Raw genomic sequence first — 527,156 nt, 5'->3', positions numbered from 1 at the left:
TTTTGACTAGTCTGACTGGGATCCTGCTAATCAGGACCCCAGTCACTGTGCTTCTTCCCTAAATTTGACCATGGTAAGTACTTCTGTACCTCCACAATTGGCTACTGGTGTATCCATATAAGTCCCCAGTATATGGTACCAAGGTACAAGGGGAATAGGTACACTAGGGGTCTCCCATGGGCTGCTGCATGTATTATACCACCCATGAGAGACCACTCCAACTCAGGCCTGATATTGCAGTCTGTGTAAGCTGGCGCTAGCCCCACTTAAGACAGATATACGTTTTTCTATATCTGAGATCACTACACTTAAAACCTATCAGTCACCCCCATGGCAGGCCTTTCAATCCTGAAGGCAGGGTGCTGGGTTATAAGTGTGTGGGTGCCCCTGCATGAGCAGGACACCCCCACAAACCCGGGAGTCGATTCTCCATGATTTCTAAGTGCAGCCAGCCATTTCAATACATAGAGTGGCCATCCATCATTCCACAATGGCCAACTATATATTGGCTGTGCCAAACATGTTGGAATCATACCCCAACACCATAACCAGTGTTGGAGGTATGGTTCCATGCACTGGGAGGCTCTTCCGGAAGCCCCCAGTACTCCCGGTAGCTAGTGCTGCTGCCGACCACTGAAACGATTCTGCCATCCTGCTGCTATATTTCGAGATGGTTACCTGATCTTTCTACATAGGGCAGATGTCTGTGAATAATGGATCACGGGGGTGGTTAAACCATCGGTACAACTTGGGTGATAAATTCAAGAATGTAATGGTTCTAAGAATGTATTAATTATGATTGTATATGGACTATGACTCACACTGGAATGGTGGAAACACTCAGTGAATGGATTATACTAGTATGTATATTGGTAGGGAGTCTTGCTGGGTGTGTTTTAATGTTTTTTGTGGGAAAAGGGTTAACGGGTGAATAGGTAGTGTAGTACAATTTGTATGTATAAAACATCATTGGTGATATGTATGTTTTAAATTTTAGGCCCTGATGAAGTCCCACAGGGACGAAATGTGTTGGCTGGGATGAATGAATGACTTCTTTAAAATTGGCATTTTTTGAAAAAATTGGAATCATAGCAACTCACAAGACTCCTGAATAGCTTTTATTCGTCACATCATGACTACTTGATCTATTGCTGGAGAACAGTTTAACCATCTGTTGATTTTGTAACAGATAATCCTGTATAGAATTTAATGCTCCTTTTCATTTGTTATTTCTTGACCTTGTGTTGTGGTGGCCTCTTGGCAATGGGTTCACATAAGAAGAGCGTTGGATGGAACAGAATTGGTATTAATTACACACCAGTGCGCTGTTTGGAGCCCACATTGCCAGTGTGCTTTTTTCTAGTAATCTTGGAATGGAGTCACTTCCCTGCATCTGCAGGCACAGCAATGAAGCTGAACAGTCTGCTGCTCCTAATGTACCACATACTTCAGGGGCTCAGCAACACAGGTGGTGGTTCTGCAACTCCTTCGAGGCCTGACCTGTCCTCTCTGCAATTTCGAGGCCCGTATCCCTCGTTGGAACCATTGGGACTGAACCCCTGTGCGCCATGTCAAATTGCTGTTGCCAAGGCTTGTTGGCTCTGCACTCCATAGATCTTTGGGCTACAAGAAACTCCAGCCACCAGCATCTCTTCTTGCCAAGAACAGCCTACTCATTGCATCCTCTGCACTGTGGGCCTCCATCTTTGGTGAGCTGCTCGAGGTCCTCTTGTGACTCCTGTGCCCTCGGCCTGTGGGTCCTCTCGAGGATCTTCTCCTTCTTCAGTGGGCTCCCCTGCTTGTTTGGGGCCTGCTCTGACTCTCCTGCTTGTGGTGAGTCCCTAGGAGCTTGCTGGTCCCAACGTTGCTCCTTCTTCGCTTTTCACGCCTGTTGCATCTGCTAAGGCTTGTTGGTGCTCCCGCCAGACACCAACACCCAGGTTCTCGACTTGCGATGTGGGACAACTCGTGCAGGACTCCCAGTCTTCCTCTGCATCACCTGGTCCTCACAGCTGCAGCAACAAGTTCACCATCATCACTCCTGAACCTTCCGACATTGGTGGGCATTGCTCTTCCGTGCCTCCTGGTCACCTCCGAGTGGCATACATAGGCTCTGTCCCCTCTGCTTGCAGGTTCTCCTCTTCGAAAATCCATTGTTGGATTCCATAGGACTCTTGCACAGTCTTCTCCAGTGGCATCTTTTCTGAGGTACTCCATTGTGGTCTACAGCGGTTTCCAACGTCACTTTGCACCTATGCACCCAGCTTCTCTGGTGTAGGAATCCGGGTTCCTGGGATATCCACGAGTGGGGTGACAATCTAAGCTTCTGTCTTCCTCAGGGTTTCTTCACAACCCACTGGGAAGTGTCCTTTTTCTTCAAAACTGCAGCCCCAATTTTCCCATTGACTGCTGTTGAGTACGTGGCTGTATTTCCTCTCTGCACACAGCCTCTGTGGGGTTCCTGGGTACTTAACATGTGTGGTTCCTTGTGTCCCCAGCTCCTCTGAGCCTCCTGGTCCAAGTCCCGATGTCGGTCGCAGTTCGCATTCCATTTATTTAGTATATGGTTTGGTCTCCCCTTGGAGACCACTTTATTATTGTTGTGTATTTGTGTTGATATCTCCGGGTGGGCATATTTTTATATATACACTGTGTGGTTCTTTTTAATTTAACCTACACTAAATGATTAGATCTTGTAAAACAAGCTGCTTAACACTCCTTCTGGATAAGCCTGAAGGCATCTCTCCACAGCTACCACTTATAGAGCTTTCTATGGTTGTCTAAGACCACTAAAATCACCATAAGGGTTGCCTGGATTAGTGCAAGGGGCTTCACTTAGATAAGTGTGCACCATATACTAAGCCAGCCTCCTACACATAGCCTGCCACGATACCAGACTGGCACTGGATTAACCACCTAACCTGATGCAAACAGGAATAAGAAGGAGAGCAGGAGAACGGCCAATGGCAGTATAGCCCAAGGTTCCTAGGAGCACACTAGAGCCGTAAATCATGAGTGGTAGCGGGATGATGCCTAGAAGCCTATCACCCATTGGACAAAGACACAAGGTCAACTGTCTGTGGCCCAGATCTGAGGCCAAGGGCAGCAACTGTAATAACAGGTTGACTGAATGGCCAACATTCTGGCCATCAAACCTTTTGTCCTTGCTTGGGCCCTGTTGGCACAGGCACCAAAATGGCGGCATTGGTTAGAATGTCTGAAGCTGTGTTTTGCTGCTACCACATTGGACAAGAACAAAGAGACCTCTACTGTTACACATAGTGAATGAAGACATTTACAAGTCATGCCTTAGGCTCCCCGAAACAGGTCTGCCACACACTTGTGCAATCCTCGTTAAATCGCTCCACAAACAACTTTTAGAACATGGCCAATCCTGAATTTGAGTGGTTCTTGTTACCCCAAGCCTGACAAGAAGCAGAGAAATCGGGGAATGTTTTCTACCCCAGGCTCAAAGAATTCTCAAGTACGTGCACGTTCCAAAGTGAAATGGAGGAAATAAGGGAGCAAATCATCCAGGGTTGTGCATCAGTCCAGTTGAGGGAACAAATACTTCAGGTCCCAGGACATTTTGACTTTGGTCTGCTCGAAACAGTAATTTAAAGCCAGGGCGTTCCACATGGAGGCAGCCCTACACGTACAATCAAAGCAGAGCTAGTCAATCAAGACATGCAAGTTAAACTTTCAGAGAAACTCCTGATATGTCAGATGGCACGTTGACGCTGTGGATATTGTGGAAATGCCACACATTACCAAGACGAGTGCCCTGCATAAGGAAAAACTTGTGTATCATGTGGGAGGTGAACTATTTTGCACAGGTTAATCACTCTACCATAACACAAAACAATCAACAGTCAAGGCTGAGAACCTGGGTGGCAGTCTACCGAGCAAAGAGGTAGAAGGTGGCCTGGATAGCGATGAAGTGGAAGGCTTAGTGCATAGGTTTTTGCTGTGGATCAATATCAATCTAACACATGGTCCCTTCCAAAATGTCAGGTTATAGTAGAAGAGAGGTGGGTGACAGCTATCATAAACACGGGGGCCCCCATTAACATCATGGCCCAAGAAACATACGAAACACTTGATGAGCCATCTACTCTGAAACTGGCAAACACTAGGGTCTACACCTACAGGCTTCCCTTGGCCGATACATTCACAACCAACAGTTCCCACGAACAGGACACTATCCACACTAAGGTACATGTCACAAAAAGTAAGTATGGAATGTTGCTGATGATTTGTGGACTTTTCACTGCTGGACAAACACATAGTCACTTTTAATGCCAGTGTTTGCCCCACAGGAAATGCCTTTTTCATTCTTTCTTACGGAGGTGTGCCACCCTGTAGCCCTGCTCCCCTCCCCACCCTGCCCACTGACATTTCACCTCCTCAAACTTCAGTGCCATTTAAATAGACACTGCAGTGAAAGTGGTGAAATGTCAGTCAGCTATAAAAGCACGCCAAAAGTCCACATACCACTACTGAGTTGCTGAACGGTGGAGAGACAGCAGCTGGTACAATTTGCTTTCAGAATAGATACCGCCGACTGGAGAATCTGTTGGAGAAATTCTATGGCCTATTTCAAGGAATACACTGCTAGAAGAGCAAGATCATCCAACTGCATATTGATCGCTCAGTACAACCTATTTGCCCTATGGCACCGAAGAGTAGCCTTCCACCTGAGGCTGAAGGTAAAGGCAGAGTTGAAGAAAATTGAAGAAGCCGACATCATTGAGATGGTGGAGGGCCAACCCCTTGGGTATCACCGATTGTATCAACCTGCATGCCAAAGCAACTAAGGGAATTCTAGATGTGTGAAAAACATACATCTCCAGAACCTGGTCAAAGAGTGGGAAAGATATCTCACTCCTACAGTGGACGACATTGTGAGTGTATTAAGTGGATCTGGGTGGTTTTCCAAGATGGATCTCCGGTCTGGCTCTCATCAGAAATTGCTGGTTCCACAGTCATTCTACATCACCACCTTTTCATCAGAGTTGTCCTCTACCATTAGAAAGGTTTACACTTTGAGAGATCAAGTCCAGCAGAAGTATTTAAACGAAGAAATTAAAATGCTTGGAAATTAAAATATCTTGTTGTCATTCCCTTTTTTTTTTCTTTTTTTCTCCTTGGGGTCCTATGATTATTTAACATGTCCAAGGTAAAGCCCAGGCGTATGGGCTGAGAAGGCCTTTCCCGAGGGGCAACGTGTTATCGGGGGCCAATGTAGACTCAAGACAAAGGCGTAGACCCAGATAAGGAGCTGAAGGTTCGGTTTTTGGAATTTACATTGTATCCCCCTCGCCTTGAGGGGTGTCCTCAAATCGATAATTACAGGAGTATCCCTTCAGACTTCAATTTGGGTTAGAGACTCTTTTCTCTTGTTTCCTTTCTTGGAACATGTTATCTTCATATGAGGACTAAAAAAAAAAAAAAAAAGAAGTATTTAAACTAGCATTCACGATGTGCTGTCATGTCTTCCCAAGGCCATTAATGTTAGTGGCGGTTTCCTAGTACATGCGTTGTCAATGGAGGAATACCATGTGCGACTCAGAAAAGTGCTGCACAGGCTTTGCATGAGTGGTAATATGCTGCTCAAGGAAAAATCTGAATTTTGACAACCTAAAAATAGGAATATTTTAGCAATTGATCTTCCGCGAATGGACTCCATGAAAGTCATGGACAATATACTGGTACCTCCTTTTTTTCTGTCACCCAAAGTAAGACATTTTTGGGGAATGGTCAATTACTGTGACTGTTTCATTAAAGACTTGACATCCCTACAAGCTGCTCCGAGACCTTACCAAGAAGTCCACTCCCTAGCCCTGGCTGGGTCAGCACCCATGTCACTGCCTTCCAGTGCACTAAGAGGCACTGTTGGTGGACACCAAGCTGGCCCACTTTACCCCCTTTAGAGACACCAAACTTTCAGTGGAAGCCAGTCCTACAGGGTGAGTGTCAGTTTTGTTGCAAAAACAGGAGCGACAGGAGCGTGGGGAGTGGGTCACAGTTGCTTACGCAAGCCGCACTCTTACACCTACTGAGTAGAGGTATTCACATATCCAACAAGAGGCAATATATTGGGGATGCCACCATTTTAATTTATATCTGTGTGGTCATTCATTTGCAGCGCCTACTGACTATATTCATCTGATCCTGCTGTTCCTGGGTTCTTCCTCAAAGCTGCCTCCTTGCATTGAAAAATAGGCATTTCTAATTAAAGAGCACTTGTTCAAAATAATATTCAAGTCTGGCTCTCAGAATCCAGCAGATTACTTATCACATCAGTTCAGAGCCTCAACAGCAGCGGTAGAGCAGACAGCTCAAGAAGCTGAAGAATATGTTACATATGCGGTGGAAAGGTCATGATCTCTGTCCATGTGATTTGACCAACTGAAGAGGCACTAAAGACCATGATAGCTGGGACTGGTGTGAACAAGCTGAGATGGGAAGTTCTAAAGGCACACTTGTCTTACCGAACTCCTGATTCTCATCGTACATTAGATGTCCTGTACAATGTCCGGCAATAACTTGTGATTGCCAGTGATGTGTTTTTTCTCCAGGGTCAAAGGTTGGTTATTCCAAAGAGTCTAGCCCCTTTGTGATCAGACTGGTTCATCTTGGACACCAGGTTATTGCTGAAGCAGAAAAAGTGTCTCAAGAGTAAAGTGTGGTTCATGCACATGAATGAACTGGTAGAGATGACTGTGAGACTGTGCCACACGTGTCAAGTGGTGCAAAACTCTGATCCTTGGCTCTCATCATAACTGTACCTGGCTCGAAAAGTCCATGGGTTTTTGTGAGAGCAGATTTCAGGAGGCTTTGTGATGGATGATTTATTTTTGCTTAGTAATCATGTATAGATATGAAGTTGTCCCAGAGCAATATTTTTCTTTCACACTACTTCACTGACATAGTGGAGTTGTGATGTTTTAATTAGAAATTGGGGGAATAGCTGTTACTAAAACATGAGGAAGTTCAATTCCGAATTTGCATGAAAGATGAGAGGATGTGGTGCATTTTATTGTGCATTTAAAAGGGAGTAATCTATCATCTGTAACAATCAATGGCAAATTCGCAGGCTTTGCATTTTATGTCAGCGTTTACTGGGGCTTTGAGCCATCAGCAGGGGAACTGGAAGGAAACGCCTGGCAGGTTGGGAAAGGGAGAAGTGAGGTGGGGCAAAGTAGGCATCCAATTACAGCTTAGTTGTTGCAAGTATTGCTTGGTGCTATGGTCAGTTTTGAAGTCATTGTTCCTGTTGTGTATGGTATGTCTATTTGTTGGGTATTATTGGTAATCAGAGTTATTTGTAAACAACTGGGACGAACCTATCTAGCAGTTTGTCCGACACTGCAGTGTTTGGCACCGGAAGGGTTTTATAGAAGAACCCTCACACACCAACCTAGTCGGTGTCATGCTTCATCATCGGGTTCCCAGCTGAGTAGCCGAATGCTACTCAGTTGTGCTGCGACACCTGATTACAGTGGAGCTGATTTTTTTTGGTGTACGTGTGATGAAGTGGTGTGTAACAAATACCTCTGGGTCTCTACCCGATAATTACTTTATTCCCAGTGGTCCAGGCTATATTAAAAATGAGTGGATAACAAAAAAAGACTATTAGTTGCGCCTTAGTTATCAGCTAGGTCGACATGTGTCAGTCCGTGCAAAAATTTGGTAGGGATTTCATCAGGACCTTTCTCACTGTGAATTTAAAATAGTGGTGTAAGTGAAAAAGTGAAAAGTGAATGGCAAAGGGATTTTACGCCACCTGTGTATGCATTTTATAGCACATGCGCTAAGGTGTGCTAAATTATGCTTATTGGACTAACCGTAATTCGTGTCCATTTGGCTACTCAGCTGGGAACCTGATGATGAAGCATGACACCAACTAGGTTCTTCTATAAAACCCTTGCGGTGCCAAGCACTGCAGTGTCAGACAAACTGCTAGATAGGTCCGTCCCAGGTGGACATTAGATTACGCTTGTATGGCTAAAGTAGTCTAAAACTGATGAGTTTGACTAGGGTGAGTCATTGGATTACTCCTCGTGACAATGCTCTAGGCCAATTTTCTTTTTGGTAGGAGTTTCTGCTGGCCAGTGCTGGATTGCAGGGTGGTCTGTTATGCCATGAATGTTAATGCATATTATTAGTATTGTTATAGAAGGTTTGACGACACTTAGCCTACCACCTCAGCAATTTAGTACAAATTCTTTTAGGTTTGGCACCAAAAAAAAAAACTTGAGAGTTTGGGTTTTTCTAGAGCAGATATTTGAGGTATTTTGATGTTGGAATTCAAACTGGACGGATCTTTTAAATTTGAAGGTTTTAGTTTCTAACATTTGTTTTCTTATATTTTATCAAATGTTACTGCAGGTTGTGTTACTGGGCCATGAGAGAATCTGATGACAAAGTGGATTGTAAAGGACACAGGAAAGAGACTGTCTGATCAGGGTACACACAATCCATGTATTGTAGCATATGCAGTGCTTAATTTGTAAAATATTAAGTGCCAGGGCTCTGACCAGGAGGCCATTGCAGCTTGCACCACCTATCGCCCTTGTCATCGCTGCCAAAACAACTACTAACCATCTCTCTTGCATGTGAATGCGACAGTTCAGATTATTCCAGGTCCCCAAAGCTAACAGAATTGCTGGGGAGGCAGGTATTAGCACTTTTAATGTATATTGTATTCCTAAACAACCGTTGTTCTGCTCATCTCTAAATTAGATGAGCAGCGCCACCATGTTGTAGACTGTTCCAAATATGGTGTTGACAATTAGGTGCAGGTGCCACGCACCGGAAACCAATTAAGTGCCGGTGCTGAGCACCGGAAAGCACCGGCTTAAATTAAGCACTGAGCATATGTTGTGCATATAATATGCAAGAAATAAAGGAGCATCTTTACAAAAGAAGTGACAGTGCGCAGCCTTAGCCTTGTTAGCTTAATATACATCCTTGTAAATATGGGGTAGCGTAAAAATCAATGGGTGTTACGGTGAAACGCCCACCACAACACCCATTGCACGCCCCTTTCACACTCAGTACAATGTGAAAGGGTGCCTTATTTACAAAGCAGCGTTAAGCTACGCTAAGTGGCTTAACGTTGCCTTGTAAATAAGGCAAACTCCGTATTGCCACGGAACGTCACTAAAAGTGACGTTCCTATGGCGATAGGGGGTTGGAAATCTGCCTCTAGTGTGGGCAGTGCAATGCTCTGGGCAAGTGAGAAACAACACCAGAAAAATCAGTTTGTGAAGCCCTTTCAAATAAAAATATTTGGCCCCAAAAAGAACAAATATGTATAAATGGCACCTGAATATTTTGAAAAGGGTCTGAATATAATATTGTGAAGGAGTCCAATTTATATGATAGGCCACTTGTATGTTGTTGATGTTTAATTCGTTTTTGACCAATCCGCGAGTCATCATCAGGAGGACATAATTTCAGCACTTAAGATAGATGCAAAATATAGTGCAAAAAGACAGAATTGTCTTTATTAGAATTTGCCCATCAGTGGTGCAAAATGCGCAAAAGTGTGTCCTTAAGTGAATGGGGAATTGACTGAGTTAAGTCGCGGAAAATTACTGAGTTATGGGCTCATAAAGCCAAACGGCATTTGCAAAGAAAGAATAATGAAGGTGGGTGACTTACCAATGGAAACGGGTCAGCGTTAACAATTAATAATAGGAAAATATACACAGTGCTATTGTTTAAAAAAAGAAACAAAAGCCATAACTATTATAATTGTAAATGTATCTATATAGTGCTTACAATCCCTGATGAGTCATTGAAGCACAACTGATGTATTATGACATGCTTCTCCCCTAAAATTAGTGTGAAAGAATATGAAAGAGTAACTCTCACCCCAAAGCAGGAAGTCACTTGGAAAAGGCTCACCGATATTGAAGTTTGAATTGTAGCTAGATTTCAGTACAATGGTGTGGCAGGAGTCTGATGTATTAGGGTCAGCTCCTATCTACTTTCAAGCAGTTGTTTTGTTGTTGAGGTTGCCCTGACCTGGTGATACACTTGTGTGAGAATGACTTGCTTCAGTTGTCGGCAAGTGCTGCTCTTCTATTATGGCGCAGGAGCGTCACCCCCCTGCTAAAAGCCAGCAGAGGCAAAGTACATAAATAAAATGATAATACATTATTTTTATTATCATTTTATTTTCCACCCTGCAGGCTGCCAGCCGAACCGAGGGAGGTGCGGGAACATCCATAGTGGCGCTGCATGAAACACCAGGGAGGAGGGGGAAGTGGTCGACACTGCTAAGTGCACATGACGTTTCGGCCGGCCCCAGAGGGCTGGCCAAACCGTCATGTGCACTTAGCCTTTCTCCAACCCAAGCTGCATTGCACAGCTGAGAGGCAACACAGGCTGCCCGTATCTGTTTGAGCGCTGAACCATGGCACTCAGACTAATCCCATTTGTATTCCCAGCATGAGAGCCGTGCTGGGATTGGCAGCTGGGAGCCTCCGCAGTGTGCAACTGTTCCTAGTGGGAGGCAAGGATCAGGGGGAAGGCAGCAGCTATCGGGGCAGGTAAGTGCTATATTATGTATTTATAAATCTGTCTTCTTTGTGTTTCCCCTCCCCCTGCCTGCCACTTTACAGTACGAGCTGCCGCTACTGGTTGTTGGTTATCTTGCTTTTATAAAGCAATTTTGCATTGGTTTGAGGACACTACGGGTAGGCACACCACATATTTAACAGGACTGGTGCAGAGGCAAGTTTGGCAGGCAATGAGGATTCTGAGAGCGATTGAGAAGACATGCAAAAAGGTAAACAGAGAGATACAAGGCTTTGCACTGCTCAGAACATTGGTTGGATCAAACATGGAGAATTTTCTCTTGAAGGTCATGCTTTATATAGATCAGACAGTGTTCACACTAGGGGCCATATGTAGGTAAATTTTATTTACCGATTCATAAATACCGAATTTTACCGAATCGGTATTTATGAATCGGTAAGTTATATGTAGGTAAACATTCAGTAATCATTACCGATTCGGTAATATTCGGTAAACATGAATCGGAATTTACCGATTCGGTTAATACCGAAGTGGTATCTACCGAATCGGTAAATACCGAAGTGGTATTTACCGAATCGGTAAATACCGAATCGGTAATTACCGAATCGGAAATTCAAATACACATGACTTGATGAATCAGCCAATCCTGTGCAAACTAAATCCCACCCAACCAGGAAGAGGCCACACCCAGGCAGGTGCACACAATCAACAGACTCTGGAGAGGCTGGGAGTGCAGAGGAGAGGAACAGAGCAACTGCCTGATTCAGCACAGGAAACTGCAACAATGGCCAGCCAGGACACAGAGAGGGATGGAGGGGAGAGGAAGAGAAAGCTGAAATTCAGCCAAAAGGAACTGCAGGTACTGGTGGAGGAGGTGGTAAAGCAGCACCAGAAGCTTTTTGGGAAACAGTCACTGCAAGTGCCTGAATCAGAGAAACGTAAAATCTGGCTGGGAATCCAGGTGCAGGTGAACTCCATGGGAGTGACCCCCCGGGACATTGATGTCCTCAAGAAGCGGTGGTACGACATCCGTATCATCACGAAGAGGAAGATGGCAGAATTGAAAAAAGAGGCCAGCCGGACAGGAGGTGGACGCAACAGGGCACCAGCCTTGACAGAACTGGAGGAGCTTGTGGAGACCACAATTGAGCCAGAAAGCATCGTGGGGATTGGGGATGCTGACAGCTCCGGCAGAGCCGCCACCAAACAAGGTAAGACGCTTGCACAGCAATGTGGCCCCCCTACCCCTATCCCAACTCCCCAAATGGGCAATGAGAATCCCACTCCAGTACAGGTGTTAGTGCATACTAGCAATGCATCATGGGAAATGTAGTCCCTGAAACCCCAAACATGATACGAATAGCACAGAATAACAAGGCATGTTACACACAGTAGCGAGAAGCAGGCAGAGGACAATGAGATACTGTTTCTGAAATGTATTGTGATGCCAGCAATTCTATGCTTCAGGTACACTTAGCTGATGTTGCATTTCTGTCCACAGGCACTACTGCGCACAGAACTGCACATGACAAGGGAGAGAGGGCACACCACAAGGACAGCGCGGAGAAGGCCACCACCAGTTCAGGCCAGGGAACGGCGCCACAGGCAGCCTCACCACCACAGCCAGCATCAGCACCCCAGCCAGCATCGCCACTCCTGCTGGAGTCACCACCATCATCACCACCTGCATTGCACAGGTCGAGGAGGCGTGCTGCTGCCAGGCTGTATGTATCAGAGTCATCATCTGAAGACTTGAGGGGGGCGGAAACGTCCACTGTGCCCCTGGTTGTTACCCATGCCAGTGTGCCCTCCGCCTCTGAGGGAGCACACACAGGTGGCAGACGGCGCCGCAGGGCTCGGCTGCAAAGTCCACCTCTCCAAGGGGAGGGCCATGGAGTCTCGTCAGGGCTTGAGGCCACCATGGTGAAAATTCAACGCATACAGGCAAGGGCAGTGATGTCCGTACAGCGCCAAATGCGTGGCCTCAATGCCACATTTGTTAACATTGACAGGGGCATCAGCGCCATGGCAGAGGGAATGGTTGAGATGGCTGCGGGCATGCGGGACATGTCCCAGTCCGTCATGCTGCTGTGCTCGAAGTATGATGAGGACAGGGCAGCACGGCGCCGGGGACATCAGAGGAAAGCCCAGAACACAAGGGCAGTGAACCGGCTGGCAACTGCCACTTCGCTGCTCTGCAGGCGCTCGGTGGCAATGCAGGAGGGCCTTGCGCACTGCAGCACAAACGTGTCAAGGGGGATGGTGAGGGTCACCAGTGCACTCGAAGTGCTGCTCACCAGCCAGTCTGCCACAACTGGCGCTGTGGATGCTGGGGACAGCGAAGATACGACCAGGAGGAGCAGCATAACCCCCCCTGTCCCAGACACACTGAGGAGCACCAGGCGGCAAGGTGCTGCCACTGGTCCCACAGCCAGTGAGGACGCTCAGTCAATGCCATCCCGTACTGGAGCGCGTGGCCGCAAACACTAATGCGTCACGAAATACCATGACACTATTGGGTGAAGTAACCCTTGACTCACAAATGTTTATTTCACAATATTGATGGGACAGGTTTTCCTTTGTGTTGTGGCGTAGTGCCGCATGATTAAACTACGTCATGGCATCCAACTACTGGCTGTGTCCCCTTACTCACTCAGAAATAGTTGCATGTGATCTCTGCCCGTCTCACTCTCCCATCTGTTGCTGTTGCCACTCCTGCTGCGTTGGCCTCTGGCTGTGCAGAATCATCATCATTGTCCTCAAAATATGTCATTTCGACCTCTGTACCTCTCTTCGTGGCAAGGTTGTGCAGCATTGCACAAGTGGCAATGATCTTGCAGCAGATGATGGGTGTGTACTGGCGTGCACCTCCGCTTTTATGGAGGCAGCGGAACCTGCTTTTCAATAGTCCAAACGTGCGCTCCACCACATTGCGTGTAGATTTGTGTGCCACATTATATCGTCTCTCACTCAGGGTTGATGGGTGTAGGTAGGGAGTGAGGATGAATGACCGCACGGCATATGCACTGTCGCCTAGGTGAGTAAGAGGGAACCATCAGTCACATGCCTCAATACACATAAGTTGCACTTGGTATTAGGGAACGTCACTGTTACTTACCTAGCAGGTATCCTTCTCCAAATTCTCCGGCAAGCAGTCGTGTGTAGATCCCACTGTTCTGGAAGATGAAGGAGTCGTGGGTGCTCCCAGGAAACTTCGCTACGATATCAGTGATGATGTTCCCTGCATCGCAGATTACCTGCACATTGATGGAGTGGGTGGACTTTCTGTTCCTGTAGATGTGCTCAGTGGCTGCTGGTGGGCAGATTGGAATGTGTGTGCCATCAATACAGCCTATGACATGCGGGAACTGTGCCATGTGGTAAAAGTCTGTCTTGGTCTTCTGCAGTTCAGCCTGTGTGTTTGGGAAGCTGATATAGTGGTGCATTCTCTGCATCATGGCATCCAGGAACTTCCTGAAGAAACGGGACAGGCAACTCTGGGATACACCGCCCACCGCAGCTATCACCCCCTGGTAACTGCCAGATGCAAGTAGATGTAGGCTGCAGAGCACCTGCACATGTGGTGGTATGGCATGCGCCCTTCTTGTTGGCTGGTCCAGGAGTGGGTGCAGGTCCCTTATCAGGTCCATGATGGTTTGTGGGTGTAGCCTGTACCTTTCATGTATCTCAGCCTCAGTCTGTTGAAAGAGTGTGATGCGCTGTCTGTAAATGCGTTCCTCCCGTCTCCAAATCCTCAGACCTGCTGCCTGTAGACGTAGGCGCCTTGCAATCACATACAGAGCGGCCATGGTGTCCACGCTGTTGCATTTTGGGATTGCTTATAGGCACTGTTGATGCTTACCACCTGCTTTTAATCTGTGTTAATTACCGACTCTTAATTACCGAATTTCATGGATTTCTTAAATACCGAATTTACCTACATCTCTTTTCTCTTTTTACCACTTCATATTTACCGATTCGGAAAATATGTATTCGGTAAATATGAATCGGTAATTTTGAATTCGGTAATTATGAATCGGTATTTACCGATTCATATTTACCGAAAACTTCTTTTTGGCCTCCTACATCTCAATTGACTAAATACCGGTCGGTAACAGGATATTTACCGAATTTCGGCCGTTACCGACCGGTATTTAGCTACCTACATATGGCCCCTAGCCACAAAATTACCTGTTGAAGCCTAAAGATACAGTCACTTACTGTTTGGGTGGAGTACTGTGGGATTAGTTAAGATACTCTGTTAGCAAGCTCTAGGTATAGATGTTTAATTAGCTTGCTGACAGGGGTGTGATGGGCAGAGTCAGGAAAATGCCTAGTTAGAGTTTTCTTTGTGGGAAAAAAGTCTTGCATCCGCTTTAGTACATAGTAAGGACTGGATCATTACTGGTCAGATGAATCCAGGTCGGGTAGAAGCAGGAGGGGGTGCGAACAGATATGGTGTTGGTTTAAGGAAGGAAAGATCATCAGGGGCAAATAGTCTATGGAGGGGGTCAGGAGGATCCAGAGTTCAGAGTATGTTGTGATAGTTTGAGCACTTAGACTAGTCTGTGAACATGGTTTTGATGAGAGGTGGGGTTCCAGGAAGGTGTAAAGTTAGGAATGATAGGAAATGTTTTATCCATTAGTGAGGTGGGATTTCCTACACATTGCAATCTTCCACCAGTTTGACAGGCAGACCTGTCCTCCTGAAGAGGACTTTTTCACATATTTTAAATAGACTCTTTTTATTATTAATGTCGCCTCGCGTGATGCCTTCTGACAGAGCCAGAAGCGTGGACAGCAACTTCCTGAGCCATACTTGTCTTAAAATTCAATTGATACCTCAGCAATTGAAAGTAAGCCTAGCATTTCTGTTCTCTCTATCCTCACATTCAGTTAATGTCTGATAAGGCAGGATTGCCAAATTGTGATGAACAAAAATGTACAATAGCAGTCTGTAATAATACGTTATTTACACTGTGCCATCTGGAAATGGAATCCTATATCTTTGTTTCCTTGAAAGGTTTTTCTCTCATAGGCTCGGGTGTTTAGTAATTGGATCCCCTGCCTTGCCCAGCCAAGGAGTAGATGATATTTACTTTTAAGGAAAAGGAAATACTGTCAGTCCCCCCCCCCCCCGGCCCCCCCTGATTTAGCAATTTGGTGATTCTCGAATCACAAAATCAACACTTTTATTTTTTTTTACAAAGGTAGCAATTTTTACAAAAGCACTAGTGACATTTCCTACATGAGCCCCTTGCCTCGCCTTTTATTGGTCCAAGTACTGATGCTGAACCTAATAAAAGGGGGTGGGGGTATGAGGTCTGCAGCTGACAAAAGAGATGTTTACTTTCTTTCCTGCCTGCTGCCTTTGAAGTCACGAAGCATACCTCAGAGTCTCACCTCCAGTCCCCCCAACCTGCTATAACCCAAAATGTGTTCATGTCTTGCTTTAAAAATGCTGATTATATCAGTGTAAAGTATACGAAAAAGTGATGGATGAAATGCACGAACTAATCCCAGCCACTGGTAATTACTTGGGCCTCATCCATATACATCATTACTTTGAACACCATGCCAGTTTAGACCCAGCCACAAGCAAATCAGTCTTGGCCCGGCTGCAATGGTAGCAGTCCAACCTGAACTGCCAGGTCTTCCCTGAACTGGAACACAAGCAACCCAGGACCGGTTTCACCCTAGGGGGCTCATTAGCCAGGTATTGCGTGGTTCCAGTGGCACAGTGTGTAAGGGACTCATGTCTTGCAATATCTGTCCCACTTAGAGCAACACACTAAATTAAACCAAAAAAGTGATTGATGGAATGATTGAATTAATCCCAGCCAGTGGTAAATACTGAGGGCAGCATCTCAATTCATTGTTATTTTGCACACCATGCCACCTGAGTTTGGACCCAGCCATATGCAAATCTGTGTGAGCAGTAGAGAAACAGCATAGTGTAGGATAGCAGACCACAAAGAGCAGCCGATGTGCACAGAGTATATTTTTTTAAGTATTTAAGCCGGGTCCCATTTCTTCTGTCTTGAGCAGCACATTGGTGCCTATTCGGAGTGAGTTTATGCTTGTTCCGTTTAACATCTCAAATACAAATAAGGTGTCTATTTATTTGTGATTTTGAATACTGGGTGGGGGAGGGATTTATTAAAATGTAGTGCAATGCAGCACAGTAAACAAAGTTGCTGCTCTGTACTGCATTAGGAGGAGGGGACTGGATAGCACCATATGTGATAATATATGGTGGTGCTGCTCTCTTCCCCAGCACTGGCACTTTTGAAGAGTGCATATATGTTTGTGATGCTTAGTGCAAGTTTTGCACTGAAAGGGTATCTATTCAGTACAACACTATTCTTCAACATAACTTAAAACCTTTTAAACATCCAATGTGTACTGTAACAAGGAGAAATGTTTTAGCGCAAACCCCGGATGGTAAAATTGGAAGGGTCATGTACTGGCCATAACACTTACCCTTGATGCATAGTACTATAAAGTAGCACAAAGCTCTGCTTTAAGTTATTTTGAGTTAGTTTTCTAATGTAAAAGGTATTTGCACTGGAAAGCAAATATAAGATTGACATTTTGTAAATGTTTGCATCTCTTTTTATGACTTTGTACCGGCACACAGTGTAAGGTTTAATGGCTCAATCACTGACCCTGGAACAGAAAAACGTGAATAATAATTCTGGATTATAAACTGTCCAAAAAGAAATCCGTGATTTTATTTGTTTATATTGTGTGTTTTTAAAGTGCAAAAATCACATAGTCTCACCAAGCTGCTTGAGCTACTGGAAAGTGATACCATACACCATTTAGCCCTCAATGACATAAAAGCTGAAACGTTTGCCTTATCTGAAGCTCCCCAACAGTCCTCTATTTCTCAGTGAGCTGCATGTTAGCAGATCACTGAGTCTCAAAGCAATACCGGCTCCCGTAGGAGGCTGGTAGTCGGCAGGGACCGCGGGGGCCTTGAGGCTCGCCCGCCGTCCCCAAAGTTTAAAATGTGGGTGCCCTGGGTAGGAGCAGGGCACCCACACTATAGGACGGGCCCCGGGGATGGGGTCCCCAGGCCGAAATCAGCCGGGGGGGGGGGCATGGCCCCCACCCTTTTCTTTTTATAAATATAATATTAAAGAAGGGGCAGGCCCCGGGGAGGGGTCCCTGGGGTTAAAAATAGCCCAGGAGAGAGGGCGCTCGGCTCCCCTCCCTTTAGATATATATATACATATATATTTTTTTTTTAAAGAAAAGACCGAGCCTCAGGGGATGGGGTTCCGGGGCCAAAATATGCAGCCCGCCTTCCCTTTGGAAACAAAATGCCCAGCAACTCACCGGAGGCCCTCCCCCTTTCTCCACCACTCTGCAAACGCACCTCTTGGCATGCTGATGGTGGGGGGATGAAGTCCCCTTGGTTGCTGCAGGTTTGCTTAGAGGTGGTCAGAGGCCACACCCCCTTTCTCCACCCTCTTGGCGTACTGCTGGTGGGGGGATGAGGTCCCCTTGCCTCCTGAGGGCCTCCAGACTAAACCATAGAAATTCACTGAAAAGACCAAAGGTTACAGGGACGTTATAGTTAGGAAATAGTATTTAAAAAACCTTCGAAATTCACTGAAAAAAACAACGTTTACATGGACGTTATAGTTAGGCTGAAGTTTCACTTGTACTAAACCAGAGAAATTTAGAGGTTATTGTTAGTGAGCTAACTATAACTTGCGCCACCACAATGCACTGCTTATGACCTCACATATTACATCACTCATGACATGGTCAGTGACATCACTCATGACATCTCAAATGACAACACTGATGACGTCATCCACAGAATCTCTGACGAACCACACTCACAGCCCTATATAACCTTTCATACACCCACTCCAATTTCCACACTACCATTCTCAAACCCATTCACACATCCATACCAGTACTTACATACCAACTCACTGATTCATAGATCAACACACACATCCACTCACTCACCCATACAGCCACTCACTCACTAATACAGCCACTAACATATTCACTCATACACCCATACAGCCACTCACACACTGTCAGTCACCCATAGAGCAACCCACACACCTACTCGCTCACCCATAAAGTCAATCACACAGCCACTTACTCACCCATACAGTTACACACACACTCACTCACTTACTCATACAGATACTAACATGTACCCACTCACCTATCCAACGACTGACACAAGCCCACACTCACCTATACTGCCTTACACATACCCAGTTACTCACCCTTGTACCATTGACACATGCACTCACTCACCGACACAGCCATACACACACTTACTCACCCAGACACCACCTCACACAAGCACTCATTAACCCATACAGCCACTGACTCACCCAGTCACTCATCCAAACAGCCAGTCACATGCCCCTCACCCACCCACACAGACACTCATAGAGGTACTCAGACAACCAATCAAACACCCATACAGAATCTCACGTACCCACTCACACACCCACACCGCCACTTAGACACCAACTGACAGACAGAAACAGACATTCACACAACCACTCACTCACCTATACATTCAGTGAGACACCTAATCACTCACTTATACAGTTAGTCACACACCCAGTGAATCATCCAATCAGGCACTCATACACCCACTAATTCACCAAATTTTAAACCATCACATATTAGGATCCAAGGCAATATAATCAACACTATGTCCTAGCCCAGCCTCCTCATGAATCATAAACGAAGGCGTACTTGCGGAGAGTGAAAGTAATCTACGCAGAAATTTGTTTTCCACCACCTGTAGCTCCCTGATGTCTTTATACCCCCAAACATCACACCATAGTTTGCCATTGGGATGCATTTTTTACGAAATACCTTTAGTAGGGCCTGCAGCAGTTTAGCCCCAAGTCTTTTGGCAAAATCCATTGTTGCGCCTATTGCTCTAAAAAATAGGAATAAGGGATAATTGTGCGGTCCAAGGGCCTCTATCATCAAAAAGTACCCCCAAATAGGGAAAGGTAGGTATTTTAGTAAGTTCGACCCCATTACCCTAGAACTTTTTCTCGAGGGCCTTCTGGCAGCCTATGGTCATAGAGTGCAACTTGGTGTAATTAGTAGAAAGGCCTAAAGATTTCGTAAAATCAATGAAAGCATCCAGAAGATGTCGGAGACCCACAGCGGTTTGAGCTATCAAAAGACCACATCATCTCCGTATACTAGGATGGAAATGGGGTCTGAGCCTGCCTGGGAATATCCCTGCAAGCAGCTGTCAAAACCATCCCCAGATTATTAATTTATAGGGTAAATAACAGGGGTGCCAAAATGCACCCCTGTCTTAAATCTTTGGAACCCCAGGGCGCAGATATACTACCTTTCTCATCATACCTCACCACGGCAGAGAGATTAGAGTAAAGATTATGTAAAAAAGTAAGCCTGGGTGGAGTTCGCGGAGTTCCGTGTACACTCCACCAAGCTACGTGGACTTCCGTGAGCTGCGGAGTGGGTTACCTCGTGCCATTCAAACTGATTTTCAGTGCTGGGTGTTTGTCCCACGCTGTAAAATCAGTGTGAATGGCATCTCGTACAGTTCAAGAGGGCGCTGCTGCTTTCTGCTGCTCAAGTAGACATTCTACTCGAGCAGCAGCTTCCTCAACACGAACAAAAGGTTTCTCAACCCGAGCGGTAGCAACCATCCGCGACCTCCCGCATTGAGAAATCTTGCAGGGAAGTGGTCTAGCGTTGGAATTTCCTCGCTCGCACTCACCAATTTACCGTTGGCAAGCGAGGAAAAAGCTCCGCTCAGCTACGTGGAGCGGAGATTTTCAGAACTCCGCGGAGTGCAAAAAACTCAGCAAACTCCACAAACAAAACAGAGCTCACCACCCAGGGGTATAAAAAAGCCACCAACTCAGCCTCTATACCCATGTCCGATAAAAGAGACCAGAGCTTGGATCTATTGACCCGGTAAAAGACAGAGGTAAGATCCTTACAGGCCATGTACAGACAACTCCCTTTAGTTATTGTATATTTACCCAAAATCAGCTGCAGATTAACGCACTGTTCCAGGGTACCTCTCAACTGCCTGAACCCATACTTCAATTCCGATATCACATTAGCATTATCAAGACATAAAATGAAATGATCCAAAACAACCTTCCCCATGATTTTTGCAGCCAAATCCAAAAGAGTGATGGGGTGGTAACAATGCGGGTCACCCTTTGATCCCTTTTTGAAGATGGGTAAAATAATGGCACTATATCAAGATGACGGGAAACCACATTTAGAAGCAGCATTCAAAACACTGGTCAGTACCTTTGCCCAAATTTGAGGATCTGCTCTATAGAAATCTGGGGGTACCCCATCTGGTCCTGGCGCTTTCCCCTGCTGTGGCAAGGATGGCTTTACTCACTTCCTCAAAACTAAAGATCAGAGTTACTTCCTAACTCCCACGAGGTATCAGGACATTTCACCCTCCTCCCACTATACATTCCCTCAAAATGCGTAACACATCTATTGGTTCAATAGTACAATCCAGTTTTGAGTTCACGATCTCCCAAAATTATGCACTGTTGGCTATCACACATGGTTGTAATAGCTTCGACCAAGATTGTGCCTTGATTTCCATTTTCCACAGATGTATTGCCAACTTGTACGCTTTCCTGCATGCCCTGATCTTGTCCTCATTCCTAGGCCTTAACTTCAAGTCAGCCATTAGATTCCAATGGGCCTTGGAACAGCTACCATCAAATCACCTGACCTTGTTACTGTTCTTATGTTTACCACGGGTCACAAGGTTCAGGGCAATTTGCTTGCATAACCCATTATAGGTATCAAATACATTCTAATTCTGTGTGCCCTCCTTTATACATAAAGTAGAGAAGGATTATTTTTAAACGCCAACTCAACAGCCAGGAGGTTGGCCGAATTATTTACTACTAGGGCAGAAGTGCAGGAAATCTTAAGGGATGTTAAGGTAAGAAGGGCACCCTTAGCGTGCCCGGCAGGCGAAGGAGACACTGCTTAAAAAAATGAGAAGCCATCTATATAAAAAAAAAAAAATCCATGTCCCAAGTTTCCTGCATTGCCACAATATATTTTCCCCCAAGATTTCCAACCACCTTACATCATTCATCCCTATGTTCCATGTCATAACTTTCAAAAAAGAGAGGCTAGAATCCTCGGACATATCAGAGACAGTGTGACCAGCCAACATTGCACTCGGCCCTGGGAAATAGTCAATCATTATCATCTAACACACAGAGAGGCGCAAACCAATTTTCAAGTGGTATTTCCATCCAGGGAATATCTCTTTGTGCCATCACTTGGGGCCTCAGAATAGGTCAGCCTGTGCCTACTAAAGAAGAGTGATGAAGAGGATAAAAGTACTGAAAGGGAACAATCCTAATGCTTGTGGCTTTTTCCTGAGCAAGAAAACGACTCTGTATGAGTTCTCTGGTGAATCTCGGGTGCCGTAGATTAATTACAGTACAATCCCCTTGATGTTCTTCTTCACCTTATGTCCCACCCACCCCACCCTTCTAGCCATTATAATGTGGGAGGACAGGAGATGCCCATTCACTAGGGACGTGTCCCACCAATGTTTCACCTTGAACATAAGATCAACCATGGTTTCCCCCATGCCTTGCTTGATGGGGGTACACCAGTAGAATACTGACTAAGTGATTAAGGGTGTTGACTGGGGGGGGAGATGCAAAGGCATAGCAACGCTCTGCCATGCCCATGTTGACTTGTTCAACCATCCAACACAGGTATCTTAAGAACCTACGGCGGAAGAAGACGAAGACAATTTACCACCTTTTCAGACACCTCTTCCTATTCTGACAGTTCCAGTGACTCGAACCCCTCCACCAGCAACAGAGGCAATCAACCACGACAGTTTTTTCAACCGGCACCTTTTTTAGACAGAGGAACCGGACGTCCATCAGGCAGAACAAGAACAACACCAGGGCCGGACTGGCCGTAGCGGGCACCGGGCAATCCCCCGGTGCGCTGCAGGGGTGGGGGCCGGTTTTGGGCTCCTGGGGGCCGTCTTTGTTACAGGGCCGTTTTTGCGGCATAGCTGCAAAATCGGCCCTGTAACAAATTCGGCCAAAAACCGGCCCTGACAAAGAGCTCGGCGGCACCCCCCCCCCTGGGGAAGGGGGGGGCGGCCGAGCACTTTGCCAGGGCCGGTTGTGGTTCCCAGTCCGGCCCTGAACAACACAATGGTACAATCCTCCCCCCCAGGCAGTACCAAGGGGAGATAAAGACCAGGAAGAATGTATATCGTTGGTAAAGAGGAACGACAACGTTATTTACAACCTGTCTGACTACAACCTAACGCAGGAGGAAACAAATGCACTCCAGAAAGGCCTATCATTTATACCAACCACCAAACCAGACATGGGACAGACCAAACTAGAAATGATTCAATTCTTCCGGAAGTTGAGGCTCAAAGCCTTCTTCATAGACAAAACTGATTCGATGCAAAAAAAACTTTTCTGGTCTAAAAAATCCCTCAAGTTTTTTTCCAGCTACTTCTCTTATGCCAATAGAATTATTGACATTTGAAAAGAATGTACTGAGAGATTTGAATGCATTAGAAAACAAGAAGATCTTTACGAAGTGGAACCTAACGAAAAACGAAAAACAGGCACTAGACAAATTGATGTCTAATGAAAAAATCATAATTAAGCCCGCAGATAAGGGTGGAGCGATTGTGATTATGGAACGTGACAAGTATGAAGCCTAAGTCTATCGCCAACTATCAAATGAAGATCATTATCGGAAAACCGAGGAAGATTTCACAAGAATTATCAAACTCAAATTAATCAACTTACCATCTATGGGATAAGAAGGAGGATGGTTATCGAAAAAAGAGGCTGAATACCTACTGAATGACAACCCAAGAATGCCATTTATGTACGTCCTTCCAAAAATTCATAAAGATGCAAATAACCCCCCAGGGAGACCAATTATCTCCGGAGTCAACTCTAATCTAGAAAGACCCGCAAAGTACATTGACATGTTCTTGAAACCTCTAGTGAGTGGGATTAAAAACTATATAAGGGACACCATGCAAGCCATCACACTGATAGAAGGTCAAGAATTTGACAAAGAAAATTAATATCTGGTTACACTAGACATCACCAGTCTCTACACCAACATTCCCCAAGAGGCGGGCCTAGAGGCCCTTGAAGTCTTCTTGGACAAACGTGAACGCCCGCACAACGTGCCAGCATCTTCTATAACACAATTAGCCGAAATATGCCTCAAATACAATTTCTTCAGTTTCAATGACAAACAATTTGTACAAATAATAGGTACCACGATGGGGTGTCCCTCTGCCCCAGAGATGGCGTGATGTTCATGGCACTTTTTGAAGAGAAATGGATTTACAACAATAACCCTTTTGATGGACACATAAAAGATTGGCATTGTTACATCGACGATGTTCTTATGCTGTGGAGAGGAACCGAAGAACTCCTAAAGGATTTCTTATCCTGGTTGAATCTAAGACATTGAGACATACAATTCACAATAAATTACAGCAAAACAGAAATTAACTTTTTGGATTTATTGATAAAACACGAAGAGGGACTTCTATACACCACCTTGTATACAAAAAAACAATGACAGAAACAAACTTTTGCATTTCTCAAGCTTTCATCAACGCAACCTACGGGAGAATTAACCGTATAGCCAATTCTTAAGAACAAGGCATAATTTTAGTAAGAAGGAGGACTATTTTAATAACGCTAAAGAACTCCTAGAAAAACTAGTAGAACATAACTATCCTCGAAAATTACTGAAAAGAGCAATGAAGCAAGCATGGTACACTTCAAGGGAGACCCTCCTAACACCAAAGAATAAATCATCTGACACGCCATTGGTGTGCGTCACTACGTTCTCTGGCTGTACCAATGAACTGAAAAAAATTGTGAGAAGAAACTGAAATACTGTAAAGTCACTTGAACCATTCAAAAACACCCCCATCTTTGCTCTAAAGAAAAACAGGAGCATAAGAGTTAGGCTAGTACGAGCCAATACTGCTAAAAAGAAGAGTGTCCAATCTATCCGCACAATACTGTCTCTACCTCCCATAAAAGGGCATAGGAGATGCGGCAACTGTATATCGTGTGAGGGAACAATATTCACGTATGGTAAAAAAATCGATAAAACATGAAGATTTCACAAATTGCAATACACAAAATGTCATCTATTGTGTAACCTGTCCATGTCCGAAAGTATATGTATAAAGAAACGAATAACTCAACACCGTTCCTGCATAAGATGTAAGACTCCAAATGCGCCGATGGTTTTACATTGCATTGAAAGAAATCATGGTCCAAACAATATTAAATGGACAATATTGAAACACATTACTGGTAATAATATAGACATACTGTTGTCTAGATTTGAGGCAAAAACCATACTATATTTGGATTCAATTGAAAAAGGACTTAACGAAATGAGCGCGATAACTCACTGTGGCTGATAAATCAAGAAACAATATGATCCCAGAACATTCTGTCCTTTTCGTTTATACTTGAGACTCTGCATACCATCGAAAAACTATAGGGAAGAAGTAAGAATTGGACCAGTAAATTTTTTCGGAGAGCACAGACAGCGTCTATTTATCATTCATTGTCAAGAATATGAAATACGAAAGCTCGATCAAAATTCCCCACGGCACAAAAGGGAGACGCTCTAAAGATCTAATGAACATAACCGCACCAGCAGAACACCGCCACCTCCCGGATATGAATTTAAAACCCAGCTTTAGATAGCTCCAGCACAATTCAAAGACATAAAAGAAAGCCCATTAGCGGCAGAGGACGCCATAAGAAATCACCATGACAACGAAGCCATAGGAAGTCAGGCATTTAGAAATGCAGACAAACACTTCCGGTTAAGGCAGGGGAAGAGTGTACAAACGCGGAAGAATCAGTTCGGATCCAACCGAGGTAGAGGAATGAATGGTGTGAAGCCACCGCCATTACGGACCGGGAGGCTAAACCTAGAAGAGATAAACGCCCCGGAGCAAGAGACACTACGAACGTAAAGGTGAAACCCTGATGAGATCGCGGACCGGGAGGCGTTTTCCTGAGAAGAGAAACGCTACGGACTCAGACACATAAAAAAACAGGTACTGGGAACTCACACGCTGGTCATAACAGTATCCCTGAGCGTACGAAGATCGCAAAGCATTACCTGTAATACAAGCACTGTGCACTGCAGTTCGTTATATCCACATCCCCATTTTTAAGCACAAATACACCGGTAAAACTGGGTTACCAAGGAGCTGTATGACACGTCACTACTGGGTTTTTTATTAATTGAAGGTGCCGTCACGACTAGAGGTTGTTAGTCTTGGCTAACCTGAACAACACCGAGCTAATCACATAGGTCTGCTAGCTAATAATCTGTTTCCCCTGAGGAACCCACAGTGGATAATACTCAATCCACCTCTTCTTTCCCTTCCTCAATACAGAGTCAATGAATATCGCTACGAATTAAACGCCACATAAAGGAATAAAGGAGCTTCACGGTACTCTATCACGTGAGCCAAAGATGGTATGTCAAGAGCCTAATTCCAATATAAATACAAATACACACAAGAGAAAATAGAATCTAGTTCTTAACTACTTTTTAATTAATGTCTTATTTATGCAGGCATCCAAAGTCCTACCTGTTTAAAGCCCCACCCTGACGAAGACCTTCGGTTGAAACTTTGCGCTTGGTCCCATTTATTGAAGGCCGAAACGCGTAGCTCTTTATAAAGACAGGTTCAGAGCAACCAAATCTAATGACATTACTCCATACTAAGGCACATACGAGCAGAACAGTGGACGCTCTCAACTAGAGTTTGTAAATAACTCTCTGACCTCTCCAGGACCTGTATAGTGATTTCAATTGAGGACTGAAGAAAATAAAGTCCCAATTAAAACTATAATCTAGTAGGACTTGCTCATGTTAGCAATGAGTTTCCAAAATCAGGAACACATTGTTTTGTATGAATATTTGTCTCAAAGTGTTAGGTCACTTCCATGTTAGTGATGTAAATATTGTCTACGTGTTATGTATTTTTGTTTAAAGTATTTCATGTATTTAAAAAGAAGGGGCCATATGTCCTAAAATGTTATGTGATGGTAACCTCTTTTTTTACCTATTTGAAAATAACTAATGAATCCATAAATAAATGGTAGACCAAGGTTAAACCATTGTGGCAGAATGGAAAATTGATTGATGGTTTCAGAGGTATTTTGTGCATATTGATGATTGTTTATAGTTAAAGCACTCGGTTCAGTAGCCTGACATTGTTGGATAGACTGCCCTTTTGTGACTGTTCCATGCGTCTCATTCCTATCCCCAATTCCTCCCCCAGGCAGGGGTGGAGCTGCGTTCAACCAACTAACGCAGTGTAACTAGGCCCGCCCAATGTCTTCCCAGTGTAAGCAGCATCCTTTCTTGAGCATCCCCTGTAGGATGTTAGGAATTCACAACATCAGGCATGCATAATTTGTCGTCATCCTTTGGGTTTTAATACTAATCATGTCTTAGTACATATTTGATTCCTTGTCACAAATTTTGTCTCACTGTGTGCTTGATTTATGCATGTTTGTTTAATGATTCCATGGCAAATGCTTGTTGGTTCCCAGAAGACATTGCCAATGCTTGTTTATTTGTGGCATGGCCAATGCTTGTTTATTCTCAGTGAGACTAAGGACACCTTCTAGAAGAAGCACTGACGTTACGTGAGCCAACGCCCGGTTGTGGGGTATAAATGTCAGTACTCAATGCTTAACGAGCGCTTGGCTTTTTGTTGATCATCAGGAGAGTGTGTGTCCTCGTTTCCAAGGAAAAGCATTGGATGTTTCCAAGACTCTGCATTTTCCTTCTCCAGGCTGGTAGGACTTCGAAGCAGTGACAGTGATTAATGTGTTTCCAGCAGAGGCTTCCGGACAACATTTCCTTTCACAGCTAAGTGTCAATTAGCTTGTTATTTTAAAGGTGACTTTTCAACCAAGCTGAAGGAAAGAATTACCTTGTTTCAGCTGAACAATGTCAAACTTTTAGCGCAAGTACTGGGACAAGACTCTTGCTTTTTAGTCCCTGTTAAAGAGATTAAGTGGTGTTTAATGTTGAAGTACACTTATAAAATGCACCGCATATGACAGTAATATTGCTGGTGTTTAATTTAAGGTCTGACATTTACATTTATATTGGATGTTAGTTGCATGCATGTTCTTTCACAAGGTTGCAAGACTGAAACCCAGGACTTTAGAGACCTATTCCTGATTGACGAACAGGAATGAAGAGAACCCCATTATGGCTCAATGATAATTAAGCAAAAGGTATAAAAGCTCTTGTAAAGGAAATATTTATTCATTTTAGTCAAAAGACATCTCTTTAATGCATGCATATTCTGTTTCTAGTGTTATTTAGGTACAAATAGAGAGAGAGAGAGAGAGAACACAAACCTTAATTCCCAGTTCAGTTCCTGCTAAAGGTCCAAAAGGTGAACAAGCCAAAATATTGAGGTAAATTACAAAAGTATTAATGAAGAAATATTAAGATGTTAAAAGGATAACACATACAAAGAACTAACAATCATACTTGTTTACAGGTGAACATTAAGGCACGCAACACCCCCGGTGAGAATCCAGATCCTGGCAGGTCCAGACGATTGCTGTCTCTTCTTTCTCTCTCTTGTCATCCCAATTCCCCTTCCCTCCTGGGACATCTGCCAGAGCTCCTGTATCGATTCAGTAGCACTGAGAGTTGTTCCAAGAGGATTGGAGAACTAACATCGCCCCTGCAAACATTCCTGGACTTCAGGTGAGTGGCTGGAGTCTCAAGTTGACATAAAGCCAAGACACAAAATCTCAAGTTTGCCTGGGCAATGGATATCCCAGAAGAGAAAGACATTTCCCTACAGGAATAATCAAAAGCCTTTGCAGCTTTGCAACATGAGGTAGCGGTTCTTAAGCAGACAAATCATAATTTGCAGTGCGAACTACAACGGTATAAACCACGAGAGTCACCTTGGGAGAATGTTCCAGTTCGCCCTAAACAAGTTCTCCAAGCACCACGGTTTAACTCAAGTGCATCGGCCTCATCTAAGTACAATGCTCAACCGATTAACGTTTCAGTCACCACTCCTACTCCTGTTCCCTTGGCACCCCCTGAGCAGTTCTTTGGGGATCAGTCAAAATTTCATATTTTTTTGAACCAGTGTCACTTACATTTCCTATGTCACCCCTTAGCCTTCCCAGATGATTCTACTAAAATAGTGTTTATTCTCTCTTACCTGGGTGGTACTGCAGCAACCTGGTCAATACCATATGTGGAAAGGAATGATCCCATTCTACACAATTTTCAGAGATTCAAGGACACTATGCAAAAGCTCTTTGCTAAACATCGTTTTGTCCAAGCTAGTGACAATGAGCTTTGGAGTTTAAAACAAGGTAAACAGGATTTAGTAACATATATTACCACTTTTAATAGGCTTATTGCAGAAACAGAATGGCCAGAAGAAAAAAGAACGTCGCTATTTTATCGTGGCCTCCGAGATTAACTGAAATATATCATTGCCCAAATTGTTGAACCTCCCACAGATTGTGCAGAATTTATTGATTTAGTGGTTTGTCTGGACCATTGTTTAGGTGAACGGCGAGGAGAAAAGAATAGTGGGGATTTTACCCGTGTGGTGGTAGTTAAAGATGAGAAGAAAGAATTACCCCTATCTGACTCTCCTGAACCAATGCAAATTGGGGGAATCAGGGGACCTCTGTCAAAAGAAGAGAAAGATTGTAGACGCAGGCTCAATCTATGTTTGTATTGTGGTCGCTTAGGACACTTTGCTAGAGATTGTCTCATCAAAAACAATACCCGTAAGGCAATTGGTGTCACCGACATTCCACACTCCCCCTCAGTAGACTCCCTGCCGGAAAACTCCCTAGCCCGATAAGGTTTGAGACCCCCTTATCAGATAATTCGGGCGACAAGGTCTCATATCATTATTTGGCAAACGCTATCACAGATTCTCCTCGTCATTTAACTCTGATAGTCACTTTGCTCTTCTCAAATCAAGTGAGAAAAGTCATACCCATCTTATAGGATTCTGGGGCTACTGGGAATTTTTGGGATATCGGTTTAGCTAACACTTTAAACATTCCCACGATTAAAAAAGATATGCCAGAACCAGTGAGAGCTGTTGATGGTTCTGAGTTATCTTCTGGTCTAATTCTTCATCATACAGAAACCTTGACTATGATCTGTGCGGATGGTCATTCGGAACTTATTCAATTTGACTTAATTGACACTCCTGTGTTTGGAGCCATTCTGGGCATCCCTTGGCTCCAGGTACATAACCCAAAGATCGATTGGGTAAAACGCACAGTCACTCTAGACTCTACACATTGTTGGCATGCTTGTTACACCAACAGACTACAACCTGTTTTACCCTTACACTGTGCCTCTACACTAGAAAGAGAAAATCTAGACTCCATGACAGAACAGACGAACAAAACAACTATACCAAGCCAGTATAGGGATTTTTAGGATGTCTTTTCTGAAATTCAAGCTAACCAACTACCACCTCATCGGTCCTACGACTGACGTATTGATCTAATCCCTGGGGCCACTCTACCATGTAGTCGAGTTTATGCTCTGTCAGAATCCGAGACCTTATATTTAAAAGAATACCTAGATAATCTATTATTAAAAGGTTTCATACATCATTCTACTTCCCCAGTAAGTTCTCCTCTCTTCTTCATGCCAAAAAAAACAAAGAATTGCGCGCCTGTATTGACTACCGCGCAATAAATAAGGTCACTGTAAAGAACAGGTATCCCCTCCCTCTATTACCGGTCTTATTAGACCAAGTAAAGAAATCGACCATTTTGACCAAACTTGATTTACGAGGTGCGTACCACCTGATTAGAGTTAAGGCCGGAGACGAGTGTAAAACTGCCTTCCGGACAAAATTTGGCCTGTTTGAGTACACCGTAATGCCCTTTGGGTTGTGCAATGCTCCTGCAACATTTCAATTCTTTATCAACGAAGTATTGCAGGACTTTTTGGATGTCTTTGTCATCTGTTACATAAATGACATCCTTATTTATTCTTCCTCTACTGAAGAACATGTTGGTCATGTCCGAGCAGTACTACAGAGAATGCAGGAGCATCATTTGTTCGCCAAACTTGATAAATGTGTTTTTCACGCCACTCATATTGAATTTTTAGGCTATGTGATTTCACCTGAAGGTATTGCCATGGATACTTCCAAGGTACAAGCCATCTTGCGCTGGGACGCTCCAGGTTCTGTGAAAGACGTTCAGCGGTTCCTGGGTTTCACCAATTCCTATCGGCGTTTAATTCCCCAATTCTCTTCAATAGTCTCTCCTATCACTCGTCTATTAAGAAAAGGAGTGAAATTCGAGTGGTCCACAGAGGCAGAACGTGCCTTCCAGGTATTAAAGACAGCTTTTACAAAAGCTCCCGTTTTGCATCATCCAGACCCTTCTCAACCCTTCTTTGTAGAAGCAGATGCCTCCCAAATAGCTGTTGGGGGAGTTCTTTCACAAAGAGATCCTGACTCTGGAAACCTCCATCCAGTGGCCTTTTTCTCCCAAAAACTCCTAGCTGCTGAACAAAACTATACTGTGGCAGAACGAGAGTTGTTGACTATTAAATTGACCTTTCATGAGTGGCGACATTACCTTTTGGGAGCACGTCACACTGTTACCATTTATTCTGACCACCGTAATCTCCAATTCTACCAGAACGTGAAAGCACTAACACCTCGACAATTACGATGGTTATTATTCTTTAACGAGTTTGATTTCTTAATCACTTACAGACCTGGTAAAGAACAACAAAAGGCAGACACCTTGTCGCGATTAAACTACCCTAATGCTGACAAACAAATACACTCTTCGACTCCCATCATTCCTGAACATAAAATTGTTGCTTTATGCGATTCCAACAACTTTCTTACTCAAATACAACAAGCATTAAGGACTGCACCCGTTCCACCTGGTACCATCAAAAAAGAGGAGCTAATATATTTTAAAGATCGCTTATATGTACCCACTGAAACACTACGCAATACGGTGTTACACTGGAATCATGATACTATTCTTGCTGGTCACCCTGGTTTCAAAAAGACCTTAGAGTTATGTGAGAGAACCTTTTGGTGGCCTACATTGTCTGGCGATGTGAGACGTTATGTACAATCTTGTCCCACTTGTATACAATCCAAGTCTTCCCATGTTGCCCCTGCCGGATTATTACAACCAATGCCTGTACCACCCATGCCCTGGCATACTTTAAGTATGGATTTCGTCACTGATTTACCTAAGTCAAACGGTTGTTCCATCATATGGGTGGTAGTTGATTATCTAACCAAGATGGCGCAATTTTATCCACTAAAACAAATGCCCACTGCTAAAGAATTCACCACTCTGTTCACACAACACATTGTAAGAGCACATGGCCTGCCAACCACCATAGTTACCGATCGGGAGCCTCAATTCGTCTCAAACAGGCAAAAGGGCTGCGGAAAAGACAACAATGTTTCAGTTTGGCCCTGAATATACAAAGATCATTGTAAGTGTCCAAATACAAAGCCCCAAGGAGTTGCATACCGTGAGGGGGAATTGGCTCCAGAGCGAATATGACACAGACAAAAATACTCACCCCTCAGGGAGTCTCCTGATGCTTAAATGGCGTCAGCAGGGCTTCCGACTCCTCCACAAACAAAGTTCACACTGGGGGACCAAGTCCTACCACAGCAGCCCCACACGGCAGGCAAACAAGTCTGGTGCGGGCAGAGCACGGCCCGAGAAGTCTCCTGGCACTTAAATGGCAAAGAGAGGGCTTCCCCCTCCTCCACAAACAAAGGGCATGTTTGGGGACTGAGTCCCACCTCAGCAGACCCACACAGCAGGCAGGCAAACAAAAGTCCGGTGCGGGCAGAGCACAGCCCTAGCCCCCAGTTTGGTTTCACAAGGATACTCCACTGTTGCTTCACTTACAGTTTTGGTTTCAGATATGGGAGTGAGACAACAGGTCTCGGTGTCAACATCTAACATACTTGATAGAATTCTGCCTGTAATTACCCCTACTAGTCAATCTATCTGCTTGGGGTGGCAGGAGGAGTCTACAATACTGCTAGTGCATTTGAAAATATCCAAGTCATCCCAGCTACCTGTTCATCAACTCTTTGAGGTTATTTTAAAAGAAATCAGAGTGCTGAAGACAACTCAAAGTCAGGCTGTGTCTCAGTTAGAAAGGCACCTGGGCAGCTAGTTGGAGGAAGGATTTCAGTAGTATGTGAGACTCCTTCAAAGTTGCAGGTGCCCAAACGACATCGTTTCAGAAGTCTACGTATAACGTTCTCCATAAGGGGATGTGTCCAGTCTTCTACTCAGCTGAGTTGACTCCGGACTTCTTGAACAATCTTTGAAAGTGGCCCTCTGGGTAGCAGCCCGGATGGAAGAATCAACGTTGGGTTGTTATGTAGTTGGGTACAAGTAGGTTTATGTGCTATGCAATGTAATGTGGGAATGCTAGGAAACAATATGCTCTGTACTCAATTCTTATGGTGCTAACTTTTATTGTCTCCCTCTGTTTGCTTTTGGGTTTGGTTGAAATATAGTTAGTAACCATACATTATAATATGTATAGCTGTGCGCAGTGATGTAAACATTTTTGTTATTATTCCCCGACCAATATCTCCATTCATACATAAGATAGATGTTTCGGCTATGGTCCTTTCCATTGGTAGATCGTCAAGGTGCAATACCATTGCACCACATATTAAAAAGAGGGTCTTCTGCTGTTTAGGGGTTGGAGCAGGAACTAGCCTTTTAGCTGCTAGGGGGGCGAGACAGGGTGGCTGGCAAGTAGAGGTTGCACAAGCAGTGGCAATAACAGAAAACAGGTAGTGAGAGTCGGTTCCTTTTTTCTTTTCAAAAGTAATCTTAAAAGTATTTTCTCCCACTACTATTTCTGTTATATTTGGGAGATTATGCTCTAACATTTTCTGCAATCTCACTTTTAGTAGTAACCCTTGAGTGGTATGCGTTTGAGTAATATTTGGTGCATTTGCTGTGTGATTTTTTTTCCCGGTGATGTTATTCTTACTATAAGTATTTCTTCTACGACATAATAACAGCTTTCCTTTTGGGAATTTGATGTATGTTGCTGTGTCTAATATTTCATTTGTTGACTTCAGAATCTAAACATGATAAATTAATTATTGTAAAATACATTACATGTTTTAATGTTTTAAACAAAACAGGTTTGCATTGTAGCTGCACATTTTTACTTGGTTCCTTGCTTACTTCGGTTCTTCTGCAGATTTTTTTTCCAGGGATGTTTGCCTGTGATTTTGGTGACAGTTGGAATACTTTGTGGAGAGGAAGAGATATATTACTTGTGTCTGTTCATTTGTGTATAGTTCTTTGAGTTTCTTAGTTTAGTTTCAAATTATTACTTTATATTATTTTAACTTTAAATGTTAATTTTGTGATTTAGTTATAATACTTTAAACATTGTCTGCCTTGGACTCGTGATTTACAGATGCCTGTGGGTTGATTTTCTCTTTCCTTTTTGCTTTTGTCTTTTCATAGTAGAGGTATATTTTTTGTTATTTATTATAATTATTTGACTGTATTTCTCAGTGGTTATTGTCAGGTTACATTTGTTTTAAACTTACTTTGTCATTTATATTTAGTTGTCATGTGGATTTTAATTTCCTTTTAATGTCAAGTGTTATGGCGGCAGAGTGGTGCTGTCCTGCTGTAGTTGCTTTTTAGGATTCATTTTGTTATATGTTTTTATGTCTTTTCTATACTATTTCTTTAATTCGGAAATCATTTATAATGGCTGTTTTGAAGTATAATTTGATAGGTTTTTTTAGAAACGAGTTTGAATGTTTTTATTACAAGGTATGGTAAACATTAGTTTGAGTTGTCTTTTAAATGTAACGTATATTTATGTTACTTATATTTTGATATGTATGTATGTAATGTGATTTTTAGTGATTGTATTTTAATTATGTTGCTTTTCTGATGTTTGATTTTTTTGTGGTTATAATGTTTCATTAGTTTTAACGCAGTAATAATATTTGGTATTTCTTTGTTCTTATTTTCAATATTTATTTACGATATTTTGTTAACTATATTTGTGCTGTTGATGTATGTGTTTTTTGGTGATGGCATTTTGGTTGTCGATATTTATTTGGTGTTATTTTTGTATTTCAATATTGTTTTTCTCGATACAGTGTCATACAACCACTTGGAAACTACAACAGGACTTGTTAAACCATTTACCTTTAATTCTTCTGCAGTCTTCATGACTTCTAAGACTAGAAGTAGCAAGCTCAGTACAAGGGATAATAATGCGCTAGGAGCAACTACTTCTGGACCATCCCTAATTGACAGTTGTAGTGAAGATCACTCTGAGGGTTGCTTAGTGATGAACTGTGAAGCATTTGCCAAACATGTCAGGCAAAAGGATTTAGAGATGCAGTAACTGAGCAGGAAAAATCAGCCTAAAAGTTGATATAAGAGAACACTTGTTAATATGTTCATGAAATCTAATTACGAATATTGAGGTTTATTATGGTTTATCTAATTCAAGCAAATATCAGGGTTGTCCTTTATGGTCCGGTGATGGTAATGTGACGGAAGTTGAGATGTAGCTATCAAGGGTTTGCGAACGCAAGTGTCGTTACGAAGCCTGGAATCTTACCAACTCCGCAAAGGAGTTAGTAGCAGACTTACATAGTGAATGCTCTCCCCATTGTGACCTCGGGGGCATGAGTGGAAGAAGCAGTCAGTGGTCTACTGACTGCTCATCCCGATTTATTTCCACACAAAAACATTTATTAAAAGCAGATCCCCTCCCACATCTGTGTGTGCGCCAGGGATAAACATGACATAGGATCCACTCCAACGGAAGGGGTGGTGGAGCTGGCTGTGAAAGAAAATGCTATTGCCACTCTCTTTTAGACCAAATCCCCAACATGGATGCCAGAATCTTGGACAGACATTTTGTGGAGCCACTTGCATGGAGGTCATCATCGCTCAACTGGAGCAAAGGAATCCCAGGCTTTGCCTGTTTCAATTATTTTGCAGATACTGACATTTTTGGGGTGAGGGGAATAGAAAAAACAGGTTTGGCTTATTCTTGAAAAGTGAGGGCAGTTACAGCTGCAAAAATATCACAAACAAGAACAGTGAGCTGCAAAATTTCAGTTTTGGTGCTGCAAAATTTGCAAATCTATGCTGCAGTATCCTAGGGGTCCTATTGCCATCATCTTTTTACTTGATAAGGGGAGTCTATCCATTTCTGCATGGGCAGTTTGATGCCATCTTCTATCATTGATATCACCTGGACATTTCAAATAATCTGATCACCTGTTTTAATACCCGAAGTAATTACTCAGTCTAGTAAGCCTTCGTGGCTTTGCATGGGCAGGGTATTTTCTGTGACTTTGTGCACATAATCCAATACATTTATAGCTGGTTATTGGCAAAGGTGGGCTGGCGTATTAACATCTCCTTATAGAGAGGTGGGTACAGAGTGTGTGTATGCATTCTGTCAGCACACAAACTGAGCCTGTATTTGACAGAGGAGGAGGTGTGCTTGTGTGTCTTGCCAGCAAGTGCATGGAAACTGCTGTTGTGTTGTGCCTGCAACAAGGCACAAGGTCAAACTGACAAACTGTGAAGGGTGTGAGATGCTGCTACTATTCAGCACCTGTGTGCACTGTCAACACTCATTAAAGAGGGTATCTGTGCTTCCCATGCACACATTCAGCAGTTTGGGCGCTTGCCGATCCATCACCTCTACACGTGTTTGCCTTTCCATGCAGTGAAGGAAGAATCATTCACTGTTTGAATAGCAACATCTACTGTCAGTGTAATCATTTGGAATTGATTTAGATCTCTCTCATGTTTCTTGTGTGAGTCCTATCTCAGTGATACTGCCCTGTGGCTGGGGCAGTGCTCCCCGAGTGCAGGTGGAATAAAGACCTTTCAAGCTAGAAAGAACCTTTTGTTATGTATGGCTCTCTCCGAAAGCCTCTATTATTTATTTCAGTTTCAGAATCTCATAACCCACTGCTATGACACAGCAACAGTTGATAACAAAACTGGTTACCCACTGTTTTGATGTCCCTGGGAGCCTGTCAGTGCAGCTCTGCTTGTCTACTTTGACTGAAAGCAGAAAGCACAGCTGCAGGAGGGGAAAGGAAGGCAGGGAAGGTGGTGGGGGCTAGCTAAGGATGGCAGGTAAGGTTTTTTTTAAATCTCTGGGACAGGGATACATAACAAAGGCCATGTTATGTCAGGGAAGAGGTGTGGTGCAGCGGCCAGGGCGGCTGACTCCGGAACACAGGGGATCACAGTTTGATCCCCGGCACCGGTGGCAGTTAGCCCAGCACCTTGTGATTCTGGGCAATAGCTTGCTTAATCTTCCCAATGGCCGCCAGCACCGGTACACCGCTCCGGAGGTAGCTGTGCACTCTACAAATGCTGGTATTTCATTAATATTATGTATGGCTCTCCCATTACTCCTCTGTCACAGCCTGGTAGTTGAAAGCAGAGGCAGATGATTTTGGGGGCCATACATAACAAAGCATTAGGAGTGAGTAAAAAATGAATTAGGGGGATGTTTTTCACCTCAGGGCTCCAAGTGTCATCATAGACAACTGGAGCTTCACTCTTATTGTCTATTTGATGTCACCACAACTCTCGGTGGGAGACATCTCCATTATTCACTGTTATACTTCCTTCATTTTTTTTTTTTTTTGTCAAACCGTTTTTATTGCAGGACCAAGTATAAAGTACAGCAACCAGGGCGCATATCAGCAGCGCGGGTTCTCCGTCCCCCCCATAAGTATTAATTTGTGCCTCGTACACAGCCGTACTGCCCACATCCCGGAGGCCGGGCGGCAACACTCATTCGTAAGGTACATTGAGGTAGCACTGATAAGGACGAACTCCCTGTGGGGAAACCCGCTGCCCGCTTTTGATCGTTGGCCCCTTGTTCCCCTAGGTTCGTACTAAGCTTACTGTCTACTTCTATAAAGCCTTAACCCAGCTATCCCACCCTCCGCCCTCCCCTCCCTAGTGCCCCCCCCTCTTTGCGCCTAGCAGGAGTAGTTTGTGTGTGGTGAGTAGCGGGAAAAATCCAGTGATCTCTACTCGTGTGTGCTTGGTAGGGGAGCTCATGCCACGACTCTATCCGCTGCGTCATCAGGGTTCTCCGCCTCCTCTCCACTAGCCAGATTGTCCCTCAAGGCCTGCACAAGCAGTTCCCATGCCGTTGCTGCCGCCTGAGCCCTGTCATCTGGTCTCCGGTGAGCTAGCTGGTACCGGAGTGTGCTCTCACTAGCCGCCCATTTGAGGAATTCGTTCAGCCACTTCCGGTGTGTGGGACCCACCCTCGATTTCCACCCTTTCGTCACCTCTCTCTTTGCCAGGCTAAGGCCCATATCTATAAACTTACTGGATATTCTATTTTTGGGCGTGTGCGGGAACCAGTGGAGTATACAAACGGCCACGTCGTACTGTAAATCCCTGTCCGCTACGTCATTCAACGTGCCGCCAACCCCCTCCCAGTATTCCTGTAGGTTGGGGCAGGCCCTCAGCATGTGGATCAGATCCGCCCCCACCTTGTTACATCTAGGGCACGCGGCATCCGCAGCTCCGAAGTATTTCCTAATATTGTCTGGGGTGAGGTATGCCCTATGGAGCACATAGAAGTGGATCAATTAAAATCGCGCGTTTCTCGTGCTTTTCCTGGCTCTACGCACTAGCTGCACCCAAGTGGTGCTGTTATACTTCCTTCATTCTATATATGTTTTATGTGAACAGTAATACTGCATGCAGAATATTTGACTAAGAACTGGTAGTAGTGAAGAAAGGTCATGGTCTAAAGAAAGGAACCTTTGATGATTGTTTCCTCAAGTATCCAAATCTGTTTGTTGTTTTATTTTGTTATGTCAGTTAGTTATTTCGGGCTCGTTATATTAACTTTTTCAGTCAATTTCCACATTACTGCAGCATGCATGTCTCAGCCTTCTCTGTTTCTTAATAAGGGCGGAGAGCCAGTAAAACCGTAGAATAAGTGCATACAATTATTTGAACCATATTCAATCAGTCTAGCGGGCTCTGAGTTTTCAAAACAGTGTGTTCTTTTGCTTAATCTTGTTGTTGAAGGAAAATACATAAACATCTTTCAGATGTGCATGGCTGGGTGCTGAGGATGATGCATTGGCTGTATGTGAGTGAGAAATCCCAGAAGATGCAAGAGAGTCATTATGGACAGATAATTAATGTAGTATTGAGGCACCAGACATTTTTCGGTTGTGTGCAAAGTAAAGATTAAAATGTTTTAATAAATAATGCTGATTCAGGGGGATGTTAAAAACATGAATTTGGTAATCTCCGTGACACTTATTCGGGCTCAATTAATGCTTTGTACTAATAATCCTTGTATTAAAGAAAAATTGTTGGCAAGCTACTCTGGACTGAAAGAGGCCACCTTCGAAGATGGGGTGTGTTAGACAAATGAAAGGTGGGGAGCCCGTCTGCAACCCAGTGAAGGAAAGAATTGAGGATGGCAGGAAAGTTCATGAATTTGGTAGTAATAAGTACAAGGGGATCAAAGAGAAGTCAAAATGAAATGTTTCCCCGTTGGTAAATGTTAGAACTGGCATCCTTGGTGTGGCATTCCACCTAATTTTTTGCCTCCAACCCGCCTGTTGGCTGACTTCATTTTTGCTAGCTTTAGGATTCTGCACACTTAATCATTGTTAACCAGTGCTAAGGTGATTGTGGTCTCTCCTTAAAACATGGTAGAATTGGTTTATATACACTTGGCATTTTTTGGCATAATTTACTTGTAAGTCCCTAGTAAAGTGGCACTACCTGTGCCCAGGGACTGTAAATTAAATGCTACAGGTGGACCTGCAGCACTTATTGTGCCCCCCACTTAAGTAGCACTTTAAACATATCTCGGGCCTGCCATTGCAGCCTGTGTGTGCAGTATTAAACTCCCATTTCGACCTGGCAAATTAAACCTTTTGCCAGGCTCAAACCTTGCTTTTTAATACACATACATCAACCCTAGGGCTGGCCCTGGACATTCCAAAAGGCAGGGGGTAATGTATTTAAAAAGTAGAACATGTACTTTTAAGTTTTACATGTCCTGGTAGTGAAAAACTTTTCACTTGTTTTTCACTCCTGCAAGGCCTACCTCTCATATAGGATAACACTGGATTTACCTTCTTACATTTAATAACCTTTAACTTCCAAATGGCAACAGGTAATGTATTCATGTTTGGTGTCTTTGAAATTGCAATGAAAAATCCTAACTTATGGTGAAGTAGGATTTTAAATTACAATTTAAAAAATGCGACTTTTAGAAAGTTGTTGGCATTTTCCTTCCTTAGCGATTTGGTGCCTGCAATATGTCTCTGTGTCACATGAGTGGGTGTAGTTGACACTTGGGCTTTGTGTATTCCTTCTAGACAGCCACACACAATAGGGAGCTTAGGTGTGCCTCAATGGGCCATCACTGGGTATAGCTTACTCTTGATTAGGCTATGTACTGCCTCCACACAAAGAGCTGCCTACCCCCTATAGTTAGTCTGGAGCCAGAGCAAGGAAGGGAGGGCACCTGGGTACTTCAAAAACATGCCTCTAGAAGTTTTTCTTATTTCAAAGCCAAAACTGGTTATACATAGTGGATCTCAGACACCAACTCGTCAGTATACTTCTGGATTTGCGGATGTTCAGCCAGGAAGAACTGCTGTGCTGCTGAAAGGACTGCCATTCTGCTGAACTGCTGCTCTGTAGGGCTGCTACTCTACTGTGCTGACCTGCTGCCTGCTACTTCTCTTGCCTGGGTGAGAAGTGGACCTGCATCTTTTGAACCCAGGACCCCAGAGTGACTCTAAGGGCTAGTTGGCTGGCCTCCTGAATTGAGCCTAAGGGACAGAAGGCTTCAACAACCTCGGCCCCAGCACCTGGACTATGCCATCTGTGAGTCTTCCCTGCCAAGTCATGCCATCCCAGTCCTGGACCCTTAGAAGTGGGCCTAATATGCTCTGCCAACCTCTGTGGATCCAGCAGAATCGACGCATCTCCTCAGCTGCAGGGCGCAACCCTGATCAGAACTGAAGCATCACTACTGCTGCATGGGTCCACTCTGTTGCAAAGACCCACATCGCATTGCAGCCCACCGCCTCATTGGAACTGCCGCTGCACAATGTATCCTTAGCGCAGGCCCTCATATACCTTGTCAACGACAGCCTCAACGATGGACTCCGCAACGCAGCCTTGCAGCTCCTCAGAAACTAAGACTCTCCCCAACTGCACAACATATCCATGACGCTGGACTTCGCATTGCAAGCCCTCGTCAATGAGGTCCTTGATGACGCAAGACCTCACATCGCAGCCTCGCTGCATTTCGGATCTGAAACATCGCGTTGGCTGTGCGACGCATCTTTGACACGGACCATCGCAGAATTTAAGTTCGTTTGTTCAGCATGCCCAACTGGGTCCCGGTAGCCGGCTCACACTTCATTGTGATTGGCCTGAACTTGTGACTTTGTCCCGGTCTGGCATGACTAGATATTCACAGTTGGCGCTTTGTGCTTTTTTGGGCTCTGTTTTCACTGACTTGTTTAAAACTGAAAATCTCTGATTTACTGATTATATTTTTGTTGTTTTGGTCTTGTTTTATGTATTAGAAAGTACTCTATTTTTCTAATCTGGTGCGGGACCCTTTTTGTGTGGTCACTTTATTACTGTTCGAAGTGTTGCAAAAATAAATACACATTGCCTTTAAAATAAGCCTGACTGCTCCGCACCAAGCAGAGGGTTGAGCACAGATTAATTTAGGGTTGGCTTGTGCCTCACCTTGACACTGATTGTGGTTGCTGCTTGACCAAGGTTCACACCTCAGTGACCCAACAACCCAATTTCTTTCAGTAATGCAGTCCATCTTTGAGTAGTCCCATCAGTTTTGGAAGTAGTTTTATATGCGGAAGATGCGACCATCGGTGCATTTATCTATGTGTATGTAACTATGCAAATGAGAAGAGGGTACAGGTATTTGAGAGTGTAGAGCATGTTATGGAGGAATACTATTTTTTCAGAGAAACATTGTAAAGAATGGTGCTGATACAGAATTACCCAGTTGTGAGATTAAACTGGGAAAAAGTATGGAAATACTAGTGGGATTCAGGATTTTTTTATACACCGATAAATAAGAAGGATATCTATGGGGTGTTTGATGAGGGGGATTTGGATGTACAAAACATGGATTTTAGAATAGGTTGATGTGTATGTAAAAATAATATACATTCAGAATGAATGATGATAACATATCATTTAACGAAGAAAAATATATGTCATTACCGAAGGACCAGATTTCTTGGGTGGAGAAAAGTGGTGTCTTGCTAATGGAGAAAACCTAAGCAATAGAGGATATTTTTATTGTTTACTGACGTGTTTACAGAAAAATTAGGATATTTGAAAAAGTCTGACCGCATGATCTGTTTAAAGAATGGTGTGGAGCCAAAGATGCACAGGGCAGGGCCTGTGCCTAACCTGTTGGCGAAGCATTGGAAAAGGAATTGAAAGGCCAAAGGATGTTGAAAAATTTGGTTAGATGCAGTGGCCCTGGCAACCACGTCGGTTGGGTACCTGAGGCTGTTTTTCGACTTGAGGGATCTTAATGCTAAAATATGGGTAGATTGGCATCCTCTTCGTAAAATCACTCCATTTGTTGGGGCATGCCAGAATGATAGCTGTTATTATTGTCTTGTCTGCATATGTTCTGATGGGGCTTCACCTAGGCTCAAAATATCTTGCATCTTTTGTTCCACTGATGGAGAATTTAGATGTCATTAGATGCTGCTTAGTTCAGCTGCCGCAGCTGCAGTGCTCTCATGGATCATGAAGAAGGTGTTTTAAGGGTTAGAAAACATCCTATACTTTTAGGACGACATTTGGATATTCACAAACTGTGTTGCTGAGCATGATCAGTGTATCACACAGGTGAAATAAAGATTGAGGACTGAGTGTGATTAACCATGGAATTCAAGGTTGAATCCCTCATGTATCTGAGTGATAGAAAGGCAGAAGATGGATTCAAACCTAAAGTGAAATTTGGTAAACGCAGGGAGGAAAACCCCAGAACCAACTAACAAAGAAGAGTTGAAATCCTTTTTAGAGTTATTAGAGTATCACTCCAAGTTAAAGATGTTGCCATGATAGCTGGATTGCTGATTAAATTGGTAGCAATTTTTTGGTCTGATGAGCGCAGGGAGGCAGTGGAAAAAGAAAAACAAGACGTTTGTGTTGGCCCATGCTTGGGGAGGTTTACTGTGAGTAACCACAATATCCTGACCACTGATACCAGTATGAAGAGTTTAAAGACCCTTGTGTTCCAGGTTGTGGAGGCTAAAGAAAGAATCAAGGTGTTTGCTTCTAGGGTACTGTGTTGAACAGAGAATAATTACTCTGCGGTGAAAATTAAATGTTAATGTGTCTTTAAGTGATTTACCATTTTAAGCAGGGCTACTGGAATTTATGATTGTGCAGCTGCTGCATTTTCCAAAGAAGTATGTATCTGCTGCACTTGCCACATAATCTATAATCTGCTGCATAACCTGCAGATTTCAGCCCAAAAACAATTCTAGCTCAAACTGATCAAAAGTTACTATTACACCATGGAAAGGTCATTGGTGTAATATGGAAGAGTGTCAAAAGCAGTACAAGGAAAGGTATGATTGCAAGCATGTGGAAAGAAAGGTAATGTAAAGTCGGTGAATTAGTTTGGGTACATCAACTGTCATACTAAGCCAGCAAATGACAAAAGGATTTACAATGCCAACCAAATCTTTACACCTTTGGTTTTTCAAAAAAATATCCAAGACTGTTTAGAATAGAGTAGAAGCAACTCCTGACTTGAGTTTTGCTCCAGTTAGAGTCACTAGCAAAGTGTACCTCCAGTTAAAATCATGACATCCAGCACACCTAAAATCAGAACGCTTCCCTTGGACTTGCTTACTAAACTTATAACTTACCTTTTGGACTTGATTTTAAGCTTGGCTATCCACTCTCCTCGCTCTGGGCCTTCAGTTCTGGTTCCATTTCGGACATGGAGCTTTTCATAGTTCTTTCGTGCAGGGAAAGTGGTAACTTAAATTACTCTATACAAAATATATTGCACACCAATTATTTGTGATCTGAATTGTATTGACATTTCCAAGTGGACTAGGTAATGAATCCCTGAAGATCCTGAGCTGATGTCCAGTGTGTCTTTTTTTACCTGTGTCTCTCCCTTTTCCCATTTTTCCCCTGGTTCCCAATTGAGATATTGATGTGCTATTTTGATTGGAATGGAGTCATGAGTGAGATTCTTTGCAAGTTCCTTTTAGTTCAATTACAATTTTCCTCAAATCTGACAAGAACAGAAAGGGAAAAGAGCAAAATGAGTAGAAGTGTAGGGAAACTGGATTCTTTTCCCCATGAAGTAAAACATGAACAAAAACAGGTGGAATTGCATGTATGGGAAATCACAGTTATACATTGTATACAGCTACACATGCGGCAATGCCTATGTGCGGTCTTATTCTGAAATTCCCTAAAGCATTTCAGGATTATGCCTGGAAACCTGTGACTCTCCAAGGTTCCAGTTGTACTCTGAGAAATCTGTGTGGATTCCAAAAATTTAGAACTATAAACCCATGCATGGTTGTAAACCTGAAGGGAAGATTTCCATGTTTTAAGAATCTGACCCATAGAGCCTAATCACACGTGCAGGTTTACCTAATTTTGGTTTTCACAGTAGAATAGGTGACCTAAATTCTTTGGGAGTTTATATAAACTGTGATCTCATTTCTGTTTTCTAGTCATGTTTCCATGCTCCCAAAAGGGATGCAACTTATATACCATTCAAAGTTATATATGCCCCCATCCTGCAATCTAATAGAGACTTAAACTTCAAAGATGTACACGCAACGTGAGTCATATACCAATGTCCAGTTCAAAGTTCAATTTCCAGTTCAAAGGTGAGAGTACACCAAACATTTAATAACTCCTTAGAGAAGAGCCAGTCTGCAAAAAAAGGTTAGGAGTAAAAAAGCCCTCCCTGTCTAGAGCAAGCAAAGAATTTGACATATCAATATGGGTTTCTGCGTGCTTAATTTTTATTTATTTTTTCCCATTAACACAGTTGGAAACCGTATGCTTCCCTGTTCCTTTTAGAGGTTTTGATATAGCACTGCTAGAGCCTGAAGACTGTAGGAGTGTTTTACAACAAGTACAGTTAAAAAACAGGAATGTATATCTTTTTTTCAGTGAATCTCAGTCAGTGGCTGTGCAGAAGGCAGCATAGGGAAATGAAAAAATAGCCACGTTTTGTAATTAGGCGGAAATAGCTAGAGATATGCATGTTTATACTAGAGCAGCGGTTCTTAACATGTGGTCCAGAACTCCTGGGGCTCCCTGGAGCCCACTCATGAAGTCTGCAACAGCTTAGAAAATTGCATATTATCAGATTTTATATAAATAAACAAGCAAAACTGCAAAATGAAATCTTTCAATTTCAAGGGATATGAAATTGGTGGCTGAAAATTAAATTGATATCCTCAGATAGATTTGCCGGACAATGCAAATGCATCAAACAAAAAATAGTATGGACAATGTTTTGCCTTAATTGAATTTAGATAATTCCAACCTTCCCATTAAAATTATGAGTGTTTGAATATTTTTTGTGAAATAAAATATTTCATCAATAATTTATTGTTTTGTGGTTCAAATCATCGAAATTGCTTAGGCTGGGGTCCCCAGCGTCCAGTGAAGTCCCAGTGGGGGTCCCCAGATTCCAATAATTATTCAGGGGGAGTCTCTAGATTCCAGTAATGATTGAGAGGGGATTCACGGAAGTCAAAAGCTAAAGAGCCACAGGACTAAAGTGCTAATGTGACCAGATAAGTGAGAGAGAGAGAGAGAGAGAGAGATAGTGTGTGTGTGTGTGTGCATATTTACAATATATATATATATATATATGTGTGTGTGTGTATTTAGAGAGAGAGAAAGATATAGGTATGGATATGTATACATATATTGATTACTTAGTGGTGGTCGCTACTGTGACGATATATTTCAGTTGCAATTTTCATTCAAAAGGCATTTTTTGATTTGCCAATAACTTCGGTCCAAATGGACAAAGCTGAACGAAAGTTACACTTGCTTTGCAAAATTATGTGCAATTCCGTAGTGGGGCAAAACAGTTAAGGAGAGGTCAAAAGAGATGTGTTTTCACATTTTGTTTGGTATAAGAAATTCTGCTCGCTACTACGGCAAAAACTGCTCAACGGATGGACATCAAACTTGCTATGCTTTCTAGAACGTCGCTTTTTCCATCATCTTGAAAATTGCAATTTTGCTTCAAATCATAAATTTAGCTTCACTGAAAAAAATCCTTAGCTAAGGGGAGGCACTATAAGAGTTGCCCGGCCGAAGGGAATGTAAGAGGCACTCGGAGGAATAGAAAATGGTAGCAAACAATGAATTTGTCACAATAAAATTTCAGTTATTCAGAAAATCACAATTATGCGTCTGTCATTTTGTACTCACAAACAAGAATACAAAATGCACATTTTGAGAAAAATAGCAAATTCCAAAATCTGTCACTTAATAAAAACACATTTTACAAAAACATGTGAAACAATCAATGCTATTTTTGGGTGAAGGTCATGGTAAGGTGCTCGGATAGGTGGTTGTGGCCAATCAACGCTGTGCACAACTGAATGTCTTCTGTGTGGAGCTGGTACATGGCAGGTAAATGCAGTACATCTTAAAAAGCTGAAATTCACTGGAAGAAAAATTGTTAAACATCAGTTATGGTTCAGACTCCAAAAACTTCCCGTATTACATACCAAGGTCTTAGTTTGCACAAATCAATGCCATTCTTAACAAATTTTTATGGGGTGGGGGTGCAGTTAGGGTGGAGCTACAGACCTGTGTGCAGTCTACATACTGCGGCGGCATTGCGGCCGTAGACGTGTACTCATATTATGCGGCCTCTCACCTCCTTGTCATCAATGACAGGTGGTATAACACACCTACAGATCCGGCATATGCCCTAGAACACATGGCGATGGCGGGGGTTCCCCTCCTTCGGTTGCTGTATAGCTCACAGTCTTTGGATTTTCTACCTCATGCCAGCAGAACTACAACTCGGCTGTGGAGGTATTCTGTCCGGCACATGGGGTGGCATGGGCATCTGACCCGGACAACGCCATTGTGGCATGGATCATTCGTACACCCGTTGACCATGCTACAAGGGTTCCGTCAGTGGGCTCTTATTGGCATTTCCACATTAGGAGACATTATGAGGGGCACTACTCTTAAATCCTTCACGCAACTGCAGGAAGAGTTTCATCCTCATAAATCCCAGTTTTACAAGTACCTCCAATTACGTCATGCTCTTACCCCATTGCTTGCGAATTTAGACGACCTCCCAGAGTTTAACCCCCTAGAGGGTCGCCTCCTTCTGGATGATCTGGGTGCACACAAAATCTGGCAGATATACCAAACATTGACAAAACATTCCACCACGACCCTACACAAGACTAGGAAGGCAGTGGGGGGACAATAGTCCGGAGCTCACAGATGACGATTGGGCGGAGTCCATAGCTAGTCCCCGGGTCGCCGCTGTTTCCTCCAGGTACCATCTTATCCAATTTAAATACGTTCATCGTGTGTATTACACACGCCTGCGTCTTTGGAGGATGGGGGCCATAGCATCTCCTCAGAATCTACGTTGCGTTAGGGAGGAAGGGTCTTTCTTCCACACGGTGTGGCACTGCACTGAAATACAGCGCGCTTGGATCAAAGTTTGTACCTGCCTTAAAGAGGTGCTATCTTGGGATCTTTCTTTTCCTTGCACTCACAATTGCCAAACGTGACATTGCCCAACTGTGGAAGGAAACCTCACCACCGACAATAGGGAAATGGTGGAAAGAACTAGACAACTGAAGCGAAGATAGCGGTTTTCCAGGCATGGGGTTGCCAGCAGAAACATAGGAAAACCTAGTCGAGATGGGCTACGTACAGGGGTATAGACCTCCCCCCTCTGCCTTCACAATCCCTCTTAAAAGCAGCTTCCACAAGAGGTTTGGGGCCATGGTGTATGACATTGGGTTCTCCTCTTTAAGACGCATATCTGTGATAATACGTGCTCGCCAGTGGGGGTGGGGTTGGGAAGTCTGCGTACAGTTTTGTTGTTCATCTTTGTTTTGCATCTACAAAATGTATCCAATGATATTGTCTTATTTGGAAAATTGTCAATATCCTGTTTCATGATAAAATATGCCTGGCGTTTGCCCAAGTGGTACTATAAAACTCCAATAAAAAATGTCTCCCCCCCCCTCAAAAAAAGGTCAGTTATGCTTCAACAAACACAAACCCTAAAAAGCCTTGAAATTTGCCATGTGAGGTATACAGTGCATACTATAGCTCACCCTGCCTGCCATGCTCAGTAGACCATTTGCTGATGGCATGAGGAAAAACATGTCTATCTGCCAAGAGTAACACATGGTTTTGTCCTCGCTATGAACCTAGGTGGGAACTGTTTCCATGTTGTGTATGATGACCACCAAGGTGCACGTAACATGTTACGGGACGCAGCGCTTGGTGGTGATATGGATGAGTATATATGAAAGACAGACATTTATTTTTAAGGTTGGTGTTATTCTGGCAGCTCAGATTAGTTCTGCTGGTCGATTTTATTGTGTTTGTCATTTTTGTCTTTTATGTTCTCAATCAGATTTCTTATCCTGGCGGTGGCAGGAGGTCATCCAGTGTTCTCTATGAAACTCATGTTAATCAGAGAGGAGTCCTTACACAACATTAATTATGGTAGAGTGGTTAGAGGCATCCCATTAGTGTACCTTTGTTATTAAATAATAATTCAACATACATACATTTACGACTGTGTAGTTACATCTTACTCTAGCTCATTTTCCATTACGGTCTGTTACATATAATGTTCCGGATGTGAATAGGGGCCTCAAGTGCCCAGACAGTAATTTGGAATACACTTTTCTCCTTTTATACTTGTACATGCACAATTTCAAAAGATAGGTCATAAAATAACGTAGATTTAGCATACTGTGCCAAAAACACAAAATTGTCACGAACATTCAGTTTGTAGGTGTTCAGCTGCGGGATATGAAAACTACTAGATGTTTCCTCTTAAATCAAGTTGGAAATTCTTATTAACTGTCTGTCACATAAGCAAAAAAAATACAAAGAAACTGAAACCAAGGGTAAAGTAACATATGTATTTGTAAAGTGCACGTTCACCCAAGGGTATCTTGGTGCTGAATAACAGATGTTTATTGTTACCCAACTCAATGGTACTTATTTTATCGGCCTGAGAAGGATGAAAGACTGAGTGGACCAGCCGGGATTTGAACCTGTGACCATGAGACTAAACACAGGTACCTTCAGTTGGCGCATTAGTCTACTAAGCCACCAGACACGATGCATCACATGATGAAATCTTGGTTAACTCAATTTGGGAATGCATGCCAACACCCTATCTGGGCCTAAAACGCATTCAGTTTAGAATGAAAGGTGGGCAAGCAAGGACTTTTAAATACATTTATAATTTTATATTTTTTTAAATAATTTATGTGTGTGTGTGTGTGTGTGTGTATATATATATAATGAGAACAACAAATGTTAAAGCTTAGTTATAGTTAGAAAAACGTAATTTATTATTACTATAGAAAACCAACTTAAACTATACAAACTTTAGAAATCCTAAACTTATAGTTATAACTTTAGGGTGTAAACTATAACTTTAACTCGATCGCCTCCGTATACAGTGTTGTCAACTCGCTTGCCAGACTACATTAATGATATATATCGCTCCCCTCTACCATGCACAGTGTTCACATAAAAGATGACATTTTAGATGTCATCAGTGTTGCTTTAAATGTTATGATTTAACATGGTATAAGTGATGTAATATGAAAGGGTAGAAGCTGTGCTTGGAGGAGTAGTGTGCTGAACAAATATTCAATAGGATGCTGATAAACCGCTACTACTACACAGATGTCCTGATTTGCATTATATTGTCTATGCAATACCTTGAGGATATGACTCACATTCAGTCTTACACTGATTATACAGATAACCCCCTTTAATGTTGACTATTACATGTATGTAAGGTTTGAGCTTCTGGTTTCAGCTAATATCTGTTTTAGTCAATTTGTGTTGATTAATATCAGAAGTTGCGTGCTTTACCTAAATTAGGGGCTCTTATGTGCTTCCTATGGGTCCTTATCAGCCCAGAATCCAGTTTGGTTATACTTATGTGTCTGTTATTTGTCGAGGTTAATATAGTAATATTGACCAACACACTTCAGAAGGATCATAGTCAATGACATGAGTTTATCAAAAAGCGTGTCAAAGATATATACTAAATTTATTTATTGAATTTTTCAGTACCATACAACATAATGGCATCTTATACAGTCGTCTCTACATCCATAAGTAACAATAATAACTACAGTTGTTGATCAGATTTTATAAGAGGTGCGGTGATACTGTCCCGCTTTGGTGGAGCAATACAAAAACATTGAGTAATATGCTGACCCAAAGTTACACATCATCAATCAACATTACACAGTTACCTCTGAAGTCTGGGACAACAAATATTCCCTCAAGGGAGCCCAAATATCAGTAGGTCTAGATGCCACCGGCAATTCCTCAGTGTATGTTTCCAATTGTTCACAACAATAAATCAGGTCTTTTATCCACTCGGCAACCTTTGGGGCAAACCTGCTCTCTCATGTGAACATAATTCGCCTTTTAGCCAGAAGGAGTGCCACTCTCACAAATCTACCCAGGACGGCCTTTGCCTGGGGGACACAGCCAAGTAGGCACTCCTTCGGTGTACATTGCAAGACAATACCCGTCATGGTGTGGATGCGCTCCACAATACACTCCCAATAGTGAAATACAGGGCCACATTGCCAAGCGAGATGGATAAAACCAGCGTTATCTTGACCACAACGTTTACATTGGGCACAGACTCTGAGGCCCATTTTATACAACTTAACAGGGGTATGATACACCTGATGAATACATTTTAAATTAATTATACGCAGGTTGCCGTTTGGTGTGAGACGGCCTGTTAACATGCAAATTTGTTCCCATCCTTGCAGAGTAATCGGAGGGGCCACTAATGTATTCCAGCGCTCAAGGCTGCGATCCGCCCCTCGCACCGTTTCATCCTGCACCCTCTTGTATAGTTTGGTGATAAGTTTTTTCCTAGATGGCGCTACCAGTAACAGCTGAAGTGTTTAAAGCACAGCGGCTTCAGCAGGGAAGTCGGGATAATAATCCTTCATCGCACGCTTTAAGCGGTAGCAAGAGTATTGAAACAGGAATGTAGGATTCTGAATGTATTCTAGGTCCTCCCCAGTTATGTAACTACCTTCAAGGAAAACCTCTCATGTGTGTGATGCCAGCCTCCTTTAGAGCCATTACAGGCCCCTGCTCCCAGGTGACAGACAAGGCTGCATGCCCAGCAAGGGGCATAGCAGAAGCGTATAGAGGGAGTTTGTGTGCTCGTTTGCCAATCACCTGCCATGCTGCAATAGTGGTGTCTATGGTATTAATTTCTGACCTAGGAGTATGCCGGTGAGTGTGCGTAAGGATGCCCTCCAGTGGCACGGGGTGTGCATCACCGTCCTCCACTGCAATATGCGGAATGTAACCATGTGTCCGAAACCAATAATAAGCATATTGCGCCTGCGCACTCAGATAATACACATAAAAATCAGGCACTGCGAACCCCTCTTTATCATAAGCGAGTGACAGGGTATGCCAGCCAATTCTGGGCTGTTTATCTCCCCATACCAGTCTCAAAAGTTGCGTCTTCACTGTCTTAAAAAACTGCTTATTGAGTTTGATCGGGATATTACAGAACAGATATAAAAACCGCGGGAGGATAACCATTTTAATTACAGCAATGAGGTCTGCAAGGGATAGCGGGAGATGGGAACACCGATCCACTTGCTGCACTAGGGCACTATAAGCAGGACCGTAGTTTTCTCTGATCACTGTGTCAGGGTCGCGGTGTACCCAGACCCCAAGGTTCTTTACAGGGTCCGCGGTCCACACCAGAGGATATTCCAGCTGAGGTGACGATGTGGTCAAGGTCAGAGGGATAATGACCGATTTCTCCCAGTTAATTAGGAGTCCAGAGAAGAGGCTATTCCCGAACAATTGGAGATAGATGGAGCTGGAGCTGGGGATCGCGAATAAAAAGGACCATGTCGTCCACATACATGGATATACCGACTGGCCTAAGATTGAAGTTAAGAGCAGCGGCCCTATGGCATTGGCGGATTTTGCACGCTAATGGCTCCAAAACGAGTGCAAACAGGAGTGGGTACAAGGGACAACCCTGTCTAGTGCCGAGCTCTATGGAAAAAGGCTCTGAGGTTAGGCCTCCCACTCGCACCCTCGCCGATGCATCTGTATATAGGACCTGTATCCAGCGTGTCAAGAGGGGGGGGGGGGGGACTCATTCTAGGCAGAATGCGCATCATATACTTCCACTCTATCAAGTCAAATGCTTTCGCTGCGTCCAGCATGACTGCAGCTGCCGATAACTCAGGATTCAAAACATGAAACATTGCAAAGATGGTGCGCAAGTTCTGAGATGTGGAGCGCTCCGGGATGAACCCGGACTGGTCCAGAAGGACCAGTAGGGGCATTGGAGGTTGGATCCAGTTAGCCAGTATCTTAGCTAGTATGTTCGCATCTAAATTTATAAGCGATAGTGGGCGATATGATTCACACAGTATGGGCGATTTATCTTTCTTAAGTAGGGTTATAATCAAGGCCTGCCTGAGGGAAGGCGGAAGGGACCCGGATTCATGCACCTCTGTGTACATCTCAAGCAAGTGAGGCACAAGGAGATCTGCGTAAGCTTAAACTCTGCTGTTAGGCCGTCCCGCCCAGGGGCCTTATTATTAGGAAGAGAGAGAACAGCCTCCCGAACGTCAGCTTGTCTATGGGCTGACACAGATACACTCTATGAGCGTCCGATAACCAAGCACAGGCCGTATCCAAGAGATATTCAAGTGCCTTATCTGCCATTCCACCCCGTGTGGTATACATAGCCAAGTAGAATTGTCTAAATTGATCAACTATCGCAAGTTGGGTAAAATGAGCATTTCCTTGAGGGTCTACTATTTGATCAATTGGGTGGTGGTCAGTTCTGAAACGTACACTGGAAACTAAGCACCTCCCAGGTCTACCCCCCTCACCGTACGCCCTGGCCACGTGTCTCCTTGCGATGTATTTTACTTCCTGGTCGGCCAACGTGTTGTACTCAGCCACTAATTCTTGTATTCGGGCTAACGTGTCTACCTCTGGTGAGAGCTGATATTGGCCCTCCAATTCCCCCAAGGCCTTTTCCGTCTTTGATAGCTGGCCTCTAATGTCTCTTAGGATCCCCGCCATGGTGCCAATACACACCCCCCTTATTGTCACCTTAAACGCCTCACAGAGTGTGGCCTGACTATCCACTGTGCCCACATTTAAATCAAATATTGTACAATAGCAGCTCTAAACGCCTCGTGATATAAGGGATCCAGCAATGCCTCAGCTCGAAATCGCCAGGTGAAGGGTCATCGGGGATGCAGATATCCAGACCCACCGGGTTATGATCCGACAATGTGTGCGGTAATATGTATACCTGTGTGACCCAGCCATTACCTTCTTCGTTCAGCAGCCAGTAATCAAGTCTTGACCAGCTATTGAATGCAGGGGTGATGTGTGTTCCTACTAAACAATCTGGGTTGTGCTTTCGCCAAACGTCCACCCACCCCATTTCCGCCATGGCGTCTCGGACACATTGGGCCATTTTAACAGTGCGTACTCCTGCCAGATTGGACTTATCCAACTGTGGATTAAGATGGGTATTTAAGTCGCCTCCCCAGAGGACAGCCGACTCAGGCCACGATCTCAAAACCTTAAGCATGTTTATAATAGGTGATGGGTCATCCACTACGGGCGCATACATATTAACAATTGTTACAGTAGACATTCCCAACTTGCCCTGTACCATAGCCCATCGACCCTCTGTGTCAGTACAAGTGTGGAGAGGCCGGAACGCCCCTTTTAATAAGCATAAGGACCCCCCTGGAGTAATTAGAATAGGATGATGCCAGCCTGAAACTAGCCCACTTGTGCGCCATTCTAGCCTCTGTTTGCTTACTCAGGTGTGATTCCTGCAACAGAGCGATCTGCACCGCGTGCCTATCCAGATATGTTATCACTTGGCGTACTTTCTTTGGGGTATTAACACCACGTATTTTCCATGTTAAACATTTATACAACTCACCGATTTCCAATTGCAAGTGTAGTCAACATACCCTGCTTACCGTCCCTTATTATATCTGCGCCACCATGACGGGGGTACCATTTGCGACATACATTCTGATCTCAGTACCTACAACCGTAAAAAACTGGAACCCAATCCCACCCACCTCCCACTTTAGCAACCCAAATTTGCCATAGACAAATACCCAAAATACGAACAGACCCAACAAAAACAAAATACTGTGAACCATGATGTGGGTTATACCCATCGGGGGCCGTAGCGGCAAAGTCCACTCTCCAGTGTGATCGGGAGGGGGCCGCCGATATACTGTGAAACCTCCTTTCCCCCCGCCATCCAACCAGGCATAACAGTGGGTTCAGGACAGAAGGCAGGAGGAGCGATGCTAGGTTGCTTGAAATTATAACAAAAGGGGCCGGTATTCCCCAACTATAATAAGGCAGCCAGTCCAACAAGCAAAAAAATGAGCATTTCTCTTACATACAGTGGGTATAATAGAAGGACACGAATCCAACACATAGATTCAACTGTTAAGAACCAAACCACACATGCGCAGTCCCATAGGCCTCAGCCCACCCATACCCGCTTAATTTCAATAAATCAAACGCATACCACAACATAATGTCCCCTCCAGTGACCTGTTGATAGTAACAATATGGTATACAGACAATACCATGAAGTGCACATGGTGCTCAGTCCTCAACATCTGATGTATTAGCTGCCGAGTTCCGCTTTCGGCACAGGGATTTGGCATATTCCATAGCCTGTTTATGAGTCGTGAAAATCTTAGCCTTGTCCCCAGTTCCTATACGCAGACGCGTTGGGTAAAGCATGGCATACTGAATTTGTTCCTTTAATAAAATCTTTTTGACCCCTTGAAATTCCTTTCTTGCCACCTGCACCATGGTCGTGAAGTCTGGATAAAATGATAGAACGTTGCCCTGGTAGTTGATCGTCCCCTTCTGGCGAGTGACACGTAGAATAGTGTCCCTATCTCTGTAATTTAATAGTCGGGCAATGATCGGTCTAGAGCACGGGTACTCATAGTACGGCCCGCGGGCCGCCTGTGGCCCGGCAAGCCTTCCTTGGCGGCCCGCGGACCTTTCAGACATCGTAACTGTTTTAAAAAAAATATATTAATGAGTTTTCCCAAACACTGCCAGTTGAACCAGCGCAACTCTGACTCTGCTCAGTGGGGGCCGGGCGGTTCCAGGGATATTCAGAGTGGAGCTGCGGGGCCTAAGAAGAGGTGAAATACAACAAAGCCTCATTAACATGCAAATGGTCTGTTAAAGACCTGTGAAGTGCTCGGGTGCGGCTGTTTTTGTGCCCGGGAAGCCGTCTCAGCCCCGGCTGACACACACGCAGGGTGAGATGACAGAGGGTGACAGAGGGAGGTAGAGGGAGGGAGACAGAGGTAGAGAGAGGGAGGGAGGGAGGGAGGGAGGGAGAGGGAGAGGGAGACAGAGGGAGACGGAGGGAGAGGGAGAGTGAGACAGAGGGAGGGAGACAGAGGGAGGGAGACAGAGGGAGGGAGACAGAGGGAGGGAGACGGAGGGAGGGAGACGGAGGGAGGGAGACGGAGTGAGGGAGACAGAGGGAGGGAGACAGAGGGAGGGAGACAGAGGGAGGGAGACGGAGGGAGGGAGACGGAGGGAGGGAGACGGAGTGAGGGAGACAGACTAAGTGAGAGGGAGACAGACTAAGTGAGAGGGAGACAGACTAAGTGAGAGACAGACTGAGTGGGAGACAGAGTGAGAGGGAGAAGGAGACAGAGTGAGACAGTCAGAGGGAGGGAGAGGGAGTGAGACAGTCAGTGTGAGGGAGACCGAGGGAGGGAGACGGAGGGAGGGAGGGAGAGAGAGAGAGAGATGTGTGTATGCCGGGTCTGGTGGCTCAGTGGACGAAGGCGTCCGCTGCAGGGATGTGTGTTCAACCTCATGGTCACAGTTTTTTTGTGGCTCTAGCCCCGCCCCCCTCCCCCACTGACACCGCCCCCACCAGTGCGGCCCTCTGCCACAAACCACACTGTAAATTTGGCCCCCAAGAGAAAGTTTGTGAGTACCCACGGTCTAGGGGGAGCCCCGGGAGGCGGGCGCGCCGCCAACGACCTGTGAGCTCGCTCTATAGCAAACATGGCGGAAAGCTGTTCGGCCCCGCAGATATCACGGAAGAGGGTCTCGACATAGTCCTCCATTTGCCCAACATTTGTTGACTCCAGCAGGCCCAAAATGTGCATGTTATTGCTCCTAGAGCGCACCTCAATGTCCTCGTTCTTTGCCTGTATTGCCGCCAAGAACCTCGCCATGTCTGTGGTTTTAGGAGTAACTTGCTGTAGGCTGTCCTCTGCGTCTGAGATTCTCTGTTCCGCTTCACCAATTCTTTCTGCGTGCTTGGCCAATTTGGTAGAAAAGTGGTCCATCCTACCATTGAGCACCTCTATTTTGCCATCTATAGCCTGAAGACTGGCCTGTATTGCAGACAACGATTTCTCCAGCGCCGTAGGGACCGGGGCAGCAGAGTTCAGCTCCGAGTCTGAGGCCGCAGTCTGTGAGGACTTGCCGCCCCTACGTGACTCGAAAGTCAGCCGGGGCTGGCTTTTGTCTGGCTTGCCCATTGTGGCGACAGATAGTCTTAGCGTTAGTATAGTAAGAGCAGAACTTTTGCGCTAGTGGGGGATCCCCCCGCACATGATGGACAGCAATGGAGGAACCTCAGGCTGAGTGGAGCAGAGGGACCAGTACCCAGCACAGCGCAGGCCCTGCAGAAGTACCGCACCACAAGGTCCACAGCCGGCACTATGGCGCACAGTCCAGCTCTGTGTAGACGTAGCAATACTCTCTCTGCCCCTGGCACACTACACCAAGGAGTTCAGCGCGTCACACTCCTCACTGTGGCAGTTCAATACAGTGGGGCACCGATGCCCACCACAGAAGCACACCACATCAGGGCCTCATGACCGTATCCACTATGTCCCAGAACATAAGGCCCAGAGGTCAATTATGAGTGTCAATAAAGCGGGGTCTGCAAAATGCGGAGATGATTTGTACCACTGCCCCGGCCAGTCAAGGAAGCAGTGATTTTACGCTATTAAACCCGCTCCCGCTCGCCGCCGAGTTTTAAAGGGGGCTGTTGTGGTCGGTGCCCTTAAATTCATCTGGGTAAAAGCAGAAGACACACTTTAAATAACAAAGCTTTACGACTAGTGCTTCAAATAGAAATATAGAAGTGCAGGTACTTCTGGTCTCAGAGTACCTGTTTGCTGCTAAGATGTGCCAGTGCCCTCCCGTTGAAAGCATTTGGGGAGTGCTGTACTATCCCATCCAAATTAAAGAAGTGTAGGTACCTAGTACATGATAGTACCTGCCCATTTAAAGCACTGATTACGACAAAGTAACAGCCCGCTTCCTCTCTCACACTCCTCCAGTCATTTGTTTACTGTATGTTCGCCTTTACCACTCTACAGCACTCTGGTGCATTTCAGCTAGGTTTGTGCTATACAAATAAACTGACCTTTCAACTCAGATGGTACCACCGTGTGTCACAAGATATCAGCTCCTAGCACACGGTCACCCATTGAGGTGACAGAAACCCCTGCACAGAGCAAGTTTTCAGCTAATTGTTTTGAGGTTCTGCACAACTAATATCCATTAAGGGTGTGAAACCTCCCCAGACATCGTTGGCAGCCTCAGAAACGTTGTTTTTTGGTGCTGGAGGGGGAGGCCAATTTAAAGTGCCTCGCCTGAGCTCAGCACTAAGGCCCGCCCCTTCATAGCCCCGCCCCCTCATCACACAGGGAAAATGTTTCATATGCTGGCAGGTCTGCAGAGAAGTCTCTAAAATACCATCACAGAAGAATTGATGATAGTGTATCCACACTTACCTTGGCGATATTTCAGGAGTTCATTTCAAGATATATTTCTAGCTGGATATTGTCGTATACAACTATAGTACAGTTAGTTACAAGTTCCGTCGGTACAAACAATGCATGCCGACAGTTTTTCATTTCTATTCGGCCTTACCAATGTACGACAAACTCTGTTCCCACTTGCCCCCTCCTGCCTCACTTACCCCCCTCTTTTATTCTACCCTCAACACATCCTGGCTCAAACCTCCTCCATAGCCCTCCCTCCGCTTCCATCTCCAAAGCGGCTCAACAGTTGAAGGAAGCAGCGCGTGCGCTCTTGTAATCATTACAGCGCGCGGAAGCCCCCCAGTCGCCACCCCCGCTGTGTGGAAATAATGGTATGACCATCACTTGGCGCGAGAGGATGTTCTCCAAGAATGGACACGTTGATTTGCACTCAAAGAATGCAGCATTCTGCATCCTCTGCTCCGGGGCAGTACAAAGGTCGGGCTCCAAGCTCCAAAACAAGAAATGTTTAACAGGTGCCTCCGAGAGAAGCGTGAGAGCGCTGCAGGCTGGCGGCCGGGTCCAGAGCCAGGGACGATGGGACACAGGAGCTGCGGCAAGATTTCAATGCCACCGTGCTAGTCTGCCAGCTGCTAGGTTGCCAGTTCCCACACGCGTGGCTCTGGGAATGCACAGCTTGCTCGGAGAGCGGCGCCTCTCATTATCAAGTTATTGTGACACTCCCATAGGGAGCTCTGCCAGTGCGCCGTCGTGCTGACCCGTAGTACACCATGGCATTTAACTCCTGAGAGCCACACACACCATCCTGCCAAAAGCACCTCATCTCCGAATGGCAGCATCTCCTGCCACTCCAGTCCCTCACATTGCTCGACCAAAGCACCTCTCCTCTGACCTGAAGCACCTCCTACCATCCCAGTACTAGAACAACCCCCACTCTATAAATGCACCTTCCGCATGACCTGCAATGTATGCCACTCCAGTACTAGAATCAGGCCCATACTCTACAAATGCACCTTCCTCCTGACCGGCAGCCCTGCCGGCCACTCCAGTACTATAACCACACCCACACTCTACAAATGCACCTTCCTCCTGACCTGCAGCACTGCCGGCCACTCCAGTACTAGAACCACGCCCATTCTCTACAAATGCACCTTCCGCCGGACCTGCAGCACTGCCGGCCCCTCCAGTACTATAACCACACCCACACTCTACAAATGTACCTTCCTCCTGACACGCATCACTGCCGGCCACTCCAGTACTAGAACCACACCCACACTCTACAAATGCGCTTTCCTCCTGACACGCATCACTGCCGGCCACTCCAGTACTAGAACCACGCCCACACTCTACAAATGCACCTTCCTCCTGACCTGCAGCATCTCCTGCCACTCTGTAGGAAAGTGCCTCTTTTGACATGGTTAGTCCCCCACTTTTTGCCTGATGGCTGATGTAATTTCGAACTTAGTCCCTCCTAACCAGGCTCCCAGTGCCAGATCTCCTTTCCCTAAACGTGTACCACAAAACGTGTACCACAATTGGCACAACTTCTGTTTCCCCTGTAAACCCCCAGTACGCCGGGCAAGAGGACGGAAGAAGGTCCCCTAGGGACACCTCACCCAGACCCGGTGGTGCTGCTGTCACAGGCTGCATGTCCAGGTGAAGGACAAACCGAAGAGGCGACATGGCACACAGCCCTGTGCACCATGCCATTCTAACACTGCATAAGATATAGGTAAGCTACCCATAAGGCAGGCCCTGAGGGAGGAAGGGCGCACTATATCCTATGTGTGGGCATATCAGTATGAGTAGATATGCCCCTACAATGTCCAGTCTCTCTAAGATATTGTAAGTGAACAGGGAAGCCATAAAGAGTACATGGGCTAAATACTTGTTAACACGAGATTGCTAGCTCCATGATGGCTTTACTGATTTCTTAGATGTTTGCTACCAAAGGAGTCCTCTCCTCTTCCTGGCAGTTCCGGGTCACCACACGTTTCTGGGACAATGTTTACATGAGTGCAGCAAGTCCAAAGAAGGAGGTTTGTTTAAGTATTTTAAATAGCACGTGGCACTTTAATATGAATGCATTGGGAGGGCGTGGTTTGGACGCCGAAGGAGATGGCGGCTCGGTGATTCTCTCTGCCCGTGCGTTGATCGAATGAGGGCAGAGGAACGGGCCTCACCGCTCCTCTCCAGAAACGGATGGCGGAAAAAGTGATCGGAAGGTGAGGAGGCCTGAGAGGAGAAGTTTGGAGCCGTTTTGCTGATGGGAAGCGGCTCGGCCACAGCCTTACGCGAACCGTCCGATGCCTGTGAGGACCTCGGCAGATTACGGGACCGCGTGACGGGAGAGGTGTCGGAGGCAGGGCGGTTGCCGGAGTGGATCGAGGCCAAGTGTGACGGATATCGGAACTCAGCCGGTGAATGCGCAGGAGCGCATCTAGGGTGAGGCGGAGGAGCTGCGCAGCGTGATTAACAATCGTGGATGGATGTCGCATTGGCAAAATGGCGGCTACCGCGACATAAAAGGAGAGCCCTCAAGCTTCTGCTGCAGAGTCTGTGGGGTGCTTGAGCATATCGAGCTATCCGCAGTCCGCGAGGGATGTGTGCCTACCCTGAAGCTGTGAGCTGTTAGGCTGACTCTATTACCTTCAGTGCTGCCTGTGTAAAAATGATGATGGTGTATATGGCATCGTGGCAGAACGCATGGATTAGACGGCTCCCTCCAGGGTGGAGCTAGGCCTACAGAGTGAATACGGACTTCCACTTCTTGTCTGCGATTGTGTTGCTCTGAGCCTGCATGACTTCCCTGCCACTGGGTGATCTCGCCTGCAATCTTTTGCCTTGCACCATGGTCCCGACGAGTGGAGGCGCGGCCATTCCCTGTTCGTCTACACTGGTTTCCATGATGTGATCACGCACCCTGCGCTTGGTGGGTAACACGAGCGCCATGTTCTGAGACCCTCCAATCACATTGCTAGAAGACGGGAAGGCGCCATTTTAGTCGGCAGAGGGAACGGCTACCAAGAGATACTCCACTGGAGTAGGCTGAAGTAATTTGGGACTTTCTGTTTGCCAAAGGTATCTACTCGACGGTCTACCATGGCTGATAATAAAGAATCGATGAAAAGCATGAAGAGGCTCAAATCTGATCAATCAAATCCTAGTTCACCCAGCAAGGGAGCGAAAGGTAATCCCGATCCGATGGAACTGATACTTAATAAGCTGGATGAAGTTAGGGAGCTAGCTAAGGCTACTAAAGATGAGGTGGCGGCTATCAGGCAGGATAATCGTGAAACCAATGCAAAATTGGTGGAGGCAGAGTCGAGGATCAGCAGGCTTGAGGATCTAGAAGTAAAGTCGTGTGCAGCCATCAACCGCTTATGCATATCATCGGATCAAACTATGCGGAAACTGGCGGAATTGGAAGACAGGAACAGACGGGGGAACCTACGCATTTTTGGCCTTCCGGAGGGGTCGGAGGATCAGCATGCTAGCTGCGGGGCTTTCCTGGAGTCTTGGTTCTCCCAGGCTACTAATCTGTCCTTTCACCATCCACTGGAGTTTGATAGGGCTCATAGAGTACCAGGCAAGATAAGTAAAAACCAGAAAGGGCCCAGAGCGATTGTGTGCAAGCCATTACGATATCAACATGTGGAACAGATTCTAGACTTCATGAGGAAAAACAACCATATTTTATGGAAATCGGTCAAGGTGTACGTCTCACAGGACTACAGTAAAGAGACGGTGGAGGTTAGGAAAGCGTTCTTGGCGCTACGACCAATGCTAAAGAAAAGGGGCTTCCAGTATGGGTTTGCTGGCCCTGCAAAGTACCGTGTGTTGATCCACGGGTCTCCTCATTTCTTCTCTGATCCTTTGAAATTGAAACGCATGCTTGATGGTCCGGACGATCAGGACATGGATACAAGTGCCTCATTGGGGGCAGCAGCGCAGGCTTCAGCCTCAGGTTATAAGTGAACACAGCTATGTACTGTCTAATGCTACTTGATGGGGCAGGCTGCCTAGGGCATATTCCCTGCCTCCGGGCTCTTTCCAAAACAGTTTTATTGGCAGTATGCAGTTGCAGATGCTTAGGATACCTAGCCATGTGATATGTTTTAGAATTATTACCTTTTGAATAGAGGAGTTTCAGTTTACTGGGCCAAGATAGTTAATGGTTATGCATAATGTTCCACAGGTTTATTAAGTGGGTTGGTAGCGATTGACGGGGTGCTTAAACGACTGGTCTAGATGAGGTGCCCGTAAGATGCGCTGGTGGGGGGGTGTTGATGCCTAAAGGGTTGTAACAGGCCTTAATCTAAGGGGGATAGTTCCTCTGGTCCATGGTTCTTATCTCTCAGTACAAGCTATGCACGGGGGGGTCTCCGACGCATTCTCTTTCCAGTCACCATGTCTAACTCGTTCAGTTGGGGTGGGAAGGGTGGGGGGCTGGGGGTTTGTGGGATAGAGGTATGTGTTCTTTGTTTTTTACTTTTATTGTTGGTTGTTCCGGCTTGCATGGTCTCCATCTTCTTGCTTCGTGTGGGTGTGGGGGGTACTGGGCTTTACTGCGGCTTTAATTGCGAATACACTGTGAAGTATGTGTTTGATGTGATGATGATGCAACCTCCTGATGTTAAATAACTCACTTAGCTCGCCGGTGGGAGCATGTAGTTTGGACAGACTGAAGGTACTGTCGCTCAACGTTAAGGGCCTGAACCAGCCTGTGAAGAGACAGAAGATATTAGATTATGTTAAAAGACTGAAGGGTGATATCGTTTTGCTCCAGGAGACGAAGCTTGAGGCAAAGCAGTTTTACCACCTGAGAAATAAATTTTATAATGAGGTGGTGGGTGCAGAGGCTGTGAATAAAAAGAATGGTGTCCTGATACTTGTTGCGAAGAAATCTAAGGTGGAGGTTTTATCGTCTGAAGCTAGTGCAGATGGTAGATGGGTCACGGCCAAGATGAGTAAGGATAATACAGAGTTCTATGTCACTAGCGTGTACGCACCCAACACTAGCGATCTGGTCTTTTGGGACAAACTGAATAAACACCTTGAAACTATCCCGGATAATGCGTTGCACATAGTAGCTGGGGATTTCAATCTTCCAATAGATGCAATTTTAGATAGAGATTCACGATGCATCTTTAAATCAACGAAAGCTCATAAAGCTTTTCTTAGTATGTGTAAGCGCTTCCACTTGGTAGATACATGGAGACTCCAGAATCCCACGGAGAGGGATTATACTTTCTACTCTCCACCACACGACTCATACTCCCGGATTGACTTCCTCCTTATCACACAGAATGGCGTTCCTAGATTAGACTCTACAACCATTGAGCCCCGGGTATTATCGGATCATTCGTGCATTTCATTAACGATCACGAATGTTAAACCATCCTCTCGTCAGACAGCTTGGAGGCTGAATGATGAAATCCTAACTAGCGACAAGCACCGGGCTACTGTACAGGAGGCGATATCATCATACCTTCAGATTAATAAACAAGGGGACACGTCCGATCTCATTAGGTGGTGGGAGGCTCTAAAAAGTACTATAAGGGGAGTGTGCATCAAAATTAGGTCAGAGATGAATAAATCTTATAATGAGAAGTTGGAGGCTTTGGAGATGGACATTAGAAATCTAGAGATTAAACATCTAAAAGATAGGGATGAGATGTCTCTTGCTGCGTTGGCGAATAAAAAATATGACTATAATAAAATAGTTAGTGAGAGGGCGGGAGTCTGGCTTGACAAGGGCAGGCGATTTAAGCTTTGTGAGTCTAATAAGGCAGGTAAGTCCCTCGCCTCATACTTAAAGTTCAAGGTTCAGAAGAACTCTATTAGTGTTATTAAGGATGCTTCTGGGCACTCACACTCAGATCCTGACAAAATAACGGAGGTGTTTAGAGTTTTCTATGAGGACCTCTATGCAAAAAATGAAGCGGTGGAGGAACCTAGAATTAAGGAATACTTAGATGCGTGTGATCTCCCACAGCTTTCGGAAGAGGATCGGGTCAATCTTAATGGTCCAATTAGCTATGTAGAAATAGAGGCTGCGATTAAACGCTTAAAGGTTGGGAAAGCCCCTGGCCCTGACGGATTCACGGCAAAATTTTATAAAACTTTCCCCTCCCTTTTGGTCGACCCCCTCCTACAGTTATTCCAAGGTATTAATAAATCTGGTGAAGTTAGAGGTACTTTGGCTGAGGCCATAATTGCTGTACTTCCTAAAGATGGGAAAGACCCCTCGCTACCGAAAAATTATAGACCGATCTCATTGATTAATATTGATTGCAAACTCCTGGCCATGATACTTTCCGCCCGCCTGCAGGGGGTTCTCCCGAAGTTGATCCACCCATCCCAAGCTGGTTTCCTTAAGAATCGTTTGTCCAGTGACAACACAAGAATTCTGGCACATGTACTAGAAAAGGCGAAACTCTTAGACACACCGACTGCAGCAATAACACTGGATGCTGAAAAAGCATTCGATAAGGTGGATTGGTCCTTCCTCCGGGCTGTTCTCTGTAAATTCAACCTAGGAGAGTCATTCACTAAACTGGTAATGTCTCTCTACTGCTGCCCTTCGGCGCGTGTTAGGGCTGGTGGATCCTTTTCCTCTTCTTTCCGCTTACAACAAGGCACGAGACAGGGTTGCCCCCTGTCTCCTTCACTCTTTCTGTTGGCGATTGAACCGTTCCTATATCATATAAGGCATGACCCAAATATAGCCGGTATACCGTTTGGTGATTGCACTATAAAATTAACGGCTTATGCGGACGATGTGCTGATAATGTCGGAGAGAGCGGATGAAGCGATTCCGGCCCTCATGGCTGACATTGAAGATTTTTCCAGAGTATCTGGATACAAACTCAACAAAGATAAAACAGAGGTCAAACTTTTGAACAGTGTTGGGGATAAGGGGATTATTGGAGACTCTGGGCTTACATGGCAACCGCGGTGCTTTAAATATCTTGGGCTGGATTTCGACAAGGACCTGATCTCCACGCTGAAAGTCAATGAAGACTTGACCTTGAAAAAGATTTCTACATTACTAGACGGTTGGTCACCAAAGTTTCTCTCCTGGTGGGGTAGAGCAGAGACGCTTAAAATGATGTCGACTCCGTTGGTCAATTATCTGGCCAGTATGCTCCCTATGACGTTCTCTAATGCTTTTCTTACTAAGGTGGATCAGGTGTTTGGGAATTTTCTGTGGCAGGGCAAGAAGGCCAGAGTCTCTATGAAGAAGTTACAATTAGCAAAAGATAAAGGCGGTCTCGGTCTCCCCTCCTTCAGGTGCTATCAGACAGCGTTTCTGTGCAAACAGGGCGCTCAGTGGCTGTTAAAATCCCCTACATACACACCACTATGGATAAATATTGAGGAGGCACTGGTGGATCACGCGCCTTTGGAGGCCCTCCTTACGATGGACCTGTCACACCTTCCTCACTCTAAGTACATCATGCTTAATACTAGAAGGGCCTTACTTAGACTCGATCAAACACATAAAACAAACTTGACAGTCGCCAGATCTTTGTATATGTCCCTGTGGAGGAATGCACATCTTAAACTTAAGGGTAGTAGTATATTCTGGGAGTCATGGTCCAAGAAGGGCATTAACTTGGTGAAGGACTTGTATGAGGATGGGGTTCCTCTGCCATTCTCGACCTTACAGCGTAGGCATGATCTTATCCCGATGGATTTTTATGATTTCCTAAAACTTAAATCGATTCTGACAGCGAACAGCTTCTCTCCTTATGTCCCTTGGCTAATACAGCATATTCCACGATTAATACATGATGGTCACTTTGTGTCGAAGATATATAAATTGTTGTTGCCCCTACCCATGAAAAAACACAAAAGAGTGGAAAGCGTATGGGAAGCGGAGCCAAATCCATCAGGCATATCCTTTGACTGGGAGGTGATTCATAAGTTAGCTCTCACACATAAAGTCTCACCCATTCTATTCCAGACGAAATATATGCTTCTCAACAGGGCCTATTGGACACCCGACAGGCTTTTCAGATGTAAATTAAGAGATTCCCCTGTGTGCTGGAATTGTCAGTCAGGTACTGGGGATCTTGCGCATATGCTTTTCTCCTGTTCTTCATTAAGGGATTATTGGGGGAGAATATTCGATTGCATTTCCCATGTTTTTAAGATAACACCTGTACAGGAATTTGTTTACGTCATTCTGGGGGCACTGGACCCACAAATAACAACTGACCAAGATCGCCAATTGATGGACTTAATGCTAACAATGGCATGTAAAGGGATTCTTTGCAAATGGAAAAATGCGTCTGAAGTGAGCTTTAAAATCTGGCAGGAGTGGTTATCTTTCCTGAGGGGGTCTAGTAATCCGGCGCTTCAGGCTTCTACCTGGAGCCCTTCAAACAAAAAGCTTTGGAGATCATTGGATGCATCCTCCTTTCATTACGAACCACCCTGAGAGGTATACTTTGTCTGTCCCTCTGCGTGGGGTTGTGGTTGGGTGAGGTGTGACTGACCCATCGAGTCCCGGGGCTCTGCGCGCCACACATGAAGCAATGTAATGGGAATGTACCTGTATTTGTTGATGCGAGCTGGAATGGGGTTTTATTCTTCATTTATTGTCTTGTCACTCATTTATTTTTTTGTATTTGTACATATGACATGACTATTTTGATCTTGGTACACGGAAGAGTTATTGTATTGTCTCTGTTTCCTTAATAAAAAATATTTGAAATAAAAAAAAAAAATATGAATGCATTGAAGCAATAAGAACTGATTTTGAACTGTGGTAAAAGGAAGCTATTAAGCAATATTTGAATTAGCACTACAGCACAGAAGAATTTACTATGTGAATACTGATGCATTCTGGGACTTGTAGGAATGTGTCTGAAGGTCACGTAAAGGCATGGATTTATAAGCACCTGTGTCTTGTTACCTCTGTACCTATGATTAAGGCACCATTGACGAAACGCTTAAGGGGAAAAAACTTTGGACATGCAGCCTTGCAATTCTTAAATAAACGTCGTGCAGTCGCCGTGAATTGGCCTCAGCACCCTTTGTCTCAAGTTGAATTAACGGGATGCTCTGTCCCCGTAGCTGAGGCCGCCCCCAACGATGGAGGATTTTCTTTTGTGTGTGTGTGTGTGTATATATATATATATATATATATATATATATATATATATTCACTGAAAAAACCATAGGTTTCACACACGTTATAGTTAGCTGGACATTTCTCCCGTAAAAAACCAATGAAATTCCCCCGTTATAGTTAGTTCAGATAACTACAACTCGCGCGCCCGCAATCCGCTGCTCATGACGTCACATATTACATCACTCATGCCATGGTCAGTGGCATCACTCATGAAATCACTGATGACATCATCCTTGTGATAGAGTGGCGGTCGCGCGAGTTATAGTTATCTGAACTAACTATAACGGGGGAATTTCATTGGTTTTTTACGAGAGAAATGTCCAGCTAACTATAACGTGTGTGAAACCTATGTTTTTTTCAGTGAATTTGCAAGGTTTTTTAAATGCTAATTCCTAACTATAACTTGTGTGAAACCCATGGTTTTTTCAGTGAATTTGCAAGGTTTTTTAAAAGCTAATTTCTAAATATAACGTGTGTGAAACCTATGTTTTTTTCTGTGTTTTTGCATGGTTTTTTGAATTCTAATTCCTAACTATAATGTGTGTGATACCTATGGTTTTTTCATTGAATTTGTTTGTTTTTTACATCATTTTCTTTCTTTTTTTTTTTTCCTTTAAACACTATTCTACCTATGTATATATTCATGGTTTTAATGCATTCTTCAATATAGAAAGATTCACCTTTTTCAAATAAATGGTTAGATATAGTTGTATAACATAGTTAATATCTTCAACAAACCTTTATCTTTTTTTTTTGTAAACATTTTTTTGCGTGCGCGTACGGTAAGCTTACCGTAAGCGCACGCTTCGCTTTATTTACGGTGAGCGTTCGTAATATTTATACTCCGTGTGCGCATGCTTACGCAAATTGCGTGCGCGTCCGTAATTCCTACGCGATGCGTAAGCGCATGCTTCATACGCGCACACGCGCGCGCACATTACGCGGAAGTGTACGAGCGTGCCTGTAATGCGCATGCGCGCGTGTCTTTCGTACGCGCATGCGTACTTTTACCGTACGCGCTCGGTAAGCTTAACGTGCCCGTACGGTTGGTCATGTGATCAAGAAACAACACTTTTGATTGGTTTAAACTACTTTCAGTTCCAGAATCTTCCTACACCACACCCATTCCCCTCATTACTGCTTGTGATTCTCTAGGAGAAGGAGCTGAATTGTCTTTGGGATACAATGGCAGAGCAGCAGACCTCTTCTGAGAGTGAGCAGGGCAGCAGCATCATCAGACAGAGAAGGAGGAAACAAAAGAATTCTTTTGTTTGGGAGTATTTCACTTTTCCAGAGGGGCAGAAAAAGGTAAATGCTCCATTAGTCACCTGCTCACTTTGTGAGCGTGTCTTATCTAGAGGTAACCCAAGGAAGAAGTATTCCTTTGGTAATCACACTATGGTGAGACACATTAGGGATGTACATCCCAGGACTTTTGCTCGACATACTGAAGCAAACCCTTCAGTAAGTCACCCGAGCACACCCGCAGAAGCTCAGCCGAGTACATCTTCGGCAGCTCAGCCCAGCCCTTCCTCTGCGGTGGGAGCATCACCCTCTTCTGCTCCTCTGGAAACGAACCCTCGATTTCAGGGGGTACAAATGAGGTGCACCAGATGTTATGGTCTAATTGTTCATGGGGAGACCAGTGTTTCCCTAATAAACAATAAGATAGAGCAGCACATCTGTGGTCCTTGTTAATATTCCCATTCTTTCTTTCCTCTGTCCCTGTATTAACACAACAGCTCTTTTAAGAGCCAACCTTACCTCACAACTTTGTTTTAAATTTTTTAATACATTTTTTTAATTATTTTTTTTTATGGTACGCGCATTTTTTTTTTTTATAAAACAAAATTTTTTTTTTTACACCCTACAAGGTCCTTGAGGGAGTACAACGGAAATGAGAAAAGCAGATAGAGGAGAAGTGAAAAAAAGGGAGCATGAAACTAAATGTGTGATAAATACAGAAATTTCACACTTACCTGACCAACAAAATAACTTATTTATTAATGAAACCATCATATTTATAAAAAAAAAAGCTGACCCTTTCCTACAAATGCCATTCTTACAGAACCGGACCAACACAAATAAAATCTCTGACAACAATTCCTGTGTGCACACAGACTCATGGTTTGATTCTAGGCACAAAACAGTATTCCTCAGTGATACCAGTACACCTTAACTTATGATGAAAACATACTCCATAATATTTTACAAGTTCAAGACAGTTAAATATCTCCCAAACCACAAAATGTAAAACATAACTTTTAAAGAATCACCACAATTCTAATATTTATATAAAAAATCACCACATACATCCCCTCTCAAACTCATATCTCACCTTTAAAATTAGTTAGTTGAGAAACAAATGTGGCACTCAAACAGCAGATTATCAGAGTCAGAATCTCAGAGCTGTACACCTCTCTCCTCCCACCAGAACCAGTAAATGGCAAGGTTTCCCTCACTTTTTTCACACATATACATGTTAATTACAAATCTCAGTGCTTCCAACATTTTTTCAAATGAAATCACACATTTCTATTGGTTGAAAACTGCAACCCCTTTCCAAATGAACCCTTCCCCCAACTGTACTTCTGCCTGCTACCATAGCAACAGCTCATGGAACACTGGTGTGAGCAGAGAGGTCAGAAGTTCAGCACACAATGTTTCTATTCCAAACAGCAAGAGTGCTTCACCTGTCAAACCTAACAGCAAATCCAAATTAATCTTCTGTGGGAACACAATTTTCTGAACCAATAACAAACATGCTTCTAAAAATGTACACATACAGCCTAGTTTTAACTGTAAAATGGTTTGAATCAGCCAATGAGTTCTTTTTATTAAAAAAAATATGTATGCCTCCATTTTACAACTGTCTTTCATTTCATATTGCCATTCTACTGAAAGACACCTCCTGAGTGCATCCAGATCTCCTTGAAAGATGTTCACAGTGTGGATTGTAGGTCACAGCTATGTCTGCTGGAGTGAAAAGTATGCAGAAAAAAGAGGTATGGTGAGAGACCTTGCTTTGCCAAATGTAGACATTAAATGGATTGGTCAGAGAGGGTTAAAGTGGCACCAATTAATGCCTTTGGTCAAAACCTTTCTACATCTCCCACAGCCTAACCTTATTATTGTGCACTGTGGTGGAAATGACCTAGGCACTTTAACTGGGGTAGGTCTGGAAATGCTTGTTAAGGACACCTTTGTGCAATTGATGTCGCTTTTTCCTCAATCTGCCTTTGTATATTCTAATATATGCCAAAGGCAAAAGTGGAACTGGTCCAACCAATTTTGTCCACAGATTGACAAAGCAAGAAAGCACGTCAACAAATCTATTTCTGCTTTCCTCAGAGACTATGGTATGGGTTCCATATACCACAACAACTTGCGATACAACATGCAAGGCATTTATAGAGGAGACGGTGTACATTTCACTGATGAAGGCAACAGAGTCTTCCTCTTGAACTTTAGACTCTGCATCGGTACTTACCTGTAGGTACCACAAAAAAAACACGTTATAAAAACAACGGCTCTTTTTAGAGCCCCCTAATATCTAAACACTTAAATTTGATTTTTACTTCTATTTTTTTTATTGTTTTTTTTCTGCCGTGCGCGTATGGTAAGCTTACCGTACGCGCACCCCGCGATTTAAAAAAAAAAATTTAAATGTATTTTTCATAGTTTTGGGACCTTCTTGGACCCCCTGACAAACGCTAGGGGGTCTGCAACTCTCTTCGTTGCCCCCTTTTCACGTTCTCCTCCTTTGTTTATCAGTGTGAGACACCCAAAATGGCGGCCGACACTTCCTGATTTCGACCGATTCGAATGTTTACAGTCATGTAACCACCAATCAGAATTAAGCTCGCGCACGGCAGCGTGCGCGTACTGTAAGCTTACCATACGCGCTCGGAGCGCGCTTATAGATATATATATTGATTTAAATGCTATTTTCTCAGGAAATACTGAACAGATTTACACCAGACCTGCAAAAGGCACATCCCTGACCTGAGGACTACCTCTCTGCCAAATTTCAAGTAATTCTGTTCAGCCATTCGGGCTGTAGCTTGGACTAAAGGTCCTATGGAAAAATGCATGGGGAAAACACGTTTTGGGACCCCCCCTTTTTCTCAGCCCCCGCTTGATGAATCCCCCCCGAGACTTTCAGGGTAGGAGCGGAGCGGAGCGCCCCACCTATTTTGAAAATTTTGCGAGGATTCGTCAATCGGCGCCAAAGTTATTCAAAATAGAATGTTGCGGATTTCCTATGGAAACACGGTCCTAACTATAACTATCTACTGGCGACCGCCAGTAGATAATAGATATATATATATATATATATAAATATATATAGATAGATAGATAGATAGAGAGATGTAATATATGTGTACACCATGCCATTTAACTACTGAGAGCCACATACACCATCCTGCCAAAGCACCTCATCTCTGAATGGCAGCATCTCCTGCCACCCCAGTCCCTCACATTGCTCGACCAAAGCACCTCTTCTCTATGTACCATTCAATACTAGAACCACCCCACTCTACAAATGCACCTTCCTCCTGACCTACAGCACTGCCTGCCACTCCAGAACTAGAACCAGTCCCACACTTTATAAATGCGACTTCCTCCTGACCTGCAGCACTGCCGGCCACTCCACTACTAGAACCACCCCCACTCTACACATGCACCTTTCTCCTGACTTGCAGCATTTCCTGCCACTCCAGTACTAGAACCACAGTGTACAAATGCACCTTTCTCCTGACCTGCAGCATCTCCCGACACTCCAGGTCTGGGACCATACTCTACAAATACACCTTCCTCCTGACCTGCAGCATCTCCTGACACTCCAGTAATAGAACCACACCCACACTCTACAAATGCACCTTCCACCTGACATGCAGCACTATTGGCCTGCAACATCTCCAGCCATTATAGAACTAGAATTGCACCCACACTCTACTACTGCACCTTCACCCTGATCTGCAGCAGCTGATTCCATTCTAGTATTAGAACCCCACACATTGCTCAACAAAAGCACCTCCTTGCTGGCCTGCAGCATCCCCAGACACTCCAGTACTAGAATCCCACACACCACTTGACCAAAGCACTTTGTGCCACTCCATGACTGGAACTACCCCACACATACTCTTGCAATGTCCCCTCATCTTGACCTGCAGCACCTCCTTCTATTGAAGTACATTGCTCAAACAAAGCACCTCATCACTGACCCATGGCATTTCCTGCCATTCCAATACGTCCCACGAGTGGAAGTGCAGGAGGTGCTGTAATCTACACTCCAACAGTGCACCTTTGTGCTGGCCTGCAGCACTCGGCCAAGAAAACTCTATCCTGAGCTCTAGAACTGGAACTCCCACACTATTCTACCAATTCATCTCTATCCTAACATACTCAGGATCACTGGAATTATGCACCAGGAGAGGGTCAAATTATGTGCCAGGGTTGAGTACATTATGAGGCAAGAAAAGACAAATACCAAAAAGAAGTAGTTAGACCCAGAGACGCAACTTGTGAAATTTCGGGGAGGGGGCTTATAAAAATTTCAGGGGGGGGGGCTAATTCTTCCAGCATTCGGCAGAGTGAAGATGCAGGGGCTATAAGAAGGGGTGAAAGAACAACAAAGCCTCATTAACAAGTAAATGGTCTTTTACAGACCTGTGAAGTACTCAGATGCAGCTGTGTGTGTGCCCGGGAAGCTGTTTCAGCCGGGGCTGACACACGATGAGGGGTGCTGAAGCCCTTTGAGCCCAATCGGTGTTGCGCGCCTGGTTAGACCTTAGGTCTAAGTTTAACTTTGTGACTACCAAAAAGTAGTAAACTTACACAAAAGTATATGTTTACCTTTGTGACAGGCCACTGCACTCCATCTGCACTCCCGCCCTCCTCCCACTCTCGGTTGTGTAGCGCTAACATCACTCTTTACATCTGCTGGCAGACATTTGAATTCATTTCTGACAATACCCGTTGCTTGATTGGTGTTGGCAGCTGTACTTGCGTTGTTTGGAAAAGCCACCTGCTTGCTGAGCGGTGCTCTCGTTGCACTTTCTTGCAAAATTCTGCATGTGGGCAGGCTGCCAATGGCGTCCAATTGGTGGACACTTATCTGCAGACTTGGTGGTTGGATTGAAACTGGGCGTTGAAGTACTTGCATTGAACTGAAATCAATACGGAAATGTCCTTGTGTACAAGTCGCAATGAATTAATCTTAAGGGAGCTTGATGAATACTAGGAGTACTTTGGGTTGCCACTCATGCTTTGTCTGCCCCAGCCATTTGTTCTTGTGCTTGTCATGCGCCATGCTTCTTCCTTCCTGTTTGCACACTCATAGAGGTTCCTTGTAAGAATACTGCACTTAGCAAGGTACAGCTCCAAAGGGGCCAAAGCACTGGGATGTAAGACACACTCTTAATTTCTCACAGGTGCTCAGGGGGTGCATGCGCCTGCAGTGCCTCTCCTTCAACCCGCTTTCTGTCCCTGTTGTTAACCCACCCCACTTTCCGTTGTTTCTAAAACGCTCGTCCGCCTCCCACTTTGCCTTGTTTCTAACCCACCCTCCGTTTCGCCAACCACCCCCTTTCCCACTCTCCATTATGTTTCCCACCGGCCTCCCTCATGTAGCTTGTTTCTCACCCTGTCCATTCCTGAGGGCATTTGTGCGTTTTTGAGAACACCATAGAAGGCGCTTCGCCACAAATGGGTGCAGAATGAGGTGGAACACGACTCCCACTAGATTGCTTGGCGTCAAACTACACGTTTTTTCTGGCTTTGATATGCGTTTTAACCGAGTCACAAGTGTTTGGAAGGTGCAAGCTGTTTACAAGTTTATTTTAGCAAAAAAATAAGAAAAGTTTTCAAGAAATTCATAAACATCTGCTTTATGTTCCACTTCCGGATATATAATTACGGGATGCCGTTCAGGCTTTGTTTGCGCCAGTCATATGCTCCTGGGCTTGTCACGCGCCCGCTTCTGACTCCTTGTTTGGCACTCAGAGGTTCCTTGTGAAAATACTGCGCCCCCGCCCGTGCCACACACAGCCTGTTAGATGCAAGGGTGTAACACTGAGCAAGGTACAGCGCCCAAGTTGTCGCAGCACTGGGATGTCAGATGAAGGTTATGCAGGCAGACCCCACCTCATATGTTTATCAAAATGTGTCTCTTCCGGTATTCACACTCCTCTGTGCACAGAACATTATAGACAATACAATAAGGACACTGGCCACATCACTGGAACTGAATATAAGCATCTGTCCAGCAATTATGATTGAGTCCTTCCTGGATCGCCACACAGATCTTATTTCATGGACTCGCCACTCTTGACTCTCTGAATACTATAGGTGGCCGAGCCAGCAAATGAACAGGATGCGAGCCAAGCCAAAGTGTCTGCCTCGAATCTTAGAGCCTTTGCTTGAGCCAAGCATTAAAAATGCTTGTTGTGTAAATCACTGACCAAACATTGTAAGAAAGTGGCTCTGTATATACTGTTCCCAAATAGGTACAGTGTGCACAGAGTCCACAGTCCCCAGAGGTTTGGCAGAGGCTAAAGTTAGATATAACCTTACTCTCTAAAGTGTTAGCTTGGTCGAGCAGTAAGGCAGCATCTGAGGACAGTGTAAAGCATTTGTTGTACACACTCAGTCAGCAAATGGTCTCACACACTCAAGAACTGAACTCTAGGTCAATGGTTTATTTAAAAAATATATGGTTGTTTTATTTTAGAATCAACAATTGGTATTAAAATATACTTTCTCAGAATGAGATGCTTTACACATAAAATATGATAAGGTCTCTTTAAAATTCGATAGTGTTAAATGATTTTTAAAAAATGTGTTTCACAGCACTTTAACAATTTCAATACTTACTTTGTACGGCATGCTACATTTTGTGTAAAAAAAAAAATCACAGTTTCCCCAAATCTTGTAAAACGACACCTTTAAATACAGGCAAGGACATCTCTTAAATAATCTCTTATAAGGTCCTAAAGGCGAGACCTATTGGCTATACCAATGCTGGTTACACTATCTGGACATTGGTTGCATCCAATTAGTACCAGTTTAATACCCAAATATAGCAATAAGCAGCAGAAAAGTGGCCAGTAAAGCTTTGCAGAGGGCCTTGCACTGCACGTCAGATCATGCTGCTATGTTTTTTGTAACTTTTGAACCATTTGAGCTAGAAACAACATTTATTTTTTTGTTAAAATCTGTAGATTATGCAGCAGATTATGGATTATGTAGCAAATGCGGCAAATCTATAATTATGCAAAAACCACCCCAGCAGCACAATCGCATAATTCCAATGGCCCTGCACATACTACGTCTATTGCTACTGCAGCACTTGAACCTCAAACCATTCTACCAATACTACTGCACACTAACTCACAAAACCCCAGCATTCCAGTACCAGAACATCACACACAATGCTAGCAAGTTAACTCCATCCTAACCAGCAGTGCCTATTGCTGCACTAGATTCTCACAAAGCAGACTACCAAGGTAACTCCATCCTAACCTGCAGTGCCTACTGCCATTGCCGCACTACACTCTCACAAACCATGCTACTAAAGCAACTCTATCATAACCGGCATTGCTTATTCCAGTACCAGAACCTCACACACCATGCTACCAAGGTAACTCCATCCAACCTAGCAGTGCATCTTTCCACACTAGACACTCACATACCACGCTACCAAGATGAATCCATTCTAACCTGCAGTGCCTATTGCCATTGCCACACTAGACTCTCACAAATCAGGCTACCAAGATGACTATTCTAACCTGCAGTGCCTATTGCCATTGCCTCACTAGGCCCTCACACACCACGCTACCAATGTACATCTATTCTGACCAGCAGTGCCTATTGCCATTCCAGTACCAGAACCTCTAGTACGACGCTTCCAAGGTAACTCCATCCTAACCAGCATTGCCTATTGCTATTGCCGCACTAGACCCTCACACACCATGCTAGTAAAATAACTCCATCCTAACCAGCAGTGCCTACTGCCATTGCAGTACTAGACTCTCACAAACCAGGCTACCAAGATCACTCTCTTTTAACCTGCAGTGCCTATTTGCATTGCTGTACTAGACACTCACACAGCACGCTACCAAGATACTCAATTCTAACCTGCAGTGCCTATTGCCATTGCCACACTAGACTCTCACAAATCAGGCTACCAAGATAACTATTCTAACCTGCAGTGCCTATTGCCATTGCCTCACTAGGCCCTCACACACCACGCTACCAATGTACATCTCTTCTGACCAGCAGTGCCTATTGCCATTCCAGTACCAGAACCTCTAGTACGACGCTTCCGAGGTAACTCCATCCTAACCAGCATTGCCTATTGCTATTGCCGCACTAGACCCTCACACACCATGCTAGTAAAATAACTCCATCCTAACCAGCAGTGCCTACTGCCATTGCAGTACTAGACTCTCACAAACCAGGCTACCAAGATCACTCTTTTAACCTGCAGTGCCTATTTGCATTGCTGCACTGGACACTCACACAGCACGCTACCAAGATACTCAATTCTAACCTGCAGTGCCTATTGCCATTGCCGCACTAGACTCTCACAAGCCATGCTCCCAAGAAAACTCCATTCTTACCTGCAGTGCCTATTGCCATAGCCGCACTAGACCCTCACACACCACACTACCAAGGTAACTTCATCCTAACCAGCAGTGCCTACTGCCATTCCAGTACCAGAACCTTACACACCATGCTACCAAAATAACTCCATCCGAACCATAAGTGCCTAATGCCACACTAGACGCTCACATACCACGCTACCAAGATGACTCCATTCTAACCAGCAGTGCCTATTGTCATTGCTGCACTAGACTCTCACACACAACGCTACTAAAGTAACTTCATTCTAACCTGCAGTGCCTATCACCATTCCAGTACTAGAACCTTACACACCACGCTACCAAGGTAATTTATCCTAATCAGCAGTGCCTATTGCTGCACTAGACTCTCACAAAGCAGGCTACCAAGGTAACTCCATCCTAACCTGCAGTGCCTACTGCCATTGTTGCACTACACTCTCACAAAGCAGGCTACCAAGGTAACTCCATCCTAACCAGCAGTGCCTGCTGCCATTGTTGCACTAGACCCTCACACACCACGGTATTAAGGTTACTCCATTCTAACCAGCAGTGCCTATTGCCATTCCAGTACCAGAACCTCACACACCACATTACCAAGGTAACTCCATCCTGAGCTGCAGTACCTACTGGCATCCCAGTACTAGACGCTCACACACCACTCTACCAAAACGCCTCCATCGTATCCTGACTCGCCTCCAGACATCCTAGCACTGGAACCCTGCCAACGCACATCTATTCTTCTCTGACCCAATAATATCTGGGACACGATATCTTTTGCTGTCCTTGATTCCCCTAAAGCCCAGTTACACTGCTACTGGGTCACCACACCTCACACGCTACCATTCCACTGCCGGTGTGTTTCCCCCGGAGCATCCCCTGGTGTCGCAGTGCCTCCATCTATCCCACTGAACTCGTCTTTATGTTTTCAGTATAGACTCCATAGCTGCCGGTGCACCTCAGTGCTTCTGTGGACCACTTCTTTGTGCTTCTAATTACAATGCCTCATCCTGCACACATCACTCACTGCCAGTACACGGCGATCTCTCTTCATTTCCTTCTTTAACATTCCATTGCAGGAAAATGTATGCCACACACCTCTGCCAATGTACCTCACTCGGCCCCTAGGTACATCTTACTAACTCCAATATAGAGAGGTACAGAGCTCTGTCAATGTACCCCAGGTCACATCTTTATGAACCCCAACGCAAAGGCACGCAGGGTGGCTTTGCATGGCTTAATAAATCTTATTCGGAGCCCTGTGTCACACATGTACCACTTTATGTGGTGCAAAAGTCTCATAACTAAGTCCCTTAATGTAAAAAACTTAAGGTAATCCATGGCAGCGGTTTAGTTCCTGTTTCTATTTCACGTTTTACTTAATACTGGACCAAAATATCGGTGGGTGGCACACCATCTTGATCATCAAAATTTAGGGGCTTATTTATGAGGGCACTGCGTCACTTTTGCACCACGTAAGGTGGTACATGCGTGACGCAGGGCTCCGAATCAGATTCATGAAGCCATGCAAAGCCACCCTGAGTGCGTTTGAGTGGCCTCATAAATCTTGAGTAAGATAACGCAGCGCAAATCACTGAGTCGCCTTACATTGCACTCAGGAGGCGTTGCGGTGGGTGTTTCCACGCAGCACCCATGGATTTTGACGCTGCCCCAGATTTACAAAATTATGTAAACCTAGAAAAGCCAAATTATTACACCTCCCAAGGTGAGGTGTGACAAAGAAAAATAATTACATTTTTTATCGTTTATTTTCTTCTTTCTACGTGTGCTACATGTTCTGCAGCACATGTAGAAAGAGGAAAACACCTCTTAGGATTGTTGCTGTGCAGGAAGGTGCACCTTCCTGCACAAAAACAATCCCGCATGCAACGGAGGAACCCTTGCACCATGGTGCACGGGTGCCTATGTTGGCGCTAGGCTGCCGAAACAGCGCCAGCACAGGGGGAAAGGACACTAATGCACCCTATTGCATAAATACGGTGCATTCCTGCCCTTCCACTTTGGCGTAGGGCAGCGCAGCAGGGTGACTTGCAGTGCTTCCCTATGCCAAAATCTTGTAAATGAGGGCCTTAGTTTATGTGTTTAAGCCATGCCCTCATTTACATAGGCCACGCCCCTTTTAGAGACCCTCTACTTTTGGCATCCTAGTTAAAGCTCTGCCCGAACGATTACTTCTACTAATATAGCTCCACCCCAAACCACTTTTTTGTGATTCTACAAGTTCGGATCCATTATGCGATAGGAAACACGCGCTGTGGACATCAGGCCTCCCCTGAAGCAGGTCTCCTTAATTCCACAAGGTGAGGGCCTTCACCAAGCTCAGCCAACAGACCCCGCTTATTGTCTGAAGTATTTCACTTTAATAATCCCACAAGCAGCTCGGCCAAAGCCCCTCAGTCCTCCCCGAAGGACACTTTACTTCCGCTATGCTGATGCTCCTCGGACACACAGCCCTGCGGGCAGCCATTGTTCATTCCAGAGCGGCCGTAGGCCCTCGGATTGGAGAGAGGGGGGGGGGGGGGGGCGGCGCCTCTCCCTGCCCTTAGGCCGGGTGCATAGGCGCTGGATGTCCCCCAGAATAACCATGCTGGAGTTCAGAAGGTGAATGAGCAATGAAGATGCCTTTACATTTTTTGTTTATCTTGTCTCATGCGTTCAAAGAAAAATGTCAGACTCGGTCTTCTGACAAATTGCTGCTTGTTCAGAAACTGGAGTGTACTTTTATTTCTCTGGCTGCAAAGTGAGATTATTTTGTAAAAGTGATATAGGGGACAATCTTGCCGAGGTACAGGAAACAAATGGAAAGGCTGTAGGGCATTCTTCTCTAACACACATTTAAATATCAGTAAATGAACTATACACATATTTCTAATTAGATCAGTAATTAGGAAAGCACACATGAAGTGCGTTTTTGTAAAGTGTGATGGAATCAAAGATTCTAATAGGATCAAAACAAATCAACACACTCCACTTGGTGATGCGAAAATTATAACATTTGCTGAATCCCAATCTCCACACATTGTTTTTAGCGCTATATAGTTTTACCCATGTAAATTTTGTAGCCCTTTCATTGGAAAATGTGCTGTCTGTAAATTAGTGTGCTAGCTCATCAGTGCTCCAAAATGAACCATGGGCTACATACCACACTCTTACCACTCTCCTGCTGAATGGGCACGGCACATTTGCTACCCTTGTTCTTTGTGTGGCACTTGGATTTTTCACAGTTCCTATGACTTCAGTGTAATAACATTAATTGCAGCACCCCACTCGGAATATTGTTCCAGCACCATTGGAGTTGTGGACATCTATCACACATATTGTTTAATTTTTAAATAGTGTTCCCAGATAGGTCACCTTCATCTACACACCTCACTCTTCAACTTATTTTTTACATTAGTTTAGAGTTGGGTCACATTTGTTTCTGTCAAGAAAGTGCCGATGATTACAGATTGAGCCAACTGGTGAGTACCAACCAGTAGCTCCATGGATGGTGCTTACGCGAGGCACCTTCTGACACCTCACATTTTTTACATAAAAAATCTTTAAAAAAAAATCTTGATTTTGCTAGCCCTTTTTGAGACAATTGGCTGGTGGGCTTTCGACCCGTTTTGGGTGGTTGATGAACTTTTGACTAACACATATGGGTGGGAATGACTAGATAAGCTAGTGTTGCCTCACCAAGGTGTAAGACAGGATACTCATTTGGTAAAAATTGTACGAAATAGTTATGTGCTTTTTATAACCAGGTCTTGTTTTTTGAAAATTCTTGAGTGGAGGGCGTCCTAGTTATAGTTCTCACTTATGCTCCTTATTTGATAGAGGACATCCTCAATGATGATAATCCATACAGAGGGAGAACAAAGCTATAGTAACAATACATATACAATATACTGATCATATGCTACGGACAGAGATAGTAATTATACCCCTTTTTGAAATGTATTAATGGACATGATGCAAACTTGAAGTTCACACACCCCATGACCATAACTTTCCTAGATGCAACGATGTTCACAGAGGATGGCAGATTACAGACAAAAACGTAACAGAACTCCACGGACAAGAATACCTTACTCAAATTCAACAGTTTCCACTGGAGCGCACTCAGGGAGAATTTACCCATACAGGCAATTTCAGAGATTAAGGAGAAACTGCAGTAATACAGAGGATTTTAATGCACAAGCCAAATCTCTCACAGAGAAGTTATGGGAACACGATTATCCAGGAAAAAAAGTAGAAGGACAACTCAAAAACGTACACGCAACCAAAACAGAGCTGCTCAGTTGAAGGAACAGACCAAGGTGGATGTTGCCACACCTTTGACTTGTGTCACCACCTTTAGTACCATTTCTAATCCGGTGACAAAAGTAATTAACAAGCACTGGCACTTACTACAAAAAGGGAAGCTCAGTTGGGTAAATAAGCTTTTTCCTTTAAGAGAGCGAGAAGTCTGAAGAACTTCCTAGTCTCCAAACGCCCCAATAGCCCTATGGAGCAGAGGAACACAGTACTGAATAGCTGGAAATTAAGTGAAGTAGTGGGTCTCTAAGTTTGTGGCAATTGCAGTACATGTCATCCGACTAGAACTACAAAACACTGAATCTTGAACCTGGCAGGGTCCGGACGATAAAGAAACACACGAATTGTAGCTCAATGAATATAATATATATGATCACATGCCCTTGCCAGCTCCACTATATGGAAATGTCAAGCAGGAAAATTAAAACTAGGATTTGCAAACATCGCAGCACCGTGAGAAGCAAACGGAACACCACAAGGATGACGGACCATTTCCTAAAGCAAGGTCACACCAAATGATATGCGGTGAGTCGTAATTGGAAGACACGAAAAAAATCAGGATAACCTTCAGAATCGCCTATTTGAAAAAGAACAACATTGGATCTACCGCGTGTCTACCCAAAAAACAGGTGTTAAACGACAACATACCGTGGAATGGGCTCACCATGCGATACAGGTTGACCTTGGTGAAGTAAGTGCCCATGAGGGAGAGGGACTCAGCCGGAAGTTGCTCCCTTTAGTTGAGACTGCAGGATTTGAGCGAGTTATTTTTTTCAAAAATAGAAAAACAGAGGACCGAGCTGGCGGTGCTCTATTTCTCTTTTTAGAGTGGGACTATAGGCACCGCCTCCCTCTCAATTCATGTTGCCCAAATCGGTAGTAACAAAAGTATGTGTAATACATGGGAGATGTCCTCTCCCGTTTTGGCTCTCTTTATCTATTATCATTTGTAGCTTGATGATACGACACACTGTTGTGAGTGTGTTGCATGTATGTCACTAATTGTAAGAAGGAGGCAACATGGGGAGAGACTCTTTCTCCCCTGGCCATACACGTGATGCAGCCCCATTTGAAGCCTTGAGCTGCGACGCATTGTTTGTGTGTCACATTTTCTGCCATATTAAAGTATTGATTACAACTGCTTTTGAATAGAATGGGCACAATTTTCCGAAAGGATCATATATATCACAACTAGATTGATGTGGCAATCAACTGGGATGAGCACTTTGAAATGTATATTACAAATATGTCCTTTAAATTCTAAAGGAACGCTCACTGGAAATGGCATGAGTCCTGAGTACCACACGTATGCATGCAATATTGGAAGTGGTTATAAAGTTGCATGCGTCTTGAGCACCGCACGTGCACCTAAAAGACTTGAAGTGCCTATCCAGTTGCATGATGAGCATATTGCACGACACACACGTGCTGTGCTAGCTTTGCATAACCACCATCAGTACTTTTAATCCTACCATATTTTTATGCCTAATGTCTTTATCATTGTACTCAGTCTTTTCAGATACAATAAGAAGTCGGGCGAAAATCGTAGGTTACAAATGGCCCACCCCACTTCTTGTGTGTGCTTTCACTGTATAGGGTTTTATCCCTAGCACCTTGGTCCTGGAGAAAGCCCTTGTGACTCAAACATCAAACATTATTGACTGAAACATGTCGACCGAACACTAGGATGTGAGACATCACTCATTTCCACACATCCGCCACTGCTTTTAATCCTGCCCAAGTAATCCACAAGTAAAATATTTTCTCTAAGGGCGGATATCCTAGAGGTAGTTTTAAAATCCACTCACACATTCACTACATCACAAAAAGAAACCAGCTACACTGGAATCCGGTGTTGTAGCACAACTAAGATGCACCCGGCATCTTAGGTGTGAATGCAATGATGAAGCATGCCACCGACTAGGTTGGTGGGTGAGGGTTATTTTAAAAAACCGAATAGTTTCTCTGAGACTTCAGTTAAAGACATGAATGACAGATGATTGGCATAGTAGCAAGTGCTCTTTCTGTTGTATACAGTAATAAAGGGAAGAATGAAAAGACACAAGGCAGGGTAGTAGCCAGAAGGGCTTCTGCAGTCGGCAGAGGTTTTCTTTTATATTGGGATGACCAGGGCAGCAGATAAGACGAGGCTGGTTTGCAGAAATATGCTCAATAAATGGGGAACTACACAAGCCCATCCAACTGCATGGGCATTAACCCAGACTACAAACTGAGCCCTTCCACTACATTCGACTCACATCCCTCTCCCTTCCCTTACTGTGTACTTATGGATCTAACCGTCAAATCGCACCCATCCTTTCCCGACTATCCTCTTGCAACGTTTTCAGAATTCTTCATACATACATTCTTACCAGTAGAGACTACTTTTTGGATATAACCGACATTAAAGGCCTTGAGTGGCCCCCTTTATGGACTGACTAAAAGAAGCTTGAGTCATCAAGGCCTTTAAATTAAAACATTTATCCTTTGAATGACCTTGTTTCTATGCCAATACTTCTGGGTCACTAGATGAATTACATAGAACATTGACGTTTCATTTTCTATGCGTAACGTTTCTCTTTTCACATTGGAAACTACGAGTGATCACTATGACGTGGTAAAAGAGTGTGGATGCCATTTCATGTGTGTCGCACACCTAAAACATTGCCAAATATTTGGCAACTCTTCCAAGCATATCCTGTTGTGTAGTGTATTTTTATTATTGTGTCTGCGCTATGCGTGTGGTATGGCAAATTATGTAGGCATTAATCATCTTTAAATAGAAGAGGTATGTTTTACCAGGCCACGACTAGACAGGGTTTCCTGTTCTATCAAGCATCTTTTTCAATCTGTGGTCAGTGGGGTGCCTTCAGTAAGCTACATGTCCAAAACAAGCCACCTGACACCTCGTCAAGGTGCTGCAAAACATCACTAAACCATAAATGATCAAGACACAGAAAATGAACCTGCTAAGGCAGCCAGTAGAAGTATGCAGGCTTAAGTGCACTCACAGCCAGGCAAACAAAAAGAACGAGATAGGATTGTTATGCCAGCTTCCCACCTGTCACTGTACTGAGAAGTGCCAAGTCCCTCACTTGAATGTCCCTAAAACACTACAAGCATGCTCAATAAAGAGGTTCTTGCAATGCAAAATGCATGTAAAGACTGTGATGTTATATTAATAAGTGAAGCAGATAAAGGAGGCAATGTTGTTCCGATGGATTTTTCAAACAATGAAAATGAAGCCTTTCGGCAAATTATATGTGGCCACTGATTATACTACATGTTCACGTAATGACTATATGCTAGCCATCAAGACATGCCACATGCAATTATCTAAATGGTAGGAAGACAACTTTTTTGATGTACAAGAAAACAGAAAAGCCCTACAACACCTCTTATTTATTTTCTACCTAAAATACACAAAGAGGAAACCAATCCACCATGCAAGCCAATGATCTCCGGGATTGGGTCTTGTACGGAGAAAATGTCAGACTATATAGATACTTATCTAGCACCAATGGTGACTGCACTGTTCTCGTACCTTAGGTACACCAAAGACCTCTTGGGCAAACTATCAGAAGTTCCATGGGAAGATACATACCTGCTAGTGACATTGATGTCAAGAGTCTCTATTGTTTCACATAAGGATGGGCTGAGGGAACACCAATATTTGTTCTCATCTAAGAGTAAAAGTCACTACAAACACGTACAGATACTTCTAGACATGACCAGATTTGTACTTGAAAACAACTATTTTGTTCCAATTTTCAATAGCTGTGTGGTACAGCTATGGGTGTCTACTTTTTTACGCTATCTCGCCTTTATGTACTACTAGAAGTACCAAGTCCTACTAATGACCATCATTTTAGCCCTGCAGAAGCAGAGAAAGTAGTCCGTGAAACACCTCTTGGCAACTACAGTGTTTTGGTCTGTGTAAATCCATGTTATCAAATGGATACATTTATGTAACTGAGTTAATACTCTATTTATGGATTGACAGTACCCTAGCAATACCTTTGTTCTTTAAAAAAAAAAAAGAGCATATAAAAACAGATGTAATATCGATCTATGGTGTTTGTTGTAATTATATTCCTCCCAACTACACCCACTGTATCAGCTTTTGCAAAGAGTTTCAGGTTTCCATGAGAGGCTTCACCCGGAAGGTGAAGCTGCAGAAGGGATTTAGAGTCTGGGCAGAGGCCCAAGATGCAGGGGCTGAGGTCCAGAGGAGGAGGCACAAGAGCTTGAGGAGGGGGTGTAAGATGAGTTGATCCTGGATTCCAATGTGGATTTGGGACTGTCTGTGGAGGCTGCCAACAATGTGCTGGAAGCCGTGGTGATTCCCAGAGCAGGGAGCTCCCCTCCAAGAACCTGGCCACACTGGAGCTGGCAGACAGGAGGGAGGAAAGAAAACTAAAGTTGGGGCTTGCAAAGCTGGATCAGGTACAGAAACCTGCTTTAGAAGAAGTAGAAGCAGACCTAGTCTCTTGCTAGATTTGAGAAAGAGCAAGCTCTAGTGGAGAGGAGACTAGCCATGGAGGAGAGGAAGACGTCCCATGAGCTGAGTCTCAGCAAACTAGACATAAAATCTCTACAAGTAGGGTCAGCAGCACAGATGGCAGCATACCTGCAGTGTCCACTGTTGAATCCAGAGTCAGGATACCCAAGGATTTGATGCCCAGTTATGGAGTGGGAGATGACAAAGATAAGTGGCTTGCAGCCTATAAAGTGGCTATCTGAGTACACAAGGTCCCAGAAGAGTGTTGGGGTGGAGGTATATGCCCACAGTGGGAAGAGACACACTCCCTACACTAGAGGTGGAGGACCAGACATACTACACTGCTTTGAAGGCCATCTTGGTCAGCGAGTTTGGGTTGAACCCTGATACGTACAGGTAATGGTTCAGGGCCATTCACAAACTCTCCACACACACGTTGGTGGATTTCCTGGACTATGCTAGTAAGGCACATAAGGGCCTGGCAAGGGGCAGCAAGGTTGATGATTATTCAGGGCTGTAAAACTTAATTTTAAAGGAGCACATGCTTGATACTGGTTTTCGAGTGCTGTGCCAACACCTTGTTGATAGCAAGCTTACTGTCCCTAGGAAGCTTGCTGAGGAGGCAGACATCTGGGTCAGCACCAAAGTGTCTAAGACGGTATCAGGGTTCCTACCAGAAGAAGGGGAGTAGGGCGAGATAAAAATAACAAAAAACAGAATTCTCTAAAAGCCCCCGAATACAACTTACAGGGGAAAGGGTCTGTTTCTCATTCCCAATCTGGCCACCAGAGGAAAAGCTATTCTGACAAACGTCAGCAGCCCAAGGCCATCAAGTGCTATGAATGCTTAGGAGTATGTACACTACAAGGGGGATCCCAAGTGCTTAAAAAGAGCACAACCTCCCCCTAGAGGAAGGCTTCTTGGGGTGGTGAGCGTAGTATTGGGGGGGGGAGGAGTTTGTCTCAGTTATGGGCAGGGGGTAGGGTGGTAATTTAGTTTGGTTACCCTAATGCCCCTGGGTGACCGTGAGATGGTTCCTACGATCCATGTGCCCTCTAATGCTACAACTATAGGAACTGGGTCACCATCAATGGACAAGATGTTGAGGCTCTGAGGGACAAAGGGGCCAGCATTACTACGGCAAGAAGTCAACAGGTGTCGCCAAAGCAGGTAATTTCCCATGCATTTCAACAGGTTGCAGTGGCTGACAACCGGGGGGGGGAGGGGTCACTATCCATTGTCCCACATTCAATTTGAAGGGAGGTGGGGGGTGGCAGGTCTACGGAAGGTTGCTGTGAGCCCTGCCATGCCTGTGGACTGTTGGGTTGCTAATGACCTTCCTTGAGCACACTAGCAGGAAGGGAGTGGAACTCCAAGCTCACGTGGAGATCTTGGGGTTACCCAATTGGATCTATGCAACCACAAGGCTCATGGTTGCTCAGTATGGGAGTCAAAAAGGTCTGGAGCCTGGAAAAATGGCCAATCAAGCTGCAAAGCAGGAGAAAGGCAGAGAGAGTGGAAAACTAGCCCTTGAACGTCTTTCCAGTGAGATGGATGGGGCACCTGCGCTGCCCGCCCAGGAGCCCAATGAGGACATTGCTCCCTTTAGTGACCTGTCAGAGCTTGCTGGATGGCATATGGAAGAAGGACCCACCAAGGAGGAGGTATGTTGGGCACAGAGCAAGTGCCGAACCCCTGTGGGCCTGAGGCAACAGGCACAAGCAGCAGGTGATGCCTCTGGGAGTAATCACATTTACTGGGAGAACAACCTTCTTTACAGTGAGCTTAAGGCTCCATTGTGCTGGTCTCAATTACGGGCAATTGTAAATCCAGAACTTCAGCTATCCTTACAAGGACTGTTTTGGTTTGAATAAGAGTAAAATGTTCTGCGTACCAACTACATTTATGTGAGCTCTAAGAAATATGATGCGGTACCCCAGTTGTTCTTGAGTACAGGTTGAATAATCATGTGTTTGAATTGTGCTTCACACCGCACAAGTGAGGCATCCACACTAATGGTCACTTGTGTTTGAGGGTCCAGAAAAGACCTACCCAGCAAAAAGTTTTGTTGTTTCACTAAAGGAGTGTGTGCAGAGTTCTGACTTTGTCAATACTAGATCTTCCCATTGCTCTTCTGCATGTGACAATTACCTCACAAGACACTTTTGCAGTTGATATTGTATTCATGTCCACAGCACAATTGCAATGCATGAAAACACCATCCCCAGCAGGGTCATTACTGTCCCCACCAAAAGAGGACATGGTGTTCCAAAGGCAGCTAACCTTTTGGAAGCTATCACCCTCTCTTGCTTTGGGAGGCTTGCCTACTGACAGAATTTAACAAAGCCTCTTGAAAAGATTGGATCTGCTGTGGTACGAGACAATATTTTAGCACGGACTGCGGACCCTAGCTTGTGCAACACAGACACTGTTGTCAGAGTGTGTGCTGGGCACTGTTCTTGGATACTGGTCTTTATCAGCCAATCGTCCAGGTTAGAAAAAACATGTATGGCATTTTGGCGTAGATGTGCAGTTACCACTGCTAGAAATCTGGAAAATACCAGTGATCCGAAGGGCAGAACTTTAAATTGGCAGTGTTGTTCACATGCCACAAAGCACAGATAGTGGTGGTGTGCCAGATGGATGGGAAAGCAGAAGTATGCTTCCTTCACGTGGAGGTTTGCCATGTAATCCCCTTTGCAGAGCAGCGGAATGACATCTTGAAGGTAACCATTCTGAAGTGCTCCAACAAGATGTACCGGTTAAGATGACTATGATCCAGGATTGGCTGCAGAGTTCCATCCATTTTGGGGCTGAGGAAGTATAGGAAGTTGACCTCTTGCGAGCATTGGTGTGGGTGTAAAGGCTCAGTTGCATCTTTGATGAGAAGAGCATGTACTTCCTCCAGCAACGCGCCAGATGGTCTTGAAGCACTGTATGGCAACGAGTGGAATGTTTGTTGGTGTTGTCTAGAACGCTAAGCAGTACCCCTGCTATACTACCTTGAGCGTCTATTGGTGTGTGGTTATTAATTCCTACTACAGAAGGGATAACGGACATTTTTCCCATACAGGTGTTATGTGACTAGGAGGAAAGAGGGATTAGTCACTATCTTGAGGTAGATGCAACTCTACTGGAGCTACCTCTAACATTACCATAGTAGCCAACTCTCCCAAAGGCTTTGGGCGCCTGGCTTTCTTGAGAGGACAGTTGCTGCTGCTACTATGCCTGTTTTCTGAACAGGGTTGATTACTTTAATGCCCCGTTAACTGTTGCATGAGCAACGTAGTTTTGGGCGTTGGAATCTGCAGTCCCATGGCTTTGGGTGTTTTGTTTTGTTTATTTCTATCATGTTGTCGACCTGGTGTCCAACCAAATGTTCTCCATGAAAAGAGACATTAATAAGGTGTTGTTTAACTTCTGGTTTGAACAGGGGCACCATAAGCCGTGCATGGTGGTGGAGAATGATGCTAGTTTTCCTCTCCTATGGTGCGATATCAGCCGAGTCAAGAGTGCAGTGAATGGTTGAAATCCTATTGACTTCAGAAACTATTTCCTAACACATCTTGTAATATGGTTATGGGAGATGCTTTAGCAACTGTTTCATCTCCTTCCATTAATCTTGGCATTAGTAGATACTGGACACACCTTTAAGCGTCTCCACCAAACAGTCCTCCTTTACTTCTTAAACATGGAGCCTGATTTTATGATGTGCTATAGCTCTCTGAATGACCGCACAGTACGCCGTTGAGTCTTTTGGCGTGGTGGTTCTAAGCATGAATTGTCCTGTGGGAGATGCCGTAATGTTCACAGAGGTCATCTCCTAATCAGAGTCCATATGATAGAAATGACTGACTCCGGAGGCTATAAAGAAAGGGGTGATGTATGTGTGTGTGGGGGGGGGGACACAGGGAGGAGGGGGCCTGGGGCGGGAGAGGGAGTGGAAGAAATTGCTGAGGATTGGGTAGTACTAAAGATCCTCTGACCTCTGCTCATTGAATGCAAAGATTTCTCTTTTTCGGTGGCTATGCTGTAGGTGTGACCAAGAGGATCATCTCTGTTGTGGGGTTCATAAAGAATTACCTCTACCTTACATCAGACAGATCAGAGAGCTCTATGGCGCCGAAGGGCTCAAAGGCCTTTTTCGAAGCGGACTTGGTGGTAACATTCGAATCTACTTTGGGTGTCAGCTGCTACGGAAGCTTGTTTGTCTGGAACGGAGAGGAACTCACAAGGTTAAGAGGCCTTAGAAATGGGAGCGGACTCTGAAGGTCAGAGCCTTTTCTGGCCAGTCTCAGGGATAGATATCTTTTAGGGAGTGGTCCCCCGTGTGCAGTCCTTGAGTTGCGATGGGAGAGGGGGTTGTGGGACAGTAGCCCTAGGAGTAGTCTTTGTCATGGGTCCCTTGGTTTTGGAGACACAGTATGGTCCCAATGTTGCATGTTGTAGTGGGCCCAACATCGAACGAACTGGCACCAAAGTGTTTGCTTATTTTTGAAGACCTGGCAAGCAGTACAGGAGGACTCATTGTGTTCAGGAGGCAGGTAGAGTTTACACATCCCGTGATGATCACATAAGTAGTATTTAATGATACAACCTGGACAAAACTGGAAGGGGGTTTTCTCCGAACCACCCTCCCCCAACAGTCATTGTAAATAAGATTTGAGTTCTGGAAGAACTGCTCATGGGGGGGTTTGGATCTGAAAACTTTGGTCACCGGTGGTCAATGGCAATTTAGCTTCCAATGGTATTCAGGACCTTCAACGACTAGAGCTGAAAGGAACAGAAATTCATGGACTTTCCTGGAGTTCGAGGTAAAGTTCATGCCCAATTGGGGGGGGGGGGGGAATGTGGCTAGGGAGGGGGGGGGGGTGGGTGCTGTCTTTGTCCTGGTCCTCGCTGACAAACAGTTCTTCAAAAAAAATTGCGAACATCCAAGCCCAACAGTATATAGTAGGAGTGTTCAGAGTACATGTGACTGTAGCCAGACATGCTATGAGTAGTAGTTTAATTTAAATGTATTGCTGCTCTTGAAAGAGCGACTGAAAGTATGAAAAGCTTAATACCCACTTCTGTTTTAACAGAATTTAGATTTTTGTTCCCATAGCAAATTGCAACTATAGCCCAGGCCCATACAAATCAAGAACATGCCCGGCATGTCCCTATATGAACACTTCATGTATGTGACTTTCTTACATATAAATCCTGGTAGTCTCAGAGATCTTAGCAGAATGGGAGCAAATTTGAGAAAAAGAAAATGCTACTTACCCAGTATGCATTTGTTCTTGGCATATAGAGCTGTAGAATCATATGCGTTAGTATAGATCGCCATCTAGTGTTGGGTCCGGATGTTTGCACTTTGTTTTTCTCGAAGACGTCTTTGTAGTCACCAGGTAGGTGACTCCTCCCTTCGGTGATAGTGCGCATGGGCATTGGCTCCATCCTTAGATTGTTTTGCCATAAAGGGTGATGATGGAGGTAGTAAAGATAGATGTCCATGTGTAATGTATCTAAGTAAGATAATATTGCAACAGTTAGAGGTACCCGGGGAGGCGGGTGGGCGCATAGGATTCTAAAGCCCTATATGCCAAGAACAGACGCATACTGGGTAAGTAGCATTTTCTGTTTGAGGCATATGAGCTGTAGATCATATGCTTTAGCATGGACTATACAGCAGTTATCTCCCAAGCGGAAGCTAACCTGTAGCTGTTGCAGTGGTTTGAAATAGTGTTCGTAAAACTGCCTGGCCCACACTAGCTTGCTGTCTTGCTAACACATAGATACAATAGTGTTTTGTGAATGTGTGTGGTGTAGACCATGTTGCAGCTTTGTAGATGTCATCTAAGGGTATATATTTCCTAAGGATGGCATAGAAGCCCTTAGTTTGCGTGTAGTGTATGCTCTAGGGGGAATTGTTAATGTCCGTTTAGCTTTAATGTAGCATATTTGAATGCACTTAACTATCCACCGTGCAATACCTGCTTTTGATATGGGATTGCCTTTATGCGGTGACGAAAAAGCACCAAAAAGTTGTTTTGTTTTCCTAAAAGGTTTTGTTCTTTCTATGTAATATAGTATGGCTCTTTTGACATCTAATGTGTGAAGAGCACATTCTGCCACTGAATCTGGTTGAGGGAAGAATACAAGCAACTCAACAGACTGATTGATATGAAAGGCAGAAACGACTTTGGGTAAAGATTTGGGATTAGTCCTACGAACCACTTTATTTTGGCGTATTTGTAAAAATGGTTCTTGTATAGTTAGTGCCTGAGGCTCACCCACTCTTCTAAGAGATGTGATGGTTATAAGGAAGGCTACCTTCCATGTGAGAAACTGTAGTTCACATTTGTGTAAAGGTTCAAATGGCAGACCCATGAGTCTAGTGAGAACTATGTTGAGATTCCACACTGGAGAAGGTGGAAGTCTAGGAGGAATGATTCTTTTGAGTCCTTCCATAAAAGCTTTGATAGCGGGTACTCGAAACAGAGACAAATGCTGTCCGTTTTGTAAGTAAGCAGCTATTGCAGCAAGATGTAAGCGTATGGATGAATACCCCAAATTAGAACGCTGTAGGTGTAATAGGTAACAAATGATGTTTTAGATTGAAGCATCTAGTGGATTGATTTGATTGTTGGTACAATAGACTACAAATCGTTTCCATTTTGCTGCGTAGCATGCTCATGTGGTAGGGCGCCTAGCCTCTTTAATGATGTTCATGCAGTCTGGCGGAAGGTTAAGGTACCCAAACACTGGGATTTCAGGTGCCAGATCGCAAGGTTGAGATGACTGAGATCTGGGTGTCTTATCTCTCCATGGCTCTGAGTGAGAAGCTTGGGTGAGAGGTATAGTTTTTGGTGAGGAACTAATGATAGTTCCAACAATGTTGTGAACCATGGTTGTCAAGCACATGTTGGAGCAACTCGGATGAGTGTGAGGGAATGCTGTTTGAGCTTCCGAACCACTAATGGAATTAGCAGGAGAGATGGAAAAGCACAATCAAATGGGTGTGGGTGCCTAGAGAACTTGAGTAAGAAGTTCCCATTCGTGGATCTGTTGTTGTTGACGACTGAACAGATCTGCAATCTGGTTGTTTACTCCTGGGATGTGTTCTGCAAGGAGATATATTTTTTGAGGTTTGGCCCATCTCCAGATGCTTTGAGCTAGTTGCGAAAGCTGTAAGGAGTGTCCCCCCCGTTTCTGTATGTAGTACATTGCTGTATTGTTGTCTGTACAAACTAAGACAGCTTTGCCTACTAGATGCAGTTGAAAAGCTTTGAGAGCAAGAAGTATTGCTAGTAGTTCTAGATGGTTTACATGGAGTTCTTGTTGTACAGTCCACATGCCCTTAATGGTGTGTTTTTGAAGATGCACTCCCCAACCAGTGAGAGATGAGTCTGCTGTTAGTACTATCTGTGGAACCGGGTCAAGGAACAGCCGTCCCTTGGAAAGGTTTTGTATATTCCACCACTGCAGAGAGCGACCAACACTAGATCTGTTAATTCTACTTGAGCCTGCTTCCGCTGACGTGCTAAGCATTCCTGTAGTGGGCACATTTGGAGTCTTGCATAAGGAACGATTAGAATGCAGGAGGCCATCATTCCTATCAATTGAATGAACACTCAGGCTGGTAGAGAGTGTTGAGGTTTAAATTGTGATATTATATTTTGCATTTTGCGTATCCTGACTGGGTTGGGGTATGCCAGAGCTTTGCAAGTATATATTGTAGCTCCTAGATACGCTTGTGTGTTGGATGGCTGGAGATGAGACTTGACGAGGGCGACACTGAACCCCAAGTTGTGAAGTAGGTGAACAGTTCTTTGAGTGTGGCGTAGGCAGCTGTGTTGCGATTTGGCTTTTATTAGCCAATCGTCTAAATAAGGGAAGACGTGAATGTGTTGCCTTCTTAAGTGAGTGTCGGGAGGTGTCACCTATCCCTCGGCTTGCGACCATGGACTCATCCCTGTCACCTCCCTCTTGTGCTCCACAGCCCCTGGAGGTCAGAACAGGCTCCTCGCTGGTTCCCACGGGTGAATTAAGGAAGCACTGGCCCTTTCAGGAATCGGCCTCCCTGGCTGAGCAGGGAGACGCCCCAAGTGACGACGACGGTCGGGATTGGCTGCAGTATAGCGGAAACCGGACTAATACGGAAGTAGAGGAGACGGAAGGCGCGCGAAGCCAGGAGACGGAGGGAGGCGAAGGCGAGCAGAACGAGGAGACAGAGAGGCGACGAACAACCGAAGGCAGAGAAGAGGCGACGAAACAAGCAGGAGGCGGATACCACGCAGCGCCCTGCCAGGGACCTGGAGGTTCCTGGCTCCAACAGGTACGAGCTCGTATCCTGGGTACAGGGCGGCGGGTTTTGGCAAAAGAAAGTGACACCTCATGGTAGTCGGCAGACGGTTCATCTCCGACTACCGTTCGCGGGTAGAACCGTTGGTGGCGGTTACTCTGTAGCGTGTGCACTACTTCCTTACTGCGGTGTCCCTCACAACCCCTGCCCCGTACTCCTAACCAGTACCCTGAGACTGAGACAACTTTTTCTTTATTTTTATGTATGGAGCCTACGTCCCTGCCGGTGAAGCAACCAAGAGACGCTGGGGAATCCTAGAGGACAGACGAGTCTTAGAAAGCTGAAGGCCACATCTCTGACCCTGCTCGATTGTGGAACAAGGACAATCCTCTGTAAACAGTCCAGCCCTACAGATTAAACCTGAGTCAAGATATCTATAGTCTCGCGTTCTTATTTACGCTCCCCAGGGAGGTGGATCCCGACAAATTTGGTGGAAAATGCGGGCTTAAAAGGCGCAGGACTTGGAAACCTGATGGAAGCACTAATCCAGCACTTGGTAGAAGAGCAGCGTAAATTGGAATGGGCAGTAGAAAGACAGCTCAACAGCGCCCAGGCCGACAGGGACACGTTCAAAATGCAAATGAAGGCCCAACTTGATGCCCTGACCCGTGTTGTCGAGGAGGTGCCCTCTGGTTCAGTGGGTCATACGGCTATACGTTCCTCAAGTGCTTTCCCTACTATCTCTCTACAAAAATATGTTCCCGGCGAGGATCCCGACGCTTTCCTGATCAATTTCGAGCATGCAGCGAGAGCGGCGGGATGGCCCATAGAGAAGTGGCCCTTTTTCTTAGCCCCCTTGTTGTCGGGGGAAGCACAAGCCGCCTATCAGTTGGCCAACGAAGGGGGCGATGTTCCGTATGAGGAGATCAAGGCGGTCATACTGGAACATCTAGGCATGGATGCCGAAGCCTATAGATTACGGTTCCGTAGAGAAAAGGGCGCTACCGGCGATACCCCTAAGACTCTATACCTCAAACTGAAAATGGCCGCAGAAAAATGGTTACGCCCAAACGATCTCATAAAAACCGAGATCATGAACGCAGTCATACTGGAACAATTCCTGGAAGCATTACCCTTTGCCACACAACGCTGGCTACGACAACATGCAGGATTGACGATCGACAGGGCCGTGGAAATGGCCACCCCATATGCCAGAGCACAGCCCCGCCCGGTAACATGGGAGCCCGAAAAAGGACTACGTCCCTCCACTTTACCCCGTAGGCCTCTCCGTCCCATCAAAGAACCAGACAAGGTCAGGGCTGTTCGACCAGAACCCCTTGTATCCCGACAGCCTCAGTGCTTTGAATGTGGGGACTAGGGTCATATTGCCCGGGTTTGCCCCCGAAGAAAACCCGAAGAACCCATGGACGTCAGTTATGGACCCCGTAACATGTTATATTCCATGGAGATGGGCGCCGCCTATTATGTAAGTCTCAGGGTAAACACGGTAACCGTGGCTGCTTTATTAGACTCAGGTTGCAGACAGTCCATGATAAAGAGTTGTTTTGTGTCTCCAAAACAGAGGGTTCCGGGTGGACAAGTTGCCATTAGGTGTATACATGGGGACGTACGCTGTTATCCCACCGCTAGAGTTCCCCTTTCCTGTCCCGGGGTCTACCTATGTTACGGTAGGACTGTTAGATACTCTTCCAGAGGACTTAATCCTGGGTACGGATAATCCAGACTTCTTGTCTCTCTTTTGGAACACCACAAAGACCCCGGTAGAGCCGGTTCCAGGCCTTCTAGCCCAGGAACCATGGAAGATCGACAAAAACTTTCATTTGGCTTAGGTCAACGATGCGACACTCTTCCATGCATGGCAAGAGGCTAGAAAGCACTCTGCTACAGGGAAGGGAGTGTACCCCTCCTTTTCAATACAAAAAGGTCTCCTATATCGCCTCCCTAATGCACACGCCCCCTCACAACTACTAGTCCCTAAAGCTTTTAGGGACCAAGTCATGTTCTTTGCACACAGTCATCTTTTGGCGGGTCACATGGGGGCCCAGAAAACCACCGATAACATCTTGCGACACTTCTATTGGCCCGGTATCTATGCTCAAATCAAATCCTATTGCCAAACGTGTTCTGTCTGTCAGCTCAAAAATCCATATCAACCCCCTCGAGCACCGCTTCAACCTTTACCAATCGTGGGGCGGCCCTTTGAACGGGTGGGTATGGATATCATTGGGCCTCTTCCCCGCTCGTCCAAAGGATATCAACATGTATTAGTCTTAGTCGACTATTGCACCCGGTTCCCAGAGGCTTTCCCCCTCCGATGCATTACCACTGCCTCCATCGCCGACAGACTAATGGAGTATTTCTCCCGAGTGGGGTTCCCTACACAAATTCTCACTGATCAGGGAACCCCCTTTGTATCAAAACTCATGTCCCAGGTTTGTAACCTCATAAACATAAAACATTTGAAAACCTCCGTATATCATCCTCAAACTGATGGGTTGGTTGAAAGGTACAACGGCAACCTCAAGTTGACCTTAAAGAAAATGCTGGAGAGCGAAGGGAAGTCCTGCGATCGTCTGCTGCCTCTGGCTCTCTTTGTCATTAGAGGGCAGGTACAAAGCAGTCTAGGGTGTTCCTCATTCGAACTCCTATACGGGAGGCAGCCTCGTACACTGCTAGAAATGACAAAGGAAACCTGGGAAGCAGAAGAAGATAACACCCAGACTCTCCTGGCATACTCCCTACAACTGCGGTCCACCTTGGGTAAACTCCGGGAACTAGCCCACCAAAATCTTGAGAAAGCCCAAAACCAAGAAAAGAAACAGTACGACAAAGGTACCAAACTACGTACCCTCCGGGTGGATGACTGGGTTTTAGTGTCCTTACCTCCAAGCGTGAACAAGGGAAAAAAAGGTTGGAAAGGCCCTTATAGGGTTATAGAGACCATAGGGAACACAACCTATAGACTACAAATGAGCCCTCGCACAACTCAAACCTATCACATTAACCTGCTAAAAAAGTGGTTAGGTCCCCCCTCCACAAAATATACACTTATCACAAACAAGCACAAAATCCCCCTGCATCCTAGAGGAACTAACGGTAAATCCTGAGTTGGATAGGAGTCAAACTCAGGAGTTTCTGGATCTCCTGTGTTCCTTTCGGGATCTTTTCTCCGATACTCCGGGTAGGACACACCTGGTAGACCATCACATAGACACTCGCCCCGGAGCCCCGATCAAACAAAAACCATACCGAATCCCAGCGGCCAGACGACCTGCCGTGTCAGCAGAAGTTCAGAAGATGCTACAAATGGGGATGATTCGGCCATCCCAAAGCGAATGGTCATCCCCTATAGTCCTGGTGCCAAAACCAGACGGGTCCATCAGGTTTTGTATTGACTTTAGGAAGATAAACGCCATCTCCTCCCTGGAAGCCTATTCCTTACCAAGGGTAGATGAACTGATAGAAAAACTAGGAAAAGCTAAGTACATCACCATTCTAGACTTAACAAAAGGATACTGGCAGGTGCCCCTCAGGGAAACAGATCAGAAAAAAACAGCCTTCACCACTCCAGACGGCCTTTTTGAATTTACAGTGTTACCCTTTGGCTTACACAGCGCACCCACAACTTTTCAGCGATTAATGAATATCGTTCTCCGCTCTCATACAGACTACTCCTCGGCATATCTAGATGATATTGTGATATTCAGTTCCTCCTGGGTTTCTCATCTAGATCATTGCCGTCGAGTATTCCAGGAGTTACACAATGCCGGACTACACATTAACGCTGGTAAGTCCTTTGCGGCTTTTCACCAGGTGCGTTATCTGGGTTACCTGCTCGGAAAAGGCTGCATTGAACCCCAAAAAGAAAAAGTTAGGGCCATCACGGAGACCCCAGTACCAACCACCAAAAAAGAAGTGAGAGCCTTTTTAGGACTATTGGGATATTATAGACGCTTCATACCCCAATACTCTGAAATTGCAGCCCCTCTGACCGCCCTCTTAAAAAAATCAACGTCAGACAAAAGCTTACGGCAACCTAACCCCCGAGTCCTTGAGGCAGTTTCCAGGCTCAAACAGGCGATCACTAACCACCCAGTTCTCGTCTCTCCTGACTTTGATTTACCCTTCATTCTGCAAACTGATGCCTCCGACTCGGGCATAGGAGCCGTTCTGTCACAAATGACTGAGGGAAACATAGAACGGCCCGTTTTATTTATCAGCAGAAAACTATTTCCACGTGAACAGCATTACCCGGTGATTGAAAAGGAATGCTTGGCCGTTAAGTGGGCCGTGGAGAAATTGCGATATTATTTAGAGGGCTGACGGTTTCAACTGTACACGGATCACGCCCCTCTCATCTGGATGTGTCGCAACAAATCCAACAATCCTCGCGTTATGCGATGGTTCCTGTCCCTTCAACCATTCGTGTTTGACATTCACCACCGTAAGGGGTCTGACAATGCCAATGCTGACTTCCTCTCCCGATTGCCATCTGTCCCCGAACGGGACTATTCGTGGGAGGGGGGGTGTCGGGAGGTGTCACCTATCCCTCGGCTTGCGACCATGGACTCATCCCTGTCACCTCCCTCTTGTGCTCCACAGCCCCCGGAGGTCAGAACAGGCTCCTCGCCGGTTCCCACGGGTGAATTAAGTAAGCACTGGCCCTTTCAGGAATCGGCCTCCCTGGCTGAGGAGGGAGACGCCCCAAGTGACGACGACGGTCGGTATTGGCTGCAGTATAGCGGAAACCGGACTAATACGGAAGTAGAGGAGACGGAAGGCGCGCGAAGCCAGGAGACGGAGGGAGGCGAAGGCGAGCAGAACGAGGAGACAGAGAGGCGACGAACAACTGAAGGCGGAGAAGAGGCGACGAAGCAAGCAGGAGGTGGATACCACGCAGCGCCCTGCCAGGGACCCGGAGGTTCCTGGCTCCAACAGGTACAAGCTCGTATCCTGGGCCCAGGGCGGCGGGTTTAGGCAAAAGAAAGGGACACCTCATGGTAGTCGGCAGACGGTTCACCTCCGACTACCGTTCTCGGGTAGAACTGTTGGTGGCGGTTACTCTGTAGCGTGTGCACTACTTCCTTACTGCGGTGTCCCTCACAACCCCTGCCCCGTACTCCTAACCAGTACCCTGAGACTGAGACAACTTTTTCTTTATTTTTATGTATGGAGCCTACGTCCCTGCCGGTGAAGCAACCAAGAGACGCTGGGGAATCCTAGAGGGCAGACGAGTCTTAGAAAGCTGAAGGCCACATCTCTGACCCTGCTCGATTCTGGAACAAGGACAATCCTCTGTAAACAGTCCAGCCCTACAGATTAAACCTGAGTCAAGATATCTATAGTCTCGCGTTCTTATTTACGCTCCCCAGGGAGGTGGATCCCGACAGTGAGCTACCACTACTGCCAGACACTTGGTAAAGACTCTGGGTGCTGTAATTACCCCGAACGGGAGAACTTTGAATTGATAGTGTGTTCCGTCCACCACAAACCTGAGATATTTTCTGTGAGCTGGGTGAATGGGAATACGAAAGTAGGCGTCCTTTAAGTCCAGAGTGGATAGAAAGTCGCCTTGCTGAAGCAGTGGAAGCACCTGTTGGAGTGTGACCATGTGGAAATGGTCTGATTGAATGTAGAGATTTAGCTGTCTGAGATAGGCCTGAGAGAGCCTTCCTTATTGGGAATTAGGAAGTACAGGGAGTATACTCCTGTCCTTTGATGATGAAATGGAACTGGTTCTATTGCATGTTTTTCCAATAGAGAGAGAACCTCTTGTTTTAAGAGAGTGAGATTTCTGGTGACATTGTATGTGGTTTTGGAAGAATAGTTGGGGGGAGTGCTTGTAAGCTACAGGCAGTAACCACACTGGATAATTTGTAGTACCCACTTGTCTGAGGTTATTGAATTCCAGACAGGCAGGAATTGTGAGAGACGTCCCCAGACGGGTTTGGAATGATCGGGGGTAGTGGAGGGAAGTCACTGTTTGTTCGCGGGGGAAGTGCGCGTGGAGTTGCCTTTGTCTCTTTGGCTATTATTGTTCTCTCTATAACTGCCTCAAAAATAGCCTCTGGAAGAGGTGGATTGATTATTCCCCTTGTAAGAGGGGGAGGGATTTTCTGTGGACACGGTCTTTGAGCCACCCCTGTAAAAGGAGCGGTGACAGGACCCTCTGTTAGTTGTTAATTGTAAAGTCCCCGTAGACTTTGCGACCTCAGTGTCATTTTTTATTTTTTCAAGGGAGGCATCTACAGCTGGCCCGAAAAGATGTTTCTTATCAAAAGGCTGGTTTAGTATGGAGGATTGTACCTCCTGCTTAAATCCAGAAATCCTAAGCCAAGCGTGTCTGCGCAGTAGCATGCTACTATTTACTGCACAAGCTGCGATGTCTGCTGCATCCAGTGCACATTTAATGGAAGTGTTACTGATGAGTTTGCCTTCGCGGACAAGGTCATTAGCTTTTGCTTTGTACTGATCGGGTTTTGCACGAGTTGTTCTAACTCATTATAATGAGCCCTATCATAGCATGCTAGTAGACCTTGAGCGTTTGCATTCACCAATAATTTGCAGCCTGTGTAGCCACTCTCTTACCTGAGGCATCAATGAGTTTGGACTACTTGTCAGGAGGGAGGGTCTCACCTGTGGTTTTAGAGTTAGCTCTCTTGCGAGCGTTAGAGACTACAAGAGAGTCCAAAGGCAACTGACCTTTAATATAAGCAGGATCTGTAGCAGCGGGTTTGTATTTTTTGTCTACTCTTGAGTGTGAGTATTCTAGCTCTAACTGGGTCTTTAAAAATCTCACCCGTTTGCTTTAACTTGCCCTTTAGCATAGGTAAAGTGTGAGTAGATCTTTGAGAATAGGCGAGTGTCTCAAAGAGGAAATCCTCTTCCAAAGGCTCTTTATAGAGCTCCACTCCGTGGTATTGTGCAGCTCTGTTAATGAGTTGAGTGTATCCAATGTGATCATCAGGTGTGGAGGGTCTAGAACATGGGTACTCACAAACTTACAGTGTGGTTTGTGGCCGAGGGCCGCACCAGTGGGGGCGGGGTCAGAGGGGGAGGGGCGGGGCTAAAGCAAAAAAAAATTGTGACCATGAGGTTGAACACAGGTCCCTGCAGCAGACGCCTTCGTCCACTGAGCCACCAGACCCGGCATACACACCTCTCTCTCTCTCTCTCTCTCTCTCTCTCTCTCTCTCTCTCTCTCTCTCTCTCTCTCTCTCTCCCTCCCTCCCTCTCCCTCTCCCTACCCCTACCCCCTCCCTCCCCTCTCCCTCCCTCCCTCCGTCTCTCTCTCCCCGTCTCTCTCTCCCCGTCTCTCTCTCCGTCTCTCTATCCCCGTCTCCCTCTGTCGCCCTCCTCCCTCTGTCTCCCTCCTCCCTCTGTCTCCCTCTCTCTCCCTCCTCCCTCTTTGTCTCCCTCCTCCCTCTTTGTCTCCCTCCTCCCTCTCTGTCTCCCTCCTCCCTCTCTGTCTCCCTCCCAGTCTCCCTCCCTCCCGGTCTCTTTCCCCGTCTCCCTCTGTCTCTCTCCCTCTGTCTCTCTCCCTCCGTCTCCCTCCCTCTCCCTCCGTCTCCCTCCCTCTCCCTCAGTCTCCCTCCCTTCCTGTCTCCCTCTCTCTCCCTCCTCCCTCTGTCTCACTCCCAGTCTCTCTCCCTACCTGTCTTCCTCCCTCTCCCACCCTCCCTGTCTCCCTCTGTCTCTCTCCCGCTCCCTCCCTCCCCCTCAGTCTCCCTCCATCTCCCTCAGTCTCCCTCCCTCTGTCTCCCTCCCTTCCTGTCTCCCCCCCTCCCACTCCGTCTCTCTCCCTCTCCCTCCCTCCCTCCCTCTCCATCTCTCTCCCCCTGTCTCCCTCCCTCCCTCCCGGTCTCCCTCCGTCTCCCTCCCTGTCTCCCTCCCTCCCGGTCTCTCTCCCTCTCCCTCCGTCTCTCTCTGTCTCTGTCTCCCTCCCTCTATCTCTCCCTGTCTCTCTCTCTCTCTCTCTCTCTCTCTCCCTCCCTCCCTACCCCCTCCCTCCCCCTCTCTCACCCTCCCTCCGTCTTTATCTCCCCCGTCTCTCTCTCTCTCCCCCGTCTCTCTCTCTCCCCGTCTCTCTCTCCCCGTCTCCCTCTGTCTCCCTCCTCCCTCTGTCTCCCTCCTCCCTCTGTCTCCCTCCTCCCTCTGTCTCCCTCCTCCTTCTCCCTCCCAGTCTCTCTCCCTACCCGTCTTCCTCCCTCTCCCTGTCTCCCTCCCTCCCTGTGTCCCTCTGTCTGTGTCCCTCTGTCTCTCTCCCTCCCCCTCTGTCTCCCTCCCTCTCCCTCAGTCTCCCTCCATCTCACTCAGTCTCCCTCCGTCTCCCTCAGTCTCCCTCCATCTCCCTCAGTCTCCCTCCCTCCCTCTGTCTCCCTCCCTTCCTGTCTCCCTGACTCCCCGTCTCCCTCCGTCTCCCTCCCTCCATCTCCCTCCTTCATCCCTCTGTCTCCCTCCCTCCGTCTCTCTCTGTCTCCCTCCCTCCGTCTCTCTCTGTCTCCCTCCCTCTATCTCTCCCTGTCTCTCTCCCTCCCTCCCTCTGTCTCCCTCCCTCTCTCTCTGTCTCTCTCCCTGTCTCCCTCCCTCTCCCTGTCTCTCCCTGTCTCTCTCCCTCCCTCCGTCTCCCTCCCTCTCTCTCTGTCTCTCTCCCTGTCTCCCTCCCTCTCCCTGTCTCTCCCTGTCTCTCTCCCTCCCTCCGTCTCCCTCCCTCCGTCTTCCTCCCTCTATCTCCCTCCCTCTGTCACCCTCCCTGTCTCCCTCCCTGTCTCCCTCCCTGTCTCCCTCCCTCTGTCTCTCTCCGTCTCCCTTCCTCTCCCTCTGTCTCTCTCCCTCCCTGTCTCCCTCCCTCCCTCGCTCTCTCTCTCCCTCCCCCCCTCCCTCCCTCTCTCCCCGCCTCTCTCTCCCCGTCTCTCTCTCCCCCGTCTCTCTCTCTCTCCGTCTCTCTATCCCCGTCTCCCTCCTCCCTCTGTCTCCCTCCTCCCTCTCTCCCTCTCTCCCTCTGTCTCCCTCCTCCCTCTGTCTCCCTCTCTCTCCCTCCTCCCTACCGGTCTTCCTCCCTCTCCCTCGGTCTCCCTCCCTGTCTCCCTCCCTGTCTCCCTCTGTCTCTCTCCCTCTGTCTCTCTCCCACTCCCTCCCTCTCCCTCCGTCTCCCTCCCTCTCCCTCAGTCTCCCTCCCTCTGTCTCCCTCCCTCCCTCTGTCTCCCTCCCTCTCCGTCTCCCTCCCTCCCTCTCCGTCTCCCTCCCGGTCTCCCTCCCTCTCTGTCTCCCTCCCTCCCAGTCTCCCTCCCTCCCGGTCTCCCTCCCTCCCGGTCTCCCTCCCTCCAGGTCTCCCTCCCTCCAGGCTCCCTCCGTCTCCCTCCCTGTCTCCCTCCCTCTCCCTCCATCTCCCTCCCTCAGTTTCCCTCCCTCTCCCTCTGTCTCCCTCCCTCCGTCTCCCTCCGTCTCCCTCCCTCCGTCTCTCTGTCTCCCTCCCTCTATCTCTCCCTGTCTCTCTCCCTCCCTCTCTCTGTCTCCCTCCCTCTCTTTCTCTCTCCCTCTGTCTCCCTCCCTGTCTCCCTCTCCCTCCCTCCCTCCCTCGGTCACCCTCCGTCTCCCTCCCGGTCTCCCTCCCTCTCCCTCTGTCTCTCTCCCTCCCTCTCCCTCCGTCTCCCTCCCTCCGTCTCCCTCCCTGTCTCCCTCCCTGTCTCCCTCCCTCTCCCTCGGTCTCTCTCTATCCGTCTCCCTTCCTCTCCCTCTGTCTCTCTCCCTCCCTGTCTCCCTCCCTCCCTGTCTCCCTCCCTCCCTGTCTCCCTCCCTCTCTCTCCGTCTCCCCCCCTCTGTCTCCCTCTCTCCGTCTGTCTCTCTCTGTCTCCCTCCATCTCTCCCTGTCTCTCTTCCTTCCTCTGTCTCCCTCCCTCCATCTCCGCCTCCCTGTCTCTGTCTCTCTGTGTCTCCCTTCCTCTCCCTCCCTCTGTCAACCTGTCTCCCTCCCTTGCCCTCGGTCTTCCTCTCCCTCCCTCCATCACCCTGTCATCTCTCCCCCTGTGTGTATGTCAGCCCTCAGCCCGGGCTGAGACAGCTTCCCAGTGCGCACACACAGCCGCACCAGAGTACTTCACAGGTCTTTAAAAGACCATTTACATGTTAATAAAGCTTTGTTGTATTTCACCTCTTAGGCCCCTGCATCTCCACTTTGACAATCACTGGACTCCCCCGGCCCCACAGAGCAGAGTCTCAGAGTCCGGGTTGCTGCACCCGGCATTGTTTGCAAATTATTATTTTTTTTACAAAAGCGGTAGGATGTCTGCAAGGTCTGCTGGCCGCCAAGGAAGGCTTGCCGGGCCCGCGGGCCGTACTATGAGTAACCATGGTCTAGAAGGATACAGGTCAGGGTCATTATCTGTATCCGGTTCCTTATCGTAATTTTCCCAAGGATCAGTATCTTGCAGTCTGTCCTGATCTTGTGGTATGTTCTGCTCCTCATCAGTATACCCATCCCCACCCCCATAATCCTCATCCTGAATGCTAGGTGAAAGTGGAGGTGGTGGTGAATTTGATGGTGAAATAATCAAATTTGGATTAATAGGAGGAGAGGGAGGTGCAATGTAAGGTGGAGAAAAGTTAGTACCTAAGTCCTTTCTCTTAAGAGGTATAGAACAGTCCTCTGTGAGGTCCAGCTTCCGTTTTTTTATGAATGGTGGAGTGAATATGCCCGGTCTTAGGGTTAATAACAAGTCTGTTTTGTTTTAGGTCCAAAGATGGCTCATCGGACCGAGGCTCTATGGGTGGAGTATCCTTTTCTTTGTTTGCTGTTTTCGGTGCCGAGAGTTTCAGGCTGGAGTCTTTGTGTTTGGTGGGTCTGAGCTCCGATCCTTTCGGTGCGGAGGGTTTTGGTTCCGAGCCTTTTGATGTGGAGGATTTCGGCTCAGAGTCTTTTGATGCAGAGGAATTCGGATCTGAGCCTATCGGCTCCGAACCTGTAGGTGTTGGGGATTTCGGTTTCGAGGTTTTAGGTTTGGAGACTTTATGTTTCAAAGTCTTCGGTGTCGAAGGTGTAGTCTCCGGTCCCGTTGGTGTGGTGACCAGTAGAGACTTGGACTTATGTTTCGGTGCCGAGGGTGTTGGTTCAGCACGGGAATGGGGCCAGCTCGAACCCGAGCCGGAAGGCTTTTCTTTTTGTCTCTTAGCTGGGCGGGAGGGCCGGGCATCGGAAACTTTTTGTCTGTGCTGACCTGAGCCCGGAGGCGAAGGTGGTACCACAGCCTTTGTTTTATGTGGACTGGGCACAGGGGGATCAGTACTAACGGTACACTGACCCGGAGTGATGTGCTCTTCTTCCTCCATGTCGGAGTCTGCTTCAGACACGGAGACCTGTTCTTCTTCCTCGGCTCCTTCGACTGGATGTTGGATATCTGGATCTTCTCCGAAGATGTCTGGTACGGAGCCGCTGTGGTGTTGCATCTCGTGGCGTCGAGCCCAATGATCACAAATTGTTTTCTTCGATCGGAATGATCAACACATTTCACAGTCCTTTTCGTTGTGTTCCGGGGCTAAGCAGAGGTTGCAGACCTCGTGCAGATCGGTGCGTGGAAACTTAGCACGACACCCGGGACATAGTTTAAATGGAGTCCGTTCCATCGGCTGCTAGCGCGGTCGGCACGGGTAGGCTCAACGGCCTGCCTTGAGTTTCCCGATCAAAGGTTTTCTCAGTTGGAACCATGCATGTCGAATGGGGAACCGCGATCGAAGACAATACCGCCGAGAGTAGAGGATTGCTCGTCGAAGAAGTTAGAAAACGATACCGAACCAGAGCAGTCGCAATACACATCCACACCCAATGGCAGAAAAAAACTATCTGAGGATGGAGCCAATGCCCATGCGCACTATCACCGGAGGGAGAAGTCACCTACCTCGTGACTACAGAGACTTCTTTGAGAAAAACAAAGTGCAAACATCCGGACCCAACACTAGATGGCGATCTATGCTAAAACATATGATCTACAGCTCATATGCCTCGAACATAAGGTTTTCTTAATGTGAGAAAATATGTAGTAAGCACTCCAATATGAATAATTTACACAGTGTTAACTTAAAATGAACATATAAAACGATTACAAATTCAAATTTATTAAAAGCACGAAAAGGTCATAATGTGTCTTACCTTGTGAAGCAGCAAATACATTGTTGGGAAATAAAATTTAGGAATAGTTGGACAGCACATCAAGGACAGAGAAGCTGCACCTGCAGAACATTTGCAGATTGAACTATGGCCTTCTTTATGCAGTGAGAATGTTCATGTGGTGGGACTCTGTATGCTGCATTCACGAATGGCGAGATACATGTTTAATAAGAAGGCCCTTCAGAAAATATAGCTGCCATGCCACCAACGTAAAAATAAACAAGGAGGCTTTCATGGAGTTCTTGCTGAGTAAGCAGAGACATTCTCACCACCGCAGCTAGTACAGGACAATAAATGCTTAAACAAGTGTGTGCTCCATTAGGTTTCTTTCTGTGTCCATCTGTGGCCTATCTACTGGCTTGTGTCTTCACACAAAGCAGATAAAAGGCTAATGCATCATTTGTTCTCAGACAGACAAATCGATTTACAAACACAATCCTTTACGCTGACTGTAACATAGCCCATTTATTGATAACCTGTACAAAATATATGAAATATTACAAAGGAACATTTCTCTATGTTTGTCAGACACAGGGTCAAAGCCACTTTTGGAATGTAATAAAAGGAGGCCAGAATGAAGCATTAAACTGAACACAGATGAAAACTGAAGAGGGTGTTCCATATCTACTGAGTAGCTCCTACAACACCATCTCCTGCCACAATCCCGGCAAACAGCAGAACCAGCACTTTGCAAATACAACTTATCACTGGCATTCTTCAGCTCCCCATTTACCCATACTACTGAGTAATAAGGTGAATTTACTAATGTCCAAATATAAAATATTCATTTGCAGTCTCATGTGTGGCTCATCAGTCACCTCATTCACAGGCTCCCTGCCATCTGCCTGCAGTGTCAGCAAAACATTTACTATGTTCTGAGCACAAAGTGTGACCTAGTGAACAATGAAAGACAGACACAGGGGTATGGTGGATGGGACAGAATATATGGGTCAATGAGCCATCACAAGGACCTATTCAGCAGAACTTGACATGACAGACAAAAGAGTAACTACCAGGATGAAAGCACAAAGGCAAGATCAACAATGAGACAGACAGGGCTTTTTTCTTTCAATGCAACTTGTTTAAAAATAGAAACTTGGAAAAAGATTTTCTTGACTGTTGTTGCATCCAAACAAAACTCAGGATAACATTTTGAACTTTGATAAACACAGTTTAGTTAGTTTCAGCCTGATCCCTCTGACAAACTGCAGAACGACTGTGGGTCTTGAGCATTTCAATAATGTGAGTATAAGAGCATGCACTAGCAGTGTTTGTCTGCTTCAGGTCCTGCAAAGTAGGCAAGCAACTAACCATCCTGTTCTGTCAATACTGCAATGCAAACAGTGCATGTTAAAAGGTGCGTTGTGGGTGATTCAGCTGACACAGGAGACACTGAAGCCCCTCTGCTCCTGGTACTCTTCACTTTATATGTTGCATAAGTGCTAGAATAAGAACACAGAAAATGTACTAGCCTCTTTCGTGTACCTTACAGGAAGGGTCTGGTTAGTAGAAATACTGTAAGCAGTTATCTCCCAAAGGTGGTCAAATCCAAGGTCTTATAACCTCATTAAGAACCATTTTAAACACTGTATCAACAACAAGCAATTGGAAGCTACATTAAAACATTTCTGAATAGTGCTCAAGTTTTATGAAGCATCCATAAAATGAGCATACCCGTCTCATTAGATACAGGTAACGTTCTCTTGTATGAAGATTTACATCATCAAGACCAGAGAGCTTCTAACAGTAAGAGGAGGAAGACGTTTTTCCTGCTGGTCACCTCTCCTTTCCTATGAGAAGCCTACTTTTAGAGTTTCTTTTTTCTAACTTAGCTCATCAAAGAGCAAGCATAACATGTGATTACACAAAGTGTGTATAGTCTTACTCATAAAACTCTTATGAGGTAAATCCTTGACTCAGCATGACCAGGTGGTTGACTTGCTACTTGTGCTCAGAACAGATCTAATTCAGTTCAGTTCTAATCCAGTTTAACCCAAGAGTGTTTTAACAGACGTTTGCTGTATCACTTCACAGCTCAGAAAATAAAGTACCTAAATATTTTTGAGGCTGACCTTCCTTAAAGGAAACATAAATAAGTCAACCAACAGTGTGTGGGGCACAGGGGATACCTGCAACACCGCCTTCCCCGGTGGGGTTCTTGGAGCAGATCTAAATGTAAAGAAAAGCAACCCCAGTTACTTTTGGCCTCAGAATTAAATGAAACAAGGATAAGAAACCTTTATGGAAGCTCAATGCATCCTATCAATATGACTGTGGATCTGGGAGATGCTTAGATCCTGGTTAAGCTGGCTGGAGCTGTAGCAAGCATTCAAGTGAAACTAACTTCATAGCTTCTAAGCAAATACAGTCTTCCCCAAAGGGACTGGAATTCTTGAGGTTTTCGAGTGTCTTTCTTTCCTAAACAGTTGCCTTGCAGAAGGTGCAGGATTGGGGTAATAAGGTTTCATATGTTTTCCCAAGGCCTCTTCCATAAACGCATGCATTTAAAAGACTTCCCCCAAGGCCGTTTACAACCTTTCCCTGGATGGAAGAGGGCATCTGAGTGCACCAATAATGCAGAAATCATAGTCGGACAACGTTTTTGGAACATCTTTTTGTAAAAAAGTTGTATGGAGTTTCTACCACGCATGTACCTTAATAGGGCAATTAAGAGACAATGAACGTACAACTTGACTTGCCCTCTCCCGGACTGGCATGGAAGAAATGATGCTCTTATTGTGGGAAGAAGCACATGTGCCAGCCAAAAACCTTGGTAGATATAGCGTGGTGCATACATTTTCTCAATGGAGAAATGTTTTCTTCTAGCTCCTCATTCTTCAGAAGCAGATATCTGCATGCAAGAGCAGCATAAGGAGTTAGAAGGCAGCCAGATGTGGACACACAGGGAAGCATGTGGTAGTAGCAGTGGAAGGGACACTCCTCAATGGAGATGCAGAAGTTGTGCACTTCTAACCCTCTTAACCTCTTCACTTTTTTCAAGCCATGCTTTCCTTTACCAGTAGTTTGAAAAGCAGGCGAAATGAACACACTTATCGTCATGCCACTTATACTGGAAGAGCAGGTTAGCCTTCTGTTAATGGCAAATATATCCATGACAAGGAAAACGGGAGAACGAGTAGCAGCTGGCTATGAGGTATCACTAAAGAACTCTTAAACCATGGAGTTATACCTAACACACCTGCACAGCAGGACGCGTGATGCAAAAGAGGAGGGCCCAAGACCCTGGGCTGTTCCACAGGTTTAAATTCCTTTAATTACAGAAGTGTTACTAAATCATGTTTGGAACATAGGGTTCAAAATTAACTGCACCTCGGAGAGGAGGATAACATTTGGATGTGGATCAGAAGACATGATCAAAGAAGTGTAGGGGTTAAACTTTAAGCTTTGGAACCCAACAACCATCAGGTTGAGTGAGAATCCTCAAAATGCATTTATTCAACTACCTCATTGCATGGTTTTCATTACTGTAGTGTTGGAACTAGGTCCAAGGGAGATGTCTGGAGCCAGCTGACAGGGATTGCTAATAACTCCGAGTCAGACCACCATTCTCGCCATGTTATTTAAGATGTTAATATACATGTCCTCCTATTGGATAGTATCTACCATGGGCTAAAAAAGGACACAGGAAAGGCAGTTGCAGCCTTGGTGGTTATGACATCTCCTTCCTGATCTCTTATGCTTTTTGGTAAAGGAGAGGCTGTACCACTGATGGATCTGGCTGAAGCTTGAACTGTGTTAAGGCTTAGTGGATTCTTTCAGCTGCTATGAGAAAACAATGAAATTAAACCCTTTAAGAGAACCCAATAAGCCTTCGTAACAAATGGAGCAGATTTAGCAATTACTTATTATGGTTTTTCAATACTGCCCAAAAAGAAGCAGAAGTGACAGGGGGGTTGCTTTGGAGGCATTAAAACCCAGCCTTCCTACTTCTGCGCACAGAATAACAGAGCTCCTCGATAAGGTGCTCGGCATAAGTATGGACAGGCCTATTCCACCGTATGTGGACTGTCACCCACGTTGGTCTCCTCAATGAAAGATATATTGTCTGTGCATCATGGCAAATGCAGGAGAAAAAGAAAAATGAAAAAAAAATAAACAGGACTGCAGTGGGCCACAGGTGGGTAGGTGGAAAGAGGCCCTCCCCCGTAATATAAAAATGACGGTGAGATTATAAGGGGGGAGTGCATAATACCACATGATTCCACATAAACAAAGGAAAAATAAAGGCAGCACAAAAAGGGAGGCGGGTTGCAGAGGCCACAAAAACAAAAAACATCTGGTTTGCAGCCCATCCTTCACAGGAAGTCATGACATTCTTACCGCTCTTTCCAAAAACAGAGATGGACAAGGAAGAGCAGTATGTAATGTTTAGGGAAAAGAGTCCTACAGAAAAAATGGACACAGACGTAATCTAATCAAGGGAACACTTCAGGTGAAGACTTAGTAGCAGGAATAACACAGGTGCTATTCATGCATTGGTGAACGTAGTGCGGCAAAAAGTCTTAGAACCATTCCAGAGGGAGAAATCTATATTTCGATTTAGACCCAGGCGATCTAACACTGAAAATAACACATATTTAGATTTTGAGGTAACTGTATTCTTTAAGTTTCACAGCAGAAACAGCAACGCTCAAATGTAGCACGGGATTGCCCCTGGCCAGCTAGCAGTAGCGATGAAATGCTGAAACTACCCGTGTGGCTAGCACAGGTTCCAGTGAGTTTTCCTGAGCCTTGCAATAAACTAGATGTTCTTCAATGGAACATAGCTGAAATGGTATCAGTTAGCTGAAGCAATTTCTAAAGAAGCAGCTTGTGATCTTAAGGAAGAAGCTGTCCAGATGCCAATGCTTAAGAACATGAATGCAGTTCTATTGAGGATCAGTTGCAGAGACTCCTGCAACAGGTGAGGCAATCCATACAGCACCTAAAGGACAGGAAAGTGAAAATGGAAAGAGAAACACAATGACAAACCTTGCCAGGCGCACATGTTTTTAGCTACAGCAGTTAAAACAATAACATTAACTGGGTTATTGGGGATGTAAAGGACATGGAGGGTGAAGGATCAGAGTGAGTGGCAAGAGGCATGTGCATTCCTTAGCCTCACATAAAAAGAGCTGGATATAGTTACCACAAAGTGGGAATGGAAAAGGCAGACACTACAATTTCAAAAGAAGCTCTTTGCAGTGCATCCCCTATGAGATTTCACTGAAACAGTGTCCAAAAGTGGAGCTCACAAAATACTGGTGTGCGAAGCACAGTATCCAATGGATACAGTGGATAGAAGTAACTCAACAGAACACAAGTGCCCAACCCAGTGTCTGATAGAAGTACTCCATACTGTGTTCCCAAGTCAGTAAGTACCATATAGCAGTAAATACAATTAGCTTTCAAGAGATTCCAATACAAGATAGAGGGTGTGAAGGCATGTCTCATTAGAAGTTGCGAAAGACAATGTTTAAGCGAGGGTCATAGGGAGTCCTGTGCCATTCACAGTATCTGAAAATCAAGTACCGAAGAAATATGTCAGACGTAGAGTAAACGGTAGGCTGACACGTCAGGATGGGTTCATAATGTAATTGCTTGCCAGGCACACAATTTAGCATGAGCTGCCATAACAATACAGGACAAAGCATGTGTCTAAGGGCTGTCAATCCCACGTAAACGCATGCACAATGCTCATGTGAACAATTTCTGAGAAACAAATCTATCAGACAACGTTGAAAAACAAAGAGCTACCAAAGAACAACAGATACGAAGGCTAAGAAAGATGTTCTTGTACTAAACCTCACATGGGAATAGTAAATAACATGATCAACTCAAAGGCCAGGGAGAATGCCCAATAGGGTGGTCCACACTGAAAGCCAAGTACTTCCTGGAGCTATTTAACTTAGAACTTTCATGCAGCAACATTTAACTTCTAGCACCTTAACATGACTAGACCTTGAAGTACTGGGTAATATAGCCCAATTGTTTCTTTGCATCAGTTGTCCACTGCACAACCTATCCACAGGGTTTGTGGTCAAAGAGCTGTGCTCTTCCTACTCCAGCAGCTTTTCCTGTTAGGTCTTGAGTACAGCATACAGTACCCCTTCACAGACACTGCCAGTGACAACATCCACGCTGCTTTCCTACTCCTCTATTTTTCCCTGCACAGGGGATAATTTGTTTTCTTCCACCAGATTAGTGTTTTTATACCTCCCATGTATGAACCAACCTCGACCCAACAAAGACCTTATGCCAGCAGAGGGTGACAATTCTAATGGGACTTGATCTGCCAGAAGAGTACTCTCCAACCAGGGACATCTTAGCACAGTGATGAATACAGTATACACAGAAAACAAGAACGCAGCATGAAAATAATACCTTCAAAAACATCTGGAACACTGCCATGGGCCAAGAGAAACAATGACAAAACTGGAATGAGGTCTGCATATGCTGAGGCACTAGCTCTAGAATGAGACTACAACTGTTAGGAGAATAGCAATCTGGTATGGTGTTAGGAGACCTGAAGCACAACATACATCATCATTGTGAGGGCTAGACTGGCCTCTAGGCTTGACCACAGCTCTGGACAAGAGCCACAATGTAGTCTGGCTGCCAACTGGAATGTGTTCATAGACGCTACGCCTCATCTGGAATGTGATCCGCGTACGTCTTCCACTCCTATCCGATCAGTCGTGTCAATACCAGCTTTGGTAATGTTCTTCATTTATACTGCAAGGTATGCACTGGTCTCAGCTTTTCAGCATCGGAATGTCCGGTCTAATGCTGCCTTTCATCTGGAATGTGGCAAAAAGCACTACCACCTTGGCGATCCATATGTCGGGGTTGAGTGTGCATTTAAAGACAGTTACATGCCAGTAGAATGTCAATTAACATGGCGCTTTTTACATGTGTACAATTCCTACAGATTGTTAGCGTGATGCTGCAAGTCAATCCCCACAAAAGAGAAAATTAAACAAACAATTTGCATAGATAATGAATCACTATGTTCTTCTGGTGATGCCTTGGTGCCCACTCCAAAATTTACATGATGTGTGACCTAGGTGAGGCAAGTGTACTACAGCCCTTTGGTATATCAACCCACCTGCTGCCAGACATTCCCGAGCACAGAACTTGGCTACTGCACACTTGCTACAGGTGTGTGATCCCATTACGCCCTGCTGCTTTCTTAACTCCTTCCCTCCCCTCTGAAGAGCCCATATTTGACTTGGCAAAGCTTTTTCTGAATGGCAGAAGCATTTCCTTAGACCTCACATTCTGCTTGAACAGCATTTTCTCTTGTGACTCTGATTGCCATAAGCTTTGCTCTCAGTTCCAGAAAAATTAGCCTAGCGCCCTTAGTGCCAGAGAGTGTGCTCGACGTAGTTACAAATAAGTGTCTTCACTCTCTCTGGAACACAAGCTCTCATTAGACTGATTCTTCTGATTAATGATGTCCTTGGCGGTAAGATGCCGGGTAGGATCCTTGGAGGGTGTACCTGGGGGGTTCGAATGCAATGGTTCTTTTACCAGGTCCTCCAAGGAGGCTCGAGTCTGGGCCCCATTGTTCTCTTTCACTGTGCCATTAGCTGGGGTACTCTTCCCTTTGCTGTGTTTTTTCTCCAATTTTCGCCTCTCTTTCTCCTGTCTTTCTTTCTCTCTCTGCTCTTTAGCCATCTGTTTTTCATGTGCCTTCTCGGCCTCCTTCTTTTCCTTGGTCCTTTTCCCAGATGCAGGGCTGCCGGCAATGGGAGGTAGGAGAATTGAAGGGGAAGGTGCTAGCAGTGCTTGGGAGGAAGGCTCTGCTTTACTGATGTCTTTGGCGCCATGCATTCTGGGAGGAGAGTTGCACGGCAGCTCTCCATGCTCCTCCTTCCATTTCTTTAGCTGAATGAGATGCTCGCGCTCAATGTCACGTTCCGTTATATTTAACTCTATGATCTAAAGGAGAGAAGAGAGAACATAATCAGTGATGTCTGTTGGGTCAAAGACACCTAAGCCATTTATTAAGGTTTCACATGCCCAGTGACAATTTAGGAAGAAATCATTTTTCCACAAGTTTATTATGGACTGTTAGATTCCAGTCCTTTTCGGTTAGTTTGCTATCCTCAATGCCAAAACAATTCTAAAAGGTTTCTCATGTTTCCAAGACATTTTTCAAGCAGACATCTTTAAACAAAAATCTCCCCATCTGTTTAGCCTCCTCCCTTCTCTTTCTATCAGTTGGTGTTCACAGTTAAACCCTTCCCTAAACTCTATCCTGCATGATGCTTTCAGGCTGGAGGTGTGGCCTAGATGCAGACAATCTTTAGGAGAACCACTGACTCCTGTGATGGGGATCCTCACAAAGGTGGTGTTCCTGTATCATTTTAGGGTGCATAATGGCTGAAAGCAACCTTCTTTTCACCATCTCATTCTTGTAAGACTCACTGTGCTTCACCCAGGAACAGCTCCATTATCAAAAACGTCAAAGTTCTGAGAGCCATAGACTTCCTTTTAGGGATTGCCTTCAGATAGTTTGGGACTTTTTGTTGAAGACCTATTTTGTTAATACATAAGAATATTTTCTAGAAAAGGCAATTACAGCGGTCAATAAGCAAGCTGATATTCTTTGGCAATAACCAGTAACAGAATCCTCAACACATGTTCCTTGGTGGATGACTTCTTGGCAGCTGAAGGACATCCAAGTTCTTTGAAGAAAGTGGGCAAAGACTACTTCCTTTAAAATATGGTGCTAAGCTTGCATAATGATAGGTAGAGGAGAGGGACTTTCCCATTTACGCCCCACTTCCTAACTGGGACAGGAGGGTCACGGATCTGCGAGAACGAATGAGTATCCTCCGAAAAATGTGAAGTATGAGATCCAGACTTTGATCGGTCAAGCTGAGGCCACCACAAGAACAATGTATCCAGGTTCTGTAGTCTAATCTAATTTTTATAACTCTCAGAATCTGAAAGACATACAGGAACCATACTGTCCCTGTGAGGGTAAAGGCTGTCCCTCAGGAAATCATGCTCCTTCACAATGTAGGAGGTGAATCTCCTGCATCCAGAGTTGTTGTGGATAACAGAAGCTTGGATGACTGGGAGCCCAGAGACCTTGAAAATGGAGTGAAGACTTTTTAATGGATTTCCCAGTTTGTAGGGTGAGTGGAGATGAACAAGTTACTTACCTTTGGAAATATTTCCCAGGTGCTAGATTGGATACAGAAAAGTTCTGCGAGATGTTGGCCTGGTATATGCTGTCCACTAATTAAAATGGGCACCTTGCACCAGTCCAAATAAACTTTATGGTGATTTAAGAGGTCAAAGATAATCTTAGAAAGCTATCCAAGTGGAAGCTGTGGAGAGCAGTCTTCAGTCTTAGTTTTGAAGGAACGTTAAGCAGCTTGTTATACCAGAATACAACCTTATTGTATTGGTTAAATGAAAGGAGACCCATACAGTAGTTATAAAAATATGTATTTATTATTAGAACACACTCTAAATACGTCACAATATCTGCTACACACAGATAAACACAAAGCAGACAATACTGTAGCACAGAAACAATCGCAAGTAGCACGAATACACAGTGGGCTCCAGGGGGAGACCAAACCATATACTAAAATAGTGGTATAAGAGCCATGACTCGAGTCAAGACAGTGTCTAGAGGATCTAGAATCGCTGGGACCCCAAGGAACCACCCAAGGTGAATAAGTAGGGACCCCACGGAGGACGGGTGCAGTGTGGGAACACGACTGCGTGCACTGTACAATTCTATGGGGGAGTGCAGTTTTAAAGTTTAAGGACCCTTCTAAGCGGACTTCGAAGAAACCCCATGGAAGTTAGGAGGTTGGAGAGCCACCCCACCCGTGGATACCATAGTACCAGAGTTTCCTATGCCAGGGAAGCCAGGTGCATAGGCCTGAAGTGGTGTCGGAAGTGTTCGTTGGAACCCAAAGGTGGATTCTTGATGAAGAGTACTTGAAAGCAGAGGGAACAGAGTCTGGATCGCTCAGGAGTGACCAGGGGCTCGGTAGACGAATGCCCAACGATGTCGGGTGCCTCAGGTGCATTGAGGGGGGTTCTTGACTCTGCAGCCACCGGGACCAGAAGGCGTCGAGGAAGACCAGGAGCAAGATACGAGCTGTCCCACGAAGGATGTCGAGTGCTGAGGGGTCAGTGTCTGGCTGGAGCACCAACAAGCCTTGGCAGCGGCAACCCACGAAGAAGGTCAAGAATGGTTACGGTTCGGACCAGTGATAGAGCGCTATGAGGTTCTGAAAATTGTAGGGGTGCATTAAAATCACGCATAGTCCGCACCCGCATATACTCCTACATTGTATTAACAGAGGATCATTAGAAATGTAAACATAATAATTAACAATGTGAGTGTAATGTTAGAAATGTAATTCGTGTTTGTCGAAAGAGTAAAATGACCTTTAAATGTAACTGCCTATTGCAAAGTGCCTAAAGAATTAATTCATGTGTAATGTAATGCATTAGATTTAAACGTGCATCATAAAGTCTGCACGTGTAGAGATGACCGATTGTGCCTTAAAGTGAAGAAATGTAATGCTTACAGATGCAGCTTATTAGTGCGTGTAGTTCTTGATGTATAGAGGCCTAAATGAGTGTCCATGTTTTGCTACGAAAGGCCTACTCGCGTTCCTACTGTTAGCTGAATTGTGTAGGCCGAAGTATAATTTCCTTGGAAAGGCTCTCATTTTGAGGTAGTCAGCGAATTTCATTTGTAGGGAAGGATTTTCTGTTCTCAGGCTTCTGTTGCAAGTGCAAGGACACCGTTCTCGTTAGCTAAGACTAACCCTTTGTTTTAGGAGTTAGGTATGGAGGAGAGTTTGCTACAAGTGTCTCCAGGAATCCAGATAATGAGGAGCAGATACGTTTGGTGCTGGAGGAGCCTGGGACTCAAGGACGTTTCAACCGTTGCTGGACGAAATACAGGTTTCTGTGGAAATTTACCTTCAGGAGGTGCCTAGCCAGAGGAGGTGTTGCACAGGCGTGTCCTCCATGTTACGCATTTTGTATTGGGGACAGTGTCCCGAGGGATGAGCGGCAGAGAAGAGGCAGGAGAGTAGATGGAGTAGAGAGCCGTTAGAGAGTAGAAGGAAGAGATCGATACTGAGGAAGGAGACTTCGAGATGAAGCAGTAGCTTTGGCTTCTGACCCTTTCAACGTGAGTGTACTTCTTAGGAAGTCTTCACGAGCTCACACCTTTCCTGATCTTGTTTTGGGAAATGCTAAGTAGGGATGTCACCTTAGCGGTAGAGTAGGGACATACTAATCAATTTCTTTGTAGGTATTCATGAAGACTGATCTAGATATTGGAGCAGTTATCTTTTGTTTGATATTTTTAGAGTTCATTATCCTTTTTATGCTTCATTGAATTAGGCTGTTGCGTAGATTAAACTTTGTATTAGTGCCCATGTACTTTCTTAACCTCGTCGTGAGGTGCTTGTATGTTCAATAATATTTGGCTTTGTAATAAATCCCCTAAAACTTAACTCGGAGTTAGTGATTCTTCAGCATCGGAATTTACAAGATATTGATTCATCTGAATGAGTTGGTTCTCTCCCCTTTACACTTCACAGCAGGTAAAAAGGTCCAGTCGGCCGAGGATTATTAAGAGTGGTAAGAGCTGGTAAGATAAGATAAGAATCCGACGTTATCAGTTGGTAGCAGAGTAGGATGGTTACCTCTGTAGTAAGGGGAGAAGTAGAGAATTGACCCCATAGAGCCCAAGTGATGGTGATCCAGTGGATCGTGAGCAGAGGACGACGGCGTTGATGGAAGCTGGCGGAGTGTAACGGTGCGGCGGAAGCAGCAGTTCGTGGGAGAGTGAGTATGAACAGGGTTATGTGTCTGTTAGATTGCGGTGTTGTGTTGGTTGTGTGATGTCTTGCGGAGTTGGTGTGAGAGTCGAGCAATTGTGGTTTCGGACTGTGAGCGTGCACGGTCCATGAGATTTGATTTTGATATCCCGGGATAAGAGATTGTGGTGTAGAAGACACCCAGAGTTGAAATTGTCTGACCAGTGATTGTGGGAGTCATGAGACGTCGGTGAATGACCCACTGGTGATAGGGAAACGTGTGTGTGAGTGTGTGAGTAACCAACACAGGTTGTGGATTGCTGTATGTGGAACATTGAGCGTTTGGATCCTATTGATTAAGTACATGACTGTCTGGCCGTTTGTGGGCAGATAGTCTGAGGCAGTTGTCTGGTTGTTTCGCAGACAACCGATTGCCGGAGTTGAGGTCGACAATTGTGTGAGACTGTCCAGTCGTTGGTGGACAGGCAGTTATTTCAGTGTGTGAAAGACGTGTGAGAGAGTAAGAGACTAATTGTAAAGGAGGGGAACTGCTGCATGAGGAGGAAGAGTGACGTCAGAGGGTGCAGCGCTGCGATAGGTCGGTTAGTGTGAAGCCGCGCTGGTATTGGTGGATTGACATCAAGAAGTAGAACGAAACACCGTGTGTAAAAGAAGTTGATTTAGGTTTATTTACAATGAAATGTTTTAAAGTTTTACGAGACGTGTACTGGAGATAGAACGGTGGTTACTCTGAGAGGATTAGAGGCTCCACCCGAAGATACCACGGCCCATTACATGGCTACGAATGTGGGATTAAATACTATAATTTGGCTTGAGAATTGGCATAAAATGACTGAAACAGAGGGAGAATTGGCTTTTCCGAGATATGGTTCTTCCAGATTGGAAGCGTTGTATCAGTTGAAATCGGTGATGTCTTCATTGCGACCTCTGCCCAGACTAACTCAGTTCGAGGCGCTACATGCATGGATTAGAGCACCACATGACAGGAAGCGAGATCAAAGTCAGGAAAGAGTGAAAAAGTCGATCAGGGCATTTCAAGATGCGCGATGGGATGCATCGGAGAAAAGATGGAGGGTGGAAAATATTGAGGGGGATAGGCTATTCCCGCTGATGGTGAAGGTAGGTGACACGCAGAAAAAGAGTACAAGGAAGACGATAGTGACACAGATTACAGCTTGTTAGAGAGGTTATTGTCAGAGAGACCACCCCCATATAACCCAGACTCAGAAGAGGGAAAGTCAGTACCAACACAGGGTATTGGAGAACCGCAGACTCAACCAAATGCGAGCGTAGTGGGAAAGATCTCAACAGGAACAGAAGGGATGAGGACACAGACACCAGCAAGTGCTGAGGCTAAAGGAGTTGCGAGGTTACCGGATGCTCTTACAGTGCCGGTTACCATTGGACCCTTAGTGTCAGTTTATGATCCGGATCAGGCGAGGAATGAGAGTTTGGTGCAGTCAGGAGTAGGAGAAGGGATTAGCTCTGGAGGGAATGGCACGGTGAGAGGAGTAGTCCACCTTCCGAGACCGATAGAATCGAGTACGCCATTACCAGCCACTGCTGACTCCTCTAGAGGACAGGTGGATGTGAGACCGGTAAGACCAAAGACCTTGGCCGAGTCAAGTTCAGATCTAAGAATGTGGGAGCCATCAGTAAGAAATCAGTGTGACAGAATGGCAGGAGATTGGGATCGAGAGGATTCAGGAGGTCAACCAGTCCTTAGCAATGTAGTAGAAAAGAACCGATGCGGAGATCAGAGCAGTGAGAACGAAGGGTCGAGTGGCGCATTGAGTCGAGGAACTCCGACGGTTGCTATAAGAGCAAAGATGTTGGACGTGGTGAGGTTGAAAGCCGAAGTAGATGAGATAGTTAGTGGGAACCTGCCTTTGGAAAGGGTGGAACTTCATGAGCCAGATGAGTTACTGTTTGTAGCGAAGGATGTAACTCGCAAGGCAAGGTTAGCACACGAGAAATTGACTGAACTGGCAAAAAGGTATGAGGTAGATCCGTCCAAAACGAAGATGTTACAGGGAAGCCACAGGTTGCAGTACAGTGATCAGGAATTAGAAGAGAAGAGAGTTATAGGGTTAAACAATCACATTCGAGAATTGATTATAGGGATACCTGCATGGAGCATGCTTGATAAGTGGGAGGAAAAATGGTCCAAAAAGAAAAGCATTAAAAGAAGCATAGGAAAGTCTCTAATTTACTCTGGGGCAATAAACCAGCACGCATTGCACAAGCGAAACTGGTCTGTGGGTGGTACGATGGGGGAATTGCTCTCCCAGATATCCAGCTGTATTATTGGGCGGCGCAGCTTAAGGTGATTAACCAGTGGCTCCATGCGCCGCAGTCGGATCCAGCGTTTAAGGCAGATAGGGATATACTGGGCGAAAGGGGTATGCTAACCCCATTGTACGATGCCCGGCTGGCCCCGCAGCTGATTGGCCCTCTGCGTCAGACTGTGTCTATCTGGCATGTGGCACAGGCCAGGCTGGGGTGGCGCGGAGTCCTGACGCAGCTTACGCCTCTCTGGGACACGAAGCGACTGGGACGGCTCAGGGACAGCAAGGGCTTTGCCGCTTGGGACGCTATCGGGATCTCGGTGATAGGCGACGTGTGGCACAAAGGGGAGGTTGTTCAATTCGCTCGCTTGCAACAACAGTATGAGCTGGCTCCCTCAGAGTGGTTCCGATACCTACAGATGAAACACGCCTTGACGGCACAGTTAACCCCAGGTGTGCAGGTTCCAGAGGCATCTCCGCTGGAAGACAGGCTGCTGACCGAATACATGCCTAAGCGGGCCACATCTTTCACATACCGCAAACTGATCAACAATTTGCCGGACCCTATGGGGGTCTTGCGGGAGAAATGGGCCGACGAAGTCGGCGATTTTGATGACCCAGATTGGCGGGAGGCGCTGGCGTCACCGCGCGAGGCGGGTATACCCTCCCGGCTGCGTCTTGTGCAACTTCGTATTCTACATCGCTCATATTTCACCAGAAGCCTATTGCACAGACTGGGCAGAGCACCACATCCCTTCTGCCTGCGGGGTTGCGGGGAGGAGGGAACCTTCTATCACCTGCTCTGGGACTGTCCGGTTCTCCAACTCTTCTGGAAGCGAGTGCTGCGAACGTTGTCGCAGGTGTGCGGGGTGTCACTGCTGCCAGAACCCAGACGCTGTCTGTTGAATGTGTGGGAGCCCACGGATCTTAATCGCCAGGCGCAGGGCTGGGTGACGCTAGGGAACATGATGGCTAAACGGATCATAGCCCAAAAATGGGGAGCGGTGGAGACACCGCTGCTGTCGATGTGGAAAAAGGAAATGGATGGGGCTATGTTTGCTGAGCGTTTCGTATTTATCAGGCGGGGTTGTCCTCGAAAGTGGGTCAGAGTGTGGGGAGCATGGAACAAATATAGGGGCAACATATGTGATCCGCCACCTCTTTCTGATGAGGAGTCTTCCGACTCAGATGACTAGAGAAACTGAAGGGGAGAAGGGGAGGGTGGCTGATAACGATGGCCTCATGCTGCCCGATCTAGGTCTACTTGGAGAAATGATGATTATGTATGATGTTTTGTCTATTGCAATGTGTATACGATCTGATTTCGTGTCCTTTTGTTGTAGTTTTTGTGAAAACAATAAAACTTCTTTAAAAAAAAAAAAAAAAAAAAAAAAAAAAAGAAGCATAGGAGAGACGCCACCTCCAGGAGGGGGAATGATAGGAGTGGAGAATTACTCTTTACAAGAAGTACAGAACGGAGGGTATGTGTATGTGCCTTGGAGTAGAGGTGATTTGGCGGCATTCACAATCAACTTCCCTTGACTGAGGGAGAAGCCCGTTGAATGGTACAAGCAGGTCGATCGGTTTGTCGAAATCTCGAAGGTGTTGTGGGTCGATCTGAATACATTGTAGTACCGAGTGATTTGTGGGCAGCTTGTAAAGTTGTGATTGATAGGCCAACTTCTGAACCAGACAGGGCTTCTGTTACAAATGGTCCTTCTGTTACAAATGGTCGTTCACCAATTGTTATGAAAAAGTTTGAGCAGGTAATTACATGGCTGAAATCTAAAATCTCTCCACAAGATATTGATTGGGTTAAGATAGATCTAACTGTTCAGGAACCGAAAGAATCCGTCCATGAATACTACGAAAGGCTCCTACAAACCTTTAAGCAGTATAGTGGACTAGACACGTTAGACCCCAAAGATATGGGATAGTTTGTTTCCAAGTTCCTTTTGGGTCTCAGACCAGAAGTTAGCTTCATGATTCAGAAACATCTGATCTGCATGCAGAACAAGTCAGTGGATGAAATCCTGCGGCATGCCAGGTACTGCAGTGATGAGGTGGATTCGAAACACAAGAAACTTAAAGATAAGTTGATGCTAGTTCAAAAGCAGACCACTGATCGAGAAATCCAGACGCAATCAAACGGAGGGACGCTAGGGAGAAGGCAGGGAAACAATCAAGGAGGGAATCAGAATGCGCAGGGTCAAGGGAAAGGGAAACCTATAGACCCTAAGACAGGGATCGATGTGGCAACACTGAAGAAGATCACTGCATGTCACCTTTGTCACAAGATCGGGCATTGGCAGCGCGAGTGTAGGTTGAATCCAGCAAATCAGGTGCAACAAGAGGCAGAGATAGTGCAGGTACCTGAAACTGTCAGTGCAGTAACAAGACCTAGATCCATGCAAGGGGGGACGATGGTCCCGCAGGTCCAAGTTCCGCAACCTCTAAGAATTCCACAGGGAAATCGGACGTATCAGCAGATGCCCCCTCTTCCAAGACTTTTATGAGTACAGCTCAGACCCGTTGAAATGACGGTGCCTGGGAGGGGGGCGGGGGTGGGGGGGGGGGAGGGGGGAAGACTGCACTCTTGGGGCAGTCTTAGAGGTAGACCGGAGGGGACCGTTTGTAGAGCCGGATGTTGACGGTCATCCTACCACCTTTCTGGTTGACACTGGTGCTACCCGTTCTACTGTAAGATATGCAGTAGTTCCCAACCTACCCCCTCGGGACAATCAATCCAAGATGTAGGAGTGGCAAATAAGAAAATGACTAACCCATTGACTGAACCGATTCCTGTGAGAATAGGAACCTTTCGAGATCGACACCAGTTTGTGGTGTGCGACTCAAGTCCAGTCTGCTTGCTAGGACGAGATCTTTTGTGCAAGTTGAATTGCACCATTTATTGCACACCCAAGGGAGTGGATGTTCAGACGAAAGATGATGATACCACCTTTAAGGTCGCAAACCAGCATTTGTGCATAGAAATGCATCCTGTGCTGACAGCGGAGGAGCTTCCTCTTGACTTAAGGACTCTGTTTCATTGGATGTGTGGGATTTCACGGGAGAAGAGATTGGGTTAATCAAAGGTGTTGAGCCAGTTAAGATCCAGATTACGCAGAATGTTGAATTTCCGAGGACGCCCCAGTATAATCTGTCACCAAGATGATAGCAGGGATCAAACCTTTGATTGATTCCATGATTAAGCAGGGAATACTGAAGGTAATAATGGGCAGTCCGTGGAACTCACCCATTATGGGACTACAGAAACCAAGCGGGATATTCAGAATCGTGCAAGACCTGCGAAGGGTCAACACGATTGTTGTTCCTTGTTGTCCAGTGGTACCAAATCCATCAGTTATACTGTTCCAAATCCCATGCCAAGCCGAGTGGTTTACTGTGATTGATTTGTGTCAAGCATTCTTTTCAATACCTCTCCATGAGGAAAGCCAATTTTTGTTTGCCTTCCGGCTGGAAGACCGCACGTTAAAGTGGTATCGTATCCCTCTGAGAGTCCATCGATCTTTAATCAGATCTTGAAAAAGAATCTTGAGTCTTGTGTTGCCCCAGAGCTCAGTTCTTGTGCAATACATTGACGACCTCCTTATTGCGTCAGAAACTGAGGATGCTTGCAGGATAAAAACGATTGCCCTACTGAATCATCTGACAGAGAATGGACACAAGGTGTCCCCAAACAAGTTGCAGTACTGATTGAGTGAAGTACAGTACTTGGGTCATCCAATTGAGAAAGGCAAGAGAAAGGTGTCACCAGATCGGATTGAGCCGATCATGAACATGGCTGTACCTACTATTCAGAGGGAGGTCAGAATGTTCTTGGGGATGGTTGGCTATTGTCGCCAATGGATTCCCAATTTCTCGCTTAAGGCGAAGCCGATACAGAGATTGATTCATAAGGATGTAAGTGATCCGGTACCATGGGACCATGATTGTCTGGTTTCATTCTTGGAGTTGAGAGAGGGCATGTGTTGTGCTCCGGCTCTGGGAATGCTGGACTACAATAAGTCTTTTTCATTGTTCTGTTGTGAGAGAGAAGGTTGTGCATTGTCAGTCCTGACTCAAAGTCAGGGAAGTGTTCCTCGACCAGTTGCCTATTTCTCAGCTACTTTAAATCCAGTAGCTTCAGCATTGAGAGATGTGAAAGCATTGTCATGGGTGACCCTTTGATTGTGTACGTTCCGCATTCTGTTGAACTGTTGATGACGAGGACTACAACACAGCACCTGACAAACAACAGACTCGCACGCTACGAGCAAGTTATCCTTGCCACGGAGAATGTGACTCTGAAAAGGTGTTCCGTTTTAAATCCTGCTACACTTATGCCTTTACCAAATGCCGATGATGAAGTTTGTGAGGACCATGACTGTCTCGATGTGACTGAACTTTGCACCAAGCCGAGGCCTGACATTGTTGATGAACCTCTGCCTGACCCTGATGAAATTTTCTTTGGCGATGGTTCATGCTTAAGAGACAATGTTGGCCAGTTGAGAGCAGCATTTGCTGTATGTACCATTACAGGAGTGGTTGAAGCTGCTTGTTTAGAGGGAGTTAATTCCGCACAGGTGGCTAAAATCATTGCCTTGACTCGCGCCTGTTTGGCAGCTGAGTAGATTCGAATAACCATCTACACCGACAGCCAGTATGGGCTTGGTGTGGTTCACGATTTCGGACAGCTATGGTCTCAGAGGGGTTACATGACATCTTCTGGTTCTCCCATTAGAAATGGAGAATATGTGGGGCAGTTATTAGAAGCATTACAGTGTCCAAAGGAAATTGTGGTTGTAAAGTGTGCGGCTCATGGGAGGGGAACAGATTTAGTTTCTCTATGCAATAAGTATGCCGACGAAGTTGCACGTTTTTGCACTGAACAAGGTTGTATTTTAAAAGGAGAGAGCCAAGAGGGAACCAAGCTCAACATGATGTTAGCCATGGCAGACACTTGGGATGAACTCAAGCACCTGAAAGGAAGAGGTTTCAGAACAGGAAAAGGAAGTACGGGTCAGATCAGGCTGTGAGAAAAGAGACATTGACATTTGGGTTTCAAGTGATGGTCGAGCAGTGTTACCCGATGACTTATTGAGCCCGATGACTTATTGAGCCAAATGGCGAAGCAGATTAATGGTGCTGTGCATCTTGGAAGGGATGCGATGGTGCGAGTGTTCAGACAGACGTGGCACAACCCACGGTTTCGGACGGTTGCTGAAGCAGTGTGTCAGAGATGTGTTACTTGTCAAAAGATGAATGCTGGAAAGAAAACTGTGGTTACACTGAGTCACATTGGGAGGGCATTTCAATAGGATGCAATTAGACTCTAGTGAGATGCCTAAGTGCAACGGATTGAGGTACATTCTAGTGGTGGTGTGTTTTTTCTCACGGTGGGTGGAAGCTTACCCAACAAGAAGGTGCGACACCCTCACGTTGGAAAAGCTGCTACTGAGGCAGTTGATACCTAGGTTCAGTTTTCCAACCTCGTTTGATTCTGATAGGGGGATGCCCTTCCACAGCGAGATCATGAAGTTGCTTTGTGCCGCCCTAAATGTTGATCAGAGACTCCATTGTAGCTATCAAACAGACTTCTGGGATAGGGGAGCAGATAAATGGAACTTTAAAAGCACCGATGGCAAAAGTGTGTTCGTCTACATCTCTGAAATGGCCTGATGCATTGCCTTTGGTGTTGATGAGTATTCGCAGTGTCCCAGATAGAAGAACTGGTATTTCCCCGCATGAGATCCTGATGGGGAGGGCGATGCGATTGCCAGCAGTACCGTCCACAGCTTTGATAAACATCACTGCTGACTTAATCCTTGACTACTGCAAAGGACTAGCTGACGTGGTCCGTTCTGTGTCTCAGTAGGTGCAAGCTGCCGCTGTTCCAGCTTCAAGTGACCTATGCCATGATTTGTTCTTGGGTACTTGTTCGTAAGCACGTGAGGAAGAGCTGCCTGGATGCTCGGTGGCGAGGCCCTTATCAGGTGATACTGGTGACGAACACAGCAGTGAAGTGCGGAGGATTGCCAAACAAGGTACATGCTTCCCACACTGGCAGAGTTTCAGCACACACGGAAGAAACAGCTCCTCTCACAAATGAAAATCCAGCTGTGGCAGCAGGGCCACGAGAGAGGACAAGTCAAGCTGTAAGGGTTGCTGGAGAAGCTAGTTGCTCACCAGACAAGGCTGGGGAGAGTCACGTTATCCATAACCCAGATATCGACTCGGAGGAGGAAAGTGACGTTGGGAATGGCATCAAGTCGGACGCAGCGGAAGGAAGTGGTGCGCAGAGTGACCGAGAAGAAAGCAGGAGAGCCAGAAGGGCAGAAGAGGCCTGGCCTGGGAGACAGAGAAGGCTGAATCTGAGACTGGCTCCCGAGAGACATCTTGCTCCTGTGTCTGAGGTCTCTGAATTAGAAGAGAGTGAAGAAGAACAAACTCAAAGTCTGAGAAGATCAAAAAGGACATGAATACCTTGCCAGAGATACGCTGCCCCGGAGTGGATTTACGCAGTAACCGATGCCAGGAGTAGTGAGTTTGGGGAGGCTGAGGTCCATGAAAGTGATCAGCAGGAGTCCTCGAATGAAAATCGATGTGGAACTGCTAGTTCCAGGACTTGATATCGAAGGTGTGTTGACCATCACGGTTCCAGAACCTCCAATTTTGAGTAAGGTACGAATCCTGATCTTGCACAGATGAACAAGTTACTAACCTTCGGTAACGATGTATCTGTAAGAAACATTAGTTAGTTAGATTCCTCACCTTAGAATATCCCCAGGCGTCAGACTGGATCCGGAAGATTTTTCGTCAGCAATACCCCTTGCGCGTCGCTAGGCGTCGTCTGCGGCTCCGCGTCCGTCGTCGGCGTCGTGCGCCGGGATGACGTCGTCGGAGTACTTAGACGCCGCCCTCGCGCGCTGACGTCAGTTCTTGTACATAGCCTTCCGCGCCAGGAACGCAGAGCCATGCAAAGACCGACACTGGTGCCAAAAATAAAATCTAGGGGCCTGAAAGGACAACCTTAACCCTAGATGTCAGTTCGCAGAACGGGGAGGATGGGAGGGTCGGTGAGGAATCTAACTAACTAATGTTTCTTACAGATACATCGTTACCGAAGGTTAGTAACTTGTTCATCTGAAAGAAACACGTTAGTTAGATTCCTCACCTTAGAATAGATACCCAAGCAATACCATCCCCGGTGGTGGGTCTGCGAACCAAGATCACACCAGAAAGTCCTGGAGGACAGAACGGCCAAAGAAGCCATCCCTCCGGACTTGGCTGTCAAGGCAATAATGCCTGGCAAACGTGTGTAGAGAAGCCCACGTCGCCGCCTGACAGATGTCCTGCAAAGGGACTCCCCGTCCCAAGGCAGTAGTAGCCGCCGTGGCCCGAGTAGAATGGGCGCGCAGCCCAACAGGAGGGTCCTTTTTAGCCAAGGAATAGCAGATTTTTATACACAAAACGACCCACCGAGAGATGGTTCGTTTGTGCACAGCTTTCCCCTTCTTAGCGCCCACGTACCCAACAAAAAGCTGGTCGTCCACCCGGAACTGTTTTGTGCGGTCCAGATAGAAGGAGAGCGCACGTTTTGGGTCCAGACGGTGGAGCCTCTCTTCCTCTTTGGAAGGATGCGGAGGCGGAAAGAAGGTGGGCAAGGTGACAGACTGCCCAAGGTGAAATGGAGTCACCACTTTAGGAAGAAAAGAGGGACGAGGCCGAAGGACAACCTTGTCCGGATGAACAGATAGAAAAGGAGGCTTTGAAGATAAAGCCTGGAGCTCACTCACCCGTCTAGCCGAGGTGATGGCTACCAGAAAAGCAGTCTTTAGAGTTAGAAGACGAAGAGGGCAATTGTGAAGAGGCTCGAAGGGAGCGCACATCAGGAATGTCAAAACCAGATTCAAGTCCCACTGAGGCATTACAAAAGGGGCAGGAGGGAACGTGTGTGTAATGCCTTTGAGAAAGCGTGTAACCACAGGGGACTTGAAAAGAGAAGGCTGATCAGGAAGCCGCAAGAAGGCGGAGATGGCAGCAAGATAACCTTTCAGGGTGCCCAGGGCAGAGCCCTGCCGGGCCAGAGAAAGAAGGAAGAGGAGAACCTCAGAAAGAGGGGCGGAAAGGGGATCCACAGCCTTTGCTGTGCACCATGCCACAAATTTGTTCCACCGGCAGGCGTATACCGACTTTGTGGAGGGACGCCTGGCTGCCAGAATGATATCACAGACTTCAGGAGGCAAGTCAAATGGCATCAACTGCCGCCGCTCAATCTCCACGCATGGAGGTGGAGGCTGGACAGGTTCGGGTGGAGGACCGTCCCCTGCTGCTGCGACAGAAGATCCTCCCGAAGGGGCAGACGTATCGGGGGATCGGTCAACAGACTGAGTAGCTCGGGATACCAGTATCTTCGTGCCCAATCCGGAGCCACCAAGATGACTTGGGCCCGGTCGCGCCTGATCTTCTTCAGCACTCTGGGCAGAAGTGGTATAGGCGGAAAGGCGTACAACAGACCGCAACTCCACTCGTGACGAAAAGCGTCGCCGAGCGAGTGCCGCCTTGGAAATTCCAACGCGCAGAACTGCTGACATTGCGCGTTCTCTTCGGTGGCGAATAGATCTAACCAAGGCTCTCCCCACTGCTGAAAGAGGCCTTGCACCACTTCGGAGTGCAGACGCCATTCGTGATCCATCATGCACCGGCGGCTGAGTTCGTCTGCTCTGGCGTTCAGAGAGCCCGCCAGATGTTGAACCACCAGGGTGACGCCCTGGTGTTCCAGCCATGTCCAGAGGCGCAGAGCCTCCTGACAAAGGGTCCACGACCCCACCCCGCCCTGTTTGTTGCAGTACCACATGGCGGTGGTGTTGTCCGTGAACACCTGCACGACACTTCCCCTGACAGAGGGAAGGAAGGCTTTCAGTGCAAGCCGGATCGCTCTCAACTCCAACAGGTTGATGTGGAGACGAGACTCCGCCGGAGACCAGAGGCCTCTGATCTCCGCCTCTCCCATATGGCCACCCCAACCCAGGAGGGACGCATCCGTCACTACGACATGCTCCGGTTGGGGAAGGGAGAGGCTCTTGCCCTTGACCCACTCGCGGTCCGTGAGCCACCACTGCAACTGCTGTGCAGTGCCCTCCGAGATCAAGACATGGTCGGACAGGTTGCCGTGATGCTGGGCCCACTGAAACTTCAGGTCCCACTGCAGAGCCCGCATGCGCCGCCTGGCGTGATGCACTAGGAGGATGCAGGAGGCCATCAGCCCCAGAAGCCGCAACACTAGCCTGACCGAAACCCGGGATAGAGGCCGAAAGATGGGAATCAGGGCCTGTATATCCCGGACCCGCTGTTCCGGTGGATGGACCCGGAACTGCGCCGAATCGAGAACCGCTCCGATGAAGAGGAGCTTCTGAGAGGGACTCAAGTGTGACTTCGGCACGTTGATGGAAAACCCCAGCAAATGCAGGAGATCCGCCGTAGTCTGGAGGTGGGAGACGACTGCCTGGGGCGAGCCCGCCTTCAACAACCAGTCGTCGAGATAGGGGAAGACTGGGACCCCTGATCTGCGCAGATGAGCTGCGACCACCGCCATCACTTTCGTGAACACCCGAGGGGCACTGGTGAGGCCGAAGGGGAGCACGGTAAACTGAAAGTGCTCTTGGCCCACCGTGAACCGCAGGTAACGCCGGTGGGCCGGCAGGACGGGGATATGGAAATATGCGTCCTGCAAGTCCAACGCTACCATCCAGTCTCCAGGGTCTAGGGCAGCTAAAACCTGAGCCAACGTTAGCATCTTGAACCTTTCCTTTCGGAGGAAGGCATTGACGTTCCGGAGGTCCAAGATAGGGCGCAGGCCCCCCTTGCCCTTCTTGGGAACCAGAAAGTAGTGGGAATAACAACCACGACCTACTTCTGGACTCGGAACGCGCTCGACGGCCCCCTTGGCCAAGAGAGCCGAAACTTCCTCGCGGAGAAGATCCAAATGATCCCCCGAGATACGGTGGTGCTGTGGTGGCATGGCTGGAGGGGTCGTCTCGAAGGGGAGGGAGTAGCCCCTTCGGACGATTTGCAGCACCCACCTGTCCGATGTTATGGACCGCCAGTGGAGCAGGTGATGGCGAACTCTGCCGCCCACTGGCGTGGTATGGGCCTGAAAGCTCGGACTAGGAAGGCTTTGAGGCGGATGCTGCCGGGGTGGATGTGGGCTGACCACGTCGGCCTCCATTTCCGCCACGGCGGAAGCCACGTCCGCGACCGCGCGCAGGTTGGTTCTGCGGCTGGTGGCTCTGCGGACGTGAGGAGGCGCCCCTTCCTTGGCCACGAAAGGGGCGAAAAGCGGAGGTGTGCGCCCGCGGAGCCGAGAGGCCCAAGGACTTGGCCGTAGCCCGGGAGTCCTTAAAGCGGTTCAGCGCACTGTCCGCCTTCTCACCAAACAGGCGAGTGCCATCAAAGGGCATGTCCATGAGGGTGTTCTGGACATCCCCGGAAAATGACGTGGACCGCATCCAGGCGTGGCGGCGGAGCGCCACCGTGGTGGAAATCGCCCGACCTAGCGAGTCCGTGGTGTCAAGCCCACATCTTATGGCGTGCCGTGCTGCATCCCTCCCATCGGCCAGAGCCTGGGAAAGACGTGGCCGGACCTCCTCCGGACACAGGGGCAGCACGTCCTCCACCGTATCCCACAGGGAATGGGAATAACGGTCCAAGAGACAGGCGGTATTTAAGGACCGCAGGCCCAAACTAAGGGACGAGAACAGTTTCTTGCCAAACTGCTCGAGTCTCTTGGAATCCCGGTCCGGCGGAGCGGTCGGGAAGGAGGATTGGGAAGTAGAGGCCTGGATAACCAGACTCTCGGGGGTGGGGTGTTGGGACAGGAAGCTGGGGTCGCCCGGAGCAGGGCGGTGGCGCCTGGCAACGTTCCTATCCACAGGAGGGACTGTGGAGGGCTTGGACCAGGTGCCCTGCAGAACGTCAGTGAGGGCCTCGTTAAACGGCAGCAGAGGCTCAGTGGAGCTTGCTGAGGTTTGAAGCACCTCAGTGAGGATGTTGGTCCTCACAGCCACGGCAGGCAACTCGAGCCCAAGGGCCTCAGCCGCCTTGCGCAGCACCACAGAAAATGCTGCACCCTCCTCCGAAGCCACGGTCGGAGGAGAAGTGAATCCAGCGTCTGGCGAGGTGTCCAGCCCGCTGGCCTCCCCCAGTTCATCTGCCCAGTCCTGAGAAAGCTGTGACTGAACAGCCAGAGGGTCCTCGAACCCCTCCCAGTCGCCCCCTTCTTCCGATTCCTGATAAACAGGAGGAATGATCGGAACCGGACTGTAGAGATGGTAGGTCTCTAGCGGCGTTGGATGCGGCGTCGGCGGACGCCGTGCCGGCGTCGGGTCCGGATGAGGGCTAAACTGGGGCGTCGGCGTCACAGGCGTCGGCGTCGGCGGCGCCGGTGACGGCGTCGGTGGTTCAGGCGTCGGCGCCGGTGGAGGAGTGACAAGGTCAACCGGCGTCGACTGGGGCCCAGGCATGGGCCCCGCGGGGACCTGCGGCGTCGAGACCGGAGTCGTCGACGGCGCCGGGGCCGGAGCCGCCGGCACGCGAGGTCGCCCAGTCGAGCCCGCGGGGCCCGAAGGCGCGCCAGCGGGCGTCGACGGCGGGGCCAGGCTCCTCATGGCCGAGAGGAAGGCGCTGATCTCCGCCGGCGCCGCGTCAGCCCCAGGGACCGGAAGGTATGGGGGCGGACGCGGCACCTGCGGCTCCGCCGGAGCCGCGGGGGTGGAACCACTTGGACCCTCGGCCGAGTCGCGCGACCGGCGAGGGGAGTCCGAAGAGCGATGTCGCCTCTTGGACTTCTTTGAGTGCTTGGACTTACCCGACGACTTGGAGCCCGACGATCGATGGTGGCGTCGGCTAGGGCTCCGCGAGCGATCCTTGGACCTCCTCCTGGACCGGGATCGCGCACGACGCGGAGCCGAGTGGCGAAGCTCGAGAAGCTTGCGGGACCGCTCCCGCCTAGCCTTCGAAGTCAGGGCCTGGCAGTCGTTGCACGACTCCGCGTCGTGGTCGAGGCCTAAGCAATAGAGGCACCGGCGGTGGTGATCGGTCACCGACATCAGTCGATGACAGTCTTCACAAGCCTTGAACCCAGGCATCCTACCGGCACCAGATGTCGACAGACAGGGATCAAAAATGATCAAAAAGAGTTAGTCAAAAAAGACTAAAAGGGGTAGCTCTCCCGGATCTGCGCTTACTGGCGCGGAAAAAAGAAGAACTGACGTCAGCGCGCGAGGGCGGCGTCTAAGTACTCCGACGACGTCATCCCGGCGCACGACGCCGACGACGGACGCGGAGCCGCAGACGACGCCTAGCGACGCGCAAGGGGTATTGCTGACGAAAAATCTTCCGGATCCAGTCTGACGCCTGGGGATATTCTAAGGTGAGGAATCTAACTAACGTGTTTCTTTCAGATTGGTCTTTCCATCGTTTGGATTTGAACTGCCACCTCATCAAATGGTAGTTGTTAATCTTGAAATTTAGCATCATGTTTTAACTGCAATTGGATCTGAACTTATCGTGGATTGTGAATAAACTGGGTTTTGTAAATAAGTGTTTAAAAGAAGACAACCTAGGCCCGAGAGGAAGAAGAAGAAATTTAGGGACTTTCCGTAGAAGAAGAAAGAGGGGTAAGGAAGTCTTTTTGGACTGTGTAAATAAGGAACTAAAAGTACTGTACAGGGAATTTCCAGCACTTCCGGAGTGGTGTTTTGAACTGGTTTGAACAGCAACTTGTGGTGGAGAAAGAAACTCTAAGTGTTTGTTGGTGAACCCAAAACCGACAACAAAAATGGAGGCTGGAAATCCGAACCGTAGGTCCAAATATATGATAGGTACACTCATAGGAGGAGTGATAGTGTCAATAGTTATAGTTATAGTGTCAGTTACTATTCCACATGAGGTAGGAGTCAGAGGTGGAAGGGACACCTACACCCAGTACTTCGACCAAGAAAGAGGGTATCATAGGAGCTGAAAAGGCTTTGCTAGATCAAGATAGTCGTAGATTGTATGCAGATTTGTCTAAAGGTGATTTTAGGCTTAATGCATATGCCAAGCTGCTATATGAGTATGTGGAGGCGATGGATGCGAAAGATTGTTGTGTGTATGCAGTTGCTTGCCTCAGTGGACGAGGGGATTAAATATCACCATCTTCCACTGATGTATGGAATTTCATGTAGTTTGTTGCTTAGTATGTTCTATGTAAGAGGCCATTATGAGTACTTCTTTTCGAATTATGATGCAGTGCTTTCAGAGGTGCCAGCTTACAAGCATTTGAATAAGTATGATTATTACAAACAGGAAGATAGGATTGGGAAGTATTTCATACCGACTTCAACATTAGATACAGCTTATGCCCATAGACACAATTTAACTTGTTTATTAACTGAGGTAGAGAATAAATTTGTAGACCAAGTAGAAGATAGATATAGACAGCTAACACAAACACGTGATACTGGGGAAAGTCCAGTAGACTGGACTGAGGAGGAGAGATCTCACAGGGCAAAGGGAAGTTATGGCCCTAAAGCATTGGACCTTGTGCAGAAGGGGAAGCTGTGTGTGAAACGTGTACAGACCTATTATGATAAGGTCTATGTAGGACAGAGTTCATGTGACCATGTCTTCACTATGGAAGCGTCCGCAAAGAACTTTCTACAAGGATCGGTGCAGGTGGTGCCTACAATATATTATGTGTGTGGGAAGAATGCTTTTGTGAGATTGCCAGCGAATTGTTATGGAACTTGTTATCTGGGAATTATTTTCCCAAAATATACCACGCAGAAGAATTGGAGCTTTTGGAAGATGGAAAGCACTCTAGAGTGAGAAGAGGTGTGAGTGCAGGAGCAGTGTTTGGAGATATCTTTGGAGCAGCGATACCAAGTCTGGGAGTGATTCTGAATGATGTGAAGATTAGGAGATTGGCGACTGTAGTTGACGAGTTGTCAATGAATACAGCTAAGTCGTTGATACTTGTGGATGGTGAGATGTTGTCGATAAGGACGATGGTGATGCAGAACCGTCTTGCTTTAGATGTCTTATTGGAAAAAGAGGACTGAGTCTGTTAAATGCTGAAGGTTCAAGAGTGCTGTACTAATACACCAGACATCAGCAAAGATCTGAAGAAATATTTAAATAACATCACTGTGATCCATCATGGGATCCAGGATCTGCCTGAAGAGGGTGTTTGGAAAAAAGTTGGAAAGGGAATTGGCAGTGTGGGAAACTGGCTTGCAAATTTGGAGAAGGGTATTCTTGGTTATATTCTGAAGCCCATCATTATCATAGTGGTTTGTTTGTGGGGATGCTAAGGCTTATCAGTGGTACAAGGCGAACCAAGTTGAAAGGTCCCTTAGGGAGCAAGAGACAAGGATGGCTAGACTGGAGGACAGTCACTACCAGAATAGCAAGAATCCGAAGTTCCGACAGGGAAGAATGGCTACGAGTTCTGTTTAGGTCGGTTCTTTCACCAGGGAATTGTGATATTGGTGATGACACTAGTCATCAAAGGGGGGAAACTGATAGAGCGCTATGAGGTTCTGAAAATTGTAGGGGTGCATTATAATCACGCATAGTCCGCACCCGCATATACTCTTATGTTGTATTAACAGATGATCATTAGAAATGTAAACATAATAATTAACAATGTGAGTGTAATGTTAGAAATGTAATTCGTGTTAGTCGAAAGAGTAAAATGACCTTTAAATGTAACTGCCTATTGCAAAGTGCTTAACAAATTAATTCATGTGTAATGTAATGCATTAGATTTAAACGTGCATCATAAAGTCTGCACGTGTAGAGATGACAGATTGTACCTTAAAGTGAAGAAATGTAATGCTTACAGATGCAGCTTGTTAATGCGTGTAGTTCGTGATGAATAGAGGCCTAAATGAATGTCCATGTTTTGCTATGAAAGGCCTACTCGCGTTCCTACTGTTAGCTGAATTGTGCAGGCCGAAGTATACTTTCCTTGGAAAGGCTCTCATTTTGAGGTAGTCAGCGAATTTCATGTGTAGGGAAGGATTTTCTGTTCTCAGGCTTCTGGTGCAAGGACACCGTTCTCGTTAGCTAAGACTAACCCTTTGTTTTAGGAGTTAGGTATGGAGGAGAGTTTGCTACAAGTGTCTCCAGGAATGCACATAATGAGGAGACGATACGTTTGGTGGTGGAGGAGCCTGGGACTCAAGGACGTTTCAACCGTTGCTGGACGAAATACAGGTTTCTGTGGAAATTTACCTTCAGGAGGTGCCTAGCCAGAGGAGGTGTTGCAGAGGCGTGTCCTCCATGTTACACATTTTGTATTAAGGACAGTGTTGGGATGAGCGGCAGAGAAGAGGCAGATGAGGGTAGATGGAGTAGAGAGCCGTTAGAGGGAGACTTAGAGATAAAGCAGTAGCTTTGGTTTCTGACCCTTTCAACGTGAGTGTACCTCTTAGGAAGTCTTCACGAGCTGACACCTTTCCTGATCTTGCTTTGGGAAATGCTAAGTAGGGATGTCACCTTAGCGGTAGAGTAGGAACAAACTAATCAATTTCTTTGTAGGTATTCATGAAGACTGATCTAGATATTGGAGCAGTTATCTTTTGTTTGATATTTTTAGAGTTCATTATCCTTTTTATGCTTCATCGAATTAGGCGGTTGCGTAGATTAAACTTTGTATTAGTGCCCATGTACTTTCTTAACCTCGTCATGAGGTGCTTGTATGTTCAATTATTTTTGGCTTTGTAGTAAATCCCCTAAAACTTAACTCGGAGTTAGTGATTCTTCAGCGTCAGCATTTACAAGATATTGATTTTATCTAAATGAGTTGGTTCTCTCCCCTTTACTCTTTACTCTTCACAGCAGGTAAAAAGGTCCAGCCGGCCGAGGATTCTTAAGAGTGGTAAGATAAGATAAGAATCCGGCATTATCACCAGCAAGGTCCAGGAGACTCCCCAAACAGAGGGGAGTCAGGGCATGCCTGGAGCAACCAGGAGAGCCCAAGAAAAGCAGTGTTGACCCTCAAGAGGACTCGCAGGCTGGAGGCACAGGAGTCGCGAGGAGACCTCTAGCAGTTTCACAAAGCAGCAGCCCACGGAGCACTCGGTGCGAGGAGGCCGGAGTTCTTTGTAGGAAATGTTGCCAGAGGTTGGGGCTACTTGGAGCTCGGTGCACTTGTTCTGGAAACGTCAACAAGCATAGGCACTTGCAAAGGAACGCGGTGCACAGGGGTACGGGAACTGCAGTCCCCACGAGGGATTCTGACCTCAAACTTGGTGAGAGGGCAACTTGGACCTTGAGGGACTTGGAAACCCACCTCCTGTGTTGCTGACGCCTTTGGAGTCCGTAGGAGCTCAGAAGCAGCAGACCGGTCAATCGAAATGTGGTGCCTGCGGTTGCAGGGGAGTCACTCCTTCACTCCAAAGGAGATGTCTTCGGTTGACCTTGATGCTCCACAGGTCCTGCACAGGCACAGACGATGCTTTGGACGGAATGGGAGACGAAGTCGGGCCCAAACGAAGTCCAGAGTGTCCAGATGGTCGAAGTTCAGTGGCTTCTGGTTCAGAATCTTGTCCACGTCGAATCTAGGGTCCTACAGCCAGGTAAGCCCTTTTGTACCCATGGGAGAGGGTTGGACAGATTCAGGGAACCCTGAATCTCTCTGCTCTGCTGAGACAGAGGATCTTCTCGAAAAGGTAACCTGATTGGAGGGCAGACGCACAAGCTCAGAGGTTCCAGGGACTGCACCCTCCTGGCCCAATCCAGGGTCATTAAAATGACTGGTGTCCGGTCACTTCTGATCTTTTTCAGAACTCGGGGCAAAAGAGGCAGAGGTTAAAAGGCATGTAGGAGTCCCGTGTTTTATTCCAGTTGAAACGCATCTCTTAGGGAGGGCTTTTTCAGGAAATCCAGCACTCAAAGATTTGGACACTGCATTCTTCCCGGTAATGAAAATATTTAGCCAGGATTCTCCCCATGGTCTGGAAATTTCCTGTACCACCACAGGCTGTAGCTATGATTTTTGGTCCGCCAGGCACTGCTGGCTGAGACTGTCCGCCCTGGTCTTCAATGATCCCACTAGGTGGTTTTCAACCAGGGAGATGACATGACATTCCAGCCATTTCCGCAGAACCTTCTGGCACAGGACCCAAATCCGCCTTGCTTGTTGCAGTACAACATATAAGTAGTTTTGTCAGTGAGAACCTGTACCAGTCTCCCTTTGTAGACAGTAGTAGGACCTTCAACACCAGGCGAATGTGCAAACTCCAACAGATCATTATGAAGATGTTTTTCTCGACAGAGCCAAGAATCCTCTGATCTCCACTTCTCCCAGATGACCTAACCAACCCAGCCACATCACATCTGTCACCACCGTTATCTCTAGGTGGGGGATGGAGAGGGGTCTGCCACTAGTCAGGTTACAGTCAAGCAGCCGTCACTAAAGATCTTTTGCAACCTCCTTTGAAATCTGGATGACATCCAACAGGTTTCATTGGTGCTGGGCCCACTGAGACTTCAGACCCCCCTGGAGGGCCCACATATGCCAGGTATGAATTTGGCTCATTTATTGAGAACCTCAACAGTGTCAGGAGTTCTGTTGTAATCTTCAGGTGATCTACAATTGTGGTGAACCCACCTTCAATATACCGGAGTCGAGGTTGGGGAAAAGTGGTATCCTCAACTGCTGAAGACGTGAAGTAACCATTGCCATCACTTATGTGAACACCCAAGGGCCGATGGTAAGACCAAAGGAGCAAGGCAAACTGAAAATGCTCTAGGTCAAATTTGAACCACAGGTAACGGCACATAAAGTATGCGCCCTGAATGTGCAGGGCTACTTTCCAGTTGCCTGGATCCCAGGGCAGACAGAACCTTGGACAGTGTCAGCATTTCAAATGTATTCTTCTGGGAAAGCATTTAGAGGGTGAAGATCTAAAATAGCATGAAGGCCTCAATCCTTCGACATAAGAGGTAACAACACATACCTATTTCCAAAGTCAGCACCCTCTCAATGGCCCCTTTGGGCAGTAGAGCTTGCCCTTCTTGCAGTACGATGGATAAATGGGTGGTGGAGTGTGAGGGAAAGAACTAGATTTCACCCTACTGATGGAAGCTTGATCCACGAAAATCTCAAGAGTAGGATGCTGTGTAATACAATCAGAGTCTGAGGTCTGCAGTGACTGACTACCGGCCTGTTCACTGGTGGGCAAGAGAAAGGCATAGACCAAGAGCCCATAAGAGTGCTAGGGCTTTGATGAATGGAAGCTAGGCATTAGAGCAAGGAGGCCCAGGCTGCAGCACTTCTGTAAGGACGTTTGTTTTAACTTAAACAGAAGGTAGTTGTAGGTCCAGGACCTCAGCTGTGTGTTTTATTACTACAGCAAAGGAAACACTCTTTCGCTGCCAGCCCAAGGGGGAAATCAACCCTGTATCATGAAGAAGTATTAGGTGCACTGGTCTCTTGTAAAAACAAGTATAAACTGTCTTCATAATAATGTGGTGGTAAATCTTTCCCCTCATCTTCACTGTTATCTCCCAGTGATGGCAAACTGTTGAAAATCGGAACAACATGCTGCTGCAGCATCGGAGAGTGGATCTGTGATAGTAGAGGTGCATTGTCTGAATCAGGCTGTACTAGAATGGAGTGCACAGGAGTAAAGTTGGAGCGAGACCTTGGTCGGGCTTGAGACAGATGAAGTTTGGTGTCAAACACTGGAATCGGCAGAGGATCTCAAGATTCTCCAACCCCCCCCCAATCCCCCTCCCCCATCCTGGTGCTGGCAAAATCAAGACTGTCGCTGATGAAAGACTGATTGACACGGGCTTTGGATCCGAGATGGAAGTTGGCAACAAAACGTCGGAACAGAACAAGATGCAGGTTCCAGGGGGCTCAGACGGAGCATAGGACGGCAACAGTAATCAGACCAGAGGACTTCGCATATAGCTAGGATCCAAAGGCACATAAGAGGGAGCCAAAAAAACCTCCTTAAAATCCTCAAACAGGTGCAGCACTGCTGATGACCCAGGAAACTCCGGGTGAATCAGAATCAACTTTGGGATCGCTCATGAATTGTATATCAGGAACAAGATCGAGTGGCAGCTTGATGCCCTCGCAACATCTCTATAAAAGTGGCGGGATGGGGTAGAGCTCCACTTCACATTCTTGTGTTTCCTCTTCAGCTTTAGTTTGACTTACTGGATGATTTCCACTGAGAAGAACGCCAGTCAATGGTTCTGCTTCGAGATCAGGAACGGGTCCACGCTCGCCACTTGGTGTGGAAGCAGGACTTACACAAGGCCCATGACTTTTTTTGATGGTGGGCGACACAGCTTTGCTTCATGTTATAGATCGCCTTTGGTTACAGGAGGCCACATTTTTTGTGTGACTTGGTGTCGTGTCCCGAGCCCAAACATTAAAGGCACACTCCTGTCACCAACATCTGTTTATGGCTGTCACAGATTTGTTTGAACCCTGCAGTTTTAGGTAGGGATATTAGTTCTTTGCTCACCTGATTTTTATTTGAGGAATTCATCAACTGACAAGCAAGGGGGCTCAGGATCCGTTTTCAAAGGTGTGAAAATGAAAGAACAAACGTTGGTTTTATCAATTCCAGGGTGGAACAAAGTCAATGTTGAGTCGCATTAATCCACTTAGTGGCACACTGGAGCACTGCTATGAAAACTTCCAGATCCCATCTGGAGCCTGGGAAATATTTCCTGAGGTTTGTGGCTAGAAATGCCCATCAGAAGCCTGCTCTTGAGTTTCTTCTCTAGCTGTTGAACCCTGCAATGAGCAGAACAAGCAGGAGCATCTTCTATGTAACGACCCACACCTATACCTTTCATGGCTGGAGCAGCGTTGTGTGGATGGAGTGTCATTTTCTATTCAAAGAGGGCTTTTGGACTGTTTGTGTGGGCCATCAACACTCTTGAGCTCGGAAATACTTTTAGCTGCAGCAAGTCTATATAGATGGACAAATCTGATCTGTTCCACAAGGGACTAATAGAAAGATCCTTGCAGTGAACCTTCACTTGCCTCTCCCTTCCTGCAAATACCAAAATGAGCACTTGTAATCAAGTTTGTTGCAGCAGAAGCTCCAAGGGACCCCCAAGTAGCAGGTTAGAAGATTACGCCCACCATCTCAGGATTAGCACTATAGATGGAAGAACCAATCAAGCTGTCTAACAACTGATCCCAGCACTCAACAAGGTGGGTTGTAAGAGACTCCGCATGGAGTTTAGCAGGAGGCTTCGAGTCCCAGAAGGCTTTGACCCTAAAATGAAACAGAAGTTATTTTCCAGCAAGTGGTCCACAGTCCAACTGACTGTCAATATTCTGTCTAGGTGATGGAAGGCCTCCCTAAGTCCAGGCTTAAGATAGGCCCCAGTGAGATGGATCCTTCTGATGAATACTTATAACCACAGAACTCTCACCTTGTGAATACCGCAAGACTCCAGACTGGATCTGGGGATTTTTCTCAGCAATTCCCTCATGGTCTGGTAGGTGGTGTTGTGCACCTCTGCTTCAGGTCCGTTCACCCTGAAGTAACGTTGGGCCCCAACAGAACCGCCACTTCTGTGCCTCGACTTCAGCTACTTTCTTTGTGCGCCTTCCAAAATGGATCTGGAAATCACTCCATGGATTTCTGTCGCTTGACAGAAGATTCTCTCAATATATTTCCAGTGTGCAAGGGACGGGTCTCTCCCTAAAATTACTGGGTTCAAACTCTGTAAAGATTATCACAAACAGTTGGCAGCGACACGCCCACACGAGGTCTGTCTCTGGTGTCTCAGCTACCCGCACGTCTAAGTTGAATAACAAATTCGCACATATTGACCTGAAGGCCCTCCGGGAGCACGAGGACAAACCCGGTCGCTGAGCACGGCAGGAAAGCTCGACAGGCCCGATCCCAACTGAAGTTGAAGACATGGAAGCATTCTCAGCCCAAGGCTGTTCCCAAGAGAGAGCATCATCCCATTTCAAATCCTCAGGTAAGTCAAAAAAGGGAAAAACACCAGACGTCCAATCATGGTTCTGACTCTTCCCTCAATCTCATCAGGAGACATTGGAAGGCCATCTGGGTACCACCAGATCTGTGTCACCAACCACAGAACTGATCCCCCACTCTAGTCCGGTCAAGCCAGAGTTCCTGAGTACATCGGAGACGTTGCAACACTTTCAAGACTTCAAAGATGCTATTTTGCAAATTTGTAGTACCCTTCGGGAGCACTCTGGCACTGTGGATCTGAGGAGGGCTCAAGTCGGATTACTGAAGACCCTGATGCAGAATGTGCCTCTTAATCCCGCTCCATAGTTCATCCCAACCCCAAAGCCAGGGCTTTAAGGTGGCCCAGGGTGCTCAGCACCAGCAGTTCTAAAAAAACAGGTGCTGAGACGAGTCCCTATCGGGCTCTCAATTTTTGCCCTCAACCACAGAATGAGAAAAAAAATCTTCACTCCTCAGCAGTACCACCCTTCACTACCTTTAATGTAACTTCAAAGAGACTTTTTATGGGGTCTTTCACAGTCTGGGTCTCATCAGGTCAGAACTGAAGCATTTTCAATGTTATATTCAACGAAGCTGTAGTCGTTTCTTAATTACCTTATGCAACTAACAAACACTGACAAAGCCAATAGTCCTAGCTTGTAGGTGTAATGTTACTAATAATAATATCGGATGCAGTGACAAAAGCAGCAAAATACCAGTCGGACGGCACACTAGTCTATGCACAGATTTTTAGCTAATGTGTTCTTAAGCCACGCCCTTAATTACACTGGCCATGCCCCTTTCAGAGACCCCCCCCCCCCACACTATTTTCATCCCACTTAAAGCAGGACCAGAAGCCAACACCTGCTCCGAGTCCTCCTATGTTACCATATACGGTGGCGGATCCCCAAGCATCGATGCTGGCAGCCACTTGGCCAATTGCAGAGGGCAACCCAATAGTCCTTTCAGACTCTAAAGTTAATCCGCTGTGACCTTGACTGAAGTTACACCCAGCTCAATCCCTTCAACAGCCCCATTCCGATACGCTTTCTCTGTCAGATAGGTTCTCAGACCAGGAGTCACATGACAACAACTGTGGTGATGACAAATTAAAAGTATACAACAACTAATAAAAAATTCTGGAGCTCTAGGGAGCCAGTGGCCCTCTCTGGACACTAGACTCAATCCTCTATGAAGTAATCTGCCTCTTTCTCCATGGTATTTAGAAGAGTGTCAGAAGTTTTTGACCTCCAGATTCCCTCAGTGGAGGACAAATGTACTGACTGAGGGTCTGCAGCAAGGGCATCGTCAGAACTACTCCTATTTAATAAGGGCCTTAAAAACACCTTCTTGGGCATTTGGGCAAGCCAGGACCTTAACCCCCCCTATCAACAGACAATAAGGCAGACGGCACAAACTAGCTCCAGGGGATCCACCTTTTGTACTATAGCACCAGACAGCCTTGTGATTAGGCTTCCACTAGTCGACTAAAGCCATATTCATTTTTGACCACCCCACCAGACAGAGTCGAAACATGAGGTATTCATGAAACTGATGTTTTCCTCTGCCAGGCTTGTCCTAAGGTCTGTAAATTTGAGTTGCCTCCTGGGGTGCTACTCTCATGAATTGCGGTTAATGGTTAGCTATATTGTGCAACCTCCAACAAATAATTCAGGATGGCCAAGACACAATAAATTTTGAGATCAGGTCAGGACTGCTTCCCCTTTGAGAATGTAAACAAAAATATTTTTAAAGAGCAGACAGTGATCTCATGGACTACTGCCTACTCTTAAAAAATGAAACCCAAGTTTCATTTTCTATTTTGTAAACACATCCCATTTTCTTTTAAGGACTACATTTAAAAAAAAAAAAATGATTGCTTTATTAAAAAGCAAATCAAAGAAATGGTGGTCTGCTGAACCCAGCAGGCCACCATCCCTATGATGGCCATCACTCCTAATGAATTGCAAACTGCGACCTACCTCATTAATATTCATGAGGTAGGTTGATTTGTGACCCACCAGGAATTGCTCTTTAAAAGATATATGTTTTCCTACATTAGGAACTGCGATTTCCTAATTGTGATTCAGTAATAAATGCAATTTAGAAATTGCATTCTCGATTTTTTCACATATGACCCTAGGTCTTTTGAAGAGTACCTAGAAGGATGGTGGGTGGTTCACTGAAAACCCAAACATGATAAATATCAAAAACAAAGTAGACTATACGATCAAAACTTCGAAAAAAGGAGGAAGCATTTTTTTATAAAGTAATAAGAATCCATATTTGGAAAAAGCGAACATATCACCCCATAAGGTTTCAAGGCGCTGGAGGCCGTAGAGTAGATTAAGTGAGCAATTGCCCGAAGTCACATGGTGCTGAGCTGCTGCCGGGGATTGAACCATGAGCCCGCGCTCCGGAGGCAGCTGCTCAGGCCGCTACGCCACACCTCCCCCTCTGGACATCCTGCTGGTGCTTTATAAAGGTAAATAATGTTTTCTGTTCCTGCTAGACCATTGTTTGACTGCACTGAAAGGAATTCAAGGAAGCATCCTTTCTTTGGAAAAACATGCTTACAAAACTTTAGAGGAAACTATGAACAGCTGTTCAGTTTTTTTATATTTTTTTTTAAATAATACTTGTCATTCTGTTCATTTAGTGTTGATGACCTTCTTGTAACCTCTGGTCAACAAATTGTTTTGGGAGAAGAAAATACCAGTAAAGACGTATATGGACATTCTGATCTTCAAATCAACAGCATGGATTCCCCTACAAACCTATCACGCACTGTCTGCGATCTGAATTGCTGGTTTGTAGAAACACATCACTGTGTAGGAAATGCTTCATTTCCCAATTGTGCATGGGTCGCATGACTATACTGTACACCATGTTGGAATGATTATCTGCTATACTGGGGAGAAGTTCTTCTTTCCAAAACATGTGAATTACTGGATTCTAAAAATAGAATAGGTTATCTACCTTTCTTTTTAACCTATATACGAACGGTTTGGAGGCTGCGATGTTGGTAGGAAGCCAGGATCTGCCCATGATCGATCATCGTCCAATACCCGCGCTGCTCTACGCGGATGACGCGGTGATCATGGCCAGGACCCCACGTCAACTCCAACTACTTCTTGATAGATACTGTGAGTTCATGGCAAGCCTAGATCTAAAAGTAAATATGAAGAAAACGTTTGTCATGCATTTGGGGAAACGTCTCAAACATTCCGGCGGTATCCAGATAAATAATACCATCCTGGAGACCGCAACTTCTTATCCCTATTTAGGTATTCTGATAGACAATACCTCTAGTTGGGGTCCAGCCCTTCTGGCCAGAAAGATGGGGTTTCTTAGAACTACAACAGCCTTGGTCACATTTGCGCAAAAACTAGGCCAGCGTCCCTCGCGGGAGTTGATTCAGATCTATAGGGCTAAGTGCCGTTCAGTGGCAATGTATGGGGCCGGGGTTTGGGGTTACGTCAATACGGAAATTATCCAAAAAGTAGAAAATGGCTTTTTCCGGTATCTTTTGGCTACTCCCAAAAGTTCGCCAACTTATGGTTGCCATATGGAGTTGGGGGAGGATTACATTTCCGATCTCATTGCTATCCAACCAATTCTCTTATGGCATCGCATTTGGGAAACTAAAGAGTGTAAAATGACCCGTCTGCTTATCTCTGATTGTCTTACTCTGGAAAAGTGGAAAAACATTCCATGGTTGCTTTATGTCCATAACCTTTTGAGAGACGTAAACCTGGAGTCTTTTTTCACGTTCCCTGAGACTATAATCGAAATGTCACGCGAAAAGCTGAAAAATGCGTGTTTATCTCATTTACGTGAGCTTCGTTTAACAACTGAGATCCTAAAACCCACAAACCTCCATCTTGTTTCAGTACAAGTCTCATTTGGGATCGAGCCGTACTTACTATCTAGTGTTAATCCCTATGAAAAATATCTCTTAACACGATTTCGGTTTAATACTTTCCATCGGCTGATAACATTCCAAAAGACAAAAGATTGGTCTAGTAACCTAACCCCTTGTCCTTGTAATGGACAATCAGAACAATCACCACTGCACGTAGTCTTTTTCTGTAGTTATTATGAATTACCACGTAAGAAGTGGATCATTCCCTTATTAAAACTCATAGGCTTACGCCAGTGTCGCCCGGCCCTTCTTGCTTTACAATGTTTGGACACTGAGTGTAGCATTTTCCCAATAGCCCGTTTTTTAAAGGTTTGTGTTAAATACCGTGCAAACTATGATTAACTATAAAATGTCAGATCGTGATTGGGATCCAAACTGAAAGTAATAATGTGTAAAAATGTGTTTTTATTATTCACATATAAGGACTTCTGTGATCTATATTAATTCTTTTTAAGTTTTTAAAAATCTGTTTTAAACTTTTGTATACTTTTATGGACACAAAATTTGTATCCAAATAAAGTTTTAATTGATTGATTGATAGGTTATCATTGCTGCTAAATAGGTTGTAACACAATGGCCTACAGGGTGAGATAGTGCTAGATGAAATAAACTAAAATAGGCAAATTCAGGCCCCCTGAATGAGTTGTAGAACTATGGCAATCTTGCATAGTTGACGCCACAACCCCTCCTGCCCTGTATTCTAACAGTGGTATGAGTGAATATTGCCCTAGTATCTGTTATTTTGCAACCTACTGGTGTTGGTGAAATTGGTGCTCCAAACCCCAATTCATTTGTACTGTTACATAAATGTTCCTTCTGTGACTTTTCATCATGAATCTCTGTTATCACTGTACTTTAAATGTTTGGTGGTCTTTCACCAATTATATTGCTTATCATTTTTTCTGTGAACCATGTCCCTGCTCCATCTCGAGAAACCTGACTTCTCAGCCTCTGTACCAATACATTCTGTGTTACAACTACCTTCCTGCATTCTTAAGAACCACCATACGGTTGTCTCTGTATACCTGAGAGAAGGGAGGGGGCTGTACTATAAAGAAAATGAAATTCTATCTAGTCAGCTACTTAACAAATAGTTTGAAATCAAAGATGCCCGATTGTTACTTGTGGGCAGAACTAACCGTCAACAGATTCGTTGATTCTAGAGAACAAATATACAAGCTGAACCATACAGTAACAAGTGGATCCAATGGTTGTCACAAATCAATTATTTATTACAAAACAAATATCAAATATATATTTCACAATTAGAAGCGGCTGTTGTTCATATGCTCAGAACAGCGTCCTTGTGCTTTTTAAGTAAAGAACAGGTTTGATGCTATAAGACCAACACACGTTGTTCGGTTTATGAGTGGAACACCATGAACACTAAACTGTTTTTGACCAGACATGATAAAAGTGATTGTTAGATAAAATTGCAACTACCTGAAATAAATTGTACAATGTTTGTCTGTGGGTTGGCCTTTGCCCCAACTTAATTGTTGATAGCGTTCCAGGTAAACATGATCAATAGGACATGGTAACTGATGAAAATGATCCTCTAGGTAGTGCCAAACATGGTTTCATATACTGATCTCCACGTTACAAATATGTTGCTATGATTTGGAGATTGGTTTGTGGGTCTTAGTACCAAGAAGAGTTCTTCAAGTTTTTAAATTATTAAGTGGCAGGCATTTAATACTTTTTGTTGTCACTCAGCTGCTATCGTATTTTGGCGAACACTGAGATGGCACTACATTTATTTGCTATGTCCCTGACCTGGAACTGTCCATTTGGCTGGGATAGTATGAGGCCTTTTGTTGTATTTAAATGTTTGGTCTTGTGTGGGTTTGTTTGACATTCTGCTGATTTTTACAGTAGAACTCACACAAGTGACTTGTTAAGTGTGGCTACGATCTCGGGAATTATCGCTGGGCGCACGTGATAATGCAGATTATTCTCTGGGTCAACAAAATGATGCTTCAGATCTCACTGATGGAAGAGTTATGATCATGAGTGTACTCTGTATCTTGAGGTTGAGCCCCACTATGTACTCATGGAGATAGCTAATTAGATTTAATTATGATTTATTGTAGTTGATCTTGAAATTCTGATGGTGGTCAGTGTGTGTACCTACGTTATCTATGTCAATGTTGGTAAACCCTTCACAGGAAATTATCACTGGTGGCTATACTTGACTCATTAGCATGATTCATTCAGCATTAGTTCCCTTTTCTCTTATGTTTTTTGAGGTGGTTATACAGATGACCATGTCCTGATGAGACCCGCCTACTGACTCGGATCAAAACATTGTTGACACGCACATCCCTTGGTTGTTTTTAAGACTCAGTGAATGTGTAGCAAATGCCAACAGTTTGGATGCAATCTACTTTGAACAGGAATTTAAAGACACCACCAGCCTTGAGTCACTCAGTGTCTGTGTACATTGCTCTATATGAATATGTGTTCACTTCATCACTAGCGCTGCGTCATCTGAACTAAGATTCACTGTATGGCACCTGATTGGAGTGACCCATCAGAGGAAAGGCTAACTCTGTGAAAAAGAAAGGAGCTTTAGTTGCTTCATTTTCCTGTGATTCACTGTATGTGATAAAATGGATATGTTCAATGAATACGTATGACATTCTCTGATTAACTTAGAACACCACAGTAGCTAATATTCTGAAGTAGTCCCATGGGCTTTTCTTTGGATTATACGCACTTATCTTAGTCTCTATGGACATACAGGGGTGTCCTTGAGAATTGCATACGCATTTTCTTTGTGGCAGCCCCATATTGATCGCCATTTGCTGGGCCCTATATTTGTGTTGGCTTTAAAACTATGTGCATTTCAACCCTACTTCAGACTTTGCTCACCCTTTAAACATGGTAGAATCGGTGTATTCCTAATTTGCATGTTTAACGTGCATATAAGCCCTTAGCATTTGGTACATGATGTACCCAGGGCCTTGAAGTTAAATGTCACTAGTGGACTGGAACACCTATTTTGCCATCCCCTAAAATGGCAGTGCAAACATGGCTTCAGACTTACCCTGTGTAGTCTGACTGTAACAGTGTATAAACTGAAATTCGCCCTATCAAAAATGAAACTTTTGGACAGCTCAAAACCTCCCTTTAAAATATTAATAAGCCACCCCTATGTAGGTCTTGAAGTCCACAAGACAGGTTGTATGGTATTTAAAAGTAGGACATGTAGAAATGTAATGTCAACATGTCTTTATAGCGACTGGGCCTCAATAGCTATTTTCAGTTGTGTCAAGCATAATTGTCCATGTAGAAAATGAGAGTTCAGATTAAAACCCTAATATATGGACTCGCTAGGAAATAAACATTAATAGTTATTAAAAATCGAATCGAATAGTGAAGTCGTATTTTTAATAAATATTAAGGAAAAGTAACTTTTAGAAAGATACCTTCTCCCTGCCTGAAATTCATGGAGGCTAAAATGCATTTGCTCTCAAACTTCTCTCAGCCAGAGATTAGCGTTTGAAAAGGCGTGAAAGAGGTGCAAGATGCTTCCCAAGAGCAAAATATAGGCTGATCTGAATAGGCAGATAAGACTCCTCAAAACATCATTGAATATGCTAGGTTGGGGCTGGGAGCATCCTTTTCGACATGACAATGTTAACTCTTGCTTGACTGTCAAATCCTGCTAGACAGCTCTATTAGGTTTACAAACAGCACTTTGGATCACACTTGAAAAGCAGAGATCAAGATGGCAAGACAATTCTTGTATATCCACTTTCTGGTTGCAAAAAACCCCTAAACGTTTATCTCTCAGCTTATTGGAGGTACAGTGGTTGCCTCAAACTGGATTTAGGTGCTACATGTGGGAGGACACCAAGTACCATAGTACACTACACCCCCCCTCTAAGAGCCCAAATTTAGTATGGCCAAATCATTTTGCCATCTTGGAAATGCCCAACTGTGAAGGGTTAGTCCCAAGAACTTTTACTCCATTGGTTAGGGTGTGCCCAAGAGTCATTCCCACTCACTAGTTCGTGCCAGGCATAAACGTGGCACCTTCAGGCACCCACTAAAGAACACTATTAGACCAGAGGAAGAACAGAAGAGGACTCTACCGGTCTGTGACCAGAGAGGAGCCCTGAAGGACTAGCCCAGGACAAAGACGCAGTCTCCAAGGGTCATAAGGCTGAGCTCCTGCTCATGCTACAGGGACACAACGCTACAAAAGGCCTTTCATGAAGCTGTCCAGCCAACCAGTGGCAACTGAGCCTGACTGGGCCTTTCTGTTGGTCTCTGTCTGAAACTGTGCGAGTCTCCAAGTGCACCCCCTTACGTCCTGGATGGCCATAGAAGTATACTCTTGTGCCGGATTTGGACTTAAAGGACTATTTCAGAAGGTACAATCACTGACCAGAACGAACCTGGATGGTGTATCCGACCCACGCTGTATCGCGGTCAGCATCAAATGTCACCTAGTTAAGCTCTACAGCAACCACGGACTATCATTGGCCCTATCTGCTTCTTGGCACTATTCCAACTAACTTTAAAAGATACCATATTTCCAGTTCCCCTAAATGGATTTTTGTCATTGTGGAGTAATTCTGTATATTGTATTGCAGTTTGCCTTTATTATTGTTTTGGTACTGCATAAATGCTTTACACATTGACCTAATTTAAGCGTTTCTGCTCTGTACCATAACTCTCGGGGGTCAGGCTCATGTTAATTTAATGCTTTTGAGGGTTCACCCTGACATTGGCTGTGATTATTCATTGAGGTGAGTTGCCACCTACCTCTAATAGTAATCCAATTTCTTACAGGCGCCATTTGGGTTATGTACTTTCTATAGATGTGATATGCGGCTTTCAGTCTAGAAAGCAGAACACAACATTGGTAGTGGCACCCCGCTACTTGGGATGAATTGGGATATGGAATTATGTATCCTGCAGGGCTAGAGATGCCATATGTTCCTACTCCTGGAAAAGCTGGAGGACCTCCTGTAAGGTGAAAATTCTGAATGATTGTTTCTTGAGGCACTTATTTAGGCAATGCAGATTCAAAATAGGCCGCCCCCTTCGCCAGACCTTGTCTTCATAACAAAGAACCACGAGTAGAAGGCCTTGTTGTGCTTAAATTTGGGAGCAGGTTATTGGGCACTTTTTGTAACATTGAGATGGCAATTTCTGGACATAGCTAATGGTATGGCCCTACGAGACTACGTCCAGAAACTAATTGTCATGGGTGATTGACCATTCAGGTAAATAGGAAGCGACGGAAATGCACTGTGCCAGCCACGTGCACTGTGCTTGAAATTTTGGAATCACTGTTGCCTCACAGTTAAGATTGGGTGGTGTAGGAGCGCAAGGACTTCACAGAGCTTCTAGGCTACTGGGGGGCAGAGAGGAAGAGAGGGGAAGAGGTGGTGGGAAATAGGGTCCCCTAAAGTAGGGCTGGTGCAATTGCTGGTGAGTAAACAGCAGATAAAAGGCTCGAAAGGGCTCCAGGCAATGCCCCTGTGGTCCAAGAAAATATTGTTGCAGAGCTTACAGAATACCTCGCTGTATCTGTAACAGTCTGTATATCCTAAAGAACATTGTCTACATGGTGACTATCAAGAACTCCTCCCTCCCACCGATCATCTCCATCGTAGGCCATATGAAGTAGGTGTCTGTTAACCTCTGGGAGAAATAATGGAGCCATGATACATGTCAAAGCACAGTGGCCCCTGTCAGCTGTGGAAATGTGCATTGGAAACATCGATAGTGGCATCTATGATGAAGGCAGATGCTCTTTCCTCCTTAAAAGGATGGCATTGGCCACCTATTTCTTGTCGCAGGGGAGCAGAACCAAAAAGGGGCTATCTCCTTGCCACATCTGGCAGTAAAACCCCAAACATACTATAAATTTGCTGCCTGGACACAAGTGGGTGTTTGGGAGGACACACTTCTCAAGACAGAGCACTTGGCTGGAACAGATGCCGGGGTCTATATTCATTTTTCTTCTTTATCCCTGTGTGTTCCACTCTGGAACTGGTCACAGATGTTTTCCTAGAAGGAGTCCCTAAATAGTATAAAAAGCAGCCTAAATGTTGCACAGCCAGTGGCACAACAGGCTTCTGGCGTTTCTCAATCACAGTGTCAAATCTTAAAATAAGATCGGGGTTTACGCAGATGCCTGCTCCGTATCACCCAGAGTATCTGCAATGCAGTCATTCTATTTTGATTCTAATCTGCCCTTTAGCAGATGGAATATGATTTAGAAACTCACCTTGGTCTGCATTGTCATCTTGAGGTATGATCTTCAACCTAGCATGGAATGGGGCTAGGTGAAAGAAGAAGTAGCAGACTTTCAAAACAATCTACTTTCCTAGGCTCTAGGATGGAACCATGCATTTCAGAAGTGATGCAGGCTCACCACGAAGTCTGAAAATGCCCCTCGAAAGACTGACAACCTCTGATCTCTCAGAATCTTCAGAGAGCTAGTCTTCCAACTGTGCTGCATAGTCCACATGGCCTCATCCATGTAGGCTTCAGTCACCTGTGTGTTATAGGTTTTTTATTCTAGCCAGAGGGTATGCTTTGGTATGCTTTTCATCTTGCATCAGGTAGTGCAGCTTCCTTTTCGCTAGGTCAGAGAAGATGGTCTCTTTACAGTCTAGGATTTAGTCACAACTCTTAAAGGATGACAGCAGTAGCAGCAGCACCCTGCCCTGGTAGATGTATATGTGGGCTAGTGAACAAAGTTTCCTCACTGTCCAAACAAGGTAGTAGTTACTGGCTCGAGGCAGCCAGGATTTATACAGTCCTGCAGGAAATGTCAGAAATCCCGGGTCAACCAAAGCGCAAGCTTTAACCATAAATTCAAACACATCTTACAAACTGCTATCAGGATGAAGTCAATCAATCAATCAATGAGGCGTTTGTTAAGCGCGACTACTTACCCGTGAGGGTCTCAAGGCGCTGGGGGTAGGGGGTGCAGGTTCCAGTCCATCAAGGAGGGGGTCCGTCGAAGAGCCAGGTTTTGAGGTTTCTTACGAAGATGGGAAGCGATGTTTGTCTGCGGTGGAGCGGAAGGGCGTTCCAGGCTTTGGCTGCAAAGTAGAAGGAGCGGCCTCCCGGTCTGGTTTTTCTGATGCGTGGGACCACGGCATAGGAGAGCTGGGCGGATCGTAGTGTCCTTTGGGGTGCGTGGAATTTGAGTCGGCTGTTCAGGTATGCTGGTCCGGTGTCGTGGAGGGCTTTGTGTGCGTTGCTGAGCATCTTGAAGGTGACTCTTGCCTCGATGGGGAGCCAGTGGAGTGTGCGCAGGTGCTGGGAGATGTGGCAGTGTTTTGGCAGGTTGATGACCAGTCTTGCGGCGGCGTTCTGGATGGTCTGTAGCTTGCGGGTGAGGTTTTAATTTATTCCGGTGTAGAGTGCGTTGCCATAGTTGAGTCTGATGGTGACCAGGGCGTGAGTGACAGTCTTTCTGAGTTCGAGGAGGATCCATTTGAAGGTCTTACGTAGGAGGCGGAGGGTGTGAAAGCAGGAGGCCGAGAGTTTATCTGGCGGTCCATTTTTAGTTGAGTCTGTAGGTTCTGATGATGGTGGTGAGTGGAGCCATGTAGACGTTGAAGAGCGTCTGGCTGAGGGAGGAGCCCTGGGGGACTCCGCAGGTGGTTGGTGTAGGGTCCGAGAGGAAGGGGGAGGAGGGAAGAGAGTCGGACCCGCTGCGTTCTGCCAGAGAGGAAGGAGCTGTTCCAGTCGAGGGCCTTGTCCTGGATCCCTGCGTCATGAAGTCTGCGTATCAGGGTGCGGTGGGAGACTGTCAAATGCCGCTGAGAGGTCGAGGAGGATGAGAGCTACTGTTTTTCCTTTGTCCAGTAGGGTGCGAATGTCGTCTGTTGCAGCGAGGATGGCGGTTTCCGTACTGTGGTTTTTCCTGAAGCCGGACTGGGAGGAGTCGAGGAGGTTATGCTCTTCGATAAATGTGGTGAGTTGGCTGTTTATGGCTTTCTCAATGACTTTTGCCGGGAAAGGGGGCTGTAGTTTTTGAGGTCGGTGGGGTCCGCCGAGGGTTTCTTCATGTGGGGGTTGACTTTGGCGTGTTTCCAAATTGTCGGGGAACGAGGCGGCCGCCAGGGTTCGGTTGATGGTGTGACGGAGCATGGGTGCGATGGTGTTGGCGGCTCTGTTGAAGATGTGGTGGGGGCAGGGGTCCGTGGGGGCCCCGGAATGGATTGTCTTCAGTGTGTCTTCGGTGGTGAGGGCTGTCCAGCGGTCAATCGTTGGCTTCAGGTTGTCGGGGGTAGTTGGTGGGGCTTCCCTGTGTAGGCTGTCTTCGTCGAAGTTGTCGTAGATGCTCTTGATTTTGTGGTGAAATAAGGTGCTGAGTTTTTCGCAGAGGTCTTGTGAGGGAGGGATGTCGGTCGATTCGCTGGTGGGTTGGGCAAACTCCTCGATGATGTTGAAGGGTTCTTTGCTGTTGTGCGTGTGTGTGGAGATTCTGTCTTCAATCGCTTTTTTCTCATTTTTCTGATGAGTTGTTGGTGGGCGTTGTTAGCGGCTCTGAAGTTGTTGTGGGCTTCTGTGGATTTGGTGTTCCTCCAGGCCTTTTCGAGGCGGTGGCAGGTGCGTCTGGACTCTCGAAGTTCGCTGGTGAACCATCTGGCTTTCTTGGCGTGGGTGTTGTTGTTTTTCTTGATGGGGGCAATGGTGTTGGCGCTGTCAGAGATTCATCTGTGCAGAGTTCGGGCTGCTGTGCTGGGGTCTTCGTTTTCTGTATCTTAAAGTGTAGATGTTCCATCATATCTGTGGGCTCGTCTGGGAGTGTGCTCAGGCAGAGGGTGGATTTGTGGACGATGGCAATTCCTCCTCCCGGGCGGGTGTGGCGATCCTTTCTGGTGATCTTGTATCCTTGGGGAATTGCGATGGGCGGTCCCGAGGCAGTGTTGGTCCAGGTTTCAGTGAAGAACGTTACGTCCGGGGTGGTGCTGTCGAGGAGGTCCCAGATTTCGGTGGCGTGCTTGTGGAGGGATCGGACGTTGAGGAGGATGCATTGCACGGTCTTCGGTTCGGGTGTGTTTTTGCAGTCTGGTTGTGCTGGGTCCGTGCTCCTGTCGGTGCTGCAGGTTTGTCGGCAGCGGTGACAGCTGAATGGTCCGTGGGTGTCGGCCGGCGAAGCTAGCTTGCAGTTGCTGTTGCGGCCTGGGTTGAGTTTGTGGAGTGCTGCAGGGCTGTAGCGTTGGCGGTGCGGAGGTCCAGGGTTCCTGGCGCTGGTCACGTCGCGGATAGGTGCAGACGGGCTTGACTTTGGCGGGGAGGGCTGCGGGGGCAGCAGCGGCTGTGCAAAGAAACGGGCGGGAACGGAAAGGGAGAGAGAAGGAGGCTAAGGAAATAAGTGGAATAAGACAAAAAGGTAGAAAGAGTGCAAAAGGTGCAGAATAGAGAAAGACGGAGGGAGGAAGAAAAACGAATGAAAAACGGAGAGGAGAGCGGAGCGAGACAAACGAGAGCAGGGGTCCACTGGACCACCAGGGATGAGACGCAGGTGATCCTGCGGGTGGAGGAGGGCCTCGAACACCAGCAACACTCAAGGGTGCAGGGGCTCAGGAGGACCTCACTTAATGGTGGAGCTGCGAGGGTGGGAGAGCAATTTCACTGACAATTAGTCAGTGGTCTCTCACAGTGTCGCTCACGGGGTTTTCCAGCTCATTTCTGAAAGGCAGAGGAGAGCTGGTGTCGAATGGGCATTGTTAAATATACTCAAGTACTTGTTTACCCACCATATGATCCCATGGAGTCTCTCACTTAAACAATTTTAGGGGGTAACCTACATCCTTGGGTCCCCACCCTGGAAGCCGAATGCATACAAAGTGTGCTTCGACTCCTGATTACAGCGGAGCTGACTGATTTTTCCAGGAAGTGAAAAAGTGAAAAAGTGCAAGTGATTTAAAATGATTTAAAATGGTTTCAAGGTGATCTTGAGCATGTTTGAGCATGTTTAAAAGCAGTGTTAGGGTACTCTTGAGACTACATCATTCAACGCGTGTGCACAAAGACATGAATGAGCTTAGGTCAAACACACGGTTTCTTCAAGTTTCTTCAAGTTGCCAAACACACGGTTTCTTCAAGTTGCCTTTTGCATACATTTCCTGTAAGACAATATTAGTGAGAGAGACATTGTGTTTAGGTAAACATATTATAAGTAGTAGTACCCGAGCGGGGCGCAAATTAGGTCATGCACTCTGTTCCATACATGCTGGAACCTCCAGCAACAATTAGCCTTTGTCAAACGCATTTCACTCATGCCGTGAATGCACTTTGGGTATTTCCATACAGAGTTGTGATGGCTGTGTGACATTTATACATTGTAAAAGAAAAAGGCGTTGAACCTAAAATAAAACCCAATTGTTGTGTAGCCCTTCTCCACAACATGGATCGCTTCAAAGGGGTGGACCCTGTAGTCATACTCAAAAAATACATATGCATACAGTGTTAGGTATTTATATGATCTGGTTCTAGGATCAGGTGATGAATCCTGCGGGAGCCCTCCGCCCCCCTCGCACTTACTTTGTAATGGTGTCTCACCTTCTGATACACCTAGCGTTCCTCCTCGTAAGGTCCAAATATTAAGCTGGACCTGGGAGGCTTGGTGATTAAATACCAAATATTCACACCATGCACTCTATCCCGAGACACAATGCTTGTTTCTCTGATAAGATGATTACTTCTCTTGTTCCTACGTGCCTCTATTACTATTGGGCCACAAGTAGAGAACTTGCTCGTGGTGGCCCATATCGCAGCTGTATTCAATTAGGCAAACTTCACCTGCGACGTGCACATCGTGATTGGGCGAGAAGGGGTTGTTCTCTATTTCGGCCCGTTACTTTGGCGGCCCCTCCTGGGTTCAGTGTGGCGTGACTGGGCACCAGGGAGATAAGCTTCAACCTTCGGCCCATTTCCCACGGCTCCCTTGAGTGAAAGGCATGCGTCACAAAGGCCACATGTTTGGAGCCTGGACGGGGTCCTGCCCTCCTGCTATGCCTACCAGGGCATGGACCAGCTTAGCGTTTACACCTGTCGGTGTATCTTGACCATCTATGGCCGCCATCTTGAAACGTATATTAAAAGGTGAGACTGATACAGTGCTGTCCCAATTAAGAACCTCGTAAATCTTCAATCGGGAGCCATGAGTTTTGGCCCCACTGCAGTATTCCACTACAGTACCGTAGGAGATATAAAGATTAAGAGAACATTTTTAAGAAAAAATAATTTTTCCTCGATTACCCCATTTTCTTGATGACACCATTGTACCAGCTCATTCTAAGAATAAAAAACGCAAAATGCCTCTCTGAGCCTATGCTGATTGGGATCCAAGCAACTGAAAGTCATCTCAGAACTACCATCACCTCACACAAAAAGCAACTAGATTAGATAAACAAGAGTTAACAGAATATAAAGAATATCTCACACAACAAAAGATCCAAAAATATCGGAAAGAATTCTCCTACACAAAAATCTACCACTACTCCGCACCAGAGTACACTAGTATGGAAAAACAGGGGTATTCTTTAGATAATTACTCCTCAGATGAGGGATCTTCTGACACAGGGAGCTGCTCCAGTGGGGAGGATAACAGACAGAGGACTCGAGGCAAGAATAGAAGAAAATCATTGCCGCAAACCTAGCATAACTTTGGTCCATTACAAAACGCTATGAACTTGCCTCAACATTTCTTTCAACACCTGCAATCCCACCAATGTTTTGGGTGGAGTACTTCCACCCCCCCCCCCCCCCCCCCCCCCCCCCCGGCTACCCACAAGGCTTCCTTCACAACCAACGCCACCCTTTTTTTATGGAGAGGCAGGGGAAGAAGGGTCCGGGATAAGCAGAGGCTTGATATAGTAACCAACTTATCCTCAGTGGCCATAACAGACACACAGCGGAAGGGTCTGCACAAGACTAGGATTTATACCAACTGCACATCTAGATAAATTTCGCCTTCATTGTGAGGATGCAGAGTTCTTCAGGAAACTTAAGTTAAAAGCTTTCTTTAAAAAAATGGAACCAACAGGGAATACTACCCGAGCTGATGACACAGGGCTAAAATTCAAGTTTACATTTTACCCTCCCACATCCTCAACTCCAGTAGCAGTTTTAACTTTTGAACAGGCTGTGTTCAATGAGGTTGAATCCCTACACTAAAACAACAAAGCGATCTACCCCAATATGACTAAGGCAAAAACAATAGCTCTCAAGGAGTTACAAGACGAAGAAAGTTTCATCATAAAACCAGTAGACAAAGGAGGGGGAATAGTGATACAGGATAAACAAGCATACACTACTGAATGACTCCACCTCCTAGTCGACAAGAAGAACTATGTGATTCTCCACACGGATCCTACCCAAGAACAGAAAATGGAAATCAAAGATCTGGCTAAAACTAATAATTGGATCTTCAAAAAGGAAGCTCAGTTTTTGGTAATGACTAAACCTAAAACCCCATATTTTTATACCCTACCCAAGATACATAAGAACAGGTCTCCGCCACCGGAATGGCCAATAGTATCAGGCATAGGCTCACTCTTGGAACCAATATAACGTTTTTGTGACTTCCATTTAAAACCTCTAGTACAAGGTACCGCTACATATCTAAAGGACACAATGGACCTTGTGGTTCTACTGAAGGATATGGTTTACAACCTGGAAGACAACTTACTAATGGTTGTGGAGAGCTTATACACAAGCCTACAACAAGATGATACTCTTACAGTGATTAAAGAAGCCCTAGACCAAGGCAATTAACCCAAACATGTAATTATAAAATGCGCTAGCCTTGCGCTGAATAAAAACTTCTTTGATTATCCAGTAACAAGCATCAAGACAACATTCAAACGCGTGAGCAATCAAAACAGGGAAGGGTTACGGGAGACTATCACCCAGACAGAGACCGCTGCCCTCTTGACATGTGTTACTACCTACAACATGCTCTCCGACAAAGTCAAGAAAGTTATCAACAAACATTGGCAGATTCACTGCACATGGAACCTGAACTGGGAGAATCCACTCTTCTCCATCAAAAGAGCAAGGAGCCTCTAAGACAGCCTGGTATCCACACACCCAAGGAAGAAAGTTATTCAAACAGAAATCAATGTCTTTAGGAGCTGGGGCCTACCGGAAGTGACAGGCCACTATGCCAGCCAGAAATTGCTGTGTGTGTCATCTCACAAGCACGTTAAATTCTCTAAATCTAGAACCGGATAAAATATGGACACTAAGAAAACACACTAATTGCAATTCCTCCAACGTGGTGTACCTCATAACTTGCCCGTTCAATCTTCGGTACGTTGGGATGACTACAAGAAAGGTGAAGACACGTATCTGAGAACACAGCAGTAACATTCGATAAAAGAAAAGCGCCACTAAAATGACAGATCACTTTCTGAAAACTGGACAAACCACCAGCAACATGAGATGCATGGTGATTGAATAAATTGACCATATCCGAAATACAGAAGATGTATTATTTGAAAAAGAGCAAAGATATATTTATCGCTTGTCCACCAACAAGACAGGATTAAATGACAATATTCCCTGGCACACTTCATTTCAAAGTTGTTAACCCCAGAGACCTTGAGCAACACCAGCATAACTGAGGTACATATCATACAATGTCCTCCTTCACATGATTCCTGACTCATTGAGCACTTTCAAAGTCAGTATTAAATACGGTCACAAGAAGGCTTGTGCATCCTTTAAGGTTGCATGCATCTTGTAAATGGCAAGCCTATCACCAGTAGCATAGCCATAGACAGAAGGGACTCTCTGTCTCTACAAAACAAACTATGATATGCATATAAAGTGCCCCCACCATTGGGTACCATGCCCAGGCAGAAAGGTTTGAGTATGGAGAAATATATCCCTCTATCATTTAAAAAACAAATCCCTTCATTTCTTTACCCTCTATGGTACTATAGTGGGGTACTGCAGTAGGGCAAAAATCATGGAAAGGGTTACCCAGCTCCAAATTGAAGGTCTACAAGGTTTAGTAGGGACAGCACTGTATCTGTCACACCTTTAATATACATTCCAAGACAGCGGCCACATATGTTCGAAATACATTGACCGGTGTAAAGGCTAGGTAGGATGGGACCCTGACCTTGTAGGCGAAGTGGGAGGGCAGGATCCCCGCCAGGCTCCAAACATGCGGTCTTGGTGATGCATGCATTTCACTCAAGGGCCCAGTGGGAGACGGGCCGAAGGTTGCGGCTTAACTACCTGGTGCCCAATCACGATGTGCACGTCGCAGGTCAAGTTTGCTTAATGAATACAGCTGCGATACGGGCAACCATGAGCGAATCCTCCGCTTGTTGCCCAATAGTAATAGAGGCACGTAGGGACCAGAAAAGTAATTATCCTATAAGAGACACAACCAGCGCGTCCCGGGATACAGCGCATGCCATGAATATTTGGTATTTAATCACAGAGCCTCCTGGGTCCAGATTACCATTCAGACCTTAAGAGGAGGAAGGCTAGCTGTATCAGAAGGTGAGACACCTTGACAAAGTAAGTGCGAGATGGGAGGAGGGCTACCGCAGGATTCATCACTTGATCCTAGAACCAGAGCAGATAAATACCCAACACTGTATACATATGTATTTTTTGAGTATGACTACAGGGTCCATCCCTTCAAAGCGATCCATGTTGTGGAGAAAAGCTACACAACAAGTAGGTTTTATTTTAGGTTCAACGCCGTTATTTTTTTTTTTTACAATGTATAAACATGTCCCACAGTCATCACGCACTCTGTAGGGAAATAGCCACGATGCATCCACAGCATGACTGGAATGTGGACAAAGGCTAATTGTTGCTGGAGGTTCCAGCATGTATGGAACATAGTGCATGACCCAATTTGCTCACTGCTCGGGTATTGCCGGTACTCCATATAATATGTTTACCAAACCACAATGTATCTCTCACTAATATTGTCTTACAGGAAATCTATGCAAAAGGTAACTTGAAGAAACAGTGAGTTTGAACCTAAGCTCACTTACGCATGTCTTAGTGCGCTTGCATTGAATGATGCGGTCCTGACAAAAGCCATACTGACCCTTTTGGACTCTTAGTAGAAATGGCTGAAACATGTTGACCATATTAAAGGGTAAATAAGATCATTGTAGTCTCAAGAGTACCCAAACACTGCTTTTGAACTTCACCAAGATTAAAACACGCTTCTGGGTAGGTGACCTTGAGACAATTTTAAATTACTAGCACCTTTTCACTTCATGGAAAAATCACCAGTTCCGCTGTAATCCGACGTCAAAGCACACCTTAGAGGCATTCGGCTTCCAGGCTGGGAACCCAATAATGAAGCATGTCACCAACTAAATTGTTGAGTGAGGGTTATTTTAAAAAACTCTCAAGGCCCCCCCCTACAATTCTGTAAGTGAGAGACTCCGTAGGGTCATAAATTGGGTAAACAAGTACTCTATCTTGCTGCTTGATATATATAGTGAAGGGAAGATGAGCGAGTAATCTTTCTCTCTCTTTGTTCGGTTTATGACGTTGCTAAACATAGACCGTGCACAAACATCCTCAGTCAAGGTACATTTATTTCTAGGCAACGCTCAGCACAGGATAAGAAAGAGGAACGAAAGCTCAGGCACTGTGCCGGCAGCAACTGGTTTGCACATTTCAGTTCACAAGATGCAGAGAGTTTCAGGGCATTGGCCCGGAGGTCAAAAGTACACTTGTATCACCAAGCTCCATGACTGCAATCATGGGGCTGCAGTGATAATATATCAGGAACACTCCATGGGACCAAAAAAGAAAAAAAAAAAGAAACAGTGACCCTGTGAATATAATCAGCTGCCCCAACAACCATTCTCACCCTAGCATGGTAGGAGGAACCACTAGCCACCTTCTGATATCATTGGGGATACACTGAGAGCTTCACTGTCAAACTTCAGAAAATGCAGTGCTGTTGGCACAGCTTTTCAAAGATATGTATGAATTTTTGTCCCCACAGCGTTCTTAACAGAGTACGAGAAAAGGCTATGTTATGAGTGTTTCAGGCGCTGTATGAGAAATAACACAAAGAGGAAAAACTGTTTGTATTAGATAAGCAGATATGTACATTATTTTATATGCTAAATTCACATTTGAAGTTTGCTTAGTGAAATCATGTTCCACAGAATACACTCAGAGTCCAGCTCCAAATTGTAAACATTGATTAGGTTAACTGATTAGAAAAATATCACAATTGCTTTTAGGGGATTTTTTTTTTTTTAAAGAAACAAACTCTTTGCTCTTTATATGGTGAGTTATTTGGCAGTGTTCTGCTGGAAAGTACATCAATTGATCTTTTACTTTAAAGAGGATTTGAAAAATATCTAGCACTAAAAAAAACACCACTTGGGGCTATATAAATGCAGGTAACAAAGGGAAGGAACCTAAAAGATGGAATGTTTTGATGCAGTGATATGGGTTTTAAAGATGGTGTACCCCATTATGAAACACTCACTTAAGAGCACATGAGTTCATATTAAACTAACCACCAAATTCTGAAGCCCCAGAAAAAACTAATGTATTCTGAGCCTTCGCATATAATGTATTCATGTGCTCTGGCACCGAGTGCCCTACCTCCGTCATTAGGAAGACTTCGTCCATGTACTTGCTATCGATACTCTTCAGCTTCTCCATCGTTTCATACTGTCCTTGGCAAGACTTCAGCTTCTCAGATGAGCCTAGCATGCTCTTCAACAGCACCAATCCAACCCGGAAAATAATCTTCACACCTGAAAAATAGCAGTAAATTGTGAGGGCAATGAAAATAACAGTCAGTCTTTGAAGTGGGTGTGATGCATTGATGTGTCCAACATGCTTGATAACAGTTAGGGGCAACTACATAATTTGCCTCATCTCAATGGTAAAGACCTAGAAAAAGCAACGAGTGAGATTCTGCCAGATGATATGGATGACAATTAAAGAGGGTTCATTGCTACAAATGTAAGGAAATTAATCTTTCAGTGTTCAATGCTCCTTACAAATTGCATAGAAATTAGCGTTTGGGCATAGAGGTCACTCTGTCAACCATATAAGCTAGATTTGAGAACCAGCCAAGCAGCATGTGGTTAGAGAAGCTCAGCTCACTCCACATAACCTACTATAAAAGATGTGTGGGGAAAGACCAGGTTCGCTGCATGCAACCCACAAAGCAGATCTTAAGAAATCATCCCATATCATTTCAAACCAAACACTTAGTGTGTGAGAGAAAGATCCTCAATTAATAACCAGTAGAAATAAAAAGTGATGCTGACAAAACAAAAGGCAATAGGGAATATTGTCACTCCACCATCAGATTAAATACTAGATGTTTGCAACATGTCTGATTACTCCAATCAATAAGCTGGGCAAATTTAGAGCTTCCAAAGGCATAAAGTTCAGCCATAGCAAACTTCCCCAGCAACTCTTGGAATTACAAATGTGTGCATCTGACAAGTAGGGTGGGAGGGAATAGATGGAAACGTAGAAAATCTGGAGGTCAAACTTGCATCAGTAGAGCACCTGCTCAGCAAGGAAACCAAGGGAAATAAGTTTGCAACAGGAGCTAGAGACTTGACAATGGACACTCAGACGTTTCCATCAACTAATAGTTCAGTATACATCAGGAGATAGCTGGAGAATCGACGTGGAGCCCAGAATGGTAGCGTTGTTGTGTTCAGTGGAGGCAAAACCTAAACCTAGTAGATGGCTCATGTACTAAGTGAAATGACAAAAGGCAATTACAGAAATTCAATTATGGTACGATTAGCCGCCAGATGCCTTAAGGACGTTACCTGACTTTTAAGTTTGAGACAAGAAAGCATGGTAAATGTAACTTGGGGCACTTATAGCAGGATTCATATGAATTCATCCTACTGTGACCAATATTTGATAAGCATGCCAGGTCTGTACACAGTGTAGCTGCAATCCTCTCTTGAATCACCATCATCATCAATGGAACAGGCACCAGAGAATGCAGTAAATTACAATCCCCATGCCACCCCCTTCTTCCAAAAGTGGGAGTCACAGACCCATACCTTCACAGAAGAACATGTCCCAAACGCGTAGCACAGAGCTCCAAGGCAGAGTGCGGGAGAATGCACACATGAACCACTCTGTCATGTACAGGATGGGATCCACCTTCTGTTTGTTCAAATGCTTGTATGCCACAGGAGAGACACGCCGCAACAAGGAAAAAAGGATCTTACCATCCAGCTGTATCGCCTCCTGCAGAAGGGTGGAACAGAAGAATAGACACCCAAGGTCAGCAGGATGTTCAAAGTTAAATTTCATTATAGCAAATCAATCTAAAGACCAGAGTAATTTGGACAGGAACACATTATCGACTTCTACATGTGGCTGGAGTAAAAAACACTCTGCCAATAAGTGGGGTTTGTGTTGTGAGAGGGAACTAGAAACATTACATCATACACGTGGGAGAGCAAAATAAAATATGCTTCAAATACTTTTTTGCTCGATATTGTGTTCAGTAAAATAATCTACCGTGGGATTGTGAAAAGACATTAAAACAGGGGCACTTAATAAAAGGTCTCCAACAGTAGTTGGGGTTAGTTGAAGAAGGCGCACTTTGAGCTTCAAGGTGATCAAGTGCAAAGAAAGCATTGCTAAAAATCAGTATATGAACTACTAGATAGGCAGATGATGCACAGCTGGCTGCAAAGGACAATGCACTAGTAAAGTCTGGCAGGAAGACTGTATTGGTTAAAAGGTTCTGTCCCATGTTGGAGAGAATTACCATTACAGTGGACATCTGTGGTTTCCTTTAGGCAGACATATCAAAGCTTGTTATGGTAGGATTCAATGTTTTCCACCACTTACCAGTTTCTCACTGTAGTACCCTGGGAGGTATTTCTCGCATATCTGCACCAGGCACCAGAATGCTTGCTATATCATGAAAACAAGGCAGAAATGCATTATTTTCAAATAAAATATGCAAAAAGAAAGCAAATAAAGAAACAGATGGCATATTACACTGAAGTGAGAGTAAAGACTGGAAAAACTGTAGAGAAGCTGTTGTCAGTGGGAAAATTGAGGGTGAAGTTGGTGGGAAAGGCAGACTAAATTGGAGGGGGGTGAAGAGGGAATAAGAGAAAATCATTAAACAGAAGGAAATAATTCCAGGAGGAGAAATAGGGCACATGACAAATAAAAGGGAAATGGAAGATGGCTTGACATTATAGATACGATGGGAAGAAGAAAAACATCAGACAGAAGGTAGGACAGCAAGTCAGTCCAGATGAAGACTGATGGATGAGGAGACTAAAGAGAAAAAGAATAAGTGAGAAGATTGGGAGAAAATTATTATAGCCATGCATTCGAGGAGAGGACCAGAATCTTTCGCCTACATCTTCAAAAGCACACCAGACTGACCCCACTTCATCTTAGCCTTCTGAAGGAGAAAGTCTACCAATCTTACCAATTTTGTTTTCCTCTTGATCCTGAACCCATCAGCTGCTGCTGAGATGTCATGACTGCACACAGGCATAATAATAACTTGATAATGACTGTGTGATCCTAAAGCTCCAAAGCCCCTTGTTGATTTAGAACAGGAGTTAGCTGATGGCTCTCAACTAAGGAACAATTAGCCCTGGGTTGTGTTCTGCTTATAGGAGCCCAATAAAAGAGATTAACTGCTTCTTGAAAGATTTTTTCATCTTGTAAGGTACCAAACTCTGCCAGCACTAAAGGATTTTTGCATTTCTTTTAGCTTTGATCATAGGTTTTAACACAGCAGTTTTTAGTGTAGATGTCAGTCTCCTCAGCTCAAAATTGATCACCTTTCTTCACAGCGGATGCTGCAGTCTTTTTACTTCATTGTGACACAGCGGATATTTTTACAGAATGGTTTCAGAGTGGTACAGAATTCTTCGTTTACATGTAGACTGATGGCATTGGATATTTTTTCACGAATTTACTGGTTTTGTGTCATGACAGCCTATTTTTATGGGGCATTGTAGGCTTCCGTTTTTTTGGGACATTTACAATGAAAATGGGAAAAGTCTCAGGTGGGTTTATAAACTGGGAGTCCTGGAATCCATTTTTGAATTCTGTTGAGCCTGTGCAGGCTGTCCCTCTTCAACATATGATGAATCATAATAGATTCCAAAACCCAAGTCCTAAGGAACAAGTGCTGTGAGTAGAAGCTACTGGTACAAGGACCCAACACAAGGCTTCTACTGCCTTTCCTTATATACTTTTCAGAGGATTCAGCTAGAAAGCAGATCAAGCCTGTCAGTGTTGTAGACTGAGAAGCCACTAATGAGACACAGAGTGCAAGTATGTAAGTAATTTATTGTACAGTTAATTAAAACTCACAATCTAAAACCACTGGGGCGTTAAAAGTACATAAAACAATCCTTGTCTTAATTTATACTTTAACATTTAAAATACAGTCTCCCAAAACTGAGTTTGTTGCTGTTATGCTATAGGTAGAGGTCATATCAAGTCTCGTTTTTATTGTCTATTCAGTCCTTTTGAGGTGGGTAAAAGCAGGGACAAAGTGCTTGTACTTCAGAGTGCCTATTCAAACTTTTTAAAGTGGGTAAAGGCATGGATAAAGTGCTTGTGCTTAAAGTTGCAAACATGGGATGGACGATACAGGCCCACATGTAGGTTGGCTGTTAAAGTGCTCAGTAAAAGTAGTCTAGCTGCTTGCTATTCTGCTGTCGCCTGTGGCTGGAGCTTGAGTCTTTCAGTCACAATATCAAGGTACTTTGTAAGTCGGCAGTTTAGCTGGATCTATTCTGGGTTAAAGCACAAGTTACTTACCTTCGGTAACAATAGATCTGCAAGAAACATTAGTAGTGATAGATTCCTTACCTTAGAATTACACCCAGGCGTCAGACTGGATCCGGAAAGTTTTCGTCAGCAGTACCCCTGCGCGTCGGTAGGTGGAGTCTTAAGGCTCCACATCCGTCGTTGGCGTCGTGGTCGCAGAGATGACGTCGCGGCAGCTACTTAGACGCCGCCCTCACGCGCTGACATCAGTTCTGTACACGACTTTCCGCGCCAGGAACGCAGACCCATGCAAGAAACTGACCACTGGTGCCTTGAAACTAGGGCCCTAAAAGGGATGACAACCCTAGAAATCAGGTCGCAGAACGGGGAGGATGGGTGGGGCAATAAGGAATCTATCACTACTAATATTTCTTACAGATATATCGTTACCGAAGGTAAGTAACTTGTGCATCTGAAAGAAACACGTAATGATAGATTCCTTACCTTAGAATAGATACCCCAGCAATACCAACCCCGGTGGTGGGTCTGCGAACCAAGATCACACCAGAAAATCCTGGAGAACAGAACGGCCAAAGAAGCCGTCTCTCCGGACTTGACTGTCCAGGCAGTAATGCTTGGTAAATGTGTGCAGCGAGGCCCACGTAGCTGCCTGACAGATGTCATGCAAGGGAACTCCCCGTCCCAAAGCAGTAGTGGCTGCCATCGCCCTGGTAGAACGGGCGCGCAGCCCCACCGGTAGCTCCTTTTTAGCCAAAGAATAACAAGCCTTTCTGCATAGAACAACCCACCGAGAGATGGTCCGCTTGTGCACGGCCCGACCTTTCTTGGCGCCCACGTAGCCAACAAAGAGCTAGTCATCTACCCGGAACTGTTGTGTGCGGTTCAGGTAGAATGAGTGCACGTTTTGGGTCCAGACAGTGGAGCCTCTCCCTCTTTTGAGGGATGTGGAGGCGGAAAGAAGGTGGGCAAAGTGATGGTCTGCCCGATGTGAAAGGCAGTGACACAACCTTTGGCAAAAAAGATGGACGAGTCCTTAGAACCACTTTGTCCGGATGGACAGAGAGAAAAGGAGGTTTAGATGAAAGAGCCTGGGGCTCACTCACTCTTCTGGCAGAGGTGATAACCACCAGGAAATCAGACTTTAAAGTGAGAAGATGAAGAGGACAGTTGTGAAGTGGTTCAAAGGGAGCACACATCAGAAATGTCAGAACCAGGTTCAAGTCCCACTGAGGCATTATGAAAGGAACAGGAGGGAAAAGATGAGTAATGCCTTTTAAGAATCTTTTTACAACAGGGGACTTGAAAAGGGAAGACTGATCTGGAAGCCGTTAAAAGGCTGAAATGGCCGAGAGATAGCCCTTGATGGTGCCCAGAGCAGAGCCCTGCTGGGCCAAAGAAAGGAGGAATAGAAGAACCTCTGAAAGAGGGGCAGAAAGGGGATCGACAGCCTTTGCCGTGAACCATGCCACAAACGTATTCCACCTGCAAGCGTATACAGTCTTAGTGGAGGGACGCCTGGCTGCCAAGATTACATCACAAACTTGGGGAAGCAGGTCAAAAGACGTCAACTGCCGCCGCTCAATCTCCACACAAGGAGGTGGAGGCTGGACAGGTTCGGGTGGAGGACCGTCCCCTGTTGCTGCGACAGAAGATCCTCCCGAAGAGGCAGTCGGATCGGGGATCGATAGCAATGCTGAGTAGCTCGGGATACCATACTCTTCAAGCCCAGACCGGAGCCACAAGAATTACTTGGGCCCGGTCGTTCTTGAGCTTCCTCAGCACTCTGGGTAGAAGTGGTATAGGCGGAAAGGAGAATAGTAGATCACAACTCCACTCGCGACGAAAGGCGTCGCCTAGCGAGTGCCACTTTGGAAATTCCAACACGCAGAACTGATGAAATTGCGCGTTCTCTTCGGTGGCGAATACATCTAACCAAGGCTCTCCCCACTGCTGAAACAGACCTTGCGCCACGTCCGAGTTCAGACGCCATTCGTGATCCATCGTGCCCCTGCGGCTGAATTCGTCCACCCTGGCGTTTAAAAAACCTGCCAGGTGTTGTACCACCATGGAAATGCCCTGATGTTCCAGCCATGTCCAGAGGCGCAGAGCTTCTTGACATAGGGTCCACGACCCCACTCCGCCCTGTTTGTTGCAGTACCACATAGCGATGGTGTTGTCTGAACACCTGCACTACTCTTCCCTTGACAGAGGGAAGGAATGCCTTCAGTGCAAGTCGGATAGCTCAAAGCTCCAGAAGGTTGATTTGGAGCCGGGACTCCGCCGGAGACCAGATTCCTCTGACCTCCGCCTCGACAAGTGTGTCCGCCCCATCCCAGAAGGGAAGCGTCCGTCACAACTGAATGTTCCGGTTGGGGAAGGGAGAGGGATCTCCCATTGACCCAATCGCGATTCGTGAGCCACCACTGCAATTGTCGTGCAGTGCCCTCCGAGATGTGGACATGATCAGACAGGTTGCCCTGATGCTGTGCCCACTGGAACTTCACTGCAGAGCCCGCATATGCCATCTGGCATGATCAACTAACAGGATGCAGGAGGCGTTCAGGCCCAGTAGCCGGAGGGTCATCCTGACCGAAACCCGGAAAAGAGTCTGAAAGATCGGAATCATAGCCTGAATATCCCGGACTCGCTGCTCGGGAGGATAAAGCAGAAACTGCGCCGAGTCCAGAACTGCTCCGATGAAGAGGAGCTTCTGAGAGGGAATTAGGTGCGACTTCGGCACTTTGATGGAGAACCCCAGCAAATGCAGGAGGTTGGCCGTAGTCTGGAGGTGGGAGACGACTGCCTGGGGCGAGCTCGCCTTCAACAACCAGTCGAGATAGGGGAAGACTGGAACCCCTGATCTGCGCAGACTACCTGCGACCACCGCTATCACTCTCGTGAACACCCGAGGGGCACTGGAGAGGCCAAAAGGGAGCACGGTGAACTGAAAGTGCTCGTGGCCGACCGTGAACCGCAGGTAACGCCGGTGGGCCGGCAGGACGGGGATATGAAAATAAGCGTCCTGCAAGTCTTGCAGGTCGAGGGCAGACAAGACCTGAGCAAGAGTGAGCATCTTGAACTTCTCCTTTTGGAGGAAGCGATTGACGTTCCGAAGGTCTAAGATAGGACACAGACCCTTGTCCTTCTTGGGGACCAGGAAGTAGTGGGAATAACAACCACAACCTACTTCTGGCCCAGGAACGCGCTCGAAGGCCGCCTTGGCCAAGAGGGCCGTGACTTCCTGCTGAAGAAGCGCAAGATGGTCCCCCGACATTCGGTGATACTGAGGTGGCATGGCTGGAGGGGAAGTCTCAAAAGGGAGGGAGTACCCTCTTCAGACAATTTGCAGCACCCACTTGTCCGATGTGATGTTGCGCTAGTGGGGGAGATGATGGTGAATTCCACCACCCACTGGCGTTTAATGGGCCTGAAAGGTCGGACTAGGAAGGCTTTGCAGTTGATGCTGCGGGGGTGGAGGTGGACTGACCTGTCCGCTAGCCCCATGAACCGCCTCGACGGTTCCCACGTCCACGGCCGCGCTGAGAATGTTGCTGCGCAGGCCAGTGGCTCTGGAACGAACGTGTTGGGGCACCCCTTTCGTGGCCACGAAAGGAGCGAAAAGAGGAAGGCAGAGGAGGGCGAGTGGCCGACAGGCACAAGGACTTGGCCGTAGCCCGTGAGTCCTTAAAACGCTCCAATGCACTATCCGCTTTGTCAAAAAGGCGAATGCCATCAAAGGGCATGTCCATCAAAGTTTTCTGGACGTCCCCTGAGAAACCAGTTGTCCTCAGCCAGGCGTGGCGTCAAAGCGCCACCATCGTGGAAATCGCCCTGCCCAGCAAGTCGGCGGTATCAAGCCCACAACGAATAGTGAACTTTGCGGAGTCTCTCCCAGCTGCTATAGCTTGGGAGAGTAATGTCCGTGCCTCTTCCGGACAGTTGGGCAGCACCTGCGCAACCGTATCCCACACGGAGTGGGAATAACGGCACAAGAGGCATGCAGTGTTCACCGATATGCAGCCCTAAGCTGGCAGATGAAAACAGCTTCTTGCCAAGCTGCTCCAGCTTCTTGGATTCCCTATCCGGAGGTGCGGAAGGGAAGGCGCTCTGGGAAGCAGAGGCTTGGACAACCAAGCTCTCGGGAGTGGGTTGTTGGGAGAGAAAGAGGGGGGTCGCCCGGAGCCTGGCGATGGAGTCAGGCCTCGTTCCTGTCCACAGGAGCCCCTGTGTTGGGCCTGAACCAAGTGCCCAAAAGAACGTCAGAAAGAGCGTCATTAAAAGGCAGCAAGGGCTCCGAAGAGGTTGCCACCGGCTGAAGCACTTCTGTCAGGATGGTAGTCCTGACGGCCACTGTAGGGAGTTCGAGGTGGAGGGCCTCGGCTGCCCTACGCAACACCACTGCGTAACTGGCTCCCACCACCGTAGCCACTGAGTTTTTCTGGTCTTTTTTTGGTAAAATGCCAAAGCACAACTTTAAAAAATGTTCTTTTGTCTTCTGTTTAACTCCTATTTTCTAATAAGCTTGTGGCATAAGAGTTTTATAATTAAGGCTCCCGGTTTTCCCTTTAAACGGATTTTTACATATAAACATGGACGGAAAACGTTTTGGTTTTTGCCTGTATTTATATATAAAAATTGGAAAATACCTACAAAACAAATGCTCCTCCTGCCTCTGTGCTCCTCTGAAAATCCGAGACAGCGGTGCACAGGGGCGGCCAAAAGAAAGGGGAAACTGCTGCCCTGAAACTGCTCCACAGACGGGGGAACTGGGAGCGCTGTCTGCAGAAACACTCCAGCACCCCTCACAGCGGTAGTTCACGCAAGATAATTGTTGGAGCAGTGCAAGCAGTTGATGTCCATTAAGAGGTGTGAAAACACCCCAGGACACCGGCTACAACTCCAGCAACCTTTTGTTTTTAGTTGTATAGGAGGGTGAAGGAGGCAAAACTAAATACAGATCCTCCACGCATGAACTTGAAACCCACACAGTGTAAGAGTCTCCATCTCACCTTGTGTTCACAGTGTGATATCAGCTGTTTAGTAGATGGCTGTACGGTGCCAATATACTGAACCACACCAGGGCAAATGCGAGTCGGCAGGTCTGGCAATAAGAAATACCAAAATCTTTGGTGAAATTATTTGAGCAAAAATAGTGGGTAAGGGACAGTGACACGGCAATTTACAACCAATTTATCCCAAAAATGCTCATCAAGGTCCAATGGCCTGACGTATCCCATATTTGATATATAAACATATATCAACGTATAGATGATTCCACATACACCTCACACCATGAACTCAATTCTCCTTGGTGCATAATATAGTTATCATATGCGTTAGCTCCTCTGCCTTAACTGAAGCAGGCAAAGTCTACAACTGCCAGAATGCAGTGATCTGTTTGATGTAAATATCAACCCAACGGCTGGATAACTAGTGTTCTGCGTACACAGGGCTTTCTGGAAACCCTAGATCTGAATAAAGAAAAAGGTAAAAAAGCAAATACCGACTCTGACTCAAGATCCACGCACCTCGTGTAGCACTGATCACCCGAAGAACATATATGAAGCATAAGGAACTGTCTCCCTGAGCCCTCCTACTTCCCTTCTCCTCTGGCATCATGGATTACATTGGCCCGTCTGTTCTATCTTCTAAGTATTAACACTAAGAATGATCTGATATTCTTCGAGCAGACACTCTCTGTGATGGCTGATTAAATGTGAGTTAAATAGGTAGTAATGCGTTGACATTTTGCAATACAGATGCGCAAATGAGATCTTATCAAAATCACTAATTCACGCATCTTTTCTTAGAGGACAGGGACGAAATTTGCTCCCAATATGTAAAGTGCACTTAGCATAGGCTCCCATTTAAAACACACAGCTATAACAACATAGTGCAAGCGTGCATGTCAATTTAAATAAATGTAGAAAAATACTAGCTTTAGCGGGGTTTTTTTGCGTCAAAAATAAATGTGGATGGGGGGCGTGGCTAGCAGCCAAGCAAGATGGCCGCAGCCTGAAGGAGCTCCGAGGGTGAGGCCGACTCCCCTGCCATCCGTGCACTTATCCGTTCAGTCACCTGTCCCTAATTGCGCTAGGCTGGCAGCCTACACGAAGCGGCGCCGTCTGAGCCGACTCTGGGGCTCCTACGTGGTCGGGGGCTTGCTCGGCGTCGACCCGTCATTTGCGGCCTGCGCCGCCGGCCGCGACCGGGGCCTCGATTTGGCTGGAGGCCGGACGCGGTGCGGGGGAGCCTGGGACTGAGGCAGCTCCCGGAGACGACCGGATCGGAGCGTCGTGCTGGAAGAGGCGGCGCTGCAGCAGACGGGGCTCGTCCACGCCCTGAGGCCAGGTGGGAGTGCCCCGCACTGGGAGCATCGTGAGGCAGCCCCTGCAGGGGGAATGCCACCGGCGTGATCCGGGAGAAGGGAGCTCGCCCTGCTAAGCTGTGTCCGGCGCTGTGGTCCCCGGCGGTGGAGCCCCATCGCCTGGTGCGCAACTGCCCTCGCGTGGCCCTGTGCAAAGCGCTGCGCAAGTGGGGGCCTGGAGAGGAAAGGTGAGGAGTGGCGGTGCTCACACCTACTGCACCCAACGTTATTCATGTGTGCCGGTGGCCGTCCGGTCCTCCCGGGCTGAGGTGCTGCCAGCTGGGGGCTTGATTGCCGTTTCCGATCAGTGTGGTGGCCTTGCCCCCCGGCCTGCTTGGTGAAGAGCGGAGACGACCCGCAACGGCGCTCACCGGCCCCAGGATGTCGGGGAAGGGGAATTGCACGCACCAGCAGGGTAAGCTGGACAAGTTTGCCTACACTAAAGACGCTGCCGCGGGGGCCGAGAGGAATGAGAGGGCGGATAAGGCAGATGTGGAGGCTGGAGCGCCTAAAGTGACGCTGGAGGACATAATGGTAGCTCTCACCAAAGTGCAGACCACGGTGGGGTCCAGCTCCACGGATGTGTCCCTACTCAGGGCGGACCTCCAAAAAATGTCGACCAGGGTAACGGACGTGGAACAAGCCACCACCGCTTTAACGAAAGACACTACTCTTCTGCTCCAAAGGGTGTCCCAGTTGGAGGCCGAAACCAAGAAAATGGCGGCAAAGATGGACGATCAGGAAGGGCGCTCCCGGCGCAACAACGTACGAATCACGGGTATTCCCGAAAGTGAAGGGAAATCCGCCATGGACCTGTACGTAGAAGATTTGATAAAAACCAGACTGCAGCCTCGGGGTCTCTCGTCGTTCTTCTCGGTGGAGCGCGCCCACAGAGTGCCTGGGGGTAAGCCCAAGGTTGGGGCGCCCCCCCGACCGGTACTGGCCCGCATATTCAATTTTCGCGACAGGGATGTCATCCTCCAGACGGCCCGGGTGGCGCCGCCGCTGCGGCTTCAGAACTCGACGGTGTCGTTCTTCCCGGACTTCACGGCGACGGTGGCGGCGCGGCGGAGAAGCTTCCTGGAAGTCAAGAGGGCGCTGCGAGCCCGCGAGCTGCCCTACTTCATGATCTTTCCAGTGCGCCTGCGGGTGGTGGCGGAGGGTAAGACCCTGTTTTTCGAGACGCCGGAGGAGGCGCGCGACTGGCTCGAGGGCTGGCGGCAGGCGGGCGGCACTGGGAGATCGGACAGGCGGAGGCGGCGCACGGAGGGGACGGAGGACGCCGTCGACCTGGATCCGGGAGAGGAGGAATCGGACCGGCCCTAGGCTGCAGCGGGGCTCCGCGCTGGATGTTCTTTGCTGTTTTTCAAAGGTGCCGAGAACTGGATGACTTATGGGAATAGACGGTGCCTGCTCAGCTATACTTCAAGGGGTGGACAGTTGGACTTTGGCAAAGGGGAAGTATTTGGCCTTCCTCGGACTGCCCGCTCCACTACACGCAAGTACTGTTTTGGGACTTGGGTTTTGAGCACTCTGCTGAGTTGGGGTGGCGGGCAGTTTGGAGTCCGTATGGCAGGGAGGCAGGGAGGGGGTGGGGGGGTAAGGGATTGTTCGTAGGTTTTGTTCCACAGTTTTTGTTTACAATGCCACATCTGTTTCAACACACAGTACACGCACCATGCACTGCAGGCACGGCCTGTGCCGATCCGTTCATAGCGTCAGCTCTGCGCTACTCCAACTGTGGGGATGGCTGACACAGCGCTAGGGCAGCCCACTGGGGTCCCCCTCACTCCGGCACAGCCTCTCTCCCTACTTACGTGGAACGTGCGCGGCTTAGGCGACAAGATTAAGAGGGGTTTGGTCCTCCAGAGTCTCAAGAGATGCTCCCCTGCGGTGGTCCTGTTGCAGGAGACCCACCTAGTGGGCACTGCTAGTAAAGCGATGGATAGGTGGGGGTACAAAATGGTGATACACTCTGAATTCTCCTCCGGTTCCCGCGGGGTGGGTATAATGGTAAGAAAACAGTCCCCATTAATCATACACCACACTCGGGCTAGTGGGTCGGGGAGGTTTGCAGCGTTGCATGCCCAATGGGAAGGGCGCCCCCTGAATATTGTTACAGTTTACATTCCTCCTGCCCTGCATGCTGCGGCACTTCCTGCGCTGAGCAGGTTCTTGCTTGATCTGCCGGAGGGGGAGCTCATTGTAGGCGGCGACTTCAACGCGGTAGTGGACGGTCTGCTTGACCGCCACCCGGAGCGGGCTGGTGGAGGGGGGACATCTCGCCTCGGGAGTTTCTTCGAGGCACTTGGGTTGACATATATGGAGGCTTCACCACCCAACACAACACCAGTACACGTATTATTCCGGGGTGCATAAGAGTTTGACCAGAATAGACTACTTCCTGGGTTCGCAGGGCAGTCTCCAGAATGTAGACAGGGTGGAAATCAGGCCCAGGGGCATATCGGATCACTCCCCGATACTACTACAATACACGCACTATCACCTGACTAGACGCCGTATTCCCTCCATCCACCCGGGTTGTCTCCAGGTTCCCGCCATCTGCAGCGCACTCGGGAAGGCTACGAGTCTCTATTTCCAAGAAAACACCTCCTCTGTAGACTCTCCGGCTGTCCTCTGGAGGCGTACAAAACAGTCCTGAGAGGACACGCGATCGCCTCCATTGCGGCGCACAGGCGCGAGCAGCATCTTGAGCTGCAGTCGCTAGAATCAGATCTTACCGCGGCAGAGGCACGTCAAGCCGCACACCCGTCGCCTGCGACCTCCCGGGGATTGCAGGTGGCGCAGGTGAAATATAAGGAGCACCTTGCGGACTGTACCAGGCGACGGTTAGAGGCCACGCGACACAGAATCTACGATGTTGGGGACAAGACAGGGAAGCTGTTGGCATGGTTGGATAAAAGGGAGGGCGGTTCTAGGTGGATAGCGCAGCTTGGTTCCGGGGAGGATCAGGTAACGACTGACCCGCGTGACATAGTGAACACCCTGGCAGGTCACTTCTGTGCGGTCTACTCTTCCGCTTCCTCCATGTCAGAGGAGGAGGCGCTGACGTACGTTAAGGATCAGGATATGCCCAGATTGGCCCCTACTGCGATGACGGCCCTGGAAGCCGATCTTACAATAGAAGAAATACAGGCTGCGGTGGGAGCGCATCAGTTGGGTAAGGCGACAGGTCCAAATGGCATCCCGGTTGAGCTGTATAAGAGGCTGATGGGGACGCTTGCTCCTCACCTGCTCAATATGTTTTCCAACAGTTTGCGACGGGGCGAACTCCCGCCGGATCAGCGCACAGCCACTATAGTGGTCATCCCAAAGCCAGGTAAGCCGGCGGGCGAGTGTACTTCTTACCGCCCCATCTCGTTACTTAATGCAGAGGCCAAGATTCTGGCCAAGCTGCTGGCGACTAGGCTGACACCGCACCTATCCGACATTATACATCCGGATCAGTCTGGCTTTATGCCCGGCAGAAGTACGTCCCATAATCTGAGGCGTCTGCACGGCGTGCTGGCCCGGACGGGTCGGGTGGGAGAACCAGCGGTGCTTCTGTCTTTGGACGCGCAGATGGCGTTCGACATGGTCGAATGGCCCTTCCTGTTTTCAGTCCTTCGCCATCTGGGATTTGGGCCCAAATTCTGTGCCTGGATTCGACTCCTGTACACCAAGCCGGTGGCCCATGTTGCGGCCAACGGGCATATGTCCGACGATTTCCCCCTGTCCCAGGGCACGCGCCAGGGTTGCCCCCTGTTGCCATTACTGTTTGCCCTTGTGCTGGAACCTCTGGTGGCGTGGATACGCTGGGAACCCTCGATAAGGGGACTCAGGTGGTCGGATGGTTGGGAGGACAGGGTTTCTCTCTACGCGGATGACATCCTGTTATATTTGGCCTCCCCGCGGCGTTCCATCCTGACGCTACTCAATATATGCAGGGTCTTTGGCGAAGCGTCTGGGTACACGATAAATTGGTCCAAATCTGTCATGTACGTGCTGTGTGGCCCTCCACCGCAATTACCGGCGGATTGTCCCCTCAGGGTGGCGGAAGGATCATTTAAGTACTTGGGTATACACATCACTGCGGACCCGGTTGTATTCTATCAGAAGAATCTTCAGCCCCCATTGGATCGTCTTCGACAAAATGTCCGTCACGGGGGGACGCTGCCATTGACCCTACTGGGGAGGGCGGCGCTCTTTAAGATGATGGCCCTGCCTCGCTTCATCTACGTGCTGGAAAATACGCCGTACCACCGGCGTACTTCCGTTCAATTGCGGCGCAGGTGACTAGTCTTCTGTGGCACAACGGACCGGCGCGTATTGCACAGTCCAAACTCACCCGCGGCTGGTACGACGGGGGGATAGCGCTTCCCGACATCCAACTTTACTACTGGGCGACGCAGCTAAAGGTCATCAACTATTGGCTCCACACCCCACACTCAGATCCGGCGTTCAAGGCGGACAGAGAGTTACTGGGCACGAGGGGTATGCTATCGCCCTTGTACGATGGGAGGCTAAACCCAGACCTCATTGGCCCTCTGAGGCAGACAGTGGCCGTATGGCATGCGGCCCAGGCCCGGCTGGGGTGGAGAGGAGTTTTGACCCAACTCACGCCCTTATGGGATACGAAACAGCTCGGGAGACTTCGGCATAGCAAGGGCTTTGATAAATGGGACGACATCGGGATCTCCACAGTGGGCGACATGTGGCATAAAGGTGAGGTGATCACCTTCGCGCGCCTACAGCAACAATACGAGCTGGCGCCTTCGGAATGGTTCCGATACACACAAATTAAGCACGCGCTACTCTCCGCTTTGGAGCCTGGTGCCATAGTTCCGGAAGCATCGCCACTGGAGGACAGGCTACTCACAGATTATATGCCCCAGAGAGCCACATCATTCACGTATCGGAAGCTGATAAATAATCTTCCAGACCCTATGGGAACCCTGCGGGAGAGGTGGTCCAGCGATGTAGGGGAATTTGACGACCCTGAGTGGAGGGAGGCGCTGGTGTCCCCCCGGGAGGCGGGGATACCTTCCAGGCTTCGATTGGTACAGCTCCGGATTTTGCATTGGTCATCTTACACCAGGTACACGCTACACAAAATAGGAAGAGCACCCCATCCATTCTGCCTACGCCTGCTGCGGGGAGGAGGGTACCTTCTATCATACCATCTGGGAGTGCCCCGAAATCCAAGAATACTGGAGGCGAGTGATGCGGACGCTGTCCCAGGCGGGGGGTGTGTCACTGGTGCCGGAGCCCAGGCGCTGCCTGTTAAACGTATGGGAACATAACGACCTTGGCCGGCAGGCTCAGTGCTGGGCTACAGTGGGAATCGTGCTAGCTAAGCGGAACATAGCGCAGAAGTGGGGGGTGGGAGAGGTGCCGCTGCTGTCCGTATGGGGGAGGGACATTGATAGGGCTATGATAGCCGAGCGATCAGTGTACATCGGGAGGGGGTGTCCTCAAAAATGGTCTAAAGTATGGGGGGCATGGAACAAACATCGAGGAGATATATGTGAGCCACCGCCAACGCTCGATGATGAAACCCTTGATGCGGACTGAGGTGCAAGACTCTATGGCGCACATATGGGGTGTGGCTGCCGGGGTAGAGCGGATGCGTGGGGGTGTTGCTGGGAGGTGGGGGGCTGAGCCACTTGAGATCTGAGATCTTGTTATATGCTGGAAAACGAATAAGTGATCAACAGTTGATGTATTGTACTGTGTTGAAAGAAAAGAATAAAAATTGTTTAAAAAAAAAAAAAAAAAAGTGGATAAATACAGATAAAATGACCAAAGAATAAATATGGATAAATGCAGACGGAAACGTTTAAAAAATAAATACAACAAAACCGGGAGCCCTATTTATAATCATTAAGTACAATCCATCCATGAGCCCTCTCGGCCAAAGTTTCCTTGTCTTCTGTTACGGATATCATTTTAGTTACTTTGGTTACAACCTTTTTAAAGCTTTTATGATCTGTGGAGGATTCCCAGAGGTCGGTCAATTCAAGCCTTTCCAGTGATTCGTCCAGGTACTCTCTAGCAGGTGATTTCTCTTGATGTGATAACTCAGTCCAAAGATGCGCATTTAGAGATCCTTGCTCGGCACCTCTGATCTTGTGCCAGCTTAGGCACCCCATCTTTCCCACTGATTGCTTCTGAAGACTGAATTCCAGGCGTGTTTGAGCTGGTGACACGTAGTTTGGTACTTGGAAGATTGCTCTATATGTGCTACCAATTATTTTATCTAAAGACTATTGCATCTTTCCCTTGCGTTGGTTCGCTCCCATATGTAAGCATTGGCTGCAATCGTGCTCGAATCACCTGCAATAGGTGATCTAATGTTCGGTCTGGTAGAACTTTCTTCAGGGGCATCATTGCAAGGTAGCTCGTGGTGCCCTTCCGACGCAGAGCCTCAAATTGGGGTTTATACGAGCCTCTGCTATCAAGTAGAACTTCAAGGTACTTGTAGTTGTTTACCCGGTCTAGGCTGCAACCATCCAGGTACCACGTGATTTTCTTGGTCTTATTGTAATTCACGGTCATGATTTTTGTTTTCTTTAAGTTAATGTGTAATGCATTGCATTGAGAGAATTTATTAGTGTTGTCCGGCAGGTGAGGCCGAGTGGAGTCCGGCTTATTAAAACCAAATCAACTGCATATATATATGGACAGCAAGATTTTTCCCAAACGTGGGGCGTGTGATGTACTGTTGTCCAATTCCCCGGGAAGGCCTGTTAAAAAGACGTTGAACAGCATGGGGCCTAGGACACACCCTTGTTTTAGGCCTTTGGAGGTGTTAATTCGCCTTGAGAGATAAGTCCCGGCTCCCATCGTGATCTTGACCCAGGTGTCAGTGTGTAATAAGATCAACTGATTTAGGAGAGGCTTAGGTATCCCCCCACTTTTCTAGCTTCTGCCATAGTTTTGGCATGATCTACGTGGTCAAATGATGCGCTATAATTTATGAAACACAAAAATAGCAAGCTCTTTGGTGCTTTGGCCACGTCTATCAGCAGGGTTAACGTCATGATGTTAGTCGTGGTACCCTGTCCTCTGCAGAACCCAGTTTGATTTGCAGGGATGATGCGTTTTCACGATGCCCAGGATATTAATTCCTCTAGGACTAGCCCCGCGTAGCACTTTGCCTCTATATCAATTAGGGTGACGAGTCGATAATTGTTAGGGATACTCCTGTCGCCCTGCTCGTAAATTTAACTAATTAGACACAGAGTGGGAGTAAGTCTGCTTAAAAGTACATGAAGTAACACTGCAGGCAATACCTAAACAGCATTATGTGCACTATACATTCTTAAATACAGTAAGATGTGGGAGCCATTCTATGTGAACTGCTACAACAGATTACCAAAGGCTCTGCCTCAGGCATTCTCTGAATGGGATATGGGTGGCGTTGAGGAGCTACTGTGTCTTTATGCTGAATATCTGGCATGACTAAGTGGATTGTAACTCAAATCCAGCAACTTGCTTCACAAACACCTTCAGTAAGGGTAAGAAGTAACAAATGATTGATTATCTTAGTAAGTGTCTTGAGAAAAAAGTTCTTCCCTTTTTTCTGCTTTCATGAGTACCTCACTTTGGTTGGCCCCTCTCTCAAGATCTGTGTTACGAACTCAGGTCTCATCTGGAAGGGTTGGTGTTGCAAAGTGAGTCTAAAATGTAATCTAACAGGAAGACAACCCTCATCTTAACAAACATCTTGGAAGTAAGCATCCTAAATAGTCATCCCATTTCTTGCGATACGAGTATGTAGCCCTGTACTACTCATTAGGGATGGGGGGGTGGGGTTTCAGCGTGTCACAGAATGTTGGAGCAACAAGTATAAATGTTTGTGTACCTTTCCTCCCTGCATTGTGCGCACAAGTGCATTTTCAAATCTAAAGGCCTTGGGTAGGGACAACATTTTCCAGACTACTCCTTTGAAACATTATAAGATTATAGGACTTTAATGTCTCTTCCTTCAAAGATAGTTTTGGATGCAAAAATGCGGGTGCTGGATTTATGGATTGTTTTGGGGTCCAGTAATTTGGAGCAAAACCTCTGCTTGATGCTCGTCTTCATCTTATAGTGTCTTCAGCTGAGGCATCTTTTCTGGGCAGGCTTATCACTTCCAGGGTGTCTCAAAGTTGAAGGTATTTACACACTTTCTTTGTCATCTCAATCCCTGCCACTGTGATGTGACAATAGGGAGACAAGACTACCTGCAACTAATTATTTTTCAATATAAATGTAAAAGTATATAAAAAATAACATATCTTCTGCTTCTATTTACTAAAGCACGATTGCCATCACAATCATAATGAATTATGATAGAATCAAGACACGTATTTTAGACAACAGAAAGTTTGCAATGTATATTTGCAGGGTACAAAATTACAAACTGCTACAAAATGTTTGTGTATAGTTTTGTGTGTATATATTTATACACACACACACACACACACACACACAAACACACACCCACAAACACATGTGGTGATCTAGCTTCTGTGCCTACACTAGCTTAAATATATGACAGTCAATGAATTTTAGTCTGTAAATAGATGATGAAATTGGGTTGAATAAAAGCTTGTTTTTGCAACTGTTTGCACACTGCCGTTCCATAGCTTTTTTTCTGCACCCTATAAATTATTGTTAATTTTTATCATAGTGAAATGGGAGATCCACCTACAAATAATTTTGAAACAACTGTTAATAAAGTTAAAGGTTGCCTCTTCAGATTCAGATACAAATATCCCCTCTTCTGCCTATCTTCAAAAGGCAGTATTTTTACAAGTGCTTCTAAGAGGTTGTACGCAAAGGCTAAAATGACTGAATGTTTAAAATAAAGAAGAAAGTAGATCTAGGGGTACAGTCTGTCAGGTGCATGCTGGGTCAGAGCAAATCATTCTAGACATCCCAAACACTAGGTGGCGCAACATGCAGAGCTCATTAAACAAAACACTCCTGCAGAAACATAATTTTGAAAAACTGAGACAGGAAAGGCACAGCCCATGAGTGTAAGCTTTTACTGACTAGCACATTCAAGCAACACTATCTAAATCCAGCTACCTGTAGCACAAGCCGAACCCCCCAAATCACTGGAAAGGAAGTCAATGGAAAAAATATCTGCCACAGAATTGAGAAACACTTAAAGTGTGCCGGTGCAGAGGAACTTGCAAAGTTACTGAGCGAATGACTATATCCCTCAGTGGCGGAAGAAAGACTGATTTGAATGTATGTATAAAGGCTATGTGGTTGTGTTGGAGATAGAGGGCCAAAGAGCAGGCTGGCTAATCGCAACCTCTTGCTGGTATTATGGACATGGCCTGGTATCTTGGTCTGGACTGCTCCCATGGGAGTAGTATCAAGGCTGATCTGTATCTGGTTCCTCACTTTAATGAGTGGCATAATGAATGAGTGGCTGTGAAGAATTTCAGCATTCCATACATCACCTGATATTCTCTCTCTAGTCCCATCTCACTGTGGCAAAACATCACACAGACATTTTGGGGAAGAAGGAAAAGAGGTGAGAGAATGGAAAGAGATTGGAAATGACAAAACAGAGAAATGTGAAAGGCCTGGCGAAAGAAAGATTGAACAAGGAAAGTGAAAAATAGTAGGCAACGACGAAGAACAGAGTTGAGCCAACTAGAGAGGTGGGTAGAGAGACTAAGCTGGCAATGAGACAATAGAAGATCAAGCGACTGAAGGAACTGCTTCTTAATTAATGTAAAGAGAAGGAGTCTAAGAAGGGGAGTGACAAGGGAAAAAGTGAGGAGGGTTATAATGAGAAAGGGTCAGTGAACATTGGAGGGAGAAGGAAAAGATGTTAACAAGAAGTTAAAAATAAGTTTTAAGGAAATATTGTTTGCATGTGGGGATCTAATGATGGGGCCAAGGGCAAGTGAGAGCTTCTCCATATCGCCAGAACACAGAATCCAAACATAAGTTTATGTATGTAATTGCATAAAAAGTACTACACAAGAGAAAGGGTGCGGCACACTGTCTGCTTGCAGATGGATTCTAAAATACTGTGAGGCCATATAAAATTTTGCTGGAGATGGACTTAAAAACTGTGACAGATGATGCTGAGAAAGCAGACACCATGTTATGATGTGTGAGTAATTTTTCCTTAATAAACGAGTGGTGGATTTCCATTGGAGTGAGTGGAGCTCACGGAATCTCACTCTGCGGAATTCCACTGAGTTACATAAAAACTCAGCGCGATTCCATGGAGTTTCACTAAGTAGCATAAAATATACACATTGCGATGTAATTTAGCATCGGTTTAGTGATCAGCACAAAAAATAATAATAAAATCAGCACGAACGGCATCATGAGTTGTTGAACAGTATGCAGCCATTCGAGTTGATTTTGCTGCCGTTCGAGTAGGATATCTACTTTAGCTGCAGCTAATCTACTTGCGAAACAGCCTTTGAACCGCAACCGTTCGGGTTAGAAAATCACGCTTGGGAATACCAAATCTTGCTTGTGCTCCCATTTCTAGAGGCTGGTGGGAAATTATTTTCACCATGCAGTGATTTTCTGGAATTGGGCGGGAACTTTGCAAGGGAACTAAAAAGTCGCCAAATTCGACAGGCAGAATAAAACATTCTGCCTAACCTTGATTACCATCTTCCGAGCTACTTCTTATTGTCATACAGCTTTGCCCTCTCACCCACCCACTGCCCACTACTTTGCTTATTTCCACTACTATGAAAACTGCTAGCTGCAGAAGACATAATGCTGGACTCTATTGTCTCTCTTACCTCTGCAGGCATGTGCATCAACAGGACAGCTGCGATTGGTGCTTGTGCCTGGCAGTACCCTTCATCTGGGCGGTACAATGTGTATGCCTTCAACACGCGGAACAGATCCTGCTGTCTGTAAAACACACAGAATAAAGGTTAAACATTACAAAGCAAACTGTTCCTCACACGTATCACCTGCCATAATCACATTTCACTCTACAACTATACAAGGACGCAGGATGTTCTATGTCTGGTCACTATTCTCAAATTACTATTGTTTTAAGTTGTCATAGTTCACAAGAAAAATATACATAATCACTAACACATTTACATGCTCTAATCTTTATCCAAATGTCAAAAGAGCACAACAGGCACAATGCAGTACTAGGTGTTACAGTCATGACTCACAAAGTGTTTGTGAATTTGACAAGATCACAGCTGCACATTCACCCAACACCTTGTGAACACTTACCACCACCCATTTTAAAAAAAATATATAATTTTTTTTTTTTTAAACTTCAAACAAGCCCCGCACACCCCCCGACTGAGGAAACTCAACCAGCAGTTATTCCCATCCTACCCGCTGTTGCACATAGTGTTCGGAACCACCACACATTATTGAGCATCCTCCACCAACCTTTTATCCTATAGTAGCGTTTCTTAACCTTTTGACTTCTAAAAACTCCCATGTATCACTAGTAGAAGCCTGGGACACAAGCAATTTCTTAAATTCTATACCCAAAACACAACACAAATTTGCAGAAACAAGTACACAACAAACAAATACACACATCTCAAAATCTTTGATATAATTTGTAAACAAAATAACAAAAATCTAAATTTTAATGGGATGAATGGAGTTTTAAAAATGTGGTTTTAATTCTAAAAGACGAAACAATAGGCTAGACATTAGCATATCACCGTTTTTTTTACTCCTGATGCATGCATTGTTACAATTCTCTATTTACGGAGCTTTTAAAATTTTCAATTTTACAGAACAAGTTTTCATGTAATTAATTTACTAAAATTATTACATTTTCTAAGTTGTTGTGGACCCCGGAGTAAATGTTACAGACCATTAGGGTTCGACAGACCACAGATTAGGTACGACTTCCCTAGAGGATTCCATACATTTTCTTAATTTCAGTTAAGACCATGCAATTTGCGACATGTATTCCATATTTAATGAGGATCTGCGTTGGCATCCGCTGCTCTTGTAAATTTCTCTCTTCTTGGCCATGCTGTGCCAATTCGTATTTCTGCACCAGTCTTCAACCATGATGGGTAAACTGCTCGTTTGTAGTCTGGAAATGTCACACCACCAAGGCAGCATCTCAAATGAGCTTTCTGTATTCCAATAGTGGATGATCGCCCCATGTGCCCACCAGAATACATTTGGCAACCAACTCTACTTGTATTGTTAACGCCACAGAGAGTTAAATCTCATACCTTAATCCCAAACACAGAAATCCTCTGGTACTCCCACCGTGTGTGGAAAAAAAAATCTCAGCATACCACACGTAACTGAAGCATAGGTCCAACTGCATGAGACCGAACAAATTAATTTGAGTCCGGGCAGAATATATTTGATGCAAGAGTTTGAGTCATGTAAGTCGGTAGCCTGCTCTTATAGCTACTTCTATAGAGCCCCATTTGGCCTCCTCCCACTCTGTCATTTAGCACACCCAGCTCCCGCTCCCATTTTGCATATACCAATGAAATAGGAGTTATTGATTATGTCATATATTGGTGTAATTACTTTGGCCTAAATGGTATCATCAACATTCTGCTCTTCAAGGGGGATATTTTCAGATATTTTGCAATAATGCCTTATTTCACACCACTGGACTCAAGACCTAGTAACCCAAGGACCGGGGTAGAACAATGAATAATAACACAAATGGTACCTACACGGGGAAGTATAGACCTTGACATTCACAGCAATAGTTTATGCATTTAATGTATTTATTTTCATTTCAACAAACTATTATTTAAAAAATAAAGTAATCTCAAATACCAAACTGAGGTACTCCTATTTGGTGACGACACAGTGAAGAGGGATGCAGGGAATAAATAGTGTGCTGTTGGTATATACAATACTATATATCTGTGACTGACAGGGATGGTATGACATTATTTACGACATTCGTTATAAGAGTGTCGCGATCCACAATCAAATTAAAACCAGTCCACATTTGAAAATTGTCTAAAATTGTACTTGTAAGAAGGATTCTTTAAGAAACTATTGCCATGGAAGTCAAGGGCTACACTTCCTCCGTAGGGACAGTTTGTGTTATTAATCATTATTTCAGCCCACAGCAGTTTCGTTGTTTGTATCTGAAGCCCTGGGATTTATTTAGACCTTATTTCTTTCTATGCTACTCACTGGTTTTCATCTCTACTAACCTCATGTATCGCCCATTATGCAAACTCTATTTGTACCCCATCTCTAAAATCACAGTAGAAATCTCAATTCTTTCTGGGTATAACTGTCCCAGAGATGGACCACCTTCGAGGTAACACCATGCCAACCTATCAAACGTGAGGCAGTTTGCCATACCAAAGGGCGGGGGGTGTCTACCCCCTTTGATCATTGCTGGATATCCCTTGTGACCCAGGACATACCAGTCAATTATAAGAGAACATGCAAATGTTTAATGCCTACAGTTGGTCAGCACAGAAGTATATACACATGTATGAGAGAGCTAGTCTCCCTCCCCCCGTCGCCATCAAACACAGCCCTATACATTTTAGACACAGCTATTTGTGGGGTTTTCCATCCTAAAAGTAGAGAGTGGAGCATTTCATATACATAGAAGAATGATTGCATCACCATGAGTAGTATGCTAAGTATGTATTAAATCTATATAATATCATTTTGCGTGGCACAGCCCTTTCCAGCAGCAACAATGGGAGTTTTTGCCAATATAATACAATATACTACAATTGCTCTAGCGAAACCTGCAAATTGTGTTTGAAGCATTTTCCTGCATCCAAAGTTATATGTATGACTACATAATAAAAACCCTTCTTGACTATCTGTAACATACAGTGAAAACTGGTCCTCAGGGCTTACGGAAATAATGGGTACGAAGTTCTCTTCGTCCAAATTATCTAGAAAAAAAGAGTACTCAACAGATATAGGAAATAGCTATTAATGGTTTCCTTCAAAGAGGCCATCTCAAAAAGGAAAGCAGAAATAAGAGAGAAGGCCTGGGATAAGTTAAGAGCTGCTAGTGAGCTGAAAGATTTTCAAGCTTTTTGGCAGGTAGTCCATTCTCAGACCCTTTTAGGTGAGTCCCTCCCAAAAATGGAGTGTGTTATTCCAAGTGATTGCTGAGTGAACCACTTTTCAAAGATGTTTGGCCCAAAGGCCCAGACATGATACAATTTATAGATGCCATACCCACCAGTGATCCAAGCTCTAATCGGGAATTAAGCGAATCTATTGAGGTCTCTGGCATTACTCAAGCAATTGAAAATTGCCCCTCCGAGAAAGCCCCAGGACCCGAATTCCTGCAGAGATTTTTAAATCTCTACCACAGTTCTGGGCTCCTCGAATAACTATTATTCTAAGATCTGCAATTATTGGGCCCATAGTTAAAACCTGGGAAGAGGCCACTATTATCCCCATCTTTAAAAAGGGAGATAAAAGCCAGCCACATTGCTATCGACCAATTTCACTCTTGGATAGCACAGTAAAAATTCTAGGAAGGGTCACATTGACCAAATTAGAAAGCTGGGCTGCAGAGACTCAGGGGCTATCAGACTTACAGTTTGGGTTCCGACCAGGCCTGGGAACAGTGGAGCAGACTTTAAACCGGTCCAGCATAGTTCAAAAATATACAAAGGCAAAAAAGGATGTGTTGACCTTGCCTTTATGGACTTAACAAGTGCCTTTGACACAGTGGATCGCCCCAGATTATGGTCAATAATGACTGACTAAGGTATAGATAGTGTAATAATTTCTTTGCTGCACAGGCTTCACGCACATTCCACAGATAGAGTCCTTTACACTATGAACGGGGATCTCTCAGAACACTTCCATCAGTAAAAGGGGTTACGCACAGCTGAGTCTTGGCCCCATTTCTCTTTTTAATTTAAATAAATGCCCTTGGTGACCTTTTAGTAAAGGCCGGAAAAGATATTCCAAAAATAAATTCACGCATAATTCCTGTTCTGCTCTACGCAGATGATGCTGTCCTATTTGCTCGAACCATCAAAACACAAGAGCATCCCATATGTCTCTGCGAACTAGGTATAGCTAGTCAGCTTCAGCACAATTGTTCACAAGGAACTCATTTAGATAATAAAAAATTATTTTCCGCAAGTTCCTAATATCTTGCAGCGATTTAAGCGAAGTTAGCAATTGATACAGTCAATATGTACAACACTTAAAAGTTTCTTTTAAGTTCTATGTAGTTTATGACTTCAGAGAGACACATGACTGGAGAGAAAACAGCCCAACAGAAATTCTTATTCTGCACTCCCTTCAGCCGAAGCGAGTGCTTTTTATTTGCAACTGCAGATTATGGTAATAGAAGACTATACATAACAAACTTCTACTGTAGATGAACACTATTTACATATTTTTTAAGAACAAATTGTGACTTATGTGACCCCAGTGGAGTGACCAACAACTGAATAAAGCTAAACTGACGGTTTTTAAAACAAAGGGTTAGTTATTGGAGTTAAAAGGATGTTCTTTAAGGTTTCAGAGTAAATCATAGGTCCTAGAGTGTGTTCTAGTGTTCTTCGGCCTATCCTTTATCAATTGTCGACGACGTTTCGACCCTCTATCATTATCGGGGTCGCTTCAGGATGGAGATTCTGGGAACCAAGGCACTTCAATATATGCCAGAAGGCGCAATGTTATTTCAGTCATCCAGCATCAAACGATCATCAGTAGAGGTTGAAGCCTTTGGTAGCCTTCCAAGGAACAGACTGCCCTCAGTAGGTATTGTGTAATAGTCCAGGTAAGGTTTATACTTTGGTAATGATTAGACTTGCTTCCGTATGGTAATTGGAGGTATAGCAGAAGTGTAAATATTCGAATTATCCCAATACACTTGGATGTTTTAAGATTTCCAACAATTCCGGTATCTAATACTGGAACCAGGTTCAATGATGATCAATTCAGCTCACAAGAGTAAATGTGGGAAATCTTGCAACATCCAAGTGTTTTGGGATAAGTCGAATACCCTTTCTCTAAGAATTCTAAATGTACCCGTTCCAGGGGGTGTTTGTTATCTTATATGACCAGACTGTGCAATTCAATTCCTTCACCCAATCTCTACCAGCATTAATGGCAGCTTGCACACTGCCCATTACCACTCTGTTGAAGCGTTCTACAACGCCATTCCCAGTTGGATGGTAGACCGGAGTTTTCTACCCAAGGATACCGTTCCTGCTAAAGAAATGTGCATACTTTTCAGAAATAAATTGTGGCCCATTACCTCTTAGAATGGAATTTGGAATACTTTCTCTTAAAACACTTTTTCGAGAAATGAAACTATGGCATTGGCATCAATTCCATCCGATACTTCAATCTCAGTCCATCTGGAATAATGGTCAATGACCATAACGACACATTTAGATACACCCCAATCATCTAGAATGGGTCCCAGAATGTCTATGCTTAGGTCCTTCCATGGATACTCTGGCACCTCCTGCACCCAACGATGTCCTCAACATGGATTGTGCTTTGTCCTAATTGGCGCACAACTGGCAATTTTTTTTTTACAAATCTTTCTGTATCTCCATCTATGCCTGACCATCAATAAATTGATTTCACTCTTTTTTTTAGTTTTACAATCCCAAGGTGACCTTCATGGTTTATGTCTAAAATTCTCAATCTCAACCCTTTTGGAGGTACCAACCTGTCCCCCCTGAAAACATGACCTGCATCGTTAAGGCGCAATTCATCTTTAATTTGCCACAAGCTTTTGCATTAATCCTGTGATTTCTTCTTATCTGACCAACCCTGGATAATGAATTGTTTCACCAAACTCAATGCTTCATCTTCCTTATATTCTGCTTCCCATTCCTTCTTTAGTATGGCATTATTACCATCCTCCAACACAGCCACACTAAACTCCTCCCATTCATCTTTTTCCTCTTCCGTCAAATGCAATGGAAAATGGCTTAGATAATCTGCCACTTTGTTCCATTTCCTAGGCAGGTATTCTACATTGTACACAAAATCTAGTAACTTCAAGGTCATTCTTGCAATACGTGGGGTAGCCCTGACAATGCCACTGGAAGTTAGAACCTTCAACAGTTGTTTAATGTCTGTACGCAGTGTGAACTGTGATCTCCATACATACTGCCTGAACTTTTCCATTGCCGAGACTGCAGCTGACATTTCCTTTTTGATCATGGTGAACTTTTCCTCCGCTGGCGACAGTGAACGAGAGGCATATGCCACTATACATTCTTCTGTTCCTGCGACTTGGGTTAATACCATCCTCAGGCCCTTCCCTCCAGCTTCCACGGTGACAATACTGTTTGCTCCCTCATCAAAACATTGCAAAGGAACAGCTGTGCTTATTTCATGCTTTATCCTTTCAACATCAATGTGTAGTTCTTCATTCCTCATGAACCCTTGCCTCACTTTTAACAACTGTCTAAGACCATGTGTTTTAATAACAAAGTTTTGTACACATTTTGAATAAAATTCCACAAGCCCTAGGAAGGACATGACTTCCTTCTATGGAGGTTGGAGCCAGGGCATTACTAACTGCCTTAATTATGTCCTTTTTGGGCAAAGTACCATACCCACCCAGTTTATAACTTAGGTATGTAACAGACCTAAATGCAAACTTACATTTCTTTAATTCTGCAGTCAGTTCTTTGTCGGCTAATTTTCCTAACACCAACTTTAACCCTGAATCATACTCTTGTTTTTTTTCGGCCCATCACCAGTATATCATCCTGGAAGTATGTCACCCCTTTGACACCTTTAAACATTTTTTGCATTAGGTGCTGAAATACCGCAGTGATTAAAGCAAGGCCAAATTGTATGCGTATAAATATATAGCAGAAAGAGTCCACTCGGAGTTGCAAAATATAGTGCCAACCTTCCAAAAAGTGACTAAACCCAAGCGAACCGTTTGGTTACTAGCATGGGAAAAACAATAAGTTCTCTAAAATAACCCTCACCCACCAAAAGGTCCCTTGGTGGCATGCTTCATCATCGGGTTCTTCCCGCCCCACTGCAGGACGGGGCGTGCTACAACTGACGAATACATGGGAGCACTTTTAGGTGAAATGAAGTTATGTGTATGGCGCAAGAGTGGAAGGGTCAGAAGTGAGTGAGATAAAAAATACCTGGCTTTGTGGAGAAACTAAACTTTAATGGTCCCTATAGCTGGTATTATTAAAAATGGGGGATATGGAGGAAAAAGTGCTTTAATTAGCAGTTCCCTCACTGGTCGACATGTTTTGAAGCCTACCCCTAAGCTTCTTCTGCAGGACCTATTATGTTGATCCCTGTTAGGCGAGACCTATTGGCTATGCCAATGCTTGTTCCCCCTTATTAGAGCCCCTGCATCTCCACTCTGCCTATTGCTAATAGAATTAGCCCCCCGCGAAATTTGTCTCTAGTTGCACCTCTGGCCCAAGACATGACATTGCCGCCACCAACCACAATGGGCGTTTAACAGAGGCGGGGAGGCCAAGAATTCACGTGATGATCCGAGCCAGGGATCCAGCTTGGCTCTAAGGGCCCAAGAACGAGCAGAGCCTAAAAAAAAAATCAGCATGGGAACCACAAAAATTTAACTTTTGCCAGCCCCGCAAAAACTGAAAAATGAGCAGGGCAGGCTGATTATAAAGTAATTAACACAGCCCTCCTCCTGGGGCATTGGGCTGGGAGTCCGTGAGTCCAGTAAATGGTTTGCCGTGCTGATGTGCTAGAAGGCAGTGCAGGCAGGCAGATGTTAATGCAATTAACACCCCTCCCCCTCGGCATTGGGCTGGGGATCCCTGATGGTGTGCTAAGAGGCAGTGTCTTCCTTCTATAGTTTCAGCACAATGCTGCGTCTCACTGCCTGTGAAACCAACATTGTGCTACAACTTTAACAAGGTAAAGCGGGATGCTAATTAATAGAAACAATAACAACATTACGTAATCCAGTCTGCACGTGCACCCTGGAACAAAGACAACTGAATTTAAATGTCACCAGGATTATTTCCAAGCTCTGCGATCAGTGGCGCACACTGGTTGGTCCACTATCATTTACTCGCCCACCAGTAAATGTTTCCCATTGAATCACTAATGCGCCATGTAACACTGAGCTCTCGGAGAACAAGGTTTGAAGAGACAACTGAATTTAAATGTCGCCAGGATTATTTCCAAACTCTGCGATCAGTGGCGCACACTGGTAGGTCCACTATCATTTACCCACCCACAAGTAAAAGTTTCCCATTGAATCACTAATGCACCATGTAACACTGATCTCCCGGAGAACAAGGTTTGCAACTCCCAGATGCCCTTCATAGATGAACCCCGTGAAACATGAAGCTGCACACCTAATTAAAAAGCCGCTTTTGAAGCCCGTGGAGTGACGCGTCAGCGTCATTACCGCAAAAGTGATTGCGATCGCGCGCTGCGAGCGATGCGCTTAATGAGCATGACAAGGAAAGCCAGATGGCGCCTCTGCTCGTAAGCGCGCGCCCGGGCACATGCACGCAAGTTTAGGCCGGCCATGGTAGCATTTTTTGAAGCCCTTACTAAAAGTCTCGCCAGACAAGCACATGCGCTGGGTCAGGCGAGACCTAAAAAGGAATTAGTAGTCCTGATGTACTTCGATATTTTCACAAAATCAAAGAGAGGGGCCCTATAGCACAAAGGGGGTAGAGCACCAAATAGACAGTAGTCAAACAGAAATTCCACCTGTCCAGGTGTTGGTGTCTTGTTCTGTTGATTGACTGTTGTTGATGAGAGCCACTGTGTGGTATTTAACACTCGCCGAAAGGGGGAATTTTTATTTGAGTACTTTGATATTTTGCCTGGCAATCCTTCACCGCAATCGTGTAAGGATAAAAAAATAGTGATATATTTTTGGTGATATGTTTTTCACTTCATGCACAATATCTCATCCATAACACTGTATGTGATTCGTGCTGCCCTCTGTTGTTAAAATCAACATACAAGACAAAACAATACATGTAATAATTAAACAAATTACACTATTGTAGCATTTTATAGTATGGCAGAATACAGTGCCTTCACATAGTACCCGTAAGTTGAAATGGTACATCAACTTCTCAATAAGTGAGACACACTGACACAAAAAACATACTTTTCAGGTTGCCTAATTGGACCCCATGAGCTTCGGGAGGGGAGGAGCGCTTATAGTGAAGCATTCATCAAAGAATCTCGCTCACCCTCAGAATACTGCCTGCCCATAGCTCCGTCGAACATTGAATGCTTCAGGAGTGCCAGTATTTGTATCCGGTACGAGCTGCCTTAAGTGACTCGAAAGCTGCGAAGATGCTGTCTGCTCAAAAGAAAGACTAGAGTGATAAATACCCAAAATGGCTGCCCCCGTATGGCATAATTTTCTGGTTGGAAAAATGCTCTACCGTCTGTTCGAGGCTGCTATCCATTCAGTACTATCTTTATTTCCTCAAAAAATATGGTCTCTTAGTGCCCTCGTTTGGGAGTAAATCTCGTGGTTGTTCCTTGCACAAGAAATTATTGCTGCCTTTAGAGACACAGTACAAAAGGGGGTGGTGATGGACGGAGCATCAGAACCAATCAAACACTCACACCCAGTCAACAGATCTGGGTTTAATCCATCACCGTTCTTTAGCCCACTTTGCCACCCCAGTTCAGACATGGCCATATGCAAATCAGTCTGACCCTGTGCCTCATGGGAACAGTCCAGCCCGAACTGCCAAGCCATGCCTTCCCTGGACCGGAAACAAGCTTCTTAGGACCGGTTTCTGGCATTTCAGCCGTCTTCAGCCAGGCTTGCTTGAATACAGTGGCAAAGTGAGCAAGGGACTCACGTCTGAGCATACCCTGCCTTTAGAGACACAGACCGCTGATCGGCTGCGGAGATGTCGTTGGCTCAAAACAGAAAGACTAGAACGTTGAATATCCAAAATGGCCGACCCCGCTTGGCATTTCCTGGTTGAAATTTATGCTCGGCAACCTAAAAAGTATGTTTTTTCGTCAGTATGTCTCACTTATTGAGAAGTTGATGTACCATTTCAACTCAAGGGCACTATGTGAAGGCACTGTATTCTGCCATACAATAAAATGCTACAAGAGTGTGATTGTTTAGTTGTTACATGTATTGTTTTGTCTTGTATGTCGATTTTAACAACAGAGGGCAGCACGAATCACATATAGTATTATGGATGAGACATCGAGCATGAAGTGAAAAATATATCACCAAAATGTATCACCAAAAATATATCACTATTTTTTATCCTTACACGATTGCGGTGAAGAATTGTCAGGCAAAATATCGAAGTACATCAGGACTACTAATTCCTTTTTTTCTATCCTTCCAGATTATTAATTAAGAAATGCGCATTCATTCTGTTAAGAAAAATTACCAAGTAGGTATGGAATGAATGCGCTGCATAGTGTGTGTATAGACATTTAGAACAACCAATAGGCTAATCATCACTAGGCAATAGAGTGGTAACAGGGATCAACATAATAGGTCCTGAAGAAGCAGCTTAGGGGTAGGCTTCGAAACATGTCGACCAGTGAGGGAACTGCTCATTACAGCACTTTTTCCTCCTTATCCCCCATTTTTAATCATACCAGCTATAGAGAGCATTAAAGCTAAGTTTCTCCACAAAGCCAGGTATATTTTTAACTCACTCACGTATGACCCTTCCACTCTTGCACCATACACATTACTTCATTTCACCTAAAAGTGCTCCCACGTATCCGTCGGTCGTAGCACGCCCCATCCCTTAGCGGGCGGGAAGAACCCAATGATGAAGCATGCCACCAAGGGATCTGTTGGTGGGTGAGGGTTATTTTTAAGGCACTGTGTATTACACACAAAGCCCTTTCTGATAAAGGTCCCCCTATTACCAGATCCCTTATTCAGCCCTACCGCCCTTCCAGGTCACTTAGATCTGACAAAAAGCAGCTAGCTATAGTTCCAATAATAAAGAGAGCACGAAGCGGAGGACGCCGTTTCGTGTAGAATGCTGCTAAACTGTGGAACAACTTGCCTTTGTCGATCAAACTATCTTATCTTTCGCAAGCTTTTAAAGACCTTTTTGTTTCCTTAATCCTTTACCTGCTCTAGGGGTCGCATTAGCACTGGGATGCTTTCGGGTAGCCATGCGCTCTAGAAATGCCTTTCAATTCAATTTAGAAAACTTAGTTTTTCCCATGCTAGTAACCAAACGGTTTGCTTGGGTTTAGTCACTTTTTGGAAGGTTAACACTATATTTTGCAACTTAGAGTGGACTCTTTCTGTTTTTTCATAGTTCACAGAGGAGGTTGAGTCCATACCTGATCATACCTCTTCACTCCCCTCTTTATTTTTTGGTATAAATATATAGCACCAGAAAGGCGTGATGAACACCTTGAGATTACTGCTAGATGGATGCAGTTGGATCTGGTGATAAACCGATGTTAAATCCATTGTCTAACCCCATTTTATCCCCTTGGATTGTGACAAAAGTTCATCAACTATAGGTAAGGGAAACTTGTCCATAATGTTTTTATTCAAATCCCTGAGGTCAAGGCATAGCCTTAAATGGTCATCAGATTTCCGAGCTACGACCAAGTGAGCCAACCATTCTGTACTCTCTACAGGTTCTATTATTCCTTCACTTTCTAAGGCATCCAAGTCTTTCATAACACTCTCCCTCACACCTATGTCCTTACTTTATGATGGATTGATACTGCACGCTCCTTTAATACAATTTGATGGACAAACCCACACATTCTCCCCACTTTACCGGAAAATACGCCCGGAAATGGTTTCTTAATCTCTTCTTCCATAGACACCGTCAGTTCACTGAGGAGCATTTCTTGGATTTAAAGTAACCAAGTGTACATCTGTCAAGGTTCAAATGGTCACCTAAAGCGGCTGCAAACTTATCGTCCTACACAGAACGTTGCACTACTGTATATAGTGACCCTGAGTCAGCTACGATTTGTATATGTACCTCTCCAAAGTTTTTATCACACATAGGCTTCTTGAAGTTTTTTTTATAAATCCTCTTTATTGGTGTTTTCACAGGTTTATACATAATGAACTCAGCCAGCTTTATTATACAAAAACAGTACAGTAGCATCTACACATATGACACTTGGTGGCGGAACCAGGCTATTCTGGATGTTGGTGTCACTTAAGAAAAAGAAAGCCAAATCTAATCTCTTATACATGCCTCAGTATATTATCCATTCTTTAATCAGTGAATGTAAAACAACTGACTTTTCTGTTCATCCTTCCGCTGTGCTGTCACACCAGACAAATCACATTAAACTTAAACGATGTGATCTCAACAATCCCACATGCACAATACGCTCTGGGTCTCTTCTAGGTGTTAGGGTGGCTGCTAATGCGTGTACTTTTCAGAGGAAGGGGGTGCTTCTTGGAGTTAACATTCACATCTAAAACTGCGTCCTCAATACGTAGGACCCCCCTCATCACTCAAAGATTCATTCTTCCCTTCTGCGTCATCTTCGTTTTCCAAAACACACTTAACAGTATTCCTGTCCCCTTTGTTATTGTTCTTCCTGCAAACCTTGGCGAAACGGCCCATGATTCTGCAGTAAGCGCACTTTCATTTAATCCCAGGACAATTTTTATCCCTGGCCATGTGGCCTTATTCCCTCACCAAAAACACACAGGACGTTTGACCTCCGCTTCAGTTTTGCTTTTAGCAGACTTCTTCCACACAGTACCCTTGCCACTACGTATCTCCATTTTCCTCTCATAATCCTTAGAATTACACACCTTGCATACCGATTCCCCCTCACTACTGCTTTTCAAAGCAGCTTTGGCACACCTTTGAGATATTCTAGCTTTGTTTATAATGGCGACTATATCATTCAATGGGGAGTCACCATATACCCACAGTTTCTCTTGGTAACAAGCATTATTTGAATGCATCACTAACTGGTCTCTTATGAGATAGTCATGTAGGGCACCAAATGTACATGTGATTACCAGTTTCTTGAGCGCAGCTACATAGTCTTCTACTGACTGTCTTTGCCTGTTTCCTTTGTATAAATGTGTACCTATCAATTGCCCCACAAACAGTTAGTTGATAGTGAATATCTAAGCCTTCCAAGGTATTTTTAAAAACATCTGAACTGCCCACAGGTCTAGTTTTTTTCTGCATTTTGTGGTAAATAATTTAATTACCGGGACTTAATTTGATGCGGAAAATCTATAACAATAGCTCAGTAAAATAAGAGGCAGAATCCGTGGTATTAGAGGTTCGGAACGGGCTTTATTCCATAATCAATTTAAATCGATGAGCTCCATATTCCATCACCACGAAGGTTCAGGAAGTGAAGACCCAACTTTATTGACAGGTAATCATTTTTATACAATAGGCATTACAGTGAAACAGATGGAGGAGGCGTAACAATTGATAGCAAAGATAAGACATACATGCGTAGCAAAAAATGGGTGTAACTGGGTGTAACTAAAGAACGTCATTGGATATGACGTCATAAATGGGTGGTTCCATGAAAGAATTTCGCAATGTCAGCAGAAATACTTGGCAGAGATGCGCGCGCAGCAGTATGACGTGTGACTGACGTGTAACTAGGGAATGAAGGGGACGTGACATTTAGCTCTACATGTGGAGACAGAAGTCTGGGGTTATGTCAACCTAATCCCAAATCATATCTAATATCCTATGTTTAAAGAACTGTGTTATCCAAAAAGAAAGGTCTTCTTACGATAGAATCTTATTCTATACTGACTATACTGACTGTTAATGCGTGTACAAGCGTCTAAGTGTCTACACTAGATGCGAGGGCCGAAATCTTTCATAGTAACAGGACTATGAATGACTTGCATGAAGACAGAGAAACCGGGCCTTTTGCTCGGTAGCTGAAAGAATGTTTACTTAAACTACTAGACAGGAATGCATTGGATAGGGAGCGGAGCAAAGCAGATAATCTTGAAGGTGAAATACAGTTTTTGGCAAGCAACAGGCTGGAATCAGGCACCGTTAGCCGCGCAGGGAGTAGGACAAAGTTCATGGGTACAGATGCGAGCTCGGACTGGAGCTTTCAGAGGCAGAAGGCAGAAAAGACTTGATGGCAGAATCAGGGCCTACTCGTCTGAACTGTAAAATGGGATAAGTGAACCATATAAAGCCGGTGGCCTTTCATACTTAGGGATAGAATATCCAGCCCATTCATGGCGGATCTGAAAGAGGACATGTTGGCGGTGGACGCACATGTGTTTGCGTCTTCATAACTGGAACTGGAGGAAACATACATGTACTTGTGATTTATACATGAAACCGTTGGGGTCCAAGATAGGGGACATAACTGACCAGAAAAATCCATATTTCCACATTCCCTCCTTGTCCCCTACTTGCCCGTCAAGAGATATCAATCTTCATTAATCCATCGATCTGTTCATATAGCATCATTTGTTCTTCTTTCTTCTTCCGTGATGAGTGAAATCTTGGTGGTGGAATACACGATGTGGCACACAGACCACAGATCGCTGGTCCACATTGTAGACATAGACAGCAACTGAATAGTATGAGAAAGCCAATACCTAGGATGGATAGGACCCTCCATCCAAAGGTAGATAATACACTCCAAAACCAACTGGACCAAGTCCAGGTGCCTGGATTCTGGTGTATCTGGCTTACAATCTTATGAAGGCGAGTTATGGCTTTATATACAGATGGCGAATTTTCTGGTATGAAAATGCAACAGTTTGATCCGATGACCCTACAAGCTCCGCCCCTATCGGCCAGGATGACGTCAAGGACAAGACGATTTTGAAGCACAACAATCCGCATAGCAGACTGCTCTTCTGTTAAATTGCCTAAGGCGGAAATAGTTTCGTTCACTACTGCTTCAAGGGTTCTGGTTAATCTACGTATCAGCTTACTATTGGTAACTGTACCTATATAGGGAAAGAGACCTTTATTGAAATCTGTGTATTTTTCCCATGCTGTCTCAGTGTAATCGACTATTGAGAGATCTCTCCGTTCTCTATTGTGTACTAAATGAGTATTTCTATGATAATCAGGAGGAGCTAGGAAAACAGGTGGAAAAAGGAATCCAATGTAGCAGGTACCATCCCAATCTAGAGGCAAACGTATATATGCAGTCTGACCACATACAAAGTAGGAATGGCGAGAAGCTTTAAATGTAGACTTGCCTTGATCACTGAATTCTATTACAGTGGTGCATTTACTGCGGCCCATGTGTATAGAGCCATTCTTTTTTATACATAATTCGCCTTTAACTGGAAATACTGACATAGCGGGCAAAATTGGGGCAGCTTCGGATTCGACATTCAGGATCATGAGGTTAAGCGTGAAATTACCTAATCCATATACTTCATTTTCTAGATCAGTTCCTGTTCTTTTGGGAAGTCCCTCCTTGTCAGGGTAGCAGACTTTAAGTAAAACTAAGTGCAAGTTTCCCCATACCCAGTTGTCTTGATAAACTGCGGAATTCGAATCTAGGGAATTAATTAAACTAAACCATGCTCCACAGGAGCCATTGTGTGTGAACGGATATGGGAAGAGAGGCAGAATTCCTTGATAGTTCTGATAGGGAGGGAGTCGGCCACATATCCAACAATTTGTAGCATTGCTAACCTGATGGGAATGATGTAACATACTAATAAAAGTGTTGTTGCGCAGCGCAAATCTATATGATAACTCATGCGGGGGAAATTCACTAAAAGAATGTTCCGCAGTAACATTATGAACATGTTTAGAAATAGGATAATATGTGTGCAACAATATACTTGCAGTAATTATTAAAAGACTTAGGAAAAACAAAATTAATAACGTCACTGTGCAATGACTACGCAGTGATTTACAGTACGCATGTCGTTTCAACTTGATCCTTCTGTTTCTTTCTCTATACAGGTCTAATTGATACATGTCAGAGACAAATTCGACCGATTCACCTTGGAGAGGACTTAAACAATCAAATTGCCTGACTTGTTAGACCTAAGTTTTAGTCTATATTGTTCTGAGTTATTTTGTTCAACCAAAGGAAGCTTTGAGTCAATCGGTGAAGAAATACAGGGTTTAGTCTCTATATCAGATGGTAGTCCATGAAATTTCTTGATATGACTTGAATGTATCCAGCCTTTTCGACCTTCGATCTTCACGGCTGTCCTCGTTGTTAACAATACGAGCTGAGGCGATCTCCACCTAGGATCCAGCTGGGACTTCCGATCAAAGTTCCTCACTAGAACTAGATCCCCTGGAATTACGTCATGGGGTTTCACCTCGGTGTTGTCGGGAAAGGCTGCAGCTACCTGTGAACGACAAGATTGTAGTGCAGACATCAAGGAAGCCAAGTAATCTGTCAGCATGTTACAGTCAACATCAGTTATTTTGCGTGGTATAGGCGTCCCCCACATATTTGGTGGTCTACCGAAGATCACCTCATAAGGGGATAGCCCTGTTCGAGAGTGCGCTACCATTCTCATGTAAAAGAGTGCAACTGGTAGGGCTACTACCCAGTCGACACCTTTCTCTCTACATATTTTGGACAATCTAATTTTCAGAGTTTGATTATGTCGTTCCACGAGACCTGCTGCCTCGGGGTGTCGGACACAGTGGAATCTCCACTGATAGCCTAACAAAAGTGAAACGTGTTTCATTAGTTCGGAGGAGAACGGCTGGCCGTTATCTGAGTAGACAGCACGTGGTAAACCGTACCGTGGGAAGAATTCTCGAACTAACTGTTTGGCAGTAGTCGGGGCAGTGTAATCTGAAACCGGGTATGCCTCTGTCCAACGGGAAAGAGCACAAACAACTACAAGAACGTATTTGAATCCTCGACATCGTTCCATCTGGATATAATCCATCTGGAGGACTTCAAAAGAGTGATCAGGAGGCCGAAATCCACCCTGTTCTACGGGAATGCTTTTACCTGGGTTAAACTGACAACAGATCATACAGGTACGGACTTTTTGTTTAGCTGCTGCTCGTAAATGTTTGTTGAACCAAATGTGTTGAATGCTGTCTAGCATAGCTTTTTCTCCTAGGTGCGCTGGACTATGTACAGTGTTAATGATAACTTGGACCATTGAATCAGGAAGGAACCACACAGATTTTTCCTTCGTCATCCATCCTTGATCCGTTTGGGTCCCTCCTAATTCAGTCCATTTCTTTATTTCATCTGGTGTAGCATGTGTCTGTATGTCGATTACATCAAGAGCGGGATCCTTAACTGTCATGCAATGTGTTGGTGTCGGAACTATTGTCTTTGTCATGTCAGACGTGTGGGTTTGAGCAGTCTGTTTAGCTGTTCTGTCAGCTAAATCATTGCCTTGGGAAATGATATCAGTAACTTTCGTATGAGCTTTACATTTCATAATTGATATTGCAGTAGGTAGATGTATTGCATCTAGTAAGGCATGAATAAGGGGTCCGTGCTGGATGTGGGTACCGTGGGAAGTTAAATAACCTCTCTCTCGCCACAGCACGCCGAAGTCATGTACAACTCCGAATGCATAACGTGAATCAGTATATATGTTGACTTTCTTATTCGTAGCTTGAATACAGGCTTGTGTCAGAGCGATGAGCTCTGCTGCTTGAGCTGACAAGGTATTAATACGATTTGTTTCAATGACTTCAGTGTCTGTTGTGACTGCATACGCGGCCACTAACTCTCCTGTACTTGTTCTCATACATGAACCATCTACATACAACGTCAGGTCTGGATCTGACAATGGGACATCTGTCAAGTCTTGTCTAGGTTTCGTCGTGATAGTGATAACTTCAATACAATCATGTGCAAGTGGGTCTGTTCCGTTTACTGGTAACAGTGTAGCAGGATTCAATGTACTACAACGTCTGATTTCTATATGTGGCTGAAACAATGTTAACTCGTAACCAGTGAGTCGTGCTATAGTCAAGTGTTGTGTCTGTGTGCGGTTCAAGAGAACCTCTACTGCATGTGGTACTTGTACTGTCAATTGGTGTCCTAACACTATGGCATCGCTTTGTCTAATTGCTCAAGCTGTTGCTGCCACTGATTTCAGGCACGCAGGCAGAGCCTGAGCTACGGGATCTAATGTACTAGAAAAATAAGCACACGGTTTGTGTGATCCTGCTTGTTCCTGTGTGAGTACTGACAAAGCAGTACCTTCGCGTTCTGTAACAAAGAGCGTAAATTGTTTGCTGTAACATGGTGTTGCTAAAACGGGTGCTTGACATAAAGCTTTCTTTAGGCTTTCAAAAGCGTGTGTATGTTCCTGAGTCCAAGGGAGGACAGTCGATGTGGCTGCCTCCTGTGTTGTCAACTGAATGAGTGGTTTTGCTAGAAATGCATACTGAGGGATCCACTGCCTACAATATGAAGTGAGGCCTATAAAAGCCCGCACCTCCTTTTGTGTCTTGGGTATTGGCATGTTAGCAATTAACTGGATGCGATCTGGTGTAAGCTGCCTTCCCTCCTTGGACAGCGAGTGACCAAGGTAAACAACTCGCTGGACACAGAATTGCAGCTTAGAAGGGGACACCTTGTGCCCCTTTTCGGCCAAAAAATGTAAAACCGTCAGTGAGGCTTTTTCACATTCAGGTTCGCTTCTAGCGGTGATCAGCAGATCATCGACATATTGAAGCAGGGCAGTGTTGACCGGCATGTGTATACTGTCAAGTTCTCGTTTCAGTGCTTGGCTATAGATGCTGGGGCTTTCTGTGAATCCTTGAGGTGCGCGTGTGAATTTAAAGCTTCGTCCATTTAAACTAAATCCGAACAAGTATTGGCTTTCCGGATCTATTGGGACGCTGAAAAAGGCATTCTTGAGATCAATTACAGTAAAGAATGTTGCTTCGGAATCAATAGCTGTCAGTAATGAAGAAATGTCTGGAACTACGGGGTATTGTGGTACAATACATTTATTTAATTCGCGCAGATCAATAACCAATCGATATACTGGCGGAGCCTTTGAATCAGTTCGTTTAAGAATCGGAATTATCGGTGAATTACATACATTGGAGTCGGTCTCCACAACCACTCCTTGGCCAATAAGCTCGTCAATGATTTGCAGTAAAGCCACTACAGCATCTGGGGGTAACTTGTATTGTCGCATTCGTGGTAGTACCACTCCTGCCTTTAGTGTGACTCGATATGGTGTAATGTTCATGCAACCAACATCTGTAGGGCCTTGTGCCCATAAATGTGTGGGTAAAGTCTGTAGTCGGGAATCCATGTCTCGGGACACATAGTGCCCTTTGAAATCACGTAAAAACAATCTTACTCCTTCCGGAGAACAACATATTATAGCTCCTAGAGCTTTCAAAGTTTTTATACCTAACAAGTTTTCTGGGCATGATTTAGTAAGCAATAAATCTGTAGTTCGTGTCAAAGGACCAATCGTAAGGGGAAGAGGCTGTGATACTTCGTTAACGATAGGTTTTCCTGAAAACCCAAGGGAAATATTCTGTGAGCCTGAGAGGGGTGCCCCTGGAACTTCACTACGTTTTATGGTTGTTCGGCTTGCCCCTGTATCAAGTAAAAATTTTCTATCTTGGCCTAATAGTTCACTGTGTACATAAGGTCCTTCTTGATCTACAGGGACCTCAATAAGGGGTAAGCCAACTTCCCTCTCTAGGCTGTTTCATGAGTATCGTTGATAATCAGGATAGTCATACTGTGCGGTCTGGTACATCTGTTGTGTCGTTGTTTGTGTGGCAGCAATAGGCTGCTGTGGTGGAGCTGGCATGGACTGTTGCGGAGCTGGCATGGACTGTGCATGCTGCGGTGCTCCTTGTGTGTTCTGATCCTGTCTAGGTGGCCGTGGTCTTTCTTTAGTATTACCTATGGCGATATTATGTTTTAAAACTGGACAATCGTGTACATAATGACCTGGCTGTTTACAATAGTTGCACATTCCTTTTACAGGACCTGTTGGAACACTGGACTGTGTCATACCCTTTTTATGACCGTCAGCTGGAACTGTCTGGGAAACTAGCATTTTGATTTTCGTGTCTTTCATGCGTCTTTGTTCATGTTCTTGTTCCTCTCTAATTCTATTGTGATGGTACTGTAGCATCTGTAACATTTGTGACGGAGTGTTACCTTGCCAGGTACTATCGAATTTCAATACTCTATTCTTAACTTGGGGCAAAGAATTTTCAACTAACTTTGTCACAAACAGATGTGGATAAGATTCGCTACTTGCTTTTATTCCACTATTTATACCAAAACATTTTTCGAATCGGGCATAGAAATCACTAGTGTCTTCATCTTGCTTTTGTTTACAGGCTGATATTGCACCCCAGTCTTCCTTTTTCGTAGTTAATAAACGTGGCAGTACCTGTACTAGTAAACCTGGTAGTGTTTTGGTCTTCTCCCCAAGCCCTGCACCTGGACCTCGGGCTTTTTCCTCGTTTTCTAATGCGGTCCAATCTATCTTTTGGTCTCCCACTTCCCAATCTTTTTCCTTGAGTTTTTCATAAATGCCCGCAGGCATTAATACCTTCAGTATTGTCATAATGTCTGGATAGGTATACTCTCCCATGAGCAACATGTCTTTAATTTCACGGTGGAAACCTGCTGGGTCTTTGTCATGACTTGGTACCACCTTCTTCATTTCCAATAGTTCTATTTTAGATATGGGTGTGTATACAAACACACGTTTAAACTGATTGTCGTCACCTTTTATCGGGTGCACTTCGCGTAAGGGATTCTGTCTATCCATATAGTACGTCGTTCTTTCCTTGATGGGCAGTGAAACATGTTCGGGACATACAAAAAGAATGTACTGCTTTCTGGATTCTAGTATTTCTCTAATTAACTCAGTACCTGAACCTCTCCATTTATTCGTGAGTAATTTAGTCAATATATCAGGTAATGGACCAGGATCGGAGTGTTGGCCTTTATATAATATAAGGAGTTGTTGAATCATATAGGTACCAGCTAAACGCTGTTCATCTGGAGCGAGGTTCAAAAACGTGTGTGCTAATGTATCATCACTATATTTTCCGGGACTGTCAACCCAATGAACGGCTGACCTGGCTAATTCTTGTTCGTCCATAGAATCGAGTATATGATAACCCCTTCGTTCTCGGAGTAGTTTGTCAGCGGTTTGGAAAGAATGTTCGGGGGACCTTATATTTATTATAGGAGTTTGGAAATTTCTGCTATTATCTGGACGTACCGGACGTATCGGATCAGTGAAGCATCTAGTATTATTGCAAGATCTTCCTCTACCTACATAGGCCATGGTTTCTAACTGTCCTGTGGGTAGTTCTAATTCTTCCTCCTCCTCGGTTTGTTCAGGTTCGTCTACTGCTAATCTGTCTTCGTGTATTCGTTCTATTTCTTTGCGGATTTTTCGGCACATAGCTACTATACATGATCGTTTATCGTGTCTCCCCTCTGATATATTCTGACTCCATGTGGTAAGAATTTGCATTTCTTTCGGATTTACCCCTGGTCGGTCTTGATTTCTAATCACACAATTTATGAGGAAACGTAACAGTTCCCCCTGTATTTCCACTTTTTGGTACTCCATGGCTCTGTCAATACTTTCGGAATCTCGTCCTGACTGGACAAAGTGATATATATTTTCTAAGTGCGTAGTCATTCCTGGTAGCTTCCCTAAATATATAGCAGCTCGTCGGATACGTAATGATGCTAGCACCATCTCGTCCCCTTTTCCGGGCACCGGGTCATATCTACAATCTATTAGAAGTTCCTTGAGCGTGTTGGGAGTTACTAGTTTGGGCGTACGTTGGTGAGCTAATTCTTGAAAGGAAAGTTTATTTACTCTGGGTGGCGTGGAAAAAATGTTTGATGCACCTCCGGTAGCCCCACCTGGGGTGCTGGATGTGAAAGGATTCGTCGAACGTGACATAGCAACTATAGGTGTGGATACAGATGTCGAAGCAGATGTGCTTGCCTGAACTTGTGTCGGAGTTTGCTGTTGCGGAGGTACAGACGGAAGAGGGTCTTGGCGTTGAACCCCCTCTGCAGGCGGTCTATGTGGCGCAGCATTAGTATACTCGGGAGCTGCGTCGTCTAAATAAGAGGAAAGAAAAACATCTTCTGCGGTTCTGGGATGTCCTTTGGGATGTACCTTTATCGGAAACAATGGGGGTGGCAAGTCTTTTGGTATCTCCGGCGTAGCCTTAGGTAATCCTTCGGCCAGGAGAGGATACATACCATTCATAAGGGTATTTCGTTGTCTGTCTACTTGTTCTGATTTTACTCGAATACCTTCTTCAATTAATATATTTTCTCGAACTTTATTTGAATTTTCCTTACTCTTCTCTTCCTGTCTACGTGCTTTTTCTGTACGTCTATACGATTCTTTACGCCATAATTCAATGGCGTCTTTCTGTGATTGTCTAGCTTTCTTTTTCCATAATTCTTCCTCTACTTTCACGATGCACTCTGCATCCCAGGTCCCAGCTGCGGGCCACCTCTGACTTTCTGGTAATTCCTTGGTGTAGTCTACCCATAAATCAAGAAATAATATGGCGTCTAGGCCATGTTTATGATACATAAAGTATCCTGGAGTGTCCCTAGGAGGAATGGGGACAGCTTCTTCGAGTAACCCTTTTCTAGTTTTGATCTGTCTTAATTTCGAAAAGAGCGGCATTTTGAGAACTGATCTGATCCCTAATTTTGAACACGTTTAATACAACGAAAACACAATAATGAACAGTCATTCACACCACAATATGCAGAACATATTTAAAACATTTAACATTTAATGAACAACAATGATGGCCGTTCACTAAGCATAATACTCGATACTAACTAGATAATTCTGACTTCATATACTAGACATACTTGATATACTGCTAAACAGTACAGATACACTGCTGAAACAGTGCAGACCGGATTTGTGTACCCAAACCCGTCTTGACCGGCACAACCTATGTGCACGTCAGAACGCCTCCCCGACAATGGTACTCACCGGGTAGCTCGGAACGGAAGGCCTTGGAACTGAACTGAACTGGACTCGGACCGGACTAGACTCGACTCGATACTTCGGAACTTCGGAATTTCGGACCTGGTGGGCCTCTGTATACCTCGGATCTTGCTCTCTCAGCTAGGCTCTGGTCGGGATACTTCGCACTTCTCACCGCCTCGTCTGGGTGTTGATCGCAGCCTCAGTTACCCCCGCTCGGCAGGAGGGAGATACAGGAAATCCTGTGGGTACGCGTTGTTGTCCGTCCAGCTGTGACAGGAGACCGGGCCTGCAACGCACCTCCGGCGCGTGAGATGAGAAAGTGTCCCTGTTCGGGCGCCATTCATGTGGTAAATAATTTAATTACCGGGACTTAATTTGATGCGGAAAATCTATAACAATAGCTCAGTAAAATAAGAGGCAGAATCCGTGGTATTAGAGGTTCGGAACGGGCTTTATTCCATAATCAATTTAAATCGATGAGCTCCATATTCCATCACCACGAAGGTTCAGGAAGTGAAGACCCAACTTTATTGACAGGTAATCATTTTTATACAATAGGCATTACAGTGAAACAGATGGAGGAGGCGTAACAATTGATAGCAAAGATAAGACATACATGCGTAGCAAAAAATGGGTGTAACTGGGTGTAACTAAAGAACGTCATTGGATATGACGTCATAAATGGGTGGTTCCATGAAAGAATTTCGCAATGTCAGCAGAAATACTTGGCAGAGATGCGCGCGCAGCAGTATGACGTGTGACTGACGTGTAACTAGGGAATGAAGGGGACGTGACATTTAGCTCTACATGTGGAGACAGAAGTCTGGGGTTATGTCAACCTAATCCCAAATCATATCTAATATCCTATGTTTAAAGACCTGTGTTATCCAAAAAGAAAGGTCTTCTTACGATAGAATCTTATTCTATACTGACTATACTGACTGTTAATGCGTGTACAAGCGTCTAAGTGTCTACACTAGATGCGAGGGCCGAAATCTTTCATAGTAACAGGACTATGAATGACTTGCATGAAGACAGAGAAACCGGGCCTTTTGCTCGGTAGCTGAAAGAATGTTTACTTAAACTACTAGACAGGAATGCATTGGATAGGGAGCGGAGCAAAGCAGATAATCTTGAAGGTGAAATACAGTTTTTGGCAAGCAACAGGCTGGAATCAGGCACCGTTAGCCGCGCAGGGAGTAGGACAAAGTTCATGGGTACAGATGCGAGCTCGGACTGGAGCTTTCAGAGGCAGAAGGCAGAAAAGACTTGATGGCAGAATCAGGGCCTACTCGTCTGAACTGTAAAATGGGATAAGTGAACCATATAAAGCCGGTGGCCTTTCATACTTAGGGATAGAATATCCAGCCCATTCATGGCGGATCTGAAAGAGGACATGTTGGCGGTGGACGCACATGTGTTTGCGTCTTCATAACTGGAACTGGAGGAAACATACATGTACTTGTGATTTATACATGAAACCGTTGGGGTCCAAGATAGGGGACATAACTGACCAGAAAAATCCATATTTCCACAATCTGACTGTATGCACGTAAACCTTCAGGGCCAAGACTATGTAATAGAATCTTTTTTCTTTCTAGAAGGAGTAAACTCCTCATCATTTTCCTCATCACATGCAGAGATGTAATTAATTAAGTATTCCTTCCAGTCTGGCCATTTTAATAAAGGGTCACAAGGTCGTGGAATAAATGGCACTGGTTGGGTAAGGCTGCAATTCTAGGGAACTCCTTAGTTTAAATTTGGAAATTAGATTACACCACAACTTAAAACTATATTATGAGCGCTCAATGGGTGTGAGAATCACAGTGGAAGCACACTGCATACAAACTGCGCTACCTGAATATCACTTAAATATTCAATTATACCTAAAATATGCCACACAACGCAAATACTCCCAAAATTCCAACACTGCGTAAGCACTCGAAAATAGGTGCTTGAATCATCGTGACCCGCACTGTGAACAACCTGCACTTCCTCCAAGTTACTTAAATATATATATACAATAATAGTCAAATGAGGTCTGTGCATCACCGTGATGCATACCAACTTTGAAAAAAAACATTAGTTAATGCTGTAAGGTATGTGCATTATCGCGAAAAGCACACGTGATACCACAGTGTTGCAATTGAGGGGTGCGAATCACCGGAACTGCACACCAGAAAATGGAGCCATTTACTGACCACTGGTTTTGAAGGACTGCGATGCTGGATGCGAGACGGGAGGTGTGCGAGTCACCGGCATGCACGATGCAAGACTGAACCACAAACTAAGCACACAGCTCCAATGTGCTTCCACAGTGAGCACGCAGCTCCGCTGTGCTTGCAGTGCCATGCTTTGTCAAACTCAAGATGGTGTTGACGCTGATGTGAATGTGCGTCTTTAACCTGGATGAATGCAATCTTCAGTCAACGTCACTACCAGGATACAGCGTGGATAGGGAGCCGTCGTATTCTGCTGACTGTTGGTGGCACAGGTTCGAGCGCAAGCAGCGCTTCAGAAAATACTCGCACTCAATACTCACAGGCAGTCCCATGCTCTAAAACGCAGTAGACCCCTACTGTTCACTTGGGGAAAGACGACTCAATGTTGCTCCTCAACGCTGCCAGCCACCTCAAAAACACCAGCAACCATTACCCGGACAGCGCACCTGCAAAACTCCCGTCCTCAGCTTGCTCTCCTGCTTGCAGGCTCTTCGCCTCCGATAATTATGCAATTTGTAAGAACGACACCCATCAGGAAGGTAATGTTGAATGTTTGTTCAAGAGCAAGCTGCTAGTGTCCTCACACCACCAGTATCCCTTCAAAACTGACACTCCAGGCTCCCTTCCATCACCACGTTTCAGAACCTGTGGCATTCCGTTACCTTGACACAGTTAACCTGGATACCACAGAAACCGTTCTTTGGAACAGTCAAAAAGGTTTTGCGAGAATTCACCATGAAACCACCATCTATCCTTCAAGGCACTGTATCGGACGGTCCTAGTGACAAAAGCTGGCATTATTTCCCCACCTGTTCTGATCCTTCACCAGTGCCAATAAAGCATACTCCAGGTTAACCGCCAACATTTTGAGTAATTTGCCCAGACAGATGACCTCTTTGGTTTTCCTCTCCATCTGAGGTAGTTCCAAGCTTCATCCTTCATAATATCTTAATAAACAGTCTTTCTCCTATATTTCTCACTGATCTGTATCTAGCCATCCAATCCATGTGACCATATTTAAAGTTCTTCTTCTCCGTCTATCACACATTGGCAGTTATTCTCTTCCCATTCAAACCAAATTCCTACCTGGATTGCCCTCTGATCCCCTACACTTCTTTGATAACATGGACGTGTCCCTACAAACACTCAGACCCAAGGCAAAAGGGACTCTTTATGGGTATGATTCCAGGGCCTGGTTCTAGTTGCCACCAAGAATCAGCCACTCTAAACTCCTTCTCAATACACCATGGCGGCAATTTTGGTTGTAAAGCACTCCTCTGCAGGGCTTGCAGGGCTTGCAAAATCTTTATTCCGGTCTCACAATAATGTACCTCAGCATCATCTACCCCACCTACTGCAGAAACACCTGTGCATATAAATTGAGTGAAGAGGCCAGCTCAACATCTCCTTACAGGAAGCTTCTAGGAGACATCTTCCATGACCGAGGCAGGTCAAACCCTGCCGAGGGTGTCTTACTGAGAATAAAAGCTAATTTCTACTAATGATGTGAAAAATCAAATTAATGAAAGAAAGCCTTAATACAAGAATATCCTGTTGGATTAAGTCAACATCGACTGAGACTCTTATTTTGCTCACGTCAGTCATATTTTGAATTAACATGAATATTTCAAAGAAACCGTATGGCCAATAAAACGTTAATGGTTTTTAGAGTGCAGCTATTACTCCAAATTGCATCTTGGATCTACAATGGTAGAACATAGCAGAATGAGTGGTCTGTAATCTGAACAGAAGTTTTGAGATTTTCCCTAAACACAGTTGAGCAATTAAAGTTTCTAAGGGAAATAGGGCCCACATTCAACAGTTTAATCCCCAGGAAAGAAAGACAGAAGCCGCCCCTTCTAGAATTCTTTATGCGTGGAACCGCACCTGTGCATGCTTTTTGGTGGGGAGCCAGTGAATCTGGCTCAAAGCAATGGAGCTGCAAAAAGTGGAGGAAGTGTTAAGAACCAAGCGGTTGGCAGAGTTTTGAATGACCTGAAGGCAGCAGAGAAGATAGTCCAAGATGTCAAGATACAATGAGTTTTCATAATCTAGACAAGAAGTGATGAGGGAATGGATCACAGTTTTCTTGGTTGTCACAGGAAGCAGGATGCTTTTCACAAGCATTGCCTAAACAGCAAAGCAGTAACCTGTAACATGATTTATCTGTTTGAAGAATGATAACTTGTCTATGATAAAACCTAAATTTTTTGCAATCTTGCCTGGGGATGGACGAGGATCCAGAACTTTGGCCATCAGGAGAGATACCAGTTGAGAGGTTGCTGGTCGAACAGGACTACCTCAGTTTTGTCACAATCAAGTTTTAAGACAGTACGCCCTCATCCCGTTGGCCACTGCCCCTTCATACAAGAGCAAACCTTGGTTTGAGTCAGTGCAGGGTTTTTGGAGATGAAGGTGATGATCTGGGTGTCATCAGCACAGGACATTATATAGAGGCTTAATGAGTGAACCAAGGCAGCCAGAGGGGTAGCATACACGTTAAATAATGCAGAACTAAGTGATGTTACTTGAGGGACACCATAGCTCAAGTTGGTAGGTCCCACAGAAGAAGGGAAGAACAGAAATGTTCTGATAGAAAGGACAAGCAAATACATTTTAGGGCCTGCTAAAAGACAATTACTTCAAAAAGTCTATTAAGAAGGATAGAATGAGAAACCGTACTAAAGAACAAGTCACTGGCACCTTTTTGTCAACACTGGCGCTTATAACAGTCTGCAACATGGTGGCATTGTTAGCCTAAATTAGAGATGAGCATTGAGAGGCATTGAGAAGGCGAAGGTCCAAAATAGGACGAAGACCTTAGTCCTCCTTCAGCACAAGGAAATAGCAAGACTGATAACCTCCCTATGGCTCCCTTGGCCAAAGAGCTTGCACCTTCTGCCGTAAAATGGACAGATGAAGGAAGTGGCAGATCCTGCCTACCTGCCAGATGGATTTGTGCCACTAAAGGTATACTGGAGAGGTTGTGCTGCCCCGTTAGCGAGGCTGTCTGTTGAGCCCATGCCCAACCTCGAAAGGGCTGGAGGCCTGCTGTGAGGGCAGTGGGACCTTACGCTGACGATATGCCAAGTCTCTGGCATATCCCCAAAAAGGGCAAAATTGCTGCCAGGATTGCCAGACTAGTGTTAAAAGAACCAAAGAGCATGCATTGGCTCAGCTCTCATTAAAACACTCCAGGGCTGAGTCTGCCTTTTTGCCAAGCAAATGGAAACCGTCAAAAGGCATGTCCATTAGTGACGGTGGACGTCCCAAAAAGTGTCTGTCGATCTCATACATGCATGGCGCAGGAGCACCATGTTTGCCTCAATAAACCTTCCTAGTGTTGTCTATGGCAGTGCAGATGATTAACTTGGCTGCATCCCAGCTATCCTAAATGGTTTGCGCCAAGGAAACCTGCAAGTGTTCTGGGACTGCAGGTAAGATCTCACCAACCATGTCCCAGAGTGCGAGGGTATAACATCCTAGGAGGCAGCTGGTGTTGACCAACCTCAAGGTAAAGCTGGCTGACAAAAACATCCTTTTTCCCCATGAAAGATTTCCATGTGTTTGGACTCCCTATCTGGAGGAATATTCGGAAAGGCATTTCACACACTACTGGTGGGTGCATTCCCCATCAAACTCTCAGGAGTTGGACACTGGTTTAAAATACCTAGGTCGCCTGGCGCTGATCTATGGCGGCGAGCGACCTGGCAACTTAAAAGAAGGCCAAAAGTGCCCAATAGCAAACCAGTGAGGGCCTCGTTGAAGGGCAGGAGAAAAGATGTTTTAGTGTCTGTGTGAGGCTACACAATAATGAAATTGTGACTGAATTTGATGAATTGCATATTGGCTGCACCACATCAGGATCTGTCAGGCAGAGACTAATTATGCTTCAGTCAGAAACCACAATAGGTTGTGGCTCCTCCTCTAGTGCGGGTGTCTATAGTCACTCTCTTTCTTACCCAGAGTTCTCAGGGTCCACAGCTGCCAAACTCCAATGTAGAATATACACCTGATCCAACCGATTCTCACTTTTCATACGACTAAAATATTGATCTTGGCTTTTATTTTGTTTCACTTAGACAACTGTTATTCTCTTATTGTTATTGCTGGTTACACGGTCCTCCCTCTTATTAGATTAGAATTCTTCCATATGCTTATTTTTCAAACTTCACCCTTCTGCTCACATCTCTTCTGTGCCTTTTGCTCTTTCACTTCACGTTTTTGTCGAGCTCTCACATGTTTTTTTTGCTTGCTTTCCATTTCGCCCATTATCCCTCTGTGCTCTTTTCACTCATTTTGCAAACATTTTTCACCTGTTTTTTTGCTTGCTTTCTCTTTCATCCCTTAAGTGGTTTTGACCTTTCCACTCCTGTACTTGTGCCTTTCTGCACCAGTTTCACGTATTCTCGTCGCATTACCCACACCTTTTCCCGCCTCCCCCCACTCCTTACCTGCTCTTCCTGCCTCTTCTTCCTGTGCCTCTGTAGCCGTTCCCACCCCCCAAGGACCTACTCAATAGCGGGCACTGCACTACCGCCCCTCTTCGCACCAAAGGCATGCCCGAGCACATCAGTGCTTGTACACACCCAAGCGCCGCAAACCCTGGCCCGATTATCGCCAGCGAAACCCTGCAGTGCTCCTTTGATTTTTCATCTAGGGACGCTTTTCCTTCCACTGCTGCCGCACCACACACCACAGCAAGAGCCTTCACATGCACCCACTGCCAGTTCACATGCAGCAGCCTACCCCCACACACACACACACACACACAAGCACCAGCAACACCATCAACACCCCCACCTAACATCACACACTATTGCAAAGTCGCACCCAAACACTCACTCACATGCAAGCTTCTCAACATACAATCTCTCTGCAAACTGGCAACCATAATCTGGGATCTGCTGAGTAGCGAGACACTGGACCTGCTCTTTTCGACGGAAACCTGGCTCAACTACACTTTGGCACCAGACATCGGTGTGGTAATCCCAGCAGTCAGACAAATTGCAGATTGCACAATGGGACCACCTTCACAAGCCAGGAGAAGGACTCACATTTGTCTACAAAGACTTCAAGTTCTCAACATACACAAGATTGAAACCTCATTCCTGGAACATATGCACTTTATTCTGCAAATCTCTGAAAACTTCAGCAACTCTCAACACACAGCAAGTGAACCCACCCATCAGCGTCAGCCTACCCAGCCGCAGCTGGGGCAAAATCTCTAAAGCTGACTGGCTCAATGCCCTCAGCACAGATTAACTTACCCCCAGAGGCAACCTCAACAAGGACATCATCAACTTCATCAACAGGATCAAGAACTGTGCAGATGCCCTCACACCCATCAAAAGCAACAAGCACACAAGAATCAACAAGCAGGCCAACTGGTGCTCAGAGGACCTTCAAGACTTCAAAAAACACTGCAAACAGCTAGAAAGAAAATGGAGTCTCATCCATGAAACCGTCAACCGAACCACTCACAAGGCTGCATTCAGATGTTACTACCAGCAACTCAGGGACACCAAGAAAAGAGCACTAGCTGAATGCATCGAAGGGAGCTTCAACAGCTGCAAGGAAATATTTTCGATTGTCAAGCATTTCACGGCACCCTCTGCCTCCGTCAGCAGCATCACCCCCTCCCAAGAACTCTGCAACGACATTTCAAACTTCCTCCACAGCAAAATCCCTAAAATCTACAACTTCGCATACCAACCAGACCCCAGCAATCTCACTGCAAACCTGCCTATCACCAACTACGACGGCCACCTGACCAAATCGAAAACTCACCAGAGCAGATACAGCAACAATCGTGCAGATCATCCAGTCAGGAGATCAGACCCATGCCCCCACCACGTCTACAACCTTGGAGCATTGCCTATCAGCACCTCCCACATCAACATCTTCATCATATCTGCAACATACCCAGGAAGACTGGAAGCAAGCAGCGGTCATCGCCCTCCTCAATAACCTGCCGACCAGCGCCAACTGAGCAATATTTGCCTTATCTCCCTGCTCCCCTACCTAGCCATAGTGATAGAGAAGGCCATCAATAAGCAAACCATTTCGAACACCAACACCTACTGGACAACACTCAGTCAGAATTAAAAATAAAAAAAACAGCAAAACAAAACAACACTCATCAAAGCCACCGATGACACATGGACCATCCTGGACTGGGGAGAAACAGCGGCCCTCAATCTGTTCGACCTCTCTGTGGCACTCAACACAGTCTCCCAAAACACACTCATCAGAAGACTCCACATGCTCGTCACCCGAGGACCTGCACTCAACTGGATATGCTCTTTCCTCACAAGAAGAATCTAAAAAGTCAAACTGACACCTTTCATGTCGGAGACCAAGAGCTTGATCAGCTGACCCCCCAGGGATCGTCTCGCAGCCCTACGCTGTTCAACATCTACATGACTCCTCTCAACAGCATCCAGTGCAAAGGTAATATCCTCATCTCATATGCTGACAATACCAAACTCATCCTCTCCCCGACAGACAAAACAATCACCACCAGAGGCAAGTTGACCAATTGCATGAACCTGGTAATAGAATCTATGAGAACCAACTGCTTGAAGCTCATCTCACACAAGACAGAAGTACTGGTGTTTGGAAACAGGATTTCCTCATGGGACGCCACCTGGTTGCTGTCAGAGCTAGGACCAACACCCACCAACCATCCCAGAAATCTGGGTAGCACCCTGGACTACACGCTCAACATATGACAGCACAAGCTAATACAGTGAGCGCAGCCTGCTTCCACGTCCTAAGTATGCTACAAAAGATCTTGAAGTGGCTGCCATAGAAAGCCAGATGCACCGTCATGCATCACAAGCAGACTCGACTATGGCAACACACTCTAAACCGAAATCTCCAAGCAGCTGCTACACTAAACTCCTCAGGCACACATACAACACTAGGCCAGCATACCTGAATAGACGCATACTCTCAGTCGCCTGCCAGACACTTACACTCAGCCTCTCTCTCACTCGCACCCCACACCTGCATTCATATATCCAGAGAAGGTAGTCGCTCGTTCTCATACATCGCACCCAAAACATGGAACAACCTCCCACAACACATCAGAGCCCCCACTCTACACAGGTACCACACACCTACACACCTGCTCAAGTTACTAGTTACCCACACAGGTAATTAGTGCGCTATACAAAGCAACATAACATAGATGCTTTCAACATACCCTATCTGCCTATCGCACAAGAAATAGCTACTTTACAAAACAGATTTTAAACAAAATATAGTATCATTGGGATGATAAATCAAGGAATACTGTTATGTGATGAAATGGCAAAGGTTTGCTTTCATGGGTAAAAGTTAATTGATTACATGGAATTAAATTCAGAAAAACTGTGATAATTAAAGATGTCATTCATTGAAGTGGAACAAGGAATGTTCCATATTCCACGGGTTTAAGGAACCTTTCTCTAATGTCCCAGATTCTGACTAGGTATTTCCCAATCTACCTAGTGACTTCATCAAAGATGTTGACTAGAAGGAAGAAGACAGGTTTGTCACCATTTTCTAGCTGTTGATCTTCTAAGATGCTGGTATGACTTTTCATCTGGTCTCATAATAGGCATCTTAAATAGAAAAAGTTGCAATCCTCATTCTCTGCTCGTGCGGTTTAATGTTGATTGAGGACACTTTTTCCAGAGTTGAGATTAGAAGGAAGCTGTACTTGTTGGCCTCTTTTTTCCAGCTAATGGCAAATGTGATGTGGCCGAGGAAGAAATGTTCTCTCCCTGATTTATCAATCAGATTTGTTCCATAAGGCCTTTCAAGCCATACTTTATAGAGGCTTTTTGGCACTGTTTACTAGTGAAGCATAGTTAAAATATGCCTGTAGGGCTGCAGCAGGCAAACCATTTGGCAGCTTCAGTACGGTTTTTCAGAATCTCCTTTCGTGACCTTTTTTAGATGAGTTTTTTCAACGGCCCAAAGCTAGACACTATGTATGATTTGGACACCTATTTTTGCCTGGACCGCCCTGTCTATACTTAATGAAAAGCAATTACCACGGAAATGGACAATCCAAAGGACTGCATTTAAGGTTTTCTATCTTTTTCAAATTGCATTAGCAATATGTTCCACTGTGGCTTATTTGTAATGGTGAGACCTAGGTAGGTAAACGTATTTACTTCTTTAAGTTCTGTGTTGCTATTTTGGAAAATGTTTATTACTTTCCAGCTTTTTCAAAACATCCGGGTCATACTTTTCTGTGCCTTGATTTTCAGACTGTTTTCTTTGCTGTAAATGGCCATGGCGGTCAGTTGGGCCTGCCGGACTTTTTGAGTCCTTGCAATGGAATTGTCCACATATGGAAGGGCAGGTACTATTAAAACATTCAAATGCTAGGTCATCTTGCGATGATTTCAGAACTTCTTGGTATGTGTAATTTAAGTGCATAGAGAATAGAAGGGGAGCGATTAAGAACACTTGTGTCAGTCCACTGGCTGTAGTGAATTAATTGCTAAGGAGTCCTTTTTGATTGAGTCTTACTTTTAAGTGGTTTCTATGTACAGCATTTTTATCAAGGATAGTAAGGTTGGTTCCATTCCCATCTCATACAGTTTAACCCAGAGTCACTGCCTGGATCGAAATAGAAAGTAGCCGTGAAGTCTAAAAAGACCACGTGTAATGACATTTTTTTAAGTAGTGTACTTGTGAATTACATACAAAAAAAATGAGTAGGTAGTCTATATTTAACATCTTTTTCATTTATTTTGCAATCCACTCTTCTAGGGCAGTTCATATCCTGGAGAAGATTTTAGAATTAAAGTCAATAAGGTTGATTAGTCTGTCTGAAGTCAGGATGATTTCTACCACTTTTTGGAGATGCTCATGCCGTTTCTACATGAGTGGGGGCATGAAGTGATAAAACAATTTCCATAAAGTTGTGATTAAACATTTGTAGGCAGAAAATGTGAAATGTGTGTGCTGGTATCATATTTGGGCCTAGCGATTTGCCCTTTGCAGGTTCATTTGCTGCTGTAAGCATTTTATCTTCTCTGAAAATGTCTTGAAGCTATTGTCTATTGTGAACAGGTATTGTCGTTATTTCTTGATTCTTCATCAACTGTTTAGTAGTTACTTTTGGGTCGTGATGTTGATTACCATGCGCAAATATACTATAGAAGTATTTTATCCAACCATCCTCTGAGATGCTAGTCTCAAGTGGGGTCCCGATTTGCTACTAGGGCTTTGTAGATTCTTTGTCAAAGGACTTCAGTTCTTCATCTAGGGCCACTTATGCTAATTAATGCATGTAGATTCAAGAGCTCCTTCTTTCTTTTTCTTGATTAGGGACTTACAGCAGGATCTACCTTTTCTGGTTTCATCTGGTAAAATCTCTGAAAGTATCAGGGCTTTTTGAGAGATGTTCACTCCTTGTTGAACCAGCATATGTTTTGGGAAGCCTTTGTGTTGCCTCGGGATGTAGAAACAAGGAGGATGGCAGGTTATAGCAGCAATAAAACTTGTCAATTTTCTTGCTCAGCATGTTCTCCAAATTTGCAGCAATTGTTCTGTTTCATCATTCATCATTAATCAGCCAATCATTTATTTTGACTTCAATGGATTTATTCCACTTGACCCTGATACAGGCTCCAAGGTTCCAGGAGTTGTCTAAATCCTGTGTGACAGATTTCTTTCACGTTGAGAACAAAGGTATTATGGTCACTTTCAAGTTTTGTTGGATCCTGACATTTTCAACTTGTACCACTTGTCTGGTTTCAGGAAGATGCAATAGATTACTATGCACACATCTCTCACCTCAAACATAGGTGTTTGTGCTGCATCATTTTCATAAGAATTCCGTTCTGAAATCAGGCCTTAACTATAGCAGAAATGTTGTAGAGTAAGTACTCTTGTGTCTTTTTTTGGGAAGATGGTGTTTGACTGATAGGATGCCAAGAGTTGCTTTTAATTCAACAAATTCATCCATATGAGCATCGGCATTTATTTGCAGCAGGGAATCAAGCAAGGTAATATCACACATCACGGTGTTGTCATGTACATTAGCCCACACTTTAGTTCTGAGACAGTTTATCAACCATTCAGGTTATATGAAGTCCACTGCTGTTCCTAGTGTTTGATAGTGGTGTGGCACATTAAGTATGGTTTATGTAGCAGGGACTCATCGACTAGGTTGCTATCCAGGTTTCATAATTTCATGTTCGTTCAAATAGTTGAATAGTTTAACATCTCAAAATTATTTTGCAATCCTGGCCACATTCCAAAACAAAATACATGTTTTCCCCATCAGGAGGAGTTGCCCAATGCCTGGGAGGAACTTTGTGCTAGTTAATCCAATCGACTGAGGGCTAATGTTGCTTCGCTGGTTCTTTCTATCGCACATGTAGGTCTGTCCTTGGGTGAATTTAACGTGGAGCGCGAGATAGTTAGCTGGTGTTCATTTTATCTTTCAGATTTGTAGGTATTCTGAAAGCTTCAAGTGTTGTTAAAAGTTTGCTCCAAGGATTGTTTTTGATGCCCCCAAGGGTTCTGGTTTGCCCACAAGATCATTGGCACGTTTTGGTGAGTTTTTACTTTGAACCATTATTTTGTTACAGTGTCTGTTTACCATTTGATTGATTAGTAGCTCGAGCTAGATCCGGGGCAAGTAGAACTCTGCTTTCACAGAAGGGGTTAGTAAGAGGGTAGGCTCTTTGGATGCATTTGATTAAGCCTGAATTTCTTGTGCTAATGAGCATTTCGTAATCATTACTGTCAAGGCCTTTGCGATTGTCTTGGACTGTGCAGGTCACACATTTTCACAGCCTCTTCCCCTAGTTTTCCAGTAAGCCATTTGTACACATTGTTCTTAAAGTAGAACCTTTCTTCTCTGTTGGTACATTTTCATACTTTTTGGACTGCAACATTTCATATACCATTTAGTCTTTTTTATCATCACTGTGTCTGTGTGTGATTATTATGGAGATCACTTCTTTAGTCCTGGCATACTGTTTTTATCAAGCCATGGATTGCCCTCTACTAAGTCCTTTAGAGAGTAATCTCATGTCGGGATGCCTTCGGGAATCTTACTGAGTTTGGGTTTGAGGTGGTAAATATTATTTTCCAGCTTCCACTCACTGTAGTTTCTTTTATAAGTCCTTATTTTCCTGCCAGGGCTGGTGTATCGCCAAAATGTCAAAAGATATTGGGGTATTTTTGTTATCTGCCCATGGTGTCTCTTGATTTTCAATTATATTATGCTGGCTTAAGCTTACTGCTGATTCAGCTTGGGTGTTAAGTGAATGGCAAAATGATGTTAGTTCTGTTAGCAGTTCTACTATTTCTATGCCAAATTCTGGCAGCATTTCAACTAGCACCAAGCATGGACATGTCGTGTGTTCTCATCGTCTCCTGACAAGGGGTGAGTACTTCTTGCACGACTAAGTCCTCAAGGTATCCGGGCCAGAGGCCAGTGGGAAGCTCTGGTGCTTCTTTGATGGAAACAAACCTTGTGTTTTTTTCTATATGATCCAGTGCAAATGCTTCTGAACTTGTTGCTGACATTGAAAGGATAGGATACTTCAATATTTATACAATAGTTGTTGTTTCTTCTCTCCATGTGCCCTTCTGAGAGTGTTTCTTCTCTCCATGTGCCCTTCTGAGAGTGTTTTTGTTTTTTGTCACAGCGAGTTTCGAGTCCAGGGCTTTGATTTCTTCAAGGTTGGATCCCGGGTCCAAAGTCTTGGTTACTTCAACGTTTACTTTATCCTCTTTGTGTTTGGTATCTGGATTGTTTATGACTTCTGACAACTGTATGGTGCATGTGATTCGGGCCATAGAAGCTTCCTAAGGTTTGCATTTACTCATCATTTTTTTCGGATGGTGGGTTACGACGCTTGTCAGATTTCAGCCGGCACTTTCTTCCTACACTGGCTACCAGAGCTCTCAGCAGGGGGAAACATCCTCAACAACGACTCCGGAACAACGAGTTCCGGAGTCACGCAAGCCGAACAACGACTTAGCCTGAACCACGCTTGTTCGTGCAAGTCGTTCGGAGAAGCTTCGATACAGGAACAGGTAAGAGGGCTTCGTTTTAAGGGGGTGGGGGGTTCGGGTTAGTTTCTAGGGTCTTTGATAAAATAAATGTGAGTGAGGGGCTATGGGTAGATGAGGGGCGCCATTTAGAGTTGTAGTGATAGAATCAGCTGAGAAGAAGGTTGTTTTACAATAAAGCCAGCCCTGACTCCATTTGGCAGAGCAGAGGGCCTCGACCTGTTTCAGTGATTGTTATATTAAATTCAGGGGTGCGTACCTTTTTTTCTCACTTAGCACTGTCTTTTTTTAAGTATTTTTACAAGACGTTTCGTCGCAGTAGATGTCTCACGCAAGGTTCAGGTTTTTATCTCTATGGATTTATAAGAATTAACATATTTCAGGAAAACTTCGCTTACGACATCATTATCTGCTTCTTGAAATGTAACACGTTAAATAAACACCTAAGGCAAACTTATCACTTTCACAGGGAGCCTTACCAATGACAGGACACAGATTAGTTTGCATTTTCAAAGTGTTTTGTGTGGTTTGTAAAAGCGCATGTTGACCAGTTTTTCACTCCATAGCCAACCTAGTAGCTCTACGCAAACATTTTCTTTCCCATATAACATTTTTAAGATGGGGACAGAGAGGAAGCTCGTGACTGCGTTTAAAAAAAAAAACATTTAGTTCCATCTGCTTTCACGTGCATAAAATCTTTATGTCATCTGGAAGAAAAAGTGGTTAGAGACTCGGCGGTTGCAGCGTGCTCTTCTTATTAAAGTTTCTCTGCATGATAGGCAGCTGTGTTTGCCTACACAGATTTGGGTGAATAAAGCCACTTCTTGCTTTCAGCTGCAAGGGTGCAGCTGCTTGGCAGCGCGCGAATCTGGGAAATCTCTCGAGGATTCTGACATTATGATGGATGTATTCTTCAGCGTACGTTTGGTGTTGTGATTAATCGTGGAGTTCGTGGTTCAGTAAGTCGTGGTTAAATAGTTAGTGATTTGGCTATGGTCGTTGTTCAGCCTTCATGGTTCAGGTACTCGTGATTTAGAAGGAAGTTGTTTAGCCATACAACCCTCAGCAGGTGTAGTCTTGTGGTGATGTTAGTGTCACTTCTCTGCTGCTCAGAATTGATATTTTTTTTAAGTCATATATGTCCATATAGTTGTTCATCTAGTTATCACTCTGGTGAGTATCAATTGTGCTCAAGACCATGTAGGAGATGAAATCGATGGATATGATATTACCCCTGCTCCTGTGAAGAATGGCGTCCCTTTGCCTACTCCTGGGCACGTAGCCAAAGGTCATGCAAGAGCATGGCGAAGCATGTGATAAAAAATTGACCCATGGCCACAATCTCTTACTGCCGACCAAGGATTCAATAAATCAGTCAATTAGTAGAGTGCAGCTTGTCACCAGTGAGGGTATCCAGGCGCTGGCAGGGTCTAGTTGTTCAGTCGAAGAGCCAGGTCTTAAGCGACTTTCGGAACTCTGCTAGAGACTGGGTGGTCCGGAGATGTAGGGGGGAGTTAATTCCACATCTTTACTGCTAGGTAGGAGAAGGAGTAGCCTCTACTCCCACTGAGTCCGAAGCGGGGGGTGTAGACGAGCGAGAGGGAAGCAGAGCGGAGGTGTCTTGTGGGCTGGTGAAAGTTCATGCGGTGGTTCATGGAAGTGAATCCGCTGTTGTTTCTGGCCTTGTATGCGTGGGAGAGTAGTTTGAACTGGCATCTCTTCCGAACGGGCAGCCAGTGGACATCTCTGACATAAGGGATGATATGGGTTTTTCCGCAAGAAGTCGAGGAAGAGTCTGGCCGCGACGTTCTGCCTTCAGAGGAACTGGGTTGCGATTCCTGCAAACAGAGCGTTGCCGTAGTCTAGTTAGCTGGAAATGAGGGCTTAAGTGATAGCGCGTATTGAGCTATGGGGTAACTATTGGAAGATCTAGCACATAATGAGCAAGATCAGGATGAGGAGGCAGAGTTGACCTGACACATAACTATTAGTTTGTTGGCCAGGATAATGCCTAGATTTCTAGCTTGGTTGGTCGGTGTTGTTCCGAGTTCTGTGGGTCACCAGGTGTTCCAAAGACAGCTATTGTTGCAGAAGATCAGAACCTCAGTCTTGTCCTAGTTGAGCTTCAGGCAGTTGTCCCCCATCCAATTGGAGATGCTGGTCATGCAGTTGTGAAAGTTGGTTCTGGTGGAGGAGAGAGAGTGAGAGAGTGAGAGAGTGAGAGAGTGAGAGAGTGAGAGAGTGAGAGAGTGAGAGAGTGAGAGAGTGAGAGAGTGAGAGAGTGAGAGAGTGAGAGAGTGAGAGAGTGAGAGAGTGAGAGAGTGAGAGAGTGAGAGAGTGAGAGAGAGAGAGAGAGAGAGAGAGTGAGAGAGAGAGAGAGAGAGAGAGAGTGAGAGAGAGAGAGAGAGAGAGAGAGAGAGAGAGAGAGAGAGAGAGAGAGAGAGAGAGAGAGAGAGAGAGTGAGAGAGAGAGAGAGAGAGAGAGAGTGAGTGAGAGAGAGAGTGAGAGAGAGAGTGAGTGAGAGAGAGAGAGAGTGAGTGAGAGAGTGAGAGAGTGAGAGAGTGAGAGAGTGAGAGAGTGAGAGAGTGAGTGAGTGAGTGAGTGAGTGAGTGAGTGAGTGAGTGAGTGAGTGAGTGAGTGAGTGAGTGAGTGAGTGAGTGAGTGAGTGAGTGAGTGAGTGAGTGAGTGAGTGAGTGAGTGAGAGAGAGAGAGAGAATGAGTAGTGCGCCACTGGTGTAGAATAGGATGTTGAATCCATGGCCTCTGACCATGTTGGCCAAAGGCGTCGTGTACGTGTTGAAGAGGGTGGGATTGAGCGATGATCTTTGAGGTAGTCAACAGATGATTTCTTTGGGTTCTGAGGTGAAAAGTGGTAGGCGGACTTTGAGTTCTTCCTATGAGGAAGGAGGCAATTAATCTGAGATTGGCTCTTTGGATGCAGATGTTGTGCAGTCTTGCGATTGGCGTGCAGTGAGACAGTGTAGAAGGCCTCCTAGGAGTCCAGGAGAATCAGTTCCGCCATCTCTCCCTAGTCCAGGAGGGGAGAAAATTAACTTTAAGAAATGGATTATAGAGTAAACTAAAAGCACAGTCATTTCGTATATTTGGCCTAAATGTTGTTCAACTCAAAGCAACTAAAAATGTTCCACTTCACAAGAAAAGCTTTTGCTCTTAAGTTTGTTTTAGTCAGCAAAGAGCTTTGTTCACTTATGCTACTAGCCGACATGCCGTTGAGCCTTAATTTACTTATCTGTTATGACATGTAGCTGAGAAACCATAGAACTAGAAGGCCTTATCCCGGTTACTGAACTCTTATCTTGTAAGATGCAACTCTTGACCCGGCCGTGAGCTGGCACAGGGAATTTCCACTATCGAGCAATTTTGTTTTTAGTCACGTAATGCTGCTCTGAGTTTTTTTGTTTTTTTTAAACGCAATGATGTGTTGAATTTTGTCCAGTCTACACACGCCATCTGAGAGCTGTGTTGCACATTGTACCCACTTGAGTATAATAAATGGCTTAAGAAATAAGCTTGCCTCCAACTCTTCGCACACCCATTGAAGGTGGATTAAGTGGTGTTGACCAGAGCGAAGAAGTGCGCTTTCCACAGAAGGTTCGGATGTCGGTGGCCACAAGTATTTTGGGGCTGTGGTTGCTGCGGAATCTGGATTGGGAAGAGTCGAGTAGATGGTTCCATTCCAGATGCGTGGTAGGTTGATGGCTTTTTCTAAGATTTTGGCTGGGAATTGGAGCAGGGAGATGGGTCCGGAGTTGTTGAGTTTCTGGGGGTCGGCGGATGGTTTCTTTAGTAGGGCGTGGACCTCTGCATGCTTCCAGTCCTCCGGGAAGGTGGCAGTGGCCACCAAAGTGTTGAACAGGGGGGTGAGTTAGTGGCTGATCCTGGCTCTAACTACATTGAAGATGTAATGTGGGCACGGGACGGTGGGGGCCATGCATGGACCGAGTTCATGATGGAGGTAATGTCCTGGTGGGTGAGCTGGTTCCACGCAATCAGTTGGTTGTCTGCTGTGGTGCAGTAGTTGTGGGGCAGTTGTGTTGGTTGAAGAAATCAGTGGGATTTGGCTGGGGTTTGCAGTTCCTGTAGATTTTGGCAATCTTGTTGTGGAAGAAGTTTGCAAGGTTGTCGCAGAGTTCCTGTGAGGGTGTGATGTTGTTTATTGCAGAGGAGGGTTTTGAGAATGCCTTGACGATGTTTTAAGAGTTCTTTGCGGTTGTTAGAGTTTGAGTTAATGCGTGAAGCTTGAGTAATTTTCTAATCCACTTGCAGCTGTCGGTGGTAGAGGTTGAGGTCTGACTTGAAGGAGGGCCTGTCGATGGTATCCTTGCTCGTGCGCCATCTCTCTTCAAGTGGTTTACAGTGTCGTTTAGCAGTTCTGAGGACTTAGGTGCACCAGCTTGCCTGCTTGGGGGACCCTTTGTGTGGGTTGTTGCGGATGGGGGTGATGCTGTCAGCGCAATTTCTGATCCAGGTGTTGAAATATCTAACATTTTGGTCCAAGTTGCAGGAAGTGTAGAGGTGGGTGGAGTTGAGTATCGATCCATTTGTCCTGTGAAATTTTGCTCCAGCTGCGATGAGGGGGGTGTTGAGCAGAGTGGGGAAACAAGGTCTGTGGGCTGGTGACGAAGTGGACAATGGAGTTGGTGGTCCAGGTGAGTTTGGTGACATGGTTGTATTTGATGTGGTCGCTGGAGGTGACAATGTGGTCTTGTGCTGTGTGGATTAGTGTTAGAAACCTGAAGAAGGCTTGAATGATGTGTACCTGAATGTTGTACTTCTACTAGCTCTTACGTGGACGTCTTAGTTTAAATATCTTGTAGGCAAAAATAGCATAGTTTCGTTTTAACAATCCCTACACCTTTTTTTTCATCTTTATGCCCTTAGCTCTTTCCACTAAACATGCCCCGCGCAACTGGTCTAGCAGCGTGCATTACAAAACACATAACAGGCAAGCTGCTGGTTACAGGAATGCTAGGTTGCGGGGTTACAATGGCTATTCAAAGGAGTGCTTGGATAGGGAAAACCGGTTTTACACAACCAATCTGCATCCTTCCTTGGTGGGTGTCAGGGGAGAGTAACAGCGTGATGAGGCAATGGCTGGCCATCTATAAGCATTTGACTTAGCTTGCCCGGATGTATCGATTTTGTATGTGGCAGGCGCTGGGGGAGCAGAAGTGTAAAGAGTGCAAAGTGGTACCAGATCAGGAATGTAGTACCCTCTGCTACCACTGCTCTGCACAGCCTTCTCATCACTCCACAAACAAACCTGAGAGATATCAGCCCGCAGCATCACGCGTTTCAGGCAACTACTCTGGGTTCCACTACTCCAGCCTGGGGTGATGTAGTTCCGGCTCAGCTCCGTTAAGCTCCAGGTTGGCGCAGCCAGCCGAATCATCATATGTAGATCCGAGGGGCACAGATTACTTTAAAGCTGATCCTATTGACCCATATTCCCGGCTGCTAAATTTCGAGGGGGTTGCACCCGAATTCAGGATCAACAGCAGATGAAAACAGCTCCTAGGGTGCAACTCAGTGCATCAGTCCACACTCCAGTATAGCTGAGAGTGTCAGACACCTGGCTTGCTGTTGCTGCAGGCATGCTCTACTTTCTGGACAGGACAGAGGGCAGTGTATATCTATGAATTTCCTTGGTTCAAATCCCTCCCAGAGGGAGGGGTGAGTTGTAGCTTGTCTGTTTGCGGTCTGATTCGGATATAATGCTCACCAAAACCCAGTGAAATAGATGCTCCTCCATTTCTGCCATAATTTTCACATTAACTTGTGAAGTAGCAAATTACAAATTATTTCGATTATGGATTGAAAATCCAGTTTTGATAACACTTCAAAATTTCAAAATTTGAACTTGAAGTGCAGTGTGCAAACAAAAAAATTACATATAGTTGCAGCTTGGATGGAATGGGTATGAATAAGCACCCTGGCTTTCGGGTATTTACGGTTTACTTTGTTAGACCAGAGCTCAGTGCTCAGGAACGTAGATATCAAATTAATAAGAAAGGAACTTTAAACATGTCTGACAGAGGGGAACGCTAACCTATCTGTAAAAATTATTCTGCAGCTGGAGATCATTATCAATTCAAACTCAATGCATTATCCTGCTATCTACTGGGTGGGCTCCGAATAGCATCTAATTTACCGGATGACATATCCACGGGTATGGGGAGCACTGGAGTTCAAAATGACTCATGAGGATAAAAGCCTGAAACCAACAGAGCAGTTGCCATCTTTAAACTGCATTTCCTTACATTGCATCTTAGTAAGGTAGCGAAAAGGGTATTTGTAAGCAGAAATGGATTAGCCTATGCTACCATTCCTCTTCACCAGGGATATGTGAGGTTTGCATGCAAATCAAGATTAGTGTCATGCTGTTAAAGTACTGTTGCAGGTAATCAGCCATTTTCTCCAGCAAGGTGATCCTGTTCTAGTTCTGAATGCTGAAAATTGATTGTAAAGCAATACTTCCCCTTCGGTGGAGGTGGGAGAGGATGTGTGAGTAGAAGCAACTATATTTCTTAATGCAATCTACCACACTACTTCCTCACTTAGATTGAATATAAAAAAAAGTTGTGCATAGTGAATACAAGAAACAAGAACTACAGATCACAGACTAAGTTTGTGGGAGAAAGCGAAGGTTGATGTTTTCCTTCTTGCTGTGTGAGCACCTGGTTTGCAGGAATGTACTTTTTAAATAATGAGAGAAACTACTGTATGCATTGAACAATCCAGCATGGAATAATGGATCAACTAATAGAATTGTGGGTTTGCACCACAAAATTCAAAAAGAGCTCTTGTGTTTCTCTGAACCCTTTCGCCCTGGCAACATAACATAAAAGAGCACTTTGAATATTGCGTGTCTGCAGTGGTCTTTCTACTTCTGATTTGGGATCAGTGAAAAAGTTGGTCACTCGACTGTTTAACTGGTATGAAAATGTTACTACTTTGGCAATGAATCTTGTATGAGTGAGTATGACAACTCTGCCTGCATTTATTTGAAGCTACAGCTGTTGTACTGTTATGCAGTGAATATCATTTCGAAAACAAACTAATGTAATATGAACTAAAAAGCTGCTTTCAATGTCAAGTGTTTGAGTGACCACTAGCAGACTGGTTCAAAATGAGGTGCCATCAGACAAGCAAGCACTGCACTCAGGTTCCACGCAAGGGGCCATGTGTGACCTGGTGTGATGATCCAATAGGGTCTCTCCACACAGGTGTGAAATAGTGGAACAGGTATCTTTCAACTTTAAATATGAGATCAGAACTGCCAAATGGGCTATAATGGATGTACAATTACATATGAAACCAGCAGAAGAAAATAATTTAGAAATTTATATTGCATGGAACTGAACACAATATCTGGTTCTGCTACAGTATGCATCGCTTTCACTTCACTTCTAGACTCGTACAGAATGATTAAGTACCTTTGCTGGAGACTTAAGTAGCCAAACTTTAGAATTTCAGGAACCACGTAGCCAGGTTCAGTGACTTGGGCACTAACTTAACCCTAGAACATTGTTAAATTTGCTAGCGAACTCTTGTGCTTTGTCTCAACATATTCATAAAGTTGGCGAGATTGTTATGGTAAATCATAATTTGTAAGTGGAAGGACCATGGGTGTCTGGCCCATTCTGTTGCTATTAAAATTGGTGTCATGTTGGAAATGCACAATTCTTGAACACCAATGGCTTTGCTAGGAAGAGTGAGCAACTGTCCTTTAAAAACTGCTCAAAAGGCACTGCCTTTCGACCCAGGATGCAGATACATTAACATGCAATCCCTGCATTTTTGGTTTCTGTTTGTTGCATGTAAGTCTATTTATGGAACCTCCTATTCTCAGAATATGCTCAGAGGAATGACCTGATCTAACTACCCCATCTTGAATGTCTTCTAACTCACTGCTGAGTTTGTCTTTGAGGTCACTGTGGTCTCGTTCCAAGATTTAATGATTCAAATGAAAGCTTTTCTTGATCACATAGTACTATATTGTCTGTGCATGGTGTGTGAGCGGACCGGTTAGTCAAATCTGCTGCTCTATGCCTTGTACTTAAGTCCGAAATGCTTTCATAGCTACACCAATTATCAACAATGCTATAATGATTAAATCCTTCAAACATGCTTCCCAATCTAAATGAAGCATCCATGGTGGCCATCACTGTGGGAACTGGTCTTAGAAGGATCTGCTTGCTAACAGGTGTTTTCAGTACATCGGAGTGGAATGTTCTGCGGGAGAGTCTCGTGCTAATTATAGAACTTAAGGCCCCCCTTCTTAGCCCTGGTTTATTGTGGGCTTTGTGGTCCTCAGCCCCTCTGTATAGCAGACAAACATCAAAAGTAACACATTTCCTGCCACTCATTTGGTGCACATGTAAAAAGGAAGCCACATCCTTGCCTTGAATAGGTTACTATCCTGGTAACCATTAGTGGACTGACCTAATGAGGTCTTTTAATCCAAATACAGGTGGTGATAGATTGTCCTTCTAGCTATAACCCACTAGGAGAAATCCTTCTGGATATAACCCAGTAGGAGAAATTCAAATACTTGCATCCATTAAACACTACCACACATATGTCAGATTTCATCCCACTTAGTAACGTGCACTTATCAGTGGAGAACTGTACTCTATGCAGAGTTCTATAACGGCTACAAATCACATCAATTTTCTTGCTCACTCTATTTAGAAGGGACTTGTAGATTGAATTAATGGACCTCTTCTGGGGTGTAGTGACATCATGGAATCTGGTACTGTACTGGTAGAGTCCAGGATAACACTGATATTTGAGTAGCTGGCATGTCAAAGGTGTTAGATCCTATATGTAGAACATGTGGCAGAACTAGGATGAAGACCGTCATTACTTAACTGTACTAATAGTGTGCAGCTTCAAACTTCTAGATTCACATGTTTGGCTGTATTTTGCCATCAAGTGATTGGGTATGGAAAACTTTTTCCATAAATAGATCAAATAAAGTTATACTTTTGGGTATCCTTGACTGGCAACGCCAGTTAGCATCCACTGATGACAACTGTAAGCCCACAATGGCCCAACAATTGGATACATTGATAGATTATTTTTTCCAGTGGTGGATTCGAAGCAAGAAGAATAGTTTTCCTCTGAAGAGGGGGGAGCGTTTCCACCAAAAAACAAATCACCTTCAATCTGCACACAATGTTGTACAGCTTTTTGCAAGCATACCTAGAAGCTTATCCCATGGGATAAGAATGAGCGTACCGATTAGGAGACACAGTTCGCAGATGTTGAGTCGTCTTGGCAATCATTTTATTTTATTTATTTATTTTTATTTTTTCCATTTGAAGAGCGCACTGCAACCCTACGGGCATCCTGGCGCTAAAGTACATACAGCTGAGGACCTGTGGAACAAGAGGAGACAGTGGACAGGCCCTGATCAGTTGGGTTTTGGAGCATTATTGGAGAGAAATTTTGGGGGGAATTTTTTGGGGAAGAGCCATGTTTTTACCTTTTTACAAAAGGCCATCAGTTCGTTTGTTTTTCTGATGTCAGTAGGGAGATTGTTCCATAGGTGCGCTGCGGATATACTGAAAGCTCTTCCCCCACACGTCGCTTTCTTGATCCTAGGGATGCTGATGAAGTTTAGGGAAGAGGATCGGAGAGACCGGGTCGGCTCATACCAATTAAGTTTGTTTTGAAGTGGTCGGGGGCCTAGCCCATGGACTGCCTTGAAGACAGTACATAAGAATTTAAAACAGATCCTCTGATGTATGGGCAACCAGTGATGATTGGCCAGGGCAGAAGTGGTAGATGATCCTCTTTCCCGAGAGAGTGCCAGTTTGGCTGCGGCTGCTTGGATACTTTGAAGTCTGGAAATAAGATAGGCAGGAGATTCCAGCAAGAGAGCATTACAATAGTCCAGGCGGCTGAGGATGGTGCTCCTGACTATATTGGCTCTAGTCTGTGGGGGTAAGAGAGGTAGCAGCTTTCGCAGTCCACGTAGCAGGGCAAGGCAGCAGCTAACCTGCTTGTTGACGTTAGTCTCAAGACTCAAAGTGTCGCTGATAAGGACTCCGAGATTCCTTGCTGAATTCACAGGGATAGGGGAGTCTCCTAGCGGCTGAGGCCAGAAACCTGTGGGTAGGTTTGTGGGGATTCTTCCTACTGCACAATGCAGTATTTCAGTTTTATCACTGTTAAATTGTAGTGAATTCTGATTTAGCCAAAGTGACATTTGCAACATGCAAGTATGGAAAGTCTCCAATGAATTTGCGTGGGCTCCATCAAGAGAGATCATCAGCTGGGTGTCATCAGCGTAATTTATCACGCTGATGCCATGGCTTTTGATGATCCTCATCAGGGGTTGCATATAAATGTTGAAGAGTATAGGGCTAATAGCAGACCCCTGTGGGACCCCATGCGGAACTTTAATGAATTCTGATTGATATGGCGGGATAGCTACTGCCTGCCATCTATCCGTCAAGTAGGATCGGAACCAGTCAAGCGAGACTCCTCCAACTCCGATGTTCTTTAGTCTTTTTAACAGGATGACATGGTTCACCGTATCGAAAGCGGCGGACAGGTCCAGCAAGATAAGAATTGCTGATTCTCCCCTGTCCGCCCTCATGCGTAGGTCATCCATAACTGTCAGCAAAGCTGACTCAGTTCCATGAGCTGGTCTCATCACAAATCTGCAGTTTCTTTCCCTGCATAGCTAAAAACAAGCCCTGCATATTCGAAGATTATTCCAGCACCGGTGAGAAATGTGGCATCTTTGTTGTGTCTTTGATATATTGAGTGTCATAGGTACGTGAGAACTGTTAATGACGCAGGAGGATGATGCTCAGTAAAGCAAGCTTCCTCTATTGGTCTTTTGTGACCTTGGAATAGTATTGGAGCTGCCATAACAAAAAATTGCATTATTTTTCAGTGCCATTACTTTTTTTGGGGCACCAACACTCTTAGTAAATGTTTCTGTGCCAAACGTCGTCAGGCACCCAAGGGTTTCAACGAGGCTTTGAAGAAAACTGTGTCCTTTTCCATTAGCGGTTGAGAAACGTTTTTCCAAGCTGGTTCAGAGGTCTTTTTTTTTTTTTTGCCCAAACATTTATTTATTGAAATTTATACTCGACAACCAAGTACAACAGCTACTGTGCTTTGAGCAGCAACATATGACAACACAACAGCTGACCAGCTCTCGCATGGACCCCAAAGGAAAAGACTTGTTATCAACGTGTGGACCGGTTAGCTCTAGGAAGCAAAACAGAAGCATATGGAGTTGAACAGTTATGCTGTAAGTCCAGAGCTTAAACAGGTAGCAGGATCTGTGTCCTTTGGTGACGTGCGCGCAGATAGTCAGACAGCAGTCCACCACCATACTCTCATTCTAGCGAGCGAGATTCGGAATGGATGCAATTAATAACTAAACATTTTATACAAAAAACCCCGAACAAGAGACCCCCTCCCTCCCTCCCCCCCTCCCCACCCACCACAACCCACAGAAACAGATGTCTTTTTGACATGGAATTGAAAAGGCTTTTTTCAGCACAGCACTGCTTGGAGCTTCTGCTCAGGAACCCTTATCATTCCATGTTAGAGTACCCAAATCATATTTCTGCAGTGAGGCCAACAACAGCAATGCCAAAACAGTCATTAAGGGATGTGTGTGTTTTTATCACTTTATGTATGCCTGCATCCCTATAGTCTCCTTTTATGCAGTTTGTAGACTTTATGCATGGTACAGTTGAGAATTTGGTCTTGCACATGTTCCCTTTTATTTTACAAAACTGTACCTTTGGAAGTCTTTGTTAATATTGGAGTTTTCGATTTTGGAGTGGGTAGTGAGATTCTACTGTGCAGGTTAAAAATACAGATTACAATCTGTCTTCAGGCACAGCATTCCATTACCATTGTTTTTTCTTCTCCGTTTTCATGGTAAGGTTAGGGATTAACTGTGCATAAGCTAAAACAGAGATTTAATATGGTCCCATGTAATAAATAACGTTCACACCTTGTGTACATCTACTCAGAAGTAACAAGGCTGACACTTCAGCTCAACTTAAACATTGTTGCGTCCATTCTCAACCTCGAAAAAAGATGCGGACAGCATATACTGAACAAAGGTCGAAAACAGCCTCATAGCACTTGTTCCGCAGAGTCCATAACAGCCGAGGTGGAAATGCCGGTCACCCACAACCGGTGTCTTGACTTCAGGATGCGATAAGTAACATAAAGCAACAGTGCTTCTAAAAGCATTGGAGTAAAAAACAACCTGAAGATGGCATCTGCAGCGAAGAGAATTATGGCTTTCACAGGAAAACATAATTATTCATGCTAACCCTGTCTGCAGTCGACGTCCACAACAGATAGTTGACCGGATAATGCACAGCATGAAATCCACCATAGTGTCCTGCTGGATAAAGTTAGATTATCAAACTCAAGGATAGCCAAACCCGCCCTGGTTGGAGGCTCTTCAAAAGCATAGCAGCCAAATGGAAACAGAAATAGGATCGTAGACTGGCGAAAGAGTCCTAAACATGCAGGGAGCAGGTTAACAAATTGACAGGCAACCCTAAATAAACTAGCAGCATGGAAAATGATGAATATAAGATCGGTATGCTGCTTCACTTGCAGTTCCTCTAAGGTATCAATAAGGAAAGCGCAATTTCTGGCCAACGACATGGGATTCTAGCACCCATCTGAGGGAAGACAGCAAGATGGATGAAAAGAGAAGATAAAAGGATGTGTCCATTAAACTCTTGAAGATGGAATCAATATCGCTCTTTTTCCGTTGTCTGTGCCTCAGACCACCTCCAAGGTTTCATAGAGACCACTGCCCATCTATGCAGGTCTGTCCCACAACCGTACATGAGATGCTACAGGCTGCAACTAAATCAGGGGACACCGTCTGTACAAAGGCCGTCTAAATCCAGGGAGCTTTTCGAATGTTTATGTAAATGCAATAGGGCATGGAGTCTCTACAATGCAGGTAGGAATCCACATTTTAGAAGGGCACTTTCACACCCTTTGAAACCTCTATAAAGTTTGAAAGCGATGCAGTGCCCCTTGTCAGTGATTTACAAACTTTGTTCCTAAGCAACTGATTGCCTTATTCGAAAATATTATGCCCAATTTTCCCCAACAGTCTTCCCAAACACAGAAAACACACTCATACCTTGACAACAATTCTGTAGATGTCTGTATCTTCACCTAAGGACAAGAGATGCCAGAATGAATGCTTGTTGCTTACCCATGGCCTCCACGTGCCACAAACATTTCATGAAAGGGAAACTGGCGATGGAGATCTCGCTCAATCACATCTACCCATTTTGGGTCCCCTGCCATGATGTCCAGATCCTGCGAGACAAAGAGAGAGAGAGTGGATGAGAGATGGAAGAAAATAATGAGGAAAAAAAGAGACAGAGCAAAAACACATGCCAGATTAAAGGAAACCATATGGGAAAGTCAAAGAGTTAAGAAGCACGTAAGCCAGTGCACGAGTCCGGCAGAACATACATCAGCAGGAAGCCAAACGGGACTGGAAAATGGCAGTTACCAGTATGCAAAAACAAGTGACTGGTGCATGTGAAAGAAAAGATCACTTTTTTCCCCTGTAGTTGGATGAAAATTCCAAATGACGGTTATCAGATGAGAAAGAAAAGGTGACTTGCTTGTAGCAATACTCAAGGGTTCGATTCGAACAGCTGTTGAACATTATCTAGGTCGAAGAGCAAATGTGTTCCACTGGTATGTAGTTTTTGACACCATAAAGGTGCGACTGAAAATGCGGATAAACATTTTAAAGTTATCAAAGGGCCCACATCCCAGAAGCCATCTTGGTTTCCATGTAACCATCCCCAGTAAAATAATGCTTCAAGTAATGTGACAATCATCACCTGGGGTGAGGGTATGTTGGGGGACGAACAGGGAAGGGGTTAATGGGGGATGCAGACAACTGAAGCATCGTGCATTCTACACAAGGGATTCCCATGGAATGAGCGGAGCGTGTGGGAGTCTCTGCTAGGGCCCACACACATACACCAGTTTTTTAAGACCGTAGAGCTGACCTTGTCTAACCTTGTGGTGCTCCTAGGCAACATTCCCACAGTTTACATTTGCACCACAACTACCTTCTATTAAAACTCAAAGATGATTTGAAGGCTTGAATTAATTTATTGGTTAACAGCACGGCAGAACATCCTTCCAGCTAAAGACTCCAAGACAACTGAGTCTCTTACTGGAAAGCTAGGTACACAGTTCTACACTAGAACCTGGAACACAGCATGAATGATAAAGCGCATGCCACTGATAAAGTAGTATTAACATTTAAAGTAACATGACTTAAAATACAACACATCCCCCTCCTTTGAATAAATGAAAAAACAAAAGAAGAGAGAACAAAAGAAACTAAAGCTAAAAGAAATAAAGCATGGGGATAAGAAAAAAAAAAAAAGAAAAACTAAACATAGTCATTCAACTTCTTAGGAAAATATTTTACATGGTTAGAGGTTCTGGCCTTAGGACAAAAGGAATTGTCTTGCCTCAAATTGCCGGGTTCACCAGAGGTACCTGCATTACCTTCATTGACAAGGTTGGACTCCTCAGGAACATGATTTGGAAAATTGCCCCTCACACTGAGAGGACACTTTGCAACCCTTCTAACATTCCAGACCTTTCCATCTTGAGTAGCAACCGAATTCTTGAATACTCTTTTGATTTGAATAGCTTTACCAAATTTGCTAGCACCCTTGCTGATGATCCCAGGCTTTAGAATCCTAACCCAATCACCAACTCTAAATGAAGGTGTTTGTATTTTCCACTTTTTATTAAACCAAGAACAAGTTTTCAGTTTGTTCTTCACTTTTGAAGCAATATCTTTAACACATTCACTGCTCGAGTCTTTTTTCATACACTTCTCTCTAAACCACCAAGGACAAATCTTTGAAGCTGGCTCTCTTCCTTTCAACAATTTGAACGGACTAACTTCAGTTGTAGTGTGAGGAGTGATTTAATATAGCCATAATTTCTCTCTAACTCTATTCAACCAATCCTCCCCAAGCTTTATAGATTCCACTATAAAATTCTTCAAAACTCTGTTAAACCTTTCGACCTGACCATTTTCGTGTGGTCCATAAAGAGACGTAAAAATATGTTTAATTCCACATTCATTAACAACATTTTTCATCTCTGAAGAAGTAAACTGCACACCGTTGTCGGTGACAAGGTAAGACGGGCAACCTTCACGTACAAAAAATTATTTTAGAAAATTTAAAACAACTTCTGTTGTGATTTTGTTCACAAATTTTACCTCCGGCCACTTAGAATGGTAATCTACTAACACCAAGACAAATTTAAATTTTTCCGGAAGCATATTAAAAGGACCTGAAATGTAGAAAGCCAACTTTGGCCAAGGTTCCTTTGGCCATTCCACCATTCTTAAAGGCAGAGTTTTAACACTGAGCATACTTTCACTAGAGACACATAAGTCACATTCTCTGACTACACGATCAATAAATCTGTCAATGCCTGGCCACCAAAAAAAAATTCTTATGAGGCGTTTCATAGAAGAAATCCCAGGATGTGTCGTGTGCAATTTTAAGGATAACATCATGCATTCCTTTAGGGGGAATACACTTACAATTCTTAAAAAGAAAATCGCCTTCCATTTACAGTTCGTCTGCGACCTTGAACAAAGGCAATCACTCAGATCTAATTTGACGCTTGTTAGGCCATCCTTCCATAACATATTTTTTTTATGTCCAGCCAATCCTTATCCTTATTAACACACTCTTCCCAAAAGTTCTCACTAATGTCTTGAAATTGTGCAGGGATAATGTCACTAATGTTAAGGACAAAATCAGTCTCTTTTACCACATTAACACCACTATGAACACATGGTAACCTTGAAAGGAAATCAGCTGTAACATTCTTCTTCTCTGGTACGTATTCTGTCTTAAAGTTATATTCTTGAAGCCTTGATGAAAGCCTAGCAATTCTAGCGGAAGAATTCCACCCTCCACCAGACGAAAGAATGTTGACTAAAGGTTTGTGGTCTGTTCTTAACGTGAATTTGTAATTCTCTTGCAATAACAGCAAACTTCCTTTCCGACACATTGAGTGTTCTTGAAGCAAAGGCCACATTCCATTCTCTACCGTGCCTCTGCGAAAGTACACCCCCAATTCCATACAAGCTTGCATCACAGTGATAATGCATTCTTTTTTAACACAGAATGGCTTCCAAGTGGGTGCACGCACCATTTCCTGCTTGATATGTTCAAACGCCTTTTGTTGGCTACCTCCCCAAATGTAGTCTGCATTCTTCCTAGTAACTCTCTCAATGGTTCCATTTTGCTTGCAAAATTATTCACAAATTTAGTATAATACTCACACATCCCCGCAAAACTCAACAACTGTTCCTTGTTTATAGGAGATGGAGCATTAATGATAGCATCCACATTGGATTTCTTTGGGACGACCCCATCACCTGAGAGAGTATGTCCTAAGTACTCTACCGATTTCTTGTACAACTTACATTTACTTTCCTTGAGCACGAGACCATTCTTTTCCAACCTACTGCAGACCTCTTTAAGATGAAAATTGTGTTCTTACTCGTTTTTTGAGAAGATTAAAATGTCATCTTGAAAACATTTAACAAAATGATCAATATCTCTGAAAACTCTGAACATCACCCTTTGAAAAACAGATGCTGCTGATGCCAGACCAAACGGCATCCTTGTGTAGTGATAGAGTGCTTATGGGGTAATGAATGCCGTTAGGTTTTTTGACTCTTCAGACAGGCAGATCTGATGATATGCAGACCTTAGGTCTAACGTTGAAAATACTTTTGCGCCTTCCAACATAGATACCACTTTGTTTATGTTTGGAAGAGGATGGCAATCAATCACAATATTTGAATTTAGGGATCTGAGATCAACACACACCCTCAAATTCTTATCAGCCTTGCGTACTAAAACAATGGGTGAAACCCATTCTGAAGACTCTATTTCCTCAATGATACCCTCATCAGTAAGTTGTTTCAACATCTCTCTAAGCTCTTCTCTCACATTAATGGGTACACCTCTTAATTTTTTTGTACTACCGGACGTGCATTAGATTTTAGGATGATTTTGTGTTCAATATCCTTAAGTCTTCCCAATTTATCACTGAAAACATTCTTATACTTGCTTACTAAATTCTTCACTCTGTCATTTGTGTCTAAAACAGCAATGTTCCCTTTTGCAAAATCTTCCCCTAAAATAAGAGGTTCTACAGCTCGTGGGTTTAAAATACTACCCAGCTTCCATTGATCACACCATCCTAGCACATTTACACCTTTCACAGCGATGTACAATTTAACCTCTGCATTTCTGCCTTTGAACGATAAAGTGACATTAAAATATCCTTCCATATCAATTCTTGTACCGTCAAAACTCTCAGCAATAACATCGCTGGTATGTAATTTTTTCCCAATACATACATTTTGCAATTTATCCTCAAAATATTCTCTCGAAATTATAGTCCATGGCGATCCAGAATCAGCCATGAGATGAAGTTCCACACCCAACACTTCAACTTTACATTTGGGAGACTCCAGTAGATTTTCCTTTCCCTCACTTACACCTTTATTAACAATGGAAACAACGATTCCTCTCTCAAACTCGGTATTGACACAAGTTTCTTCCTTCCCCATCTCATTGTCAATCACTTCAGTACCACTAACTGTCGAAATAGAACCAGACGCAAATGTGAAAGGATTGTTCCTTCTATTATCTCTGCAAACTATACTGAAATGACCTATCCTTCCACACTTTCTGCACTCTGTATTTATAGCCAGACAACCTGTAAAAGATGCTAGATGAGTCTTACTTTCGCATCTAAAGCACATGTTTTGACCTCCCAGGTTCCCATTACTTCTAAATGCATTTCCACTGTTGTACCTGTTGCTTATAAACCTCTTTTGAACCACCTCCTGTTTGTCTTTTCGAACCTGCGTACTGCTTCCTGTATTATTCTTTATAGCACATACTTCTTCCACACCTTCACCCTTCTTTGTACTTTGCCTAACAGTTTGCATCCAACTTTCTGATTGTTCTACTGCTTTTGCATTTGCTATTGCTTCAGACAAACTAGGATCACCCACAAGTTCTCTTGCACTTTCTTGTTCCTTACATGCACAATTATCTGATCCCTAATCATTTCATCAGCCGTCATTCCAAATTTGCAATGAACACATAAGGATCTTAGTGCAGTTAAAAAGTCATCAAACGATTCATCCTCCTTCTGCGCCCTCGTGTAGAACTTAAACCTGTTTAAAGCAACGCTTGTTGTTAGTTTGAACCGCTTTTCTAGTCTCTGTAGTGCCACGTTATACACGTTCAAGTTCTCTTCTCCCACTTGTGGTGTAACTTGTGGAAGCGCTCTAAAAATGTCTTGACCTTCTGATCCTAAACAGTGCAGTAAAATGCTTTTTTTCCTTTCTGCCCCCATACGTTCTCCATCAATTGCCCTCATATATGTCAAGAACTCTTCTTTCCACCTTGACCATGGTAGAGGTGGATCTCCCTTACTTTGTAAAAACGTTGCAGGAGGATCGAACTGCATATTTGTTTATTTGTGATATTGTCTCTCTTCACTCTATCCTTTATAGACTATTCTTCCGTGAATTTTCTTTTAAAAACTTAAATATGTGGGTAATAGAAAAAAGAATAAGAGAAAACAACAACAAAAAATACTGTATTTCCTTCCTTTTTAGCGTATGAAATTTACTCCTCTTTTTTATGCAAAGTACCTTACCCTGTCTTCTTTAAGCAAAACACTGATGGTACTTAAGCATTCCGAGGTATTTTCCTTGACTTTCTCCCACAGCAAGTTTAAAACAAAACAAATATTTAATGAATGAGGTGAAGATGAATTCCCCACCTTTTATATTCCTTCTTTCCTCCTCTTGATGCCCTCCTTTCCTTCTTCCGCGCACCGTTCACTTCTGTGGTTGCTCCGATAACTGGTCGCTTTAGCAACCAGACGTTCTTCCCACAACACACTGCGCATCTCCCTTCGTGTTACGCACACGCGCGTAACAATTGCCTCTGAAATGCTTCTTCACTTAGCAACGTGCATGTAATCACGACGCTCCACACGTCAGCGTGCGTCCGGACGATCTTCCACCTCGTTCGATCATGTACCTTCCACTGCCGCGTTCTCTACTGCGGTGCTAGGATACGCCGATTGCTCCTCCTAGACGTTCTTCCACATGACGGTAAAGTTATTTTTTTTTTTTAAATAACTTCTTTCACTCTTGAAAACACGCTTCCCTCACCGAAGAACTTACAAAATGCTGATTTCTTTTTTCCTTAAAATATTCCTCCTCGCAACTTCTGAATACCTCTGTCCTTTTTTTCCTTAAAATTCGCCAACTTCTTGCTTCCCTTTTCCGCTTTTTTTTCCCGTGGATTCTTCTACTCTCCGTTCCCATGCTTCTTCAGGAGAGTTTAGTAGCTCGTCGCCAATATTAAAACTCAAAGATGATTTGAAGGCTTGGATTAATTTATTGGTTAACAGCACGGCAGAACATCCTTCCAGCTAAAGACTCCAAGACAACTTAGTCTCTTACTGGAAAGCTAGGTACACAGTTCTACACTAGAACCTGGAACGCAGCATGAATGATAAAGTGCATGCCACTGATAAAGTAGCATTAACATTTAAAGTAACATGACTTAAAATACAACACCTTCCTTGTTGTGAAATGTGACCAAAGACTGCTTGGTTAATAGGAGTTTATTTGGGTGTCCGTTTACAATCATATGTTCCTGTACCTCTGGGTCGTAAGCGAGGGGATAAAGGAAGGAGGGAGGCGGCGGTCTCAGGAAGTGTGGGCATATTCAGCAGTCCGCCATGGAACCCAGACGCTAAAGTTCTCATTTCAGCTTCACCAGTGGCACCACAAACTGTAAATTAGGCATTTGAGGCGGATAGCATTCAAAAGTGCCTCCTAAGCAGACATGCCAACCCTCCCGATTCCGGAGGGAGACTACCGATTTCAAGGCAAGTCTCCTGTCCCCCGATTCCTGCAAACAAAAACCCGTTTCCTCGAGGATTCAGCTGACAGGGCTTGGTATTATGTAAAGTGCTAATTCTTCCAGCAATAGTCAGAGTGGCGATGCAGGAGCTCTAGAAGGGGTGAAAAACCAACAAAGCCCCATTAACAAGCGAATAGTCTTTTAAAGACCTGTGAAGTACGTGTGTGTGTGTGTGTGTGTGTGTGTGTGTGTGTGTGTGTGTGTGTGTGTGTGTGTGTGTGTGTGTGTGTGTGTGTGTGTGTGTGTGTGTGTGTGTGTGTGTGTGTGTGTGTGTGTGTGTGTGTGTGTGTGTGTGTGTGTGTGTGTGTGTGTGTGTGTGTGTGTGTGTGTGTGTGTGTGTGTGTGTGTGTGTGTGTGTGTGTGTGTGTGTGTGTGTGTGTGTGTGTGTGTGTGTGTGTGTGTGTGTGTGTGTGTGTGTGTGTGTGTGTGTGTGTGTGTATATATATATATATATATATATACCTGGGCTGCCACACAGGTGGGGGTGTGTGTGGGGGGGGGGGGAGGGGGTGTTGGTATATGCACTGCCAGCAAGCTGCCAGGCCAGTGAGTGCAGAACACTTGCATCACCCTCTCTCTGCCTGCGATTGCGCTCCATGCTTCTGAAAGGTAAGAAAAAACGTGCATTTGCGTTTCAAATGTCCGAACCTGCAGCAGCACACTTCCAAGGTAACCCGATTCAAAGCCCCGTTCTCCCTATTTTTTTTAAAAGCATCTCCCACTTTGCTCTTCTGAAATGTTGGCATGTATGCTCGTAAGTACTTCTCGGCACGAGGCCCCGCCCCCCTCCTCACACGACGAGATTATTCTTCAAGCTGGCAGGTATGAAGCACAACATTTCAGATATTACGAGCTAAATGTACTTCCCCGCGTTTGTTGTTTTCATTTATTATCTAGAAGACAAATATATGGCAGGAAGCTACTGTAGCTACATAACAGCCCACTGGGAGGCACTGGTGGCTAATCTTTAAACATTAGTGGTCCTTATTCAGAAAGTAAACATTACTTCGCACTTTCGGTCGTTCCAATTGCAGGCTGGAGTCCTGAGTTTCTTCTTAATGCAACCAAATCCATAACGTTTTTTGCCAAACGCCTCCTTATTGCTGCCAATGCCGTCAAAAGAGTAAAGGTTTATAAACAAATGAAGCCCGAGTGTATTTCCCTTAGGTCATTTTAGGGGCACGCGACATGTCTGAAACAGACACTCAACCTTGTATGTCCCACGGCTGATTTTGCACTACAGCTCCACCGTCGCTCTAAATTGAGTAAAGGGTCAAACCTACCACAACAAGGATGTAAAGCACAGCTGGTCTGACTGCAGAGCATCAGCAGCAATCTCTTTCCACCTAGCGGGTGTCCGCTCCAGGCACGCAGTCCAGCCTTCGGAGTCCGGGTGCCATGTCTCCTCTGAACGGGTGAGCCACTGAGACACGTAACAACCCATACCTGTGAATGGAAGAAGGCATCTGTGGTCAAAATACCACTTACGTGAATATGACAGGGTTGCTGTCCACAAGAAAGCGTAGATTCAAGCAGTGGAAGAGGGACTGGTGAGCTGAAGATGGGCAGGTGGCGCAACCTCGAGATGATGACGTCAGCTGGTGAGCGTGAAGATGGGCAGGTGGCGCAGCCCCGAGATGATGACGTCAGCTGGTGAGCTGAACATGGGCAGGTGGCGCAGCCTCGAGATGATGACGTCAGCCTTGTTGTCGCCATTGAGTTTCAGGAACTCTGCAGCATCATGACAACAGATCACGTGGGAAAATGCTTGGGACTGCTTACTTTTAAGGATATTTGGGTGGGATAGGCTCCCTGTGAGCATCGGGAGGGTAAGCATTGAGATGTAATATGTGCGACGATGTCTCACTTGACAAGGTATTGTCCCACAAAAAGGTCAAGAAATGGAGGAATTATCTACCATTCATGGTACCTCTCCACAATGTCAATCTCACAACAAGTAACCGGATGGTATGTCAGCTATGTGCAAAGTTAAGGGTGTACCAATGATCCAAATAATACAAAAAATATTTATTTATAAAGACGAGAACCCTGCTTCATCATTGGGTTCCCTCTTGCACACTGTGCCCGCAAGGTCCACAGTGTGGGCTACAACTCTCCCACAGGAGAGGAGCGTGAGGTGTTTTTATCCTCCAATGTGCATATGAGTGAGGGGCAGAGTGCAAAAATAATATAAAAGGGTGTTAAAACTATCTCTACAAGGGACAAATTAGTTTATTCTGCTGGCCCAAGCGGATAGAGTTAAAAAACAGTATGAGGAATAGGGATATGGATGTTCCCTACTTGACTAGGTCAACATGTTTCTGCCTCACGTGAGTTGAATTCATAGGCATTCATCAGGACCACAATCATGTCACTCTGCTGTTAATATGCACAAATAATAAATGCCATACTAAATTTATATGGAACATCATAGGACCAGCTGCAATCTGGTCTGTAATCTGTAAATGTGAACAGAATACATTTAGTATCATGAAAATATATTACATATGTGAACCACCAACACCCAGTGCATGTGTAAACCAATGTGTCATCCACCTGTATCCGTGAGAGTATACCAAAATTATTCACTCTAACCAGTCTCAAAACGATTGTCTACCACATCCTTAGGTGGCCATGTATGTGCGCATCACAGAAATCGAATTGTAATAATTTCAAAGATAGCTAAAAACACAACTTAATATCTGGCATGTATATTGATCTTCATTCTTAAACACATTTATATTGTAGGTTACGAGGCAATTCATCTGTAATATTTGAATAAAACAACCATTGGGCCATAATAAGTGTCGCCCTAATATGTTGTAATTAGTGTGTGCATGATCGTAAACACATTAGCAAGATATCCCTCTCAAGTTATGAGGTACTACTGAGTCGATGTGCATCATGTTACAACAGTGTTAGCCGACATCCACCGATAGAGTCAACTCAGCGCCAATCACCATCTATAACCCTCACAACTATACAAACACGAGACATAAATGAGCACAAATGCAACAAAATGTCCCATGAACTGTTTTGCAGAGGCATCAACGGTCTATTAATATAATAGTAGATAGAGCAAGTATGTCGGAGAGGCGAGACAGATGGAAGAGAAAACATCGCCAACGGCTAATTCCAACACGTAAGACCGCCTGCTGCACTAGCGATAGGTCCAGTCTCTTACATGTGGGTTTAAAAATTGCCGCTCTTAAATACTTTCCTGTCTGCAATTCCCAATGGTATACAGGCGACAAGGGGGGACGAGAAGGCACGTCGCCACATTTATCACTATGATGATTCTAAACGCGGAACCCGGAAGTGATGTCACTTCCGTTTCCGTTTGTCACGATTTTCCAGATTCAATTGTAGTTCATATATATTTTCTTTAATTAAGAAATAAACATCGTGCCTACTATTGTCTCTCATAATTGCTTTAGCGCTACAATCCATATATCCCCAAGTATATTGCAGGGATAACCAATGTCCGAAATATTATCTAGTTTTATCGTAAAAAATAGAAATACATCGGAAAAATGAGAAATGTAGTACATGTACAAAACGTGATCCCAAATTCTGATTTCAGCAACACATCCCAATCCACGAACTGTGAGGCTCTGTCACATACAGAAGGAGGACTAGTAAGAATCATGTGTACAACCAACATACAAACTGTATTTCACAATCTTTCATCATATGTAGTATTGGTGAGTTTCTATAACCCAACTCTCTGTGTATAACGATGTCACAGAGAGCGCTAAGGAATATCCTCATTTTTTCCTGTTAGGTGGCTTTTCATACGGAACACCCATCTTTGTTCACGCTTAAAGAGGACTCCATCTAATGGTCCCATGATAGTATCGTATCTGGGCTTGTCTATAATAACCCATGTGAAATCATCTTCTGCGTGGCCTTTTTCAAAGAAATGTTTCGTCATCCGTGTATTGGTTTTGTTACACCGGAAAGCACTACGGTGTTCCACCATTCTGTGTTTAACCTTGCAAGTGGTCATCCCTATATATATTAAACAGCAGGGACAAGTGATCATGTATATTACTCCGCATGTGTTACAGTTGGTATGGGAATTCAAAATCCAAGGTGTTTGGAACCCCATATCCAATTGAGCCACTTGTTGCGTAAACGGACAGGAGCCACACGGAAAATGTCCTATCACAGGGGACAGGACCCACAGTGTGCTCTGCCTGGCAGCTGGATGTATCAATCTAGGTCTAGTATGGACTAGAAGATCTCTAAGGTTACCACTCCTTTTTAGGGCAAATAATGGTCACTCCAAAGTCAGTGACCCCGAGTTCAAAATATGCCAAGATTTACAAATGGCTTTTTTATGTTATCAGTCAAATCACTAAAGGTAGCCACACAAACCATTCTTTTACAGACTGGTTTCTCAACAGGCTCTAAGTGCACTTCTCTGTGGTTATTGCGTGCTCTCTTAGCCGCTCCATATATTAAATGGGATGGATAATTCCTGGCTAGTAATTCCGCACTCAGATTCTTAGCATGGTGTTTATATCTGGTGAGTTCAGTACAATTACGCCGTAATCTCAAAAATTGACCTATCCACAGATTGGTCAGTAACGAACGTGGATGAAAACGATGGTAACTGAGTCGTGAATTCCTCGCCCTAGAAATTTTGGTACAATTCTGTGTATATCTTCTGTTATCTATAGTAGCGCCCCCCCTTCCCCAGCGCCTTGAGACCCTCATGGGTATGTAGTGCGCTCTACAAATGTTTATTGATTGATTGATTTCTGGTAAATATTTTTGATCAGCAGGGTGTGCACTTCGATCGGCATGCGTCTGAGGAAGTTGTAGATGACGTGAAATGGTTCCATGGGTTTGTTAGTGATTTCTGGATTCTGTATATAAGATGACTCTGCAGTAGTCCGATCAAACCGTCCTTGAGCAGGCTCAAACAATTTTGACCACTGAATCCCACCAGGCGGCCTTAAGGAAGCAGCAGTGGTTTGGGGGTTATAAAGGCTGGGGTGGAATTGGAGAGGCTGGTCCTCCAGGTTGCTAGATCAGAGTTGGCAGTGAGGGTTAAGAGGCGAGTGAGCTGGCTGTAGGTCGTACTGGTGGAGAGGGTAGAGGGCATTTGATGTTGCCAATGCGAATGGCTTTAAATTGTTCAGAAAAAGCTTATTTCCAGGGCAGTTGGAAGCAGGGTTGCAGGAAGAGTCTTGAGCATGAGCAGCAGAGATGGAAGAGAATGTTAACGACTAGTGATCAGAACAAGCTAGAGGATCTGACTCCAGAAGCAAGGTGGCGATGCCGTAGAGGAGCACTGTATCAATGATGCGACAGGAGGGCCGTAGAGAAAAGGGGGATGTCAGGCGTGGTAGTTATGTCAGTGGGATTTTGTCAGGAGACTAAGTTGGCTGGTCCATGCAGTTGTTGTGTCTCGGGGTGGGGGGATGTCGAGACAATGGGGAGAAAGTCTTTGCGAATAAGGGCTCCACCAACTCCTGTTCTTGGGGCAAAAGTACTAGGTGGGGCAAGGTGTATTTGAAGTCTAGTGCATTAGAGCTCTGTAACAAAGCAGCTATCCTGGTTACTACTGGTGAACGTGTCATTTTGGGAGAGTGTCGGTGGTTACGTAGGGGATGTTAATACATGCTCCTCTGAACACTTTGCCTTTCAGCCCCATACAGTTTAACATGAAAACCAAATGCATATCTATGGCAGATTATACTTTTTGTGCAGTGATATCTTGCTTGCTAAAGCAATCTACATTTTATGATCAATGTTTTTTTTTGTATGACAATTTACCAACCTCGGATTAGTGCCTTCTCTTATTTCAAATGGTCCGAGTAAAGTCTGTTTACTGTGCTTTAGGAGTGGCTAAGCTCGAGGTTATTGTACAATAACAATCTGTAGTTCTAACTTCTAAAACACGGTCCTATTTAATGCAGCTGAAGTACAATCATTATTAAAATAAAACACAGGCAAAAAAGTCAACCTTTTTAAGCAGTGAGTTTAAGTGGAAGCTTGGTCAAAGACAACTAGAGGCAACAACATAATTATCACTCCCTAAAGTTGGAAAAGGGACGTGTCTGCTCCGTGGACTAGCCCAATTTCAAAATATTTACTTTGATTGAAGAACTTAACTACCAACTGTGTGGCTGTGGTTATGCTCGTTAAGCATGCACTTCTCTACACAAGAGCAGGGTAATACTATGAGCAAGAGTCTAGTCTCAGGTAAGGGTGGGCGTAGTTCGCGAAGTAGCACTTCGCGAAGCTACGCAAAGTGAAGTTCGCACTACGCGAGCTACGCGTAGCACTTCGCGAACTGCGAAGTAACATGTTCGCACTGTGCAAGATGTTGTTTTCAATGATTGCACAGTGCGGACAAGCAACCGGCACTGTGCAATCATTGAAAATGGCATCTTGCACAGTGCGAGCTGTAGTTTTCTGCTGCTCGAGTAGATTTTTCCTCGAGCTGCAGCTTTCTCACCGCGAACTGGTAGTTTCTCATCGCGAGCGGTCGCGAGCATACGCGACCCCTCGCAATGAGAAACCTGACCTTCTCGCGTTGGGAATCTCGCCGGGAGGTTTATTTTCCATGCTCGCGATCGCGAACAAGGAAAAAGTCTCGCCAGGATGTCATTTTGCTTGCTCGCGGTCGCCAACTTGACGTTGAGGACCGCGAGCAAGCAAAAAAAGACCGCAACACTACGCTACGCGTGTTCGCACTGTGCTATGTGCAGTTCGCGTAGTGCGAAGTAGCGCGAACTTCGCAAACTACGCGAGCGTAGCGTAGTGCTTCGCCCAGGCCTAGTCTCAGGCACTCCTGGTCTCTTTGCACTGCCTCTGTTTGTCCAGGTAGAACAGTGCAACAACGCTGCTGCTGTAAACATGAATAACCTTGGTGAATTGGCCGGCACTTCAGTAACAGATCTCTATAAACACCAGTGTGTTGATATGAACATTTTCTTCTGTTGATCATCTCAAAATGGGCTCCAGACAACCAGCTGTAGTAATCGTGGGTTATGGAAACCCAATCAGGGTGTGCCAAGGAAACAGGATTGGGGAATTTCAGACTTGCACAGATTGAGAACCGGTCTCCTATCTGGATCATTATTAGATCTTGCTATATATCTACTATTCTCTATTTAACAAACACTGTCAAATTAACATGGTCAATGCAAGCACCAGTTCAACTGGTCATCTTGTCTTCCTCCTACAAGGGAACCACAAAAATCTTAACATACATAAAGCTCCATACACAAACAAAACGCAATGTGACCGGTACTCACACGTTGAGAGTATTGGTCTCTACTTGCTCAAAACCGAATTGAAAACCGAAGGATCCACACTGAAGAGGCAAAGAAAACTATTTTAGGATTTAAAGGCTTATGGAAATGGTACCTCTGGCATAATTTTTAACCAGCACGAAGTCTCTGTATGTACTGGAGCTCAATTTGTTTTGCAGCTGAGCATGAAAACACTCCTTAACAAGGACAATAAGAGAACTTCTCTTACTGTCAATACCGTTGTGAGCATACCACAAAGACAAGGCAGACTCGCTGCAGTTAGCAAGGAAAGGAAAGTGTGCTTAGTTGTGACACTCTCTCGCCTTCTCTCCGAAAACATTTTTTGAGCACTGTGGAGGAGCTCCCTGATGGAGTTATGACTGTTGCTCACCCATTATTGACACCTACTTCCACATCAGTTGGGAAAACCACACAGAAGCACACATGTCCACTTTCCAGATTGCTTAACGCCTCCTTTGAAGACACTGAAATCAGTAAGGAGCTGTAGGCTGCTTGGTCGAGAGTGGTCAAGGCTCTCAAGGGACGTCGCAATACGGAACACAAGAATAGGCTGGAGAAAGGGGAGTGATGCACACTGGACCAACAAACATGTAATAGCTTTGAAATCTGGCAAAATATTGATTATGGGAATTATGTACTCCATTTGGAGAAACTTAAAGATGTGAAGGAACAACTGGGACTTATGGAAGATCATATGGACAAAAGCTATACTTACAGATGATACTTAAAGGAGAATATGATATACACAGGTGGGAGGAAGCATGACTCAATAGTAGTCACCCCAGGGAGAATATAATGCATCAGGTGGGCGCCAGGCTGGTAAGATATAATCAACATGAAGGGTAAGATATAGCCAACAAGTTAGAGCAGGCGGGAGGGTGACGATTAGTAGGGTAGCAACAAGGAGAGCTATCTGCGCAAGTCAGTCTTGGCATACTTATCAAGTGGGAGGCTTGAGGATAGAAGGGAACCCTGGGAGTGTGGGCGACATTAGCAATACTGCCGGTGACCATATCAGATTCCTTTCCATCTAGTAACAGTAAGGTTATTAGTAAAGATAGGAGTAAAGATGCAATTCCTCCTCGGTGTCCCTCTTTTTGTGGTAAAGTCTCCCCTTGGATTACAGTAAGTGCATATTTGATAGAAAATGCTTGATATGCTTAATTCGCACATTTATGCAATCAAGGCTAGCCTAAATGAAACCTACAGCAGCTATACAGGGTATGGAAGTATATTCAATCAGTGATCTACTGTTGAGATCTGATGTTCAAGATGCCATTGAAACACACAACAGACAGAATCAGCCATAGAAAAGTACATTGACTAAAACATTCAAGCTTTACAGTTTGTACCCAGGAAATTAGCTGCATGTGTAACAGTAACAGGAGTTAGTGACTACAAGTGAGAACAAATGAAAACAACAGGAGCTAAGGTACCAGAAAGTTACAGCAGAAACTATACTACACACAGACTACTGAAATCAGTTTACACCCACACCACACATTACATCAAACCACATCAATACAATTCCAGTGATCTATTTGTTCTGCAGAAAGACCAACATGAAATCTGGAAATCTATCTGCAGACAAAAGTCATCTCCACTACGGATGCTCTTAAGAAAGCCTAAACTGTCCCACCCATGCCTGAGGCTCCAGTTAAAAGCTAAAACTCCAGACTACAAAATTCTTCTCTTGACAAGATTGGAGGTCTAAAGGATAACATAATTAGGGAAATGGCAACAATGTAAATTATTAAATACAAGATCACCAGTTACAGCTGGTGACTTTTGAAACAGGTCTGGCGTGACAGATGATTGAAGCATGTGAGTGTTACTGGATAGATGGTTATGGGGGGTCCCTCACCGATCAACGTTTGAAACAGAGGACAGAATTGTAATTTTTACAGCAAATTTTTAGAAGAAATTGGTTAAAAGCAATAGTTCGAAAGGCAAATCTTAATGGGAACTCTTTAAATATTTGCAAACTTCAAAGTATGTGCACGGTTAGTTCTGTTTAGGATATAAGCGTGCAAAGGCTGTGCCCGTGGAGGGTGGGATGGGGCTCTTCAGTCTAAGAACACGGACAAAGCAATTCCCCCTGGACAAAGCGTTTCCCCCTGGGTAAAGCGTCCCCTAGTTACAGTGCCTTGCTCCCAGCGAGAAGTATCTAAGTTCGCCAATTTCGGCGAGAAGAATTTCTAAGAATGCTCAGTTGATCCTCTAATTAAAGTTCCTTTTTAATTTGTTTCCATACCAATGAAGTTAAAGCATTTCAAATGTATCAGTTCATGTGTAGATCAATCCACAAAATACTGAAAATGTAACTATTCCACTCTTCAGTCTAAGACATCTGCATGCACAATCAAGGTACATTTCACTTTAACTGGTTCGCTGCGGAAGACGGCTCCGTGTCATCCTGCACACCATTGCTCATGTGCCGAGGAGGTCTCCAAGCCATCCTCGCACACAAGCCAAGAAATCTATCTGGTGCGGGCACGAGAGGGATTTCCTTTTACTGAAATCAGCCTTGGAAGCTGGTCAAGAGCTTCCCCAGCACCCAAAGCCACTTATTTCCATTGAAATAACATTCAGTATGGTGCGCTGACATCATTACAATAAAAATTAAAGTGAAATGAGCAGATTGGCTCATTTCACTTTAACTACATCAGTGCTCTGGGGGATACCTCAGCCCCCAAGCAGCTTTTCAGACAGAGAGATATTATTGGTAAGGGCAGAATCTCCCTTTTCCAATGGTACCTTTACCAAGTGAATCCCTGCTTGGAGATCTCTTAGAAGGGCGATACTCATTCAGGGATCAACTCCACTAGACACCAGGGACTCTTTTTGAGGGGGAGCTGACCCCTCACTTTGGGGTAGTGTTCCCTCCTCCCTCAGGCCCAAAGGTCATTCTGCTCCCACCGGGGCAGATTGGAGGTTCTAACCTAAAATCTGCCCCACCTCCCAGGGAGGGGGGCAGAAAGTCCACTAGACGCCAGGGATTGTTTTTTATAAGGTCATAAATGGGTGGGGGTGGTACAATCAAGCATTGGGCCCAGGCCCCACACACCAATATAAAACTCAGAAGTCTTTCTGTCCCCCGTCTGGGCAGATTGGAGGTATTGGATGGGTGGGTGGGTGGGTGGGGGGGGAAATCCGCTAGACAACCAGGGATTATATTCGGAAGGGGAGTGGTCACCCTTGGCAATGCTCCCCACTTGGGGGAATGTGTGGTGGAAGGAAGTTTGTGGCTCTATGCAGATTCCAGAACTTTCCATTACAGACATTTGAGAAAAATGTGTTTTTCTAGTCAAAGATTGAGGTTTTCAAGGGATTCTGGGTCAAACAACCTCGTGAAAGCCACGCAAGTCACTCTAGATCGGATTCCCCTAGGTGTACAGTTTTCAAAAATGTAGACGTTTGCCAGGTTTCTCTAGGTGTCGACTGAGCTAGGGCCCAAAATCACCAGCTACCCACTTTGCAAAAAACGTGTCAGTTTTAAAGGAAAAATGTGATGTATCCATGTTGTGTTTTGGGCTGTTTCCTGTTGCAAGCACTAAGCCTACCTACACAAGTGAGGTACCATTTTTATCAGAAGAAATGTGGAAGCATAGAGTAGTAGGATATTATTACCAACTGCATTTCCCTGCATTTGTGCCTTCCAAATGTAAGCCAGAGTTGTGCTGGTGGATGTTCCCCCTTTGGGTAAGGACACACAGGAACATTATGTTCAACTCATGAACAAAGTAGTTCACTGGCTGGCAACCAGGATGAACGTACACAAGCCTTTCACCCAGATTCTGGCAGAAGAAATTATAATGGCCTTCAGGGGTGGGCTGGATAGGCGAGTCCCGCAAAACATCTCTGGGTGACTGCATAGTAATGAACTTAAACAATCCTGCACGAGCTGGTTTGATCCTCCATGTCCTGGGGGCTAAAGGTGCATCAATGGACCACATATCCGCTCTCCCTCTGGACTTTTTCTATCCGCCTCTAAACTCTGAAGCCCTGGTTCGGAGAGACTGGGAATGGATTCAGAAAAAGCCACATCGTAAACTAACCAATCCTCCTGCCTTAGCTGATATTTCCACTTTACAACTAAGTAACCATTTTCTACCTCTGAGTGAGCGGGAAGACCCTAATTGATTAGGCCCCACTCCCACCACTGACACCTTGCTCTGAACTAAGAACCGGACATCAGGAGTCTTGACACTATTGCGGTTCTTTTCTGGAATATTGCGGGGGTACAGAGTAAGCGCTCAGCCATTGATTGACTTTGTATGCTGAAAAACTTAGAATTTATCTGTTTAAAGGTAACATGGGATACGGAGGGTTGTTTTCATCTTGATGGTTTTTCCTCGTATTCAGCCCTTGCTACACGTTCCCCTAGTGGGCGAGCCTGTGGCGGCCTCACAACCCTAGTTAAACTAGAGCACAAGTGTAAGTTAATAGTTCTCAAATCAAATTTTAAGACTATCCTGGGTATCCTTTTAACATTTCCAAACAAGAAAAAACTGCTTCTTATAAAGTTTTATAACGCTATCACGTTGACACATGCCCCCAATGCTTTTATTTGTCTCAAAACTTTTATTGACTACTTCTACCACTCTGAACCCCTTTTACTATTATTATGGTTGCCAGGGATTTTAATTTGCAACCCTGTCACTCTTGTAAAATTCAGAGGGATTCTGATTCACAGTGCTCATTTGGTAGTAAGGCGCATTTTTAATAAACACTTGCCAAGGTGACGCTACGAATAGCCTTATCTCAGCGTTTAACTTAGTAAATGTAATGGTTAGCAATCAGGACTAACTAAGTGAGAGAATAATTACATTTTAGGGGGTGGGGGGACATAGCATGGTTATTGATAACATTTTTGTCTACGGTTGCTTCTTCTCTGCCCTCTCAGCTTTTAAGGTCCTAAGACACACTCTGAGCGATCATAAGCCTTTAACAGCTTTATTCTAGTGGGATAATATATCATTGGGAGCAATACCACTTTGGAAGGGGCCCATCACCTTGATTGATCAGGGCCGAAGAGTGAGGTGGGCCAGTATTGTTTCCTTAGCCTTTGTCCAAAACCTGATCACCTTATGTCAAGCTGACTTTTCCTCCTGTTTGTCTGAAAATGAGTCACCACGGAGAATCTTGGCATCATTTTCTAATATTAGCAGGTTTGTCAAAACAGCGCTTAGTAAAACTGCCCCACCGCCGACATTCCACATAACAAGATGGCTTGATAGCCAGTGTTCCAAAACCCATAAGGACCTGTGGAACCTCCTGAATGCGAAGCCTAGTTTCCAGGAGAAGGTCAAAAGGGTGAGGGCAGTGTTTAAAATGGCCTATAAGGATCGCAAAACCCAACTTAAAGAGGAAGCCTGATACAAGCTACTTATTGCCAGTCGGCTGCGTGACAGCTCTGCTTTCTGGAGTGTAGTTAACTCGCCTCTTTTTAGTAAAGATCACCTCTCTAACGAGGCCCGGGTTGATCATTTTAGGGCCATCTATAGCCTAGATGAGGAGCCGGAGTCACTGAAAGACTTCTGGACCACTCTGCATATCATTTTCCACTTATCAGAGGTTAGAGCTGCTATTTCTCAGCTACCATCAAACAACGCCCTAGGGCCTGACTGGGCACCAGGGAACCTCTTTAAAGTATGTATAGATTTATGGGCCCGGTTATTAACATTGCATATAAATTCTGCGGCCTCCGATCCACTCTCACAAACCTGGTCTCAATCTATATTAGTCCCTGTTTTTAAAAAGGGCAACAGGTCAAACCCACATGCTTCAGGCCCATTTCCCTTATAGAATCAGAGGTGAAAATCATTGGTCAGAATGGATTAAACCTCCTCAAGGACTGGGCCGAGAAGAGAGGCTTTTTATCTGACCTTCAGTATGGGTTCCGCTCTGGCCGGGGCACTACAGAGTAAACCCTGAATCTTTATTTACTGACCTGTAAATATACTAAGGTCAAGAACAGGGCAGTCTATCTGGCCTTCATGGACCTCAGTTCCGCCTTCGATAGAGTTAATCGTTCTAAGCTCTGGTCCATGATGTAACAGATGGCTGTCGACCCAGTTTTAATAAATGCTTTGTAGGATTTGCACAATAAACTCTCACCTAGTGTCAGGTTTAGCCCGAATTGGGAAATGCACTGAGCACTTTAAACTGCGGTGTGGGGTTGGGCAAGGTTGTATTTTAGCTCCTTTATTATTTATTTTTTATATCAACCACATAGAGCAAGCTCTGGCAGCTTCGGGTATCAACATTCCGAAAGCAGGAGGTCGTTCTATACCTGCCTATGAGGATTATATAGTTTTAATTGCTCGTACAGCTAAAGGCCTACAAAAACATCTTAACTTTTTTATTAGCTTGTAGCCTTGACCTGACGATGAACTTCTCAAAGTCACATGTTATGAAGATTGGTCCATCAAACACGAAAACCATGAAATATGTAGTAGATGGCCAACACATCAGTCAGGTAGAGAAGTTCAGGTACTTGGGGGTCCAATTGGACTCTGAGCTTAATTGGCCCTCACTCACTCATAACCCAGAATGTCTTATCCTTTAATAAGAGTGATATGTATTGAAGATTTTTCCCGTAGGCTTGGGGGCACTCATATTCAATCAATCCTGGAAATTTACAGGGCAAAGTGCATCCCTCTAGTGAGTTACTGCGGTGGAATTTGGGGGGGTATGGCCAGGTTGCCCAACTTCAAGTAGCTGAAAATAATTTTTTAAGGGGCCTCCTGGGAGTTCCGCAAAGTGTACCTTACAAATTTAAACATGAAGAACTAGGTTTAGATTTTATTATTGACCAGCTTCGCCTCTGTCCCTTACAGCTCTGGAACTGAATCTGGGTAAAGGAGAACTTAGCCTTAATAGACTAATTCTGCACAATTGTTTAAAATTAGAAAAAACCTCTCTGATCCCATGGCTGGCGTATGTGGCGAGTAACCTCCAGGCTTTGGGAAGGCATGATCTATACGATGATCCCTCTATCTTAACTCATTCTGATGGCAAATGGGTTGAATCCGCTCTTATGAACAAGTTGGCATCAGAATGTGAGGATTCTGCACCATTGAAACATTCCATGCGACCAATATTAGTGCAAATTGTCAGCAATACAGAACCTTATTTGACCTTGAATATGGCACAACATCAATGCCGCATATTGACTTATTTCAGGTTGAATTTATTTCCCCGCCTAATCCCTTTTAACCATGGTTGTTTCACGACCTCAGACATACCTCTGTGTAACTGGGATAACACATCGACTAATGATACATTACATATTGTCATGTTTTGTCCAAAATACAACAATCTGAGACATACGTTTTTACGCCCAATTCTAAAACCATTGGATTTGACTCAGGTTAGGTCTGCTTTACTGTTTTTACAGCTGTTAAAGTCTCCCTTTATTAGCTTTTGTCTTCTACAGTTTTTGAAGGGGGTTTTGAATTTAGAAAGTGTTGGGTAATGAGTAATCGTATGTTATTTTTAATGACACGACTTTTATGATTTTATTTGTAAAATCGAATAAAAAGTATGAATGAATGAATGAGTAAGCCAGAGTGGAAGAAAGAAGACATTTAGAAAAATTTGCTCTAAATCATATGCTCGTAAGGGGACCCACAAATTCAGAGATATAGAAATAACCACCGCTCCTAAACTTCATATCTTGTGCCCATTTAATAAATACATAAGCTACCTTGTATTTTTCACCATCTGAATTGGTCTATACTCAGAACACAATGAAAAACCATTACACGGTGGAGCTCAATTTTTGGCTCTAGGTACCTCGGGTTCTTGGAGGAACTATAAACCCTATACATCCCCACAACCAAAAGGGTCTAGTGACTGTAATGGTACATTGCTTTTGTAAATCGGCCTTCGGAACAATGGCTGTTTTTTACCTATTCGTTTTCAATATTTATTCATTTTAACAGTTCGTTTCTTTGAGAAAATCTTGAGGGATCTACACATATGAGACGTGGCTGAATTCAGGATTTTGTCTTCTTTTCATAAATCTTTAGATTTCCTGGATCACCCATGGGTTTCCCACTGGGGACCAGAGCAAGGGTAGGGAAGACGATAGTCGGCTGCCACCCTTTCCACAGAGCAACGACGTGCTCTGTCTCCCCGGTCAGCTGTAGGCTCCTTTACTAGGGGTCTTCTATACCCCGGTATAAGTCTACTAGGGTACATCCTACCGCGTCTGGTCATCAGACCAATTTTAGAGAACCAGACCGACGGTAGTGCACCACTCACCTTTAGCTTTTCTTGGTCCTGATGAAGTGCCATCTGACCCGTTAGGGGCAAAGTAGGCACAAAACATGTTGACCTATTACACTATGACAGCCCTATAGGAACATTACATCCATTTAGGGAACCCACATCTTTTAATTAAGCTTGAGCTACCACAGTAATAAAAACAGACAAGAGTAGGACTGCTCCAGACTTATTTTAACCCACCACCCCGTGCACTACCCAACCCTCACACCTGCACGCACCTTACGGCTTCTTCAAAAGATCTCCACCAAATAGCCCCGTTTACGGGAGCCCGTCGGGCATTGCAGCGCCAGCCCGACGAGGAACTTGGCCCAATGATGAAGCGTGACATCCTTCGGGGTGTGTGAAGGCATCACGAAGAAAGACCTCCCTCTCCCCGCATCTCCAGTTAGGAACTGCACACCTTCTTGATACAGTTCAATTTGGAGGTTGTGTGCAGGACCTGTTTAAATACAGCTCCCAGACCCCCCCCTTATCTTTGATATATTTCACACTGGTTCGCAATACAAGTTGGAAATAGGTTGAAAGCACAAAAATTAGGAAAAACAGGCTACCGCTTTAAAAAATGGCAAAACGGTGGTAAAAAATTTATTTTTGATTCAGCTGTGCTTGTTCCTGAAAGCTGCGAAGATGGTGACTTTAGCACATAAAACCATTTGTTGATACCATTTTCATGAAAGAAAATAGACACTTAAGCAGAGCACTTTTTTCCTATTTTTCCCGAAAACTCAAAATGTAGCTATATTTTGGCTATTTTCTCCGTCCCATCTAGGGACAAACCCTGGGTATCTAGAATCACCAGGATGTTGGATAAAAAAGGATGTGAATTTGGTGTGAATAGCTTATGTGGACAAAATGTTATGGAGGTCTAAGCACAAACTACCCCAAATACCCCCAATAAATCTTAGCACTGGGGCTCCTACTAAAGATATCAAAAGACAAGATCTGAGTGCATTTAAGAGCTAGCTAGCTACTTTAATAATGAGCCTGCACCAACACTGTATGTTTGATGCATATGCTCAGCTGTTGTGTGTTACCAGCACTTATTTTGTAAACACAGTCTGTGGCATGTGCACACTGAGCCAGCCCTGCTGTCCTGCGCACGTGTAATCCAAGTGACCTAAATGGTATAAGTGTATGATCTTGTGAGACTGACTCCCAGTCCCTGAAGGAGAGAACCAAAGCTGTACTTTAAGCAATACCTTAAAGTGTGCAGTCTTCCCATAAAGTGCCTTGATACCCTAACTCTTCTGGATTTTATTTAATTTCTTAACGTACTATATAAAAACTAGCAGCTAGTCTGAGTCACTATGAAGAACTGTGATATTGTATACAGCACTCTAAAACGAATAAAAAGTTAAGCCCATTAAATGATGTGCTAGTCCTGACGATTGCTCTTTTTTTTTTTAGGTTGTTTTTGTTGTATTGCGGTTTTGTGTTTTCTTAATAAAAAAGATTTATAAAAAAAAAAAAAAAAAAGTTACGCCCATGACATGTTGGAGTAATAAAAGGGAAAGCTTATATGGCAGATACACTAGGACAGTGACTGTTGTGTGTAAAAAAAAGTCTGTATACCAGTTATATATACCTACTGCTGTCAGTCTGACGATTATGAAGCAAATGTCGTTGCTCTGTAGCATGGGTGTCTATTGTTACCTGTTACATATTATTAATGATTAATTGCTGCGTGCCTTGGAAAGGCCGTTGGGCCAAGCGCCCAATGGCAGCAGAAAAGCTGCATGAGATTAGTCCAAACATTTCACCACCACTTGAAGGACTTCAAACCCAATGTCAACACCGGGAAAACAGCCACTGGGCCAGGAATCTCATGAGCAGTTTAACATGCTCTGTTGTTCTTGACACAAAGCAGCACTTGAGCAGCAGGAAGGGGTCGCTCTCCCAACACCCGAGTTCTTAAACTCCCCCCTACCAGATGTCAGCACCGCACCCAGCACTGTGCTTTTGCATTCTGGTCCTTGTAGTTCACCATGCTTTTAATATCCTGAACTTTAAGTAGCAGTAGGGAGATAAAGAAATAAGACTGTAAGTCTGGGTGTATGGTGCCTACAGAGAGAACAACGAGAGATCACTATAACATGTCTAATTTAAAGAAATAAAAAGTGACAAAAAACGTATAGTCAAGGGTGGTAAATTACAAAAGGGAAAAAGCAGGCTAAGTAGAACAGGTAAAATAAAGAAAACAAGCATTGGCATAGCCAATAGGTCTCGCTTTTGGGACCTTATAAGTATTTAGTTATGCAGCACAATATCCGTGGTGCAACAACATCAACCGTTGCATGGCTAAACACTTATAAGGTCCCAAAGGCGAGACCTATTGGCTATGCCAATGCTTGGGGTGATGCTGGGGCTATAGAGAGATGCCGTGGTGAGAAGGCAGGGCTAGGAAGAGGTCCTGTGGCTGTGGGATGATGCTGCAGCTGTGGAGAGAAGGCAGGGCTAGGAAGAGGTCCTGTGGCTGTGGGGTGATGCTGGAGCTGTAGAGAGCTGCTGTGGCGAGAAGGCGGGGCTGGGAAGAGGTCCTATGGCTGTGGGGTGATGCTGGGGCTGTAGAGAGATGCTGCAGCTGTGGAGAGAAGGGGGGACTGGGACGAGGTCACGTGGCTGTGGGGTGATGCCGGGGCTATAGAGAGATGCTGTGGCGAGAAGGCAGGTCTAGGAAGAGGTCATGTGGCTGTGGAGAGAAGGCGGGCTAGGAAGACATCATGAGGCTGCGGGCTGATGTTGAGGCTGTAGAGAGATGCTGTAGTTGAGGAGAGAAGGCGGAGCTAGGAAGAGGACCTCTGGCTGTGGAGTGATGCTGCAGCTGTGGAAAGAAGGGGGGCTAGGAAGAAGTCATGTCGCTGTGGGGTCATGCTGGGGCTGTAGAGGGAGCAAATAAAAGAATGCAATGAAACTGTAATGTCCGGTGTAAAGGAACAGACATTCAGTGGAGCACAACAACACAAGACAAGTGAAGTCAAAGGTGGTACAATCACAACCAAATACCTTTGAGCTTGAAAGCATCAGAGACGAGACAAGTATCCCATTCTTCTTAGTATTCCCACCAAAACCCATTCCACCCCAAACCAGAAAACAAAAGAGCAATGCTGGTACGCACATACCAGCTACAACGCAATGAAAGATCAAAAAAATGTTAAGTAAGAATAGCTAGCATCTAAGTGCCAGACGAACTCTAACCTCTTAGAGAAATTTTTTTTCCAAGTAGAGCTCTCCTACTTTCAACATGAAACACAACAGACGACTCCTCATTTTAACTGGATCGACTAACAATCAGGAAAATTTATTGTTGGACATCAGGGACTATAGTGTTACTATCCCCACAAACGTTTCACATACAAGGTACAAGAAAAAAATAATGTCAGCGAGTTTTTTGTCTGGGTTAAAGTCAGTGAGAGTAAATGCAATGCCTTGGGTTAGAGTAGGCATTAGCTGTTTTTTAAACCATATGGGTCTCCCTAATGGATATTTAATACCGCGATTGCAAGTTTTTTTATGGATTATCTGCTACCTATTTGCCATGAACGAGTATGCCTGCTAAATACATTTAATGTTGATTTAACATGTAACGCGATGGTTAGTAATAGTCTTCAGGCCTGCAACGTTGGTAGTTCACCTGTGCTCAGAAACTGATGCTAGATACACGCTGCACAACTCTGCAATCATTTCAAAGCATTTGGACGAGTTGATGCAGAGGTTTAAGAGAGTGTTTGCTTTCGGTGCAGATCGTGACACAGTGAACATACTATGCCCCTAAACATTTCAGTGCAAAATATGTAACTCTTTTTCGAGTTGGATGCGTTTCGGCAATTAGAAGTAGGTTTTGATTGGATAAGAACAGCATACAGCTGTATAGCGAAGCATTTTTTTGCTGGGTTATGTTGGCATCTTTCCAGGAATGCATTTGTTGGAGACAATGGGTCTTTAAGAGGGCTCACTAGTTCAGAGAAATCAAAACCAGGGATAGGAAGTCCGAGGAATTCCCACGATATTTAACCAAAATATGTAAAGAAAAAGACATGTGAACTAAAATACTGCAAAGTCACAAAATCTCAAAATAAATAGGAAAGTAAGCATGCGCGAGGTAGAGCGCAACAGAGATCTATACTGTAAAGTAAAACACTTAAGGAGAAAAATATCAGGGGAGTGTGGATTATCAGGGATCCAGGCCCACTAATGGCAGAGGTGGATGCAGAGCAGCACGATATTAGACTGGCCTACTCTATCATATATGGAGTCCGAAAACCACCACCGCGTAGAGTGCACAGAGTAGCAGGCAGGATAAGTCGAAAAACAAGACAGCAAAAGTGAAAGCAGGGGTGCGCGCGCGCCGGCAAACACGCAAGTGGTGCGTGCGCAGCAGCACCAAAAGTGAAAGTAATCACGCTCCAGATGGCGCCTCGGGGCTGAAAGCTGGCAGCTGTGCACGTTCACGCGCGCGGACACGCACGCTTGAGGCCAGCAAAAGGCAGTGGGTAGTACTTTGAAAACCCACTTACTAAATGAATGCGCTGGCTCAGGCGAGACCTAAAAACGGAGAGGGGCCTACATGACAATGAAATAACATAAGAAAAAAAGGCACAAAACCCCTGAGTATTAGAAGGAACAAATTTGTGCTCCGGATGACTTCAGGAGCCGGCTCCAGATGAGAAGCGAAAGCATGAGCTCTTCACTTTCCCTTGGTGATAGGGGATCTGTATGTCACAATGACGCAAAGAACTAGTTTCTCTAAAGATCCTTAGGTGTCAGGTTCTTTGAAGTACGGCAAGCCATTCTAAACGTACTTGTGCTGCATGCATGTGCTGCCAGACAGTCAGGGAAACATGGCCTATCACTGTGTGGTTTTAACATAAAGTGACACAGTCATTGCATACCCCCCGCTTCCTCATGAGCAGGCTCGTACAGAGCCTTCAGTCAACCAACCTATCCAATCTAGACGCTGCTATAATGCGGTTTATTAAAGAAAACAGCTTCAAAGCAGCGCCAGGTATGGTTGGGGCAGGCTAACCCAGCGCTCTTTAGGGAACTACTAGAGGCCTGTGTCTGCGATCCCTTCCAGTTGTCAAGCACAGTGCAGGTTAGAGAGGCCTTAAGTGCGCATGGCAGGTTGGCAGTCTCAAGGCAAGCGCACTTCATACCACAGGTTTGACACAGGCATTCGCCCCCTGCAGCCAATCAACAGGAAATAGCCCACCCTCAAACTCAGGAAAGGCATTTTAATAAACTTACATTATATTTTTAAGTTATTCTATGTAGCGCTTGCAGCAGGGAGGTGACGCTCCTACAACCTGAAGGAGAAACCGCCCCCGGAGATCACACGAGGATAAAAGAGGGGTCTTTCACAAAGAGCCAAAACAAAACAAGGAGAAATGTCACAAAACCTAAAATAAAGATAAATAACAAAAAAGACTGCCATCATTGTTTATCTTTGTGCTTGTTTGAAATGATGGAGTATCGAAATCACTAAACTGTTAAGACTTCATGGTACACCATGTCTCTCAAATTCAACAACTTGATATGAAGTATTTAAATTTCAACAAGACTGCAGTTACAAGCCAGAAAACCTAACCAGATGAAGCGGTCATATAAACCAAAAGACTATCCTGAAATATCAAATAATCAAGGATGTTCTTTAACAACCACTGATCTCCATCCACTTTCATGAAGAGGCCAAAGAGAACATTAGCAGAGACTTTTTTCCAAGGGGCTACAGAAAACGTAGAGGATTTTTAGGAATCATGAGACAAATGAATAAATTACATCTTTTTGTTAGCTTCAAGATTGTGAAATTATAAAGATTACTCGAAATGAGAAAATCCAGGACCAAGCTTGATGATCCATTAACATCAAATGCATATTTAAAACAAATTTGGGACTTGCGTATTGTGGAACATGCAAGAATGATATGGGCATGATATTCAACATCACAATTCTCACTAAAGAGTGATCCCCAATGGGGAAAAATAGAAGTGCGAGAAGGCCAGCCAGAAGATTGCAAATAGGGCAAACTTCAGGCAGAAGGTGGAGATGGACAATTGTGATCTGATGCCCTCTAACTTCTCCCCAACAGGCAGCTATATACCAAAGAGGAAAAAGAATAGAAGAGAGGAACAACATCCCAGAAGCAGGTTCAACTGAGGGAACATCCTTATGTCAACAGAGAGAAAACTACTTCTAAAGTAATTTCAGACAGTGTGAAATATAAATATATTATTTACTGGAATACTGTACTTCAAGCGGTTGCAAAGTCAATCAGGCTTCATCAAACAGCCTGTTTTAATTCCGCAAGGATAGGATGGGTAAAAAAAAAAAAAGAAGAAAGCAAGCATACCAGCCATAACTTTGAAAATTAAGCTAACAACAAATAACTGCTCCCCTATGTGTATAACCTGGTGGGGGAACAGCTGCTCCTGCGAGGTAACATTATACTTATTAAATTACACATATTTGCTGTAGGCTTCTTCCAGGTGTTTGATAGAATTATAAATTCCTATGAAGTAGAATAAGGTTGGGATTCAACTTAAAAAACTTAAGTCCCTAAACAAAAGGGTGGAAATTACCTCCATGATCTGTGGAACCAGTTAATAGCACCTTCAGTTTAAGCACAGAATAAGAATCAAAACCTCCTATTATTCTATTAAGCCTGGAAACTAACGTACATTTGGGATTCGTTCCTCAAGGGAAATCAGATAACATTAAATGGAAAAATGCTTATTTGGCCCACTAACAGGAAGCAGCAATCTACATGATCAAAAAAATTGAACAAGATGCTAAACACCTCAGATGGAGTCATTCACTGATCTACATCTGACGAACAACACAAGCATTGGTGAGAACCATAGATATTAACTTATAAGAAGGCCATTTAAAATAAATTGAAAAGGTAAATAAAAACATCTTCAAACAAACAAAAGCACTCTGCATGACAAATATAACAAAACCTAAATACAGCCTTAGGATACAGAGATAAGCTAAATTGTTATGGGAAGAGAAGTGGTGATCATTTATAGATCAGGTTTGACAGCACAGCTATTGTCAGATCTAAAGTGATCAACCGAATAAAAACTTGCAGAAGTACTACTCAAAGAAGATACTGGTGCACTGCAGTCCAGTGCCCAGTGTATGTGCTATGGCCCCTAAAGTTTGTAGAAATTAGCTAATCCTGAATTGGCATTTTTAACCCTCACATCAGGCCAGTTTATGGTGTTCATCTATACCCATGGCATGGAAAATTAAATATTACCGGTGGGCTGCAGCATTTATTGTGCCATCCAAAAGTGTGACAAAGGAAAACATGACTTCAGGCCCACCATTAGAGACTTAGTGCTGCATTTTAAAACTGCAACCTGACCTGTCAAAATAACCCTTACGAGAGAAGAAAATGTTTCCTGTTAAATATTAACAAGTCACACTGTGTAGACCTTTCTGCCCACAAGGTTGGGTCCATGGTATTTAAAAGTGAGACATGTAGAAATTCGATGTTACCAAGTCCCTGCAGTTACAAACCTTCATTGAGGACTGTCCTATCAGAAAACTAGAGTACATATTAAAATATTAATTCTGTTATCCCAGGTTTGGGACCAGCTAGAAAAATTATTCAAATACTATTTTTAATAGTTATTAGAAATAAAGGTTAATGGAGAAGTTGGATTTGTAATAAATGCTTAGGAAAAGTAACTCTTAAAAAGTTACCTTTTTCCTGCCTGAAACTCTTGGATGCTATTTTGCATTAACCTGATAGCAGCAGCGCCGCCAGTGCTTGACCTTAAAGACGTTTGAAAACTGCTCTCAGAGCAGAAACAAATGAATGAATGAATCATTTGTACATTACACAGCTGCCTGAAATGTGTTTTAATAGCACAGAAACGGAAATCAACAGAAACTTTAGCTTCAGCGAAATAACAAAGTTTTCAGCTGTCAGTGAAAATCGTGCTCATTCGCGCAGTTGGAGTACGGAGCGTGTTCCACATTTTAGGGGTGAGGAAAGGAAAACAGCATCCACCCAAGCGTGTCTGTCACACTCTTGGAATTTGCAACAGAGACTAATTAGAAGATCTCAGAGGTCTCAGGGAGTGATAAAGATTACATTCTTTCCCTTATGTACTTGGGACCTCTATTGTGGTAGGTTCAGAACATCAGCAGAAAACATTTAAACAAAATATGTTTAAGCACCGGGTGCCAGTATACATTCCTAAGATGGCAGTCAAGTGTTCCTTTCCAGCAAGGTTATGTTATAGGGATATTTATAAAAGCGTACGTACACCAACCAGTTTCTTGGCGTCAAGAGTCAGAGAAGAGAAAATAAGGCCCGAGAAAATCGAATTAAAAGCTTATGTAAACAGCCAGGTCTTACGCGGTTTTCTGAACCGCACATAGTCTTCCTCAAGTCGCAACGAGGTGAGAAGTGAATTCCAGAGCTTAGGGCCCAGAATAGCGAACCGAGTCCCTCCAGTGCGCTTGCGTCTGAATCTCAGCACAATCAGATGCATAGATCTCAAAGTGCACTGGGGTAGGTACTTAGTGATTCTCAAAGAGATAAATCTGGGGCCAGTTCCCCTGATAGCTCAGAAGAGGATACAACCTGTCTGAAACATAGCTCGCTGCTCCACCGGAAGCCAGTGGAGATATTTGAGCAGCGAGCTAATGTGACATCGTCTATCCTTTTGGTAGAGGATTCTCGCTGCCTGGTTCTGAATCATCTGAAGATGATGCTTCAGTTTTTGAGGAAGGCCGAGATACAGCACGTTTCCATAGTCAATGTTAGAGAGAATATGGGCAATCACAATTTGGATGCTGGCCTCTATGCTAAAGAAACGTCTGATATTGCGCAACTTGCGAAGTTGAACAAAGCAGGCAGACGTAACGGACCCAATTTGGGTGCTCATGGAAAGATCCGAATCAATGTGAAAGCCCAGACTCTTAATCACTGGCTTGGGGTGGAGAGCTACACCTAACTCAGGGGGCCAATAAGTAGGTGTCCAGTGAGTGAGCCTATTTCTGGGTACAATTATTTCGGCCTTTTCAGAGTTTAATTTTAACAGATTGTTGTTAATCCAGTTTTTAATGAACACCATTGAGTTTCTAACAAAATCCTTAGATTCAATTGAATCCTCCAGGGTGAAAACAAGCTGCATGTCATCAGCATAATTGAGTATCTTTATCCCCATCTGTCGGAGACTAGAAATCAACGGGCCTATATATACATTAAACAGAATCGGCGAGAGAGAGGAGCCCTGCGGGACACCACAACACAGCCACCGTGTTGGATTTGTAGGGAGAGAGCCATACTGATTGCTTGCGGCCCTCTAAGAAAGACCTAAACCAATCAGGGGCAGAACCTCCTAGACCCGCTGCGGCAATGCGATCCAACAAAATTTTGTGATTCACAGTATCAAATGCCGCAGACAGGTCCAGGAGGATCAGAGTCTGACTGCAATCTACATCCGCCTGTCCCTTAAGATCATCCATGACAGACAGACAGAATCACCGATTCGATGGAATGTGCTGGACGAAAACCTGCCTGATGGGTGTCCAAGAAATTAGTGGCTTCTTAAAGGAGCTAAGGCAGCTGGCTACATGGGCCTCCAATAGTTTATCTGGAAATGGTAGGAGGGAAATAGGTCTATAATTCTCCAGCTTGTGGGGGTCCATGCCTTGCTTTCTTTTTGCAACGGAATAACCACTGTTTCCTTGAAAACCATAGGTATAATACCTTGAGACATAGAAGGATTAAGAAACTCAAAAATGATGTCTGGGAAAGCTCGATAAATAACTTTCAGTATATGAAGAGGACATGCCTCTTTAGGGGAGCCCGATTTGATCTTCATTACAAAATCCAAAAAGAGTTTCTCATCTAGGCTTGGGAAAGTAATAAGGGAGGAAGAGTTAGAATGAACCAGACAATCTTCCGTACTACTATTGTTAGAAACAGTAGAATTTAAAAAAAAAACAATTTCCCACAAAGAAGGAGTTCATATCATCACAAAGATTCTGAGTAGCCGTAAGGTTGAGAAGCAATCTGGCAGCTCATTCAGCACAACTTAAAGTCGGAAGAGCCAATAGAGTGTGGAAGACCAAGATTTACAATTTTTGCATGATCCAGAAGTGAAATGATCACAGCCTCCTTTTTAAGAGGTTGAACCAGGAACTGGTAACTGCCCTCACTTGTGGGTAAAAAGAGAGATCTTGGTCAAATTTGATTCCTATATTGCTCACCGAATTGACCGGGGTCAGGGTGGCCCAAATTCAGACAGCAAGCATGCACTGGATGGCCGCTAGGCTCTGGCAAGCACTTGAACAGTATTTCGGTTTTATCCAAATTATGCTTTAAACAACTGTTCTTCATTTATTCGGATACATTCACAAGGCAGGACTTGAATGTGTCCTCTAGCTCACTGTTTTCCTGTCATCAGCAAATTACACCACCTTTAAGCCAAAATGCTGGTTGTTGCAAGCCAAGGGAGACATTGAACAGGGTTGGGCTCCAGGCAGAGCACAGTAGGACAGTGTTTTAAAAGCTTGGTGGAGAAGAGAACGGTGGGAGGAACAGTCATGTCCTGGGCCGAAAGAAAAGATTTAAGCAAGAGCAGGTGAGGCACAACTGTTCTAAAAGAATGGTAATAGACAAAAGGTCTGGAAAGATCCAAAATCACCACTGCCGCTGCTCCCTGGCCCAGACGCATCTTAAGTCTGTTACCTTGAACAGAGACGATTCTGTGCTATGGCACAATCTGAAGCCAAACTGCATACTGAGAAGAAGACTGTTGGCTTCTAGGTATGGATTGATCTGTCCCTTAACTATTTTCTCAAGCATCTTGGAGAAATCCGGCAGTAGAGAAATTAACCTAAAATTGGTCAAACCCTGTGTATTTTTTTTTTTTTTTAATAGATGGACCACCAGTGCATGTTTACAGGACTTTGGAACACTGCTCAGTGCAAAACTCGGTTTAAAAGGTTAAGAACTGGATTTCATATGTGCACGGCTTATGCTACGAAATGAGGGGCACAAGGGTCCAATAGCAGCTCCATATTGCCCAAACCGAATCATCTAGAGAGATGCCTTCAAAATGGGCCAGTACTGGCCCTGAAGAAGAATTAATGAATGGAGTAAGATCAGGACCAAATATAAAGTCTGTGCCCTCATGAAACTGAGCACATATTTTTAGGTCTTGCCTGGCGTTGCAGCGCGCATGCGCTGCTCGCTCTGCGAGGGCTTCTTGGAATCGATACAGTTTCAGAAGTGGACTTTAAGCCACGCACCTCTTTTCCATTGGCTTGCGTCATCGTTTATGTTAAACACTGGCACGTAATTGGAAATTGGGCTTTTTAGTTACCACCCTGTCCAATTTTAGGCCAGCCCATCTGGACAGGCTAACGCCATTTTTGTTTGGAGTGACGTAGGAGGGTGTGCTGCTAGCTCGGTTTACGGGAAACGCTGCCTCCTCATTGGAAGTCCTACCAGCTCATCCCTTCCCTTCCCCCATCCAAAAGCAAACTCCCCAGAGTTGCGCTGTTCATTGTTAATGGGCTTCCTGAGGCAGAGAGCAAAGTTAGCCGCGCCGTAAGTTTCATTGGAGCTCATGTCGCTTTAGGGCAAGTGATGCGTGCAGAGGGGTAGAGCAAGTCAGAGGGCAGTTTGGGTGAGCAAGCTGCTGCCATACCTTCGCGTCGTGTTCCTCCTTCAAAGGCTTGCCATGAGTATTACTTAATCTGGAGATGCCGTACACCTTCACGTGCGTTATTCCCAAGTATTACACCTTTCTCGGCTCTTTTTATTTTCACCCTGGTCCCGTATGTTTGATTGCAGCCTTCATTTCAATGCACTTTCCAAAGCTACCGTGTTTCTTTCTCATGCCTAAATATCTCATCATCGGATTAGATATTTGGGGTCTCGGACTTGTAGTCCTCATTTTCTAACAATAGAATGCAATGACAAACCATGGCTGAATAGGATACTCGCAGCTGTATCTTTGAACAAAGGCGCTCACCTTTCATTTAGACTGGCATTCACTCATCTCCGCGCCTGAGGTATTTTTAAGAGCGTTCCCCGTTGGCACGCGCGAGCTCGAGGACACTTCCATTGCAGTAAGGCGGGACTGTTGGTGAGACAGCTCCTTTGGTTAATGCGCCAGCTCGAGAGATATGTGTGCAACCAATAGCTTCACGCACAGCATCCGGACCAAGCCTGTCATGCCTCCAAGGTAGACAACATGAATCTTGCCCTAACAGTGTCCCCCTGTCAGTTTCAGTTTGTAATGACTACAGTTAAAACAGAAAGACAACAGAAGAGAGACGCGGCAAGGAGGTACGTTTTTTTATTTATTTACCCCCTCCCCCGCCATCTGCCCCCGAACCGTGCCAGATGCCACTGGTTAAACCCCTCCAGTCCCTGCTGTACGTTGAACATTTCAACATGTGGGTCAGTTTTCTCCTATGTTGGAGAGCGGAGCCCTTCTCCCTCTGGGCACGTCTGAACACTCTTCAGCGTCCTTTCCAATTTCTTCCTGTCCATATTCTGATAAAAAGCTATGCCTTTTTATTATACAACGGTTGCAAATCGCTTGGGCAATTATTTTAATTCAGGATCATCTTGAGTTGAGGTCCCTTCATTAAGTTACATTTTCCCGAGTTAAGGAGATGAGCAGGGTGCCTTTTGATAATTTAAAAGTGTAATTTTTGTACAGGTGTGTGTACCAAATTAATACTAGCTCACTCAATGGCTTTGTTGTAATGCTGCGATTTACACAAAATGAGGGGCCTCACTGCAAAATGTGGTGATTGGCTTCTGAAACTCCCATATCTCAGTTATTCGTAGAGAGCTGAAATGAGCCCCCACTAAAGCATGCCCCCCCCCCTGTGCTGCAGGGTGCTAAGGGGGCCTGTGTTACACCCCTGTGGGTGTGGTAAGTTTAAGGTAAATTATTTTAAATGGTTTTGAAATGTAGGCTTATGAGAGGATATTAATGTACTCATTGTTTAATTTAGGCCAGGTTTGCCATTACTCAGCACAGGAAATTAATTTTTAACAAAGGCACTTATGACAGACACCACATAATGGCTTGGTCTGTCCAATTTTGAGGGGAGAAAATCAATTTAACAACTAAATACTTATTTGAAAAATAATTCTACACCCAGGCCATTCATATTGCTATGGTGGCCTGGAACTGACAAAAAAAGAAACAGTGTATTGTTTAATAGAGAGAGTTTCTACTTGTATGTGCCAGTACTGGAAATTCCAATCGGCAGTGCAAGTTACAGTGGCCTCCTGAGATATTCCTTGTGCCCTGGCACTTGTTTATTTACAAATTAAGCACTGAATGTGCTGCTATTGTGAAAACACTTAGCCTGGTAAAAAGCTATTGTGCAGTGTGGTACGTATGATAGTGGAGGGGGCATGGTGTCTTGGGGTTCTGTTGGTGTAGGAGGATGTGTAAACTAACCTGTTCTTTAACGATTGTTAAAGGGCACAGCTTCATGTAATACATCACCTTGCTCTGGATATGTCAATCAATCTGAATAAGGATCATCGTGGGCTACACAGATCGGCCTCAGATCAAATGTTTCCTGCCCTGCCATTCAGTGAGTTGTATATCATCAGGTTGACAGCTCACCTCTGCTTGCATCCACGATGCAGGCTTATAGTATTAGAATTTTCTAGATTCCAGTCCATAGAAATTGTTTTCCATGAGCACCCGTAGACAATAATATTTTTTTCAATTCTTGTATTTTCAGTGTTATGACTAACGAAGCCCTGATTTCATATTAAAAACAGAGCTTTGGACAATACCACTTCCCGCTGAAAATCAATATTTCTATCCATGTGTTCCCATACCCAGCGTGTCACGCAGTTTGGTGCTTATTATTCCTCCATGATAAAGAACAGTAGATGTTTCAGCACCCAGGCTAATGTGCTGTATAGCAAAATACATATAAGGTCCCAAAGGCGAGACAGATTGCATTGCAAATGCTTGTTTCAATTTTCTAATGCTAAACTGGTGGTATAATATGCCAGCTACAGGCTTTCGGGGTGAGGAAGGACTAAACTATTTTAAAAATCTCTCTAGATATATTAGTAGCTGATGAAATCTGACTGGAAAGAAAATAAGCTTGAGCCTTGCGAATTGGCCAATTATATGTTTAAGACAGCTTTATATTTCTCTTTCTCCTCCAGGTCGTACATTTTTCTCTATAGCTGCTTCAGCTTTTTACATTTTTTTTTTTTTACCACGAGGTTGTCCAGAAACTAGGGAGCTGAAGGTTGGAATCTTGAGGAGGATTTGGATGTAACTGGAGCAATTTGATTGGTTGTAGAGAGAAGACAGATGTTTCTCTGTGCAGCGTCCTCCTCCATATACCCACTTAGCTTGGGATTTACTCTTGCAAAGTTACTTGGCAGGGGGTAGAGAAGCAAAGATGTTTCAGACCCAATACTAATATTTATCCTAAAGGTAACTTAAGAGAGATGGGTTTCAACTAATGGTTTGTGCAACTCAATGGAGTGGCAACTAACACTTAAAGAAAAGTAATTCGAAAAATCGAATCCAAACTGTGGCATGCTATACACGTAGCACCACTTACTCTCTGGGATACACTGAGGGCTGAAAGGGCATGTACAGAGCCACTGGAATTATGAGATTGTACGGCCACAGCATTTTATGCATTATTATGCATTTTCCACATAATGGATCATCTGCTTCATAATCTGCAGATTTAAAAAAAGTTTCAAGATCAAACGGTTCAAAGGGTACTAAAAGCACACAACAAGTGTTCCCACGCAGTAGGAGTACTTTGCAAAGATTGACTAGTCACCTTTCTGTTGTTTATTGCTATATATGGGTGTTAAACTGGTACCAATGCGTTGCAACCTATGGTTAGAAAGTATTAATGGTAAAAATGAGAAAATAATTAGGCAATTCTATCACAAAATGTGCCGTATTACAATGCATTTTTGCCCTGTTCTTGCCACATAATTAAATCAACCATGCTGCATAATTTGCCCCTCCTCTGCCGCATAATTCCAGTTGCCCTGGGTATATATAATCTGAAATGCGAAATTACACTCTTTATTTTCTGCAAATATAATAAAGTCATCCAAGATGGTAAACTTGGCAAACTGAAGTCTGCTGTGGGCAACCGCTTCCATCAAGTCATTCACAAAATCTGCGACATATCCAGGTAGATGATAAATCAAAGCTTCAGAAAGGCAAAATTTAGGGAGATTTTAAGCAACAATATAAAGATATCTGCCATAATAGAATCATCCGAATTGACAATCAAAGGCTGAGGAGTAGATAATCGACACCCTACAAACTTTACGGTTGGCCGCCGCGTGAAAGTCTACGCGAGTTTTCGGCCCGTTTTTGCAAATTTAAACGCCGATTCCGGTCAGAAAAATGCCCTGGAGGAGGTCGCTGTGGTTATAAAGCTCTCACCTGCACTGTGGAGCAATTTCAAGCGTTTCTGCACGGCGGAAGTGGGTTTTTTCGCTGCCTGGTTCCTGCTCCCTGCACAGCTTTCAGGTACAGCCAAGCTTTCAGTCAAGGGGGCGGAGCAAGCTTCTAGGAAAGGGCCTGGCTTGGGCCTAACCACTCCCCCAGCCCATTTTAGCTGCTGCAACAGTCATTCCTTGGTGTTTTCCACAGCTCTCATTTCCTCCTTCGTTATTTTGTGTCTGCAATTATATTTTTGACTCTTTTTATTTTAAAATGGAAAATAAGAGTTCTGTTAATAAAAGGAGGGAGCAAGTTTCTCCTCCTCCTGCTAAATCAAAAGTAGTGGAGTCTTCTGAACCTTCACTGTCTTTAATATTGGAGGAAATTCAGGCACTTCGAGTCAATACAGATACCATCACCTCTGAAGTAAAAAATGTGCGTAAAGATATGGCCAGCCTTTCAATGAAAATATCATATAATTCCATCAAAATAAACGATAATAAGGTCAAACTGGACTCATTTATTCCACTGGTGGCAAAAATTTCTCCCATGTGCTCAACATTATTGGATTTGGAGAATCGTAACAGACAATATAATTTACGCGTATTTAATCTTCCTGAAAATGTTGAGGGGGATAACTGTAGATTATATTTGGAGAATTTATTACCTGGCCTTCTACAAATTAAATTCTCAGAAAAATTTGAAATTGATAAAGCCCACAGGACTACCTCACACAGGAACCCTCAACATACAAAACCGCGACAAATGATTTTTAAAGTTCTTCGACACCACCATTTGGTTTTAATCAGAAAAGCAGCTAGAGAAATCCCTTCTTTGATGGTTAATGGGAATGAAATATTTATTCATCAAGACTATGCCAAAGAAACGGTTTCAATTCGCAAAGAATTCACGGCTCTTCGCCCGCAACTTCGCAGTTTAGGCTATAAATATGGTCTTTTTGATCGATCGACGATGCGCATTTGGTAGGATAATTTTTCTAAATCTTTTCAACGTCCAGAAGATTTGAAGCATTTTTTGGATCAGCAGTCTCTGCACTCTATGGATACCAATGACTCTGCTACTTGATTTTTGCCAGTTATGTTTTTCTTCTGACACAGTTATGAAGTTTCTCTTTATTGGGCTCCAGCGGTTTCGGTTATGCTTGTACAGCGTGTGTGCGTTTCACATTTCACATTTATGTCTTCTGTTTGTTGTTTTTTCTATGTTTTTTTATTTTTTCCTTTCCTTCTTCTGTCTATGGAGCTACCTGTTTCTCATTTTCTTGATCCTCTTTTATCCTTCACTTCTTGTATTCTTTTCTCTTTTCTTCTGTTACTGCTAATATCCATGATATTAAAGTAATTTCATTAAATGTTAAAGGATTGTGCCATCCAGTTAAACGTACAAAAGTTTAGATTACCTTGGTAGTTGCAAAGCTGATGTTTGTTTTATACAAGAGACTCATATAGATGATAACATTTTAGATTATATGCAGAAGAAATGGGTAGATGCTATTGTCTCTTCTCCTGCCAATGGTAAAAAAAAATGGTGTAGCTATTCTCTTTGCAAAAAAATTACACTGTCAAATTTTGAGTAAATCATCTGATAAGGATGGTAGATATATACTCGTTAAAATTAAAGTTCATGACTCAGTTCTATATTTATTAAATGTTTATGGTCCTACCGCAGATGATCATATTTTTTGGTCTAATCTTACAACAGAGGTTCTAAAGATTGGTAATGTTCCTTTAATTGTCGGAGGTGATTTTAATGTCATCTTTGACCCCTTGTTAGATAGATCATCTCTTACCAAGTTTCGCCCTTCTAAGGTATATTTTGCTTTCAAATCATTTATTCAAACCACTAAATTAGTTGATATTTGGAGGTTACATTTTCCTACAGAAAAATGTTACACATTCTTTTCAAACCCTCATAATTCCCATTCTAGAATTGATTGTTTATTGGTTTACAGGCACCTAATTGGTTCAATAACTGCTCCTCATATTGGTAACATTGATATTTCAGACCATGCGATGATTTCTTTGGTTTTGAACTTGGAGTCAACTTTTACTAAACAATCTAGATGGCGAATGAACACTGGTGTAATTCTGAGTGAGTATAACAAGCCCAAACTTTTAGCTGCTATTCAAGAATATTTTATACTTAATCCTGAAGGGTCTACTTCTATGATAAATAGATGGGATGCTTTCAAAGCTTATATTAGGGGCGTAACAATATCTATTATGGCCCATGAAAATAAAACCTTTCATGCTACTGTGAAAAACTTACAAAAACAAATTGCGAAATTTGAACGACTTTTTATTACATCCAACAATCCTCAATATAAAATTAAACTACAAAAATTGCGCTATGAATTTAATTCAATCCTTAGTAAAAGGGCAGATATTCAAATTTTTAATGCTAAAGCTAGATTTAGTTTTAATGCCAATAGATCCGGTAAACTATTAGCTAATTATTTGCGCATAAAAAAAGATAAAACTCAAATCAACTCAATTCTTGGTCCTCATGGTAATATTGCTCTCACTCACAATGAAATTGTTAATGAATTTATGAATTTCTACTCTGCATTATATAATAAACCAGATTTTCTTGAGGTTTCCTTAATGGACTCCTTTTTAAAATCATGTAAATTACCCAAGATTTCGCAATCTAATCAAATTAGACTTGATGCACCTATTACCAAAGATGAAATCCTAACCGCTATAAAATCTCTTAAAAAGAACAAATCTCCGGGTCCTGATGGGATCCCTGCGGAATTCTACAAAGAATTTCAGTCACACCTTTTACCATATTTGCATCAACATTTTACGTTTTTTGGATCCACTGGAACTACTTCTGGTTCTTTTACAGAAGCTTTAATTATAGTACTTCCAAAACCAGATAAAGATCCCACCAGAGTGTCTAATTATCGTCCCATATCTTTAATTAACCAAGACTGTAAATTATATGCTAAAATACTTGCTACTAGATTGGGCCCCATATTAGATTCTATTATACACCCTGACCAATCTGGTTTTATGAAGAATAGATACTCTGCTAATAATACGAGAACTTTCCTACATATTATTGAACAAATTCCCACGTTATCGATGCCGTCTGGAATTTTAGCCTTAGATGCTGAAAAAGCATTCGATAAACTTTATTGGCAATTTTTATTCCATACGTTGTCCTCATTTAATTTTGGAGATACCTTCATTTGTAGGATTTCAGCTTTATATTTTGCCCCTACTGCTCGTCTATTTATTAATGGCCAAATTTCAACTCAATTTTCGCTTTTTAGAGGTACAAGACAAGGTTGTCCTCTTTCTCCTCTCTTATTTTTAATTGGCATTGAACCTTTTCTTAACCTAATCAGAAATTGTGACCATATTAAACGAATCACTATTAAGGATGTTACTGTTAAAACCCTTGCCTATGCGGATGATGTGCTTTTATTTGTTAGTGACCATATATCTTCTTTTCCCTCATTAATGGATATTATTACAAGGTATTCTGCAGTTTCTGGATACACTTTAAATACTAATAAAACTGAATTTTTTCCCTTAAATGTTTATTGCACTCCTGATATGCTCCCCATGCAGGAAATTATTTGGCAAAAGAATAAGATAAAATATCTTGGAATTTTATTTTCCTCTTCCATAAAATCGACAATCAATCTAAATTGTGATTTCATCCTAAACTATATTAAAGACAAAACGTCTAAATGGTCAGCATTACATCTTTCATGGTGGGGTAGGATGGATTCTCTTAAAAGGACTATAGCTCCTAAAATATTCTATACCCTTGCCATGGTTCCTACTCAATTTCCATTAAAGTTCTATAAAGATGTTGATAAACTTTTGTCAAAGTTTTTATGGAACAACAAACCTCCTTGTATTGCGTATAAAAATTAAAAGTTCCTAAACGTAATGCTGGATTTGGTATCCCAGCCTTTTTTCTTTATCATAAAGTTTTTATTTTAAAACAAAGTTCATTATGGTTTAATTGCTCCTTTTTAAATAATTCTCCTACGTGGCTCCGTATTGAGAAATCAATTACGAATCCATTTCCTTTACCTACTTTGGTGTCCATGCATAATAATGCCCCATTTATTCAAAAGTCAGTTATTATTAAATCCACTAAAATGTTATTTAATGATCTTGACTTAATTTTTCTTTATCCCATGAATAACATTGTTGAATTATCTTTATGGTATAGTAATGTTATTAAATTGAACAGGAATGTGAATTTCTGGTTTTCATGGATTAAGGCTGGCATTTTTTATCTTAAAGATGTCTATTCCAATAATACGTTTATTTCTTTTGAAACATTGCAAACAAGTTTTGGTTTATTTAAATCTGATCTTATTAAGTATCAATATTTGTGCAATTCAATTTTAGACTCCTTTCCTAATGCCATCCCCTCTAATGTTACAGTTGACTTAGCAATTTATATTCAAACAGTTTCAATATCATCTCATGGGGTTTCTATTTTATATTAAAAATTATCTGATACTCTAGGTAGCAATATAGAGAAGATTTCCACTTTTTGGAATAATGAACTTTTACTTTCCTTGTCCACTGACACATGGAAAGATATTTGGCTTAATAGTATATCTGGGTGGTTGCCTGTTTCAATCTACCAAACTAATTCTTATATCCTTTATAATCGTTTATGGACTCCATCACGTTTGTTCCAAGCTAAACTTCTCCCATCTCCTGATTGTTGGCATTGTAAATCACACCCTGGCTCATTACAACACATGCTTTTTGATTGTCCTTTGGTTTTTAAATTTTGGTCTGAAGTTTGGGATATCATTAAGAAGATTTTTAAATTTCAAATTGATCTTTCCTATCAGTTAATAATCTGTAAATCTGCTATTCTTCCACAAAATATACATGATTTAGAGAGTAAACTTTTTAATTTTCTTATTTCGGCTGCTTTAAAATCCATTACTTTTTGTTGGAAAGATGTCTGTATTATCTGTTAATGCTTGGTGGTCATGGGTTATTCTTTCCAGAAGAAGTGTTCAATTATCTATGAAGGGGATCACTCATAATTTTTTCTCTTATCAATCTTTTTGGTTACCTGTTGATGCATATTTATCCATTTAATGCTGTATTAATCATTTAAATTCAGATTTGTACTTAATATGATTAGTTTTATAATAGCATATAGTAGCTCTGTTTGCATTTTCTACGTCAATTGGTATATTTGTTCCTTCCCTCCCCCTCCTTCTATCCTATTTTTTGGTATTTTTTGATTATGTATTTTCTCATTACCTAAGATAATTTTTTCTATGATTTTGCTTATGATATACAATGTTATTTAGGTATTATTGCTTAATCATAATATTTTATGTGTTGTCTATCTTTTAGTTGTATTTGAACAAAAATTCAATAAAATATTTTGAACACAAAAAAAAAAAAGAACCTTCTTGAGTCAGGCTACTGGAATGTTATCTAAGTCAGTGATGACGACACAATGCTAGGTGCATCAACATCAAGCTGAAGTTCAAACAATTGACAGTTGAACCGCGCTGCTGGATGGGCTGGTGATCATTACTTCCATCACGCATTAAAGGAACTTAGGAAGACACTTCAATTTCTGGCATCATTTTTGATCAGCATCTTAACAACATTTAGTCAGATATTGATTGCCCTTGATCCAAATAAACTGGAAAGAAGTGCTGGTGATTATTAAAAATGATGTGCAATTCCCGGTTCACGCAGATCCAGTTGTAGTAGCTATGTATTTCCAACTGGGCATGTAAGAGGAGGGTGCTTGATAAAGAATGAGAGCTATTACAGCAGGATTTCTCTGCTGCAAAAATGGTGATAACCAGAAACAAGAGTCCCACTATTGCCTTCCATAATGAAGAAGATTTAGCATAAAAAGATCCAATTCAAACTTCAACCACTCTCAAATGAAGACCTCGCCTAGAGTCGTAAGTACGTCAGCGCCGATCCGCCCAAAGCGCCTGAAATCCAAAGCAGGGCCATGCTCCTGAGGGAGTCAGGCGTCTAGCCCTGAGCAAACAACATCACAGCTTCAAGGGCCTCTGCCACCTTCAGGTTGGGACCAAGCGAAGGCATCTGATTGACAGAAGGACCGACCAAGGGCACTGACCATAGAGCTTCATCCAAACCAGTGTGCTCCCACTTTAGAGAAACAGAGGTAAAAAATTAAATGAAAAATCCTTATTCAATATGCACGGAGGTCACACCACGAGTTAACGGGGAATCTATTAAAGCACCATTTAGCGCACACATAACCACCCCTTCCTCCCCCAACCATCAACAAGTACGCAATAGATGTTCAATCAAAGGAAAGAGTTTTTTTACAGTGAAATCATTTGTACAATTAAACAGTCCTCTTTAGATGCAGCACCTTTTCAATTGCGATATTTAATTGTGCTTTCTTTCTTTTGAATACATTAAAGGACAAAACAGTTTTGGCATTTTCCACTATAGCACTGGTGTTATTGCCCACTGCTCAGTGCATTAACAAGATAACAGTTAATGGCCTACTTTGCAATCAATTATGTGCTCATTCGAAAATGAAGCATGCATAAGGGAAAGGGCATTAAACATCCCGACACCCAACATCATATGTGCAATAAGCACCTGTTTTCCCCTTATCTCGCCACCACACTGAAATAGATTTACTGTCCCCGACTGTTTTGTGTCTCTGTTTCATACTTTCACCAAGCTTAGAATGCAGTGAAACAGACGTTGGAGTCAGCATTCCAATCATTTCTAATGGCCGAGCCAGTCTAAACATTCCGAAGAGCGTGCTAATACCAGATGATGTACAGACTGTAGCAACTGATAAAACAGCCAACTAGACTACAGCCACGGTATCCTCTGGCTACTTCAAACTGAAAGTAGGCCTAGGAAAAAAATTGCGGAATTTCCCTGAGGAAGTTGCAAGAAATGTACAAAAAAACTATGCAAAATTCCGAAACATGCTGGCTTTTACATTTTGCACGATTTTTTTTTAGCATGAAGTGCGTACATCCATGTTGTGCACTTTTTGTGCAAGAGTGTATTATATGCTTTAAAAAAAAATCACGGATGACAACAGCAAATCACGTTCGGTTTGTTGCATTCTTCCTGTGCTCCCGCGATAGGATTTTTAACCAAACTAAATCTCAATTATGCATCATGGTTTAATGGTGTATTTCCGGCACTCTGCATGAAAATCATAACGTTAAATTCAAACAATTGATGAGATTACACCTGTGTAACAAAATTTCGCACGGGCCTAAATGAAAATAGATTGATATCACCTGTATACCTCATGTGCATCTCTTAAACACCAAACTTACTCTTTTTAGCTGCTTCAGCATTAGGGCATTCAAATTAAAAGCACGACTGTGAACATGTTTTTGCGATCCTAAAATGAGGTTCAAAATACTGCGACATAGTATGCATCTAAGGTGAGGCTCCCTTCGAGTTAAATGTCCTCCACTTGAGGGTTGCAATATTTCTCTAGCAGGGTAGGGAAGGGAGTCTATCAGAGTAGTAAGGAGTAGCCTAAAATAAAGCAAGTAATGTAGTTAATAGCAACACTCGTTTATTACAGTGCTTAGAAAAGACAGCAGTGAGGTATGAAGTGCTATATAAAAAAAACAACGTAATATCACCACGCGTAACTTGGCAAATTGTAATCTTGAATGACAGGGGTCTAAATGCAGCCACATGAGTTATGTTTTTCAAGCCGAGGTCCAAACGAATAGGGGTTAGAGGCGCATTGCGAGGGAGTGCAAGACCAGATTTCATTAAAGTATTCTCTATTTTTTCAATACGCCCTGAATTATTCGCACCCCATAGTTTGGCACCATACAGGGCTGCTGCAATACCTTTTGCCCGGTAGGGTTCAATTACCAGTAATATTCAGCTTTTTAGATATGGCACAGCTCACCTGGTGTAGTGTCACCTGGCTCTTGGCTATTTGTAGGGACCATGCTAGAGTGTTAGTAAGTCCTCCCCCAAATAATCAAAAATGTTTCACTTGCTCCAAATATATGTTGCCCAGTTTAATCTTGCCTTTAAAGGACATATGAGAGTAAAAAGTCATGAATTTATTTTTACCCATATTTACTCCTAACCCAAATTCCTCACATGAGGGTAAAAACTGATTCAATAGGTTCTGTAACTAAATGGGGGGTTTAGAGACTAATAAGGTATAATGAGCAAATAGCAGTGACAATACTTTCTGTCCAGCAATCATGGGGGCAGGGGTCACCAGTACAATCGGCCAATGAATCTATCATCCCATTATTGTATAGGGTGAATAGGGCTGGTGCCAATCCACCCCCTTGACGCACTCCCCTGTCCACCCTGATGCGTTCGGTCAGTTCACCCTTACGGCCCAATCTTATTTAGGCGCAAATATTTGTGTGGAGCCTTATAATAGTATGCAATACATTTTGGGGACTCCCATTCGCTTTAAGGCTCTCCACATTTTCCCACTGGGGATGAGGTCAAAGGCTGCGTGTATTTCAATGAATACAACATATAAAAGTTCTCTTTTAAGAGTCACAAACTTCCATAAAATTAAGAGAAGGCTATAAATTTGATCAATAGTACTCGTGCTTTCTCTGTACCCAGCTTGCACTGGTGATAATTTGTTTTTTTTATGGATCCGGACTTGCAGTCTCTCTAACAAGTGCCCGGAGAACATCTTTTGTGAAATATCAATAGGGCTTACTGGCCTATAATTTGATGGGTCCCACTGATCGCCTTTTTTAAAAACATGTATCTCAGCACACAACCAAGAATTGGGTACCTCTGCCCCCATTAAGATAGTATTAAAACTTTGATGAAGAATAAAACTCTAGATTTCTGGTTCAGGAAGGAAAAGGTCACCTGTAACTTAATCAAGGCCCGCGGCGTTGCCCTTCTGTAATGTAGTAAGGGCCGTCCTTGTTTCATCTAAACTAAAAGTAACCAGAACATGTATGTTTGTGCCCCCTAGTTGGCCTAGGCAACCTCTATCATTTTTCCTTAACTGGGTGTCAATCTGGCTCTTATAGAGAGTGTTAAATGATTTACCCATAGATGCGGATGGATGTGGTACGTTTCTTCCATTACTCTGGTCTTGGTTCCCTTGGCTATCATGTTCCAGAACTGCTTATTGTCCTTTACTTTTGCTGCACAGAGAAGATCTCTCCAAAAGGCCTCTTCCTATTTTTTGGTAGCCATTGTTTGCACTGCTTTATATCTCTTCCTATTTTAGCCACTAGACTCCTTTAGCCATTTTTAACAGCAGTCATTGGCTCGGCCCTACAAGCCTTACAGTGTTAGTCATACCATTCGGCTTTGGCGCTACTAATGAACTTACCCCTTTGCTCCTTATAGAAGATTTTTTTTTTTATTTCCCCACAAACTATTAAACAACCTAATCATGTGGTGGGCTTTATCTGCTTATTTTTTTAAATCATATAGTGAGTGGAGTACACCAGTATAAATTTGACCTAAAACTGCTACGTTTCCCTCGATCATTGATCACTTAACCCTCCTCCTGTTTCTTGGCACTACTGGGTCAGGATTGATTCCCACTTTTGATGCCTGTGGTTGATAAAAAAAATATGTTCCAGTTCTAGTGCCAAGGCGTTATGGTCACTATCTGATCGTTCTATTACCCGCATGTCAATAAGAAAATGCCAGTATAGTATATCCATCAGGAAATAGTCGATCCTTTTTTTTTTTTTTACAGTTAACCCTTTGATAGGTAGCGGGTGTTAGAGAGCCCGGACAAAATGGCCGTACCTTAGTGCTGCTCTGCTGGTCGAGCGTTACAACTAACAATTGATGGACGGAATGCTGACAATGCAGACATTCTCCCCCAGTCAAGAGATCTGGGTTAAATCCATCCTTCTTTTGCCCACTACACCACCCCAGTTTAGACATGGCCATATGCAAATCAGTCTTTACCCTGTGCCTCATGGGAACAGTCCAGCCCGAACTGCCAAGCCATGTCTTCCCTGGACCGGAATCAAGCATCCTAGGACCGGTTTCTGGCTATCAGCCTTCAACAGCCAGGATAGCTTGACTCCAGTGGCGTAGTGAGCACGGGTGAGAACGATGGATTTAACCCAGATCTCTTGACTGGGGGAGAAGGTCTGCATTGTCAGCATTCCATCCATCATTTGTTTGTTGTAACGCTTTTCGCCCTAAGTGGGATGGGTATGCCCAGACGTGGGTCCCGTGCTCACTACGCCACTGGAGTCAAGCTATCCTGGCTGATGACGGCTGATAGCCAGAAACCGGTCCTAGGATGCTTGATTCCAGTCCAGGGAAGACATGGTTTGGCAGTTCGGGCTGGACTGTTCCCATGAGGCACAGGGTCAAGACTGATTTGCGTATGGCCATATCTGAACTGGGGTGGCGTAGTGGGCAAAAGAACAATGGATTTAACCCAGATCTCTTGACTGGGGGAGAATGTCTGCATTGTCAGCATTCCGTCCATCATTTGTTTGTTGTAACGCTTTTCGCCCTAAGTGGGATGGGTATGCCCAGACGTGGGTCCCGTGCTCACTACGCCACTGGAGTCAAGCTATCCTGGCTGATGACGGCTGATAGCCAGAAACCGGTCCTAGGATGCTTGATTCCGGTCCAGGGAAGACATGGTTTGGCAGTTCGGGCTGGACTGTTCCCATGAGGCACAGGGTCAAGACTGATTTGCATATGGCCATGTCTGAACTGGGGTGGCGTAGTGGGCAAAAGAACAATGGATTTAACCCAGATCTCTTAACTGGGGGAGAATGTCTGCATTGTCAGCATTCCGTCCATCATTTGTTTGTTGTAACGCTCTGCTGGTCGAGGGAACAATCCGCCAATTATCCTGCATAAATGACACCATCCACCAGTGACGCGACCAGATTCCAGCACCTCAATATGTGGGGAGCATTTTGGTAACCTCAAAGCCAGTCTTACATGTCTCTACAAGCCTCTGATAATCCGCCTTGCATTTGCGCTGAGGCCTGAGGGTGCTCTCACTGCGGCGATGCTGCCTTTGATTCCCGGAGAGCCGGAACGGAGACGTGCTGCACCTTATTTGCCCCATCCTCATTGCTGGTGTACGGTGAGAGCTGGCTGTTTGCGATCTGTGCCACGGACGTTTCTATCACGCTCCTGCTCACGCCCTGTGGTGTGCATCGCCGCGGCCTGCTGTGGCGTGGCGTGCTGCAGGTCCGCGTTTTGAAAACTGTTACGGTATAAATGGCGCTGACATCTCTGGGAGCTGTGTGTACGCCGTAATCTGCTGTGGGGAGGGTGGCCTGTTGTGGTGGATGTCGGCCCTGTCCCTTACTGTCGCCTTCGCTTGTGCTGGCGCCTGTCTGTGTGATCTTGGGATCGGTGGAGTTCACCCTTTCTGGAGTTGTCTGTGACTCTGCCCTTGGGGCCTGGATCCTCTGTTGTCCTACTGCGGGGGGCTGTTGCAACTCTGCTACCGCCGATTTTCAACTCTGTGGGGACCGTGCGGTGCGGAACGAATATGCTACTTACCAGTATGCATCTGTTCTTGGCATGTAGGGCTGCTGACATTCATATCTGTGCATAGATCCCCGCCTAGTGTTGGGTCCGGATGATTGCACATTGTTGTCCTGGAAGAGTCTTCGAAGTATCACGAGATAGGTGGCTCCTCCCCTGGACTACAGTGCGCATGGGCATCCTCTCCATCCTCAGATTGTTTTTCGCCATTGTGGCAGTGATGGAGTAGATACAGTAAGTGATGACCATGTTATACAGTAAGTCTGAGTGCTGCAGCCGCTACAGGCGCCGGGGAGGAGGGTGGGCGATATGAATGTCAGCAGCCCTACATGCCAAGAACAGATGCATACTGGTAAGTAGCATATTCGGTTCGAGGCATGTGGGCTGCTGAATTCATATCTGTGCATAGATTATATAGCAGTCCCTCCATTAGCGGCGGCTGCCCGTGCCAGCTGCAGCAGTCTGAAAAAGCGTTTTGAGAACAGCCTGTCCTACAGCTGCCTGCTGTTTTGAATGTACATCTACGCAGTAATGCTTGGTAAATGTATGTGTAGTGGACCATGTAGCTGCTCTACATATTTCCTCTAAAGGAATGTTACCTAGGAAAGCCATGGACGCACCTAACTTCCGTGTGGAGTGGGCCCTTGGGGGAATCGTTAATGTGCGTTTAGCTTTTTGATAGCAAATTTGAATACATTTAACGATCCATCTGGCTATCTCTGCTTTGGAAATGGCGTTGCCTTTGTGTTGTGGAGAAAAAGCAACAAAGAGTTGTTGTGTTTTCCTAAAATCCTTTGTTCTGTCTATATAGTACATGAGGGCCCTCTTTAGATCTAGTGTATGGAGCATCCTCTCTGCGACATTTTCTGGATTAGGAAAGAAAACCGGCAGTTCAATAGTCTGATTCATGTGGAACTGCGATATGACTTTAGGCATGAACGTGGGGTTGGTACGTAGTACAACCCTATTTGCGTGAACCTGTATCAACGGCTCTTGAATGGTTAGCGCCTGGAGTTCACTAACTCTTCTTAACGAAGTGATCGCCACTAAGAAAGCTGCTTTCCAGGTGAGGAATTGAATCTCACATGAATGTAGAGGTTCAAAAGGTGGGCCCATTAATCTGGTGAGGACCACATGCCTTGGAGGAATCACTCTTTTGAGTCCTTCTAAGAAGGCTTTGATGGCAGGCACCCTGAATAAAGAGAGGTGCTGCCTGTTTTGAAGATAGGCGGCTAACGCGGTGAGGTGTATACAGATGGAGCTATACGCCAGATTGCATCTGTACAAGTGTAACAGGTAACAGATGATGTTCTGAATGGATGCATCCAGCGGATTAATGTCATTGTGAGTACAGTAAATGACAAACCTTTTCCATTTAGCCGCATAGCAAGCCCTGGTTGTGGGTCTCCTGGCCTCCTTGATGATATCCGTACATTCAGGAGGCAGGTTGAGGTAGCCAAACTCTAAGACTTCAGGAGCCAGATCGCTAGGTTTAGCTGCTGCGGATCTGGGTGCTGAATTGCGCCAAGGTTCTGTGTTAAAAGGTGGGGTGTTAGCCGCAGTCTTTGATGCGGTACCACGGAAAGGTCTAGAAACGTGGTGTACCATGGCTGGCGTGCCCACGTGGGAGCAACTAGGATGAGTGTTAGGGGGTGTTGCCGCAGTTTGCGTGCCACCAGCGGTATCAAGGGCGCTGGGGGAAAAGCGTATGCAAATCTGCCGGACCAGTTCATCCATATCGCATTGCCCTGTGACCGCGGATGTGGGAACCTGGCGGCAAAGCTTTGGCATTTTGCGTTTTCGTTTGTGGCGAATAGGTCTATCTCTGGATGACCCCACTGTTGGAAGTACGGTTGGAGTACTGACGGATGTAGCTCCCACTCGTGCATCTGGTGGCTGTGTCTGCTGAGCAGATCCGCCATCTGGTTGTCCTTGCCCGGGAGGTGTTCCGCCATGAGGAATATGTTCCTCTGAATGGCCCACTTCCACATGCTCTGAGCCAGATGAGACAACTGTGGAGAGTGTGTTCCTCCCTGTTTCTGTATGTAGTACATGGCAGTCATGTTGTCCGTCCGGATCAACACGACTTTGTTGCACAAGTGTACTTTGAATGCCTTCATTGCCAGGAAGATCGCCATCAGTTCCAGGAGGTTGATGTGCATCTTCTTTTGCTGTGTCGTCCATAGTCCCTGCACTGTGTAAGTGAGTATATGAGCTCCCCATCCCTGGAGAGACGCGTCCGCCGTCAGTATTATTTGTGGAACAGGCTCTTGGAACGGTCGGCCCTTGCAAAGGTTTGAATATGCTACTTACCAGTATGCATCTGTTCTTGGCATGTAGGGCTGCTGACATTCATATCTGTGCATAGATCGCCGCCTAGTGTTGGGTCCGGATGTTTGCACGTTGTTGTCCTGGAAGAGTCTTCGAAGTATCCTGAGATAGGTGACTCCTCCCCTGGACCACAGTGCGCATGGGCATCCTCAGATTGTTTTTCGCCATTGTGGCAGTGATGGAGTATATACAGAAAGTGATGACCATGCTATACAGTAATTCTGAGAGCTGCAGCTGCTACAGGCGCCGGGGAGGAGGGTGGGCGATATGAATGTCAGCAGCCCTACATGCCAAGAACAGATGCATACTGGTAAGTAGCATATTCAGTTCGAGGCATGTGGGCTGCTGAATTCATATCTGTGCATAGAATACATAGCAGTACCTCCTATTAGCGGCGGCCACCAGTGCCAGCTGCAGCGGTCTGAAAAAGAGTTTTGAGAACAGCCTGTCCTACAGCTGCCTGCTGTTTTGAGTGTACATCTACACAATAGTGTTTGGTAAATGTATGTATAGTGGACCATGTGGCTGCTCTACATATATCCTGTAAAGGAATGTTTCCCAGGAAAGCCATGGACGCCCCTAACTTACGTGTTGAGTGGGCTCGTGGGGGAATCGTTAATGTGCGTTTAGCCTTTTGATAGCAAATTTGAATACATTTAACGATCCATCTGGCTATACCTGCTTTGGAGATGGAGTTGCCTTTGTGTTGTGGAGAAAAGGCAACGAAAAGTTGTTTTGTCTTCCTAAAGTCTTTAGTTCTGTCTATATAGTACATGAGGGCTCTTTTGACATCTAGTGTATGGAGCATTCTTTAAGCGACATTTTGTGGGTTCTGAAAGAAAACGGGCAGTTCAATAGTTTGATTCATGTGGAACTGCGATATTACTTTAGGCATGAATTTGGGGTTAGTACGTAGTACGACCCTGTTGGTATGAACTTGTATGAATGGCTCTTGAATGGTTAGTGCCTGGAGTTCACGAACTCTTCTTAACAAAGTGATTGCCACTAGGAAAGCTACTTTCCAGGTGAGGAATTGAATCTCACATGAGTGGAGAGGTTCGAAGGGTGGACCCATCAGTCGGGTGAGGACCAAGTTGAGGTTCCACACCGGTGCTGGTGGGTGTCTTGGGGGAATTACTCGTTTAAGTCCCTCCAAGAAAGCTTTGATGGCAGGCACTCGGAATAAAGAGAGGTGCTGCCTGTTCTGGAGATAGGCTGCTATTGCGGTCAAATGGATACGTATTGAGGTGTATGGCAGATTGCATCGGTATAGGTGTAAGAGGTAACAGATTATGTTTTGAGTGGATGCGTCTAGCGGGTTAATGTCATTGTTGTTGCAATAAATGACAAACCTCTTCCATTTAGCTGCATAGCAGGCTCTGGTAGTGGGTCTCCTGGCCTCCTTAATGATCTCCATACAGTCAGGTGGCAGGTTTAGGTAGCCAAACTCTAAGACTTCAGGAGCCAGATTGCCAGGTTCAGCTGTTGCGGATCTGGGTGCTGAATTTCGCCATGGTTCTGCGTTAAGAGTGCAGGTTTGATCCGCAGCCTTTGATGCGGCACCACGGAAAGTTCTAGAAAGGTGGTGTACCATGGCTGGCGCGCCCATGTGGGAGCAACTAGGATGAGTGTCAGTGAGTGCTGTCGCAGTTTGCGTGCCACCAGCGGTATTAACGGTGCTGGGGGAAAAGCGTACGCAAATCTGCCGGACCAGTTCATCCATATCGCATTGCCCTGCGACTGTGGATGTGGGAACCTGGCGGCAAAGCTTTGGCATTTTGCGTTTTCGTTTGTGGCGAATAGGTCTATCTCTGGATGACCCCACTGTTGGAAGTACGGTTGAGTACTGACGGATGTAGCTCCCACTCGTGCATCTGGTGGCTGTGTCTGCTGAGCAGATCCGCCATCTGGTTGTCCTTGCCGGGGAGGTGTTCCGCCATGAGGAATATGTTCCTCTGAATGGCCCACTTCCACATGCTCTGAGCCAGATGAGACAACTGTCGAGAGTGTGTTCCTCCCTGCTTCTGTATGTAGTACATGGCAGTCATGTTGTCCGTCCGGATCAACACGACTTTGTTGCACAAGTGTACTTTGAATGCCTTCATTGCCAGGAAGATTGCCATCAGTTCCAGAAGGTTGGTGTGCATCTTCTTTTGTTGTATTGTCCATAGTCCCTGCACTGTGTAATTGAGTACATGAGCTCCCCATCCCTGGAGAGACGCGTCCGCCGTCAGTATTATTTGTGGAACAGGCTCTTGGAACGGTCGGCCCTTGCAAAGGTTTTGTGGGTTCCACCAATGCAGAGAGTTGTATGCCCGACCGCTCACCAACACTAGGTCTTTTAATTGCCCGTGAGCCTGATTCCATTGACGTGCCAAGCACTCCTGAAGCGGGCGCATATGTAGTTTCGCGTGTGGGACTATGAAAATGCAGGAGGCCATCATGCCTATCAACTGCATGAACACTCGCGCAGGAAGGGAGTGTTGAGGTTTGAACTTTGAGATCAGCATTTGCATGCTGTTGATCCTCACTAAATTTGGCTGAGCTGTGGCTGCCAGAGTGTCTATGGTCGCACCCAGGTACTGCTGTACGTGTGCGGGTTGGAGATGTGATTTTGGGTAATTTAGTGAGAATCCCAGACTGTGAAGGAGGTGGATGATGATTGACATGTGGCTGGCACATTGCTGGGCTGACTTTGCCTGAACAAGCCAGTCGTCCAGGTAAGGGTAGACGTGAATGTGTTGTCTCCGTAGATGTGCAGCCACTGTAGCTAGGCACTTGGTGAAAACTCTGGGTGCTGTTGTCACACCGAAGGGGAGGACTTTGAATTGGTAGTGCTGTCCCTGAATAGTGAACCCGAGATATTTTCTGTGTGACGGGTGTATGGGTATGTGGAAGTACGCATCTTTGAGGTCTAATGTGGCTAGGAAGTCTCCCTGGCTGAGCAGCGGGAGAACCTGTTGTAGGGTGAGCATACTGAAATGCTCTGAGAGAATGTAGTGGTTGAGGGGTCTCAGGTCTAGTATAGGTCTGAGCGACCCGTCCTTTTTTGGGATTAGGAAGTACAGAGAGTACATGCCTGTCCCCTGCTGGTTGACGGGCACGACCTCTATTGCACCTTTTTGCAGCATACTGAGCACTTCCTGCTGCAATAATGCTCTGCGGACATAGGACGGTGCTTTGGCGGTATTGTGGGTGGAGTGGAGGTTAATTCGAGACAGTAACCGTGCTGGATAATATCCCTGACCCACCTGTCCGTGGTGATGGTATTCCACGTGGACAGGAACCGCTGGAGTCTCCCCCCGACAGGTGTTATGTGGTCGGGGGGAAGGGAGAGGGCGTCACTGTTTGTTTTTGGGTGAGGACCTGGTGTTGCCGTAACCGCGTCCTCTGCCCTTGGTGCTGGAGCCACGATATCCACCTCTGTTGTTTTTATCGTAGGTACTCTGTGTGCCCCCTTTATTGTATGTCTGCTGTGACCCCTGTCCTCTAGCTGCTCCCCTATTTCCGGGGCGACGAAAGGAGCCACTACGAAATGTCTGAGTTTGTAGAGCCCCCATTGACTTCGCAGTGTCAGTGTCCTTTTTTATCTTTTCTAAAGTGGTGTCAACTTCCGGTCCGAATAAGTAGTCGGGGTTGACAGGCTGGTTTAGGATGTTGTTTTGGATCTCAGGTTTGAATCCGGAGATTCTTAGCCAAGCGTGTCGGCGTAACATGACGCTGGTGTTTATTGCCCTCGCAGCTGTGTCGGCAGCATCTGGTGCGCACTTAATGGATGCGTTTGTAAGGAGTTGTCCCTCTCTGATGAGGAGCTCCGCTGCCTCTTTGTACTCGTCTGGCAGATGTTGGAGTAGTGACTCTAGTGTGTCGTAGTGTGAACGATCGTAGCGAGCCAGGAGGGCCTGTGTATTGGCAATGCGCCAGATGTTTGCTGCTTGAGCTGCAATCCTCTTGCCTGAGGTCTCCAGCACCTTAGATTCTTTGTCTGGGGGAGGAGCGTCACCAGTAGTTTGTGAGTGCGCTCGTTTGCGAGCGTTAGCAACCACCATGGAGTCTAGAGGTAACTGCCCTCTAATGTACATAGGGTCCCCGGGCGCAGGTTTGTATTTCTTCTCAATCCTGGGGTTCAGCACCCGTGCCCTGGTTGTTTCCTTGAAAATTTCCTTTGCTGGCTTGAGAACACCTTTCAACATGGGCAGAGTCTTGACCGTCCTCTCAGAGGAGGCGAAAGTGTCCACCAAGAAGTCTTCCTCAACTGTGTCAGAGTGGAGTTGCACACCATGATTGGCTGCAGCACGTTCTATGAGGGCATTGAAGGCAGCAGTGTCCTCCGTGGGAGATGTTTTTGCACCGTAAAGCTGCGTGTCCTGGGTATCTGTTGTGGCACCCGGGTCTGCAGGGTCATCCCAAGCTTGATCTGGGTCCTGCTGCTCCTCAGGATCTATATCCCTAGGGTAGGTGGTCTCGTCACCCATGTAGTCCTCCATTGCGTCCGTGTCGGAGGGCGTTGGAGAAAAGGACTGGGGATCCAGATAGGAGGTATGCAGGCGTTCGTATAGAACCGGTTCCGATTCTGCTGGCAGTTTCTGCTTTAGAGGGATTCTGTAAGAGTCCAAGGCCTGCTCTGGTGTGACCTTCCGTTTTCGGAGCATGAGTCTGCCGGTGTCGGCGTCGATGAATTGGGACGGTGAAGGCTCAGTAGGAGAGTGTCCAGCAGATGGGGACCTTGTCTGGCGGACACGTGTTCGGATCTCGAACATCTTTGGCGCCGTGGACGGCGGTAAACCAAAAGTAATGTTGGTTGGTGCCGAAGGTGCCTTTGGAGCCTTTTTCGGGTCAGGGCCCGATGTGGACTGGAGGGCTGCCTGTTCTCTGATGCGTTGCAAGGACGCCGCAACTTGTCGCACCGAAAACGCCGAAGGTTCTTTGGTGCGGAGTGGTTCTGCAGAGGACTGCTTCGGAGCCACAGGGTCATCGATTCGAGGAGAGGCAGTAGCGGTCGACGGAGTCGATGACTTGACCTTAGTCGCTGCCTTCGAAGTGGACTCCGATGGAGCGGCCATTTTAACTTTTGTGGTCGGGGCAGATTGCTTCGGTGCCGGCGGCCGAGGTGCTTTTGAGGTACCGATGGCCTTTTTCGGGTCGGTACCGACATCCGCAGCAGCGAGTTCGGCGCCAAAATCCCTTTTAGTGCGTTCGGAGCCGACGGTTTGGGCTGGCGTCGAAGGAGTGGAGGTCGTCGAGGGCTTCGAGCCGACCACTGCCAGTTTCACTTTCGGTTTCTGTGTAACTGGTGCGACGATTGGTTTAGGTTTCGTTGAAGGGAAACCAGTCTTTTTCGGTAATAATGGCTCCTGCTGGATGTTCGAGGCCGGGCCCGAAGGCGGGGCCGAAGAACTGCGGGATTGATCTTGGGTAAGGCCCGGAGGCGATCCCTCGACCGGAGCCGTAGAATGACGCACTTTGATAGCCTCCGTTTCGACGGGTAGGCCCTGCTCTTCATCAGAGCTATCTTCTTCGGCCCCAAAGGCCTCATCGTAGTCTCCTACCTCATCGTCGGCTTCTTCCCTGTGAAAAAGCGCTTCATCTGCGTCTTCCGATCAGGAATCGTGTTCGGAAGCGGGGCTGTAGTTCATGTCTTCCACGCTTTCAACATGTTCGTCCTCGGTGCTGAAGATGTTTGCCGGGCCGGTGCCGATTGCTGCGCTTCTAATCTCGCTGCCCGTCGATTCCGGAGAGTCTTCTTGGATCGGAATCGTGCACAGGCCATACATTTCGATTCGTCGTGATCCGGCGAGAGGCATTTGTTGCACACCGGGTGGACGTCGATATGTGGATATTTGGCGTGGCAAACAGGACACCGTTTGAATGGGGTCCTCGATTCCATCGTCGATGTAAGGTCGATGATCGGATTAAACGGATCCGAAAAACTTGAAGAAGTTTGCTAAACTAAGCAAGAAAGCTGTTGATACCGAGCGGGAACAGTACCGACGAAAACTAAAGGCCTTTTGGCCTTAAACTAATTTTTCCTAACTTGAGCTAAGATAAGCACATCCGAACCCAATGGCGGAAAAAAACAATCTGAGGATGGAGAGGATGCCCATGCGCACTGTGGTCCAGGGGAGGAGTCACCTATCTCAGGATACTTCGAAGACTCTTCCAGGACAACAACGTGCAAACATCCGGACCAAACACTAGGCGGCGATCTATGCACAGATATGAATTCAGCAGCCCACATGCCTCGAACTTGTGGATTCCACCAATGCAGAGAGTTGGATGCCCGACCGCTCACCAACACTAGGTCTGTCAATTTTCCTTGAGCCTGATTCCATTGACGTGCCAAGCACTCCTGAAGCGGGCGCATGTGTAGTCTCGCGTGCGGGACCATGAAGATGCAGGAGGCCATCATGCCTATCAGCTGCATGAACACTCGCGCTGGAAGGGAGTGTTGAGGTTTGAACTTTGTGATCAGCAGTTGCATGCTGTTGATCCTTAGCAAATTTGGCTGAGCTGTGGTTTCCAGAGTGTTTATGGTCGCGCCCAGGTACTGGCGCACGTGTGCGGGTTGAACATGTGATTTTGGATAATTGATTGAGAATCCTAGACTGTGAAGAAGGTGAATTGTGTGGGATATGTGGCTGGCACATTGCTGGGCTGACTTTGCCTGAACAAGCCAGTCGTCCAGGTAAGGGAAGACGTGAATGTGCTGTCTCCGTAAATGTGCAGCCACTGTCGCTAGGCACTTGGTAAAAACCCTGGGTGCTGTTGTTACTCCGAAAGGGAGAACTTTGAACTGATAATGTTGATCCTGAATAGTGAACCTGAGATATTTTCTGTGGGATGGGTGTATGGGTATGTGGAAATACGCATCTTTCAAATCCAGTGTGGCTAGGAAGTCTCCCTGACTGAGTAACGGTAGAACCTGCTGGAGGGTGAGCATATGAAAATGCTCTGACAGAATGTAGTGGTTGAGGGGTCTCAGGTCTAATATAGGTCTGAGAGATCCGTCCTTTTTTGGGACCAAGAAGTACAGAGAGTAGACTCCTGTCCCCTGTTGGTGTACGGGCACGACTTCTATTGCACCTTTTTGCAGCATACTTAGAACTTCCTGCTGCAATATTGCCAAGTGCTCTACGGACATAGGACGGTGCTTTGGCGGTATGTTGGGTGGAGTGGACGTCAATTCGAGACAGTAACTGTACTGGATAATTTCCCTGACCCACCTGTCTGTGGTGATGGACTTCCAGACTGACAGGAACTGTTGCAGTCTCCCCCCGACAGGTGTTATGTGGTCGGGGGTCAGGGAGAAGGCGTCACTGTTTGTTTTTGGGGGAGGACCTGGTGTTGCCATACCCACGTCCTCTGCCTTTGGTGCTGGATCCACGATATCCACCTCTAGTGTTTTTATCATAGGTACTTTGTGTATTCCCTTTATTGTACTGCTGCTGGGACCCCTGACCTCTAGCTGCTCCTCTATTCCCGGGGCGACGAAAGGAGCCACTCCGAAACTGCTGCGACTGGAGAGCCCCCATAGATTTTGCAGTTTCAGTGTCTTTCTTAATTTTTTCAAGGGTAGTGTCAACCTCGGGGCCAAATAAAAAGTCTGGGTTGACCGGTTGATTTAAGATATTGTTCTGAATTTCAGGTTTGAAGCCTGAGATTCTCAACCATGCGTGCCTCCTCAACATTACACTAGTGTTGATCGCCCTCGCTGCAGTGTCAGCTGCATCTAGTGCGCATTTGATGGACGCATTTGTAAGGAGTTGGCCCTCTCTGATAAGGAGCTCCGCTGCCTCTTTGTAATCATCTGGCAAGTGTTGTAGCAGCGATTCTAGAGTGTCATAGTGTGACCTATCATAACGGGCCAGGAGTGCCTGGGTGTTGGCAATGCGCCAAATGTTTGCTGCTTGCGCTGCTATCCTTTTGCCCGATGTCTCCAGCACTTTGGACTCCTTGTCAGGGGGAGGAGCATCACCTGTTGTTTGTGAATGTGCTCGTTTGCGAGCATTAGAAACAACCATGGAGTCTAATGGTAATTGACCCCTAATGTACACAGGGTCTCCGGGTGCTGGCTTGTATTTTTTCTCGATTCTCTGGTTCAACACCCGTGCCCTGGTTGTTTCTTTAAAAATGTCTTTTGCAGGTTTTAGAACCCCCTTCAACATTGGCAGAGTTTTGACGGTTTTCTCAGAGGAGGCGAACGTGTCCACTAAGAAATCCTCCTCTACAGTATCAGAATGGAGTTCTACTCCATGATTGGCAGCAGCCCGTTCAATGAGGGCATTAAAGGCAGCAGTATCCTCCGTGGGAGATGTCTTTATATTATAAAGCTGCGTGTCAGGAGCATCTGGTGCGTTACCCTGGTCGCGGGGTCTCCCCATGCCTGATCTGGGTCTTGCAGGTGGTCATCAGGATCGATATCCACCGGATAAGTGGTATCATCTCCTATATAGTCCTCTCCGTCATCTGCCTCCTAACGCGTTGGAGAAAAAGACGGTGGGTCCTGAAGGTAGGGTTGAAAGGTTTCTTGAAGCACTGGTGTGGAACTTGCTGGCAGTTTCTGTTTGAAAGGAATCTTGTATGACTCCAAACCCTTCTCTGGGGTAATTTTCCGCTTGTGGAGCAGCAGTCGACCAGTGTCGGCGTCGATAAAGTGTTCCTGCAAAGGCTCGACATCGATTTGTCCATCGGATAGTGTCTGTGTTTGGTGGACACGTGTCCGAATTTCGAAAATTTTCGGTGCCCTGGGCGGCAGCAATCCAAATGTGATGTGCGCCGGCGCCGAGTGTGGTTTTGCGACTTTGCGCGGTTCGGGACCCAACTTAGTTTCGAGGGTTGCCCGGTCCCTGATGCGTTGCAACGATGCTGCGACCTGTTGCAATGTGAACGCAGATGGCGCTTTGGAACTGGTAGGCACCTTGGAGGCAGGCGTCGATGCGGTATCCGAGTTTTTCCCAGTCTTTGGGTCGTCGATCCGAAGGTTGGTATCGACGCTCCTCGGAGCCGATGATTTGGTAGGCGCCGCATTCTTAGATGTCGACGCAGACGGATCGACCACCATGACCTTGGTGGGTTGGGTCGCAATCTTCGGTGCCATAGGCCGAGACGCCGTGTGGGGACCGAGGGCCTTCTTCTTTGACTCGGTGCCGGAACCCTTCTTGGTGAGCTCGGCACCGAAGTCCTTTTTGGCGTGTTCGGTGCCGATGACCTGCGTCGGCGTCGAAGGAGTGGAGGGCTTCGAGGCCTTCGGTCCGACCTGAACCAGTTTCACTTTCGGTTTCGATGTAACCGGTGCGACGGATGGTTTCGGTTTCACTGAATGAAATCCAGTCGTCTTCGACATTAATGGCTCTTGTGAAATGTTCGAGGCCGGGCCTTGAGGCGGGGCCGAAGAACTGTGTGACGGATCTCGGGTAAGGCCCGCAGGCGATCCCTCGACCTGAGCCTTATGAAGACTTTGCCTCTCGGCCTCCGTATCGACGAAGTGGCCTAGCTCTTCGCTGGAGCGGTCTTCCTCGGCCCCAAGGGCCTCATCGTCGTCTCCTACCTCGCCGATGACGACTTCATCCTCGAAGATCACCTCATCATCGTCTTCCGATCGGGATTCACGTTCGGAAGCATGGCTAGAGTCTATGTCTGCTATGCTCTCGACTTCCTCATCCTCGGTTCCGAAGATGTTGACCGGGGCAGGCGCTGATTGCTGGGCCTCCAATCTCGCCGCCCGTCGATTCCGCAGAGTCTTCTTCGAGCGGAACCGGGCGCAGGCCATACATTTCGACTCATCATGATCCGGTGAGAGGCATTTGTTGCACACCGGATGGACATCGACGTGTGGGTATTTCGCATGGCATAAAGGACATCTTTTGAAAGGAGTCCGATTCCATCGTCGAGCGTTGATCGATGTTCGGACCGAAGCGGGTCGGAAAAGCGTGAAGAAGTTACTAAAAGCTGGTCGAGACCGAACGCGAACAATACCGACGAAATCTAATGGCCTTTTGGCCTTAAACTAAAGTGTCCGAACTTGAGCTAAGATAAGCACATCCGAACCCAATGGCGGAAAAAAAAACAATCTGAGGATGGAGAGGATGCCCATGCGCACTGTAGTCCAGGGGAGGAGCCACCTATCTCGTGATACTTCGAAGACTCTTCCAGGACAACAATGTGCAATCATCCGGACCCAACACTAGGCGGCGATCTATGCACAGATATGAATTCAGCAGCCCACATGCCTCGAACCTGTTGCACGGTGACCTTCTGATTTGGAGGAGTCCTCGGCGCTGCGATTGATAACCTGAAGCAGCAGCTGGCGGGATCTCACCTACGATTGTGCCGCCCCTTGCTGTGGGAACCCTGGCCTGGCGACACTCCGTCTCTGGTGAGCTCCCGCAATTCTCTGGTTGAGACTGGGGACCTAAACATTATAAAGGCTGTCTGAGTGCACCTCTATAGTGTCTTGTGAATCTGCCGCTGCGCCGCCCTGTATGCTGTTGCAGAGTCGGGCACGGTGTGGGGAAGAAAAAGACATTAATTCGCCCTGTAGCACTGTTACACAAGATAAGTCTCCGTGATGGGAGTTGGGCCCTTTCGCGCCGCACTTAGTTAGTGTGCGAGACTCACGGGGCCTGTGGCGGGGCTGTGATCGTATCTGTGCATATTTCACCTGGCGTTTGATGATATGCGCTGTTGCCGCTCTGAGCTGGTGCGGTACAACTTGGAACCTGCAACTGCATTGTCCCTATTGTGTGCTGTGGGGGAGGCTGGCTGCGGCTGTGCCGCTGCTTGTCGCTTCTGCACAGTGGTGGATGCTACAGCTGAGTGTGCAGGGAGCTGGGCGTCGCACTTATTGCACCTGGTGTGGAGCACCATAAGAAGACCCTACAGATAACCACCTATGTGTATAAGTCTCACATGTGAGAGTGGCCCTCCTGGACTCGTATGACGACGAACCCACATCGGAAATCCCCTGCTTACGCGTGGCATTGGGCGGCAGACATCTTCCGGGCACCAATCTCTGGGCGATAACTGGGGCGCAGACCCTCTAGCGGCAGCTGTCATCATGGGCAAGACGGACAAACAGCAAGCGAAACTGAATTTCGAGACCAGGCGGCTCACGAATTCCCAAATTCCCAAATTCCGGCTGCATCAGATACGGAACCCGAACTGGAGGCAGGCGCTAACAGCAGGCTGGATCGCATGATGCTCACCATGCAGCAGAGTCTGCAGACTATCGATGCCAAGATTGACCACCTCAATCTCAGAATGGATAATATGGCAGCGAAACTCGATAAGCATGGGTCGAGGTTAACTGAAGCCGAACAACGCATTTCGACGACCGAAGATCAAGTGGAGGCCGTAAGCACATCCTGCTCCAATATGGAAAAACTCCAGACGAAGTACAAATATTTAGAGGCTCGCTCATGCCGGAACAATCTGCAAATCACAGGGATTTCAGAGTCAACCAACATGGGTAACATGGAACTGTATGTCAAAACCTTGCTTAGAGATATGCTGGGAGCAGAGCATTTCTCCAATGTGTTGGTTGTGGAGAGAGCTCACCGTTCCCCGACGCCCAGACCCGTGCCGGGCGTCCCCCCACGTCCCATCATTGCCCGGCTGCTAAATTATTGTGATCGGGATACAGTGCTTCGCCTCGCCAGGGAGAAAGGGTGTACCACCTACGATGGTATGAAAGTGGAGTTGTGCCCCGCATTCACGATGGCTGTGCAGCAGGCACGGCGTGAATTTCACCCTGTTAAGAAAAAGCTGCAAACCTTGAAGACCCAATATGCAATGCAGTACCCTGCGCAGTTGCGCATACAACATGCGGGTAAAGCCAGAATTTACGACATATAAAGACGCTATGCAGTATGTGCGACAGATGGAGCGAACTGAGGCGGACACTGAAGACTGAACGTGGGTGCTGCGTCAGTATAAGTGTACAAGAGTGGAAATTTGACCTTAGACTGTTGGTACTCAGTCCCTGATTCCTCATGTTATGTTGTCTGTCCTGCAGACTTAATACTGGTTCTGATGCAGATATTACAGTTGTATGCATTCCGTCATGTTTAACACGTTCACCTGTACGGTCTTCTCACTTGCTGGCTCTTGGCAGCCGATTCACATATAATGTTGTTGTTTCTATTGTTCCCATGTCCGGAATTAAATACGAGTCACTATATCTACGGAGGGGGTGTTTCTCGATACCTACCTTGACCACCCCTGACATTACGCAGGGGGCTGACGGCTACTGGTGACCCCCAAGAGGGAGAACCCCATATCAGTTCACTGTTGTACTAAGGCACCCCAGTTGTGTGTTTCTTAGAATAAGATATGCGGTTGCATGGTTGTAGTTTTGTTGTACGGGAGGGATTTCTCAGCAAGGTTTTGTTGCTGATGTGGGTGGGGGGGACAGTTGGGGGACTATATTCCTTTGGAGCTGCACTGGGCATGAAATTCCAGCGGATATTGGCACATACATGGGCATACAATGAGAGCTGGCACTTTCAAATGTTTACTATCACAGGGCATGGCAGGCACACAACCTAATGTCATTTCATGGTTAACTTGGAACATTAGGGGTCTCAATAACCCCAAGAAAGTAAGGCAGGTGCTAGCCTACCTGGATCTTCACAATGTCCAGGTGGCTTTCCTACAGGAGACCCACCTAACTAAGCCGGCAGTCTCTGCGGTGTCCACTAGATGGGCGGGTGTGCGCTTAGCCGCCTCTTACTCTTCTTACGCAAGGGGCGTTATGATTTTAATTAAAAAAAAGAGGCGCTCCCTTTGAACCCCTATATGTGGAGGAGGACGAACAGGGGAGTTTCCTACTGGTGCAGGGTATACTATATGGTGCACGGGTGCTTATGGTAAATATCTATGGGCCCAACATTGACGACACTGCTTTTTATGAAACACTATGGGGCAAAATATACTAATTACCTTCTTCCACAATTATTTGCGGGGAGGGGGGAAATTTTAATGCTGTGTTGGTCCCTGAAGCAGATAGTTTGTCAGCGGCAGAGCCTACATTGAAAAGAGCATCATCATCTGTCCATAATGGTATGCTAAATCTGGGGTTAGTAGACATTTGGTGACTGCGACATCTGAGCTTAAGAGCAGGCACATGTCATTCGTACGTCCATCATTCGTGGTCCCGCATTGACTATTGGCTGGCCACGAATGATGTGAACACTTGGACGCAGACTGTCCAACATCTGCCTAGGACATTGTCAGACCACTCCCCGGTTCTACTTAGCTTATCTCTACCTACCCACATTCCCTCACAGTTTCAGTAGCGCTTACAATCCTCCTCTCTGCTGGATCCGGTTTTCTGTGAAGGTGTTCGGGAAGCTATCTCGGACTACTTTCTCCATAACACCGGGTCAGTGCAATGTGTGGGGACGCTTTGGGAGGTGTTAGAGACCATACGGGGCGCATGTATAGGTCTACAAGCTGGAGTGTTGAAATCCCTTCGGGGCACTATGAGCCGGATGGAGCGGGTACTGGGAGAGCTGGAGCGAGCGTATGGCACTGTGGCCGACCCGGTCCTATTAGCAGACATTAAGGTGAAGGTCACGGAGTATAATGATGTGGCGGATCAGGAAATACGCCACATGTCGGGCAGGCACACAGCCAGGTACTACAGTGAAGGGGGCCGGCCTGGGAGGTCGCTGGCTAGTCAAATAGCTGACCCGTGGGGTATGAACTATATAATTAAAGCCATCACAGGAGATTATACTACACATTATGATACACCCGGTATACTTAGCACTTTTACGCAGTATTACCAATCCATGTACGCAAATCGACTATCGGCAGGGGAGGCAGAGATAGCACAGTGCCTGGATGATGTGACACTGGTGCGGCTCTCGCGTAGCCAACAAGATTTTTTAATGCACCCACCGACGCTAGAAGAAATTTGCAAGGCCATCACTGCGTTACCGAATGGGAAGAGAGCAGGCACCGATGGCCTACCGGCCGAGTTTTATAAAGAGTACATTGACATATTAGCCCCTCGTCTCCTAGAGATATACATGGAAGCATACGATACTCAGCGTCTCCCTCCCTCTCTGCGTGAGGCACTGGTTGTCGCATTGTTGAAGCCTGACAAGGCAGCAGACAGATGCAATTCGTATAGGCCTCTGTCTTTGATAAATACTGTTGTGAAGATTCTGGCGAAGGTACTGGCGAATAGATTGAATCTGCTCCTTCCAGTCATGGTTCTTCCTGATCAATCAGGGTTTGACCCCCGCTAGATACATGCCACACAATCTATGCACGTTGTTTGCAGTGCTGCATGTGCTTGAGCCTACTCTACCAGCAGTGGGGGTCCTGCGGGACGCCACTAAGGCCTTTGATTCTATCTCCTGGAAATACATGTTTGCAATTTTACATCGCATGGGTGTGCCGTTTATTTTTACGAATTGGATTAAGCTGCTGTACACAGACCTCGTGGCACGCATATGAGTCAATGGGGATATGTCAGAGGTCTTCAGTATACAGTGTGGTACACGGCAGGGTTGCCCACTATCGACTCTGCTGTTCGCGCTGGTGTTGGAACCGCTGGCATGTATTTTACGGCAGCACTATCCACAGGCAGCACTACGTTTTTATCAACGGCCCCTATGCCGACGACCTGGTGCTGTACGTGCGCGAGCCCGTGACGGCACTTGGCCCAGCTTATCAGAGAATATATACGATTTGAATGGTTTTCCGGACTCGGGATGAACTGGACTAAATCAATAATCTTACCCCTAACATATAGCACATCACAGGTAGAAATGGACTATCCACTACAGTGGTGCACAGACCCTGTAAAGTATCTGGGGATATGGATTCACAGGGATGTGCAGGTGCTCATCCAAACTAACTGTGGATGGGCCATCACTAGGCTCGAGGAGCAGGTGAACCGCTGGGTTAAATTGCCATGGTCATTCGCTGATAGGAACACGCTCATGAAAATGGTGGTGCTTCCGTGGTTCTTGTATTTATTCATGAACATGCCGTGCACCTAACGCAACATTTTTTTTGACACGCTTCGTTCATTGCTCCTTACACTTGCATGGGGTGGGAAACAGCCACGAGTTAACTGGGAAACCCTAACGCTCCCTTATGACATGGGTGGTTTCACAGCTCCAGATTTTCAGTTGCATTATCTCTGTGCCCAGGCGCATTACGCCTACTACTGGCAACAAGCACCGGCCTATATTCCCCATATGGCGGTAGAAGCGGGAGCAGTGCATCCGATACCGCTTCAAGCTATGCTAGTCAACAAACATACAGTTTTTGAAAAAGGGGAGGTAGATACGGTACAAAATACAGCCAGGGCATGGCAGGAACTGGGGAGACGTGAGCAGAAACAGCCATTAGATGCGCCGAGCATGCCGCTCCTGCATCACAGTGAGATCTCAGTGACCAGGGAAACTGGCGCACTTAAAATTCTTAGTGAGTGAGTTAGGAATGTCGACCATGGGGGACATGTTTCCTGGTGGTCAATTTGTGGAGATTGCAGCTTTTCCAGTAGGTGGGACGAACGCTGTAATGCGAACGTTTATATACACGAGACTGCGATCTGCAATGCGCGCTCTATTCTCACAATACCCTGCAAAACCTCCTACCTTGGAGGCACTGCAACTCCTCTATACCACCCAGACATGAGCTAGGCTAGTCACACGACTATATATGGTCTCACAGAGGGAAGGGGCCAGAACGGGAGGTGTTCATTAGATAAGTAGAATGCATCTCTCTCTGAACCAATGTCAAAAGACGACTGGAGTTACTGCTGTAAATTGACGGGGCAGCAGCTCACAGCTAATGGCAATCTTAGAATGGTACATTTTAAATATTTACATCAAATGTATTATACACCTGTTCAGCTCTAGTAATATGGTTTACGGGAAGTAGCCAAATGAAAACGGTGTGGTGCCCCAGATGCTGACTTCCTTCATCTAGCATGATCTTGCCAGAGAATACACTTATTTTGGGAGCAGGTCACACACATTTTGCGTCTGATGGTGGGGGTACCCATAGCATGCACTCCACAACTTTGTCTGTTGGGTAATATTATCAAAGTTAAAGCCTCTATTAGGAAGTTGGTGGCGGTGGCGTTCTTGATAGCTAAATGTAGAGTTTCTATATGCTGGCGGGTAGACTCGCTCCGACTACTAGGCAATGGCTGCAGGACATGGTGTATTGCCGGGACCAGCTCACTTGCTACGCTGAAGAACTACCCAGAGCCTTGAAGCCCCATGACATATGGAGCCCCCCGTGACATATGGAGCCCACTTACTTCCTATTTTCTCACTGCAAGTGATATTTGATGGATTAATCTGCTCTGTGCTGCTCTACCTTGCTCTTTCTTACCGGGGATTTATAAATGTTATATTACTGCCTGTGTTGATAGCATGGGGATATGTACTTTGTGTACTGTGCTAAATATACTGTTTATGCTCCGTATGCCCAATGATTGCTAATGAATTTGTGTCTGTACTGTTTTTGAAAATGTATAATTATTATTTTATTTTTTTAAACAACCTTTGATAGGTATGCCTCAGAAGTCTATCAGAACTAGTACGTCCGTTGCAGGCTCTTAAGCCAAATTTTAAGGCAAAGGATGTTAACTGAAAAGTCACTTCAGTACTTCTGGCAAAGCTAACCTGGGTCAGCCAAGGAATCCCCCTCTCATCATCCTCTTCCTCTGAGGATTGATAGCATTTCCAGGGGTTCATAGGTGACATTCGTCCCCAGCAAGTAATACGCAACAACCATGTTCAAAACTTTCCATGAACTCATCTGGGACTAGAATAGTGGGTGAATCCTGGGGCTGAGCGGGGAATCTATTGTATATATTTACCAGGAGAATAGACCCTTTTTACTTGGCAGTTACGAGTCTCAAAGCCAGGAGAACTTTTAAATGATATTTTTTGATGGAACAATTCAAATACGTTTTAATCTAAACAATAAGGCCCCTGGTAGCCCCACCCGCTGGGGTAGGCGATACCTCAATACTAAAGTTTGAAAAACCCACCTGATGGATCAACTCTGAGGCCCAGTAACAACTGGAAGACTAGAAAATAATGATTTTTCAAGTCCCTGTTTAGTGCACAGATGCAGACTGCTGACATCACTCCTGTCAGCTATTAGCCTTAATTTTTGGTCCTAAATAGTAGCTTCATTAAGGGTATTGGGTCATAATTCAATAATTTGTTGAAACTTATAAAGGGTAGAGCAAGTAGAAAATTAAATTCACACAAATCTACGTTCAAGCAAACCTAGAGCTAAATACAAATCCCAGTATTAGCAGAAAAAAATAAACAATTTAGTAGGAACACAACACCTTTTTAGCGAGCCTAAAGCGTCTGGCGACATAAATACTAATTACTACTCAGATCTCAAAGGTTAGATCGAGGCAGTTGTTAATAGCTGCCAGAGCCCAAAGGCCATTATTACTGACCACGTCACGCCTCAGAGATTCTTGTGACTAGCAGTCAAAGGTCATGTTTCATCAAGCAGGCTGATCACCTCTGACAAAGCAATCAAACAAACAGCCGAGTAGCTTAACCAAAAAACTCCTTACATCGAACTTCCCACGGTTCTGCTCCATTTTGACTTTGCTTCCTGATAAGTACTGCCAGGCACGACCACGCAAGGAGGGAGGGATTCCCTTCTGACACCTTAATCGAATCTGCAACAGAACAAAGGGACAATTAGACGAAACAGAAACAACAAGGAGATATGGAGTAGATGTAATAAAGGGTCAAAATAGGATATTAATTTGCCAAAATGTACATGCATATGCTACTTAAAAAGAGGCACTCTTTTGAGTCAGTTCTTGAATTCCGGAATGAGCCAGGAAAGACATCTTGGCCAGATGGTAACACTACATGCAAGAAACTATCCACCAAGATGTACCTTGAAAAAAGGTCTCCCTCCTTAGTAGCATTTCCATATGTTAGAAGAGTTGATAAACTCATTAGTCGTGCTCAAGTATTAATAAAGACTGTTTAGCAACAAGAGTACTCAGAGACAGTTCAGATGACTCAGATGTGGCGGGAAAGAAGAAACTAACCTATGAACATGGAAATTCTAAACAACTTTAGAGAGGTACTCTGAATGTGACCATAGGTCCCATGTACGAAGATTTATTGAGATCGCAAAAGACCAGATTCACAGAACCAGGTCATTTACGACCACAAAAATGCTTTTTTGATGTACAAATAACAAATCTGTAACCTGTTACCTAATCAAAATTTGGGTGTGCAATTCGGTATTTGGAATGGAAGTATTTAGGGCGTCCCTTCCAAATACTGATTCACATTGCTATGTATTAATGTTTTGCAACCATATTTCTGGTCACAAAACACTAATATTCCATCAACACCTCGAAGGAGGTGATAACCTATTCGCAAATAGGAAGAGGTCCCTAAAGAACCACTTCCTCTTTGATAATGTAAAAAATTAAACGTCAAAAGATTTTGTTTTTTAACACATCCTTTTGTCCTTTAAGGAAAACAGCTGCTTTATAAAAAAAATTGTTTTATTAAAAAGCAATCACAGACAATGTGGTCACCATCCCTGTGATTGCTTTGATTACTAGGGGGTCACAAATTACGACCTCATTAATATTCATGAGATAGGTCAATTTGCAAATCCACCAGGAATTGCTATTTTAAAGATAATTCTTTAGTACATTAGAAATTGTAATTTCCAAATTGCGATTTTGTAAGATTAAGCAGGAACACGTCTGATTTGCATAAGGCAGTAGTGGAGCTAACTTCAAGCATTCCTTCCTTCACCTTGTTATTTGTCAAACTGGAATTTGGACAAAGAAAAAGGAAAACGTTATCCTTCTTCATTTCGTATCATCACACTTCTTGATTGACCTGCCATTCACTGGAACTTTGCATGTATGTATATAAGCATGCAGGTATGCATTTACATAGAAAGTAAAACACAAGGAGTTGATGGACGTAGTGCTGAAACTTTTCAAACGCTCACCCCTGGTCACAGATCTGGGTTGAATCCATCATCGTTCTTTAGCTCACTTCGCCACCCTAGTTTGGACCCAGCCATATGTACATGCATTTAGGCAGCTGATCCTCGATTGTGGGTAAAAATGAATAAAGTGCAGGAGGTGAGTGACTGGGGGTAGGGAGTAGTTCCTGTGCCTGTACCTGAATTGTTCCATAAGTGGAGAAGCCACAGCTGTGGTCATGTACAGAGAAATCCTAGTGTTTTACTCTGGGTAATCACAAAACAATTTTTTACTTCCACTGCTCACATAATAGCCTTCTCTGAGACTGGAGCTTGAACTCCCCTGCTACGCGAGCCCCGGTAGTTACCTCTATTGGTCTGGAATCCGCCCTTCCCTGTGATTATGAGCAACACATTGTGTTTCACTGAAAGTATAATAACAACAAGAAACCTCTTCTTAAAATTCAATTCTAATTAGGGGGTTACCTCCACAGTCACAAACAACAACATTATCCCACAGAGATGAATTAATAATTCATTATTTTATTTTTCTATTCAACATTTTTTTTCTCTTATTTTAAATATAAATGTTTAAATACATTTCAATATACTTTTACAAGATAGAGTACAAAGTCAAAAAACTATATGAAGACCGAGCCCAGAAAAAGAAAAAAGACAAAACAGCAAAAGTGTTGCATTATTACGTACTAACCATCCAAACATTCAGCCTATCAGCCATACCACGACTGCATTCATACTCGACAACATTATTTAAAAAATAAAAACATGTTCTGATACAGTTTATCCATATATACAGTTAAAAAAACAAAAATGGAAGAAAAGCCAAAAGCGCTGACGCGCGTTTCGGAGTGGGATCAACAAATACTGTCACCTACTTGATGAATACATGTCAAGGGCGCAAGTTCATATATGGACGCAATTATAATGGATTTACATAATAAAAGTAACCTAATTAAAAGAGAAAAAGAGAATGAACCAAATGGAAACAATCAGCTCAAAAGCCAAGAAGCCTATGCTTGTACTAGAGACAGGGATCTAAAGTCTGACAATATTACAGTGGAATATACAGATGAGTGGGATTATAAACCATATGTTGCCTGTGTAATACTATTTTCAGCATCTGGGAGAAAAATTAACCTGTAATTCTCACTAAATGGTATATCTGCACCAAAGAGATATGGTTTGAATAATGAAAATAACTTTCTGGGTAGGAGATACTTACTACCTAATATCGCAGAGATAGTACAATATGCGATGTGAATAAGAACTGATGCCTAAAGAAAATAGTTAAAAAAACAAAAATGGAAGAAAAGCCAAAAGCGCTGACGCGCGTTTCGGAGTGGGATCAACAAATACTGTCACCTACTTGATGAATACATGTCAAGGGCGCAAGTTCATATATGGACGCAATTATAATGGATTTACATAATAAAAGTAACCTAATTAAAAGAGAAAAAGAGAATGAACCAAATGGAAACAATCAGCTCAAAAGCCAAGAAGCGTATGCTTGTACTAGAGACAGGGATCTAAAGTCTGACAATATTACAGTGGAATATACAGATGAGTGGGATTATAAACCATATGTTGCCTGTGTAATACTATTTTCAGCATCTGGGAGAAAAATTAACCTGTAATTCTCACTAAATGGTATATCTGCACCAAAGAGATATGGTTTGAATAATGAAAATAACTTTCTGGGTAGGAGATACTTACTACCTAATATCGCAGAGATAGTACAATATGCGATGTGAATAAGAACTGATGCCTAAAGAAAATTGGGAGTATCCACACTGAGAAACCACCTAGCGTGTTTCAAGGGGAAAATACACAATAGATAAAGATGGTATTGCTAATAATACTATCTAGTACATACCTATATATAGTAAAGAGTTCGTTGTGTAGGGATGCCAAACTACTTGTACACAGGACAGACACCTCTGGTCGGTGTTCAATGATTAAAATGGGCTAAAGAGCCACTGCGATAAACAAAAACAAGAGATATGGAAAAGGTATGGGGAAAATGTTTAAAGGGAAGAATTTTAACTCACTCAGGCAAGGGTTTAAGTTTGAAGTGGATAACTTACATCGAGAATAAAAAAAAGTTTACTCCGCAGGTTTGTAGTGTTTTGAAATGTAGTCCCACTCCACAAAATTGGTAGGGTACGACAGGGATTAATCAGGCTCTAGTTTAAAGGAACATAGATGATATGCAGAGTGGTATTTCTACAATGGCGGTATTAGAGCTAAGTGGCAGCATTTCAACATACCTTAAGTTAATGGGCTGGACGAGATCGCAAATTCAACGTGATCGGTGTCGAGCAAAGCACGATTGAACCAATAATTGACTACGCTATATATACATACGGACCCGAGTAATCGTACTAATTAGTTCCGTGATGAACGTAGGGACGTAACGTAATAGAGTACATAGAACGTTAAACTAAGGATGAAGAAGGGCTTGAATATGGCCGCCATGATGGAAGTACTGAGTCTATATGGGTTATAGCTGGCATTTAAGGAAATGTTACATTAAGATATGATGCCGTTGCCTGAGAAAAATAGACTTTTTGGGTGATTAACTTGTAGCACTCCAAAATATAGAATTAGCCAACAGTTAAAATCCTTCTAATTCGTTCTATGATGGACGATGGGACGTAACGTAGTGAAGTCCCTAGAACGTTAAACTAAGGAAGTAAATAACCTGAATATGGCCGCCATGATGGAAATACTGCATCTATACAAACTAATGCTGGGATTTAAGGGAAATGCTACATTGAGATGTAACGACGTCACCTAAAAATATAAACTTTGGGTGATTGATTTAAAGCACTCCAAAATATAGAAATAGCCAATGAGATTATACAGAAATGGACGAAATTGATTTAGGAGTTAACTCGGGTATATCGCTAAAAAAACGGAACAGAGTGTGGAGATAGACGGAATTTACACAAATAAAATATGTAAATAATGTGATAATCTGTACAAAATCAAGACCAAAAGAGTAAATGGGACTGAAATAGATAATCTCAGTCAGCTACAGCAAGCAGCGTTCTATGTGGTAGGTGGGCATACTCAAAATAACCACGGAAAACTAAGGAAAATTGTTTTCCAAAAAAGGATGAACTACATATATAAGAAAAGGATAAACTGTAACGAATACAAAAAAAAAGATTATTCTATGGCCAGAAAACCTGAGTATAGAGAAGGTATATTGAATGAAGATATCAAAAAGGGACAAGAGGAAAACTGAATTAGAGAAGCACATTCTCCCAAGGCAAGTGTTCATTGAGTGTTCATTGAGTCCTGAAGGTATATTGCATGAAGATCTCAATTAAGGACAAGAGGAAAACTGAATTAGAGAAGCGCATTCTCCCAAGGCAAGTGTTCATTGAGTCCTGAGTTGGCTGTCTGTAGGGTAAACATCCAGAACACTTCTCTTTTCTTCCTTAAAGCATCAATGTTGTTGTCTTTGGGGTAATGTACTTTTTCTAAAATGATCCATCTGATTTCATTTACTGTGTGTTGTTTATCATGCCAGTGTTCAACTAGAGGAGCCCCTCTACGGTTGGTTTTAATTGAAGATTTATGCTCGCTCAATCTGATTCTAAACTCTCTGCTAGTCTTTCCTACATAACCTTTGTGACAGGGGCAGAGTATTAGGTAAATGACATTAGTTGACCTACAGTTTGTCATCTCTTTGAAGGAGAATTGTTTCTTTCCCCAATCTAATTCTGCAGATGTAATAGCTGACTCACATACATGGCAGTTGCCACATTTATGAGTTCCCATGATGGGGTTATTGCCTGTGATGGATTTTTGGACAAATTGTCTGGTGGTATTGAAGTGAGATTTGACTAGAGAGCTACGTAGATTTTTGTTGCGACGAAACGCAAATACAGGTTTAGGCATAATATTCATTTGATTTCCTGTATTGAGGATATGCCACTGTGAGCAAATGATTTGTCGTAATTTATTGTCAAAGTTAGAATGACGTGTCACACATACCAATTCTTTGTAATCTCTATGAGGTTTTTCTTGTAGTAGGGTCTCCCTGTTGTAATACTTGGCCCTTTTGTATGCCTCTCTTATAACTATGGGTGGATAGCCTCGTTTAAGTAATTTGCATCTTAGTTCATTAGCATGTAATTCAAAATTCGCAATGTTAGTACAGTTCCTACGTAATCTAAAAAATGGACTAAATGGTATGTTATCTTTTTGACTATGTGGATGATAGCTTTGATACTGTAGGATAGTATTTCTCGCTGTAGGCTTAGTGTAGAGTGATACTTCAATTTTTCCTTCTATAGCTTGTATCCATACATCCAAAAATTCTATGTTTTCCTTACTGATATTTGCACAGAATTTTAGATGTGGATCACATAGATTCAACCAAAGGGTGAATTAATGTAGTTGTTCTTCTGGGCCATTCCAGATAAAAAAAGATGTCATCTATAAATCTATTCCAATGTTGTATATTCTCAAAGAATGGGGCAATTTCATTAAATATACAGTGTTCTTCAAAATACCCCATATATAGATATTAGCGACATGTGGTGCACAAGCGGCGCCCATGCTAACACCTTGGATTGGTTTAAAGATCATTTTGTCAAATTCGAAGTAGTTTTCTTTAAGTACAATGGCTAGACATTCAAGGATGAAAAGTATGTCGTCAGAGCTATTTTTTTTCTCTAGTGTGCTTTTTACTGCCTCTAATGCCCCCCTTTGGGGGTTATTAGTATAAAGCGCCTCTATGTCCATAGAGACTAAACTCTGTGTGTGGATTAAACAAAAGGCATTCAATGTTTCCAATAAGATGCCCAGTGTCTTTAATGTACCCTGGAAGGGCACTTGCTAATGGATTAAAAAACTTGTCCATATACTTAGATAGTGGCTCTGTGATAGATCCAATAGTGGATACTATAGGTCTGTAAGGAGGATTTGCAGTGTCCCTATGCATTTTGGGTACTCCGTATAATACCGGGATGTTAAAATACGGTCTATTGAGATATTCAAATTCTTGTAGACAGATGGAGCTTCTGTCCAGAGCTCCCTGGGTTATCGCCAAAATTTCTCCCTTGATTCGGTTACTGGGATATGAGTTAACTTTACAGTAATGAGTAGGAACTTGCAGCATTTTGAGAATTTGTTCTTTGTAGTCTATGCTATTGAGTAACACAATTCCCCCACCTTTGTCACAAGGTTTAATTGTTATTTTTTGATTGGATGCAAGGTTTTTCAAAGCCTTATATTCGTCATAATCTAGATTGTATATAGGCTTGGGTACAAATTTGGTGGAGTTTTGTATCTTAGTATAGACTATTTTCCCAAAAATGCCTACATCTGGACCTACATCGTCCAAGGTGGGTGTGAAATTGGAAACAGGACGTAGTCCCATTCTATTGGTCGTCTGAGATGGAATATGTTGTTCAAAGAATTTTTTTAATCTAATCTTCCTAAAAAAGGCCTGTTTGTCCTGATTCAATTCAAATTTATTGAACGTAGTGCTAGGAACGAAGCATAGGCCACGGGTAAGAAGATTTAAGGCATGATTGTCTAGTACAGACTGAGATAGATTAAAAATAGGTATTAATTCCGTATTTTTAGAGGTTGTCATTGTCTTCAATATTGGTTCCTTCTCGTTTGTCGATACTGTGGCTGATTCTCCGGGTATTGGTAGTGGTTTTCTGGGTATTGATATTGACCCCTCCCTTGTGTTCTGAATCTGGTTCTTGGTGAGCCTCTGCAGTTCCCTAAAAAACGTCTGCCTCTGTTATGGCCTTCAAATGTTTTTCTCCTATTGCTTGTCCCACCTGATGGGCTAGAGGCTCCTTCGCTATCTGATTCAGAAGTATCAGAGAATGTGAGTCTCTTTTTGTTGGTCCAATATTGGTAGTCTGCTTGTTGGTTTTGTTCCTTATCTGTATTGTAGTACTGAGATCCTAGGTAGGGATATACCCTCTCTTCTGAGGAATAGCGTATGTCCTTTATTAATTTTTCGGTCTTCTTTTTAACAAGGTACTCACTGAACAAATTAAGTTCTAGATTGACCTCTTCTAGTTTTTTCATTGCTTCTTCTATTGGATTATTCTTCCTGAGTGTTTCCTCTATGTCTGCTATTTCTTTGAGAAGGGTATCTACTACCTCACGTGCGGTTTCAATAATAAGAATCATAAGATCTCTTGAACATCTATTGGCGATAAGGGACCATTTTTCAAGGAATTTCCAAATTTATACAAATAGACCAGGTATATTTCTTAGTCGGAGACCATTGGGTAAGACTCCTGCTTTAAGATACTGAAGCATGAAATCCGCATGGGATTCCGTTCTTCTTGCCTTCTTTTTGAGGTTTAATAGTTTTAGCCATTCATCATTATTGGCTTTATTGAAAGAAAACGGACAGTCAGATGTGGTACTTTGTCCTAATAATCTGGAAAAATCATCTTCGCTAAAACCAAAAGTTTTAATGCTATCCATAGATAGAGATAGAGAAAAGAAAAGAGAGAGTCTTAATCTAAAGAATAAGGAATGAAGACCGAAATAAATCCACACCCAACAAGTGTATCACAGCGAATGCCTGATACACACAAAGGAATAAACCAAAGTCAGTGCACAGATAGGACAGTAAGAGTAAGGATATAGTTCTTGCCAACCTCCTGAGAACAAAACCCTCCTTATTGTGGAGAAAGACACATCATCTTGTGCTTGTTTTTATTTTGAGGAATGTTACGATTTTGGGTATTACGCAAAAAGGTGTACTCTGGTAGATTTTTTACCTTTGACATTATTATACACAGAAAAGGGAGGAAAATATGGACCTTAAACGGAGCTGGAAGATTTCCAGAAACTATAAACATATCTTCCTTTCCAGTTAATTTCTTAATTCAAGGACAATTGATGACCTAGCTATCAATGTGGCTGCGCCAAGAATAGATTGACTGATGCAAGATGGACAGTTCTATGGTTAACATATGCTCATAAAAGTCTAAGGAGCAAGTCTAGATCAACAATCTAGAAGTAGTAAGTTCAAAGAGTGGGTCCAAACTCAAAGCTCTTGTTGCCCTTAGCATAACTGCACAAAAGAGAAGGTTGGTCCACAGGCTTATTCATTGAATATGTTTGTATTTTAAATATCGAGGAGAAGTGCCTGAAGGTATCTGGGGTGTGCGTAATTCAAGCCAAGTCAGGTTATCCCTCTTTGGAGATTTGAGCAGATCAGAGGAAAGTGAAATTCAGTGGGAGAACTTTGGCTTCATACATCTAAGTATTCAGGTGGCACACTGGAAGAAGGATCAGTTGGAAGTAACATGGGACAAATTGTGCAAGGCTTGGTAACTTTCTGGAACATTTTATCACTATTGGATATGAGTAGGGTATCGGTGGCCAAGATGGTCCTTCTGCCATGCAGTTTATATTCTCTGCAGGGAGCAATTTATCCACGCCCAGCATCTCTAGTTAAAGGCTTGGAACGCCTGCTGGGTCAACAGCCTTGGACAGGTATTCACTGCATGGTCAAGCTAGACTTCATGAAGCTTCCCTGGGAAAGAGACAGAAGAATACAGTTCCTGGATCAAGAACTACATTACATGGTTTAGCATCCACAGCATGTGGTCCATTGGTTCGACAATCAACCTAATTGGGAGATGCAGCTCCTTAAACGAACAAGCTTGCATCCCCAAAATATTAACACAATATGTAAGGTGGACATAGTTTGGTTAGTGTGGGCATCAAGTCCACAATCCCGAACGAGGTTTCATTTTGTCTTCAGGTAAAAAAAATAATGTATCACATATGCTTTCAATACTATAGGCACCAAAGATTACAGGGTCTCATGTATGTGGTTTACCACTGCTCTCCAGTACTCATTCCTATATGAAGGGGCACTCCCATGTCATGTGCCTTAGATATGCATCTGGTAAATCACACCTAGAAACCCTGACCAATCCTGGGCCAAATAGCTTCTTAATCTCACTGGCATACAGTACACTCTATATAAGAAGTAGGGCTGAATTAACTTGAACCTACTGTTTTTGGACACATTGGCTACATGTTCTACTGATCTGTTCCCAGTTTCTTCACTTGGTGCCTCATCAGGACCCTCTTCCCACCTAGTCCTCAAACCAGTATGGGGAAGTCTCAGTCCCCATGATCTGTCCGTATAGCTGTGACACTATCTTGAAAACTTCCCCCATGTAATAACTTGCCGATGGTACCAACAAGCCTTTAAAAAAAGAGCAAAAAAGTTATAGAAGTGACACAATAGAGGTAGGGAAGCTGCCTAATAGCTAGGAACTTATTGGTGGCAGAAAGTTCATAATGTTCAGTAATAAGCGTACAACATTTGAGATACGGAAAGGGCAGTTTCTACAATATGCAATACTGGTGCAGACTACCAGGTAAAGCAAGATTCCTAGAGGCCCCAGGATAACAGACACCTCCAAATCACAGGCTGTTTACTAACATTAACAGAGCAGCGAGAGGATCTAGAGTGGAAGGATCTGCCAAGGGTAAATGACTGCCTAGAGCCACTAATTAACAAAGAATGGGCGAGAGCATGCCTTCATGCTAAGGGAATAGCTAGCAACACCAGGTTTAAGCAGGTCCAATTTAGTTGCTTGCACATAACATTTATGGCCCATGCAAAGTTGCCCAGAAAATACCCGGAGCACCTACCAGAGAGCACTTCTCTGAAAGTGATGCAGAATTCCTGCTCACAACATAGACTTTCCCATGGATGCAGGTACTGTCCAAGTTGCGTCCCATAATAAGGGCAGCATTATTGGGAATCAATTCCAAACCCAAGTGTGGCAGATTATGCTACACGTTCACCCTGCAAGGAACCACTTTGGCAAAAAAGACACAAGGCAATGCATTGGCCCAGGGAACGACAACTGAGAAGATGGCTGATAGATATGAGAGAGTGTGCATAAGCAAAAGAAAGCAACACAAGGCTCACTAGAAGTGATGATGAACTGTGGACTTAGTCGAGTGGGCAATAATAGTGCAGGTGTTGACAAGACACTATGTCCTCTTGAAGGAGCAGTAGCTGGGGGTTTCAGGAGCTAACATGCCCTTTAATTCAGGACTGTAAAAGTAGAAGAGAGGAGTTGGCCTAGCGGCTAGGGCGGTCGACCTCAGAGGTGGGGAACCAGGTTCGAGTCTCGGCAGGGACGCGCAACATCCTGTGATTCTGGGCAAATCACTTAATCTCCCCGTGCCTAACACAAATAAATGTGTCCTCATGTAACGCAGCTGGTGCTTGTGTAAAGATATCCAAAACCTTCTGGTCAAATTTGCGCTATATAAAACTCCGTAAAAAAAAAAAAGTAAGCGCACAAAAGTATAACACTAAAAGGAGTATACAAGTAAACAGGAGGAAATTGTTGATGGCCTATGATTAATACAAGGATGCATGCGAGATAGTCAATGGATTACAAAGGCACAGATGGAACCGAGGTCAGGAAGGGGCACTGCTGACTCCGTGAAGTGGAATGAATTGGAAGGTGCACATGGGGCTCCTTAATTTCACAGTAATATTACCACTCCATTCTATGTTAAAGGGAGGGTCTAAAGTGTCGTGTGAGAGACTACATCGAACAGGAGGTGACTGCAGAAGTTTGGGATTTTTTCTAATTTTTCTTGTTTGCTATGCTACCCACAAAATATATAACCGTGCCTTTGATTGCATTGTGTACCTTGAGATTTTCAAAATGGAAAATAAAGATATTAGAAAAATTATGTGCCTGAGCTGGTTTGGCTACATCAATAACAAAGGTTTCAGAAAAAATAAACCAATAAGGAGTCAGTTACGTTATGCTAGTTGTGCCATGTTTGACCATAAATTCAGTGGTGGGACATCCTTTCCTCAGTTACATCTGAAGAGATTATGGAGCCCTTTGTGGAAACCGCTGGTACCGAGGGGGAAAAAAACACACTACAGGCTTAGAAACCTGGACAACAGTGATGAGGTCTGAGGGGTTGAAAACCATTATTATGGTGGCACAGAAAAAAAAATGCAGATATTCAGACTCCAGCCTTGAAACTGAATCGCCTAATAGTGTTGTCAAAGGTGCAATAATCACAATCTGTTGGTCTAGTTGAAAACCAACCGCGAGATACCAGAGTGACAGAGAAAGTCACTGAGAAACAGGCGCAACCAGGCCAGAATAAATTAGTGGATTTGTATCTAAAAAACTAGAAGTTCCTAAAAATAAAATATGTGGGATTAAATTTACCTTACACTTTATCCCCCTACCCTCCATTTCAAAAGCAACAGTGTACTGTGCAACCAAAACATAATGGGGTGCTATCTTAGCATGTAATAGTTGTCATGGGTTAAACTATTGATGCACATTCAATAAAAAGAGAATTTAAAAAAGGTAACAGTGTACCACAGTGCACTTCCTACACCTATGATATAATGGCCCTTCAGACAAAACATGGAATAACGGACTTTTCCACTACATTCAGCAGCGTTCTGTTTTCTCTACCATTTAGGACTGGTGAAGTGAAACATCTTTCAACCATTTAGGTAGGCCTTTAAGTGAGAACCTCAATCGGAACCGATGCGATCTGTGACTCCACAGCTACAAGGGACAAAAAAAGTGCAGAGGAATAACCGCAAAAAAAATAAAAAATAGGATCTCAAATCTTAGTGAGGGCGTGTGATGAGGTACTGAATATAAAATCAGAAGTTTGTATTAAAAAAACCATCATTCATCCGGTCACGAAATATTGTATGTTCCGGCTCAGACAAACAGCTCAAGGTAAACCTTGCTCTAAATTCAGCACCTGACATAATCAGGAGTTAACGACAAAATAGGAATATATAAATTGGAAACGGGGGTTTCATTTCAACTGATTAAATATGTATTCAACTGCTGCTTCTTTGCACATCTGGGCATTTCTATAAAAGGATTTTCTTTAGCCGACAAAAACCTTACTAAGTGTCATGCGCATTATACATATTTAAAAAAATCCTCCTGTCATCCGTTGTCCCATCCCTCCTCTCTCTGACTCATCCCAAACCCTTCTGACACTATGAACCCCCAAACCTACTTCTCAAACTTTCACCTTCTTGCTACTTCCCCTGTTAAATCTATTCCCATCATCCTATCCCTGCTCTAAGGTATACTAAACACATGAATTTCAACAGCACAAACCCAAGACAACTAATCCCCAAAAAACATTTACTAATCAACTATTAACCTGTAATCTTGGAAATTCCGGAAAGCGCGCTACTTGGCGCAGAGTGCTTAAATGCCTATTCAGAGTATTTAAATACCATTCACATTTTACAACTTAAAGATTTAAGGGGCACGCGAACAATGCACATCTGTTTAGCTTATACCCATTACTACTTAAAGGTCTCGGGTGAAGCTAATAAAGCAAAACCCCTCTTACATACCTAGTCACTGTACAGTCTGTACCATACATTTCCTTATTAAACAGTGTGCGTTGCCCCCCTGCTAAATGTACAGCAACTGATTATTTCCTACCCTTGAGAAATAACAGAAAATCGGAAGCTCTCAGTTGAAAAATGGAGGTTTCAAAACAACGCAACTATAGTCCTTCGAGTTAAATGCAAGACCGACGCCCTTCATAAAATTAATAGTTTCATTGCAACCTCCCAAGATGAAATGTTCCAGCCTTCAATCGTTGCAACCCCTTTTGCACTCGCATATTCGGTATCTCTTCTCACTATGAGTAACGCATACTTTTGTTTGGAAATGTCTCCTATGGGCTTAAAAACAAGACAGATCCCAACAAGCCTCGTAATTACCAGACAATTACATAACCGTCTTTTTTCCAGTAAAGACTGAAAGTACAAACACTTCGGCTTCATGGCGCTCGGACAGATATGATCTTTCGAGGCCTGTCTGGCTTCAGGCTGTGTTGTAGCTCTGACACTACCTCAGGAGGAGGTTGAGGATTCAACAGGCCACTTTTTGCGACCCCGGGCCACTTTAGTATTACAAAAGGGGAGGCAGATGCTTGTGGGGCACCTTCTGTAATACGGATTGTGCAGAAATAATCCCATGAGGGCACATCCCCATTGGCATAGGGTGAGGGAATCTTCTGCAGTTGTGCCTGAGACATATCAAAGACGCAAGCTCAGAGGTGGTCAGGAGGTGGATAACTGACCGTGACACATAGAAGTGGTGCAGTCAGTATGTTTCCCTCCACCCCCAAGGGCACCCCCTGCAAGGAGGGCACGGGGGTCCCAGGGACCCCTCAAGAACCCCTCTGCAAGCGAGTGCAGTCACTCACTGTACCAGGCTGCAGTGAGATACCTGCCCTCTTTGAATGGGAGGCCCTGTATACCACCTCAGTGAAAAGCGAACCAGCGGTTTCAAATAGCCGGTAGGCTTTTTACTCGTGCGCTGTTCCCGGAGCACGTAAGGTTTGCGCCAATACGGAGAACAGTGCGCTGGGACAGAGCCACTGTCCAAGTCTTTGCTCGTACAATCAGTTAAAGGTGTGCTGCAACCCAAACTGCAACACCTCGGCTTCATGTTCTCATGATGCTTCAAGTCAACTGTGAAGAGTCAATGTCTACTCATCTTTTTGGATCTTTCAGTAGCTTTCGATGTGTGGCACAATAATCAATTCTAGCACAGTGTGTAGGGTCGAATGAGGAGTCTACAGCAAGAGTTGTTAGAGTACCAGAATGACCCCTCATGAACACCTCATGTTAGCAAGGACCCTATCTTTCTGAGACCAGTAAATTGAATCCAAAGATCTGAACAACAATGTAACAATATCATTTGCATCAAATTCAGTCTACCATATGGCACTATTTATCTTAGTACTCTAAAGGGTTTATGCAGGGGATTTAAAAGTGTTTTTCGTTTTGTTTTTTTTAAAATAGAAGGGCAGGCAGAGGCACTGACCCTGGAAGAAATCCTTGCAGTCTCTCCTCGACTCCAGATTACCTACAGGGTGCTTCACAGTCAACCCAATTTCTTATGTTGAATAAACGTTCACAGAACAAATGAAGTCTACCATTACAGCCAGGCGAGTAACAAGTAGTCACCCTGGCTACCATAGGGAATTATCCAACTAGGAGGTTGGATAATAAGGAAGACCGTCGATATACACCAATAGATGGCATTACATCATATAAACCTTTAAATGATAATGATTGAATTAAAAAAACTTTGTGTTCTGTTTTTTGGATTAAACTGAATAAACGATTTTGAAAGGGAATTGTAAGTAAATGAAAATGCTCCCTGAAAATAAGATCCACTGACTGAATGAAGGACTGCCTGCCGTGCACAGAAGACTGGATGCTTTTTGTTGTGCCTGGGGATAATACCTACCAAGCCAGAGTGTATGCTACTGTCTAACCGCAGCAGCAACAAGTGTACAAATCCGTCACTCCCAGTCATACACGGGGAGGAGGGGCAGAGCTGATATGTACCACGATACTCCCTCCGGTCACTTAAGTGTGAGGGGGGTATATTTTAGGTCTGGGTGGACAGCAGAGCTGTCTGCAAGACCTATTGCTTAAAATATACCTAGAGTATGCTTTGCTTCAGACCATTTCCACCTCTGGTTTTTGGATCAGCTTCCTTCAGTCATTGAGTTGAGACATTGTCAAACCTCTTAGATCAGTCTAGAGAAGTCATCTATCATCATATTAATGTCTGTTTTGTGTAATATTCTGCCTCCTATGGAGAAATTGTAATGCATGGGGACTATTTTGTAATCAAAAAGACACTCCACCATCATATTTGTCGCTACATTCAATTCTTTATCATATACAAGAACTGTAAGCAAAAAGCAATACTATCCCACTAGAGCAGGCATCTCGGATTGCTCTCATCATGCCTCATGTGCAAGTCTGGCCGAAAATGGCCTCTTACTTGCTTTTTGGCCATCATTATCTGGCAGCGATCTTGTAGCCTGGCAGTCCCAATGAGATGAACAAAAATCAATTATGAGGGGTGTATAAGATGTAAACATTTAGTTATTTGTGTGGTTTTATGATGCGCAAACATGACCCGAAGGTGTTAGAATGCTTTACAATAGAAGAATTCATAGTGATACATCAGGAGCATAATCAGTGAAAGCAGGGAACAAAGAAAAAACAAAAAACACATAATCAACAAGGGAGGAAGCTCTAAAAACGCACAAATTCACAAGGCACTCTAAGGCAGTATTTTGGAAAGAGAAGACGTTTCAACTCAACTTTGAAGGTATTGAGAGGGGTAGCGGTTCATAGAGCTGAGACTGGGAAGGGGGAGAGTTAAAAACTGTAGTTGCAGGGAACGATTTTGCATTCCATTCATTTTAAAAAGTAGAAGGTATAAAAAGTAGTGTTTCTGAGCCGTGTAAGGTCTGGACCGCCCACATCTGGTGTCGTGTTTGACATTTTGTGTGAAGCATGCAATTTTTTAGATTTTCTTGGGCTCTCTGAGTAACCACTAAAGAGTTAGTAGTACTGGTGTGATGTGACCGAATCTCTTAGTTTCAGAGACAAAACTGCTACGATGTGAAGCAACGCCTTCAGGGGGAAGACATTTTTTATGGCAGTCCAGTGAAGAGAGTTGCCTTAAATTATCCTAGAAAGAATGAGGGATTGGGGAAGAATCTTACATTCATATTCAAGGATGAACTGGTGAAATCCCAAGAAAATACGCAACTGGATATCTGGCCATAGTGTTAATCTGTGTTTTTTAAGCGGAGTTGGTTTTCAAGGATGACCCCAAGGCATTTAGCATTATCAATTATGACCTGCTTGCTTTGAAGAATCCCATTGCCTTAAATTGAGGACTGGGATCGGCTGTTAACAGATAAGACGTCAACTAATCTTAAATTGTTTGCGGTATATAGGCAATAAGTCAGATATCGCTAACAAAGCAAGATTGAGAAAGATTTATCATCAGCGTATTAAGGATATTAGATCCCCAACTTCTTCAATAGAATTTTAAGGGGTACAATATACAGGTTAAAAAGAGTATGAGCGAGTATGACCCCCACAACGACCAACATGGCCCGGCAAAACACCCCCATACGCTGAACTCACCTGCGGCATGCAAACTCTTCTGCGACATTGACACACACCTGAATCTTGCTGGAACTGTAAGCACCACTTTGGCTGTCCCTCTGGCCACCTGAGCGCCAGCTCAAGCTAGAGCCCTCCCATACAGATATTGCGCAGCTGTAGCCGCCCCCCTGGCAATGCCACGCACTAAACGCTTTGCCCACTACGGCTAAAGAAAATCCTTTGGCCTCACTATGGCTGAAATCCTACATGAACACTTTCCTGCAATAAATCAAATTGGAAATTGGTTCCCTCAAAACAGAGTTTAAAGCCTGCCTGAGAGAGAGATCCAACAGGATATCACAGAGATCGGGGGCCATGTAGATGATCACATACGCTCTGCTGACACGCAATCGGAAGATCACGAAACCTGTGGCACAGGATGGTGGTGCTAGAAGACCAACACATCGATCTTCAACTGAAGCAGGAATATTTGGAGAACAGGAGCCGACGTAACCACATCCGCATTAGAGGAGTTCCACCCGGAGCAGAGGGACAGGTAATCATGTCCTTTATGGCAGACCATCTGCAGACAATCAGAGCCGATGACGATGCCTCCCCCCTGCCTTGGACAGAGACCACTGCGTTGCCAGTCCCCGGGGTTGCTCAGACATCACTCCGAATATGCTCACGCATGTTCGCTCTTTTGTAGAAATGGAAGCTATCCTGCAGTAGGTGCATGGCGCTACGGACCTGGTTTACATGGTTACCCGATCCAGATCTTTCAGGACATTGCCTGGTAACCCTACGTAGACGTAAATACTTTAAACCGGTTACTGACAACCTAAGCGGTCTCAAAATCAAGTACCGATGAGGCCACCCCTTTGGGCTGATCTTCTCTTGGGAGGGCAAGCGCCGGGCCTTCCGCTCACTGCAGGATGCAAAGCAACTTCTCCAACTCCCAACGGAGTCCAGGGATGCCAGCCCTTCTCCCCCCCCTGGGCCTCCCACAGGGAATCAATACGGCCGGAATGGTCCACAGTGCTCCCCCCCCCCCCCGCCCAACACAGAACTTGTGCCAAAGAACAGGACTCCATCCAAGCGAAACAAGACATCATTAAACACCCGCTCTTCTACAGCTTCTGAATAATACATGCTCTGCCTTGCACTGTCTGTACTCTGATCCCCCTGCACGCAATCTCTAGCTTCCAGGGTTATATGGGCCCTAATACATGGATCACACTGAAGAACTAACTGGCCAGCGGTGACCCTCATGCCCTGCTCGGATTCATTCGCATGGGGCCTCCATCGATGCAGACTCTCCACTTTGTGAATAATAACTTACTGATATGCCCCCTTAATTCGGCACAAGTGGACCTATGGCTGGCGCTCTTAGCCATTTCTCTCGAGCTTTGCCGCGGACAGCGGAAACCGGCCTATTGTTGCCCCTTTCTACCATGCCCCCACAGTCATCGTGTCCTGTAGAAGAGTGACTTCTTCAGATTGGCTCCTGTTTCAACTTATGGGCTGTTCCAGGGTGACAATAGACCTAATAGGCCTTGTTGGCCACCTTGTGTTAAATATTGTTTTCCTCCCCCACCCTCATCCTCATCCACACATTTGGGAAGGGTCGTGCCTGACAAAGGGGACTCCCTGTAATTCCCGATACACTCCTCACATTGGCGGCACTCACTATAGATAGGCATACGCACTTTGCCCTTACAGTGCTTCTCTTTTCGTCCACCTTCCACTTACCTTCTTCAATGCGGCGCAGACTCCTCAACCCTGGTCCTAACACTGCCTTCAGCCACTCTATTCACCACCATGAACACAACCCTACTTGTTAAATTCCTGTCCTTTAATGTTAAAGGGCTTAATTCCCCTAATAAGGGGTGACAGTCTTGGCGCTACTTGCTTATACAAGACCCTGACATCATAATCCTACAAGAAACCCACCGGTTATCCATCGACACACACCTCATGGCCCACCTAAAAAGTACCCATGTCAGTATTGGGCATCCTCCTCCTCTAAGTCAGCAGGGGTTGCAATATTAAGTAAATCCAGACTTGGAACTTTGTCCTCTCGGGTGGTACGGGACGCTGAAGGTCGCTACTTAAGTGTTCAAAACGCATCTAGGCACCCAACCCCTAACCCTTCTCAACGTCTATGCACCAAATCAGGATGCCTTCCTGAGGTCTTTACTGAGGGAACAGTTACCGCCCCTTGGATGGACCAGTGATTCTTGGGGGTGATTTTAACTTGGTTTGGGACCCAGATATGGATTGCAGCGCCTCATCCTACAAGAGCACCGGGGCAATGTTGGCTGCCCTCAAGAGGGACCTCACAGACCTGAGACTTCTAGATAACTGGAGATATCAATTCCCAGACATCCGAGACTTCTCCTTCTCCCACATCCACCACTCCTACTCGCAAATTGATTACTGCTTCCTTTCAATCTCTCCGATACGGTCCGTGGAAATAGCTGCTGTATCCCACATTTGCATATCAGATCACGCTTTTATAGCTGAAACCATCCGCGTCCCCAGTGGATGGCACGAAACCCCCATCCTCTGGCGGCTGCCACCCCACATCCTATGTGATCTGGTGGACCTCACTGAGATACGCCAAAAGATTTTAGCTTAATTTGACACGAATACCCTCCCAGACCTGCCTGAACCCACTCGATGGGAGGCCTTTAAGGCGACTTTTCGTGGAGTCATCATATTGCTATTGCCCGCTCTCACGAAGAGCGCCTGGTCAAAATAAATTTAGCCAAGGACATCAAGACCCTGGAACGCATAGATCATATGAAACCCTCGGGACAACAAATGCCTTGCTATGCTACGGGGACAGCTAAGACTTCACAGAACTAATAAAGCGGAAGTCACTCGCGACACACACACAGAAATTCCACGCTGGGGGGAGACAAGGTGGGGTCATGCTTGGCACGTGGTCTCCGTACCCAATCAACTAAAGCCCATTTTTCCAAAATCAGGCAAGCAGACAACTCCTGGGCCATGTCTGAACGAGACAAAGGGCAGGCATTTAGTGTTTTTTACGAGAACCATTATGCTGAAACCCCCCAAGTGCCAGAGGAGATCTCCTCCATCCTTAGCGCATGCCCTTGGAAACTCATTAGCACCCAACACGCAAAACTTCCGGATAGTCCAATCGCTTTGGACGAGCTACACCGGGCATTAAAACAACTTCCGACTGGTAATACCCCTGGACCGGGTAGCCTCTCTATCTCTTTCTAGCACACCTTCCTCCCCCAGCTCCAGTATCACCTCCTTCACCTTTTTAACACCTTCTCTAAAACATCAGGATTCACCCCAACGATGTCGGAGGTTGTTCTCATCCCCAAGCCCGGGAAGTACCCCACCCTCTGCACATCATACCAACCTATTATCCTACTCAATAAGGACACCAAGATCTGAACTAAGATACTGACGAGCCGCCTTGAAACCTACCTCCCCGGACTGATCGATCCAGATCATGTTGGATTCATCTGACATCGCCAGTGGGCAGACAACAATCGTCGCATTGCCCATCTCATTGAGAAGGTTCAACACTGAGATATCCTGGCTTGTCTGGTGTCTCTGGACGGAGAGAAAGCCTTGTACCGGTGACTGGCAATTTTGTGCGCGATGCTACACAAAATAGGCTTAGGTCCGGTCATGAGCTCCAAACTTATGGCACCTTACTTTCTGGCACCTTATCTCTCCCCCACAACGCAGATCCATTTCCAGGGCCGACTCACCCACTGATTTATACGCAGGGACACCAGGCAGGGTTGCCCGCCTTCCCCCCCCCCCCCCGCCCCCCCCTCCTCCTCCTCTTTGCCCAGGTGGTAGAACCCCTAGCCATTGCACTAGGCCAATCGACTAACATAACCTGCATTTCTTTTGGAGGCCATGAACACAAAGTGTCCTTATTTGCGGACGATCTCTTACTCTCATTAACTGCCCCTAGCTCCTCCTTACCGGTGCTAGCCTCCCTCCTCCGAACCTTTGAAAAAGCCTCGGACTTCAAAATTAATATGCCCAAATCCCACACCCTAAATCTAACCCTCATAACCAACAGCTTCAAACCCTTGTTCCTTTGGACAGGGCCGAACACTAAATCTGATACTTGGGCCTTAATCAAACCTAGTCATTGTCCTCATGGACTCGGGCCACCTAGCCGGCCTCCAGGCAAGACATTCAGGAAGACCTACGCAACAGGAAAAAACTCCCAGCCACGCAGTCAAAATGTCACTCTTACCAAAAATACTCTACCGGTTCCAAACCCTACCCATGCCAATTCCTCAGGTGGACATTCAGGGTCTCCAACGTGATCTAAACTCTTTATATGGGGCAAATTGATCCCGTGCTTCTCGAATAACCTGCTCATTGCCTGCCCTAATCTCCTAGAATACTATTTGGCATCTCATCTTCGCTATATATCATAATGGGTTGTTCGCGAAAGCGAAAAACATTGGTTTCATATGGACCGCGCAGTCACCTGCAGGCCCCTGTGGGGTCTGGCCTGGCTCCCCAGATCGGATGGACCCTGTAGAGCATATATAACCACCCCCATGAAAACAGTACTGGACATCTGGGACAAAATCATGATCCCCATAGGCCTCACATCCTTCCCTTCCCCAAATACTCCTGTGGCTCGCAACCCCCTGTTTCCACCAGCCCTACAACCACACTCAATCCTTTCTTGGAGGGAGGGCGGATGTCGCACAATCCAAGATCTTTTTGAGGGAGTTACTTTTAAAACTTTTGAGCTATGTAAGAAATCTTTCCGCATCACAGAATCCTCTAGGCTGCAATACTATCAACTTCGAAACTGGCTGTTCACCCCCAACTATATTCAGGGAGCAACCAGACAGCTTACTCCTTTTCAAGCCCTTGTACCAGCCTGGGAGGGCACCCGCGGCTTAATTGTTCGCACATATAAGGTACTACAGCACTCATCCCCCATTCAACCCCACACATATCAGAGGCAATAGCTGGCGGACACGGGGGAGGAGGTGACATCAGAAAGCTGGGAACAGCTATGGCGTGATATCCCCCAAATCTACAGGAGCATTCCCCAACGAAAAACAGCTTACATATTTATCACACGTTTGTATTCCACTCCTGCAGAAAATGCTCCCAACCCTCTCCCCTCTTTCTGGCGATGCCAGGCCGCAGTGGGCAACTTCATCCATATCTGGTGGACCTGTCCAAACCTGGCAATGTTCTGGAAGGAGGTCTTAAGCCACATCAAGGATACTGTGGGCTTTCCCAAGCCAAGCTCTCCCACGGTGACCCTGCTGAGCATCAGACCATCTTGGCTTGCCTCCATGACTCATTCTGACTGGAGTCTCATTGCGCAGATGCTGGGGGCAGCAGGACAAACCATTGCTCTTCATTGGAAGAAACCCTCCGCCACACCTATCTCAGCATGGTTTCTGTGCCTTTGCCATGTTATGGCAATGGAATTATTCACGGCCTGCCTTGCCCATACGGACACCAAATTCACCCACACCTGGCAACCGCTTATCCACCACTTCTACCAACTAGGACACTCTTGCTACACTCACCCTCTGCTGCAAGCCTTTCAGCTCTTTGAGAACACCCTTCAGCCATACACTTGAGGGACTCCTCCGACCCATGGACCAGACAAGGGACCCCCACCCCCATAGACACCACACACGGCTTAGTTGATTCCGCTCTGGGCTCGCTCCATCCCCCCTCCCCCACATTGACATTACCCCCCCCTGTGCTTTCGTATCCCCCCAAAGTTATGCTGTTTAGTCATCACCAAAGTAGTATTACCATCTGCTGCTGAAAGTACGATCAAACCGGCTGATAAAGGCGGTGGGGTTGTTATTTTTGACACGTGTGACTATGAAAAAAGAATGAGGGATCTCCTCAATGTTAAAGAACATTACCAATCTATCCGCCTCACATCCATTGATGTCCTCAAAAGGGAAGTGTCTTCTCTACTAAACTTGGGTAGAGAACAAGGATGGCTATGTGAAAACGAATATGGATTTTTACTCAATACCCATCCTATGATACCAGCTATCTACGGTCTTCCCAAGATCCATAAAAACTGCAAAGATCCACCTATGAGACCCATTGTGAGCAGTGTGGGATCTATGTTGGAACCCCTCAGTAGATATGCTGATCATTTTCTTAAACCCATTGTGCAAAAACAGAGATCCTATTTAAAAGATACAGCACATGCAATATCCATTTTTGAGGGTCTCAGTTTTAATAGGGCTACCCAAATTCTAGTGACCATGGACATAGAAGCCCTTTATACTAATATTCCTCAAAACGATACGATTACAGTCATCTCCAATGTATTAGACAATGAGGATTTAAATGGGGCAAGTAAGGGGTTCATTATGTCCTGCATTGAAATGGTACTTAAAAATAATATCTTTCTATTCAAAAACGAGGCATACATCCAAGTGAAAGGTACCAGCATGGGGGCCACCTGTGCTCCTAGTCTGGCATGCCTGTATGTGAGTGACTTCGAATCCAGACATGTTTATAATGAGATGGCCCCCTATTTTGAAAATGTTACCTGCTGGCACCGTTACATCGATGATATCATTTTCATTTGGAACGGTGCCAGTCAGGAACTAGAAACATTTCTAGAATGGATCAATTTAGGGGATCCTAATCTTAAATTTACTGCCCATTACAGTGCGTCTGAAGTAGAGTTCCTGGACATCAAAATTAAGAATTCCAATGATGCCCTCCAGGTAGAATTATTCTCTAAACCTACAGACAAAAACACTCTACTGCACTATGGGAGTAACCATCAACGTTCTCAGAAGGACAATATCCCCTTTGGGGAATTTTTAAGATTGAGACGTAACTGTACCACCCTTTCTGACTTTTATCACCATTCCGAAATCCTTAAGAAAAAACTTAAGGCCAGAGGCTATCCGGGCAAACTCATTAAACATTCATTCAAAAGAGCGAGATTTTATAATCGAGACAATCTGCTCGAGGTTAATAAAGTCAGAATTAAGAACAAACCAACTGAACGTATAGTTTTTGTGTCTCAATTTTCAAATCTGAGTAACCGGATAAAGAACATAGTGAACAAAAATTGGAAGCTTTTGAACCATGGGTCAGAGGTTACGTTAGAGAAGCCTTTGTTTGCGTTCCGACGCAACAAAACTATACGCAATGCTTTGGTCAGAACCTACGAAGGCAAATATGAGACGCAGAATACACTCACAGGAGTTAAAGCCAAGGGCAATTACAGATGTGGTACATGTTCCATTTGTCCCTTATGTCTGGAAGCTAAATATGTGACATATAACAATCAAAGAATCTGGGCTAAAGGCTTGAACAACTGCCGAAGTAAGAATGTGGTGTACTTGCTGATTTGCCCCTGTGGTCTCGGGTATGTAGGTGAAACAAGTAGGGAGCTACGTATTCGGATTTTAGAGCATAAATCTGCTATCCGAACCAAAAAAGCAAATGCCCCGCTGACAGAACACTTTAATCTAATGAACCATACTTGCGATCAGTTCCAATGGTTTATTTTGGAGAGAATATTTATTAATAGAAGAGGGGGTGACCCTGATACTACTAGGAAAAAGAGAGAGCAGTGGCACATTTGTTATTTAAATACAGTGGATAGGGGACTCAACACGAAAGAAGATTGGATGAGCATTATTTCCACATAGATACCGTGATGAAATGTGTAAAATTGGGGGAGGCCTTTACCTGAAGTAACACTGAGATTGTATTGGTTTGAGACTTATTTTGTTGCCAAAGGTTGTTTACCTATACATTTGATGTATTCAACATCGGGGTCAATGGAGGGCAATTTAAAAAAGTCTTGTTCGTATGTTCATATCAGGTTGATAAACTTTATGATGTTAAGTCGATACAGTTTCTGATGTTATATGCTTATTACGATGATGGCCAATTTGACAATGCTTTTTAGATTATATGCCACCAAGGAGGTTGTGTAATATTTTCTTGCATTGCCAAAGGTTGTTTACCTACACATTTGATGTATTCAACATCGGGGTCAATGGAGGGCAATTTGAAAAAGTCTTGTCCGTATGTTCATATCAGGTTGATAAACTTTATGATGTTAAGTCGATATAGTTTCTGATGTTATATGCTTATTACGATGATGGCCAATTTGACAATGCTTTTTAGATTATATGTCACCAAGGAGGTTGTGTAATATTTTCTTGCATTGATGTAAAAAATAAGTTTTCCGAATATGCTATGCAACTGTATTAAGAATTCTAATGACTGTTTAGAGTTCACAGATAGGAACGATTAAGTTGTATTGTAAAAGGATTGAAACTTTGACGAGAAACAGGTAGTCCTACGAGGAATGTATTTTAAAAAAAAGCAACAGCGTTCAATTCATCTGAAAAACGTGGGCGCGGGCATATAGTTCTAATATCACACGTAAAACATACGCTTCCCTAACATTTTAAGCCGTGATCGATTGTTAACATTCGACTAAATAAAATAAAAAAACACACTATTTAGAGTAGTGATATAATCCAAGTAGAAGTCACGTAATTGGACTTTCGGAAAAAATCCACACGTAAGCGGTGACACGTGACCGATTAAGCCAATCATGAGAGTCGAGTCTTCCTAACAAATAGCCGAACAGGTTAGATAATCCAAGAACAGACGGAGCAAGAAGACTCCATACCGGCGGAATAATTTGCAAGCCGTAAGGTAAGACTCGGCAATTTTAGTAACAGTGAGACTCTGTCAGGCAGCGCGGCCTCTATGTAATCGTATCACAGGCATTTACCAGTGAGAACAGTTTGGTCTCGCGGTATCATATGGTTCCTTTGTATTTTTTAGGAACTGCTAGGAGACGCGATATAAGGGTATGATAAACGGACCCCAGTCTCTGACAAAATTTTTTTTTTAATCTACTAAGAAACACGCCACGTGAAGCTACGTAAGCGCATCTACTCATACCGGTAAGCGTATTTTGTCATTGCAGCCCGATAAAACGAATTGAGGTTTTCTCAACAATAACCTATACCGTTATGTTACTCCACAGCAACTGAAGTCTGTGTACTTCGGCGGATTGAAATAAATATACTGTACCAGGACGTAATCCTTCCTCCAACAATCATTTCAGGAAATAAGCTCCAAGTAGTGGGCAGAATTTATAAAGGTGAGGAAACGATAATGTAAGCAGTTTACAATACGGGGGGCTGTAACTTGGCTAATACGTGGAGGTGGAGTTTCCATATTCAAAGCCATCTACAACCGAAATGCCCTATATCTAAGCAGTAGGAAAATGTAGTCATAGAAACCACTATTTACTGCGATTAGACAGAGTGCCCAAAAGATTGCCTAAACAGATTTGATAATATAGGGGTAATTGTAAAGTATAAGATCTTGTCAAATAGAGGCCAACAAGGTTTGATGAATTTATATCTCTCTAGTAAAACCTCTATTTAGTTTACTAATAGCACTTATGTCTTTCCAGGTTCGGAATTGAGCCGGAAGCATCTCAAGCCTATAAATTTGTCTTGACAAAGATGGTCATATAAAGTCAAAACCATCGAAACGCGTCGACGCCAAAGATATACACAATCCAAGGGACCGCCGTAGAGAATTGGAGATAGTAGTGGGTCACATATATCCCAAATCACGGTGTAAAAATTACGGTCATTCAAGATGTGTCTTAGATGACAAAGTCCATTGTCTGTGTTTGTTTTCTGTTATGCGGGCTCATAACAGTTTGTGTTTTGTAATTTTTAATTCAAAATGTACAAAATGAATGATGATATGAAGTGATTGTTTTTAATATGTACTGTATTGATTGATTTAGGATTTTTTATTGTTAAACCTTTTTTTAATAAATGTGATATAATTCCGGAACCTTTTGTTATATAAGTGTGATATTTTAATAGGTTTGTACCATTGAGTGGTTATATTGGGATTGCCTTGTTGTTACTTGAAAGTACGTTTATGCCATTGGTGTAATGTTGAGCTCTCGACTCAAATGTGCCTTATGATGTATTATATCTATACGCCGTTTATGTCATAGCTACTGTACAAAGCCTACTCTCAACTCAAATGTACCTTATGACGTATGACATCTATATATCAAGCAAGGCAAGGCACCAAAGAGGGGTATCAACTTTTAGCATAGGACCAAAAAACTGTTTAGAGAGAAAAAACAATTTTTCTTCTACTACTGGTATTCTTATCCAGAAATTATTTAGGTCCAGCCACCCTCAATTTATCAAACTTCAAACAACAAACAGCCCTTCACTACCCATCACCTTCACAAAAACAAATCAAAAGTATTTAAGCAGAAAAGAAGGTGAAGCATGAGTGGGCCCCTCACGTACGCACCACCAGGGAGGCTGCCAGCCGGTTCTCGCTAGTATGCCCACGTTTTCTCATCATCGGGTACCCACTCATGGGAGAAAGAAATTAGAGTCCAGTGAAGAGAAAAGAGGGAACAGGTCGCAAGAGAAAGCTGTGTTCCTGTTCCCAGCAGAAAAAGAAGAAAAGACAAAACCCGTGAATTGCAAAGAACGACTGTTCAAAGCAATCTTTAAAATTGAGTTGTAGACTCACGTCACAGTCACCCTCTTTATTCAAGACAGTGAGCCCACTCAAAAGTAAAAACACAAAATGTTGTTACCCGTTTCAAAGAAGGCCAACATGTTTCATTGCCACTTAACTTTGTTCTGGCAAATTCATCAGGGCAAGGGTTTCAAAAGGTTTCAATCACCTCACTGGAATTGTAATTTTGGGATTGCAGAAGGGCTGTTTAGAGAATAAAAACAGAACCAAAACAGAAATAGAGGTTCCTGTTTAATCATCAAATGGCACACACCAACCTATCGTGGTTATAATCAAAGATTCCTGCACTTAGGGTAGTATGATATATTTACCATGTAGAGGCGGAGGGCATTCGTACCTGCCTCCACTATGCCACAGGGGGTTATAATAATTACTGACCCCCGAGTGAATGGCAACACTATTATTTGCTCATACACCGCCTGTGGAAAAAGGGAAAGATACAGCAGTCATGCTGTGCTTAGCACACTCTTGCGTTATATATCTCCACTCAAGTATGTCATACTGCAATTACACCTGAGTAATTGCTTATTTCAACCACATCATTAAAAATAAGTTTTAACCACTGGGTACTGCTTTAAAGATGGTATATTAGAAGCACCACTCGTAAATACAGGACCACGAACTCCCAGGCATTGTCTGTTAATACCATGATCACCACAACGCCCTTTCCGGCATCCTTTAAAATCAAAATACACTTAGCCTGAGCCCAGGCTATAAACGCTCTCATCCCAGCAAACATTGGCTACCACTGCTCGCTTTCTCGAGCACAACATTCAAGATTTCGTTGAGGCAAGTCCCACTGGACTGTGATTAACTGTTATATACAACCCCCTCAATAGAGAGCGCCCTGTACCATCCTGTTCCGGGTCGCTATGTCTGCCACTCAATGTAACGTCAAGTATCCCTTTTCAGAGTCAATAACAGTGCCCCCACCAAGAGCCCAGGCGTCTGCCCTAATCCGCCCCTCTCACCGCAACCGTAGGCTGACAGAGCCGTGTCTCGTCCCTGCTTCATTGTCCGCGTGTGAAACGGGAACTCATATTGAGCCGAGCCGAAGACACGCCCCTCATTTTTTCGATTGAAGGAAGTCACACGGCTCACAGCGCGGTATATTGAAACCACGGCGGCCATCTTAGAGTGTGTGATTTCATGTTTCAGTGTGCATATAACCACCAGCTACATTAAAAGCTGCACACTATCACCCAAAGATCTCCTTGATTATATGTCTAATTATATGTCTAAGTTGCAATGAAAAATAAATAAAGAAGGGGGGAAAGGAAGGACAAAATGACAGTACAGACTAACGCCTTTTTGAATGCCTATATTGTGTGTGTGTGCTCATGAATAGCGCCTATTCTACCGGGACCAGTCAAAATCATGCCAGTTTGTTTTTCACACAGGTATAATGGAACCTGATAAAGAAAAGGAACGAACCCTTCACATGGCTACCTCACAGTGTATAAACCTGCCATGCAATTTCAACGACAAGGGAGTAAGATGCCCTGACTTCCCTGTGCTTCAACGTGCTTACAGACCTTTCAAGGGATAATGTTTTAATGCCTGATTTTATTCCACTCAATACGTTCATTTAGCCCCTTCTGGTCCACTTTTTCTGAAAAAATCCAGACACAGTTCATGTCACACCTACTGTTACAAGCCTTCTAACCTCGCTAGGCCACTCCAATGTCGTACGCTGTTTATGATGTCTGTTACCCCCTAAATATTTAATAATCAAATTTGATAGACTGAAAGAGTACGAGCCAAAATGGAGCTTTGTGGGACTCCCTGCACAACTCGTCTGGATAGGCAGTTGTCTATTTTGATTTGCTGTAACTGGTTCAAAAGATGCCAAACCATGCGGTCCACCCCCATTATGTTTGTGGAGAATGCTGATCGCATAGAATGATGAACTACATCAAATGCAGTAGATATGTCTAGAAGCACAAAAAGAGAAAAAATTACCAGATTTAAAGATGTGAAGCGCTTTAAACTCAACCTGAAGCCACGTGGTTTCTGAGATTTGGCCTGGTCTGAAGTCCAACTGGTATCAAATAGATCAATGTCAGAGATCAGTGGGTGAGCTGTGCTGTGATACAGCTTTCGATCACCTTTGCAAGAAAGGGGAGAGCAGAAACAGCTAAGCTAAATGTTGGAAAGTGGGCTATTTTAGTGGTGCCAAATATGCATCTGGCAATAAGGCCACTCACAGTCTAGAGCTCAGTATAGGTCTCAGAAAATTATTCCTATGCTCAACCCTTGGTAGCTTGGCTGCGAGCGGGCAGGCATAACTTCAGAGACAGGTATGTAAAGCATTTAAAAACACCAATTCATAATAATTAAGACAACACACAATAAAAAGTCAACACCAATGTATACAAATAGGAAATACTTTGATCTTCCAGATGACACCAAAAAGAAAATAATCCAATGTAGAGACCAGCAGATATGGATTTTTAAAGATTTAACACTTTCTAGTGCTTCGAAACCAATATTGCCACTTAACATTTGGTCACCTCTGACTGGGACAAAGTCAAAGTTTGAGGCTGACTGTGATGGAGCCCTGGTTGGATACACTAAGCAGGAGGCCCTGGTAAAGAGTTTACCTTCACACTTCGAATCTTTTCTGGAGGATTTTTCACTAGTGCAGCCTCCTCCACCAGGCTGGATTCGGTAAGGGTTCGTCGGACTGCCTTTCTGTGAGAGTCCGGTCACCCTCTGGAGCTTTTTGACAAAAGTTCAAACTTTCCCAACCTCTGGAACTTCTTCCTGAAGTTCCTCTTGAGGGTCCAAAGTGTCCAAAACACAATCCAAGGGTCTGGAATCTCCGAGATGGTGCTTGAAAGGTTGGAACCACAATTCCCTCATGGCACCTGGACAATGCCCTTAAAGGTCCACTGGATACCCTCCAGGTAGGGGACTCATGGTGGAGTTGATGCAGGTGAGCTGTGTTAACCTGTAGCTTGCAGGGAGCCCACTCTGTATTCCTCTTGATACAAGGTACATCCAAAGGGCTGTATGTAAGTAAGTAAGTAAGTAAATGCTTTATTGTATAGTTAATAAAAACCATTACAAAATATAAATATGACGATATGTTAAAACACAAAAAATTTACACTACCGTACATATGATAGAAACTAAAAAAATTAAGATAAAACAGATGTCTTTCTACTGTAGAAGTAACATATTCCAAGTTCAGCAATTTGCTAATGTTTTTTTCAAAGTGTTCAATGAATTTGATTGTCCTGCAGATGAATTGTGGGTCTACTGTACATAGGGTTTGTATAACAGCGGACCGACATGTACGTGTTCCATACTCCTTGAATTTGTTTTTCAACCAATTCCGACGTTCCTGTATAAGCGCCGGGCATATACAAATCAGGTGGATGAAATCTTGCCTTGTTGCGCCACATAACCCGCACCCTTCACTTTCTTGGGGCTTCCACTTTGGTTGCTCAGTGTTAGTTGGCAGATTGCCCAGCCTTATGTTAAGGTATTTGCGTTTGATAAAAGGCGAAAATGCAAGGTCCAAGAAGAGCGCCGGGATTAGTTTTTTGTAGGAATGGATTGTCATCCAGGCATGTGACCGGCGGCTAAAAGCTGTTTTGTCGTCCAGCAATGAGTGTCTCATGGCTGCCTTCCTGACCAACTGTTTGAATGAAGGTACTGGGAGCTTAGATTCCCAGAGGCCGGCCAGATTTGTTGACTCTATTGACGTTTTGAAGTACTTGGCGTGATTTAAGTTTGGATTTTTGGAGATAGTTTCCCACATAGCTCGATAGAGCATGATCTCTTGGTTCATCCAGACATAATACCAGAATTTTATGGTCTCGTACTTTCTCAGCAGCACTTGGGATTTCAGGCCGAATTCCAATCTTACTTGGGCCGGTGATGCGTTAGTTGGTAGCGCAAAGACGCGTTTGTAGATTTTCATTTGCAGTTTGTCCAAAAGTTGTGCACTCTTGCCATGATGCAGTACACTCCCGTAAGCTATAGTTGGGATTAGTTTAGCTTTCATTATTGTTAGCAGAGGCGAAACCAAAGGACCTTTGAGTTCAGTTGCTAGACTCATGAAGGGGTGCATTAGGGCCATGCCCTTCTTTTCCATGCTAGAGAATTGTACCTGGAAATTAAGGCACTTGTCCAACAGTATCCCAAGATACTTATAACTTCCAACCGCTTCCAGTTTAACATTATCTATTAAGAAGGTTGGTGATGGTTTGTGACGTCACGTTATGACCATTGTTTTTGTTTTCGTGCTATTTATTTCTAGCATGTTCTGTTTTGTGTATCGGGTCAACTCCTGTAGAAGGCGTTGCAAGCCTACTCTTGTCTGGCTTAGCAGGACCACATCGTCTGCATAGGATAGGTGTGTTATACGAAGTGTGCGCAGCCGGGGAGGGTGTGCGTTGATCAGGTCAAGGCTTACTGTTAGGTCGGCCATGAACAAGTTGAAAAGATGGGGAGCCAACACACAGCCTTGTTTTAGTCCGTCAAAGGTGTGGATCTTCCTAGTTAGCCTTTGCCCATTGTTGATTTTTACCTGCATCCAGGTGTTACTATACAGGTCGATGATCGGCATTAGGATTGAATCCGGTAGGCCCTGCTGCTTCAGTTTGGCCCATAGTAAATTCCTATTAACACGGTCAAAGGCCGTCTTAAAATCGACGAAACAGGTATATAGTTCCCGATGATTATCCAAACTGTTTTCGCCAATCAAGCACAGTGCCATTGCATTAGCCATAGTACCGGTTCCACGACGAAACCCTGTCTGATTTAGCGGGATCTTGTTGTTCGTGTCCGACCATTGTGCTAAATCAGCTAGCACCAGGGATGCATAGTATTTTGCCTCTGCATCGATCAGGGCTATTAAGCGGTAATTTGTTGGATTTTTGCGATCTCCACCTTTATAGATAGGATTAATGATGGCACCTCTCCAACTTTCCGGGACCCGACCTGAGTTACTGATTGTCCGGAACAGGAGGTTGAATTTGCATGCCCAGAACTTGGGGTCTTCTTTATAGATCGCCTGCGGGATGCCATTGGGCCCTGGTGCACTCTCTTGCTTGCCTTTCTTAATTATAGATGATATTCGTTGATCGTCAGCTGACCACATTGATTGATCTTGGCTCTCCTGGCGGTTGGGTATATCATTAAGTCTGAGAACAGGCTTGTTTTCCTGTGCCATGTTTCTTGGAGATTCGAATGCCGTTGTAGCCATCGTGACCTGGTGCTCCACAGGCTTTACCAAAAATGTATCGACTATGTGCTGGGCCCAAATATTTTCAGGAATACATGTCATACTTATGGGTTGTGCTGGTCTATTGATGGAATTGACTTGTACCCAAAACGCCCTGGAGTCTGCTTTTTTTGTATTATACACCAATTTGGCCCAAAAGTCATTGGTTTTATTCCTTTTTTCCATCCATACTAGCTTTTTATATTGTTTCCTTGTCGACTGAACTTCTTGCCAGACGCTTTGGTTTGTCCTTGAACCTTGAATCCGTCTTATGAGCTGTTGAAGATGTTTCTTCATAGCTAGCGTTGTTATTGAGAGTTTAGTTTTGGTCGTAGGACAGCTCTGTCTCTTAGCCTTACTGTTTGATCTTGGTAATGTTTCCAGGAAATCGGCCCAAGTTTTTGAACATAGGGCTGTAGTTCCAGATAAAGCAGCAGGTGTAGACAGTCAGAATGCAGGGCCTGTTGGTGCTAATCAAGTTTCCAGTTCGGCAATTCTCCTTCTCTCAGTTTCAAGCAGCAGAGCTGAGAGGGACTGCCCCTCTCAGATACTTATTCAGTGTTCTCTGGGGTCACACAGGAGGGCACTCTATCCAATGAGGTGCAGGACAACACCCCAGAGCATGGCCATTTCCTCCAAAGTGTGGCACAGTGGTCTCCCAAAAAGCACTATTTTGCCAAAATGTAATATGGCTGAAATTCCAGCAGAGAGGTGAGAGCTGGCTAAACCAACCTCCAGGATGGCTCATCTTCATATTAAAAAATAACTATTGATGGACAGAATGCAGAACAATGTCATACATTCACCCCAGTACAGAGATCTGGGCCTCAATCCATCGTTTTTTTGCTCACCATGCCATTCCAGTTTGGACCCAGCCATATGCAAATCAGTCTTGACCCTGTGCCCAATATTCTCCTACCCCCTGGCATCTGCACATTGCTTCCTTTAGCCTGCCATCTAGCTGGGTTCAAAGAGTAGGGGTGTAAATGAATCTGGCTTCTTCTGCCTGTCGCCTCCTTCTATTGAAGATTCTTTTTTATGACCCCTCTACTGCTCTGTATTCCTATGTAGCAGAACCCTGTCCTCCCAGAATGGCTCTTTTACCCCAGGGACTACTTATCACCTCAAAGCAGCCAGGCTAATCCACTTAACTGACCAATCAGGACAGATCACTGGAAGGCTGGAGTTAAGCTTACAGACAAGAAAGTCTTATAACGTCTTGTCTGTACATTTTAGGATAAATTCAACAATAGTATATTGTTGGATTTATCAATACCATTGTAGTAATTCCTTGAATGATATTTGTTTGGGTTTTTCTGGTAGGAATTATTAATTAATACCTTCTTGCCATGTTTACCTATCTGGCTGGTGATCTGCCATGGTAAAAATTAACTGGGCAATTTCTACAACACCAGGGCTTATAAAGCATCTTTTTTTAAGGACCTTGCCGATATCTACAGGACCACCCCCTCCCCAGGAACACCTAGTAGAGACTATAGGGGTTCTAAATATGTAAACAAATATTGAAGATCCTCACTCCACAGTGCTCCTAGCATAAAAGATGATCTGGGGATGCACTGTACTACAAAGTGGGAAGTGAAATGTGAAATTTCACTAAACCGAAGGCATATTAAACCTATTTTAGGACGGTCCTCCTTATAAGTGCCTGTTCCACCACCACTGGGACACCTAGGGAAGACCCTGGGGGTACCTAATATGCTGAAATATTGTGGTTTATTAATTGTTAAGTGCCCCAAACACCAAAGTCAAGTTTGGGAACAATTTTCATGTTAAGAGCAGTCCTGCAACACAGGACTGCTTTTAAACGGACCTTGGGCCTTAGCAGTGCACACATGCAAGTGCAGAGAGGGTTGCTGGTCTCTAAACTGCCATGTCCCATTATATACTAGGGACCTAAAGGTAGTTTTGATCCCCCTGCCCTATTATGTACTAGGGCCTTATAGGGGAGGTCATGCCAATCATAGCCATATCCTAACCTATAGTGTACTCTAGTGTTTTTAGGTGGTTTCACTGTATTTTAAGTGTGTTTTCAGCATAGCACTGGACATAAGCCTGGTTAGGCAGAGCCCAGGGACTGTCAAAGCCAGTTACCACAAGTACCAGTCAGCAACAAAAAAAAGAAAATAGGGGTGCCCAGGGCACAGGATGACTTTGCAACACTAAAGAATAAAACTAAGGCTCCATCTTATCTGTTTCCCAAGATACAGCATAGAATTGTGAAGTCAGAAGTAAGCAAGAGTTCCATGACATAGTGAGGTTTGTTGAACCAAAATGTTCATGAGAATTACTGGAAATCTGTAGTTAGGAAGAATACATCAGAGAGTAATTCACTGATTTCGTGAATGATTTAGACATGGGTTCTTGTTTAATCTTAGTGACATTACTTGTGACTACTTTTCTGAAGCCAATAAACACAGACCACATTATTTTGTCTATGCTTATGGACCCAATGATAGAGTCAGTTTCTTAAAGAACTGTAGGGACCAGAAGTGACTGCCGTATTCTTTAAGAAGGCTAAGTAAATTGTCAAAGGAGGTAGGGACATGATCAGTAAAGATGAGATTCATGGCTGTCCCTCAGCATATAACAAATAGGGTGATAGTTTGTTAAGCAAGGATGAAGTGTGGCTAGGGGGATATAAAGCTAATTCCAGATTAGTCCATAAGGAGGAAAATTGTGTCATACTGTTCAATTGTATGATGAAGATGGTCCAACGAGACAGAAGATATTGGAGGGGAAGAAAGAAGGGACAATGGCAAGTTGAGCAGAGGGAGGCGTAGGAGGAGAGATTTGGGAGAGGTTAGAAAAAATTGTGGGGAAGTATTTAAGATGAAGGAAATTAGGGGGTAAGTCTGAGTGAAGGTGTGAAGATAAAAAGAGCAAATCTAAGTTGGGGATATCATTACTGAGTGGGTGAGAAAAGTCAGGTGGAGGTTGGGTGTTGAGTGGGAGACTTAGTCAGCAAGGGTGAGGCTAGGCGTTTGCAAAGGCATGGGGAGTGCTGGAAAGGGGATTGAGTAGGTGTAGGAGGGCGCATTGTAAGATGGAGAGTGGATGACTGTGTAGGCATGAGAAGCAAAAAGGGTCTCTGGTCCCTACCAGGCAGCGATTACATGAAGAGATGGGTGAGGATGACCATTAGCGGAAAAAAGTTTGGGGAGTGGGTAGACTTGAACTTCATACCTCAGAGAAAAGTTGTCAAATGACAGTCGAAGGAAGTCAAAAATCATCAGTAGCCTGAATAAGCACCCTACCATTGTTAGATGAAGATGAAAAGTTTGCCATGTCAGCGAGGTGTGGGACATATACCTTGCAACCATACGGAATTTTCCATAAGCCAGAGATATTAAGTTCCTTGGTAAGATTTGAACTCACAGAGAGCTGTGGCAAGTGTGGAAGATAAAAATTGCTTTTGAGAATCACCTTTTGACCACAAGAGGACCAACATCGGACCTCCGTCCTCTATCATGAATGTGTTTGAAGTTTTTCAAGCCAGAATTCAAACATTTGTTGTGATAACATGGGTAGGGGAAAAGCCATGATTGTGAGAAACCATTATAAAGATCTATGTAATAGATCAAGCTATCCCCACTTCAAGAAAGGCTACTACACTATTTCCTGTATTACATTGGAAACTAAGAACATGTATACGGAATGGTTGAAGGAGGACTACTTGTTTCGTTCAGAGCTTTAATATACCAGTCTATTTCCGAAAATCTAGTAGACAACACAATATAAATCTGCTGTGTTTCCATCAGCAGAACAAGGTGTCATTGCTTATTCAAATGTACATAGTATGAGCCAGTCTTTTCTCGAAACGCTCAGTTTAAAGTAGTCTTTTTACCATTGCTATTTGGGGACTTGATCTGAACCACCAATGCCACAACCACCATTACCACCACTACCACCACCAAAACATAACCAATAATACACCACTTCTACCACCACCACCACCACCAATACCAGCACTAACTATACCATGAGCATCAATACCATCACTATCGCTAGCATTCCCACTATCACCATTCCATCAAATACCACTACACTATCGAATTCCCAAGACCACTAACACAATCTATATATACCTCCATGAATATACCCTCCAAAAATACCACCGGTGTCACCAATAGCTCCAGCAATACCACTAACACTAAAACCACAAATACTATTAATACCAAAACCACTGCTACGAATAGCGCAATTGGAAATTCTACCACAAATACCACCACCTACAGCACAACCAGTAGTCGACGAATAATACTACCAATATCACAAATATCATCATAGCCAACATCAATCCCACCATCTCCACCAATCCCAATAGTAAACCACCAATACCATACTTTATGCTACACCAAGAATACTACTATCACCGCCACAACCAAGCATTGCAAAAACCAACAGGTCTAGCTTTAATGTGCTATAGCATAGAAACATAACTTCTGCATGCCTGTGCTGGCAAGAATGGTCACATTAAAGCCAAACCTGATGGCCTTTTCAATGCCGATTTCTTTTAATCCCTCTGATGTTTGTGAACATGATGGGTTGTGCCCTGGGTCATGGGTAGTTACACACTACCGGCCCAACTGAATGGCAGGCAGCATTAGGGCTTTAAGTCAACCCTATAATCAATCAGGGAGGGGGAGAATGGATCACTTGTCCTGTGAAATCAGGATCTAAGTCGCGTCGGAACCGTATAAAAAACCCTCATATATGTACACAGGGAACTGGCGGTATATCTTGATTCTCCGCCTTGGTGTACTGTTACAGCATCATCATAGGGTTTTTAGATAGTACATGCTGTCCTCCGCCTGGAGGTAGACCAACTGATTTGCCAGTAGTGTCCAGAGATTAAAAGAGGGCGTGTAAGTGCTCAGGTGTAGTGAAGGTTAAAATTCTCTACAGCACCAAAATGGGGAGAAGTTTTAATTTGAAAAAATAGCGATGTGAGAAATTAAAACAGTTATTTGGTGCGTCTGTAGACCCAGTTACTAGTCTACCGCACTAGTAGGTCAACATGTTTCAGCCTTCTTGTGTAGTCTCAAGGCTTTCGTCAGGACCGGGTGTTCTTAGGGGCTCATTGCGGCTCCTAATAAAGTGATTAATTGGCCACTTTTGTTATTCGTTGTCAGATCTTCAGTATCTGAAACTAAAGGAGAAAAGGGAAATTCTCTAATGGTAATTCTTTGCAGTCTTCCCTATGTTATTTAAATTTGTGGCTAATCTGTCCTGTTGCGCGCAGAATAAGCGATGTTACAGTTACTTTCTCAAAAGCCTTCATTGGGCTTGACTGTATTAAGTGAGAGATTCGTATTGTGAATCTTATTTAAAAATAGGCGAGCTTGGTTAGTACACGCGAGTGTGGCTGGGCAAATGGTGGAGCCATTGTGAGGAAATGGAAGGTATGGACAGATGGTTTTTAGTCAAATTAGTGTAAAGTTATACGGTGAGCGTTAAAGTTGTAGAGAAACGCGCTCTGCTTACTACCCAAGTGGTCAGAGTTAGTGAGACAACATATGCGGTTGTTTGCACGATGTGGATTTCACTAAGAAAAGTGGTTGGTTAGGGTGAATACTTATAACGCTATTAGCGGTATTCGCGGTAAAAATGAAGTGACCCGTAATCATGTTTACCTCGTTATTATCTTGTTCTCCCTTCATCGGGGTGCCGTAGGGCAATGAAGGATTCTATATCTGTAAGAATGAAAGTATTAGTAATATCTAATCTTACCGGGAAGTTCCATGCCTCGTGCGCTCATTCAATCGGCTTACCGATCTTCATGTGTGAACGACTTGTTCTGTCTCTGCAAACGGCATCCCGGTAAACACGGCGCCGCGTAAGGTTCGTATTCAAATAGATGCTGCTTGTCAAAAATGGTAAAAAGACTAACATTTATCAATGACTGGCACGGGTGGTTGGCACCGTGGGGGAGAGGGGACAATTTGGCCATTGCTTTTTATCCAGGAATACTTTATCCAAAGAAATTTTATATGAATAACCATGATGGAGACGTTAAAAAAGGGATCTTGTTTCAATTTAATGGTTTGTCTTTGAGTAATGTCTATTGCGAACTTGAAAAGTGGTAGCAATAATAACTCGCATATCCTAATCATTTCTGTGTTATTTGAGGTTGTTCTTCGCTTTTAGGTCTCGCTAGCGTAAGGCTGCGCGCATGCACAGTCTCGCTGGCGAGATTTAGTGTTAACAGGGTATTTTCAGTAAGGGGCATTAAGCCCCGCCCCTCTTTCCCATTGGCCGGCGTCACCGTTTATGGTAAACGGCGGCCAGACATTGGGAAAAAGGTGCTTGTGACGTTTGCGCTTGGCTTTTCGAGCCGTCCCATTTGGACGGCCTCGCCTGCTTTGCGTTCATAGCAAAAGGTTTACTATCTTTATGGGGCCAAACACACCGCCCCATAAATTCAAGAAACCTTTTGGCAGGCGAGGCCGTCCAAGTGGGACGGCAGAAAAAGAGAAACGTCTGCGGTGAGCAGCGGGCCTGGAAAGGATCAGCTGCTTCTGCCGTGGCCTCCCTTCCACCCCATTCAATAACTGACAACACACATTTGTAATACCTCCAGGTTTTATCCAGTATGTCTCTGACCAACCCTCCCAGCGCAACAGTTCCTTTTATGATACTCAAAACTACTTGTTCTAACTCGAACACATTTTACACACTGCATTGGACCCGCCGAAATTATACAATTCGTAACCGTTGCACGACCGCAGACCAGTTGCATCCCACTCCACAGACCCCCACCGCCAGTACAGTCCCCCTTTCACCTCACCTGCCCCTCCAGTTTCACAGGTCGCTGGAGTGCTGGCCGGTGGTGGCCAGCAGGAGCCACAGGGTCAACGCGCACAGCAGCACGGCGCCGCACATCTTCTGCCGCTGACGGGCTTTGTGGTGTTGCACCACCCAGGGGGCCACGCACCGCAAGACCAGACGCCCCGGAGATCCCGTGCACAGGGAGCCAGGCAGCCCCGTGCACTGCCCATCACTGAGCAGCCGGCGGGCTTCGCACCTCAGCGTGCCGTCCCGTCACTCTGCCAGTAGCCCAAAGTTGCCCCCCTGGATCCAAAGCTCCACTCCGGATCTTCTCGCTCCACCTCAGAACGCAAGGTACCACGGAGGGTATCAATGTCCACCCTATACTGTATCACCTACTCCGCGCGCGCCGGGAACCCCTACATTCCACCAGAGTCCAGCCCGTGCTAGGAGCACCAGCCTCCTCGCACCAACAGCCGCAGGAGCGTGGCCAGGCCGTGAGAAAAGTGTAAGTCATTTTTTCCACAGATGCAATCCGAAATATACAAAGTGAGCGTGCATCCTTTAATAACGCAAAAAAGGTTGAAAAAATCCATTCGTCACGCAGAAAAAAAGCTACGAAAATAATAATAAAAAAGACAAAAATGTAAGGACGAAGTTTCTTGCTCGCTGTGATGCGTTGATTTAGGCCCACAAAGGAACTGGCGGTTTTAAACCCATAAAAAGAAAGGCTTAAAAATATGTCCACGATAGAGATCAGCGGCCGTGAGAAGCTGTTTGAAGAGAAGGAAACAAAGCTGTAATTGAAGGCAGAGTTTCCGGTGCGTGATTGTGGTTCCCAAAGTTTATGATGTGCAATATAGCACCCATAGGTTTAATAACATGTTTGCATTTGCATATGTGTGTTTATGTACTTGTGTGTGCGTGTTTTATGATTTTTACAATAAAAAATGTTGCACATTAACAATCGCTAAGAGCTTGATCGGGTTTGGGCTCCTATGTCTCCGCGAGCCGCGCAGGGATTGGCCCAGCGTCGCAGGTTGTCTAGCAGCGGAGGGGGGCTCCTCTCTTGTTTTTGATGTTCCATGACTGAGTAATTACTTCCTCTCCAGAGTGCTGTAAAGCCGTAAGCCCGCCTTTGGCAGCACTGTGTTTCCCATGGCAGACAGGCTAGCCTGTAGAAAGCTGGGTTTCATCTGTGAGTGAGATCTCACGTTTTTTCAGAGACGAGACGCTTTTAAACTATGTGACACCTTTTCTTCCCGCCTGTTCCGCCTGGATGCGCAGCCGGGAGTGTGCCGGCGATTCACGAGTGGTTTGGCAGCTGATCGCCATCAGCTGGTAGCTTTATACACAAGTGAGAAAAGACTCAACGTGTTTCCGACTGGCCACGTTATTTTTAAAGGCTGCGTTAGCACATTTGTAAACTTGCTGTAATATGCTGCATTGTCGCTGGAAACGTGGAGCCCTCGGCCTGGTGTGAAAACTGCAGGCTCGAGACTTGGCAGAAACACAGTGAACTTGCGCTTGTTGGGTGGGGGCGATGTGACAGCTGGCTGTGAACAGCCCTTTACGGGGCAGCACAGTCTAGGGAGAGCAGACGGGGGCATAGAGCAAAGTCATGCACTTCTAGCACCTCAGGAAGCTAACAAGCAGGAGTTTGGGCACTTCTATAATTAGCACTCATTGAACAAAGCAACGGGGGCGTGCGCTATTCTGACAGCAGAGTTTGTGACAAGGCGCACAACTGCACACTGTGAAGTGCACTGCTGCCATGGTGTTGAGTTTGTTTACAAAAGTTTACATGAACATTCATATTGTGCCAGAGGGGTTTAGTTCATCTCACAGGCCTCAGCCTGGCCTGAGGCTAACTCAGCTGCGCTCGCTGCAGCCAGCTTTCACTGCAGCATTCGCGTGTCTCTCACAAAGACTGCAACAATGTGTCCGTTTGCAGACACTAGGCGGGTGCCACGACGCGAATGGGCACCAGTTACGTTTCTAAGTTAAGTTTGGTGCCCGCTCTGCTCACACCGCTGCCTGTGCCACTAGTAGTATTTGGTGACTCATCATGCTGCCTCGTGATTAGATCAGACCACGGCTGACGCAGACTCATAGCGGCCGTGGCTCTCTATCAGAGTCACTCTTAAGTCTGAAACCCTTGAAAATATTTTTTATATACTTTCAGCATCAGTGCCTGAACCTATTATACCTTACTGCTCTCAGTCTGCGCAGGAGTGGTGCCGCGGAGGGCTGGGAAGCGCTCTGCTCAGCTTATCCAGATCTTATTAGTGGTATTCCATTGGAATATTACTATACTATTAGAGTCGCATCCTACTATTCATTTGAAAAGTCTGGTCAGGGTCATCTTTCTTGCCAACTGTTCAGTGGATTCTGGAACTCGTATCTTTGATTTAAGGCGTAAGTTTGTTCTCAAAAACCCCAGCATTTCACAGGGACGTTGCTAAAAGCTCTGAGCTGACAGTGACTGTCTGGGACGGCCTGCCGAAGGTTGGTTGCGGCTAAGATTCACAGTCAGTCTCAGGTATCTAATATCCGCAAAAATCACTCAATTAGTTGTCTAAATAATAGTTCTGCCTGTGCTTTCCCTTTTAGAACTCCATTGGAGTGAAAAGGAAAGCAACTGCAATCGGGTTTTATAGATTGGCGATTGACAAGTCGGAGGTAAGGACGCACACATGGACACCTCCCGCCTCATTGGGGAGAGCTGAAGTGTTTGTGCGATTGGAAACTGACAACAGCCATAGTCAAAAAGCCTCAGGCGATTGAATGAATAAAAGCTGGTGCCTCTGCAAGCGAGTGTGAGTGACTGCAGACAGATCAGCTAGAGTGACAGTGGCAGTACAAAGCCGAGGCTTCTTTTTCCATTACAGTGAGACTTGGTAAATCAAATATCAGGCTGGTGATTAATGTTCCCGCTGGTGGAGGAGACAGGCAGTGTAGAGCGGTGAAAGGAAGGTTTGAGATTGAATCAAGCCTACTTACCCTTGGTGCTTAGCACTCTACATTTAATGGAGCCGATGGCGCACCACAGCAAAGCATAACACCAGGTGTCGACAGCTTTTAACACACTGATGGAGACCAAAAGGCGGCCGGGCTGTACAATGCTGTCAAGTTTTATTTGGTGCGTTTTAAGGTGTCCATGCTCATTATGTTCAGGTCAAGGAAATAAGATCAGCATTGGGTCTGTTGTATAACACCACATGAATCATCACTAAAGTAACTGCTGTCACTACTATACCTTGAAAATGCCATATTGTTGCATCCAAACGTTCGCTTTATCAGATTCTGAAAATATGAAAATACACCCATTTCATTTTGGGTAAACAAACAATTCTTTAAACAATAGCTTGTCATTTCCTAAAAAAAAAAAATGTAAGAAAACATCTTTTTGCTTCCAAAGACCATTTGTATTCTCAATAAATATAGGTTTGATCACTATATACCAGCTTGTCAATGTCATCAACAACTAAGGAGTAGAACCGATTCACATGCCCTTGAATTACCGCGAGGCTCTAAGGAAGGCTACGCGGAGCCCTCGTTCAGGTGTGAAAACTGCAGGCAGGAGACTTGGCAGAAACAACGTGAAGCCCGCGCGTAGGGCGGGGACGGCGTGACAGCTGGCTGTGAACTGCCCTGGAGAGGGCAGCACAGTCTTGGGAGAGCAGACAGGGGCATAAAGGGAGAGAGGGCTTGCTTTCATCAGCAGATTTTGACAAAGAGCAAGAGAGAGAAAGGCACAAAACTGAGAAGGAGAAAGATAGGAAATAAGTGACAAAGGGAGAAAGCAGGGCTTGAAAAAACCTTCAAGAGTGAGAAAAGGAGACAGGCAGTGTAGAGCGGTGAAAGGAAGTACTCTTACATAAACAAGCCTGTGATTAAGTTAAAGCCATTTGGTTTGCTATACAATACCATTAGCAAAGCAAATGGCTTTAACTTAATCAAAGGCGAGACCTATTGCATTTTCAATGCTTGTTCTGTTTTGAGATGTGAAGACAGTGGGGTTTTATTTCTCCGTAATCAATATCTTAGTACCATTAAGTTGAGTATTCATTTGTTGGTCATTATGGAAATATGACAAATCCACTAGTTGGTTATTCTTTCCTCTTGCAGTGACCTTTTGTGGAATAACTACACTAGTGTGTGCCAAGGAATATTATTGTTCAATCCCTCGCTGTCAGTTTTCAAGCGATGGATCCAACATTGTACTTTCTCAAAGAGGACTCGTTCCGCATTGTTGCTTTTCATGTACAATGTCTCCAGAACTACCCATTTAAGATCATCTGCTGTGTGGTTACTCTCGATATAGTGTTTGCTCATCTTGGTGGTGGCTTTTTTGCAATTTACGTTTACCCTCGTGTTCACCTATGCGTAATTTTACTTTACGGCATGTCATTCCTATGTACTTCTATTCACATGGGCACGTTATCATGTATACTACATGGGTAGTATTGCAGTTCGTATGTTGGCGTAATGTCCAGATGAGATTAGGTAGGAGTTGTAATTTCTTGGTTACTTTTGTCAATTTGCACACCGTGCAGAATCCACATGGGTAGTGTCCTACTATGGGATTAAGGTTCCATGCTGTAGTGAGGCTTTGTTTATTGATTACTGGTATTGGTCTTGTATGCACTAGTTGGTCTTTTATGTTTCGTGTTCTTTTATTGGAAAATCTCGGTTTTGGCCATTGTAGAGTATTTGACGTCAGAATCCTCCAGTTTCTGTTTATGATCTTCTTAACTGTGTCTGTTGATGTATTGTACGTGGTTCCACAGGTTAATATATCGAACAGTGTTTCTCTTGGTATTGTCTCTAGAAGGCTCGCTCTAGGCTGGTTCAGAGCTCGTTTTTGGCATTTTTTAATAATTTGTCTTGGATAATCTCTCATCTCCAATTTGTTCTCCAATTCTTGAGCTTGTTCTTTGTAATCCTTCAGGGTGCTACAGTTACGCCGTAGTCGTAAGAACTGATTATATGGCAGATTGTCTCTGAGAGGACGAGGATGAAAACTATTGTAAGAGAGAATGCGGTTTCTTGCTGTAGGTTTGTGAAAAGTTTTGGTGTGCAAGGTGTCGTTCTCAAAGTAGATCGTGATGTCTAAGAAGTCCAATTTTTTCTTGTCCGCTGTGCAAGTGAACTTCAGGCATTCGTCTCTGCTGTTTATCCATGATAAGAATTCCAACAAAGCATCATGGGAGTCCTCCCATATCATGATGACGTCATCTATGTAACGTCGCCAGAAACGTATTTGTGTCTGAAAAGGGTTATCTTGGTTTTGTATGAATTGTTGTTCGAAATTACTTACATATAGCCCTGCCACACTAGGGGCGAAGGTACTTCCCATGGAAGTACCGTGGCATTGTTCAAAGAGAGTTCCTTTATATTCAAAATAGTTTTCAGTGAGTGCTAATATACAGCACTCCAGGACAAAATGTCTTGGTGTCTTGTAGTTAAACTCTCCAGAGAATAGAATATCTTCCAGCGTCTGCAAGGTCTTCTGTTGCGGGAGACTCATGTAGAGACTCTCTACATCGAGTCCTACTAGGTACATGGTCCTAGCATCATAAATTTGGCCTTCCAGTTGATTCAAAAGATCTCGTGTATCTTTGAGATATGTCGGAGTGCTTTGTACCAGTGGTCCGAGAAATTGGTCTGCGAATTGGGATAAAGGTTCTAGTACAGACCCTATCCCTGAAACGATAGGGCGTCCGGGTGGTGGTATTCTGTCTTTATGGGTTTTTGGTAATGAGTAAAAGTAAGGTATTCTTGGTGATCTTGTTCTCAGGAAGTCAGCCTCTTGTTTGGAGACCCAGTTATTAAGTTCTGCCTCTTATACCATTAGGTCAATTGTTGTTTGGAGTCTCTTGGTTGGGTCTATGGTGATATTCTTATAGAATCTCTGATCGGTGAGTAAGTCTAGACATTGTTTAGTATATCCTTATTTGCTTAGGAGGACGATCGCTCCCCCTTTATCCGCCGGTTTGATCACCAAATGTTCGTTTTTTCGTAAGTCTTCCATCGCTCTCTGTTCTTTTGTTCAGATTGACAAAATTTCTCTTGGCTGTGGGTTTGATGTTCTCCACTTCTTTCATTATTGCTTGTTCCTCTACAGGAACGGTGTGGTAAGGTGGACAAAACGTTGATTTCGGTTTAAGATTAGTGTCGCTCTTAGGACCCTCATTTTCTCTATTCATGAAAAATGCTTTTAGTTTGATTTTTCTACAAAATTCAGCCAGTTCACATCATAGTTTGAAGATGTCCATTGGGGGTGTAGGAACGAAACCTAGTCCTTTATTCAATAAATTCTCCTGGTCTGTTGTGAGAACTGTATCTGTGAGATTGATTACCAATGATTTGTTCTGCTGGGTCCGGGTTGTTCTCTTGTCATGCTGCGAGTGTGTACTTGCCTCTCTTGATCGTTCCATGTTACCCCTCTCCTTCTCCCTCTTCTGGTGTTTGGGCCCCTTCCTAAATAAGGAGGAGGTGGTGGTGGTGGTATATTCGTCATTGGTCCCATTGTTTGTGGTCCTTGAAACTAAGGGTTCATCCATTCTTTAAAGTTCGGCATATATGGTTGAAAGTTTTGTTGAGGTTGGTCAAAGTATCTCGGGGTTTGCCATTAGTTTCCTCGTTGATGTTGGTTCCGTTTATACTGACCCCTTCCTCATCTGGGATAGCTACCTTCATCACTGCTCCAGTCTGAGTTATTGCTGGAGGTTTCTCCTGTCGAATCTTCATCGCCGTGGTCCGGTGCCGCGTAACCTTCTTTGGCATAAGGATGCATTTTTTCCAGTGAGAATCGTTTTAGGTCTTTGCTCAACTTCTGGATCTTCTTCTGTGTGATATAATCCTTGGTCTCATTCATCTCTCGATTTATCTCATCTAATCTTTTCTTGTATACCGAGATTTGGACTGTGGTCTTAAGTTTGGCTTCGCTCACTTGTATTTTAATTGTCAGTGCCTCTACTAATCTCGTCGCTGTTTTTATAATAGGTACGAGATAATCTCTAGTGCACTTCCAAGAGATTGAAGACCAATCTTTACGAAAAGCTAAATCTTTAAGGCAGATACGTGGAGCATTCTGCACCCATAGTCCCTTTGGAGCTGCACTGGCACGTAGGTATTCTTTCATTATGATGCCATGAATGGCAGTTCTCACTTGATTTTTTTTAGTTCAGTCAGTTCGTCCCATTCATTAGTTTGTACACAAGATCTTTTGAATCAACTGGAAGGCCAAATTTATGATGCTAGGACCATGTACCTAGTAGGACTCGAGGTAGAGAGTCTCTACATGAGTCTCCCGCAACAGAAGACCTTGCAGACGCTGGAAGACATTCTATTCTCTGGAGAGTGGAACTACAAGACACCGAGACATTTTGTCCTGGAGTGCTGTAGATTAGCACTCACTGAAAACTATTTTGAATATGAAGGAACTCTCTTTGAACAATGCCATGGTGCTTCCATGGGAAGTACCTTCGCCCCTAGTGCGGCAGGGCTATATGTAAGTAATTTCGAACAATTCATACAAAACCAAGATAACCCTTTTCAGACACAAATACGTTTCTGGTGACGTTACATAGATGACATCATCATGATATGGGAGGACTCCCATGATGCTTTGTTGGAATTCTTATCATAGATAAACAGCAGGGAAGAATGCCTGAAGTTCACTTGCACATCAGACAAGAAAAAATTGGACTTCTTAGATATCACGATCTACTTTGAGAACGACACCTTGCACACCAAAACTTTTCACAAACCTACAGCAAGAAACAGCATTCTCTCTTACAATAGTTTTCATCCTCGTCCTCTCAGAGACAATCTGCCATATAGTCAGTTCTTACGACTACGGCGTAACTGTAGCACACGGTAAGCCGATTGAATGCGCGCACGAGGCATGGAACTTCCCGGTAAGATTAGATATTACTAATACTTTCATTCTTACAGAAATAGAATCCTTCATCGCTCTACGGCACCCCGATGAAGGTAGAACAAGATAATAACGAGGTAAACATGATTACAGGTCACTTCATTTTTACAGAGACTATCGCTAATAGCGTTATAAGTATTCACCCTAACCAACCACTTTTCTTAGTGAAATCCACATCGTGCAAACAACCGCATATGTTGTCTCACTAACTCTGACCACTTGGGTAGTAAGCAGAGCGCATTTCTCTACAACTTTAACGCTCACCGTATAACTTTACACTATTTTGACAGACTAAAAACCATCTGTCCATACCTTCCATTTCCTCACAATGGCTCCACCATTTGCCCTGCCACACTCGCGTGTACTAACCAAGCTCGCCTAATTTTTTAATAAGATTCACAATACGAATCTCTCACTTAATACGGTCATGCCCAATGAAGGCTTTTGAGAAAGTAACTGTAACAGCGCTTATTCTGCACGCAACAGGACAGATTAGCCACAAATTTAAATAACATAGGGAAGACTGCAAAGACTTGACATTAGAGAATTTCCCTTTTCTCCTTTAGTTTCAGATACTGAAGATCTGACAACGAATAACAAAAGTGGCCAATTAATCACTTTATTTAGGAGCCACAATGAGCCCCTAAGAACACCCGGTCCTGACGAAAGCCTTGAAACACAAGAAGGCTGAAACATGTTTACCTACTAGTGCGGTAGACTAGTAACTGGGTCTACAGACGCACTAAATAACTGTTTTAATTCCTCACATCGCTATTTTTTCAAATTAAAACTTCTCCCCATTTTGGTGATGTAGAGAATTTTAACCTTCACTACACCTGAGCACTTACACGCCCTCTTTTAATCTCTGGACACTACTGGCAAATCAGTTGGTCTACCTCCAGGCAGAGGACGGCATGTACTATCTAAAAACCCTATGATGACGCTGTAACAGTACACCAAGGCGGAGAATCAAGATATACCGCCAGTTGCCTGTGTACATATATGAGGGTTTTTTATACGTTTCCAACACGACTTAGACCCTGATTTCACAGGACAAGTGATCCATTCTCCCCCTCCCTGATTGATTATACTAGTCATTGGAAGCCGAATGGATCACAGCTTCTTATTCCCTCCACTCTGATTGTTATTTAAGTCAACCCTGCCTTGTGCAGGCCCAAAGGATATATTAGAGTTTGACACCCTACCTCACTTTACCCAGAGACAGTGAGAGGCAACAGGTGTTACAAACAGGGCAGCTGAAGGCTGAGAGTTGTCTTATTCCTCAAAGGTCCACTAAATACTATAAATGACCGCAGGGCAGGTCATGCCTAGGCTGTGTGTGTTTTTTTTTTTGTTTTTTCTTAATTACCTGCTCGTCATTGGGCAAGCTAAGAAAGGATGTTGCTTATATTCCTCTGCCATTGTCCTAGTCAATTTTATTATATGGTTAAATAAAACCTTTACAAACAAAAAAGCAGGTAAAAATATATGACATACCAAGTTCAAAATCATGTGATAGGAACAAACGGGTCTGAATACAGGCATAGAGGTTTCAGCTGAATCATATTTTAAAAAATAGATAAAAGACCGAACAGTGCACGTCAACAGAAAAACCTTTGAGCATACGTTTAGAAACAATGTGCAAGATACAGGTCTGCAATCAATACTAAACGGAAGACAAGTCACAAACTTATCTTGCTCACAGACTGACCAGATACAGGCCAAGTGGTGCCTTTTTGGACAGTACGAATGTAAAAAGTGGTGATAGCAATGACTTATTGTGACAGCACTAAGCTGCGCCCAGTCTTATAGAGTGGAGTAGCAGATCTTATTGTTTAAGGCAATGTGCAAAAAATGCAGTTCTGGGGGAGAGTCCAGATAATTAGCACCATGAATAGACACTAAAGTGCATTGTGCGGAATGTGCTGGTACCATAGCTGAACCCGGCCCGTTTGCAGTAAGCTGTTCTAGCCACAGTAGAATTGATCTTAGAGCTGTAGCATGAAAGGCATAGCACTATTTTAGCAGGTTCAACCCGACTTGATGTTGAGCATGCAATCGTGAGTGGCACAAGGAAACAAGCGGGCGAGAAAAAGTGACAGCATTTAGGGCATGTTGCCAGAGTACTGGTGGAATTGACATTGTCCAGTTTATTTGCGACCATCCAGAGAAACTTAACAGTTTTGACATATCAATAATGAGTTAAAAGGATTAAGGCTAGCAATAACTGCCTGCCGGCAGGTGCTAACTCCTAGCTGAATAAAATTGGCAGAGAGAAAAATTCCCCTTTATTTATTTATTTATTTATTTTGAAAGTTTTATAGAGCGCGAACAAGATCCTTGCGGATATCAGAGCGCTTTACATAACAACCGGCTGTAAGTAGAACAAACAAAAGTATGCAAGTAAACAATCATATAAAACCATAATTCGTGCAAATATAGTAGGAGGATTAAAGCATGGTGATGTATATTATATTATAACAGGAGCTAAACAACTCAGGTCTGAGAAGATAGTGCTCATGTAAATTTTGCCATGAGAAACGTTTTAACTTCTTTTTTGAAAGAGGCAGTGGAGGCATTCCGTCTGGTTTCAGGGGGAAGAGTGTTCTTGCTGCAGCAATTGAGGGCAGATGCACAAGATGTGACTTAAGGATTCTGTTCTTGGTCCGCAGAGACGGCAGCTTGTGTCATAAGGTGCTGAGCGGCACCAGACCGGAAGGTGAGCACGGAGATATCACTCACCCAGTCTTAATGACACAAGCCTTGCCTTAATCCATAGAGGGTAAGCACAGGTAATGTAGTTCTGCAGCTTGTTGGAAGAATAGGAGTTAATAACGGACCATGAATGATAGCGCTTACTTAAGTCTGACAAATCCTCCAGTTTTGACATTTTGTTTGCCGTGGATATGTACTCCAGGCCTCAATCAATGAGAAGTCCGACAGTTTATCATCAGAATGCTGCCTGTATGACAATGTTGAGTCGGTGCCCTCTAATTCACACCTGATTAGGCCAAGCATTGAATCTGGCAGTGCAGCTCTGACCCAGTAACAAAATTTGAGGAAACAGCCTCTGGTCTAATACGGTTTTGTGATGTTGTACTCGAGTCTCACTTGCACCGGTGATGCTCTCTTTGAAAGGCGAGTGTAGCGTTATAAATTCTGGTAATCAGTTTGTCTACTGTCCCAGCTTCCCAACCCAGGGTAACTTCACTCCCTTAGCTTAATGTAGGGATGACTTTTGCTTTCATCACCAAGAGAAAGGGGTGGGGGGGCGAGGCTTGTTCCACGTAGCTTCAGGGCAAGAGCTAAGAGAGCAAACATTATTCTGGTGCCTTTGTTTTTTTCTAGAGTGTAGGTGAGATGAGAATAATCCTTTACTAACTAGAAGGATGCACAGATATTTATAAATCTTTCCTTTGATGGAGCCACACGCCATAAGCTGCCACCTGCTATCACGAATTGGTTTTGAGCTGAATGTAACCCTCATGGTCTTTGTTTGATTGATTGATTTCCAGCCTGTTCTTAAGAAGGTAAGAAAGGATGTTGCTTCTCTGTTTGCCCTTGGGCAAGACAAGGGGAATTGTAATGAATCATCTGCACATTGCTGGGTATGTGGTCAAGACAAATAGTCACCCTCCACCCCCAGACAATGCAGGTATAGATCAAATACTCCCTGCATATGGAGTATGTGGGGGTGTGGAAATCTATATATTTGCCCTTAGTCAAAGCTGGAGTGGAGAGGTGTAACAATCTCCCTCATTCTGCACTTGGAAACAGGAGCAGTGGACTGGGCTTTATCTTTTTCTGTACCCCCTCCAATTTTTGGTGAACGGCATGGACGGCTTAAACAATTACTGTCACCTCCCCCGCCCAAAGTTGCGCCAGTCAAGAAACATCTTCATGCTCTCGAGTAAGGCAGAGGACGAATGCTGTCTTTACTCCTTCCCTGCCCACGGACAAGGCCAGGGACATTTATACCGTTTTAACCCTGGCCAGTCATCCCGGGGTATATTTATCCCCCCCAGCACACTTTATCTCCAGTGTGGAGATAAGTCCTTTTTGATTTACATCTGTTGATGGCCAATGACTGTCCACTTGAACATATGGCACAATTTGTTTCCCGCTGTGCTGGATTTTCTATTTTGCTTGTTTTTATCATGTTCGCAAACGTTGCTAGGGAGGCAATGATTGTTGGCTGTATATGCACGATTAATTAATTTGCAAAACCTATGGAACACATTTTCCCCTTTCAACTTTTTACCAGTTTCAACATGGGCACAAAATTCTAATTTTCTGAGGCAAATTGGTCAAGGGGGTTTCAAAGTTACTCCTATGGAGCGAGTTCCTGATACAATGTTATTGCTTTGATCTCTGTGACACCAAATAGGTTAACAGATTTCGTCATTGGATCCTTACATGCTCACACAGCCTAGAGTGGGCACTTCCCTCACACAAATAGGTAAGTTAATTCAGAAATAACAAAATGCAAAACGTTTAAAAATCCTGCAGACAAGAATTCTTATTTAGGTCGCTTCTGGCCTTAACGTTATGCTTAAGGTAAAGGAGATCTCAAAATATGGATGTTCAGTTTCTGGCAATCTCAATTGTTGCTTTCATCTATGTGTTTTGACTTAACATTAGATTTTGTTGCCGAGATTTTATTTCTGTGTCATGCAGCACGCCATGTTCCGCACAGCACTGTGTACTTAAAGCAACGATTGTGCTTTGCAAATATATTAATTAAAATAAGTATATAATAGAAAGCAGGTCCACATGAAGAGGATCAAATCCTGAATTCATCAACAAAAAAAAAATGTCCAGCTACATGGTTTGTGACATGAAGCCACACTTTCAACATCCCACTGCCACGCAATAGCCATCTGTTTATGGGCATCCTCAGTCGGGCCTAGAGTATCACCTGGAGGAACAGGAGACCCTGAAGCCTATTGCTCATGGTGGCACTAAACCAAGCTGTGATGTTTTCCCATATTCGCAAAAAAACGTTAAAAGTCTAAAAAAGAACATGAGCAAAGAAGTTTAGTTTTCTAAATGAACCTCAAATAGGTTTATTAACTCATAATTTGGATATAGGGTTTCTTTTAATGATTGTAGAAGAGTTTCCTATTGTATAAGTAAAAGAACTAGAGAAATAGATAAATCTAATTTCAATAAAGTTAACACTAAGACTCTACATTATAAGCACTTAGGCATATATTCAAGGTATTTTAATTATTGGCACCTGTCCTAAAGGTATAGCGTGAGTCAAAATATGGAGCATATTGTGGGCTTTGAGTTAAATAGAAAGACACTTTTTTCAATCTATAATATGCCCACAATGTTGAGCCTCTACAAATTGATATGAGAACTACTTTTTGGGTGGAGTCTCACTGAATATATTATATGCTCCATATTTTGACTCACACCATACCTAGAGCGTCATACTATGGACTGCAAAACAGCCCCAACGAACGTTTGCATGCACTGGTGTGCAAAAGGCCCGCTAGTCCAAGCTCAACTAAGGCTCCACATCAAACAAAATCTAAAGGACTAGTAGAGTTTTACCTTCAGGGATGGCCCACTGCCACCACGGAATCAGACCTCAAAGAAGGTCATTCGACCTATTGCTTTCACACAGGGAATAACGGACAAGTTAAGAGTGACTGACACATGCATCAAGTTAGGATGACTGACGGCACAAGTGAAGGGAAACACTAGGAATACTCCAGGCAAATAAGAGTAAGGGGGAGTGTTCAAGCACACCATGCAATGCAAGTGACTGGTGATGAGGGTACATAAGTGGGCCAAGCAAATACATGGGTTAGGAGCCTAGGCCATTGAGGCAAAGGAGTGGGTAGTGGCATAAGCAAGGTAGGCAATGGGGCAGTTGAAGGCTCGGTCTGTATAGCATAACTGACTAAGCACATTGGGCCATTAGGGTCAGTGAGGTAAACAAGAACAAGAGGTGGGTGAGGCCTGAACATATCAGGGGAAGAAAGCACAAGGCATGTATTTTGGAGGAGAATACAATGTAGGAGGGGTAGTTCATAGTCTAAGTGGAGACCAAAGGTGCGAGAAAAAAAAAACAAGATATGGGGGAGAGTGTATGGTATAGGAAGAATAAAAAGCTCTGCGTTGGGGAACAGTAGGATGAACTAAACCAGGGAGGAAAGCAAGGCACCCAGTTTGGAAACATGAGGTGGAGCAGGGAGCTGAGGAAGGATCCTAGGGGGGAACAACTGGGAACAGGGTATATGGGGATGGGGGTAAGGACCCTGGGAAGTGAGAGGAAGAAGGCAGAAATAAACGAAAACACTGGCAAAGTAAAAGGGCAACTGACAAAGCCAATAAGTCTGGAGTTGGTGGTCAGCCTTTTGCCATTGTCGATGTTTGTTTTGTGTTTTTTTACAAAACATTGTTGGTGAAGCTGGGGGGCTCTCAATAGAAAAAATAAAATAAAAATGGTTAAAAGCAATAACATTTTACACAATGAAGGGAATATCTGAAGGATTTAAGAGGGAAAAAGGAGACTAACGCTTCCGATATTAGGAATACAGTTCTTAAACTAAATTAATAAAAAAAATGAAGAAGGAAATTCCGGTCGCTGGGAGAGAGAATCTGGAACATGTCAAATAGTTTCCGAGTTAAATATGCGCACGACAGTTCAGGCGGGATGGTCAGCCTCTTTCTTTTCCCTCACAAAGCTTCAGACCGGACAGACAATGCTTCTATCTCATTCCGCACTGGAAAACAAACACCCGGGGAGCGAGAAGGCTGGGGATCTGGGCCAGGCAGCTCGGCTTCGGCCTGGATTTGAGAGCGCGAGAGAACAGAGCGGGCGTGGAGGCCAGAATGAGGTCAGCGAATGAGGGCAGCGGGAGGGTGAGGAGGGGTACAGAGCCAGAGGAGGGCGCGCGGCGCAATGCTTTGTCTGGGCACTACAAGCGGAAGTTGAAAGGTTACATGGAGGAAACGAAGGCTGAAGAAAGTGGGCGAGGTCACAGTCAGCAAGAAGAACCTTCTGTGTGAAGCAAATTTGCGCACGAAGGGAAAAAAACAAGCAGCGTGGGGCTCTAAGCGCAACGACCATGGGAGCGGTGTAAATCTCCTTGTTTCACTAAACACATTACAACTTGTGGGTGAGATGATAAAGTCTGCTGCCAGTTGTCATTCCGCATTATATTCGGCGCGCATGAGCCTGGTGAGAGAGGTTTCATATCCATAACCGTGTTTTGTCCAGAGCAAATCCCAGGCAGAGCGAGCCATCGGTTTGGTATTGGTAATGTTTACTGTGTCTAGGGAAAGCACATCTAGGGCACAGACCCGAGCTCGCAGGGGAATGATACGGATAGAAAATAATGCGACTATCCGGTAAATGTTTACTGGGCATTATTATCTACGTTTGGGGCATACCTTTGTGAGGACTTCCATTCATAAAAAAAACCTGCAATTATGGAAACTGGATCCTCGAGACAGCCAATCTATATGGGCCACTTCGTGACTTCATTGGGTTACATCCTGGAAAAGTAATCCTTTCCCGATACAGACTGGGAATGACCTGGCCTCACATTGCTTCCCTAACGCGGGTAGTCTCGGCTGGTTTACTGAAGAGCTGGGGACTTTATCCTGAAGCCTCCTTCAGGGGCATGGTTTACCGGCTGATCAAGAGCCCTTTTTAGGTCTCGGCTAGCGAAGGCTGCGCTTGCGCAGTCTCGCTTGCGAGAGATAATGACTTGGAGAAGAGGGGCTTGAACCCCTCTTCTCCCCTCTTCTCCATAGGCTGGCCTCTTGAATGCTGGCCAGCCATTGGAGAAGAGGTTCGTCACTCCGAACAGGCCCCGTCCTTTTCGGATTCAGGGGCGTGTTTTTTGCAACTTTTCTAATTATCTCCTCCAGCCAATGGCAAGAGGAGAGAAAAGAAAAACACGCCCCCGAATCCGAATCCGCCGCTGCCTTTCTCCGAGGCATTTCTGCTTCGCCTCGGAGAAAGGCAGTGGTGCGCTTGTTAGCTCGTGGTAACAGTGCACAGCTCAGAGTCACCCACCACACTGGGAAAGCCTCAGAGCTTTGTAAATAGTGATGCGTTACGCTTCCATTGAAGCCCGGCCTGCAGTGTACACATGGTTGTGCAAGGTGCCATTGTCTGCGAGCACCAGTGTGAATGCTCACTCTACGAGTGGCAACTTATCTCTCAAACGCCAATTAGACGGGATAGATGGACTCGTTGTTTGAGGAAGCAGATACCACTAAACTCAAAATGTTATCGACTGTGGGATAAGTTGGGGGGGGGGGGGTTGATACGAAGGCTGGATCACTGGAAGCCTGATGGATATCTAACAACTTCAAATGGCGAATATCCACCCACCTGTCGGTCGGCGGCTCCATCGGCTCTCCCGGTCGCCCTTCGGCGAAATCTAGAGCTCTTTGGTGTCTTTCTTTTGGAAGAACTTTAGGGAGAGGCGGCTCTTCTTGGCGGGACTTCCGTTCTTGGGAAGGGGAGGCGCACTGCTGGCAACGCTGGGGGGAACCACTCCAGGCATGATGTTTCAAAAGAACACAGAGCTCACAAACCAGATATGAACGATCGGGGTCGGCTCAGAGGCCGCAGGTGGCGGAGCGCAGGCGGGCAGCGTGAGCTACCATTTCACGAGCTAACTCAGAGTCTCCCGGGGTTGTCAGAATTCGCACAACTGCCTCTTTTCTTCGAAGAAGTATTTAACAGACAGATTACAAATCCAGAGAGGTTTAACAGAGTTCCATAAACAAGGGTACTGCAGTTCACTAAATTCGAAGCAAGTCCCAAAACTGCCGCTCTACTCAGTACCCGCCAATTTCGGTTTCTCGAAAGGGATGTGTAGACATAAAAGAAGGACCAACAGACAGTAACGTCCCAGTCCATTTCCGTATACTTCAGAGCGCACCCAAAAGCTTTAGCGGAATAGAAATGTTTGAATTCTGAAATTGGATGAATTGAACCGCCACAAAGAACGTTTTTATTTAATACCCACACAAAGTTGAAAATAGTCAATATTTTATTATAGTACTAGTTGACTATTACTCGTTGCTAAAACTAATACATTTTAATAGGAAGTGCTGTGTTTTTTAAGGAAATAAAACAGCACTTTCTTTCATTCAAATTGAATCAAGGCAAAGCGTGTTTCACTTTTGACATCCAGTGAACGTTGGATAATATGGAAATTCCAACATGGCGATTAGGTGCAAGCCAAACAATTTGAGACCGAGTAACGTCGTCCTTCTTCCGTGGGCGATGAGCGAAATACCGAGCCTCTGACTCACGGAAGATTGGTTTAATCAATAGACTGAAACAGGACTAAAGAGAATCCGCAATGTGTGTGTGTGTTATTTTTTTAATGAAATGAATATGGTAGGTATATAAACGAGAAATGTTTGCTAATACTACCTATCAACATTAAAATTGGATATAGGAACTTCAAAGGGCTTTGTCCTTTGATGTTTTTTTCTTTAATCGTATAAACTAATACTAATATAGAAAACCTGTAAAATCAAAATTGCTACCATAATTACAAACACTGCCCGTGTAGCTAGTGGTGGAAGTGGGGGTGGGGGGCTGGGGAAGTAGGGGAACTATGGGCGGAGCATCAGGAGGTGGGAATAACAGAGGCCCCCATTGCCTACCTGTTGTGATGCTTGCATTTTAATATCCTTGGCAGAAAGGGCATGATGCTGAGGGTGTGTGGGACCTTTGGAGCTTTCACTGTGTGTATGTGGCTCTGTGTATGTGTGTGTGGCTCTGTGTGTGTGTGTGGGGCTGTGTGTGTGTGTGGGTGGCTCTGTGTGTGTGTGTGTGTGGGTGGCTCTGTGGGTGGCTCTATTTGTGTGTGGGTTGCTCTATGTGAGTGGCTCTGTATGTGTGGGTGGCTGTGTGTGGGTGGCTTTGTGTGTGTGGGTGCAAATGCAATAGGTCTCGCATTGGAGAGTGATTAAGCTATTGACATTGTAAATAACAATGCAGTTTCTTCTAATGTGGTTTTAAAAACAAAAACATAAACAAGAATAATGTCATGAACAATGCCAACAGCTCTAACTTTAACAATGCAGAGACCATAGCATTGTAAATGCTGGTTTCAACAAGAATTTCTCACGAGGCAGTTCCAGAGAGTAAACCGATGCAGAAACCGGGAGGATAACGAAGCGGCAGCCTCTTGGAGACCAGACCAGTGTAGGGTTGTCTGCCATTTTTTTTGTGCAATTTATATAGCGCGAACTCGACCCGAAGGTTTCGGAGCACTTTACACGAGCACAAGGACACATTAATGTTTTTGGTAGGCACGGGGAGATGAAGTGATTTGACAATGATCATAGGATGCGTAGTCGACCCCGAGGCTCGAACCTTGGTTTCCCAGTTCCAAAGTCGGCAGTCTAGCCGTAAGACCACATCCTCTCCCCTAAATTCCTTCATTAGTCCACGTCAGTAGCTTGGGGGCAGCAAAAGTCATAAGTGCCACAGTATGTAGCAATGTCAGGGTGCTACAAATCCAGGTAACGAGCAAACTCAAGAATCATTTCTGTCAGAGCGCGGGTAATTTCAGTTTCGGTTCCAAAAGAAAAATCAAGAGCATCCTTCACTTTTAATGCCGAGAGAAAAGGTAAGTACTCATTAACAGCACAGGGTAGTTAGGGTAACCAAGATGCAGAATCAGTGGATAGCACATCATATGCAAGAGGCACTTAGATACATCAATGCGTGGGGGCTGCTATTTCAGAATTGCACTCCACTTCTGGTCTGTGATGATGGCAGCCATTCTAATCTGGTTGGCTGTACTGCCATGTGACCGAAGGCACCTTAGTTTGGTTGACTGGTGTGATTGATGGTCATCTTGGCTGAAACATTATGGGAGCAGCAACCAATTGTTAAAGTGAATTATTCCCCTAGTATGCCGGAAGGCATCCGTGTAACTTGGCAGCACTAGCTGCTCACCAGAAGGGTCACAGAGCCCTCACCCTGCAAGTTGTGCCACAGGTTCAACAATATTGGCAGTGTGGTATTACGGTGTTTGCTTTTCTCATGTACACCTGGCACAGGTGAGAAAGGAGCATGTAAAAGTGTTGATTTCGCTGGAACCAGGACGCGTATAGACCAGAGATTGTCCAAAAGGCTTTTATAGCATGGTAGAAGTAGGCGGCAGAAAGTGCTGCAAAAGCAGGGGACAAGGCTAGAACAATCTGGTCTACAAAAATAGACAGCTCATCCAGTATATTCTGTATCAGCTGCAAGAGGTCTTTGGGCCACTTAGTCGCAGTTGTCCACAAGAGCCAAAGACAGCTCTCTCAGGAGCTCAGATATACTATTCTAAAAATGCTAGTGGCATTCTTCACTGCATCTTAGCTTGAACAGCTATGAGAGCAGCAGCAGGTGGAACACATCAATATGCAAGTATGCCTATCAGCGTCACTGGTCTACAAAAGGAGCGTACAGTTTTCTTATCCATGATTTGCAGAAAGCCCGTGGTTACTCAGCTAAACTATACTACAGGAGGAACTAGCACCTGTTCAAACTCCTCAACAGGAGAAGCAGACAGCTTACCAAGACCTCATCGAACTGCCCTACAGAAGGAGCAGGCAACTCCTCATTCCTGTTTAACAATAAACTTTACTGTGCTAATCATTAGGAGGGCCAGAGAGGCAGCCCGCTTCAAATCAGAAAGAATAGCAAGTTTCTGAAGTGAAGGAAATCTATTTGGTTTAGGGAAAACGTGATAACAACGCTTTTCCAGATGCTGAAAGAGATTAGAATCAAATAGGATCCCCAAAGTTCTGGTATAGGGGTATGAGAAAGAATAGCACAGACGACAATCCGGGTATCAGCAAATGTCATGCAAGAAAACCCAACTGATCTGATCAGGGATGCTAATGCAGACTTGTAAATATTAAATCATGTAGGGCCCAATCCCCGAGGCACACCACATGACAAATTGAAATTATCAGACTGAAAAGGGACAAAAAATACACAATTTGGTCTTTCAGAGAAGAAAGACAGTCTATTCAAGTGCACCACCCGATACTCCAATGCTCATTCAACAAGCACAGGTTGGGCCGCCATGTCAAAGGTTGCAGACCGGTCCAAAACGACGAGGGCGGTTGATCCACCTTGCTCCAATAGATCACTAATGTCCTCCGCTACAGCTATTAGGGCAGTCTTGCTACTGTAGAACGGTCTACAACATGACTCGATCCAGTCTAGTAACTGGTTATCTTCCAAATAGGCACCATTAATTAGGGAGTTAACATACCAGATGTGTTTTTTGGGATTAGTACTATAAAAGCATTCATGCAGCTAGATATATGTACAGCAGTAGCCAGAGATTTATTACAAAAGTCAGCCAGCGTGGAAACCACTAGATCTTTGGCAAGAGCTAGAAATCGAGGGGGGCCTGGATCTTACAGTGATCCTGATTTAATAGAGTTCATTAGGAAATTAAGTATGTTTGCAGTCAAAGGGCAGAATTCATTCAGAGATGCACCAATACAGTGGTTGGGGCCTCATTGACAATGTTCCTAGTGGCCTCAGATCATAAAGGGGACCATATCTTTCAGTTTTTTTCATGTTAAAAAAGAAGATTGTCACACAATTCCTCTGAGTACATGAATTGCGTTAGTACAAGGTTGCAGACAGAGGAAATGCTTGAGAACTCTGAAGTCTTCTTTAGAAGGGTTCTTGGCAACCTCAATTCTACCCGCAAAAAAACAAAGTCCAAGCTGAACGAATGCTATAATGAGATCTCTTAATAGCATTATGATATAGTTCTCTCACTGCTAAATTACAGTCTTTTTCCCACTAGCGTTCAAGAGCTTTACAATGTAATTTAGTAGCTCTGAGAGCTACTACACTGACAGATCTGCGGACTTCTTTTGAAATCATGGAGACTACATTAGAATATTGACAATGCTAACTCATATTGGATTATGGTCTCAAACCAAAGATTAGGAGCCCAATTTAGAGTTTGGCAGACAGGGTACTTACTCCACTGTAAAGGAAGACATTTGTCATACAGTTTGTAGCTGCCCAGCCTTAACTACTGAACGCAGAATCCTGCTAAGACAGGATTTCAATCAATATGCTTTTCGTACACACCGCCAAGGAGTAATAGCTGGTCTCCAAGGAGAATATTTACTGAAGATTCTTAAAGTTTGTTAATATTGCAGAGGGTAAATTAGCTAAATGTGCACAGTAAACGGTTTTTACCAAGAGTCTTGCTGGCTCATTATTGTAGCAGCACCTTGAATAATGTGGAAAAATAAGGGCTTAGTAACTGTTAAGTTTTGAGATGATTTTACAAAAGACACATTGCACTTTAAAACCTTATATGATGTAAGGTCACTTTATCTAATGTGTGTTGTTTTTTCGCATGCGTTTACAAAGCATGTCATAACGCGGTCGTTACAACAACCGCGTTATTTCGCATAACCTTACAACGCAAGTCGTAACAACGACTTGCGTTAAGGGGCGCTGGATGTTGGAATAGTATAATTTACTATTCCAACTCCAGTCCGTGCGGACACTAGGAAAGGTGTTGGATTTTAAATACAACACCTTCTGCCCCCCAACGCAAGTCCTTGTTGTCATGGTATGCAAAATAACACGGTCGTTGTAACGACCGCGTTGTTATGGCATGCGTTGTTACGCATGCGTGGTAAACGCTGTTTACCCACTTTATCTAATGCCAGGGCCCAATAAAAAAAGCTTGCAAGATACCCGGCAGGATATACCATAGTAATTTATTTTGTACTCCCACATAATGGGATAACAGTGTGTAGCCAAATGTGCACAGTAAAGGGTTTTGCTTTACACTAGTCTATTTAGGAACAAACCGTTCGGAAAGAGATCATTATAGCAAGAGTCACTCAGCCTCATTATTATATGAGCATTTTGAATAATGCGAAAAAATACGGTCTTAGAACCTGTAACGTTTTGAGATGATTTTACAAAAGGCACAGTGCACTTTAAAACCTTATATGATGTAAGCTCAGGGTTCAATAAAGCTTGCGAGATACCATGCAGAACATACCATAGTAATTTACTTTGTTCCCCAATTGAATGGGATTACTCATAGTGTGTAGCATGATTTATAACGAACAGAGGCACTCTAAAGAAATAGTAGGTGGAACATCTCTATTGCAAATGCACTTTGGCAGTATGTTTGTAGGTGGTTGTAAACTACGAATTAATTGTTTTAATTATGGGAATAAACTATATTTTTAAATTGTGCTTTTACAAAATTGTTAATTTGTGATATGTATGAAATGTGCAAAAATGTATTACATTGTACGTTTTTATAAACTGGACAATAAAAAAAATCTTCTTTTCCGCTGTAAAGGTGACAGAATGCCCTCTCTGCCAAAATCTCGGTCTGTCAACACCACACTCCAGCTCAGCAAGAAACTGTCTAAGGAATAACAGCCACATCACCTCCAATAGGCATGAACAGCACCCTTGCCCTCCCTTACGTTACAGCAGAGAATCCTTCACTCTCTCGGTCAAACTAGCTTAAAGGTAGGGCAGATAGTACTTTTATCCTCTTGGGTAGGCATGAGTACACAGACATGGTAGGCCGCCATGTCGCTGTGCCAAACTATTCTGCAGAAGTTAAAGGCACCATCCTTGCTCCACAAAACTTGTGAACAAAATGAACGGGTAAGCATGGCCACCAAAGATGACAAGCACATTTTTTTGTAGTATGGAGTCTCAGAGCTGCAGAAAAATATTAAAAAGGTAAAGGTCGAGCGGTCAAGAAATGAACAATGTACTTTGGTCCTACTAAGTAACAGGTTTGGGAGGCTGTGGTGAGAAAAATATGGTAGTTTGGAATGACAGCTGACCCTGGGCTTGAAGAGGTAAGGCGGGGCCTGAACCAGGGAATCGCCTGAAGCACACGCTCTAAGAGGAGTAATCTGGGTGTAGGATCTGACAAGTGTGCCCGGACACAGAGTGCTGCGAAGGGCATGTGGTTTCTGGGGAGGACGTGAAGTAGATGGACCACTTCAGACTAGCAGATGGACCAGAGGCAGTTTCCGCAGTGGAGTCCCGTGCAGAGTAGGCCTTGAGCAGGACACAGAGATGAAAAGCCAGAATGGGCAGTAATGGGGAGGTAAAGACATATAGAGGTAGGTAGGTGTAAGGAATCACCCAGTACACAAATGGTCTTTTACATCTGAATAAGATTTTATTCCATATGTCCGATACGTATCCACATCCTTTCCTGGACAGGTATGGACTATTAAAGTCTATGTATTGAAAATGGAGTCCTCACTTACAATCTATGTATTGAAAATGAGGTCCTCTCTCACAAGGTTATTAAAGTCCTAAAGGGTATTATCACCAGTCGTTAAGGGTTCATATTCCCTTTTCAGTCACTGGTCCTGCCTCCAACAGTTCTATTATGCCCCAGGGTCGCTATTTGCCTCTCTTTTTCGAAAATTGGCAGGGAATTCCTTCACTTTAAACAGAGGATTTTCAGGTAGGGATTGGTGTGGTTTCAATTCTGCATCCTCCCTCTCCATTCCCATCATTTGCTTGAAACAGAGGGTTTCCAAGGTAAGGAGTGGAACTGTTCTCATTCTGCATCCTCACCTTATTCCTAACTGGCTTTTACAGAAATTGGCAAGACCTTCCTTCTTCCTCTTCCCCAGGTGTCCATTGGCTGCCACATCCCCCGTTCCCTACCACATGTCTTCAGTCCTGTTGATAATAGTTCCTGCACCCTTAGGGTCCACTCCCTACAAAAACCCTTCCCCTCACAATGGAATTTCTGGTGTATTACATGTGGTATCCCGGTTATTCTGGTTTCCTGGTCAGATATGTGCCTTCTTCGCAGATTAGAAGTACTGCAGTTTGCGGCCCATCCATTTCTATTCCCTGCATGTTGTCCTGCGATTGCGCACTCAGTTCCTTTCTCTTGTTTTCTTTGCCAAAATACCTCCATCGGGCAGGAACTCCCTTTCCACCTGTATGGAGTTAACCTACCAATCGCAGGAGCATCCGCCTTTCCTCTAGGCAGAAACTGTAGGGTAGCTCCATGGTTTTTGCACATACGCTCCTGTGCACCTCCTTACAGAAAGGTCGATGACATTAGGAAAATGCGTACAATAAAAAGGTCAACTGAACAAATTACTACTCTGTAAATTTGAGAGAATGCGGCTATCGCTTGATAACAAAGCCTACACACAGTAGCAAGAGCCTTGAAGACTAGATGAAAGCAGCCTGTGCAGATAGGCCCCACATATAGAAGCTACTGCGATGGTATATAAAATGCTGTACTCTAAAACAATAAAGTGTAAGTCTAGTGCAGGGCTGATAGTAAAGATATACATTTTACAGGCTGTGATGCAAAAAAATAGAAAAAAACATGTGCTTTCACTCTGATCTATTTTATTGATCAGTGGTGGTGAACTACAGCAGTGCAATCTTTAATTGAGAATGCATGTAATTTCAAATAAAGTGCAAGTGCTATGCACAGCTAGTAGAAAAATGTCTTTAGATATAACAGTTAAAAATGACGATAACATGTAAAATACTGTGAAGCTGTTTGTCTATACAGGCCGTCGGCTTATTGGGGTGCAGACTGAAGAATGTCCAAGACAGGATTGAGAAAGTCAACGTTTTGGTCCTCCAGCCAACTAAACCTTTTTGCTGCGGTCACAACAAACGTAGTAAACAGAATATTGAGCACTGCGTTGTCTGGATTCAAGGACGCAATGATGGCCTGTCGACAGATGAGGACACTGAGTTTGTTCCATTCTCTCGTCGGTTAACCCTGCATTCCTTGAACAGTGCTGGATAATGGCATTCTACGTGTTCAAGTGATTTCTTGCTAGTTCCACAGCTCCTGCAAGATGTGATGTCAGTGGAGTGGCGCCAACTGGCTAGATGGTTAAGGAAGGGCCATTCGCCAAACCTCATGAACTTAAAACATTTTATCTAGAAAACTGCATATGTGCAGGGCAGATAAGATGCCATGGTACCTGACTGGTATCTGGCTGGTACCCGGCTATGATCGACCAGGCATGTTGACGTTTTGGCTGTTGGGCTTAGTCCGAGTGAAATTACCATTTTGAGAGATTACTGAGTTGGGTTGGTGCCCTAAAATTCTTTTGCTTCTAAGAGAAGCAGAGAATCTACGTCTCGATTATGTTTTTGACCTAGTTGACTGCCAGTTATTTCCTGCCACAGCATTGTCTCCAGGCTACCTGCTCTAGACATTAGTAGCTTATTGCACAGCTAGCTTAAGGTAAGTGCCGGCCCCTACCGCCCGCTGATCTAAGAGACCAAATTTAAGTCTGACCTGGGCAGGGGGGGATGAGGTTTTGGGTAGTCTGAGTGCTTGCTTGTAAATTGTTGCCATTAGTTTATTCAACAGGCTTCAGTCTTTTCCCAACATGATTTCCTTGCCATAGGCTAGGGAGGGGATCATTCTTGTAATCATGACTGTTATTAATGGGGACAAACGTGGGCCAGATAGCGGTTTGGCTAGTTTTGTAAAAGCCACCAGCAACATCAGGGCTTTAGCTCCAACCTCTTGCCTTTGTTTTATGAAAGAACAGCTTATATCTATGTGAACCCCTAAGTATTTGTAGAAGTGTTACATTAAAATGCTTTTGCCATTGTAGAACCATCCTCCTCCTTGGTATTTTCTTCTCCCATAGGTTACTACCTTGGTTTTCGTCAGGTTCACCAGATTGTTCACAGATGTTTAGCTACATAGTTGGTCGAGAAGCAGCAGTAGGCCTACCCTCATCTGACTGAACAATGCTAAATCGTCTGTATACAGCAGGATGCTAACTCGATTGCCGCCAATTTTTGGGGAGTGACTGTTGATGTCATAGAAGGATTGTGATAGGTCCGAAATGAAGAGATTGAAAAGCAGGGTTGCCAACACACACCCCCTGTTTCACTCCACGTGATGTTTGTATTTTCCTCGAGATATGTGCTCCCTCACCCAATTTAACAAGGATCCATGTGCTGGCATGAAGCTGGATGATGGCCTCCAATAGGGGACAAGGTATCCCCCATTTCTATAGCCTGGCCCACAGTAGCCCCCTTGAAACACAATCAAACGCCTTAAAGTCAACAAAGCAGCAGTGTATTAGAGACTTTGAAGCTGCTGCTTTATCTATCAGGAGTGATATTGCAAGTAAGTTGGGTATGGTTCCCGATTTTGCCACAAATCCTGTCTGATTAAAGGGAGTAGATGTTTTTGTTTAGCATACAGTGTGGGATCTTTCAACATCAGCCTGGTGTAATATTTGGCGTCCATGTCTAGGAGGGCTATCAGTCTATAGTTTTTTCTGCTTGATCTTGTGCCGTCCTCGGCCCGTCCCAATCTGGATTCCGAAGTAACCAGAGCACAGACCACCCTACTCGCCGCCACAGATGACATCCGCACCCTCCTGGATCAAGGCCACTCCACAGCACTCATCCTACTCGACTTATTAGCGGCCTTCGACACCGTCTCCCACCGCACACTAATCGCCAGACTACACGACGCAGGCATACAAGGAACAGCCCTGGACTGGATCCAATCATTCTTCACCGGAAGTAGCCAAAGGATCAGACTCCCACCCTTCCTCTCCAACCCCACGAAAATCGCCTGCAGAGTCCCACAGGGTTCATTACTGAGCCCCACCCTCTTCGACATCTACATGGCCCCCCTCGTAGCCATTGTCTGACAACACGGCCTCAACATCGTATCCTACGCCGACGACACCCAGCTCATCCTCTCCCTCACCAAAGACCCCACCACTGCCAAACTCGACTTCCAGAAAGGAATGCAAGATGTTGCAGAATGGATGACCAACAGCTGCCTGAAGCTCAACGCCGAGAAGACAGAAGTCCTCGTCCTCGGTACCACCCCTTCTGCGTGGGACGGCACCTGGTGGCCGACCGGCCTCGGAAGTCCACCTACCCCCTCAGACCACGCCAAGAACCTTGGCATCGTACTTGACTCATCACACACCATGAACCGACAGGTCATCGCCGTCACCTCCAGCTGTTTCAACACCCTCCGCATCCTCCGCAAGACCTTCAAGTGGATCCCCCCCTGAGTCAAGGAAGACAGTCACCCACGCACTCACCACCAGCAGACTGGACTATGGAAACGCACTCTATGCCGGCATCAACAAGTCCCTACTCCGCAAACTCCACACAATACAGAACACCGCCGCCAGACTCGTCCTCGACATCCCCCGACACAAACACATCCAACACCTATGAAGACTTCACTGGCTCCCCGTGGAGAAAAGAGTCACGTTCAAAATCCTCACTCACGCCTACAAATGCCTTCACAACAACGTACCGAAATACCTCAACGACAGAATCAACTTCCACGCACCCAAAAGAAACGTCCGATCTTCCAACCTCGCACTGGCTGAAACCCCACGCATCCACAGAGTCAGAGCAGGCAGAAGATCCTGCTCCCACATTGCAGCCAAGACCTGGAACGAGTTACCGGCAGACATCAGATGTGCCCCCTCCCTGAACACCTTCAGGAAGACCCTCAAGACCTGGCTCTTCGGCTAAACAGATCTGCGGACTCCCCCCCTCAGCGCCTTGAGACCCTCACGGGTGAGTAGGGCACTTACAATTCCCTGATTGATTGATTGATTCCTTTATATCGGATGTATTATAGCCCCGCACCAGGAAGTGTGGTATCAATGATGTGGTCTGACAATAGTTGAATAGGGTTGAAAGCTGTTCCGCCCAAAACAGAGTATCCTTTTTGTAGAGGGCCTGTGGTAGTCCGTTAGGGCCGGGTGACCCTTCCTTTGGTAACAATCCGTGATATTCATGATGACAAGACTTCAGGGACTTTGTTGCCCGGATGCTGTAAGTCCTGTTGTTGGGGGGAGACTTTGTTGTCGGTTGTGGGTAATGTCCTGATGGTGCTGTGCCGGTATCGGTCGCCTTCCTCTGAGGTGATAGTACGCGTGATGGGCTGTAATTGGTGCAAAGAGCCCATTTTAGTCGAAGGTGCCATTTGTGCCAGATTAACAGCTGAAATGACTTCCTCATCTGTGGCTTCAAAATGGATAGTTAAGGATGCCCATTCTTCGTCTGAGATCTTTGCACTACCTTGTCCCCTCTGACCGTTCGTTTGTCCATTCACAAGGGACCAGAAATCCTTCGAGTTAGAATTCTTACTGGCATGAAGTAGACTTATCCAAAATTGCTCTGAGCGTTTGTGATTCTCTACAGAGACTGCTTGCCTGAGGGCTTTCTGGGCTTGCTTATAGATAAGCGGCAACTCAGCCCCCAGACACCTCCGGACTCACCTCAGCGCTGCACTGTGTGTGTTAAGTTTCTTGATCTCAGCTGTGGTGGCTCCATTGTATCGACGAGTAGGGTGAGCATATTTTTGGAGCAGTTGGTCGGTACAATTCACCCATGTAGATGTTGGTGATGCTGTTCTCACCTAAAAAAGCCCTGCATACTGTGCTGATGTTAGTTATGGAGGACGTTGTCCATTTTAGCCTTTTAAGATTCTACATGTATATTCCACAGGTTGTCGATCTTTTCATAACATGATGTGGTATGCTAAACGATAGGGTTATAATTTGTGGCTGATGGTCACTCCGCGCAACAATACAGTAATTCTCAATCAAGGGGAACATTTTCCCATTGAAGAGGATGTAATCAAGGTAAGAGTGGATTTGCCCATTTGATCTTGTCCAGGTCGGTGGCTTGGCCCGAGGAAAACGACCATTCAGAATTGTGTAACTCATGCTGATGAGTTGTAAAACCATATATTTGCAAAGCTTGCTGTAATTACAGCCGCTAGGTTTTATTTGTTCCAGGACGTTCTTGGTTCTACCAGGGCACATTGCTTCATAGTCTCCGGAAGGTCTTGGAAAATATTTGTATTGTAGTCCCCTGTGGGGTGGTTTAATAGGCCACACAATTTGGATTAGATGATCGAGTTTGGACCTTTTCTCCTTGGCACTTGGGCTGATGTACACGTTTATCAGCAGCAGTTAATTCTGTAATTTTGAGCTTCTGATCCTTACACCAGTAAGCCAGTCCTCCTCGAATAGTAACTGGTCAGATGTTACTTTTAACTTGACTGAAACACAGATCGATAGCCCACCTTTTGGTCTACCAAACTTGTCAGTTCTTTTAGCAGAGGTCCTGTATTCTAGATAGCCTTCTAGTGGTAGGCTTGTCTCTGCCCATGTTTCCTGAAGGAATAGAACTTCATGGTTCTTTGAAAAAATAATCACATCCAGGGACTGGATTTTCTGGGAGGCCACTAATATTCCAGGAGCACATGAATAGTTCAGGTTTATCGACTTCGGAAGCTGTTTGAGAACCAATTCAGTTGTGACTTCCGCTGAATAATGCTGCTGACAGCCAGGCCCAGTCGCCTCTCACATAGTCTGAATCCTGCACCTTTTTAGCTTTGCTTTCTGTGACAGCTCGACCTATGGAGAATTGGTTATTCCTGGTGATATTAGAAGTAACCAATGGCTTCGCTAGTACTGTAGGATAGCCTGGATAATTCTGGGCAAGTATTTTAATACCCCCACCTGTTGAATTGTTCAATTCTTAGTAAGTTTTGCTCTGTAATTGCTGCCGATGCCATTGTAATTAATGTGGGTTCAGGATAGATTTACACAGCCTGAGGATGTTTCCCCTGTTTAAGATGTTGTGGGAGCCTTGACAGGGGTACTCTGGGATGAACAGTAGCTTGACTGTTTGATTTGTGAAGATTGTGTCAGGAATCGGAAGCCGTAGCGCCTTCCTTGTCACACTCACTAGTCCCGGGAATTGAAGACTACATCTACCATGATGCCCAACAGGCTCTGAGGCTCATGGGATAAAAGACGCAACAGCACAATTCATTTGTTTGGACAATCCTTCAGACCCGCATCAGCTGATCGAGTCATATTACTCTCTCTCTGGAAACGGACCTTTGTTGGAACTTGTGCCGCAATCTCCATTTGATAGAAGGGAGATTGCCCATCTGTCAGACGTAACGGATAGCCTCCGGAGGGCCAGGAACGCTTCTTGGCTGCTGGGCACGGTTAGCTCGCGATGAGACACGTAGTCTTGACCACATGGTGAATCGGAACCTCCAGGGTATTCGGAGACCAGTTCAACTCATTTACTAGGGTAAGCGGTTCGACAAGTAGTAGTTTCCGTTTTATGGTTTGTTCCCTCATCCCACGAAGCAGTGGAGCAGCGTGGTTTTCTAATCTTCTTCTTTTTCTTGGATAGAATTCTATAAGCTTATTTTTTTTATTTTTGAAATGTTTTCTGGGCTTCATTGTGGGTGAACGTGATGGTTAGGTTTTCTGAGAACTCGAACTTGCCTATACCGGAATTGGGATTCCACTCAGAAGTAGGTAATAACCAATCAGAAGGTATCACCGAAAACGAACTGTTCTTTGTTCTGAAAGTCATACCTTGTTTGGATACTGTGCATTTTGCAGGTTGCAGTTTGCTTGAGTTGGCGATTTCTTGTTATCAAGGTACTACTCGGCTCTTAGTGAGATATATATTAGAGTAGGCAATAACCTGCATTTACTGATTATTTTTTCTTCTCACTTGATCGCCCTAATCCTCTGTGTAAGATATATTTTCAACAATGTGATCAGTCTCTGGTGCAATGTTTAGCTTGACGCGGCCGGTCCGCAGTGGTTGTAGGCAGCTTGCTGTGTACTTGTACATTGGTAATACTGCTGTACCTGTCGTTTTCCACGCTGCCGGCCCGACCATGCCGTGTTCAATAGTACTTGCTTACAATAAAGGTTTTTGAAACCTTAAAAAAGTTATAAACTAAATTATATATATATCATGAACATCGTGAACAAGGCAGCACGAGTCTGCTGAAACGCGTAGATGTGACACCTCGTTCGCTGAATAAAGACTGAGTGCCCAGATTTAACCTGGAATGCTGGATGTTTATTTCGTAAAAGAAATGTACCTATAAATGGATGGAGATATATATATATAGATATATATATATATTTTTTTTCCCCAGAGTTGGGGATGTCAAGAGGTGGACCACTTTGTGCATCGTTCCAATTCCGAGGAGTTCCTATTCTCACGATATGAGGATCTGACAGATGGGCTCCTGGCCTGAATCAGCGTTATTGTCCCTGGTCCATTTGGGGACATGTTCATTCCTTCTTTAGTCTGTTGTTACTCCTTGTTTATGCTCCTCTTGCTGGTCATAGTGCCGATGGTTAGCTTTGTGCAGTACTCCCTTGTGCACTTTCACAGTGGGCAGGACTTTTGTGATTGTAATCCAGATGCTATTGTTCGGTCATAATATTAGATCATCGCTTAGAACTGTATTGAGGCTATGTCGCTCTGTGACTACTTTTCTGACCGGCCTTGGGTGAGATGCTCACATTCCCTCTGTCAGCATTGCTTGTGGTTACTCCCATTCCACTTGAGATGGGCGTCGAGGATAATAAGGTCACAACTTCTTTAGTTGACTCTGCTGAGATCAAGTTTTATTGTTTCTCCCCTAAGCCTCTCCCGTGTGGACTGGTGTTTGTCATAGGTCATTATTAAGACTTGGTTCCTGTTACTTAAGCCCTGTCGGTTCAACTACTTCCTTCGAGGGTGAAGTAACTCGATTGGACACACGTTAGGTTCCAGCAGTTTTATTCATGGCAGAGAAGACAGCTTACACAACCACGACAGTCCGTTCCCCACAGCACATCCAACCACCCCACCGTAGAACCTAGAACCCAGCATGAGCAACAACATTCCCAACTACCGCGTGACCATTCATAGTATGGACACTACACACCTTCCCCCTTTATAATAAAAAAAAAACCACAAAAAAAAAAATACAATCCTAAACTAAAACAAGTATTCTATATGCATACCTATCAAAATCTAACACAATCATTCATTTTTACAGGAAGTTTCCTAATACGAGAACTTTTCCTTTGAGCAGGTATTTCTCTACATTCAGCAGATACATCTCCTACATTTTGATTCACTTCAGGAATGTCACTGGATGTCATAACAGCACCCGGAGTTAAAGTAGGTGCCACAATGTTATAACCGGTACCAAAAACTTGAACATTAGAACCCGGAAGTAACTTTCCCGATTCAAAGTCAATTCCAAAATCTAGAAAATTTTGAAAATCTTCACTCTCATCCATGACTGGTAGCTCATTTCATGGGAAAACATATGATTCACCACCCACATTTTTGGATCTAAACATAGATACTAGTCTAAAATTCCAAATTTTCCCCCCTTGTACTCTGACAGCTTTGCTGAATACTTCAATTACTTTGACTGGATCAGACCATTTAGACCATCTTTTGTCTAAGCCTCCATATTTAACACGCACAAAATCACCCACATTGATTTTACAATTCACAGGACGATTTTTGTAATTGACCCTTCGCATCTTATCTTGGTAATTTTGAACACGCTGTCTGACCACATTAAGATCCAAAATAGGATCACAAATATTGTTCTTTTTCAACCACCACGGCATAAGTTTAGAACACGGTCTTCTCCCTCTCAACATTTCAAATGGAGAACAACCCGTGACTGAATTAGGAGACATGCGATATGTGTGTAAAGTGGCCCGTAAAGCTTTTTTCCAATCCATATTGCTCTTCACAGCAAGTTGTATCGATTCTTTTACAACTTTATTAAAACGTTCAGCCTGACCATTGGCCATTGGATTATAGTTGGAAACCCTTTTATGAATGACGCCACATTTATGTAAAAACATTCCAAACTCACTACTAATAAATTGTGGCCCATTGTCTGAAACTAGCTCAAAAGGAAGACCTTCTCGACTAAAAACATTATCCAAAAATTCAATAACCTGATTAGAAGTAACTTTGTCAACCACCATGACCTCCGGCCATTTTGAAAAATAATCCACTAACACCAAGGCAAAAACATGTTTGGCTGCAGGCAAATTTAGAAGACCAATAATATCAATGCCAAGTTTCCTCCAAGGTCCCTGTGAATACTCAATAGGAGACATTTCCCCAGATAAAGGTTTGACAGACTTGTCACTCTTCGAACATTGGACACACTCTCTAACCCACCTGTCCACCATGCTGTCAATACTAGGTCACTAATAAAATTCTCTCAAACGTCGCTTAGTAGAAGACATGCCTAAGTGTCCTTCATGAGACAAATTCACCAATTGTTCTCTAATTTTACGAGGCGGAACAATTTTATCACCCCTAATTACAAATCCATGTGAAAACATGAGCTCATCTTTGATTTTGCAGAATGATCCCATTTCCTCACTCAACTTCCTCTCTTCAGGCCAGCTACCTTTTAGATATTTTACCACATCTAACAAAACGTCATCTTCAGACATTGCCTTTGCCCAAACCTCTTCTGAAATAGCATCCAAACTTATACTATGCTGTACATCATTTATGGTATACGCTATGTCACACTCGTCCGTAATATCAATGGGATCTAAACTCTCACGGTATGATAAACGAGACATACAGTCAGCATGGACATTCATACGGCCAGGAATATACGCTACTGAACACTGATACTCTTGCAATTTAGCGGCTAACCTAGCCAAACGAGCTGTAAGAGTTCTTCCGCCACCAGCTGCCAACATATTTATTAGAGGTTTACGGTCTGTTCTCAATTGAAATTTTGTCCCCCACAGAAATTGTCTAAAATGTTGTGCAGCCCAGGTGCACGCCAGTAATTTCTTTTCTATTGTGGAGTAGTTGAATTCTGCTCCACGCAAAGCTCTAGAAGCATAAGACACAACATACTCTTCTCCAAGCTTCTTTTGCATGAGCACAGCACCTAATCCAGTGCTACTGGCATCTACTGCAACAATACATTCCCCACCAATCATGAAAGGTCTCAAACACGGAGCAGTACAAATTTCTTTTTTAAGGGCTTCAAAAGCTTGAACTTGCTCTACACCCCAAACAAATTTAGCATTCTTTTTCAATAAAACGCGTAGGGGAAAAACTCTTTCAGAATAATTCTTTTAACAAATTTACTATAGAATTCTGTAAGACCTAAGAACGATAACAATTGTTCTTTGGTTGTAGGAGCTAGAGCTTTTGAAATACTAGCAACATGGTCTAACTTTGGTTTAATACCCTCACGAGCTATCTCATGGCCTAAATACTCAACACTATCTTTTCTAAATTTGCATTTTGAGAACTTAAGCGTTAAACCTTTCTTTTGTATTGTGTTCAACACCATCTTTAAATTGTTATCGTGTTCCTCAAAATCTTTCCCAAAAATCAGAATGTCATCTTGGAAGGCTATTGCGCCAGGGCAATCCTCCAATACATCTTTCATAAGTCTTTGAAAAACAGAGGCAGCACTGGCTAACCCAAATGGCATTCGCAAAAATTGGTACATACCCTCAGGTGTAATAAAGGCTGTTAAACACTTGGATTGTTCATGTAGCATGATTTGGTGGTATGCACTAGCCAAATCTACCGTGGAAAATACACATGAACCAGACAAGGTCGAAATTAATTCATGTATATTAGGTAGTGGATGCCTGTCAATCCAAATTTCTTTGTTCAAACTGCGAAGGTCAACACACAACCGAAGATCCCCATTGCTTTTAAGGGAAAGAACCACTGGAGAAACCCATGGAGAGGATTCTATTGGTTCAATGATGTTCCGAGAGACCAAGTCCTTTAGCATATCTTTTAATTTGTTGCGATACGCCAAAGGAACATTTCGCACCCTATGTCTCACAGGAATAGCCGAATCTTTAAGGATGATTTTATGTGTGAAGTTCACATATTTCCCCAGCTCGTCATTAAATACGCTAGGAAACATGTTTTTTATATTTGTTACAAACTCTTCGCCATCTGTAAAAACACTGTAAACAGGTGGAGAAGCGTTAGGATCCAATTTAATACCCAACTCTTGTTGGTGAGGCCAACCAAGTATGGATATGCCCTTAGTGGCTACGTACAATTTCCCTTTGATTTTCTTTCCTTTGAAGGTCAAATCAGCCCATACAAATCCTTCCAAATCAATTTTATGCCCAGAATAACTACCAGGCCTAATGTCAGGAGGTAACAGTTTCCTATCCTCCCACAATTTAGTGAATACATCTTTGCCGATGATAGAATACCATGCGCAAGAATCTATCATCACAGTGACTTCCTTGCCATCTATCACTATGGAACCCGATGGGAAACCTTTACAATTATTCTCACAAACACATGAAATACAATTAAATTCATTGAATTCTGTGGAAATTTCATCCTCTTCACCAGTGACACAATTAACTTTTTGTAAGGATCTGCACATCTTTCCAAAATGGCCCGTTTTTTTACATTTTACACAGATTTTGTTCCATGCTGGACAACCCTTATAATTTCCAACATGTTCAAAACTTCCACATCTATAGCAAATTATGGGATTTCTGCGGTTACCAAATTTATTCTCTTTGAGAACTGAATCTTTCTTGCTAAAGAAAGATGTTTTCCTGGGTGTAAACTGAGGTGTGAACTGAGGTTTTACAAGCGACACCTCTGCTACAGGATCTTGAACTTTCACATTGATAGTTTGGGATTGACCTCTAATCTCACTCACAAACTTTTCAGATTGTTCAATTCCTTTTGCGATATTCACTACTGCACTCAATGATGATTCAGTGCCTAACCATAACCTCTCTTGTATTTTTTTACTTTTAGTTTATCATTATTTGATCTCTGAGCACTTGTTCGTAATTAATAGTATCAAAGGCGCATGACCCCGCTAGTGAGCGTAAAGCAGATACACAGTTCTCAATGGATTCGTCCTCTCTTTGAGCACGAGAGTAAAACTTGAATCTCTCCATTACTATATTTATTTTTTTTCCCAAATCTGACACTCATTTTTTCGACAGCAACTTCGAACACGTTCACTCCTTCTGTGCTTTCAAGAGGAGGCAGATTATCAAATTCTTTAATCCCTTGGCCCCCTAAACATTGCCTTAGAAGATCTAATTTCCTTTTAGGAGAACATCCATCTTCTTCTAATACTTCGACGTAGGCTAAAAACATGGGATACCATAAATCCCACTCCATCTTAGGTTCCCCGGCAGAGGGTAAAAAATGTGGGGGTGCTGAAATATTCGACATTATTTTTTTCTTATTATTTTTTTTTTCCTTGAAGAACCAATTGAGAAAGAGAAAAAAAGAAAAATATGAAACCGATAAAAAAAAAAAAAATAATAATTAGTAAAACTAATAATATTTTGTAAGCTTCCTCACTATAACAGATTGTACATATTCCGTTTTGTTTTAGAGATGTGCAAAACACAAACAGAGGTCTCTACACGTGCAGAAAAAAAAAAACGATCTCCAAAACTGTCCCAATCTAAGATGTCCGCACCACGCGTGACATCATCACACTCCCAGCATGCCTTGCGATCGTAGAGTCTCAGCAGGAATGGCGCGGTGAGGCTTCGGCAGCAGAATGTCGAATCTACGCGGAAATGGCACTGCGAAGCTCCGGGAGGAGAACGTTAGTAAGTGTAGATTTTCAAAACTTTACTCGTCCCGACCGCAACATAAATCGATACCTCCAGTAATCTCCCGCAGACGCAATCAAAGCGTGTTCCTTCTCAAAAATATTCCCCCGGGCAGCTGCCGCTGGCGCAATCACAGCGCGACACCATTCCTCGTTTTTTCAAATCAACATAAACAAGCCCCAATGACTTCTAGCCTCCTTCACACGCCTAACAAGCCAGCACGCTTTGGAGCCATGTCATCACAGTCGCATTACAGCCGCAGGTGCAATCATGAGCACATTGGTTAAAAACAGCCGCAGGTGCATTCGCGCACAATATAAGTACCTTAAAATCACTTCCACACGTGAGCACTGTCTTCTTTAAAATCCCAGTCGTCGGCAGTATGAAGTAACTCGATTGGACACACGTTAGGTTCCAGCAGTTTTATTCATGGCAGAGAAGACAGCTTACACAACCAAGACAGTCCGTTCCCCACAGCACATCCAACCGCCCCACCATAGAACCTAGAACCCAGCATGAGCAATAACATTCCCAACTACCGCGTGACCATTCATAGTATGGACACTACAGAGGGGCCGCCCGAGTTGGTTGCAACAGTGAAGTGCTGCTTTTGCTGCTAGTTGAACAAGATCCTGATTTTTCTTTAAAAATTGGAAAGGAGTCACGTCAGGTGGTTGACCTTATTACGCAGTTTTTGAAGTCTATTTTTTCCCCTTCTTACTGAGGGGTCATTGTTGCAGGGGTTCTTGAGTGACTCTGTTACTTGATCCAACTTCCCCATTGCCCAATGCTGTCTTTATCTTTGTCGTAATCCACTGTTTTATCTTCTGCCCTGGTTGGTTTTGATTAATTATCTTGGGTTGCTGAAGTTTTCTACTCTTGGAGCTTGCAGGTTTGTGGTCCGGCGACGGTACGAACACTGTTTTTTCTTCTGGAGCTGTGTTGACCCTTGAGCTAGGAGCATCATTTCCTATGTTAATGCCAGGGTTTATATTGTTATATGCTTTTGAATCTTGCTGAGTGACTATATCAGTTTGTTGTAGACATTGTGTCCATTCTATGGGTAGTTTCCTGACTTCTGTCAGGACTGTGGTAAGGAACAAGGGCAGTGAAGACAAGCTATCAATTATTGGCGAGCAGCACCATACTGATTGTACCATGTCGGTCTTTTTTTTCTTATCAATTTATCTAGGCTTTCCAGCTTACTATCTATCCCTGCTGTGTACGCTGCAAGTGCATTTAAGAGGTCAACTTGGAGATCAAGTTTATCAGAATGGTAATTTAGTGCAGATACTGTGGATTGTAACGTTTGCAGGAATTGGGGCCAAATTATGTTTGCAGCTTCTGCCACCATTTCAGGGACTTCATGTGTAATCCAGTTCCTATTGACGTCCGATTGAAAAAAGGATAAGTCTAGTGTGATTGATCATTTGGCTCTACTAGCGCATTACGAGGGTGATCGTGGTTAGCCAATCAAGGGGGGGGGGGGGGACTTTGGAGTAAGAGGTTTTTATTTCCAGTTGAAGCCAGAGTCCATTGTGCTGCTGGGGGACTGGGGATATTATTACTGGGAAGTTGTGTGTTGTTTAGGTAAGAATTATTTGCTTCCTGGTGCAGAGAAGAGCTCTGATTAATATGGAAATTGTCACTTGATTTGATGATTGGTGATGAAAAAAGCTTTTTTTCATTGCCTTGAAAACCATTGGGCTTTGGAAAGGCCAAGGACCAGGAGATAGCTATCATCTGGTGATAAATTATATGAACAAGGGCCATCACAGAAGAGTGGCGGACGATTGACTTCGTCATCAATCTGGGATACTGTCCTCAACATCAGGTTTTGATGGCTCATCCACACTGATTAAACTACCAAGGTATGTGTGAGCACCCTGTGTAGGCGGGTGAGTGTGGATCATGGCTTGGGCTATTAATTACACCGGTTTTCTTACTGGTGGCTGAGAGCTAGATTGTATAATTGGGATCGTTCTTTTGGTAGAGCCGTTTGTCGTCATCGTTATGCATGTTTTCTTAAAGTAGTCAGAGTGTCGCCTTGCGGGCTCCTGCTACGCTTGCTGTCTGTTATCCAGAAGGGGTACAGGCGGCTGATTGTGTGCTATTGGAATTTGTTCCTCTGTTATATGACTAGAGGTGTGTGGGCCTTGTTCTGAAAGAGAGGCTGGGATAACTGAAGTTACTGGGGAAAGGTCCTGTTGATCAAGTTTTGGAATGTTTGGTGCCAATTCCATAGGCACTGATGTCTTCCTTGTTCTTGCGACTCCAGCCCGTTTCATATCTTGGTATCCCTAACCTCATTGTATGAGGATTGTAAATTGCAGTAATTGCGCTGCCTCTACTCCCTCTTATTAATTCTCTCCACTGTGCACTACTGTGAGGTGCACGAGCGCACACGTTCTTGTATGTTGACTTATTTGTCCCTTGATTTTGCATCTCTTCACTACCCATAGGCAGAGGTTTCACTGCTTTCCAACTCGTGGGTGGGGTTTACTCCGCTTCACAGGAAAGAACATTAGGGTCCCTGGGGAGCAGAGTCTCTCAGGGGGTGGGGCCCCACTACCCCTGGGATGTTCTTGGGTGGCAGGGGGCTGAGGCCGACAAAGACAGTCTCTTGCCTCCTGCCCGTCACTGTCACTATAGGGCTTAATCACAAAGACACACAGTCCATTTGCCTAGCAACCTTGTGGCCTTATGACCCATCCTCTTGCCTACTGGCCACCAACACGTTCCTCCACCACCCTATGATATATTTACAGTTTGTAATCTCTGTACAATACACCATTCAATTTGTTGAAAATTAGCTCACCTCTTGGCGGCACGTGGGACCTAACTGACCAGTTGCAGACTGTGCAGGTGTTGGTGCAAAGGAGCCCATTCACCTAGGCGCCTGGACAGGTTCGGAGGGGAGTGTAGACCAGCGGACACAAGCCGCATCAGCCTGCCGGCCGCCTCCATGACCTGCTTAACCCACCTGCTGCTTCCTAGAGGTCTCCTCACCCGGTCTTTGGTTGTGCTGAGGGACTGGAGCATGGGCTAGTGTTCAGCTAGTTTCAACCGTACTCCTGAATTCCTGCGCCACACGGCACAGGCGCAGGCTCTGGTGGGCGTAGGCTCACCAAATGCCACTGGCAGGCTGCCGACCTCCGACCGCCTGTCACAGTATTTTCACCCACAGGCGTTTTTTAGGTGCTTTTGGTGTTTGGCAGTTCGGACAAGTCGACTATTCCGGCAGCTCAGGCATCCGCGGCTCTGCGTCGGGTCATGTGATCTATGTAATTCTACTTTTCGGTTGCTCCCTTTTCTCAAGCAATGTTTTTTTTTTTTCCAATCTCCATTCCAATTTCCTGTTTCTGCTAAGGGCGCTTTCATGAATGACCTAAAGGATTAAAAGACGCTGCATGCCCTGGTAGATATCCTGTGACTCATTGGAGATGCTGCTGCCACGGCTACTACCCAACTGCTCCATTAGCCCTCAGGAAAATAAGTACACACATTTTCAAGGGAAAACGGTTACACATCCATCAACAAGAGAAGCACGAATAAGCATGTGCTTTATATGCTTTAAAAGTGTGCATTGGTGTAAGGGCTGCTATACTGCCCTTTCAAAAATGAAAGAACAATGCTCTTGCAAGCTTACACACAGGGAATCACAGACAAAGCCTATATACTCCTGCACCTATACCCTAGTGCCGGTGATCCATGCGCCTCATTCATGCAGGGCAGGTCCAAGCAAGCGCAATGCTTCCTAGATACCGTCAGACACGTACTTCCGCCCTGCTTAGTTACCACTGCATCAACCTATTAAACCTCCACCGAAAGGAGAGTACATTCTAGGATGTAGTCTGACGCCAGCAGACTCCGCAACCGTAGACCAAAATATAGTCAAGACACAAACAAACATACCATAACAAGCCAAAAACAACTCAGCAAGACTTGCACAATAGAAGCGATCGTATTGGCAATGCAAGTAGGTGAAACCTCTGTCTCATGCATCTGGTTTATGAATGGAAAAAGGTTTATACACTTTGGTTAGCAACATACAAGAAGATTTTGGACATAGCAATAGCATATCTGATAGGCCATGCAATAGGAACAGACATTCTACTAGACAAAGTACTTCTTCACCCAATAATAGCAACAAATAAGCAACAGGAAAAAAGAAGGATCCGCTCTCCACACCTACCTGGAGTCCAGACTTGGCCACATTGCAAGATGCAACAACCAAGTCGTTTGTAAATCAGAACTGGTGGTCAGTAGGGAACTGTAATGGAACAAGATAACCCCACCTGAAAGACATCAGGCCAACAGATCTCAGATTCAAGTACCTTCCTATATTGCAGGATTCCGAAGTCAAGAATACTTGCATCGCAGCCATAATAAGCACAGTGGTATATCAGAAGATATTATTAATATTTGATTAGTGTTACTGTGGTTATGATACTTATTTTATGATTTCTTTAATTTGGTTGTAGTCATTAAAATGATAAATTGCAAAACAACTCAAAAAACCTGCACAGCAGGCTGTACACAAATGTGTAATTATAATAGCTAGGGGATTATCACACTCTTACATGGAGACCAATGAACATGTGTAGCCAAAGAACACCAATAGGTGGAGAGTCTTGCACACAACCACAAGTCATGGATAGCATTCCCGTTACACAACCAGAAGGAAAAAAGAATGAACTGAGTCATATGGTTTACTACAGAACATCAATTGGCAGAGTTACAATTAAAACCAGACCACACATAATATACACAATGGGTGCTGAGAGTCTGCAAGTACAAACTATAGAAATTATCCGGTAGATCGCATTGAGAAATTAATAGCAGTCCTTTAAATACTAGCTTCAAGACCAGCGAGATGCTGCTTGTCAGCCACAACAGGTCATCAAAAACAGATAGTGCTAAAAATCGACAAAAAGAAGCCATTGGCATAAAATAGAAGGCATATAAAATACAAAGTCTAAAACAAAAAAATACAGTCGATTAATACACAGAAGTAAAAAAAGGCACCATAGACATATTACTACCAAAGAAGACACTTCATAAAACGTCCTAAAAGTAAATGGCCAGCTGCAGGTCAGAAACTCCCAATACAAACATTAAACACGTGGTTGCAAATAAAAACAGAGGGCTTGTACAGATGCCAAAGACAAAATGTTGTGCTTGTCAACTTGAATGGATTTATTGTTAAGAATGTTTCTTGATTAATGGAACAAAGTACATAATAAGAAAATGTACATTTGTCATCCAAGCACTACTGTGTGCCCATGGAACAAGATCTAAACGGCAGCACTTCCCAAACCCTTAATGTGTAAATACAAGAGCAATTAAAAATAAAAACTAGGATGCTAGATATCCAGAAAAGGTGCAAGGAAAGAAACAGAACTGTTGGGTGGCCAAGTGGCCCTTGAGTTCAGTGGGAAACTAATAAATATGTAGCACCAATTGTCCTGAATCTGGAATATACACCTCGCTCACCAAGGATATGCCAGAGACTCAGCTACCTTAAGCAACAAAGTGAAGTCTAATGTATATTGTAACCTGATGGGGGAGGTATTGCTGGCCTCACCAAGTAGATCTGAAGATAAACATGGTGGACTGCGTTATCAGAGCCACTGGGGCAAGCATTCAAGAATGAATATTCCAGGCTGGTGGCTCTTTTCTGACAATCATGTCAATAAAGCTAACTGTGTAAAACAGGTGCCGACCAGTAAGCATGTTCTAAACGAGTCAAAGGATAAGACGGCGACTACGACACCTAAAGATCAGCGCCACAGACAGAAAGGCTTTTTGATTTGTAGCATCCCAGAGCTTCCTTGAGACCACAAGAAACAAAGATTTTTAGCTGCTCCGAGTCCTCTAGTTTATAAAATATTTGGTGAAGTATCAACAAGACACTATGAATGGCCCCGATAACCCCATGTCGAAACAAGGAATAATAGACTGCTCAAGTGGAACAATATTTGAATAGCAAACTACCCACAAAAAGCTGAAAACCTGAAACCGATGCAGGAGATAAAGAGGACTTCTCTGGTCTGTCTGGAGAAAGTCATATAATACATTCAATTATAAAGAGTATGGTCATATTTGAAAACCCAAGACAAAGAGAATCAACAGTGGGCAAAAATAAAAAAACGGCCATTTCAAAATTTACCGGATTTCAAAGCAGTGCTCAGCAAGCTACCCTGAGTGAGGTTGGAGATTCAGGTAACCTGTGGAGATCGAGAGCCATCAAGGTATTTCAGTGGACCCCACTAGCTTGATACACCGACCTTGCTTCTGTATTTGAGACTTTCCTTGCACAATAAAGTGATTCAAGGATGGGACAAGCAACCTGCGAGTCTGATTAAGGCATTTCGGCTCCCATCAAGATACAGGAGAGGGGCTGAGGTTTGAGGTATGGTTCTTGCAGAATTAAGAGACACGGACGCGAGAGAGATCCTTCTGAAGGCAATAGTATACAGAGATAAATCTTTAACCAGGAAACATGGAATCCTCCTAATACCAGTCGTGAGCTGCATGACTACTATTTTATTAATTTTGAAAGTTTTATAGAGCGCGAACAAGATCCTTGCGGATATCAGAGCGCTTTACATAACAACCGGCTGTAAGTAGAACAAACAAAAGTATGCAAGTAAACAATCATATAAAACCATAATTCGTGCAAATATAGTAGGAGGATTAAAGCATGGTGATGTATATTATATTATAACAGGAGCTAAAGAACTCAGGTCTGAGAAGATAGTGCTCATGTAAATTTTGCCATGAGAAACGCTTTAACTTCTTTTTTGAAAGAGGCAGTGGAGGCATTCCGTCTGGTTTCAGGGGGAAGAGTGTTCCAAATTTTGGGCGCCATCCCTGAGAAGGATCGTTTATAAGTTTTCTTTTTGTTGAAACTTTGTGGTTTCAGTAAAAGGTTTTCAGCACTCCTAGAAGACTTTAGACCACCAGAGATTGTCCGTTTCTGCGCGAGGTAGCTGGGAGAGCTGTGGTGTAAGGCTTTATGAGTCATGCACGCAACTTTTAGGTGGATTCTAGCTTCAAATGGAAGCAAGTTCAAGGTTTTTAAGTCTGGGGTAATGTGTGCAGTTCTTTTCGAGCCAGTGAGGAGTCTTGCTGCAGCATTGATAGACGCTCTTAAGGGCGCTGTTGCAGCTTTTGGGAGGCCACACAAGGAGACACTTCCGTAATCCACACAAGGGATAACTAGAGCTTGTACTGCCAACTTGAAGTCCTCGACTGGCAGGAAGGGTTTCAGCTTCCTTAGGGTATTTATCATCTGGAAATTAGCTCTCTTTGTAGCGTTACTGAAGTGTTTTTGCATCATGAGGTTGTTGTCGAGAGTGATCCCCAAGGATTTTGCTGAGTCCACGATAGTTGGTTGCACGTTGAAAGCGGTGAGCTGTTTGATCAAGTCGTGCATTAAGGGGATCTTGGCCGGTGGCGCTATGAGGAGGAATTCTGTTTTTAATGCGTTCAGTTTGAGATGATTTTCTGATAGCCAAGACTGGGTGATCTTGAGTGTGGAGTTGAGCATATTAATGTCTTCTAGGGAGTTGATCTTGAGGTATAGTTGTGTGTCTTCCGCATACATATGAAATTGAACATTGGATGTTTGCAGGGTTTCAGTGAGCGGTTCCATGAACAAGTTAAATAAGGACGGTGAGAGTGCGGACCCTTGCGGCACCCCAAGTGTTACAGGAGAGGAATTGGAGAGCGCGTTGTTGACCTTGAATTTTTGTGTACGGTTATGCAGGAAGGATGTAAACCATTTTAACACTGTGCCAGACAGACCCATCCTATGCTCCAGGAGATCTAATAGTTTCTGATGTTTGACCGTATCAAAGGCTGAGGAGAGGTCTAGCAAGATGAGTAAGCACAATCCATTCTGGTCAAGGGTTTGTAACGCATCATCAAGAATGTATGTCATGGCTGATTCAGTGCTGTGACCAGCTCTGAAGCCTGATTGTTGTTTATTTAGGAGGTCAAAGTGATCTATGTGATTGGTCAGTTGTCGGTGTACACATTTTTCCAACAGTTTGGCCAAGGTGAAAATATTGGAAATGGGACGGTAGTTGTTAAAGTCAGTAGGGTCAGCTGTGGGTTTCTTTAGGATAGGTGAGACTTGGCCTACTTTGAGGGAGTCCGGGATGCAGCCTTGTTGAAGTGAGCTGTTAATGATTTTGGTCCAAAGTGGAAGAAGCCAAGGCGAAAGGACTTTGACTGCATTAGCCGGGAGAGGGTCAGTGAAGTGATTGGCCGGTTTCAGGCTATAGAGAATCTTGCCTAGGGCGTCTTCAGTGTACGTCTCAAAGGAAGACCAGACTGCCTCGTTTTTAGGGCAGGCCTTAGGGGGGAATGGCATGGCGTGGGTGTAAATGAGGTGATGATTACCGTATGAGGAGCAGTGTGTAGTAGTCTGTCATTAAGGAGATCCTTTATGATGTGGTCAGTCTTCAGATTGAAGAAGGTAGAGAATTCTTCACAGTTAGGTTGTGGGCGAGATAGGTCTCGAGCCTGTTGGGGTGCTTCCTTGGATTGATTTTTGACTGGTTCGAAGAGTTTTTTTGGGCGGTTTTTAGCTTGGTCTAATTGATGGCTGAAGAAGTCAGCTTTAGTGCGCTTAATTTTTTTGTAGTATGCATTTCTCTTTTTCCTAAGCAGTTTGAGGTGGTGAGCCGATGGGACTGATCTCCAATTGCGTTCTGAGGACCTGAGGGCTCGTCTGTCCTCATTAAGTAGAGCGTTGTACCAGGGCTTGGAATCTTTAATGGGAGCTCTCTTAAGTTGCAGAGGGGCTGCCTCATTAATTATCGAGGTCATAGCGTTGAGATAGTGATTGGTGAGATCATGGACGTCAGAGGTGCTTAAAGGGGGCTGGAGCAGGTTATAGCTGGAGGAGGGTAGTGAGTTGGGGTTGATTTTGTTTCAAGTCTCTTTTCCATATCTTTGGTTTTGTGGGTTGCGCTGAGTTGAGTTTAGAGGTTTCTTTGATATGAAAGGCAATAATGTGATGGTCCGACCAGTCACATGGTTGGATCGAGTCCACCTGGATGACATCAGCTTTGGAGATAATGAGATCAAGGGTTGATCCTTTATTGTGTGTCGGACTATTGCAGGATTGGAGGAGGGCTAGATCATCCAGGAAGTTTTTGAAGCTGTTAACCCCCGAGTCATTATTGTCATTCCAATGGAGATTGAAGTCGCCTAGGAATATTTGTCCATGAGGTGTTCGATGAATAGGAGGTTGTCTCCTGGGGGATGGTAGATGATGTGGAGTGAGCATACAGGTTTGCTCTTGTAGCTGATGTTTAGGCATAAGTATTCACAAGAGGGGCAAGAGGGCGAAATGGCTCTGTTTATGGTGATGCTGCTGCGATGTATACAAGCTATGCCGCCCCCTATCTTATCCGTTCTATCTAGTCTAATGATGTCGTAGTTAGGTGGTACGAGGATGTTGAGGAGAGGGGTGGAGGATTCTGTTAACCAGGTTTCAGTAAGAAATAAGATGTCCAGCTCCTGAGAGATGATGAGGTCAGCTATGTCGGCTGCATGTCTGGAGGCTGATCTGCAGTTTAGCAGAGTGCATTTCAGATGGGGTGCAATGAGGGAAGAAGGGGGGAATTGAGGGACAAGGATTCTTCTTAGGTTATTATCACAGACTCCTCTGTTGTGTGTAGCGGGTCTGCAGGGGTTGAGGGGGATAGTCGGGATGGTTATCTGAGAGGACGTAAGGGAGTTGGGGAGGGAGGGTTCATAAGAGTGCAGAAGAGAGAGGAGATCGCTCTCCGAAAACGGATTGGTGCTGCGCATAGGGCGTGTTAGAGTGTTGTGGGAAGGAACTGTTTTCCAACTGGGAGGGGGCATTTTAGAGGCAGATGAAATGAGGTCCAGGTGCTTGTGTGATTTATAGGTCTTTGATGGCGTGAGGCGCAATGAATGCCTCGACAACATCACCTTGAACGAATGGAGCTCCGCTTTTATTTGGTTCAAGGTGATCATAATTTCATCTAGTCTAGGATCTGGTGTGGATGAGTGAGAAGTAGGAGGGTGTGTTGTACCTGAGGGAGGCTGAGTGGGGGGGTGTAAAGTTGGGGTTGCTGGCTGTTGTAAGGGAATAGGGATAGGATGGAGGGGGGTTTGCTCAGAGGGAAGGGTAGTATCAGAAAAGGGGTGAGGTGAGACATTATTATCCCGCAGTCTACGTGGGGGTGGGAGACTGCGAGACTGCGCTACGGGGAGTATGTGTCGGGAGAGGCCGGGTCAGGCAATGGGGAGGTGGCGGAAGAGATAGAATCAGAGGGGTATAAACTGTAAGGGGGAAGAGGAGCGGTGGGCTTCAGAGGAATAGGTTCCCCATCTAAGGGAGGCACATAGTCTGACGCAGTCGTGCTGGGCAGTAGAGTTAACGGGTCAGGTGCAGTGACGGGGGTGGTGTGGATGGTAGGGGTGCACGGGGGGGGGGAGAGCTATAAGGCACCGGTGTCAGCGGTGGCTGGGGAGTATGCGGGGCAGGGGTGTCAGACGAGCCGGGCGTTGAGGGTGAGGTTAAGCGCTGAGTGTGGGAGAGGGGGGTAAATTGTGTGGGGGAAGGACTAGAACCGGGCGGAAACGGGGAGATATTGTAAGTTAGGGTGGGGGAGTTAATCTAGTCTGTGTTGCCACAGGGAGCGGGTTGAGAAGGCAGCTGTGATATAGACACCCAGTTTCTAATGATGGAGAAGATGTTATCTAAGAGATTTAAATTATGATCCGTGGCTTGAATGAGGATGGTGCCGTTATTGTATATGGTGATGGTCGCTGTCGCATGAAATAGTTGGGAGGGGGAAATAACGAATGCTGTCCCATGTGCGGTTTTCCTCGTAGAGGAGATCGTGAGAGAGGCTAGGAATGCTTTTCTCCATTGGGCTCTTCGTTTAGTGTGGAAAATAAAAATCTGTGGTAGTGACTCCACTACGAGGTGAGAAATAAGGGTCCGCGAAGAGAGTTTCAGGGTGGAGTTTAATAAAATTATGCTTGAAGCGTTTGGCTGATTGTTTAGATAGGTTAGGGGGATAAATGATGCTGTAGGTGTGTGTACCTGCACGCTCCATGACGCCCACCCCCAGCGGTGTGACGCACAAAAGGGGGGAGGCGAGATGGGGGGGGGGGGCTGAGGTAAGGTCTAAGTGGAAAAGGATTGGAAGGAAAGGTGGATGATTGTGAATGATTTTCTCATTTTTTTTGTGTGGGGTGGGGTGGTCCGAGAGTATGAGAGGTAAAGAGAATTGTTGCAATAAAAGGAACTAAGGTAGGGGTGGGAGGATCAGAAGTATGAGAGATAGAGGGAATTGATCCCTTGAAGAGGGGCTTGCTTAGATATAGGGGAACTAGTTAAGAGTTTGTGTAAATGTCGTAGTAGGGGTCGAGTTCGAATAGTATTCAGGGTAAATCCTACTGAAATAGTGGTTGTCAGAAAATATGGCCAAATCTACATCCCTGATTTGGTAGTTTAAGTAATCAAAGGGAGAGATCACGGTAATGCTATAGATTGATTTAACTAATAGAAAAGCCGTTCCAAGATGGCTGCAAGTTTGACCAGTGATGATTTGGTTCAAATGCGTAGTCCTATCGCTCTTTCCATGAGCCTGTCTCTCTAGTTAAAGTCCTCTATCTCTTACCATAGGTAGCAGTTGTTGGTCCTTTGCTTCTTTTTAGTACTGTGTAGAGCGAGGTAGTCCTATGTCTTTAGTCATGGCTTGGTGTGGAGAAGGAACAGCCCTCTCGATATAGTAATTTAAGACAGCCATTTTGAGGGGAGCAATTGCTGCTGTTAACACGGAGTGATCAAAATGATAGCTTTGCCATGATTAACAGGCCCTCGATGCAGTTAATAATCCTGTGTTGGAATGCGCAGGAGAAAATTAACCTAAAAACGATGCAAAAATAAGGGAAACATCCAGATTAACCATTAAAACAATAGGAGATCCGAGGGGCCGGTTCCTTGCAACACGCATCGCTTTATGTTTGTTGAAACGCCGTGCGGTCTAGTGCTCCGCTACCATTTAACTAAGCAGGCGCGATGTGTCCAGATAGACAATAAACCAATAAGGAATCAGTGTGGCCGGTTCTTTGCATCACGGATCAATTTGTGTGAGTAGAAATGCTGTGCAGTCTAGTGCTTCACGAGCTGTTAAGTAAGCAGACTTGATGTGGTCCAAATACACTGAGTGCTGCCACCTACACAAAAACAAAGATGATAGCTGCAGGCGCCCGGGGGAAAAGTCCTGATTGCGGCACGGGGAGGGGGAAATACCTGCATTTAATAACAGCGACCCTGCCACGTAGATCCTCAGGGGGTCACAAAGCCGCTTCAATCATCGCTCCTCATCAGCAATGAGGGATGATAGACGCTGGTCAGCTCATCTCCCCTGGGGACCCGAGCGCCCGTTGCGAGGCGAGAATCGTGTGGGGGGAGTCGGAGTGCCTGGACCTGTACTGCAAGTTCTTTCCAATATGCTTACTCACCGCTGGGACTGCCGCTAACCTTCTTTGCCGCGGAAGCTCCTCTGCGAGGGCAGGACGCCGCCTCCGCAATCCCCAGACAGTGCAGTGCTGCCTCCAGTGATGCCTCCAGCGAGGTGTTCTCCTCCTGCAACGCCCTCATAAGAAACCGTGTATCGGTGTCCTGCCGATTCCCCCGCGGGACTGCCTCCAGTCTCGGCCCCAACTTGGGGGCCCCACACAGCCAGCGTCGATGTGGGCGAGCTTGGTCGAACGGAGGGTCGCCACCAGCGAAGTCCTGCTTCTGAAACGGGGGACTCCTGCCGATCGACTCAGGTAAAGATTCAATCACGTATCTGTAGAGATGTAGTTCCTGTGTTCCGGTGCCTAAAGCGGCAGGGCTGGCGAGGGCTAAACAGATATTTTGTCAGTTTCGATCCCCAGCCTACGGAGCTCCATTCTCGAGCTCCTCTCCGGTCGCCATCTTGTTGGGCCATTTGAAACACAAAATGCAAGAACTTGGGAGAGAAGCACTGAGAAAAGGTTTCTCAGCCCTAAACTTACAGTTGGGCCCTGTGTAAGATATCAAGAGACAAATTATTTGTTCCACTTAACAGACTTGGCAGCAGGGAGAGATACAGATGACACTTGTTCTGTGACCACCAGTGTGGTGGTCTCATGACTGAGATAAATGGTTCCCCTAATAGTGCCGTTGTTAATATTCCATGTGTGCCCATAAAATATCTTACCTGAGAAAAAGCATTACCTAACAGAGCAGTTTAGTTCACACCTCCCCTATTTCTACCCCTTCATACCTCACCCTCCATTTTGTATGCCTTCTTGTTTCACAACTTAGCAGAGTGAAATCAGCAATAGCTAGAGTATGTAACAGAGGTAGAAGAAATCATTTGCTCAGCACACCACAGCCAGGTTTACCACCCAAGGGCTTTCCCCAATATACTTTATCCATAAGCACCATGTGATATCTGTCCATCACCTATATCACTTGTAGAATATACCAGAACATTGTAAAAGTGACTAGAACAGTGGAACCTTGCGGTCACAAAGTTCTAGAATGTAGAGTAAGGAGCCTGAACGCTCCTGAACTGGCAGTTGTTATGCTGTGGCTGAGGTGTACTGAATAAACTTGATGCTTCTCTTCACTCTCTGGTCTGCGTATTGTGGAATCCTTTTATCTTGCATTGGTCCCTGGCAAGGACTGTAATACGGAGTGAGGCCACTCTTAGGAAATGAAGGGTATTCAGGGAGGTACGCTGGTTACACGATTGGGTCCAAGATCGTTGTGTCAAACTGACTCTGGTACACAGTGAGTACTTTTGCAGATGGTTGCTGGCTGAATGCCTGAGCAGTGAGTAATTGGGTATTGGAGGCAGTCACTGTGGTGACTGAACGGTCATCCCGACGTGACCCCTAACAACGGCTTGAGTAATTGACTTCGGAGAGAAATTGTGTGCCAGTAGGACGAGGTGATTTCAATCTTCATTGACCGTGTTAACAATAAAAAGTGAGAGGACTATCTGACGCCACTCCCTGCTTTCTGGGGACTGATCCCCTCCTTTTGTACCACAAACTTAAGCAGCCAAAAACTGATGGGAGCGTGTTTGACGCCATGTACACGCAGCAATAAACTACTGTGAGGGCAAGGGTTGTGTGTGGAGCACAAGAATTCAACCCGTTGACATTCAAATTAGCCACATAAGTGGATACAAACTGCTTTGTGCGCGGCGTCAGTCACACTCAAACAGCTGCAAACATTTGTGAGGTGTGCGCGCTCAGCATGAAATGTCACCACCGGTAACTCACCTCGTTTGCAGCACAAGGAGGCGAATTCTGCACCAAAGAACTCAAATTAAGGTCTCACTCCAGTAAGACCGCTCACCTTCCTTAAGTATGCCTTCCAGGGTGCAAGCAGCATCCTTGTTGCCATGGTGTTCTCTGGGAGCGGAGAGGGATGAACATCTGCAAGGAGTCTTGGGAAGACTCTGTGGTATGCCACCTACTGCCTGGAGTTTGCACATTTTGTGCTAGGCCTGCAAGGTGTACTTGCCTCATTTATTCTGGGCTTCAGAGTCTTTTCCTGTCTAAACAGGGCTAGCACCACCTGGAAAACCTCAAAGCTGGCAGTGATAAAAAAAAGTGAAGCAAAAACTCTGTGTGCAAATACATTTTGCTTTGCCACATGCTGCGCAACCTAAGCCCAAATTTGGATGTGATGGTAGAAAATTAGAGAAAGTGGAGTGGGGGATATTTCCTGTGACATCAGAAAGAAGAAATTAGTATGCAGAGTGTTACTACTCCTCAATTCTTTGTAACGTCTGCTGGGAAAACACTATTGAAGGGGAACAAATTGAAAAAGTATTTCATAATTATTCCATAGTTTGTGGGCCCAATTTGGATCTAGAGAAGATGATGGCATTACTACAAGCTTGTTTAGGAGCAGAGAGATAAGAAATGGTAGAGCATCTACCTGATCTGAGTGCTGATGAAACCAGGGGGGTTAAATGAGATAATCACTTTCTTCCTAGGATCAGTACAATCATGGAGCATTATCATTTTGGTAAGTGCTCACAAAAGAAAGGAGAAACAGTTGAGGAATTTGTATCAGAGTTGCACTAATTGGCAGCATCATGTAAATTGGAAGCAACAAACACATCAGAGACCAATTTTTATTGAAGTGTAAAATTGAAAGGATAAGGGAGGAACTTTGGCTAAAAGATGATCCTCCTTTGGGAGATGTGTAGATTGTGTCAAAACAGGTACAGCACATGAGATGTGTGAAAGAAATTAAGCAAGACACCAATCATAGGGAAAATGTAAATATAGTTGGTGATGAGAAAAATGAGGTACAAATGGTTAATGGCACTCCTATGACAAAGGACAGGAGGATTGTCGGCGCCTTCAAGAGCAATGCTGGTGAACAGTAAGGAATCCCCAACAATGAAAGCCGTATGTAAGGAGTATGGGAGGAAATTACAGTTTATAGCATGCTGTATAAGTAGCTCTGGTTGCAAGAAACCTAAGAAACAAGATGTGTCTGAAGTGTGAGAAGAAATTTTACTGCTGATGACTGATGGAAGGTCTAGCAACACCAAAGATGTCATTAGGATACAAGACGTGGAAGTCATGTTTGAGTCATGCTCTAGACTAACAATTTCAGAAGAGTTATTTATTAAACTGTTCAAGAAATAGATGAAGCTACACAAAATGGATATACACCCGAGAGAGTATGGTGGTCTGCCAATAAAGATGATAGGATACTTTTTAGGAAAAAACAGATGTACAGTTGGCAAAGTTTATGTTTCATGTAAAGGAGATAACGTTTTAGGATGGTCAGTACAAAAAGAGATAGGGATTTATCTGAATCCCAATGTTGAACCTCAAATACTGTTCCAGAACATTAACAAGGATGTAGAGGTGGGATCTGATTTTGAGAAAGAATATTCTGAAGTATTCACAGAAAATGTAGGATGGTCCATAGAAAATGAGAACAGGATAAAAGAGAACGCAGTTCCAGTGTCAGCTAAAGTACACAGCCTTCCCTTGAGTGTACAGAAAGCAGTGAGAGAAGAGTTATAAAAATTGTGCAAGCTGAGTGTAATAGAACCTGTGGAAGCAACTGAATGGTTATCACCCATAGTAGTGGAAAAAAAGAAGAGGGCAAGATTCGCCTGCATGTTAACCTTTGGGCCCTGAACAAAGAGGTAGTTGTTGATAAGTTGCCTTTGCCAAGCATACCAGAGATAATCACAACTGTAGCTGGAGCAAAACTCTTCAACATCAGATCTAACATCCACCTATTACTAGATCCATCTACACCCGACTCAAGAGCTCACTAATTTTATCACCCCCGTGGGGGCGTACAAACGTGCAGCAGTGCAGTCTGTTAATGGCGGCAGGGGGTGTTCTGTTATCAGGACGGTGAGCTGATATTTGCGAACTCTCATGCACAACACAATGAAAAACTTACATAGGTTTTGGACTGATTCAAAGAGTATGGCCTTACAGAAAGGAAAGACAAGTGTAAACTTCAACGTACTGAAGTAAATTATCTTGGGCATAAATTCAATTCTGAATGTATACAACCAAAAGCAGATCTGGTTAACACACTAATGAACAAATGCCACAAATTTTTGAAAATGCCACAAATTTTTGAAAAACAAAGTAACCTTTGAGTGGGATGGGCATTGCGAGAGAGAATTTAAAGAGATTATGAATTCTCTGACCACTGTCCCAGAGTGGCAAGCATTTGTTCCAGGAAAATAAATTATTACAACAGATGCCAGTTCAAAAGGGCTAGAGGCTGTACTTCTACAAGAAAGTGGAAAAGGTGAGGAAACTATTGCATTTGCCTCAAGAGCACTTAGGCAATCTGAGGTCAACTATTCTGTAATTGACAAAGACGTACTGGCAGTGTACTGGGTGCTAAAATAATTCAAAAACTTTATCTGGGGGGAGAGGAGCCTAGCGCACAACCAAGATGGCCACGTAGGTGCGAGGCTCCCGAGGACCTCCGTGACCTCCTACATAAATCCTGAAAATATCCTGTCCTAGATGAGGGGACTGTGTTGGTGAGCCCGAGCTGAGGTGTCACCCGTTTTCCGCTTCCAAATTGGACCTCGGACACCGGCGGGAGCACCGATTGAGGTTTGCGGCCTTCTCCACGCCGGCCCCCCGGATTGGAGTTACGGGGCGATCCGGAGACAAAGTGATCAACAGCGGCGGGCAGGGCTGGGCAACTCGCGTACCCCGCACTTTCACTTTCGCTTTTGCACCCTCCTTGCTGTATAGGCGAGGTTGGGTTGCGGGGCGGTGTGCGGTGGTGTGGCCTCGTTGGGGTGCCCTGCTGGCCCGCCGGCTGTGATCCGTCCTGCGGACTTGTGATTGCCCCCCCCCGGAGCCCGTGAACTGGTTTATCGGCCTTTTCCGAGGTGATTGGCACGATTTGGGGACTGAAACCATGTCCACAAAGCAAGATGGCGACCGGGCAAAGGTGAAATCGACCCGCCGTGGCGCAGCCCATCAGTCCAACAGCATGGACCGTTACACCCTCCAGAAGGGATCTCCCGAGGTACCGCGTAGGTCCCCTGAGGACCCGACTGATGCTCCTGCGCTGCCCGCGGATCTGACCCTGCGAGATGTCATGGGCGCTATCGCCGAGATGAAGGCCTCGGTGGACCAGCGCTTTGACACACTGGCGCAAAAGATCGACTCGGTCCACGTGGATGTTGGCCTGGTGAGGGCTGATTTATCCAAGACCAATGACCGGGTCGATTCCTTGGCCCACACCACCTCGGGCCTTACAGCGGACGTGGCGGCCCTCCAAAAGGAAGTGCGCCGGCTTGGCCAGGCGAGCGCCCTGATGGATCGTCGACTGGAGGATTCCGAGGGTCGGGCCCGGAGGAACAATGTCCGCATTGTCGGGGTGCCGGAGGGACGTGAGGAGGCGGCGGCGGACCTGTTTGTGGAGGACCTGATTCTCACCCATCTCCAGCCCCGGGGGCTGAGTAAATTCTTTGCGGTGGAACGTGCTCACAGGGTTCCCGGAGGAAGACCTAAGGCCGGAGCCCCTCCGAGGCCTCTCATTGCCCGGATTTTCAACTTTCGGGACAGAGACGCTATCCTTCAGACTTCTAGGCAACAAGGACCGGTCAGACTTGATAATATGGACGTAAACTTCTATCCTGATTTCACCCCAGCGGTCCAGAAGCAGAGACTGAGCTTTCTCGGAGTCAAACGTCGTCTACGGGACTTGAACCTCAAGTATGCGATGCTTTTTCCAGCTAAGTTGCGGGTGGAGGTGGATGGCCGCACGCACTTTTTTGATCGTCCCGAGGCGGCCGGGGACTGGTTGGACTCCTTGCCCGGGGATCGGGGCCGGGGGGGTGGGGGTGGCGCGGTTGGAGGGGAGGGCTCGCCGGATCAGGACTGAGGGATTAATGGTAGGCCTCGCTCTGGACGACATTGTCGTCATTTTTGACTGTTCGTTAAGTCTCCCTCCTGTGGAGGTGGTACGGGGTCTCTTGGGGGCTCTCCCTCCTCCTCTGGGGGACTAGTTAGTTTAATCATTCATGGGGCGACAGGCACACTGCACTTTGGGGGGGCTGTTTGGGCTCATGCAGGGGTGCAGGGAGGGGGGAGTTTTGTTGGGATGGGTGGGTTGGGGTGGGGTGTTGTTCGTTTTTACCGCAAGGCAAACCCTTTATTGTATTGGTGTTTTCAAGGTGCTCTCCGGGGGACGAATGATGGCTTCTGTATGTGATGGGGGGTAGGGACCTGACTTTATTGTCCTGGAACGTTAACGGACTGGGGGATAGGATTAAGCGAGGTGTGGTCCTGCAGTACTTGAAACGACTTTCGCCAGATGTGGTCTTTCTGCAGGAGACACACCTTATTGGTAATTCCTTTTGTGCTATGAATCGACGTGGCTATCGCTTGGTGGCCCACTCGGGCTTCACGTCGGGCTCACGGGGGGTGGGCATCATAGTGAAGAACTCGCTCCCGTTGGAAATAGACGAGGTGCGCCATGATGAGAGGGGACGCTACACTGTCTTAGTGGGGAGAATGGAGGGTAAAGTAGTTGTCTTTGTATCAGTGTATGTCCCGCCGGGGTTACAGTCTACGACTTTTGCAGACTTAGGGAGCCTCCTCCTTGACCTTCCGGGGGGGGCTTCTGGTGGTTGGGGGGGACTTCAATGCGGTGGTTTCTGGGACCGTGGATCGTCACCCCCCTAGGGACCTCCCCCGGGCGCAGGCGTGGCTGTCCGGCTTCTTAGATACACTGGGATTGGTGGACTGCTGGAGCTTAAAACATCCCACGCAGCTGCAGTACACTTTCCACTCGGGTGCCCATGGTAGCCTCTCACGGCTTGATTATGTCCTTGTCCCCGCGGCCTATGTTGGGAGGGTAGGAGAGGTGCGCCATTTGGCGCGGGGTATTTCAGATCACTCCCCGCTCCTGTTGCACGTTGATGTCTTCCCGAGGGGGGAGGGCAGGGTAGCTCCAATCAATGCCTGGTATCTGCGCGACCCCACTATTCGCGCTGATTTGATTAAATCCTTGCAGCGGTATTTCAATGAGAATGTGGGGTCCGTCCCTTCGGCTATCTCCCTGTGGGAAGCCTTCAAAACAGTTCTTAGAGGGGAGGCCCTCTCCTTTATTTCCCATGCCCGGAGGCGCGAGCAGGAGGAGGTGACCCGGGTGGAGGCCGAAATCGCTGAATTGGAGGGTGATCTAGAGGGTGGGGTGACGGATGCTGCACTACATGTCCTACAACTTAAGCAGGCGGCCTATAGGGCCCTCGTCACGGAGGCGGCCAGGGGCCTCTATAGAGAGCAACAGGGGCGACTGTATGATGTGGGTGATAAGGCTGGTAAACTGCTTGCATGGTTGGATAAAAAGGAGAGAGCGAGTCGTGTGGTCCCGCTGATTGAGAGGATGGATGGTGTGCGTGTCACCGAGCCAGAAGACATTGTCTCTTGTTTCGCGGATTATTTCCGCGAGGTGTATTCCCCTGTGTCTCCCTGCTCGGAGGAGGATTCCCATGCCCTGCTTAGGGATATCGCGCTGCCTTCCCTTTCGGTGGAGGACAGGGTGTCGTTAGATGCCGCTCCTACCTCCGACGAAATTGCCCTCGATCGCATCCGGCAAGGCCATGGGCCCGAACGGCATCCCTATCGAGTTGTATAAGCTGCGACCGGATGTACTGGCACCCCACCTCCGTGCGATGTTCCTGGCAGCCCACTCGCTGGGCTCCCTCCCGCCGGACCAACGTCTGGCTACAATCGTGGTGATCCACAAGGAAGGGAGACCTCGAGACCGGGTTACATCCTACCGGCCTATCTCGCTCTTGAATGCGGAGCCCAAAATCCTCGCCAAGGTGCTAGCCAACCGGCTGGTCGGCGTGGTGGGCGATTTGGTCCACCAAGACCAGTCCGGCTTTATTCCCCATCGCAACACGGCCCTTAATCTGCGGCGCTTGCACGGGGTGCTCGCGCGTGTCCCGTTTGTGCGGGAGCCGGCCATATTGGCGTCCTTAGACGCCGCCATGGCGTTTGACAGGCTCGAGTGGCCATACATCTGGGCTATGCTGGCGAAGTTTGGATTTGGCCCGGGGTTCATCAGCTGGGTCAAATTGTTGTATTCGGGCCCATTGGCGCAGGTGGTGGTGAATGGAAGAGTATCGGTCCCATTCGAGCTGGGACGGGGCACGCGACAGGGCTGTCCCTTGTCGCCGCTCCTGTTCGCGCTGGCCTTGGAACCCCTGGCGGAGTGGCTGCGGTGGCACCCTTCCATCCGTGGTCTCCGTTGGACCCCCGAGTATGAGGACCGCGTGTCCCTATACGCTGACGATATCCTTTTGTACCTAGCCTCCCCGCGTAAATCACTGATTGTCCTGGTTGATGTTTTGCGCTCATTCGGCCGCAACTCAGGCCTTGTCATCAACTGGGCTAAATCATGTGTGTATGTGCTTTCCGGGGAGGCTCCCGTCCTCCCGCGGGGCTGTCCGATCCAGATTGCCTCGCAGGGGTTTCGGTACCTGGGGGTTTACATTACTCTGGACCCGGAGGCCCGCTACGAGCGGAATTTGCTTCCCCCCCTCCAGCGCTTGAAGGAGGACGTCGCGCGCTGGCGGCGCCTGCCGCTTTCGCCGCTCGGCCGGGCGGCATTGTTTAAGATGATGTCGTTGCCACGCTTCCTGTACGCTCTCCAGAATACTATGGATTTAGTCCCGGCGCGCTACTTCCGTGAGGTGGAGAGTCTACAGCGCCGCCTGTTCTGGGACGGGAGGCCGCGTATTGCCCTGACGAAGTTGACGCTCCCATGGTACGACGGGGGGATTGCCCTCCCGGATATTAAACGGTATTACTGGGCCTCCCAGCTAGCTGCAATTAATCATGGCCTTTACGGGCCCGCCTTAAACCCGGCATTTGAAATGGACAAGATGCTCCTGCCTGGTGGCGACTATAATCGAGCGCTCTACTCTGGCGCGCCCGGACCCCGCCTGACGGGACCTACGCGTGTCATGGTACGAGTATGGCACGCGGCTAACGCAGCTATGGGGTGGAAGGACCGTTTGACCCAGGCAGCACCGTTGTACGCGTCTGAGAGATTGGGCTCCCTGTGGACCTCTAAGGGCTTCGAGAAGTGGGACACGATCGGCATCAGTAAAGTGGGGGACCTCTGGACGAGGGGGGGGATTTAAAACATTCGAGACGCTGCAGACGGAGTTTCAGCTGCAGGGCAGTGAATACTTTCGGTACTTGCAGGTCCGTCACGCGCTGGGCTCAGTCTTCCCAGACGTCGCCTCCATCCCGGAGTCTTCCCCCCTGGAGGATAGAGTGCTGGATGGCCACGTTCCGGACAGCACGATCTCCCTCATTTACAAAAAATTGATTAATGATCGCTCGGGCTTGCTGACTGGCCTCCGCGAGGCTTGGATTGCCGACGGGCTGGAGTTGGACGACGAAGACTGGACTTCCGCGGTGGCCTCTCCGAAGGAGGTGGCCATACCGGCTCGCCTTCGCTTCGCTTAAGATACTCCATCGGGTTTACATGACGGGGCCAAGGCTTCTGCGTATGGGCTATGCTGAGGATGGGTTGTGTAAGCGTGGGTGTGGTGCTTTGGCGACTTTTTTGCATATTTTGTGGGAATGCCCGAAGGTGGAGCGATTCTGGCGTGGTGTGCATGAGGTTCTGCGAGTGGTTACGCATGTCGCGCTGCTGCCTGAAGCGAGGAGATGCCTGCTGAATGTGTGGGAACCAACTGACTACTCGGTTCCGCAGACGCGATGGGTGACTCTGGGATATATGATAGCTAAGCGTGACATTGCTCAACTGTGGGGATCCCAGAGGCCCCCGACGGTGTCGGCCTGGAAAGAACATATGGAATGGTGCATGTTCCGAGAAAAGGTGGTGTATGTGGCGAGGGGTAAGCCTGGGGCATGGGTGAAAGTATGGGGCCCCTGGAACGCCTACCGCGGGGGTATCTGCGCGCCACCATTGCTGCCTGCGGCCTCACCAGCCCCGTCCCCTTAGTTGACTCCTTTCCATAGCCCCGAGCACGGAGTTCCCCCAGTCCTCGATATGTTCCCTTTCCCCTCTTTAGACTCCTGTTGCTGGCTGGGGTCCCCCATCCGGGGAGCACGTGCTGTTACTTTCGATTGCGGGTTGCCTTGCGGGTGTGGTTTTTGTGTTGTGTGTATAAAATGAAACCGTATTGTGGGGTCAGAGTGATGTGGCCCACGACGCTGATACCTCCTGATTTTGCTTCTCTGCACCGCCCAGTGTTTTTGTATGTATGTCATATGCTCCTGTCATTCTAGCGGCCGGCCGGAAGGTTGTAGGCCCATACTTGTATATTCTTGAGATTGCAATAAACGGTTTCAAAAAAAAAAAAAAAACTTTATCTGGGGGACTGTGTTCAAGTTAAGAACAGACCACAAGTCACTTAAGTAGGTATTTACAAAAAAGGGCTGGAGGCAATTTCCAGTAGAATTATAAAATAGGTAATTAATCTACAAGAGTACACATTTGACGTAGAATATATCCCTGGTACACAGAACAATGCAGCAGATTGCTTTTACCGATTGGTTGATGACACGCAAATTGAAAAGAAAATCTGTGATAACCAAAGTGAGGATATAGAATTGCACAAAGAAAATGTGAGTTAACAATCACCAAAGGGATGGTTGGGGAGGAAGATTGGAAAAAAGAAAGCATGGGATTTGCTAATCCAGGGGTGGAATAGAGTACAAAAAAATATGGAGCGGCTTAGACCATATTGGATGGTCAGAGAAGAATTATCAGAAATTGATGGATGCCTTTTCAGAGGCACAAAAATGATACCTCCTGAAATTCTCAGGAAAAAACTGATTGATATATAGCACATGAAGGCAATCTGGGTATCAGCAAAAACCAAGCAAAGGTTGAGTTTAGACTTTTGGTGGTCAGGGATGGATGTACTGGTTGACAGAGAGAAGCAATTGCACAGCCTGTTCCACCAGTGATAAGGTAGCGAAATTGCACACTCCACCCATGCAGTGTGGCACCCTACCTGAAGGTCCCTGGATGGATTTATAAATTATATCACTGGGCCAGTGACAGAAAAAAGGAATTCCCCATTCATTCTAGTTTTAGTCAACTTATATTCTAAATGGACAGAAATCAAATTGGTCTCCAACATCAACTCGACCTCAGTTATGAACTTCCTGGTATGGTTTTTTTTTTTTGTTTGTTTTGTTACACAAGAGGGACTACCCAACACCCTTTTAACTGAAACTGGTGTTCAGTTTTGCTACCGGGAAAAGAAGGAATTTATTAAATGTAATGGAAGAACACACAAACTTAGTGCCCTGTATCACCTAGAAGCCAATGGGGTAGTAGAAAGATTTAACAAAAACACTCAAAAATGGCATTCAGCTGGCAAGATCAAATGGGTTGAACTGGCAAGATGAGGTTTGGAGGCAGATAGAGGCTTATCGCTTAACTCGCCATCAGTCAATAGGTACAACTCCCTTGAGTTGTTAAAGGGCAGGAAGCCCAATTCTAGACTGGTACCAGGGTGGATGAAGTGGCACAAAGGTTGGGTGAGGGATGATGTAGGGCAACAGTGGAGGAAAAAGGAGTTGCGGGAAGCTCGCAAAGAGGTTTGACAAATTACATAAGACCAAAGTTATTGAGTTTAAAGTGGGTGATTGGGTAAGAGTAAAAGCTCCAACTGACAACAAACAGTGGTTAAAATTTGCTGAACCCATGAAAATCAAAGCTTTTACGCAAAACGGTCAAGACACAGAATGGTATAACATGGAATCTGATGAGGGTGGGGGAACATTACTGGCCTGGACATAATGGAGAGACACGTGAAAAGAACAGTGAAGCAAGGACAGAAAGTGGTCTTACGAATGAGAGTCCTGTGTTACATAAGGGGAAAACACTGCAGTTTGGGTCATATCAAGTGGATAGGTGACTCCCACCTCCGTTGTTTCTTAAAAGAATACTTAGTCAAGTAATACAGTGAGAGTTATTATATTGTTAACTTCCCCTTATCTTTGGAAGTGTAATGTGGAACTCACGTCTAATTTTAACTCTGTGAAGCTATGAATGAAAATCCTTACAAATGGGTTATTCACTGTTGTGTTTGTATGCTTTCTGGGGTTGGAATTTGAGATAAATATCTTTTGTGGAAAAAGGGAAATGTGTGGTATCTGTCCGTCACCCACATCACTTGGGACTGTAGAAGATACCAGAACACCGTAGAAGAGACAATAAGTTCTAGAATTCAGAGGGAGGAACATGCGCGCTCCTGAACTGGCAGTTGGTATGCAGTGGCTGAGGTGTACGGAATAAACCTAATCCTTCTCTTCATTCTCTGGTCTGCTTATTGAATAATCCTTTTATCTTGCATTGGGCACAGCTCCCTTCACAGGCCCACTGCCTTCTCATCCTCCTTAAACCATCCACCATTGATCACCTGGGGCACACTATCGCTTGAGAATGAGTCGTGAACGCCATTCTCTTTGGGAAAGAGGATTCCCCTTTGGGTTGCATGGGTCACAGTTGTTTAGGGCAGATGGCGGATTATTGTGTTGTTACAGAGAGACAAAACAATCCTTAAAAAAAAAAGAAGAAGAAATCCATCCTAATAAGTGTGACCTCATGCCCATCGATATTGATCATGTACATAAAGCTAGTACGGGTGGAAACATACTATCACTCTTTAGAGTAAATGGAGCATGAATTTTAGAACGGTCACCTAGAGACTCAAAGTGGACAGCAAAACCCATATGTGAAGTAAAAATGTATTTTAAGTCACAGTTTCTGTTACAGTATAAAAGATTGGTATGAATGTTTGGCATCTTTGAAAAGCATACTCTAGGTGCAAAATATATGCTGGTGTCTATGATGCTGGTGGATTGTAAATAACTGGAAAAGGGTTGTGCAATATAGCAACACTACTGTCACATTAGCGAGATACCAATAAATGGAAAATATAATTTCAACACAACACAAAGACAGAACAACCACCAACAATTGGAGGCCAAAAGCAACATTATGAAACAGAAATAAATAGAGTTTTCCAGATGTTTCCACATACAAATGAAAGTAAACAACAAAGGCCCTACAGGAGCCATTCAGAAAAGAAAAAAAACAGCCAAGAGCAGACCGCCTTATAGACACACAAGAGGTAATTAACAGAAAGCCTGAATAATAAAAGAAAAGGCAGACTGTATAAATGTATTTAACTTGCTGGTCACAACAAGAAACCCAGGTACAGTAAACTCTGCATTACCTTCTTCGTAGGCCAACAAAATGGACTGAGACATGCATGCAATTACTTATCAACTGTCAATAATATCATCACCAATAGTTGCTGTTCACAGGACAGCCATACCCATGAAACCAAAAGCTAAGCAAACAAAAGCTAGTCTGTCACAGACGTTTGTCAGCCACACATACAAAGCAGATCAGGAAAAGGGAGCCGGAATGCCTTCTGTTCATGACAGGGGCAACAGGAATTCTACTGGTTGCAGGAACAATCAAAGCCTAAAGGAAAGCCTACGACCCCCCCACACACAAATAACGTAAATGGCAATCATCCTTCTGCTAACAAATAACCAGAAGTCAACATTCCACTAATAACTAACCAGAAGTCAATATTAAGTTTGGTATGTTATGTCTCTTCTAATATAGCACTGGTAAGCAGGTTTTTAGGGCTTCGTAGCTCTGAACAAAAGGACAAAATAGACGGAACAAGAGTTGGCTGTTTAAAAGACACAAACAGGAGAAAAGTCACGTTGTCAAGCGTCCCTGAGTTTTTTTGTTTTAAAAAAAATCTTTTTATTAACAAAGCTCAGGAGACCATCCAGTACAAAACAGTTCTATAAGTCCATACATGGAGAGACCACAGAAATCAATAGCAATGTACGCATAAGGGAAAGATAAAGACAGTACAATGTATTCATCTAGCAAGCAAATATGCTTCCACCCCAAGTGTTCTGTATTTTCGCCAGGGTGCCCACACTCTTTCCCATTTTTTTGCACATCCCCTGCTTTTATACACAGTTTCTTCGCCCATTGGCACCAGTCAAGGTCACGTTTCCAATCCTCCAGCTGCGGAGGCACCGGCGCCCCCCACCCCTTAGCAATGTTGCGCTTTATAATTCCCGCAGCCAGGGCTAACCATATTCCCACATATCTGGACCAGTCAGATTTGCCTTTTATCAGCAGCAGAAGCCACTACGGCTCCATCGGGACCGTCTCTCCCACCACCCCAGACATGGTATCAGTGACTCTTGTCCAAAAAAGAACTATTTCGGGGCACTCCCATAGGATATGCAGGAAGGTACCCTCTTGCTGACATCCCCTAACACACAGCGCAGACGGAATCCTGTCCCATGCGTATAGGTGCGTGCGAGGATAGTAGGTGCGGTGCAAAATCTTCAGCTGTACTAATCTAAATCTAGAGCACATTGCGATCTCCCTAGGGCCCCGCAGTGCCTCCTGCCAGCCATCATCTATGCTGCCAAGGTCTTTGGCCCAGGCATCTCAGAGGGTAATCATGAGGTTTGGTACGTTGTTTATTAGCTTACGATATATCGTGGATGTCGGTTAGTCAGCGATGGGGTCGAGTAGCAACCTATCATCCAACGAGGAGAAAACCGGAATAGATGTACCACTATGTATGTGTGGATACAGAGTGTGCAGGAGCCTGATATGATAATAGCTCTATGACTGATGAAGGCTGTACTCTCTCTGAAGCTCTGCGAACGTGAGGGGGGAATCCCCTTTCCATACAACCCCTAAATAGTACGTGAGAAATATTGACAATTCTTCAACAGGCACTATTTAAAGACAATTACAGACAAAATGCACATAAATTGCAAAAAGAACGAGACAGGGAGGCATAAATCGTAGTGTCACTTAATGTAAGGAGTGGTCTGTATTTAGAGAAAGTACGATAAAGACAAGAATAACACGGTTACACTAAATGTAAAAATGTATACATAACCTGTACAGTCTAGAGCACAATAGTGCTTGTGCAAAGCAACGTGAACGGCGCAGGTGACAAGTGCAAAAGTATAGCGAAAGAACAACGTGGGAAGGACAAGGTAGTCAATATATACGAAATACTTTTTGTGGTAACAAATCATTAACAAAGAAATCAAATGAGATAAACCATTTTTGGGACCACAGAAGTTGCGCCCAAAATTACACTTTATTGTCGACGGCGTTTCGACCTGTATTCATTTCAGGTCATTTTCAGGACCAGGTTAAATGATTTTAGTGAATGGTAGTGCTGGAAATCAAGTCCAGCAGGCAAGATGAGTAGCACCTTAGAGTTAGTGTGCTAAGGGGATGGCTGGTTGAAGTGGAAGACGGGCAGTCAGGGGCAGAATTGGTAAAAATACTGGAGCTCAGGATTAATGCTGCAGTAGCTGCCGGGCCTGGAGGATCTTGCTACTTGTTCCAGACATCCACCTCACAGTAATTTACCCTGTCTTTTACCAATTACACCCCTGACTCTGCAAGTCGTATCCACGATGCTGACTTCCTCAATTACCTGGATTTCTTTCATGGAACCTGGGCACCGCACTTCGGACGAGTCGTGCCCCATTGTTGGTACAAAGGATTGCCTTTAACTTCGGTCACCTGGCCCTCCACCTCAACTAGCCATCCCCTCAGCACACTAACTCTAAGGTGCTGCTCATCTTGCCTGCTGGACTTGATTTCTAGCACTATCACTCTCTAAAATCATTTAAACTGGTCCTGAAGATGACCTGGAATTAATACAGGTCGAAACGCCGTTGACAATACAGCGTAATTTTGGGAGCAACTTTTGTGGTCCCCGACAATAGTTTATCTCATTTGATTTCTTTGTTAATGATTTAGCACCACAAAAAAAGTATTTTGTATATATTGACTAACTTGTCCTTCCCGCGCCATTTTTTTGCTATTTTTTTTGCACAGGTCACCTACACCGTTAATGTTGCTTTGCACGAGCACTATTGCGCACAAGGTTATATATACACATTTATACATAGTACAGGTTATGTATACATTTAGTATAAAATAGTGTTATTCTTGTCTTTATCTTACTTTGCTCTAAATACAGACCATTCCTTACATTAAGTGACACTACGATGTATGCCTCCGTCTCGTTCTTTTTGCAATTTATGTGCATTTTTTCTAGACTAGTCTTTAAATAGCGCCTGTTAAGACATTTTTGTTTGCTGTATTTCTCCAAAACGGGGCATTTATATCTGCCAAATGCTAACTTGGGGCCATTAATTGTACGCCAACTAAACAAGAAATCGAAAACAAGGCTAAAAGCAGACTTCAGGCACCCTCCCAGGAGTGTGCAGCTGAGAAGAAGATTGGGGCAACAAACAGGAAAGGCAAAGGCAAAGGCAAAGGCTTCGGTTGTTATGAAGGAACAAGCACTGTAACCAAAATAGGACTGGCCAGAAAAAGTTGGGAAGATAGAGAGAGGGAAGTACTGGCAATAGGAAGGATCTGATGCTTATGTGGGTGCCATTCAGGCAGAAATCTTGGGTGTGCAACACAAGTAACGTGCAATCACACAAAAGGACTCACTTTTTTGTGCCTTTTTGCCATCCACTTGTCCCAGCTGCTCAGCATTTCCAACCATTTTGACTCTCTATGGCGCAGCACTTCCAATGGGAGGTCAGCCAGCCTAAGGAGAAACAAAAGACAAGGTCAGCCCAAACCATCTTCACAGATACGGTCTGCCCCAGGACATGCTTTCAGTCGGGGGAATATTCCTGAACATCACGTCTCGATGAGAAAGAACCGACTAGAATATGCCAGGACATCAAGTTATACGTTGAGCAGCCCTGCAACGCAGTATTGAAGCCTTTGATGAGTCACTGACCATGAACGAGTATCAGATCTTGAAACCCTGTCTAACGTGATTTGTCTAAAAGGTGGCAGTGAAAGGAATAATGAAACTCATTTCTTCTAAAAATAAAACTATGCATTGTTTTCCTTCCCCTCAACTGCTGCGAAATAGACGGCGCACAGTTCAGAGATGAATGTGAAGTTACTACATATCTGTGACTACATACATAGCTTTGAGTATTACACTGAAACATCTGGCAACTGCATGTCCCAAAATGAGTTTTTACTAACGCGGGTCCTTATAAGCACTTCACCCTAAGAAATGGGCTCTACATCTCACAGCTTTCATTTTTTGTGTAGATTTCCATAAAATACGCAGAAAAAAATACTGTAAACTTGTGATTTACAATGCTTTTGTGGTCTTTTTTTAGGATCGGAGTTCATAAACTCTCCTACAACAAAGAATGGAAGCTCGGAAATACTTCATATATTAAGCACGTGAGTAAATTTGACAAAAAAGAAAAAAAATCAGCCATGTTCTTGATCTGTTAAAATAATCGAGCGCTATATGTTATGGATTCATTACATACCAACTGAATTCATCAAAATGAGACAATTATCACTGGGAACCTGATTTAATCAAGCCTAATATTCCAACAAATGAAAAATATTAATCCTACCAACCAAAAATTACATCTTATTGACCCCACAATCCCTAAATACACATCTGTATAATTTTACATAAATTAATAAATGCAAAATACAACTCAGGCAAATATATATAAGCCTTCTACAACATTACAAATTGCTCTTTTGACCCTCGCAAACAATTGACACTAAAGGTGCCTAAATAGTAAGTCCATTTCAAAGTCCGTCTAAGAGGTAGTCAATCTGACCAGGAGAAACTTCCTTGATTTATTTCCTCCTCGTCATGTCAATACATTGGAACATTGCAATTCATTTTTTGTAGACTCTGTACTCTCATGGAGTGTTTAACCAGAAAGAAAAAAGTAGTTCAGTAAAAGTAAGCAGTGGGAGGATACAAGTCAACCAATCAAAAGGATGGTAGAGGATTGGCTTGGCTCAGGGGAGGATCAAACATAAGAGGCAAACCATAAAAGAAGAAAGCAAATCAGAGTGAAAATAAAGCCTACCTATGGTAAGCAAAACCTAACAAGCATTTGCAATGCAATAGGTCTCGAATTAGGAAACTTTGAGCTTTTTGTATTGTAAATTGACTAATTTTTTATTTATGTGTTGGTATTGAAAATATTTACTAGCTTTCTCATGTACAATGTCAATAGTTTTAACTGTTGCAAATGTGACACCTATAGCATTTGTAATGCAATATGTGTTGTATTTACGTGACATAGATGTATTGATATTACAAATAACAATGGCTTTTAATTTTTGCAAATAATTAATACTTAAATAAAAGTTAATGTAAATTATAATGGCAATCGTTTAAACTTTTGTTAATAACTCGTGAAGATTATGTTTAGTGTATTTAATTGCGCCTAAAATCCAAGAACAGAAGTTAATTATCATTTTTTTGTGCCATTTGTAATAAAGCCTAAATATTGAGAGAACATATTAGAGACAGTTGTTGTTGAATGGTTGTACAGATTGATACTGGGGTGGCGGTGAGTGATGTTGTGGTGGCGTCGAGTGATGCTGTGGCATTAATTGATGCTGTGGTAGCGCATAGTGATGTAGTGGTGCCCTTGAGTGATGCTGTGGTGCTGCTAAGTGATGCTGTGGTGATGCGATAGATAGGTAGATAGAGTGCAATAGTCCGATAGACAGATAAGATAGACAGATAAGATAGACAGATAAGATAGACAGATAAGATAGACAGATAAGATAGACAGATAAGATAGACAGATAAGATAGATGATAGGATAGATGATAGGATAGATGATAGGATAGATGATAGGATAGATGATAGGATAGATGATAGGATAGATGATAGGATAGATGATAGGATAGATAGGATAGATAGGATAGATAGGATAGATAGGATAGATAGGATAGATAGGATAGATAGGATAGATTAGATAGATAGGATAGATAGATAGATAGATAGCTAGATAGATAGATAGAGAGTGAGGGTGATAGATAGAGTGTAATTATGTAGAATATAATTATGTGGTTTTGTGTGGAGTGTATGTTGATTTTACTGGCGTGTAATTATGTGGCATTGAGTGTTATTTTGAGTGTATCTTGCATTGTTTGCATTGTAATTAATTGGCACTGAGTGTTATTTGGAGTGCATGTGGCATTGAGTGTAGTGTAATTATGTGGTGTGTAATTATGTGGCGCTGAGTGGTATTTGAAGTGTATGTGGCATTGAGCGCTGTGTAATTATGTGGTGTGTAACTATGTGGCACGGATTGGTTTTTGGAGTGTCTGTTGTATTGAGTGCATTGTAGTTATGTGGCATGTAATTATGTGGCTCTGAGTGGCATTCGGAGTGTATGTTGCCTTGCCTTGTATTTCTATGGTTCCTTAAACCCTTAGAGGCAATTTTTTTATTTTAACTAAAAGGATGGTAGGTAAATGGTGTTTACGGCAGGATGGTCGTTAAATGGTGGCTACGGAGAAGCTGTATGATGAAAGGCAAAGAGAACACGGGCATGAAAGTGAAAGCGAGGATGAAAATGGAATGAGTGTGGCAGGATGTTAGTTAAATGGTGGTTACGGGGAAGTTGAGTGCTGAAAGGCAAAGAGAACACTGTCCAAAGCTGGACAAAACACGAGATGCGAGAGGCATGTGTGTGTGGCAAACACTGGTGGGGCTCAGAGCATTCTGTTGCTGCCTTGATGCCTGTGTGTGTGAGCAGTGGGGCTGTGTGTGTGAAGTGCCTAAAGTTGCAAGAAAACATATGGTTATTTAAATCCTTAGACGCAGAATTAATGGAGCTAATGTTATCAACCTTAGAAGGATGAAAAGGGAATGAGCGCGGCATATGTTAACTTTGTAAGCGCAGAAAGCAAGCAGGGCAAACTTATTATTTTGGTTGTTTGAGACTCATATCTGGGCAAAGCTGCAAAAAAACACGGAGGGGGAGGGCGGGCTGTGTGCTGAAAGGCAAAGAGAACACGGGCATGAAAGTGAAATCGATGGATGACAATGCATCCGTGAGACTAGCCCTGTGGTGGGGGAGGGACAGTTGTGAGAGGCGCCATGAGGAAACAATCTCTCAGCATGCTGTGGCGGGGGCAGGGAGCGCATTCCAGGCGGGGGAGCGGACCCTTTGAAGTATGATGCCGAGGCTGTGGCTACACGTGCACGCGCCAGTGGGCTGAAGCGCTTCCCCAAACGGATTGCATGGCGGCACAATGCACGTGTTTGTGCACGTGCTCGCCATGCAATCCACTTTTGGGGGCACTTTGAAATGCCCCTCTTACTAGAGTCTCGCATAGTGATTGCGTAAACGCAATAGCTAGGCGAGACCTAAAAATGGAGAGGCAAATTTTTTTTGGATTTACTAACAGCTTTGGCAACAAGTGATTGATCTGCATAACACTGTGCAGATTGTTTAGCCTGCTCTTGCTTTTCTCAGTTTCATGCAGGTCCATCGGGATGTCAACTTGGTAAATGTTAACAGCTGTAGGTTTCTATTGGTTATTTCAAGTTTGAACCAATACATCAGAGGGAGGGAGGCACACATGTAATTCTATGTCAGGACTGGGGGCGAGAATTTTGCCTTCTTTCTTCACTTTATTGACATAGCAGAGTTGAAATAAACTAACAGACTACGTTTCCCGTGAACCATAGGGAAAAAAGTAGTCAAACACAACATGTTAAACAGCCAATCCAAGAGAGGGTCAAAGTCCAATCAGGGCATTCCAGGAGCCATATAGTCCTTTGTTAGTGTCCTGTCATCTGGCTGCGCAGCAGCGAAGAAAGAGGATAAGTGGGCCTTAGTTTTCTTACTGTTTGGGGGCTTTTATTCTGGTTGTATGATTTGAATTGCATGTTTTATGAGCGCGCTTATTTTCTTGGGTGCACAGCACCGCTTCTCAACCGTGGGCGCTGTGTGTTCCTTTAGCGGTGATTCCACTCGTAATTCTTAAATGTTTCTGGCGCGCTGTTGGTTTGTTTCTCGCGCTTCCATTGCGCTTCATTTGTGTGTATTTCGCCGCGGGAGCGGGTTTCCCGTTCCTACGTGGCATTTAGCGCCGATCAGGGTCTGTACTCGGCAGGCGGACCAATAAATCCTGCTCGCTGCCTATTTTAGCGTTTACGCTCGTTTCCCCCGCATCGTTCAGAGGGGATTCGAGTCAGTATTTGCATACTTGTGGTTGACGCCTCGCTAAGAGGTCCTGTACCGGCCATTAGGCCTTGCACAAAGGGGACATATCCCAGCCCAGGTTTTTCGTTCTTTATATAAATATTGTGTTACTAGCAATTGTCCTCTAGGGCTAGAAACCCTGTAAAATTGTGGTTCCTGCCACCCATATTTTAGCTGACACCCAGCTTTCCTTGAGGCCTATAGTTACGGGCCCGGTGTTCTCACCTTTGATACGCTGTTATAGTGTTAAGTACCCTGATTCTTCCTCACTCTCATGATGGATTATTATGACTATTATCAGGAGGAAGAGGAGGACCTCCTGGCTGACATGCCTTGCGGCGAGGCTTTCTATGAGGCAGTAGACACCTCTATCTATAGGGCGGTGGATCAAGCTATTTATCCTTTAGAGGACAGGCTTACGCGTAATATAGAGCAGGCATTCCAACGCCTGGAGCGTAGAGCTGCCCCACTCCCTGCCCAGTCCACTTCAACCCAGGACAACCCTGGCCCTTCCCCACCTAAACGCCCGTGTGCACCGGAAGTTGATGTTGACGCTTACGAGCGTTTGAAGCAGGCTTTCATGGACAGCCAGCCTGCAAGGGTTTCTGGGGATGCCCTGTCTCTGGCCCCGCCCTTTCGCCAGTATTACCGGGCCCTTCAGGAAACCCAGACTCCAGCCCGTCTAGGCCTTGGCTCCCATCCCGGCCCTCTCAGGTTTCTCAGACCCTTCCAGTACCCTCTGATCCGCAACACCCTCCAGTTCCATCCGATATGTTGGATCCTAACGATATTGTGCACCCACGCTCTTCGGACTGGGTTCCAGCTGAGAAAGTCGCGACGTATGTCGCAGAGCATACCCAACGCCCACTCGAGAAGGAAGCTCGCAACTGCCTTCGGGCTGAATGTCCCCGCCCATCCCTGGAGGGAAAGGTAGCCCTTACCCCGGAAATTGACCCTAGGATGTCAAAGTTTTTGCAAAAATTAGAGACCCCAAGAAGGGCATTGACAGATCTTGGAGGGCATGTCAGGATAAGCTCCTGGACGTCCTCGGCTCTACCACTAAAATTCTGGACATGGCCGAAGAGGCCAAAGCGTCAGGCTCTATAATTTCCCCAGAAACGCTATCCAGTTGGGCTCAGCGTGTGGTAATATTTTTGGGCAATGCCAACTGCGCCCTTTCCACCGAACGCCGCCAGTCCCTCCTCATCAAAACTGACATGAAACTTGGTGACCTGGCGGATTCAGAGGCGGGCGCCATTGCCCAAGGGGGTTTATTTGGTGAACCCTTCATAAAGGAGCTGGTTAAATTCGTAAATACTTTCTTTATTAGACAGGGCCCAGTCTACAATTAAAAAAGTGTTTCCCCGTGTTTTTCGGGGGGCCGGTCGAGGCTGGGGCCGCTCGACCGGTCGGCAGAACCATCAAACCAACCAAAGAGGCCCCGGACAATATCAGGATCAGTCCAAGTTTGGGAATTTCTACCCAACAAAAGGACGCCGTGGCAAAGGCAGAGGCTTCAGGGGAGGAGCGTCCAACACAAACTCTGGTGAGTGTTCGCCCTTTTTCACCACAAAGCATAGGGGGGCGTTTGGCCAGCTGTTACGCGGCATGGTTGACCGTCACGCACGATGCATGGGTTCTTCAGACGGTGACGGGCTTCCATACAGAATTCTTAGGGGACCCAGTGCAACGTGTTCCTCCACGCCCCATTCATTTTTCGACGCAAGATGCAGCCCTTGTGGACGAGGAAGTGGCATCCCTTCTCCACAAAGGCGCCAGCTCGCTTACTTCTCCCCACCCACGCGGTTTTCTCAGCAACATCTTTTTGGTCGACAAGACCGACGGAGGCAAGAGGCCTGTCATAAATCTAAGCGAATTCAATGGATGGCTGGATTACCGCCATGTCAAAATGGAGGGGATTCACCTCCTTCGAGATGTCCTCCGCCCTCTCGATTGGATGGTCCCCTTAGACCTCAAGGACACCTAACTGGTGATCCCAGTTTTTCCACCGCACAGCAGTTTTCTGCAGTTTGCCTGGCGTCATTGGTTTTACGAGTTTGCCGCTCTTCCTTTCGGGCTCTCTTCCGCACTCTGGTGCTTCACCAAGGTGCTCAAGCCGGTGGTGGAGTTCCTGAGAGCTCGAGGCGTCAGATTGATTGTTTATCTCGACAACCTCCTCCTGATGGCGTTCTGTCCCCGTCTTCTGACGGAACAACTTCAGATGACAGTGACTCTGCTCCAGGATCTCGGCTTCGTGATCAACGAGAAAAAGTCTCTTTTACAGCCGGCACAGATCTTCTTGGGGTTTGTCATCGACTCCAAATCCTCCACTCTCAGTCTACCAGCCAGAAAGGTTGCAAAAATTTGCCACGAGTTGCGGCAGGTTCTGGCCAGCCAGCAGGTATCCCTGCGCCAGTTGGCTTGAGTGGTGGGGTTGCTGTCCGCCTCTATTCAAGCTATCTTTCCCGGCCCGTTCCACTACAGGGCCCTCCAACGCCTCAATGCGTACTTTCTCCGGAAAGGGTATCTGTACTCTTACAAGGTCACCTTATCCGACGAAGCGCAGAGCGAGAGCCAATGGTGGTTAGCTCATATGGAGGCCTAGAACGGCAGAGCGATTTTCGGGTCGGTTCCGGATCTGGTTATCGAGTCGGACGCCAGCAGGCTCGGCTGGGGTGCACGGTGCGGAGATCTCTCCATGGGAGGTTTGTGGTCTCCCGAAGAACAGAGGTTACATATAAACTGTCTCAAACTCCTGGCAGGCTCATTCGCCGTGCGGTGCTGGATGAGAGATTCTGTGCAGTCGTGCGTACTCCTAAAAATGGACAACATTTCAGCAGTCCGTTACATAAATCATCTAGGGGGCACCAGGTCGAAGGCCCTCTCAGACCTAGCGGCGAGCTTCTGGCAATATTGCCTAGACAGCCAAGTTTTGGTCACAGCGGAGTATCTGCCGGGCCGGGACAATATGGAAGCGGATTTTCAGTCCCGCCATTTCCGCGATTCCAGTCTCTGGAAGCTGAACCAGTCAGTCCTTGCATCTCTCCACGACCTTCCACTGTGGACTTATTTGCGTCCAGACTAGACCACCAACTTCCAAGGTTTTTCAGCTGGAGGCCCGAGCCCCTGGCGGCAGCCACGGATGCATTCTTCCAGGATTGGGGCAGGAAACGGGGCTATGCGTTCCCTCCTTTTGCGATGATCACCCAGACCACCACTCAAGTCCGCAGGCAGCTGGCGGACCTAGTCCTAATCACCCCTCTGTGGAGGTCTCAAGTGTGGTTTCCAGTTCTTCTGGAACTTTCATGGGATTTTCCAATCCTACTCCCTCGGTTTCCGGATCTTCTCACGAGTCCGGACGGCACTCCTCATACTCACTGTGGCTCATGGCGTGGAGGATTTTAGGGGTAGATGGCAAACCCGGGGCCTATCGCGAGCGGCAAGAGGCCTGTCATAAATCTAAGCGAATTCAATGGATGGCTGGATTACCGCCATGTCAAAATGGAGGGGATTCACCTCCTTCGAGATGTCCTCCGCCCTCTCGATTGGATGGTCCCCTTAGACCTCAAGGACACCTAACTGGTGATCCCAGTTTTTCCACCGCACAGCAGTTTTCTGCAGTTTGCCTGGCGTCATTGGTTTTACGAGTTTGCCGCTCTTCCTTTCGGGCTCTCTTCCGCACTCTGGTGCTTCACCAAGGTGCTCAAGCCGGTGGTGGAGTTCCTGAGAGCTCGAGGCGTCAGATTGATTGTTTATCTCGACAACCTCCTCCTGATGGCGTTCTGTCCCCGTCTTCTGACGGAACAACTTCAGATGACAGTGACTCTGCTCCAGGATCTCGGCTTCGTGATCAACGAGAAAAAGTCTCTTTTACAGCCGGCACAGATCTTCTTGGGGTTTGTCATCGACTCCAAATCCTCCACTCTCAGTCTACCAGCCAGAAAGGTTGCAAAAATTTGCCACGAGTTGCGGCAGGTTCTGGCCAGCCAGCAGGTATCCCTGCGCCAGTTGGCTTGAGTGGTGGGGTTGCTGTCCGCCTCTATTCAAGCTATCTTTCCCGGCCCGTTCCACTACAGGGCCCTCCAACGCCTCAATGCGTACTTTCTCCGGAAAGGGTATCTGTACTCTTACAAGGTCACCTTATCCGACGAAGCGCAGAGCGAGAGCCAATGGTGGTTAGCTCATATGGAGGCCTAGAACGGCAGAGCGATTTTCGGGTCGGTTCCGGATCTGGTTATCGAGTCGGACGCCAGCAGGCTCGGCTGGGGTGCACGGTGCGGAGATCTCTCCATGGGAGGTTTGTGGTCTCCCGAAGAACAGAGGTTACATATAAACTGTCTCAAACTCCTGGCAGGCTCATTCGCCGTGCGGTGCTGGATGAGAGATTCTGTGCAGTCGTGCGTACTCCTAAAAATGGACAACATTTCAGCAGTCCGTTACATAAATCATCTAGGGGGCACCAGGTCGAAGGCCCTCTCAGACCTAGCGGCGAGCTTCTGGCAATATTGCCTAGACAGCCAAGTTTTGGTCACAGCGGAGTATCTGCCGGGCCGGGACAATATGGAAGCGGATTTTCAGTCCCGCCATTTCCGCGATTCCAGTCTCTGGAAGCTGAACCAGTCAGTCCTTGCATCTCTCCACGACCTTCCACTGTGGACTTATTTGCGTCCAGACTAGACCACCAACTTCCAAGGTTTTTCAGCTGGAGGCCCGAGCCCCTGGCGGCAGCCACGGATGCATTCTTCCAGGATTGGGGCAGGAAACGGGGCTATGCGTTCCCTCCTTTTGCGATGATCACCCAGACCACCACTCAAGTCCGCAGGCAGCTGGCGGACCTAGTCCTAATCACCCCTCTGTGGAGGTCTCAAGTGTGGTTTCCAGTTCTTCTGGAACTTTCATGGGATTTTCCAATCCTACTCCCTCGGTTTCCGGATCTTCTCACGAGTCCGGACGGCACTCCTCATACTCACTGTGGCTCATGGCGTGGAGGATTTTAGGGGTAGATGGCAAACCCGGGGCCTATCGCGAGCGGCTGAGGAGCTTATCTCCAAAGCCTGGGCGGACAGTACTGTTAAGAGATACAAGTCTGCGTGGGGCAGATGGTCCCGTTGGTGTTTGCAAAGGGGTTTCAATCCCTTGGTCGCAGACAGGGTCCACGCTGTGAATTTCTTGGCGTAACTTGCGTCGGACGGAATGGCCTATCGTTCAATTAACACCTTTAGATCGGCCATATCCTCGGGTCATGTCCCGGTTTGTGGCTCTTTGGGGGAGCATCCCTTAGTTTGCAGGCTTTTGCGCCGGAACCGCAGTATTCTGCATTATGGGATGCTAACCATGTTTTGAATCTTTTCCTTTCTTGGCAACCTAATAGGTTTCTATCCCGAAAGGAGCTGTCAGCAAAGCTCGCAATGCTCTTGTGCCTGGTGCCTTGCCGACGGGTGTCGGATGTGCGATCCCTGGATATTCTAGTCGGGTGTTCACTCCGGATGGGTTGACGTTTACTCTACTACGGTGTACACACATGAGTTCTCTTATCCAGAGTTCCCTGACTCACCGAAACTTTGTGTAGTTTGTTGCCTCAAAGCGTATAAAGAGATAACGGAGGAATGCCGCCCTCCAGGAGAACGCCAACTCCTCATTGCGCTCCGGAAGCCTTTTAAAGCGGTTTCCTCACCCACCATTGCCAGATGGGTTTGTTGGGTGATGCAAGAAGCTGGCATCAGTCTCTGCCACTTTGAGGCGCACTATGCAAGATGAGCCATGGCTTCTAAAGCATTTGGCTTGAGTGCTCGCTTAGAGAATATCCTCAATGCGGCGGATTGGTCCTCGGATTCCACCTTCAAACGTTTTTACTTCAAGCCAATTCTTAATATGGCTCATTTGGTTGTGGGCAAGCTTTAAACAAGCATAATCCTCGCCTCCAGTCCGGACATAGAATGAAAAATTTCCTAGCTATCGTAACAGAAAGTTTCAATTCTATTAAGGACTTGGAGGCGAGGATTATCCCGCCCAGTGCTCCTGGAGGTGATCCCTCCCCGTACTGCAGTAAGTATTTGTTTTTCCTTCAACCCTAAGTGGGAAGGTTTGAGAACTATTGCTGTTCTGATAGGATATGCTGAAATTTGCGACTGCCTCTGTGTTAATATGCAATGTTTGCATCATAACTGGGTTTGTCGTTTCCTCTGGTAATACCTTCTTGTCGTTGCAGGTTCTGATACCCACAAACAGGATACCAGAAGATTGGGCCTGGAATGCCCTGATTGGACGTTGACCCTCTCTTGGATTGGCTGTTTAACATGTGGTGTTTGACTACTTTTTTCCCTATGGTTCATGGGAAACGTAGTCTTTGTTAGTTTCTTTCAACGCTGCTATGTCAATAAAGTGAAGAAAGAAGGCATAATCCTCGCCTCCGAGTCCTTAATAGAATTGAAAATTTCCGTTACGATAGCTAGGAAATTTTTCATTCAGGGGCAGTACAAATATAATTCACTAATAACTTTTGTTAATTAAATCTGCATGTAATCTGGCAGACAGCAAATTAAGCCCACTGCAAGGCCAGGCAGGCCCTGCAACCAACCTTCCACTGTGCACAGCTAAATGAGATGGGCACAGGACACAGTTACCCACCATCCCCAGCATAAAATGTGTCCTGGGAAATGTGGTACATGGTTAGTGTGCGCAATGCACAACTTTCATGTTCGCGTCATCCTCGGAACAACATTTAGATGATGGCATGTTAAAAAAAGCATGAACCATAACTAACGTAAAAGCAAAACACTCCAAAAGGAATTTACAAAAGCATTGGCAGGAGATGGTGTCTGATAAAAATGGAATGTGCATCAGAAGCATCCTGCTATCACATCAGGCTCACAAAGGCAACACTAAAGTAATTATAAAGTAAAAACAAAATACAGGCTCTGAAGGTAACTGGCTTGTATGCAAATGTGCTTGCTCCCTGTTAGAGAGCAATTTGCAGTCACTCAAAGTGAACTTAACCAGTGGCTTAAGTAGGCTGACCCACTGCGCCATGCTCTATGCTGTAGTGGGCTGAAGCAAAATGTGAATGGCACACCAATAAACTAAAAGACGAAGAGGTAGCGAAAGCCCCCCTGTGTAAGTATATTATACATATTTTAGTTAAATCAAAAAGGTCTTGGCTAATGCAAGACCTAATTATAACCTCAGGGTTTACCGGAACCTGGTAAGAAAGATGCAGGGAAACTCAGAAAGAACCTTAGAAACATATCATGAAAAAGATGATGCGAGGAGAGAAGCAAATGTAAGTAGGGAAATGGGGACTGTGGATGGGGGAAGAAAAGAATATTAGAGAGAAATAAGGAAAGGGGGCTTCATCGTCTGGGTGGAGGGGTGTTTGATGGGTGTCTGGGGTGGGAAGATGGGACGGCGCCAAAATAGAGTCGAGACAATGAGGGGTTTATAGGGAGACGTTGCCAAAGAAAATTAGAAAGGGGGAGGGGAAAAAAAGGATGGGTCCCCTTAAAAAGGAGATGGTAGAATGGGGATGAGGTTAAATGAGGAGGGAGGACCCCCTCTGTACAAAATAGGGTAGTAGTCAGTGGAAATCCAACCTGGAAGTAAAAGAAGTTGTCAAGAAGGGGATTCGCAGGTTGGCTTTATCAGCTGGGTGAAAGGGATTATAGGTGAAACTTTAGTCAAAATATTCATCAAAACCGGTTTCTTCAGGTTGGTATCTGCACCAAAACACTTAGAACTACTTCTGATGGAGTATGAATGGGGATGGCTAGTTGTGAAACATGGAGGCTCGGACTTGCCCAGCCACCAAGTCCTACTTAACTAATAAGGACAGTGAACAAATATTTGCAGCAGCTGCAGAAAAAATATATATTTCAGTAGGTGGGGGCGTGTTGGGGTATGAAAGGAAAAACAATGACAATGTCTATGGTGATTCCCCTTAAAGAGGAATGGCGGGTCAATGATCATTTGGAATTCGATGCAGCCTTCAAACACTTGCACTTTCTCAAGAATGGCAACGTACTCCACCCTCTCTTTTATACCTTATTGGTTAGACTGCGAAGAACTACGAAATAAGGAAGGACACCTTGTTAGGAAAAGAGGTTGATCTAGTTGCACTCAGTCGCAGACAGGGCTGCAGTGACTACCCGCAAAAACAAAGCGTCATTGTTAAGCTACTTTTTTCTTGCCTCCTCGTATGGAAGACGTTTTAAGAAAGACCCACAGTAAACTCAATCTTACGCTGCTATAGTTACACGAATACATGTGAAGTTATGTTCTTAGTACAATGGAGACATTTAATAATCCATTGCCTTAAGGCTCAAAGTGTGCGCTTAGGATTCCGCCGGCATCATTTGTAGCAGAACACAGACACCACATTAATGTGCGTGGGTACACTCTGAAATAAGGCGGCAGGGTGGGGGCCAGGACTAGTGGCATGCTCTGGTTTAAGGGCAGGACTACAACTCCTCGAAAGTTCTACAGGTGATTAACGTGGTTTTGAGTCCCCTCCCTGTTTGATCTGTGGCTTTAACGAGGCGCGTGGCCGATGGTAATTGAACTGCCACATGCTCAATAGAGATAGCGGGGACTAGGGGCTCTTCATGAATAGGGCTCCTGGTTTTATGGTATTTGGTTTTTTCAACATTTCCGTGTCTATTTATCCATCTTTTTTTTTTGGCCATCTTATTTGGTAATTTTCCATATTTATTTCGTGTTTTAATAAAAATGGAGTCTAAACATGGTGTGTTTCCACATTTATTTAACTGATAAATATGCACTCATACTTTAATGCCTGTTGCGTTTTAGCAAAGTAAGCATCCAGTATAGCAGAAAACTACACCCACATGTAAATATTAGCAATACAAAACAAATGCATGCTAACATATGCCTACATTGAAGTAAATCCCATTCTGTTTTTAGGTCTCGGCTGACCCAGCGCATGCACTGGTCTGGAAAGACTTATTGAGAGGGCTCCAAAAAGGGCTACCAGGCCAGCCTAGAGCTACAGTGCATGTGCGCGGGCACGCGCGCTGCTCTTTACCACGATTACAGCATAGCCAATAGGTCTCGCTTTTGGGACCTTATAAGTATTTAGTTATGCAACTGTTGCATGGCTAAACACTTATAAGGTCCCAAAGGCGAGACCTATTGGCTATGCCAATGATTGTTTTAACTTCCCATGCGGTCTGCTCGGAAGTTGGCTTGAAATTCATGGAGGACAGTGTCGAAAGTCACTCACAAAAAGCACAATTTTCTGTATTTTTCGGCTTTAAAAATAAATACAGACAGAAAACAAATGGTTTTCGGTCTGTATTCATCAGTAAAAATCAGTAAAAACGGAAAACCTTATTTATGAAGTATACAAACCACTGACTTAGTAAGGAACATTTATGTCCCGCTTCAAATATTACAAAAAAAACAATTGATGGATAGAATGCAGATCAATGTCATACATTCACCTCAGTACAGAGATCTGGGCCGAAATCCCTCGGTTTTTTTTTGCTCACCAGGCCTTTCGAGTTATACTAACAAATGTGATTGGAGGGAGAGCACCCCCCCCCCCCCCCCGGATCATTCAAAAGACGCAAATCATCGCATGTAACAACAAATCACTTACAAAACCAACCATCACCTTAGGTGTACTCTCTCAGCTATTAATGTGTGCCCGAGGATCACGTGCTTTATTTAAGTGTCTTTTTCCTTACATTTCACGTCACGTCATTGATGTAATTAAAGCAGCAATCGACATGGGAAGCTGGTTAACACCGGAAATGAATACAGCAGGTTAGCAGCCCGTAGATGGGACCGGTGCGTGCTTATGTGCATCTATGAGACAGTTCTGAACATCCAGAAATATTTCACCACCTGCTAAAGTTAGAGGCAAACAAGGCACTGGGTGACAAAAGAACTGCCCACAAAAACAGAGAAACTGGAGCCGAACAGAACACGTCTGACCAGCGCATAAACTGCGGCACCAACGCTTTCTGCAGAGGTCATTCTTCTGTTACATACTTTCCACAGCCTAGCGAAGCACTTTTCCTCTTGAGGTAAAAAAGTGGACTTCGGCCATTGTTTTGTACACAAGCCCGACCGATGGTTAGATCCGAGTTAGCAGGCACTGCAGAATAACTGCTGGCGTCACTCCCCTTCCTGCTCCAATGAGACTATCTGTTGCAACAAGCAGGGAATTCTGCACGTGGCCTCGGACACGAGCCCGTACATGTTCACTCAGTGGCAGGATTAGATTCCAAGCTGCCTACTGCCGCGGCACCCGAAACCTGTGTCTTCATGCCTCACGAGGATTTCCATAAACCAATCTACTTTACGTCCACACCCATCTTCAGTGTCAGGCTGGCGTTCCCAAATTGGCATCTGGATCAATTTGCATGCCACGTTTCCCTAGGACTTCCGTGAGATTTCCATAAACTTGTTTTGTTACCAGGTTACGTGTGTTGCCATGGACAGCCAAGAATAAAGCCACCAGACTGGATCCTCCAGGTACAGGCTTCCACCCAAGGCTAAGCATTGAGCAGCGTGCAGATCCAACCCTCCCTGGAGCCGGGGCCAAGAGTCAGACTGCACTCCATTAGAGGCTCCCTGGATCCAGGGCCGCGAGTCAGACTGCACTCCATTACAGGCTCCCTGGATCCAGGGCCGCGAGTCAGACTGCACTCCATTAGAGGCTCCCTGGATCCAGGGCCGCGAGTCAGACTGCACTCCATTAGAGGCTCCCTGGATCCAAGGCCGCGAGTCAGACTGCACTCCATTAGAGGCTCCCTGGATCCAGGGCCGCCAGTCAGAATGCACTCCATTAGAGGCTCCCTGGACACAGGGCCGCGAGTCAGACTGCACTCCATTAGAGGCTCCCCGGACCAAGGGGCAACAGTCAGACTACACTTCATTAGCATCTCCCTGGACCCAGGGCCGCCAGTCAGACTGCACTCCATTAGAGGTTCCCTGGGCCAACAGTCAGACAGAACTTCATTAGAGGCTTCCTGGACCCAGGGCCACAAGTCAGACTGCACTCCATTAGCACCTCCCTGAATCAAGGGCCGCAAGTCAGACTGCGCTCCATTAGCAGCTCCCTGGATCCAGGGCTGCGAGTCAAACTGCACTCCATTAGAGGCTCTCTGGACCCAGGGCCACAAGTCTGACTGCACTCCATTAGCAGCTCCCTAGACTGAGGGCCAAGAGTCAGACTGCACTCCATTAGCAGCTCCCTGGACCGAGGTCCAAGAGTCAGACTGCACTCCATTAGCAGCTCCCTGGACCAAGAGCCAAGAGTCAGACAGCACTCCATTAGCAGCTCCCAGGACCGAGGGCCAAGAGTCAGACAGCACTCCATTAGCAGCTCCCTGGACCGAGGGCCAAGAGTCAGACAGCACTCCATTAGCAGCTCCCTGGACCGAGGGCCAAGAGTCAGACAGCACTCCATTAGCAGCTCCCAGGACCGAGGGCCAAGAGTCAGACAGCACTCCATTAGCAGCTCCCAGGACCGAAGGCCAAGAGTCAGACAGCACTTCATTAGTAGCTCCCTGGACCAAGAGCCAAGAGTCAGACAGCACTCCATTAGCAGCTCCCAGGACCGAAGGCCAAGAGTCAGACTGCACTTCATTAGCAGCTCCCTGGGCCAAGGGCCAAGAGTCAGACTGCACTCCATTAGCACCTCCCTGGATCCAGGGCTGCGCGTCAGACTGCACTCCATTAGAGGCTCCCTGGAACCCTGGCAGCCAGTCAGACTGCACTCCATTAGCACCTCCCTGGATCAAGGGCTGTGAGTCAGACTGCACTCCTTTAGAGGCTCCCCGGACCAAGGGGCAACAGTCAGACTACACTTCATTAGCATCTCCCTGGACCCAGGGCCGCCAGTCAGACTGCACTCCATTAGAGGTTCCCCAGACCAAGGGCCAACAGTCAGACAGCACTACATTAGCAGCTCCCTAGACGGAGGGCCAAGAGTCAGACAGCACTTCATTAGAGGCTTCCTGGACCCAGGGCCACAAGTCAGACTGCACTCCATTAGCACCTCCCTGAATCAAGGGCCGCGAGTCAGACTGCACTCCATTAGCACCTCCCTGGATCAAAGGCCGCGAGTCAGACTGCACTCCATTAGAGGCTCCCTGGACCAAGGGCCAAGAGTCAGACAGCACTCCATTAGCAGCTCCCTAGACTGAGGGCCAAGAGTCAGACTGCACTCCATTAGCAGCTCCCTGGACCGAGGTCCAAGAGTCAGACAGCACTCCATTAGCAGCTCCCTGGACCAAGAGCCAAGAGTCAGACAGCACTCCTTTAGCAGCTCCCTGGACCGAGGGCAAAGAGTCAGACAACACTCCATTAGCAGCTCCCTAGACTGAGGGCCAAGAGTCAGACAACACTCCATTAGCAGCTCCCAGGCCCAAGAGTCAGACAGCACTCCATAATCAGCTCCCTGGACCGAGGGCCAAGAGTCAGACAACACTCCATTAGCAGCTCCCTAGACTGAGGACCAATCCCTAGACTGAGGACCAAGAGTCAGACTGCACTCCATTAGCAGCTCCCAGGACCGAGGGCCAAGGGCCAAGAGTCAGACAGCACTTCATTAGCAGCTCCCAGGACCGAGGGCCAAGAGTCAGACAACACTCCATTAGCAGCTCCCAGGGCCAAGAGTCAGACAGCACTCCATAATCAGCTCCCTGGACCGAGGGCCAAGAGTCAGACAGCACTTCATTAGCAGCTCCCTGGACCAAGAGCCAAGAGTCAGACAGCACTCCATTAGCAGCTCCCTGGACCGAGGTCCAAGAGTCAGACAGCACTCCATTAGCAGCTCCCTGGACCAAGAGCCAAGAGTCAGACAGCACTCCTTTAGCAGCTCCCTGGACCGAGGGCAAAGAGTCAGACAACACTCCATTAGCAGCTCCCAGGCCCAAGAGTCAGACAGCACTCCATAATCAGCTCCCTGGACCGAGGGCCAAGAGTCAGACAACACTCCATTAGCAGCTCCCTAGACTGAGGGCCAAGAGTCAGACAGCACTCCTTTAGCAGCTCCCTGGACCGAGGGCAAAGAGTCAGACAACACTCCATTAGCAGCTCCCAGGCCCAAGAGTCAGACAGCACTCCATAATCAGCTCCCTGGACCGAGGGCCAAGAGTCAGACAACACTCCATTAGCAGCTCCCTAGACTGAGGGCCAAGAGTCAGACAGCACTCCTTTAGCAGCTCCCTGGACCGAGGGCAAAGAGTCAGACAACACTCCATTAGCAGCTCCCAGGCCCAAGAGTCAGACAGCACTCCATAATCAGCTCCCTGGACCGAGGGCCAAGAGTCAGACAACACTCCATTAGCAGCTCCCTAGACTGAGGGCCAAGAGTCAGACAACACTCCATTAGCAGCTCCCAGGACCGAGGGCCAAGGGCCAAGAGTCAGACAGCACTTCATTAGCAGCTCCCAGGACCGAGGGCCAAGAGTCAGACAACACTCCATTAGCAGCTCCCAGGGCCAAGAGTCAGACAGCACTTCATTAGCAGCTCCCTGGACCAAGAGCCAAGAGTCAGACAGCACTCCAGTAGCAGCTCCCTGGACCGAGGGCCAAGAGTCAGACAGCACTTCATTAGCAGCTCCCTGGACCAAGAGCCAAGAGTCAGACAGCACTCCATTAGCAGCTCCCTGGACCGAGGGCCAAGAGTCAGACAACACTCCATTAGCAGCTCCCAGGACCGAGGGCCAAGAGTCAGACAGCACTCCATTAGCAGCTCCCAGGACCGAGGGCCAAGAGTCAGACAGCACTCCATTAGCAGCTCCCTGGACCGAGGGCCAAGAGTCAGACAGCACTCCATTAGCAGCTCCCTGGACCAAGGGCCAAGAGTCAGACAACACTCCATTAGCAGCTCCCAGGACCGAGGGCCGAGAGTCAGACAGCACTCCATTAGCAGCTCCCAGGACCAAGGGCCAAGAGTCAGACAGCACTTCATTAGCAGCTCCCTGGTTCCAGGGCCTCAAGTCTGAGTGCCCTCCATTAGAGGCTCCCGAATCCACTGACGCGAGACAGACTGCAGTCCACCAGCAGTCCTGGGCGAACATATACCAGGGGATGGAAGAAGCAGCTTGATTACATTCCTTCCCATGCCACAGCCAACTGTTAAGAGACTGCCTTCCACTTCTGTCACACAGTCCAAAGAGGGACATTGACAATCACCTGCATGATCTATAACCACACCCAAAGGAACTTGCTAACAAACCTACCACAATCTGCAGCCCAACATTCACATCCAGTGTCAAAACCAGACCTACTCCATTCCTAGAGCTGACCTGGGTATCGTTAGATCTGCACCTGTACCATGGTCTTCAGAATTACAGGGGCACCCTAAAAGATCTGGAAGGGAGAGATCTGAAGTTTACTGCGCAATCCTTTCCCTTACAACCAGCCAGCAAGGGAACTATTCCAAATACTAAATGACAAAAGAATAATCCAGAATTAGAAGTCAAATAACGTATGGACAATTGTTCTATCAACTGCCTATTGCGCTCTCCCAAGTTATGTTAACTTTATGGTTATACTGGAAAGGGATGCTTATCTCCACAGTTGCTTTTTATAAAGCTCACTAACAAATGATATTTTTGGTAGATTTGCATTACATAAATATGTAAATTAAATATTTAAACTGAGACCTGGCAAAGAAAATGATTTCTCAAGTTGTATGATTGTGCCTTGATCACACTAATATACAGTTAAACATTCATGCACTCTCCAGTGCATAGGAAGAATGTCAAGCTGTTTGCATATGCGCGTGCATGATAATGCACCAATGTGCAACTAATGACACAAGTGACACTGTGGCCTTACTGTAAAGGAGCAAAAATAAATTTGTAGACCTCAGGATTGTTACAAAGGTGTTGAACATTGAACGTAACTTATGTAATACTTGCAGTGATGAACATTATTTTAAGCATGCCCTAACTCAGGAATGAGGTTCTTTCTAATTGTTGTGTTATGCAAAAACGTAATGGTTGAGCGCACGTCATGCTCAGGTTCTGCTACTGACTCCATACTTTGGGGTCCTGGACAAGGATGCATTGGGGAAACGTCTGCACTGTAATGACTCTGGGAGAACAATAACTGTTAGAGATGTAAAACACAGAACATAGAGAGTCAGCAGAAAGCCCCCCAAAAAGAGGCTCTGATGACTACTGTTCACAGCTAAACGGCAGCAGAGGTAAAGGCGGATGCTCACTTACCATGCGGGATCCATTTAATCATCTGGCTATGGTGGTGATTGAACAGGAGTAAATTTGGAGACAGAAAACAGACCAAAGCTACAAGGGATAATGGTCACTGGTGCCCAACAACCCCAGGGCTGTGAAGGAAGAGAGGACGAAAGAAAGACTCGAGCGAAGAGGCGATTGCCGCAAGTGCAGGCATGCTATACTTCAGCATTTATATAGGAAGGGTACAATAGGCCAGTACCTGAAAAGCAAATTGGCACCACAAATAACGAAGAAAGATACAATGCTCTGGTTTCGAGGGATACTCGAAAGGAAACGGGACTCAGGGGAAGAGACCTGACCCCACCAGGCACAACACATATTCACAGTTTTTGCTGACAGTCAATCTATCAAAGTCGAAAAGCATGACATGTATAGGAACGTCTTTTTTGCCCACATCGACCCTCACTGGGTAGAACAGAGGGAGAGATTCGGAGCTTTCAGGTAAAGGCACCACAATGGTGACAAATTGGGAGAAAGTTCTAACAGACAATCACAACAAAATGCTCAGGAAAGTGGACTCAAAAGAAGAGAAAAATCATAAAGCATAGGAAGAGGTTATGGGTCTTGCCACAAGGATCACAACAGGAGTCACCTATCAACAAACTAGTTGGATGAGTAGCAAAGACTGAAGCTAGTGTTTGAAACAGCTCCGGTATCTTTTTCACACTTCCAAGAAGATACAGTCTCTGCAATTTTCAATTTGGAGTCGAAAATGGAGCCTCCTGAAAATATAGCAAATGTTAAAAGTGTTGTGATTCCCCAAAAAGCTACATCTACTGCATAACCTATTCCATGCTGCATAACCTGCAGACTTGCCACATGTGCCACAGTCTTTTCCTCCGTTTATGTCATTTACCTCGATTTGACTGTTTTCTCTACCCAGTCTTCCTTTTAGGTCAAGCCCTGAGACAGCGAGCAAGCGCTGCTCTGGGGTTGATCTGTAGTAGTTGACCACGTGAGGGAAGCCCCGCGCACTTTTTCATTGGCTTATGTCTTTGTCCTTTGTAAATACTGCCTTCCGATTGGTTTATAGGCTGCTAGTCCCTCCTTATGACAGCCATGTCCTCATATGTATCCTTCCATGGCTACTGGCCCCTGTACTTCGTGTTTCATGAGCACTATTTTATCTCCCGTACCCCCCTCCCGCTGTCCATGCCTTCTCTCCCGCCCCCCCACTCCCGTTGTTCGTGCCTTCTCGCACCCCTAACACCCGTCCACCCGTTTGCAATGCAATAGGTCTTGCGTAAATGCGAGTCTTATTGCATTGCAAATGCTTATTACCATTCGCAATGGCTCCTTCACCCCACCCAGAACCTTTGTACTTAAACAGAAACTGACATAGGACACTCCTCACCCTACTCATTATCATAAATGGAAAAGGGACTCCCCATCCTCCACATACAATAGTTCACTCCTGTAGCTAATAGGGCAGTCATCTTGGAAGAGGTCCCTGCCTACACAACCCAATATGTACCCATCCCAGACCAGCAACCTGAACGTCCTACTAGCCCTTTCAAATACCTCCTTTGAAATAAACTACTCTTCTTATTTAACCCAAAATGCCAAAAAGAATCTCAAACAAAAAATTCTCAATCTTAATAAAGAAACCCATATTACTGACTCCCCCTATTGCATCAACAAGGGCACTTCACTGAAAGACCTCATCTTCTCTACAAACCGGCGTGCACAATGGAGGAAAATGGTTTTCTTTCTCACTGAACACCACTACCTCGAACAAAATCCCACACGGCCATAAACTCCCTATCGCATCCTCAGATCTATACAATGCGGACACCACCATCTCTATTAATGACAGCACCATGCTCATACAATCCTCAGATCACAACCTGGAACTCGTCATTGATAGCCAAGAGTTTAACCAACATCTCAAGAAGCACTTTTGACCTAAATACACAAAAAGTCCTCCATAGAGACTGGAATTTGCCTCTATTTATTCTACTGAAAGTAAAAAGATTAAGCCAGCCATCCTTAAACACCAACCAGTCCTACAATTGGAAAATGGCTTAAAAAACATTTTTAAGGCTAATCAATTATTTGCATAAACTCGCCACAGATGTCTTCAACTTGTGCCAAACGCAATGTGGTCATCAGAGGTACAGAAATACAACAGGTCAGAAACTACAATATAAAGAACACTTGTATATGTGACACTAATAATTGTATAGACCTTCCAAAATGTCCTTGTAGCAAGATCTAAATTAGGAAGGCTAATTAAAAATAAGAACAAAAGACATCTACACATAAAAGTAGCATCAAGAGCAAGTCTGAATGATCCCATGATACTAAACAGTTTGCTGAAATGGGACACAGCATCAGCCAACTATGTTTTCACGTCTTTTAACAACTCAAAAAGAAAGGAGACAGCAACAACAACAAAATGATGTTACAAAGAGAAACATATTGAACAAAAATCCTCTCCAGAATGCCCCTCACCAGCATGCAACACACAGACTTGAAATGACCAACTGGAAATGTGTGTTGCAAAAACAACAATTGATGGACAGAATGCAGAACACGGTCATACATTCACCCCAGTACAGAGATCTGGGCCTTTATCCTTCGTTTTTTTGCTCACCATGCCATTCCAGTTTGGACTCAGCCATATGAAAATCAGTCTTGACCCTGCACCCAATGGGAACAGTCCAGCCCGAACTGTTTGCATTGTCAGCATTCCGTCCATCATTTGCTTGCTGTAACATTGTTTTCACCATGGGCAAACTATTATAGGGCAAACCTGTAACACTGGGAACCTGGGCAGATGAATGTAGAAGAAAAACAATGGTTTTATTCGGGGGAAGTTTTAAGCCTAATCCTCCTAGGTAAAACAATAAATTGGGATTATACAGTTCGTTTTATTTACTGTATGAAGTTCATTGATGTGTAAAAAAAAGATACTTCATATCACATCACATTTCTGGTGCTCTAACCTAACAACGAAGTGAGGGAGAATAGTGACTTTGTGGAAAACTGCGCTGGTGATCCACATAAAACATGCATACAAAATATATACAGGTATTATTTGGGCTGATAAAATTATAGATTCTCAGCATTGCTCAAATACAATGTATACATCATAATAAACCATATCAGTCTGCTAGTTCATTTGTCGACGTTTAGACCCTATAGGAAAAGATTCAGGACAAAACATATGGTATCCACCAGGATGGAGCAATACATTACTGTTATTGGAATGCGAATTGGGAAGGACACTAATGTGGAGTCGACTGGCAGTGAAAATGAGATCCAGCCAGGAGGCAGGAATACAGCACAATTAGGAGATCAGTGCGCTGGCCTTCAAGTATAGAGACCTGCGCAGCAGACACTGGTAATTAGAAGAGCTTTAGGCTTTTCTTCCACATTGTTTTTACCCGGCACTCAGAAGTTGCATTCCATATACAACTGTGAATGGCATTTCTTTATGTACTTTCTGACTTTGATATATTAAGATTGATGGTTCTATTTAGAATCCTCAAGCTATTGCCATTCCCAGTCCCTCCAACATGATGCTCCAATTCATCCCTCCATTTTGGTATTCCTGTTTACTGGCTTTAATTTTGACCATCCTCCCTCTTTTGGCCTGAATGAGGAATTATATCCCCCTCCCCAGTTGTTCCCTTGGCTTCCTCGGTCATTCTTTAGTCAGCCTGCCTTTCCTTTTTCAGTCCCGCCTGCTTCCCTCGGTTTCATCCAGCATGATGACTGCTGCGATCTTCTGGTCCGTCAAAACTTGGTCCAACACTTTATTAAACATGGTGACTCCTGATCTTCTAGTGTCCAGCCCCAGAAGCCTTAAAATTGGTAACCGCTTGGCACAAATGTCATCCAGCACCCCTTGCCACAAGTTAAGACTTTCATTATTTCTACTGCTGTTCAGTCATTATTCAATCCTGCCCCTCCCACCCTCATTAATCGAGTTGCCTGTTCCCTCCCAGCTTCTTCAAAGATAGTTCTCAAGCAGCGGTTGTCCTGCATGCTGCTATAGTATTTAGGGCCAGGTGCTTGATTGAACTTGCTTGCTAGCGTTGCCCGCTCACAATAGTCTATGTCCACAACAGGATTTGTACACCTATACCTTTTTTTATTTTAACCTTACTAACATATTTACAAATGTTTAGTATTTTAGAATTTTGAGGGGTTGCCAACCAGTTATAATAGTATTTTCTGATGAAGGGTCTTTTTCCCCCAGAGATGAACTGCATTGAGGGTATTGTGTATAAAGCAAACACAAGGAGTATAAACCTATAATAGGTTAGTTTCAGTCCGCTTGATGAATACTGAACATTTCAAATAAAAAAACTTTAAAAGAGAAAGCCATGCAAGAGGACTTTATTTCCCATTGCTCATTAGCACAGAATGTGACAACACTGGATTTCCCATCATCCATCTGCACAGGAAGTGACATCATTGGTTTTCAGGCCATAGTATCCTGTGCGCCTCTTTCTTCCCACAACCTATTTAACTGTGGCTGTAGGGCAGACGCGCACAGCTGATGCGTTAAAGGCACACTAAAGGCAACCCCACCTGCGCCTAGACAGCACCCAGCACCAGAAACAGCGCCTTGAGACCCTCACGGGTGAGTAGCCTTGCTTTACAAACCCCTTGATTGATTAACTGAGGAACTCTAGTCGGCGCACTACCCACTAATACCCTACTGGGCTCTTCATGATCTTAACCGTGGCCACCGCACTGCTGCCACACCGCACCACAAAACATGGGAAGAGCGCTCACATGAGCCTCCTGCAAGTTCTCATACACTCTCCTACACCCTTCACAAATCACTCCTGCACCAACAGCTTCCAGCTACCAACTTGCTCACACAAACCAACCACCTGCTGACACTCGCAGAGCCCAAACAACATGCCACGTTCGCATGCATGCTCCTTAACATCCGCTCAAACACGCCACAGAGATATGTAACATACAGGATGATCAAGCTAGAGACCTGCTCTTTTTCCCGGAAACATGGCTAAACCAAACCTTGGCACAGGACATTGCTCCAGCCATCCCCGCTGGCTACAAGTTTGTTAGGCAAGACTGTCAGCCTAAGCCTGGAGATGGAGTCGCCATCATATTCATAGATACCATCAGCTGCACCACATACAAGGACACCCCATCAGCTACATAGAACATCTCTCCCGAAGATATGCATTACAGCCAACTTCTCCTTGGGTGAACCATCATATACAGACCACGAGGACCCCGCACCAATTTCACCAGCGACATGACATACTTTGTCACAACCCTCATCATCAATGCTTCATCCTCCTCGAAGACCTGAACTTTTAACCAGAAGACCTCATGGACCCAAACTTTACAGCCCTTCTAGAGAACCTCAGAAAACTTAGCCTCACCCAGCATTTTACCAAACGTACCCACATCGATATTTATTGGACTTGGTGTTTAACACTTTCCTGTTCACTTGACAGGAGAATGTCAGTCACTCCACACTCGGGTGACAAGTGTGAAAGTGGGAGAAAACACAAGTGGTGATGATGGGAGTAGATAGGGTAGTACAATGGTATTCTTGCTAGAGTAGACATTTGTAAACTTACTCCTGGTTTATGAATAAACTTTTTGACGTTTCAGTCTGCATGTATCCGCATTTATATTCTTCTCATCAAACCGGCAGTTGTTCATACTTTTTGTTAGTGAAAAATTGCAGTTGCAAGTAGTACAATACAAATTGCTCCTAGGTGCTTCTGAGAGCGGTCAAATAGTAGCAGGTTTGTGTTTACATCGACTGACCCAGTTCTTCTTCTTAGTCTCTTCAGGGGTATGAAGCGATGCTTACATTATAGAATATCATACCATACAATACAGGCTCTGGAACTGCAAAGAGATATGCACCATATCCATGAGGAGCATTAGAACCACGTGTGCTGTGACCGAACCTGGTTCCAATACAGAGGTGGATTTTGGGGTGGAAGAGTGAGGGTGGGTGTCACTCTGTATAGTATTAGCACATGCACTTATATGTAGATTCAGTAGTAAATATCATCCTTTGTTTATTGAGTTTCTATTTTGTTAGCACAGCTGTTGACCTGACAGGATTGATAATAGAGAGATACTCAAATGATGGCCTAACAACTGCATTTTTCAGTTTTTCAAAATAAATTCAGGAAGGAAAAACTGATGTTTTCTTACTGTGTTTATATGTAGAAATAAGAGAACAAGCCTTAACAATGCCATCAGGCCTGGCTTCTAAATGGAAGTGCCTATTCAGTCATGGATGGCTCTAGAGATTCAATAAGATATCATTCACACATGTGCGGTCACCCATTTTTGCACCCATGCATCCATTCAGCCGCTCACTTACTTATTCTTGCATTCATTCATTAACACAATCACAATAAAACACACAACCAATCTCAACAACATGAGCAAGATAAATTAACACATTAAAAGTAAAAAAAAAATTAAAAAAAAAGAACATGCTGCTGCCTAGAAATGGTGGGAATGCTAAAACAATTATACACTATAGACAATACAATGCCATGATAGTTGTTTTTACGTCGAGCATAGCAGCGCGCATGCACTGCTCTGAAAGGCATGGTGTACTCAATACATGGACTTCAAGCTGACCCATCATTTGTCACTGGTTGTTCTGGCTGCCTTTCAAAATTCCTTACTTTTGAGAGGTAAATCTTGCACATTTGTCCCTCCTTTTTCAAGTCCTCTAAGCAGTGCTCCAGCTGCGTCTCAGTTCCCAGTGGTAATTCCTTATTCTTAGTCCTCTAGGCAGTGTTGCGAGCTGCTTCTCTGGTCCCGTCGGTAATTCCTCATTCTAAGTTGTCTACACAGGGCTGCTAGCTGCTACTCTGGTACCATTGGTAATTCCTCTTTATAACTCTTCCACACATTGCTGCTGCTCTGGTCCCATCAGAAATTCCCACATTTGAAGCAGCTGTGTCTCTGTTCCCACTCATTCCTAGTACTCTAGGCAATGCTACTAGCTGCTTCTCAGGTCCCGGAGGTAATTACTCATTTTTAGTCCTCTAGGCAGTGCTATTAGCTGCTTCTCTGGTCCAGTCTGTAACTCCTCCATTAAAAATACTCTAGGCAGTGTTGCAGCTGTCTCTCTCGTCCCATCGGTAATTCCTCTAGGCAGTGCGGCAGCTGCATCTCGGAATATACACAAAAACGATGCGGAGGAATCAATACAGCACAAATTTCAATAGGACACATACAAATTAAATCCTACTCTTTGGTACATAGTCCCTTCATATTGACTTGCTAACATTATTACACATACCACCTCCGATTCCAATAGGAACAATTTATAAATTATTTTAATTGTTCTCTTGTCAACAAATGAAATACAATAAAACAAAAAAAGGAGAGATTAAACCAATTACACAAAACATAAAAAAAAAGAATAAAATACATTTGATTATAATCTATTTTTGTGTATAGTTAGATACTTTTTGACCAGATGGTTGGGGGAATAGGGCAAAGCCCGTTGTGGTATATATGCAGCTGCATCTCTGGTCCTGTCAGTAATTCCTCATTCTAAGTCCTATAGGCAGTGCTGCAGCTGCGTCACACATCCAGTATACTCCAAACAAAAACACATAGATAAAAGACATTGTCATATACAATACCAATAGCTCTAACTCTTACAAATGTGAGACCAATTGCATTGAAAATGCTGGTTTATGGTCTTGAAACATGCCTCTGCACCGCAGAGGCATGTTGAGGGGTGATTAGGGCAGAATACAAGGGCGATTAGGGCCATATATCAGCCAGCATCAACCCAATGTGGGCAGGCCTAACTGTAAAGCGTTCCGGTGCTAGCCGGCAGATCCAATCATGGGGTTCAAATATGATGGGATCCTGTTCATTAGCCTTGTACACTGGAGGCAGAAGGCAGCGTGAATAGTCAGTTTATGGTATGTCATTTGCCTGAAGTTTAGTTGGCACAGTTTACACAGCCTGCATCAGACAGCTTTAAGTGATTTGCCCTACTTTTAAACCTGGTGCCTTTTAGACCTATTCGTACTGGTGACCCATAGAACAAAGATGGCGAGAGGGTTTTCTTTATCGACACAAGTGTTTCACAGCATGGAAAACTAATGGGATTTTTTAAACTTCTGTTAAGTTAGAACAGTTATTTACTGCATTTTGAAAAATGTAACAATGGACTTGCATAAGAAGCATACACAGAAGGAGAAATCTCCTTTGATTAAAAAAAAAGCATAACTCGAATTCCATAGCTTCATAGGTGCGTGCTCAAATGTACACTTCAGGGGTCCCTGTGATGGGCGTGACCAGGAACACGGCCGACTAGCAGCTTCTGCCAGAGTATCAGCAGCCCGCACAGAATCCTGATACAGATCATGCCCTCCAGATTGCCATCCGATGCCGACAAGCAGTTCCATCAGTTCCACATACCGCCCGGGCAAGTGTTTAACTGTCCAAAAGCGGCCAGAGTGGAGACAGAGACACCCGAAGAAAGATGAAGCAGGACTGCTCAAGATGGCGGACGAGGAGGCTTAGCCTGTAGTGAGCAGAACAGACGCCTGCAGTAGGAGCAGTTTCACCCCTAGCCGACATACAACAGCACAGGGCGGAGTGAAGCCAGTGGTAAAAGAAGCCCGGAAGACTACGCTGGTGGCAAGCACCCCGGAGAACCCGACATTGTGCCAGAGTGCACGTGCAAGTGAGAGGGGCCGTACATGTACAGGCGAACGGAGTGGCTCGCTAATCTCCCTCCACAGAATCAAGTGTGCACAGAGAAGGAAGACTCAATGTAAATAAGGTAGCGGAGGGTCCTGGACAACGGCAGGAGGAAGCCGGAGCCCCGTGGCCTCCCAGACACAACCTTTCAGGAGGCCTGATGCTTTGTGGTGCCAGGAGGAAAGAGAGCCCGGGTGAGAGGGTAGCAGACCCGGGCAGAAACAGACAACGGGAGAGATGTGGTAAAAAGCCCAGTGGGGCGGCGGGAGGCCCCGAACAGGAAGGTGCCAAAGACTTTGGACGGAGCAGGTAGAGCCCGTGGAAACATGAGTTACCCCCAACTGGGGGAGAAAGGATCCTAATGAAGATCAGCTTCCGGGTGGGTGGCTGGGGGCCACAATGGACAAACTCTGAGTAAAGAGAGTCAAAAACCTAAACACTGCGCCTAGGTGCGAGGCGCCTTAGGAAGAGAAACGCCCGATCAGACCCACCAACGAGGAGCTCACCAAGTGAGAGGTGGAGGTGATATTTTGGGACGCTCCTTACCCCAGAAACGCAAACATTGAGATGGGAGCGATGTGTTGAGGCTGTGGCCCCGAAGATACGATCCAAAGAATTGCAAGGGAAGCCATCCGCAGGGAAAGGGGAGTACATCACCCACAAGGCCTGGGATTCACCGCCGGGATAGAATGCCCACCCTCCCCGCCTCACCCGGTTTCAACATATCCCAGAACGAGAGATTCTGAGAGGAACCTTAAAGGATCCTAGCAGCGAGAGCATAGATACAGGCATAGCCCACTCAAGATACCAACCCACAGCAAGTAGTGGCCACACACCAGGGCAGACAGGCAACAGGAAGGAGAAAGAGGGGGTGGGGGGGAAAATCAGAACCTCGGTCCACCTCACTCTCACAGGCCGACAATGGCAAGAGGCAAAAGACCCTAAAACCGCAAAGCAGGGCAAGATGGACAAATACACCAAAGTACTGCCCCATCTACGCGAGACGGGGGTGGAGCCCCCGGCACCACCTAATAAAGCCGTTCTCTTACATGCGATCTACGCCTCCAGAGAGGCAATCAAGGGGAAAATGGCAGAAATAAGCTTGGAAGTGACCCTCCTGCGTCAGGATATGCGCAACGTCTCAGAGAGTAACCCAGGCAGAGAACCATATATCAGAGATGGAAGACACATTACGCACCTTGAGGACGGAAGTCTCCGACCTCAAGGCGACCCTGAAGGAGGTGACCTAGAGGGTGGACGATGCTGACAACAGGGCACGCAGGAACAACTTACACTTTATCGGATTTCCGGAGGGTACAGATGAACCGGACCCGGAAGCTTTCCTGACGACATGGCTCAGAGGCTCTCTCCCGGCAGCACAGTTCTCATCTGGCTTCCTAATTGAGCGAGCCCATAGGATGCCCAATGCACAGCCGCCGCCCGGGGTTGCCCCACGGCCTCTGATCACTGGATTCCTCAACTTCCAAGATCGAGACCTAATCTTTCGAGAATTGAGGCGAATTGGAGAAATTAAGCACGCAACACAAAAATAATGGTTTTCCCCGTGAGGTACAGAAGATGCGACAAACTTGACTCTGTTAAGGCAAAATTGAGAGCCCTTCAAATTCAGTATATGTTGCTCTTACTGGCAAAACGAAAGTTCATCTTCCGGAGCACTCGCGCTTTTTCCAGACCCCGGAGGAGGCAAGGACCTGGATTGAGCAGCGTCCCCCACCGAGGCGGGGATAAGGGCCGATGGGTCAATACACACAGACACCCCGAAAAGGCCAGACCCTAAGCGACAAAGAGTAAAGGAGATGCTTACCCACGGGAACACGCAGATCACGGATGGGGAAACCTTTGAAAGGAACACCCCGCATGCTGGAAAGAACTCAGCCATCAGAGTCCGATGAGGACTCAACACAAGCCAAAACCAGTAAGATACATCTCAACCAACGAGACAGCATCAACACTGAGCCCTCTGTCAAGGAATACTCATCTGACTCAGACAGTGACCAGATGCTCCTTCAAAACATAAATCTCATGGAAAAGGTGGACCCTGAGACGCGCGATCAAGAGACCCCACAGCAGACAACTGGCAAAAGTGGTGAAAAAAAACGGAGATGTCGGACAAGCCGGCGGCAGAGGGAAAAATAGACTGGCTATGGAGCCCCTGGACAGCAGCACGTTAAGCCCAACTGGGCTAAAAGACTAGTTCGGAGCTCATATTCTTTTGTTTTGTATTAGACTAATCAGGGGAGGCGTGGGAATACAGGCCTCTCAGGCTATACCTAAGCCATGGTTGTCACGTTGACGGTTCAAGGGATGGTCATGGGAAGTGGGAGAATGTGGGGAGGAGGTACAAGCTGAGGGAGAAGGGACACACCGAAATGCATAAGAGTAAGTTCCTCCTGTTTTTAGACAGTGGTAGGAGCTCCAGAGCCATTGACAAAGACAAGGTGTGGGGGACAAACAGGGAGCCTCCCCCTAGTGAGGGGGAGGGAGCAAGAAAGACACACAATGGGTGAGGGAGATTACACAGTACGGACGTGGAATGTATATGGACTAAGGAACAAGGTCAAAAGGGGGCTGGTCACTAGATATTTCAAAAGGCTCAAGCCCGACATCACACTCCTACAGGAGGCCCTGATGCACCCAAGAGAGGTGGCAATTAAGCTGCGACTGATAGAGTTTAAAATCCTTCTCAGAGTATATTTAGATCCGGCACGGCTACACATTATGGGAAGAGCGGAGACACCCAACTGCCTACGCTGTAAAACAGATCGAGGTACCTACATACATACACTGTGGGAATGCCAACATTTTAGAAGCTACTGGTTCCGGATAATAAAAGAGCTGAATGAGATACTTGGGGCACAAATTTCCATGGATCCCAAGTACATACTACAGGGCATCCCCAATAAAATTGGACCTCCCCATCACAAACGCTTACTGTGAAACCTAGGGTTGATAGTCGCCCAAAGAGACATTGCTCGCTACTAGGGAGCCGCAAACCTGACCACGCTGGCGGAATGGAGGGCGAGCATGGACCTATAAATGGGGCAGAAAATGTGACATATAAAGCCAGAGGTTGCCCCAAAAAGCTCACCAAGATTTGGACTCAATGGCTGAGTTACTACTGTCTGGAAACAGAAGAGGCGGAGATAAGTAGATAACACCCTCATACACAAGATTAGAGGTTAGAATGTCGACATCACCCTACCCCCTAGGTCAGACAATTAGGAGGGAAGTAATCCTGAGTTTGGGATGGGGAGGGAGATTGTGTCCTTTTTTTTTTTTTTTTTTTTTTTAAATGTACCACGCTTATGCTTGCCTAATAACGATCATTTGTGTCAATAATGTACTGCTTTCTGTGTGCAAGGTTCACCTACCAATCTACCGCCTACTTCAGGGTTACACACGCAACCAAACCAAACAGCCAACTCTGAAGAGTAATGTTCATCAATTTTGAGGAATTGGGACACAATTCAGTTAGGAATATAACCAAACCCTTGTATGCCAAAACAGAAGATTTCAGTGAAGCAGGCCCTGATGTAGCTTTTGATGCACACTGGGATCGTGACGGAAATCAAAGTAGCCCCCATAGTATGAGACACCCCAATTAAAACCTGTAAAAGATTTGTGGCTAGAAATAAAAGAAACTCCCAGATATGGCTATGATTAAAGAGGTGCCTGTCTTAAGTGATTATTTTGTCCTGTGCATAGACAAGGCAAATAAATACTGTGAGATGCCATTGAAGATTAACAAAATGTGGAACAAAGCAGATGAACTAGCCCCATATGTATATAGGGCAGCTGTGAATGGAAGCCCATCTAGTCGAAAACATACCAGTTCTAGAGAGAAGCCTTCCTTGGCACAATTCATGTTTCACAAAGAGAAATTGAAGCACATGTAAGAGATCAATACTGAACATCTCTCGAACATGCTGCAACTCTTGAATGAAGTTAATTCCGGTCTTGCCATGCAAGCAAAGCAAAATCCAACCTGGACACACTAAAGCCAATAACAATCAGAAAGACCTCAAAATGGTCATCTACAATTTTTTCTGGTTCTGAACAAAATATCACTGCAGAGGAGTTTAAGAGAATTGGTGATCAATGACCGCTTAAAAGGACTGTTAGCAAATTCCTTCTGTTCTTTGTGGCCATGTCAGATTATTGACTCTCCCTCTGAATACACTTAGAAGGGAAGAATTCCTGCACAAGCCATGAGGGGTATTCCTATACTACCATTTTTTTTTGCAATGTGCCTAGAAGTTAATTCCGAGCTCTCGAGAAGTGACATTACAGATAGGGGAAACATAGACAAGTATGACACACCAGGGAGTGAATAATTTAAAACACATTATTCTCAGTAGCTGTGGTGTGGATAAGTGTCAGGTGGTTTGGGCAGGCTTCTATTTTTTTCATTTTGTTCAGCATTTCAGAATACTGTCTTCGATGGTAAGGGATGAATGTGGGCACACACACACAAGAGTAAGGGCCACTTTAGTCCTTCACACATTTGCAATTTACTATTGAGAAGCTTCAGTCGAGCCTTGCCTTTGGAGCATAGGTTGAGACGGTGTGTTCCAGGAATAGATGGTGTTAATGTATTTAGGGCAAATATATCAAGTAGTCCCATAGGCAAGACAAAGCATTTAACCAAGTAGTGTGTCTGTTTGACCAGAAGTCTGTGCAGAGCGTTCAGGGTCGAACTAGCATTATCCGTGTTCCTAAAGTCCTAGGTAAACTTAGCTTCAATTTTTAAAGGTCTATTTTCAGGTCTATGGTAGCCTGGGTGCATGATATTGCATTAATCTAGTTGCTATTTGGACATTCAGGAAGTCATGATTCTGCTATGGTGCGTGTGAGGCAGGGGGGGGGGGGGAGAAGGGGAGACCGCATATTGCGCTCACTATACTTAAAAGGGGTCTATATGACGGGGGGATTGCAGTGTTAGACATAATTAAATACTACTGGGCTACTCAACGTCATGCAGACAACAATTAGGTATTTGCAGATAGACAGGAGCCAGCATATAGTGTAGATTGAGCAGCAATGAGACATAGGGGTCACGAGGCAGTTCTGTATCAGAGGAAGAAACAGCGAGTATTGCAGACACACACCCAAACAGTAGTTAAAATATGGAGAGAGGCCACCAAGTTCCTAGGGTGGAGTGACAGACTGACTAACATGACCCCTCTATAGGACAGTGATCAGTTGCATGAGGTGAGAGGACTGAAGGGGTTTTCGGGTTGGAGATGTATGGCGAGACCAAGCTGCTATATCATTTGGAACTTTGAGTTAAGAATTTAAACTGAGAGGTACAAACATTTACAATTGGGGAACACCCTGCGGCTGCACATAGTGGAGGGAGGGCAGCTCCCGGAGAGATCCCCTCTGAAAGATCGTATCTTCTTGGAGTGTATCCCAGATCAGGTGATCTCAGTCATATATCGTAAGCTGGTCAACAACTTCCCCTGACCTGTTGGTGAAGTTGAGGGATGCTTGGAGGCGAGACCGCAGGGATTTGGATTATGAAGGATTGAGGAGGGGGAGGTAATCCAGAGCCTGTGTGAGATTACCATTCAGTCCCTGTTCTGCCTAGTCCAATTTAAGAGTCCTACATCGGTTCTTATATTCACAAACTCATTTGTCCAAAATGGTAAAGGCAAATACAGCGGCCTGTCTGAGGGAATGTGGACAGAAAAGCAAATAACCTATTGGCCTGCTCAAAGATACAGGATAGTGGAGGGATGTTACTGAGGTGATGCCCTGGATCTTCTTAACTGAGGTTCCATTGAAGGCTGACTGGCTCCTGTTGGCGGCATCAGGGAGGAATCCTGGTCTAAATATCAGAGAATTTGGTTAATGCTGGGGGCCGGAGTGGCCAAGAGGAATATAGCTGAGTGGGGGAGGGCAGAACCTCCCGAACTGGAAGCATGGAAAACTGATTTAGATTGGTGCCAGAAAGCAGAAAATATAATTTATCAAAATAAAGGTTGTACAAAAAAGTGGGAGACGGTATGGGGTGCCTGGCAGGAATATATAGGCTTCTGAAGGGTGGGATACACAGGGCAGGGGGGATGCTGACTGAAGGTTTCAAGGGGAAGTGGTTTCCTGATGTGTGCGCTGAGTTGGGCTGTAAAAGCGCCTCTGTTGATGGTATCCAGTCTCAGGCAACAAGAATGGTGCGCTTTGTAACTACCAGGTATGTACCAGGATCACAGAGATTTATCAATGCCTTGTACTATGCGATGAGCATAAAGCTAATAAAAGAGTTTAAAAAGAAAGCCTTGATTCATTATTTGTAGACTAGTCTGGAGTAGACATTTTCTTTGCAAATCACGGTATAACATTGTCAATCAAGTGAGGCAGAGGTCAACTCCATTTCTTGGTAAAACAAATACGTAAATTATTTCTGGGAGTATGACGTACAACAACATACAAATAAACTTGCATGGCAGACACACTCTACATCTGGCTAAGCCTACCAAATTATTTAAAATACGTTGGACAGTCTCTAGAACTCACAAGTTGAGCAGCTGGAGGGGAATAGTTCCTGCTAAAGCTCATTAAGTGATCTCCTCTGGATTAACGTTAAAGAGATCTGACTCCCACCTAATCCATTATTAGTTCACTAATCCCTTGTCTGGGGAGTAAGACGTGCTCCTGTCGCTCACAACTTTTTGGCAAACTTCAAATGTATAGCACCCACTACCGTAAAGAGATCTCCAGAAACAAAAACTTAAAACTCACAATTTCCCAGATCTACTGCAAGGAGCAACATGTTTCCAGAAGGAGTTAGCGGGAAACTATAGAAGATGGGGAAAATACATGGCACCAGAAGATATTCGTATTAATGGGATAGCAGTTTTGAAATAGCTATACTGTGGCTACCACAGCAAATAAATCATGTTCCTCTGGAAGTGAATCTGGACTTTGTCAATGGACGGTCAAGGAACAACAGTTATGAAATGGGTAAATTGGGTCAAATCTACGATATTGTACATGTTACCCGGATATCTTGTATGGACATGACTGAAGGAAATGCTATGAATATGTCACCAATTGTTAGACTTCCATCTGCTGCGATTTAAGATATTCTGCTTTATGCGGATTGGGTGGTCCAATCAGTATTGCCAACTATATATTTTCTCACAAAACTCTGAGGCTCTGCCTGATTGCCAAAGGCCGTTTTAAAGGTTCTGATTCCATATAGTTTTACCTGTCTCTGCAAATCACAGGTTCTCGTGAAGAAGTTTGAACAGAGGCACAGCTATCATTTGGCAAGTAGCACAAGGCTCCAGAGTTGGCAGGTTATTGCACTATAATTATGACTGTCTTTTCCTACCCAATGGATGGTTGGGAAGGTTGAGGGACTTCCTTTGCGTGCATTAGGATCCATGACACTCTTGCTACACCACTGAATGTGAATTTTGTGGGACATACACATGCTAATCAGGGCTTCAGAAGTCTGTGCTTTACTATGTAAGTGGCACTCCAACTGTAATAGGCATCATCTTAATGAGGAGTTAAGGAATTATTTAATTCTCACGATTTATGCCATAAAGCTCCAGTTTCATAGTAAAATATTAGAACATACCTTATCAAGGTTCACCGCATAAAACAATAGAGAACCTGCTGGAATATAAAAGGGTGACATGACGATTTCAAAAAGATTGATACATCCAGCACATCACCCCACCGGGCTAGCTGATAAACTATATTACAATTCTTCTTTCTACTAAGCCAGTGATTTTTAACTGTTTGGGTCTGCGGCCGTTTAGAAAATTAAATAATAGCAGATTAATGAAGTACACATACATAAAACAGCAAAACTAAAAGTTGCAAATGATAAAACACTCTGTAAATGTGAAGGAATTTGAATTCTATTCTTGATTTGTGGGAACAGCACAAGTTCAGCCAAAAGAATCTAGTATGAATGACTAGTGACCTCAAATGAAGCATTGGTGCACACCCACGAGAAGAGAGCATGCATTGGGGTAAAACACGACAAAAAGATATGCCAGTGAACAATTTATTACTTCAACTTTTAGAAACAAAATGACGTTTTAAACACTCCAACCTTCTGATTAAAATTTCAAACTTTGCATATGGTCTGGTTTGTGAATTGAATAAAATATTTCACACTTGCTTTATTTGTCTGATGTACACTAGTCTCTGTGAGCTTGTGTATAGTTCAAATCACAGAAATTGCTTAAGTGGGGGTCCCCGTTTTCCTGCAGTGATTCACCGGGGATCCACAGAAGGTTAAGAACCGCTATGCTAAGCAATTATTAATAGCCTAAGAGCCAATTAACAAAGTGTGCATAACAGAGAGCAAGGCCAACTAATTCTCTTCAACTGATTACGGTCGCACGTCATTAGATTAATCTCGGACTAATTATCTTGTTAGCGCCGAGACGTCAGAGAACGAGTCTTGTCACAGTGACGATGGGCAGGGCTCTCCACATCCTCTCCTTCAGAGAAGCGCGGTGCAGTCATTACATACCATACTCACCGCGGCAGCACTTTCATCCCCAAATGCAATGATTAAGAACTGCAAATAAAAGTGACAAAACGACGAAAAAAAAAGTTCAAGATGGAAACTTGTTTTACCTTTAACTCCGATTCACAACTTATCACATACGGATATTTTTCAGGCTAACTGAAACTCGAAGTGTAAAACATTTCAGTTGCCGTTCAGGGTTGTTGGAACTGCACGGTGTAAGCACCCTTTTGCTATTTAAGGTACTAACACCATGGATGTCGGAGGGAGAAAGGAGGGGTCGCCTCACGATTCAGAACTGGCAGCTTGGTGGGCTTACAAACATATTCAAATATTTAATTTGCAAATGAGGCTTCAGGGCTACCGATCTTCTGGATAGAGCCCTTCCTTTGGAGTGTTATGGACAAGCCACTCCCAATGAAAGGTAGAGATTCAGCGGCAAGGGTAAGGAGCAAACGGGCTAATCACATTTATGGGAACTGATCGATGAATGCCAAACGGAAGCTACTTCAGTTTAATATTCTGTATGCAATATATACTGCGCCAGTCCCCTACGTAAAAAGAGATGGGCAATACCAAGTGTGAAGCCATGCGGATTATCACGCATAGAATAGATCCTTCTGCACCTGAACAACGCCTGCCAAGAACTACAGTGGCCATAAAAGTAGAAATTCCGCAAATAAATGCGGTATTATCACATTTGTTTTTAGCAAAGGAGCCTCAAGGTGTAAATGAAAGTGGGAGGTGTCAATCATAAGTATAAATGTGGAATGGCAATCAACTGAAGGAGAACAAAATGAGAAAAGAGGTAAATTGAAGAAAGGCACGTTGGTGTACCCTTCAGAACTAGAACTAGGGGTGGGCGGTGAACTTCGCTCGGCCGGAGGAGTGTGCGGAGTTTTGCCACTTCCTAAAAACTCCACAGTGCAGACTGGAGTTTTTCCTCCCCCGCGACTCACCAATATTGAGTTGGCAAGCGTGAGCGAGGAAAATCACACACTAGACCGCCTCCTGGCAAGATTTCATAACACGGGCGGTTGCAGGAGGTCGCTACCACTCGCATTGAGAAACATGCCGCTCGAGTGGAGGAAGCTGCCGCTCGCATGGAGGAAGCTGCCGCTCGAGTAGAACATCTACTCCAGCGGCAGAAAGCAGTGCCCTCACACTGCATGTGGTGCCGTTCATGATGATTTTACAGCATGGGACGAACTCCTGGCGCTAAAAATTAGCATGAGCAGCGCAAACCTACAACACTCCGCCGGTTGCAGAAGTACGGGGAGGGCGGCTGAGTTTTTTCGGCACTTCGTGTTGTTCTGCTAACTCTGCCCAGGACTAACTGGAACCACCAAAGACTGATTTTTAACAACTGCCTGGATAAGAAACGCACACTTACTTTCTATGTATATAAAAAAATCTTCATTCAGACTCTCTCGGAACATTTGAGGACTTCCAGATAAGACTCAAGCAGCAATGATAAAATCACAACAAACAAACTTAAAGCCCTGTCGCAATGCGCAAGAGGCAGCTGTGTTTGGTGAACTTTCATCTTAACAAAGAAACACAAAAGAGTGGGTGTGGTGATTCAGACATGTCCCTATGGAACATGCACCATATACTGTAGCATCAACCCGGATGCATTTTATGGAATGCTCACTAGCACAGGTAAGGACTTTTTATGTTTAACCAACAGTAAAAATAAATTGTTAATCAACAAAACTGGCTTTTCCAGAGATAGTGCATGACATGATTGCAAAGCCTGCTGGAAAGCTTCCGTCTAGGGCAATGTAATGTTGGGGAGATATTTCTCACTCAAGATTCTGCATGGTTTGCTTTATTCTTACGATGGCTAACTTCATTTGAATACTGATGCTATACTGGCAAAAGAAGCATTGGGAATACCAACAGATATGGCTTTAATGTGCTGCACCCTACAAACTCACAGGTACACTGCTCACCCCAGATTCACATGGTTAGTCTAACAACTGGTGCATTGGGAATAGGAACGAAAACCAAGAAAGAGGGTCTGCCTGTTCGGAGATGGGGAACCAATGAAACCTAAAAAACTGTTTGAAATGGACAAATGAATGCAATCATAAATATGAAAATCGTTCAAATATAATCCAGGTTAAAAGCTTATAGGAGCTACTGATCAATGCTCAGTGGGACTCCTTCCACTGCTGGAAAGCAGCTACCATGTGTTGCTAAATTGAGTGCCAGAACATAGAACACTTTCTACTGGAGCACTTCAAATATCAATTTGAATTTTTGATTACAGTCTGATAGTGCAGTCTGCACTTTCTTTGTGCTACTCAAGACAAGTGCCACTAAGTGCCTTGTGCACCAATTAAAATGTCTTAAAAAGATTATAATTCATTCACTGGCAGCCAGGAACTGCCAGTGAATTTAATAGATATTTAATAGAATAGCAATGAAGTACCTTAGGTAACAGGCATGAAGCTTTGTTTTTCACCATCTGAAAACAGGATATAAGGCATTTAAACAAGCACTAGAAATGCAATAGGTCGCGCATTTTTAAGTTAGAGCTTTTGGCACTGTAAATGGCAATGTTTTTTACCAACCTAGAAAGGAGAAAGGGAGCTGTGGGGGTGACGAAATGCTCTCTTGGAGAGTGATTGGCCAAAAGTAAACCAAACAAGAAGAGACTTAAAAAGAAAGCGTGTGTGGACCTAATAAGTGTGTAGCCATGCAGCACATTTTTAACAACTATGCTCGGGGAATAATTGTATATTTATTTATGCCAGGGTTGTACTACATTGTGGGACTACTACTTCATACTGCACCTTGTGCAGCTGACTCTGCAGGGACATCTAGTAACGACCTGTGGTACTGCACCTTTTGCTATTGACTCTACAGGGACATCTAGTAATGACCTGTGGTACTGCATCCTCACACGTTCAAGACAGGGACATCTGTCACTGCCTCTTCTGCTCATTCCATAAACCAAATGAGAAGGAAAAATAAATAGTTGCTGTGTCTGGAGAGTTTAGGGGTGGGGGGTGTTTTACTCATTCATTACGATTTAATTTTTGTCTGGAAATAAAAATTCTTTTATATTTCGGGGCCCGTGGTAAGGTGGCATGATGCAATTGATGCAAATCCTCAAGTAAACAAATACACATTTTTCAGCGGAAGAGCAAGGAGGCATCCGAAACAGATACAGATCCGAAACAGATACAGCCCTTTTCTGGCACAACAATGAACAAAGCAGTCTGTAAAAAGGCGCTCTGCTTGGGTGCCTTCAATGCTGCCTTGCAAGAGAGATATTCAGAGAAGCCGCTGGTTGTAGAGAAAACGAGGGAAGTCAGGAGAGCCAAAGACAAGGAAGCAGCGCAGGAAATTACATCTCCAGCCCCACAATTCTGTGTGAAATATCTGCATAGCCACAATCGTGTGCGAAACTTATATCCTTACAGGAATTAGATATCGTGATTCTTTCTTACTACTAGGTTTTGGGTCAGAGTTGAAGGTCTCAGTAAGCATTAAGTGAAAGTAAAATAAAACAAGTGGTGTCATCAAATAGCTTTGGTTTACCGTGCCCATGGTGAATGTGCACTGACCCCAAAGTCTGAATGTGGAGTGTGCGCTTGCAAGAGACTGTGAAATTGAGGATGCGTTTAGCAGCTATGTATTCTTTATAGAGGTGCAAATCTTCTAGGAAGCCTAGGCGTGCACACTGGCATCTGAAACAATTTTTTTTAAATATGCCATTATCGGGCACACAATTGATTTTAATTGAGTAATTTTGTCAGGAAGTACATACATGACTGAGAGGAGCATTCAAGAAAGAAAAAAACAGAAATGTAAATTAAAGTGAACAATTCAAAGCAAATTTCGTCACAGTGAAATTACAGTAAAGCAAAGCAGACAATTATTCTTAATCAATGTCCAGTGTTTTTATTTTTAAAACAAAAAAGTACTTTGGTTGTGTGTGAAGGAAATACCATACATAAAAAACAAATGTACACAGTTAAAAAGAGACCTTGCTAGCCCCACCTGAATTAGAGATCTCTTCAAGAAGGTCTCTTAGTGATAAACAAGGTGCATCTATGGTGTCGGTACTCTTTCTTTCCTCTTGCCTTTCTATCAAAAAGACTTCACAATGTAGAATCCGACTCTCTGGATATACCGACAGAACAGTTCAAGGCAAACTCAGAGGTATTGTGCTAGAAATTCAGAACTGAACGTTAAAAGCGCCCCAAACAGCGCTTTTATTTTAATGGTGGCTGCGCCCCTTTCTTTAGACGTGGCTTGTCTACAGAAAGGGGCGTAGCCTCTATTTACGTGCAAGCGCAGCATGGGGCGCTTGGAAACAACAAAATTAAAAAGTGAATAAAGTGTTAAAAAAAAAACCACCGCTTCTGTGGCATGCCGTGCCATAAAAAAAAAAATGTACGTGTTAGGAGAGAGCGTGTGCTGCAACAAAACAATTTGAATGAAACAGTGCTCAGAAGCTGTAATTTTAAAACCTACTGCGTAACAACATATGCAAGAGGGCCAGTCCTTATGGGATGTTACAAGGTGAGAGAAGGCAGTAACAAGGTGGGACTACTAAGTCTATTGATCAATGAAGAGCCAGAGTTTTCAAAGGACAATGACACGCCAATGAAAAATATGGGCGGAGCTTCAAGTCCACATCTGAATACAGCATGCCTTGCAGAGAAGCATGCACTGCCCAGGCCCGACCTAATAAGGGGTGGATCAAGTGCCCCTCCATCGTCCTTATGATTGTCACATTGATTTGATTCCAGGGGAAAAGATGTCCCATTGACAAATATATCCACTGTCACAAGAAAAGATTCTTCAAGAATACTTAACGTAAAACATATAGAAGGGTTGCTTTGTCATGCCACTTCACCAATTGAGCCCATTTTTTATCCATTGCCAAACCCAGGGCGAGTTACAGCCTTACATTGACTGCTGAGAACTTAAGGCCATCGCAATTATAAATAGATGCTCCTCATCACTGAACTCAGTACTATTACATCTGATAAAGTCAGCAAGGATGTTTTCTAAGATAGATCTCTTGGAGCCTATAATTTATAAGGATGCGACAAGAAGAGGACTGGAATTGGAAAATTGCATTCAGCACAAGCTACAGACACAGCGTGTTTAGTGATGCTCTGAGGGCTGTGCAATGCACCTGCAGCTTTCCAACATTTTGTCAATAAAATGTTCCAAGATACACTAGGCACCTACAACTTTATATATTTTGATGAGATCTTCATGTTTTCAGAGCATCTGGAAGAACATTGTATACATGTCAAGAACGCGCTAAAAAGATTGAGAGAACATTTGCTCTTTACAAATCTAAAACATTTTTGAAGTGCCAGAAGTAGTATTTCTGGAATTCCGAATTTCTCAAGACGAAATACCAATGATCTGGAGAAAGTTAAGGTGATATATGACTGAACTTCTTTTGACTGTTCGAAGTGGAGACCAGAGGTGCTTCGGATTCTCCAATTTCTATAGGCATTTTATACACAACTAGTCAGAGATTGTAAAATCCCATTCCGAAGCTCACCTAAAGAAGGATCCTTTTCACTGGCGCAGGAAACAAGAGATTGCCTTTGAGATCCATAAGGAAGTATTTACAAGTGTCCCCATCTAAAGACATCCTGAATGGAATTTACCCTTCATCACAGAAATAGACACTTCTACTCTGCTGTAAGGGCTATTCTGTCACCTGGACCGATCACAAGAACTTAGGTTATATTAAAATCATGAGGTGCATTAACCCTAGACATGACACAGTCTAGATTTGAATACAACAGGAAACAGACCTGGAAATTTACAGACCAGGAAACAAACATGGAAAGGCAGATACTTTATTCAGAAAGGGAGAAGAACTTGTTTTTCTCAGCAGCCCCCGTCCATTTTAGCCACTCGGAACAATTTTCCTGAAACAGAACAAGGATATATACATCCCCTGAAAAGAAAATAACTGAATGAACTATCATGGGACGATAAAAGAGCATCTGTCCCAGACCAAGATCTACAACAGCAGATTTTGAAGAGGATATGATCAACTGTGGTAGGACGTGAATGTCATTCTTTACTTAGCAGACCAAGCGGTGAGTGGACCTCACCGTCTCTACCTCCTCCAGCTTTTCGACGAGACCTCGGGCCTCCGGAGGAATCCCTCTAAATCAGTGTTGGTGCCCCTAGCCCCGATCCAGGATTGTTTTGACTGGCAAGATAATATCCCTAGACGTCAGCTTAGTTTTAAATACCTGGGTGTTTGGGTTGTACTCCACCCTGAGCTTACATGGTCCCTTAATCTCGAACCTCTGACTCGGAAGGCCAAATAAGACCTTGCCAAATGGAAATCACTTCCATTGAATGTCATAGGCTGTATAGCCCTAAACAATATGATCCTGCCGAGAGTTTATTACGTCTTTCAGAACCTCCCAATACCCATACCACGGAGCTGGTTCTGGATAGGGTTATGAGCTTTTAGTGCCATAGATCCAGACCTCGCCTTGCCCATTGCCAATGTGCCCCTTACGATGGAGGCTTGGGTATGGCCAATTTATATCTTTATCACCGTGCCTCCCAACTCCTGGTACTACAGGACTTGTTTAATGGAGGTTGGTCGGATCCAGCCTACAGACTGGAGCTATTGCTTTTGGGGGTTTCCCCTCATTATGGCTTTGTTTTACGGATCCCTGATCGCCCGCAACGCTCCCCCGGTGACCGGAGGGGTCTTCCATGCTTGATGGGCAGCATTCTGCCACACCCGCTGGGATACAAAACTTACGCAGCAAACACGTCTCTAACACAGCATCTGGCTGCAAGAGATGGCAGCGCTTCAAGGCTTTGGGAAGTAGGACCTCATCGGAATCTAACAGCTGGGAGATATGTGGCCAGGGTCTCACATACGGTCCTTTCATGACCTCCAAGAAACCTATACACTCGCTTCCACATAATTATACAAATACCTCCAATTGAGACACACGCTCCTCGTTCCTGACTCGCAGTCCGACCCACTCCAGGAGTTCAGTCTGTTGGAGGCCAAGATTCTTATGGGTGCACTGGGCAGGGGTGGGGGTCTCACAAATCTACTATATGCTGGTCATCAATGCCCTGGGTAACCTAGATCACATTAGGTCCCACTGGGAGGACTGGCTGGGTTCCCTTAAGGATGATTATTGGGAGAGACGCACTGATGGCACCTAGGACCATCACCATCTCCTCCAGATTGCGCCTGATTCAGACATACTATTTGTATTGCGCTTACCTCACCCCGGCTAGGTTGCACCGAGCAGGCCTCCTTTCTGAATCCGCCTGCCCCCACTGCAAAGATACCCCTGACGATTTTTACCACATGGTGTGGTCTTGTCCCAGAATTGAGGAGTTCTGGAACGCGGTGGTGGGGTAACGGTCTGAGGTTCTGGGCTAGGAGATCACCCTTTCATCCAGTTTGCACCTACTGGGGGGTATTGGAGGGGGCTCCAGGGGCAGATCGGACGTTCCTGGGCACGGCACGTATGGTGGCCAAGCGGGCCATTGCTACATGCTGTAAGAACCCTGCCCCTCCCACCCTTTTGCAATGGAAGCAGGGATGGACTGGTGCGCACAGCAGGAATGTCTACGATGCCCAGGGATGCCCATCAGAAACATGGACAAGTTTGGGGGGGGGGGGGGGGGGAAGAGTGGCTGGGTCAATATGTTTTGGGGCTCACATTTTATAACATGCGCTACTGTGTTGCCTCTGCACTGTGATATCTTACGTCTTATGTGGTCTGTACTGTGATTATCTGCTGTGCCACTTTTTGTGGTCATATGTGTGTGTCATGTTGTATGTACATGCAAAATTCAATAAAGTCTGTATAAAAAAAAATGCACTCATGCTTGGATGCCTTTCTGGTTTCAGTAATACGAACACCCACAGAAGCTAAATCAAAGCACTTATTTGAAAACGTGAAAATTTCAGTATCAATCTTGTGCATATCTACTGCCGTTTATGCCCCTTTACTAAACGTATTTTCTTTTTTTAACCCCCTTACCTATCGATCCACACAGCTATTGGCCTGGCAGTCATGGCAGAGAGTATTTCGAATCACTCAAAAAGCAACCCAATTTCCATTTTCATCCACATTTAAAAATAAATATAGACAAGAAAATAAATGGTGTTCTGTCTGTAATTATCTGTGAAAATCAGTAAAAACGGAAAACAGGGGGTGGTCTAAGTTATAATGCCCCTTCCCTTCCTCAACTATGGCAACTAACAGTATATTACATTCTGCACATTTTCATATATGGTTTACACCGCTGCTTTTTTTTCAGATTTGTTTTTATGAACATTTTAAACAAGGATGCAAGAGGTTACATTTGTGCATTAAAGTAAAATCATACTGATAAGGCTTTGAACATAAGAGTTGCTCCCATGTAATTGTAATATGCAAACTGTGAGGCAGTAAACGATGAGTTCACGTCAGATTCACTCTAAAGTGGTCATTAGACCTTTGCGATGTACTAATAAATGTGGTAATTATTACAGTTAATCTAAATAACACATTATTGGGCCACATTTATTTTCACTTCCATGATATAAATATACATACATGCTCACAATGCCAGTGAAAATAAACATACGCATTCTTTCTTTTAAATAAGAGTATTAGTAAGTGTGCATTACTCGTTTAAGGTTGAATTCCCTGTTATTCCCACAGTACAACTAACTTGAGAGATCGTTGCTTGTCTCACAGACTACATTTTCAAATCATTTCACAGAAGAAAAGAAAATAGAGCAATGCTTACAAATCTTAGTTAGCGTGATTGTGTACCATTGCAACGTTTGAACGCCTTGTGCTTTTGATCTACTAATATACATGTTATACTGCTGCACATGAGAAAATATCATTGCATGAAGCATGTATGCAGATACACGGAGTGTAATACTATTTTCAGGAGTTCTTAGTTTCTGCTTCGGAACAGTAACAACATCACTGCTTTATCAGTGACTTTCTAAGAATCTTTAATAGGGACAGAAGTGAATGGACACAGAACCACCACGTGTGTCTAGCCCCCTCTGTGCACGTCCTTTGGACATGTGCAACAGGGTAGCGCACACAATCTGGTCCGTGAGCTGGCCCTGTGCCCACCCGCATATGCATCCTGCTCCCCCGCTGCACATACCTTTGGCCATGCACAGTGTAAGTGGATGGAAGGCCTGACCTGTGGCCAAGCCTCGTGTCCAAGTGCCAGTACATTTAACCAGTGGTGCAAAGGGCATGATTGCCAACCAGACACTATGCCCACCTACGTGTGCATCCAACAAGACCCTACTCCCAATCACAGTGGTTTTGTAACTAATATTTGATAGGGACACATGAAAGAAGGGACTATTTCATAGGTCTCCTGTAATACTGGCTTCATATTAATACTGGCAGCCTCAAAACACTCTGCACAGTTTTACCCTTGACAAAAGTTTTAACGGCGTTCTAGTCATGAAGGTAAAACAAAAATGTAATATTCCAATTCCAATCAATGCCCATTATTAAAAGCACCTTGCTCAGACCTTCATAAATCTCCCTCTTCTCTAGACCGAATGTTTGTCAACCAAGCAAATGGCGTATTTGTCTACAATTCTACATTCTCAGCCACATAACAATTTTATAGGCCGGAGTCCCAAACGATTAGCAGTTTCAAAGGTTAATGGAGCAACTGTAAGTAGAAAATGTGCCTGCCCTGTGGGCTACAAGATCCAATCACTAGAAGATAACACATCAGGTTAATGCGACTGTAACGGGTGTCTGTGTATCTTGCAGGTTGAATATTCTAAAGCCTGCAAGAATGGTCGGATTAATGCTCTTAACATCTGTATGACACTAAGAATGAGGTGTTCTGTTAAAGTCTGAGTGCACAAGTGACTCTAAGCTACAGGTTTCCATCACAGTATCGCAGTTAAAGTTGTTGTAAGGAGTTACTTCCATTCAGATGTTCTCTTCAGCCGACGGGGTCAAATGTCTGAAGGACAGACACAGGGAGTCAAGAAGAGAGGACAAGGGTGCCTGATGCACAAATCCACCTTTAATCTCCAGATCACAAGCTACAACTCCTAGAAACAGCTCTAGGTTTCACTTTGCTGATAAGCGTGTACACCGGAGGGGTTTGAAAATGATTAAGTCTAGGTGGCATTTCAATTTATCAAGTTCGACGAGATTAATACATTATTAGTATATGGTAATATCGAGAGCTATTTCTTGAATAGAAAGCTAGGGTTTAGGAGTCTTTAGAAATGTAACCTGTTCTACTCAAAAAATTCAATACAATTATATCTTCTGTGAGAGAGTAAGATTGAAAGACAGACAGACAGCTCTCAGCCCTACAACTAAGTTGAAATATAAAGTCAGGTTCACTGAAGGAGGGGTGGAATAAATAGCCTGAAATGTAGTTGAGGTCACTGCCTGCTTCATGGCGACAACCCAGCAAAAAGATGACGCAAGTGTCTAAAGAAAGTTACCGTGCCCCCCTAATCTTTTGACCTGAGCTCCATTACCTACTCCACTCTACCCCCATGCATCTATGTCGGTGCTGCTGCACATAGTTTCACTGCAAGAGCATCCTATGCCCTCCACACTCCTGGAGCTGTGGGTGCTCTTGTCAAGTTGAAGCCTTGTCCAGGGCACGGCGGAGGGGCTCAGGCAATCCTGCCTTTACCTAGAGCACGGATTCTTAACCTGCGGACTGTAGGCCTCTGGTATAATGATTTTAGATGAATGTATTCTTATGCTGAACATAGTCCTACCTTTATGTTACCATATACATTTACCTGTTGTTGAACCTGTGTTTTCATCTGTAACGTATTCCAAGTTCCAGCCTTCTTCCTCTCTGGGTTCCAACTCCAAAAAGAGTTCAGCTGCATTTGGAACTCGGAGGAGGAAGACCTACTGGACGTAGGCTCCTATTTCGGAACTTACCTGTTTTGGGGTGATATCTTCACTTAACAAGACCTCTACTCAGGGGGCCTGCAACTATTTAGAAAATTAAGTATCAGCAGATCAATGAAAAGCAAAATGAAAAGTTTTAAAACGTTCATTAAAAGTGATGGCATTTGAAACTGAAAACTAAAAATTAAGTCCGTATTCTCTTTATCTGTGGGAGTAGAACAAGTACAGCAAGCGGATTTCAAGTAGGGACGTGACTGGAGGCCTCAACCGAAGCAGCACTGCTGTGCGTTGACGAAAAGAGAGCATGCCTTATGGGGAAAAAGACAACGTGAGATACTAGTGGCCAGTATGCTGCTTAGTGTTCTAGAAATAAAACTAGATTTGGGAAAGATTAAACGTTCGCATTAACATTATAATTTTGATTCTCACGTTTTTTATTTGTGAAATAAAATTTCTTAATTTGTGTATGTTCGATGTATACTTGTTTCCGTATTTTGAGGTTCAAATTGTTTACGCGGGTGTCTCCGGCTTCCAGTAGTAATTAAGTGGGAGGCGGCCACAGAAGTCAACAAGTTAAGAATCGTTGACCTGTAGAATTAACATGCGGCTCCTGGCACACTGGGCACGTCTCTTCTTGTGTGGAGCTGAAATTCACCAAGCAACGGCAGACAATCCCCGTACACGCCGCAGACCGAGGGTAACCGCACGTAATTCCCGGTATGAGGCCAGTCTGGGGACAAGCAGCCTATGGGTGCTGCATGCGGCGGGAAACGTGGCGTCGTGAGTCGAACCCACAAAAATCTCAAAACAGAACAGAGAAAGGCACCGGACCACCTGTCGCCGTCTCGGGCAGTACAGCATACAGCTTTAAAGCCTTGTCTGATGACATGAAAGAGGGGGCCTCTGAATTACGAAGAAATCCTGGGAGGCCTAGGGCAGTGTACAAGAAAAAGTAATGTGCAGCGCGAAATATGAGAGTAAATCTATTTTCTGGATGGTTGCAACGATTACAGGTAAAGGAAAGGTCGCCAGATTTGCAGAGGAGCACACAAACTGACCCTGGAGTGAAGCCTGGCATAGAACTCTACCGTCCTTGTTTCGTCACAATCAGCATCCAAAGAGGAGTATGTGCAGGGATCGCCGTCGCGGGCTGAGCTGTTCAAAAGTGGGGAATGCGTGGGCACTTCCTGAAATAAATTGTTATCGGTCTGTTGTGACAGTGTACAGGGCGACAGTGCACGAGCAGCAACAGACACCAACTACCAGGGCACTCGGAAGCTTCCCCACTAGCAGGGTGCAACACTCATTCGTCTCGCAGACAGATGGTTGACGCGGTTTGCGCAGGGTGGGGCGAGGGGGTGGAGGGGCACCTCTGACACCCTTCATTTTGCATACGAGTCGTCGAGGGGGTTACAAATGGCCCAACTCTTGCAAACCGCCTTGTACGCAGAAAAAAAAAAGCATGTCTGTGCCTGGAACAGAGAACTATTATTATTATACAAGTATGGTCTTGTGGCTGCACACGCTCTGCAGCAAACACGATGCGCACGAACACACGGACAGAATCTGCCTTTGTACGGTGAAAAACCGCTGCACGCTGAAGTTTACGAGGGACTGCGTGGAGCGTTTTATAAGATTGTGACTCCCTGTAGGCTATCATTAAACTATATCCTAGTGACACTAACACTTCCACGTAAAAGTCACACTAGCCCATCACTCTGCGGTTCATTCCAAGCGCACTAACCATTAAACCGCACTGTTCTACTGGTGAAAATTCAACCACACTCCACTGCGTGATAGTGACACCCAGAAAATACGTCCGAGTGCTGGCAAGGACAAGCCACTAAAGAAAGGCCACAGGAAAATTATTCCAAAATACAGATTTGAAAATTCTGCCTTCGGTGTTCACCACTTCAGTTTTATGTTAACCTTTCATAAACATGCTTCCGCCCTTTCTTTCCACACGTTCACCAGTCTTTCACAAAAGCCGGGCTTATTGGCTTTGTCCACTCTGGCTTCGTACATTTCTACCGCAATGAACTGCATGAATCCAATCTGAAAACACCCGAACTCCTATCCTTCCAGAAGCGAACCAGAGCGCAGAGCCGAGGGAAGTACAAAGGACAGAAGCCAGCAGTGGAAATTCCATAGATCAGATCAACGGTGAGACAACGCAGGAGCTCCCAACAGCTGCAGAGCGCATCTCCACTGCAGTACACGCCCAGCAATGGAGGCTTGCTACGGCCTCGCAGCCTGTCGGCAAAGTGTGAATTATTCTTCTGGCACTCAGACAAACGCGCAGAATAAACACACTGCAGGAGCAGCACAATAACAGGCTGTGCCCTGACCCCGCTTCCCTTCCAAGCCTGCTATGGCAACTCCGTGGGAAGTTACCTTACAACGAACGAAAGCTTCTCGGCTGTGTTAGGCGAGGGAGCATTGGGAGAAACAAACAAGTGCGCGGAGGGACTGGGTGGGACAGTCGCTAAATCTCAAAGTTGAGGCCCTTGTTATTCCTTCGCGCCTTGAAGGGGTTTAAAAGCCCGCATTGATGAACTGGGAGCAGCTTAGGCCTCGGGAAGGAATACGGCCAGTACTATCGGAGGCCCTTTGGTTGACAGATCCCCAAGGGACCTGGTAATCCGACCTCTTGTGAGTCTGGCTGAAGGCTGGATTCAAACAGTATCGGCATATCGCATTCACCTTGGTGGGTCATGGTGGGCCAGAGTGGCCGGTCTCGGCAGCTGTGCTGTGCATGACAGCATATCTGTCTAGAGCACCCATAGGAACTGTACTTCAATCAACCTTACACCAACTGAATCTCGTAAAAAGTTTGAGTCCTTCATGCTTTCAGAAACCACCCATGGTGATCAGCTGACTACCTTGCTGCAGGCCTACAGAGACATCAAATGGGGAGGCCTGCCTAGATAACAAGGCAAAGCCTCCGAAGGGTCTAATAGTGCAGCTGCATGTTTTATTTCCAGGCTAAGGATGCACCAACTGGTCACAACCCAGATGAGAAGCCTTCATCGTCTCCCAGTGCCAACCAGAAAATCTTTTAAAATTCGATTTCTCACTCCCAAAAAGCCTAAAAAGCTACAAACCACATACCTTCTGGAAAAGTCCCAACATTAGAAAACAAGCATTGAAAATGCAATAGGTCTCGCCTTTGATTAAGTTAAAGCCATTTGCTTTGCTAATGGTATTGTATAGCAAAGCAAATGGCTTTAACTTAATGAAAGGCGAGACCTATTGCATTTTTAATGCTTGTTCCTATTGGTCACGGTTACAGTGTCCCGGTCCTGAATGCAGATTCTACACGATATACGGGACACACAACTTAGTTTTCAAATATAAATCAGGAACGTGAGACGCGAACAAAGAGGTCGAAAAGAGAAGCAATGAATAAAAAAAAGTTTAAGCGCATCAACTTGGGGAGGCTAAGTTGCACGCTGATGATCTAAAGCTGTGGCATGAAGGTCCCAAATTGAGGCAAGTCCCATGCTGTTCACGTCTGAGAATTAGAGGGGATTCCACTGTCACAAAGGAGGTCTGGAGATGAGGTCTCCAACGGAGTTAGGGGCGGCGCCATACATAAAAAATAAATAAAAACATATATATATTTTTTTAAACTGTGCCAGCCTGCGTCAAGCGCTCCTCCCGAGCAGCCCTGCCTGCCGATCACATAATCTCCCCGTGCCTGAATGTGCCCTTGTGTAACGTAACCGAAGCTCATGTAAAGCTCTCCAATACCTTCAGGTAGAGTTCACGCTATAGAAATCTGCATTAAAAATAACAAGCCTTGGCCCGAAGGAGGTGGCAACAGGAGCACGCTGAGGTTCATTTTAAACAAGCGGTCGGCGTTGTGTGAAAAACATAGTGCGTCCCTGCTAATGAAGGACAGTGTTTAACACCGCAAGTGAGGGATTTAATCCCGCTGGGTGGGGCCAAAAGGGGACAGGGTGGCAACCAGGAGGGATTGAAATGCCTTTGGTGCAATCATTGCACTACCTTTTGCATAATTCGTGACGCCAAACAACGCGCACAAATGAAAACTGCTGGCGGAGACACGGCTTCGGAATCCGTATTGATTCCAAGAAGCCCTCACATGGCGAGAGCAACGCATGCGCTGCTTTCGCCAGGCCGAGACCTAAAAAAGGTCCACTTCAACCTAACCGAGCCAACATCTTAGTGGTCCACAAAACCAAGTACAAGCAGTGACACAATGAGACATATAAAAGGGCCTTAGCACTGAAAAAAGTGGCCAAATATAAAAAATAAAAAAAAGTGTCCCCAGAGGAAGGAAAAAAAGCACTGGCAAAGCCAATAGGTCTTGCCTATGTGAGGTAATGGCTTTGTCAATGTTTTTAGCCATGTTGCACAGCTGCATGACTTAAAAGACTTATAATAATAAATAAAAAAAACTATGACACGGACCACGTCATAGCCTTTTTTAGGTCGCGCCTGGCCAAAGCAGCGCATGCGCTGCTCTAGCCAGGAGGGCACCTTTTGTAATCAATTCTGCGAGGGCTCTCATGCACGCGTCTGCAATTGACAAAGATGGCTGCTCTCGCCATTTGTCCATTGCAAACAGCATGCGCGTGTACGTGGGACTGTGTGGAGAGACCCACGCCATTTTGTTGCCATAGCAACAAATGCCACTTCGCGTTTTTTTTAATGTCAGTTCCCCCGGGGCACAAGCAGGCATCCACTTCTGTCTTTTTGCTCAGATCAGCCGTCCTCACAGAAGTGGATGCCTGCTTGTGCCCCGGGGGAACTGCAAGTTTGAGCTATTGACATTGCAAAGGACAATGCCTTTTATTTATGTTTCAAAAACAAGAATAAAAGGCATTGCCATTTGCAATGTCAATAGCTCAAACTCGCGTAAATGCGAGACCTATTGCATTGCAAATGCTTGTTTTTATTGCTGCTAGGAAGGAGCGCATGAGGCAAGATGGACAGCAGAGGATGCACAAATAAACACTATGATGCAGCCAGCAACTGTGAGTTAACACGGACAACTAACAGAGGGAGAGTGGGAAGTCAAGACAGACAACTAACAGAGGGAGAGTGGGAAGTCAAGCCAGACAACAAAGGGAGGGAGAGTGGGAAGTCAAGCCAGACAACAAAGGGAGGGAGAGTGGGAAGTCAAGCCAGACAACAAAGGGAGGGAGAGTGGGAAGTCAAGCCAGACAACAAAGGGAGGGAGAGTGGGAAGTCAAGACAGACAACAAAGGGAGGGAGAGTGGGAAGTCAAGACAGACAACAAACGGGAGGGAGAGTGGGAAATCAAGACAGACAACAAACGGGAGGGAGAGTGGGAAGTCAAGACAGACAACAAACGGGAGGGAGAGTGGGAAGTCAAGACAGACAACAAACGGGAGGGAGAGTGGGAAGTCAAGACAGACAACAAACGGGAGGGAGAGTGGGAAGTCAAGACAGACAACAAACGGGAGGGAGAGTGGGAAGTCAAGACAGACAACAAACGGGAGGGAGAGTGGGAAGTCAAGACAGACAACAAACGGGAGGGAGAGTGGGAAGTCAAGACAGACAACAAACGGGAGGGAGAGTGGGAAGTCAAGACAGACAACAAACGGGAGGGAGAGTGGGAAGTCAAGACAGACAACAAACGGGAGGGAGAGTGGGAAGTCAAGACAGACAACAAACGGGAGGGAGAGTGGGAAGTCAAGACAGACAACAAACGGGAGGGAGAGTGGGAAGTCAAGACAGACAACAAACGGGAGGGAGAGTGGGAAGTCAAGACAGACAACAAACGGGAGGGAGAGTGGGAAGTCAAGACAGACAACAAACGGGAGGGAGAGTGGGAAGTCAAGACAGACAACAAACGGGAGGGAGAGTGGGAAGTCAAGACAGACAACAAACGGGAGGGAGAGTGGGAAGTCAAGACAGACAACAAACGGGAGGGAGAGTGGGAAGTCAAGACAGACAACAAACGGGAGGGAGAGTGGGAAGTCAAGACAGACAACAAACGGGAGGGAGAGTGGGAAGTCAAGACAGACAACAAACGGGAGGGAGAGGGGATTCAGCGGGCGGGTCAAGACGGGAGGCCAGCAAAGGGCGGGCGAGCGGGTCAAGACGGGAGGCCAGCAAAGGGCGGGCGGGTCGGTCAAGACGGGAGGCCAACAGAGGGCAGGCGGGTCGGTCAAGACGGGAGGCCAACAGAGGGCGGGCGGGTCGGCCAAGACGGGCGGCCAACAGAGGGCGGGCAGGTCGGCCAAGACGGGCGGCCAACAGAGGGCGGGTGAGTCGGCCAACAGAGGGCGGGTGAGTCGGCCAACAGAGGGCGGGTGAGTCGGCCAACAGAGGGCGGGTGAGTCGGCCAACAGAGGGCGGGTGAGTCGGCCAACAGAGGGCGGGTGAGTCGGCCAACAGAGGGCGGGTGAGTCGGCCAACAGAGGGCGGGTGAGTCGGCCAACAGAGGGCGGGTGAGTCGGCCAACAGAGGGCGGGTGAGTCGGCCAACAGAGGGCGGGTGAGTCGGCCAACAGAGGGCGGGTGAGCCGGCCAACAGAGGGCGGGTGAGCCGGCCAACAGAGGGCGGGTGAGCCGGCCAACAGAGGGCGGGTGAGCCGGCCAACAGAGGGCGGGTGAGCCGGCCAACAGAGGGCGGGTGAGCCGGCCAACAGAGGGCGGGTGAGCCGGCCAACAGAGGGCGGGTGAGCCGGCCAACAGAGGGCGGGTGAGCCGGCCAACAGAGGGCGGGTGAGCCGGCCAACAGAGGGCGGGTGAGCCGGCCAACAGAGGGCGGGTGAGCCGGCCAACAGAGGGCGGGTGAGCCGGCCAACAGAGGGCGGGTGAGCCGGCCAACAGAGGGCGGGCGAGAGGGTCATCGGACAGCAAACAGAGGGCGGGTGGGTCGGCCAGCAGAGGGTGGCCGGGAGGGTCAAGACGGGACGCCTGCAGAGGGCGGGGGGGTCAAGACGGGAGGCCAGCAGAGGGCGGGCGGGAGGGTCAAGACGGGAGGCCAGCAGAGGGCGGGCGGGAGGGTCAAGACGGGAGGCCAGCAGAGGGCGGGTGGGAGGGTCAAGACGGGAGGCCAGAAGAGGGCGGGCGGGTGGTCCAAGACAGGAGGCCAGCAGAGGGCAGGCGGGAGGGTCAAGACAGGAGGCCAGCAGAGGGCTGGCGGGAGGGTCAAGATGGGACGCCAGGTGAGAGAGGGCGGGGGGGGGGTCAAGACGGGAGGGCGGGTGAGTCGGCCAACAGAGGGCAGGTGAGCCGGCCAACAGAGGGCGGGTGAGCCGGCCAACAGAGGGCGGGTGAGCCGGCCAACAGAGGGCGGGCGAGAGGGTCATCAGACAGTAAACAGAGGGCGGGTGGGTGGGCCAGCAGAGGGTGGCCGGGAGGGTCAAGACGGGAGGCCAGCAGAGGGCGGGCGGGAGGGTCAAGACGGGAGGCCAGCAGAGTGCGGGCGGGAGGGTCAAGACGGGAGGCCAGCAGAGGGCGGGCGGGAGGGTCAAGACGGGAGGCCAGCAGAGGGCAGGAGGGTCAAGACGGGAGGCCAGCAGAGGGCAGGCGGGAGGGTCAAGACAGGAGGCCAGCAGAGGGCTGGCGGGAGGGTCAAGACAGGAGGCCAGCAGAGGGCGGGCGGGGGGTCAAGACGGAAGGCCAGCAGAGGACGGGCAGAAGGGTCAAGACGGTAGGCCAGCAGAGGACGGGCGGGAGGGTCAAGACGGGAGGCCAGCAGAGGACGGGCGGGGGGGTCAAGACGGGAGGCCAGGTGAGAGAGGGCGAGGGGGTCAAGATGTGAGGCCAGGTGAGAGAGGGCGGGTGGGTCAAGACGGGAGGCCAACAGAGGACGGGCGGGAGTGTCATCGGACAGCAAACAGAGGGCGGGCGGGAGTGTCATCGGACAGCAAACAGAGGGCGGGCGGGAGGGTCATCGGACAGCAAACAGAGGGCGGGCGGGAGGGTCATCGGACAGCAAGCAGAGGTCGGTGGGAGGGTCAATGGACAAAAAAAATAAGTGTCCTCACACCCGAAATTAGCCTTCCACGGGACAGCCACATGGTCTCCAATCTTAAACCCATGGAAGTATTCGTAAAAACACACCTCAGTCCTTGGTGTGCTGCCTCTCAGTGAGGCCCATAAAACATTATGTGAGTCGCAGTAAATGCTAGGGCCGTTTATATGTTTTTGAATACACCATATTGTGTTACAGCCCCTTTGAAGCGCTGGTGGTGTAGATAGTTTAAGTTATAAACTTAGCTGCTAACTCCTGGAAAGGTAGTTTTTGTAAAACGGAGTACATGTACAGAAAATGAGAATCAGACTAAAGCAATTACGTTATTTATGCACTGTGACCTATGAAAGCGAAATAATTAAGACCACTTTCAGGTGGCTTTTGTGCAGTTTTGTGATATCAATTCACTCTTCCGTTAGGGAAGAAAAGAGGGCTGTATCAACCAGTGTTGGCTGTGCTGTGGGACAGAAGATGCATTTATAAAGAACACAATTCAGAAAGAAAGTTGAGACTCTTGTCTAGGCCCGCTCTCTCCAAGCTTTCCTCGCCTGACAGTGCCAACAGTGAATCCTCACGCCTCTGCACAGACCTATTATTGGTTTCCTGGGGCACTGGAATCTGAAGGTCTTTGATTCCAGACGCTTGTCTCTAAACCACAGGAAGGCTTACTGTCTGCCATGGTGGTCTAAAAAATGAGCAACGAGTGACGCATCTCATCAAAATCCTTTTGGGTAGACAGCGACTCTGTGAATCCGGTACAAGCCAATGAAAGACTCCCAGCGCCCTGGTCCTTAAAGGCAAAGAGGAGAGGATAGACGTGTCAGACGCAGGTGTCCTAGGACAGCCTTCTAGTGAAGCTCGGTGTATTAACAAAGATTACAGCAACTTTTTCACATTCATGTTAAAATGGAAATATTTCCATTCATCATTCTCCTGCTGTACCTCCGGATGAGTTGCATCCGCTCCACCCTTCATTCTGACTGTATGCATCAACACTTGTGTGTAACAATAACCTATTATGTTAGAAACACCTTGTTCTCAGCATCTTTTTGTACTCCATGCTTACACGTCAGATCTGTAACTGAGACACTGTGATCATGTTCACTCAGAATACGTGGACAGTAGCCATTGAAGAAGTGGATCTACTGGAACAATGGAAGTACATGCGTAGAATGGCCTGGTACCAGATCATGAGATCACCACTACAGCAGACACAAACAATCCACAATACTACAGCAATATACTCCAGGACATGATTGATCACGTAGCCTGCACGCATGCTCATTTCTCTCAGGCTACAGTTGTATGCTGTTCTACAGGTTGTCGTCTGCCTGGAACCTATTGTTTTCTCTCTAGGGGATTCTCCCATATCCTCACCTTGATTATTGTAAACCGCTCCAATACCCCATGGGTCATGTTCACGCTTTTTAAAACTTTATAAATAGTTAATATATGTGGTAGGTGGTAATCTCCCTATATTCTACTATGTTTTATTTGCTTATTATAGACGAGTTCCGACATCAGATCGCCTCTATAATAACAAAACAAGCATTGGCAGTGCTAATAGGTCTGGCTTTAAAAGAATATTGTATGGTAATGTGAAGCAATACAAGTAAATAGCATGGGAATAAATATGTATTTGAGTGGGAGCAAGAAAATAAACTAATAATTGGTGTAGATTAAAAGGTCAGGTGAAAGTTGCACTGTCAAGCAAGACCTAAATATCCATGTAGGTTAAGGAGTGCCCTCTGTGCTACTGTTCGAGAAGAACAACATAAATGATCTAGTTATCTAAGACACCTTAATAGCATTACAATGTCATTTGCGTTGCCCTGAAGGTCCAACTCCGGCACCTGGATGAATAAACAAAATGATCACAGCTGTGTGGATGGCAAACCCTTTCGTGGAAGCACACAACTTCTGCCCTACCAAAATATATACTCCTGGATCCCGACATGTGGGCGGGGCCAAAGCCCCTCTCTGGCAATGTTCACGTAACAGCCTTGCAATAGCTGCGCTGTCAAGCCAGACCATAAAGAGGCACCTTGTCGCCTGTAATACATTATTTAAAGCGACTTATGTTGTTACAGTGCTTAAGGGGCACAACTGTCTTCACCCAGCTTTAAGGAAACTGGCGTCTGGGAGCCCAAGCACCTTTTTGTGTCTAGCAGCATTCTGTAAAATAAATGGTCCCTTTACGAAGACGGTGTTTGGGACCGCATTCCAATTCTCTCATTCCAGTATGCAGACTCCCGTAGGCAGTTTGCAGAAGCGAGCTGCGCCCGTCCGTCCAAGCCACAAAAATCATTTCTTTCACAGGCAAAGTTTAGACAGAGGCACTGATTTCTTTGCTCCTCTACCTTTCACCAGTGGAACAAAGTGTTTTTTTCTGGATCAACTTACACTACTTATTCCTACAGGCTGCCTCAATACAGTTGCCAAGATGTCCCGTGTCAATCAATCAATAAAGGGCTTGAAAAAGCGCAGCTACTCACTTGTGAGGGTCTCGAGGTGCTGGGGGAGGGGACTGCTGGTCGGACTAGGTGGAGGATCACTAACAGCCAGGTCTTGAGGACCTTCCTGAATTGGGTCATCGACGCTGGATTGCATGAGGTGCAGGGGCACGGTGTTCCAGCTCTTGGCGTCATGTGTGGAATCTTCATCAAATGCTGTAATATAGCATGCATCAGGATGCAGCCTGGGACATGTATGTTTGTATTTAACATTAAAGATACCAGGATGCGAAGTGCTCCTGGCTAGAAAGGCAGGATGGGCAGAGGATGTCAGACGTGGCATGGTGCCACATGGCAGCAAAGAAGGGTGTAAGAGACCCACATATTATATGGTATGAAACACCCCTTATGGTATGCTAGAAGTATACTGAAGGTCACTGAGGAGACTTACAATATCCTTATAAAATGTACAGAAAAGTTTATGTTATCCCATTTATCACAAACATTTGTGCAACCCATATGGAGAATTTTCAGATTCAGTATACCAGTTAAAAAGTACTGTAGGGAGTAACCACGGCTCTGAACACAGCACTGAGCCTGCAGACCCCTTCACCCCATGCAGGTCTGCCTCAAACAGAGAACAATCTGCTTCTATACAGTAGATGTAAAGCTTACTGTTTCCAGGTGGGTACTCTCTTATAACTCTAACATGGCAATGTTTTCACAGCTGAAGCTTTAACCTGGTCAAGGGCGAATCAGTGGCCTACAATAGAAAAGAATCATTGGCAACGCCAATGGGTCTCTCCTTTGTGATTGAATGGCTTTGACATTCTTTAGCCCGTCTGCACAGCATTCTTGAAGCTGCGTAAAATGGCCAAATTCAAATAAAAACACTTACGCAGGGTCATTTAGCATACATACGCCTACAAAAGGCCACTGCTGCTTTTTTTGGATTCTACTTACTGATGCGAATCGGTAACAAAAGAAATGTAAAGAGAGCGAAAGTAACAGGGTGAGAAGCAATAGGGGTGTTTGTGTTGAAAAGTCTTGGGAGCTCAAAGGCAGCCCCTGTCGCATCTCTTCCACCCTGTTCCCATAGTGGGCGATAGCACCAGAAGATGCCATAACTTACTACAACTACTGGGATGTTTATCAAGACTGTTTGTTGACTCGTTCTACAAACATCTAACAACGCCCCCAAACTCCGTTTGGATCAACTGACTGGTGGAAGAGTGAACTTGGACTCGAAGAACCTATTAGCTCCTGACAAAAGATAATATTTTGGATCCTTTCATTTTCTTTCCTGCTGTGCTTTCGATATTCGAATCACTGGGGTCATCCTGATTTTTCCTTCATGCAGACCATCATTTAATGCATGCTTTACAACTCGTGCTTTACATTCCCGGGAAGAGCTTGCATATGATAACAGAGGTATGGCGATATACTAATGTAAAAAAAACAGACAACAGCAGGCAAAGCAAAAGGAACGGCAAAACGTGGGCCTCGTTGACTTAATTGTTGCTCTTAACACCATCAGTTATATTACATATTCATTCTTGAACTCACTGCATAGAATCATCCCACTTTGCACTTGCAGGGCCAGCTAGCACTGCACAAATCTTGACACCCAACCCCATCCCCTTCAATTATTTGAGGAAGAGATATCACCCCAAGCCAGAAGGCAGGGAAGAAATAAGCGCATCCATTAAAACAGCTACTCAATTGAAATAGCCAACATTTGAGTACCCACATTTTGATCAGGGTATTTAACATCTAAAGCAGTGAGATATGGATCAAAATCCAGATTCCCGGCATACCCAGGATTTTATATAAATCAGAGCAAAGGAGCAAACATAGCAAATAGACACAAGGTTCAAGAGCATACCCAAGAAAAGGGTGAACAAACAATGGCATGGAGGAACACACTTGTCCCACACTGTGCAGGCCAACAAGTCTTCACACTTTCAAAACCTCCCTATTTGGTAAGGCCCTCCACAGATACTGTACTCAGAGCCCACATCACTCCGTCACAAAGTTAAGACAATGTCATCACTAAACAAAATAACAAACTATGTTAAAAATGAAGAACAAGACAGTGCCTTTATCCAGATCGATCGAACAATTTTTTAAGATGTGTCATAACTCATCGAAAGCTGTAGCAGTACCTATGCCAGCCAAAATCCCCACTCCCACTTTTTGTAAAGCAATGGAAATTTCTTGCATGCTCAACCGAACGTCATCACAATTCTGCAAATATATACACAATTGTAGAGATATATAGGGTGCCAGAAGATCACAAATTACCCATTTTCCCCATCAAGCAGTCCCCACTTTTCTCCTCCCGAGGAAAACGCTTCCCTTTTTTGCCAAGCTTTTCCCCCCTGAAACCAAAAGACAATACGAGTCTGATAAACGCCCATGATTTTATCAAACTGGATAAGGAAGCTCTAGGGATAATGGGCATTTGCCTTTACCTACGCGGCACACTTCTTAAGCCAACCAGCTATTTCAACAAATTGGAGCGACAAGGAATGCCAACAAATGGTAAGCAATGGCCAGGCTCAATGCCCCACCATGCTCTTGATAATCCACAAAATGCATCATAACAGAAAGAGCATGCGTGATCTAGTTTGCTCGACTTAAACATGCATGCACATTAAACAGTAGGGATGGTAGTGTTGATATGCTCCCTTCCAAAAGGTTACCCTTGGCATGTACGGATTTGGCTTATGGCACCCCAGGGTGCACATGCTGGTAAAGATGAAATCAGAACACACACGCGCACCACCGGCACCATAACTGAGGCTCGACAACTTGGGCATCAAGTGTTTGAGGTTTTTAAAAGTAATGTTCTTATAAAAAGGAGAAAAGACAAGGAAGCGCTTAAACACATCCGCAAATAAACAGAGCAAACATTGTCTGTAAAAATGAGTCAAAGAAGATGCCTTGAGCAGGAAACTCTGGGCTTGATGAAAAATTGATGAGGCAACTCGGCCATAATAAATGAAGTAGTGCAGATATACCCTCTGCCAAGAGCTCAATATTCTATTCAAAAAAGGAAAGGACTCCCGGAGAGGACCAAACTGCAGTGGGTTCTGCAGGATTCTTCCGTGGGTGTGTGGGGTTGAGATGTGCTGGATACAGGCTTCAACAGTCACTCTACTGTTCTATGCAGAACAAGCATCAAAACAGTAAAGCAAATGAAAAAGTTGCCAATAGCCCAAAACTAGGCCATCGTGCGGACTGAACTCAGCAAAATGGCTAACAGAATTAGCCGTCACACTTGCCATCACAAGTGACCAGAAGGTGGAAAAGCGTGCTGTTCAACCTTCTACGCTTCCAACATGGGTATATCGAGTCCATTTACTTTGTGTATTGAATTGTAGATGTTATATAAAGCGCTCCTCCAATTTGCATCAGGTTCAGGGATACCCTATCTAAGTGCATGGTTGCAAAAAGGAGTAAATGGTTGCAGTATGGCCCTCAGGAAGGTGCATAATGTTTGAAGACTTGCTGGAACATCAAGCACATATTTTACAATGCTTAGAAACAGCACAGCGTGATGAAAGGAGCTACACAAAAAAGTTGTTATTAAGGTTTAAGTGTCTCTGCCTGGAATTACATAAATGGGAAGAAGAGTTAAGACAAAAGCAAGCACAGGCAAAGCCAAAGGTCTGACATTGGCTTCCTACTTTTGGCTATGTCAATATTTATGCTCAATCAATCAAATACTTTATTCGGTTAAATAAAAATCACAAAAATATATCACATGCATAAAAACAAAAGATAAAAAGTACATTTCCTGCTAAATACATATCGCCAATATGCAAGTACTATAAATAGAGTTCAATTTAAAAAAGCCTTTGCATAATTTCAGCGGCTGAAACTTTTTTCCTACTTCTGAGGGCACCCACCAAAAAGCTTAGCACGTTAAAGTAAATTCTGGGGGACCGTAACATTTGAAGGTGGAGGAGAACTGGTTTTACCTGCCAAAACCGCTTTCCCCTGACCAACAGTAAAATATAACATTGTCTTAGGGTCTGATAACTATCACACAAAAAAGACATAAAGTGCACTATGTCTTGGACCGAGAAGTTTTCACATAAGCATGGCACTTGCTCTTCCAAATCATACCGCCCCTGGGGTTCTGCTAAAATCCGGTGCAAAACAGGTTAAAAGAAAGTGCTGATGGGTGAAATAACCGTGATTAAGTAGGGTTTCGTGAGAACATCGGTTTTCAGGAGTATATGGGCCCTAACTGTAGGATTTAAAACTTCTTTTTTCTCTCTATCTGCTTAAACTTGCTTTTTACTCCAGGACGATCTTTTTTTGCTAATCCTCTCTGGTGCCTCATTTGCTCTGGACACCCCAGTTTTCCAGCCAGACCTTAATATAGTGCAGCCACAAGATGGAATTGCCTTTATCCAGGGAAATACAATCTTTCATAAGAGCCTGGTTCAGCCCTAGCCCGGTACTTGACCAAATTGGGAACCAATGAGTTAGGGGTGAAGGAGCCAGTCTGGTCAGTAATATACTCTAACCCCATTTCTTCATGCGCTATAAAGGTGGCGACTGATTGTGGGATTAACAATAATCTTCTAATAAAATCATTTTCAGCTCTCACCACAGTCATTAGATCCTTATGCATAACTTCCATAACTAGCAATGGACAAACATTTACTGTGGTAAACTTTAACTATGGGTCAAGCTCCCAACCTTTTCGCATATTCAAATACTGAAGCTACTGTTCCCATATCCAGGTTTCTCTTAGCCTTTCTTTGTAGGACCCCTCTCATCAAATAAATGACCCATAAACTCTGGTCACTTCTAGATTGCCTCCCATAATTTTCCTCTGGCCTTTCTTCTTATGGCCAATAACCATCATATGGGATTTGGAGTGGTTTACACACATGTATACTCATATGTATATTTGTAAACTCAATGAAGGAATTAAGTAAACACTGGAGGGTTACTGCTGTTCTAGCTAACAAAAACAGTATCATTAGTATGTGTAAGCACTGGAATGAACTGGGTGCCTACCCGGGAAATATACTTTGTGGCGAGCACAGAAAAGGGCCCAGGTTGCTAAAAACAGTGAGAATAATAATGGGGCCAAAATACATCCATGCCTCACACCTTTTATATATATTTTTTTGGGCTGTGAAGGACCGGTTATGATTATACCCAACTGCAGCTGTAAGGTCCTGATGCAGATCATGTAAAAAGTTTATAAGGGTATGGTCCAGCCCTAGGTTAATTAGAAATGACCATAGCTTCTTTCTGTTGACCCGGTCGAAGGCCAACGCCAGGTCCATAAACGCCAGATTCTTCTGCCCTCTTTTAACCACTGTATATTTACAGATTAACAGGTGTAAATTAAGGCACTGATCAAGGGTGCCTTTACCCTGCCTAAGCACGTATTGCAAACAGGAGATCACATTTTTTTTCCTCCAGCCAGTTTGATAATCTAGACAAGATCACCCTGCCCAGGACCTTAACTGATGAATCAATGAGGGAAATCGGCCAATAACACCTGGGGTCCGACCTACCACACTTTTTAAACACTGGGATAATGACAGATGGTCTCCAAGAAAAGAGAGGGTCCTTTCGCCATGCCACATTAAAGACATGTAAATATTTTTGCCCAACCCAGTGGCTCATGTTTAAAAATGTCAGCAGGTCTCCGTCCGGCCCTGGGGCTTTGTTCTCAGTCATAGCTTGTACGGCGTTCCCTACCTCCTCCACTGTAAAACAAGGATTAGAATCCTCCCTCTGTGGACCCAGTGGTAGGGTGAGGGAAGCCTCTATTGATCTTACACAGATCTCAGAGAAGTGTTTTACCCAACCGTCCGCAGGGATTGTGCAATCCACTACACGGTTTACTACTCCTGAAAAAAAGGGGCAGTTAATGATTTCCCAACATGGTGCACTGTTCTGAGGGTATCTGGGTTCAAAAGATCCTCCAAGGCTTTCTCCTTGATCACCCTCTTGTGGTGTGCTATAGTATTGAGCAATTCGGGTCAAACCATCTCTCCCCATATTAGCCATCTGTCTGTTAGTGGTCCTAAAATTAATCTCGAGCTGTTCATTGATACTTTTGTATGCATTTAAGTAAAGCTCGTCGTTGCCATGGTCGCTCAGACAACACTGAAATTTAACGTAGCGAGTGGAATGAAGGGTGTTAAAAAAAGGAGAAATGCAGAACCTTGTTCTATCTTGACCTCCACCCATGATCCTTTGGTACAAACCACTGCTGCTTGGTCCAACATTTTTAAACGGAGTAAGTGGTCTCCAAAAATAGGATCGGGGTTGTGGTCACTAAACTCAGACCACTGTACATTAACACTACGTATGAACTGGGCGAAATAGGCGGACAGAAACATATAATCAATAACCATATTGTTCTACCTCCCTTTAAATGTGGGAATAATGGGCCCTTCTAGACCCTCCTTTGTGGAAACCATGTCAAAATCAGCTAAAACCTCATCAAGAGTACTTCCTTTGGTCGAGTGTTCGAAGTGATCACTGCGAATGGGGTCTAAATCTGGGTGCTTTATGCTATTTGTGAATGCTTTTTGTAAACTTGTATAATGGGACTACACTTTGTGCATAACTGCACATAGTGCAAAAGCAGATATCTGTCACTCACAGAGAGCTAAGCCAAAGGCTGAAGTTGGCTGACCCCTTGTGTTAAGATTTATGCTGTGCAGGGAAGATCATAAATCTAAACGACAGTTACAGACTAATTGATACCGAGATCTGTTTAAAAGTCCCTTTTAGTAAGTGTGTTATACCTAAAATGTGTATTGAAAACAAAAGGTCTTAGCGAACACTTGACCTTAAAAACGATATAGATATAGGGCTGGCAGGGAGCAAGAGGACTAGGGAATGTAGTGCGCAGATGGAAGTGGAAGCACTGGTACACACTGAAGGCTTTGTCCAGAAGAGGTTCAGAAAAGAGGTTTGAAGATTACCCATAAGGAAGAAGCAGGGAATTTCACAGTTAGCGATCAAAGTGAAAGAAAATGCAAAGGCGAGTATAGCAGTAGAACAAGAGAACTGAAGAAGTGGGTTGTTGAGCAGCAGGCACAGAACAGGAGGCCTATAAAATACAGATGGTCCTCAAGTACAGTCAACTTACAGAAACACCAGAGCCTCAGGACTACTGAAAAGGGTGAATGTTGCACATTAATAACACAGCATCAAATCAAACCATATCACACCAAGAAGAGACCTCTCCACACCATAAAAATGCATTTAACATACCATCACTTATATGTCTGAAAAACATTATGAAACAAACTAATTCACACAGCACCAAGCCTAGTTGACCCGTCAATCAATTAACAACACCACTGACTACACCACCTTATTACTCCGGAAGAAAACCAAGACCCATCCACAAGGAGCAGAATGGTAGAAAAAGTCCTCACTTGAGACAGTCAAAACGATCTCCTTAGTTGCGAACCTCTAGTAGCGAAGCCCTATCACAGACCCAAGTCTGCCTATATAAAAGCTTCAACAAGACATGTAACTGGATGATGCTGCAATGTACAAAACCTCTAACATAACATCATAAATTAGAATGGACATGTAAATTCGGCAAGCAGGGCAAAGGATTATATCAGGGAATGGAGAACATATTAGGTTACTTCATGAGAGAAGAGACAGTGGAATTACTAGAGCAATGGTAAAATGAGGAGAGGGACTGCACTGAACCAGGGAACAACTTTATAACCCTAAAAGGCATAAGGGATTACTAGTGATGAGGAGCATGCCAAGGCAGAAGAAACAGATGAAGGGCGCGTGATCACCTGCTGAGCTCTATTATGTCAAGGACACAGTACAGAACTTTAGATCTGAGAGATTACATGCCCTTGAGCCATTTTAACAACAGAATCTCTACAGTAAAGGGTAGAGTGAACTAAGAGACAATGGGCCATGACCTAAATTACACATGAAAATAGATTAAACGAAAAACAGCATAAAGGCAAAAGGGGGCATAAAAAAATATTGAAAATAATTGAGGACTTCGGAACCATAGTTATTTTAATCAAGAATCCACATTGAAAGATGTAAAGCCAGGCCTGGACAATTCCAGTCTACAGAAAGCAAGCTTTCTTAGATGAAGATGTAAGATGTTCCACTTGAAAAGGTACAACACCTGTTAAACACGTATTTGTGTCTCAGAATTCAGAATATTAGAACCCATGATATATATTTAAAGTGGATCAATTGTGCCTACATGATTGTTTTTATGCTGGCGTTTTTAATCCCGATTTGTTTTTATTGGAGTGACTTATTGCAATATATGTATTAATGGCAGCCAGGGCTTTTAGGTGATGCAATGAATTCTGGCTTTATAAAATTGTTTTTTTAAGTCGCCCATATTTATTGATGATTTGTATTTTACTGTGTAGTGTATTTTGATATATGTACTATACTGTTATGGTTTTTATTAACCGAATAAAGTGGTATGACTGACAGTAAGCTTTCAGCAGAGGTTTTTGAGCAGACCCATGATGTACAAACCTGCACTTCCACCGTACCCATTCACAAATCTCCCATGTATTTAAACCGAAACCCCAACTGGATGTGAACTTAAAAACTGCTTTGTAAAAGGTCAGTGGGAGGTCAGAAGTAAAGGGGGGTGGGGGTACTCCTCCTCCATCAGTTTATTTCTCTTTATCCCACCAATTTTGTAATCATAGCAGTTTACCTTCACCAAGCAGTAATTTCGTCGAACAACTGAACACTTGCGCCTGCTCCGGGACTCCAGACTTGGTGACCAGTGGTGTTCCTTGTGGGGGTGCAGCTGACTGGGGCATCCTTGCGTCTCCCTCGCTGGCGGACCACTTCACCTGTAGCCGCGAGAGGGGACTACGTTTCCCAGCAGCCCCAGCTCCTTGTCTGACGTCATTTCTGCCGCCAGCGCGCCCGGAGGCGCTAGAAAAACGACAGCTTCCTCGGCGGAGCGGGGGGGAACAACTGAACACTTGCGCCTGCTCCGGGACTCCAGACTTGGTGACCAGCGGTGTTCCTTGAGGGTGTGCAGCTGACTGGGGCATCCTTGCGTCTCCCTCGCTGGCGGACCACTTCACCTGTAGCCGCGAGAGGGGACTACGTTTCCCAGCAGCCCCAGCTCCTTGTCCGACGTCATTTCTGCCGCCAGCGCGCCCGGAGGCGCTAGAAAAACGACAGCTTCCTCGGCGGAGCGGGGGGAACAACTGAACACTTGCGCCTGCTCCGGGACTCCAGACTTGGTGACCAGCGGTGTTCCTTGTGGGGGTGCAGCTGACTGGGGCATCCTTGCGTCTCCCTCGCTGGCGGACCACTTCACCTGTAGCCGCGAGAGGGGACTACGTTTCCCAGCAGCCCCAGCTCCTTTTCCGACGTCATTTCTGCCGCCAGCGCGCCCGGAGGCGCTAGAAAAACGACAGCTTCCTCCGCTTCGCGGGACGCGCGCGGGCGCCGCCGGGCTGAGCCCGGGCAGAGGGCGGGCCGTCTGTGGCCGTCAGGGGCTGAAGGAGGCTGAAGGAGGCTGGGCTGGGCCCCCCCTCTAAATCGCTGGTGTTGATGCTCCGAACACTAATCAGGTACTGTCATTGAGTAGCAGCGTCATCCTCCCCCTGTTGTGGTTTCGGACTGGGTTGTGCCTATTGAACATTTCCTACATTAGCTGCCCTACATATGTAAGGTGTTCCTGTGTTTGGACCCCCTTTTCTTGTTACTTGCTTGTTTCAGCCATATATATCTGTTGCTTATTGTACAGTCTACCGGGGTTTGTGTTGTCCTGCCTCACGGTCTGCCCCTGTACTACTAATGTCAACTCGTTCAGGTAAAAGTTTGAGGGGGAACGTGGGGGGCATGGCGGGAAGCATGGACCAGTTTATTACCCGTGTGGCCAATGTCATTGACAAAGAAATATCTATGGCTGAGCGGCGGCTATTCGGAAGCTCATTTGGTGACAGACGATCTTCGATTGGCCCGATAGCTCAGATACCTTCACCGGAACATGCTTTGGTCCCCCTCTCGCACCCTCTTGGCCCCTCTCCTCTGGACCATCCTCGTGTGGCGGCCTTGAGAGCCAATATAGAAGGGCTTGAAAATCTGTCGGATACGGCACTTAATGCCCAAAGCTATGTGGCCCCAGTTGTAGCAGTAAGCAAGTCAGCCACTTCTATTTCCCATTTGGCTGACCCCACCACTCTCCCAACTACACCTAACCCGGCATCTATCATGGTGCAGGCGGATATCCACCCAGCCCCCCTAAAATCTAGAAAACTTACCACCTTACAGAAAAATAGATTTTCTAAAACTTGTAAAAACAAGAGGCGGGTGGATGTTAGGAGGGGCTTTTCCAATAAGGCAACAGGTGGGGAATCTAGTCCACTCCAGGAAGATAAAGAAGAGGGCACCGTTGAGGGGAATGTATCCTTTGCCCGCAATACTCAAATTGTTGGTAGCTTAGAGCCCCCATCCTCAGATTCACCCCTGGCAAAAAAAAATGGAGGAAATAATGAAATCTCTACTTTTGCCAGTATTAGATAAAATTAGAGGGTTATCTGAGCGAATGGACAAAATGGAGCAGACAACCCTAGATAATTTCTTCTCATTGAAATCTTTCATAAAAGTGCAGCTAAAATCTAGGGATGACAGCTTGGGTGGGGGCTCTGCCAAAAAGGTGACGTCTACTGCCCGACACAACTTAGCTCCTACAGTTGATAAACCAGTAGTTTTGGAGGTGACTAATTACAATTCGTTCTCTACGGCGCTTGTCGATGGTACTTCCAGCACCATCGGTCTGTCCTTCCCTAAGCCGGCTGAGAAACTTAAATCCCCCAAAGCTATAACCAACAACTCGGGCAAAAAAACTGTTTGTCCCCCGGCATTGGCTAGTGTAGGTGAGGGTAATTCTACTAGTACTGCTATATCTCCACTAACTGATAGCTTTTTAGTGATCCCAACTTCCAAATCATCGGAAAATGCAAAAGCCCATGTGATGCATCCAGGTGAGGCCCCTTCCGGCGGGAGAAACCATATTATTAATCTTCCCCCTGAGTGTAAGCCCTATGTAGTCGTTTTGACTGGGGTTCCCGCCCTTAGTCCAGGCAAGAAAGAGTCCTATGCTGAACTGTTTAATAAGACCCTATTTTGGCTCAAAGAGAACAGACCTCTGCCCGAGTTTTGGGGGGGCAGGATATTACACGTACGTAGAGTCGGTTGGATTGGTTCTAGGGAAAAAGTTATTTCTGGCGATTGTATTATAGTGAACTTTGAAGATCCAAGGATTGCCAGTTTTATATGTAGTGATCCTATAAAGGAACATAGCCTACTAGGAAGCTTGGGTTCAATTGGCACTTGTGACCTCAGCTATTTTTATCCCCCAATTTTGCCAAGGCAGACCGGAACCCATATGAGGGAAGGTCGGGACTGTAGATATATTGGTGGCTGTATTTCTCAATTCAGCCTATTTAATAATGGTCCTGGCCATTTGCAGGGTCGTTTGCGGAAAGGTTACTGACAGGTAATTTCCCCTATACGTGAGCTATACGCTGAACCATTTGGGGAGCCTTTAATAGAAAGTCTACCCCTTGGAGAGGTGCAGGTGAACTCTTCAATCACTATTCTTTCTTCTCCCTCCCCTTCACCTAGGGGTTACCTACAGGCATTGTCCCAACTTAGTGGGGAGACGCCTGTTGAAAATTTTCGAACTTTTTCTACTGTGGTATCACCTGTCGGCCATAAGGATATTGCCATGGATTGTACTCCCTCTACAGGAGTATTGGCTTTGGGGCACGGAGAGATTCCCAGCATTCCCCTGAAGGTAGTAAGCTGGAACATTGCCGGCTTAGCCCGAAATATAAGTGTCCCAGACTGGAACACATTTATCGAATCCTTTTCGATTTGTTTGTTCCAGGAAACCTGGTGCATGGACCCACAATATAAGCTGGGATACACTACTTATTTTGCACCAGCTGTTCGACCGAACGGAGGCAAAGGGCGCCCCTCCGGAGGACTGTTAATATGGATAAGCACTTCCCTGCGGTATTCTATTAAAAGTATAGTCACCAATTCCCCAGACCTTTTGAGACTATCAGTAAGAGGCCCGTCTGGTGGAGGAGTGCTTGAAATATTTAATATCTATGTTAGAAGCACTAGAGGTGGTCTATCTATCCTTGCCCCATCTAGTATCGACGAGGAACTCAAGCGCTGTGGTCCAGATTCCCTTGCCTTATTAGCTGGGGATTTTAACTGCACATTCGAACCTTTTGCTGTGGAAGATGTGCTGGGCATTGGTGAAGATGATGCAAGGAGAGGCATTCCTCCGTTGTCAATCACTCCTATTAGAAGATGGACCCAAAACGCAATAGACCTTAATGCTCTTTGCCTGGAGTATGGTCTTAGAGCAACTAATGGCAGATCCAAATCAGACCAAATGGGGGCACATACGTTTAATAGAATAGGGCATTCCTCTAGGATTGACTACATTATGCTGAATTTTCGGCTATGGTCTTTCCTGGTGGATATGGAGGTTTGGCCTTCTATTGATAGTGACCATAATCCTCTAATCCTGTCTCTGTCCCCACTTTGGAAGGGTTGGTCTCCTCTCCAAACTCCGCATGTGTGGAAAACAACCCATGAAGTGCGCCCCTCCAATTGCGGTAGGCGCCTGAAATGGAAAAATATTATTGGTAATGAGGCCAAGATGTTGGAGGTACAATCTGTGATGCCTAATATTATACTCTGCCTAGATTCCCCCTCTTTCAGTGCGCAAGAGGTACCTGCAGTTTTTAAACAAACAACAAAGGCTATAGGTGAAATATTCATAGCCCCCATTGGTGGGAAGAGGGCCAACAAGAGTGGTGGCAGGAAGGGTCCTGCAGGCTGGTTTTCAGCTCCATGTAGTATGGCCAAACGGGAACTCCTAAAGGCAGTAAAATCTAAGATTAGAGTTCTGATTTGTGCCGCGAGGGGTAATTATAGGAGGGTATTAGCAAAGGCAAAGTTAGATTGGGAAGACCAGTTTTGGTGTGACCTGAAGGCTGCAAGCCTTAGGAAGGATGCTAAGGGTTTTTGGGACTTACTCAGAAACAGAGAGAGACCTGTGGATACATTGATCACCTGTAATGTACCCGAGAGTGCGTGGATGATTCATTTCTCCCAACTCTATTCAATGACCCAGAACCAGGGGGAAAGCTTGAGAATATGCCACCCTTACGCACATTCTCAGTTTATGGATGAGCTTATGTTCACACCCAAGGAAGTGGTGGAGGCGATTAATTCCCTTACGCCCAATAAAGCTGCTGGTCCGGATGGGATTCCAGGAGATTTGCTACGCATCAATCCTGAGGAATGGGGAAAACTCATTTCCGCCCTATTGAATTCCAGTCTCGAAGGGGCATCCCTGCCGACCTCTTGGAAGGGTGCCGAGGTCGTTCCCATTTTTAAAAAAGGCTGTCGTAACGACCCAGCTAATTATCGCCCAATAAGCCTGTCAGATACCTCACAAAAAGTGGCAGGAAAAGTGGTTTTGGCAAGGATATTGCAATGGGTAGAGGAAAAGGGCATTCTCTCAGACTTTCAGGCTGGTTTTAGAACAGGCACGGGGACAATAGAGCAATGCTTTCGCCTTTTGATGTTATACTGGAAAGTGGTTCTACTGGGCAAAGGCAGTCTGTATCTTGCTTTTATCGACCTACGACTGCCTTTGACCTAGTTCCCCGTAGCCAACTATGGAGTGTGCTCAGCGAACAGGGTATACCACCTTATTTGCTGAGCTTGTTGATAAACCTCCATTCTGATAATTTTGCCCAGATTAGGTGGGGAAATCAGGGTCAAAAAACACCTCGTATTCCAGTAAATAGAGGGGTCCGCCAGGGTTGTGTTCTTGCCCCCACTCTGTTCTCATTGTATGTCAACGGAGTGGTGGAGCATCTGCTACAACATCCTACAGATGCACCAACCCTGGCCGGTAGAAGAATACCTACCCTTCTATTTGCGGATGACACCCTTCTGATTTCTAAAACCCCGGCGGGTTTGCAGAGTCTATTAACCAACTTCAAGTCTTTTTGCGATGTGAGAGGGTTAGCTATTAATGCAGCTAAGACCAAGTACTTGGTCCTCAACCCCCCGAAAAGGCTGGCCAAACCACCATCTCTGGACTCTGTTACCCTCGAAAAAGTGTCAGAGTTCGACTATCTTGGTATCCGCCTCTGCGATTCCATGAGTTGGAAGTGTCACCATCAAAAGATGTTGTTGATCCATAAGAGGGTGGTGGGTGCCTTGCTTAAGGAACACCGTGCTTCATCCTTGAAACCCATTGCTCCTGTCCTTGATATATATAGGGCAAGGGGGGTTAGCGCAGCTCTCTATGGGGCGGAACTTTGGGGCGTCCATAAGGTTGACCATTTATCCCGCTCAGAAAATAAATTCCATAAAGATCTTATGGGGCTCCCCTATAGTACCCCAACTCTTCCACTGGTTTTGGACCTGGGCACACGGCCAATCAGCGATCAGGCTAGGCTCCGCCCTCTCCTCTTATGGGCGCGAATATGGAGAACACCTGAACTATCCAGCTATGCGGATGGCCTTAACGAGGTGCTGGGGTTATCAGGCTGGTCCAAGATCTTTTGGCTGAGGGAGGTTAAGCGTCTCCTTGTCTGCCTTGGTCTTGGCGAGGCCTGGTCGAATAGAACTGCACCCCCTAAGTCTGAGCTAAAAAAGATTTATTGGAGCTGGGTGGCGGGTATCAGAAGCAGCAATGTCAATCTGTGCAGGTCCACTTTGGATTTTCTTTTGGTTAAAGAAATTTACTTCTGTGAACCGTACCTGGATGTTATCTCTAATCGTAAAGACAGGGCCCTATATTTTCAATTTAGAATAGGTTTACTCCCTGTGGGAGAACTAACTTCCAGGTGGAAACTCCCATCTCAAACAACTTCCCTTTGTCCATTTTGTGATAAGAGGTCTGAGTCTGTTCCCCACCTTTTGTTTGAATGTCCCGCCTACGCAGCCCCCCGGAGTAGGTGGTTAAAACCGCTTTGTAGAGAACTTGGTACCAGACATTGCATAGAAGCCCTACGAATATTAAAAAATGATCCAAGGCCTCTCTTTGCTTGTGGTTTAGCCAAGTTCTTAGGATGGGCTTGGCGTATTAGGTCATCTAGGCTTTTATATGTTGTTTAATCTGTTTTTTAATCCCTGTTTTTAGCTAATTTATTGGCATCAGTAGTAGTATGAATTGTGTGTATATTTTTTCATGCACTGATTCCTTTTTATATTTTTATTGTACAATGTTGCAGCTTTGCTTTTTAAGATATATCTATATCGAAATAAAGCCTCTTTGACTGACTGACTGACTGACTTTTACTTCACAGTGGTTTGAAACGGGAGTTTTGATTCTATAAAGCAGACGGGTTACCTCACACAGAGTGAAGCAAATGTTGGCATAGAGAAGAAAGGCTACTTAACATATATTTATCACTGGAGGAGGAGCACAACTATCATACAAAACAACACAAACAAGATCCCTTCTTTTTATTCATTTAGAATGGAGACAATAAAACTTGGATTACAAAAAAAAAGAAAAAAAAAATCACACAAGACTAACGAGCTTTGATATGATTCTACAACTAACAATTGATAGAAAACGTATTTTTTTCCAGTGTAGGGAGCCACCCTCAGGCCAGGTACAGCCCAAAACTATTAAGACGACGAACAGGGTTTGCACAAACGGAGACAAGCCATTTACAAATATAAAAACAGTACTTTCATCAACACCTTCTACAATCCCATTCACCACTTAGTGTTCTCATTTACTACCTTGGGTACCATTTAATCTTACGTAACCAGAACCCCCACAGGCACTTCTACTCAAACTTATTTGCTCTACTCTTACTACTGTACCCTCAACTCTTTCCATATCCCCCCCAGCAGTTCTTGCCTCCTTCAAAAAGAGTTTCCCCAAGCACTACACGTACACTCTTTAATCTAAGCGGGACATGGCTGAGCCCTGGGAAAGCAAAAACAAAACACTATCACTTTTAATAAGTACTTCTTAGTGCAGAGGTACAATGTGACGTATTAATGACAAACCTTCCTCATGTTAAAGAAATACACTTTTTTGAATTTTGAAGAGATATTATATTTTACATGATGTTTGTAGTTTGATTTACATAGCAAACATTTTCAGGGCTTGGCTCGTGCACAGGCTCTAAGAGCCGAGCCAGACCATTGGCTCAGCTCTCCCACCTCTAGAACAAAGTGGATACTGTTGTTTACCATTACCATCCAGGACCTAACCACTATGTCATACCAACTGAATATCCAAGTTAGCCCCTGCGTTCTCTCCAAGGATAGTAATAGCAAAGTGCTTAATTTTAAATGTAACTTGTCAAGTGTTTTATAGCTTTTAGCCCAGGATTGCTATATGAACTGTTAAATTATTGCTTTTGGCCCAGGATAGCAGTGCTATATGAACTGTTAAATATACTGTTGCATACTGATTTTGGTTATTTATCAAGTAACATTATTTATGAAATTGTACTTTTGCGATGTTTAAACAATCAGGCAGTGCACTCATGAGGATTTCCTAGATGGCTTAGGACACATCTCATTTACAGCCCGCCCACCTTTTTCATCTCACTTGAAGCAATGTCCAGTCTCACAACAGTCTTTACAGTGCAGCAATCCCTATGGTCGCACTCTATACCTACCACACAGTCTCTCCATCCCTGAAATGCACTTCACTGCTGCAGTAGGCTACCATGCAGGATGCCCTCCTTCGTTCCAACGGCCGTGTTCTCTCATGCAGGAGGCAAATCTTTTCTCTCACCTCTGCGCTACTCAGCCAACTCCTGTTACTGACTTTAACCCCTTGCATGCCCGCCCCTTTCCCCGCCCAGTGCCGCGCCTTCCATTAGCGGGCGGAGTTCATGACGAGCTGGACTCGTCATGGGCACAGCGCCACCGCAGCCCATGACGAGTCCAGCTCGTCATGGGCACTGAAGGGGTTAATCATCCTCGGTAACCCCACCTGACAGCACTCGTCACATGTCCTGCTGTAGTCATCCCCCAGACTACTTGCCTATGAGTACTCCTGCAGCAATAACTTATCTCCTGCATTACACTTGTCCCACAATATTTGTTCCGGATCCTACTACAGAGCTGCTAACATATAACGGTATCCTTCCTGGTGTTCATCTTGCAAACCAGTACTCATTCTCAATGCCCAGGTCAAAGTGGGTAGGATATGCTGGGAACGACAGTCCCAATCTTTGTTATTTTACCTAAAACAGTTCCACTACTTTTTGTTTAAGGTTTGTGATTTTTTTTAAAAACATTCCTGAATGGGTTATGCCCAACTTGGGTGCCTCTGGCTAAAAGGGAATGGAGGAGACCTCCTGTACTGCGAGGCCAAGAGAGCTAGGCAGCAAAAATAATGAAACAAGACTTGGCCAGAGAGCCTGCTACCCGAAAGAAATTGGAATGTGTGAATTTGGTTAAACAGTAAATCTACAGGCTAAATGAGAGCTGGTAGATGGCTTTAATGAATGGAGGTATTTGAGGCTTCATGGGGACAAACAATTATTTTTGAGTGGTAATGTATGGATGCTACCAGCGGGTGCAGGAGAAAATTGTATAAAAGATTAGCATTAGGTACATTTATTGCATATTACTAAAAATAGATATTTTGAAAACACTAATTATCTTAAACACTAAACTACTTTTGTGGCAGCCAATCCTACACTGTGTGTAATACAATTTTGAAATAATGTGGAGCATTCAAAGTGCTTTCAGGTACAGGCTGGGACCTTGTATCACCATAAATACACATCACTATTCCCCAACAAAGATTTAATTCTGTGACTGTCTGGTTAGACACACAGTCACCTGTAGTTATTGCAAATTTCATAAAAGTAGAAGAGAGAATTTCCTACTTTAATTTACATTTAAGGTGAGTGCATAAAATAGTGTCAGAATATTTTGTTCTTTTTAGCCCCGTCTCTGATCACCCTACCGCGCTCCTTTATCCTGCCCCACTGTGCTCAGTATCACAGCTCCAATACTCTATCGACTCCAGCCAATTTCCAGGGCTCTTACTCTACCAGCTTTATTCTTTGACCAAAAAGTATCACTCTCCTCAACCAGGTTGCAGTAGCCCACAGCAACACCACTTCCCACTTTTATATCTCTTATGAAGCATCTGCCTTATTCAATCTCCCTCACATAAACCAGTATTCTCCACTTCACCTAGCAATTGCCAGTCCTCAGTAATAGTTAGTAGTCTGTCTCCACCTCTGCAGTGCTATTAATAATGAAATATTTCCACCCAAGAAGGCATGGCGTAACACATACTCTCTTAGCAGCATGCATTTTACGCCCACAATAGTCCTCCCGCTGCCTCTGTATCCACCTAACTCAGCATTCTGTCACAACCTTAAGTACTTCTCACCTAGCAGAAACTAAAGGAAATGATGGACGGAGTGTTGAACATTGCAAGCACTCACCCCCAGTCAACTGATCTTGGTTTAATCCATCACCGTTCTTTAGCCCACTCTGCCACCCCAGTTCAGACATGGCCATATGCAAATCAGTCTGACCCTGTGCCTCATGGGAACAGTCCAGCCCGAACTGCCAAGCCATGTCTTCCCTGGACCGGAAACAAGCTTCCTAGGACCGGTTTCTGGCATTTCAGCCGTCTTCAGCCAGGCTTGCTTGAATCCAGTGGCAAAGTGAGCAAGGGACTCACGTCTGAGCATACCCTGCCAAGTTATGGCGAACTAAGCCTGGCTGAAGACGGCTGAAATGCCAGAAACCGGTCCTAGGAAGCTTGTTTCCGGTCCAGGGAAGACATGGCTTGGCATGTCTTGGATGACATTGTTTAAAAGGACGTACTTTCCAGCGTTTCTCAGCCAGTGCCTCTTCGAAATCGCATGCCCTTCCCCTTGGAATTCCTCAAGGATCAGCCTTAAGTCTGAAGTTATTTAACATCTCTGTTCGTCCACTTACAGACTTAGTGGAGAGATGTGGCCTCACTATTTTCATATGCAGATGGCATGCAAATAATCTTCTCCCTGTCATCTTTGCAGGACCACAACTCAGTCTTTAAACTCCTGCCTGGGTTTGATCTCAACATGGATGAACAGCAGCTCAACAGGGATGAACAGTAACAAGCTCAAAGGCGCAAAGACTTAGGTACTGGTGCTTGGAAGGAACCCTTTGCTGTAGGGTCCACAGTACTGGCCTGAAACCTTGGGTGCGGTTCCGGATCCAGCCCCCAAGGTAAAGAACTCCAGCTTCTGGCTGGACAGGAAGCTGTCCATGAAGCCTCGGGTGGCTACGGTTGCCACAACTTGTTTTGGTGTCCTGAGATGTCTCAGGAAAATCATTTGTCAGCTCCCTTTTAAGCCTAAAGGACAATTCTCCAGGCCTTCATTCTTTTGAGACTGGACTACAGCAACAGCCTCTATCTATATGGCCTCTCAGACGTTTGCAAGTAGTCAAGAACTCAGCTGCCAAGCTTATTTACTGACTCCCAAAATATGCTTCAGCCCTTCTCCGGGAGCTTCACTGGCTCACGGTGGAGAAGCAGATTCATTTAAGGCTTTGTGCTACGTGTACATGGCTAGGCCAAGGATGAGCCTGCTATACCTTCATGAACTGGCGAGACCCTCCCAGCCTTTCCGTTCACTGCACTCAAGAGACTTGCCTCTGTGCACTGCCCCCAGAGTCAAACTAGCATGTATGAGTGGTCGGTTGTTTTCTTATCTCTGCCCCAAGCTGTGGAATGACGTTCTGGAACCCCTGAGAAGCTGCACCTCATTGACCATCTTTTGAACACAGCTGAAGACTTGGATGTTCTGATTTGGTTGTGTCCTGCAAAACCCTGACCTGTAACTAAAGTGCTGGGAAACCCTGTGTGGGTAGCTGTGCACTAGATAAGATTTTAATAATAACCAAGCATTCACTTTACCACTAGTAAAACTCACTCTCTCCCACTCGCTCTCTTCATCTGGTATTTCTCTAACCCAGTACTACTCTGTAGTTGATGATATATGTTCCAATGAGACAGTTGTTCCGTGAAATGCCAATCTTACACAAAAAGCGTGGGTCATGGGTTTTGATGTCTGTCCGCATCTTATATATCAAATGAAATCAAGCAAACATTTCCGAAAATGTCCAGAGGCTGTATCCTCTATATACACCTTGCCCCTTGGTGGGATAGAGATTTAATTTACTGGTGGGCTGAAAAATTTCATGGAACTAAACGCTGTGGCTGTATCGATTTTAGAAGAAAAATTCAATAAAGAAGGATTAAAATTTAAATCACAGGTATTACTTTCTGGGAAAGTAATGCGAAAGATTCTTTAGACTGTCTGCCGATTTGTTATCATTGCTCTTTCTGCTTTGGGAGAAGCATTGCTGGCAGCTGCTGCTGGTCAAAGTGTGCACCTACTTTTGACGTGGGACAGATTTGAATGTGCTGCATTTCGGCCTTAGCTGTATGTAAATTGGCACCGTTTTCCACCACTGTACTTTCATTTAACAATCAAATGCATTCTGGGTATCGTAGTACTGGTTCACTTGAATTGAGCAAGCCGATCATCCTTAAACACTGATTTGTGAAAGAACGCTACCGCCCTGGAACGTGATGCACCTGGTGACAACAAACATGTAACCTCGCCCACACTACTTTTCATTCCTCAGCAGACTCCTCAGCTGTTCTCTACATTTTCCTCCGCAGTACTCTAGCAAACGTGAGCCGCAATACCCCACTGCACTACTTCCCCCTCAGCTACACAAGCCTCTGCTCTGACTGCCACACTCTTGCCCAAGCAGTCAAGTCGGTAGGTTCCCACTTGCCTTTCGGGGGCTCTCACTCATCACCTCAACCCCTCTCCCCACAGTATTCTAATCTCATCTGTACTCTCGCTCCTAGGGTTTCCCTGCCCCTTCAACCTTCTCCGCACTCACCTCTGCTCAGGGTTTTCGCTGTCCACTATAAACCCGTACCGGTCGGTGCGCCGCTCGCTGCTGAAGCCATTGATTTCGGAGTCGGAGCCCAGAGAGCTGAGCTCTTCGCGGTCTGGCTCGCTTAGGGTCTCGCGAGTGCCACGCAGGCTGCTGCCGGCGGCTGTATCCAGCGAGCCCCCGTCCTCCATGGCCGTATCCGGCCTCAGCACCCGGGCCCCATCCTGATCATCGGCCTCTCCCAGCTCCTGACCCCAGTTCGGTTCTGGGCATGCCCCGCCCAGGCTCAGTGCCAGGCCACGCCCTGATGACTCGTAGCCAATTATTCCCCTCTTGGATTTGCAAGTCCCTCCTCCCGTGGTTCCATAGGAAACCTGCCTTGCACTCAGGCTACGCCCCCAGTGCTGATCACCAACCATAAAATAGCGTAGGCTGTCGCCCCTCGAACTCTGAAGCTTACATCGCTCTCATTTCTCGACACGCCCCCCTTGGCTCAAGAGCCAATCCAGTCTCCACCAGCTGTGAATACCTATGAATTCACAGCAAATCCAAGCTCACATAGTTTTCTTGACCCGCCCTGTTATTACCAATGTCCAATTGCCAATCGTGCACATTGTAGCCAACCACAAATCCGTTTACTTCAATAATCCAGAAACCAATTTTAAGTTTACTAACTCGTGCTGTCAAGCAAGGGCCAATCATAAATTGTTTAACAAACAGCAATACTTGTCTTAGTAGGCGTTGTGACATGGAACATGCATTGGTCGCCCAGTATTTTTGTTCTCCCTGCTTGCCGAGACTGCGGCAAGGCAAGAGAAACTATATATGTTTCGAGTCTCATACATTTTTCTCTGTTCGATATCGTGCCTGGCCTTCTTTTGCTGATTTCTCCTCTATGTTCTTATTTATGTATCATTGTTGTATATGCGTGGGTAATGCTCAAAGGTGTTAGAGGGCTTTACACTAGCTCTAAATCATAACATATTTAAGGTTACATAATCCAAGATGTTGGGAACATTACATAAAGCTAAACATTACGTTATCCCAGCATGATGGTATATTGCAATAGGCCAAAGACCTGAGAGCATGTTACAAGTTATAAATTGCCACATTCGTAGCAAGTAACAGGGTGTGAGCTGGTTCCAGGTACTGTCATGTGTCGTAGGAAACGTTGCCATTTTTACATGTACATGGATCTTTCCTCAAGTTGCCTTCACTTTTCACATCAACTTTTGACACACATTTGCATTCGTGACACTTGTGCTCATTTAGTAGAAACACTTACCTTACATGAACACACTTTGTGTGAAGGCCTACACATAGGTTGTGCAAACATAGGTTGTGCAAATGTGTTATTTATGTCTATATGGTGACACAGCTATCTGTAGAATACAAAACAATGGCAGCCTGATCACGTTCTTGGCCGAAGGTGAGGATGCCTATTTCTATATATACAAAAACAACAATTTTTGTTGCATATTTATATAGCGCAAACTCGACCCGAAGGTATTGGAGCGCTTTACATGAGCACCGTATTTACATTACACATTCAGGCACGGGGAGATTAAGTGATTTGCCCAGAATCACAGGATGTGGACGCGACCTTGAGGCTCGAACCCTGGTTTCCAACACCAAAGTCGTCAGTTTAGCCGACGGACCACATCCTCTCCCCGTCTCCCCAACAATTGATAGACAGAATGCAGAACAATGTCATACATTTACCCCAGTACAGAGACCTGGGCCTAAATCCATCGTTTTTTTGCTCACCATGCCATTCCAGTTTGAACCCAGCATATGCAAATCAGTCTTGACTCTGTGCCCAATGGGAACAGTCCAACCCGAACTGCCGGGCGAGGTCCTCCCTGGACTGGAAACAAGCATCCTGTTGTGTCGTCACTCAGGAAGCACTCAGAGACAGGTTGGTCTGTAATAATTCTTTCTTCTTCTTCTTCGTTGCTGAGCCCACGCGCATGTCTGTCCCCATGCCCTCATTCCCCAGAATGCCCTCCCCACTCCCTGACTGGAAGTGGTGCCCGGTTGCTGTCCCCTTCCCCATGTTAGGGTGCAGGGTCCTAGTGCCCTCTGCCCCAGGTCACTACATCTCCCCCTTTTTGGAAAGAAAAGAAAGAACGACGGAAGAGTTATTGAGAGAGAGACGTTGTGTTTCTGATTTCCATCATTACATTTCCTCAATCAGTCTCTTTGGCCTCCTGGTCATTCTCCTTGGACATGACCCTTCCGCTTCTTTGGTACCTCTTCTTGTCTCTCCCTGTTGCGTGCCATTCGGGCCATGCTGTCCATAACTTTTCTTTTTCATGTGTGCCGTTGTTCTTTGATGCTGTATCTCCTTCGTCCTCATCTAATGTCTTTAGTCCCTTGAAGTGAGAGCTGTTTCTAGTGATCCGGTAGGGGCCCGATGCAGCTGTTATCATTGGCTCCTTGACATTTATTATTGTCAGCGGTTCATCTGAGAACGGACTGTCTGATTTTTTTGATTGTCGTTGGCGCACCATAAATGAGTCTCCTTGCCTCAGGTGTGATGATGTGGCATGTCTCCTGGCGTCCACATATAGTTTCATCTAGTTTTTTGCTTCCTGATTTCTTGCTGCAATGCTCTCCTGTTCTGGTGGCACTTTTGCCTCTATTTGGGGCAATCTTGTTCTGCTTGTCCCTCCTAGCACCAGTTCTGCTGGACATCGCCCCGTGGAGCTGTGAGGTGTGTTTCGGTAGTATCTGACAGAGCGCCTGTCCTATGGAGATCTGTGCCAGTTTTGCTCTTTGGACTGCTTTCTTTATGTTCCCCATGAACTTTTCCACCATGCCGTTTGCTTGTGTCCATAGGGACGTTATTTTCCGGTGGTGAATGCCTAGGTAGACCATGAACTTGCGGAACTCCTCTCCGGAGAAAGGAGGACCATTGTCTGTCTTCACTGTTTGTGGGGAGCCCCTGGCTGCAAAAATGTCATCAAGTATCGGCAACGTTGCGGTCGCTGATGTTGACAAGACGTGTCGTACTATGGGAAATCTGGAGTACTCATCAATGACTACTAGAAAATAGTTGCCCGTATCCAGTGGCCCATAGAAGTCAGCTGCCAATGTTGTCCACACTGCCCCTGGAAACTCAGACAGCTATAGCTGTTCTTGCTTTGCTGGTCGTCCTGTTATTTGGCATAAGTGACAGTTTAGGATTGTGTCTTCCACCAGTCGATCTAGGCCTGGGAACCATGCTCTTTCCCGTAGCATCTTTTTTGTTGTTACTATGCCTCTGTGGGGCTCATGGGCCAGGTTTACAGCCTGCCGCCATAATGCTTTTGGCATTACTATCCTTGTTCCTCTTAGTATTATTCCTCTTTCTGTTTCCAACAATTTCTATTGTATGTTTTTGAATTCCAGTATTTCTTCCCTGTTCACGCCTCGTCCCCTGGTGCTGTTGGTGTTTATGTGTCTCCATCTTTGCTGTCGTGTTGTCAGTTTGACTGCTTGCATTGTGGCATCCCTTGCGGTCTCATGTTCCAGCTCTTCAATTGTTATTGATGCAGGAGTGTTCTGCTTAAGCACAAACTTTAGGTATTCTTCTGCCATTGATTTGTTTTCTGGTGCCTGCGCTAGGGGATGTCGTGACATGTAGTCAGCTGGGTTGTGTTCCTTTCCTGGCTTATGCACAATCTTGAAATCATAATCCATCAGTCTTATTCCCCATCTTTCAATGCGTGGCGGTATCTTTGCGTTCGGATTTTCATATATTGTTACTAGGGCCTGATGATCTGTTACAATGGTGAATGGTTTTCCGTAAATTAACACGTGGTAGTGTTCACACGCTCATACTACTGCTAGACTTTCATTCTCTGGCTGGGAGTATGCCCTTTCAACGTCAGACAGACTCTTGCTCGCATATGTGACAATTTGCCTGGGCGAATCTCTTCCAGGCATGTGTTTTGCTAGGATTGCTCCTAACCCTACCGGACTGGCGTCAACAGTGAACTCAGTGCTTAGCGATGGGTCGAAATAAGCAAGATGATCTACAGCCATTACTGCGTGTCTGATGGCCTCAAATGCCCTACCACATTCCTGTTTTCAGAGAAATGTTTGACCCTGCTTTGTTAGGTCCTGAAGCGGTGTGCTCACTGTGGCAAAGTCTTTTATGTAACGAGCACAGTAGCTTGCTAAACCAAGGAATGACCTCACTTCTGCTGCTTCTGTTGGAGGTCTTGCTTTTTGAAGTGTCTCCACTTTGCTGGGGTCGGGCCTCATTCCTTTTTTAAAAAAGATGTGTCCAAAAAATACCAGTTCCCTTTTCCCCAGTTTGCACTTGTCTTCATTTAACGTCAGGCCTGCTTGTTCCAACTTGTTGCAGACCTCACGTAGAGCTTTGTCGTGCTCCTCATCTGAGCGGCTGAACACCAGGATGTCATCACTGTAGTTCAAACTGTTCTTCACCGGCCTTATTACTTGCCTTATGATCTCTTGAAATATCCCTGCTGCTGATGATATTCCAAAGCTAAGTCGCTTGTAGTGAAAAAGAAACATGTGGGTGGATAATGTTGTGATGTAGGTAGGCTCCTGGTTTCGTTTTCTCACGACCGGGGGGACTCCCTATGTCGCGTTTTCGCTTCTCGCAGTCGGCGAACCAGGGTGGGCTCCTGGCTCCATTTGGACATTGTAGGTGGTCACGCGCTTCTAGTGGTGACTTCGTATCCCACCATCGTCGCCAGTTGTCGTGTCATCACTCATGAAGCACTCGGAGACAGGTAGGTCGGTAATAATACTTTATTATTCTTCTTCGTTGCTGTGCCCACACGCACATCTGTCCCTGTGCCCTCGTTCCCCAGAATGCCCTCCCCACTCCCCACTCCCTGACCATAAGTGGTGTCTGGTTGCTGTCCTGTTCCCCATGTTAGGGTGCAGGGTCCTAGTGCCCTCTGCCCCAGGTCACTACACATCCTAGGACCGGTTTTGGGGTTTCACTCCAGTGGCATGGAGAGCACGGGACCCACGTCTGGGCATACCCGTCCCACTCGGTGTAACAAATGCAAAAACAACAATTGATGGACAGAATGCAGAACAATGTCATACATTCACCCCAGTACAGAGATCTGGGCCTAAATCCATCGTTTGTTTGCTCACCATGCCATTCCAGTTTGAACTTAGCCATATGCAAATCAGTCTTGTCCCTTTGCCTCATGGGAGCAGTCCAGCCTGAACTGCCAGGCCAGGTCCTCCCCGACACCGGTCCCAGGATGGTTGTTTCTGGTCCAGGAAGGACCTGGCTTGGCAGTTCGGGCTGGACTGTTCCCATAAGGAACAGTGTCAAGACTGATTTGCATATGACTGGGTCCAAACTGGGGTGGTGTGGTGAGCAAAAGAATGATGGATTAAACCCAGATCCTTGTGACTGGGGGTGAATGTTTGCATTGATCAGCATTCTGTCCATCAATTGTTTCTTTTGCATTTGTCGCCCTAAGTGGGAAGGGTATGCCCAGACGTGGGTCCCGTGCTCACTACGCCACTGGAGTCAAGCTATCCTGGCTGATGACGGCTGATAGCCAGAAACCGGTCCTAGGATGCTTGATTCCGGTCCAGGGAAGACATGGTTTGGCAGTTCGGGCTGGACTGTTCCCATGAGGCACAGGGTCAAGACTGATTTGCATATGGTCGGGTCCAAACTGGGGTGGTGTGGTGAGCACAAGAATGATGGATTAAACCCAGATCCTTGTGACTTGGGGGTAGTATAGTCAGAAGAGGCACTTCTGCCGACTTCGAGCGGTCTCTACATGCTGAAGCTATTGCCCAGCAGCTGACTGACATCTCTGTGAGGGGGCATCCAGTTCATGACAAAGGCGGGGTCCTACATTCTGACCCACCAGGATCATCCAGTAGGAGGTTTCTTGTCAGACCATACACCTTAGACATGTAGGTTAGGTTCTTGCATAGTACGAGTATGCAGAATTGTTATATTATTTTATATGCTTGGATATATACAGTGTTTCAGCACAATGATGGTACCTTTTGTTCTGTTCAGTGTCCGAACGCTTATTAGAACTTTCATCTGCTACTGTCTATTGATCATTGCAGCACATATTTTCTATACAAAAATCAGTTTGGTTCAATAAACATTGAAACGTTCCTTTGTGTATTCTTTGTATATTTCTCTGAGCAAACCAGAGCATGAGTGTGTGAGCAAAAGGTTCTAGGTCTGTCACCATGGTTCCTGAGGGAACAGAGTTGTCATACTCAGTGGCTGCCAGAACGATTTGCTCTGTGTCTAAGTTAGGGGTTTGGAGGCTTATGATGGCACTGTGAGCTAGCTGGGCCAAGGGACAACATACTCTGCGGGGGTGCACGGAATCAGTCTGGCACCATCCTAAAGTTTATGTCAACCACAAACACTTAGTTCCTACTGATTAGTGAAAACTACATAACTTGGTTGGGTTCTTATTTTATATGGCTCAACAGAGTAGTTAAATTGTGCCTTCTCAGAGATCCTTACACACCTTTTAAGTGGAGACGTCCGTGGTGGTAGGGAAAATCCTCTGCTGAGTAGGTATACCCCAAGTATGTATTGGCTTTTGATAATTCAAGCTTGAAAGGATCTAAATCCCACTGTGTTATCCTACCCTATACGCCATTTTAGCATACATGGTACTAAACATTGCTGAGAACTGCAGATATGCAGTTACTCAGAAACTACTACAAAATGGTCCCACACTAGATGGTGAGGATGTTACCTTCATGGTAGAGGCACATGAAGCATATAGAACAGAGATGTTTTATTTTTGGGTTACATTCCCAGTCGAAGATGATGTAACAAGAGTAGTTCATGAATACAATGAGGATGAAATACCAGATGACTATGCTCCATATGAAGCAATAGAAATTCTTCTTACTTACCAAGAACATATTAATTGGTTTAAAGGCACCCTCCCCCACACTATAGAAAATATGAGACTGGGCCCACTCAGCAGTGCAGGGGTGAAATGGCCAGTCATAACAGGATACACACCGCATCCCAGTAGCCACAATTTGACCGTAGCCCAGCTGTGGGTATTAATCAATAATCTAGTCACAATATGCAGATGCCTTACACAGTTCGTGATGCGAGCGTTAACACTTATTCCTGCACGGGCTGTTCAAGCTGCACCATCACAAGTGGTAATACTGGGCATTAGCCCACAGACATTGATACAGTTATGGGAAAGGTTCCCTCCAAGAGGAAAGAAATTCCATTTTGGATTCCACAAAAAACAAATCAGCTTGAAGGAGTCTTTCCCCATACAGGCCCACAGGTATCAGGATACTGATACACGTTCCTCTCGTTCCTTCCAAGATTCATTTGATAAATGTTCATAGAGAAGAGGATGGTCGGAGCGCAGATTAGACAAGCACGTGAAACTAAGGAAGGCTTGACAATACTAGTCTGACTATATTATTAAGCAAGAAGAAAAGCCTAAAACATTTAAACCTCAATTCAAGAAAAATAAGGTAGTTGGACGTATGGTCAGGCATGCCCAAGATACTGAGGACTCTGTGTCTGAATGGGGAATGGGCATTGACAATGCTGGACAGCGCAGCAGAATTCACAATAGTTCACCAGAACTTGATGGGTTGTCTGGTGGGAGCAGTGCTGAATGAGTATATTACGGTGGAAACACCGGACATCAGGGTAAGTGTTCCACATCATTTACACGAAGCCCAACTACGCTTCGAGGAGGATATACCCAAGTGTAAATATGTCCTCCTTTGGGAGGAGCTCACTCAAGGTGATGCAGCGGAGTTTACCAGCTCTACTCATTCATACACACAACATACATTTAGGCCCATGTACATTCATACACACAATGAGCTGGCAAATATCCACTGGTCTTCAATTTTATTTCACCCTAGGAAACCTTTACACCAATATTCTTACCATTCCTGTCTCCTGAGTAAATGTACATGTGATAAAATCTAGTAGTAGATTAAAATAGGGAGGAAAGACAATAATGTATTTAACTTTAACTTAAAGAATCACAGACTCAGGGAAAGTTTTAAATATTTATCTAAATTAATAATTTTGTGAGTCAAATCAATATACATATGACTAAACCAGAAATCTCCATCAGGAAAAATAGTACAGTTAGCTTATAATCAGTTTGCATTAATAACTCTTGCAATGACAGCACCTGAGGAGAGAAAGGACAGAAAGCATGTACGGAGCATTTACCCTACAGTTATATTTACCTAGAATGGTGTGAGGACCCCGACATCAGAGTGTCAGAGTTTTGGGTTGGGAAAAGTGACCTCTTCTAGTGTAACGCCAGCGTTACACCCCTCTCTGGTGCTACTCTGTCCGGTTCAGGTATGTCCGTACCCTTCCCTGGATGTGCCTCCTCGGTTGTTCCGCGAATTTCCTTAGTGTAGGATTCTTCAGTCAGGTTGCAGCAAAATCGGGCAGCATCTCAGCACAGCATCAGCATCTCCACATCAAGTGTGTCTAACTATCTAGAACTTACCTCTGTTATACCAAATTCAAGTGTTTATCCACCCCCAAATGTTTCAATTCTATGTTCACCCTCAAATTGTTTGGGCCAAACAGTGGGAAGAGGACATCACACCATACCAAGTGCAATATTTTTCTTATGTCTATTGTCTAATTCCCCGCCCTTTAATTTTAATACCCACAAGCTTTATTCCCACAAGTATTTCGTATTATGATGGATAAATTTAAGGTACAATGTAGCTGGGTCTTCCTCTCGTAGGGTCAGGAGTTTACTTTCTCATGTCCGTGCTGGGTTTGGGTTTTGGCAGTCCGTCAAATGACTTCATTGACTTGAAAGCAGAGATGTAGGGCGCATGCGTGGTTGCCACAAAGGATGAGGACATCTGTCACCCTCCACGGCCCAAATGCGAACTATTAATAAAGTCAGAGAGAAACATGTTAGAATACAAATTTAGATGACTTCACTGTATACCACTTACGTCTACTCTAACCCCATTTACTTAATAAATCTTTTACATTAATAGCTTAGTAGAACTTGAATGGGTTAGTTTCCGCTCGACATGCGCATTAGTATGTTGCTTTGAAGCGGCCAGATTAGAAGCTATTGTGCAGCTGCAAAGATTTCCCCCCAAGCGACAGAAGAACGTCACACCACGTGATGTGGTAGACGCATGCGCAGAAGATTTCCCGCATTTTAGTGGCCATTTTTATACACTCAGGTTATTCATTAAGAGAAGCACATAGGAAGGCGTCCCCTAGATACAATAATATTGAATGTGATGCGATTTTAGTACTCACGGACAGGTTGGTTATAGTATTACAGGTTATTCGAGAGGATTGCATACAAGCAAGTTTCTTTAGATGTGAAACCTTGCTCCATCAATCCCCTCTCTGATGGCATTTTATGCTATCACTAAATTCTATTTAAATCCGATGCCAACTTTAGCATTCTACCATTTCGACAGGCGCGGTGCGTCCATTGGGGCGTGGGGGCGTAGCCCCCCCGCCCGCGCCTCGCGCCCGCAGCTCCCTCCTCTGTGAATGTCAGTCAGCATGACGTCGGACCGTGGGCGGTCCGGCGTCATGTTGACTGACATCATTGTCAGACGCATTTGGGAAAGGCAGCACAAGTGCGCATGAGTGGGCATGGAGCTTAATTTTTACTCCGTGCCCAGTCATGCGTACTTGTGTTTTTGCTGCCTGGCGCATGCCCATTAGGAGCCCTTCGGTCTCCTAATGGGCAGGCGGCGGGCGAGGAGTAGGCTGTGCCGTCAGCCAATCCTGGCGCTGCTGCAGTGCCAGGATTGGCTGAGGGCCGGGTTGCCAGTCACTTGCGTCACGTGGACGTGGTGTTCCGGACCGTTTGAAGGGGCAGAGAGGCGCCAACGCGGGCCAGGAGAAGAGGCGGTCACCGGTCAGGTAAGTGTTTTTTAATTTTAGGGTGGTTTGGCTGGGTTGGGGTTGGTCAGGTTTGGCTGGATAATCTGGCCGTGTTGGCGCCTCGGCAGTGCTGGGCTTGCTTGTAGTTTTGCTGGTACTAGTAATAGGTTAGTAAAATTAAGGTCGGGGGAAAGTTTTACCTTTTATTAGATTACGATTTGGTATTGTTTGCTGAACGGTTGACTGAACTCTGGCTTCTCTCAAAATTACATTTTGGTAACGGCTGCAGTGCTTGTTCTCCTGCTTCATCCCCAAATTACAGGTTCGCTTTCGCCCTCGTAATCCACCATTGATGTTACCGGCAACATTTATTGTGGCTTTGGTTCCCTGTGGCCTACCACTACGAAGTTGATAAGCTTAAACACCAAAATCTACTTTTCTAAGATAAATTCAATGTTTATGCAACAAAATAAAATCGCGTTTGTTTTTTATATCTTTAGCATACATTTGACAATTTCCTTTGAAAAAGCTATGGTGAATCAATGCCCTGGAGTATGCAGATGTGTGAGTGACGAGATTGCACCATTTCACCTGTGGCTACCCTCTCACTTCCACTGCCCATTGCCCTTCCCCTTCAGGGTTTCGTTTTGCTATTCATGCTCACTCACGCACAGGCGGAGCTAGAGCTACCTTCTGGGGAGTGGGAAATCTTTAGACTTAGTCGATCAACACCTGCGAAGCCTGTCATATAGCACTACAGCCACATATATGGTGCCACAGTGCTTTACCGCACAGTTCTAGAACTGAGGTTCAACACCTAAGGGGAGTTGCAGTGTAAAGCAGCCAAACGGACCGAAATGAATTTCTGGCAGAGAATGCTACGGCTAGTTTTTAGAGGGTTTAAACTGCAGACTTGGTAGGTGAGAAAGCAATTGGCAACAGGATCGGGAGGAAGTAGCCATTCATCCAGAACCGCACCTTCCTAGCATGCATTATAAAATTAAAAAACAAATGCACAGTCTCACCTTGCCTCATTCATAGAATAAGCAGGTTGTAAAGAGGGATGTCAAGTCAGCCTCCAGAAGCAGACTCACGGTCCTTCTCGCTGCCTCAGACCCCCGGCCATCTCATGCTTGATGGTTATGATTTGCGATGGTATGTTCTGGTATTTTTAACAATTTTGTGCATTATGTACTCATGGAAGTTGAATTTAGCCATAATTTCAAAATCTGATATGAATCCAACCTTCATGGACCAACATTGGACATCACTGCCAGAAAGGGCCTCTGTGGTGGTCTGGTAACAATGGCCCCTTTCAATATACATTGGCTATGAGCATGTGCGTTGTCAGACTCTCTCACGTCGTGGTAATGCCTGGGGATGCCATTGGGCCACGTACAGGCCTTCAGACTCTATGTTAACTAGATTCTCATTTCTTGGAGGAGGTTGTTTTTGATGCTATGAATGAATTCACATATGTCCAGAAAGCAACCAGCAGCTACTTGTAAAGTGTTCATTAGCTTTCACACTAATTTGTTTTTCGGTATATAGTTCTCTGATGAAACATTGTGCATCTTTGAGTGCAGTGCAGCGAAGGGTGAGTGATGTCTGTGTGCGTGCAGGTTGAGCAGTGTGCCTGTATGAGTCCAGGGTGAGTTATGTGGATGGGTGAATGCAGGCTTAGTGAACCGCCTGTAGGTTGTTCCGGCTCGCTCGCTACACTCGCTCGCCACAGTGCAGTATTTTTGGCTCACCGCTTTCAAATGTCACCAGCCGCCACTGCATTTCGATGTCTTCAAATCTTTTATTCTCTCCCTTATCTTTCTCAAATTGTGATCCTTTCATTCATTTGTAGATATTTCCCTTAAATTCTTCAAGTCGTATTTCTTCTAACTTTCTTTTCCTACCTTTCTCATTCACTTTGTACTTCTTTCTTTTCCCACTGCATCTGCGACAACACATTATCATCAGAACTAGCAAAATTATGCCCATGATTGGCAATAATATTTGACCTAAAATACCTTTACCTATATTAGCAAACCACTACTTATAGTGGAAAAACTATTTGTTATTTTCTTCCATACACTGTCAACCTCCAGTGGTTTCAGTTCTTCTTCCAAATGTGTAATATTTTTAATATATCTTCCAATTTCTACACTTTTATCAGGTATATACGTGCAACAATGTTGCGCTTTCAACATTTTACAGACTCCACCCTCTTTTGCTAATAAGATATCAAGGGCAAGTCGATTTTGCAAAACCATAGATCTGACCGCAACTAATTCTGTATTGATCAATAGAAATCCTCCAGCAGTGTCAGTAGATAACCGATCAACTACTGTTGATAATTGACAAATATTCCGAGAATTTAGCAGAACTCCCACTGAAGGTATCAATGCACCAAATATATCACCTACTATTTCTGAAAAACTAGCTCTTTTATATCTTGTTAGTCCACTATTGTCGTTATTGCTTCCAGTGATTCTTTTAGCATGATAGACTTTAGGGAATACTACTCCAAAATAGCAACTCCCATACCAGTGATCAGGCAACATAAAATAGGCTTTGTTTCCACAAATATAATAAATCCCTGGAAATACTGGATCAGTTCCTCCTTTTAGTCCCCAACCCCCAATTACTAAGAAGTTGTGTTCACATTCACTGGATCCAATAAATACGTTGTTATACTCTGTTTTAAGTCTATGGAGTCAGATTTTCCCTTTCTTTTCAAAGTCCATGGACATAGCAGCATGACTCTTGCCAGTTACTTAAAGGTCTTCCCTTTCAGCCCATTTAGGTACCTAAGGTTTCGGTTCAGAGGCTCTTCTTTGGAAATCCTGTCTCCTATTTTCTACTAAATTCAAAAATATATTTTCTTCTTCGTGTAATTTACACGTTAAGTTGCGATTATGTGCATCAGCTATAGCTATGGTTTTCATTGTTAGGAAATATTCACCCATGAACTGTGAGTCTCTAGTACTAAGGACAGGGTTCATGCTCTTTCGCATGGGAACTTCTGAAAATATTACATCTACATTTGAATAATAATACTGCAGCTTTCCAGTCCTATAAAATAAACTAGCTAGTACACTACATGAAATACCATAGGTCAATGGTAAATGATGATAAGTTACTCCTTCAGCTACTGAGCTTGGCAATTTCATGCAAACATAGCAATCACTAACTTCCATAGTTTCTACATAATGTACTAAAAGATTTGCAAATACATTTAAATCAGTTTCGTTCTTATCTACAGTGTGGTGTAAATCTAACTCATCTGGTGTTTCTAGGTCTACTCTATCTCCTTTAAGGTTTGCAACTTCTGTGTGGGTATTAGTACTATTCTGTTTGTCGGTAACTATCAAATAGGGAATAGCTATTGCTAATACCACACATATTATGAGGACTAATATTAAACTACATATGCAGATACAACAACACTTCTTTATACAACTCTGTTTTGGTTTTCCGGCAACATTATTATCAGACATCTTGGGCCAGAAGATTATATCTTCTTCAATTCAGAACCTGGTAAGGGATAACACCTTGAGCGTCTTCTCCCTTTCAAGTCGGTCTCACTTCTTCCTCAATTGGCTCTAAATTCAGCTCTTCATCACTTTCTTCATTTAAATCGAGGTTTTCAAAGTCTTCATGAATGACATATGTCCATTCAGGACTCTTGAACTTGTTATTCAATGCCTTCAATCTTTGACTCCTTCGCTTTGGTATTACTTTGGAAGGTCCAGATTGACTAGTTACTTCATTTACTTGGTCAGGTTCTTCATTGATTGTCTTAAGTCGATATCTCAGTCTTTTGATAATTCTTGGCCAATTATCACCCTTTCGACTTTTCTTAAATTTCACTGCACTGCCAGGTTCTTCAAGACTCCTTTTATTTTCTTTAGATCGTGGCACAACTTGATCAGCTTTGTCTTCAGATTTCCCTGCTATCTGACTGTCAGAGGCTGGGTTCTGGAATGCCGGTTTTGCCTTCACCTGACCCACTCACCGCTGTTTCCTCCTTACAGTCACCGGACCCAAACACTGCTTGGACCGCGTCATCCGACTCTCCCTCTTCCGGGTTCTGGCCCTTTCAGGAAGAGATGGACGACTCCTGGCCCCGCCCCTGGGGGTGGAACCGCACCGCGTCATCGGCTGCAAAAAGCACCGCAACCAATGAAGACGGCGGCGTAACCGGGAAGGAGGAAGGAGCCGGGAGAGACGACGGACGGAGCCAAGAAGAAGAATCAAGGGATCCCGTGGCATCGAGGATCTCGGAGGAGCCCGCTGCAGAGAAGCCTAGAGGCCATCGTTCCCGTGAAGTGCCCTGCCACGGTCCCGGAGGAACGTGGCTTGAACAGGTACGGCAGCGTTTGCTGGGTACCGGGAGGCGGGTAGGGCCAAGAACCGAGGGAGGTGTGGGGCTGCCAGGTGGGGAGTCCTAGTAACTGCGCACTCCCGACTCCCTAACCCTCCTTAGGTGACGGAACCCCTCCCTACACGACCCACAGCCTTACAGAGACCGGTGATATCCCTCACACCCTTTCCCTCAGCAGCGTTACCGCCAAACGCCCTAATTGGTGTCATTTCTTTTTTTGTTGTTGTTCTGGTGACACCGCTGGCCAACCTCTACCCGGACGAGGGAGACAAGACAACGTGCATCAAAGAGGGAGAAGAAATCCCCCTGGAGGAAGGCGCGAAAGACTCACCCTCATTATTGTTACTTTGGTTCTCTCTGTACCCCTAAAAATACAATTCCCCATTAAACTATAAGCAACATATCAAGCCTGAGTCGCGGTATTCCTGCCCATTCTGACACGTGGTGGAGAATGCAGGCACGGTAACCTCCCGCAAACGGCACTTACCATGGAAAATCTCATACAACACATTGTAGAGGGACAGAAGAAGCTCGAATGGGCAGTGGAACGGCAACTATCCACCGCACAGGCGGATAGGGACACCTTCAGGGACCTCATGAAGGCGCAATTAGAGACTCTTATTAAGGTTGTTGAAGAACCCTCGGCAAACCCCACTGGCCAGAGACTACACCGGGGTATCTCCGCTCCCCCTACGGTGTCATTACAAAAATATACGGTGGGCAAGGACCCCGATGCTTTTCTCTTAAACTTCGAGAGAGCAGCCAGGGCATCTGGCTGGCCCGTAGGGAAATGGCCTTTTAATTTGGCACCCCTCCTGACGGGCGAAGCACAGGCAGCGTATCAAGTCGCTAACGCTGGGGGGTGTTATGCCATATCAGGAGATCAAGGCTATAATCCTAGATCATTTAGGCATGGACTCCGAAGCCTATCGACTTTGTTTTCGAAAGGAAAAAGGAGCCTCGGGCGATACACCAAAGACCCTGTATTATAAACTCAAACTCGCGGCCGAAAAATGGCTGAAACCAACTGACCACTCCAAGGAAGAACTTATGAACGCCATTAGCTTCGAACAGTTTTTGGAAGCCCTGCCCTTTAGTACCCAGCAATGGTTGCGACAGCACGCTAACCTAACCGTGGAACAAGCAGTAGACATGGCTACTTCCTATTCCTGTGCAAAACCCCGGTCACCTTCATGGGAAACGGAAAAAACCTCCAAAGGTCCACCTGCCCCGAGGAAGGCACTCAGACCCATCAAAGAGCCAGAACATGTCCGCCTGGTCGTTTCGAGCCATCCGTAAACCGTGGACCCCAATGTTTTGAGTGTGGGGAATGGGGACACATCGCCCGTGCTTGTCCTCGGAATAAGACCGAGGAACCTATGGACGTCAGTTATCTCCCGCGAAGTCTCACATATACTGCAGAGATGGGGTCCTGTTTTCACGTAAGTCTAGTGGTTAATGGGGTAATGGTACAGGCCCTCTTGGACTCGGGGTGTCGACAGTCCGTGATACGTGAGTCATTGATAAAACCCGATCAAGTGATCCCTAACAAAACCATACTTATTCGGTGTGTGCACGGGGACGTTCGACCATACCCTGTAGCCCGTATCTCTTTGGAAACTACAAAAGGGTTTCATTCCCTGGTGTTAGTAGGGGTATTAGACGCCCTGCCTGAAGAGGTGATATTGGGAGTAGACAACCCGGACTTCTTGTCATTGTTTATGCATACCCTAAGGAAAACAAACCCTAGGGACACTAAGGGAAAAGAGAAAACTGCTTTTCTGACAGAGGAACCATGGCTAACGGACAAAGATTTCCGTGGGGCCCAGCATAATGATGCTTCTCTTACACACGCCTGGGAAGAAGCCCGAACACCCCCATAAGACCAACCACGGCCATATCCCTACTTCCTTGTATCCCAGGAGTTGTTATACCGGGTGGCGGGACCCCGTGACAAACCCCAATTACTGGTTCCCAGAGAATTTAGAGAACAACTGTTGTTTTTTCCTCATTCGCATTTATTGGCAGGCCACTTAGGAGCAGAGAAGACCACCCAGGGACTGCTACGACATTTTTATTGGCCCGGAATATACGCCCAGACCAAACAATACTGTAGGCAATGCCCGATTTGTCAAAGGAAGAACCCCTACATTCCCCCCCAAGTTCCCCTACAACCACTACCCATAGTAGGGAAACCTTTTGAGCGGGTGGGTCTAGATATCATCGGGCCACTGCCTCGATCAACAAAAGGGTTCCAGTACGTTTTGGCTTGGTGAACTATTGCACCAGATTCCCCGAAGCTTTTCCCCTCAGGGCTCCCACAATGTCCAACATAGCAGATAAATTACTCGAATACTTCTCTCGGGTTGGGTTTCCGTGCCAAATACTAACGGATCAAGGAACCCCTTTTGTTTCGAAGCTCATGTCACAGGTCTGTGGGATGTTGGACGTGAAACACATTAAAACTTCCGTGTACCACCCACAGACCGATGGCCTGGTAGAACGATACAATGGGACCTTGAAACTGACCCTGAAGAAGATGTTGACAGGTGAAGGCAAGACATGGGACCGGCTGCTTCCCCTCGCTCTCTTTGTCATACGCGGTCAGGTACAGAGCAGTCTCGGTTGTTCCTCCTTCGAACTGTTGTATTGTCGGCAACCGAGAACCCTGTTAGAGATGACAAGAGAGACCTGGGAGAAGGACAACCACGATACCAGTAGCTTGCTTGAATACGCCCAACATCTACGCTCCAGGATCGGGAAACTCCGCGACCTGGCTCATGCCAACCTAGAAAAGAAACAAATCCTTCAGAAACAGGGGTACGATAAGGGGAAGAAGTGGAGAACCCTGAGAGTGGATGAGTGGGTTCTAGTTAGGTTGCCCTCTTCCCTGTCCAAAGGCAAAAACGAATGGAAGGATCCCTTTAAGATCATAGAGACCGTTGGGAAGACAACCTATAGGCTCCGACTAGGCCCTAACAAGACACAGCTGTACCATATCAACCTCTTGAAGAAGTGGCTGGGACCCCCTCCCTTAAACAACCATCTAGTGACATCTCCTGTTATAACCGAATGCTCTCTAGAACACCTGGTGGTTAACCTAGAATTAACCTCAGAACAACAAAACGAGTTGCTGGACATGACCACGGGGTTTAGTTCCCTCTTCTCTGACCTACCAGGAAGAACCTGAGTAATAGAACATTGTATACAAACAGAGGAGGGGAAGGTGGTAAAACAAAAACCGTATCGCATTCCGGCATCCAGACGGAGAGCTGTCGCTGAAGAGGTCCACAAAATGCTGCAAATAGGTGTGATCCGACCCTCACGAAGTGAGTGGTCTTCTCCCATTGTGTTGGTACCGAAGCCCAATGGTTCGATCCGTTTTTGCATAGACTTTCGCGGGGTGAATGCTATCTCAAAGCTAGACGCCTACCCTCTTCCTCGAGTAGACGAACTGGTCAAGAGGCTGGGCGAAGCCCGCTATATCACTACTAGGCCTGGGCGGTAAATTCCGTTCCGCTCGCGGAATTTGCGGAATTTCGGTAATTTCGCGTTACGCGGAGAACGCGAAATTGCCCAAAATTCTTCTTTCCGCGACTTCGCGAAATTTTTTCTTGTTCGCGTTCTCAAAATGCGTGTTCGCGAGATATTTCTCCCCGAGCACGCAAACAGCAACTGTGAATAGGAAAAAAGCATCGGGAACATGCAATTCCGCGTGTTCGCGGAATTTCTGCATGTTCGCGGAGATTTTTTACCGTTTCGCGGAGATTTGCGTAAAGCGATTACGCAAATTCCGCCCACCCCTAATCACTACATTAGACCTGACAAAAAAGGTATTGGCAGGTACCCCTACGGCAAATCGATCAAGAAAAGACAGCGTTCTCTACCCCTGAGGACCTGTTTGAGTTCACAGTCCTTCCCTTTGGCTTACACGGGGCCCGGCGACCTTTCAGAGACTGATGAACAAAATACTGTATTCCCATCAAGAGTATTCCGCAGCGTATCTGGATGACATCATCATATACAGCACCACTTGGAGAGACCACCTGAGACATTGTCACCAGATACTGCAAGCGCTAAAAGAGGCCGGACTGCACATTAACGCAAAAAGTTCACACGTGGGGTTCAACAAAGTAAAATATCTGGGGTACATGCTTGGGAACAGGTGTCTCGAACCCCAAGAAGAAAAAGTAAAAGCTATAACCGAATCTCCCTTACCCTCAACAAAACGAGAGGTCAGGGCCTTTTTGGGCCTCACTGGCTATTATCGTCGATTCATCCCCCGGTACTCTGACATTTCCACCCCCCTGACCAATTTGTTACAGAAAGGAACCCCCAGCAAGGCCTTACGTAAACCATCTCCTTCTGTTCTTGCTGCGTTCCACACTCTGAAAAAAGCTAATTACTAGCCACCCCGTACTGATTTCCCCCGACCACTCTCGGCCTTTCATCCTTCAAACAGACGCCTCCGATGTGGGCATAGGAGCCGTCCTCTCCCAGACCACGTTGGACGGCACTGAGCGTCCTGTCCTTTACATCAGCCGGAAACTTTTTCCCTGTGAGAGACAGTACCCCACCATCGAGAAAGAGTGTCTCGCCATCAAATGGGCCATTGATAAGCTTCGATACTACCTCGAGGGTACCCATTTTGTTCTGTACACCGACCACGCCCCTCTAGTGTGGATGAGTAGGACCAAGGGGAACAACCCTAGGGTGATGAGGTGGTTCTTGTCTCTACAGCCCTTTGCCTTTGAGGTTCGACACCGAAAAGGGTCCCTTAATGCTAATGCCGACTTTCTGTCACGTTTCCCATTCGGCCCCGATCGGGACGAATCTAGGGGAGGGGTGTGTCAGAGGCTGGGTTCTGGAATGCCGGTTTTGCCTTCACCTGACCCACTCACCGCTGTTTCCCCCTTGCAGTCACCGGACCCAATCACCACTTGGACCGCGTCATCCGACTCTCCCTCTTCCGGGTTCTGGCCCTTTCAGGAAGAGACGGACGACTCCTGGCCCCGCCCCTGGGGGTGGAACCGCACCGCGTCATCGGCTGCAAAAAGCACCGCGACCAATGAAGACGGCGGCGTAACCGGGAAGGAGGAAGGAGCCGGGAGAGACGATGGACGGAGCCAAGAAGAAGAATCAAGGGATCCCGTGGCATCGAGGATCTCGGAGGAGCCCGCTGCAGAGAAGCCTAGAGGCCATCATCCCTGTGAAGCGCCCTGCCACGGTCCCGGAGGAACGTGGCTTGAGCAGGTACGGCAACGTTTGCTGGGTACCGGGAGGCGGGTAGGGCCAAGAACCGAGGGAGGTGTGGGGCTGCCAGGTGGGGAGTCCTAGTATCTGCGCACTCCCGACTCCCTAACCCTCCTCAGGTGACGGAACCCCTCCCTACACGACCCACAGCCTTACAGAGACCGGTGATATCCCTCACACCCTTTCCCTCAGCAGCGTTACCACCAAACGCCCTAATTGGTGTCATTTCTTTTTTTTGTTGTTCTGGCGACACCGCTGGCCAACCTCTACCCAGACGAGGGAGACAAGACAACGTGCATCAAAGAGGGAGAAGAAATCCCCCTGGAGGAAGGCGCGAAAGACTCACCCTCATTATTGTTACTTTGGTTCTCTCTGTACCCCTAAAAATACAATTCCCCATTAAACTATAAGCAACATATCAAGCCTGAGTCGCGGTATTCCTGCTTATTCTGACACTGACCTTGTCCAGGGCTTATTATTTCAGCCTGTTCTGCCTGGATGGGTTCATCTACCTCAATCTGACCCTGTTCAAGATTAGCGATGTCTGGTTTTTCTTCGATATCCTGAACTTGCATTTCTATGCCTATCTGGTTCTGTTCAGGTCTTTTTACCTCTTTACCTTCTTCTGCCTGAACATTTCTCTAAGTCCTAACTGTCCCTCCTCAGACTCTGGAACAGTGCTTTGAGTTTCTTCTGTCTGAGTATATTGTTCTCTCCTTATCTGTTCCTGCTCAGGTTTCCTAACAGTCGTTTCCCCGCTCTCCGGAGCGACTTCTTCTCCACCTGTCTGGTCCACACTCTCTTCCTGTCTATCTGACTGTGTTTGACTTCTAGTTCTTATGAGTAAGGGTGGGCGTCAAATTCTGTTCCGCTCTCGTAATTTGCGAAATGTAGGCATTTTTGCGTTCCGCGTAGAACGCAGAGATGTCGAAATTTCCACGATCTGCGGCGTAGCGGAGATTTTTTTCATGTTCGCACTTTAAAAATACGTTCTCGCGCGCGCGGTCGATTTACCGGGATCCCTGCATTCACAGGCGAGTTTCCGATCCGTTCGCGTGCGCCACGAGTTGTTGGTAGCCGGTCGCGCTATTCCCGCGAGAGTTTGGGATCGCGAACACGTCATTCGCAGCGCCATCGGACACCGCGAGATGTCTGCGAACACGTCATTCACCACCACGAGAGTTAGCGTGCGATCGCAAACACGTCATTTGGACGCGCCATCCGACATCCAGCGGAAGTGTGGTGAAGCTCGCGATCCCAAACACGCAAAATTTTCATTCTGGAGAAGAATAATATCTCGAGCGGCATAAGACCGTCTGTAAATAATGATTTGGATGAAAAAAACTCCTCAGATTGACATTTGGCTGTCCTTTTTTGTGCAAGGAGTCCTTTTAAAAAAAAAAAAAAATTGGGGGGGGAGAGGGAGGAAGTGCCACAGAGTCTCCAACTTCCTGTCCAGCAGGCTCCTCCCAGTGCTTTGTCCATCTCCTGTTCATTCTGCCTTTAGATTTTGAGCTGGAAGGATCGCTCTTTGTGTCATCATTATCATTGGATTTGAGGACTTTTGAATTTGATATTTTACAAGTAAGTTGGTGTGGTTGTTGTTTGATTGGGGCATTGCAGTTGCTTCAACTACAATTTTGGTACTTATCATTATTTTTTTTTAAAGTTTGTTGTGGGTAGCCAGTAGGCCCAGAGCTAGTCATGGGTGGGTGCATGATGAAGCAACTGTTCCTTTGGTGTGTATTGAATTTATTTCAAACATCATTTAGGGCATGGATGGCATTGGATTGATGTGCAAAATGTGTATTTTTGAGGGTATTTCTGTTCTTTTTGGGTGTGTGTTAAATAAATGCCTTTATTGTGTATGGTGTGTTGTTGTGTACCTTGCAGACCTTGTTTAGCCCTGTGGATTTTCGTTTTTGCATTTTATTGCATTAAAAGGCAAAGCAGTGTGGTTTAGCAGCATGTATCCTTTGCCTTGCTATTATAGGCCTTTTGTCAGTACATTGTTTTCCAGGCCTCCTGCTTGTTGCTTGTGATTTTGTGAGTTTCCATGTGGCTGGTGGCCATACCTGGTGGGAGTTATTAGTGTGCTGCTTTTGCCATATAGGCCTGAATATCATTCCTTTGTGGCCTAGGCTTCTTGTTGTGGGCCTGGTCATGAGTCTGGTGGCCATTTTGAAGCCAGGCTGTGTGCTTTTTGCTATAGGCCTGCATTGTCTGTCTTCAGTTTCTTGTAGTGTGTGGGCCTGGCCATGTGGCTGGTGGCCATTTTGAAGGCCAGTAGTGTGCTTTTGCCATAGGCCTGCAAGCTTGTGGCCTAGTCTGCCAACAGGCATTTCATCCAGTAGGCTCACAGGTAGTCACGGGTGTATGATACAGTTGTTTCTGTGTGTTCTGTTGAATTTAAACACCATTTAGGGCATGGATGGCATTGGATTGAATTGTAAAATGTGTGTTTTTGGGGGTATTTCTGTTCTTTTTGGGTGTGTTTTAAATAAATGCCTGTGTGGTGTGTACCTTGCAGACCTTGTTTAGCCCTGTGGATTTTCGTTTTTGCATTTTATTGCATTAAAGGCAAAGCAGTGTAGTTTAGCATGCATCATTTGCCTGGCTATTATAGGCCTTTTGTCAGTACATTGTTTTCCAGGCCTCCTGCTTGGTGCTTGTGATTGTTTGTGGCCATTTCTGGTGGGAGTTATATAAGTGTGCTGCGTTTGCCATATAGGCCTGCATGGTTTTCCTCTTGGCTTACTGCTTCCATCCATCCCCTTTGCCAGCAGTAGCTCCCTGAATGATGTGATGAGTTGACGAGCAAATAATTTAATACCAAACTGGGTCCACTTCCATTACATTTTTGTTTTTGTTGTTCTTCTTCTTTCCTATCCTTCCTGAGAGTGTACACAGTATACCATGAAAGCCCTTTTTGACAAAGTCTCACAAATGGCTACACTAAGTTATATCTTTTATTTGTTTGTTTGTACTAGTAGTAATTGAACCACAACAACAAATGCAACATTTCACTGATGTTCTTCTCATGGCTTCTTTGCTTTTAGATGCACAAAAAGACAGAGGAGAAGGTGTCATCATCATCACCCGTTGTACTGCCAGACAGAAGTCCTGCTGTGCACCACGTCACGTCCACGTGTGACCACAGACATCTCTGCAACTTGTGCACCTGCGTCCTGCTGACATTTGATGAAGATGGCCCCAAAGAAAGGTAGCAGGTCATCCAGTACCAAGAAAGTTGTCTGTGAGAAGAAGGAACAGAAAAAGGAAGTGGCACTTGCCAAGACTGGTGTGCCGCCCCAGATGTTTTTTGGGAAACAAAAAATTATGGCTGCAGCAGCGTTGTCCGGGGACCAAGTTGGGAGCAGCACCTCCACATCATCGGGCCAGACCCACCAACCTAGGCCCAAGCCCATGAGTGTCGTAGAGGTAGCCAGTCTACTAACGAGCAGCGATGTTGAAATGTCAATATCGCAAACTAGTACACAATCAACGCAGGTGGAAACTCAGCAGATAAGTGGGCAGCAGCAGGCGCCGCAGCAGGCGCAGCAAGAACAGCAGTAGCTGCAAGAACAGCAGCATCCGCAAGATCAGCAGCAGCCACAGCCCACAATAGTAGTTGTTCCTCCTGAAGTAGGGGCCTTTCAGGAGATCGAGCTTCCTGCAGACAAAGAGGGGCAAGCCACTGTTTCAGAAGATCCATTGTCTTCCAGACCCCTAGCAAGGAAAAGGAGGGTTAGTCCATCATCTTCTTCTTCAAGCCCTGCTTCTGATGATCTTGATGCCACTTGGAAGCCACCAGCTCAGTCTGAGAGTGATGCACGCCACAAGAAAAGGCTAGTGAAAAGAAAGGTTCCAGAAAGCCTTACAGTTATGGAGGTAGATGTACAAGAGGGGGATGATGATGACGAGCCAGTCATCACGAGCATCACTCCTGGCCCGAGGAGATGGAGACCAATATTATTACCCTATCCAAAATCGCTGCGAGGAATGTAGCACGGATACCTCCAACACAGGTAACAACAACACGACCTCCAGCTTCCATATTTGCAAAGGCCCGGCAGGGACCTACATCCAGCTCAACCACCACCTCAGTAGGTAGTGGTAGTGTAACTGCAAAGAGTCAAATTCCAGGCACACCTTCCAGTTCATCTGGTATTGAAAGAGGCACATCCAGCAGCGCCAGAAAGTTCTCCTCCCAAGTTTGGGACTTCTTTTCGGTTAGCAGTAAGGAGGAAAACATTGCTATATGCTCAATTTGTCAACAGGCTGTAAGGGGGCTAAGCTTGGTACAAACTATGGTACCGAAGGCCAAACAAGTCATCTCAAAATACACCACAGTATCCAGTGGAAGGCTCACCTACTTCGCTTAGAAAAAAGTAAAACTGAACCCATTGCTGTTGTTGGGGATGAAGAATTAGGGGAAGATATAATGTCGGTGGAAGGTGAACAAGAGGGAGACATTTCTAACCCTGTCCCCAGCAGTGTAGTGGTACCACCCACATCCTCAGCAACATTTCAGTGGCACCGCAGTAAGAGTCATACTCAGAGTCAGAATGAGACACCAAGGCAACCGAGTACTGCAATGAAAAAAAGTGCGTCATTGAGCCTAACTGGGTTCAAGAAAACAGCTGCCCCACAAAGTAAAAAATCCAGCCTACCATTCTCAGCATGTTTAGGTTGGAGGGACAGTACGAATAAAACCACCCAACGGCACTGTTGTACAATGCGAAGCTGGCTAAAATGTTAGTACTGGACCTTCTCCCTTTTTCATTTGTGGAAGGGGTGGGTTTCCTTGAATTTGTGTCAGCCATCTGCCCTAAATGGAAGGTTCCCAGCCAGTCCTATTTCGCAAGAGTTGCTGTTCCAGCACTACATCATGATGTCCTGGAATTGATTGGACAAGCTTTGCAGCAGAGTGCTGTTCACAATATCCACCTGACAACAGACATGTGGACCAGTTGCCAAGCCACTGATTACATGTGCATCACTGCACACTGGGTCTCTTTTGTGGGGGTTAGAGATAAGCTATCTGAAGTAGGTGCTGTTGATACAGCTGAGATCATTAATGCTACTCGGAAACATGCAACTGTAGCCATGTTCGCCATGGAGAAATCTCATACTGCTGTAAACATTTTGGAAGAGTTTCAAAGCAAGGTCTTTGAATGGCTGTGCCCAAGAGGGCTTAAGATTGGTTTTGTTTCCACAGATAATGGCAGTAATGTACTTAAGGCCATGCAGCTTGGTTCCTATTTCAGGGTGCCGTGTTTGGCGCACTGCATTAACATTATAGCTCAAGACTTTCTGAAAAAAGAAGCTATAGTCAGCAACTTACTGACCACCTGCCAAAGAATATGCACTAATTTCAGCCATTCTTTTAAAGCTCGGAAGCAGCTGAGGATCATTCAATGTGACTATAGATTGCCAGTCAAAGCACTCATCTAGGAGGTGGCAACATGTTGGAACTCAACTTATTGCATGCTTGACTGTCTGAGCAGTACAAACCAATCAATGAATATGTCATGCGAAGAGGGGATGCTACTGTGAAAGGCATGACCCTTCAGATGGACCAATGGTGCCTAGTTAAATGCCTGACTGAGATGCTTCTTCCTTTCGAGGTCTTCACACGTGAAGTCAGCAAGGAGGACTGTACTATGGGCCAAGCTATCCCATTGTTGCAAATGCTAGAGCAACAGCTGCAGGAGGTGTCTGAAGTGTACAAAGGTGTAGATGAAAAAAAGAAGCATATGAGTTGCTGGAGAGCTTATCCCGTTGCTTAGCTGACAATACAAGGGTGCAAAATAAGATTTTGACACAAGAACATTACATTTGTGCCACAATTCTGGATCCACGGTCCAAATCGGCACTGAAAAGTAAGACATTAATTCCTTTTTATGAAGTGGATGTTGCCCGGTACAAAACCTGGATAGCTGAGCAGCCAGTAAGTTGGAAAATGAACGACTGGTAATTAAAAACCCGCTCCATACACCCACAACCACAAGTACTGCAGCAGTGCATCCGGCATCAAGTTCAACTTCAGAGCCTGAGGGCAGTGCGTTTGGCTCAGAACACCCACCAACACTATCGACAACAGCAAGAACCGTATCATCAGCCCCAGTAAAATCGTTAAAGGATTGGTATTTACAGAAAGGACTTGCTAGGTCCAGTGCTGATGCTAAGACAAAAGAGGCCGAACAAAGTGTACCACCCCTGAACATTGAGCGGATGGTCCAGGCCTATCTGGATGACCCGACAGAGGTGTACATTGATCAAAACCCATTGCAGAATTGGTATAGGAAAAGGGGCCAATGGTCACTGCTCAGCAGGCCGGCGATAAACTATCTGGCTTTCCCTGTCGCAAGTGTCTCTTCTGAACGTGTTTTCAGTGCTGCTGGTTCCATTGTAGCAGTGAGAAGGACCAGTCTCTCGCCCAAAAACATAGAGAGGTTAACCATGATCAAAATGAATCAGCACTTTATACCACCGAAATACACAATACATGAATCAACGCAGGAAGATGAGGACATCGGCTCAGGTGACGGAAGTAGTGTCTTAAATGATGATTACCGACTTCTGGTTGAACCCCCAGAGTTTGAAGACGAGCTATACTTCCCTGACAACTAGACTTCCACTTCTTACTGTCTTTCTCCCTTATTGACTTTTAATTTGTGTGTCTGTCTTTCTGGTTGGAAACTTCGAATCACAACAAACCCATCACCATCGTATTCTAGTCTTTTATTGCCATATATGAGTTTCAGCTTTCTGCATTTCAGTCCACTCATCCAAGTCCTGCTCCTTCAGCCTCCTGAATCGCCCAAAATCTATTGCCCTCAGGCAAGATGATTAGCATAATAGAAGAAAATCTTGCCTCGCTGAGTCCCTCCAAAAGAAGTGGAACATGATGATGACTACTATAGCTATCCTCCTTTCCAAGCAGAGAGAGACTGCCCATTAACTGAAGATGAGAAGGAACAGGTAATGAACCTAATGATGACATGCATTGGACACTGACTGAGTGATTTGTGTTGTTGTTGTTTGTAGTGCATGAAGTTATTCGCAGCTTGTTGTGTAAAACGCCTTTGAGCCCACATGAGCTCATACTGCTACTGTATGAGCACTGCGTACAAGGTCGAAAAACAAGCCACTTTGTTATCGAGTTCTGGTGTTAGTCCATATTGGTTATCCATAAAAATGCGACACTTTTTGGCACGACTGAGAAATGCTTGCAATATAGTACTAACGCGCACCATTTTTCTCATAACAGATGGAAGATTCCCTTCTATGAACAAGAGCTATGCAGAGCTTATGATGGTGGGGGGTCCCCAGAATTTGCTCAGAGATCTTCATTTATAATTTTATATAAACTATATTCCTAGCAAGGGGAGGGTGGTGCTTCCACCACTGTTCAGTTATCACGATTTCGCCTTTTGTCTTATACTTGTAGTTGTTGTAACTAAGTGTAACAAACTGTAACAATGTTTATTGTTTAAATCTTATGCATTTTGCTGGTGGTGCTGCATTATAGAACAATGTACAGAGCTTGTCAGTTGAAAATAAACCTTTTGAACTTACATAGACTCTGTGGTATTTGGTGTGGACTTACACGAGTGAGTGAGCGAAAGGGTGTGCAATGTGCAGGTGCATTGCTTCCACGACTGAGAGGTCGGGAGTGTTCTAATCTGGGTTGTCTACTTATTGGGTATGGGGGGGTTCGGAGAGCTAATAGTAATGAGACACTGTCTATAACTAGTCGGTCAGGGGATTGTGGTGGGTTTTCTGATTGAGGTGTGAGGAAGGTCCAACCTCCCATCACCAACGTCCTTTTTTCTTGTGCAAAGTTCTGTATGTGAAGAATCCCTACAACAGTAGTAGTATGTCCTATCCTATCAAAAATAGTAAAATCTGGTTGGGCATTTTGTTGGTGGGAATTGTCAAAGCCTCAAGATTAAGAAAGCCTCAAGATTCAGAAGACTTGAAGTAGTAGAAGAGGACAACCCAAAGGACTGGACTCAATGGCTAGAGCTATTGGTGAATCTGAGTTTTATTTAAAACCTTTCAAATAAAGAGTGGCCAACTGTGCAAGCTTAGCTACAGACTGAATAGAAGTAGTACAGAGAGTCATTGCAGAGGCAGTTAGGGGCAGGGATAACAAGAATTTAGAAACAGATAATCTAGATCGAAGAAGAATTGGTAAAAAAAAATAGCATTAGGAAGCGGAAACAATAGTTCGTAAAAAATAAGGTGCAGTAAAAGTTAGAGAATAATAATTATTAATATTAACAACAGGAAGACTTACTGGGGCCAGCAGCAGAACCCTCGAAAGAGGAGCGGTCCAGGTCCTGTTCCTCCTGTGCCTGGTGTTCTTGGCCAGCTGCTCGCACAGACTCCGAACCAGTCTTGTTGCCCCTGGATGCTGATCATGAAAGATATAAGAAAGAAAGAGACAAACATTGATGATTGGTGTGAAACAAATAAAATATTTGTAAAAACTGTCCCAAAAACATTTATGGAAACAACAATTGCAATTAAATTGAACTATCTAATCTGGTCTACTAGTAGTATAGGGGAATTTGCGGACCGACTAGTTAATTATTTATCAACACTAATCCAACACTAATCCAGTGTTCCATTCTAATTCCAGAATACCAACTAAGCCTAAGTACCACCTGACCTAGCCCACCTCTTCCAGGCGGCAACATTTTCTACTAAGTCTGCATTTCCAGTTATTTTAGTCCTCACAAATGCATAAATGGAGGACACATTGTTGGTTGGTTGCTGCTGATGTTCTGCTAGTGCTAAACCTTTATTACCACTCACTAAACAAACTACAAAAGGTTCTACTAAGGACTGGGGTAAGCAGCACGTGACGTAACAGAGGGTGCATCACGAAGACCAGTAAAAAATTACCAACTCATTCTAATAAGTAACTAAACCTAAGTATCAATCCACCACTATCTCTTAGTGACAGGAGGACAAAGGAAGGACTAGTCTCTCTAGCATTACCTGACTTAAGTTCTCTAAAAGAAACTCTTACATAATCACGCTAAGCGAGTGAAAAGTTGCAAACAAGTAAGATTAGTAGCGCCAAGCACCTGTGTCATAACAATCACAGAAGATTTTTAAACGTAATTTATCTGCAATGTAAGCAGCAGCATTCTTGCTGGTCGGTAAAAAAATATATTCGCAATATATAACACAGAGCAGAAGAACAGACACAAAGTAGTAATATTAAATAGCTACTCACCAAGCCCCGGGACCTCCACTCCTAGCAGGTCCAGCAGGTCCTGCTCTCGGTCCAGGATATCGGACCACCGGTGCGTCAACTGGTTTTGGGTGCGCCGGACACCAGAGCAGCGAAACACAGCCAGGCGCACCTTTCCCAATGCTGCTGACGCTCCCAGAGCCCGGACCCAGGCCTACCGCCTGCTGCCAGGCTTAAGGGGAGGTGGCGCTGCACAAAAAAACCCAGAGCGGCCACCTTGGCCTCACCGACTAAGGCCCGTCGCTGCACCCCGGGTTGGCGCCGCCTTCCGCAAGGAAGGCGGTCGCTGCTGTGGCTACGAGTCGTGCGGCCCTTTGCCATGGTTCTGGGTAGTAGGACGGGGCGGAAAAGAAAAGGTAGGAATGAAAAAAGTAAGTAAAAGAAATGAAAAAAGCAGGTAATAGAAAAAGAGTGAAAAAGTATTGAAAAATACACAAAAAGTTGGGAAAAACTCAAAATATAGAATCAGGAAAATAGAGAGATAGATAATAAATAAAAAAAGTTCAAAAAATGTTTCTACAAACAAAGGATTGAAAAGATACAGGGAGGATTGAAAAGAAGGCCCAGAACCATAGCAATAGAGTGAAAAACAAGATGCCCGCGCCCATTGCGACCGCGTGGGCAAGTACGCACGCTATTTCCCCCACGAGCACGCACAAAGCGTCGCTAACACGTAATATGCGTTCCCGAACAGGAAATACTTAGCGCGTACGCGCGAGTGTATGCAGTACACGACCCGGAACAGGAAATAAGCATCGCGAGCATGCATTACGCGACCCGGAACAGAAAATAACCATCGCGAGCAGGCAGGACAAGTGAAAAACAAGTTGGCCGCACCCATTAGCGACCTCATGGGCAAGTTGGCGATCGCGAGCACGCAAAACACATCGTGAATGGGCGGGAAAAGCAAGCTCCACGTCGTCGCGAAAGTTCCGCATGCTCAAGGAGATTTAGCTCAATTTCGCGATAATTTGCGTAGGACAACTATGCAAATTCCGCCCACCCCTACTTATAAGTATTTCAGATATGTCCACCACTGGGCTCCAGTTGTCCTGATAAGTGCTCGATTGATCTTGGGCAGCTACTTCAGGATCTTCTATAGTAAGTTCTTCAGCTGCACAACCTTCAGCACCACCGATTTCTTGTTTCAATTGTATTGCTTCTTCAGGAGCTGGCACCCTTTTGGTATGGTTTGCTTGAATCCAAATAGGCAACCCTGCACACTTTACAGCTGTTGAGGTAGTCAGAGTAACTTGATGAGGTTTATCCCACCTTGGTGCTAGGCATGATTCTCGAGTGTGATTCTTCACAACTACCCAATCACCGGGATTCAAATCATGTGAGTGGCTCAGCTGTCTGTTGAAAGCGTCTTCCCCAACCTGATGAGAAATAGAACGCACTCTGTCAGCCAACTCTTTGCAATATTCCAAAACCAGTCATCAGTTATATTCAACAGCTTGTGTCCTGGTACACATGCTTGTTTCATTGCTCTTCTCATGAGTATTTCATGGGGACTCAATCCAGTATTTTTATCTGGAATACTTCTGAGTCCCATCAAAACAAGAGGCAAAGCATCAGGCCATTCCAGTGGAGTGGATGCACACACCTTTCTGAGTCTTGACTTTATTGGGCCATTCAATTGTTCTGCCACTCCAGAAGCCTCTGGACGGTAAGCGCAGTGCAATTTCTGTTCGACTTTGAATGCTTCACAGATTAGTAAAATTATTTCATTATTAAAATGAGACCCTCTATCTGATTCAATCGTTGCTGGAAAACCAAATCTAGGGATGAGTTCTCTTATTAATAGCTTGGCCACTGCCAAGCTGTTATTTCTTCGGGTCGGGTATGCTTCCACCCACTTTGAAAATAAACAAACTATGACAAGTATATATTTCAACCCTCGACAAGCAGGCAGTTCAATAAAATCTAACTGTAGTCTCACAAAAGGACCTTCTGCCTTTCCAATCTTTCCCATGCAGACCACAGTTTTCCTGCCAGGGTTCATTTGTCGACATATTAAATATCTCTGGCAAAAGCTCTCTGCTGCATTCCTGAACTTTGCATTAAACCTATCTTGTCTAAAGAGTCGAATCATTGCATCCCTGCCCACATGTCTGTCTCCATGATACATTCTAGCCATTTATATGCATGTCCACTTTAAGGCATGCGACATGTATTTGTATTTATGTGAGTTCTAGGGTTCCATGTGGAGCTTCTGGGGCAAGGGATTCCAGGACAGTCAGTTTCCATCTGGTGCTTGACTGCTTGGAATGTTATGCCGTGCTGATAATAAACATCACCTATTTTCAACTTATTTGCGGTTATATCTTACAAATTGGCGACGAGCGGAACTACTCCTGCCATAATTCAGCACGGGAGCGGAGTATTTTACCCACAGTTTCGGATTTCTATGGACATCTATGCTGGCGATTTAAGCTGCGCAAATCGAGTAACGAGATGGCTGCTTAAGAGAATTTCATGTCTCCAAGTCAAGGAAACAGGCGGACTTGCTTAATAAGGAAGTTTTTGTTTTTGGGAGGAGAATCGTGGTCGTGAGTGCGAAGGAAGAAAGTAACAGGTCGTGTTAATCCTGTCATGGCTGGCGGAAGGGTGTACTGTTTGTAGCAAGCCGTGAGGACACAAGCTCTGTACAGGTACTATTTTATCATTTACAAGACTATCAAATTTGCTACACGACTTACGGTTAAGCCAAGCATCTTTCGAATAGAGCGCGCACCTTCACCACGCGTCGCTGCTTGCACCAACGCAGCGTCGCGCACCTTTGCCACGCGTCACTGCCTGCATCAACACTGCGTCTTTGTTTTGATATTCTATTCAGCATTCGACAACGAGCGCGTCATCACGCACGCACTACGGACACTCAAAGAGACCATTTTGTTACCTAGCAACATAAATAAACAAGCGAAGAGTGAATTGAAGCCGTTTCATCAACGAGGACGCTGGAAAGGGACAAAATTAGGGGGAACAACCTTTACAACGCAACTTTTACAACGCACTACCTTTACAACGCATTTTTTACAACGCATAATCCATTACAACGCATGACATTACAACGCATGACACTACAACGCATTTTTAAAAACTACCTTTACAACGCATTCCATTACAACGCATACTACCATTACAACGCATACCATTACAACGCATAATATTACACTACACTATCCAACACTTACCCTACTGTTGCACCCCCTGGAGTTAGAATAGTAATTTTTACCCCTATACTATCCAACACTTACCCTACTGTTGCACCCCCTGGAGTTAGAATAGTAATTTTTACCCCAATTCTATCCAACACTTACCCTACTGTTGCACCCCCTGGAGTTAGAATAGTAATTTTTACCCCTATACTATCCAACACTTACCCTACTGTTGCACCCCCTGGAGTTAGAATAGTAATTTTTACCCCTATACTATCCAACACTTACCCTACTGTTGCACCCCCTGGAGTTAGAATAGTAATTTTTACCCCTATACTATCCAACACTTACCCTACTGTTGCACTCCCTGGAGTTAGAATAGTAATTTTTACCCCTATACTATCCAACACTTACCCTACTGTTGCACCCCCTGGAGTTAGAATAGTAATTTTTACCCCTATACTATCCAACACTTACCCTACTGATGCACCCCCTGGAGTTAGAATAGTAATTTTTACCCCTATACTATCCAACACTTACCCCACTGTTGCACCCCCTGGAGTTAGAATAGTAATTTTTACCCCTATACTATCCAACACTTACCCTACTGTTGCACCCCCTGGAGTTAGAATAGTAATTTTTACCCCTATACTATCCAACACTTACCCTACTGTTGCACCCCCTGGAGTTAGAATAGTAATTTTTACCCCTATACTATCCAACACTTACCCTACTGTTGCACCCCCTGGAGTTAGAAAAGTAACTTTTACCCCTATACTATCTAATACTTACCTTAAATGCAATTTAATATTATGCGTTGTAATGGTATGCGTTGTAAAGGTAGCATGCGTTGTAATGGAAATGCGTTGTAAAGGTAGTTTTTAAAAATGCGTTGTAGTGTCATGCGTTGTAATGTCATGCGTTGTAATGGATTATGCGTTGTAAAAAATGCGTTGTAAGTGCATGCGTTGTAAAAGTGTGCGTTGTAACGTCATACATCCCAAAATTAGACTACAGGCCAGAAATTTAAAAGCCAGTTCTATTTTATTATTTCCATTTGAGTACCTTAGTTAAATATAATTGTGCAGAATGTTTTAAAGAGTGTATAAATGTTTAAAAGTATTGTTCTAGTGAAAGTAGTATGATGCATTGATAACATTTTGTTCATAGTGCTAAGTTCCATAAAACTACACATAACTAGTACTTTATTTCAGCAGAAGTTCATAGTTAATAACAAACATGCAATTTGAAGCTCCTGCAAAATTTCTTCAAAGCAAAGGTGACCCACCGTTACCCTGGCCTAGATGGAAAGAAGAATTCTTTAATTATATGAAGGCTATCGATGGGGAACGCATGGGGGCTGAAAGGAAAAAAAGTATTTTACTTCACTGCCTGGGTTCTGAGGGCCAAGAAGTTTTCAGATCCTTACCCCAAATAATTCCTCAAGTGGGTCAAGGAGACAATGTCAATGTGTATACGGAAGCCTTATCTAGGTTAGAGAAAAGGTTCAAACCAATGTCCAACATTGCGTTAAACAGATTCAAATTTTATACTAGAGCACAAAAAGATGATGAATCGTTCGATGACTTCCTAACTGCATTGAGATCCTTAAGTTTACATTGTAGTTTTGGTAACATCACCGATGAGATGATCCGTGATCAGATTATAGTGCATGTGAAAAATAAGAAAATACAAGAGAAATTATGGGTTATGGGTGATCCCAAGCTTGAGGAAGCTATAGCCATAGCAAAGTCAACAGAATTGTCAGAAAAATGGATGGATGTTGTCAGTCAGAAGTCAAGTAAATCGTCCACTGAAGACGAGATTTGTGTACTCAATCCAAAAGGAGATACAAAAAACCCAAACAATACACAAGTAAGGTTCAAATCCAATTACAACAATTATTCAAGTAGAAAACAAGAACACGCTGGGAGTCCATTTGTTTGTTATAGATGTGGGAGCAAAACACACATCGCCTCATTTCAAGGATGTCCTGCAATGAATAAAGAATGTAGAGTATGTGGTAGAACAGGACATTTCAGCAGTGTTTGTAGAGACAGACGTTTCAACTATCAAACACGTAATACCACAAAGGTTACTGCTGATACCAACAAAATTACTTCTGTCAAAGAAATTCAAGATACGGACAAGGGTTTTGTGATTTCCATCATGCATACTGGATTTGAGAAAGAGAAATGTATGAAGTCTCCTAAATGTTTATTTGATGTTTCAGGCTCAGAGTTGGAGTTAATGGTAGATTCAGGTTCTCCTTGGACAATTGTTAGCAAGGAGTACTTTAGAGAAAAATTGCAAAACTGCTGCAATTTCAATGACATACAGCCATCTGATATCCAAGCTGAAAGTTTTGATGGGTCAAAAGTTGATATGGAAGGGTATTTTACGGTATCCTTAGGTTTTAGAGGTAGGTCTGCGTACATCAAATTGTACATTGCCACCAAAGGTGTAAACGTATTAGGGTGGCGAGACCAGTGGGAATTAGGTATCATGCTTAATCCACATGCTAAGGACCCTGTTTCATTATGCAGTGAACGAGACATGGACATGACCACCATGGTAAACCAAGTAGCAGAATCCACAAGGGCTAGGTTACTTATTACACACAAATTCGATAAAGTTTTTTGCGATAAGTTGGGAAAATTAAAACACTTTTCACATAAAATTGTCCTGAAGGAAAATGCCATTCCAGTCAAACAAAGATTAAGAGGGGTACCAATCAATGTCAGGGATGAATTAAAAGACATGTTACATGAACTGCTGAGAGACAATATTATTGAACCCATTGAGTCGGCTGAATGGGTTTCTCCCATTGTCTTGGTACGCAAACCAGATCAAAAATTACGTGTGTGTGTTGATTTGAGTGCCCTCAACTCAAATATAATTATAGATTGTCACCCGCTCCCCAATATAAATGAATTGGTTTCCTTGTTTGATGGTGCTAACATTTTTTCTACCCTCGACTTAAGGTCTGCGTACCATCAAATTGAGCTCACGGAGGAGTCTAAAAAATATACAGCGTTCATAACACCTTTTGGTTTGTTTCAATACACTAGAATGCCATTTGGGCTCGCTTCGGCAGCCTCTGTATTCCAGAGAGTTATGTTCCATATGTTTAGGGACATTGAGAATTATGTCAAATGTTTCCAAGATGACATCTTAGTCTTCTCCAAAAATGAAGCTGAACATGAATTACATCTTAATGAGGTGTGTAAAAGGCTAGAAACATCTGGGCTTACTCTCAAGGAACACAAATGTAAGCTATTTAAGAGTTCGGTGGAATATTTAGGCCATACTCTGTCTGGTAATGGTTTAGTTCCTAAAAAGTCAAATGTTGAAGCTATTTTGAATGCTCCGTCAAACAAAGAACAATTGTTGTCATTTTCGGGCATGTGCGAATACTATAGCAAATTTGTTCAAAATTTTGCTACCAAAATGGAACCGTTAAGGAAGTTGTTGATGCAAAAAAACGCATTTGAGTGGGGTGACGAACAGAACAAGGCTTTCTTAGTTATCAAAAATGATGTTGTAAATGCTCCCACACTTAAACCGTTTAAGATGAAGAAAACATGCATAATTACTGTAGATGCCAGTTTATATGGTTTGGGCAGTGTGCTATCGCAAAAAGATGAAGGAAAGGAATGGAATGTAGCGTTTTCCTTCAGAACTCTTAACGATACGGAACGCAGATATGCCGTTATCGAGAGGGAATTGTTGGCATGTGTTTGGGCAGTGGAACATTACAGAATGTATGTGTGGGGGAGCAGATTTGTGCTCAGGACGGATCACAAACCGTTAGTCCACATTTTGTCGGCAGGTGGTGGTTGGAATTCGACAGCTAGAATAGCTCGGTTGACATCTAGATTACAAGAGTACAATTTTACAGTTGAATATTTGCCAGGTAAGAAAAATGTCACAGCAGATTGTTTATCACGACTTCCATGTGAGGATTCCAATGGCAGTGTCAACAGGGTTGATGAGTTAGATTTTGTTCTAAGTGTTTGTGACGTTTTCCCTACATGTTACAAAGAAATCACAGAAGAAACTTGGAAGGAAGGCCAAGATAAGGATGATAAATGGGTTTCTCTTAAGAAATATGTAATGGAAGGATGGCCCAGGGAGGATCATATAGCTTCAGAACTTTTGCCGTTTTTCATGGTGGCTGATGAATTGTTTTGTGATGGAGATTTCATTTTCAGAGCAGGGAAATGTATTCCTCCACAGGGCATTCAAGAAATGATACTCAAATTAGCACATAAAACGCACCCGGGCATCTCTGCTATGAAGCGTCTGTTAAGATCGTATTTTTGGTGGCCAGGTATGGACAGGTTGGTTGATCGTGCTGTGAGTGAGTGCAGTGATTGTTGTTCTAATGACAAGATGTTGAAAGTCAATATTCCTCCTTTAAAAACTGTTAAATGGCCAAAGGAACCGTGGAGAAAGGTGGCTTTCGATATCTCAGGTCCTTTCTACATGTTGCCTGAAAATTCACGTTTTGCCTTGGTCATGATCGACTACCATTCTAAATGGCCTGAAGTCAAATTTGTGGCAAAGGCAACTACTAGTGCAGTGATTAATTTCTTTAACCCCTTTGTGCCCCGCCCTTTCCACGCCCTGTGCCGGGCGTTTCATTAGCGGGCGGGGTTCATGACGAGATAGTCTCGTCATGGGCACAGCGCAACCGCGCTCCATGACGAGACTATCTCGTCATGGGCACTGAAGGGGTTAAGGAGGTCTTCTCACGGGAATGGTGCCCTTCTACTCTGGTCTCAGATAACGGTGTACAGCTGGTGTCAGGTGAGATGGAGAAGTTTCTTAAAGGTTGTTCTATTCAACATATTTGCACCTCTCTTTATGAACCCCATGAGAATGGTCAAGTTGAACGGTTCAATCGGGTGTTAAAAAACTTTGTGATGGAATCTTTAAAATTAAAGGGAGATTGGTTGAGTGCACTTAGAGAAAGACTTTGGGTATATCGGATTACTCCACATTCAACCACGGAGATAAGTCCTTTCAGATTATTAAAAGGTAGAGACCCAGCTTCGGAAGTGTGTCCTTGGTGGTTTAAAGTTAAATGTAAGGACGTGTTGGAGCGCAACGATGATGTACAAGAGATTGCTAATAGAATTGAACAGAAACAAGGAAAGACCAAAATGTGGTATGACAACAAATGGAAAACTAAAGCACATAATTGGAGGGTGGGTGATTGGATTAGGATTCTAAGACACACTTTAATCAATAAAGGTGCTAGTAAATTTGGCAGACCCATACAAATAAAAAAAGTGTTCAAGAACAGTGTAATCACTCAGGATGGTAAAGTGTGGAACTCCAGGAGGGTAGCGAGGTGTCCAATGCAATATGGCAGTAATGAAAACAGGTACACCAATGGGGTCGGTGAGGATAGTAAATTACATAGAGCAGGAATGGATGAATCGGTTGCTTCTAGAGTTAAAAGTGATGTGCGTGTTAGAACAGCACCCAGATCGTTTAGTGATTAGGTTTAGTATAGTTCATTTTATTGTTTGTTTATTTGATGAGGGGGATGTGTTACATTTCCATAATGTTGTATTTTATATGCATGTCCACTTTAAGGCATGCAACATGTATTTGTATTTATGTGAGTTCCAGGGTTCCATGTGGAGCTTCTGGGGCAAGGGATTCGAGAACAGTCAGTTTCCATCTGGTGCTTGACTGCTTGGGATGTTATGCCGTGCTGATAATAAATATCACCTATTTTCAACTTATTTGCGGCATTATCTTACACCTATCTTGTCTAAAGAGTCGAATCATTGCATCCCTGCCCACATGTCTGTCTCCATGATACATTCTAGCCATTGGCGCAAGCATACTGTCTGGCATGACTGGTCTGCCATCATAACAAACCCACACACCATCTTCTGCCCTTCTCTGACATCCTATTTTCACCCACTCTTCCTTTTCTCTCATGTCTACTTCATCCTGCAGACCTTTCACCTCCTCCCAGGTTCCCACTCCTGCAAGTAGCATAAGTTGGCAGCTGATTCCACATGTTTCAATCTATTTATTTAAGGCAATCGGATGCCTTGCACAATGTTGGGCAACCTGGTCAGCATATCTGTTACCGGCTGTCACATAGTCATTTCCTGATTGGTGAGCAGCACACTTAACCACGGCTACATCTTTTGGTAATTGAATTGCTTCTAGTAATTCTTTCACAAAAATTCTATTTTTGATAGGAGTCCCTGAAGAAGTTAGGAAATCCCTCTGCATTCACAATTGGCCAAAATCCTGCACAACCCCATAACCATATTGACTGTCCGTAAATATGGTTACTCTCCAATTTTTTCCCAATTCTGCATGCCTTAATTAAGGCGCTCAATTCAGCAATTTGTGCAGATTTGACTTCTGGTAAATAGGATGCTTCGACTATTCCAGTTAATGTACATACAGCTCCTCGTGTCTCATGCAGGAGCCATTTACAAACAACTCATGTACTGCATTTTTCAAAGGTTCTTCTATCATGTCAGGACGTGGTTTTGTGCTCAGTTCAGTCACATCAAGACATTCATGCTCAACCTCATCTATCACTTCCTCTTCATGTGGATCGGGTAGTAAGGTAGCTGGGTTAAGAACAGTACACCTTACTATTGTCACGTTTTCAGCTCCTAGTATTATTCTTTCATATTTTGTCAGCCTACTAGGAGTTAGGTACTGTGTTCGGGTCCTGGTCAGTAGAAACACCACTGCATGAGGAACATACACCTTGACAGGGTGTCCCATCACAATTGACTCACTCTGATCTATGCTTACACAGGTGGCAGCCACAGCTTTCAGGCAACCTGGTAATTCACAGGCCACAGGATCCAAGGGAGCAGAAAAATAGGCCACTGGACTTCTCATTAATTCATGTCTCTGTGTTAGGACTGAAAGTGCACAATTACCCCGCTCATAGCAGAATAATGCAAATTCCTTTGAATAGTCAGGCATTCCTAAAGCAGGAGCTTCACACAAACATTCCTGCAATTTTCTAGAAGCTCCTATGCTTTCCTTATCCCACTCTATGGGATCTTTCATTTGTTTTCTGGTCAGCTGTATCAAAGGTTTAGCTAGTAACGCAAACCCCACGATCCACTGTCTACAGTACCCTACAACTCCAAGGAACATTCTTATTTCTTTTTGAGTTCCTGGCAACTGCATTTGACTTATTATTCTGATTCTTTCAGAAGTCACCCTTCTAACTCCTCTCTCTATTTGATGTCCCAAGTATTTAACTGAATTTTTACAGAAATTTCAGGGGACACTTTATGTCCACCTTTTGTCAAATGATTTAACAATGCAATTGAATCAGTAACACAGTCCTCTCATGTGTTTGACGCCACCAATAGGTCGTCAATATACTGCACCAGGACTGACTCTCTGGGTAATACAAGAGAGTCAAGGCTTCTTTTGAGAATCTGATTAAATATTGAAGGGCTTTCTGTGTACCCTTGAGGAACATGATTCCAGACATAAACATGCTCTTCAAATTTAAACGAAAATAAAAACTGGCTATCTGGACGCAGTGGAATGGAAAAGAATGCATTACATAAATCAATCACTGTGAACCATCCTGCTTTCCATGGTATCTGATAAAGAATCACAGCTGGATAAGGCACCACTGGACAACATGGTACAACAATCTTGTTAATTTTCCTGAGGTCTTGAACCACTCTATATTTTCTATTGGGTTTCTTAAGACCAATTATGGGTGAATTACACGGGCTACTCATTATTTCTTTCAGTATGCCTTGTTCGACCAATCGTTCTATTTCTGCTGCAGCACCTGCCTTTACTTCTGGACTCATTTTGTATTGTCGGGTGTTCGGATAAACAGCACCTTCCTTTACAGTCACTTTTATGGGATCTACATTTGCCATTAATCCTATCTCTTTTCCAGTAAAATCCCATATTTCTGTATTTACAGTCAGTTTGACTTCTGCAGGTAATTCATTTGTTGTCATCATCGAATATAATTGATTTACTTCTGTTCCCTGTTTAGCTAACATGAACTTGTAAACTCCATCTTCATCTGGGGTTTGTATTGCAACACCATCCGGTGTGCAAAATATAGTGCACTTCATTTTGCACAACAGGTCCCTTCCCAGCAAGTTTACAGGGCTTGAATCACAGACCACAAACTTATGCATTTCTTAAAATTTTCCAATTCGCACCTCCATGGGCTCTGTGATTGGGGTGCTAATCTGTTTATTTGAAATACCTACTAGAAATTCTTCTCCCGAGAGGGGCAGGTTAGGAATGTCTGCTGTTCTCACAGTAGACCTGGTAGCGCCAGTATCTAACAGGAAGGTAATATAATTTCCCTTTACTTTACCCTCTATGTAAGGCCCTGACTGATCTACCGGTAGGGATGTGCCAAGTACGCACTCCCCTTCCTCCCCCCCCTCGGGCACCGTCATTCTTGATCATAATCAATCAGTGGTTTCTGCAAAAGAAACGGAGATGTTACAACATTTTTCTTTCCACTTCCTTCTGGAA

At 45.1% G+C, this 527,156-nt stretch overlaps 1 protein-coding gene across 1 annotated transcript; it reads right to left on the bottom strand.

The window, feature by feature from the left end:
- Positions 1-106,408: 106,408 nt before the first annotated feature.
- TBC1D10A (TBC1 domain family member 10A) lies at positions 106,409-487,021 on the bottom strand. Its single transcript, XM_085635860.1, has 9 exons — positions 486,709-487,021; positions 407,374-407,473; positions 302,791-302,898; positions 233,525-233,631; positions 182,937-183,051; positions 163,869-163,934; positions 163,067-163,256; positions 161,628-161,782; positions 106,409-113,902 (listed from the first exon to the last, which is right to left on the bottom strand). The coding sequence occupies exons 1-9, from the start codon at positions 486,894-486,896 to the stop codon at positions 113,348-113,350; spliced, it is 1,584 nt and encodes a 527-aa protein (XP_085491986.1). The 5' UTR covers positions 486,897-487,021; the 3' UTR covers positions 106,409-113,347.
- Between the last annotated feature and the right edge of the window lie 40,135 nt (positions 487,022-527,156).

This window comes from Triturus cristatus, chromosome 11 (assembly GCF_964204655.1).
Source record: "Triturus cristatus chromosome 11, aTriCri1.1, whole genome shotgun sequence".
Classification (NCBI taxonomy): domain Eukaryota; kingdom Metazoa; phylum Chordata; class Amphibia; order Caudata; family Salamandridae; genus Triturus; species Triturus cristatus.
Note: the sequence above shows the minus strand (reverse complement) of the source record. Positions and strands in the feature narration are given on the sequence as shown.

Bases quoted from the DNA above. Each gene is read 5' to 3' on its own strand.
- TBC1D10A (XM_085635860.1), bottom strand. From the start codon at position 486,896: ATGGAGGACGGGGGCTCGCTGGATACAGCCGCCGGCAGCAGCCTGCGT. The intron at 407,474-486,708 runs GTGAGTGCGGAG...GTTTCTCCTTAG, and splicing joins AGCGAAAACCCTGAGCAGAG to GCTGGCTGACCTCCCATTGG. The intron at 163,935-182,936 runs GTAAGAGAGACA...TTCATGATATAG, and splicing joins TGATGCACATGCCTGCAGAG to CAAGCATTCTGGTGCCTGGT.